This window comes from Mastigoproctus giganteus, chromosome 8, assembly GCF_048544385.1.
Source record: "Mastigoproctus giganteus isolate SK-2022 chromosome 8, ASM4854438v1, whole genome shotgun sequence".
Classification (NCBI taxonomy): Eukaryota; Metazoa; Arthropoda; class Arachnida; order Uropygi; family Thelyphonidae; genus Mastigoproctus; species Mastigoproctus giganteus.
The window spans coordinates 96,585,259-97,161,974 of NC_143582.1; the positions used below are offsets into that span (position 1 = coordinate 96,585,259).

Here is a 576,716-nt window from a genome sequence, read left to right on the forward strand (position 1 = left end):
TCAGCAACGATGTTTAGGTACGATGTGGCGTTCAGACGTGAATCTATGGGTATCAATGGACCCAACGTGTGCCAAGAAAACATTCCCCACACCACAGCACAGCCCCCACCACTTTTCAGAATAGTCGTCAGACATGACGGGTCCTAGATTCATGTTGATTTCGCCAAATTCTGAGCCTTCCATCAAGATGATGGAACTTCGACTCGTCACACCAAGCAACTGTTTTCCAATCCTCGATAGTCCAGTGCTGGTGTTGCTGTGCCCACAGGAGACGTGCTCTCTTGTTCTTCATTGATAAAAAAAGTACGCGATGTGGCCCATTTGCGACAAAGTGCGGCTAGTGGTCCGTTGCGATATTTTGTTCTGTGCACCAAGGTTGCATTCTGACGTGATGTGCGACATTGTGGCCCGTCTGTTTGCTTGCACAATTCTAGCCATCCTCCTCTGACCTCTCTCATCAACAAGCCATTTTCCTTCACAGGCATGCCATTGAGAGGATGTTTTCTGTTCGTTGCACCTTTCTCGATACACCCTTGAAACTGTGGTGCGTGAAAAGTTCAGGAGAACTGCCGTTTCAGAGATGCTTTGTGCAGCACGTCTTGCACCTACTACCATGCCACGTTCGAAGTCCGTTAGATCACTCCTTTTCCCAATTCTTGCTATGGTTTATACGTTTAACTGATACTAGAAAGGTTGTTCTGCTGCATTTATATCTACAACTGTGGTCATGTGACTTGCAACGTTGTGGGACAAACCATTTATGTGCACACCAGGGGTGTACCTAACACAGTGGCAGCACAGTGTATATGGCCTTAGTCGCTGATGCTCCTAAAACCCTACTACTACAACAACGGAGATGAATTTTTCTTTACAGGATATGAGAGGCTTGCTTATCTCCTAAAAATTCTTGTCGGTGAGGTTTCTTGTCTTGTCAAGGTAAGACATTGTTTCGTAAGACATTGCCGGAGTTCTGTTTTCTTAGAAAATTAATTACACAACTGTCGAAAGGTAGAAAACTATAATAAGTACAATATTATAGTTTTGCAGCTCTCCGACAAATTTCTTAATTAAATTTTTCGTGCTTTGTCGTGTGGGCAATTACCGTCAATTGTCATCCACTCTGTTGTGATGGAGAGCATGACAACAAAACTCCTCTTTATTATGCACATATTTTTCCTTTGTTTATACCTATGTAAATAAATCGGGGCACATTTATTTCTATAGAATGAATGGTAAAAGAAAACAGGAGGAAGTATTTGAGTAAATAATTAAAATTATTCGCATTTTTGTAGCAGTTGGAATAAAAAGGTTTTCTGACAGATGAGGAAGTACACTTTGCTGTCCTCTCCATTTTATAACCACAACGGATGTGGAGTAAAGACTTTGACATATGCTTAACAGGATCGCAATGAAAATGTTTTCTTTAATAACGGTGTCCACAGTGTCACAGTTTGTTAGGATCTGCCGTTCCACTCATTTTAACGTAAAGCATGACCATACCTTGTATTGTATTGTACAAACTTTAGATGACAAAATTGCATTATTGGCTAATTTTCCTTCATGAAGTTCAGGTCTCGAGGGCTTCACGCGTCATGATAGTCATAAGTACAGATATTAACTGAAAATATATTACACACGAAGCACGTACAATTTGTTAACAATTTTAATTCATGAAGTTCAGGTCGCGAGGGCTTCACGCGTCATGATAGTCATAAGTACAGATATTAACTGAAAATATATTACACCATTTGTTAACAAGTTGGATTCATGTGTGTGGTGTGGGCGAGACTATTACGAATCTCATTTACGTTTACACGAAGCCACGTTCGATTGCGATGCTCTTTTTTACTGTATATTCGGATATTATAACGGAATAATTTACCGTATTTAGACTTCATTGCTATAACAGATTCGGTGTAATAATTCGTTGCGAAAACTGAGTACAATTGCAGTTTGTATATGCCATACTTGAATCAGGATAGAGGAAGAGCGAAACATTAGAATGCGCTGTACAGTTCTCTGTAGTTCTGTTGAGTTGTGTGTGTATGTGTGCGTGTCACAGAGAAATGGTTTTTTCCCCATTGGGGACAAAACCCACTATTATGTTTTCTAGTGTAGTAGCAGCACGTTCCGTGCAGTAGCAGCGACAGCTTGAGAAGCAAAGACGAGCGTTTGAATGAAATGCGATAACGTTCGAGTGAAAGGTTCTTGGTGGCGTGTTGCAGAATACCGTGACAAACCAGGCGAGGACTTCTCTAGAAGGAAAGTTGTAGTTTTTTCATGGATATTTCTTTTGACATTTGTGCTAGTGAAGTTGAGGTAAAAATCTCTGAAGTTTTAACCTCGAAAGCATGGACTAAGAATTCCTTTGGCTTTGTGATTTAATAAAATGTACGTGCGCATTTCTTTTCTTAGTTTATAGTCAGTGGAAAGACGCCGCCGACTATAAGTCAAACTGCGCTTTATTTATAGTAAAGCGCTGTTTGTTTCTGGATATTGCAACTTCGCGATACTCTATTTTATAAATTTAAGATTTAATATACTGAGAATTTATAAGATTTTTGGAGTTGTAAAAGTGTTTAGGAGACCAAAACTCCTGTTTACGTTGACAATGATTGAATCAACTCAGGTAAGGTACATAGTGCGTTTCATTTCAAGATTTTTTCTTAAATTAACTAAATTTTTAGCGATTAATAGAATGGAAAAGCAAATAACTATCTTGTTAACAATTAATTCTTAATTCATTAACTAATAATATATAAAAAGAATTATAATATTCACTCAACATTTCTTAATACTTCACTTATTTCGTCATGGATTTTTAATAAATATTGAAATGCTACATGTATTCCACGGATCTTCAATTCCACGGATTTCAATGAGTAGGTGCTTAAGAGGGCAAGGACCACAAGGACATTATTAACTACAATTGCAAAGAGAAAGTCTGCCTACCTCGGGCATATTATAAGAGGCCACAATATGACTTGCAGAGACTAATCATGCAAGGGAAGATTAAGAGCAAAAGGAAGACCAAGAAAAAAGTGGCTTGATAATATCAAAGGATGGACAGGGGAGGGAGTCTTACGACACAAGAACTATTTCACAAAGCAAGAGACAGAGTTGGCTGGAAAATGTTGGTCACCAACGTTCAAATTGAACACGAAACCTGAAGAAAGAAAAACGTAAAATAAAAAATATACAATGCCAGTAGTGTCAGTAGGAATTTCCGCTAAGAAGTATCCTGTAATTGAGTAAGAAAGCATCTCCGACGCGCAAATTCTTGCAAAAACTGAAAATTTTCTCTGGTATTCAGGAATTCTGGGTTTTTATTGGGTTTTAGGAGCATTAGCGACTAAGGCCATATTGCACCGTATATACTGTCTGTAAATTGCGTGTCTGTTTGATGGACTAAAAACCAGAGTTTCCGGGGAGAAAAAACCACGTTACAGTCGCCTGAGACAGACTAATTCAGCCACTTTGTGAAAAAGGCCCATAAAAATTCCTCTCGTCATCGACGGGACTCGAACCCAGGAAAACGGCAATTCCACCAACTGAAACAAGGTTGAAAGTTGCAAGCTAGCTTGGCATTAAGAGAGCCGTGACTGGTGAATAAGCAGACAAGTGTGCAGACCAGGATGGCATAATTTTTGAGTGAACTATAACGTGATAAAGGTGAGTTAGGAATAAACTGTAAAGTAATAAGATCCCTGGAGGTATTGTTATTGGAGGTGTCTGTCTAGTCAACGCTGCATCAAAAGATTCCAACAGCGTGTTTGCTCTGCTTGGGATTCTAAGTGACACTGATGGTAAAACCCAAGAAGGTTACAGGAACAGCATGCCCTACGTAGAAGCACAAGCCTCGTTACAAAAGAAACAGATCACGGAGCAGACAGCCGTTAAGAATCTGCAAGGCAGAGTTAAACACAGTCCTACAGACACTGCACATTTCCAAAAGCATTTGACATTGAATGCCATAAAGTTTAATCTAGAGTGAAACCTTCTTAACATGCCAGAACTAGGCGGCTGCACCATAGGAGCAAACTGGAAAAAATACAACTGTAAGAAGAGAGAGTGAGAAGACCCCAAGACTCTTTGGAGAGACGCAGAAGTGGCAAAGCATCTTTTTTTAACTTTCTCCGATGTTGCAAGTGTTTAGAATGCAAGCTTACTATCGATGATCAAGTTAAGAAATTTTTGAGAGGAAACCATGGACAGTAATTCGTTTTGAGGTTTGATAACAGGTGGACGTAAATAATGTAATATGTAAACAGCAACACGAGTGCAACCTCGATATAACGTGGGTGTGAGTCGATAACATTGAAATCCACGTTAAAAGCCGGTTTAGCCAAACTTTTTTACCATCGCCCCCAAGTTTTTTAACATAAATACACTTTACCTAGTAAATAAATAATTTATTAATAAATGTTTTATGAGTATACAGACTAAAAGGCAAAGTATTAAAGGTAATATCATTCTATTTACATTCTACTAATACACAATGCTGTTATGGACTTATATTTTACCCATCTGTTCTGAAACAGTCATGTAATTTCAGCATTTTTTTCGGTATATAATTATTAATAGTGGTCAGGGGAAATAAATGAAGATTCTCACTCTGACGTTCAAACCACGCTATCACCTCATTAATCTTTTCGAGCATTTGTTAATTTCTGGTGCTTTTTCCTTATAAGAGTCATCCACCTTATTTTCTGATGCACTCGCTAGTCTTCAGTTTGTCGATTGTCTTCCCTTCCACCCCAGTCCAAGCAGCCAGGTCACTTGCTCCAAGACTACCATCAATTACTTTACAAGCAGCCTTTGCTTCTTGTTTTGAAAATCCTGCTAATTCAAAGTTATTTTAGTGTTGGTGAATTTACATTTTTTTTTGTGTGTACTCTGGCGTGATGTAGCCGAGTGGTCAGTAGCGAGGGCAGTAGCACACGCTCTTTGAATGGACGGGGGGGGGGGGTCAAGCCCGTGACTGCTAAATACGATTAACATTTGTATTGATTGATTTATTGTAAACTCCACTGACCTGGTGGTCGTGCCGGAGTATGAACAAGAACATTTTTTATTATTATTATCAGTGATCTCATCTTTTCCAATACATTTTTTCCTTCAGTTTTCAATTGCTTCTGAGCTTATTTTCCCCCATGTTAATCCAATATTGTATGTAATGCCTTTCAGTGTAAATCTTGTCAGAAATTATAGACCTTGATTTCTGAGTTCACAACACTAGCAAGTAGTTACCACGTTAGTATGCTTTGAAGGTTTGAATAATGCCTTGTTCCATGGGCTGAATTAGTGCAGCTATGTTTCTTACCAGAAACGCGACTCTGATCCTGTCATCTTTCGATTTCAAGGACATGAGTCGAAGGATTTGCTGGGCAGTGATCGAACAGTAAACAGAGCCTTTTCTTCAAGTATTTTGAAAAGAAAGTGGCGTCTCACCGATGGTGCAAACTCACTTTTTATTCATAGTTTTATAAATCACAGGTGGAGATTTCACGTTCGCGTGCATAAAACTCGGGGGTCGGTCTTCGACTTTTACCGATGGACAATGGCTTTAGCTTGTGGTTTCCAGTCTTGTTTGCGCACAGTAATTCTCTCTTTGTTGGGCGCCTTTTTAATATCATTGATTTTTCGGGGAGAAGTTTATAGTACAGCGCTGTTTTGTCACTGTTGTACAACTGTTCATCTGTGAATTCACCATCTTGAATTACATTATGCAGAAATTACTATATTGTCACCAAATACAAATTCGCCTATAAGGCTAACCTGGGATATCGAGCCTTGACGGGCTCGATATCCCAGCCTTGGGTGTCCAAAAAGTCTGGAACCGGTGAAATTTACACTACGTATGCTCTCATTTGCAATATGTGTTCAACGTGTCCATCCCATCCATATATATAAATATAAAGATAACTACATTCGGGATTTTCAGCATAATAAATTTTATTGGCTTTTATTGTAATAATAAAAAATAATAATAATGACTTTGACTGTAGTAATAATAATAATAATATTAAAGACTCATGATTTTCAACATAATGGTGTTTAAATGAATCACTTTGTATAACACTGGCTTGTATAATTGCAAAGAAGCCTCGAAGACTTTTTTTTTAAGTTCAGTGATTGCATTTGTCGTATCTGCCATAATTTATACTCACCATTCATTAGTTTGGAGGGGGTGTTAAAAACAATATATATTTTTTTGGCTGATTCTCTATAACAAAAAATAACTGTATATCAATAAATAACTTTTGATATTGTATCCTTGGATTTCAGGAAGGCTTTTGATACTGTTGTGCATAAAAGACTGCTGTATAAACAGGAGCAATATGGCATTAAGGGCAAGTTACTGCTAGGGATAAATGGATGGTTGAGTGGAAGAAGGCAGAGATTGGTTATCAATGTGCACTGCTCTTCGTGGACTAATGTTATCAGTGGATTCCCCCCCCCAGAAGTCTGGGCCCATTGTTGTTTTCAATATTTATTTCTGATATTGACGAAGATATATCAGGCTTCATGTCTAAGTTTGCAAATGATACGAAAGTTGGCAAGGCGGTTAATTACTGTAATCGGGGTGAGCTACTGCAACACAATCTAGGAAAATTGGGTCAGTGGGCTGAGAAATGGCAGTTGATGTTTAACGTTGACAAATGCAAGGTGCTACATATGGGTAGCAGTAACTCCAGGGTAACTTATCAGCTATGTGGTACTACACTCAGAGTAGAAAATGAAAAAAAGATCTGTTGTAATTATGCAGTCATATATGAAATTCTTGAGCAGTGTAGTACATCGCTGCAACTCTATCAAATAGATATCAGACAAATTGTAGAATTTCTTGTCTGTAAATTGACTGTTGGAAGAATTACTGTAAATATTCTGAAAGGTTAAAGTATGAAAGATCATGGTTTAAAAATATGAATATAATTCTGAGGGCATGGTTAATCGAATCTATGCTAACGCATTGATGGACATCATGGTAAAATCCTACATTCCTAACGTTTCGAGGATACATCTCTAAAACGGCTTTTGCAGGTAGATAGCCCACCAGACCGAACGTCTAAAAGGTGGCCACCCACATTCCAACGCCGCAGTGTGACTTGGTTGGATACAAATGCTGTACAATTTTGCAGCAAATCGGATGAGCACACACGTTACGACCGCGCAGTTTGGAACGACAGTTGGCAGGATCGATGACTCATTTAAATTAGATTCCGAATAAGGATGGTAAAATTATGGGTTTAGCAATTGTTATTTATATCTTTCTTGTAATAACTTAAAATTACTGCGTTTATTAGTACAAAATACGTATTTTGTAAAATTTTGTTAATATACTAGAAATAAAATTTACTTGAAAACTTACCTTAATGTTATTGCCATTTATCCCTTGCACTCATTGGGTTCCACCAACCACTATATTTTTTCGCCAAAGGAGCACGCACAATTTCTAAAAGTTAATCAGTGGAAGCGTTAGATATCCGGTAACGTTAGAAAAACTTTTTGTGATATTTAACTCATTAAAAAATTCTCCTCACGACTAGTATGAAAAGTACGAACCCAATATCTTCTTGTCACGGGTTCATTTAGATATCCAGCTGCTTCAGTCATACATACAACTGTTAAATGGTTTACAGACATGACAGAGCACAAGAGAACACAGCCTGTGGTCACAACTTGATGGAGATTGAGCACCCGACAGGCGTTTCAGCGGGATGAGTGTGGATGGAGAACACCTTCCTTTTCGACCGGATGCGTTTCTACCGGACCCACTGAAACGCAATGTGTGGTCCCAGCCTTAGTCTCTGACGAATATACAGCCGATTTTTAGCTAATCTCCTCACTTGGATATACGGCAGCAAAATGTACAGTCGATATGAGTACATACAACATTCACTTTTTCCAGTTCTTTGAACACACTACTTTTATTATAATTCATTTTGGGGAGGACAGGATCATACTCAAAATCGCTGTTACATCGAGGTTGCACTGTAATTGGTGATTTATGTATTTAAGTAAAATGACAACAAAAACGATCTCGTAAAAAAAGCGCTCACTTCATGTGCGCGAACCGAGAATATTTCTTTTCTGTACACCCGCCATATTGGCCATTTTATTCCTACGATTAGCGCACGGCAAAGAACAATATCCGGCTACAATATTCAGTATACAGATAGCGTATGTATATGTATGAAAAAAAAAAAAAATAACAGTAATTGCCAGATTTTCATTTGTCTGATTTTAATGAAATTTGAGATCGTTCTCAAAATCTTTCTAAAAGAGTCCAGTATAAAATATGAACGGGATCCGTTGGATCGAGTTCTCGCATGGACGAAAGGATGGATATGGTGGAGACAATATGTTCTTTATTGAAATGAAGTTATTTATATTATAAGCTGTAGCAAAATATCCTCTGATTATTTAAAATTATGGACAGAACGATTGGAAGAAGCTGGATATTATTATTTTACGAAATCTGTTTAATGAATTTTTACACCGAATTATTAAAAATGTGCCAATTTGTTTTCATGACACCATACCCATAGTGTGAAAATGGGGAGTAGACAAAAATGAATAAATAAACATTCTAAAAATAGCTATTGTAAGAGGAATATTGCCTGCTTAAGGACTTCCTTAAAATAAAATCATAAAAAATATGTCAAAACGTGTACTGCCACCTCATATCCTTCACTGCCCCTGTGCTTATCAAGGAAAAAAAAAGCAGTCCATCAATTCTAAGTGTAGATCAGTGTTCCTTAAGATAGAGGTGGTTGCGTTGTGTTCAGTAAAGTTTTCATTTTATTCGTGCTGTGTAAGATGTTCATCTTTAGGCACGGTTTATGATGATTTCTGTGTTTTTCTCGGATAATAACAAGTGTCTACATCCTGGAGAACGTCTTTAAAAGATATAAGAAATAGATGGGTGGTGGAGCCATTACTGTGAACATCTCTGATCTTTACTCTTTCTTAGATGCTAAGAAAGGTTATGTGTTTCTTGAGGTTAGATAAGCGCAAGAGCAAGCTAGAAGTAATGTACAATAAATCCTGCAACGACAGTTAAAGGATGGATGATGATAAGTTTGACAGCTTTTGTTTTACTGTACCTAGAAAAACGAGCTTCCCATACTGTGGAATGTTGTTGAGAAAAAATAAATCAATATAAAACATTCGCTTATTTGATGGCTGTAATGGACTGTACGAGACACGCGTCTCTCGCAGAATTCACTCGCAAACATGTGAGATCTTTCTTGGTAAAAAGAGGAAAAAGAACCACGGCTTTGTGTACTATGAAGAGATGTTTAGCAGGCGGCAACACCAATATTAAATAACCCTGTGATGGTAAACATATTTGGTTTTATGTTAAGTTCAGTTCTATGTTCAATTATGTATATTATGACACCATAATCGATATTGCAGTGCGATGAGGAATGTCTACAGCTGTGTTAACAATCTTTATTGGCTTTTGTGAAATGACTCTGAGATAGGGGGAGTGAACACAAACCATGGGCCTTTTAGACTCCCCGCTCTTAAAGCCACATATACAAATTGTCTTATGGGCAGAGATTCTGCCTTCTGTTCTGGATTGCGAAACCATCTTATGAATTCACGCGGAAGCTCCATAATATTGTTCCGGAACTGGATTCATCACACGCTTGACAAAGCACGTACTTAGGACCATGATTCAACGAGCCGTGTGGAAGCTAACCAACGTGACCCTCCCGCTACAACCGATTTGCTTATCATAAGTCATTCGTACAAAGTCGTCTTAGCGCTGTTGTGTTGTTCAAGGCGTATATTCATTTGTTTATGGTGTATATTTATTTATTTCATTGCTGCACTTAATTAATAATTAATGCACATAAAATATGAATTTGTTAAGAAGTATACTTCGTAATTCAAATATTTCAGATATTTCACAATTAAAAACAAAAATAGAAAGTATAAAAAGAGTATAAATAAAAAAAGGGTTCGGTAAATTTTCTTTAATTCTAATAAGTAATCGGAAATTTTAAAAATTGTTTAAAATGTAATTGCGCTGTTAAATTTAATAATAAATTAAGAGAGCTATTTTATGAATAACCTGTTCTGTTTGTTATTTTAAACAGTTTTGGATTTTTAGTGGGTTCTTGACGGAATTTTTAACTTTGTCTGATAATAATGAAGTGTTCAAACATTAACCGTTGATGACCTTGTACGATTACATTTTAATCCTTGTGTGTGTGTGTGTATCTTATATATGGAGGTTTCGTATTATATTTAGATGAATTCCGCAGACTGGGCAAGCGAATTCTGCGTGGATTAATACTAATGTTAACTGGCTGAACAAAGAGTGAACATTAAATTTTGTTTGGAGTTGCGGAAAAGACGGATTTTTCAATATTTGGGGATGGGCGTCAGATTCGGGAGGACGAACGCTTTGACGTCCAACGACTTCGAATCCCAGAAAAGGTTAAAAAGGTTGCACATGGATTGCATCTGATCATCAGACGACTCTTCAATTGATGGAAGGACAACTTTACATTAAGAGAGAAATAATTCTCGATAATTATATGTTCTGAATTTGTATGTGTACCCTTTCCCCCCTCTAGCTATACCAAGAATGAAATTTTAAAAATTTTTAATTTCGCAATTTGTAATTTCAAATCGATTAAAATTAAATAAAAAGAATAAATAAAAATTTGTGCATTTTTGACAGAAGGATTTCAGTTAATGGAAGACCAGCGATAGGTTCGTTCCTCGCTGTTTGAGTGGTGATGAAACACTGCTCTGCCACGAAGCGTGCGAAGATCACACAGATGACGATCCTTGCTCTATACGATCGTAACAGGTGGGGTGAATCGTGATGTTTCGAATACGATCTGCAAACAGAGACAAAGCGCGGATGCGCGATCAACATGCTCGCCGAGACGCGAAATATTTCTTATACAAAACTCAAATACCGAAGTGATGTTGTTCACTATCGCTGGCAGCAAAAGAATTTGTTCTGCCAGGCGAGACAGTGAATAAGGAATGCTGGGTACATCTTTTGTATCCTTTGTTTAAAAGAATTCACCGAGTAAGGTATCACTTTCGAGAAAGAGGAGTGGGTCCGGGCTGCATTCTGTGCTGATTATCAGAGTGTGGCACTGCAGATCTACGCCACCCTTCTTTTCCGTTATTTATACCCCCCCAGAGTACTTCTTGTTCCCCAAACCAAATTGTCCCTGAAAGGACAACGATTTGATGTTCCGAGGACATTAAATGAAATGTGGTAAAGGAATTGGTAGTGGTCAGTTCAAAAATTTATTATTTTATCACTTAAATTGTGTGAGCCTTTATTAGCGCGATCTCACGAGCGTTCCCACGAACTCTAAATAATGTTAAAACTCTTTTCATTCCAACTTCTTTAAACTGGTTTAGTCCTAGGAACTTAATTTCCAAAATTTATCTGTTCTTATAAAAATAATAAAATTATTATTTAACGGTATCAATAAATAATAATTTGAATATCTTAATGAATAATTTGAATTTGTTATCTTAATGCTATTCTGCATTTTTCATCTTTATGCATATGACGATAAATTTTTGTACTTTATATTAACGTTTTTTACTCTACTAATTTTAGTACTTACATCTTTCTCCAATACTTAAATATTTTCAGATCCCAATTTTTCTAAACTAAATTTTCATTAAAGACACATTTTTTTTTAAATGAATGAAAGTCTTCTGTTGAATACTATTTATAGATTTATGTATAAAGAAAACTGGTAATCTTTAATAGCAAAAATGTGCATCAGTCTTTTCTAATAGAGTTCTCAATTCTGATAAATAAGAGCACTAAATATATGATAGGTTGCAAATTATGAGGACAGTCTTTTATATTTCATCTTCTACTCAGATTCAAGAACCGCGTCATATGAAGGCACGCTCTTCAAATATAGTTCGTACACAGCGAGGAAATGTTCTTCGTCTGTACTGCTCAAAAAAGTCATCGCGTGAAAAAATATTCTTTTTCGAAACATCCCTTGGCACCGATATAAATGTGATCTTATGATGTCCCTCTTTATCTAGAAGATGGACACCTCCTCCTCCAGTAAAAGCTGCAGCCGCTTTTCAATGAACACATCAGTTAGTTTAGCTGACCTTTTTAGAAACCCTTCATCCGAAAAATGCCAATGTTAACAGCTCCGGTTAAAAAAGCGCCTTAATGCGGGATTAAAAGACATTAAAACGCGGGGGGGGGGATTGATTGGAAAGCTGTGATGTTGTGTGACAGATCCTCATTTTAAACACTCTAATGATGTGAGGCACAAAGTCAGAGGAGAGGCAGACATTTCATCCCACAAGCTGGGTTAGTTAGGCTTTGGGGATGTTTCAGTTATTATGAATTCGGTCCCCACCCCCCGACTTGAAATACTCATTCAGGCTGGTCTGCAATATTCTGGATGACGAAGTTATGCCTGTTTTTGAACATCTCAGGGACTTCGATACTATTGTATTCCCGAATGACAATTATCCGGTTCATAGGGTCTGTCATGACAACGGGGTCAGCTGTGTAGACCAACGAGCACTATTTCGCGAACTGGAGACATCAGAGAAACGGAAACAGAGCTTACACCCCGCTCATTTGAGTCGAGTGCTTCTACCATGTTTCATAGTCATACAGCAGGACTCTGATACTAACAGGTAGTATGAAGTAGTGTTGATTCTTCACACTACTTCATACTGCCTACCATTTCCCTTACTAATATTTACCTTCCATTCGACACCCAGTGTGTTTAGGATGCCAAAATCTTTTGCCATCCCCATCCAGAGATTTTGGGATACGGTGACTCTTCTACACCCTTGACTCGCCCTTCTTTCGCAGTGCTACATCACAATCCATTCTCTGCATAATAATATATGGTTTTTATTGCTACATGATGGTTAAAGCCTAACGATATCCCTCCCCGAACACTGCCTTAGCTCAACCCTTCAGAAAATCCCTGAACCTCTGTGTAGCCACCATAACGCCACTGCGAAGAGAATTTTGTCCTTCTCCATTATTGGTTTAGAATGGTGAGGCATAATTAAGGTATGGCAAATGTGGCCTCGATTGGATTTAAAGATTTATACTAAATGAATTTATAATTTATTCTAAAAATGTAACAATTGTCATTATTTAAATCAGTTATGAATTTTATAAAAGTTTTTTTATTAAAAAATTAATTTTAAAATTAAATTTATAATTGAAATAAATAAAACTAAATTATTTATTCATTTTTTATTTATAAATAAATAAATTATAAAAATTATAAAAATATTATAAAAGACTCTTTTTACAAAAGTACCATCACGTGGATAATAATTTAATAATTATTATTTTTATAATAGCATTTTAATAATTCTAAGAAGTTAATACATTAATTTATAATATAATTATAATAGCCGAACAAATTATTGAAAAGCTTCACTTGTTTGTATAAATCACCAAAGTAGGTGAAATGGCATCGTTTTTGTTAACAAAACTCTTTGGAATCAGAAAATCTCTGTGATCACTCGGTGGACACTCGGGCTTCCGATGAAGGAGATAAATTCGTGGTTTTAAAAGGTGAGCAACAATGTATATTTGTGTAAAAATAAATAAGTAATAAATTATGAATATATTTGTATTAATTCGTGTCTTTCTCACCCTAAGCGCGTGCCTTTAATCGAGACGTAGGATTTTACACTCGGTGTATCTTTTCTTTAAAATGTTAGACGATTTCTATTGTGCTTCAAAGGTCAACTAATACCCTGGAACAAGGACGTTGGCTGTCTGTGGGCTCAGTTTTTCTCAGACTACTGGGTGTGTTATGGATATTTTTGTTGTAACGTGTACTCACACATGTATAGTTTATATAAGACTGTAATCGGTTTTTCCACTCATAGTTGCAGTTGTAAAATGATGTGGTTTACTGAAAACGACTCAAAGGGGTAAACAAAGTGAAAATATGTCTTAAGCCATACTTTTGTACACGTATTGAGTCGTGGTTAATGCCTATTCCATTTTCTAGCTACAAGCGGTTGACCTGTTGTCCCAAAATAAGCAGAATTTTTCAATATTCGTTGATGCCTGGTCCTTACAGTCAATATTAGAGTAATTTTGCAGGATTTTGTGTATAAAGGTAGACCGGCTGTTGTGCGAGTGCTGTTGGTGGTGGAATTGCAGGCCTCCGTAGCTGAGTGGTCAGGAGCGGGAGTGCAGTAGCACACGCTCTTTGAGTAGACCGGGGTTCAAGCCCCTGACTGCTAAATACGGTCGATTTGCCAACCCGCACTGGACCAGTGTGGCAGATTATGGTCCATTTCCCTCAGCATGAATTGTTGAGGAGGCTTCCATCCTGCAGTGGGTTGATGATGGCTGCAGTTTACTTTTGTTTTTTTTTACATTCTCATTACAAACTTTGTTAATTTTTTAAATTATAATAAAATTGAAGCATTTTGCTTGCTTGGGTCAAGCAAAATGTTTGACCCAAGTGTAATTGTAAAATTATAATTGGTTCCTGTCGTAATTAACAGGAAAATATTAATCACTGATTTCAATTTGGATAATCCTCTTTCCTTCCTTCTGTGGAAATTAGAAGTTAATGATTTCAAATTTTCTGGAGTTGACTTAATTCGATCTCTTCTCCAAAAGGGCTCAAGTTAATTTTTTTAACCTGATAGTTTTTCAATGTAGGCTACATTCAGTTGTATTTCTCCAAATCTTTTGAAAATTTTAATGTTTGTAGAGAAAAGGTCTTATAATTCTAATTATAAAAATTCAACTTGCAGTATTGTTATTCCAAACATCTTAATTACCTCACCTCCCTTATAGGATGAAACACTCTTCCTCATTTGATAGTACTATTATTATTATCGAGAATGCCATGTCTGGCGTTTTCTGGTGAAATTTTGGGTTCCTTGAGCTAAGGGCCGTGATGCAGTTTACACAATAAGATCATGCGCCACAGTGTCTAAATATGTCATATATTTGTATTCGCACTACAAACTGTGGTGGACTATACAACTAAGTTCTCTCTTTGAAATTAAGTAGCGCTTATTTAACGATTTCTAAGAATTTCATTCAGAGGATATCATACAATTGTGTAAGGTTTAATTTCATTCCCTGGTGCTAAAAAATAGCGATGTTAACACCAACAAGCTATCAGATCCAGATGGTCCACTCGGGATCATTTATACTGATCGTCACTGTGTCGTAGTAGTATTTTGTGGTTACCAGCAAATCTGTTTTGAAGCAAGAACTCTGCTAAGGTTAAGAATTATCTAGAAAGTATCACCAGTACGTTTTCTGCCATCTATGCATAGAATTATTATTATTATTTATGCTTTTGCAATAAATAGCATGAGCATATTTAGTTCAATAAATATAAACATTACATATTATTTAGTTCACGGCTGATATCTTCTTTAGCCGGAAAAATATTTATTTAATTCTTCGTATTATTATTTTATCAATCCTAGGCGCCTATCAAATTTTATGTATTATTTTAAATTTTCGAAATTGAAGTCCGCAGTTATGCTCTTCTTCTTGCTTCTTTACCCCTTCTTTTTATTCACGGTTTCTGTTCCAGTCTTTGCTGTGTAATTTTTCCGTTTTTTTTCTTGGCTTTCAGCAAATTATAATACAGCTTAGGTTACCGTGGGACTTTTAGTGCCTTATTATAACGTATTTTAAAAAACGCAAGTCTCTTCAGTGACTGTTTGTATTAATTATTATTTGGAGTCAGTAATGGCTTCTGGTGATTTCAAGTGGTGAGACAATTCAATGAGTACTTCTTCCTATCAATAAGGCTATGAGGTATATGTATATAATGGCTGTAACTTTCATGTATTTATTGTCGATTTGCTTTGTCTGTTTTATTAAAAACCTAGTTGCGCTGGAAGAGGACGATGGTCAACAACTTTCACGGTGATCATCTTCATTATTTTCCTTTCTTCTAGTTTCTGTGCTAGTAGTCGTCTTCCGACTTCTCAACCCTTGAACATTCCATGCTGCTAAAACGTCATAGGCTTCAACTGCATTAAAAAAACGAAAATATGTAAATAAACCGTACCATCATATGGTTTTCCATGCAGTATGGAAGTAGAAGGAGAAGAAATCTAAGGGAGTTACGTCAGGTGAACGAGGGGGCCACAGTATCGGTCCACCACGCCCAATCCAACGGTCCCTGAACGTGTAGTTCAGAGTTGTGCGCACCTGCAAGCTTCAATGAAGCGGTGCTCCATCTTGCTGAAAGATTATGTTGGGCTGTAGGTGTGTAATCTGAGGAAATGCGCTTTGTTTCAGCATGTCTTTGTGATTCTTGTAACAGTACCCTCCAAGAAGAATGTTTCGATAATCGTGTTCTTAATAAGACCACACCACACATTCACTTTTGGGCTCTCTCTAATGTGCTCTTGGATATAATGCGGGTTTCAGAACGCCATATTCGAACACTATGTCGGTTAACTTTTCCCGAAACGTGAAATGTTGCCTCGTCGACATTTCACGTTTCGGGAAAACATGACTCAAGAAATCGGGGTTTTGGTCGATGAAATCAAGAATATCAATAGCGAAGTTTTGTCGCTGTGGTTTGTCACTCGGCTTGATTTCTTGAACCATTTGTAATTTATAGGGGTACAAACACAGCGGCTTGTGTACGACTCAAAATTGTGTATGACCCGCCCGCCGCATGTTCAATTCCTTTGATGCACGCCTGATTGATTTCCGCGGGCTACGAACAAAAGCAGCAACCCGCTCTTCTGGAACGCTTTTACAACCTTCTCCATGTTGCTTCTGTACGATACCAGTACAGAAGCAACCTGTACCATCTCCGTATAGATTTTTGGGCCAGGTGCATCTTTGTTGAACATACATCTAAATCGTCTTTGAAGCGTCACAATAGATTTACTCTCTGAAGACTACATCACTGCCCACAGGCATATTCAGTGGGGCAGAGGGGGAATATCCCCTCATAACCATGTGTATGCGTGTAAGTGTTCCTAGGTCTATCCAAAAATACACTCAAAAACCTGGTCGTCATGCCTCCCTTTACGATGATACCGGGATACTATGACGTAACTGTCTTTCTGTTGCTCTGACGCCATTTTTACGCTAACGACAGGTGCGCCGCAGCTTTGGTCACAGTGCGTTTCGAAACAATGAAACTTGACCATATCCTACTTTACTGTTTCCCACGACATTTATATATGTCCAACGCATGAATTTTAACCAACTTTTAAAATCAGGGACGTTCAAAAGGGACACCCTGTAAAATAATATAAAAATGACCCTGCCGAGTAGACGTACGAACAGTCACCAAACAATGAACGCTACTTTTATAATAAATAAAAAATTAGGAACTGGGAACTGCATTTTCAAAGGGACATCCTCTCTTGCGAACTCCAAAAAGGATCGTATTTCAGTCATTGGCCACTAACCAGACAGAAAATAACGAAGAACCCAAACTTATAAAGTGTGTCATGACCACCGCCCTCTACAGATTAAATAAGCAAACATGACAGACAAATTTTAAACATTGACTCAGTCAGCCGATAGATATAAATCAAATGCAAACATGCAAGCCAAAGAAAAAAGTGAATATAATGCGGTCCATTATTTATAATATATATGATGAAGCGCATTACGTCTTTATCAAAAATAATTTTGACATTCGTAAAGTTATTTTTGATACGGAAAGTAAGAAAACCTTAAACCACGTGTTGGTTAACGCGTCTTGGTGTTTTCTTTTTTCCTAAGTTTTTCTGATACTTTGGTCTCTATAGTAAAGGTAGTCGATCCTCTTATGTCAGATCTCAGCTGTGGAAATTGTGTCAGCTGGGCGTTGCAGGTAGATACCGGTATTATTGACTGATAGTAAATATATCTGTTGCAAGGTTTCGTCACGAGTCAGCAGTGATTCTATAACATTCGCACTCAGCGCAAAGAGGTCAGCTGGAGGCGCTGGTTATGATATTCGCGATTCGCTCGCCTCGTAGACGCTTTTCCCGGAATGGCAAGACTTTAACGAACTAGTTGCGTGGAAAAGGCTGTTGCCGAGGTTCAGAGTAGGCTCCTGTTGTTACTGTTCTTTGAAAATTTTACTTGGAACCTTGAAAACGTTTCACCATTTTGAAGAGAAAATTGTCACTCTTGGTCTCTCAAAAATTCTGCTCGAACTTCGCTACTATTCATATATCACTGGTCGACCTCAATAAATAAATAAATATAATCTGTTTGTTGTAGTTCTCCCTATTTTGTATTTATTCTATCCAGAGCAATATTTCGTAAAAAAGTCTGAGGTTTGATTTTCGTTGAAAATTAGAAGAATTTGTCTATAAAGGCTCATATCGTTGAAGTTAAAAGCTGCCAAATCGAGGTAGACTTTTCTCACACATTTATCCAATACACGCAATTTACAGACATAAATATACTGGTGCCCATTGCCGTAGGTGCCTGTGCGTTTACTTTAAATAACCTTAATAACACCAGCTCTCTTGTTTGTTCTTCAACACACACACTTATAACGGTCTCCCTTCTCCCTTCCCCCATCTTGTGGATTTGCTTTCGAGGCCTTTAATAAAATCATCGATCAAATTCAATTTTGGTCGACATTGGACAATATTATTTAAGACCGGACTGGCGCACTTAACCATTATTGCAGTCAGCTGAGAGTGTGAAGTTAAATAATGATGCAGCAGCGCCTAAGGTCAGTGTTGTAAGAATTTTAGTCTATGAAGCTAATTTATTTTCCTCAAACTCTTGGAGAACTCTCCAGAAAGAATAAACTTATTGCCGTACTTAACTTTGGTTGAGGTGGAAAGACATTCTACTCTTTCTCTTCTCCATTACTCGCATCTTAAGTTGCTGCGTGTTGTTATGGAAATGGTGTTTGGAGATGATTTATTTATGGATTTCTGAGCACGCCGTGCATTTTCACCCGCCAAGAAATCGAACAAAGAAAAGGACGTAAAGTGCAGCGTCTCTGGAGCGAAGACGCAAGCAGCTAATGATTATATTTTTCCTCTTTTGTCGGTCAGTGGAGACAACTGCTGAAAAGGAGATATTGCGGATGGAAAACTCGATGCTGACTAAGGCCTGGAAAAAGTAGGGAAACGGTGATGGGATTATGTAGTCTGCAGCGAAGACGAAATTAGCCACCGCAGCAAGAATGATTGACCAATTAGGTTCCAGTTCCTTAGTCGAGTTCGACAATGTTCAATTAATGAAATTTCGTGGCAAGAGAAATACATATTCTGCGAACGTAAAGTTTTATTTTTTTTTGTGCATTTTATCTTCTAATGTAGCTATTTCGAAAATAAAACAATTTATCATTTAAGGATCAAATTGCAGTCAGTTAGGCTGGAGGAATGTAACAGACTGGTATTCATTATTAGAACTGGCAGCTACAAAGACGGGAAATATTAAAATTTCTTCGTATTTAAAGTAAAAGCGCTTCCATATAGTTATACAAAGTTTGAGATGTTTCTTAACTTTATTCAACAAGAAGAGCGTATCAGTTAAGATATTCCCTTCCTTATAGCGAAATATTCTAGTAATTATATTACATTAATAAAACTGGAACTGATATGAAACAAATATCAATGCGTCCTTTAATACATTTTACTCAATTACCAGTTTACAGTTAATAATTAGCCTAATCAAGAATCGCTAAAAAGAAGAAATTCTAGTAAACCTGAATTCCTGATTTCCTAACTGAAGAAAACTACTCTGTAATGTCCTTATAATGCACGAGACTAATTATGAATATGTAATGCAGTACAAATTAGTCACTTGATATATATATGAGGGCAAAGTTGGTCATCTATGGTGGGCAAAGGGGTAATTTTATTGACCCAAAATTCCAGAAAATTTGTTAATTATGAAATGTGTGTGTGTATTATATATATATATACGTTTATTTATATATACATTGTGTTTTTATGTTGTATGTCCTGGGCTGATTTTAGTAAACAGAATAATATAATTAGATGAAATAGCCGATCATCGGGAACAGAACATCCCCAGTAATCGGCCCAACGCGTAATGCGATTAAAATAAATAGATACACCCCATTTTTTATTTTTTATCGTAAAATTTAAAAAAATAATAATAATTACTTCTTATCTTTTAATTTAAAATATTTTTCGTGCCATTCCGAGCCAGTTCGTAGGGCTTCAGACATACCATAAAGCTTATAAGTCAAACATCACATTACTTTCAATTTTTTCTAAGCCACTTCTCCTACTCATCCTCATACATATTATTTAATATTAAAATGTCTTTAAAATCCGTTATCCCAAACCCATAATCTGTCATTACTGGCTTGCCAGATATTTGAATTTTAAATGTGGCTCACAATTCGAAAAAAGATTGCGAAACCCTGCGCAAGCATTGTAAAATCTTAATTACCCTTCCATGATTCATCTCTCCAGAGGCTGCCAGTTGATTATTATATAAATATCACAGAGACAAAAAAAAAAAAACAGCTGTTAGTTTTATGTCCACACGTCGATAAATGTCTCTTCCAGCTTTTATATCTATTTTTACTGTTATGTAAATACCCATACGTAGTAATTTCTGAATTTTACAATAGAGCTTCATAAATCCAGCATGCTCGGACCCAGCACATGCCAGATTTTTGAAAATTCTATTAATTTGAATTACCTCTTCAAATGTTTCCATTTTGTCCAACTAGTTTTCATAATTTTTCTGAAGAATTTCATTCGAATGCCATTAATTTATTTTCCACCTGTTATTTTTAATTTGCTCTTTATATATTGCATTTTACTATTGGATGTCTTATTACTCGTCTAAATTAATTTATTAGATAATTTCTGCCCGTCTGTTTTGTTCGTATTTCATTCGACTCTGAAATATTGAGACAACGAATTCCGTTGGCTACCGTGTTCTTGAAGAAGGATGAAACTGTGAAAGAGCATACGAGCTTCTCCAGTTATACAACTTTCTTACATTTCTCTAGGAATCCTTGAGAGAAAAAAAAAGGATAGAGGACGATGCTGTTTCTTGGAAAAGGGGATATAAATAGAGTTCACCGTTCCACGATTTACGTGACCTTTGTCAGTGAAGATTGATTGCTGAATTTTCAATGACTGTTCTAATTCACTCAATTTATCTTTACTCGAGTTCTTGGTAAGCCCGCCCTACTTGTCACCATTGATTGAATCTTAATGTTCTTTTAAAGCGGTATTCGTCTGTAACACTGTTTGCATCCAAATCATAAAACAGGAATTTTTCCATTGTCGTTGTGGATGAAGTCCTTTTTGTGTTAAACGCATAGCATTCCTCAACTACTTATCTTTATAGATTGATATTAAAAGCGCAACTGATATTAAAAATGAACACAAAGTGACGCTTTCTCATTTTACGATCAAACAGTGTCATATGCGTCGCATTTTGCGCTTCTTCTTCGAGGTACCTTAATAAAGGGTGAGGGAATGCTTTAATAACACCTGGAGGACTTGATTAGGTTAGCATTTTGTCAATCTCCCTCGCTTACCACTAATAATCAAGTGTCTTACTCATAAATAAAACAGATTTCTTATAAAAGGATCGATAGACATGCCTTTCTTGCCCATTATTATTTTGTCTAAACGTTGTGGTCATTGATATTCATAAATTGACCAGGTGGCATTGATGTCTGCTGTATTGAATTAAGAATTAACGCAATAGAAAACACATATTTCAGCAACTGCATTCCTCTAGAGTTGTTTGTGGTCGAAAATGCTTGTATACAGAGCACATACTAGAAATTTGCATATGGTTTTCTATCCAAGATGCAAACTCTGTGACGACAGTTTGTGTCAGAATACCGACAGAGGAAACACCAGGTGTTCTGAAACGCACGTGTATGCAAACTGTCAGGCGTCACAATAATATATGATACTTCAAATTTCGGAGTACTTAATCAAATAAATTTAATCTCGTTGCCTGTACCCTGTTGTTTGTAATCCCCTAAAGAGCTTATCCAGTTTGTCTCCATTAAGGCTTGTTTACCATTCCATTCAGAATTATGAACAGAAAACCGGGAGAATTATTAGATGTTTGTAGCGGGTAGCCGTAAGAATGAAGGTGCTTCTAATATTTGTAAAAGCACATATGGTGTAGCGCTCGGAAATGCAAGCATATGCATTATTTATTGTCTCAGGAGAACGCACTCTGGTTTTCAGTGTAAGGGCATCCAGTCGGCTCATAATATTCAATATAATCTCAGACGCCTGGGTTTGTGAATAGAACACTGGACGAGATATTGGCTGTTGGTAGGAGACAACTTTAAAATGAAGTTCCAATATTTATGAAAGCAGAACTATTTCATATACGTACGTTTATAGATTTATCCTTGAAAAATGCACGCAAAAGTAGTATTAATGATACGGCACGATTAACAGACAACGAAGAACGAATGGTATTAATATTAATATTTCAAAAAGTTGGCAGCTCCTGGTGCTTTTTAAATCTCCCAGTTCTGAGAATAATGCAATGCAGTATATAGAACATAATAACCAGAGTGATAAATCATTCAATTTTATCAAGAACTTCTCTGTTGAAATAGGGGAACACATGAAAATATCTAAATGAAGGTTTTTGACCAACATCTTTAGGGATACATTGAAGTCGTAGAGGAATGAGGGATATTAAAAGTGTAATTCCAATTGACAAAGAACTGGGGTACAAGAAAATTAAATTCGGATGGTAACAAGGTAAATCCACTTGGGAATGAATCATGCTGTAGTTAAAGTGTAGTCTATGCTTCCGCTTACGTACATCAAGTAGTAATAAACCGAATGGCTTACAGAGGCGTGAACAGTCCTTGGCGATGATAAAGGGATCCACTGGTTCCCTTTATCATCGCCAAGCAAGCAAATGAAGTTCATCTCTTGAGTCTCCAACCTGTTTGCTAAAACTCTTTGATGTGGTGACCAAACTACACTGCCCTAATCCATGTAAGTCCTCCGTTAGTCGGTTCGATACATCGCTGTTCGTCACTCGTATGCAGAGGTCCAGATTATATTCTTGTCAATGACTTGAGGAACTTCTGAAGTCGGCTTCGATCGAAGCTGTAGTTAATCGATCTCAAGCAGAGGGGAGTAGGGTTTTTTTTAGCCCGCACAACATGCAATAACTTGTAAACACACACACTACCGGACATGAGAATATATCTTGTAACTCAAGATCCATTTTCTCATGTACACTTTGTAACACAAGTGTAGGAGACATTCAGCGATCAATGCTTTCGAAAAACACAAGCCATAGATCGTTCCTTCAGTCTTCAAAAAAACTGGGCTGCTGGTGACATCGAGCTCTCCCGCATGTTTGGGATCGAGTTGTGCAGGCGATTAGAAATTATTTTGAGGGAATGTATCTCCAAATACTTGTAAATTAAATCATTCTTTTTTTTTTTTAACCACTGTGTTACTCTACGTTTTAGCCCTGGTAGAAATTGTCATTAAGGTACCCATCGTACTTGGGCTTAATACTAAATTTGTATGATTTTCGTCATAAGTATACAGTTGGAGATTTCATTTTTGACCTTTTAAAGTGCTTATTACATCATTAAGAGTACTCGCTTTCATAAACCACCCTTCAACTGACTCTAGTTAAAATATTAAAAATAGGAAGTAAAATGCATTTGTTTCTTTTTTTATACAACCCAAGCGGTAAGAAGAATTCTAATTTTATTGTCACGGCATTAAGTTAACAACAGTTCTAGAGTTTTGTGGCTGTGTACGGATATTTGACATATTTGCGAGCGGGTGTGCTATACTGAAACAGACCCACAGTCAGCCCGCTATATTGAGCTAAAGTTTGTATCAGGAACAGTTAAATATTTCCCAGAAATTGTATTTCCTAGTGCAAACTTCTTTTTATAGTTAACCGACCGTAGAAAATGACGTATATTTCGCACTGTCAGCGTAATTAAACGTTTTGGTGTTTTTATTTTAGAATTGTGGATTAACAATTTCTAATTCGTCCTTATAAATTTCCCCGTCTATTCCTAAGATGTCTCCTTCGTACTAACACCACCATAAATGAATTATAGAAACGCAAAAAGAAAGGGAAACGTAGCTTGAATTCCACAACGAAGTGTTCACTTCAAGTCACTTTTAGTGTGAGGCTGACACAGCATTGGCATGGACCTCTAGAATATGCTCAACTGTTCACATGGAAACTTAAATGCTGCCTTCTTCATAAAGAAATTAAATACAAGAACTTTGCTGCTGCGTTGGCTAATAACGCTATAAAGTGGAAGAGAAAGATACGTACATTTTGAACTTAGTTTTCTTATTTTTTAACATTTTTTAGATTCATATCCTCAGTGATGAAGTGCGAGATCTCTATCCTGTCCAACAACTGATGTTTCTAGTATCTATTACTACGACACCGATGTCATGTAAAATTTATTTTCCATCTTCCTTTTAGAATCCCACGTGAGCATGTGAATTGCCTACATAAGATATATAAATGATCACCCATCTAAAAATTCCAAAAGAAAGCCTCTATTTATTATTCTTTGGGCATCTGAGTTTTACAAACGCATTCTTTGCTACCACATTGAGAAAATTTGGAATAATAACTGTCCATCGAAGTAAAAGATTTTCCTGTGATGTCATTCGGTTATCAGAGACCAACTGGCCATAGGGAAAATTATCTGTTTTCTTATATATCTTTCTTTCTTTCTTCTATTATTTATTTGATCAGTTTTATATATGAACTTTAACAGAGCCAATAAGGGCTAGGGTGGGGGCATGTAGAAAGTATTCTTCAGTATGTAGTCTACGTAACAAAAGACGAAACAAATTATGAACAGAATCAAGTCGGGAGGAAGTTGTTAGAGTTCTAGTATCGGTCATCTGTTGAAAGGCAAGATGCTTGCTCCAATCAGCAATAACGACCGTCTTGTAGTTCTTATTCCCATGAAACTTTTCAAAGTTAAGATTTAAGGTACAGCAGAGGTCAACTGCGCTTCTAGGAAACAAACTAGATGGACGACAGTTTGCAACGCTTGCTTCTTGGATCACTCCAGGCTCGATTTGTAAAGTTATTCGTGCCAGGCAAACCTGTTCATTGTGTCAGGAGCTGAGCATGAATAGAGATGGTCGTGATGCTATGAGCTGTCTTCATGACTCTTCTGTTAGAGTCAGATAGCGGTCTGTTCTGGTTGAGTAGCCCTCGGCAAGCTCTTCTTGTAATGGTTCCTGTCTCCTAAAACTACAACAACAGAAATGTTGCCACCTCTCCTGTCTGCAACTGCTCTGCTTAAAGTACCAACGGCCGGTCATCTCAAAGAATCATCTAAACGTCGATGACTTGCCATCGTGAGTACTGGAGATATTGCTATCCCACTGAGCAAGCCAAAAAAAAAAAAAAAAAAACGGGAATGAAATGATGTGGTCACAATCCGTGTTTTTATAGGCATGAATAATTTGCATAATATGTGGCTTTGTAAAGTGGTAGATCGATTTCTATTGGATACTCGGAATTTTCATGCCCGGATGCCTATTTATATGGAATATTCGCCTTGGGCGACGCTGTTCATAATAAAAGATTTATGAAAAACATTTTTTTTTTCTGTTAATTTTGTCGAGCAGTGTAGTATTATAATCTCCAAATTGCAGCATAAGGAACTGCATGCAAGCGTAATCTCTTGCAATCTGCTATCAATATGCACAGCACAATGAATGAACTGTAGATCGTATGACAATTGTTCATCCTATAGACACACCATCATGAGCTGTATCCATATGATTTCATGATCCATATAAAAATCTTTATTGCAATAATAATACAAATGGATACATTGCAATGTTGCCCTTCACAGCCACAAGGCTAGGGGTTAACAGTAATAGTACAATATGTAAGAAAAGGAAATTAATAAATTAAACATAAAAAAAATGCATACGTGGACGAATAAAAGTAAATACAGCTCAACACTCAAAGTATAATACAATTATAAACATCATAATGTACAAAGAATATATAGGTGGAAAACTACAAGATTGGCTACCCATCTTCATGTCATATTAGTGACTTGCAGCATTAAAGCGAGCTTCAAGGAGAAGGATCAGGGATAGGGAAGTACGATTTAAGGATGCGGCGTCTGTATTCCTTATCACAAGAAAACTTAAGATCAGCCTCCAAAGACTGGGCACATGAAAGTAGCTGAAATGGCCGAAACCTATCGGATGGGTGGAGACTGCTGAGATGTGGGCACAGAGTTGGAGTGGCTCTGAGGGAAGGCTGAGGGACTCCAAGAGCACAGGTCCAAGAATTATGGTGCCCGAAATCTTGTCAGTGATCATTTTTACAGTTGTGGTGAGGCATTTCATCCTAACCAACGCTGGAAGCCTGTGAATTTTTATCAAACTGGCCATTTCAGTTGTCCTTAACTGTGGAGGAAGTTTGTTTGTTTAGGACCCATTTTAAGAGCCAAAACTCAGTAGAAAACAGTGGTCGAATTGTGCTAGGGGCAGCAGATGCCCATACCTCTGCAGCATGTAGAAGCGGAGAGTATACTGTGATTTTTGTATATCTTCTGGTGATCGTTACTTCATTAATATAATGCGAATGCTGTTTGGCCATCCATTGGAGTCGAATTGCCTGGGTGAGCAGCTTTTCCATGTGGTTACCAAAGCCGAGCTTAGGATCATAAACAACCCCCCAGGTCAGTATGTTTCGTGACGATGGGAATAGGTGAATTACATAGTGTTGGCTGAATATAGGAAGGCGTTTTCTTTAATGAGAATATCATAAATTCAGACTTTTCTGGATTTATTAGTTTGCAAATTCCAGGAGTATATTGTTAATTGATGCTGTTATCATGAGAAGATCATCATGTGGAGAAATAAGTGTGAGGAGTTTCATATCATCAGCATAACATAGAGTATCATGCCTGGACTCAACAAGCGGCGAGATAAGCGCTGTAAAGAAGAGCCCAGATAAGACACCACCCTGTGGCACGCCTGAAGAGACACATCGCTTGTATGTTTGGCCGTGGACAGTAAGCCGGATTATTTTATTTTGAAGGAGTGAAGTGAGGAACTGTAGAGTGTCTCCCTTGATTTGATAATGGTCTGAAAGTAGCTTCAACATTGCAGGAACGTTTATCGAGTCGAAAGCTGCTTCGAGGTCTATATAGGTGACTGCAAGCTCTGCATGAGATTCAAACGCAGATTGGATAGAGCTGGTGGTGTTGGCGGCTAAGTGATTAGTCACAGTGGATCTATGAGAAAGGGAGTAGTGGATTTGATGAGGCTGATGTGGTAGAAGTTGTTTAGTTAGAATGGGGAGAAGTATCTTCTCTAGGAGTTTTAGAAGACTTGAGGTGTTGGAGATTGGCCGGTAATGCTTAAGCAGTGTAGGAGATTGAATTTTGGGTATAGGCTTCACAAGGTAGATGTTACACTGCTGGCTAAAGAAATGACTTGACAAAATAGCATTAAATATATTACCATCAATTAACAACACCATGAAATGCGTCTTGAAGGAACTATAATCCACCGTGTGTTCTTCTACATTCATCTTCATATATAATAATCTGCACCATACCCATCAGAAGTTTCGTTCGTTTACTTTCCACTTCTATTTTCCCATAAAATTCTTGTCCCATTCAATTTTTAGCTAGCCTAGGTAATCTTTCGTAACGAAAGTAAATTGTTACAGGAAGCCTTCAAATATTCTTCCATTTCAGATCTGGTCCAATTATGATGCATTTCAAAGTTTCTAGTCATTTTACGTTCAGTGAGATTTCTAGTATTGTTCACGTTGTTCCTTTGTTAACAGCCGTGGCACGACTTTCTAGAAACTCGCCTGATATTCAAAATTTTTCGTTAAAATGGAATGAAGTGAACTGAGAGGTACAAGTATCTTCAGCGGAACAGTTAACCTTCCGTCATTTCGCAATTGAGGCATGATTTCACCATTTCTTGAAGTTAAGGGCTGTCCAGATCGCGCATCACTTTCGACAGGGTCTTTACCATCTTTGAAACGACGGTGACAGTTGAAAACGTCTGTACGTCCCATTTGAAGAGTCGCTATATGCCATTATAAGACATCAAATGTTTCACTTAAGGTTTTTCTGATTTGAAAGCAAAATTTAACACACACGCATTGCTTAATGCGCTCCGACATTTTAAAATACGACTAAAAACAGGTCTTCGCTTCCGGCTGACAGTAACTGACTGTCCTAAGTGAGATACAGCTTATTGCGCAGAGATAAGATTGGGAAATGTCTAACTGCGTTATGCTTTGTGACAGTGTGCTCTCTTTTCAACCTTGAACAAAGAGCATAATCCTTTTTTGAACAGACTTAGTGGATCCCATGTGATGTAATATGATGTCTTTTAATTTCAATGGAGTATTACTATAGAGCGAAGTGAAGTTGAACAGAACTTTTCAAATCTCAGAAGGGGATCGTCAGTAAGGTTTTCGGAACATTTATTAACAGATCCAAGTGAAAATCCTTATACTTCGTGTGCTTTGCTTTCCATTCCGATCCCTATCTTTTCTTTCCGATTCTGTCTCGCGCAAAGCGACTAAGGCTATGTGGCGACAGCATACTGATATAAATTGCGTGTGTTCTGTAGTCGATTTGTCTGTTTTTCTGGACGAAAGAACCCGAGTTTCTTGAATTAAAAGCTCTGCAACCTTTTCCTGAGACCTACTAACTGGGCCACATTGTGGCCACATCAAAAGCAATAATTCAACAAAGTTCTAACCGATAAAATTAAAAACAAAACTGTGTATTCAGAATTTATAAACTATGCTTTTCTCTATTAAGAGAAACCTCGTAACACAACAGATTGATTTTGACACTTGCATCGAAAATTACGCATCTTATTTTTGAGGGTAGGTTCAATGACGAACTACTTGGGTCCTAGTCCTTCCTTTCTTTATATAATGTGTATTTGTTCAGGACTTGTCACGACTAATTTACTGGTGTCTTTCACCAGTGAATATATTTCTGCGTATCCTATATCGTAGCCCCCCTGTTTCTTGACTTGTATGTCTGTAGAGATATTTAAAAGCCCAAGTCGGCAGAGCTGATGTTGACATCCTTGCTGACTTGGAAACCGACATCATTCGCTATTTGATTTATATTTCACCTAACACTCGGCCGTTTAGTATTTGGGACAGTTTTATCATCCCCGTTTGTATGTTTAATTTCTGTAAAATATGTGTTGAAGAAATCAATGCCTCGTTTGAATGCATTTAGAATTCAGCTGTAAAATACGACTTCTGTGTGTTTGATATGTTTATGAATGGTCTGTTGATAACATTAGCTGAAAGGATATAGTTTATAAGACATGTGGAAAAGTTACTTATCGAACTGTCGAGTGGTTTCGTTCAATTTTTAGAACAACTATCCCATTTGTATTCGGTTGATAGAGTTTGTCATTGATGGGTAACGAAGAAAAGGAATATTGGAAAGAAAGAGAAGTCGGACTCTGTGAACGATCACGTTTGTTCGATCTTGTTATCTTGAGCGATTGTCTGCTCGGTCAGACTTCCTTTAAGAGAGCCAACCCATTGTTGGTTGATGTCGAGAATCCCGTAAGGCATATTGATTTTTTGATTAATCCAGGGCTCTTAAAGAAAATTACAGTGCTTTTATTTCTAAAAGTGAAAAGGTTTTATTTTATTTTTGATTTTCGGAAATCGTTATTCTTTCTTACAATGAAAATACTCTTAAAATTTTCTGTTATTAGTTCTTCAAGAAATAGCCAAAGGTATGCAGGTTTAGAGTGAACGAAGGTATTTCTAATTGTTGCTTTATAACAGTATTCAATAAGAACAGAGGCCCGTTAGCTTATCATTAATTTAATTTTATTGACTATTTCATATATACTGTTGCTGTACACTGAGTTGGCTTTGCATTAGCAACAATTTTTGTCCATAATACAGACAGTACACATCTTGGCATATATTCTACAAGCGTTGCAGGATGTCCTGTGGTAGTGTTACTCATGCATTATACAATGCATCCAGTAATGCCCGCATATTGTCATGTGGATGGTCGTAGCATCTAATTCTCTTTTCCAGTAGGTCCCAAAAATGCTCAATTAGGTTGAGATTGGCTAAGTTTGGCGGTCATAGAATGATTTGTTGTCATGTTCCTGAAACCAGTTAGCAATCTACTGGACTCTGTGGCATAATGCTTTGTTTTGTTGATAGATGCCGGAGTTGTCTGGATACGTTGTCATCATGAAGGGACGTATCTGGTCGGCGACTATAGAAAAGTAGACGCATTCCCATCGAATCGTTGATTAATGATATAAAAGGACCCTGAAAGCCCTAGATTATGCCCTGAAACTAATCTTCAAACCATAAAACCACCACCTTCACCCTGCCAAACACCAAAAGTGCGTCCAGGTGTTCCGACCTTATGTTGCTTTCTCCAAACGGGGATAAGTACATCATGGCAGACCAGGTGACAGATTTCCATATGTCCGTGGTCCAGTGATGGTGGTGTTGATGTGCCCATGCATGGCGCTGTTTCTTGTGTCTTGCAGTGAGCATGGGCACCCGTCACGGCCATCAACTGCTATAGCCTATACGATCTAATCTCCTGTGCATAATCCATATGGATATTGGGCTTTCTATTTCTACGTTATACTGAATAGTTATCTGGTCCACTGTGCTACGTCGCTGCTGTGTTACGAGACGGTACGCGACGCCCACCACGGAAGTCGCAATCATGTGGCTGCCCCACATGTGATCTTTGACTGGTTTTCGACCACTGTTGAGCAGGTCACGGCAGGCTCAGAATACCATAGAATAGGAGCATGGAACCATGTTGGCACGTCTTGCTTTCACAATCATTCCACGTTGAAAGTCGCAAAAGATGTCGAAGCGACCTATCCTTTCTTGCAAACACTCAAAAACTGATCGGTCATTTTTCGTGAAAGGTGACATGTGGTTGATGCGGAAAAGACACTATTGCGGCAGTGACAATACGAAATCATTGAATCCCATTAATTGTTCGGACATGACATGAGTTTGTAGGTGGGGGATTTCTTTTTTATTTATTGTACGTTATACGGGATAGTTAGCTGGTCCACTGTGCTACGTTTTAAATACGTTGAAAGAGAAAGTAAATGCAATTTACAGTACCTGTAAATTGCATTTACTTTCTCTTCCATTTGACTGCTATTCAATTTACACATCTATAACCTCTTATTTCTAAATCCAGTATCCTTCCCATATATGCAACACTTAAATGTCAAAAATTTCCTTTCCGTATGAAAGAATAATATATTCCCTAATCAAAAAAAATCTTCCCATAAACTCTAACTCTCCATTTTTGTAAGATTTATATCTTACAAGTTCTTTTAACCTTCATTTGTTCCAGAATATCATACTGTGAGCAGTCGATTGTTTCCTCGTCACTCTTCAACAAAACCAAACTGCTAAGAGCATAAAGCATCTCCCAGATGCTTGGGATCGAGTTGCGCACGAGGCCAGAGTTACTCTTAAGAAAATATAATTATTTTGAAAGAAAGAAGTTCTTTTTTCTTTTTGTAAAAACCTTGTGGCCACTACTACGTTTGAACGACCCCCCCTGGTATAAGAAAGTATTCCTGTTTGAAGAAAATGCGTTGGTATACAGTGGCTTGAATGATATTTGTTGGACTGACAATAGCCCACAAACAAACTCACATAGACAAGAAATGCAGCATGGAAGATTTGGATCAGTTCTGCAATGGGGAAATGAAAATCAGCACACAAAATAAGAAGTATTTGTTTTAAGCATTCATTCTCACCAAGAAAGAAAATTTAGTTGTCGATTATAGTATTAAAAAAACCTAAATTGAATTCTAGCATAGATGAATTAATTGCGGATTCCAGGGTAAAATAGTCTTCCTTATATCTGGGACGGCAATTTCGATCTGTAGAATTGAACAGTACAGTGAATTCGTCGATCCGACCTTTATAGCCGCTGCATTCATCTATATGATAATCAGAAAATATCAAGAGACAGAATGCTTGCCGAAGGACGCAGGCGAATCCTGTGAATATGTTTTGGACACCGGGAAATTCCAAAAACACCAAATGCTTATACCCTTTTAGAATGTAACGATTCAGTTGTCATACGCCCTTCTGTGATTACCGTACTGCGACGTATTAACGTCTTGCAGATTAATCCTGCCCAAATGATAATCCTATAAGTTTATTCGCTTGACTTAGCTGTGAACAGAAACCAACTTCTGTTTTCAATTCCTTTCATTTGACTATTCCACTTAAGATACTAATACCAAAAATTTCAAGAATGTGTGGCCTATATTTGTAAAATAATTCTGATCTAATACAGTATACCGCAATATTTAAACGTGTTAGAGAGGTCCTGACCTCCAGCGAGCTGTGCGCTTACTTTAACCAAGTTTAAGACGATGCTCCTTCTTGCAGGCGGTTTTATAAGAAGTAATTTTGGTTGTGTTTTTTTACAAAAAAAATTACAGAAAAATTGAAGACTTCTTTCAGTGATGACCTTAAATTGCAAGCTATAAGTCAAGTGTTTAAATGAAATACCATTCTCCCCTATTCATCCAAATAAGCAAATAGCTCTTCCATTATAACAGTTTTCTAAAAACGGGAGTGTTATGAACATTACTGAACAAAAGCTGATAAACTAAAGTAAACCGATCATAAATAAGTAGAGAGTAAGGGTATATATTGGTTATTTTGTAGCTTATAGCTGAGATTTAAAAGTAGGAGATATATAAATTATCGGTTATTGACGAAATAGTATACATTATCGATGTACTGTATAACGTAGGTAAACCCTCTGTCTTTTTGTCGCTGCTGCATTACACATCTTGCTGGCTCATGAAATGAGCTACCTTCAAACCCAGCCCTCTCCTCTCCTCTTCTCTCCTAACCACTACCGAAACTTTAAACATAAGGAGACTCCTGTCCTTGATTCGTGACCGCAGACTAGCATTCAAGGAACAAACGTTCACATTCACTGAACAAAGCAACTAGAGCACCTGTGCCTGAACAACCCTCTAGACCAGCCTTAGGTCCATGTTGTGTCACTCACAGCAAATAAACAGACTTATTTTGGTGGACTGTTTCTTCTCTTATCGCAACCTGTCATTTATCAGCAAGTTGAACTTGAGTTCCAGAAATTTCTGTACTATTGGAATATCGACCAGAAATCCTGGAGCAGAAGTGTTCCAGATGCTGCCTCTTCATCCGCCGTAATTAGTGAGCAGCTGTCTTCACTCCTTTAGAACCGAAACTATCACTGCTCTACAGGAATGCCTCTTTCTGCTAAATTATGTACTATTTACTGTTTTTAAGCCATGCATACATATTTGCAATGAATTGCAAATGTTTTTTTGTTAGTCACTGGCCGTGATGGGCTTTACAAACCACGTTATACTGGTATCATAATAAAGATTATTTATTTATGAAGAATAAGGAAGAGAAACGTGAGTGCATGCATCTTAAATATTCACGGTATTGCATTTAGAGACGGAGTGTCCACTATTTCAACAGAGCCTTCATAAAATTTATTTTTCGTGTGGTTAATACACTGGTGTGCAAAACTAAAGGACCGACACTATTTCTAAAGGTTACAACCACAAAATCAAACGAAACAGCCTGTGGCGATTTGCATAACTGTGGCTGTTCAGTAGAAAGCTGGTGCACATGCAAAAATTTGAGTCGTGATGAAAGGGCTCACATAAACAGATAAAAGCAGCAGTTCAGCAGTTATGTGCAAATTACCGAATGGTGAGCACGATTGTTACAGACGTCAATTGGTTTCATACAATGCTACAGAGAATGAAATGGTCAATAGACAACATCTGGATGACTTTACACGGGGTCGAATGATTGGGAAGGTCGAAGTGCGAGGAGTGTGGCTGGAGAATTCGGTATCGCCCATAGCATCGTCTCACGTGCGTGGTCGGCCTTCAGAACGACAGGTACAGCTGTTCGAAGGACCAGTGGTGATTGTCCACGAAAAACAACACCCAATGATGCCCGCTATATACTCCTACAGGCCAAGAGGGACCAACACCCCCGCAGCGGGATCCTTTGAACCAGGTGCACAGTAGCATAGGATGCAGGATATCGCGGTTTACTTTGGCCAGGCGACTCCACAAAGGTGGACTGTTTGCCCCACGGCCAGTACGCTGTGTCCCTTTAACACCTGCCCATTGGAGTCACCGTTTACAGTGGTGCATCGAACACAAGGACTGGACAGCAGCGCAATGGGGAAAGGTACTCTTTACTGATGAGAGTTAGATTCACTTTCAGCAGCGATTCTGAACGTCAGCTAATCTGGCGAGAGGTTGGCACACGGTATCACCCCGCAAACATCACTGAAAGGGATCGATATGGCCGAGGTGTTCTCGTCTGGTGAGGCGTTATCTTGGATGGACGTACACAACTCCAAATACTGGAAGGCGGTACTGTAACCGGCGCACGCTACTGTACTGAGCTAATCCGTTCCGAGGTGCCATTAGCCCCGAGTTCGTGTTTATGGATGATAACGCCACACCCCATCGCTGCAGCTCTTAATATGCTTTTGGAAAGTGAAGATATTGTTGGTATGGATTGGCCTGCTCGTTCTCGCCGAACTAAATCCTATCGAACACATATGGGACGCTCTGTGGAGACGCCTAGCGGCACGTCCACACCCACCAGAAAATGTTCATCAGTTGAAGATGGCGCTGACAGAGGAATGGACGATGTTACCGTAAGAACTTAACAACTTTGTTCTAAGTATGAGCAGGCGGTGCAAAGCCTGCATCGACATTAGGGGTGGCAATACCTCCTACTGAGGACCACCTCTTCCCTTTGTTCCATCTTTGGCAGTGATGCATCTATATCATGGCAGCCAGTGCTATGTTGCCATTTTTGAATAAAGTCCCTCTGTACCGTTTTGTTTCCATTGTTTTATCGGTGTTGTTTCCTTCATCATTTCTAAAGGTTACAACCACAAAATCAAACGAAAGAGCCTGTGGCGATTTCAACATTTCTGTACACTTCTTCAATATTTCTGTACCTCACGAGGTTCCTTTAGTATGTTTTTCCCATATCCATGCCATTCCTATGAGAAGCTTCTGGTGAAAAACTGACTGGTCCGTAAGTTTTGCCTACCAGTGTAATAACATTTCCATTTTCTTTGTGGTATGGAATTGTCCTAAATCGAAGAAAATGGCATCTGTTCCATCATAATCATTTTCCAGAAGAGACAGCACTGTAATGAGAAACAATGAACAAAAGCTGGCATGTTGTGAATTCAACATGCCAGCATAATCAACAATTTGTGATGATTATATTGTAGTTTGATAACTGAGAACTTTGAATAAACGAAAACATTTGTTATTTATATTTTCTTTTGGGATCAGTGATAAATGATCTCATGATTTACCACTTGATCCGGATAGATTTTATTGGTACTTTCAATTTGGAAAATTTTCATCAAGGAATGGTTTTTGCGAATTTCTTCATTGAATCTGAAGTTCAATAAGTTCAGAAATAAAAATGTTTTGGTACTGCAAGCTTCTTCTTCACTTATTAAAAATTCAATTTATGATTACTGAATTGCTTGCTGTGCAAATCCAAGTATAATTATACCACAAACGAGAAAGTATTTTAACTTTTTGCTATCTTACAGGACTGATTGAAATCTTCCATAAAATAGCGTATTCTCATTGAAAACGGAATGGTTTAAAGAGAGAGAGAGAGAGAGAGAGAGAGAGAGAGAGAGAGAGAGAGAGAGAGAGAGAGAGAGAGAGAGAGATTTTCGTTTTAAAATTATATGTCGTTTACTTCATTGATCTGCCTTGAAGAGTTGGAAACAATTGATGAAATCATTGTGCATATCACATGTGACGTAACCTGCTTTCGATAAAACAAATTACAGTTCACGCCACCACTGCTATTCCTTTTCTTCTTCGCAATTCTTTCGAGACCATCCACTTCCTGCAAGCGAACTGTGATTGCGATGGACGCTCTTAGGTAATTAGATTCCAGAGAAAACTATTGATCATCAGGCAGAGTGGTTGGAATGCAATTAAGGTGGTGACCATGAACACAGGCTGGGACAGAAGTTTTGCATTTACCTGGCTTAATGTGGTGTGCGAGCAACACCTGAAACAACGTACGAAAATGAATAATTGATGCGTGTTCTTAGCCAGTGCGACTCACTTAAGTGATAAAAAGAGAAAAAGAAATTAAAACTTCTGCCCTTAGTTTGTAAAATTATTCCTGACACGAGAAGAAATTTTTGAAATGTCTCTGTTTTTAAGTCTACCAAAAAATGCGACATTTTTTGTAGAAAATTACTTTATTGATTTCTTTATTTTATTTGTTTTGCAGCGAAAGTGCCGGAATTTTTTCTGTTGCGTTACCATCTTAAATATTCTGTACATTAAAGTGTCATATTACATAATAAAGTTATATACACTCCCGCCTAAGAGTTTGGAATCACGTTTAATTTTTCTTAATTTTCAAAGATTTTATTAAAATAGGACCAACTTGATAAATGTGGTAGAACATTGTAAAAGATTCTTGAATGTGGTAGAACGTTGTACATTATTGTAGAATATTCCAAAAGGTGAGATTATTGTTTCAATGTCTAACTTCGCACTCAAAGCTTTTAATGATAAAGCAGACTTAGCCGTTCTATACGTTGACCTGGATTCAACTTTGAATGCAAGGTTAGACATCATCAGAAGATTTGTAGCAGTAGCGCGGTTAGCTAATGTACAGAGATATTGCCGAAGCCATAGTGGAAGGAGATGCTTTGTTAACATAAGCAGAAGTGCTTTTTCCAGTATTTTGAGTGGGGTCGAAGCCATACAGGGCTGGAGTGCTTTGGGTCAGTGGGAAGTGGCATCTTCTGTTATGGTCTGAGGTTATGGTCCATTCGCGAGGCAAAGTCTGTTTTTAGAGGATTGTATTGAATATGTTTACCAATGGATCAACTATGCACTCAAACACTTTATGATGAAATGTGGTATTGCATCAATTCCTGCGGTTGCAGTTGCGCGAATGGAAATTATGGGGAAGATTATTTGCAGCCTGTTAAGTTGGACTGTATGGAGTTTGGGAAAGCTGTATTGGTTCTGTAATAAAGAAACTGGTAGTTCCATCGGACCCTGCAGAACATCTAGCTATGAAATCCATTTATTCTTTAAGATCTAATGCAGGAGATGCTCAGAGAAGTTGAGATATGGTATTTTTCCTATCTTTAGGGTTGTGTCGATATGCTTATTTATAACTGCTAATTTGTGCCTGTTGAAGGGTGTACGCGTTCTAGAGCATGACGCCCTTCCTTATGTAGGGTCTGATTGTTTCCATAATTTGTGGATATTTTGTTTTTGAGCAAAAGAGGCCTTCAGTTGCAGAGTCAACCATGACCTGGATCTAGGTGTAATGTTAACATTTCTGGATGTTGCAAATAATGCAATGGTGATTAGTAATTTTGTTATAAGATCCATTGCAAGATCTACAGGGATATTTTCATATGTATTTCACAGATGCTTTGTGTTTCTCTGAAGCAGTTCTCAATGTTCAGGTATTGAGGAGCAATTACTCTTTTTTTTTCATTTTTCATATTTGGGATATTGGAATCGGGAATCACTAGTGGTACAAAGGAAACGTTCGGCTAGTGTCTGATATGAACACAGTCTCGAACTTAGAATCTAAGTTACAATCTGTAGAAGTCAATATTAAATCGAGTTTATTCTGCCCTCTGGTTGGTTGATCGTTTATTAATTTTAGGCCAACAGGGCCATCATTTTGAGCATTATTCCAGTAACTTACAAAGTTGCGGAGTTAGATTGAAATCATCGCAAATTATATGACAGGCTGGCGTATGCAGGTGGTTCATCAGCCATCCTATTGCACAATTGATTGTTTCTTCATCTGGACTAGGTGGGATGTAAATTACTTGTAAGTCTATTAATAGTGCATTGCTCTTAATTATGATCAGTAAGGGTTCAAACAGCTGAGTCTGGCTAGAAGCAGAGTGTACAAATTGTGCCTTTGCATCTTCAATGAATATAGTTAAGCCTCTCGTCTGGAACATGAATGAGATGGAAAAAAGACCCTAAAAACCTGCAGCTGCTGCAAAAAACAATCGTTTCTTGCACCGATTCAAGCCAAGTTTCTGTAATGTCTGCCATTTCGGAAAAGAGTATTTTCTCTAGGGTATTAAACTTATTTGTGGATACTATGCGCATTCTGGTAGAAGACCTTAAGCAAGTGTTGGCAAGGGATAGCTTTTAGTACAGATGCTGTTGAAGGTTTCATCTTAGCCACACTACTCTCGTTTCTGACAACAATAAGGGTTTGAACTGGCTTGACTAAGGGAGCTTCGATTGAAGCAATGGAGTCAAATTGGCATAGGTGTATGTCGGATATTTTCACACTACCAGGTTAGCCGGCAGAGGCAGAGACGAATCAACTGGCATTGGAGTGGTTCCGCTTCATTGTAAGGAAACTTTGCTGTGACAGTTAAAGGCAAATTCATAAAAAGAGCAAATTATATCCCCCAGCTAGCCCGATCGATAACTAGCTTATGGAGCTAAAATGCATAGAGTCACGGTCGTTTGAAAGATGAGTATTCTCTGTTTGGCTGGCAGCTGAATAACGGAAGCAAGAACCTTGAGGTAATCTTATAGAGCTGCAATAATCTGATCGTCGATAGTCGGATGCGAGCCTGGATACAAAGAGATCGTCGAGGTTTCATATTTTATATCATCGTGGGAAGCTTGGACGTAGTATAAGTTCTCGTTGCGTAGCGCCTTAACTTATTCGTGCTCGTCCTGCCAGTTGTGGTGGCCTAAGGTTGCGGATTTGCATGAGAAGGTGGGCAACAACTTCTGCCCATTTATGGCCGGCAGTAGATATTCAAGGGGAGAGGTGGTGGATTTAGTTTCATAGTTTTTAATTTTTTGGTCGTACGAAGCAGTGAGCAGCCCTCAAGTATTACTTGTTGCATTTAATGGCAATCTTCATAAGCTGTATAAAAGTACTTTAATTTATATCTTAATTCACACTGATATAGTTCTCAAACAACCGCAAACAACAAAGATCATGGAGATCGGGCAGTAGTTTCTCAACACTGTCTCTATTGAGTCTTTGTATTATCATCATCATCATCATCATGGAATTATCAAACATTTCAACCTTTTTTCGGAAAAATTGTTGCACAAGGCTGTTAGTAGCTTTTCTCTAATGAAAATTATTTTAATGAATTATCCGACAGCAAAACCCAACGGAAAGTTTTTCACTGTGAAAAAGGAATATAAAAGTTCCTCGCGTCATTGATCCAATTCGAACCCAGAACGGTGATTATAGCTACTGTGCTAACTGTGAGATTCGCAACCACATAGACATATTATAAAGGTAAATTTTATGCTGCGCATCATAAGGGTTTACCAATGACGTCATTTGCTAAGCTTCATTGAATTTTTATTTCTATTAGTTTCGTTGATTCTTAGCGCATAATAAATGAAGAAGATTGAGAAAAAAAAATTTTAAACTTCTCAAAGTGAATTCCTTATTTGGTGAAAAGGATTATCCAAAATTTTATCCGGATTTAAAGTGAAAATCATTTTTAATTTGTGAACTATTCAAAAAGAATTACTTGTCAGTAAATTCGAAGTCAGAAACCTGAACGACTTATCAAGTACAATGAAGATATCAAGGAAACCGAGAAAGTGACGCTTTGGATGCTTTCTTTCCTCATGCAATGTAAACACACCAGGTGCAGGAGACTGATAAGAGCAGCTGTACGTTAAATAAAAGCATTACGATTTCGTTAACGCACTTAACCATCGGTTTCTCTCTTCTATTTCGATCGATAGGTTACCGCGCTTTCTTTTTTCTTCTTCTTGCTGTACCTGTTTATGGATCAAATTCTTGATAGCTTCACACAAATGAAACCGAAACTCAAAAGGATGGCCTCTTTTATTTTTCCTCTCCATTTCTATTTTCCCTTTTTGATAACTTTCGCTGGCTGAAAGTAATCCTTCCCAAGTGCCCTCGATAAGCATTTTGGAATTCTTTAAGCGGGCATATTTTGACCTTGGACTTCCATGGTCGTGTAGATTTATCATCAGTCATCCCTTTATCATCTATTTTAAGAATTGCGTTCTTCGGTTTGCAGCTGTGCTATGATATTAGAAACGAAAATCATCGTACTAGATCTGAATGTAATCCTGACTGGAATATAGGCTTTAAGTCATTGAACAAAGGGCCCCATTTTTGAAGGGCTAATAAATTTCAAATATATACTATTTTACTCAAAGTATTGTACCATTAAGAGAAAAGAAACGGTTTAAAAATGAGATTTTCGGACTACATTGCCTCCGGAAAGCTTTGAAGTACATATTTGTGAAGCAATTTCTACTATTTTATGAAATGGTGACGGAAATATTTCTTTATTCTAAACACATCAGTTCATTATTCACGTTGGCCTTCATAGAAATCCCTCAAACCATTTTTTTTTCGTTCTACAGTGTTTCTACTGGGCTCAGATCGAGAACTGAGTGGGTCACTATATCAATGTTCATTGATTTGTTTTTCAAAACCGGCTGCTAGGAATTTTGCCATCAAGGACAAGGAGTTGATTATCCTGTTGTGTAATGGAAATGGTCAGACCACATCTTGAGCATTGCGTGCAGGTCTAGAAGTATCACGTTAAGATGAAAGTGGAACCGTTGGAACAGCTGGAGAGAAGAGGACAATATTGGTCAGGGACACAAAAGGGTACTTACTATTACCAAGAAAGTTCTGCAAATTGCACTGCCCGAAAACCAAGCACATAAGAGGAGACTAGGTAAGTGTTTAAAGCTTTAAATTGGTTGAGTAAACTAAATACTGATGGCACCCTTATTTTTTCTTCGATAACACACGTAACGGGATATAAATTTAAATTGAAAATGAATAGGTGTGCGAAAGTTTGCATTCAGCCAGAGAATAATTAATTATTGGAACGACCTTCCAGGTGGTGTTATGGAAGCGGAATTAGATAATTTATTATAGGAAATGAACAGATGATGTGGATAGGGTTTTTATTTTGTCTGATGCTGACGTCGTTGCCACTACTAACTTTACTACTAATACACTGCTCGACAAAATTAATAGAGCAATATTTTTTTCATAAATATTTTTTTGTGAACTAAGTCGTCGAAGGCGAATAGTTGCTATAATAGGCATCCTGCAAATTTCGAGTATCCAATAGAAATCGATCTACCACCTTACAGAGCCGCACATTATGCAAAAAATTCATGCCTATCAAAACACTGGTTGCGACCTCATCGCTTCACTCCCGTTTTTTAGTTTGCTCAGTGGGATAGCCACATCTCCAATACTTAGGATGGCAAATCACAGTCGTTTAGATGATTCTTTGTGATGGCTGGCCATTGGACGACTTGAAGCCGGGCAGCCGGAGGTGGAGGTGGCATGTTGGTTATAATGTGTCACACACCGTCGTCTCGGTGCTATCGAAGCAGTTGCCTGCGCAGGTAACACAGTGGTATTGTAACCTCCCCCCCCCCCACACCGAGTGGAAAATGCCCGGGTTCGAATTCCGTTGATGACGCGAGGAAATTTTATGAGCTTTTTTCACTCCGTGGTTCAGTTATTCGGTCTCAGACGTAGATAGGTTTTTCCCCTGAATCCGGGGTTTTCGTCCAGCAAAACAGGCAGATCGACCAGAGAAAACATGCAGTTTACAGACACAATAGACATGGGTAGATGAAATAACTTTCCGGGTGACTCTAATGAATAGTTTCTTTTTTTTTTTTTTTTTTTTTTGTTATGGAAGCAGTTTCAGGAAAGAAGAACCAATTATAAGAAGAGCCGGGCTAAAGTCACCCGAGAGCTACTTCAATCAGAACAGACTACTATCTGGCTTTAATAGCAAGACGGAACCCTACGATCTCCTGTCATCAACTATTCCTTGAGGTTGCTGCGGCCACAGGTGAAAAATTTCCAACCGGACTGCTTTAAGAAGGCTCAATTCAAGTGGACTCTACGCACGGAAGCCAGTGGTTTATATCATTTTAATACCGGGTATATGTAAGAAATTACGGGTGCCCTAATATAATAATTTGAATTTTTTGAATCCTATTAATCCCAAACCACCGCAGGGCTCGTCGAAACTGGTGCTATGAACCTGACTTGGAGCCCTGACAAATGGGGTGTGTTCTGTTCTCTGATGAGTCTCGTTTTAGCTTATTAGCTTACAAGCAGATTCTAGATGTTATTTCATCTGGAGACAACGAGGAATGCGATACCATTCCTTGAACACCAGAGAAATGGACACCAGAGAAACGGACACTTACTGTGGAGGCGGTGTTTTCGTGTTGTGTGGAATAATGATCAACGGCCGTGCCTCTCTTCATGTTTTTCATCGGGATACCGTAACTGCGCAGAGGTACCGAGAACAGATCCTTGAACTCTATATGCGGTTGGTCCAAGTTATTTTATTTTCATGTACCACAATGCCACTGCACATAGAGCTCAAGTGGTGGAGGAATATCTTGAAACTAAAGATATTCTATGACTGCTGTGGCCAGCACGATCATCAGACTTAAATCCGTTCGAACATTTGTGGTACGCACTTGGGCGTACCACAAATCTTCGAACGGATTTGCACGCCAACAGCTGACTCCTCGGTCACTTGGTGAGCTAAGGTCTGCGTTGGTGGAAGAATGGGATTTGTTGCCACAGGATCTTATAGGCACCCTTATATTGAACATTGTTCACCGCTGTCAGGCCTGTTCAGTCGTTGGAGGGATCATACGTCGTACTGATGTCATGTGACCATATTTTCGAGCACTTTGTATCGATTTCTGTATTGTGACGTTTTTGGTAATTCTTATATAATCCCTATAAATGTTCCTTATACCTGTCCGAAGTTTCTCTCCGTGTCCTCATTTTACCGTTATTCTGTGATACACCACCATACCAAATTTTGTCTCGCTTCATTGCAAGCTGCACGAGTTACACCATTTTCTATGTGTTTTGTTAGTTTTGTTGAGCAGTGTACTAATACCAATCCTTAAACACTGAGCATTGTGACATAGGGTATTGTTCTGTAAATTTTAAGGTTCTGCATCATGAAATTGTATCAGTGTTGGAAGAACGGCGTTGTCTGTTCTTCCAAAATGCCCCAATATCATTAAGTGTAGCCAATGAAATTATTGGACCAGCCCTATACTACTAAAACGACCAACTGTTTTGAGATCTCGTTGTCTTTCCTGATCGTCTTTGGCATGGTCAATTGCCTTTCACTTGCCTTCCATAGAGTTTTTCAGACGGTCTTTAGAATGTTGAGACTTTCCGAAACTATCACACAACCAATGTAATCCATCCTGCCTATGACATACTACCAGTTGTTCATGTTCAAATTCGCTTAGCTCATTTAAGCGTGGTATGTTGATTATAAATAACATAACTATATTCCGCGGTACCATCGACACTTCTACATAATGCAGCACCATTTACACCTCTGTGTTATTGCATTGCATTTTACCTTATTTGTATAAATCAAATGTTCCAACAATTCTGATAACAAAATATGTTTTCAGCTTTCTTCTTCTTCTTCTTTATGAATTATTTAGCAAACACTTATTTGTTTATGATTAGTTTTCAATGTAAGTGCAGATTATTGCTGATGATTGCATTTGTGCAATGAATAGAGGTGGTCACCGATTCACTTCTTCTTGGAATGACTAAGTTGTACTGATTGCAGTATACGTGTTGTATTAACACAACGAAAAAATGTACACAGGGCAGTTATAAAGTCTGAAACAAAATTGATAACTTTAAAGTTTTGGGAAGAAAGGAGTATTCATACAACAATACTCCAAATATACTTTAATAAATACCGGCGTTACCTACGATTGAAAGAATTCAAAGTGTTGTTATTACCGTATTTTGTAAGCTTCTGAAGACAATTGAGGAAACTACGTGTGTGTATTTGTGTGAGGGCGCGGGCGTATAGTGGACGTAGAAGCGTACGTTCCTTAATGCTCCTCATGCTAATTTATTGATGTGTGAATGTAATTCAAACTCACTTGAAGAAACCGAATTATGAAGAAATAAATAATATCTTTCGTTTTCTTTGAAATATATTCTTTATATATTTGTAACTACTGTTATCTAAAAAGGTATAATCGAGTGATTGTTGCCATGACCATGTTAAAGTTTCTTCGGATGAATAATTCGTTGGTTACGCTGCGATATTTATTTTCACTTGTTTGACGTTCTAATTGACATTATTTTCCATTATTTTCATTCTACGTGCGTATAATCAATATGGGAGCGTGAGCCATTAATATTAGTCGAACCTGTTTCAACGGACGACTACTGGCGCACTATGATCTCCGTTGTCAATGTGCCAATAAACACCAAAACAACCAACCAACGGACGACTACAGTATTTCCATACTGTTATTTCTACAAGGTCTACATTGTCTAATCTCTTAATGACCAGCTGGACAATCAAAAAAAAAAAAAAAGTCCTAAATGCTAAGAAACAATTCGAAATCGTATTCCTGGACATACAGCAGCTTTTGACACACTTTGCACAATAGAGCTGTTGAAAATTACTTCTCAATCGAATGAAACCTACTTGTTATTCTAAATCAACTTCTTAACAACAGGAGAATTCTTATCAAATATAACCATAGATTGAGAGCATCACCACGACCTCTGTCGGCATCCCACAAGGGGGGATTTCTTTCCTTATGATTCTTTGCCACTGCTTTAGAGCTCTTCCTTGCGAAGCACCCAAACTTCCTTTCATTTGCTGATGATCTCAAGATGCTCTTCACGTCAGATGATACAGAAAAAGTAGATGCAGTCGCCTTTGAAACACAGAACGTCCTGGTTGAACTCCAGGATTATCTACGATGTCTCGGGCTAAAGCTGAGAAAGCAGCTCAGATGACCTTCACAAAAAGAAAGAGAAAGAATGAAATAACAGTTAAAATCAACGGGAGCTCATTGAAAAGGTTCACTGTCACACCGATTTGGGTTGAAGTGGGATGACAGAATAACCTTCAATGAGCACTTCAATATGGCCCAGCAGAAAACGCTGGCGGCTCTCTGGGCAGTCCGCCAAGAGCTGGTCGACCTTAGGCCTTGAGGGTTCCTCTTGGATTACGTCCAAAGAAATTTGATCCCCGTACCGCTCTATTCTTCGGTGCTTCGGTCAGGAGCCTCATATGCTCAATTCAAGAGATTTCTTGGGACAGAGTATTGGCTCCTGAGATGGTTAAACAGGGCGATGGGCGACCCTTTTACCATCTCTTGGAGCGTGCTCTACGCAAACCTCGGCATGAAACCATGGGATACCATCATCAAGGAGAGGAATCTGCACACATTGGCACAACTCCTTTGCGGCCGAATGAATTCACCTGACATCTCTGAAGTGACGACAGTCCTTCGTACCATCCAACGAACCCGGTGCAGTGCAACACCTTGTCTTAGATCTTCACCACAAAACTTGCAATGCCTGGGATCATTGTTTCCGGCGAATACGTTCGGACCCTATAACTAATTCCCTGGGAACTGATGGGTCAGCTTTCTGCAGATCGAGCGCTGCAGACAGGATACTGTGAAAGAAGCATATAAACTATTGACTGTACCACATTCACAGTTTTGAAACTTCAGTGTCCATATTAGACTACTTGTTAATATAATGTGTTTTCCTTTCTTTTAATTCAATCAATGTAATCGCCTTGAATATTTATAATGTACACCCCTCTAGCCGAACGAGGCTGTTCCGGGGGTGCCCGCTGATGGTTAATAATAACAATAATAATAATATAAGGATCCTTATCCTTTTATTTTATATTATAAAATATTTACTGAATGCCATTAATGTCCACTTAACTTTCCTAGGAGAAGAAAGTCTCGATTATTAAGAGCAAGTAAGCTGTTTAGCCTAGCATTGTGATCGCGTTACTACGAGTAGTATTCTCTTCAAGCCAGTTAGGACAAATTACTTTCTCTTATCGTCCTGGCTGTTTTCTGATTGACGAAATCGATTAGTTAGCATATTTTCAAATTCGCTTTCCTGAACTTCACAGCCGATTTCACATTGGAACCTATGAATGGCTGTGCACTAACATACTCAAAATGTACTACTGAAGAGAGTGATAACGCGGGAAGAGAATTAAACTGCGATTTTCTCTAATCAAGACATTAAAAATAATCGGGAAAGAATTACGATCTTTATTGCACTGCACTAAGACGAAATATTATTATTCATATTAATAAACAAATACATTTAAATAGCAAAATTAAATAGATTGAAATAAATTACTCGTATTACATAATAAACTTTTATTTATGCAGATTAAAAATGACTGAAGTTCAGTGATGTAATCGCCAATCATATCATCATTAATTGTTTGGTTTCAATTATTTATTGCTAATGGTGTTCTGAAAGGCTCTGTTGTCTCTTATAAACGCCGATATAAGTTGGCACAAATTTACACAGAATCTTCTCTTCAAGTTTTCGACAAAATCAATAATAAATTTTGTCTGGTAGGATTGCTACCAGTAGCAGGAATGTACCACCGCTTAGCTGAGAAAATGGATATCTTCGGTTGCTACAGAATGTATTGATTTCTTTTTACTTTTATTCTAATGGCAGTGCTTTGTCGCTGAATGACACGAAACTGTTTTTTACTATTTAGTTAATAAGCACTTGGATTTCGTTGGAAAATTCTCGAGTGTCGCACTTTCAGATATCTGTCAAATGTAGGCTCCGTCTTATTCTCCGATTAAATGTGCAAGACTTAGAGCGCAAAGGTGGAGCACAAAACCAAATTAGAGCTGGAAGCTGTAATTCACACAATATCTTTAAATGAGATATTTCGTTACTTTTTTTTTGCTTTTGTTTACGCTCTGCGATTTCAACTAAGCCAGTACCAAGGCTACTTCTCCACGCCAATTTAAGTGCTGCTGGGCTTAATTAAAATCTCGCAATGCGAAGTATTCGATACGTTATTTAATTCAGTTCCTTTATTTCTAAAGTGTCTCAGAGGTTTAATTCGAGGTGGAGATCTCAATAAGTTGATTTACGACACAGAGCGCACGGCTAGTTCCTTTTATCTTAAGAAGATAATGCAAAGTGAAAGTCTTAATTCAAACAAAGTAATCCATTTAGATAATTTGTTTCTTCTGGCAAATCATCTGTGTCTAATTAGAAAGTAGGCTTTTAATTCTGAGGCGCTGATGAGGGCATTTACTCTTTGATGAAAGTTACAAACAAAAGATGAAGGTGGAAGTAGATTCATTATCTGACGAGTCCGAAAGCAATTTGTTCTAAATAAAGGCTTAAGCATCTTCACATACGGCTAATTAGATCTGTAATATGCAGGATGACATTCGTACTGTCTCGTTTCTGTTTAAAATTTTAGTTTAGAAACAGTTAATCATAACAACTTAATTACAAAAAAAATCTCCCTTTTTCTTTTAGAAAAGACAAAATATACAATGATATTTTTACCATTATCAGTTCTGATTAATGTACTTGAATGCAATAAGTTATGATTAGTTTTGAAATATTGATTTACGAGGGGCTGTTCAATTACTACACGTTTAAGGCTTTTAAAAAATTATTTTTTAACAAAAAAGTTAAGGGTCACCATTACCATTTAACTGGCGTCACATTGCTTCTGTATTTCTTCTTCTTCAAAGAAAAAAATCTTTCGCTTCTAACGAAAGAATTATTTGAGATCAACGTATATAATGATTCTTCGAGGCTGTTTTTATTTCAACATACGAATTAAAATGACGTCATTCTCGTTTTTTTTTTTTTTATTTAACGGATTAGTCACATTGTGATAAAACTGGACTGAGTGCATCTTTTGAAGTAAGGACTGAACCGAGTTGGCAAGCGTGGATGTGTATTTTCATGATGCAGCGTGATCCCTCCTGTTAGCTGCCCCAGCAGCTTCGGGGCAGCGTAGCGGCTCCATCCTGCAGATTCCTTATTTGGAATCGGACATCCTCTCAAGCTGAAAATTAAGCTCGTATTTACGAGCTTAATTTTTAAGTACTGGAAATCATACATATCATCATCATCATCATCATCATCATTATATCACCTCCTCATAGAAAAACAGCCTGGATCCACCCCAGCTGCATATATTCCCGGTCTGTTATATTGAGTTGTTTGAAAATCCTGAATAAGTCATGGCGAAAATCCAAATCGCCAGAGATTGGCTGCAGCCCTGGTTGAAGAAACCTTTAGGAATTCCTCCATTCTTCAACTAGTTGGAAACCCAGACCTCTCCAAATAAGAGGATGTTGTGTAGGTATAGGGGTAGTTATTCTCGGTTTCTTAATCCTTTTTTGTATTAACTAGCACTAGTCTTCATAAGTGATAAAATGGCCAATGTCAATTGCAGATTTTTAAATTGTACACTGTGGAACATACAAGAAATTGTTAGGGCCGTGTTATTTGTAAAGCTAGAGTTCACTGCATCTACGTGCGCGGTCTCGAGGAGAGGAGTGGGGATGCAAAATAAACGCAGTATTACTGGGAGCATTTCATATGGTGGGTACGGCATTTTTTAATTTTTTGGTTACATTAAGTTTCTTGGATATCTTGACGCTGGCAAACAGTAGACTGTGTATAAAAAATTGTAATTCAAATTGCATTTTCCGGATTTATAAGGCGTCTCTCCTCGTGTTTGAAGGTCCATTGGTACCCACTCCTCTGCGCAACTTGCAGGAAGCCTCACATGTTATCTTGCGGGTTGCATCGCACAATGAGACACTTGCTTGTAATTGTTCTCTTACTCCTTTCATCGACGGGAAATCAACTGCGAGATTTTAGGTCGACTAACAGGAGTCTGAGAAAAAAGGCTGCCATCTTCTTTTGGATCAGCAGTAGCGGTAGATCCAAATTTGAAGTGATCAGGAATATCCTTGGTTACTCTTTTATGTTTTTCATGAGGTTATCAAAAATGCTGAAGGCTTGAAGGGTAGCAAAACTATTTTCGATGGAGCTGAGGTAATATTTGTTAGAATTTTCTTGAGGATGTGGGATAATTAAGTAAAAAGAATTTTAATTAATTATCCCACATCCTCAAGAACTGCTGAGGAAGTATTAAATAGGGAAATACTAGAGATTCATTTCCATTTGGAAAATTTTTATCTGTTGACAATCCCCTTGATCAATATTAAATGGGTGATTTGTTTATACTGCAGCACAAGAAAGTTTTCAATAAGATTGATAAGAACATTAAAATTAATCGTATTTATCAGTCACGTGAGTTCAAACCACGGTAGGTCAAAGTGAGTATACCATGGTGCTTTAGGGTTAGCACTCTCTCCACACTCTCCTTAAAATTAAATTTGTATGGCAGCCAAATGGCTGCCATACAAATTTAATTTTAAGGAGAGTGTGGGGCTCAACTGACATTTAAAAAAGTCATAGACAGTCTCGGTGAGGAAGTCGTAGAATAAATCTTGTGTATGTGTCTCTGTGTGTGCTGAGGACGATGGCTTATTTTATTTGTCTTATGGTGTTCTGTTTCTGCTGACGCTTAGTGTATACCCATACAATCTAGTGATGCTATATGCTAACAAAAAATGAATTTTCCTTTTTATAATGAGTCTATTTTTCTCTCCAATTTCGGTCACAATAAGAAGTGAAAATTTCACTGCAAATAAAACTTAAATCGCATCAAGTAATCCACACCATTTGACTGAATGCATGAATTTTCTTTATGTAATAATTGTTACATCATCGTATGCATGTCTGAAATTTCTCAGGTATGTTGTGTAGTTTGAAATATGTTTTTCATTGTGACTTTTTAATCTTAAATTAATTCCTTTATTGTTCTCGACGCGAATACAATCATTATTTGGGCTGAGAAAATCTGCAGGAAAATAATTGTCTTTAAGCAAATTATTCAAACCACAAATATGTTCCGGTCACTATACGACAGTGAGTCAAATGAACATGATAACTGACACTTTATTTTTACAAAACAAATTCAGCACACTTATGTACCCTGATTATAAAAGTCTTTGGTTGCTGTTGATATCAATTGTTTGTTGGCTACCGCAACTTCATCATCCACGTGTAATCACCATCCTACCAGATCATGTTTCAGTCTTTTAAAAATATGAAAATATCAAGACAATAAGCCCAGATCGTAAGAGGATAAAGCTCAATCACTTCCCAACGCAACTATTGGATTATTGTAACGTGCTGTGCCACTTATGGTCGTTCTTTTTCCTATGTCGTCATCAGTCAAACATCACGGACTCTTGTTTTTGATGGCAAGTCGCAAATCAACTTTAAAAATCCGCGTGCATAAGTTTGTGAGTTGACCTCTTCATCTCTGTACCTTAAATGGACCAGCAGTTCCTGTTGGTCGAATAATAGAATGAGCCCAACTTCCCAGTGCTTTCGGAAATCTTTAATATCTTAATATATGGTGATGACTGATGTCTTTACTGAATGCTGTGTCTCATGCTCTCTGGTTCCAAAGTGCTCCATGTCTCGTGTATGGTACTGGTTAAGTCATCAAATGAGGACTTCGTAGGTATATCGGAGACGCTGTGTCACTCAGACATAAGGAATGCAGAATTTGAATATGTGGAGTACAATGTGAAAGGACAGACAGGGCAGGAGTGGGTTATACTCTTAGTTAAGAAGCACATAAAATATAACACTGCATCCAGTCGAGACAGCTATTCTTGAATGACATCCCATAAGTCTCCAATGGTATAACTGTGAAGCACTTAATCTATACATATTCACACATTCTGACATTATAATACTGATAATGTCAGACTGTATGAATCTTCCACCCATGTGGACAACTGATACAACCTCCATCTGAGTATAAAGAAGTTGGAACCATGCTATAGAAAACGAAAGAATGCTCAAGCCTACAGTGAACTATTTTAATAACTTCATGATCGCTGGCTACATTGTTAAGAAACTTATACCATCAAAGATATACATTTAGTCTTTGCTTTATACGATTATTTTAGAAAATGCATTCATTATTTAACCCAATTATTGTGAAGATGACTGGTTTTGCCAAAAGATATAGTTTGAAATTCACGTGTCACAAATAAAGAATCCTATTTCCTTGGTATGATTGGACAATTCTATACAACGTATCCGCCATTTTGAATCCTCATCTCCTTACCATGAGATTGAAATAAAAAAGAAATATTTCATGCAAGAGCAGATTGTTACATCCTTTTAGAACAGGTAATATTTTCGCATAGAAATTACCCGCTGAGATAGTCCAGCTTTGTGTTCTGTCTCCCACATAAATCGAACCATTAATTAAACTTTTAACCTTGTCACCCACATGATACAAACGGAATGATCTTCACTGAAGATATCTTTCAAGAAAACTGTAATAAAAAATTCAACTTAACTTCTCCTATAATTATTTTTATTTATTGTATTATTTTTTAATCAATCGTTCTCGGTTATGATTATTCTAATTATAGACACACATGATAAGCCCAACGCTTCTGAAGTCTGTTGTAAATTTGATTTTTTTCTGTGTGTTTGATTTTAATTTTTGTGCATATTATTGTGCATATAATTCTTGTGCATATTATTTCTGTTAATGAAAGAACAATTTATATTCAGTTCTACGGTTTTGGTTATGCAGTTATTCCATGGTAATTTATTCCGTGGTTCTTCTACATTCTCTTGAATTCTGTTAGGGCATACTTGTATTTTTAAATATTAATGATATTGCTTTTTAATGTTTCACGATGTGTTCACAGTATTTTCGATACAGGTAAGTTCTTGTAAATGGCATTTTATCTACACGGTGTCTCAAAAATATTGGTACAAACGTTTAGGGGAGGTAGGTAGCATCTAAAGGAATGTGAATCGCATAGGAACCCATAACCGGAAACGTCACGGGAAAGTAGTAGCAGAGGCACAAGAAGCAGAAATGACACAAGACAGTAATTAGTGGCAAACATTTATTTGACATAATATTAACAATAGAGTACGAGATGGAGGCATTTCATGATGTTACAACAGATGCTCGAAGGTTCCACCATGAGACGCGATGCATGCGTCACACCGACGCACCATGGATTGGTGGACACGGTCGAACACACCTGGAGTTTCTTTGACAGTAGCAGCAGTGCAGACGAGTCTCGCCATGAGATCCATTTCCGTCTCCACAGGCGATTCATACACGATAAATTTGAGGGCCCCCCACAGAAAGAACTCAAGGCTCGATAAATCAGGTCAGCGTGGGGGCCAGGCAACGGATCCACCACGGCCAATCCATCGACGCCCAAAACGCCTGTTCAAATGGTCACGAACGAACCTTTCATAACGGGCAGGCGCCCCGTCATGTTGAAACCAAATGATGCGTCTCATTTGCTGGAACATCGTCAAGTAACCCTGGTAGAGATCTTGTTCAAGAAAGATCCGATATTTAGCGGAGTTTATGTGGAATGGTAACAGGTATGGGCTGACTAAGCAGTCACCGACCATACATGCCCACACATTTATTTCGAAGCGATGTTGTGCCGCATGGGGGCGCACACCGTGTGGGTTGTCGTGAGCCCACACATGAGCATTGTGCTGATTGAATAAGCCTTCCCAACTGAAATAAGCCTCATCCGTGACCAAAACATCGGCTGGAAAATTCAAGTCTTGGACACTTTCTTGGAGAAACCACTGCGCAAAAGCCACACGTGCAGGATGATATTGGGGGAAGCAGTAACTGAACCCTTTGGAGATGAAAGGGGCGTAAGGAATCGTCGTGCCAGACACGCTGTACACTGCAACGAGACACTCCTAAGGCAGAGGCAACGTTACGTGTGCTGGTAGTAGGATTATTCTGGACGGCATTCAACACACTTTCTTCCATGGCGGGAGTTCGCATCGAACGTGGTCTGCCCGCACTACTCCTGTTACCTCTAAATGACCCATAATCGCACAAATTTTGATGCACACGCGCAAACAAACGGTGGTCCGGTACATGTCTGTCTGGGAAGCGTTCTCCATAAATTCGTTGAGCGGCTCGTCCATTGCCCTCTGCTAATCCATACACTAGGTGCATGTCTGCCAGCTCACAGTTCGCATATCGAAGCATGCTCTTCGTGCGGCGACTACTGCTTGAATGAGTAAACCAGAAATTTTCCCTTTCGCGAACTGATGAACAGCGCCGTCTACCGACTTACAGTGACGTTTCCGGTTATGGGTTCATACGCGATTCACATTCCTTTAGATGTTACCTACCTCCCATAAACGTTTGTACCAATATTTTTGAGACACCCTGTGTATAACTTGGCTGATATGGAAATAAATATTTATGTTGTGTGTTTCGATGTGTATATTTGACTGTAAAATGGCGGAATTAATCTTATTCATTAGTCCGATTAATGCAGCCTTGTTAAATTCTACAGTTCCTTAAATTCAGTAAACTATATGAAATAAAATCTGATTCTATAAAAGATCATGTGGGTCGTGGATGAGCGAGAGAGAGAGAGATGTAAACCATCATTTTATATCTCCCATTGGAACAATCGAATAAGAGAGATGACCGTTTCCTAACCATTTATTTAAGCCACGGACAGGCCGTCAGCTGCCATAATAAATAAAGATTGATAAAGTACGGAAATATTTATCAGAAACAACAGAACCTTGGAATTTAATAGCGTTTAAAGTTACATATATAATAATTAAGTACATCGTAGTCCGCGTTAGATATATCTCTATTTAGAATTATTCATGAGGAGTGAAAGAAGCCATAGTCGTTTCAATGATGGAAGAAAGGATAAAGTTTCTCCTGCAGAACAATTTGGTGTAAAATATTGGACACTTACTTTAAAATACAAGGAGATAAATAAACTCAAAACAAATAATTCCTATCAAAGAGAAATCGTTAGGATCAAATACAGCAGCCGTATAGAAAGAATATTTTGATGTAATCCGAAGTAAAGAAATTCTGAAACTAGAGCTATGTATTAGTTTTAAAATAAAGCCAATAGAATACATTTATGTGTATGAAGTAGGATTCAGTACGGAAAAAAACATTAACAAAGTTGTTGTTGTTGTAGGATTTTAGGCACATCAACAACTTAGGCCAAATTGCGCCATATATAATGTCTGTAAATTATGTGTTCTGTGGTCGATTTCCTGTTTTGCTGGAAACCTGAGTTTTCCAGAGGAAAAAAAAAACATGCTAACAGCCATGTTGTGAAAAAGGTTATAAAAATTCCCTGCGTCGTTCATGGGATTTAAACTCAGGTCTTTTCCACCCAGTGTGTGGGAACGGCTGGTGATTATACCCACCGTGCTACCGCGAGGGCAGTAATAAGGAATTACACCGATGATCCAAAACATTATGACCACCTACCTAATATGATGTTGGTCCTCCACGTGCAGCCAAAACAGCACGTACCAGGCGAGGCATGGACGCTACAAGATTTCTAAATGTGTCTTGTGGTATCTGGTACCAACACGTAACCAGCAGATCCTTTAACTCCTATAAAGTCCGTGGTTGAGACGCCGCAGATCGCAGTTGCTGTTCCAACACTAACCACAGATACTCGATGTAATTGATGTCTGGGGAATTTGGAGGCCAGGGCAATACTTGGAAGTCTCTCTCATGTTTCGCGAACCAGTCTCGAACAATTCGGTCGGTGTCGCATGGCGCATTATCCTGCGCCATGCCACACCGCCCTGATTGTTCTGACGGCACCGCCAGAGAGGAAGACCATTGCCATGAAAGGGTGCACCTGGTCAGCAATTATGTTTAGGTTATATAAAAGGCTGAGAGAGGTTTATGTAAGCACGGATTAAATTTGGACGTTATTAATTGATAAGTTGTGTGGGGTGTACACTGCGAGTTAGACAGAGTAGGGGGAAAACACAGAGGTATGAGGACGATAGAGAAGGCGACCCCAGAAAGTCAGTGAGGCAGGCCCATGAGTCACTAGGCAGTAGGGGGCGGAAGGGGGAAGAGACAGGAACCTGTCTCCTCTCCCCGGCGGAGAATCAAACATTGACGTCACACTTACTTCCATAAGGATGGATGACAAAACTGGAAACTGGGACGTGAAACCCTCCTTGGTGAACAGCGATCACAGGGCTATCACGTTCAACATATCAAAGAACTCCCAACACAATGACTTGACTGTCCAAGACTTAAGAAGATACCGTACGGATAAAGTCAACTGGAAAAAATTCGAGGATTATCTGCGTACAGTATTTAATGGAGAGGATGCTGAAGCATTAAACCAACTATCGGCTTCAGAATATGTAGACACTGTTCAGCAACATCTATATATAGCTATGTCAAACTCAAGTAAAAGGAAACATATAAGAAAGCCTTCAGTGCCATGGTGGAACGCTCAGCTTTCTGATTTGAGGCTTCAAACTCAACAAGCCAGACGCTTATATCAGCGTAGTAGACATCTTTCTAACGAGGACGTTGAAAGGCTGAAAAACAGTTATAGAGAGAAAAGAAAATTATTCCATCGAGCCATATCTGAAAGTAAGAGGACCTGCTGGCAAAAAAAAAAATCCCCGGCCGGGGAGGACAGTAAAAGTAAACCAGCTAGAGTGCTCGGTTTGATTGCCAATTTGGCTTGTGTACAGTCCAGGGGAAAACCAGTTTGCGGCTTTTGGGAACGGAAACGTTACTTCAGGAATGAATTTCTTTGTAATTGCTCCCATAGTGGATGTCGTCCATCTGTCCTGCCAAGCCTGCTGCAGGTGAGCGAGAAGGGCCTTTTCTCTGTCTTGCGATCAATTGCTGTGTTAGTGGTGAATCCACTGGTGGCAGTGGAGATTCCTTTGGACAGATGATACAACACGCCGCATCTAATTAGTTCAAGGTCTAGCGGGAGCACTCCAGCGAGGATTTGGAGAATAGGAGTGCTCACTGTGCAGCAGGCTCTGCTGGTGGTAAGTAGTATTACTCTTTGAATGATGGATAATTTCTTCTGATTTCTAATGGTAGTTGCCCGGTGATACCAGACCCCTGCAGCATATGTGATGGCTGGAATAAAGACCACTTTGTAAAACAGAGCGTAGATCAATTTAAACTCCAGTCCCTGCGGGTAACCCTTGCCACTAATGTGTGTAATTTCTTATCTTCTTTGAGATATACTGTAGGAGCAGGAGGAAAAAAAGTTTTGAGTCCAGGAATACACCAAGGTGCTTGAGCTGGGTGCGGTGCTTGATGGTTGTACCATTGATCTTAATCTGCGGTGGTTTGGTTGAGCTTAGGTACCGTTTCAGGAGGTTCCTAGGCATATGCCTAGGAACCACCCCGATACACACACACACACACACACACACACACACACACACACACACACACACACACACACACACACACACACACACACACACACACACACACACTCCTGAGAGAGCCAGTGCTCGGTTAGCAGAAATTTCAAGCTGGGCCTTTGAGCTGGCAGGCACGGAAAGGATCAAATCGTCCGCGTAGGCTTGGGACAACATGCCCAAGATTTTGATTTAGGAACTCATCCAGGACCATGTTCCAGAAAGTTTGTCCTTGGACCGAGCCCTATGGATCTTTCTGATCATGCTGCAGTAGGGAGTCTCTACACTGACAGATCTGTCACATAGTTAGCTTTTAATGCAGAAGTAGAGGTTTTTAGGAATCTGTGCTTGCCTAAGCCTGCCAAGGAGCTTGCCCAACAAAGTTAGTCAAATGCCCCGGTTAAGTCAACTGCAATTACAAGGAAGTATTTTTCACGAGTGGATTGAGCAGATGTTAACAGGTTATTTAGTGCGTCTACTGTTGAGTGCCCCTGACGGAATCCATACTGGTTGTCGGCCTGTAGGTTTGTGTTTGTATAATATTTGTGAATTCTGAAGAAGATGAGTTAGGTTAGGTTATGTTGGGAGCAAACTCTCAAAGAGTTTACTGAGAACAGTTAGGGGGGCGATTGGTCTTATGACATCGGCCGTTGTGGCGGTTTATTCGGATTCTTGAGTGGAAGTCGAAGATTGGGTGTCTTCCAATCAAGTGAAAAGGATCTTTTTGCCAGACAGTGGTTGAAAAGATTCAGCAGTTTCTTGTAGTCTGCTACTCTTCTGACAACCTCGGGCTCCAGAAGATCAGGACCTGGGCATTTCCTGTCCTTGAGTTTTAATACTGCTCGATGAAGTTCCTCCAGGGTGAAGAGCTCTTCGGTTTCTTGCGTGGCGTAACACTCATTGGAGGCACACAGGCTTGTATTAGTTTGAGGTCAGAGACTGGTGGCTGGAAAATGGTATTCAATATATTATTAATTGACTGCTCCCAGATAGTGGTTATTGTGCCTTATGGTGCGAGAGTGGTTGTTAGAACCTCTCCCCTGGGGAATTTTCTATACAGCCCCCCAAGGGTCGGTATTCCCAGTCGATGCCACCAGGTGCTCCCAAGATGTCCTTTTCCTTTGGCGGTTTAGAGCCGTATAAATAATTGTAAATAATCGTGTAAATAATTGTAATTCTTGCTTTTTCGTACACCCTTCTTATATTGTAAATAATTGCAATTCTTGCATTTTGTGCACCCTTCTAGCCGGTCGGCTGTGCATAAGGGGTGAAAGCAAACACTTGCTACTTTAATAAACGGATTTAATAATAATAAAAAAATAAAATAAAATTTAAGACTTGTCTTGAATAGCGATTTGTGTTATAACTCACCGAACAACAGTTCTCTCTAACAAAATCACAGCTTCTCTAAGTCAAATTAGGCATAGTACTTTGTCCTTGCGTGTTATATATCTAGAATATTCAGCAGATGAAACAGCAAGCTATTTAACACAGAATGCAGAAGTCACACGCTATTAACAGTTTTAATTAAAATGTTGAAGATGATTGATGTTCTGTTTAATTTTCAACAATTAATAGAAATCACTCAGCATTGCACTAAGGATTGTTTGCTTTTATCTTTGACTTTTTTCCAACTAGAATACATTCCGTTTTGTAGTCGTGCTCTCTTTCTCTATGTTGAAACCTAGACTGGTTACAAAGAGATTAATTATTAGATTAGGAGAAACGTTTACCCGCTTTGGTACGTGTAACTTTTATCACCAGAGGAGGTTCTACGAAATAGCAAAGCTTCTCTTTCATGCGCACAATAAGGTTGTTGTAGCACAGAAGACGGAAGACTTTCACTACGGCGAATAACAGAATTTTATTATCCGTTTCCGATGCAAGTAAATGCGAAGAAAGAAAAGGATAAGAGAGAGCGCTTTCTTTTTTATCAAATCGGATGATACGAAATGTTTCAGGGCGTAGATTTTTTTTCTATATCTGATAAGGATGGGCTTCTGTTTATTTTATTATAAAATTTGGTTAAATGGTACAATTTTTAATTAATTTTGTAAAGAATGTAATAATATATAAGGTTTGTTTCTGTTTATACCAGATCTGAGACAGCCTTATGCAAATGAAGCAAACGAAATAATTGTTAAGGCAGCCAATCCTCAGTTGACAGTGGATTGATGTGCATTTAGCGGATTCGAACATATAGTGAACGCAACTTTGAATAAATATGAAGTACTAGTTCTGTAGCAGTATGAAGTACTACTACATATACAGTTTATAATAAAATGTTTGAATCCATATCTAATTGATCCCCTCTTAACAATTTTTAATAACATATTAAAAGGAGAATTTTTCCCTCCAGCATGGAATGTGTATTCCGTCAGGCCACTCAAGGTCTCCTAGCCAACTGAAGCCAAGCACTTTAGACCCATCTCTCGCTCCTCGTGTTTACTGAAGCTACTTGAGAAAACAGTACTGAAAACGCTTACCACACACATCCTCCCTCACAGGCCACATCAAATTCATTATTCGTTGCAGGACAGATCAACGCATAATGAATTGGTGGTCATATGCAGATTAGCAATCTGCATATGACCACCAATGGCATTCTTGGATCGTTTGAGGAGAAAGAAAAAATTGCTATCACATACCTGGATCAACAAGCAGCGTACGATAGTGTCAACATCCCTCCCTTGCTTAAGCTCCTTCAAAATTTCTATCATATCACAGGCCACGTATTGAAGTTTCTGCTGACATCTCTTCTTCAGAATAGAACCATCAAAATGTCCATAGGAAAGCAGACGTATACAAGCAGGCGTGCCACAAGGGGGGGGGGGGTCCTGTCTGGAATTCTTTTCACAGCCATAATTAACCCGTTGGTACACAACATACCAGATATGTCATCATATGCGGATGACTTGAAGTTCTTAACAAAAATAAAATTAACCAGTAAAGCAATAGACACAACAGCAACCATCAACAAGACTTTATCAGAAATAAAGCAGTGCCTCATGAAATTTGACCTGTAAGTCAATCCTGCAAAATCCGCCATCATGGTCTTCTCACTGAAACCCACACCAACAATAATTCAACCTGCGATGGACGGAGTCTTGGTCCCCTGCGTCGAAAAGCAGAAAGACCTTTGATCGAAAATTAAGATTCCATTATCACATTGAAGAACTCTGCAAAATTCAACAGGAAACGGTGGATTGCCAAGCAGCACTTGCTACATATTCATAACACCAATCTGATAAGAACGTATAGTGTGTTCGTGTCTAACGGCACCAGGGGTTTCCCCCATCTCCTCGTTGCTTTCATTGTGGGGGTGTGACAGTTCACTGTAAAGGCCAGAGATTTAAAAGTGTATGGATATTGTATGAGTGTAGTGTTGTGTATCGTTGTTCTTCTGGCCATTTAGCCGCTAGACCCCTGTTGGGGCCCAACGTTGTCCACAGTATGCCTCGTGGAGGCAGACCAGGTAAACTAGTATTGAAATTTTACTATATATTTATATATATATTAAAATTATATATATATATATATATATTATTTTATATATATATTAATATATATTAATATATATATAAATTTTATTTATATATATATATATATATAATAAAATAAAATAAAATTTTCGCTCAGTGGGGGTTAAGAAAATTGTGTAGAAAGGCCAAATGAGTTTACTGTTAACGCAATTAAATTTAGTCATTATTAAATTTTAAGTTATGTGGGGTATACACTTGCGTATTAGGTAGAGTGGGGGGAGACAGAATTCTGGGGGAAGAGACAGAAATATGGGGACGATAGAGAAGGCGACCCCAGATAATCAGTGGGGCAGGCCCATGCCCCACCAGGCGAAGAGGGGAGTGGCAAGGAGGTGAGGGGACAGAAGATACCGTCCCCTCCCCCTGCCGGGGGAGAGAGGAAAAGATAGGACCATGCAAGGGAGCATGGGTTGAGAGCCAAGGTGGCGAGCAGCAAGCTGCAGTTGGTTTCAGTGGCATTGGTGTTCCCATTTGGGATATCGCTCATGGGACCAGGTCCCATCCAGTTTAGTCAAGTCAGTTCTTGTCCTTTATTAAGTAGGTTCAGTTGTTATTCCTGGTTGTCATGTATAGGGTTCAGTTGTGCTCCATTGCAGCGAGCACACGTCTTCTTGCGAAGAGCTCTTGGGCGTAGCAGGAGAAAGCCAGGTACTCTTGTTTTGTATCCAGCATGTTGTGTTCCCGTCCTCTAGGACAATATAGGATCTTTGTTATTAAGACGTTGCGGAGGTCGTCATAAAGCTGGCAACCATACATTAGATGTTGCCAGCTTTCTAGACCGCTGCAAACAGAGGTAGGGTCCTCTTCAATTCCCAAAAGGAAAAGTTTGGCATTGGTGGCGCCATGTCCGGTGAGAAGGCATGCTGCGTGAAGTCCAGGTGAGAACCACGTTGGGAACTTAGGGTAGACCCTGCCGACGTCAGGTATAAACTTTCTGGTTATCTCCCCTGTATGGGAGTTTGTCCATGATCTTCGGAGGTATACTGTATGGGGTAGAATTGTGGGGTTCGGCTGCAGACACAACAATCAAACCATTGAACGCCGCGGAATACTGGCTCCTGAAGTGGGCTACCTGGAAGTGTCATCTCCCACCACAACTTCACACAACACCGATTGCCAAAGCACTGAATGATTCAGATTCGAGCCTTCATGAACGAAAGAAATCTTCACCATCAAAATGATCGCTGGAAGGATCTCAGCGCTCAACATTTGGGACACTGTGTGCTGGAAAATCCCTCAACCAGCACTCCGCTCCACTCCCAAGCTTCTTGCTCTTCCGTCGAGGTTACATTTTAAAGTTCGGTTCCTCCCTTATCGGAAGCTCCATCTAGCTCAGTCCTTGGACGCCGGCAAGAATTTCTTGCCGACGTGTGCAAAATCGTCGATGACAAAAAGTACAGACGGCGCATCCTGGATCTGCACGTGTGTTTCACAACCATATACTGATTGTGAGATCGCTCCGGCTTGGCAAGAATTTCAGGGAAACTTGAATTCTAGTAACTGTCTAGAATTTTGTCTGTTTAATTTATTTTATTATTTTAATCTGATGTATTATTGTTATTATATTTTATTTTTAACTAAATTCAATCTGATGTATGCTATTTATTTATCGTATTATGTATTTATTACATTTCCGGTGAGATGATATCTCTGCCGCTTGTTAACCCCTGACTTAGTGCCATGAAGGGTTTGTAAAGGTAGGGTACCTGCGTGTACCTAGGAACCTTACAATAAAGGTCATATTTATTTATTTATAATACAGTCAGTCCTCGTATAGCACGATAGTTGTGTTTCTCGTGCAATGCAAAATCATGCAGTATAAACAACAGGCCCTATGGGAAAAGTAGGGTTAGGTGCCGACCACCCAAGATTGAACACAAATTTGTAACTAAAACATTACCAAACACAATAAATAATCGTAATAAAATACTTGCGTATTTTATTACGACTATTACGTAATAAAATTGTGCTAATGCTTTTGCTTCTATCGTAAGCAAACTTGTTTTTTGTTTGATTTTCTATCCAAACAGATGACAGCCGTTCCATCTCTTCCAATTCTTTGTGTCTTAATCTAATGGATTTTAATTACACTTTGAGTTGTTCCTGCTATGAAAGTTTTATTTTCTCTGAATTCTTTCTAATTCGCGGTGTTGCCTCATCACGTGCAATATCACATGGTCTTTCATTTCACTCAAAGCGTTTCACAATTTCATATTTTTTCTCTATCGACAGTGGGCGACTGGCCATAAGCCTTACCGGGGAAACCCCGGTCGGCCGGAGGCCGGTGTAATTTTGGCCATAAACTGTAGTAGGAGGCCACTACAATTTTCCCAGGTAAGAATATTTGATCCAGTCCGCCTCTGTTTATCGATATTGCTTTTCTTTTTCTCTCTGAATCTGTAGCGTCTTCACCAGGACGCTTCCTTTTCACACCTTTTAAGTATTTCACTTATTTTTAGGGAATAAAGCACAATTACAAAATGAGGAGGCACGCTTGATACACATAAACAGAGCTGCGCGCGTGTAGTAACTGAATAAACAACACCGTAAAGGCACTGTTAACACCTCACATTTTACTAAATCACATTTTTTTTTTTTTTATTATTATTATCTATTATTTCATTTCTGGGGGTTACTATCTTAAAACAATAAAAACAATTTCCAGTTGCGTTTCTGCTAGTGGAATCTGTTATAAACTGGTAGTAAACTCGATCTAATGGCATTTGCGATTATACCGATAGCTGGAATGGTGTGGGTTTTTACTTCACTTCCCTTCACTGATATAAAAAAACATAAAATACATTTTCAGAATCTTCTCTTCATTCCTATCGTGTTGCGTTCAGTTGGGGTGATTCGACGCGTTCGACTGCCATTTCTTGTAAACACAAAGGAACGATATCGTGTTATATACGATGTCGTTCCCCTATTTATAAATAGTGTATGATCGAATTCGTGCAGTGTAAACACGTGTTATGCGAGGACTGACTGTACTACAAATTAGCAGTCTGTTTTGTAGTCATTTGCATTCCTGGAACTCCTGCTGATTAGACTAAAACATGATATGTTCTTCAACTCATTATAAAATCAGGAAAGCTTAGAATCGCTTTCCGAAATTCCTTGAAACATAAATCACAGAGTGGTTGTTTATGTTTCAAGGGAAAGCTAGAATCCTGCGCGTCCTTCAGTGTCATATTTGTTGCTCTTGCTCGTTAAAGAACATCAGAGATTTGGAGACTAAATTGAGAACATGAAATTCTACCGATTATGTTAAAATAAAATAAATTTTCTATTTCTCTGGTAAATGTTTATACCGGATGTTTATACAAATATTTATCGTATTTAGTAGTCATGGGCTTGAACCCCGGTCCACTCAAGGAGCGCGTGCGATGCACTCTCGCTCCTGACCACTGGGCTACCTCAGGCCTGTTAACCTCTTTATTTGCATAATTGAAATTGATTTCAATTATGCAAATAAAGACATTTAATGAAACTTTTTTCAGAATGTAGTCAGTGGATCAGTATGATGGACAGAATACATGTCATCATACTGTCCAGACATGGACAGAATACATCATACTGCAATATGTCCATCAGTCTGATGGATAAGATTTTCTTAAGTAAAAAAATTTCCATCAAAAAAACAAAAAGCATTATTAAACTCATGTGCATGGACATGCGCGTGCACATGTCCAATTACGTATGCGCATGCACATATTCATTTCGGTATGCACTTTTTCGTATGCGCATGCGCAGGTCGAATTACGTATGCGCATGCGCATGTCCAATTACGTATGCTCATGTCGACTTACGTATGCGCATGTTCATTTTTGTATGCGCGTGCGCATATACATTTTCTTATGCCCGTGCGCATGCCCATTTTCGTATGTTCATTTCGGTACGCGCATGCGCACGTTTATTTCGGTATGCGCATGTCCATTTTCGTATGCGCGTGCGCATGTCCAATTACGTATGCGCGTAATTGGACGTAATTACGTATACGCGCAATTCCCATGCGTACTAATGGATCGCATAAGAAATTGGACATTCATCCAATTTATGCGATGCGTATAAATTGGATGCGCGTTTACTATACGCGTTTACTGCGCGCATGTCCATTTTTTATGTCCATTTCTGCCTGCTGCTCCATTTTTTTAGATTCTTTTGTTCAATGTTCAAATTTGTTTAATGTTCAATCTACGTAAAAACGCGTGCGTTTTTACGTACGCGCATATTTTTACGTATCCGCATTTTAATTATTTATTTATTTAATCTGTTTATTGCTCTGCCGAAAGCCCTGGACAGCAGGAAGCTAGGTAAATAATATTTACCTCTTTAATATTTCACATGTCCCTGTCTCATAAGACATGGACATGTGTTTGGCACATGGGGCACATGTATGCTTAACCCGAAAGGTACAGAACTTACAAGAGTTTTATTATTTTACATAACTGAAAGAATTATAGGATATTATTTTCTCAAAAGTGTTATAAATTACAAAAGCATGAGAGAAATGCACAAAATATAGCGAAATGAGGCAGTCCTTCACCGGTTGTTGCACGTGTATCTCTTCAATCTTGATTGTAATAGTGCTCACAGCCAGGGTAGTAGATGGCTTCACTTTATTTTCCTTTTCACCTATCTTTAACGGGATGCATTATGGTGGCATTTTCCTTCGTGGCGGCTCATAAGTGTACGTTTGCATATGTGTCGTTTAGCTTCTGTCGCAGAATCTATCCAGGTCGATTGGCTAGATTGTTCATCAAATGTACCGTGTTTCCTGGAACATGCGTCTCAATCCTTTCAGGTAGTTCAAACTGATTGTGAGTGCCTTGGCAATGCGGGAAGTTTTTATTAAATCAGTAATGTCAGGGGCGTATCCGCATATTTTAATTAATTAAAATTAATTAAAAAAATTTGCAAAAGGAAAGGAACTTTCTTTTTGATTTCTTAGGATATGTCCTTGGAGTCCATTAATTGTATGACTACAAACATCTCTCAAGATTTTGAGGCAAATATAATCCCCAAGTATATGCATTTAAAATTTGCTAATCGGTGTTTATGAATTTCGGTAATCTGTATTTCAGGATACCGAAATACAGTCTATGTGATTGGAGGGTTACCGAAATATTTGTATAGGTTAAGTTATTGTAGAATTTATTTGTAGTTCGGGGGTAAAGTGCAAAAATATTCAGGTGAGCAGTCATATTATTCTACTGCTGCCATCTCTGAAGTAATTTTTGTACTACAGTATTTTAACGGAAGAAAGGGAAGATAGTGTCGTCTGGCAGCAGTTAAATTTTTATTTATTATTACTGTGGTTCAATTCATTGTAGAAATTGAAAACAAAAATTCGCCATATTGATTTTTTTCAAAAACACAAAATAACTCAACAGAAAATTTATACGTTGATATATAAAAACGTGGAAGTTATAATTTCTCATTATCTCTATTGGATATTTCTGTAAATGAATTCATGAAATCATAGTCCAAATGTGAACACGTGACTTTTGCACTGTCTGATTGGCTCACGTAATTTTGAAGAATTTTAGGTTTCAGGAAACGTAAGCGATCGCGTTGTTCACCTGGAATTTTCCCAGTACAATAACAATGCACCTGGGGAAATTAAGATTCAAAACTGGGAGTTTGTTGATAATTTAAAATTTTTACCACTTCTAGCCGATACAAGCTAGAAGTGTCGTGACTGTTCTACCACAGAATTGCGCACTTTCTGGGATACTTCCCAAAGGAACCCAAAATATAAAATTTAAAAATCGCTTTCCTGAAATAGAGAGTGTTGACTCGCAATAAATCGAGCATTATTTTTAGCTTTCTGGGACCCAATAATTCGTCGCAATCTTCATTATATTTCTTTACCTTAAATAATGTTATTTAAATTTCCAGATCCGGGAATTATTTTTTAAATAGAATTGTTGGTTTCAAAATATGCGAAACGTTATAATTTTATTGTACAAAAATTGTAAAACCACAGAGGAAAGCCTCATCAAAACATTTAGATTAAGAGAAAACTTCCTTTTAATAGTGTTAGCGTATGTAAAAGGAAATATTCAGGCAAACTGATTAAACAACAAAAACTTAAGTTCAGAAACTTTGCTGTGCGGAAAGCGTTCGAAAAATGTATTTGTTCAGTAAACGTATAAGAAGGTAACTGGAACCTCTTCCAGTTGCATGCTTGAATCTGCGCTCTATCACATGGGAACAAATGTTCACATAGAAAACATCCCTTTTTCTTCTGATTTGAATGTTCGTAAATGATTAATTTCCTTCTCTTTAGTGACACTAGATCGCAAATTATTTTCACGTTCCTTATTAAACGAGGTAATTTTTCTGAGGAATTTTTCTGCCAAGCTCTCTTGAGCTCTCTCTCTCCCTGTGCATCTCAACCTTAAACCCACTATAATTCTGTGGTATACAAAAACAGCGTAACCCATTTTTAAGAAAAAGTTCCAGCGACTGCAAACGCTTTAGCCCGAGGTTCAAACAAATCGATAACTCTGTGGTGTTCAGAGAACCAGAAAATTATATGGAAAGATTTCAGCTCCTGTCTTCGTAGCTCGAGGATGTGAAGAAAGCCTGTGAAGTTCGATAGCTCTTGAGGGGTTGGGGGAAGGAAAGAGGAAGAATTGGCAGTAGCATGCTCGTAAAATGGTTGGTGAGGAGCATAATCTCGGGATACTTCGGCAGCCTTGATGCAGAAATCAATTGGAAATTTCCCGTTTGAATTTTGAGTAGACCTGGTTCAGGAAACACTGTGCACTTGAGATTCTAACAAGTATCGCAGATTCTTGTATTCTTTGCGGTGTTCTTTGTATAATTATTTTATTTCAGCATGCGATTTGTTGTGCGGAATATTTCAAGAATCGATGATAAAGAATTCATTTGAGAGAAAAGGAAATATAATCGCGAATGGGTGTGAAGAGAAAGTTTAAAATTATGACAATTTGTTTCCGTTTCGTCTAGGAATAATGGAAATTATATGGAATGGGATTTCATAAACACCGATTAGCAAAATTTAAATGTGCATATACTTGGGGATTATATTTGCCTCAAAATCTTGAGAGATGTTTGTAGTCATACAATTAATGGACTCCAAGGACATCATATCCTAAGAATTTTCGGCATGTATACGACTTCGATTTTAATTTAATGTGTGATACTCGTAATATTTTCCAGCGCAAAGTGCGATACTCTGTTTCACAGGAGAAAACATTTGCCACTAATTTTCTGTCCAGATTGATCACACTGTTTCGGAATGAACGAACTTTATCGCAAGATATTCTGAAAATTTATGGAAATAGCAGTGTGATTAGTAACCAGTGGTTTTAGTGGTGATGCAATGGATGACCACTAGCCAAATGAGTGATGCACAAAATTGGTTTGTGACAAAATAGTGATGCTAATGAATGACCACTAGCCAAAATGAGTGATGCGCAAATTTTCTCTAGATGTACAGATATTTCATTTTCAGTGTACACGGTTAAGTTCATTGAAGTTTGCCTATTTATAATTCCAGTACAACTTAAAAACAGACAGTGCAAAAAGTGTACCGAAGCGCATTCTCTATGGCGCATTTCAGCCATTCACACTGGGAACATCGCTTATGGACTTCATTCTTTTTTTCTACTTTTATAAAGTTGGCTTTTGAGATCAAACTTATCATCAAGGGTCCGACTAAGAACTCAGTGCTTGAAATCCTACAGGCCTATTGCACTTCTTTCAGTAGTTAGCAAATTGTTTGAAAAGTTACTGCATAAACGAATCCTCCAACACTACGAAGCAGCTGGCCTCCCAGCTGGGAATCAATTTGGATTTAAACTGGGATCCTCCAACAGAAGCCCTCAGAAACCTACTTAAAAAGGTAAAAGAACATGGCAACAAGCACTTCCTCGTAATATAGATCGACTTTGCCGTGGCATTCGACTCACTCTAGTGGCCAAGCGTCTTGGGCAGACCAAGGGAAGCTAAAGTACTCATCAATCTATATAAAGTCATAGAAACCTATCTCTCACTAAGAAAAATTGAGATAAACACTCCATACAAAAAGATCGCAAGAACAGTACACAGAGGATATCCACCGGGGTCTGTATTGGGCCCACTCCTCTGGAACTTGGTATTTGATGAGTTCTTGAGGATGGCCCTAGTAGCGGTGGGGGTGCAGGCCTTCTCAGATGACCTGATTTTGATAGTGCAAGCAAACTCCAGAGCCCAATTGGAAATCCTAGCTAATCAGGCCCTGCAGATACTCCAACGGTGGGCCAAGAAGAATTTCTTAACAATGTCACCGGCAAAGACATCGTTAGCACTGCTTGAAGGGTGGTCGCCCCAGATTAAGATTGATGGGACAACTATCAAGTTCGCCAGTCAATTAAAATACCTGGGTGTCATACTAGACAATAACTTATCCTTCCAACCGCATCTCAAATTCCTAGGGTCACAAGGCGAGACTGGGGTCTCAAAAAGCGTACCCTCGCCTTATACTACAAGACAACTTTCCTCCCAATACATACGCCTCAGCAATTTGGTACGACAAAACTGCCTTCGTCGTAAATAATAGAACCCTGGATGCGATTCAACGCACCATCCAGCTCACTACCACCCGCGCCTGCAGAACGGTGAGTAACCCAGTGCTACAGGTGATAGCAGCAGTACTTCCACTTGATCTTGAAATCGCAAGAACTCCTCTACTAAGGGAATAATCACCACTTTCCTGGAATTTACAATAGACCCAACAAACAACCACAAGGCAGAAAAGATGGTGTTCAATCTTACCTTCTGCAGGTGTGGCAGGGCAGGTGGGCAGAAACAACCGAAGGAGCCATCACCCACAAGTTCTTTCCGCAACTTGAAAAAATTTATCCAAAATTGCCTACTTGGTTCTTTCTGGGGTTTCAAACAACGTACTTGCTAACTGAACACGGCCCCTTCAACGCAAAGTTAATGGACTTCGCCCTCGTAGAGGACCCATGCTGTACATGTGGAGAGATAGAGACATGGGAACACATCATGTATGACTGTTCGCAATACGAGGCTTTCAGGTGCATCCAAATCACGAGTATAAGATACCTCCCCAAAGGGCAAGAGTTTCAACTACTGGATTCAGAGGAATACAGAGCTCTGACCAACTTCTCTCAAGAACTCTTCTCAAGAGAAGAACTCAAAATGCAATACACCAGACGTGAAAGGCGATCAGCCAGATAACAAATCAAAACATCCTTTCGGACACACCCCGGAATGATAATTATGTGGAAGATACTAGTTGTCTTGCCTAGGAATAGTGACGATGCACTTCCTACAGTGATACGAACCAACACTGGAACCAAGAAACCCTGCCTACGTACCAACAAATGGACCTAAGTGAAACTGACAAATGTACTAACCGAAGATAGGGAACCAAAGACAATGACATCCAACCTGGATGGGACACTGTGCCACGAGAGACTACAATCGGACCTGATCTATATGACTACACCACGACTACTGCAGCCTCGCTGCCATGTAGCCAAATAGCGATCTATACCAGCTCCCTTGCCTGATACCTTTTTTCCTCTCCACGGCAGAGGGGGAGGAGACGGTCTACCTGTCTCCTCCCTCCCCTGTCGCTTTATATACTTCGCTTGGTGAGGCCTAGGCATGCCTTACTGATCACCTCGGATTGCCTTCCCTATGGACTCCATACTTCCGTCTTTCCCCCCAGTCTTTAGTCTCTCTCCCCTACTCTGCCTAATACGCCAGCGTAACCCCCACACAACTAATTAAAATTAACGATGTCTAAATTGAAACCGCAACCACAACAAACTCTCCTGGCTTTTTCTAAACTTAAGTGTCCCTTTTTTGTTGTTTTAGGTCCTAGCCACTGAAATCTCAGGACTCTAGGTGCCTGCCAGAGTAAAATAAAAGTCGTACTGGTGTACCTGGTCTGCCTCCACGGGGCTTAGTGTGGGCAACGGTGGGCCCCCAACAGGGGCCCAACGGTTAAAAGGGCAGTTGAACAGCGGTACACAACACTACACATATACATTACCCACACACTTTTAAATCTCAGGTCTCAACAGTGTTCTGTTTCACGCGACAATGAAAGCAACGTGGAGATGGGGGAACCTCTGGTACCGTTAGACACTAATACACTTTACCCTGGTGTCGTCTGCGCGGGTAGCTTAGTGGTATCGTCACCGTCCTCCCCCACACTGGGGGAGGACGGTGACGATACCACTATATATAAAATGTCGGGGTTCGAATCCTTTGATGACGCGAGGAACTTTATTGGGCTTTTTTCACTCCGTGGCCGAATTAGTGTGTTTCAGGAGTGAATAGCGAGTTTTTTTCTCCCCAGAAACCGGGGTTTATTCGTCCAGCAAAACAGGCAAATTAACCAGAGAACACACGCAATTTACAGACAAAAGTAAATATTTATGGGTAGATGTAATCATTTACGGGGGACCCTAATATCATAATTTTTTTGTATCCAAAAAATATTTTGTATATTTATTTTTGTGTCTCTTCTCTTCTCTTTTCTTCTCTTCTCTCTAATAACTTTTTCTTGTTTACAGTCCAATGGAATTTATGATACATGAGAGGGGCCCTGGGGTATTCAATTGCGTTATTTTTATTTCGACTCGCTAACTTCAAATAAGATGGTGGCGATTCAAATTACAAGTACCATTTCCTTTAGAATTCGTGTTTACCCAGACAAACTAATCCCAGGGCAACTAATGAAGTTACTGTTTTGACGGGGGGGGGGGATATTGGATAATTTTATTCAATTCATCAGTCTTGAAGCAAAATTGAAGTTTTCTTTATTGTTCGCCATGTAGAAAGAAGCAAAAATTAGCTATATTAGTTCTACTTAAAATTTTTTGTGCAATCGCATATGCTTAAAGCGTCTGTTGGTTTCGCTACGTGCGTCCGCATGTAATTTTTTTTTTTTTTTTTTTTTTTATGTGAACCCCAAACACGAGAGGTATTAGAACCTATAGCACTTAGAACCGTGCTTGGGTTTGAGGTTAAGAAGACGAAAGAAGATATTTGTTGACATTGGACTTGAACTTCTGTAGATTGTAATTTTCAGGAAATACGTATGAAGGAAGGTTGTTCCAGAAAACGACAGTTGAATGAATAAACGAGGAAGATGAAAAGTTGGTTCTGTGGGTTTGAAGTTGGACAGTAAATGGATGTTGGCTGGTGGCGGCACGTGTTCGGACTGTTTTGAAAGAGAGAGCAGGAATTATAGAAACCAATTCAGAAGAACAGTGCCCATGGAAGTATCTGTAGAAGAGGCATGCAGTAGAAACAATGCGTCTATGAGAAAGCGAGTGGAGAGACTCTGTTAGAGATGAATCATTAATTAACCTAACTGCCCTCTTCTGAATGGAATCAAGAAGCCTGAGAGAGGTTTTGGGGGCACCACCCCAAACATGGGAACAATATTCCATGGCAGGGCGAATTTGCGATTTATACAGAGTGAACAGCTGTTTGGAAGAAAAGTAACGCCGAGAGCGAAAGAGAAAACCAAGTTTTTTAGATGCAGAGGAAGCAATATTTGTAATGTGCTTGTGCCAAGAGAGATTAGAAGTCAGGGTAATCCCCAAAAGAGATATATCATTTTGCCTAGAAATCGGAGTGTCACTAAAGATAAGCATAGGAGTAGAAGAATCCTTTTTGCGAGATATAAGACAAGACTGAGTTTTAGAAGGGTTGAAATCAACTAAGTTGTCTTTGCCCCACTGGAGAATTACCTGAAGATCGGCATTTAAGGAATTGGTAGCAGATTTTCGAGAATTTGAAGCTGATTGAGCAGGACAAGGTTTCTCAAAATGGAAAGTTGAATGCAATGTGCTATCATCGGCAAAACTATGGATAGGATTTCCAGTCAATGGAAGAAGGTCATTGATATACAAGAGGAAAAGAGTGGGGGAAAGAACTGAACCCCTCGGGGGACACCGGCATTAGTGGAGAAGTTAGAAGACAGAGAGCCATCTACCATCACCCTCAGTGAGCGTTCAGAGAGAAAACTGGATAATCAATTACTAAAAACAGTTGGCAAACCATAAGATGGAAGCTTGTTTAGAAGACCTTTATGCCAAACACGATCAAAAGCCTTTGAGATGTCAAGAGCAACTACTTGTGTTTCACCGAACCTTTCCATTGAATTAGTCCATAAATGGGTAACATAAGCCAGAATATCTCCAGTGGATCGACACTGACGGAATCCATACTGGTGATCGTTGATCAGACGGAAGGTTTCTAGGTAGTTTAAGAGTTGGCGGTTAATTGATTTCTCCATTACTTTAGAAAGAGTAGAAGTAATTGCAATGGAACGATAATTGGATGGGAGGGATTTGTCACCCTTTTTAGGAACTGGCTGGATATGAGCAAATTTCCAAGCAGAAGGAAAAACACCTTTGGAATAAGAAAGTGAAAAAAGGCGGCAAAGAATAGGAGTAAGTTCAGGAGCACAGGTTTTGAGAACAAGTGGAGAAATACCATCAGGACCTGGAGCTTTCTTAGCATCAAGATTCATCAAAATCCTTCTGATATCCTTTTGACGGAAGACAACAGGAGGCATTGAATGGAGCGTGTTGGGAATGGTGGGAGGTGTTTTACCAAGATCATTAATACATGAGCTGGAAGAAAAATGGGATGCTAGAAGGTCAGCTTTATCCTTGGCTGAAGTGGCAACAGAACCATCTGGTTTGGACAGAGGTGGGAGTAAAGATGGGCAAAAGTTGCGGCCAATAGCTTTGGCAAGAGACCAGAATGCTCGGCTACCATTAGGGCAAGAAGCAAGTTTTCTACTCTTAGCCTGTTCAAACTCTAGTTTGGACTGGTTAATAACTGCTTTACAACTGTTGCGAGCTTTTGTGTAGGCAGAAAATGAAACTGAAGAATTAGAAACAAGCCAATTACGATATGCAACAATCTTCTCTTGGACAGCCTTAGCACATTTATTGGAAAACCAAGGTTTAGATAAAGGACGAGATTTTAAAGTGGAGTGTGGGATAAAGGATTCCATTCGTGCAAGAATAATTTCACTGACACGATCTGAGCAAACGTTGACATCAGAAGTTTTGAAACAGTAATCCGACCAAGGAAAAGAAGAAAAGAAGTCTCGCAGGTCATCCCATTTTGCATTCTTGTAATGCCAAACAACACGTGGTTGGGAATAGCCATGAGATAAAGGTTCCATTGGAGAAGAGACAATCACCAAGTTGTGAACTGAAGTGCCTAAAGGACCTCTCACTTCGACCGTGTACTTAGAAGGGTTGTTTGTGAGAAAAAGATCAAGCGTATTGGCTGTATGATTAGGATTGTCCGGTATTCTTGTAGGTAAATGAACAATCTCTGCTAGGTCATTAGTAATTGCAAAAGCCTCAGCATCTCGACCTGCTGGGTCGGTGAGACTAGAAAACGGAAGCCTGCTGGGTCGGTGAGACTAGAAAACGGAAGCCAGCTGGAGTTGTGAACATTAAAATCACCAAGGAAAATTACTTCACTATTAGGAAAGTTGGACTGGAGAAAGTCAAGTTGCAAAGAGAGGAAGTCAAAGAGCTCCATGTGATTAGTGGAGTTGGGAGAACGGTAGAGACAACAGATGAATTTGACACAATGAGGTAGAGAGATTTTAAGCCAGAGAAGATCAAAGAGAGGAGATTCCAAATTGCCAAGTCTCTGACAGGGAATATCAGAACGGACATGTGCACAAGTACCACCTTTGAGGCGAAAGGAATCATACAGCGAATAATTTGGGCATCTGAGATGAGCAGTAGATGAATCAACCGATAACTGAGATTCTGTCAGAAAAAGTACATGGGGTTTGGCAGACTGCAAGTGGAAATGGACATCGTTGAGATTAGAATTGAGACCACGTATATTTGTGAAATGAATTAGGAAGTCCTTGGGAGGTTTAGATCTTTTCGCAGATAAGCTTGCTCTATTAGTTTGACAATTCATGGTGTATTCAATAGTAAGGAAATGTAGGTGGGACATGCTGTATGAAATAATGAAATTTTTGGATATGGCGTACATGTGGTAAGAATATACCCAGATCCTTGACATAACGTGGCCTCGACAATGCTCCCCGCATACACACTACTCGGACTCCCTCCAGTCACTATCTGGCAGAGTAGAGGCAGCAAGATTATACACTAGCTGATCCGGAAGCTTCCTAGAGAGTTACCAATAGGTTCAGTCCGGTGTACTAACTAGCGGCCGGCCTGCGAACACCGTTTTAGAGCTGTACCCTCGAAATGTAAGGAATATTGGATCTCGCCACGACGTTCATCATAACCTCAAAAGTCATCAATCATACTGCATGATGGAGCAGATAGGGAAAGGTTGACCGGAACTTAGCTCTAGAGACTAAACATGGGTTCCACCATTTCAAGCCTCCAATAAGCAAAGTGGTGGTATTTCACCGGTTGATGAGAGTCATCTACCACTTAGTACTGCCTGGTAACATAGAGGGGCGGCGTTCCTCCATGTGGTGTGGGCGCCACACCTCGACCCCTGATTACGTTGGTTCACACCTGGGTGGTCACCCACCATGTACTTGAGCATGGAGGTTATACCCAGGATAACTAACAGTCCCACCATCGTGAAGGTGCAAGCAGAGGATTTGGCTGTCACAGACCGTCCGGACCTCGCCGAAATTGGGTCCACTTGACTTGAGTGTCACCCGAATATCAGTTCCATCAGCGTTTTAGACTCCCAGATAGCAAGTATAGCTTGTCTGGCATATCTGAGAGAATGTCTGTGACAACCTCAAGGACCACTCTAATACCTCGACTCACATTGGATGGATTTTCATGAAATTTTATATTTGGTTCTTTTATAAAGAATTGGTGAGTCACTTCAAATTTCATTAAAATCGGACAAATATCTATTATTTTTCACGGCTTTTTAATTTTTAAAATTATGATATGATATGATTTACTGTGTTATCTGGGTCTTTCTGAAGATGATCAATGTTTCTGTGCAGAAACTGAAAAGTGTGAACACTTAATCTCTTCTCGCACTATCTATCTTGACCTCCGGCAACCACTACTCACAGATCTTAACCTGACTACTATGCAATCTGTTAGGGCACTAATCAATTCCACACAAGCTTTCACAGCTTTTTCCACATTTGCTCCTTCTCTTTTAAAGCGAAGACGCCTTATCCTGGAATCAACTCCTCAACAAACCATCCAACAACGAGCTCCCAGTCACTTATAAAGTTTCAGCCTGCTTCTCTGAGTCATCACTTGATGTGTTCCCATTCTCTTCTCTTCTCCTTGTTGACCTGAATACAAACCTGAATGAAAATGCAAACTCGGACCGTCTCTCCCGAGTAGGACTGCTGACGGCGAACTTTCCGTCGCGGGAATTTTATGATGTCATGCTAACCCCTTCTGGGGTTAGGATTGATATGTGGGGTTCATATGGCACTCCCAGAGAGCATCTATCTCCCATGACTTTCTACCACTGGGGCCATTCCCCTTCTCGACTCTACCCTGTTTCCATAGAGATGGAAACAGAGAAGGAACTCATGGGGCCCCCAAGCAGAAGCGGGATTCATTGCTGAAGACTCTTTGATGCTATTCTGTATTCCAGGTGGTCCTTTCGTGGCACCATTCCAGATGCTGTTGATGATTAGCGGTCAGGGAGGTAATCGACCCATTGGCTGATATGCACGGTGGTCCCCTTCTACAATGGTTCGGCTGGTGATAGGGTGACAACCATTTTATGTCACAGCTCGTTGGATGACACCATTCGTACACAGTATCACAGCGCACTTTGGCGAATAATGCCCTACAGAAGCTACAGGACTGGGCTACACATCACAACCTCACTATCTGTGCCACCAAAACAGACTTTATTCTTCTCAAAGGAAGTCTCAATGAAGCCAGACCGCCACAGATAAAAATTGACAAGAGGACCAAAAGAGCTCCACTCAACATAAGTATCTAGGAGTTATCCTTGACAGAAAATGAAATTTTCAGCCACATCTTAAATACCTAAGAAGAAAGATATGCAACTACACCACCCGTGTCACCAGGGTCTCCTGACGAGACTGAATACTCAATAGGCACACTCTGTCCTTATTCTATAAAGCGGCATTTACCCCGATTATAACGTATGCAGCAGGCATCTGGTACCCGAAAGCTGTCTTCTGACAGCCATCCTATATGGGGATCTCCGCTTCACCTTCACACTTCCTTGATACCCAAAGAACTTGAAACAAGAAGAGTCCTCGATTCGGTGCAAAGGAACATCCTGTTCGCCATTGCCCGCGAATGCTGCGCTGTCAGTACCCATGCTCTGCAAATCCTGGCAGGCGCCATGCCACTGCACCTGGAGGACGTCCGCTGTGGACTGTTCTTTCACCTCTTCAAATCAAATTCCAAGACCATCCTCGACTTCACAACAGACCTGGCAAACCACAGAACAACAGAAAAGAAGCGTCGCCTCACGCATCTGCAGCAGGCGTGGCAAGCGAGATGGACTACTTCCAAAAAGGTGAAATCAGTAGAAAGTTCTTTCCTCACATCGACAGGGTGTTCCCAATGGCTTCCCCACTGGTTTTCACTTGGTCTATATGCTACATACCTGCTTACTGGCCATGGATCATTAAAAGGCAAACTGACGGCCCTGGAAATCACCGATGATCCCACTTGCACTTGTGGTGGGACTGAGAGTTGGTCACACCTCATGTACGACTGCTCCCTACATGGGGATCTCCGCTTCACCTTCATCACTTCCTTGACCTAGATACCCAAAGAACAAGAAACACACCTACTTGATAGTAGGACGTGTTTCGCACAAGAGCTCTTCAGCCGAAGGAAATCCTTATCCACAGTTCCTGTACCGGCACCACAACCGTTTGAGACCATGATGGACTACCATGCAGATTAGACAGTCATGAACTTGACCATCACACCACTAAATGGACAACTATCCGACGATCGGAATTTGATAGCTACCATTGGATTGACTTAAACCCCTGGATTGGACTTTATCACCTGGACTTGGCGATCCTATCTGTGCTCCCTTGCACAGTCACTTTCGACCCCATTCCTTCCCCTTTCTACCTTTCTTCGTCTGATGGAACTTAGTGTCCATTGACTTAGGGATGCCTTCGCCTACATCCCCTTAACCTTACTTTCATCCCCCCCTCTTCTTCCGTACATACTGTACTACCCCACTCTATCTAATCGTCTTTTTTTTTTTTTAACTTGGTCTCCGCTCGGGAAGCTGAGGTGACACTGAGGGAGACCAGTTAGAGAATTATGGTCAGCCTGGCTACCTCCTAGTGGTGTGTGCGGGCAACGTGGGGTTCCACTAGGGGCCCTGCGACCAAGTGTCAGGACACCCAACAGACCCAACACAATACTACACATTCAACACACAACACAAATCTGGCATTTACAGTAGTACTGTATTTCTTCACAGTGTGCATATGGCGCAGATGTGGAAATCACAGGTGGCGTCTGACCCTAACACTATGCACACTATCACAGTGCACAAACGTTGGTAACAGCGGTTGTGGGATTGTGACGGCACGCGTGTACCGCTACACGACGGCACATTCTCGGAGGCCGATAATCTGCCAGTTGCCGAGTTGCTCATACCGGCGTTGAACGTAACGGCTCGACATTCTCTACAATCTTCCTGTCCTCCGCAGTCGGTTCTGTGTGACTGAATTCCACGTTCGTTTTTATATCATCCGAAGCTTCAGCCCGATTGGTCCCGTATTTTAATTACGTGCATATGTCCATACAGTTTATCCACCTTCTGATTTGCCTGCACTTCCGATGGTTCCTTCTGAGTGCTGCGATATCAGTGTCACAGAGTGTAATTCTTTTTTAATTATTTGGGAAATTCATGAAGTTATACGAAAATTTGTTGAATATAACCCGAGATATTTTAAAAGTAAATAAATAACCCAAGATATGTATAAAAATGTTGGATTTCTATTTCTGAATTCCAGTGAAATTGGGAATCTCCCGACAGGTTTTTGTAAGAGTCGGATTTAAATTTTTTGTGAAAATCCGTTCATTGGAAATAAAATTGACAGACGTCAGATGGAAACACTGAAAATAACTGGCACTTGCACACATGTGAACGCGGAAGACAAAGCAACGAAAAAATGAGAAAATAATGAATAGCAAACAAAACAAATTCGAACTGTTGCGAAAATAGTTCAGAGCTACAATGAGATGATTGAATTTCAAAAGAAAAAAATAGACTCCAAGTATGGCTCAAAAAAAAAATGGTTTATTGACCTGAGGCGGAAAAGGAGATTTCCTACCAAAAGCACTTTCATTTAGTTAAACAAAATCGCGACTGGTGTCAACGATATTTTTAAATAGAATAGCTTTATTCGTTTTTAAGGACTTTTGGCAGTATTTTAACATCATCACTATTGCACAGTCTCCTGTGTATTAGTGCCAGCTCTATATCAAAGAGAGTTTTCTTTTGCGCGCTATTATCGCAAACCACCACGTTCCCAGCCAGCCTGTAGAATTACTCTGCCCGAAGGAAGCTTTAAACTACTTTTGACACCTGTAGAAAGTGCACCAGCGAAGATATCAGAACCCTGTCGACTTGAAGTGCTCGAAAGAAAGATGTCATAACGCGTTTCACGTTTACTGCTGGAAAATCTATTATCTGCAACAGCGTAAAGAGAGAAGGGGAGGTTGTGGATGAAAATTTAAAGACCATAAACAACCAGCACAGTTAAAAGCCGTTCCTTCAGGTCTTTTGGGCATTCTCCACCTTTTGTCTCATATGTCCTGCCGGAAATACTTTCTATAAACTCTATATTTGGATGTAAACAACTCTCTAAGCTCTTTATAGAGCTTAGCGAGTTGTTTAGAAAAGGGCAGTATATCGGATCTGTAAATTGAGTGCATTCTTTGATCAGCTTTTCTGTTTTACACTCGAAAAACTTGAGTTTCTGAGGTGGGGAAACTTTGGAGACTGACTAATCGGCTGCTCATCGAGGCGGCATTTCAATCCTGGCCTTTTCTACATGGTTTGCGAAGAACAGCAGTTATACATTTATGCAAGCAGCCATGACATGTGTGGGTAATGGAAAGTTTTCATCCAGTTTAATCTCAGAGAAATTCGTTAAAGAAACATGATTCAAAAGTCATTCTGCATATAAACATGTACACTGCTGCGTGCGCAGAATAGGAATAAGCTATGCTTATTTTTCTGATCCTGTTTAGATTTATTTCTTTGCTCAATTTTTAATCATACAGGGTACCGTGGCTGAACACAAACACATTTTTAGAAATGCCAGAATTATGCGCTTTTTTTCACCTACTTACAATCTTTTTTCTGGTAAAAGTAAAGTGTATTCGTGTCAAACGGCACCAGGGTTTCCCCCACCTCCGCGTAGTACACATTGTCATGTGAAACAGAACACTGTTGAGGCCAGAGATTTAAAAGTGTGTGGATATTGTACATGTGTACTGTCGTGTACCGTTGTTCATCTGGTCATTTAGCCGCTGGACCCCTGTTGAGGCCCAACGTTGCCCACACTTGGCCCCATGAGGGCAGACCAGGTACACCAGTATTACAGTTATTTACTCTGGCAGGCCCTGCCACCTAATTTCCTGAGATTTCAGTGGCTAGGGCCTATGTTAAAAAAAAAAAAAAAAAAATGGGGTAGACGCTAGAGAGATAAGGCTGAGATAGGTTTTAAATGACAGTTAGGTTAATTTTTCACATTGAAGTTTAGCAGCTTGCAGTTGGGACATTCACGGTCGATAAAGGTAGAGTGGGGGGAGACTGAAGATTGGGGGGAACAGACAGAAGTATAGGAACGTAAGAGAAGGCGATCCCAGGAGTGTCAGTGGAGCAAGCCCCACCAGAGGAAGAAGGGGGAGGCAGGGGAGGGGATGAGACAGAGGCCCATCTCTTTCCCCTCCCTGCCTAGGGATGGAGTTTTAAAAGTGAACTAGGCAAGGGTGCCCAGTTCAGAACTCCAGTCTGAATGACGTATCATTTAATTGGCGTTGATTATTAGGGAAAATGGTGTACAATGATTGGGATACCCTATGCATGCTGTTTCATAGCCTTTACTCTATCTGTGGCAGTATTCACTTACCAGAATCATCCCTGCATACTTTTTGATTGCGTGTAATTTAGGTACTTCGAGAACCCCGACTATTGCACGAGGTGAAACAAAAAAGCGCACTTCTTGTTCATTCGGACTACCAGCCGTATTTATTTTTATTTATTTATTTATTTACTCATTTTTGCGTTCGTATTCAATGCATTTGTTCTATGCATATATGACATTTTTCACATATTTTGGTTTTCCCCTCTAAAGTGGACCTTCAAAGGAATGCAGTTAATTTAAATTATTTATATATATAAAAAAGAGCATAAACTTTCCCGCTATTATATGATTCCAAAACGCAACGAAAGAAATGACGAAACATTTCTTTATTCTTCATGCTAACATTTATTTAATATCCATGCCTCTTGAACAAAGGATTCTAGACACTTTCAAAAAAGTGTTGATTCATTTCAGGGGTACCTAAAAGCACCAAAAAGCTGAATAGAGGATGTTCTAGTAGCTGTAGTTTTTTCTCCTGATGCGGGTCTTTCTATCTCGTTCAGCGACATGTCTATAAAAGTATGAGAGTTCTAAATAAGCCTTCTTAGAAATAAGATGTTAAAAGAATTTTCTTTGCATCCATGAAATTAAAGAAATTCTAATTCAATTAAGCCATTAAGAAAATTAATAAGGAAATTTAATTAGCACAAAGACTTTGTTAATTACACGAGGCTTGTCGGCAATCTAATTAAGGTGTAACTCCAGTAGGGGGCTAAACATCAGTCGCTAACATCAAGTCAGATGCAGGTAACCTAATTTCCAGGGAAGTTTAATGACGCGGGACTTTTTCTGAAAGTTTTCTGTCTCATCTATTAGGAGCCGACTCCCGATAAAAAAAGAAAAAACTCTGAAATGTTTTAAGAGGTCGTGGTGAATATGCCCTATTCTCTTGTTGACGCATTTTCTCTTGTCGTCGCCGTGTACTATTTGTTAAGTTTTAGGCAATGGATTGGAAGATTGAAAGGATGTCGAGAGACCCGTTAAAGTAGGTCGGGTCTCTAAAAATTGCAAAAAGCAACAAATGTTTGCATAAATGATTCAGATGCTTTTAGAGAAAATAAACACTCTTTTATGGCGGAGTAATTTGAAATTTTGGGCCCTAGGATTTTTTTCTTGGTCGTATTCATACAAGGTAAAAACTATGTGATTTAAAGTTAACAAAACAAACTGTTCAAGCGCAAGCAATAAGTGATGGAATTTCTTCTGTTGTCATAATAATAAAGATCTGAATAGATGCTTCTATACAAGAAATTATATCATTCTGGGACATTGAAGCTTATTCTTTAGAATTACTTTTATTCTTGTCAGTTCACTGATGTCTTGCGCTATATAATGGATTAAACAACTAGGGAAGTAAATCCCGAAGGTTTCTCCACCTAAAATTTTAAACCACTTGTCCAAGTTGATGGGGATTTCAGGGACTGCTGGGAGTCATCGCGGAACAAGTAAATACATGGGTTGTGTTAGGGTAGCTAAGAATAAGAACAGGTGCATGTATACTTGTGTGTACACCAAAGCTAGGAGTTTAGTAAATAAATTTTACGAATTTGAGGTGCTGTTCAAAACATCAAAAGTGGATATTGTTGGGATATCAGAGACGTGGTGTCACACAGATATAAGGAATACAATGTGTACAGAAAGGATAGACAGGAAGGAAGGGAGGAGACCATTCATTCAGTAATTCCGATTATCTTTCTGTCAAAATATCCACTAAGCTGCTCTTTGCACTATTAATAGTGGAACGAGATCTCTTTTCTATTCTTTCTTTTTTTTGTATGAATAAAGCACAGAATGCAAATTTTGTAGCTTAGTGTGAAATCTACCCATCATCTTGAATTGCTGTTTTATATCTTGATTTTTAACTGCAGTTGTTCAGAAGACAATTATTAATATAGACGTACAGATTATATTGTATATATTAGACTGTAAATCCCACATCGGCTTGATGTAGCCGAGTGGTCAGTACTTTGAGTCTACCGTGGTTCAAGCTCGCGTGACTAAATATGATTAATGATTGTATTTGTGATTATTGTGGACTTTTCTGACCTGATTGGTTGTGTTATAGTAAGAAATTGAATTTAATTTTGTAATATTATATATTGTATATATTGTACTTATTCTGAGTGTATAAGCTGTTTAGTCTTTCATTATAAATATGATCTTTATTGTAAGGTTCCTCGGTACACGCAGTTGCCCTGTTCGGTCGATATTTACTGATCAATATTTACTAGCCTTGTTTAATACTGTTTTTGCTGTACAAATATTTAGAAAGCCTGGATCTCTTTGTGAGTTATTAAATACTGAAAATAAATATTCATTAAAGTCACTTTATAAAATACGGAGTAAGTCTAGTGGATATACGAGCGTTCAAAGAGTATTGACAACACGAATACCGGTACAAAAAAAAAAAAAAAAAAACAGAAGTGTTTGACTGTTATATTCCTTGAAAATAATGTGCAATCACCTGTACACACCTTGACTCCAAATGTCTTGTTTCATTAGGAAAAGTGATGGGCTTAATCGATTATTTTAATAATCAAAACGGAGCTATTACCTGAGTCATAACAACACTTTATCTCCCTTTAGTTTTGATAACATCCGATCGAATCCCTCCACTGTCTTTTTAAATTTTTTTTGTCGATTTCGTTCTCAGTAATTTGCATATCATTGATTATGAAAATGCCATAATCTACTACGTATTTCGATTATTGACTCTCAATTATGTTTTTCAGGGGTGGGCAGAAGGGGCATATGCCCCTCCTTAACCCTAAATTTTTTGAACGCCTCCTGCTTTCTAAAAATCTCACTGGTCGCCATGCTCCCTCCCCCTTACGATGACACCTGGACATGGTACGATGATACCTGGATACGCCACTGATGCTCACAAATTAGGAGCCTAGTTTTGAAGAGTAGCAAGGAAGTGAACTACTGCTCGCAATATTTCTTGCTTGTACTGTTTGGAAAAACCCCACTGAATGAATCCTTTATCTTGTGGAACAAATCAAAGTCACAAGGACTCATGCTCAATGCTCGCATGCCCATTGTAGGCGCTGTCGCTGGTGAACCGTGGTTAGCATGGGCACTCGGAGCGGCCTGCTGCTACGCAGCCCCATTTTCAGCAGGGTTCGATGTACTGTGTGTTTTGACACATTACTCCCGTCACCGGCATTGCAATTACCGGCGAGTTGCGCCACAGTCGCCCTTCTGTTGCCACGTACCATCCGGGAGAGCCTTCTCTCACCTCGAGCATCGATGAGCTGTGGTCGTCCAACGCTTCGCCGGCGGTTCGTGGGTTTCCCCTCCTCGGAGCACTTTCGGTAGGTACTAACCATGGCTGAACCTGAGCACCCACCAGCCGTGCCGTTTCGGATATGCTCTGACCCAGTCGTCTGGCCATTACAATTTGGCTTTTGTCAAACTCGCTTAAGTCCGCTGCCTTTCCCATCTGAAGAACAAGAGTAACACCGATTACCGGAGCTCAGTATCAGGTGTTTTTTATACCTTGTCCCGACCCGCGCACGCGTCGTAGTTCACCTACAATTGCTTCGATTTGCAAAACGACTCGCTGGTTATAATGTTTTGGCTCATCGGTTTATATTTTAGCAGTCTCTATACAACAAGCCCGTGTGGGTAGCCCAGTTTGTAGAATCGCGGTCCTACTCACACCGGGTGGAAAAGATCCAAGTTCGTGTCCTGCCGATGATGTGAGGTAATTTTATGGGTATTTTTCACAACATGACCGAGTTAGTCGGTCTCAGTCGAGGGTACATGCCCCTCCCATCCGGAAACGTGGGTTTTTCGTCCAGAAAAACAGAAAATCGACCACAACACACGCAGTTTACGGACACTATATACTGAGGAATATGGTCTTAGTTGCTGATGCTCCTAAAAAACTATTACAACAACATGTACCATCCGGGAGAGACTTCGCTTTCCTTTCAGCGTTACCGATTGTCAATGAATCCCGCGCGAAACGCTGTTGTACAAATGATGCCATCTCCTTTTGTACTTGGCCTACACCATGCTTTTCCTGCTCGTGGTTGCATGTACACAGTAATGTCAGCACTACTTTTTGACAAGTCTCGAACGAGATATTTAATAAATTAGCATAAACAAAGAACTTTTCTGTTTCGTCACTATCCATCGTCACTCGCCTTTTACATATCTTAACCTGGTCGTGCAGTTTTCATTGGAGATTTGCTTCATGGGATCTAACAGTTGTGTTTCAAATGGCTGCCGCTCCTTAGATTGCACCGCTGTTTGAATAGCATTTTATTTTTAACCTACTTTCCAAAAATAGTAAGTAGGCTTATTGAGATCATGGTGCTCTCTGTGTTTCCCAAAATACTTTTTTGCCTTTGCAGTGCGATTCAAATCCATTTCAAGTACATCTGAGGTGTGGGAACTTACACTGATTGGAATGTTTTATTTCGCTCCGGTATTAAAAAATATTGGAATACTGGAATCATAAGCATTATCCTTTTAGAACTCTTCGATTCAAATTAATTTTACAGTGTATACTGCGTGGGATATAATGGCTTAATCGCTCGGCACCGTTTGGAAGTGCGTAGGTTCAAGTTCCCTTCTTGACTGGAGCCTTTTTTCACTCGGGTTTGAGTTCACCTGCAAGCCATTGCATATAACCTGTATAAAAACTTATATATCTCTGAGTTGATCTAGAGCATAAAAAATTCCCGGGTTCCAAGATATTCATGCGGTCCTTTTTCGTTTTCTCTGACAGGTTTTAAAATCTTTATAAGTATGATTAAGTTTCACTTAAACAAGATTAGAAAGAAGAATGCTTGTTTCAGTGGGAACTAGCGAACATAAATAAAATATTACAAGATTTTGACGTGACTATTATTTTAATAGCGGTATTAAAGATGCTCAGATTCTTTAATGGTTTTATAATCTCGTCAACAAATTTAATCTTATAATCCCTACTGCGTATAACGGTATAAAAAGTTCACGCTGTTATTACACGTTGAGCAACTCGTGTTTAGTGAAAGATTTTTCCACCCATGTCTCTTCTCTGCAGTGTTCTTGATCGGTAAAAAGAAATGCTTGGAATGCTGAAAGATGTGTAACTAACTTATTTAATATTAATTAATCTAGGATTAGCAGGCTGTTATATGACTTTCATGCTCCAATGGTTTTAATTTACAATAAGTTTGAGACGGCTCCTTATGCCGTTAAGCTGCCTTAGAAGGAACATTGTGGCACCATTGATTCGGAAAGGTCTAGGTTCGAAGTTCATCTGGAACGTCGAACGACTTTCATTTGTGATTGAGTTATCCAGTCTCGAGCAAACCGACTTTAAAACGTAGAAGTATAAAATAATAATAAACTTCTTTATTCACAAAATTGTACAATGATACTATTCCTGTTACAGCCATCCAGAGGAATCTAACAATCTAATTCGAGACATTATATATACTTACATAGAAACGTGCTAAAACATAGAACATTGCATAGAATACACAGAACGTCCATAGAACATAGCAATACACCGCTTTCTCCAACATAAAATTAACCTAAACAGATTTGAGTTATAGATAATTATTACATTTGAACTGGTTCTTCTGAGATACTGATGATATGTGGCCGTACCGTAGAGTACTGTCTAGGTAGAACCTGATAGTACAGATTGAAGCAGTCTAGAGAACTTTCATTTGGAGTCAGTATTAGTTCTAATGATAGTTGCAGAAATTCTGACGGCACGTGAATTGGATTTTCTCTTTTTCCCCTCTGTATGTCGAATCACTGGACCACAGATCAAAATCAATGTCGGTGGAGCTCAGTGCGGTGATGATGCTGTTGGGAAAGTGCCGCCTGAAGTTTGAGAGCTTCTGCAGGTTTGAGCAGAGTATTAGAGGGTTTCTGAGAGCTCTACCCGGGATTTTCCAGCCCACGATTTCCCAGATATTGATGAAATCGTGAACAGCGGAGCACATATTTAGTGCTATTGTGAGCTTCAGCGCATACGCCAAGTTCTTGGCTGGGATGTAGCTTAGATTTTCACAGAGCAGTGATTTTGATGTCGTATAGGGAAGGTCAGCCAAATTGTCGGCCCATTTCAGGACCCAGAATTCTATACCCCAAAACGTCTTGAGGCTTGACAAAGGAGCTGTAGACGCCCTTCAATACCGTAATTGATGGTTGAGCTGAAGTAGTAGAGGAGAAATTTCCCGACTTTCTTTATTATGCGATCTACAGAGGTCGAGTTTCATGGTCCAGAAAGCCCATAGCGCTTTTGATCGCAGTTGCTGGATGTGTTCCTTATAAGTCAGATTTTCGTCCATTATCACCCCTAAGATTTTAACTGAATCAGTGGCGACAAAAAGATGCCCCAAAAATGAGGGCTCCAGAGAGGCTGCTGGATTGAGGTCTGCTTGTGCTCTGGGTGAGAAGATGATATACTTTGATTTTTCCAGGTTTAGTTTTAGTCCATTAAAAGGCGGCGTATTCACAGAAGGAGGGCAGATATTTGTTGAAGGTTAGCAGAATTCGATAAATCCTCTGCCGGGACTGGTGAGGTTTTAGCAGGGCTTGATAAATACCATACAATATCGTCGGCGTAGGCCATAAATCACAATATGCCAGTACCCATGATCTCAATTGCCCATGCCTCTAATCCAAAAATAAACTTACCCACCAGTGAATGTTGTTATTTCTTAGAATGGAGTATTGATTGAAATTTTCATTGGACTGAAAATATTATTCCGATTTTTTCCGATTTTGGCACACAAACTGTTTCTTTCGAACATGATAAAGAAATGACATAAACTTCTTTGCGATATGCAATCAACCGGATGGTAGCAATCGACATTTACTAAACAATTTTACTGCACCAGCTGAAAAAATCTCTTCAGGTAAGAAGAGATACGAATAATTAATTCTACCATAAATCCATGCCGCATGGTGACTTCATGTAAGTACGGGGGTCGAGTGCAGATTGCATTCTGTCAGTTACAGATATTAACGCCTCTTTAAAATGAACCCCTAAAATTTTAAAATGATGTGTAGCACAATTGGTATAATCACCGTCTTCTTCACACTGAGTGGAAAAGACCTGAGTTTGAATCCCGTCAATGACGCGAGGAATTTTTATGGGCCGTTTTCACAACATCGCAGAGTTAGTCGGTTTCAGGCTAGGGCAGCATGGTTTGTTCTTCCAGAAACTCGGTTTGTTTTCGTCCAGCAAAACAACAAATGGCCCACAGAACACTCGCAATTTACAAACATATTATATACGGCGCAATATGGCCTAAGTTGCTGATGCGCCTAAAAACTAACAAAAACTGTACAATGAAAATTGGTTTCACTTTTCAACGAAATGTTCTCCCTCAGTCCATCGTCAATTTCTATCTGTACAGAAACTACAATGCAAATAACAATCTGGCTGGCACACTGCTACGAAGAACTTGCTGTGCATGGGCTCGCATTAATTTCTTAGGGTTCCTTCGTCTATCGTTACAATAAATAGCGATATTTCTACCTTATGCTCGCAGATAGAAGGAAATCTGTCCACGAATACGAAGCGGAAATATTGCTGTGTATTGTCTTCCTCATCTCATACATAGCAAACCCTTTCTTCGTATTTCGCCATCATTTTCTGACATAGATACTCGTCATATCCCTTTTTTTCCCCAGCGGAACTTCCTTATAATGCAGCTGGTGCGATGCTTTTATTCCGATAAAACAGTTTCGCCCGTAGGGATCGGTCTTTTGATATAACAGACATTGCGTGATCTATAACATCACTCATTACTAAATTCCCCACCATTACTCTTAATATTGGTGCACAGCGTTTTCTGACATGAGATCGCACACATGCATGTCCCTGGTTATTTTTGTAACTAGCTTTTTCCAGAGTTCTTACTATACCAAACATGAATACTATTTTCAATTAGTTTTTCTCTGAATATGCGTCAGAATAAGATAACTTCACTTACAATCGCCGTGCATTAGCACTAACTTCAAAAGATTCTCACAAGATTCTGAGCCTGTAGAACACAATGGACAAAAATTTTAAATGCTGTGGCATTAGATGAAATGTTTATTAGCGGTGAGGTGTTGATTATGATGATATAAAGGTGGCGTGATCTGCTGAAACTGTTAATGAGTTATGTGTGGTCCATTATACATCTGTTTTGTATTCACAAACACGCATACAAATTATATTTATGCGTTACAAAATGTTGTTGATGTTTATTATTTGATTTAATTTGTTGATGATTTAGAAACTGCCCCACCTCATTAACTGTGAACGTTAAGCAGACATAGAAATATTTATTTAGCTTGCATTTCATTAGCTACTTCACTATAATTGGGTTATGTACGATTCGACAGTCTTAAATTACTTCGAATTTCTTCCGGCCACTAGAATTTACGGAAGTCTTTTAGAATGCGAGGTTAGCGATTGGAATACGACACATAATAAGGTCAGTCAGAGGCAATCGCTGTTTATTTTTCATTAAAGCTGAATAGCGTAAAGAACTTCTAATTAACATCCTAATTTGCTTTTGGCTTTGATTTAAAGGTTAGAAGTACTAAACAGTCTATACGAATTCACATGCATACAGATTTACATTTAAGGAATTCATTATATCAAGAGTACATTTGGAAAAACAAAAGGGCTTGAATTTAAATAGAGCTGCAGTTGAATTAAACGGGAAACAACCATTTTCATTACTAAAGTAATTCTTGAGAATAATTGGAGAAAGTTTTCATTTTAGAGATCTATTTTTGAGAATGTCTTGAATATTTTCATTAATCAGGAGTGTTCTTAGATTGTTCTAAGAATAGTCTGAAAACATTAGTTTACGAAAACAATTAGGGGATATTTTGGGGGATATTTATGGAAATATTCCCCTAATCACATCACTGTTAATAAAATTTATACGTTATGAATGTATTATGAAAACTTGAAAAAAAACCAACCAAAAATGGTTTTATATGCAGCATAAAGAAATAGGAGGTATTTAGAAAAACTTTTCCTGACTTTTTGTTCACTTTGTATAACTGATCATTTTGAGCCATAATTAATACCATTGCATTAATTACTTTAAATCCTGCTGGCCATAGAAACACTTGAAAGGATAAGACAGTCTTCCCAATTGATTTTATCGACTCAAACCCCAACATTCATTAGCGTAAAGGGGATGTGCAAGCGGAATACATGAACCCTCCAACAGGTTCACCGAGCCCCTCCATCCCAATTCCACTCTCACCTCCACGGCCACCCCCGTGGAGGTGAGAGTGGAATTGGGATGGAGAGGGACCTGAGCAACCTAGAGGAAGGTTGGATTTCAACCCCAGCGGGAATCTAGATCAGGTGCAGAAGAGAGAAGGAAGGATATGTAGGGCTTCCCTTCAACATGCTATGAAGACAGGGCCTACATATCTGGTTTCCAGTAGGCAGGAAACGCAGCTTCAGTTAGAGGAAGCTGCTACCAACAGGGAAAGCAACGGGAAACTACCCTGCAAAGTAAACATATCCCAAGAAATCCAATGATGAGCGAGCAAGAGAAGACTGAACGAACTAGAAAAGACAAAGGTGGAGACAGCTCATCAGAGGAAGTGACCAGTCACAAGACTGAATTACTGGATGATAATTAGCGTAGCGATGATAATCTGTTTAAAGAAATTCAATTAAAGGTTAGCTCTAGGCAAGTAAGAGACACAAATTCTTGTATATTAGTGGAATAGTTGGTTTATTTTGAATGTGCTAAGCCTGGTAAAACTTCGTAGTTTTAAATCTACTTATTTAATCAGTTTTTTTTACCCTACAGTAAGGGCTCATCCCCCGAATAGCTTACAGGTTAGGAGAGTGTCACTGCTACAGTGAAGACTAAAGAACTAAAGTTTTTGTTAGATTGATTGATACGAACAAATTACTACTATACTATCTTAAGATTTTATACACCAAAAGAAATATATACAAAAAGGATATAACATTTATTTAATATATACAATCAGTGGCGGCTTGTGACTCTGATCTTTGGGGTTGCTGCGTCTTAAAGTTACATTAAATTGCCTTTTTTATAAGACATGTAGACATACACAGTAATAATTAGCAAGTTAAAAATGCTACAAAACCTTAACTAGACTTTTACCATTAACAGAATCCATTCTTCGGTTTTCATTTGTTGAAAATAGATTAATAACTTTTTCATTCAAGTTTGGTGCACTGTTGACCAAGCTCTTCTCTGTTGAAAGCATTGCTTGAACATGCCTTTCCTGATTCATAGTGCTCCTTAAAAATGTTTTTATTCTTTTTAATGTTGAATGGCAGCGTTCGGGCTCTGAAGTAGTCATCAGAATGGTCAAAAGAACTTTTATGAGTTTTGTAAGTTCCACGAAGAACTTCAGCTAGATTATTTCTGAGATAAATTTCAGAAAGTCAGTTAATTTGCAATAATTGTGTAGATCATGTCTTGTAATTCCGTAAGAAGTTTTTCTCTTTCAATCATGGGATATGCCTCAGTAGTCTCCCGTACCTCTTCCATGGGCATTTTCGTGCGAAAAATAAGAAAGTTCTCCTTGTTAAACAATTTAGCAGCAATTAATTGCTTTGTAAAAGAACATCTCTCACCTATGTCAACACTTATATAGTCGCATACTTCCTTCGGTTCAATCATGAGTGTTTTTGAAAGATTTTCACAGTAAATTGAATTCCTGATTTTTAAATGACATTCTTAAAGTTTCCTATATACATATTCATGTATTTTACCTGCCTCAATTTCTCGAGATTGCATTTGATTCTAAATAACTTCCACGTGAGGAATTATCTGACTGAAAAGTTCTAACCAGAACTCGAATTTTTCATTACTCAAGATGTGCAAAATTCCAGTTGCTTCTGAAATCGTCTTATCTGACTTTGCTGTCCCTTGTAGTATTTCATGCACATTTTTAAGGATTCAGAATTTTCATAAACGCTGTTCACGGTGCATATATTGAAGTTCCATCTTGTAGGGGAAGGTCGGGCAACACGGCTGCCCATATGCTTTCTGAGAACAGAGAGAGACTCTGTGGTGATCTCGAGAAAAATGTTGGTATCGAAATGAGGTTCGAAAAGAATATTCTTGAATCTCGGTGCCACTTACTGCATTTTTCATCATCAGATTCAGTTGTTGTGCATAGCAGTGAATAAAATGTGCATTTTTGTACACTTCTTTTATTTTAGCCTGCACCGGAGTTCTGCCTTTCATCACACTTGAACCATCAAATGTCTGAGCAACCAGTTTTTGAGTATTTCCTTAGAGGATTATGTCTAACTAATCTAGAATGCACTTCGATATTCTGTCTGCCGTTTGGTGATGAAAAAACCGGAGTGAAAAAATCCCCAAAAGGCTCAAAAATGTCTCCATTCAGTTCATATCTCAGAACAATTACATTACTATTTATTTGTATACGTTCTGAAACATTTGTGTCATTAGCCATGACGGCTACGAATGAAGCTTCTTTAATTTCTCTTTTTATTTCATCCCGCATATTTGCAGCAAACAGTCAAGGATATCATTACATGCTGCATTACTTTCTAAATGGTTCTAACCTAATGTACCACTGTGTTATCCGCGCAGACTGTAGGACCTACCGCTCTCCCCTCAGAACTTCAACGCTTGTTTAGTCCCGTTAGGACTGGAGGAATTTCGAAAGGTCAGTTCACTTGGGACTGTAATTAGCCGATTACAGGCGGATGGAGCAGGGTTCTTCTTGAGTTATTTCAGATTTTTCGGCCGCAAAATAGTCTCTTGAAATGTGATAATTTCAAGGGATTTAGATCACATTCCCAAGCAATGTGATCTAAGTTGCTGTGCTCCCAAAAACCAACACATAAGTAACCAGCTTTCGATTATCATGGAATTTTTATATATTTAAATTGTTTTAAATAAACAGTATCCACAAACTGAGGGGAATAAGATTGTTTATTTAAAAAGAGTGTCACCACTGTGACGCCGGTCAGAATGTTCGTTGTCATCGTCCTCACTGGTTGTTTTCTACCAAATCGCAAATTCATTAGAGTCTTAATTGAGTTACAGAGTTGCCAATCTTCCCAGATCTCCCTTACATACATATATGAGGCTTTGTTCTTTATTTCCTGTGCTCATATAGATACCGGTGTTGAATTTCAAACAAAATTTAAAAATTTTGCATGCATAGAGGGTTTATTAGTATGGAGATGGTGGGAAATAATAAACAAATTATCGGAAGTTTATTTCTTCATTATTTTATCAAATTTTTACTTCGTTGACCTCTAACATCTTTAGCAATACTTTCATAAATGCAGTCACTAAGCAGAATATATCTCCAAAGAAGGAAAACACTTTGTGAAGTTTAGAAAACATTGCGATTATGCGTGGTCTAAGGTAATGGGCCAATTAAGGGGCAGAAAAAAAAAAAAAAAAAATGGACCGCAGAGAAAGAAAGATTGTCCCGTTGTGCGGGGAAAACCTTATGGCTGCGAGATGAAACCTTTGCCCCCTCACTGCACTCAAAGAAACTAAAAAGTGTGTATATATAATAGTGCATATACAGGGTTGTTAAAATTAAAGTATCCCTATGTAGAGGGCTCTGGAGCGAGTTCTAAGGCTCGTACTGAAGAGAAATTTGGACAACAGGTACAATAAAGAATGCGCTTGCCATTTATTGGAAAAAAAATAATTAGTTGCAAAATTTGTCACTATATGGCGCTGTGGCAATACAAATCACTTGAACAGCGCTACAATTGTTCATTGAGTCCTCCATTTTGGTCAACAACAGTTTCCATTCGAAGAACAGCATTTTCTACAGCAGAACGTAACATGTCAACTGGAATAGCCAGCACATGACGTCTAATGCTGTCCTTCAGATCTGCCAGAGTTTGATATCCTTCCCGATACACCTGGTTCTTCAAATAACCCCCACAACCAGAAGTCGCATGGGGTGAGGTCCGGTGATCGGGGTGGCCAAGATGTCTGGAAAGAACGGCTGACGACCCGTTCGTCTGTAAAGTGTTGCCTTAGCGATCTTTGGACACAACGGTGGATGTGGGGTGGCGCACCATCTTGCATGAATATGGTATCCTGAAGGCACTCACGTTGTTGCAGCTCTGGTATTGAAAAATTTGCCAACATTTCATAATATCGCTGTCCAGTGACGGAACAGGTGCTGGGTTCAGTCGGTGTTATCTGTTCAAAAAATATGGCCCGATCATGAATGTGGCTGTAAATCCACACAACACTGTCACTTTTGGAGAATGCAACGGGACCTCTTGGATAATTTGAGGGTTTTCTGTTGCCCAAATGCGACAGTTGTGCGTATTCACTTGTCCATTTAAACAGAAGTGGGCTTCATCACTCCAAAGGATGTTCCATGGCCAAGTGATATCCACTGTCATTCGCTCCAGAAACTGAAGTGCGTATGTGAAACGAATATCTGCATCACCATGCTTTAGCTGCTGTAGCATGTGCATCTTGTAAGGATATCACCGCAACACCTGACGCATTACTAAGCCTTACAGTGTAATATGGCATGTCCACTTCACGAGAAACAGCTAGCACACTTGTGCTACCACATGGAGATTGACTAGATAAATCCACGACACCCATTAGCCACATCTTCAACACACCAGAGGAGTCCACTCGTTTTCAACCTCTACCTGGTTGAACAAGTGCAAAGTGTGTTAGTTGTCTGGCGGCACCAGGGGTTACCCCCATCTCTGCGTTGTGTACTCTGTTTGTGTAGCACAGAACTCGGTGAAGGCCAGAGATTAAAAACGCGTGTGGGGAGTGGACAGATGTGTAGCGTTGTGCACCGTTGTTCTTCTGACCATTTAGCCTTTGGGCACCTGTTGGGACCCACTGTTACTGCACTTGACCCCCGGGAGGCAGGTCAGGTACCCAGTAGATTTTTTGTACTCTGGCAGGCCTGCCACCTAGTTTCCAAAGATTTCAGTAGCAAGTGCCTGTGTAAAAAAAAATAATAAAATAAAATAAATAAATAAAAAGGGGGTTAATGCTAGAATATGAAAGGCCAAGAGAGGTTTATGTAAGCATGGTTTATATTTGGACGTTATTAATTGATAAATTATGTGGGGTATACACTGCGAGTTCGACAGAATGGAGGGGGAGACTGAAGGCTGTGGGGAAAGACAGAAAAATGGGGACGATAGAGAAGGCCCCAGAAAGTCAGTGAAGCAGGCCCATTCCTCCCCAGGCGAAAGAAGGGTGCGGCATGGGGGGAGACAGAGTCTCATTTCCTCCCCCCGGCCGGGGAGGAGAGTAAAAGAAAACCAGGCTAGAGTGCTCGGTTTGATTGCCAATATGGCTTGTGGCAGAAAAGCTGCTGGTGTCTCCAGTGTTCAGTTTGGAGTCTTCAGTGTGATCAGGTCCCAGTTGATCTTTCCTGCAGATTCAGTTGCAGATATCAGCCCGATGGAAACTGGATGAAGGAATTGAATTTCAGTTCAATTGAGCTTCGATGAGATTGGCGATTGATGCTTTTGGAGAGGGGTGCCCAGAATCTGTCTCAAGTTATTGGTCTTGGTGGTTTAGGCTCCTTAATGTTCTTCATCTGTTGAAGACATCCTGTGTAAAAGTGGTGAAGTGTTTATAATTGTCATGGGTATGAATTAGTATATGTTCTTGGTCCTTTGGCAATAATCTTTGTGATCAGAATAGATCTCAAGTCTTCATAGTCAGGACAGTCATACATTACATGCTGCCAAGATTCATCAGTGCCACAGTGGCAGCGTGGATCATCTGTGATGCCCAGAGACGTTAATTTTTCTTGTATTGACCCATGGCCTGTGAGGAGGTACGTTATGTACAGGCCAGGGGAAAAGCAGCTTGGAGATTTTGGGAACGTGAACGTTACTTCAGGGATGAATTTCTTTGTAATTGCTCCCTTAGTGGATGTCGTCCATCTTTCCTGCCAGGCCTGCTGCAGGTGTGCGAGAAGGCGCCATTTCTCTGTCTTGCGATTGATTGCTGGGTTGGTGGTGAATCCAATGGTGGTAGTGGAGATTCCTTTGGACAGATGCAACATGCCGCATCTAATTATTTCAAGGTATAGAGGGAGACTCCTTCCAGGACTTGGAGAGCAGGGGTGCTCACCGTGCAGCAGGCTCTGCTGATGGTAAGCAGTATTGCTCTTTGAATGGTGACTAATTTCTTTTGATTTGTGACAATAGTTGCCCGATGATACCAGACACCTGCAGCATATGAGATGGCTGGAATAAAGACTGCTTTGTGAAACAGGGCTAGGGTATATCGGTTTAGACCCCAGTTCCTTCAGGTGACCCTTGCCACCAATGCTGTGTAATTTCTTACCTTCTTTTGGATATACTGTAGGTGTGGGAAGAAGGACAGTTTTGAGCAGAGGATTACACCAAGCTGATAATGGATTTGGCTGCCTGACAAGTGAGAAGCCAAATGTATCTACCGACCTTAAGGCTAATGCATCCTGCTTTTCCGGGTGCATATGTCCGTTTGGAAGGTGAGTCTGAAGGGCCGACTCGGTTATTATTCTGGAGGATGTCTGACGGCTTCGTATATGTTTGCTTTGAATGGTGCTAATTGCCGGGTTATTCGCTTGTGCCAGTTCAATGAGTGCCTCGACTGGGAAATGTTGCCGGCTTGGAAGCGCAGTTGACAACGAGGTATGATTCTCTGGGATGTAGATACCTTTTTGATTCGAATATTTTTAATCTAGATATCCTTGTACCAACTTTTATTTCCGCTTTGCAAGCCCTGATTCGAAATAGCCTAAATACTTCCACTATACGTCTTATATTTAAATGCTTCTACTATATTTGTATTTTGAATCACAACCTTCATTTGTTATTGTATTTGAATCATTTGATTGTTTATTATTTGTATTTGATGCATAACATGTTACATAATAGAAAAGCATTATTAACAAAGAAAATTTTAGTGTTATTTAACTTTATATGAAATAATTTTAAACTGTATTAATACATGTGCGACAGTAAACGCGGTCCTGGCAAAGAAAGTGCTCAAAGTGTCGGCTATTAACTTGGACAGACAAATCTATTCGGCTCAAGCTGGAGCGTGCGGACATGCTCCAGTTGTTTCGGGTTTCGAACCCTACCCCTTCCTCCCCGACCCCGAAATCCACAAAAGTGAACTTTGGAAATGAAAAATGTTTCCCCGTTTCGTTGTGTTTAGTTTTAAAAGTTCTGGGTAACCGGGATTGGTACAGTAAGGATGAAAAACGATAATTCATCAGGTTTCTTGGATAACTCTTCAAATAATGTTAACACAGCGCATGTGAAATTAAGTAATGAGACAGAAGGTTAGAGACGACATCTCCTTGTTTTATTTCCTCATTATTTTACAACTTCAGAAACGAGTATATATTTCTCGGCTGTAGCACATAAACACACAGCCGCTACTTGATGATAGAAAGAAGAAGACGAAGATAGCGTTATCTTCAGCAAGCAGGATGCGCTCACATTAGTTACGATAAAAATAGGTAGAGGAAAAAAATAACTACAAGTATCACTGCTGGTCATTTGCGGGTCACAAGCTGCGTGTGTGATTACGGCGTGCTTGCAAAATTACGGTGTCGAAGATTGTAAAAGATGGCTACTGCAGTTTCCATGACAACACAATAATGCGGGCGTGTAAGCGACAGGATCTACGCAGATGCGGCATAATAATAATCGTACCCACACGCATCACTGGTTTAGAATCCATCTTTAGCTAAGCTCTTGAAACGAGTTTAAATTAAGAATCTTTGGTTTATAGTGACGCTGTTTTGGAGAGTACATAACTTTCGAAGTGCATTTTTCAATTTGAAATGTTTACCGGACTGTTATATTTTCATAACTTTGATCATATAATATCTGGCTTAAAGGGGTAGGAGGAAAAAAAACGAACTTCGTTTAAAGGAACAGGAACAATAAGGGATTGGTTTAAAGGAACAGGAAAAAAGAACCTGTTTAAAGGAACAGGAAAAATAAGGGATTGGTTTAAAGGAACAGGTACAATAAGGGATTGGCTTAAAGGAACAGGAAAAAAGAACCTGTTTAAAGGAACAGGAAAAATAAGAGATTAGTTTACAGGAAAAATAAGAGATTAGTTTACAGGAAAAATAGGGGATTGGTTTACAGGGAAAATAATGGATTGGTTTAAAGGAACAGGAAAACAGAACTCGATTTAAAGAAACAGGAAAAATAATGGATTGGTTTAAAGGAAAAAGAAAAACAAGGGATTGGTTTAAAGGAAAAAGAAAAACAAGGATTTATTTAAAGAAACAGAAAAAATAAGGGATTTGGTTTAAAGGAATAGGAAAAATAAGGGATTGGTTTAAAGAAACAGGAAAAAGAACTTGGTATAAAAGAAAAGAAAAAAAAAACAAGTGACTTGGTTTCAGGGAACAGGAAAAATAAGGGACTTGGTCAGTAGCGTAGCTACTCTTTTTCGGGCCCGGAGGCAAAGAACACGTTCGGGCCCCTACTTTATTAATGAAAATTGCAAAAAACAGGAGACAGCCAAAGACGCCGGGCCCCTAAAGGGTCCGGATGCAATTGCCTTGCCTACCTACATGGTAGTTACGCTACTGGACTTGGTTTAAAGAAAAAGGAAAAATAAGGGACTTGATTTAAAGGAACAGGAAAAATAAGGAATTTGGTTTAAAGGAACAGGAAAAAGAACTTGGTTTAAAGGAAAAGGAAAAATAAGGGAAAGAAACAGGAAAAAGAACTTGGTTTAAAGGAACAGGAAAAATAAGGGACTTCGTCGAAATTTGATCAGTTGTTGAATGTGAGTTCAAAAATGCTGTTAACAAGGCTTTGGTATTTTTGTTCAGAAGGTTGTGTCCATTATTTCTGTCCTGACTTCTGGAAAGCCAACGAAGCAACTAATTGTATTAGTTGCTATGTAGCAGACGGGGTTTTGCATGCTTGAAAAAAGTGACTTAAAGAAATAAGACTAAAATTGTTGATATCTATTTGCATTATTTTTTAAACCATTTTTAAGCTATCGCTGAACATGAGCGCTGTTTATAAATCATACGCTTGTTATTAAGTGGGAAAAAGTCGAGTCCATTTAAAATCAGAAAACGTAAATTCTGAAAAAACTTCAGAAAACGTAAATTCTGTTTAATCAACATTATGGTTGTAGTTAATTGAAACGAACGTAATCATGTTGGTATGAGAAAGATGGATACATATTCGCGTGTAAGTTTATAATTATTTTTATAACTACCTATTTTCAAAATTAAAATAATTATAAATTCGTATAAGGATTCTTTCTATTTTTCGGGATGGTGTCTGTAATTCAAGAATTAACAGCTCATTAATGATCCTGATGTTTGATTGGCAATTTTTAAGCATTTCTGATTTCGTGGTATTTTACTAGAGTGACTTTACTTAGCGTCTCCAAATTAGTCGTGAGGCATTCGCATTGCATCTGGTGGATCTTTCAGTACATGTTAAATCTGCGTGTAAAGTAACATTATGGATACAATCACAATCCAATACAGACAAAGGCATATTGGCCTAATACGAACATATTTAAAAGTGGACTTTGTTACAAAATCCATATATGTGTAAATACTCGCAATTTTAGTGAATATTATTAAAATAACTGCAGTAATTTGATATTTATTAAGTAAAGATATTATTAATATCTCATTGTTTTCAGTGTAGGAAAAAGAGGTTCATGGCGTGACGTAGGACGTGTTACGCTCAACCGACTTCTTTGAAAAGGGGTTTTGATGCAAGTGGAATATCTTATTTAGTGAGTGCGCGTTTTCTTAAGGTGTTATAAATTTCATTTGAGAATTTAGAGCTGTAAAACCCATTAGCTCTAATCGTCGTATGCTTCAGAATGCGCTTATTCAGAGCGCTGACAGGCGATCTGGTTTGGAGTACTTTGAGGGCAAGAAGGGAGTGCTTGCAGTAGCTGGACTGTTGAAGATGTCACTCACAGTATTCATAGCCACATTAAAGTTACCGTTACATGTGATTTTGGTGTCTAGGTATGGTTCCGAGCAGCTATAGCGCCCGCCAGCATGGTGCCGCGGTTCGAACAGCTTGACTCTATCATCTTTGCTTTGGCAGAAGCAGAAGAGAAACACATTGCGGAACCCTTGTCTGAACCTGGAAGAGAAATAAGTAAGGATCAGCATTATGTTTGGCGTTATTGAATTAACGCTATTCAATAGTTTTAACAATTTTTCGAACACGTTTAAATATTCGTAATTTATTTGCTTTTAGACAAAACAAAAAATATGCACGCAGTTTGATAAAAATATTATCTAAAGATACAAGAGTAAAGTTAAAGGCACAAGTTAAACTTGAATCAAAAAGACAGATATGTCTAAAAAGTGCTATATGAAAATAATTAAGTAATGTAATCGTTATGTCCAGAAAAAATAAAATAAAAGGTGATATGTGAAACAGCCGCGAAGCTACCATACCTATGGTTCCACCACCACTGGAGACTACACGAATCATGGGGATGGGCGTTCTCAAATCTCATGGGGGCCCAGAATTTGTAGTTTAGCTACTGTTTGAAAACCTAAAAAGGTTGAGAATTCCCTAATGCAAGCAGTGCCGGTCCAGGATTTTCTAAAGGGGAGGGGGGATAAAGCAGTTAAAGGGAGGAGCTAATGGACGTGTTTTGGCGTAAGCTTCTACACAAGATGTACAACAGCGGCTAATGGGGAAACCGTGGGGTCCGCCACAACAACAAGGCATGAATGGTTGCTGTGGATGTGTGGACAAGTGTTATTGTAAAGGACGGCTTCTAGAACGTCAGTTCAATTCCACCTACTATCTCTGTGAAGAACAATACCACTGTAAAAGGGCCAGATACGTGATTAGTGCGGGTTTCTGTGAATTTTGTCTATTGTGTTGTTCTGGCCACTTGGCTATCCAGAGAGAGAGAGAGATGACTGATCTTCTCTGTAATCTACAATACCTGTAGATCTGTCATTTACAATATTGTAGATGACATCTACAATAACAGACAATAACCTTTGTTTTCCACCAATATCTCTTTATAGAAGTAAATTAAATGTCATCTACAATAACAGACAATAACCTTTGTTTTCCACCAATATCTCTTTATAGAAGTAAATTAAATGTAAATTGTTTCTACTTCATTTTTCTTCTTCTTCTCCTATAAATGAAGTAGAACTAACTCTATTTCATTATAGGAGTAAATGTACCATTACTTTAATTGATACCTGGTCTCCACTACATTATATAATTTAAATAAATATTTTTAGGAAGACTACTGTACAGTAAACCTTCCATTTAATTAATAGATAACAGAGCTGCAAGGGCTCAATATGTTCTACGTTGTATATAAATTAGTTAAGAAAAAGGAATTCCCTCTATGATGTCTTGTAGAACACTTCAGTGCTGATACTCTCCGTTGTTTAATCAACTATACAAATAGTTTTCATGTATTCCACACCCTCGTAGACAAAATAAATGATCCAATGCACCACGGAATCGAAGGACCGCAGACCCCAAGCCCGACCCCAAAATATATCTAAATCTTTGAGTGAGAGAATATTATACGTCCGTATTTTATGAACTAATTTAATATCACTGTTAACCCCTGGCCTTGTGGCCGTGAAGGGCTTATTGCAATGTATCCATTGTATTACCATTATTATTATTATTGCAATAAAGATTTCTAATACGGACGTATAGTATTGTCTCACTCAAAGATTAGGGTAGGTGATTAGATGTATTTTGGGATTGGACTTGGGGGTCTGTGGGCCTCCGTTTCCGTGGAGCATTGGATTATTGATTTTGTCTACGAGGGTGTGGAATACAAGTAAACTCTTTGTATGGTTGATTCAACAAGAGAGAGTATCAGCACTGAAGTGTTCTGCAAGACATCATAAAGGTAATTCCTCCTTTTCTTAACTAAAAGTAAACCTTTAGTAATGGGCATTAATTTAACAGTTGTTGTTGTTGTTGTTATTTGGTTTTTTAGGAGCATTAGCAACTAAGGCCATATTGCTCCGGTGCGGTGGTCATTCCCTGACCTTTCCGCATCCTCCGTATTTGGTGGTGACGGGCTCGAACCTCGGTCTATCAAGAAGCGTGTGCTACGCACTGCTGCTCCTTCCCACCTAGCTACGGAGGTGCTTAATTTAACAGACATTGAAATAACGGGCAGCATTCACTGAACCAGGCTTTTCGTCCGTATGTCATAAATTACGCCTCTGTTTTCATGAATAGTTGCTACCAGAAAAGAATCCTACAGCCGTGGGATATTCATCCACGATAGCCAAACTACACTCACAACGAACTCTCGTGCTGCTATTTACAAGGCTAATGATAAGGCCTTTTGGTAATAAATCTAGAGCAACCTTAACCCATGGAGTGTTCTAATAGGACGATGATGATACAGTTCGTCTTTCTGAAGTATCCCTGACACGTTGCTCTCGTGGGTAGTACAGCTGGTATAATCACCGTTCTGCCGCATCTGGTGGAAATTCGAATCCTTTTAGGGGAATCCTTTTATGGATCATTTTCACAATGTGATTGAGTTAGTCGGTTTCACGAGAGGACAGCATGGTGTTTCTCCAGGAAACTCGTGTTTTTCTTCCAGCAAACAGCAAATCGACCACAGAACACACGCAATTTTACAGACATATTATATACGTTGCAATATGGTCTAAGTTGCTAACGTGCCTAAACCCTACAACAACCAACCTGACCCGTTGAATAAGATTAAGGTACAGAGATCTGAGTGGCCTCTCCAACCGAATAAATATCCTTTAAAGGAATTCATTGACTTGAGTAAATGAATCCTATGAAGAAGAGTATTTTAGATTATAAAAATGAATTCAAGGTTTATTGGCATCTGAATTCCTATACTATTCTAATAGTCCGCTATTAGACGGTGGGATTATGAGCTAATTTATGTCTAGATGAGAACATTTTAAGAATCAGTTTCAATACTGAATTTTGCATCTCTGAAGAGATCCTATTGATATTGGCTTCAGAGATGGTGCTGTTTGCAAGAAGTCAGGTGGATGAAGTTAGGTTAGGTGTGTTAAGTGCCGAAGCAATTAAGATTATCAGGTCTCAGTATACACTGAATGGACAGAAATCATGGGATACCTACCTAGTAACGGGTAGGCCCACCTTTCGACCAGATAAGGGTAGTCACGCGACGGCGCATTGAATCCACTAGTTCACGACAGCGTGAGCGTTGAGCGGCGAGGCGAGAGTTCACTAGTTCACGAAAGCGTTCCACAGATATTTCCATCCATTTTTTTTTGCACCGCTGTTAATAATTCCGTCGCATTCCTGGGTGGAGGAACCACAGCTCGAATGGACCTTTCCACAGCATCCCAAAGATGATCCACAGGGTTCATTGTCCGGTGAACGGGGAAGCTGTTCCATTGTGGTAAAATCTGCGGAATGTTCTTCGAAACATATTCTAGTCACCACTACTCTGTGGGGAGGCGCATTGTCCTGCTGGAAGAGTCCATTGCCTGTGGGTGCACAATAACTATGAAGGGATGCAGTGGTCTGCAAGGATGGACATGTAACCTGGATCATTCAGAGATGCGTCTAGATGTACCACAGGTCCCAACGTGTACCAGTTGAACAGGCCCCAGACCATTACCGACAGTCCACCTGCCTGAACAGTTGCTTGTTGACATGATGGGTGCATAGCTTTGTGCGGTTTCCTCCAGATATGCACCATCCTGTCCGCTCGAAATAACTGGAAACGGGACTCATCGGACCAGGAGACCCAATCATCCAAGGTCCTGTGCCGATGTTCTTTCGCCCAGTTGAAGCGTAGAGTCTTGTGTCGTGGTGTTAGCAATGGGACTCTGGTGTGTCGGCTGCTCCCGTAACCTATTGCTGCTAATGATCGCCTGATGATCTTGGTGGAGACGTTTCTGGCACCTCACTCGTTGAAGACGGCGGTGATTTGTGCCACTGTCGCTCTTCGTGGTTGAAACAATGCGAGACAGAAGTCATTCATCCACCACCTTTCTCCGCCCACAGCGCTGTCAACGATGAGATGTTATTCCGGAAATGGCGCATTCCCCATACACCCTTTATACTGTCGAACGGGGATAGTAGAATTTCTGTACCACTTCCGCGATAGAGTGATCCATGCGTCGTGCACCCACTATCATCCCTGTTTCAAAGTCGGTTAACTCATGACGTTTATCTATACTGTCATCGAATTACTGTCTAAGTGAATGCAGTGCTGTAGTGTACCTATGTAGCTGCCAAGCGGTGGGTTCGTCTACTAGCGAGAAGGGTGAGAGCGTTGCGTTGCCCAAGAACCCCACGAATTCTATTCTTTCAGTGTAGTGTGTCTGTTATTCTTTCTTATATTCTTTGATCTGTTTGCTGGACGAAAATTGCGATTTCCCGAGAAGAAAAAAAACCCCACAATGCAACACTCAAAAAAGCCGACAATTTTTTTTTCTTGTCATTGAGGTGACTTGAAGTTAAGCCTTTTTCACCTTGTCTGGAAAGAGGGTAATTATTACTACTGTTTTATATAGTTCGTTTTGAAGCTATCACTCCTGTGTCTGCCGACAAAGAGAGAATTCTTAGTTGTTTTAAATCTTGGTCAAATTTAACTTCGGACCACCTCTTCTGTTTCTCTTGAAATGATTGGGTCTGTTGCATACATTTATTCCAACGCATTTGCGCATACTGGTGCTTAACTGTGTGTACCATCTGATTTAAACCCACCTGTTTAGTATACCGAACCTCTACTAATATTTTAATAGTTGCATCGTGGCCTTAGTAGCCCTGTAAACATCACATATTATAATATGTGATGTGTTTACAGGTGCATTTAGTCAGTTAATTAATTTCTAATGAAGGGGTTGACTCATTGATTGCTTTTAGTAGTGTGACTTGTTAAGGTATCAATAAGGAAAGGTATTTTCCAGGTGTCTTGTTTTGTCAGCTCGTTTATACATTTTTCACAATCTTAAAAATAAATCACAGAAGTCATCAAAATCTTTCTTGTTATAAATCGGAAGTATTGACAAGGCCTTAAGAAAATTAATTATGAGGCATTCACCTTTAAAGATTACTAAAGGTTTTTCACCTGTGGCAACAGCAGCAAAAGCGCACGCGGGTTTTCTTTTTCAGTTTAGTTTTCCTTCTTTTTTAGTTTTCTTTTTCGATACACGGGGATTTTTGTAGATTTAACTAATTTTCTCCAGTATTAGTATACACTTTCAGTTACTGGCTGACTGGCACCTACCGCACTGCAGTGGCCGTGTGGGATATTTTTATTCGGCCTTTGATAATCCCCACATCATCAATCTGGCTTACCAAGAACAAAAAAAATTACGGTTGTTGCTTTCTTTTAAAATTCAAACCGAACTTAGTGGCACGGAAAGAAGAGGAATTACTTTTATGTTTGAAATTACCACAATTTAGTCTACGTTGTATCAAATTATATTTACTGCGTTTGCATTTCAAAAATTATAAATTCTCATCGTTAGCGATTAATAAGTCTCTGCGATACAGGGTTTTATAACCCTGTGGGTAATATAACCGCCTTTCCAGGACTGTGGGCAGGCGCTTCTGTGAAAGTATCGACTACTTACAACCTGGAGTTCAGACAACTACACTGCTCGACAAAATTAACATATCAAAATGTTTTTCATGAATATTTTACGGTGAACAGTGTCACTGAAGGCGAATATTTGGAATAATAGGCATGCTGGCATGCAAATTCTGAATATCCAATAGAAATTGATCTACCACCTTACAGATCCGCACATTATGTAAATTATTCATGCCTATAAAAACACGAGTTGCTACCACATCACTTCATTCCCGTTTTTTGGCTTGCTCGGTGGGATAGACGCATCTCCAGTATTCAGGATGGCAAGTCATCGTCGCTTAGATGATTCTTTTGGATGGCTAGCCGTTGGACGACTTGAAGCCAGCCAGTCGAAACGGAAGTGGCACGTTGACTTAATCTGTCAATCAGTGTCGCCAATGTAAAAAGGTGGGGAACCTTTTTACATTGGAAGGCCATATTTTATTTAACCAAGATATCCATAGCTGCATGGTGAGAATTTAATATATACAAAAAATTATATTTTTGTAGGCATATTTGCAATTTTAATTACAGCCTGTTATTGTATGAGGAATTTAAACAAAAAAAATTAGCCAAGACATTTATTTGTTTAGCGATAATGATAACGAAACTAAAAATGGACGAACTTAGACAAGAAACCGTTTAATGAATTTTTTGCGACTGCTTAATGCTAGATAGTAGTCTGATATTTGGTTCCAACATCGTTTTAATTGGTCCTCCGAGTGAATATCCATCATGTGAGATCTCAAGCTTCTTTTAATTTATATCATATATGAAAATGTTGATTCACAACAGCAGGTTGTGCCAAAACAAGATAGCATTCGACGAGCATATTGATGTAGATGTGAGTATTCAACAGCATTTTTTCATATTTGAAAAGGATTCTCCTTCGTGTCAAATAGAGACCAGAATATTATCTTCTGAGAACTCAATTAATTCCATCTATAAGTCATAATGTGCTTTGGAGACATCAATCAGGTGTGGTTGAAAAGCTAGTTTCAGTGTGAGATCATGTTTCTCAAAATCAGCAAACCTTTCATTGTATTCTTCAATCAAGGAGTCTAGAACAGCTGTGTATTCTTTCATGTCGCATTTCCGTAAACTAAATTATATAAGGAGAATAACGATATATAAAAAAGAGAATTGATAAAATTTACCTTAAAATTATTTTGAGTTTGGTGTTATGTCATGAAATAAAAGGCGAATTTCGCATTTGAGAGAAATAGACAAAAGGCCGCAGGTTCCCCACCCCTGGCACTATGGAAGCATTTTCAGGAGAGAGAAACCAATTACAGGAAGAGCTGGCCAAGGTCGCCTGAGGGCCACGTCAAACAGAACAGAACGCTATCTGGCTCTAATAGCAAGATGGAACCCTAAGATGTCCTGTCTCTCCTCACAATTGCTTCGGCCACAGGTGAAAACATTTTCAACCGGACCTACAGACCTACTGCTTATGTAGCATCCTGTTATCATTTCGTGCTGGAAGTCTGTTAACTCCATCTCGATCAAAATACAGTAGTAGTATTGTATCCTCGAAGGTATTATGTGTATAGTGTGTTCGTGTCTGACGGCACCAGGGGTTTCCCCCATCTCCGCGTTGCTTTCATTGTAGGTGTACCAGTTCACTGGGAAGGCCAGAGATTTAAAAGTGTATGGATTTTGTAAGTGTAGTGTTGTGTTTCGTTGTTCTTCTGGCCATTTAGCCGCCAGACCCCTGCTGGGGCCCAACGTTGTCCACACTATGCCTCGTGGAGGCAGACCAGGTACCCAGTAATTTTACGTTTTCACTCTGGCAGGTCCTACCACCTAATTTCCTGAGATTTCAGTGGCAAGGACCTAAAAAAAATAAATAAATAAAAAAAAATAAAATAAATAAATAAAATAATTTAATAGTATTGGGAAGTAGTCGCTGAAAGGTAGACTGAAAGGGGTTTTCGTATGCATTTGGAATTTTGACAATTTTTTTTTTTTTTTTTTTTTTTTAATTTTGACATCTGCTAGTGTTTAGGCAGAGTAGGGGGGAGACTGAAGACAGGTGGGGGAAAGACAGAAATATGGAGCCAATAGGGAAGGTGACCCCAGGTCAGAGATTTAAATTTAGACTATGTGGGGTTACGCTGTGAAAGTGAACAGAGTAGGGAAGAGACTGAAGGCTAGGGGGGAGGAAATAGGAAGTAAGGGGTCGATAGAGGAGGTGACCCCTGTGGTCAGTGGGGCAGGCCCATGTCCCACTAGGAGGAAAAGGAGGGCGAGGAGGGGAAGAGACAGTGAAACCATCTCCTTCCCTCCCCAGGGAAGTAGGGGAGGGAAGGAGATGGTATGTGAGGATGGTATCCTCGAAGGTATGTGAGCAGAATCTTATACACATAATTCCAATGGACTCTACGCAAGGAAGACAGTGGTTTCTATTCCATCAACCGCGAACCACCGCAGAGCTCGTCGAAACTGGTTCCATGGACATGTCACTTGGAGTCCTGACAAATGCGGTACAGTTCTATTCTCTGATGAGTTCCGTTTTAGCCTACAAACAAGTTCTACACGTTATTTCATCTGGAGAGAACGAGGAATGCTGTCTCATCCTTCCAACATCAGAGAAAGGGACACTTAGGTGGAGGCAGTGTTCTTGTGTGGAGCGGAATAATGATCAACGTGGGTTTTTTGATAGGAGTACCGTAACTGCGCAAAGGTACCGAGAACAATCCTCAAACCCTATGTGCGACTTTTTAGGGATGAGGTTGGCTCAGATTTTCTTTTCATGCACGACAACGCCACTGCATATAGAACTCAAGTGGTATAGAAATATCTTGAAACAGAAGATATCCAACGACTGCCATGAGACGATCACCAAACTTAAATTCAACCAAATATGCGTGGAACGCCCTTGGACGTTGCATTACACGCCGACAGCCAACTCCTCAGTCACTTGTTGAGCTAAAAAAAAGAATTTCTGTTTATACTTCGGGACGAACTGTCAGAGGAGTTCACAAGATAGACAGAATACAAGAAACAGCACCGTATTTAGCAGTCACGGGCTTGAACCCCGGTCACTCAAGGCACGTGTACTTATGTCCCCCGCGCGAATGACCACTCGGCTACGGCACACTATAGACAACTCTTAAAGTTAAAAACTACGATAGTAGTGTAAAGGGCGTCATTTCAACTGTTTAAGAGTATAATTATCTGCATAATATCAGTATAAAAAACACCATAGACAACTCTTAAAGGGAAAAACTACGATAGTAGTGGGATTATCTTCACAACTGGGTTGTCATGTTTGCAATACCAGGGTGTCTGTCCACCCACCGATGAAAAGCCAACAAGTCTTGAAACGGTGCCGTCTGGGTGGTGGTGCTCGCTGAGAATAACTGACAATAGTCTTCTCTATTACTGAAGGGTTGCTTATTCGAGGTAGTGCAATAAATGGTAACTCGTTGTGAAGGATGAGCACAAAATGCGATATAGTTGAAATGATGCCCTTTACACCGCTATCGTAGTTTTTCCTTTAAGCGTTGTCTATTTTTACACCGATATTATAACGTATAATAGCGAAACCCCATTCATAAAAAATAATTAACGATGAGTTAGGGCTCGTGTTTGGGAATGGTTATGTTCATTCTTTTTGCATCGTATTGGAAGGGATCCTGGCTCGAATAAAATCAAGATAGAAAAAAAAATTTATCGTTTTTTTGATTTTGAATTGTTGTCGACTTAACCAGTCTTAGACTAGGGTTGCGTACTCTCTTGCCCGCCTGAAAACGCCGGATTTTTCATCCAGCAAAGCAGGTAAACCTGTCATACACGCGCCTCATAGAACAATACATGATATCTTCTAGTCTATGTTTCTTTGGCACAAAAAGACACACAGCAACATATTTTAGTATTAAATCAGCCCACACCAACCATAAGAATAAGCATTTACTGTAACTAGAATATTTATTTACATATTAAAATAAAATAAATATTTACAAAAAACTGCTATTATATTAAATATACATGTAAAAACATTAAAACTGTGATAAAATCCTTGAGATAAAATACACTAAAATAAACCGGATTAAAAGCGATAAAAACGATAAAAATCTCTGGAGCTTTCGGAAGCTTGCGCTCCCTTCCTCAGCAGTAACAAAACTTCCTGCAGCACGTCCATATATAACAGGCTCACGGTACCTATACACGTGGTGCAGTCGGCGCATGGTCTGAACTGGAAGCGGAAATAGCTCGGGAACGTGTTAAGCAAAACCGTTCATCCGTACTTAGGATAATAGTTTCAAACAGAGGATGCATACGCATACCTCTGTCCCTATTCATAATATTGTGGTCGGATGAACAGATTCGTAGGCTCTCGAGCCATTTACGGTTCCAGAACCCATGCGCTCGATCCATGATAACCGCATCCTCTGGGGAAATTTGATGCTGCTTCTCCCAAAAATGTTCGGCCACAGCAGATTTATTGTAATCAGCGGTTTTTATAGCATTTGCATGCTCCCCCAGACGATCCTTGAGCCGTCGTTTTGTCTCGCCCACATAACATTCCCCACAATCCGGGCATTCTATCCTGTATACTACTCCACTACTCAGGTCCTTTGCTATTGGGTCTTTTACCTGAGACAACACTGTGTGCAACCTCCGCCCGGGAAGCTGCACACAGCGTGTTTTATAGCCCCGCAAAATTCTAGCGAGATGCTCAGTAACGCCCGGATAGTAAGGAATGTATGCGGTAGCGACAGGAACAAACGGTTCCTGACGGTTAGACTCTATTCCTCTACTGAGCATCTCGCTAGAATTTTGCGGGGCTATAAAACACGCTGTGTGCAGCTTCCCGGGCGGAGGTTGCACACAGTGTTGTCTCAGGTAAAAGACCCAATAGCAAAGGACCTGAGTAGTGGAGTAGTATACAGGATAGAATGCCCGGATTGTGGGGAATGTTATGTGGGCGAGACAAAACGACGGCTCAAGGATCGTCTGGGGGAGCATGCAAATGCTATAAAAACCGCTGATTACAATAAATCTGCTGTGGCCGAACATTTTTGGGAGAAGCAGCATCAAATTTCCCCAGAGGATGCGGTTATCATGGATCGAGCGCATGGGTTCTGGAACCGTAAATGGCTCGAGAGCCTACGAATCTGTTCATCCGACCACAATATTATGAATAGGGACAGAGGTATGCGTATGCATCCTCTGTTTGAAACTATTATCCTAAGTACGGATGAACGGTTTTGCTTAACACGTTCCCGAGCTATTTCCGCTTCCAGTTCAGACCATGCGCCGACTGCACCACGTGTATAGGTACCGTGAGCCTGTTATATATATGGACGTGCTGCAGGAAGTTTTGTTACTGCTGAGGAAGGGAGCGCAAGCTTCCGAAAGCTCCAGAGATTTTTATCGTTTTTAATCCGGTTTATTTTAGTGTATTTTATCTCAAAAACATTAAAACTGTGATTTTATCACAGTTTTAATGTTTTTACATGTATATTTAATATAATAGCAGTTTTTTGTAAATATTTATTTTATTTTAATATGTAAATAAATATTTTAGTTACAGTAAATGCTTATTCTTATGGTTGGTGTGAGCTGATTTAATACTAAAATATGAATTTTCCCAACCTCAGAGGCCTTTTTCAGGACACACAGCAACAGTTCATCCCAAACGTTTTCAAATTTTAAACTTCCCCTAGTCCCTCCCTTCTCTTTCATCATTAGGTTCCAGTGTTTGAAGTAGGATGGCAGTTCTTTTATTAAGTTTCACACAATAAAACTTCACTGTGATGCTTTCCTTAGAAAAGAAGAAAAAAGAAAACCGAAAGTTAACCAGGCAAAAAAAATGTCGTTCTCAGCTGTGAATATTGAAACTACATATTGTTTATTTAATAAACGTGCTTCAGTAGATACCCGATAGTTAGTCCTATAGTTCGAGCTTGAATATTCGAACTTAACTAGATACTCGGAACTGCAATTAAATAACCTGCACTGTTTAACAACCTTAACGTTAATAAAATATATCTTTGGTAATTGGTAAACAGCTCACGCCAAACTTTGTCTGCATTAGTTTACACCAGATGCCAAGGAAACCGTGCACTGCATAAACATGTAATGCAGATCGAATAATCGATACAATACTGACATTGCAGTGTCTAGAAAGTGAATGAAAATGCTAAGGGGGGGGGGTGCATGTAGTCAATTTACGTACAGAACAATGACACCTGGAGACGTTCATGTGCACTCGGTGTGAAATATTCATAAGCTGATTAGCGAGCGTCCAATCACCAATAGTTGAAGCTTACCTCAGTTTCCTGCATTTAATAACTGAATTTAATTGAATTAGTTTAAATAGCTTCAACACCCGCCTTTTGCTTTTAGCAGTTTAGAATATGGAGACTTCGCAGATCGAAAATGACGGTGGTTGTTATAAAGTTGGAATTCCAATAAAACTTTGCTATTTCACGTGTGCTTTGAAGATACAACCTTTAGGAGACAAATCTAGTTGTTCGCTGTCTTGAAAGCACAGCTGTGATTTATCACACATACGAGCAAGCGCACAAATCATTTCTGTCATAATATTTACCTGCTGTTCATCCAGCAATAGATAATAGGGTTGTACATTGAGTTCGACATTGCCAACCAGTATATAGTCAGGTAGATATGTTGTACATTGTCCGCGCTGATGATCTCTGGGTGGTGATGAGCTACCAGGAAGTAGATGTGGTACGGGAGCCAACAGACAGCGAAAATAAACACTACGACGATCATCATCTTGACTATCTGAAAAAGAAAATGCAGAGAGAGAGAGCGTGATAATTGTTTTTCATGAAGTCTGGGAATGTTGTTACAGAAATACATTTGAGGGGAAGGAGAAGGAATTCAATCCAACAAAATACGCTTTCAAAATTGATAAAATTCAGTGGATTCAATAGTTCCTCTTATTAGGAGATTTATTGTTAGGAAGTTTTTAAATTATTTATTAGAATCGATCGTTTTATGATGCATTAGAAAGAGTTATAATTTTGATTATTTATAAACCTGTATGAAATATAAAAGCGTAAACACGTAAAAAGGTTTGTTTGATTGTAAACATTGTCTGGTTGTCTCTGTCACTAACGTAATGAAATAAAGTCACAGGGAGATGTGTAATGGAACGGATAAAAAATCAAAATATATAATAAACACTGGTGCTCACAAAGAAACGATAGAACGTAAACTTATCATTAGTTTATATGAAAACTTTGGTGAGACATTCCTTTTAATATTTCAACTAAGAAATTTTAAAATTCAATATTTTGCTACATAGCTTTTACAACAGTTTTTCGAAAAACAATCTTCTACAAATGCCAGACTAATGTATTTATGTAATTTAGTTTCATGTGATTTTTTCGCTTCTTGCAACTAAATAAAAACTTAAACCGCGAAAGATTTGATGTTATAGAAATCAGAAAATATGAAACGGAGTTATTTTTAGCGATTCCCAAAATTGTCTTCACGAGGCGCTTCAAAAAATTACGAAAACGTTGAAAGAAATATTTGTGGCTACAAGAGGAGCATGATTCGGAGATTAAGTTCCAACTCTGTAAATAAAATATTTTGTTTCGTACACCAACACTATAGGAAACGAAATACTGTATTGTAGTAGTCTTGTACAAAGAAATTTTGAAGAAGACAACCGTTTTTTCCATGACAAAGTGACGCGTTTTAAACTGAAAATAATAAAAAAAAGTTTGAATATTCTCTAGTTTTATGAAGAATATGATCCAGAACGATTTTCATTTAAAGCTGGCAATACATGGTAATAATCGTGGGAAAATAGTCGCGGCTAGCCAGTCCAAAATTTTTGTCCTCAAACCAGTCCTTCTCAACGCGAGCAGTATGCCATGGGCAATGCTTATGGGAAATGCGCAATGCAATGCAATGCTCATTATTGTCTAAGACTTCTAGATAGGCCTCAACGTTCATGGTTTTGTCCAAAGTAAACCAATGGTCCCAGGCAAAACCATGAAAAACAGCTCAGACTATCGCGCCGCCTCCGTGGCAGTGTCCTATACACTGGACTTGTTCTGATGTGTCGCAGTCGTCTCAGCGAGGACCGTTGTGTGTGCTGTGACAACGTCGACATCCATTCTGAGCGGATGTTCTTTGCAGGGCTCTTCTGTCACGTTGTGTCAGTTCAGATATTCCGGGTCGTTTCGTGATTTCAGTAATAGTCCGCTTCCATTGCAGATAACATCACCAGTCGTCGGCTTAGGGACATTCAATGCCTTTGAAACGTCACCTACAGACCTATTGCTTGTGTGGCATTCTGTTATCATTCCGTACTGGAAGTCTGTTAACTCCGTCTGTTGGGGAATCTTGCATTCACAAAATAGTACTATTGTATCCTTGAAGGTCTGCGAGAATATTTGTAGTTGTGCTTGACACATGGTGCTTGGGTAGGACATGACTAGCTTTTAACGTAGGGACGTCCGGTTATTAATGGTAAGTCAATGTATGTATAAGGAATAATAACAGGATGCCAAATGCTAAGTATGCTTTGTTATTCTGCATTTTATCATATGGCGTGATAAAGTAACCGAAATTTCTCTTATACATACATACACATACTATATTGCCAGAAGTAATTGGGCAGCGAATAGGGGAAACCCTGGAGCCCGCCAAAAATATAATAAAATACTTTGAATACTTTCAACATAGAGGTTAATTGAGCTAACGATTGTGGAGGGGAGCGTTTGGCCTGGCCGAGCCGACGTTCGATTTTATTCCAATGGTGTTCACTGGGATCAAGGTTCACAGCAGGCTAGTGACGCTTTTGGTTGCCCATGGCTTAACCGATTCATCACACTTTACAAATATACAGAGACCAATTACGGTAAGTTGTTGTTGTTTGGTTTTTAGGAGCATTAGCAACTAAGGCCATATTGCTCCAGGATATGCGGTGGTCATTCTTTGACCTTTCCGCATCCTCCGTATTTGGTGGTGACGGGCTCGAACCCCGGTCTAATCAACAAGCGTGTGCTACGCACTGTTGCTCCTTCCCACCTGGCTACGGAGGCGCCTACGGTAGGTTGCGCACTAGGCAAATCGAATCTGTGCATTTCTAATTCCATTCATTCGAATGGAATTAGAAATATCTCTGGGCCAACTAGAGCATAGTAGTCTTTGGATCATGTTCACAAATAGGAGGGTATTCGCTTATTTTAACAAATTTGTTGCTGATGTCTTTAAGAGGAGGAACAGGTTGAGGATAGGTAGTAGGACCCATCTCGCAGTGGAAGGGACGGCAACCAGGTCCATTAGGATTGGTGAGAGTGTTAATACTGACTAAAGCATAATTCCTCTAGAACGGGGCTAAGTGATTTATATTCCTCCTGAGTTGTGTTATGTTATGAGTTGTATTAATTTTAACTAACAAAATGTTTTATACACGGGATAGTATAATTTAAGTTGATGTTGAAAACCGCGTATAAGTTTCGGTTTAGATAGTGGGACAGCACGAGGTAGGTATCTTGAATGTCCTGTTTGGTTTGTGTGCTGAAGTCTCTTCGGTAAAATCCGATGCTGTATCATTCTTCTACTAATACAAATCCTGTGGCCTCCTAGATGGCAGTATTCAACAAGGTCAGATGAGATCTTCGTGCCACTCTTATCAGTGCCCTCTGGTCCCTTTCCGTCAATTTATGTGGTTTATTCGAACATTTCCAGGTTGTTGTAGCACTATGTTTTCATCTGGCGTGTAAAAGTCAAAATGCAACACCGAGATTAACAACCGTTGATTTCGGTGTTGCATCTTGACTTTTATATTCACATTTTTTGAACAGCTTGATTACTAATAAGGCTGTTGTTGTTATTTAGCTTAACGACACAAGGGCTACTGAGGCCAAATTGTGTCTGCTCATAGTTTATTTAGTCGAAATATACCGCTGTAGATGTTAAATTAAATACTCCTATATAGGCCAATACATTTTAAATAGATTACAAGTTCTTTTATGTTTGCTTCATTTCCCAGGATATGAGTTAAATCATGTGAGAGGTTCAACCTAGAGACCGACTGAAAAGTGTTTGACCGTATGGTTGAATATAAGGGACAATCAAAGAGGAAATGCCTAACAGTAAGTTGACTATCACAGGATGAACACTGGGGTGGATCTTCTCCCAGTAGCAGGAACAGATGGGTATGATGAGTGTGTCCAATTCGCAGTCTTGCCAGTACCACTTCTTTTCGTCTGTTTTGTCGAAAGCTTGAGAGCCACAGCTTTGGTTCTTGCTTTATCTGGTAAAGTTTATTGTTGGTGTTATTTTCCAGATCTGTGACCAGTTGTCGTAACTTGCTTTGCGAATAACAGGCTTATAATCAGTGTAAAGAACCTGAGGGTGTTCTGGGACAGCTGGTTGAGGATGTTTAGCTGCGAGGTCCGCACTTTCATTTCCCGGAATACCAGAATGGCCAGGGATCCAGCAAAAACTGATTGATTGGACACACTGCAGGAAAATAGCTGAGAATGAATGTGTTTCAAGGTAGGATGAGAAGATGAGAAATTCGTCCTTATGGTAGAAACAGCACTGAGCGAGTCAGTGTAAATTATGGCAGGTGAGATGGAAAGTTGAATAATTTTACTAAGTGCTAATTTGCACTGACTCGCTCAGTGCTGTTTCTACCATACGGACGAATTTCTCATTTCTGATATTAAAGGAAGGTACAGTATTCTTTCCCCACTCCAGAAAAAATGTATCATGGGAGGGAGAAACGTATGTCCAAGGTGGAACAGGTGCAGTTGTGTCCTGAAAAATATCGTTTAAATTGATATGCCAACTCTGAGAAAGATCTTTAATCCTGAGTGAAGCGGGTCTGTTTTCATTTGACTTGTTGTCATATAACAAATCCCACCGAGCATTATAAAGATATTCCCAACTGGGGTGAGATGGAAGACTCTGGATCTTAGCAGCGTAGTGGAGCAGTAATGATTTCCTACGAAGATGTAATGGAGGATCATGTGCTTCGATATAAAGACTCTGGATTGGAGAAGTCCTAAAAGCGTCCAACGCAGTCCTGAGAGCACTGTGCTGGACAATATTTACACGTTGTAAAGTAGTGGTCCTGGCAGAGTCATAGACCGGACAATAATAATCTAGCCGTGAACGGATTAAAGTTTTATAAAGATGCAGTAGAGTATACCGATCAGCTCCCCATGACATAGCCGAGACTGATCGCAGTATATTCAGATGCTTTAGACATGTATTTCTTAAATGAGAGATGTGAGCTTGGAAGTTCAGCTTGCTATCTAATATCACTCCAAGGAATTTAACGGTGCTTATAAGCGGAATTGGAATATTGTTTATTTGTACTTCCGGATCGGGATGGAGAGCTCGTTTATTGCAAAAGTGGGCGAGAGTGCATTCCTTTTCTCATAGTCTGTAGCCATTCCGTGAAGTCCACGATTGTATTTTGGTAATGGCAAATTGGAGCTGCCGTTCGATGGTGTTCATACTTTGAGACTGACAAGAAATTGTAAGGTGATCTGCGTACATGTAAGTTTCAACAGTTTTTGCGATATCTCGTGTTTATGCTGCTAACTCGGATTGAAAATAGTCTTGGACTAAGTATCGATCCCTGTGGGACTCCTTCTTCCTGAATGTGAGATGCAGCGAGTAGATTTTTATATCGGACCTGAAAAGAACGCAATTGCAGAAAATTTTGAATTATTTTTGGCAAATGGCCCCTAAACCCCAAGTGGTAAAGGTCCATAATAATCCCATGACGCCATGTTTTTTTTTTTTTTATGAGAACCCCAAACACGAGAGGTATTAGAACCTATAGCACTTAGTACCGTGCTTGGGTTGGAGGTTGAGAAGACGAAAGAAGATATTTGTTGACATTGGACTTGAACTTCTGTAGATTGTAATTTTCAGGAAATACGTATGAAGGCAGATTACTCCAGAAAATGGCAGTTGAATGAATAAATGAGGAAGATGAAAAGTTGGTTCTGTGGGTTTGAAGTTGGACAGTAAATGGATGTTGGCTGGTGGCGGCATGTGTTCGGACTGTTTTGAAAGAGAGAGCGGGAATTATAGAAGCCAATTCAGAAGAACAGTGCCCATGGAAGTATCTGTAGAAGAGGCATGCAGCAGAAACAGTACGTCTATGAGAAAGCGAGTGGAGAGACTGTTAGAGATGAATCATTAATTAACCTAAATGCCCTCTTCTGAATGGAATCAAGAAGCCTGAGAGAGGTTTTGGGGGCACCACCCCAGATGTGGGAACAATATTCCATGGCAGGGCGGATTTGCGATTTATACAGAGTGAGCAGCTGTTTGGAAGAAAAGTAATGCCGAGAGCGAAAGAGAAAACCAAGTTTTTTAGATGCAGAGGAAGCAATATTTGTAATGTGCTTGTGCCAAGAGAGATTAGAAGTCAGGGTAATCCCCAAAAGAGATATATCATTTTGCCTAGAAATCGGAGTGTCACTAAAGATAAGCATAGGAGCAGAAGAATCCTTTTTGCGAGATATAAGACAAGACTGAGTTTTAGAAGGGTTGAAATCAACTAAGTTGTCTTTGCCCCACTGGAGAATTACCTGAAGATCGGCATTTAAGGAATTGGCAGCAGATTTTCGAGAACTTGAAGCTGATTGAGCAGGACAAGGTTTCTCAAAATGGAAAGTTGAATGCAATGTGCTATCATCGGCAAAACTATGGATAGGATTTCCAGTCAATGGAAGAAGGTCATTGATATACAAGAGGAAAAGAGTGGGGGAAAGAACTGAACCTTGGGGGACACCGGCATTAGTGGAGAAGTTAGAAGACAGAGAGCCATCTACCATCACCCTCAGTGAGCGATCAGAGAGAAAACTGGATAACCAATTACTAAAAACAGTTGGCAAACCATAAGATGGAAGCTTGTTTAGAAGACCTTTATGCCAAACACGATCAAAAGCCTTTGAGATATCAAGAGCAACTACTTGTGTTTCACCGAACCTTTCCATTGAATTAGTCCATAAATGGGTAACATAAGCCATATCACCAGTGGATCGACACTGACGGAATCCATACTGGCGATCGTTGATCAGACGGAAGGTTTCTAGGTAGTTTAAGAGTTGGCGGTTAATTGATTTCTCCATTACTTTAGAAAGAGTAGAAGTAATTGCAATGGGACGATAATTGGATGGGAGGGATTTGTCACCCTTTTTAGGAACTGGCTGGATATGAGCAAATTTCCAAGCAGAAGGAAAACCACCTTTGGAATAAGAAAGTGAAAAAAGGCAGCAAAGAATAGGAGTAAGTTCAGGAGCACAAGTTTTGAGAACAAGTGGAGAAATACCATCAGGACCTGGAGCTTTCTTAGCATCAAGATTCATCAAAATCCTTCTGATATCCTTTTGACGGAAGACCACAGGAGGCATTGAATGGAGCGTGTTAGGAATGGTGGGAGGTGTTTCACCAAGATCATCAATACATGAGCTGGAAGAAAAATGGGATGCTAGCAGGTCAGCTTTATCCTTGGCTGAAGTGACAACAGAACCATCTGGTTTGGACAGAGGTGGGAGCAGAGATGGGCAAAAGTTGCGGCCAATAGCTTTGGCAAGAGACCAGAATGCTCGGCTACCATTAGGGCAAGAAGCTAGTTTTCTACTCTTAGCCTGTTCAAACTCTAGTTTGGACTGATTAATAACTGCTTTACAATTGTTGCGAGCTTTGGTGTAGGCAGAAAATGAAACTGAAGAATTAGAAACAAGCCAATTACGATATGCAACATTCTTCTCTTGGACAGCCTTAGCACATTTATTGGAAAACCAAGGTTTAGATAAAGGACGAGATTTTAAAGTGGAGTGTGGGATAAAGGATTCCATTCCTGCAAGAATAATTTCACTGACACGATCTGAGCAAACGTTGACATCAGAAGTTTTGAAACAGTAATCAGACCAAGGAAAAGGAGAAAAGAAGTCTCGCAGGTCATCCCATTTTGCATTCTTGTAATGCCAAACAATACGAGGTTGGGAATAGCCATGATATAAAGGTTCCATTGGAGAAGAGACAATCACCAAGTTGTGATCTGAAGTGCCTAAAGGACCTCTCACTTCGACCTTGTACTTAGAAGGGTTGTTTGTGAGAAAAAGATCAAGCGTATTGGCTGTATGATTAGGATTGTCTGGTATTCTTGTAGGTAAATGAACAATCTGTGCTAGGTCATTAGTAATTGCAAAAGCCTCAGCATCTCGACCTGCTGGGTCGGTGTGACTAGAAAATGGAAGCCAGCTGGAGTTGTGAACGTTAAAATCACCAAGGAAAATTACCTCACTGTTAGGAAAGTTAGACTGGAGAAAGTCAAGTTGCAAAGAGAGGAAGTCAAAGAGCTCCAAGTGATTAGTGGAGTTGGGAGAACGGTAGAGACAACAGATGAATTTGACACAATGAGGTAGAGAGATTTTAAGCCAGAGAAGATCAAAGAGAGGAGATTCCAAATTGCCAAGTCTCTGACAGAGAATATCAGAACGGACATATGCACAAGTACCACCTTTGAGGCGAAAGGAATCATACAGCAAATAATTTGGACATCTGAGATGAGAAGTAGTTGAATCAACTGATAACTGAGATTCAGTCAGAAAAAGTACATGGGGTTTGGAAGACTGCAAGTGGAAATGGACATCGTTGAGATTGGAATTAAGACCACGTATATTTGTGAAATGAATTAGGAAGTCCTTGGGAGGTTTAGATCGTTTCGCAGATAAGCTTGCTCTATTATTTTGACAATTCATGGTGTATACCTTTTCAAGATCAATACCTTTTCAAGATCTAGGTTGACCATGACAAGATGTTGTTTCATGACAAAGGCATTGCGGATATGGGATTCGGCTTTGATAAGCACGTCCAGCGTTGATCTATTCTTCCGAAAGCCATACTGATGATCTGGAAGGAGATTTTGTGACTCCAGGATGTAAGTAAGCCTAGTGTGAACGATCCTTTCGAAAATTTTACCCAGGCAGCTTGTAAGAGATATTGGCCTATAGTTTTCAATACAGGAATTATCTTTTCCTGGTTTTGGTAAGGCAATAATGAAAGGATGACGCCAGGAAGAAGGATAGGCATTTTCGGAGAATATCCGATTATAAAAGATTAACATGGTACTCAAATCTTCTTCAATTAAATGCTTCAGCATAACGTAATGAACTCCATCTGAACCTGCAGCACTATTTGAAGATCTGTTTAACGATTCTTGAAGTTCTATGAATGTAAAGGGTTGGTTGTACGGGAAAGAGCGGTGCGTGAAAAAGTTGATTTTATATCGTTCTGCACTAGCTTTGATGTTCTGAAATGTGGACCCATAGGAGGCAGAAGCAGAGATTGTAGTAAATGATTCAGCAAGTGCATTAGCAACGTCTTCAGCTGTAGATAGGTCTTTCCCTTTCCAATGAAGTATTGGAGAGGGCATACGAGCGAATTTCCCATTTAGTGACTGTATTCTTTTCCAGATGAGGCGTGTGTAGGTGTCTTTTGTGATTGTTGAGGCAAAAGCGATCCACGAGTCTCGTTTCGCTTTCCGTCTAATTTGCCTTGCTTTTGCTTTAAGCCTTTTATAAACAATGAGGTTATTGTGGTGGGATTCTTACGGAAATTATTCCAAGCTCGGTTTTTTTCCTGTTTGGCAGTGAAGCAATCTGCAGTCCACCAGTGATTTCGATGACTGCTATGTCTTGGATTTTGGAATGTAGGTATTTGCTGCAGTCAGAATCTGATTGGTGATGTAAGTATTTACATCATCAATAGGTTCTTTTTTAACGTAAAATCTGTCTGGAAGTATTTGAGCAGAATAGCCATCCCATTTCGCCTTTTTAAACTTCCAAGAGGATCGTTGATCAGGATTTGGTGTTACCCCTGTTTGTAAGGAGCAAATGATCGGAAAGTGATCACTGTTAAAAGGATCGGTTAATACAGACCATGTCATGATTGGAAAGATGGAAGGTGAGCAAACTCACAAGTCAATTTGAGAAGTAGATCCTGTAGGTAGGTGGATGTAGGTAGGAGATCCAGAGTTTAATAAATATGGGTCATTATTATTTATAAATTCCTCAATCAACTTGTCTCTTCTGTCCATTGTAGCTGATCCCCACAATGAATAGTGCCCATTAAAGTCACCGAAAAGACAAACTGGAGTTGGAAGTTGTGCAATGAGGTTGTGAAGTTCTGATAGGGCAAGTGATAAAGATGGTGGAATATAAATCGAAACAATGGTAACTGAAATACCAACTGCAATCCGAGCTGCTACAGCTTCTAGGGTGGTTCTTAATTGGATCGGTCTGGATGGTATGTTAGTATTTACAAGAATGGCTACTCCTCCACTGGCAGGAGACTCTGGGCTTCTATCTCGTCTGTATATCATAAAATTTGAGAATTTCGGCGAAACGTGGGATGACAAGAATGTTTCCTGTAGGCATATACCTATGGGATTAAACTGAGGGATTAAATCCCTTATGTCATCAGATGCTGCTTAGTCCTCTACATGCTGCTTAGTCCTCTACAATTCCACTGTATGATGTTAGGCATCATTTTGGTTTGGCTGAAGATGATTCATCTGACTGTTTTTTGTATGCAGGGCATTTTTTTCGGTCTCTTTTTTTGGGAATAAGGGGCGTCCAGTATCCATAATGTGATTGGCATGGAGTTCTTGGATAGGTTCTTCATAATTTTGGTGTATATCCACTTCCATAATGTTGGTTGGTGGATCAGTTTCCTTACAGTCTTTATTAGGTTTCAATCTTTCTGCGTCATTTGAGACGGTCACAGTATCAGTTGGGATACTAATTGGGGTGTTGGTGGCATTGCTGGTTTTAGTTTTAGAATTTTCTTTTCCAGTGGTTGATAAGGTTGCTTTAACCTAATTAGTTATCGAGACATTGGGCGGTATTGACCCATCTGTTTGAATTGCAGTTGTATGAAAACTTCGGGTTCGAGATGATGGACTTGGCATGGTCAACATTATTTGTCTGCGTGCCTCAGGATATGTGACTTTATGTTCTACTCTGTATTTTTGGATTGTCCTACCTGTTTTCGACATCTCACATGATTTAGAAAAGGCGGGGTGATTGCCTTGCAGTTGGGGCAAATGGGAATTGCGGCTGGATAATCTGCCTGTGTATGATCTTTTGCTCCACAAATAGGACAGATGGCGTCACCTCTGCATGCCTGCTGTGAATGGCCATATTTCTGGCATTTAAAACAGCGAAGAGGATTCGGAATGTATGGACGAATTCGGTAGTTTAAATATCCAGCTTTTACTGAGGATGGCAAATCAGGAGTACTAAAAGTTAAAATGATGGAACGAGTTGGAATGAGATTTCCATCTTTTTTTGTCATAATTCTTTTAGCAGCGATTACCTTTTGATGGCTAAGTTCTTGGACTAATTCCTCCTCAGACACTGTAATTAAGTCCCATTCTGTGATGACTCCTTTAGATGAATTTAAGGTATTGTGAGGAGTAACAGACACTGGCAATCCACCAAATGTAGTAGTCTTTAATAGCCACTCAGAATGTTTGGATGTGGCTGTTTCAACCAGGAGATCTCCTGATTGTAGTCGCTTCACCATTTTTGGTGATCCTGCAATAGATTCTAGATGTCTTTGAATCATAAATGGTGATAACTTGCCCACGGGCTGCGTGGACAGAGAAACCAGAAAATTAGGGATGTCTGGACGCTGCTTCAGTTCGAAGCCTTTTTGGTTGATTAGTATTTTCATGACAGGATTCTTGTCTTGAGCTTGAAGGCTCTAAGGGTGGAAAATTGTTTGAATCCATGATAGCAACTTTTGGCCCCGGGGGTTTATCTTTACCGCCCAGGTTACCGGCCCCGCCACGGGGAGGCAGGAGCAGTGCCTCGAGGTGACCAAGCGGCTGAGTTAGTAAGTTAGTACTAATAGAAAAAAACAGAAAGGTGGTTTTCCTTTCTGGGCTTCTGCCTACTTCTTGTAGTGCGAGAGAGCTACTATGCTATAGAAATCAAGAAAACGGTGTTTGAAACTAAAAAATAGAAACTGTTCGCTTAAATGTTCTCTGTAGAAAACGCTTTGGAAAACGCACTAGAATTGCTTGGCCACGGAACGCTTGGCACCCGGGGCCACTAATAAGGCGTCATGTAATAACTCCCCTGACGGAAGTCGCTAAACTAACACCTCGTCCATCTACTACATTGATTTGCTTACTTCTAGCGTGAATATAGCAGATTTTATAACAATTCATGATATGCGGATGACGGGTTATCGTTCATTTTTCCCAAATCTCAGTTGTGCCCGGTTACTCTGGCAATATAAGTGTACTTGAACTTAAGATTACTAAAAGGCTTAAGACTATTAAAAGTAATCTTATGTAAAGTATACCATGAAAAGTAGGAGGATCTCCTCTCTTGTGTTTTTCAGACGGAAGAGATCTAAACTGTCTGTAAATCAATGCTCGTGATTTTAGTTTTCAGAATTTCAGGTTCCAGTAGAATGAACTTTAAGTGTAATGTATAGGAACCGGTTTAGGTTTAATATTATTTCTTATAATCCAGGCTAAGTTTCTTGAAAAGATTTAAGTATAGTACGTGGAAAATTTGTTGAAATGTGGCATAGTTCATGTGTTATTAACTAGCAGCACCAGCAGGATGTCAAATAAAAAAGATTTCGCTATATTAATGTTTCGAATGTAAAAATTTAAAGAAAACAAGGAGCTTTTCAAAAATTCCATCATCGAATATCATGCACGGAATATTGAAGCCACCACCCCACCTAAAGCAACATTTTAAAACATTATCCATATTTCATAAAACATTAAAGATTTCTTTCAACAACCGACTTTCAAAAACGAAAGCTTTAAATGAATGATGATTATATCGGTATAAATAAAATATTAAAATATTTTTATTTTAATAAAAATATAGAAGAATAAAAATTTAAAAAAAATAGAAGTAAAGTAGTAGTAGTGTTAAAATAAAAGTGATTAAATTGATGGGTAAAAGTGGTTAATTGTGCTGTTGGCTTTATATTTGGTTAATTTTACTTTGGTTATTCACGTTTTCTACACATGAGGCTGAAATACAATATTGGTGAGAAACGGGACATGGGATAACAGTTTAAAAACCGGGATGATCGCGCAACTTTATGCTTTAATAATTTGTTTTATATTTTAGTTGTAACAGTTTCCAGTAAGTGAAAACAGTAAGCAAAAAGATCGGAAAATATGAACTAGAACAAACCTTTCGTTTTGATTTGATGCTCTCCATCTGTTTGGCTGTACATTCTCCAATGGACTGACTGCCCCAGAGCTCTCTTCCTACTTTGAAATAAGTGTAAGTCATTGAAGTGATTGGTAGGATATAAGTGAGGATTAAAATCATTACGTTGTATCTGTAAACAGAAAAGAAAGATGGTCGGTAATTTTTACCAATATTATGAATGCAACATTCTTAAGAAACACTTCTTTATTTATTATTCCTTTAATGCATATTAATAAATAGTATTAACGAACCTCCCCCCGATGGCTGGATATAGTAGTTATCGTCAAACCGGAAATTAATTATCAGTTACTAATCAGAGGCGCAGGAGTGACATCTGAGGCTGTTGCTTCTGCCTGTGAGTGGTAATTGATTGAAACTATTTCTGATCATGCACGGTAAACATTATACTATAAAGAGGGATAAAAGCTTATCTCAAATAATCGTACTGAAGAATAACAGGACAGTTCAAGACGATTTCTTTACACCTCTAGGAGGAGCTGTTTCCAACGTTCGCGCATAGCGACACCATACAAGAGCACATTCAAAAAGTCTTCTCAAACCCTCGTGAATAGCACAGTTGGTAGAATCGCTGTCCTTCGCACACCGAGTGGAAAAGACTTGAATTCGAATCTCGTCGATGATGTGAGGAACTTTTATGGGCCTTTTTACAATGTTGCTAAGTTAGTCGGTCTCAGGAGAGGGTAGGTGTGTGTGTTCTGTGGTTGATTTGCTTGATTGCTGGAGCAAATACGCAAATCGACCACAGAACTCACACACGCTGATGCACCTAAAAACCCTACAACGCAACAGTCTTCTCCAACTTATATCCGTATATGTTTTGTGTGCACATATGTGCTTACGGGTCGATTTGCATGTAGTGCTGGCTGAAAAACCCGGAATAACTCAAGGTGAAAATCCTACTCCCTCAGCCTGGATGATAAACTAACTGCAATTTCAATTGAAGGAGACTTTAATTAATGATGGACGGCGATGTATCGTGACGACTAAGCTGCTTCAGAGGACCTGTGGCAGCATAAGGAGTTCAAAACGCCTCAAAGAGAAAGGAGAAGTTCTACTTCGAAAATTTCTATCCAAACCAAAGTTTGTTCTATGACAAAAATGCAATATTTGGTATATAATTGTATCATTACGAACAGCAAGGTATTTAGGTTCAGGTTCCGGTTTATTTTTTAGAGATATGAAAAGAGTTTTCATCATAAGACATGATTGTAATGAAAAATGGAAAAAGAGTCGTTTTTCACCGTTAAATGTCTTTCTTAACTCAAACAACTCCAAACGAGTTACAAATGACGAATTTACTGAACTGTTATAGAACAAGAGACATTAATGCAAATGCGACTCTCCATTCATTTAAAATTAATTAATATGTAGGCCCTTCAAGGGCCTACTTGTTTCTCTTTTAGGAGAGAACTCTTTGGCTGACGTATTATCTTGCAGTTTCCTTTTAGAAGGAACCGTATAAAATCCATGACATGAAGTCATTGATGCTACATGGCTTAACAGTAGTTAGAAAAGGGGACTTAAAATATGTCTGTTACCTCTTAGTATACGATAAAAGTGGATGTCAGTTTTGGTTGTCACTTGTGACGCGAGGTTGTCTCACAAATGAATGTGTATTGGATGCAATAAGTAGGAAATAGTGGCAGAACGACCAAAATTATTTCTAAAACAGAAGAATGGTTTTCATATTTGACCATCAAGAAGACGGCTGTTGGTGACAGGCCATCAATACACGCGCTTCCAGCGCGAAACTTTGTTTTGTGATACTACGTTCGTCACAGTTTAAGTAATCTCGATCACGGGAGAATGTCATTTAACGTTCTAGATGATCAAATGTTATCCTCTCTTTGTCTTTTCTGAAGAATATGAAAGCTTTCTACTTTGCCTTAGTAATTGGAAATTCCCAAACAGAAGCTGAAAATAAAGCTGGGTCGTTGATGACACCACTGAAAAGGCGCACTAACTCCTATTGTTATTTGCCTGAAATGAATGCCAGCTTTCTGAATGTATATTTGTGTGCCGATAAGTGGCTAGAGGACAGCTAATAAACTGATGGCAGGCTTGTAATTTCATTAGCATACCGGAGTGGAATAGCAATTAGCAGCACTACTGGTCTAAAGTACTTCAAATTGCTTCTTTATTAGTCGCTACTGGAAGTCACGAAATCGAACAAAAGGGATTTGTTTGTACGATATAATGTCAAGCATTGAAAATTATAGTCGCCATTTCAAGAGCTGTTTTAACTTAAATTCCTCATTTTGTTAGACAATAAATGATTCTCGAATCTAAAAGTTATCATTAAACATTTCAACTCTGCTTTCAAGGCCTTAATAAGCTTTCCGATTCAAAATGCCCATTTCTATTGCAATTTGAATTCCTCCCTATCATAACGTTTTATATTTGAACGTGAACAGAAACCTATTGGCAGAAACCTAATAGAACTGAAATAGTCTATAATTCTATTCCATTGTGTTCTGAGAACGCTGTAGCGTGAGCAGTGAGTGATATATAGGATGCATATTTATATAATTAAGTTGTATTTAATCAGACTACTAGAATACCAAGCTCTTAATGTAAATAAAACACACATTTTTCCTCATTAAATTTCAACATAATGCCTTTATTTCAGTTCTCAGAACCTTCACGTTTGGCGCAGCAATTGGGACTAGTTTGCCCGCATCGTGTGCCACAGGTCGGAGTTCTATTCCGGATCTAGATGTGAGAAAACGTTTATGGGTGTTCTTTGCGCTGTGATCAAATCAGTTGGACTCAATTGAGGATTACACTTTCTTACTTGTAATCCTCACCCGCAAATGCAAGTTTTCAAGAACTGACTATAAAATACAAAGCAGGCAAAGAAACCCAGTGAGTGACTGTGAACCGCCGTTTGCTTTTCACTCTGGTATAGCTCTGCCAGTGCTTGTTCTAAAACTTCTACCTAAGGAACAAACCAACTTGCAATATCGATACTTTTTTTTTTAATCATACGACTTTTCCACTGAAGCTGGTAAAACGACAGAAACATTGCTGATAGAAATTATTGATTGGTCTGAATTAGTTGTGCTTCTGACATACCCTTTTTTCCTTAACTCCATGAATACTCCATTCTCAAATCTCCATGACAATAAAGCTGATGAGGCGAAATTGAAATAAGATCTCCTAGCAGATCACTCTTTCGTGTCTTCATGAGCCAATCCATCTATGTAGAAAGATTCGATATAATTACGATAATTAGAATCCATCTAATTACGAACCTGTCTAATTAAAACTTCAGTAATGAAGAGTAGTGAGACGCTAGGTTGAATAAAAATTGTTTTATTCTTGTTGTCTGCTGAATTGTTCGATGGATTAAGTTGCGAAGCATATTCACTCTTCCTTCGTTCTGTCGCAGAGGATGTATGTTGTTGTCACTGTGTTACTGTATCAGCATCATAAGCCATATTGCATCGGTTTATTTATCTGTAGGGTTTAAGATTAGATTATTTGGGTTAAGATCATTTCCATTCGAGAAACAGTTTCGTTTGTGTTTGAGAGTTGTTCTTTAATCATTGCCGTTCAGCAATGATATCATGAATGCAGAACATGGCCTCTTCATAAGATAACGTTACGTAATGCATCGATAGAATCACCAATCTCCTTTACAAAACTCCATTCTCTCGTTTATCTCCGAACAGAACTGCTGAACCTAATAAGATCTGAGAGTTTTCCATTTTAAGTCATTCAAAATTGCCTGAACTGCATTGGTAATCTGTTACCCTTACCATTGCTGCTTGTGTCTGCGACTTCTTTGGACTCCTTGCGAACATGTCTCCTCCCTGGTCATATTTATCAGGTATGGTATGTCTTTCTGATCTTCTTATAATCAGGATCATTCTCTGTATACTACAATTAGTTATGAGTGATGTAATTAATTAGCGAGTCCACTGTGAATTGATGAGAAGTACTTCGGTGCTGTACAATAACCTGCTTATTTATGAACACCATTCATTCATTAAAAGTAGTTCGTAAAGCGGAAACATTTTTCCCATAGATGTGATGTTATATGGAGAGGATGTGTTTCAAAAAATGAAAATTTCATTCTAAGAAATGCAGGAATATGTCCTAACAACAAAATTAAAAATCTTTTTTTAACAGTAAGATTTTAAAGTAATCATATTTTTATTGTAGAATAAAGTTAGAGGTATCAAGAAGGTTTTTTCTTGCTTAGAAAGGAATCGCTATAACATCGCAGTTTGGCTCAACGACTTTTAGTTGTGTGTAGCGCACGATTATTATTTTATTATTTAAATAGAAACTAGCAATACCCATTGCGAAAATTTCGCAATATTCAAATACATCTTAAAAATACTACAAAAAAGGACCGAATAGTAAAAAGTCCACTAAAAACTCACCTTTCATTTTAAACACTGATAATCTCCTCTGGTACCTCATTTCCATGTTTTTAATGTCCTGGTGAAACCTTTCACTCTGTTCTTCACTTACACTTCCTCAATTTTTCTGGGAAAAGTCGATGTGGAAGTGTAAAAATGTACCGTGACACTCATGTTGCGGCCCAACTTCTTAAAATGTAGTACAGTCTCTATAATATTTTTTTTGAAAACAACATTTTTATATTCTTGTAACATTATCTTAACATGCTGGAATGATTTGACCTGAGACACTGCTACATGCGGCCGTGAGTAAATATAGGGTTAGTAAGCGAAATTGCGATTCTATCAAACGTTTGCCCTTGACATTTGTTTATAGTCATCGCAAAAGTCAGCCAAATAGGAAACTGCGATCTCTTAAATGAGAATGGCAAAGTCGAATCGGATGGAGTCAAATCTACACGCGGTAAGAGTACCCGATTTCCTTTAGCTTCTCCTATTATAATTTATCGATCCAAACAATTCTGATGCATAATGTTGACTATAAGCCTCATACCATTGATCAATCCTTCTGAAATTGCCATATTCCGCAGTAAAATAACAACTGCTCCTACCTTCAACTGTAAAATGTTAGGTGGTAAACCACTTAAACTGAGGCTGTCCAGGAATTCGGTTGGATACGCAAAAGTCCTTCAGGAGCTTCAGATATAATTGTGTTAACACTCTTATATTGTAATGAATCACCAGGCATCATTTGTAAAAGTTCTAAATTAATTCTTTCACATTCGTCATTACTGTGACATACTAAATTTTTCGGATCCTTAAAAGCACATTTCAGACTGATATTTGCAGAAACACGAAAAGGCGTGTATGTTCTTCGCCACAAGGTACTTTCAACATGACCAGTTAGAGTAGAATAGCGACGGACAAGTCTTCCTGATTGTGACATAATTGTCAATTCTTAAATTATTACTCACCTTAAAAAACAAATAACAAATTAACCCGAAGTCGATAACGATAATGAGTTCCGAACGTTTTAAACGTAATGAATGGCAACGAGCGTATGAGCTCGCGTGCGCAACGTGGGAGCATATAGTGAGCGAGAAGTGCAAAGGAATCATAACGATTAGTTCTTTCTTTTAAGGTAGGCAGCGCAAGTAGAGAATAATTATTATTATTTTATTTATTTTTTTCGGAACAAAGGACGCGATTGTGCAAACGTGCAAATTGTTAATCAGAAAAAAATGCGTTATCAACTTAAGACAACTGTTTGTTTAACAGTTAACATCTTCCTGTGGCCCCATCTATGAAGTGAACGTTGAACTATTCTCTTGCAACTACAAAACTGGCCCGTTCCATAAAATAAAACTCTTCGGAATTTTTATATTTTAACAAATCTGTGCTCACCTAGGAAGAAACAGCTGCAACTTGAGACCAGTTCCAGCCCGATCGGATAAGCCTATCGTTAAGCCTAAAAAAACGGCTTCCGTATTAAATATATAGATAAAACAACTGCATAATTAATACTCTTCTAGCTCATGCTTAAGATTGGTCATTCCCCTCCTGTGGATTGGATTTATGTACAGGGTTATACCCCTTCGTCAAAGGGGGGGGGTCAGGATATGAGAGGTCCTTTGGGAAGATGTCTGTAGGGGACCACGAAGTTTCTATCCATGGTATATGTTTTTCTTTACTGAATCAGCCTGAAAATGTTGCTAAGTCGTCCACTTTTTAAGACAAAGTTGAAGGCTAAAAGTAGCATGCGAAGTAGTAATGATGCATCAGGCATCGAGCTACCATAGTGCTTGCGATCTAAGCTTCCACACTGAATGTTCCACACTGCGCTTCCACAATGAAATTCCATAAATGGTCTGGTTTGGAATCAGGTCTTGATGGAAGGCATTTTAATTGGTTTTTTTTTATAAACCGTGGCCGAATTAGTCGGTCTCAATGAGGATTTTATTGTTTTTGGGATTTTGCGGGGCGTTACTAACTACATGGCACAGTTAGCGTGCACTGATAAAAGTAAAGAGGATGTGTGTGTTCCATTCCGAACACATCCACAAAAATTCCATGGACAACTGTGAACTGCGACACCAGAAAACCCTAGTTACACTTATTTCCTTATGAACACAGTTAAAATGAAAACTGTATTCGCCTCAGCCTTCTCGAGAAAAATCAGAAATTTACTTCATGGTAACTATAATGCAGGTAGTATATAAACATCGCTTTGCACATAACTATAACAGGTAAAAGCGAACCAAAGTTTGCAAAAAAGGGCATCATTATATTACATCTGATATTATGAGATCATTTCTCAACGAGTTGCCCTAAATTTGAAGTACGTAAAACTTCAACTGGAAAAGTACATTGTCATTGTTTTTAGTGGAATGCCATAACCCAGATGGTAGCGTTTCAGAGTTAGTTATCTCTTCATTGATGGGTGAGGAGGTATTCAAAGCGAAAGAGTTGACAGAAGGTATAAGAATTAAAATATCCGTAGTTTGAGGCTTTCTACCCGCAACTGCTATGGTTCGAAATTTACTTTTCTATTTATTTTCTTCCAACCAGATAGACAAATCGACCATAGAATACATGGATTATAGTATAAAGATATGATATATCAACCCCCCTTATTTGTTCTTTGATAATTAGCTTCCTTGGGGCTAATTCTCAACAAGTAAACAAATAAAGAGTTGCAGATGCATGAATGAAAGTGTCAGACGAGTCAGCGCGAGTTAATGATTTGGTACATGAGCAGGGCAATCGTGTTATAATCGTCTTAAATATAATGTAATAACTTGATAGTATGAACCAGAGCTATAATGCTCAATACGTTCTACATATTGAGCATTATAGCTCTGGTTCATACTATCATATTATTTCTTACTGTAATGTAAGATTTTCGATTTTTTAATTGTTTTCGTTTTAATTTCGGTAGAGTATCACACGGAAGTGTTCTACGTATCACATTGAGGAAGTGTCCTACGTATCATATCAATAAACTTCTCTTATTCTTTTATACAATGTTTTTTTTTTTTTATGAAACCCCCAAACACGAGAGGTATTTGAACCTATAGTACTTAGTACCGTGCTTGGGTTGGAGATTGAGATGAAAGAAGATATTTGTTGACATTGGACTTGAACTTCTTGAACAACGGCAGTTGAATGAATAAACGAGGAAGATGAAAAGTTGGTTCTGTGAGTTTGAAATTGGACAGTAAATAGATGTTGGCTGCACGCGTTCGGACTGTTTTGAAAAAGAGAGAGCGGGAATTATAGAAGCCAGTTCAGAAGAACAGTGCCCATGGACGTATCTGTAGAAGAGGCATGCAGCAGAAACAGTACGTCTATGAGAAAGCGAGTGGAGACACTCTGTTAGAGATGAATCATTAATTAACCTAACTGCCCTCTTCTGAATGGAATCAAGAAGCCTGAGAGAAGTTTTGGGAGCACCACCCCAGATGTGGGAACAATATTCCATGTTAGGGAGGATTTGCGATTTGTACAGAGTGAACAGATGTTTTGACTAAAGGTAACGACGAGAGCGAAAGAGAAAACCAAGTTTTTTAGATGCAGAGGAAGCAATATTTGTAATGTGCTTGTGCCAAGAGAGATTAGAAGTCAGGGTAATCCCCAAAAGAGATATATCGTCTGGCCTAGAAATCGGAGTGTCACCAAAGATAAGCATAGGAGCAGAAGAATCATTTTTTTGCAAGAAATAAGACACGACTGAGTTTTAGGATTGAAATCAACTAGGTTGTCCTTTTCCCACTGGAGAATTACCTGGAGATCAGCATTTAAGGAATTGGTAACGGATATTCGAGAAGTTGAAGCTGATTGAGCAGGGCAAGGTTTCTCAAAATGGAAAGTGGAATGCAATGTGCTATCACCGGAAAAACTGTGGATAGGATTTCCAGTCAATGGAAGAAGAGGAAAAGAGTGGGGGAAAGAACTGAACCTTGGGGGACACCAGAATTAGTGGAAAAGTTAGAAGACAGAGACCCATCTAACATCACCCTCAGTGAGAGATCAGAGAAAAAACTGGATAACCAATTACAAAAAAACAGTTGCAAACCAAAAGATGAAAGTTTGTTTAGGAGACCTTTATGCAAACACGATCGAAAGCCTTTGAGATGTCAAGAGCAACTGCTTGTGTTTCACCGAACTTTTCCATTGAATTTGTCCATAAATGGGTAACATAAGCCAGAATATCACCAGTGGACCGAAACTGACAGAATCCATACTGGCGATCGTTGATCAGACGGAAAGTTTCTAGATAGTTTAAGAGTTGGCGGTTAATTGATTACTTTAGAGAGAGTAGAAGTAATTGCAATGGGGTGAGGATGGGAGGGATTTGGCAATTGGATGGGAGGGATTTGTCACCCTTTTTAGGAACTGGCTGGATATGAACAAATTTCCAAGTAGAAGGAAAAACACCTTTGGAATAAGAAAGTGAAAAAAGGCGGCAAAGAACAGGAGTAAGTTTAGGAGCATAGGTTTTGAGAACAAGTGGAGAAATACCATCAGGACCTGGAGCTTTCTTAGCATCAAGATTCGTCAAAATCCTTCTGACATCCTTTTGACGGAAGACCACAAAAGACACTGAATGCAGCGTGTTGGGAATGGTGGGAAGTGTTTTACCAAGATCATTAATACACAAGTTGGAAGAAAAATGGGATGCTAGCAGGTCAGCTTTATCCTTGGCTGAAGTGAAAACAGAATCATCTGGTTTTTACAGAGGTGGGAGTAGATATGGGCAAAAGTTGTGGCCAATAGCTTTGGCAAGAGACCAGAATGCTCGGCTACCATTAGGGCAAGAAGCAAGTTTTCTACTCTTAGCCTGTTCAAAAATCTAGTTTGGTCTGATTAATAAGTGTTTTTCAATTGTTGCACGATTTGGTGTAGGCAGAAAATGAAATTGAAGAATTGGAAAAAAGCCAATTACGATATGCAACGTTCTTCTTTTGAACAGCCTTAGAAAATGTATTGGAGAGCCAAAATTTAGATAAAGGACGAGATTTTAAGGTGGAGTGTGGAATAAAGGATTCCATTCCTGAAAGAATAATTTCACTGACACGATATGAACAAACGTTGACATCAAAAGTTTTGAAACAGTAATCCAACCAAGGAAAAGAAGAAAAGAAATCTCGCAGGTCATCCTATTTTGCATTCTTCTAATGCCAAGCAATGCGAGGTTGGGAATAACCATGAGATAAAGGCTCCATTGGAGAAGAGACAATCACCAAATTGTGATCTGAGGTGCCTAAAGGACTTCTCACTTCACCGTGTACTTAGTAGGGTTGTTTGTGAGAAAAAGATCAAGTGTGTTGGCTGTATGGTTAGGATTGTCCGGTATTCTTCTAGATAAATGAAAAATCTGTGCAAGGTCATTAGTAATTGCAAAAGCCTCAGCATCTCGACCAGATGGGTCGGTGTGACTAGAAAACGGAAGCCAGCTGGAGTTGTAAACATTAAAATCACCAAGAAAAATTAGCTCACTGTTAGGGAAGTTGGACTGGAGAAAGTCAAGTTGCAAAGAGAGGAAGTCAAAGAGCTCCAAGTGATTAGTGGAATTAGGAGAACGGTAGAGACAACAGATGAATTTGACACAATGAGGTAGAGAGATTTTAAGCCAGAGAAGATCAAAGAGAGGAGATTCCAAATTGCCAAGTCTCTGACAGGGAATATCAGAACGGACATATGCACAAGTACCACCTTTGAGGCGAAAGGAATCATACAGCGAATAATTTGGGCATCTGAGATGAGCAGTAGTTGAATCAACTGATAACTGAGATTCTGTCAGAAAAAGTACATGGAGTTTGGAGACTGCAAGTGGAAATGGACATCGTTGAGATTAGAATTGAGACCACGTATATTTGTGAAATCAATTAGGAAGTCCTTGGGAGGTTTATAACATAATAACATAATAAATATAAAATTAGTCAACATTATCAATATTAAGTCCTTCTACAAATGATTGAAATAAGATTATTAATCCATGCCGGGTAACAGAAATTAGCATTAGTAAAGACACATGATGCATGAAATCAAGCTTGTATAGCATCAGCCAAAAAAAAAAAAAAAACCTTCTCATTTAATCCATCCACCCTCCACTCGCTCCAAATATATATCTACTTCTGCCTTGAATTTATTTAAGCTATCAACTTCCACAACAACAGATGGAAGTTTGTTTCAGCAATCAACCATCCATTGGTACAGGCAAGCATCCGCACATCTATTCTACAACTGTCTTTCCATATTTTGAATCTATGCCCCTTCAGGTTTGTAATCTGAGCAAGAGGAAGAATCCCATCAGCATTGAGCATGCTCAAACCATTCAAAGTTTTATACACCTCAATCACTTCGCAGGTGTCTAGTCTCCAGATACTGTAATTTGCTAATCTCTAATCTTTTTTCGTAAGAGCAACCCTTTATTCCATTCACTAATCTTGTTGCCCTTCTCTGTACTCGTTCCAGCAGCTCTATATCCTTCCTAAAATGAGGCCCCCAGACCTGTATACAGCACTCAAGATGTGGGCTTATACAAGGGGATAATTGCCTCCTTATTCCTGTTAGAAAAATTTCTGTTTATCGTTGAGAAGACACCATGAGCTACTTTTGCAGACCATCTACACTGCTCAGAAAACTTCATATCTGCCTGCACAATTACCTCCAGGTCCTTTTCATTCTGTACCACTGTCAGTGTACTACCACACAGTTGATACGTTACTCTGGGGTTACTGCTTCCCAAATGCAGTACTTTACATTTGTCAATGTCAAATAAAAACGAATCACATTTATTAAACAGAGGGAAAATATAAGAAAAAACCTTATCTGGCTACTTCTATATAATTTTTGCATCTGAGATGGATTTTTATATCACTGAGGGCGCAATTTTAAATAAATCGTCTAGGGCGCAAAAAAGCTTGGGCCGGCCTGACGATTGAGTTATCCACTTTTACAAGCGTAATTAAAAGGGCGAAATCAGTCATTACAAAATATCAAAGTACATTTCTGATATACACAAGGGAAAAGGGAGATTCTCAATTGGTCTTGAGGTCATGCTTAAGGGAATTGATCATCCAAGGTGAACGCAAGAGCTTAAGTTCTATTTTAAACCAGCTGTTCATCTACTCTTCTGCTTATTGGAGTCTGAACTTTTTAATGACATGTTAACGTTTGGTAACATGAATTAATACTGGATAATTAACTATCTACGCAGAGATTATTTTAGTACAGTGGTGAAGAATCTTCTTGCTCCTAATTCCAGGCTTAGTGATTACTGGTTGTTAACGGATAATTACGGGGACCGAGAGTAATTATCTGTTTCTGCATGAAGTTCAGTTCGAACACTCCCTTTAAGATTTTGATAAGAATCTGAATGAGTAACATTCCTTGCAGGTACCAAGAACGCATACATTTGTGTGGATAAACTAAAGCTAGGGGAACATTTATAACTGGTCTCGTGACGCCAGGAGATGAGTGCATTACACATGACGCAGTCGTCTTGTGGCGTCATTTTGTTATTCGGCAATAGAGGAAACGCACATCTAATAGATCTCCCATGTCTAGCTCACTCTTGCCATCGTCGAGCTGCATCAGATTATAAGAACGAAAAAAAAAGTTTCATTTAAGCGTCCTCTCGTCGGTATGGCACTGCGTTTCGCCAATGAATTGGTATTTCCATTCTGATCAGTAAAACGTCTTCTTTATATTCATGGGTGTACCTAGAAGTCGATGGGCAGCCGTTCTCATTCCCCAATCGCCAGCGTGTTTTAAGCAACTTGGTAATTCAACTTGGGTAGCTGCAAGATTCTAATATCATTTGATAAATTATTTATGATATCAATTGCTCCTTAGTGTTTTGATCTTCCCGGCTTCTTCCACAGCTTGTGGAAGAAGCTTGGGTTAGAGTGTTTAGATAAATATGTACATTGAAGTTTCTCCAGTATAGATTACCGGAGAAACTTCAATGTACATTTTTTTGCCCTCTGGCTGAGTATCTGTTCTTCTGGCTGTAATACAAATATTTGTATATGTTCCTCATGAATTTGATGTACCATGCTATTCCTATTTCATCTAATTTTACAGGAATGATGATATGGATTATCAAACTGAAATCTACTGAATCCCAGCTTTTGACCCGAAGTGGGATTAAGGATTTGGGTCTTCCAAAGTCCAAGAACTTACTTTCCCAGGAACATCACTTACTGGTACAGAAATCACGAGAAAGCGTTCAAGATGGTTTACTGGTATACTGCAAAATATATTTAAATTAATACGCAAGCTGGCAGCTGCAGCCTGCGAACGTGGTTCACCGCAATAAGACTGCAATTGATGTCTAAAAGGCATCATCCTTCACAATGGTAAGCATTTTGCATCATTTTCCTGGCTAATTCTCTTCACTTTAAGGAAATGTACACAAATCTGACCCTTCTCCCGAATAAGGACAAATGTAAATAAAACGGCTGGCTACTTTATGGAGACTTTAAAAGTTGTTGACATTGTTTCTGGGTTAACAATCTTGTTATACAAAGTTTCCATAATTTTTATAGGAGCGGGATAGCAGAGCATGGAGTGGACATTGGATATGAAATTAACGTTCATGCAAAAATCAGCTGTTGCCGAGCACCAGAAACATTTAAGGTAAAAAATTTATAAAAAAAGTTTTATTACTTTCACTTTGCATAAAAATTGACGAAGCAGTAGAAACCTTGGAGACAATTTAAATAATCTGTGTGGTTCCTGTTCTTTCAGAAGGAAGATAAAAGAATTGAAGAAATAACTCGGAGAAAGGATTTTTGTGGTTTTTCAGTTAAAGAAACTAACTGACTTCGGATGAACAAAAACAAACATTTTCAATGTTTAGCGTTGCCCTAATTGAAGCTCATATATACACGTAGTGTGTTATGTCCCGTGCTTCTCTGCTTGCTTGTTATGGACAGAAAAACCCGAAACTCCGGAAGGGAAAGAAAAATAAATGAATAAACCATGCTGCCGTCACCGGATTACCTCGGATACGGTGTGAAAAAAGCTCACAAAACTTCCTTTCGTCATTGACGAGATTTGAACCCAGACATTTTCTGCACAGTGTGAAAGGACAGTGATTAGAATCAGTGTTCTACTTCAGAAGATCAATAAAAATAACAAGGATCCAAGTCATCAGCATTCTGAATAAATTCAAAGATTTAGGTTGTAATATGACCTAACACTCGCATTTGGACTCTTTCTCTGAAAATCTCGAAGTCCTTAGTCACGAACAAATATAAAGGAAATTAGAGAGGCAGTATCAGGAAGGTGGAACATTAGTACGATGGCTGGTTGAAGCTGGATGTTACAATGGGAAACTCCAAAAGTAAGAAATGAAAGAAAGACAAGAAAACGTAGACTAAAAGTATGGATACCTTATCTGGAAAAAGACATTGAACTTGTTGAAAGGTTCCAAAGACGGGCAATTCGCGTGGTGATATCGGAAAAAGGGCGACTATATACTACTCTGAATATGTGGGCTACAGAGTTTGGCAACCAGACACCTCGGAGGTGAACTGATTGAGGTTTATAAGCCTCTGAGAGGGGTTAGTAAAGTGGATGAAGGTGAGGTGGAATTTTCATTGTTATAGAGAATTCCAGAACTAGGGGGTCATAAATTCAAATTACAGGGGAAGAGTTTAAACTAGATTGTAGGAAGTTTTCTTTTAGCGAGCCAGTCGTTGATTGCTAGAACAGGTTGCCTCTCAGGTAGTTGAGGCTGACAGTTTGAATAAATGCAAAGGTCAATTGGACAGTCGCTCATGCGAGGAGGGAAGCACATAATTTGTATTGTATTTTCTTGTCTACTTATTTTTTCTCTTTTTTTGCCAGTGGAATAAAAGCCTTTGGCTTCCTTGCACTGTATGGCGAATACTATTAGTATTACTACGCCTAGTAAAAGACTCAGAATAAAAATCGTAGATCTCATAATGTATCAATGTTCTTCTTTTATAAATTTTTGTGTTTTCTAAGAAGCAAATAATAATAGTTATTATTATTTTTAATTATGGTGTGAAATGTTCATTGTTTTAAATAATTTTGTTTCTTATTACTATTTTCTTTCTTTCCAGTTGGTCCGGTGGATGTGTCTTCCACCAAACCAACTTACATATAGGCAGAGCTTTCGGGAAATTACTGTCTTCGGTCAAAAAGGAGACGTGCGCTGAAGGTGGCGAAATGTAATTTCCTGAAAGCTTCATCTAGATATTAGTTAATTCGTATGGTGTCCACGTCCAAAATTTTCCTTTAAATGTAGAGGGAGAAAAATAATAAAACTCTTTGCTTATTCCTACCACACGATACTCAGTTAACAGTGACCCGCGTATTTTTATTCAATAGCGTCGATTCGAAATGTGCAACTCCCATAACTTTGAGAACTTACATTACCACATTTCTACTGCAGGTTCAAACTAGAACTAAGTAGAGCTAACATGGTTAAAGCTGTATTGTTGGACTTTTTTTTCTCAAGAACTAAAAAAAGTTACTAAGACACCCAAGGCCATAGGATGTCGATATATTGAGGCCTGTAAATTTTGTATATTCTTTCTCCAGTTTGTCTGTTTTGCGGGATGAAAATCCCGTGAATAAAAGTTAGAGCTATAGTATAAGGATTCAAGCAATGAAGGTACTAAATAATTGAAGAGTAATTTCCCGAAAGCTTTGCGTATATGTAAGCTAACATTTAGCATTAGTAGTGGTAAATGATGCAAGAAAGCAAGCTTATACAGCATCAGCCAAAAAAAAAAAAACCCTCACCATTTCCCCATCCCTTTCATCCATTAGAATAGTTTGTCTACTTCTTCCTTGAATTTATTTAAGCTATCAACTTCCAAATCAACAAATGGAAGTTTGTTCCATCAATCAACCATCCGCTCGCTAAAGACCAACTTCCGTACATTTATTCCGTAACCGTCCTTCCTCACTTTGAAGTTATGTCCCTCCTCCTCATGTGTGTAGTCTGAGCAACAGGAAGAATCCATTAGCATTGAGCTTGCGCAATCCATTCAAAGTCTTAATCACCTCAATCAGATCACCTCGCAGGTACCTAGTCTCCAGACGCTGCAATTTGCAGAACGGAAGCCCTTTTTTGGTAGGAGCCCCCGTTTGTTCCCCTCACCAATTTTTGACTCTTCTCTGTACTCGTTCCAGCAGCTCTACATCCTTCCTAAAATGAGGTCTTCAGACCTGTATGCAGTACTCATAGTATGCGAGGTGTGCCCTGACCATTGTTTTATACAATGGGACAGTTGCTTCGGTGGGAGACAACCAAGTTCGACGATAGTGGCACTGTAACAAGAATTTCGTGAACGTAGTGAATACACAGACCTGCGAATTTAAAAATTTAAACTTTTTACGACGTCTAATCTAATTCTGAAGAACACGAAAATAGCCACTGTATTCCAATTTCCTTCTTTTACATTATTCTTTACATGGCTATAAATGCAAATTGAAGTGTGCACATAAAAGGATCACGATACTTTTATGTGTATACTTGATCATTGTGAACTCATAATTTCCTTTTCACTTGTGGTACGTAGGCTAAAAGCAATATTAAGTGACTAGAGCTTTCGACAAGGCTGACACAAGCCACTTGTACGATAACAGAGATAAAACAAATTGGCCGACCTCTATGTTCGACATCACGGCCTTATTTTCATTCTTTCCCATTCTTCCGCGAATAATGACTTCTTCGCATCCTGATGCCCTTGTAACGGCATCAGAAAGCGCATTTGGGTGTGCGATATTGAAGACGCCTAATCTGATTCCGAAGAACACGAAAATAGCGACTCTATTCCAGTCCTCTAACGCATCAATTCCACCAGCTTAAATCAGGCCATCCGACAGGGATTATCGGTGTCAGCAAGAAGGTATCGGCAACGGATGATTAACCACGTGCTGTCAGATTGGATGAGACCCGAGACTACTGGTCTTTAAAGAGGTCAACAAGTTTCCTGACGGAAATGATGTCAAGCGAAAATGCCCTTCTTGCGCTCTTCATCGCTGTTACACTTATTTGCTCATATTATATGGTTTAGGGTGGGAGGATATTCCTTTATCTGGAGGAAGTAATCACGAGAAGGATTTGTTCCAGATTCCAGTTTGTTAAGGGATCTAGAGATTGCAATAGTTGTTCCAGTTCTTCCAAACACGAAATGTATGTTTAGGAGCTTTTCGAGATAATTTGGACGTACTTCTTGCTATACCCATTTTAAAATTCATATTTTACAGTAGTTTAAGCGGAAGAAAAACTTTTACTCCATTATTTTCTTAGCGATTTCCTATCACAGAAGTTGGGATTTCTTGTAGGAACTATTCTTTGTAAAAACTTCTTTTCAGTTTCGCCGAGCGTTTTATTTTGTTTTGCTTTTTCCATCTAGTGAGTCATTTTAAAAGAAACTCGCTAGAAATGCTCGTAATGATTGCTTCCATTTTTAAACAAGTAAATCTGACAAAAAAAAAAAAAGAGTATTAATAATCAAAACGTAACACATTATCTCCATAAGTAAAACACTCTTTTAAAGAGATTTGCCGGCAAATATTATTCCATTTGTAGACCGCATTTTATCATTTTTTTAAAAAATTCATTGAGTTGATATTTGCGAAAATTTAAGGCGGAAGTTCTCTAATTGTATACATTATAATTCAGCAGAACTTCTTTGAACAAATAATGGTTCTTTTAAAATAAGTTTCAGTGACATCTATTAGAACAATGCATGCATCCAAGGAGTTATTGTTATTGCCGAATTCTAGTGTGATCAAAAAACGCGTCTATTTTTCTATGCTCAGTTGGTGAGAAAAAGGGGATTCAAAAATTCTGTACCAGGTACATGATGTGTCCTGCCGATAGTATTTTCCATTTAAGAGTCATCAGCAGGCGTGAAAAACGTTTTAATTTTCAGATATTAATAAAATTCATGGATATAACAATGTTTTTATTCTATTAATAAAAAATTACATATCGGTTACTGAAAGCATTTGTCTGTGATGACTAAAGTAGGATATATAATTTTTACATTGAAGAGTTCACGACTAAATACACCATCTATAGTTGTTCCGTTACGTTTAGTATTTATCGAAAGATCCGATGACATGTCCAAATAGAAAAATGTTTTTATAAATGTACAGAACTCTTTTCCAGCCTCAGATAAGTAAATAAAAAAAAAATTACATTCAATCTGAAAACATCAGGTGACTTTAAACCAGTTGCGTTTTCGAATTAACGCATTTCTCAGTTTCGGAAGTTTTTTTATATTTTAAAACCTTAATATTTCTGTTTCTAAATTCCTTAGATTTCCAGTGATAGGCTATACGTCCACATTATTTCGTTTATTACGAGAGAAAATTTCCTCAATCACATGTTCATATTTTCCACTATCCTGAAAAAACGCCGACCGGGCTAGACGAGTGGGTAAAGTACCTGCCCGGCAACCCAAAGGTCGCGGGTTCGATTCTCGCCTCGGGCTTGGATCAAAGTACTGCAAAAACCTTGGGAGGTGCAATATGGCCACAGAAGCCGATGCGCCAACAACTACCAAATCAAAAAAAAAAAAAAAAACCTGAAAAAACTACTGCAATTTTTAGAGGTTTGAAAGTTTTCCCTCCAGTATAGAGCTAAGGTGAAACCATTATACAAGTATGATTGCAACAATACAAGTTACAATAATTAGCTTCTGGCGGAAGCTGAAGATGACGTCACTTCCTTAACGCTTTTAGCATGACGGTTTTTCGTTACAAAATATTTGGAATAACGCCAGTAAAACGTCAAAAATTATCCTCCGATAATATTAATTAGCATACTTCTGACGAGTTCGAAACCGCATTACTTAACATTACATGCTGTTCTTACAAAAACTATTTCGTAAACCTCGCAGGTTGCACAGTATTTACGATCATTGTCCTTCTACACCCTGTAAATAAGGACTGGGTTTGAATATCGATTCGAATCAGTGTCGGATGAGAGATTTCAATCATCTCACCCACGACTCACCCACCACCTCCCAGAAGTGGGAGGTGGTGGGTGATCAAACTGAATATAAGAATACACGCAACTTACAGACATAATATAGTGACAACTCATAGCCTTAGTTTCGTTGGCTCACAGACAAAAGGACAAATAATAACAACTAAAACGGTCAAACTTAGTTAGCACTGCTCGAGTTTTGTAACCATTTAAATTAAGAAATTAAACTTACACTCCATTGTGATTATTAGTACTGTTCATGTTGGAGGTTGAGAGGACAGAAGATACTCCTTGATATTAGATTTAAATTTCTGTAGATCGCAATTTTCAGGAGATAGATGGAAGGTTGTTCCAGACAACAGAAGTAAAAGAGAAAATGAGGAAGGAAAAAGTTGTTGTCTATGTGTATGGAGCTGGACAGTGAATGCATGTTGACTTGTTTTTTAAAAATTAAAAGAACTGTGCCTGTAGAAGTACCTATAAAAAGGCATGCAGCAAAAACTAATCGTATACGAATGAGAAAGAGAAGGTACTTTATAAGAGAGGAGTCATTAATTAGCCCGATTGCCCTCGTTTGAGTAGAGTCGACCGTAATATTCTATGGTGAGGCAGATTTCGTTTGTATAGAGTAAGTAGGAGTAGCTGTTGGGGTGGTTGGGGGGGGGGATTAAAAGGAACACCGACAGCGAAAATGCTCTTATTGTGCTGATCATTCGCTGTCACTCTTATTTGCATATATTATATGATTTAGGGTGGGATATGGTTCGGGGTTTCTTTTTTACCCGCAGTGCAAAAGAAAACCAAGGTTTTTTTTGATTCAGAGGATGCAATATTTTTGGTGTGTATGACAAGAGAGATTAAAAGTTAGAATAATCCCTAATAGAGTTATGTGACCTTGTATAGAGATCTGAGTGCCGTAGACTTTTTGCGAGAAATAAGACAGGAATGAGTTTTTGATGGATTGAAGGTAAATTAGTTTTCTTCTTCTCCTCATTGGCTAATTTTCTGGAGATCGGCATTTAATGAATTAGTGGTCATTATTAAAGAATTCGAAGTGTGTGTGTGTGGGACCGGCTTCTCAAACAGAAAGGTAGAATTTAGTGTGCTATCATCAACAAAAATATGAATAGGATTTCCAGTCAGTGGAATAACCATAAATATATCAAAGGAAATGCGTGGAAGAAAGAAATGAACCTGAGATCACCCCAATTTTAGTGAACAAGTTATAAGACAGCGGGCCGTCTATGATCGCCAGCAGTGAGCAGTCAAAGAGAAAACTGGTTACTCTATTCAAAAAAAAAAAAAAAAAAAAGAAGAAAACTGGACCTTACCTTCAAAATGGAGAAAACTGAACACTTTTTCAAACTCTTGAGTTAGGAGTTTGTTTAGAAGACCTTTATCTCAGAGAGGATAACTGTAAAATAAATGTCTTATTTTTTTCCCTTGGTGAAAGAGAGATAGTAAAATCCCGCTTACTCTTAGGAATTATCAGAATTTTATCTAAAAAAAATGAATGAGGAATGGATAAATACTTAGAAGAATAAGTAAACGAAGTAAGGGAAAGTGTCATTGGCCACCTTATTTTTTATTTTTGGCTATTTCTGCATAAGCCTTCTTCAGTTCACCATTTTGCAAATACTAATTGTAATACTTATCAAATTACCGTGCATGATGTAAAGGTAACTGAACTGTTATTTCGGCAATAGAGTGCCTTGAAGAAGATGATTCAAATTAATCAAATACTTTCAAATTAATCAACCAGACCGGCACTTTTTTTTTCCCCATTGAGAAGAGACTTACTGAGAATGTCTAGAGAAAGTGATCAGACAATATTATTCTCCAAGGGACTGTTTGGCATTTTTTGCACGCTGTTAATTAATTGGAAAGCAAACAGTTGTATTACTCAGTTGTCTGCAATCCAAATGCAGTTTAGTTTCCCTTGGCGAAAGAGAGATAGTAAACTCCCGCTTACTCTTAGGAATTATGAGAATTTTTCTATTTGCTGAAAATTTGCATAATCTTCCTCATTGATGGAAACGGTCCACTAACTAGGTTTCTTGTCTTGTAACTACAGGCTCTTAAGATAGAGTATTTTAGTATTCATTTATTGTTGTCTTATATTTAAAGGCAGGTCTTATATTTAAAAGCAGGGCGATCATAAAGTAATTTATGATTAAAATGTATAACTGTTTTAATTAAAACATATTTAATCTGCGCACAAGAAAACACGATAACTGAATTTTATTGCGATCTTTCAAAGGAAAATGAAAACATGCATATCGATTTCATCGATCTTATGAAAATTAACAGCTACATATATTTCTCTTGACCGATCTCAAAATTGTATCAAATACAGTTTTCAAAGCTATAGAAGAATACAAAGAATCAAGAAGAGATTAAGGATGGCCTTTTCTCAATTCAATCCTTTCAGGCATTTATATCAAAGTTTGAACAGGTTGGATGCTTTACTGATAAAAAATGTAAAGGTCATTCCTCGATACACGTAGAAACTGTTGTAGAGATTAGCTGAACTGTAAACGGGTTATCTAAAACTTTTTCGTTTGGAGAACTCACTACAAGTGGCACGTCTGGAAGTTTACAAATCCAAAGTTTACAAATCATTATTATAAAACAATAATTAACATCTTGAAACTTCACCATTATAAGTTCAAAACAGTTGAAGAGTTGTCCTCCGATGTGTGTGCTGAAGAAAATCCATACGCAATAACCAAGAAACCGATACATTACGAGCGACAGCATTTTTGAAGGACTTGTTAATGGACCCTTTGTACTGTATACCTGAATGTACAAAGGTATTATGTTGTCATTCCTGACTTTAAACAAAGAAGGGTATTGGACCGAGTGACCTCTCAATGGGATGGACTGTCCCCCATATGTTCATCGAAGAGTTACTGCATTATTAAAGTTTTCATGGAAGAAACATCGGTACTGCCTTTGAAGCAAAGTGTCCACATCGCAGTACAGATTTGGGATGACCAATAAGGTATGACATTGCCTAAAAATATGTCGCGCAACTAAAGAGAGTGATCCGGATAAGTATAATGAATGTGTCTTGAGATCATTTTTCCTCTGCTGTTCATAATAACATTACTCTAACCAGAGTTGGTATCGATTCAGAGAGACGACGTTCTATGGCGTATAATAGCCAAGTAAACTGAGGCCTCACTGTAAAACTTGGTTATTATGTAGATAACTAAGTCTCCATCAAATATTTACATATTTTTACGATAAGTTCCTTTATGAGCATCCTGTAAATGAAAGTGAAATTGTTTTGCTAAAAGTTTCTTCAGTTAAATTTTGGAAGTTATACAATTTCGATACTGCAACAGCTGATCGTTTAATGGAAGGCTGAATTCACTTCAACTCCTGACAAAATTAACTTGGCAGTTACTATAGTGATGTATCTTGACAACCAGTGGACATAATACTGTTTTCTGCAGCTCCTTTTCATCCTAATGCACGTGAGAATGATTCGGCCATATGGAAGTTTGGTTTCGAGGACACCAAAATGAGGGAAGCTATCTTAGCACTCACCAACGGGTAGTTATGTGCGGGTGATAAACGATAAGAGGCTGTGAGCGGTCGTTAGTTTGCGAGGTAGAACACTTCAGCGTCCATCTAATTACGGTTTAACGTTAGCGTTCCTATTTGTCTTCTGCTCTTTACTTTTGAGGTAAAATTTAATGGGGAAGGGAAGAGGACGCGATTAAAGGAATGGAGTAATATCGGAATCGGCTGGAATTAGCAGTCAGCTGCTACTTGCTGAATGGAACGTGTGATATTCACTTTGGTTGTCAACTGGAAGATATATATGGGAAATATCTCCCTCGGGTGAATGCTGACATTTCTCTCATCTGCGCACCATGATTATGCACACAAGGCGTATGTGTGGACTAGTGCGTTAGAGTTGAAACTCTATAACGCATACAGAGAGAGCACTAAGTATTTGTTCTCGTTAATTATGGTCACAAAATTCATTATTCCAGTGAAGTGTTGTATCTGTCTGCGAAAGCGACTGCTGGCTGAAAGAAAATCATACATGAAGAAGTGAGAAGAGTTCCATGATGCAGTTTACTTCTTATACTGATGGTCGATTTGTTTATTTACAAAAAAATTAACCGTTGCCTTTGAAAATGCTCGACTGAAGTCTTTGATGGCTTTGTTTTAAAGAGTTTATTTGCATCACCTTTCTTTTCAAACTGACATTCTGAAGCGTCTTTAGTAATAATTTTGCAAATATTCTCACTCTAATTCCAGATTTTTTTGCAGATATCTTTTTGTTAAAGAACAAATTTTTTTTTTGGGTTATAAAATAACCAGCTCAAGACATTTGCCATCATCTTTTATCATCCAATAATTTTATTCTGATGTTAATATCAATTATTGTTTCACAACTACGCAAAGTGAGCATAAAATAATTTCCTGTGACGAATACATATTTTATAAACGGATATTTGTTTATTCCTCAAGGGAATACAAAATATTGCACAATCTGTTTACGTAAAGTATCAGTGGACTTAACTGACTAGTTGTGAAAATAATTTCGCAGACATCGCAGGGATTTAAATCGCAGCTTTGTGAAGGCCATTTATGCATCTTTGAGAAGAGTTGATAAACTTCGATGGAAATGAGTTGCTGCCGATCTTTCTGGAATATGATTCTCTCATGGTTGTTCCATTCACTCAGTTCAGGCAAAACGATATCCGAGGTTGTTGTTATTGAGTTTTAGATTCGAACTCAGGTCTTTTCTGCCCGATGGGGGAGGATGGTGATCCTAACAACTGTGGTACCCACGAGGGCATATCTGATGACACTCTGGTGATCGTTATCCGGTTACTGTAATATTTTTGAGTTGTGAGGAAGACGTCATCCCATTGACGTTTTCCTCAAAGAAATACTAATTTAAAACTGCAACGTAATGCCATCATAGAGTAAATTTTTCATCATGGAGAAGAGTTTCAATGTAAGCATGGGACGAAGTGTCCTTTGTGGAGGTGACAGTCCATCCGTCAGTATTAAGAGACAAAGTTTTGTTCCTGAGATAAGGATTGACCAGAAATACAATTTATTAAGGAGCTTCAACGAATACTTAAAAACTCCGTCTAATTGTTCTAAAACACTAATCCTAATCTTTTTCTTATTGTAGTCTAAATTCCGGTCGTTGAGTTAGCTTGCTGACATATGGTTATAGTGATTCATGTCGTCTTTTATGAAAAAAATTATAAAATCAAATGATTTATTTTTTATTAGTAGTTGTTTGTATCCTAATCTCTGATATCACGCCAAATGACCAATGCCTGTCTCTTTTTATGTTTTTTTTTGTGCTGAAGTAACTAAATCCACGAGACGTAGTGCATTTTGACTGTAAACTGCGTGTATTTTGTATGTGTGGGTGTGTGTTAGGTTTGTCTATTTTGCTGGATGGAAAACTTGAGTTTCCGAGGAAGAACCGTGTAACCTTCATCCGAGAACAACCAAATACATAGACAGTTGGCTACAGTCGCAATGTTCACCATGGACCAGCAGCCCATGGGTTAAGAATTCTGCACTGAAGTATGGAAGAACTTAGAAGTTGACTTTTCTTTAAACAGGATTCGTGGTCTAATTTATGAAAGGAAGAATACAGAGAGAGAGAGAGAGAAGATTGATTATCCTATTTTTCTATCGCGATTTTTGCTTTGGATATATGTATTTGCATTACGATTATCGGTCATAACCTAGCAGACAATACCAAATAAGATTTAACAGATTCAGATTTGGATTGATAGAGAAGACAGGCATAAGACTTCGAGGTCGTTTAGGCTGTAAATACTAATCACAGCTGACTGGCTGATACACCTGAACAAGCATTATAGCTAATCTAAAGCAACGAGCAGAAACGAAGACGCTGGAAAAGTGACTAGAACAAAATCCTTAGAGCACAAAAGAAAGGAATAAACAGATAGCAAGACTGAGCTGTGAGAAGTTAATTAGGTTTCGTATGTTTGTAGTGGAAGAAACAGGAATCGATATGGGTTAATTGTATCTTTTATAATGAGGTGTAATAGTTTTTATATCGTGTTCTTTTACTGAGCTGTTTGAGAATTCTGAACTTGGCGTTATTGGTTTTATAATCCCCTCCAGATATTACTGCACTCATGTTTGTTAGGGAAAACCCAAAATTAATTACTTTTATAAAAGTTAACATGGCAAGAGGGTTTGGGATTTTGTGTACAACGCAGCAATTATTATAATTTCATTTAAGATAAAGAAAGTTGATTGTGTCTTTTCTTCTGTTTTGCTGGGAATGGGAATTCAGATTTTTATAGAAATTTCTTAATTTTTATTCAAATAGCAACAGAAACACGAGCACAAAGTTTTCACGTAGTGTAGCGCAGGTACTGTAACAGTAATACTGCACTATGTTAATGATAATACGATATTTGGCCTTTTGCTCTACTACACTAATTAATTAAGATTTATTGCAGCACAAATAAGAAATCCAGGAAGCACTCATCAATAAAGATAGGCATCATATTTTCATGACATTCAAGCTACCTTAGGCAGCTTGAATATCAAGAATTGTGGATATCCACGTTTGGCACTTTAGGAATCCTCTTAAACCTGCTGAAATATTAAACCTTCAGTATTGGAAGTGTTCCTTACAAACAGTAATCGACAATATGAAAATTTCTGCTCCATGGAAGTACAGCATGTGGCGTCTTTTTCGCTCTCAGTCTTGCAGCAGCACTCTGGCCATCTCGAGCAGTTGTTTTAGCTTATTCCGACGACACGAAATATTTCATATTCAATTAAGACCATAGACATTTCTCAGACGTCCTCCAACTCAAAATCAGTGGTGAAATCCATACCAGCAGATCTGCCACCGTTGGATACGTTAAGAGTAAGGAGACCCAGGACTGATATCGTGGTTTTTAAAAGCCCTCTGGGAGGAGACCCGTTCACAAACTTCGTGGATCCGAAAAAAAAAAAAAAGTTAGGTCGAGGATAACTGTTGATACAAAGGAGAAATTCAAGAAGAAGAAGATTTCATTTCATACACTGCTATCTATACATTTACTCGTCCAAACTATTTCGAACTTTATTTCATGTATTTACAGTGTCAAGATATCTTCCAATACAACTATATTTAAATCCGCGTGGGGAGAATTTTAGTCATGCCAGAGCTCATCCAGTTGTTTAGAGGAAGGCTGGATTGTGTAAGGCCCATATTTGGAAGGGATGTTATTAGTTCTATAAATATCTTGGAACATGACAAAAAACAAGAAATTGTAGTGAAATTAGTGATGTGCATAATCGAGAGTCATTATCTAAGTAATCGATTATGGCGATTTTCGTAATCGATTACATGCAAATTAGGTGATTACGAAATCGACAGTGGAGGGATTTCATTCGATGTTTTCAAAACTAATATATATACACTGAATGATCATTGAATTATGACCACCTACCTAATACTTCGTCCTCCTTTTGCCCCCAGTACAGCAGCTATCCGACTTGGCATTCATTCAATAAGATGTCGGAAGTGTTCGGGAAGTATGGTCAACGAAGCTGTGTGTAATGCAGTCAGCAATGCAGGTATGGAGGTGATTGGTGTATCCAGAAGCCTGATATGCCTTTCCATAATGTCCCACAAATGCTCTATGGGATTTATATCGGTGGAGTTCGGAGGCCAATCGATATGCTGGAAGTCAGAACTGTGTTCCTCAAGCCATTCCTGCACAACAAGTGCCGGATGGCTCGGCGCATTATCATCTTGGAAGACACCATCGCCATTCGGGAAAAAGTGTAACATAGCGGCGTGTACACAGTCAGCAAGCAGTTGACGATAGCGGAGACCAGTGATACGTTGTTCCACATTCACCAGGGGTACAAGTTCCTGCCAGTGAAACATGCCCCACACCATATAACTGCCTCCGAACTTTTGGTACGATCCATGATGTATTGAGAGCCTCATGTTGTTGACGCCAAATCCGTACACGACTATCCACGGTGTGGAGAAATAACGTGACTCATCTGACTAGCACACCATCTTCTAGTCTTCTAACGTCCAACTTGCATGCTCTTTGCAACAGGCGAGTCTTTTACGCCGATGAACCTTGGTTAGGAGAGGAAGCCGTAGGGGTCGTCTGCTGGTATAACCCACACGTGTGAACGTGCGACGCATGGTCATGGCAGATGTTCCGAGTTGGGACAAGGTTGTATTGGGTAGTCAAATCTTCAACAGTGCTGCGCCTGTTCGCCTGTTCGCCTGTACGATTCGTCGGACCCGGCGCTAACCTCAAACATCAACCTTTCGCTGACCTTTGCAGTCTTGCCGTCGGGTCGTCGTTTGACCATTTTGACGCCAGTCCTGGTACACTTCAACAACGGCGGCTCTCGAACACCCCACCTGTTCAGCCGTTTGGGAAATCGAGGCGCTAGCTCGTCGAGCACCCACAGTCTGTCCTTTATTAGTCCAATAAATCCTTCCTTTTACCCATCACGCTCGGAATTTTACCACCTACTGAACCACTGATACCTTACCTATGCTACGTAGGTTGACTAACTGCACAATCTCGTATCTCACGTGGTCAACGGGTCGCATTCAGTTTTCATAGGGGTGGTCATAATTCAGTGATCTTTTGTATATATATACACACACTTAGAGGGCAGAAATCATGGGATACCTACCTAGTAACGGGCCCACCTTTCGCCCAGATAAGGGCAGTCACACGGCTAGGCATTGAGTCCACTAGTTCACGAAAGCGTTCCACAGGTATTTCCATCCATGCTTGCTGCACTGCTGTCCATAATTCGTCGCATTTCTGGGTGGAGGATCCAAAGCTCAAATGGACCTTTCCACTGCATCTCAAAGATTGGCCACACGGTTCACGTCTTGTGAACGGGGAGCCACTCCATGGTGGTAAATCTGCGGAATACTCTTCGAACAATGTTCTAGTCACCACGGCTCTGTGGGGAGGCGCATTGTCCTGCTGGAAGAGTCTATTGGCCTGTGGGTGCACGATAATCATGAAGAGATGCAGATAGTCTGCAAGGATGAACACGTAACCTGGACCGTTCAGAGATGTATCTGGACGTACCAGAGGTCCGAACTTGTGCGAGCTGAACAATCCTCAGACCTTACCGACCTTCCACCTACCTGTAAAGTTCCTTATTGACATGACTGGTGCATAGCTTTGTTCTGTTTCCACCAGATACGCACTCTCCCGTCTTCTCGAAATAACTGGAAATTGGACTCATCGGACCAGGAGACCCGTCTCCAATCATCCAAGGTCCAGTGCCGACGTTCCTTTGCCCATTTGAGGCGTAGAGTCCTGTGTCGCGGTGTTAGCAATGGGACTCTGGTGACTCGGCTAATGATCGCGGGCGCCTCCGTAGCCAGGTGGGCAGGAGCAGCAGTGCGTAGCACACGCTTCTTGATTAGACCGGGGGTCCTGCCCGTGACCACCAAATACGGAGGATGCGGAAAGGTCGGGGAATGACCACCGCATATCCCCGGAGCAATATGGCTTAGTTGCTAACGTTCCTAAAAAAACAAATAACATAACATAACCAAATGATCGCGCCTAGTATTGCGGCTAATGATCGCCTGATGGTCTTGATCGAGACGTTTCTGGCACATCTCTCGTTGAAGTCGGCGGTGATTTGTGCCACTGTCGCTTTCCGGTTGGCTGAAACAATGAGAGACAGATGTCGACGGCCACGTTCATCTATCACGTTTTTCCGCCCACAGCGCTGTCCGAGATGAGATGTTATTCCGGAAATGGCATATTCCCGTTATACTCTCGAACGGGGATAATGCAATTTCTGTACTACCTCCGCGATAGAGTGACCCATGCCTTGGGCACCCACTATCATTCCTTTTTCAAAATCGGTTAACTCATGACGTTCATCCATACTGACCTTAAATTACCGTCTACGTGAATGTAGTGTACCTATATACCTGCCAAGCGGTGGGTTCGTCCACTAGTGAGAGGGATGACAGTGTCGCGTTGCCTAGGAATCAGGTATCGCATGACACGAATTCTGTCCTTTTAGTGATCAGTGAAGTATATTCACCTACGTAATACCGTGTTGCGCTATCGTTGTCACGATTAACAGCCTCTGTTCATCTAGGCATTGACTCCACTAGATATCTGAAGATGTTCGTAGAAATCTGTAGCCATGCTGATTGCATGGCTTTCCACAGTGTTGACATATAGGATGGTTGTGCGTCCATACGTCTCACTTCCCGTTTCAAAACGTCCCACATATATTCAATTGGATTGAGGTCAGGCAAATTTGAAGTCGAGTCAAGATGGGTGATATCTTCAATGTGTTTTTCTAACCACTTGTGCATAGTGTGGGCTCGATAGCACGGCATATTATTGTCTTGTAAGATCGCGTTTTTGTATGGAAAATATTCAACTTAGCAAGGTGCACGTGGTCTCCTAAGAGCTGCTGGTAGGCCTCACCAGTGGAACGTTGGTCCATACCCACCAGGGGCCCTAGTTTTTGCCAACAAAACATGCCCATGTTAAGCAACCACCGCCACCTGCCTATATAGTGGGTACCACGCACGATGGGTCGTGTTGCTTGCGCCACACCCGAAGGCGTCCATCGGCGTGTTGCACCAGGTATTTGGACTCACTCCGACTAGCGCCGCACACTCAGACGTATAGGGTTCTACAAGCGACCCAAGAGACATCCTCTTCTCACCGCTGATCATCGTCGATGGCGAATGTTGTGGTAAAAATCATTCTATATAAACTAAATATAAAATTTAATGGAAATCTGTCCACTGGAAGTCGGGCTGTTACATGCGGATGGACGGATATGGCGAAGACAATAGGCGTTTATTCATATTCGTTAGCGCTTCTGAAAAGGGTAACGAAACATTTATCTCTAATTGATTCCCCCACCCCACAAAGAGGGAGCATGTATTAAAACTACATTAATAAGTACAGTTGCGTATATATAAATTACTTGCATATTTAACAGTATGATCGCATAAAGACGATTACTTAGATACAAAAACTGATAAAAATCTGAAAACTGATGCTTTATTGACCTGCGTTCAACTTTTGTTATAATTTATATTTTATACACGAACTTGCACAAAACACGACTTTCATCTTCCTTCAGTAAATTAAAGGTATTGCATGTATAGCTTAATGAAGAGAGTTTAGGTTTTAACATTATGCTTCAACAATTTGCTAATTCACTAAAATGAAAGCACAAGAAATATTTAGGGAGATTTCTTCAGATGCTGGCTAATTGAATTTGGTCGAAGTTATAATAATTACTGTATTTTCATTTACATTTCAAGGTGTAAATGGAAATAATTTTCTTGTGTATTAGTTTTCATTCTATGAGCTTCATAAAAGGGTCCAGAGCACTCGGTATGGTTATTTGCTGCTTCGTATGCTTCTGTGTTTATTTAAAATGCCTTCCTATTGTTCCATTTCTGGTGTTCCTGTTTTTCTGCAAAGTGTTGTATGAAACCTTTAGAGATTCTCCTAATTGTAGTGAAGAGTATTTGGGGGAATAAGGTATTTTCTTGCTATCTTAACTTAGTCGGAAAGATAATTTTTCTTTATTTGGTTTTCGTCGTATCGAAATCAGTTTTCTGGTCTTAAATTTAACTGCTCTCTCTCTCTTTCTCTTTCTCATTTATTCACTTTACTGAGATAAAAGTCTCTATCCTATCTTACATTGCACAAAATGTTTGATATGGGATTTTAATTCTCTTCTCCGAGAAGAAAATGGGGATGGAGAAGGAAATTTACAAAAAGGAGAAACTTTTTAACTTACGTCTGCAGTTTTGAGCGTTGTAAAACGAAATGAAAAAAAAAAAAAAGGAATTACATTACTTACATGTATTCTGTGGTACTTTTGGTAGTCATTCCGTCTGGCCAGACCATGAAGCAATTAATTCTGTAGTCGCCGTTTGAGAAGGTCTCGATATCGGTTGTGGAATAGAGCAAGTTCGGGAGTGAAAGAAGGCTGCTTGCCACCCAAATCCACAGCGTGATGTTGAGAGTGGTGATGCGAGACATCCTGGGCTTGAGAGGATGCATAATAGCCATGTACCTAGAGAGAAATCGATAACTTTACTTAAAATACACGATAAGTTATTTTTACATTAGTTTTTATTATTATAATAGGTAAGACGACTTCACATACTTGACTGAATTATATGAACAGTTGAATATTAATTTAAGCAATAACTTAATTTAATTACTCTTTAATAATAGCTCGAGATTCACTCTTTCTGCAATGTATCTATAATGCATGAATTAATCAAATATTTTCTTAGCATACTTAAGAATTCTCGCTCCAGCATTTTGAAGAGAATCAGTAATCTCACAAAACTGTCATAATTTTTCGTACTGCAATGACCAGATTACTTCCTATTTATAACAAAGTTTTCTTCCATCCTGTTGAAGACAGGTCTGGTTGATAAGATGGAGAAATTGCGGGCATTATACGCCAGCGATCATTAAGTACTAATTACTGGCTGTTTAATTCGCTAATCTGAGAAAATTAAGAGAAGTTAGACTAGGCGTCGTATTATTTCCTAATTATTACATGCATGAAGATCTTCAGTCGTCAGCCCAAGTAAGCTCTAGACGAAATGTGGCACGAGATTTGCTAGGAGGAGACTAATCTCTCTCAGAGGATCAAAACTGGCTTTTCTAACATCTTGATTCTTTTAGAACGTGTGCATAAAAGATATTATTATATACAGTACATAAATTATTGACGTCAGTAATAAGCACAGTGTTTTTAAAATTATAAATATAAAACTTTAATTTAAATTAACGAAAAGTTTAATTGGTTCACTTTAACAGATAATTATATATTGCATATTCGTGCCTTTCCTAGGCCAAAACCATTTTCTTATTGAAGTATTCCGTGCACTCTTGTACCTCATTCTTTATCAAGCATTAATGAGATGCAAACAAGGCATATGCAGACAGAATTTTCGTTGGGAAAAGCGCATTATATTTCTTTCCCTTACCACGAAGTCCAAAGTAGCGCATTGCACGCAAATAGGAAATTGGGTGCGGACTAGAAATGGCTAGAATGAATACATTAATTTAGAGTTTATTAAAAATTTCCACCTAACATAACTTGGCAGTATCTATAAATTATCTTTTTTGTGGTTACTTCTGATTACGTTGCTCAACTTGAAACTAGAACATGAATTCTAGTTGGGGAGAATTAAAAACACCGAATGGAGTTGAAAGTGGACATAATAGTGGTTCACAGATGTTTAAATCTGGAATACCTTTCTGAAAACCCTTTTATGAATATAAAAATATTAGACGATATTACAACTCATTCAATCCTAGTTTAGAATTCGTGAATCTAAGTTTGTGTAATAAAGTTGGGACTTGTCATTACCAATTTGTATTTCATGTACTTGTATAAGCCTGTAATTATATTATGTGAGCAATTTATTAACTATAATAACTGTAAGTTAGTTCTTATAATTAATAACTAAGTTTAACTTACAATTAAGTTTATTTAAGAGGTGGCGTGTGATGGAGGTTTATGCTATCTTGATAGCATAATAATTAACGCCTGCTATGTACAATACATTACACATTACACCCCTCTTCATGGTTTTCGACGTTTATAAACTAATAAACGTTTTTAACTCAGTTTTTTACGCTGATTTCAGAAATGTTATTCGTTTTTTTCTATCACTTACAGTTTCTTTACAAATTAAGTTGATGTCATGAGTTGTATTATTGAATGTATTGAGTTAGGAGTAAATTCTGAGAATTTGTAAACTAAATCTTCATTGGCAGCATTGCCTTCAGTCATTTGTTTCTTGTTTTATATTACAGAATTTGTAAAAAAATGTGTTTTGTGCATATTTTGAAGTGAAACTCGGTGACCAATATAAACAATGAGCTCCACATAAAGTTTGCCGAACCTGTGTTGAAACATTGAGATTTCGGAAAAATGGTAAAAAGAAGGTTATAGCCATTTGCAATTCCCATGATTTGGTGGGGCCTACAAAGCGATGACTGTTACATTTGCTTAGTTAATGAACACGGACACAATGCAAAAATTAAGAAGGGCATTGTTTATCCTAATATTCTCCGGCAACTGGCGTTTTTCCTTCAGCAAAACATACAAATCGACCATAGAACACTCGCAATTTGTAGACATAATGCACAATGCACGGCAGATGAATAAATATTCGGGTGGCCTATTATGATAATTTTTTTTGTATCCTAATGTTCCATCTACCATTAGGCCGGTACCATATGGAGATAACCTGCTGGTTCCATGATCTTCATTTATATTGGAGAATATCGCCGCAGGAAGTGCTTAAATCGAGGCATCTGAAGATGAAACTGAAGTCAATACGCCTGGCGACATTGATTCCAGCCCTCAACTGTTTTCACAGCATGAACTCGATGATCTGGTAAGTGATTTAAATTTACCAAAGGAATCTGCAGAACACCTTGGTTCTGGACTTAATTCAAAAAATCTTCTAGCACATGGGATGTTTTTTTCATAGTACAAATACAGTGAATGAGAACTAGTCCTCTACTTTTCTGAGGACGATTCTATGGTTTTTTGCGGTGATATAAATGGCATAATGAATTAGTTACAATCCTACACACTGGAGACTTTTTATTGACTCATCAAAGTGGAGTCTCGAAGGTATGTTGCTCCACAATGGAAATAAATATAGTCAATTCTAGTAGCTCACTCTGTGGATTTGAAAGAAACATAAGAACTTGAAGAGGTTGTAGATAAATATTAAGCATGAAGAACATGGTTAGTGGGGCTGTACTGACTTTTAAGTGATTGACATGTTATTTGGACAGCAATCTGGCTATACAGAAATGCCTTGGTTTTGTATGTGAGCGGAGCAGTTGGGCAAGGAGTAAGCACTGGGTTGTCAAAGTCTGATCAAAGAGGGACAGTTTGTTCCCTGGATCAAAGAACATAGTTCATAAACTACTGGTAGATCCCACACCCGCCCTTCTTCCTCCCTTGTGCATGAACTCTGTTTGATAAAATAGGTTGTGAAAGCTTTACCTCAGGGAAGGATCTTGCTTCAACTACCTTTGTACTAAATCCCCTGCTCTCGTGGGTAGCATAGTTGGTAGAATCGCTGTCCTCCCCACACCGGGTGGAAAAGATCTAAGTTCAAGTCCCGTTCAATGATGTGACGAATTTCTATGGGTCTTTTTCACAACGTGGCTCAGTTAGTCTGTTTCAGGCGAGGGTAGCATGATTTTTCTCCCCGAAACTTGGTTTTTTCCGTCTAGAAAACAGAAAATCGACCACAGAACACATGCAATTATAAAAGTGTACGCACTGAACAATATGGCCTTAGTCGCTAATGCCCCAATACTCTACAACAACAAATTCTCGTTGATCAAAGGCTGACACAAGTAACTATAGACCTGTGAGCTTAACTTCTGTTCCAGGAAAATTAATGGAGGCACTGGTTAAAGAAGCACTGCAGGATCATTTAGACAAGACTTCAGTTATAGCTCAGACACAGCATGGTTTTGTTAAGGGGAAGTCTTGCCTGACCAACTTGATTGGATACTATGATGCAGTCACAAAGAACTGGATGCAGGGAATAACTTTGATATTATATACTTGGATCTTAGAAAGGCTTTTGATACTGTTGCACATGGAAGACTGCTACACAAATTGGAGCAGTGTGGCATTGGAGGCAAGTTGCTGCTATGGATAAAGGGGTGGTTGAGGGGGAGAAGACAGAGAGTGGTAATTAATGGACACTGCTCATCGTGGACTAATGTTATTAGTGGAGTCCCTCAGGGCTCAGTGTTGGGTCCATTATTGTTTTCTGTATTTATAAATGATATTGATGATGGTATATCAAGCTTAATGTCCAAGTTTGCAGATGATACAAAGGTTGGCAGGGTTGTCAAGGACACTACTGACACTATGCTGCTGCAACAGGATCTGGAAAGGTTGAGCAGATGGGCTGAGAGGTGGCAAATGAAGTTTAACATTGACAAATGTAAAGTACTACACATGGGAAACAGCAACCCCAGAGCAACGTATCAACTCTGTGGTACTACACTGACAGTGGTAGAGAATGAAAGGGACTTGGGGGTGGTTGTGCAGGCAGATATGAAGTTCTCTGAGCAGTGCAGACGGGCTGCAAGAGTAGCTCATGGAGTATTGTCAATGATATACAGGAATTTTTCCAGCAGGGATAAGGAGGTGATTATTCCATTGTATAAGGCAATGGTCAGGCCACACCTAGAGTACTGTATACAGGTCTGGAGGCCTCATTTCAAGAAGGATGTAGAGCTGCTGGTACGAGTACAGAGAAGGGCAACAAGATTAGTGAATGGAACAAAGGGGTGCTCTTACGAAGAAAGGCTTAAGTTTTGCAAATTACAGTGTCTGGAGACTAGGCACCAGCGAGGTGATCTGATAGAGGTGTATAAAGCCTTGAATGGTTTAAGCATGCTCAATGCTGATGGGATTCTTCCTCTAGCTCAGAAAAATCACCTGAGAGGGCATAAATTCAAATTGAGGAAAGACAGATGTAGGATAGACGTGCGGAAATTTGCCTTTAGCCAGCGGGTGGTTGGTTGGTTGGTGGAACAGACTCCCATCCCTTGTGGTGGAGGTTGATAGCCTAAATAAGTTTAAGGCTCAGCTGGACAGGTATTTTGAACGAACAGAGGGGTGAAGTGGAAGTGGGTTTTTTTTTTTTTGGCTGATGCTGCATAAGCTTGCTTTCTTGCATCAAATGCCTCTACTAATGCTAATGCTAATGCTAATCACCCAAGAGAAGCTAAAACAAAGTATTTTTGCTGGACATCAAATTCGCAAACTGATGAGGGATCGAGATTTTGAGGAAACTAAGAATTTAGTTGAAATATGTTGGCAAACTTGCAACGTGAGTATCAAGGTACATTTTGTACATACAAAATCTAGCAATTTTTAGGAAGTGTAAATGAAGAACGGTGAGAGGTTTCATCGGGACATTAAAGACGTGGAGATGAGATAATAGGGGAGGTGGAATGTCAACATGATAGCTGATTATTTTTAGATCCTGAAGAGATACTGTAAAGTAGAAGTATCTGCAAGAAAATCTAAAAAGAATCGAAAATTGCACCGTTTGTAGATTAGTTTTTAAAATGAGAGGTGAGTGTTTAGTGGAATTTTTACCTTTTTAATAGTATTTTAAACATTTATTTAAATATAAAAGTCTGGTAAAATTAGCATTTTGTTATAATGTCAGTGCACATATTGAAAAAAATTTGTGGAAAATCAAATTTTCTTTTGATTATTGAAGAAACCTGGTGATGGAAGCAAACAGAAGTCGTTTTTGAAATCAGCATTAGAAAAATGATTCAGAAACATCCTTTTCTGAGAAAATATCACTGAACCTTTTCCATTATGCAGAGTAGTGTATTAGAACCGTTGTGGATTTGTTTTTCACGATACTGCCTAAGGTTTTACATCTTAAAAATTATATGTAATTTTAAATAAACTCTATTATTATTATTATATTTATAATATTTCATTAATAAGTGATATATATATATAATAGGAAAAGTGAAATATGATATAAAAATTATAATTCGAAGAGTCTTAGCAAGGAATATAATACAAATTGCGCAAACACATCAGTAATTGATGTGTTTGTACAAATGAATAATGATATTGTAAATCAGGATATTATAAGCAACAATAACAGTTGAACTCGTTAACGAGTTTTATCCAGTTTAATGGATAAAAGAATTTCATGCTTTTAAAACCTAACTATGTATTGAGTCATTTGTTAGAAAAAAATGGACGAAATGTTATTAATGAGACATATGAATGTATATATATACACCGGTATATAAATAAATGAAATTATGGAAATATAAACAACACTTAAAAAATAACAAATAGAAACATTTAGAGATGACGTTAAAGAAGACGTTAGAAGAAATAGATATAACTAAAGGATTAAAAGAAGAAGATTTGCGGTGTCTTGTCTTTCAGCTTAATAATGGATAATTTAATTAATGAAGTAAATACAGTAAATAAAGGAATTAGAATGAATTAAAAATAAGTATAATCTGCTATATGGATGCAGTATAGTGGCAGAAAGTGGAAACGATTTGTGAATGCTACGTCATTTTAATAAAAAAGCAAATTATTATAATAGAGATATATCCATAGGGAAAACAAAGAGCCTAACAAAAGCAAAAGAACTGCTGAGTTGTAAATTAAAATTAAATTTGGTAATATAATTCGAAACTACCCTAACATTAATAAGCTGCTAAATTTAAAATATAAAACCTATAGATGACCTATAATAATGTATGCTGAGACAAGAGGCACACACACACAAATTAAATCATAATTCACTATATGGTCTGTGCATAGAAAATTAAATTAAATCACAATTTCTGAAACTTCTACCAAGAAATTAAGCCCACGATCAACACATGACTAGAAACTCTTGGCCTATGTGGTGATATGGGGTATGTGTTTTTGTCCTAGGAGATTTTAATCATTACAATGAAAATTTATTTATTTAAGTAGAGAAATTTATACCCTTCTCTGTATTTAGTAAAATCCAGTTACTCGTATTAACGCGATCTAATATTGATTTCTTACCTGTAAACGCATAGTTTCTTGAAAGTTAAAACTATTTTATTTCCATCCAAAACATTTGAAACAGAATGGTTCCAACTTTTATGAAATTTCATGATCATGTAAAATGTAACCTGACCATACAATTTCATGGCCGTGTTACGTTTTAATGTAATGTAACATTTAGTGTTAGGATTAGTATTAGTATTACTAATGTCCATATGGTGCAACGAAGCCTAACACTTATGCTGCATCAGCCAAAAATAAATAAATAAATAAATAAAAGAGTAAAATAATAATAACTAAAAAAAAAAGAAACAGACAACCCTCCACCCTTAGGTAACTATCCAGCTGACCTTTGAATTTCCCCAAACTGTCAGCCTCTACCACCCATGTAGGTAACTTATTCCAGTAATTTATAACTCTCTGGCTAAAATAAAACTTCCTGCAGTCTAATCTAAACATTTCCCCCCGTAACTTGAAATTATGGCCCCTAGTTCTAGAATCATTTATAACCGTGAAAATTTTGTCCTTATTCATTTTGCTTATGCCTCTCAGAGCCTTAAACACCTCAATTAAATCTCCTCTAAGGTATCTAGTTTCCAAACTCTGCAACGCACATATTCGAAGTCTTTCTTCATAAGGATGCCCTTTCGCCGATCTCACCAGGCAAATTACCCGTCTCTGGCCTCTTTAAGAAGAAGCTGGATGTCTTTTTTTTTAGGTGCGGTCTCCCTACTTGAACACAGTATTCCAAGAGTGGTCTAACAATAGCCTTATATAATGGAATTTTGGCGTTCTTATCTCTACTAGCAAATGTTCGATAGATCATCGATAGGACACCGTGGGCCTTCCTTGCAACCTGTCTACAATGCTCAGAGAACTTCATGTCTTAACTCCCAAGTCCCTTTCTTCCACTATTGACTTTAATTTAACTCGACCAAGTGTATACTATTACTTTTACTAAATCCCTGGTGTAAGACCTTGCACTTTGCTGGATTAAAGCATGGAATGCTGGAATGGAATAGAGAGCATGGAATGCTGGAATGGAAAGAGAGCATGGAATGCTGCTGATCAGGTAACTTTGGATATCAAAGAAGTCTATATATACGATGAAATTTAGTGTCATTTCTTCAAAGTTTGTTATAGAAATTAATTTTTTATCACAGGAAAAGAGGGAAGCAATTCTGCTTGATGTAAAAGGTAACTCTCAGTTTTAGCCAGTCAGACAGATTAATGCATAGAAAATTCAAATATTCAGCGCTAATTGAATGGTTTACTCAGTGTTCAAAATATTTAAGCGGATTAATTTACTTCTTGATGAAAATGTTGCTAAATATTGGTTTTGATATAAAATTTGGCCAAAGCCGGTGGAAAGATTGGTATCATACATCCATATTCATTTTATTCTTTGAAGGCGTTTTTATGGCATTATCCAAAATTTCGAGATTTCAGTCTTGAAGTGTAAAGGATCGATGAAATAGTAGAAGAAAGGTAAGAGAGCGCGATTAAAGTTGGAATCAGTTTTGCCTTCGTTTATTTGTTTTTGAAATTCGGTGTTGTTTTATTTTATAAAGTTTGTATTTTGTAAACTACAATTCAATCTGAATTACATGAACTTAGAACAAAAATAATAACGGAGGCAGAAGATGATTACAAAGCCTGGTTTTATCTATCCGAATTTTTATTTATTTGCCACTGATGTGCAGTCAGAATCTGTTTGCAGTGGTAGCTGCTCACTCACAAAATTGTGACAGCTCCGTTCCTGCAATGTTTACTGAAGTCATAGTTACGAAGATATATAACAAAAGTGAAAAAAAAGTAATAACTTAACTTCGAGGCATGGGCGGAAGTCAAAGACTATGACTTTAAAAATCTACATTCGCTGTTGGAAGTATTGGTTTTTGACAGCGGTCGATCTGCGAACACACACACATGGCCTCTGTTCAGATTCATTGATATGTCAGTAGGAAGCAGATAAAAAACACAACAGGAAAGAAAACTTGGAAGCCTTCTGTATAGGATCTGTGATCGTGATGTGATTAAATTTTTCTTTTTGCAAGACGAAGCGCATTATTTTTATTTCGGATGGACCAGCTGTATTTAAGAATGGCGTATTTCCTTCATTCGCTGGGTTTAATTTTTTTTTTCTTGACATACAACTCGTAGTAGACAATTTATTTGAGAGAAATTTACAGAAATAAAGCTAAGAGATTGATAGTTTTTGGCGTAATTTCTTTAACTTAATGGATCCAATCTGCGGATAACCAGTTGTTTAAATAACAATGGTTATTTAAACAACTTTCTTTGAAGAAGAAACTATGACCACATGGGTACTTTACTTTACGGATAACCAGTAGTTATCCGTAAAGTATTAACCAGCCCTTTCTAACGTATTCCAGTGATTTTCAATTGGATACAGATCTGGAAAATTAGGCGACCAGGGCAAACGTTGGAAATGGTCCTCGAAAGATACAACGTTTGCACGATGGATGGATGTATTGTCGTCTTGAAAGAATCCATCGCAATCTCCCTGTAAAAAGTGAGGCATTGCAAGGTGAAGTTAGTCCAATACAACAGAAAGATATTCATTCAAGGTAACAAGACCAACAACATTTTCCACACTATGATACAACCTTTAGCCGCTTGAGTGGGGTACACGAGACAGTGGATTATGGCTTTACGAAGTTCATACCACATTTTCACCTTGTCATTGATGCAAAAAAGTGTAAACGATACTTGTCAGATCACATGATCTTTTTCCACTGTGGCACAGTCCAGTCTTGGCGTTGACAGCACCACTCTGATGGCTTTCAATTTTTTACAGAAAGAAGTAGCTTTCGTATAGGCACGCGACTACCAAATCCCAGTTTCCCCCCATATAGTCCAATTGGAGTTGGTTTTTATTTGCCTAAATTGAATGTTTTAGTCATTTCGTGTACACTGGACCTTCTACTCTGACGCACAATGCGCTTTAAATTCCTACTGTCTCGTTCCTGGAGTACCGACTGTGGCTCTTGCTAAATGTGCTCAATCAATAATACCTTAGTTAAAATCGGAAAGTTCACCTGTCTTCCCCATAACCACATCGAATAAGAAGAATCAGGAAAGCGTTTGGTATTTAATACGCCAAGGAATTGGTGATCAAACCACGTGACAACCTACAGTTTCATGCCATACGTTTAATTATTTGTTGACACCAATTGCAAAAGTTTTCTGATTTTTTTCCAGTGAATGTAGGTCTGTAGAAATGTGTGTCCACGGGCTGATTTTCTTGTTGGGGAACTCTTCTTCGTCCGCCTGCGGTTGGCTAACTACAGCCTCGCTTGAAGATGATTTTGGAAATTTCTCTTCTCTTCGACGGGATTCGAATTCAGACTTCTCCAAACCAGTGACGAAACCATTATGGTTACTTATTTAATGCAATTGGAAATAAGAATTTTTTTGTAATTCGTATACAGGACGAATGCTTATTATTATTAATGCAAATGTGACCCCAATTCACAAAGGATGATCAAATGGCGACACAAGTAATTACAGACCTGTTAGTTTAACTTCTGTTCCAGGGAAATTAATGGAGGCATTGGTTAAAGAAGCTCTGCATGATCATCTAGACAAGACTTCAGTTATAGCTCGGACACAGCATATGTTTGTTAAGGGAAGTCTTGTCTCACCAATTTGATTGGATACTATGATGTGGTCACAAAGGAACTGGATGCAAAGAATAATTTTGATATCATATATTTTGATCTTAGAAAGACTTAATACTCTTGCACATAGAAGACTGCTGCACAAATTTGAGTAGTGTGGCATTAGAATGAAGTTTAACATTGACAATCAATGGACACTGCTCTACGTGGACTAATGTTATTAGTGGAGTCCCCCAGGGTTAAGTGCTAGGCCCATTGTTGTTTTATGTATTAATTAATGATATTGATGAAAGTATATCAGGCTTAATATCCAAGTTTGCAGACGATACGAAGGCCGGCAGGCTTGTTAATGACACTAATGACAGTACGCTGCTGCAACAGGATCTAGAAAAGTTGAGCAGGTGGGCTGAAAGGTGGCAATCGAAGTTTAACATTGACGTTTAACATTGACAAATGCAAAGTACTGCATATGGGATGCAGTAACCCCAGAGTAACGTATCAACTGTATGGTACTACACTGACAGTGGTAGAGAATGAAAAGGACCTGGCGGTAATTGTGCAGGCAGATATTGAAGTTTTCTGAGTAGTGCAGACGGTCTGCAAGACTAGTTCATTGTATATAAGGGAATTTTTATAGCAGGGATAAGGATGTGATTGTCCCCTTGTATAAGTCAAGGGTCAGGTCACATGAGTACTGTATACAGGAGGTATACAGTACTCAAGTACTTTCTACATCCTTCTTAAAATGAGACCTCTAGGTCTGGAGGTCTCATTTTAAGAAGGTTACTCTTACAAAGAAAGATTTAAGTTGTGCAAATTACAGTGTCTGGAGACTAGGCATCTGAGAGATGATCTGAGCGAGGTGTATAAAGCCTTGAATGGTTTAAGCATGCTCAATGCTGATGGGATTCTTCCTCTTGCTCAGATTACTCACCTGAGGGGACATAAATTCAAATTGAGGAACGACAGTTGTAGGATAGATGTGCGGAAGTTTGCCTTTAGCCAAAAGTTGGTGGTTGATTGCTGGAACAAACTTCCATCTGTCGTTGTAGAAGTTCATAGCTAGACAAACATTTGGAGCGAGTGGATGGGTGAAATGAGAAGGTTTTTTCCTGCTCAGACGCTTGCACTATTAGACGATTTAATCGTGTACATAACGCATTACCTAGCCGAGACTATATTTTATTTAGTTACTTAGTAAATTATTTTTTATTTTTATTTTTAATTATTTAGTAAATTAGTTATTATTATTTATTTAGCTACTTAATTCAAATTTATTAATTTTCAGACTTAGTTAATATATTCTATAAGTTCACGGACTGATTTGTTTTTCGAAAATATGTCATGTGCGTGACAACTATAAAATTGTTAAAAGCACTCCAGAAAGCAATTTTGTCCAACTATCTTTAACCTTTTATTGCAGCATCATAAGCTACACTCTCTCTCAGCAACTGTTTAATCCAGGGAAAAAAATAAATACTCTTGGGGGACGATCTATAGTGAACAAGGAGGGCATGCTTCGATGCTGTTTAACCACACTCTACCTGTGCGTGCAGTTGTTTTGTCATGCAGAAATATCTAGTTCCTTTGGTAATATTCGCTTTGTATGACATCACGTAGTTTACTGAATTACTACGGAAACATTGAACACTGTGCCACGACTTTGAAGCCACGACTTTAAATCTTGTCTTGCGCTGTTACATAAAAATTAACAAACTACGAAAAATTTTAAAGTTAATAAGTGTTAACTTAGCTTCTTAATTATGTCATTGCGTAAGATAGAATAAAAGTAGCGCATTAAAAACTTAGCAACGCAGCGTTCGGCGTTTCCTTAATAATTTCTGTTCCTTTGGCCCCTTTCCCCGATCTTTTTTTTTCTGATGGCTGCTTTCAACGACGAACTACTTGACAGTACAGCTATTTAGTCGCAGTTCTGCCTTCTGGTATGAAGTCGTAGTGCGTGGTTAAAAAATAATAAAAGTCCCTGGACTGCTTTGGCTCGCTCCTGTCAATTCGTAATTTCATCCCTTCCGATGACTTTGGTGACTTCCGCTCTGTCATTGTGCTGTTTGGTGTGCGCATCGTGAAAAACACACAAAGCCTCGTCACCTGTGATATACATTTTAAAATTTCGTTTATTTTTAGCGGAAATCAGAAAATCCAGAATGCAATGCGTCACCTTGTACACCGCCACCTTGCAATTGCTAGCCATCCTTCAGCTTCTTATCATAAATACTACATAAATAAATAAATCTTTATCGTAAGACAACCATTCACAGCGAGCTGCTAAGGATATATGATAAGATATTCAGGTGTGTGTTTCAATTAAAGGGCACCCGGGATCTATCTCGCTTATTTTTTTGGTTTGTCGTTCTTGGCCTTTTTTGAGCTGAAAATTTTGAATCCGATGTTCAAATTGGACAAACTGGTACCGTTAAGATTTTATGATTTCTAAATTTAAAATTTGGCTAATCAACTTCTTTCTCAGTTTTTTAATGAAATAAAATCCGAATTTTATGAAGAAAAACTCATGATGTTCTCGCAACGTTGATTATAACCAGTTTTACTTGTGAGGAGGGTCGCGTTTTCTGCCAGTGATTGATTCGTCATTCTGAACACAACACTTTGTTTCTGACAAGTTTTGCACATGCATACATTTGAATGACGTTCACTGATTTAGCAAGCTGATGAAATAGTATGCAATGTCTGGTAATTGCGTGTATTCTATGGGCCGCTGGCCACTTTACAAGATGAATATCGCGAGATTTCTGGATCAAAAAACCATAGAAACTTCTTCCGAGACCAGTTAACTCAGCCACGGTGTAAAAATTAAATTCCTTCCGTACTGACACTATTCGAATCCGGGTTTTTACATGAAAGTACAGCGATCGTAACTGTTGTGTAATCACTGCCAGAGATACTGACCATGAATCCTTTCGATTCATGGTCAGTATCTCTGACAGTGATTGGATTGGCAGTACTATTTATGCTAAAGGAGGTGCACACTTAGGCAGACCCACTATAATGAGTGCACCGAAGAGTTCACCCTTGCTAGCTACAGGAGAAAATAAACATGTCATGAAGCAAACCGGAAACTAAATTGTGTTGGTCGGAGAACATGATGAGGATAGAGGGACAGTGCAAATGGAAGGGGTACTGTATAACAAGAGGGTGGATGGCAAGCATAAACATGTTATACAAATGGGGACAGTAAATTGGGGGACTGGATTGTTTGAAAACTGCATATACGTAACTAAGACCATAAGATCTCAGCACACTGGGTGATGTAAGTTAAGATAACAATCAGAAAAGTGCAATAGTTTCTAAAATTCACTGAAATTAATTCATTAATGTCAGTGAAATTTCGTATAAAAGTATATCATGCTAAGAGGCAAGAGTGGTGGGGTTCACTTAAAAATAAACAATGTCATTTTTGTAATATGCGTATGATAAAAATGAATATCCTACAGAGCAGCCTGTATACATAAATAAGGAATAAAGAACCACCTGATAGTCTGCAGCAATCAGAATTCGTTTTCATTTTGTGAATGAGAATGTTCAGTTGCCCAACTGGTATCGAAGCCCCTCTCCCAGTAGAGTAGGGTTCATTATGGCCAGGGCCATTGGTACCTTATACAGGGTTATTCAAAATGAAGTCCGGGGTTTCAAACAATTCCTGTACTGAAACCCCAGACTCCATTTTGAATAATCCTGTATAAGGTTCTGTAGAGTGATGGGCCACTCGGAATTTTTCTCCCGAAAGCATCAATTACATGTTTAATTGACTTCAGAGACCGCTCTGACCACTCTAACTGAGAAATATCCTCCCTGAGATGAAAGTCCACAACCATTTGCCCTCCATGGGAGAGAGCATTATGGTCGATGATAAAGGATTGGGTGTATACTTCACCCCTAAAAACCCCAAAAACGTGACAAGATTCAAGGATCACGTACCTAGGTACGAGATCCTTGAATATTGCTACTCAGGCCTCCTGGGTAGCAAAGTTGGCATTATTACCGCCCTCCCCACACTAGGTGGAAAAGATGTGAAGTAGAGTCCCGTCGATGACGTGAGGAATTTTTATGGGCCTTTTTGACAACGTAGTTAAGTTAGTCTGTCTCAGGCGAGTGTAGCATGGTTTCCAGAAACTCGGGTTTTTCGTCTAGCAAACAAAAAAAATCGACCTCAGAACAATTTATATACAATATACACGGAACAATATAGCCTTAATCGCTGATGCTCTTAACAAAACCCCCACTACTACTACTACTTCTACCGATTTCTCTATATTCAAATGACGTTAAGCTGAGAATCGTACTGTAGACTCAATCTAGACTCGTCTGTAAAACGTTTCATTGCTATTGGGTCTAACTGAGAGGTTCACATAATTTGAAATTATCTCTTCTTTGTAATGCCTCCACGTTAGCACAGTGGTTATAATTACTATTCTGCTCTCACTGAGCGGAAAAGGCCTAGGTTCGAACTCGTCAATGATGAGAGGAATTTTTTTTCACACCATGACTGATTTAATCGAACTTAGGTGAGGGTTCCATGGGTTTTATTCCGAAGTTCGGGTTTTTCGTCCAACACACACACACACAGCCCTTTGTGTGAGGTACGACACCAGTTGAAATTGATATGGTCACGGACACTGGCTCTTCTCTGTAATGAGGTGAGGACATAAATCATGCTTCATATTACATAGAAAATGTCTCTTCCATAGCTAGTTTGACATCAGGGCGGAATAGCTCCTGAAGTCGTTGCATACTCAGACTTGCTGCCATCTCCGTGTGTTTGGCCGTTATGGTCCCGTTTCGGCTCTCTGCTTGAGTTGTTACCTTTGATAGACCTTATACAACGCTACGTGATTCTGCTCTCGTCTTTTGAACTTGGTACATTTGGTTGAACATTCAGGAGCCTTGCTGAAGATAGTGTGAATCGCACTTCCATTCTACCCACTGTTCTCCACTGAAATGAACCATTTATTCATTGCGGTGGGGAGTGCTCTTTGTAACGTTGGACTATTAAACGTTGCTAAACTGAAATGTGCGGTAGGCATCACATTACCTGATGCCACAGAGACCATAACAAAAGCAACTCCAAAAACTGCTGTTAAAGGAAGACCTGCAACTAGGTGGAACGATGGGATCAGTGAACTTTTAGGTATGACATTTTTCGATGCCGCTCGTATAGCACATGATCGATGCAGTTGGAGGAATTTGTTGGTGGCTACAACAGTTACTCAGGGAACTATGTGACTGTAAGAAGAAGAAAACTGAAACGTGCCGCTCAGTGAATGGAATAAGCCGGACCACTTTATTCAAAACTATTCATTTGAATCAGTTACATGATTTATTGCACACTTTCACTTCGAGTTGCACAGAATGTTTACAAATTGGACTGAACTTTAAATTTTTGCTGCAGGTGTCTAGTGCCTGTAAATTAGGTAAATTGTGAGGACGTTTAACTGCTTTTCGGGATGAAAAATTTGAATATGTGGAGAGAGACCTATGCATCCTTTGTAGACGGGCATTGTGTAACTGAAATGAGAACTTTGTTTCGAATATTTTTGAATCGAATTCAATTGATAAACTTAGAGTTCATGGAAAGATTTCAGAATATTACCTATTGACGTTGTTCACTTTTTTATTCGAACGTTGGGCCGAAGTTCATAGTCGATGGTTGTTTAATGAACCAGATGAAGCATTAAGCAGAGGATGGAAGGAAATGGTTTCAGACTACTTTAAACATCGATTTTCTTATCGAAAATTTTGGCTGTTAGTTCAGATTTTATTCTCTCAAACCAGTTTTGTGTGATATAAAAAAAAGGACGCCGTAGACAAAAGGAGGGTAATCGCTTTATAAAGTTCTACCGTTGTGTTAAAGAAATAAAAAGATTAGAGGAATATGTCATGTGATTCTGAAAGAACGTCAGGATGATAAATGGAAGTCATAAGTGAATGAGGGATCCCCGAGAACATTCCGAAATAAAACTTCATCCAGAATTTAAAATCGCTAAATCTTACTTTTTTATTCAATATTTTTGAGAAAATCTTTGATTTCCATAGATGCTTTCTGCTTCAATTCTTAAATCACATTCTTCCCATTTTCTATCAAGCCAGCGTTAATATCGAACTTCGCAAAGAATGGATTAAGTCCGACTGCACACTTAAACTTACATTAGTAAGTTTAAGCACCTGCTGGATTTTTTCTGTTATCGTGTAGAAATAGGCCAATTCACATATTGCATCGTCATTTCAAGGCACATATTGCTAAATTCACAAAGAGATATCTTCAGAATGGATACGTGCTTCGTGTCTACGTGGCACGACATGAGTGGGTGGAGTTTCACTTGAAAACCATGATTCCTTTGAAACTTCCTGGTTTAATTATATAATTTCCAAAGATAGAGCCAGTTTGTAAAAAAGAGTGTTTAGGAAGTCATTCCCTCTAGGTGAGGCCAGTAATTTACTGTTTGGCAATATGCCTTTTTTACTCTACTTGAGTTCTTTCCGCCACCACATCTTACCACCTTCAGACTTTGGCTGTGGCCATTCAAAGAGTAAAGAAATCTTTTAGGATTCCCGTTACAGCAGTTAGTATTAAAATGCTAAATCAGATGACTACATCAGAGTTGCCATTAATTGGTAGCCTAGTTATTGCTGGATGTGAAATACACTGCTCGATAAAATTAACGGAACACGACGAAGAAAATGTGGTTTAACTCGCACAGCTTGTGTAAAAACACGGAGTTGCGACCACATCACTTCATTCCCGTTTTTTTTTGGCTTCAGGACTCAGGATGGCAAGTCATCTTCGTTTAGATGTTTCTTTGAAATGATAGGATGACGACTTGAAGCTGGGCAGTCGCAGGTGGAGGTGTCACGTTGTCACGCAGTGTCGTCTTGGCACTATGGAAGTAGTTTCAAGAGACAGGAACCATTACAAGAAGAGCTGGCCAATGTTGCCGGACGGTACGTCAACCAGAACAGACCGCTATCTGGCACTACAGCAAGACGGGTGGAAATATTTTCACATTTCCAATGTGAAAACGTTTCCACACCGACTGTGTTAAGACGGCTCAATTCAAGCAGATTCTATGGAAGGAAGTCGGTGATAGGTTTGTATCCCATTAATCCCAAGCCACCGCAGAGCTCGTCGAAACTGGTGCTATGAACATGTGACTTGGAGCCCTGACAAATAGGGTACAGATCTGTTCTCTGATGAGTCCCGTTTTAGCCGAAAAACAGATTATATATGTTACTTCATCTGGAAACAACGAGGAATGCGATACCATCCCTTCAACATTAAAGAAAGATGGTGGCGGTGTTCTCATGTTGGGCGGAATAGTGATCAACGGCTACACCCCTCTTTATGTTTTTTGATAGTGGGTACCGTAACTGCGCAGATGTGCCGAGAACAGATCCTTGAACTCTACGTGCAACTTTTTAAGGGTTCTGCTGGCTAGATGTTTTTTTTTATGCATGGCAACACCACTGCAATGGTGGAGGAATATCTTGAAACTGAAGCTATCTAAAGACTGCCGTGGGCAGCACGATAACCAGACGTAAATCCGATCGAACATGTGTAGGACGCCCTTGGGAGTCGCATTGCACCCTGAAAGTCAACTACTTGGTCAATTGGAAAAATAGGATTGTTCTAGGATTGGAAGAATAGATTGGTCTGTGGAAGAATAGGATTTGTTGCCACAGAATCTTATAGACACCCTTATATCGAGCATGGTTCACTGCTCATATTAGGGTGTCTTTGTGAGGTCAGTTCAGCAGTTGGAGGGGACCATACGCCATACTGACGTTATGTGACTATATTTTCGAGCATCTTGTATGATTTTCTGTAGTGCGACCTTTTTGGTAATTCTTATGCAATCCCTATAAATATCCCTTTTACCTGTCTGAAGTTTCTCGGTGTCATCTTATTTCATCCTTATTCTATGATACACCAAAACAAATCTTTGATCACCAATTCTATGATCACCAAAACAAATTTTCCTCCAAAGCTGCACGAGTTACACCACGTTTTCTGCTTATTCTGTTGAATAGTGTGTCTTAATATGACCACAGCACTTCTTCAGACTTCTTTTAATGATACGTAAAGACTGCGTTGCAGTTTATGTATTTTATATTTGGTATATCAAAGTTTTTTTCAAGGGTTGGAGTAAAAATGTTCTTTTCTTACGCTCCATCCTGGGAAGCTTACAGAAATCAATTCCGACTTTTATACGAAACACAACTAAATCTGAAAATTAATATCAATAGGAGCTCTGCTGTCTCACGATTTTTTTTTCAGTAGAGTGTTTGAATTTATTTCATGTCACTTGAATGAGCAGGACTTGAAAAAAAACTTCTTTCCGATTTTGGTATTTCTTTATAATTTCGTGTTTCTTTGCTGAAAGTGGTAATTTTAATTTGACTTTATATGATAATTTCTCAGGGGATGTAGCTTATTTTTATTCATACCAAAACAGTAATCTTCGTTTTCTTCCACTACATGGAATGCATGGATTTTGTGAGGCGGACTTGAGCGCGCAACTAGTTACACAATTGCCAGGAGCAACGGTAAAGCAAAGGGGAAAAATGCAGGTACGTGTGGGTTTTCTCTAGTTTAATCAATGTATACCTTAGGCTCTGTAAGTTTATTATTTTATGCTGAATGCTAACGATAATTTTACTGAAATTTTCTTAAGATTCACGTTATTTCAATAAAACATTCAATAGAGATTTAGGAAGCCATTGCAGGTCAGTTAGGCCTATGAGTCTACAAACCAGTACATGTCTTATATTATTCAAAGTGGCAAAGGAATGGTAACCTATCGTAAAAGTACGGAGGAGGTAATCATAGCCAGTGTGAAGCACAGCCTGCTACGATTTTTGTGCCATCAAGAACATTTTTTTGCAGCGTCACAAGCCATCAATTTGATTGTTTAAATTGATGCAAATATTCTCCAGCCCTATGAATTTAATTGACTAAATTTAGAAGAATCTTAAAAAAAATGTATTATAGGAGATTTCGTGAAAAGAAAGACTTTACCATTCTGTTTGAGTAACCGACGGTGTTGTTCTTCTTTCTGAAAGTAGACACCCCTTAACGTATTGTGAAATTACCGAAAGGATAAGGGAATAAAGATAGTGTCCTCAGTAAACTTGTCAAGTCAAAACTACCAATATGAGATGAAGGCATGAAGAATACCACGAAATCTTGCCTTTTTTTTGTTTCATTGCTTTGATTATTGTAAATATAAGAAGCGTTTAGATTATTGGCTGCTTGTGTAGTTTAAAAATTTCTTGAAGTACACCGTGTTCAAGTTTAAACTGAAACAATGGATTCTTTGGAATTTTATTAATAATTTGGTGCTATACTCGCGTATTGAGTTTCATTGATTTGGAAGAGTGTAAAACTCTAAGTTTGTGAAAAAAGAGATATAAATAAGTAAACAAATAAAAAAAATTCAGCTTTCATAATCTCTGAGGAAAACAACCAGTTGCCTCGGGGTGGACGTAGTCGAAGATATGCTTTAAGAGAAAGTGGTATATATATATATTTTGTTTACTTTTGTTTAGCGTTCTAAATTGTTTTAACTTCCATGAACAGTTTTAAGGCATATTTCTCGGAAAGCACTTTCCACAAAGAAAACATTCCTTTTGTTTCTTTTCATCTTGGGATGTTTACGAAGTCATTGTGCTTTCTCTCCTGGCTTAATCTCCGGTTGCTTTCACCCTACCGAGATCAAAAGAATGCTGTTTGGTGTTGTTGATTCGCTTCGATTCCCTGCATCTGCCGACACAGAAGCGCGATGAAAACACGATGAACAAGTGTACTCTTATAAAACGGGGGAAGACAAAGATAGAAATATAAAAATGGAATGAAGACAAGAAAAGCACCAACAAAGAAAACAGGTGTAGACGACAAAGCGTCACTAAAAGGAGAAAATACAGTTGAGAACAGTTGGATTAGATATTTCCGAGATAAATTTATAATCGTATGTTTGGAATGGAACTTTTGTGTCGATGTACCATAGTCTGTGAAGTTCAAAATTAGGAGGCTGATGCACACATAAGGTTTAAATATGGAATAATACTTTATTGTCGATAACTTTGAAAATATTGTAGTCGATGTCGGAGCTATGGCTTTAAGGTCTGGGGAGGGGAGGGAAGCTGGATCAACGGTTACTGTGAGGAATAAATTTTTTTAGTTTTAATATTTACGTCCAACAAGGTTAAGGCTATCTAAACACGCACACATAATCTAAATTTGGATAAAATGTATTGATTTTACCATCATTAGTACTACTATTAAAAAAAAAGGTTATGTTAGTTTAGCCAGTAATTCGGGACGGATTCAAGCAAAAGAAACCACTTCCTCCAGAATAATTTTAAAAATCGAATAGCCACAGAAGAATGAGTGTTCCTTAAACGCTGTACTAGATAATCCGAAAGTTTAAACGTAATTACATCTTATTAAAATGACACGCTTTATCTCTTAACATTGAATAAAGAACTACTCCAAAAATACTGATTTATTTGGAAGGTTCCATGTAGATACATCCCATTTGCATCATCTACTATTCATGTTATTGTTGTTCTAGTAATGCCATCGTGACCACTACATCTTTTAGAAGCTGGTAGAATATTTTAAAACATTTTGTTGTATTTTTATGAAATAACTATCATTTCGACAAGGTATGAAACCAGCGCTTTGTCGAACTGACTTGGAGGTGACATTGGAAGTGAAGTAGGAAATCTTAAAAAAAAAAAAAGAATGATTCTTAGAGAGAGAGGGCTACAGAAGGTGAATCGTGGCTTAATGCATTTTAAACTCGTCCACCAGTCTGGATAGTTACATCACGTCTCCATGATGTCTATATTGCATTCTTCTTCCCCCCCCCCCATTCTTCAACATAACATCGAAAGGGCAGTCCTAGGCACAGTCCAAGACCGCTACTAGTCACCAAGGCAACCATTTTTTGACAGGAAGTACGAGTAAGCATATTGAGATTCAATGTCCAAAGGAAAATGATATTCGAAACTTTGACATCTGGTGACAGTTACTTCGGCGAAAATAAAATAAAAAAAGATATGTATATAATATCTTTAAAAAAGATTGAGCAACTGAAGTGTGAAGCTTATGTAAGAGAGATGTCACGGTAAACTGGAACATCAAAATGAATGTCAGCCGGCCGAAGCAAATTCAAAAGAATGTTTCCAGCCACTATGCTGAATTCCTACCCTAATGTGCTGGTGGGTTATGGACTATTTAATAAGTGCAGAAATCTTCTCCTTAGAGTTGCCATTTAATGCATGATTTATAGAATACATTCTACAGGACAAATCTTACAGATTCGAATGTTGGTTAGCTGTGGTCGACTGGAAACGTGCATGTTCCAATCTGCACGCACCAAAAAATAAAGAATACTCGTAGTTAATCGGTGTATTAGATAGATTGATGGCTGGAGAAATTTGCGCAGCTGGAGTTTTTTTTATTAACTGTTTGTATTGTTCGTTTTTGGGAGCGTTAGTATATATGCATAATACGCCTGTTGTCTTCGCAATATCCGTCCGCATGTAACAACTCGTACCCAGTGGACGGATTTTCATGGAATTTTACATTTGGGTCTTTTATAGAAAGGAAAATTCGTGGAGCCGTTCCAAATTTCGTTAAAATTGGAAAAATGGAAATCTGTATTATTATTTCTTTTTTCCATAAAATTTGTATGAAAAACAAAGAAATTCACAAATTAAATGTAGTTTTAATGCAGTATTGTTATTTTTAGACAGTCTGTACACGCTTTGCGTGTCTTGTTATGAAAATTGTGAAGAGATACACGAGAAAAGAGACTTTTAAAAAGAATATGGGAGAATATTATACAGTTATAATTCAACTGAATGGTCAAGTTTAGAGAACGTAAAACCAGTTTTAAGTGTTCTATAAATTATAATCTTAGTATTAATTGATACATGTAGACATGTATAGTATCTTATGTAGGACTTCAGTTCAACTTCGTCTTGGTACATTGTGATTAATACAGAACTCTGTAAAAGGCCAGAAATGTGTGCGCTGTTATTTAGTTGTTTATGGCCATTTTGTCACCAGGAAGGCGATCACCTGGAAAGCCTGTTCGGTGTCCATTTACACCACGGGGAGGTAGGTCACAACTACGCATGTACTGCGGCCGCCCTCGAAAACATCTGTTTTACAGCTCTTATTGCCCTAACGTCAGAGCCAAAAAAAAAAAAAAAAAAAAGAAAAAAATAATATTAAAAAATTAAATAATAAAATCCCGCACCCACAGGAAGTGAGAGAAAAAAACCCGAGTACCAGCAAAAAGTAAAAAAATAAAAAATCTATATACGATAAAACAAATAAAAATAAGAAGAGAGAAAGAGTACACTAGAAAAAAAAGAGAGTGCGCGCGCGTATATCTCTCTATCTATATATAATCCCGCACTGGCCAAAGGCCAATGCCAGCGATGTCAGAAGGAGTCTCCACTAGGAAGGCAAGGAGGTATCCCCTAGTTGAGTGAGAAGGCATGTCTGACGATCAAAGGCATGTCGAGCAACCGACTCAAGCTAGGGACTTGCCCAAATCGGAAATGAAATCTCCACTTGACTTTTTACCAACACGACTTGTTAATCCTGGAACATCCCGGGTAGAATTACATGCTTAATCCAACCACATGGTCTGGTAGGTTCCAGTGGTCTATGCTACTCCACCGCAAAATGTCGGTCACACTCAGCACTCTGGCTGCGTGGCTTTTCTACCCTTTCTGGGATTATCCTCCCTCCCCTTTTGGCCTGGAGCGGCAAACGCTCCACTGTCAACTTAGGGGATGCCTTCATCTACATCCCCTTACTGTTACTTTCACTCCACTCTTCTTCCGTACACCCTGACTATCGCACTCTACCTTTTCTTCTTCTTTTATTTAATTGGTCTCCGTTCATGAAGCTCAGGCCACCTTGACGGAGAACAGCCAGAGAATAATGGCAGCCTAGCTACCTCCTAGTGTGCGGGCAACGTGGGTCCCTCCAGGGGCCCTGTGGCCAAATGCCAGGACACACCCAGAATCCAACACATTACTACACAACACTTTACTGGCATTTGCAGTATGCCAGGAAAGTGTTAGAGGCAGTAGACCATTTGTCTTGCTAACGCTACATCAAAAGATTTCGACAGCGTATTTTCTCCGTCTTGTTATTCGAAGTGACACTGATGGTAATTCCTAGTTAGGTCACACAGAGAGCATGCCTGATGTTGAAGCACAAGCCTCGGTACAAAAGAAAGAGGTCGAGGGACAGACAGCCGTCAAGGACCTGAAAGGTAGACGTAGACAGTCCTACAGGCTCTGCACATTGACAGAAGCATTTTCGTTGAATGCCGTGAAGTTTAGTCTGAACTGAAACTTTAACGTTCCAGACCCACGTGGCCGTGCCATAGGAACAAATTGATAGAAACACAGCTTTATAATACAATGGCAGAGAGCGAGAGTTAAGACCCCAAGACTGTTTGAAGAGATACAGAAATGAGAAAGTAAATTTTTTCACTTCCACTGAAATATGTTCTAAGTGTTTAGTGAATGAATGATTAGAGAAGAAATCTATTTCTGGACAATGATTTGTTTTGAAGCTTATAATAGGTCTGCCCTTATGCTAGTTAAGGGTCTGCTTAAAATATTAAGCAGACCCTTAACTAGCATCATCTTAGTTTTAATGGAGGATATGGATAATTTATTTAGGGTGGACCGTTGACAGAGATCTGACATGATTAAATTGGCATTAGTTTCAAGAGAGGCACTGGTATTGCCCTGGATCAGTTCTTGACGAATGGCTCCTTAAAGGAAGGCTTTAAGAAGCCGTTCGTCCAGAACGATGTTCCAGACGAGTGGTCCAAGAACAGAGCGGGAGACAGAGTTAAATCGATAAATTATAGAAACTGTACGATTTTCAAAATAACTTCTTAGAAGATTATAAAGAGAAAGAGGACAATCAACAGCACGTAAGCGCTCAAGCGGACTAGATCACCATAACAGATCACAGGGCGCAGAGAAATCAAGCGAAATAGCAAGAACGGACTTAGTTTGCAGAATCGAAAAAGGAATTCAACAAGTGCTTCTTGCTATTTTGCTTGATTTCTGTGATACAAGAGTGGTATTAGTGAAAAGAGAAATTTGCCTTATAGCAATGAATTCTTCAAGTGTTTTGACCAAATGAGATAACAGAGCAACAGGACAAAAGGACTTGCTACTCGGGATGTTGGAAGGTTTAGGAATTAATTTAAGAACAACTGTCTTCCAGATAACAGGAAAAGTACTTTCATTCAAACATTTGTTGAGTAGAGTAGAAAGAACTATTGGACAGAGTTATTAATTTTTAAACAGCTGTGTTCACCTTCAGCTGCGTAAATGGCTGAGATCAGAAGTAGCAGTGGTTGAGCAGTCTTATTTGTTGATTAGTCAAATCATCCTCTAAGAGATCAGAAGGAAGCAGAATGCCCTTCAGGTGAGAGATTTGGTACTGTTTGCAGGTAAGAAAAAACAAACAGCAGGAGAATGAAAATGGAATTTTTTCCTGCTAAGCGATAAACAATGCCATATGGGTCCCCATTGCCAGTGGAAGTAACTAAATTCTGCCAAGATTTGATTTTACAGGTGATGATGGTCTTCACATATTGTCTTTTGAGAACTTGATATTCTGTTTTAAGCCTTCCGACGTCAGGAGGTGGCCAGCTCCTGCGATGTTATTTGTAAGTATGCCAAGCACGATGCACTTGCTGACGAAGGTTCCTGTTCCACCAAGCAGTGGGATGGGAGGACTGAATTTTATTTTTCACTGTTTTATTACAGGCACGGCAGAGAGCATCATTAACACAGGAAGCTAATTCAAAAACTGTACATTGATGGATGAAGCTTATGGTTTCAAATGGGAAGTCAGTGTTGATTGAGTCATCAAACCGGTGCCATATGATGCATCGGAAATAAAATCTAAGGTTCTGTAATGGAGGATTATATGTTTGTGCAGAGCAAGTCACAGAGAAGATAATCGCACGATGGTCACATGAGCAAATGTTGGTATTTGCTGTCCAGTCATTAATGGTAGAACAAACACTGTAGGAAGTAGCAGTGATGTCCATATTTGATTCACCATTTAGAGAGAGCTCAAAGTATAAAGTGAGCAAAGTTTATTTAGAACAGTCAGCTTATGTGAAAGGAGAAAGTCTTCAATGAGTGAGCCTTTGTAATCAGTATAGTCGGAGTGCCAAAGTCTGGATTTGGCATTAACATCTGACATCATAATAAGTTTGGCAGTGCCTACCAGAGAAATAACTTTATCAAGATAGCCAAAATGGTGTGTAATGTAAAAAGGTGGTGGGCTGTACAGTGAAACTAAAAAGTAAGAGCCATAAGGAGTAGACACACTTGTGCAAACAGTATATTGATTGGTAAGACTAATTATCTTGACTACCTGCAATTACGATTGTGTATGACGAAGGCCATACGTAGTTCAGAATGTTCTAGCTGAATAACCCTAAAAGAGATATGGTATCCAGTTATTTTACCGCGGAAATGGTAGGGTGGTTGTAAGGCAATTATATCATATTTTATTTCACCTGTTACCTTTCGAACTTCATCGGCCACAAATTGTGACTGCTGGGGATCCAGTCGAAGCTGGCTAAGTTTAGAGATTGATTCATCTGCAGTTGAAGAACTGGTAAAAGGAAATTTATTATCCATAGTTGGTCCGTTGTTTTACGAGTTCCATGGCACGCAAAAACTCTGGGCATTTGGAGTCACTTATTGAATGCTTTGAGTCCCGTTTTCTGGCACGACGATTTGCACAGACAGGGGCACCACTTTTATTTGGTATCTCTCCTTAAACGTGTCTTTTACGCGAGCAGTGGCTGCAGTTTGGTGTTTCTTGACGGCATATCTGGCTGGTATGCCCGTATCCGAGACAAGTATAGCACTTGGTGACTGCAAAGAAGTCTAAATTTATGTGTAGTTCAGCCCACTTATAGTCTAGGTAGGATCATAATTACTTTATGAATTCTGGGTGATAGGCCCAAAACCCAATAGATGCAGCTCTTCGCATTTAGCTTTTGTAGTAAAGCGAAATGTTATTTATTTTCTAATTATCATCCATGATGAAATTAAAGTCTTTAAGATTTTTATGGAAAATGCCCTCAAGAATCTGGTCTTTGATTAAATCCTTCTCTAAGTCAGAGACAACTATGGAGAGATCAGTTCCCTTAGGAGAAGAAGAAGATACAATCTTGCATCAGAGAAAGCAAGCAGAGAAGCAATGCGAGCAGTCTAGTCTCAACCTCAGAGTCATATTCGATTATTAATCCCGATATTAACTGATAAGGAGATAACTATATTTACCGTTCATTTCTGTTAATCACAGAAAAGAAAACAAATCGTTTAATTTTAGAAAAAAAAAATAAAAAAAAATCGAACGCGCCTCAAATGTAACTGCATACATGAACCGACTTGTTACTTCCAGAATGAAAGATCAAATTTATTGAATTCATAGCGAGCATGGTTTGTTTTTAAATAATTTTTTTGCGGCATATATGGATGTTTTCTTCAATTTATACAACAGAATAAATTGCGCAGTGCATGGATTACAGAAATGTCTCTGGTGTATGTCGCAGTTCGAAATGGTTACCTTAGTAACCTTTTCGAACCGAGTCAACAAATACAATGGAAATGTGCAAATATTTCCAATGCATAAATAAATAAAATAAATAAAGTTATATCGTTGTGTTTTCTTTTCATATTTTAAACCGAATCGTGATCGTGTTATCGGACTATTTGCTACCGCCGTCACAATCGTACAGCTGCGATTCATCAAATAAAAGATGTCGTGAATCTTTTCGAACAGACATGAAAATTCAGTAGTTTTATCCTTTTTTATTTTATCATGAAATTCAATTGCCACGATAAAGTCGTAGCGATGGCGCTTTGTTTAAAAACACCTGTTTGCAGAATGTTGCGGATATACTTGTATACATTTATTTTTTATTAATTATTTTGATGTGGCTGGAAATTCCAGACGTGATTTACTACATTTGTTTAATACGTTACCTAATTATTCTGTGGAATAATTTATTGAGGGTTCCGGTAAAATGTCAACAGAATATGTTTCGTGCTTACAACAGCGCTAGTGAATTTTAATAGAGTCCACTGCATGTTTCAGTACGAGAGTCTAACATTCCCACACTTCTGCTTGGTAAATTCTGTCAACTTTTTCTTCGGTTTCACAGGAAGTTGTCCAAAGGGTCGATGCAGTTCGTAGCGAAATTGAACGTGTAATGATTCTATGGCCAAGAAGTGAAAATAAGAGGAAGGTTTGTAGGAAAGAAAAAAGTTTACAAGTATGGTAGCACAATGCAGCGTTATACTTCACGGCCTGTGGTGACTTGGATTGAAGAAAAAACTTCCAAAAATCTCAATCCAGTTGATCGCCTTTTCGATGACATGGAACTTGGGCTTCGGGCCAGTCCAATACACCTTTAATGAGAGAATTGGCCTTAGTGAAGGAAGAATGGACCAGCCACCTTCTGTTATCAAAAAGTAATTCGGCTCAACTGATGGCGATACATTGTAATGCAAAAGGTGGGTAGATACGTTCTTAAATATTACATCAATAAAAGGTTCTTTGAAACATGTGTCCGGTTACTTTTAGAAATGTAATTTTTAATTCAGTGCTAACACTGTTGGTTCGATAGATTTTCTCTTTATGCTATTTGCTCTCTGCCTTACAGTTATTTGTCCCAAGAGCTAACGGTGATATGTTACATTCCATTAATTCGCACCATCTTCGTGCTAAAGAGCAATCAACTCGCAGTAGGTGGTGATGAGCGCAATTATTTTAATGTACTTAAGTAAACAAAAACATTCTACCCGGAACCACTTTAAATCAAGAAAAAATCATTGGTCAATAAATTGATAACTACTTTAAGCAATTATTCTATAAAAAGTGGAGGCAGGTCGTGTTATAGATAAAAGTATTATCCACAGACAAGCTTAAAGAAATTAACTTAAAAAATTTGGATACCCAGGCATTTTAATGATGAATGACACCATACACTTCAGTGGTGACATCTACGAGTAACGTAAAATAAGCTAATTTATCTCGTTTCATTGACTACAGAATTTTACATTTTTCTAACCTGAATTCCTCAAAATTCTTCCACACCTTATGTAATTCTTCAGTTTGTTTATTTGTTTGACTGTGATGGATAAATCATCAGTCGAGCGTGCCATACATGCACTTATTTCAATCCTATGCGCGCAGATAGGCGGAAAATAAAAGATGCCAATGTGTCCTTGCTTTTAAGAAACCTACCTAAGATCAAAGATGAATCTGATCGGTGGAAAAACTTGTCTTTTTTAGACCTAGTATGGAGTGGATTATTAATGGCCACAAATATTAGATTATTAGCGATTTATTAAACATCATTAGCAGTTTAATATTGTTAAATTTCACGAACATAGCTTAGCTCTAAGATACACTTAAGGATCTTCAGCAATATGAACAGAGGAAATTCTATTTAGCTACACGCAAAACACAGTTGGCGATAACCAAACACCACCAGAGCGCTAAGAACTAAGAAACTTTTATAATATAGGAGGGAAAGAAGAGCAAAGCGATAGGAAAAGGGAAATCATGTATGAAGGTAATTATGGTCCCGCTGGCCTTCTTCTACACACACACGTGTACCCGTCTCTACTGTATTGTATGATTACAGAGCCTTCAAAACAAAGCCCGCGTTGAACAAACAAACGATAGATCTTCATTTCGTTCTTCCTATTCGTTCCTGAAAAGTAGGAGGGATGTGGTGGGAAATCATCGAAAACAGCTGTTTCCTTTTGTTAATGTTTACTGTATAAGCGGTTTCTTCATGTCTCTTTTCTGGCATTTCGTGGGGAGTAGTGAATGCCCGTGAGGTAAGAGAAAGAAAAAGATATCAGACCAGCCGGAGGCGGAAAAGAATAAAAAACACAAAACAAGGGACAGAAGGACTTGCAGTTCTGACTGTTATAGGCTGGAACTAAAATATATATATATTCTGTGGAGAAGAATTCCTGTGTCAGTTGTGTGGGATAGAAGGAAATGAAGTTGAGATGTGGACACTTGACAGCTAAGCTGATAAATACCGCTGTCACAAAATCACCTTCATCTTACATGGTCAAAGCCGATGAATTCATTTGCATTTCTTTACGACTCGCTGAATTCAATCCTTAATATTTAAGCCACGTTAAATTTAATTTACATTTTATTTATTTTTTTTAATTTACTTTTAAGAAACACCGGCTCTTGTTCTGCTCGCCTTATCCGCGCTACTCCATATGTGCATGTAACCACCCTGGATCTCGTAGCCAGTACCTTCTTTTTAGTTTCTATCAAGACCACAAGATCTAGGTTTTTATTGGTAACTGCTTTCAAGACTTCCTCTAATTTTCCAGTTAAACTTTGTATGGTTCAGAGTTCCAAAGCTCAAAGTCCACTCTTACTATATTGAATATCATAAATCAGCCTATAAAATTATGCTCCTGTTGCTTTTATCAAATTCTCATAATCACAACAAAATTTCCCTTCAGGGTTTATAGTTATACCAGATAAAAAGTTGTTTTGTTTTGTTTAAGATTAAGTTTAATTTAATTAAAACGTTTGTTAGCAATAAGAGAAACGTACAGTGTTATAAAAAGTACTAAGACAGTAAGAGACTTTTATATCAGTGACTAAAGACAGTTTTAATATGATATATGCCCAACTTTTGTCTTTAATAGAGTAGTTAGCGTATCCGATAAGCTTTCCACCATTCTTTTGACAGTTTCAGTGGAAGCATTTTGGAATTCTTCGAGTAGAAAATCTTTTAAAACAGCTTTTGAATCTGCTTCTATGGTCGATTTCGTACTAGCCTTTCCAGGTTCATCTTTAAAGATGCTATCTGAGATTAAGACTGGCGTTTTGACGCCTTCCATTCCACTGACATCTCGTTGTTCTCTTCAAACCCGAGATATGTCAGAAATCTGTCTCCGTTGGCAGAGCCCCGTTCCCGGTGCTGCCCAGACAATAAACACTAAGTCCTCATTGAAACTAATACTTGGGACCCAATACCAAACCTTAAAATGAGCTATCTACAAGAACCAATCCGTACTCAGATTAGAAGCACGGATATGGCCCAACAGTTGAACATCTTGAGGCTGCCAAACCTCCTCATAATGAGATGAGTGATGAAAAATAATAAAATAAAAATGAAAATGTTAATAAGCTTTCCAAATATTTGTGATGTGTGTGAGTGTCACGCCCCTCCTCCATCCTTGATAATAAATCCACAATCGCATTAAAACAGAACCGGTTGCGATCAGTTCTTACCGGTTCAGGTTCTTCCGATAATACAATCTCTGCAGCGCATGGAAATAAACTTACACACTTTGGTGGCTAAGAGGAAGCAGCTGCAGTTCCTCACAGAGTGGATTTACAGCTAAGTAAAACGCTTCGAGCGTTGCTACAAACAACTGTGTGCCAAATTATAAGTGCCAATTAATATTGTGACAATTGATGTCGAGGCATTCCCTTCCCTTCATCCAGTTGTCTTCGGAGCAGGAACGCATGCTGTAGAGCTGTATGTGAATAAATTCCGAATAGATAGACAGAAACGAAGTTAGTTCAGTGAATTACAACGGACACATCAAGTGGTGTGCTCATTTGGTAACCCTACTCAGAACAAAATTTCGTTTGTGATGAATTTGCTGAAATTTGTACATAATGTGAATACTGTAAATACCTAATTAATCATTAATTGTGTTATATAAAATTTGTACATACTGCTATTTTAATTTTAACAATCTGAGTAATAACTTCTTAATCAATATTGAAATGCTCCTGGCTCTGACTCAGTGATGAGCAGTATTGTAGTCCATTATGCATACCTTACCAGTAATAAAGATTATTTATTTATTTACTTATCATCACGCGTTGCGCTTTATGGAATGGAGTAGTGAAGGTGCAGCGTTTTATGCCTGACTTAGTCCACTGGTCAGGGGTGAGACTACAGTAGCACAAACGTTTTACGTCGACCGTGGTTCAATTCCACGTGGCTGCCAAATACGATTAAAGGTTGCACCAGGATTTATTGTAAGTTCCTCTGACTTGGTGGTTGTGCCGGAGTATAAACAAAAACATTACCTGGAATATCGCGATAGGGCAATCCATTCATTGTACCCTTTTTTAATTCACCGGTTCATCGCACTACTTCATAGACCTGGAAATGTGTAGTCCGTATCCAAACGATCTTCTGGCTATCGCCCGACCTTCTTTTATCAGATTGAAACAGCGTATACCGTGATTCATTACTCTAGATAACGCATTTTCACCCCTACAGTGCCCCATTTCTGCGAGCAAGGCACCATCGTAGCTAAAGCTTTTGTGGACATAGGTTTGTGCATCGCAGGCTCTCTGTGAAAACCACTTTTATGTACTGTCAGCGTGTTTACCGTTTCCTCGAGACCTCCCTAGTGATTTTGTCTGGGCTTTACTGACGATTCTGTTTGGCAACGCGTAAGCCGTTCTGAGCCTTCTTTCTGTCAAAATACGCAGTCGGCCACTTCGTGGTTCAACTTTCCCATCTCCCTTCGCCTTCCAGTTCTGTATGATGCTGAATACAGTGATCCGTGGTAAGGTCAGAGCTTCCGAATTCCATCTAACAGAAATCCCTATGATGTAGTACTGAACCACTTGTCTGATTCGAATTCGGCGAGAGCCGTTCATTTTACATATATTGAGATTATCCTTTAGTGTCCCGATACTTGTGATAACATCGTGTATGTATTTATCCTCGATAATTTGGCGAAGTAATTACATAAAATTCGAGAGGGTCTCTAAATGACATCTGCATCCTTAGAAAAAAATGTGATATCTAGTCTCGTAAGTAAATTACACGGTCTTTGAATGAACAGTGTGACTGCTAAATACGATTAATGATTGCATTCATGACTTATTGTAAACTCCTCTGACCTGGTGGTCGTGCCACAGTATATAAAAGAAAATAATTTCTTTGAGATCTGCAGACAAATACGAACTTTTGTATTAAGCCAGTCACAGACGGAAGAAATGCAATAGATGCAAAGAAAACACGTGGGATGATGACTTGTGGCATCGTTGAGCATGAAGACTGCACAGGCTGTTCAAGCGGGATAATATAAAGCCAGAATGGGAAAACGCATAATCTTTCAGAATTTGAAAAAGGTCTTATCATGGGTGCACGTTTAGCAGAAGCCACGATTGAAGAAACGAAAGACATAACTGGTTTCTCAAAAGCATCCATATCAAAGGTTTTTAAAGATTGGAAAGCAAGCGGTTTTTCCACATCTCAAAGGCGTAGATATGGCAAAAAAAAAAAAAAAAAAAAACAGTACTTTAAGAGCGAAGACGCCATACCCTGAGGAAGACTCTACAGACAAATAGGACATGCAGTGTACTGCAAATAACATCTGAATTCAACCCAACTGAGAATTGCCCTATTTCAATGCGTACCATGGGCAGGAAAAAGAAATTGGCTATTGGCAGTCGCCTGCCTATTCGAAAACAAATTTTTTCAGAGAAAAAAAAAGAAAAAGAAAAACCCGCTTTCAGTAGTGCCGCAAATGTCGTGATTGGACAGGGGAACAATGGAAGAAAGTCATGTGGTCAGACGAATGATGACACACTGTTTTGCACGGATGGTAGTCAGTGAGTGTGGCGAAAACCTCACGAAACGATAAACGATGGCCCCGGCTTTTCTTGTTAAGATCATTCCCCATACCATCTATCATGGTATTGGGATGGACTGGATCCAGGGAGCATCTGAATTTTGTATCAGATCTGCTGCACCATTTTATCCCGAAGGTGATGGCCACTTTATGGATGATAATGCAACAGCGCATCGCAGCAGAATCGTGCAATAATAGCTTGGGAAACTTGACACTGGATTTCCACCATCTTCCCTGGATGCCACATTCACTTGATTTTAATCCTATTGAGAATGAGTGGGAAATGCTTCATTCAGCAATGAAGTGCTCTTTCTTATATTCTGCTACCTGACATTTTTCTGGAAGAATGGTTACAATTAGACCAAAACGCACTAAAGCACTTTATAGAATCTATGCCGCGCTGTACACTTGCTCTGATTCGAAACAAAGGCGGTCCGATTCGATACCGAATAAAGTTCGTTTTTATTTTTATTTTTATTTTTTTTTGATCAGTGTGTGTGTATAAACCCCTTTATATATTGGGATGGTGTGTTTAATATAATAAACCGTTTTCGCCATTCAGATTGAATGGCGAAAGCGAAAATGGTAAACTTAAACAAACTTAGATGAAGGAACTGACTTCATCCAGCGTTGTAAACAAAACTATTCGCTCCCAGAGAGGAGTCACAGTCGCTGTCGTTTTACATGGGTTGGAGAAAGACTGGGTTCAAATTTCGTCCTTCCTGGAAACAACAAAATTGTGGAATTTCTCTTTTTTCGAATCCAGAGAAAAAGGCCAATCGATCAGAGAACATGCAACTGAAAGATATTATACCAAAACTTCATGGTCATGGTCATTTTTATCAAGCACGGTGGTGGTTCCATCATGATCAGAGGTTGCTTCTGTTTTTCTGGAGTGGGTGTGTCAGAATTGAAGATATTAAGAAAAGAAGGCTATAAAAACATTTTTGTTTTTAACTCAGTATCCTCTGGATTCCGACTTTGTGGAAGAAATTTTATATTAACAACGAGATAATGACCCTAAGCTCAGCTCTAAGCTGTGCAAGAACTTTCTAGCAACTAGATAACTGGAGGCATATTCCAATTAATGGCATTTTTATGTGATCATATAAGACCATCAAGTCTGTCAAGCCTGCCAATCTTCACAAAATTCATGGGGAACCTTGTTGATCGCTTGGAACAATGTTAGTCAAGACACTATTATAAAATTAATCCAAAAGGCAGTGATAAAATCTTGTGGAGGATATTTTGATTAAAAATCACTATCGTTGTGATAAAAAAAAAAAATCTCAAAATACTTTGCAGTGTGCTGTTTTTAGGGTCCGTAGTCTAACGAAGGATCCTTATAATGTCACTCTGTTGTCTGTCTGTCCATCTGTCACAGCATTGTATCTCTGGAACTCCTCAACCTATTGACTTGATATTTTGCATGGGTTTGTACATCATGTGAGCCAACATAACTCCATATTGATCGTTGTTGACAAAAAGTTGTGTGAGAAATGGGGAGGGGATAAAATGTGGGGGGGGGGAAATGTTGTCTATAACCTATAGCTTATTATACACCGTTGGAAAGAGCTCAACGGGTAGGTTTAAAATATAATTTTAAAATATTTTTAAAATTAAAAATGGCGGCGCCAGACAGGAAAATGTGAGTAATTTTCATTCCCCCCTCTATTTCCTCGCTAATGGAGCTAAAAATTTAAAAATCACATGAGCTATGCGTTATTCGATGCTTATCAAGGAAAAACAATTCTGATTGAAATCTATCATTTACTTTTTGTGTTACAATTAAAAAAAAACAATTTTTTATTGCACTTCGATAGCGCGCTTCTTTGTACTAAGTAACTCTCCTTTTGGTGACAAAAAGGTTGTTAAATAGTTAATAATTCTGTAAAGGTCATTTATAAATTTCGCGACGAGGAGTATTTTTTAACAATTTTCAAAGCTGGAGTTGTCCCAGCAAGGAGGTACTCAGAGAGTCAGTGTTGAAGCGGAGGTGGTGGGGAGGCGCCTGCGCGGGGTCTTGCTCGGCCCTCACCTGCCAGTCGCTTCTCCCACCCTTGTCATTCACAACAACTGGAAAGACTCAAATAGACAACGTTTTTATTAGTACCTCAGTTTTAGGCCAAGCCGGGGTACTGAAAACTTTTTTAGTTACCATAAAGCTCTCAATTTGAGATACTACATTAACGACCATTCGTGACTATGGACCCTTCATCCTGAGTGCCCGGCACTCAGTAGTTGACCGATTTATTTATATTAAACCTTGCATTGTCATAGCTAATTAAAGAAAAAAAAAAAAAACTCTGGTCATATACGGTGATTCCAAACAGCTTAGATTTTGTGGACTGCAAAGTTTGACAACCAGCCATCTAAGTGGAAATGTGATTGAGGTGTATGAGGCACTGAAGTATGAGTAAAGTGAATGTGGAAAGACTGCTCGCTCTCTCGTAGGTGGGTTATGAACAAGGGAGACACAAATAAAATACCAGGAGATTAGATCTCATGAAGTTTATCTATGTACAGTTGGTTCTCCAACACTGGAATATGTTATCTGCCAACGTGACTTATCTGACGGTGATTTTGGCTAAGGTCAGAGTGGAATTCAATGGTTATCTTCTGGGAACGGGAAAGATTTGAATTTTTTATTATTAAAATTTTTTGGCTGATGTAGAAAAAGTCTGCTTCCTTGAATCATTTGGTCTAACTAATACTATTAATAACGTCTAATATAAAGTCCGTTTTTAGTTGAACTAAAATCAGTAATGTTAACAACTTTTCCATTCCAGATTATGCATGCTGATTGTGCCACCGTCTCAACTTAATTATCATCTCAACAGTTCAGTCGCCAGTGCGCGCCTAGGCTTACAGGTATCAAGTTAAAGCATGTAGAAAAGTATTATCAGTTTTAAGAGCAACTGAGAAAAGTAGGCATCGGCGAGAGTTGATAAAAAGGATGATTCTGTACAGAAGTGATGATTCGTTGGCGATAATTTAGCATTCACTGGAACAGCTGGGAGATTCCATATAAGAAAGGGTCACTGCCCCCGAGATCGTCCAACATGTAGTAGAAATGAGCATGGTAATGTATTAAACGAAAATACGGAGAAGCCTCAGACGTATCAAATAAGTCTACCTCGTACACGAAATTGGGATTCAGCATTAAATATAAATCGAGATACTGAAATTGTAAATTTAGAACAAAGTTTCGGATATACGAGAGATAAAGTATTAATGTATATGATGAGAAAAAGCATTTTCGTGCATAGCCAGGAGCAAAACAAATTTGCTACAAAATATATCAATCGTATTACGAAGCAGTTGTGACCCTCTTTACGTTGCCCATTATTGCTACTTCTCGTTGAACCATAGTTCGTCGATTTTGTTTTTGCTAGTTTTGTATTCATTTTTGCTAACCCTCAGGTTGGAATTATCGCTTAAATGTAGAGTTCAGCGAATAATAGATCGTGTTTCATCTTGGGACAGAGTTATTCATTATTGGTAATTGGACATCTTGTGAGAATGAACTGAATGGCGTAATGGGAATTCTGTTGGAAAGCTGATGTGAATGATATTGTTTACGGAACTCAGTAATGGTGAAACCGTAACCATGGTTATGCAGTAACAGTGGTCGTTAAAATATAGAGAGAATAGTTGCCAGTCAACGTCGCAACGGTGGCACGGGTCTAAGTGTGGATGGATGTTCGGTTTAATGGTTCCATGCAGAATTAATGATTCACTGACAGTAATTTAGAACTGAATCCATTTTATTCTAAAATTCTTTTGGGGATAGCATCGGAAACTAAACTGAAGAGGCCGAACATCATTAGTATTAGTGGCGCATCCGTAGCCAGGTGGGAAGGAGCAGCAGTCGTAGCACACGCTTCTTGATTAGACGGGGGTTCGAACCAGTCACCACCAAATACGGAGGATGCGGAAAGGTCAGGGAATGACCATCGCATATCCCGGAGTAATATGGCTTTAGTTGCTAATGCTCCTAAAATCCAAATAACAAACAATTAGTATTAGCTCTATATGGTACAAAAAACCCCCTAGGCGTTTTCTAGATGGTAAAATAACGTAACTTTCCAGGTTGTAATTCTTCCCTAAATTTATGGGATGCGTTTGAATGATCTTATGTTTCACACGCTTCCGTTTATGATTGGCGAAATGAAATAAGTTTCAGATGACAGTGGAAATTTCGGAGAGAGATTTCGTGCTTCTAACAGTGATGGGCGTAATTAAAGAAGTTATAATCTATTAATTCGATTATACTCCTATAACTCAAATGGGCATCCGTGATCACAGATTTGCTTCGTCTCCACTGGTAACGCTTATGCTCTCGCTAACATTCCAGAATAGTATCGTTAGTATTCCTTATTGCTTTTTGAGGGTTTGTTTCGAATACAGTAGAGCCTCAGTTATCCGGAATAATTGATGTCAGACCTCTTCCGGATAATCGAACGTAAGGTACGATTAAATGTAATAAGTAATGCAAGATTAATCTGTTATAAACGGGTAGTAAACTAAATCTTTCGCCTATTAGAATAAAAAAAAAAAAAAAAAAAAAAAAAAAAAAGAAGAAAGATCAGCGTTTCACCACGTAGGACAAAACTTTGTTCGAAACAATGCTCACGTTGAACCCGGTGCGAGGATGTGTTCAATGGGGATGAGGGAAGTTAGCGTTGTCCATGTGTGTAGATGTGGCTTATGTTGGGTCGCCCCTAAACGTTAGTTGAATTCGCCTTGTTACTCTGTGATGATATACAAACTCTGTACAGTAGCAAAAAATGAGTGTTGTTCAGTGATGTCCGCGAAGATATCCCCCAAACCATGGTACAATTGCCGCTGGCCTTTTTTCGTCCAATCGTGCAGTCTGGTTGTAGCTTTCACCTGCTCAACGTCGAATACGCACTCTTCCATCCAGATGATGGAGCTGAAACCGTGATTCATCAGACCAGTCTATTTTTTCTAGTCGTCCAATGTTCAGGAACGGTGCTCCCATGCCCACTGCAGGCGGTTTCGGTGATGGTCTATCAACATGGACACATGAACAGATCTCCTACTCCGTAAGCCTATCCGCAAGAGCGTTCGCTCGATGGTGTGCTCGGAAACGTTTCTCTGTGCATCCTGGTTGTAGTCGATCATTAATTGAGGAATCGTGGGCTGTCTGTTGTCCTGAACAGCACGTGACAACTGCCGTTCACCTCGACTGTCTTGTCACATGGTACAAGGCAAAGAATTGCCATAATATAGAAAGGCTCCAGTGGAGAAGAGTAGCTTGTGGTGGGAAAACAGAATTTGTAGTATTGCGGGAAAGCTGATGTTCTGTTCCATGTTGGTCTTCCACGGTTCAATTATGTTCATCATTTTCTGAAGGAGAAAGACGTTTTATTCAGCGAAGTATAATTTTCTCTATAGTATCTTTACTGAGTGTGGGAGACAGCAAAGAGTGGGCATTAGGAATAAAGAGAGCAAAGAGTGGGCATTAGGAATAAAGAGAGCAAAGAGTGGGGATAAGGAATAAAGAGAGCAAAGAGTGCAGTTAAGGAATTCTTCACATATATAAATGCAAAGAAGAGAAGGAAAAATCAGATCGGACGCATGTATAATTGCGTGGGATGCCCCAACTGATGTTGCAGATGAACTCATGAACTCGACAGTTACTTTGCATCGATATTTACAGAAGAAAAACCCTTCACTTCAATGAGAAATTATGGCGGTGAAGTTGAAAAGAATGTAATTAATGATGTTGAAATTTCACATGTTGATTTAATGAGAAAACTTTCCCGCCCAAGGGTGAGTAAGGCTCCTGTGGATGATGGCATATACCCTATAATCTTAAAGGAGCCGTCAAATGAGAATTAATTGGATATTAAGGCTAGTTATGAGAGCATCACTGGACTCAGATTCCATTGGATTGGTGTAAATTGGATTATAAAGGCAGTTCTAAGAGTGTAACGGGAAATTACCGACCGGTCAATTAACTTCAGTAGTAGGGAAAATCATGGAGGCAATGATCAAGGGTGGAATTCAGGATCATTTAGATGGAAATGGAATTCTGTAGGATACACAGCATGGTTTTGTAAAGGGAAAATCATGTTTAACAAATATGGTTAGCCATTTTGACAGGTCACTCCTGAGCTAGATTTAGAGAATAATTTCGACATTGTTTATTTAGATATCAGCAAAGCATTTGACTCACTCCCACATGAGCGGTTACTTTATAAGTTGGAGCAGGCTGTAATCACAAGGAAAATCCTTACATGGATAGCACGATGGCACCAGGCAGGGGGTTGTGATAAATGATTATTCCTCAGATTGGATTAATGTAGAAGTGGGGTTCCCCAAGGATCAGTATTGAGACCACTGTTGTTTTTGATTATTTTAAATGACATTATTGAAGGGATATAGGGTGTGATGTCTAAACTTGCAGATGATGTAAAGATCATTAGAGTAGTTCCAGGATGGTCAGAAAAGTGGCAGCTGTATGCTCTAATTCAGCAAACTGCAAGGTCTTACACCTGGGGAACAGCAACCCCAAAAATAACTTATACACTTGGTGGAGTTGAACAAAAGCCACTAGTGGAAGAACGGGACTTGGGAGTTACGATACGGTCAGACATGAAGTTGTCCGAGAATTGTGGACAGGTTGCAATGTTGCATGGTGTCCTATCGATGATTTATCGAACATTTGCTAGTAGAGATAAGGACGTCATAATCACATAAAGGTGATTTTATAACCTTTATGTGATTAAATTATAAACAATTATTTTTTTTAAAGTAGTACCGAATATTTTTGAACCAATACCGGGATTTGGATACCGGAAAAAAAAATGACGGGGATTCCGGTATTCGGGATCCCGGGATCTCGATATTGTAAGCCCTAGAAGCAACAACCCTTGGCACCATAGCAGACTAGATATACTGTATAGACAATGACATAATAGTGGTTTTGAACACAAGTGTTCACCACCACTATTATGTCATGGGAAACACTGCCCACCGTATGCAAATCTTATTTGAGGTAAGACCTCTATGCTGGCCCAACACTATGCGGGATCTCCCCCCCCCCCCCTTCCTTACAAACCCCTCTTAGGGTAGGATTCTTGCTGGCGCTGCTCGGCAGTGCAGGATTGCAACCTCCAGCTGGGGTAAGATTTCATATGTTTGCACTCCCGAATTGGGGATTCTCCACCTTGCTAACCCCTGTGTTGGACACCTCATCTGCATACCCCACTTGGGGTAGGTTCTCCTTCTTGCTGTCATTTCCTAGAGTGCAAGGTTATATTTCTTTCAAATGCCTGAATAGGAACAACGTACCTTGCAATCGCTCAAAAGGGTAGGATTTTTTCGCCAACACCTTCGGGTGTGGGATAACTGCGCACCCCAAACTATTCAAACTATTATATTAGGGTCACCCGTAATTGATTACATATACCATTATATGTATTTTGTCTGTAAAGTGCGTGTGTTCTCTGGTTGATTTGCCAGTTTTGCTGGACGAAAAAAACCCCACTTCCTGGAGAAAAAAAAAAACTTGCTATTTACGCCTGAAACAGACTAACTCGGCCACAGAGTGAAAAAAAAGCCCATTAAAGTTCCTCGCGTTATCGACGGGATTCGAATCCGCGCCTTTTCCACCCGGTGTGGGGAGGAGGGTGACAATACTACCCGCGCAGACGATAACTGCACACCTATTCAGTAGCACATAACCCACCCTATTCATCATTGGGTGGGTTATGTGCTATTGACACTCTCAGGTGTAAGATGACCATGCTTCTATATACCATAACCTAACTGAAGATAGAGAACCAAAAAAAAAAAGACATTCAACTTGGACGGGACACTCTCCCACGAGCGACTGTACTACCGGACATGATCTTATGACTACCCTACGACTGATGCAGCCTCACTGCCATGTAGCCAAATGGCGATCTGTACCAGCTCCCTTGCCTGGTACCTTTTTTCCAACCCTGGCAGGGGAGAGGAGGAGATGGTCTTCCTGTTTCCTCCCTCTCTTACCACCCCATATATTTCGCCTGGTGAGGCATGGGCATGCCTTACTGACCACCTGGGGTTGCCTTTGCTATCGACCCCATACTTCTTTCTGCGTAAACGCCAGCGTAAACCCCACACAACTAATCAAAATTAACGATTTCTAAACTGAAAACTGAACCATATTAACCTCTCCTGGTTTTTCTAAACTTAAGTGCCCACGTTTTTTTTTTTTTTTTTTTTAGGTCCTAGCCACCAAAATATCAGGAAATTAGGTGGCACGATCTGCCAGAGTACGTATAAGCTACTGGGTTCCTGGTCTCCACGTGCCGTAAGTGGGGCAACGTTGGGCCCCAGTTGGGGTTTAGCGGCTAAACGACCAAAAGAACAACGGTACGCGATCCAAAACCCGCACACTTTTAAATCTCTGGCATTTACAGCGTACTGTAACACACCACAATCTAAACTACGCGGAGATGGGGGAAACCCCTGGTGCCGCTTGACCCTAAACACACTTACACATATATCATAAAGTGGGTCAGATGCTGCTGACATCTTCGTGTGTTGGATACCAAATGGCGTTCCTCTTTATACCGTTCTCTTCCCTGCAAACTTTTACTTTCCCTGGGCTTGAGCGGGCTTCCCGGCCCAGGGGTGTCCAACTCTTCTTTCTTTCCCTGCCTCCCTCAACTGGAGGATGCCTTCTCTCCTCGTCTTTCCATCTTCCTCCCCGCTTTGACTCCCACTCTTCGACTATCAAAATGGCAGCTATGTTTTAAAGCTGCTAAATAAATAAATAAAATGTCATTATTTCTGCTAAGTACGGTGCAAGTACTAGAAAAAATAATTCTCATCACGACGATATGGCGAGGTCTTACACCTGGGGAACAGCAACCCACAAGTAAATTATACACTTGGTGGGGTTGAATTAAAAACAGTGGAGAATGAGGAAAAACAGTGGAGCAGTAGGCATCGAGAAATGCCCACGGTGTCTTATCGATGATATATTGAACTGTAGAGTTAAGAAGGTCAAAATCCCACTGTACAAGGCAATAGTAAGACCACATTTTACTCTGACTCCTGGGGTTGTTTTTTCTATTGGTTCCATACTTCTCTGTCTTTCCCCCAGCCTTCATTCTCCCCTCCCTCTCTGTCTTCACAACTAGCGTCCAACGTCAAAATTTACTGAGCCCAACACACTAAATTTTAATTTTGAATCACATAACGTACGCAACTATAGCCCTTTCGGCCAAACCCAACTCTAGTGTTTCCTTTTTTTTTTAGGTCCTGGCCACTGAAATCTCAGGAAAAGGACCTGCTAGAGTAATGTAAAAAAAAAAATGGGTACCTGACCTACCTCCCCGGGAGCGTAGTGTGGCAAACGGTGGGCTCCACTAGGGGGCCCAACGGCTAAAAGGTCACATGAACAACGGTACACAATGCTACAGTCTACAATATCCATACACTTTTAAATCTCTGGCTTCTACAGTGTTCTGTATCAAACGGCAATGTATGCTACGCGGAGATGGAGGAGCCCCTGGTGCTGTTAGACCCAAAATACACATACGACATACCACACAAACACACTTCTGGCATTTAGAGAGTTTTGTATACGTCACGAGAGTACTAATGGCGGAATTGTGGTAGATCACCGGTGGCGCCTTACCTTGAACATTATGCCACTGTGCTATGCATGGGCTTAGTACTGTCGAACTGACAGGCACTACATGAGCCATCACTATATATGCTGCGCAGGTCTGTGACGCTGCAGGATGCGTTCACTCATAGAGACAAGGATGGACATAATGTTTTGGCTCATGCGTGTTTTGCGTTGTTTGCACAGATTTTAACGCTGTTTTAAAGTTTTAAAAATTATCTTTTCAATGCATCTTTAATTTTTTTACTTATGGAGAGATTTTACCTATAGAGATTTTTTTTTTCGTGATCACTCATCAAGACTATGCCGTCTATCCTTATGGTCGTATGTTTGTACTGACTCAAATTTTGTCTCCTGCTGAACTAAACCAGCCGAAGTTTCTTAATTATTTGAATTTCGAATGATGGAGAAACTTTGGCTGGTTTGGTTGATTTTTAACGTATGAATGAATTTTAACATTTATAAAATTGTAACATGTCACATTTATTGAAATCTCTCTGAAATACTAATCGTTAGATTATAGAAATAATTGGATTTGCGCAAATAATTGGATTACTTCTAACAGACACTAAGAAAAAGTATTATTATTATTATTTTTTTTTTTATTTTTTTTTTTTTATGTTAACCCCAAACACGAGAGGTATTAGAACCTATAGTACTTAGTACCGTGCTTGGGTTGGAGGTTGAGGAGACGAAAGAAGATAATTGTTGACATTGGACTTGAACTTCTGTAGATTGTAATTTTCAGGAAATACGTATGAAGGAAGGTTGTTCCAGAAAACGGCAGTTGAATGAATAAACGAGGAAGATGAAAAGTTGGTTCTGTGGGTTTGAAGTTGGACAGTAAATGGATGTTGGCTGGTGGCGGCACGTGTTCGGACTGTTTTGAAAGAGAGAGCGGGAATTATAGAAGCCAATTCAGAAGAACAGTGCCCATGGAAATATCTGTAGAAGAGGCATGCAGCAGGAACAGTACGTCTATGAGAAAGCGAGTGGAGAGACTCTGTTAGAGATGAATCATTAATTAACCTAACTGCCCTCTTCTGAATGGAATCAAGAAGCCTGAGAGAGGTTTTGGGGGCACCACCCCAAATGTGGGAACAATATTCCATGGCAGGGCGGATTTGCGATTTATACAGAGTGAGCAGCTGTTTGGAAGAAAAGTAACGCCGAGAGCGAAAGAGAAAACCAAGTTTTCTAGATGCAGAGGAAGCAATATTTGTAATGTGCTTGTGCCAAGAGAGATTAGAAGTCAGGGTAATCCCCAAAAGAGAGATATCCTTTTGCCTAGAAATTGGAGTGTCACTAAAGATAAGCATAGGAGCAGAAGAATCCTTTTTGCGAGATATAAGACAAGACTGAGTTTTAGAAGGGTTGAAATCAACTAAGTTGTCTTTGCCCCACTGGAGAATTACCTGAAGATCGGCATTTAAGGAATTGGTAGCAGATTTTCGAGAAGTTGAAGCTGATTGAGCAGGGCAAGGTTTCTCAAAATGGAAAGTTGAATGCAATGTGCTATCATCGGCAAAACTATGGATAGGATTTCCAGTCAATGGAAGAAGGTCATTGATATACAAGAGGAAAAGAGTGGGGGAAAGAACTGAACCTTGGGGGACACCGGCATTAGTGGAGAAGTTAGAAGACAGAGAGCCATCTACCATCACCCTCAGTGAGCGATCAGAGAGAAAACTGGATAACCAATTACTAAAAACTGTTGGCAAACCATAAGATGGAAGCTTGTTTAGAAGACCTTTATGCCAAACACGATCGAAAGCCTTTGAGATGTCAAGAGCAACTACTTGTGTTTCACCGAACTTTTCCATTGAAGTAGTCCATAAATGGGTAACATAAGCCAGAATATCACCAGTGGATCGACACCGACGGAATCCAAACTGGCAATCGTTGATCAGACGGAAGGTTTCTAGGTAGTTTAAGAGTTGGCGGTTAATTGATTTCTCCATTACTTTAAAAAGAGTAGAAGTAATTGCAATGGGACGATAATTGGATGGGAGGGATTTGTCACCCTTTTTAGGAACTGGCTGGATATGAGCAAATTTCCAAGCAGAAGGAAAAACACCTTTGGAATAAGAAAGTGAAAAAAGGCGGCAAAGAATAGGAGTAAGTTCAGGAGCACAGATTTTGAGAACAAGTGGAGAAATACCATCAGGACCCGGAGTTTTCTTAGCATCAAGATTCATCAAAATCCTTCTGATATCCTTTTGACGGAAGACCACAGGAGGCATTGAATGGACCGTGTTGGGAATGGTGGGAGGTGTTTTACCAAGTTCATTAATTCATGAGCTGGAAGAAAAATGGGATGCTAGCAGGTCAGCTTTATCCTTGGCTAAAGTGACAACAGAACCATCTGGTTTGGACAGAGGTGGAAGCAGAGATGGGCAAAAGTTGCGGCCAATAGCTTTGGCAAGAGACCAGAATGCTCGGCTACCATTAGGGCAAGAAGCAAGTTTTCTACTCTTAGCCTGTTCAAACTCTAGTTTGGACTGATTAATAACTGCTTTACAATTGTTGCGAGCTTTGGTGTAGGCAGAAAATGAAACTGAAGAATTAGAAACAAGCCAATTACGATATGCAACATTCTTCTCTTGAACAGCCCTAGCACATTTATTGGAAAACCAAGGTTTAGATAAAGGACGAGATTTTAAAGTGGAGTGTGGGATAAAGGATTCCATTCCTGCAAGAATAATTTCACTGACACGATCTGAGCAAACGTTGACATCAGGAGTTTTGAAACAGTAATCCGACCAAGGAAAAGAAGAAAAGAAGTCTCGCAGGTCATCCCATTTTGCATTGTTGTAATGCCAAACAACACGAGGTTGGGAATAGCCATGAGATAAAGGTTCCATTGGAGAAGAGACAATCACCAAGTTGTGATCTGAAGTGCCTAAAGGACCTCTCACTTCGACCGTGTACTTAGAAGGGTTGTTTGTGAGAAAAAGATCAAGCGTATTGGCTGTATGATTCGGATTGTCCGGTATTCTTGTAGGTAAATGAACAATCTGTGCTAGGTCATTAGTAATTGCAAAAGCCTCAGCATCTCGACCTGCTGGGTCGGTGTGACTAGAAAACGGAAGCCAGCTGGAGTTGTGAACATTAAAATCACCAAGGAAAATTACCTCACTGTTAGGAAAGTTGGACTGGAGAAAGTCAAGTTGCAACGAGAGGAAGTCAAAGAGCTCCAAGTGATTAGTGGAGTTGGGAGAACGGTAGAGACAACAGATGAATTTGACACAATGAGGTAGAGAGATTTTAAGCCAGAGAAGATCAAAGAGAGGAGATTCCAAATTGTCAAGTCTCTGACAGGGAATATCAGAACGGACATATGCACAAGTACCACCTTTGAGGCGAAAGGAATCATGCAGCGAATAATTTGGGCATCTGAGATGAGCAGTAGTTGAATCAACCGATAACTGAGATTCTGTCAGAAAAAGTACATGGGGTTTGGCAGACTGCAAGTGGAAATGGACATCGTTGAGATTAGAGTTGAGACCACGTATATTTGTGAAATGAATTAGGAAATCCTTTATTACTATTATTATTATTATTACTTATAACATAGGTTTTAGCTGAAAAGAATTTTTAGGTGTTGGTGAACGCATGCTTCCTATCTTTCTTTGCTTGCTACCGTTCTTGATTACGGAAATCTTTCCTGCCGAACGACTGAAAAATTCAACTCACTCAGCATCTTTCCAGCTCCTCAGTTCTCTATCAGTTTCATCATAGGCTTATCAGACTTTGTGTGATGAAACTTAGGAATGCAAAAGTAAGCACTCAATCCCCCCCCCCCCCCCCAAAGATGAAATTACATCCATTCCTTTTGAAGAATAAATCGCATGCATTTTTTGCCTTTACCAAAGTGCCTCAAATTGTGTGTATATATATATATATATATATATATATAAAAGAAGGCAGTATTTCCGATTAGAGGCACGTATGCAGAAATATGCAATCGGATATTCAACCGCATTTGTAGCAGGGGATTAGTTTAAAGTAATTTGCTGCATAAAGTTGTAATGCATGAGACAAATGTATTAGGAAATTTTATAAAGCAATGAGTTTCTTCCGAAGAGTTTGCATTCATTTGAATAATGTAACCGAAGAATCCTCATTTAAATTCAGCGTAATTTTGAAATTTAAAAAACAGAATCCGTTGTTCAAATAGACAAGGGGGGGGTTCTATTCTGTTTTGGTTAAACTCAGTACTTGAATGAACTTAGTGTGCTGAGATACTTTTACGACATTCACCTCCAATAGAATTAATCCACGGCTATTCAGAAGTCTTGGAAAGTTGAAACTGCTGTTTAAAAATGCGACTGGATATTAAACCGTCACATCTCCTCACCAGACTTCTATTGATTTCTATTTTTTTTAAACGCCTGAGGAAATATCTGTATACTGTTTATAATTTTTTAAGTTACACGGGGTATAGAGCGGTCTGCTATTTGCTGTATAAAGGTCACAAAAAGACTGCAGCTAATTTTTAATGCATGTTATTGAAGAGCTACATTGAAAGACATCAAATTGAATTTTAGATAGGTCTGTCTTATCCATATTCAAAGTACGCATGTTTTCTGCTGTTTGCTTGCGACTCAGTCGATGAATGATTTCCTTTGTGGTCGGGTACTTGTTAATGAAGGCATTTTCTAGAAGACAGATAAAGAGTAAATGGCATCTTGCTTTTTTCGACCCAGTTTTGATGCTCTGTAGATCGGTTTTGTATCTAGTTCACTCGAGGGAAGGGTATTAATTATTTTTATTCTTTGCAGTCCAGACAAACAAATGTATGGTCGTCCCAGAGAATTACAGTATGGGATTTTAATCTTATAAACTCAATGAAATTCCAGTAGTGTTCTCTTCAATCTGTTTTTTTTGGCTAAATATTTTCCAGAGGCGCTGGCGATAACAGTGTAAGTGAAACTGCGATACTCTCTGATTGTCCAAGTGTTCTTCCTTGTTTGACGTTTAATCTTTAGATTAAACACAACGTCTAGAGGTTGATGGGCTGAGAAATGGCAGTTGAAGTTTGACGTTGACAAGTGCAAGCAGCAGCAGCATATGGGTGGTAGTCCTGTATTAACGTACCAACTGCGTGGTATTCCCTCAAAGTTGTGGAAAATGAAAGAGATCTGGGGGTAGGTGTATAGTCAGATATGAAGTACTCTGAGTAGTGCAAACGGGTTTCCAAGTCGGTTCATGGGGTTTTTGCTAGCAGGGATAAGGAGGGGATTATCCCACGGTAGAAAGCAATGGTTAAGCAGCATCTTGAGTATTGCATACAGGTCTGGCAGCTTACATTTAGGAAAGATTTGGGTCCGTTGGAAGAACAGGTGCAGAGAAGGGCAACGAGATTGGTGAAGGGGACAAAAAGATGCTCTTACCAAGAAAGGCTTCAGTTCTGTAAATTGCAACATGTGGAGAGTAGGCACCTGCGAGGTAATTTGACTGTGGAGTTTAATGCTTCGAATGGATTGGTTAAGCTCTGTGCTGATGGCGTTCTTACTCTTCCTCACACTATACACATGAGGTGGCATAAATTCAAATTGAGGACCGATAATTTCACGATAGATGCTCGGAGGTTTGTGTTTAGCCGGCAGGTAGTTGATCGTTGGAACAGACGTCCATCTGTTGTTGTGGATGTGGGTAATTTGAATAAATTCAAGTCAAGAACTAGATAAACTAATTGAAATTGATGGACAAGCAATGTGGGAATTTTTCATTTTTTTGGCTGATGCTGTATAATGTTGGTTTCTTGCATCATTTTCTAATACTAAACGAAGTAAAAATTCTGTATTTCTTTTCAAATACCAGAAAGTTCTCAAATAATGTAATTCTGATTGCCACGAACTTTTCAGGTTTTAAGCCCAATTTCGAGTTCCCCGCCCTTCCCTACACCTGAAACGTTGCTATGAAATAGAATATTAACTCCGATCCCTTTCAGAATTTCAGCCATTTAGAACCTTTGCCAAACATCTTGTCAGTAGGTTAACTCATTTCACCTGCGCACCTATTCTCCGTTGTGAACTATTACCACGAAAATTCCATCTTCTATTTTACCTAATTAATTAGTTAATCGTGAGAAGTCATTTATTTATTCGCATTAATCACTGAAAATAGACGATTTAGCAGAATATAATTCAGGAAATAGGCGAACTATAAGCTAAAAATTGGAAAAGGGACGAAGATTGAGAGAGAGAGAGAGAGAGAGAGAGAGAGAGATCCTTCCAAAACATACATTTTCTTGTATTGGTAAATCATTGGAAATTACAGAAACATTTTCGTGTCCAGCTTTAGTTAGTCTACTTTAGCATCAGTACGAAAACTGTGAAGGTGGAGTACTTTGTGTTTTTGCCATTTCTTGGAGCCCTCATTGAAGCAACGGTAGCACTTAATTTGACAAATAAAATATTCACATTCCCGGTATTGTGGCTTGTTGCCTTTAAACACTACGTATAATGTGCCATCAAGTGAATGGCGAGGTGTGGCTAGCTTGTGTATGTTTAATGAATGCGCTACTAATCTACACACGTGCATTCCTCTTTACACATCAAGAATTATAGCGCTTCAGGAAGATCCATTCATTTATGTTTCAGCGAGTTGATATGTTTAGCTCCAGGCTGCATATCATTCCTTGTTGTAAAAATGTTTTGCAAATAAACAACTAAAAACCTGTTTGTCGCTTGTAATTCCAGCAGTTTCTGCGAGCAAAGTGTACTGCGCGAAAGGAAATATTGGCTCATTCGCTCTTAGGTTAATTCTGAAACTGTTTTTTCGATATTTTGTGTGACTTATTTGTGAGCATATAGTCCAACTTATCAACGGGGATCTTAATAAAAATAAGGTAACAACGCTCACGTAGAAGTACTTTTATTTTAGACTTTGGCATTGTGTTTCTGCATAGTCGCTACGCGTGTTTAAGCGGTTGTCCCTCCTTGACTTCAAGGGATCTATCTGGGGGTGGGAGAAATCGGGGGGGGGGAGCGCCTACAGTCAGGAAACAACCATCGTTTTTATTGTGTTTTAGGCGTATCGGCGACTTAGACTACATTGACCATTGTGTATTACAGTATGTCTGTACAAGTGTGCTCAATGGCTGATTTGTATGTTGTGCTGGCGGAAAACCCGGAATTGCCCACTTGGTAAATCCTAATCTCTCTGCCTGAGATCGGCTATGTCATCGATTGAAGAGGCCTTTAGAAATTCCTCCTGTCATCGACGGGACAGGAACCCAGACGAGTGACAAATGGCCAAAACCGTTATACTGTTAGTGCAGATTTCCACCGATCGGCTGGAAATCCATCGCCAAATGCATAGACGGGCAGTGATTTACGCATCTCTGCGTTTTACCATGTTTACAGTAGTCCTGCCATTTTGCAACTAGCCGAGAGGTAAGCTGGGGATGCAGTAGCGCATTCTCCTGGATTGAGAGTGGTTCGAGTTCACATTGATTGCTAAATACATTCAGCGACTGTTCTTGTGAAAATGATTAGTTGTAAACTCCACTGACTTACGTGGTGGTGCTGGTGTATAAACAGAACATTTATTTATTTTGTGTTTGTGCTAAGAATACAACGCGCACGTGTTGTAATATTTCGTGGAAAAGATATGGCAAGCCTTTCCAGGTTTCATTAAAATCGAACAACCAGAGACGAGGAAAACTGCGTGTGACCTTCATTTACCTAACGAAATCACACTCCCTGCAAGCTTTTTAACGTATGATATTCTATATTTTGAAACACCCACGTTGTACGTGTGATTGATTTCCATTTATAGAAACCTTTCTAGAAAGGATAAAAAACTTTCGATCGTATGCCTTCCAGGAAGTGAGATGATGAAACGAAAATATTTATTTTACTACGGGAGGGTTCTTCAAAAATATAACTTTAACTCCAAAAGGAGTTGGTCATAGTAAAGGGAATGGAATTTCTCTGCCTGATTTTGCCATTAGCAGATTTATATTTTATACAGGGTGTCTCAAAAATACACGGCATAACTTCAGGAATGAGTTTCTCATATGTAGGCAATAAAAATATTTTATATCAACATAGTTCCGGAAATGCTTGGTTTCCGAGTAATTAACCGGGATGTCTTATCTCCCGCAGGTGATTTCCTTCATCACAAGGTACTGAAAGAATCTAGTGGTTTTACATTCCGACCATGTACTCAAATCAGGAGCATGCGGATATGCACTTTATGTACCGTTTGGCGGACGGCAATGCTCTGGAGGCTCGTGGTTTGTACCACGAAAGGTTCCCGGAACAAAGATGTCCAGACAGGAAAACGTTTGAAGGTATCCACCGCCGCCTTTGTGAACATGGGACCTTTACACCTCGTGCTGTCCACAGAGGACGACCTAGATCTACGACTCCTGAAGTAGAGGGGTGAACCAACTGCCTGGCCTCCACGCTCATGATTTAAACCCACTAGATTTATTCTTGTGGGGCCATTTAATGTCATTGGTGTATTCGAATCCGGTAGCTGATGTGGAAACTCTCCCCAGTCGAATTGTGGCAGGTTGTGAGACAATACGAAACATGCCAGGAATTTGGCATCGTCTTCGCGAGTCCATGAGACGTCGTTGTGAGGCCTGTATTCAGGCAGAAGGTGGACATTTTGAACAATTACTATAAGGTGATGTGAACAGTTAAGTATCATAGACAGACCTTCAAAACTCGGAAGCCAAATATTTCCGGAACTATGTTGATATAAAATATTTTTATTGTCTACATATGAGGAATTCATTCCTGAAGTTATGCCGTGTATTTTTGAGACACCCTGTATAATTTGTTTTATATATATTGCTGAAAATACTCGTAATAATTGAGTAACCCAGACCATGAACACCATATATGACTCTTCCTTGTCTTAACGTGACAAATAAGCTATTCACAATAACTGCAATAAAAAAAAATTATGTTATTGTATAGTTTTGGTCAGTTCCGGTAGTGTCCTCCCCTTAAATGTCAATGAAGATTATTTAAATTTTATCATAAAGAATTTCACTATTGAAATTATTGAGAACCAAACTAAGATTAAAAAATAATATATATATATATTTATCCAACAAGTCTTAACTTGAATGGGCGAGTTAAGTTTCTCTCTAAGACTGTAAGAATTCTTTAAAATTTTCTTCAATCGAATCTGTTGTTAATTGATCTTAGGTGGTAGGATTTCCGTGACTTATTCCGAAATTTTCAGCCTGTACAATATGAAAATCGATCCGCAAACATTTTATTTATGAGTATTTAGTTAACTCAGTTTAGTTGCGTAACACCCCTGTACAGCCACAATATCCAGGAGGGTAGGGATTGTATATTATTTCGCAAATTATCATTATAGGAGGTTGCTATTAGCATTCATCTTAAAATAGGTTTGGATGTTATTAATTGTTTCCAGAGATACATCACATAACAGCTTATGGTTGTTATATTGAAGAACGTAAGTAGATTAATTTTAATGTTACTTTAGCAGTTTGCCGTCCAAGAAAGTCTTATTTCTAGTTGCATATAGTTATAATTGGACGTTCACCATGTTCATGGAAGGTTACAGAATCGTGGATGTTCTTTCAATTATAGAACAGCCAGGATCATGTGTGCAAGTATGTCAGATCATCTCCATTTGCTCATACAGACATCATACATAGTGAACCGCATGAAGTGAGACTATGGTTCAAGTTATCGATGCAATAAACGATGCGCTGTTGTATTTTTATCCATAAAGTGGCCATCACCTTCGGGATAAAAGTGTAACATTGCAGTGTTCAGTAGATCTGATACAAAATTCAGGTACTCCCTGGATGACATTCGACTCTCCACCGGTATCCACGGACCCAGTCCATGCTAACAAAACATTGTCCATAGCAAGACCTCCAGATGCTTCGGTTATCTTAAAAAGGCATGCATGGTCAATCGCTTCGTGAGGGTCTCGCCATAGTCACTGCCCACACAAAGCAAATTGTGTCGTGATTCGTCTAATTACCTCTTTCTTCCATTGTTCCACTGTCGAATTACGACGTTCTTGGAACTACTGCAAGCGGATTTTTATGTTTTTCTTTGAAACAAGTTTCCGAATAGGCAAGTGACTGACAATACTCATTTTCTTAATTTCCTTGTGCATGGTGAACTTTGAAATAAGGCAATTCTGGGCTTGATTGAATTTAGATGTTATTTGCTGCACTTGATGTCCTATTTTTCCATGCAGTCTTCCTTAGCGTACGACGGCTTCGCTCTTGAAGTATTGTTTTTCTGCTACATTTACACCGTGGAAATGTGGAAGAACTTCTTGCTTTCCAGTCATTCAAAATCTTTGGGATGGATGATTTTGAGAAACGAGTTATATCTTTCGTTTCGTTTCCTGCTAAACGTGCGCTCACGATAAGAGCTTTTTCAAAGTCTGATAGATGACGCATTTTCTCCATTCTGGCTTCAGATTGCTGCAGTCTTTATACTCAAAGAGGCAAGACGACATCACCCCCAACTCAGTTTTCTTTCCATCTATTTTCTTTTTTTTCCGTTTCTTCTGTTTTGGTTGGTATTTTTTGTCCAGTGTGTATATTATCACACAGATATTTGGGGCTTCCAGGCTTGTCAAGTTTAGTTTCTAATGTCAAAAAAGTTCAGTATTTATCTAAAATACTGAAATGGATAAATATTTTGACTTAATTTACAACCGCCATTATATCTATCTTGTTTGAAGCACATTTCACATTTTATGGAAGATTTGTCATCATTTAGCTGTACCTTGAGAAATATTTCTTGTTTCCACAGCACATCAAAAAAAGACAGGTGGAATCTAAAGAGAATGCAGTTTGTTCTCCAGCCACGATTCCAACGGACAAGATAAGCAACAGCAGTTAATTGCCAGCTATAAATGCGGTTGTTTTAGCACGAGTAATTTTCGACTCATGATAATGTGTAGTGCACGCCTTATTACTCCAAAACGTGCTGCGATTAATTAATAGTTGCAATTAATCTGTGTGCAGTTGAGAAGGGGGAAGAGGCCATTTTTTTCTGTTTAATTTCGCGAGATTTGAACACCGTATTACAATAAGAATGTGTTTCCATGACAACAGTGAAAACAAGTGCAACTCTGACAAAAGAATACTGTTGGTGGTGTAGCTTCGTTTGGCTATTGTGCCCTGGTGATTTATTAGCATATATATTGGCTAATATGCTAATTTTGGAAATTTCACGAACCCCGGAGCTAGAACAGCTAATATTTTATTATACTCAACACGTTCCATGAAATTGCTGTTTCTTACAATGCGCGCTTTCTTCGTCAGTTATCTCCCCTAAATTTCCAACTCTCAAATGCTATTCGGAACAACGAAGAAAGAAGTTAAAACAAATTTACTCTAAATTCTTCTTTTGCTGCATCTAATCTCTTATTCTTTTCGTTTGGTCTTAAAAAGCATTCACTTTAGCTTTCTTACTCTCATTATCCTTCTGACTTTAAAGGAATTTTTTTGTATTGAATGAAGAGGCTCTCGAAGAAATACATTGCCGGAGATGTATGCGGTTTCTTTAATTATTACTTTATCATAAGAATAGTGGCCCACCATATTGTTAATGCCACAATATTTGTGTTAGTAATACAAATATTATATGCGTTACAGATCTCCTCGAGGTGGGCATACCTGTTGAGGGACCTGCAATGCGTCGTGAGAGGACTTCTTAGTTATGCTGTTAGGATTCCAGATTAGCATCGCTGGGATCTAACGCCCATACCTTGGTTCCAGATAAATCATTGGAATCCGGCGTGTGCAGCCTTGGGCCGCGACCTCTGGAAACTCGGAAAGGGGGATCGTGATGGATGAGGGGGCACAGTCTTAATACACTACTTTGCTCCCTGCTTCTACATACGGGAGGGCTTGGAACGGCCGACTGGGATCAGTCGGCGGTGGTTCTTACTGCTAGGGTCAACTGTATTCATAGGTTTCTTTCCCTTTTGGTCCTGGGACGAGGTCAACGTTTATTGGAAATGCGGGTATGACGCTCTAAGTAAGCTTGGCTTTCTATTTGCGCACGCAGTACTTGCTTCTTCACGAATGGGCAATCCCTCGTAGGGCTCTGTGGTGGGTGAGATACTTAGGGCATCAGAAATTTTTATTTTACTCATGAGTAATATAAATCCCTCTACTTCTTCTGGGTCCCCAGTAAGGCCATAAGGTCCCTACCTAATCGATCAAATGATGTTGACAACATTTCTGTAAAAAGAGCCAGAATAGAGAATACACCACCATCACCGACACCGCTTTTCCTTGTTCTCCATTCCACCGGAGAGCAGGCAGTCGGAATAATGTACCTTCTTCATCCAGGAAGGAGTAGAAGGATCCCCAAAATCTGTGAAAAGCTACGAGAGATCTTATGGTCGAAGTCTTGTGGGTCAAACTTGCCCAACAAATTCTGAAAGAGAAATCAACGGAGAAATACCTATCACCGTAACCCCTTTAATATAACTCTGAACTCTTCACTTGATGTAATATCAGACCAGGATCTTCATATCTCTGAAGAAGAGATCTGTCCTGAATTGAAAAGCAAAGGAGCGGCAGCTGTCAAGCGAATATCGATGCGAAAGAATGGGAATCTTGTTTCTACTCGAGTTCTCATCCTTCCGATTGATCTCTCTGTATACTCCCATTCTCCCCTCCTTGTGTGTACATGGCAGGTTGAAGGCAACCTTTATGGAATTGATAATTTCTCCGTGATATCCATTCTTTGCAATGGGAGACAATGCCACTCAGTTTTACACCGTGCCACTCAATGCCACGGTGGAAAATGTATCTTGTTGACTGGAATGCTTTAAAATTAAGGCAGCGTTTAATACCACGGCAGTCATTAATGAGCCAATTAATGACAGTTAAGTACACCACAGAAAGTATTGTCCAAGCAGCAGCAACTACAATTCCGAAGACATCGACTCGGTTTCCCCTATTTCCAAAACCGTGGTGGAATGCAGAGTGCACAGCAACAAGGAAGACTCAAAACAAGGCCTGGGAGATATTTCGTCGTTATTCCACCTCAGATAATCTTAATAGCCTTGAAACGTGTACGTGCCACAGCATATTACGTTAGACGTCAGTGTCAAAAGGAATCTTGGATCCGCTTCACTTCTTCCATCACCCAGGCTGCAATACCAGCTTGTCTGAGAGAAAGTCCGGAAAATGGATGGTAGATACTCATTGTTGTAGTGTTTTAACAGCATCAGCGACCAAGGCCCGTATTGCTCCGTGTATACTGTCTGTAAATTTCTTGTGTTCTGAGATCGATTTTGTTTGCTGGACGAAAAACTCGAGTTTCCGGGAGAAAACCATACTACCCTCGCCTGAGACCGACTAACTCAACCACGTTGTGATAAAGGCCCAATTCCTCACGTCATCGACGGGTCTCGAATTCAAGGCTTTTTTGCTGGCACCTACCAGTATAGCACTACATCCGGTAGGTGGGATTTGTGCATTACAGCACACGCACAGAGAATGGTTGATCCAGGTGCTGGTTAGTCCCTGGTGGCGAAATGGCCTGACATAACACTCTTTTTTCAAGCCTGTTTTTCAGAGGTTCTGAGGTTACAGGAGTAGATGGGCTTATGTCTAGGAGCCACCCTTCATATCAGGACACACACAAGCAAATGTACAGAAAGGCTACAGCACATATAAGAGTATATATATATAAATCTTGTATTTAAATTGATTAATATGTATCTTGAGAATGTATATACAGTTGTGTGTTAATAAATGAAAAAAAAAACGCCAAAACATCCTATCCCCTGAGTTTCTGGTTCTCAAACAAAAAGCTGAAAAACTGCATTTGAAGTTGCCTTCAAATAACTACGAGGCGTGCAAACAGCCTTTCACAGACTGGAAATGAAAGCGGCACTATTTCTAGTCCGGGCAAGTGCCATCCGGTCAGATGACATTCATTATGAGATAATCAACGACGATCTCTCCATCTTAGTACATGGTAACTCCAGGTCCCAATTGGAACAACAGGCTAACTCAATACTCGATAACTTGCTGGATTGGACTCCGAAAAATAAATTAAGAGTGTCACCATCTAAAACCAAGATGATGATATTTCACGGGAAAACTATGCCATAATAGACCTCCGGGTGTCAAGTTTAACGGAGTATCTCTGCCACTTGTTACCTCAAAAATAATACCAAGATGCTTATGAGTGGTAACTCATAAGCATCTTGGTATTATTTTTGATGAAAAATTGTTATTCTTACCACACATCCAGAATCTTTCCAAAAAAAGTGAAAACTTTTAAGGCCATGTTATTCAAAATCTCTCAGCAGGACTGGGGCTTAAAAAAGGGAACCCTCAGAATTCTATACTACACAGTCTTTATTCCAATCGTTACATATGCAGCCATCATATGGTTTCACAAAACCAAACTAGACAGTGTCCAACGGACCTTTTTGCTAGCTCTTCTGAGAACTTGTAGAATAGTTTCAACTGCATCTTTACAAGCCATCGCAGGCTTGTTATCTCTGGATCTGTATCTTACGTACAAAGGCTTTGTTTACTATATTCGTAAAGGACATCCTCTTAACTTTTTCCGGTTTGACTTATAATCCAACTGCCGATCCAAAGAATGAAAAAGCGAAATGTTGGACTGAGCTTCATAAAAGATGGCAAGTGAGATGGAAATACCCGACCAAAGGAGCAGTGGCCAGATGTTTTATACCTGATGTTAAATTCAGTTCTTACCTTAAAAAGTAATCAGTTTTGGTTCTACCCAAGCCTTGTTACATCATACATTCTAACTGGTCACGGTTCTTTGAATGCTCGTCTTCTTCAATTCAATCTATCTACGACAGATACCTGTTTCTGCGGCGCCTCTGAAGACTGGAGTCATGTCTTCTGCCCAGTTTACCAAGATTTAAGACAAACATTATCTAGTACTGTGCATAATTTCTCTCCTGGAAATGAAAGATATCTTATTGAAAATCAAAATGCCTTCTCAGCTGTACAGGAATTTGCCACACAGGTTTTCAAGAGACGACGTGGATTGCTGAGCTGACTTCTATACTCAACAAAACTACTTTTTTTTTCTTTTTTTTTAATAATAATTATAATTTTAACATTTTATCTAATTAATTTATTATTATTACGTTTTTATTATTATTTATTTTTTCTTTATTTTATTTTTTGAAACGTAATAATATTTTGTCCATTAATTTTTTGCTAGCTTCTTAGGGGCAGGATTTGCTGGTCTCCAGTTTATTAAAGATGGGATTTTAAACTGCGTGTATCCAGATTTGGGCTTCCTGGGTACGGGAACTGCTGGCACCTATTGCTATTACACTTTCTGCAGGGGATGCGGGATTCTTTGTGGTATTCATCACCTTACGTGATTATAGGAGACTGCTGCACCCATATGACTTGCGCTTATTCCCATGGGTGCTTGAAATATTACATTTAGTTTAGTACGTGTATAATTGGGCCCGCCTCCTCGTGGCGTGGACGGATACTGGAAAGCAGCCTTCCTGGTGCTCGCTGCTTCCTGGTAGCAAAGCGGCCAGAAACAGCTAAGCAACACAACAACAACACACAATACGCAAACATAACACTACACTCATTTCTGCCCATTGTATAGAGTCTTGTCTATCATCCCAGAAAACCACGGCGGAGATGGACTAACGTTTAGGGGCCGCCTTGCGTAAGACACTACACATGTCCAAATGAGATAATAAAACATCTTTCATCTAAATATATGGATCCGATGCTCTGTCTATACAATATAATCTATGTCGAAGAGCAGTTTCCGGACTCCTGCAAAAAAAAAAAAAAATCGTAATTGTCTTTCCCAAACCAGGAAAGGATACAATGTTGTTGAATAATTATCGTCCTATGCTCTGACAAGTTGCTATGCAAGTACTGAAAGAACGATCAACGCTTGAGTCATATGGTATTTAAAAGCAAACGAACTTCTTTCCAGGACCCAATTTGGTTTCCTAAGAAAAAGTTAACACTCAAACTTTTAACCCCACTTAAACGTTTATTTATTCTTGATCATTTCCTGAAACGCGAACACCAAGTGTCGGTTTTTGGTCTGAAAATGGCGTATGACACGACTTGGAGATTCGGAATTTTAACAAGATATTTACGACCTTGGTTTTAAGGGATACACTGCCATTTTAGTTAAAAATTTCCTCTCAAACCGGTCGTTCCAAGTTCGTGTGGGATCCACTCCATTTATCATTTTAATGAGAGAAAGGCGTTACTCAAGGAGGTGTACTAAGTGTGACGCTTTTCGTTATCAAAGTTAATTCAATTATTGAACGACTCCCTCCAACAGTAAACAGCACCCTCTTCGTTGATGACTTTAGCATGTTTTTCACAGTCATGCAACATGAGGGTTAACGAAAGGCAATTGCATCATGCTTGGCCGTGTCACCTCTTGGGTATTTGATAATGGGTATACGCAGAATACCCATTATACTGCAGTATACCAAGTCTGCGTAAACTTTTGTTGCAAACGGAAACTTCACTCTGAACCACAACTAAAGCTCGGACAATACATCATTCCAGTAGCACCAGAGACAAAATTCTTGGGGCTTGTTTTCTGTAATAAGTTGGCATTCCTACCAAATATCCGCCAGTTGCAGACGAAGTGCACAAGGGGATTGAACCTCCTATGCGTCATCTAATAATTGAGAAGCAGACCGCTGCACATTACTCCGTATCTATCGTGAACTTGTCAGATCTAAATTAGATTATGGGTCCCAATTGTATGCATCTGCTAGAAACGGCGTACTACAATGGCTAGCCCAGTTCAACACAAGCCAATCTGCTTTTCTACTGGAGCATTTAAAACATTCCCTGTCCAGAGATTGTTATGTCGAAGCAAATGAACCACCTCTGTCTCTTCAACGAAAGAAATTGTCGCTAAAAATTTCATAAAACTGAAATTCCAGCCAGCAAATGTACGTGAACATCGTTTTCGAGCCATGATGGAAAAATCTCTATAACAACTGTCATCCTCCGAACCCACCCTTTGCTATACCTTTTCAAGAATTGTTCGGAGAGCCGCATATCACGGTAGGCAACGTTGCGCAGTCACGAAGGCAACTACTTCCTCCCTGACATGTTCGATTACCATCATGCAACCTCTCTGTAATGCCACCACTCCATCGTCTATGTACCAACAACTCTATGCTGCCCGCCGAGTCGAATACTCTGACTTCTTGCCTGTCTCCACAGATAATTCTGACATCAGAATTATCTGTCGGATTTGCTGCCATCATCCCAGGTAACACTATATCTGAGAAGCTTCCCCACAGCATATACACACATCTGATTTTTTTGCAATAGAGGTAGCCTTGGACCACATTAAAACCACAATTACCAAAGGTATATACAGATTCTTTAAGTATATTATAGGCTTTATCAAGGATGCAGGGTAATCCTTATCCATTCGTGACCCGGATTCAGCAGGTGTTATATAGGTTGGTAGGTAGAGGGTTTTCGGCGCATCAGCAACTTAGGCTATATTACGCCGTGTATATTATGTCTGTAAATTGCGTGTGTTCTGTGGTCGACTTACTGTTTTCTGGAAAAAAAAAACCCTCGCCTGATACCAACTAACTCATTCACTTTGTGAAAAAGTCCATAAACGTTCCCTGTCATTGACGGGATTCGAACTTAAGTCTTTTTCACCCAGACGGCGGTTAGCACAGTTGGTAAACCGTGCTATCCACAAGGGCATGTACCGTATTATCTATCTGAATGTTCATTGGAATTTCATTTCTGCTGGGATCATGGCTAATGAACTGTCGGACGCTGCGGCCAGATTACCACAACCGCAGAACAGTTACAGCCTGTTAGTCCCCTATATAGCCTACAGGCAGAGCAGGGACTACACTCTGAATTACTCTCCTAGTGGCAACAATCTTGGCATGGGCGGGTCACGAACAAGCTGTAGGAACTATAGAGAGGAAGTTTTACTTGCTCGCATCTTTATAGGACGTAGTCATTATACCTTTTTATGAAACAGTTTTATCGTTAAACTTTTTTGACTTAGTGATCTAATTTATTAGGTCACTAAAATTTTTAACTGATCTTTTTACATGACCTGTTTTGGTGGATAATAGTATTAGTTGCTAAAGTGCCAATAAAACCCCAACCAAACATTACAAACACTGTAGCCTAATGGTATGTGCCATATTGTTTTCTAAAAGCATAGTCAGAAACAATTTCTAGTTGGAAATTGCTTCGGACTACGCTGAATGAAGATCATCTATCTTCATTTAGCCTCTCCAGAAAGCCACAGAAGTCGGCACAAGATGTCTACTTGTTGAAAGTGGATCCAACTAATCTTTAGATCATCATTGGGGTTAAAGCTATTCTAAGTCACACAGAGCTTGGGATTATTTTGACTACAAGCTCTCCTTCCCTAACCAAACTGATGTTCTGCAATCACTGTTTGCAAAGCTTCGCTGCATCCCAAAAACACATCTTTATGATGTCGCCTCAGTACGGAACTGCACCAGTTCCTCTGTCTATCCAGCAATCCTCAATTTTGGTCTCTGCGGCTCCCACGAACGTTAAAAAAATCTACTACTCAGAATCCCTAACAACGCACCCCCCTTACTCGTATGGCACAGCAGCACCCCTGAATAGATTGCCTATAACTATTCAGTAGAGAAGAATCATCTTTACAATGAAAATGTTTGCTGGCGTCATCTGGGAGCATGTGTTCATGGAGGATAACGCCACCTGGACTTGAGTCAAACCTGCACTTATCTGTTACAGCAACAGACTGCAAAATGAACAGGTTCATGCCTAAACAACTTCTCTCCATCATGCCGAAATTCGTCATCTTTCAATTTCCTGGATTGAAGTTTCTGACTTTTCTAATTTTGTATTGTATTATATCATTCTTAACCTTTTTTTATTTGTATATATTAACTATTATAATCTGTTATATTTATTATTTACATCTTTTACGATATTAGCTCCGCCTTCTGGGTGCGAAGGGCTGTTACAACAGTACTGTTCATTTTTTCCCCTTGTACAATAAAGAATATATATTTTATTTTATTCTAGGTCTTATGTCACGTCTTCGGATTGTGTGCATACAGGGTGTATCATAACATGTGGAACCCACTTCAAGGATGTATTTTGAGACTTAAAACAATAAAAGAAGTTCACGTAAACATAGGTCTGATTTCGCCTTGTTTCTGAGTTATAGTCCTTTTTGTTTTCCAGCAACTATCTGCTTACGTTTACAGGAAATGCTCAAAATGACCATTGTGCGCTTGAATACAAGCCTGAAAACTCCTCATCATAGACCTCCACACCCTCTAAAAAGTTCCAAGTGTCTGTTACATTTGCTGTTTTGGTGCTGATGGGTCTACCACCATCTGAGATTCATTTTCTAAACGAATCAGTTTCCGCAAGGTGTTCATTGTCTGAAATGTCTTCTTATTTGGCACAGGATAATTAGGGAAGTTTTCTGCATATAGATGTCTTGCCTCGGCTGCATTGCACCTATCAAATCAGTACATGAGATGGATGTCTGCCATCTCTCGATTTGAAAGACCATCCATTATCAAAGTAAATGCACAGTATCAAAATGTTAATAACAAACTCCAAATGTAGTGTTCTTGTCAGTAAAAACAAACTGAAATCACTCAAAGAACGTTACGGGACCTTGTTTACTTAATACTATTGTTTGTAAACAGTTGGAGCCAGCTATGCTAACTCAGTTTGTGGAAAGAATTGCTGTAACAAAAATAACTATAACTCAGAAACAAGGCGAAATCATACATGAAACAATACATGAACTTTTTTTTATTGTTTTAAGGTCCTAAATCCATTCCCGATGTAGGTCCCATATGTTATGATACGCCATGTATATATAAGTTGAAACAGACTTCTTTGTTAATCAATACGAGTGATTTCCGAACTTTAGTATTTACAGACCATTTTGAATGTCTAAAAAGCACAACGTATTGAATCACCATATTGGATTCATCCCACCTTGTCTTCGGCTGTTTTAGTCTTTTCTGGCGTTTTTTCCATTTTGTCAACTTTTAAATCGTTACTCGTTGCCCTCTCAGTAGCACAGTTTCTGGAATTGTCGTCCTCCTCACACTGGGTGGAAAAGACTTGAATTTATATGACACAAAACCCTACAACAAACAAACAATAAACCTTTCTTTCGCTAACCAGAAATAATCTAGTGTCTGCGAATGTCCCTTTTTGCCTTCCCATTGTTAATAGAACCTCAAGCATTTTGTAGAAATAAAAGACGTATCGTATCTCTTTCAATTAAAGTCCTTTGTCATCTTTAGTGTACTGTTCTATACAATATAAAAGAAGTAAATTGAACGAACCGATTATCACTCAGGGAAGTACAATAGCGTAGAATCTGGCTATTGTGCAATTTTTCGAAACTGAAAGAGGTCAACCACTTTTTTTGTAGAAAAAAAAATTCAAGAACGCTGTGGAGATGTGCTTAATGGAAATAAACTGGTGGCATTACTAAAGCAGCGAAGATGAAATCGTTAACGAAAAATTAGACTAATATACCTTATGTTGCAAACATGGAGTGGTAGAAAATAGCTTGTGTTTTAATAAAAAACTGTGAAGAATGATTACAGATTCAGTGCTCGTATGCATTACCCGAAGGATTCTCGTTATGAATTTGTCACTGAATGCCTTATCTTGATCCATCGATAACGTTCCGGTCTGTGAGATGTTTCTGTTGTACAGTGAGACGTTGTTCTGATCGGTTTTGGTCTTCAGGAGGTGTTGTTGGCGTTTCGACTAGCTGAACAGAATTCGTAGAAAACTTGATAGTTCCGAATATCCAAAAAGTGGTGTGCACACTTTGACGAAATTGCATATTTAATACATGCAATGTTTCCAAAGAAACATGAAAATACGTATATACGATTGTTTTCGCTTATTAAACGTGAATTGCATCTATGGTCTCACCTTGCGCTTAGAATGGATCGCTAAATGATTGCCATTCAAGAAAATTTCGTCAAATATGGGGAAAAGTTCATATCTTTGTATTAACCAAAATCTATAAAGATGAAGATGTTTATTAACATATTGATGTGTATGTTGCCTATGTATAAAGCCAATTGCTTCTCTTCTTGCTAATGCAAAACGAGGGATCGCTCACCATTATGAAAAATGTTTAATATTAAAACATGGAATCATCAACACTACGGTTAGTAGTGGATGTTCCTCTTGAATTAAAGATATTCGTTACCTGTGTGTTTCAAATCGTACACTGAAAGAACAGAATTCATGGGGTCCTTGGGCAACGCGACGCTGTCACCCCTCTCGCGATGGGACGAACCTACCGCATGGCAGGTATATAGGTACACTGCATTCATGTAGATGGTAATTCGATGTCAGTATGGATGAACGTCGTCAGTTAACCGACTTTCAAAGAGGTGATAGTGGGCCCGACGCATGGGGTCACTCTATCGCGGAGGTGGTACAGAAATTGCACTGTCCCCGTTCGACAGTATCAAGAGTGTATCGGGAATACGCCATTTCCGGAATACTATCTCATCGTGGATAGCGCTGTGGGCTGAGAAAGGTGGTGGTTGAACGTGGCTATGGACGTTTGTCGCATTGTTTCAGCTAACCGGAGGGCCACAGTGGCACATATTACCGCCGACTTCAACGAGGGAGGTGCTAGAAACGTCTCCACCAAAACCATCAGGCGATCATTAGCCGCAATAGGTTATGGGAGCTGCCGTCCAACCAGAGTCCCATTGCTAACACCACGACATAGAACTCTAAGCCTGAACTGGGCGAAAGAACATCGGAACTGGACCTGGAATGATTGGAGACGGGTCTCCTGGTGCGATGAGTCCCGTTTCCAGTTATTTCGAGCGGACGGGAGGGTGCGTATCTGGCGGAAACTGCAGGAAACTATGCAACTGTCATGTCAACAAAGAACTGTTCAGGCAAGTGGACGGTCGGTAATGGTCTGGTGCGCGTTCAACTGGCACACGTTAGGACCTGTGGTGCGCTCTTTTGATTTTTTAAGGCCATCCACGTAAATTTCAGCAAGATATCCTCCTCTGTTATTTGTAGATTTTAGAATTGGGAGATAGCTTAAAGTATGATTCTCTATCCTGCAGAAGAACAGGCCTGTTGTTGTTGAATGTATAGAAACACCGAACAGTAAAAAACCAAAGGATTATAAATGAGGAGGGAGTTTTCATAATTGGGTGAGAAGAAATGAGTCTCTAGAATCTTGTCTTCTGTATGCATATCTTCTCAAAGCCTTCAGGCGTCAAGCTTCACTGTATTAAATATTTAAAGTGTGTTTGTTGAGAAGAATCGCTGAAGATCTTCCAGGATGGCAGATGACAAGTGGAGAAGTAGGCTTGAGCCAGCAATGCAGCTCGCATTGGGCCGTGGGTGTGAAAATTATATTTTCGACCTCTGGCGCGTCTAGCCCCCCCCCCCCGATGGGCAAATCTCAGCAAATTCCTTGTGATAATTCGCAGTTTCCGGGGTTTGATACTAAAGTTCGAGTACAGCGTGACATTTTGAATTGGTGTAGAGATTCTCAGCCACCCTATTGAGCCATCTTGGGAGACAATATTCAAGTCTGAAACAGGTGACAGCCACGAGCCGAGGACTAAATCTGCGAAGCATATAATGGTTTTCAAACGACGCATTTCATGATGCATTTAGTTGTGAGCATTGGGTTGTGAATTCCTACTAATACCCGCCAGGTGGGCCCATAGAGCAGAATATGTTTTGCCCTTTAAAATAGGGGTAAATCGGGTAGAATGCTTTGACCCTCATTTCACATTAGCCTTAGATACAAATGAGAGGTTACTTTCAAAGCTGAAGCACCCACTGTTGTAATTGAGATGATTTTTTGATTTCCTTGTTAGAGACAATGAGCTGGGATGATTTGCTTGGGTTTAGATACGGTCCATGCAATCTAGGTAGGTCCCAAAACTCAGCAAGATCCTATTAGTTTATTGATAGTTCTTCTGTTTCCATATCCGCTGGAATTAAAAAAAAAATTCAAGTCGTCAGCTTATGTCGTAAAATTGTTATTATTAGCTAATAAAGGAGTTGCTCAATAAGGGAGTCGTGTCAGAAGCACTGCGCACGACACTGTTTTTGGAAAATTCTGACGTTGATATAACTTTCACATAATACTTTTATAGCAGTATTATTAGTCAGATAGTCATGCGACGTGACCAAAGTCACGTTAGTCGGGGCATATGCGTGGAATGATGAAAGCAATTTCTCATTTAAGAACATCATAAAACTTTGTTGCTACCGAAAGTAAGTGGTTTCATCAGCATTCAAGACTGGTTTCATCAGCTTGTCATTGCAGTAAGTGGCGATCTGCATAGAGTTCCACTAAAAATTTCAAAACAGCTGCTGCCTTCGTGTTATGGAGAAAAATATTTTATCTAACGAAGACATTGCATTTCTGACCCATTTTCTATCCGCGGATTTCATAAACGATGATCGGCTTGTCACATGTGATGCATGTTGTTAAAGTCAAAACAGCGTAATCTGTGAAAAAAATAATCAGATATAATAGCAAAATCTTCCTATTCATTTTACAAATGGAAATGAATGACCTGGTCTTAACCATCAGATTCTTCAAACACAACTAATTCAGCTATCTTTTAATGACTCACCCAATAGTTTTGTGCGTTTTAAAGTTGACATTTGCGAACACACACACACACGCACAAACACTAATAATCCTTTCCAAATTGCTGATCTACTCACAATTTTCTTTTGTTGGAATTTTACAACACGGATAAAGGGATTTGCAAAATCCCTTTATCCGTGTTGTAAATTTTATTTGCAGTCGTCAAAGCAAGTGAATTTGACAACTCCAAGCAATATGGAAAGCTCTGGACTTTCTTTGACTCTTGAGATTTTTTAATAGTCCAACTAACATACACCAGACAGACCTTAGCTCACCAAGTGAACGAGGAGTTGACTGTCCGTGTGCAATGCGTCACCTAAGGGCGCCCCACACAAAGTCATGTTCTATCGGATTTAAGTTATGATCGTGTCGACCAGGGTAGTCACTGGATGTCTTCAGTTTCAAGATATTCGTCGAACAATTGAGCTCTGTGTGCAGTGGCGTTGTCGTGCATGAAAAAAAATCTGGGCCCCACTCCACCCGTAAAATGTCGCACATAGGGTTCGAGGATCTGTTCTCGGCACTTCTGCGCAGTTACGGTACCCCCATCAAAAACACGAAAGGGATGAAGATTTTGATCATTATCCGCCTCCTCATGAGAATACCACCTCCAATGCCTCTATAATAATAGTAAGTGGAGGCGGTGTTCTATTTTTGTAGGAGGGATGGCACTGCATTCCTCGTTGTCTTCAGATGAAATAACGTCTAGAATCTGTTTGTATGCTAAAAACGGGATTCATCAGAGTCAGAATTGTACGCATTTGTCAGGGCACCAGTTTCGTGGAGCTTTGCATTGGTTTGGGGTTAATAGGATACAAACCACTGACTTCCTTGCGTAGAGTCCACTTGAATTGAGCCTTCTTTTTTTCTTAACGCATTCCGGTTGGAAATGTTTTCACCTGTGGCCGCTGCAATCTAAAGAGACAGTTGATGACAGGCTATAGTAGGTTCTTGATGTTAGAGCCAGATAGCGGTCTGTTCTGATAGACGTAGTACTCGGCCACCTTGGCCAGCTCTTTTTGTAACAGTTCCTGTCTCCTGAAGCCATAGTGCCGAGACGAAACTGCGTGACACATTTAGCCAACGTGCCAACTCCGTCTCCGCCGGCCTCAAGTCGTCCAACGGCCGCCATTTCAAAGAATCATCTAAACCAGGGGTGGCCAACGAGTCGATCGCGGATTTAATTTCGGTCGATCACGACGAATTTTAAATATACCGTCATCCCTCGATTTGTGCACCTTGTGCAATGACATTTTTGAGATGGTAGATCGCGGCACATTTTGAAGGAAAAAAGTAGATCGCATCACAAATTAAGTTGGCCACTCCTGATCTAAACGACGATGACTTGCCATCCTGAATATTGGAGATGTGGCTATCCTACTGAGCAAGCCAAAAAACGGGAATGGAGTGATGTAGTCGCACTCCATATTTTTATCATCATCAGCCATTTTAAATTCACTGCAGAATGAAGGCCTCTCCAGCAACTTTCCAGTTCCTTGTGTTTTGTGCAATGGCTATCCATTTACTACCTACGAACTCGTGAATTTCATCTGTTCATCTCCGTCGTTGTCTTCCAGGTTGTCTCCTAGCTCCTCTTGGGCACTATTCTGTTATTTTCTCAGTCCAGTTGTCATCATGTCTCGAGTTATGTGTCCTGCCCAAGACCATTTTAGTGTTTTAGTTTTGATAAGAATGTCCTTTACTTGAGTTTGCTGCCTAATCCATGTGTTTCTCTTATCTAACAGTCTGATTCCTAATATAATTCTCTCAGCTTCTTTTCCATTCTTTTGGTGAGTGCCCAAGTTTCACTTCCATAAGTCATGGTGGGAGCATACATTGGTTCAATATTTTACGTTTCAGACAAATTTGGATATTGGTCTTTAGTATGTGACTATATTTCCTGAATGCTATCCATCCAAAATTTATTCTTCTCTTGACTTCCAGCCATTTATCATTATTACAGCTAATAACTTGTCCCAGATAAGTATATGAATTCACCTTTTCAATTACTGCTCCTTCAATGATTATATCCCTTTCTGTGGCATACCTGTTCATCATTCCTTTTGTTTTAGCCATATTCATCTTTAGTCCAAAATCCTTACTAATTCTGCATAACTGATTAAGGTGCCTCCGTAGCCAGGTGGGAAGGAGCAGCAGTGCGTAGCACACGCTTCTTGATTAGACCGGGGTTCGAGCCCGTCACCGCCAAATACGGAGGATGCGGAAAGGTCAGGGAATGACCACCGCATATTCCCGGAGCAATATGGCCTTAGTTGCTAATGCTCCTAAAAACTAAACAACAAACAAACAATAACTGATTAACATTTTCCTCTACTAATTCTTTGGGGTCACGGCTTATGACCACAATGTCATCTGCAAATCGTAAATGGTTTAGGTACTATCCATTCACAATTACTCCTTTCTGCGACCAGCGTAATCGTATGAAAGCTTCCTCAAGGGCAGCCGCAAACAGCTTCGGAGATATTGTGTCTCCTTTTCGAACTCCTTTCTCGATTTTAAATTTCCTACTGTCTTTGTCTTGTCTAATAAAGGAGGTAGCACTCTCATATCTTTTCTTCAAAATCATAATATATGGGGTATCTGTACCTTGTCTTTCCAATGCCCGAAATATTGCCTTATGCTGTTTGGAGGCAAATGCCTTTTCACAATGCACAAATGCCAGGCGTAATGTTGTTTTACATTCATTTGCTTTCTCCATTAGCTGTGATATTACGTGAAGGTGATCCACAGTTGAGAATCCTCTCCTAAAGCCAACTTGCTCTTTCGGTTGATTCTCATCAAGTATTCTTTCTAATCTGTTAGTAATGACTCTTGTGAACAACTTGTAGATGTGGGATAACAAGCTAATTGGTCTATAATTTTCAATTTATGATTTATCTCCTTTCTTATGCGACAAAACTATGATTGCATTATTCCACTGCAGAGGTGTCACCCCTTTTCTAATGCATTTTGTGAAGAGTCTTGCCAGTTTCTGTGCATATCTCTTCCTCCCAATTTTAACAACTCTACAGTAACTTCATCTTCGCTCGGGGCTTTTTGATTCTTCATTTTCTTCAGCACATGTTCTATGTTCAACACATGTTCATCAGGAAGAATATCGGGTATGTCGTATGTGTTACTAATTCGTGATCCATCTTCCCCACTGCTGGCACCATCCCTCGCTCCTTGTACAATTCTCTATAGTAGTCTTCTGCTATTTGAATTATGCCTTCTCTGCTATTTATAAGTACACCATCGCTATTCTTTAGTTTCAATATCATTTGTCTTTCTGTATTACTGCTCATGGCTGCTAATTTAAGTCCTTTCTTTTCCATTAATGCTTGTTCTACTTTTCTTGTGTTAAATCTTCTTATGACCTCTCTGAGTCTCTTTGTAATGGCTCAGTATACTCAATTTTGTCCTTATCAGTGTTTATCTTGCTCTTCATTTGTCGTCTTCGGTTCATCATAACAAGTATTTCTTGACTAATTTTTTCTTCTTTGGATTTATTTTTACCTATAGGTTTCTTGGGCTTTATCACTTTCAGAAAGTTGTAATATTCCTCGTCGATATCTTGGTCCTGGGCAGTCTGCAGAAGCTCAAACTTGTTCGTAAGTTCCAGACATACTGCTTCTTCTCCTCTTCTGTTATATCAAAGACTTTCGTATTATTTATTGGAGTGAGTTTTTTGATTTCTTATCTTACATCTATATCAAGTGTGCATCTTACCATTCTGTGATCACTTCCAACATTTACCTTGTTGAGGACGGTAACATCATTCTCTTCTATTAGTGAGGATGAAATCGATTTCATTAGTTGTTAATCCATTTGGGCTCTTCTATGTCCACTTTCTGTTCACCCTTTCCTTGAAAAAAGTGTTCATTACTGACATTCCTCGAGATTCCGCAAATTCCACAAGTCTTTCACCTCTTTCACCAATTCCAAAATTTCCTATTGTTCCCCTTTCGGCGCTGTTTTGTCTCTTTCCAACCTTAGCATTGAAGTTCCCCATAATAATAGTATGGTTGGTTTTCTGCTCATCTAGAAGACTCAGTTTCTTTGTACATTTCTTCACCCTCTTAAACATCATTACTCGACGTTGGTGCATAAATCATAACCTTTAGCTTGTACCTCTTAGAAATCCTGAGTAGTAGTCTTGACACTCTTGGTGATGTACTTTTGTATTCCAAAATGTTGTTTTTTATATCTTTATGGACCAGAAAGCCAACTCCACCTTCCCCCCTTTCTCTGTTTCCATTGGTGTACAGCATATTTCCACTTGATAAACTTATAAGTGATTCATTTCTTCTTCTTGTTTCAGCCAAACCGATGATATTACACTTCACATTTTCTAATTCCTTTTCCAGCTCTAATATCGTATCTTCACCGATGAGCGATCTTACGTTGTAACAGGCCAAGTTCAGTTTCCGAACATGACAACAGCCTGGTCATACTCAGAGATTCTTAGCACCCTCTGCTTCCACTCTGATCCTCTCGCTGCTGTAAGAGGGGGAGTGTAAGCCGCTGAGTACCGAGGGGCCATTTTTTTGTCGTGCTGTCATGTGCTGGAGGGTTTGGTCTTTTCCTCTTCACGCTTACCAGACGTCTTGAAGAGAACCACTGTACACGTTCGTTGCCACTTAAGTGACGTAAAAAGGCTTACCAATGAGAAGGTGTGCATGAGTGGATTTTAGGGAGGCAGGCCAACCGGACTTCCCTTAAATCTTCTGAAATAGACAGAAATTGGATCCATCAGTATTTTAGACTGGATTTTTGATAACACACAGAATGCTTGTTCCCCTCTAAGTCACTGTTTTTATAGGCATGAATAATTTCCATAATGTGCAGCTCTGTAAGTTGGTAGATCGATATATATTGGATGCTTGGAATTTACATGCCAGGATGCCTATTATATCAAATTATTGCCTTTGACGACACTGTTCGCAATAAAATATCATAAAAAACATTTTGTTCTATTAATTTTGTCGAGCAGTGTATTTGCTATTTCTCGAGATTGATGATAGATTATTTTGAAGAATAAACTTGTTAGAGCTATCTCTGAAATAAAATTAATGCTTAATGACCAAATGCAGACTGTTTTCTTAAGAATTAGAGGGCATTGTGATTACCAAGCAGTAAATAAATGAAAGATTGAGTGGCATTTTTTGACCTTTGTTTACAAGCGCTCTTTATTTTTGTTGTTGTTCCTAGGTTTCGAATTTTAGCAATAGCTTTCTGAATCACAAATGCCACCAGAAGGTTTTCGTTAAGAAGTTCCTTAAAAATTCTTATTTATATCACTTAACTCTAACAAAATACAAGTACGTTCATCGAACTTCGATTCTCTACTTTTTTTCTTATTATTTTCTCTTCGAGATCATTATAGTGGTTGGCAATTTTAGGACTGAAGCTGTCTTTTATTTCAAGGACTACTTTGCTCTCCACATGGGCTTCTCCGTTCAAAATGCCCAAGAGCATTGGCCCAAAATACCAAACTTTCCTAATTCAACCTTCCTTTGTCACTAATAGATAAGACTACCTGTGTTAATATTGTGGATAATACTACCTTTTTCAACTTTAATTGATTAGATTCATGTTTGAATATTTGCTTAAAATGGGTTAAATTTTTAACTCCTCGATTGATTTTTTTTTTTTTGATTTGGTAGTTGTTGGCGCATCGGCTTCTGTGGCCATATTGCACCTCCTAAGGTTTTTTTTTGCAGTACTTTGATCCAAGCCCGAGGCGGGAATCGAACCCGCGACCTTTGGGTTGCCGGGCAGGTACTTTACCCACTCGGCTAGCCCGGTCGGCTAACTCCTCGAACATAAAAAAAGTTAGTGTACCCAAAGAATAATAAGCCTTTAATGCACAGATTTTATGCAGATCAGTCAAAGTTTTTAAAAAGGTGAAGCAGATCAGGTTTGTTCGTTTACCCTCTTCTTCAAGCATTCCACCGTGTTAAATGCTTGCTACTTAGTCCTTTTATATTACAAAAATAGTCTTTCGCTGTTAATATACCCTTCAAAAAATATAAAATTGTTACTAAATCTCCATGGCTACTTTGATAAATGATGAACGACTAGTGATCACGCTAATGGCTTTTCTATACTACGATGCTTAATGTATGTGGTTTAACTGTCCATGAAAGAAAATAGTTTTCGAGATTAAGGCTTCTTCGGAACGCTCTCATCGTATTCTTTTTGTATGATAAGATAAAAGAAAATTCCACCACGCCTAATACAACTAAGTGGTTTTACGATAAGTACCCTTTCTTTGAAATTTCTCGTGGATATACGAGGAGGAAGCAATAGTGAAAGGAGTGTGGTCATTTTTGTGTGCCTCAGGGAAAAGCTGGCTTTCCAATTGTGCTGCCTGTCAGTCTTAAATGATTTCTCTTCAGATCGCTTGTAAGGTCTGTCAGTCGGCAATTTATTTTTGGTGCCTGAACGTGAAGTACTTTATTGCCCGGTTTCTTCAGATTGATTGAATATGGCGTATTTATCTATTACAAATACTCTGCGCAATAGATAAATATGCTATATTCATATTCACGATTAAATTAATCTGAAACCTTGAGCTGTTTACTACGAAGTTGAAGAATTGATGCATTGCAGTTCTGAATTTTTTTGGTCTTCTTGAGGATGGGACCTTTTCAAACGCTACTTTCCAGGGTAGGATTATTACTGCAGTTTCTGCAGCCATCCAGGCTAAGAGGCCAGTCGCTCAACACGAACAATATAACCAGCCCCTTATAACATTTGTGAGACCCTGGGCAAATATTAAGCGTTATTTGCGGGACTAAATTCTTTTTAAATTTCCTAAATGCAATTAAAGTTTTAATATGTTCTACGTTTTACTAAATGATCACGCTTATTGCTTAAACATGAGTAAAAATAATACTGGAACCTAACCTACTGCGCCGATTTCACCCTACCAAGAGCGTGTTCTGATCCCCCAAATTTTTAAATATTTTTTTTCGTCTTCAGCTATTTTTATTGATCTTTTCAGTCAGGCTATAGTTAGGGAGTGTGATTTTAATCCTTGAGTTAATTCGGGTCTTTCAGCACCACAGTATGTACATTGGCTCGTGAACGTGTACTTGTACATACATAATATATATACGAGGGGGTATCAAAAAGTTCGTACCCTTACCTAGAAATAATAGCCCTAGAAAGGTGAAACTTCACAGGAACTTTAATCCTTTTCTGTGTACTCTTCATGTATAGTAACACATTTCTCCCATCTATGGATCAGTTGTTTAATGCCTTGATCATAGAAGTCCTCACTTTTTGCCTGAAACCACGATTCCACTTCATTGATGACTTCCTGAGACGAATCAAAGCGGCGTCCACGCAATGGTTTCTTCATTTCCCGAAACAAGAAGTCCGACGGTGCTAGGTCAGGAGAAAAGGGTGGGTGCTGCGGTAGTCCGAAGCCGCAGTGGGCAAAAAAGTTGATGGTGGCAACAGCCGTGTGAGCCAGTGCATTGTGTGACAGAAGACGGACGCCTTTGGTTAACATTCCACGCCTTTTCACCTTCAGAGCATAGCATAACTTCTTCAAAAGTTTTCTGTAGTATTCTCCGGTAAGTGTGGAACCACGAGGTAGGTAATCTGTACGATTGATAACATCCCAAAACATGGACAACATCATCTTCTTCGCAGATGGAGCGGTCTTTGCTGTTTTGGGAGGTGGGGAGGAGGTGTGCTTCGACTGCTTTGACATGTCTTTAGTCTCCGGTTGATAATGGTACACCCAGCATTTGTCACCAACCGATCAAAGAAGTCAACATACGCATTACACAAATCCAACAGTTGGCAAGAACATTGCATTCGACATTGCTTCTGCAAAGGTGTCAGCTACCTTGGAACCCATCGTATGGAGGCATTAGACATATGCAGATGGTCACGTAAAATGTTGTGGGCAGACCCATAACTAATTTCCACTGCATTTGCGATGAAATGAATTGTCACACGTCTGTCACTCAGCACCAGCTGCTCAATCTTTGAAATCGTTTCACTGTCTGTGGATGTTGATGGCCTTCCTTCTCTTGGCTCATCAAAGACACTTGTACGACCGCACCGGAACTCCCGTTTCCACATTTTACAGCGTCATACGATGGATAATTCTGCCCATATCCAGCTTTCATTTCTTCGTCAATTTCCTGAGTTTTCTTGCCCTGCAAATGCAGGAACTTGATCACTGCTCGATACAACCACATTCTGAAGTACCTTTGAACACGGCCGACATTTCAGAAATATTTTATTACCCGGTATTATCAATAAACGAACATGAACAATTAATTAAAAATAATAATGGCAACATCTTTGGCTATTCAAAAAAAAATGGCCTCTGACATTCGTTAGGGGAATTTTTTCGAATGGCCCCGAACGGATTTACCTCTCTACCCCTTGCGCCTTCCAGCTTGCATGTTTCTAGGTTTGAAAATTTGTAATTTATTTAAAATTACACGAATTTTCATTTATTGATCGGTAATTAATCATATTTCTTATCCTGTAAGTAAAGTAAAGTGCAGCCATTATCAACCCACTGCAGGGTGAAAGCCTCCTCAACAATTCATGCTGAGGGAAATGGACCATAATCTGCCACGCTGGTCCAGTGCGGGTTGGCAGATCGACCGTATTCAGCAGGCAGGGGCTTGAACCCCGGTCTACTCAAAGAGCGTGTGCTACTGCACTCCCGCTCCTGCCCACTCGGCTACGGAGGCCGTAGGATTTTTTTTACGTATCCTGTAAGATTTTTTTTTAAAAAGTCAACTGTTTAGAATGTACACTGGTAATGTCAAGACTTAGTATTATGAAAATAAGTTTAGTATCCTTAGGCAGGGGTATGCAAAGTGATATGGTCTACTTTGATGTCAGGTAAATCGCAGATAAGTTGTGATCGGTCTTGAGAGGTGTATTTTCTGAATATTTCCAGCTGAGATCTCATAAATAGGTTAAGATCTCTTAGAGCTTCACAAACAAGTAGTTTTGGTGTTCTCGAAATTCTAATGTTGCCTAAAATTGCATCTATCGATAGTTTTCGGGACACCAAAATTTGCTCTTCATGAAGACCTAAGAGATCTCAACCTATATATGAGATCTCTTCTACTTCAAAAATTCTGGAAATACATCTCTCAAGCCCACAGGTCAGACCCAATGCGCAGTCTATTTGGCATCCCAAGTAAAATTCTGTATATCCCTCAGTTTCAGAGAGAGAGAGAGAGAGAGAGAGGGGGGGGGGATCGCTGTACACATTTCATTCAGTCAGTTTGGAGCGTATTTAGTTGTTGTGGAATTGATAAGCAGAGTGGTAGCAGTTGGGTTAAGATGTGTTCTTAGACGTAGTTCCTTGACAAACTTGTTCAGAATTTACATTTGAGCAGAGCAACATTTTATTTATCTCATAAATTCCTTCAAAGAAGTTGACTTTGGAGGTTGTTGCCAATTTTATCAGGTTGGAGAGAATGGTCTAGTGTGGTTGGATTGGGTTTAGGAATTTCATTGAGTATCGTTGGGTGAATTGCACACTTGAAGCATTATTTGTCTAGCAGTGGACACAGCGAAATTTCGCTTTCGTTGTAAGGCTACTTATATCTGCTGTATTGCTACAAAAGGAACATAAAGAGAATGTGCAGAGGACTTTTATACAAGTCAGTTAAATTTGAGTTTCTTGAAAGACGCACACATTTTACACGATAGAGAATGATGTGATGAAATATACTCCAACAATGCTGTGCAACAAAAATTACTTTTATTGTCAACCTTACACTATTAAAGGAAATCAGAATTGCTTATGATTTCCTGTGATATCCTTTACATTTCCTGGCTTTTTATCAACAGATCTGTGTAATTTTAAACTCTTTTAACTCTGCGATACTCGAGAAATGGGTTACATATGTTATTTCATATAAAATCTATATCCAAAATCACTGAAAAATCTCCTGAAGTTTTGCCGGGCTGCGGGGAACAATCGAGTGAAAAACACACATACATAAAGAAGAAAAGAACAGAAGGTGGCATTAGCTGCATGATATATTTAAATGGAAATTTAATAATGCCGTACAGCTTTAAAACTTCAAACAAATTGCATCAGGCAAAAATTGCAAATAACTCATATCACACCACGAATGTATAGAATTTTATTGAATAAGTTGTCTGTCTTAAGCAATAAATAGCACTTTTTCGGAAGTATTATATGCTGTCTGGCTAGAGAACACCCCATTCACATTCATTCAAGTGATGTGGAGCTTTAGAATTGCGACATCCAGGTGCCTTCTGTGGTAAATCAATATTATTTTGTAATCTTTTCAGTCGACTCACATGACCGAAGAGTACGTGCCCTTCTTTTAAACTGCCGGTGCTAACCATTTGAGGTGTAAACTTTTAAATTGCAATTCTTGTTCAAGGAACTTGGAGAAACTTGTGAAAGGAGAATCGCCATCTACACAAAAGCCTTTTAACATCCTAGAATGGGCGTCCCAAAATAGGTTTGTCAGTGATAGATGCGCAAAAATGAAAAGAATGACATGCTTGATGGCTACCCATTGAAATGCGCCTGATTTTGGTAGCGTGTTTTATGCGCAGAAATTAAATCATAGGAAACGATTTCTACATACTTCAGAGCATTTCCATCCCAGAATTCTCTGCCATCGACCTTGCCAATTTGTAAATAAATTCTTTATTATTGCTGATAAGTACAGAACATGCACCAGAAACAATAATACTCATCACGGCGACATGGCCAGGAATTTGCTTGCTAAGCAGCGTCCATAAAACTTATTTCAGCGCTTGTGTTCATATAAATGGTGGAAAAGACCGGTGTTCAGTGCACATTAACAGTTATAATGGAAGATTGTTTGTTGTTCCGTATTGCCTTCAGTTGCTTGACTAGTGTGTGGAATGTTGTCACCAGAGTTACTCAAATACCAGAAATTCCTTTCATGCTGAGCATTTTGTAAATGGATTGTAGCGTAAATTCGAAACTTTGTTGAAGCTACTTAGACATCATTGAGTCTATTATGTGTAATATAATTATATGCACCTGTTTATCAGTGTGGAAAGAACGGTTAATTATTTCTTTAGCACTTGCCGGGTTGAAAGTTAAAATCAAAGAATGAGTTGGTCCCAAATAGAATTGCACTAATAAGAGTAAAGTAACATTTTCACTGAAATGCTGATGGAAAATCCTTGGATATACTTTGATTTCAGCGACCGGAACTGTTATTCCCCATAGAAATGAAACAACCTTCCGCTGTTTGTTTTACACGCTAATGATGATTGTTTTTAAACGTGTGTTGAAAACAGAGAATTTCTTCTCGATTACTAATTTGAATATTTTATCGGTGATTGTCTAGCGGTTCATATTATCCCGATCGGAATATAAAGGATCTTCAGCGATGTGTTTTCGGTTAACCTGTTTATAATAATGGCAGTAGGCCAAATAAGATTAATTACAAATTATTTTAAAAAGGTATAATTTGTAAACAGATTGTAATTTATTTTAGTACGAAAACTGAAATAGATGACCTGAACCAGTGTGAACTCCACTTCTTACATCAACCCAATCTGAGCAATAACCATTTAGCAAAACCCTCTGCCTTCTGCCATGAAGCCATCCTGGTATCCATCTAAGGATATTCCCTATGATTCCAACCTGTTCTGACTTATAAAGTAACCGGTCATGTGGTACTGTCAAATGCTTTGCTGAAATCCAAATAAAAAATGTCGAAATTATTCCCTAAATCCAGCTCATGAGTGACCCCGTCAAAATAGCCAACCAGATTTGTTAAACATGATTCTCCCTTTACAAAACCACGCTGATATCCTTCAGAATTCCATTTCTATCTAAATGATCCTGAATTCCACCCTTAATAATTGCCTCCTTTTCCCTACTATTGAAGTTAGATTGACCGGTCGGTAATTTCCTACTTCACTCTTAGAACCGCTCTTATGTATTGGAGATACGTTGACACTTTTCCAAACCAACGGAGTCACTCCCGAGTCCATGATGCTCTCATAATTAGCCTCAATGGTTCAATGCCCTCACTTTCCTCCTCCCTCAAGATCATAGGGTAAATGTTATAAACCCCAGGAGCCTTACTGGCCTGTAGGCTCGAAATTTTCTTCATTAAATAATCATGTGAAATTTCAATATCATTAATTACTTATTTTTCAATTATTCATTTATTCATTCATTATATTTATATGAAACTTCTCTAGTTCTAAAAGAGTAGTGAAATAAAGTGATATGTAGAGTTTGATTAATTTAGAGATATGCAATGATGAAACAAAACGCTTAATGAATAAAACTTTTCAATAGGCCTTGCTTATAATATTAGACAGTATTCATGAACGAATCATTACTAGAAAAAAGTTACCACTAAGATCCTTGAGAGCAGAGAAACAATATAAAAGTTCATCTGGTCACTAATTTATGTAGTCAAAAGAAACGGGATCCTTCCTAGGTTCACAAAACGATTATAACATTACGTTTTTGAATGTTGATTGCGAAATTATCAGTTTCATCCCAGTTACTAAATAGGACATAAGCTTGGTTACATATGCTTGGAGATTACAGTAATGTTGGATTCGTTTACAGAACTAAAAAGCTTATTATCATTTATGCGTATTGATGGTAACATGGTTGAAATATTTTGGATGTTTAGGAAATATTTCTGGTAGTTTAGGAAATCTTAATATGCTCAGGCATGCCGAAATACATTTCTTCCCTCTCCGACCTCTTTCATTGGTTTTAGTCACTGGTCGACATTTGTGTGCAGCAACCCAGACAGACTGAACCAAACTACAAAAATAGAAATTCTAAAGCAATAACTTTCACGCCATCTTCTCACTACACACGCGAGCAAAGTTCGCTGTTGAGAAGCTCTGTACAGTGCTACGAATCATTCGATTGAGCCTGGGGCTACATATTCTCCAGGGTTAACTTCTGTTTATTTCCGTTGGAATTAACCTTTAAAAAAATAAAAAAAGGCTGTTTATGACTTGGGGAAAGTACAGAAATATGTAGAGATGAAGTAAGTGACACTGATGTAGTTTTTAAAGTAATTAATCTGTTCTTTCATTAATGTTTTTCTACTGGCGAACATCCTAATGGCGCCTTGATCATAGTGTCTTGGGAGGAATTGAGAACACCAACTGGTGTGGTGACTTTGAAAATATTATCACATTTAATTTAGCATAAATTAATTTTCCACTTGACGCTCTGTCTGTCAAGTGATGTCACTAACGTGACAGTAGACTCCACTGCACGTTCATGTGATCACTAAATTAAAGTATACTAGGAATGCTCTTCCAGAATGCATGGCTGAATTTAATATGGAACTGGGAACGGGGTAATCATTAAATTTCGCTTACGCAGTGAACGACCTGCAATCTTGTGTTCTACTTTTGCCCAGACACAAATGTATAAATTAAGTCGGGTTTGGAAAATTTTCCACAAATGCAGTTCTCTCGAAGGGAATCCATTATCCCACTGTAACGTGAATTAAGGAAAGTTAAATTGATGGGTGAAAATCACATTGGAATGAAACGACATTTAAATTGAATTTGGAAGCTTCTAGCTACTGCCTATCTACTACCTAAAGGGGAGAAATTGTTTCGTGTCCTTGTGGTTCAGTTTGTTGGCGGTGTTTCCACATTTCATAATTTTTTTTGGACTGCATAGGAAGCACGTATTCTAAGAAATGTTGACGAGGGTTACAGTGAAATTTAGTATTAAAGGGGAAGTTCAGTTTATGATTTGCTCCGGGGTGATTAAGGCAACGAGACGCAGCACATTGTGCTCTATGGTCTGTTGGTCTGTTTTTTTCGTTTTTTGAGATTAAAAAAACTCGACTTTCTGAGAGAAAACCGTGAAACCCTATCGGAGACAAACTCGTCCAGGATGCTAAATAAGAAAAGAAAAAAGAAATGCATAGTTCAAAATAGCACCTTCACATCTTGAATTAAGTTTACGCTGATCATTATCGATCTTTTCATGAAATGAGACCTCGCGACCTTGATGCGTTGCATACACAGAAGAGGAGGAGGAATAGTAGTGAGTTTTGCCTTCTTTCATAATGAAAAGCGGGCCTATGAGATCAGTATGTATTTAAATGTGTGTGTGTCCTATTAATTTTTTATGCTTAGAGTCCGATCCAACCCAGATTTATAAAGTATCTGCATGTGAATGTGTATATATAGGAACAACTTGTGAACCCTTCTAATGGGCGTGTTTTTATTTCGATCAGCCATCTTGAAACAGGTTGGCCGCCTCTCAAATATAAGCTATACTTCTTCAGAATGCGTATGATCGCAATTACATCTAAACCATAACTCGTGAGCAGGTTCGAGGCTATTTTGTTTTAAGAATTTTTTATTTAGAAAGCCTTACACCATCTTGAAATAGCCTTAATTTACCTCCGTATTTTGAAAGAAGTATTTTGATTTTTGCCTTCTTTCATAATGGAAAGCCGGTTTCTGCAGTGTATGTCTCTAAAATGTAGAATCCATAGTTCTTCCCACGACACCTTGTATAAAACTAATTCTCAGAATATAATGCCCTTTTCACTGGTATAAGTCTACTTGTACCATTTATTAATTACGTTTTTTTTATTTCTTAATACATTGTAAATGGTTCTACTGATTGCTGTAGACCTTTTGAATATTCGCAAGAGGAGATATACTAGTAACCATTTGAGCTTCCAGCCACTTTTATTTATTCTTAGATAAATTTGACGTTTTATCCTGCAGAGAGTTGGCCCTGGTCCCATTGTAGGGTAAATTTTCAAATGAACGAACTTTGTTCATTGAAATCACAATGCTGTCATGAAGCATACTTTGTTATGCTGTTAAAATTTGGTTTGTCTCCCTCCACGGATCCTCAAAAAAAGCTATGGTGCCTTGAGTTATGGGCTGTGAAGTTCTGGAGAGAACCCATAATTCGATTTCGGGTCCTTTGCTTCTTTCTTTTTTTTTTATGAGAACCCCAAACACGAAAGGTATCAAAACCTATAGTACTTAGTACCATGCATGGGTTGAAGGAGAAGTATGGGGAGAGGGGGATGCCGGAAACTTTGCTCTAGAGACTAAATATGGGTTTCGCCACTTCAAGCCTCCAATAAGCAAAGTGGTGGTATTTCACCTTGAGTATTCATAATGAACAGAATTCATGTGCTGAAAATCAAGCATTTCTTTCATCAGTGCAACACCAAAAGATCACATAAATATTTGTAACACAGTGGAGTGGATCATCCAAGTATCTTGCGACGACCGACTAACTGGTTAAAATAAATAAATTATATACAATATACCTGAGATAAAATAAGATAAAATTTTACATAAAAATACATAGAAGCTTTCGAGACGAAGTACCTCTTCATCAGCTAGTCGGTGAATGGTGTACTTCACTCTATATTGATGGTTACAATAGCAAAAGTCAGCTGAGCATGATCATATATCACGAATCTGGTGTGGGTAAAACAGAATTACGTACACGTGATGACCACCAGCGCTCATCGCACTGCAGTACAGTACATTCTATAATAGGGTGTAAGTGCACTCCCCTCGTGCAATTCATAGTACTGTTATTGGTAGCTATGTGTAGTGCTTCAAGCCATGAGCGCTGGCGGTAATCCCGTGAATAGAAGACGATTTCAATATCCCGTCGGGGATCAAGACTCAACCCAATAATGCTCGGCGACTGCGGAGCGTTCAAAATTAGCGGTTCGCCTACAATCACAAGCAGAACCTGAGAACATCTACATAGCTGGAACAAAATGATCCTTGCTCCTGATCCAGGACAAATACCGGACGGACAACTCGGACGGAGTTGTCGTGTGTGACATGCAGCCCAGCTGTCGACGCCACATGGCGATCTGAGCCGGACAATCTAGCCCGACTCTCTTTAAAACCTGCGGTAGGAGGGGCCCCCACCCCTCCTTTCCTTTTGGTGAGGAATATGCATGCCTCACTGATCTACTGGGATCGCCTACTCTATTTTCCCCATACTTCTGGCTACAGTCCCCCAGTCTACAGTCTCCTCCCCCTCTATCTTTACGCAAGCGTATGCCCCAACACCAAAACCTTAAATAACTCCAAATTAACTACGCCCACTTTCGGCCTTCTTACATCTAAGCGATATTTTCCCGCGCAATTGAAGACACGCACAAATGTACATATTACCCACACACACACATATTTTTTATATGTGCATGTGTATATGTATATACTCTTATATATATATATATATATATATATTTTTTTTTTTTTTTAAGGTCCTAGTCGCTGAAATCTCAGGAAATTAGGCGGCAGGACCTGCCAGAGTGAAAATAGTCTACTAGGTTCCTGGTCTGCTTCCACGGGGCGTTAAGTGAGGCAACGTTGGGCCTCAGCAGGGGTCTAGCGGCTAAACGACCAGATGAACAACGGTACCTGACATTCTTCTTCTTCTTTGGTCCTTAGCTGGCAGCTGGGGGAGGCGGTTGGCCACGCAACCAGTATGCTGCTGTAGGTGCCGCAGGGTTTCGGACTTGCTCTGTGATGTTCTTCCATACCTTACGATCCATGGCGTCAGTCCTGGCTTGGTTAAGGTCGAGACGTCGGCCCTTCAAGTCATTTTCCACTTGCTTGGCCCACGTTTTCCTAGGCGCGGTCCGTTGGATGCTCCATTGGGTGGGTCGTTGTCTCCAAAGGAGTGTGGATGGTATTCTGTTCGTGCCCATTCTACATACGTGGCCAAACCATCTAAGCCTTCGCTTCTGGATTTGGTCGGCAATGGTTGGTTGCTGTTGGCATCTGGCGCGGATGGTATCATTAGTGATGCGGTCGCGAAGAGAGATGCCCAAGATCTGCCGCAGGCATCGCATTTGGAATACCTCACGTTTGTTCAAATCTAACTTGAGACAAATCCATGTTTCCGATCCGTAAAGAAGAATGGGCAGGATCAAAGTCCGAAAGAGTCGGATTTTAGTCTTTGTGGAAATGTTGGTCCTCTTCCACAGACACCATTTGAGCGAGGCGAACGCAGTGGCCGCCTGTCCAATTCTGCTGTGGATTTCCATGGTGGATGCAACTTTCTTCTCCTGGACCAGCGACCCAAGGTATTTAAAGTCCTGCACTTGCTCGATCTGGACGCCTTCGAGATAGATGGTGGCTTGCGACCCATCTGTTGTCAGGGCCTTTGTCTTACCAGCATTGATCTTCAAACCGTATGGCCGGGCAATGCGGGCAATGTCGTAGAGGATGTCCGTGGCTTCAGCGTCGTTACTGGCAAGGATAGCACTATCATCAGCAAACATCAGGTCAGTCACATAGTGATCCTTGTCATATTGTATGCCCTGTCTGTTTCTGAATGCTTGCCTCATAATGGCGTCGACCACGATGTTGAAAAGCAACAGGGAGGCTACATCCCCTTGGCGGACTCCAGTTTGGATGGTAAATTCCTCAGATAAATCGTTCTGGATGCGCACCTGGCTGGTTAAACCGTTGTATGCAGTTTGGAGGAGTGTGATGACTTTACACGACCTGACATTACACATGTACAATATCCACACACTTTTAAATCTCTGGCTTTCCCAGCAAACTGGCACACCCCCAATGTAAGCAACACGGAGATGGGGATCAATACACTTTACACTTTACTAACACCCCCCCCCCCCCCACACACACACAATCCGGACACGTAATGCGGTACACGGAACCACTCCGTAGGAAAGGAGGAACAGGTGTTTTCCCCTTAGAAATAATACTGTAATTTTCTCCCCGGAAGTTGCAGACAACGTATATGATGGAGACACAAAATCCTAACAAGACGTTCCGATACGCCCGGATAATACGGAATGTAGGCGGTAGAGATAAATTCATTGACGCGAGGAGGGTTAGATTGCGTAAACAATTCGTGAGCCTCAAGCTCACATCTATCTCGTCTCTATCTCTCACGTCATCTTCCTGGATATTTCATCTGCTTATGATAAGCTCTCAATTCCCGCTCTAATCTACATTCTGGAAAAGTACTTTGGCATTACTGGAAGCCTGCTAAAAACCATCAACCGCATCCTTACACCAAGACAACTCATCATCAGCTATAAATCCTTCCAACAGGAGTGCATTATAACGAGAGGAGTACCACAGGGAGGTGTCCTATCCTGTGTACTGTTCGCCGCTGCCCTTGAACCCTTCCTCGCAAGGTATACTGATTTTTCATCGTATGCAGACGACCTCAAATTATACATAACGTCTAAAGAAGCTGAACAAACTCACCTGACCAATCAGCGAGTCTCCGTCCTAATCGACAGCCTTGTAGCATATCTACTGCAAATAGGTCTGGAAATAAATGCATCAAAGTCAGCTCAACTTACCTTCACAAAAAAGAGAATAAAAAATGACATCACAGCCTATCACAACGGAGTGCAGATAAGGAAAGTGAAGTCTCACACCGACCTCGGCTTGACTTGGGACGAGGGCCTCACTTTTCAGACCCATTTCTCGACCATGAAAACGAAGACTTTCTCGGCGATGTGGGCAATTCGACAAGAGCTGACGGGGTTACTGAACGTAGATGTAGTCGGAGGATACGTCCAGCGGTGCCTACAACTTATCGCACTGTATGCATCACCAATCTGGTCTTCTGCCCCGACGTCGTACATAAATAGATTCCTCGCAGTCGAGTACTGGGTAATGCGATGGATGAACAGGGTCACGGGCAATGCTTTCACCATCTCCAGGGCTGTGTTATATACCAACTTAAATATCACTTCCTGGAGAGTTCACATTGCATCCAGGAATATTCTTCTTCTTTCTCAGATGCTTACCGGTGTGATTGACGCCCCCAGTCTTCGAGGACTTATCTCTACTCCACGTGCTGGACGCAGTAATGACAGTCCCTACCTACCACTGCATTCTACACTATCCAACCTGTGCTGTCTGAAGAACTTCTTCCCAAACAACGCAGTGAACCTTTTCAATTCATTGACAATAGACCCTGTGAAATACTCCGAAAGTAAGCAGTACAGAGTGAAGAGCATCTCAGAAGCGCACAGCTTACTTCAACTATAATCTTGACAATGAGTGAATTTGTAAACAATATTGTAAATATACACACTTGTGTAAATTATTGTAAATAATTGTATTCGTGCATTTTTGTACACTCTTCTTATATTGTAAATACTGTAAATAATTGTAATTTTTGCTTTTTGTACACCCTTCTTATATTGTATATAATTGCAATTCTTGCATTTTGTACACCCTTCTAGCCGGTCGGCTGTGTATAAGGGGTGAAAGCAAACACTTGCTATTTTTTAATAAACGGATTTTAATAATCTAGAACATGAGGTGGATAGCCGCAATTTGAAAGTTCTGCCCTAATTTTGGAAATCTACAATTGCCTGTCACCAGAACTAGAGTGAACTAGAGTGCGTCCAAGCGCGGGAGAATAAAGTGCGAGCAGTGCTACGCAAATAACCAGGGGCGTGCGCAGACCCATAATTGGCAAATTGGCCTGCACACATTGGCTTCCTAAAAACGGAATTTACTAAACGCGAATCCACGCATTGGACTAGTAAACCCAAAAAAGAAGAGTATTATCAACCTCAAGTTCAAACGGTATTTGTCCAGTAAACTGAATGACGGGCGACAGGAAATTCAGATTTGCAGCAGTCGAGATTCCGATCCCCTGGGGAAAAATTGCGAAGATACAGCTAGGCCTCGCATAACGCGAGTTCGATTAACGCGATATTCAGTTAACGCTATTTGAAAAATGATACCACATTTCACTTTACACGATGCAAATTTCCAGTTTACGCGATCTTTTTTTTTTTTTTTTTTATGCGATAGCTGAAAAGGATTTGAATCGCGCGTTAAGCTTACCGCGAGTCGTACGGTCAATAAACAAAGTTTGCCTGCTGCCCGCTGCTCGGTGTGTTCCATCAACCATCGGAAGAAGACGTGTTTGTCTCCTGCTAATAAAGTCAATGCAGACTTGCATTTAAAAATTCAAATTTTTAAATGAGCCAGATGAAAATATTACCGCGAAGGAGATAACGGTAAAAGAATTAGATGAAATCTTTCGTATCGCATAGAACCTCAAACAAAAGGTTTGATGTTCTCTGCGATATTTATTTCGCCAGGGCCCAGAGAAGATTGTTGTCGGCTATCGGAAATTGATTGATGAAAAGAGAAAGTCAACACTGTTCAAATATTTCCGCAACAGTAATTTCTTCATTGTGTATTTTATGTCAGAGGTTCCCAAAGTTTCTCGGTTCACGGCGCCTTTAATGTCTCAGTAATTTTTTCAAGGCGCACCCAGACCAAAAGAAATACCTAACAGTTTCGTTTAGTAGTTAGGTCCAAACAATTTAATAAGAAATGCTGAAACTGTGAACTACCTCGAGCTAGAAGTTCGCGCGGTGTCCGACAGATGTCGAGTATCGCTGTGCGTCCCTCAAAAATTTAAAATATTCCGCCGCGCACAGTTTAAGAACCGCGTTTTATGCAATAAACATTTAATTCCATAATTATTTTCATTATATTTTGCATTATATACAGTTAAAAAGTTATTTAAAAGGTATTTTTAAAATTCTTTATGGACATTCCAGAAGGTCAAGGACCAATTATAATTTTTCCTATTTGTTAATAATATTCGATTAACGCGTTTCCGTTTTGCGAGATGCGCTCGGACGCGTTAATCGAGGCCCGCCTGTATCGTCAACATAACGACACCAGAGAGTGATAGGACTAGGTAAGTTCAAGAAAATCTGACTCGCTAAAGGCAGGTGTCAGGATATTAATGGTAAGGCAGTGTATATATATATATTTTTTTTTTTTTTTTTTTTTTGTAATGACTTTTCTAAGTGTATGTTGTTTTCACATACAATCAATGTCTGGATAGGCAAGTATTTTCGTACAATTACAATTCGAATAAATATTAAATAATAGCTAACAAACCATTTGAATATATATATATTCATATATATATATATATATATATATATATATATATATATATATATACACACACACACTGGTGTTCAAAGAAAGTGCACCACCCCTTAAAATTGTAATTGTCGTCCGAATAACGTAAGTATATGCAATATTTCTTACAGATTGCATTAGATAAGATTGACACGCGGAGGTGATAATGTAATATTGCATCAGCTGTGACTTTCAGCTATATAAGCACGCTCTGCAAGAGTTGCACTCATTCCTTGACTGTGTTAGGATGGCGAGTTACGTGCAGTTGACGCCACGAAGAAAGAGTGGTATTGTTGCTTTACATGAGGAAGGATGTTCTTCCAGTCATATTGCTTATAGTGTCTTGTAATCAGTCGACAGCGAGTAGATTTCTTTCCAAACTCAAGAATACCGGTTCTGTTGATAGGAAAAAAGGAACCGGACGCAGACGAGTGTCTACGCCAAAAGAGGACCGCGGTTTGAAGCTCTTATGCCTTAAAAACCGAAAAGCTTCTTGGTCTGAGCTGAAAAGGGAATGGGAAGAACATACAGGAGTGGTAGCAAGTGCAGTAACAGTCAGAAGATGGCTCTTCAAAAATGGACTTGTAGCCCGTCATCCTAAGAGGAAGCCCCTCCTCACAGAAAAAATGAAAAAGGCTCAATTAATTTGGTGTAAGCAGCAAGCTGAATGCTGATGGGATTCTTCCTCTTGCTCAGAAAGACGCACATATTTTACACGATAGAGAGCTTCTCAGTGAGCCGTCCAGCATCACTTAGAGGAGAAAGGGGTCTACCTGTCATTTCCTGTTGCGTTGCTGGTTATCTTCCTATATGTTCTTCCCAAAAGTGAGTTAATCTGGATCATTATGACACCGCAGTAGAGTTTCTAGACGCAAGTCTTTTCTTGAAAACTGCCGCAGAGAACTGTTGAAATGCAGTGAAGACATCAGAATTTTCGATGAGCAAATGTACATTATTTTCTGAGAGATTATTTATTTTACTCAGCAGTACCTGTCTTTCATTCGAATAATCATTACATTCAAAGAGAACGTGCTGCCATGTCTCAGATGCTCCGCAGTGAAGGAAAGGATCAGGCTCAAGGCTCCTTTCGAAAAGTTTAGCCCTGAGCGATCCGTGGCCAGTCATTAAATATGATGTAGTCATGCTAGGCACAAACCATTTTGAGACTGTGGGTAATGTTGCGAATTCAACATTTGAAATGTATCTTCGTGTGACTTCACCCACTTTGAGCCCATCTTTGCTGCCAAACAGCAGTGAGTTCCTTCCAGAGTCTTCGTTTTTCTTCTTTTATTCTGTTCGTAGGGTCTGTTACAATGTTAAAAATATTTACAGAAATTCCTTTTTTGAGAGCTGCCTTTAGCCAGCGGGTAGTTGATTGGCGGAACAGACTTCCATCTTTCGTTGTGAGGGACATTGAGACAAAATTTATTTGCGTTTTTTAAGCATCGCCATGTCTGTTTTACCGTTAGTCTGTTGATAAGCATATTTGATAACTGTATTGCGTGAATATTGAATATACGGAGTGCATATAGTTAGATTTTCGTGGTAAACGGCCTCTTACCTAAATTGTTATAAGCTCCCGTGGGCAGCATAGTTGACAGAATCACCATCCTCCCCACAACGGGTGAAAAAAAGACTAGAATTCGAATACCTTCAGTAAAATGGAATTTTAATGGCCTTTTTTTCACAGCGTGACTGAGTTAATCGGTCTCAGGCGAGGGAAGCATGGTTTTTCGTCTAGAAAACGGCGAATTGACCATAGAACGCGCAATTTACAGACATTATATAGCGCAATATGGCCTAGGTTGTTGATGCGCCTAAAACCCTACGACAACAAATCTCTATAAAAGAACAAACAAATATAATTATCGCTAGAATGATCTATCTGCCATGAAATGGACAACGTCCATTTCATGGCAGATGGATCTTTATAGACACTAAAGAGCGAGTGAAATCATACTAAATTCCAGTCTTCAAGACCTCCTTAAAGTCAGAAAAAATAAAAACTTCCTGCTGTTTTATTAGTTCATCTAGAATAAATTAACGATTACCGGCTTCATTTTTAATTCTCAGATACTGTAGTGCCTTAGTAAATGTGTACATTTGTGATGATTATCACAAATGTAGCTATAAATTATCACCTATAAAACATAACGAAGCGCAGTTTCAGAATGCCGAAAACAAACTAATCTTCGATGGGTAAACCTGAACAGATTTTGTGTTCAATAGTTTTACGCCTAGTGTACTTGTCATTAACTGGCGTTTCCAGTAATCTTCGTTCGTTTGTGTGTTTGTTCCTTTAATTGAGACGTCAGCCAACTGGCAGCTTGGAAAGGAATATCGAGATACCCATAAGACGTCCTTTGGTTCCGCTATTTGGAGAACGAGCCTATTCGTCACACCTTCAATCGATTTCCATTAACACCAGATGCCTGTTTTCGGCAGGGAGATGGAGCTAACTTAACTAGATCGCTCTTTATAATCTTAATTTCTTGTAGAAGGTCGAAATTACAGTTCGTTTAGTTGTTTAGGCTAAATCATTCATATGTACTGTATTTCAAAAAGAAATGTTTACATAATTAAGTTGTTGTAAACGTCAAGGTGGAAGCCTCATTTACATTTTGATATTAGAAGTTAAATCATTTTATCTATATTACAGAATTTACAGATAAATACGTTTAAGCAGTGAACTCTTTGTAACTCTTGCTCCTAACGAGACGTCATCGCCAGCAGTGGAACGTCATTTTCAGTGACATTCAGCGCTGGTAATATAAAGTTGTCAATAACTCTAAGTAACCTTTTATGACAACTAGAGAATGTTCAAGTAGACATAAGAGGCGTACTTCGTGCATCATTGAACATGACAGGTGTAAAATGCCCACATTTTTCATATTAATTTACAGATATTTCCCATGCATTCCCCCCCCCCTTGCTGTGCCCCTTCTTGCTAAAGAGTTGTTTTGACCGTTTCAGCAGAAAATATAAATGCCAATCGTACATGAGTAACCGCTATCAGTTTCTTGTCAAATATAGAATGGTTAAATTCGACTTAGTTGCTTTCTCAGTTATAAAATTCCCTTTGCCATTATTTTCCTAACTGAAGATAACAGTCGCTACGTAGAAGTAAGTTCACAAGTCCACGAAAATACGAGCTTCGCTCTCCCTGACAAATACTGGTCAGTGTGTCTGATGTTGACCGCGTGAGAAAAGTGTCCCACCCTAGTTCAAGCTCGGTGTGAGGCGAAAGTTCATGCGATAAGGAGCATATACCCTGGTGGACGATGAGCGAAAGACGGTTGTTTTGTGGTGGCTTTTGGTAGAAGCAGTCGGTTAGTTAGTCTGTATGAGAGAGAGTGAAAAAATACAGTAAGTTTTTGGAAACGGGAATTACGTTACAGAATGACTGTACAGAGAGAAGCTTGAAGAACAGCGCAAGAAGATACAGAATGAGCGAGCGAAGATAGCAGAACCTGAAGGAAGGCTGCGAAAGCACGGAATCCCCTCACCGAGTTCCGCCCCCCGTAGAATGAGTCATCCTTACTTAGGTAAGTTATCCCACAGCTATGCATAAACCTTACTCCTCAATAATATAATTAATTATGTTAGCATTGATAAATCGTAGAATACCTTAATTGCTTCTATCTTAAGTAGCTTACTACATAGTATTTCAGTCTATCATAATTTACTATTGGTAGCATGGTGTATCACAGGGTAAAACTTATCTTATGGGTGCTATCCTAAATAGCGCGACATTTTAGTAATAACTCCCATTACTTCTATTTGACACTGAATGTAACCAGTATGATTTATTATGTTGCTATTGTTAAGTATAGAATATCCTAATGCTGCTATCTTAAATAGCACATCATTTAGATGGTCGTCTATCACAATTAACGATAGATAAAATAGTGCACAATAAGTTAAAACACATCTTATGCGCGATAGTTTAGTATTGACACCCATCACGTTTGTATAACTATGTCACATGCCAGTTCTTGCCTGAGATGAAGTATCCACACGAAGAACACCTATGTGAAGAGCCCATTAATTTCCAAAATATCAATAGTGCTAAGAACTCTTAAATACTTCCATAAAAATCAATTTATATTATTGTAACCAAATGATTTAGGATTTGCTTGTCACTGCCACTAGGGCGGTAGTTATTAAATATGTACCATTTCTGTAATAGATTGCATTAAACTATGTTTTGTTTTAAACATATGCCTCAAGCCTATTCTCCATTCACACGAATGAGTAAGTAAAGAATTATATATAGAACTTTTATTGCGGGTACTCGAATTTCTGCCTAGAATTGGAAAGAGTTTGGGTATTGACACAACGCCCTGGTCAAAGCTGCAGTTTTCCTATTCCCTGCCGTTGAATAGGGTTACCGAGGGCCGAGACCATTGTCCTAATATGAAAAACCACTAGACAATCACATGAGTATACTGGGGTTATCATTGAACAAATGATTAAGGAAGGAAAACGTCCCGCCATACAGATGTGTTGTCCAGAGAAGTCCGAACGAACGAAAGTAAGTAATTAATAAGCAAGCAAGAAGTATAATAATAAATAAAAAACCCCCAGTATAACACTTGTGCCAATTGTGTCCAGGATTAAATATTTTGCGGGATGAAAAACTGTCTACACAGAAGAAGAAGTCACAAAGAGAAAGAATCTAAAGGGATTACTGATAAGTAGTAAGATTGTTGATTTCGTGCACTAAGAGAATAGGTAGGAGGCATTACTCCTTTGCAACAACACAGGACATCTACACTAATTAATAAATTATTGCTATTTTTATAATTAGATTTAATAAACAAATGACTACATGCTATAACACACTCTTGTTTTAAATAAGTGATTACTAACATCATAATTTTGTTTCAGCAACAGGTAAGTCACATTATTTTGGAAGACAGGGGCCCAAAATTAGCAATTAAATTTCCCAATTCCTAGTAGATTTAAAAAAAAAAAAAAAATGGAGGATCAAATTCCTCAAACAACAGGAATATCATCCCCCCTACCTCAAACACAACAGCCACCACCCACCCCAGAACCAGACAGACCGCATTCAGCGAATATCGCAGGATTTTTAAGTCTTGTGCCATTATTCTTTGGCAAAAATGATGAAGGCCCTTCAGTCCAATTGTTTTTCGAAACTTTGGAGAGTGTTGGAGAATTAGCACTCTGGGGACACAGAGAACTTTTGGCAGTCTCGAAATCTAAACTTCGCGCTTCGGCAGCCGACTTTTTAGCCCAATCCTTTGAATTACGCGGGGAAAAGAATTACAACATATTTAAGAATGCTTTTTTAGCTCAGTTCGAAAAAACGGAACCAATTATCACTTCCCTTCAGCAGTTCGCCAGTGCTGTGCAAGAACCTTCGGAAACCATTGCGAGTTATAGCACGCGCGTGAGGAATTTGGCAAGGGCAGCTTTCAAAATTCAGGGAGAGACACCTGAAGTATTAAACATTTTAGACCAGGCAATGCTGGCCCAATTCCTTAGGGGCATATCTGGAAAAATTAGAAAAATGGTGCTCACACACAATCCTTTAACTTTTTCACAGGCAATTGAGATTTCGAAAAGAGAGGAAATTAATGACCAACTTACTCACACAAAAACTGTCCCTGTACATGTTATTAATAGTCCTGTAAGGGCCGAGAATGAACGGGAGCGACAGGAAAACAATCCCAAACACATTCTTGAACCCATTCAAGATCAAATACGCGACTTACAACAATCGTTAAGTTCATTATCAGTAAATCACGCAACAATCAACAATTTAGAGACACAGATAGCCACCCTGAGTCAGCAGATGCAAACTATGAAGGTGGGAAAATTTCCCCCTCCCCACGGTCAGGCAGCATTAGGCGCTACCTACCTCCACTCGGACAGCGCAGTAGATCCGCTAACCGACGCTAACGTGACCTTCAGACCAGAGGTCGTTGACCGCCCGGAAAGACGCATAATCTTGCCATACTACGGCCGGCAGCAGGCAGCCAGAAATATGGTAAACAATCGCGAACGAAGGGAAAGACGCATTTTTGACGGCCGTCCGAGCTTCCATCAACCCACCCAATTGTTCCGCAGCCGCCCGTGCACGAATTACGAAACGGATGTGTACACTGCATCCCCAAAAGTTAGGACGCCCTATGCTAATAATCAATATTGTAATTTTAATGAAAATCGAGATCAAGCTGCCAATAGAATGTATTATGCTGATCATAATAGGAGTAATATAGACTCTTATTCTAGGATAAGGAGAGGAACATATAGGAATGAGCATATTCAGGGGCAAATTCGGCCAAAAACATTTCAGGGCAGACAAAATAATTATACAAATACTGGAAGCTACAGGCGAGATAGAGATAGAAATTTATGACTAAAAAGGGGTTCTAAACTTAATAGGAAGGATTCGCGATGTAATAAAACCCTTTTGCCAACCCCTAACTTTAGTAAAGTTAGTAAGCCAGAAGTCAGAGACATCAGAACACAACATGGCATTTACATTCTGGAGGATAATACTAAACTACCTGTGGTATTGGGATCTGTACAAAACATTAAAACTAGATTTCTTTTGGACACTGGTGCTAGCGTTTCTTTAATGAGTGCAGATTTATTTAATAAAATTAAAAATGATACATCATTAGATTTCAGACCTCCAGAATTAACTGTAACCGGAGTTTCGGGAAATATTGTGCCAATACACACTACAGTAACTGCTAATATTAAATTAGATAAGGCAACTTTTAGGGAGAAAATTCTGGTTACTTCAAAAAATTTTAGTGGCAAATATGATATCATCCTCGGCTTGAACATATTAAGGAAGTTTTCATTCAGCCTAGACTTAGGTAAAGGGATCATACGATCAGTTCCATTAGGGATTTGCCTGAGGGAAGAGGATATTCGGCAACAATTGGTGAATTCCACACCCACAGTTGCTAAGCTTACATGTAAACATGTGCTCCCAGCAAGCACAGAACAGGTGGTAACAGTATCTTGTGACCAGCTTGCTGCTCCTCCCAAACAACTAGTATTAGCAGGGCCAAATTCAAACTTAAGCCGGGATGATTTAGCAGTGAAATATTCGGTAGACCAGGTAGATGAAAGTGGGAAAATATCTGTGCTCGTCGCCAATTTAACAGCGGAACCGCTGCATCTTCCAAAAGGCATGGGTATTGCGTGTCTGGAGAACCTGAATCCTCAATCAATTAACCCTAAGAGCCAGGAAAGAGGCAAAAGGGAAGTTTCTCCAGTGACCATAGAGGACTTTAAGCTTGATCACCTGACTGCCGATCAAAGACACCAATTATCAGACCTGTTACGCAAATACTGGGATGTGTTTGCCAAATCACCAGCCCAACTAGGCAACTCAAAAGTTATCCAACACAGAATTAAATTGACAGACAACATTCCTGTTAGACAGAATGCTTACAGAACCCCCTTTTTACTAAAGGATGAGATTCGCAACCAGGTCCAAGAACTCCTAGATTCAAACATCATTGAACCCAGCTGTTCTCCGTATGCCGCGCCCATTGTTCTGGTGAAGAAGCGAGGTGGGGGATACAGGTTATGTATTGATTTTAGGAAACTTAACGCCAAGACGATCTCCGACGCATACCCGATCCCTTCCATGAGTGAGATACTTGAACTTCTGGGAGGCGCGCGCTACTTCAGCTCTTTGGACCTCGAAGCCGGATTCCACCAGATTGAAGTGCACCCCGCGGACCGCCACAAGACAGCTTTTACTACAGGGGAATCGCTGCTACAATACCGGCGCATGCCTTTTGGGTTAAAAAACGCGCCATCCAGTTTTGTGAGAGCAATGGGGCTTGTCTTGGATAATTTACAACGAGATTCCATTTTCGCTTACTTAGATGACATAATCATAGTGTCGAAATCTTGGTCCTCACACCTTTCGAAGCTTGAGAAAGTTTTCCAGCGCCTGAGAAAGTACGATCTGAAGCTGAAACCAAAGAAGTGTGAGTTCCTAAAAGAGCAAATAAAATACTTAGGTCATCTCATTGATAAGGACGGTGTCCGTCCCGATCCAGCGAACGTGAAGGCCGTTCGAGAGTGTCGAGAGCCAAGAACAATGAAGCAAGTGCGATCGTTTCTTGGGATGACAGGATTTTACAGAAAGTTTGTCCCAGAGTACGCAGAGATAGTCAGGCCGCTAACCCAACTTACAAAAAAGAACACCCCCTTTTTCTGGAACAGTGCCGCCCAAGAGGCATTCGACAAGCTGAAGGTCGCTTTGACCACACCACCCCTATTGATTTACCCTGACTTTTCTAAACCATTTTTTGTGTCCTCTGACGCATCTAATTATGCAATCTCGGCTGTGCTAGAGCAACAAGTTGACGAAAATCAAAGACAGCCAATCGCTTACGCCTCCAGACTACTAAAGAAAGCAGAGACTATGTATAGTACCACAGAAAAGGAAGCTTTGGCAATAGTCTTTGCGGTATCACAGTTCAGACCATTCTTAATAGCCTCCAGTTTCACACTAATAACAGACCACCAACCATTAAGCTATCTTCTTCACTTAAAGAATCCATCCCCCAGATTAGCTCGCTGGAGTATGCTTCTACAAGAATACAATTTCAAAATCATATACAGGCCGGGTCGACTTCACTCAAATGACGATTTCCTTTCAAGGCCAGTGTTAGAGGAAGAGGAAAGACAAAAGGGGCTTAAGAAATCCAAAACTGCTGAATTAGTTGCTCCTATAGCAGCAAATCCCACCATAGAGTCACTGATCATGCCGCAACAACAAACCAGAACTTTGATTAGGAATCTCCAAAGAGAGGACCCTAATTTGCAGGAGTTAATTGAGCAATTAGAAGGAACACTACAGGCAACAAGCAAAGTCCCAGATTCCTTCTATCTGAGTGAGGACAGGATACTGTATCACTACACTTTACCTGACCATGGAGCTACTCGCTCAGAGCCCTGTGAACAGTTAGTAGTTCCAACCAGCTTGAAAGCAGAAGTGTTGAAGTCCTGTCACGACGGTTTTCTCAGCGGGGGCCACCTGGCCCTACACAAGACGTTAGAGAAGGTTAGAAAACACTTTTTCTGGCTAGGCCTTTTTGGCGACGTCAAGAATTATGTGGAGACTTGTCCATCGTGTTTGGAGTGTAGAGGGTATAACCCTAAGGCAAAAGCAGCCCTGATGAGAGTTCCTAATGAGAACTCACCTTGGGTCCGAGTGTCCTTGGACATTTTGGGACCCCTTCCAATGACTTTGAAAGGGCACAAATATTTACTGATGGCAATAGACAATTTTACCCATTACGCAGAAGTAAGCCCGCTTTATACCCAGAAGGCTGAGGAAGTGGCCACAGCTTTCATAAACAATGTGATCTCGAGACATGGGATTCCTAAATACATCCTAACAGATCAGGGCACTAACTTCATGTCATCACTGTTACGACAGGTGTGTAAAAAGCTAGATATTCATCAGCTTCATACGAGTTCCTTCCACCCCCAAGCCAATGCAAAGGTCGAACGTCTAAACCGCACCTTGGCAAACATCCTGTCTCATGTAGTGAACGAGTCTCAAACGGACTGGGATGTCATGGCCCCACTAGCAATCGCTGCGTACCACGCGGCAACCCATAGTTCCACACAGGAATCGCCAAACTTTTTAATGTATGGCAGAGATTTGCTGTTGCCATCTGACTTATGGCATTCCAAAGAGAGACATTCATATGCGTCTTTGGAAAACTATGCAGAACTATTGTGTGCACGCCTTCGCAGATCCTATGAAATCGTCTCCCAACACTTGGAAGAGGCAGTGCAGAGGCAAGAGGATCGTAGAGCATCCGTTGCAGTAGACAAAAACATCCGTGTAGGAAGCCTTGTTTATCTTTTTACCCCTAAGATAAAACCGGGCACTACAAAGAAATTGGCTCGTTTGAGCACAGGTCCCTACCGTGTGATCAGTCAGCCATCATTAGTGAATTATGAAATACAACACCTGTATAACCCTAAAGATAAACAAATTGTGCACGTAGACAGACTGACAAAGGTTATTGACAGGAAAGTGTTTCCCGAACTGAGAGTAGAGGAGTCAGAGGAATCAGAAGATAGCAATTCACCAGACCAAACAAGCACTACATCAGTGCCCAAAGAGACATGGATCTTTGATGAACCTTTAGTGGAGGATTGTGATCTTATCCCACCTATAATTCCCCGTCCAACTATGTCCAGGCCGACCAGCTTACCCATATCAATCCCGTTGTCATCCCTCCCACAAAGAAATCAGGAGAGCCAACCAAGGACAGATCAGTTAGTAAGACCAGAAGGAGCTGTGCAAGCACCTACTCAGACCCACGGATATAATTTACGTAGTCGCGACCGAGTAACTCATGCCCCACCAAAGGAAATTGTGGTGTCCCAGTCACAAACTGAGGAATTAGTACCAGAGACAGCTTCAGTGGAAAGAGCAGATACAGTGGTTGACACTCCCAGCAATGTAGCTGAAGCAGAAAGAGTTGTCACCCCAGATCAGAGTAACAACACTCAAGCAAACACAAGCCAAAGCGAGCCACCAGATAGGATAGAAAGAGCAGTTCAGTGGATATTGGGTCCACATCTTGCTGAGAGATACCTTCGACCAAGCGATGGCAGTAGTTCTGATCTGGCAGGTATTCTGAGAGATGCCTGGAGAGACTAAAGTGAGGATAGTGATGTGTATCGATTTCAAGGAGAAACAAGCCATAATTGCAGTTGCTAGCAAAGTGAATGCTTTGGCAAGACAGTTGTGTACACCGAACGACCAGTTTGAGAACCAGTACCAGAAAATTCAAAAAAAAAAAAAAAAAAAAAATCTTTTTAGCATTCTTGTAAGGCATTCAATGTACAAAAGGTTCGATTCCGATTCTGTATCTAATAGCTAAATCGGAGAAGGAGGAAGGGATATACACCTGTATACACATCCCCTGCATAATAATGCATGAGATGAAAGGGACAGAGAATACTGAGAACTATAGGAGCAGATGTGAAGAGCAAGCACAAGTCTTTTTTTTTGAGGAGAGAATGAGGAATGATTGGGAATTTAATTTGCATTTCTGCTTAAACTGTGGTAGGACCATTGAGAAAAGGTTTCTTTTTAATTTACATATCACTTTACCAGTACAAAAAAAAAAAAAATTTATGACATCAGGAGATCAAGATTTTAGATAAGTAGATCATCTTCCTGTACTAATGTGAAAAAAAAAACACTTGTGTTATTTCAAGAGAAAGAGAGAGGGGATAAGCGAAGTTATGATAAGAAAAGGATCAAAGTACATAACTGACCACAGAGGTGAAGAAATTGATCAGTTTTGTTGGATTCTGGCAGTGTGTTTTATCAGCAGCCAGATAAATGGATGGCAAATTGAATGACATGGCACAAGTAGGAAAATAGAATTAATTTATCTTTATAAATCTCACGCAGAAGCACGAACCACTCCAATGAACCTTGAAAAAAAAAAAAAAACCAGAGATTTTGTATCCGAATTCTATTCAAATATGACCATTGAGCTAATACTATTAAAGCAAACACCTTTCTCCACCAAATATATCTAGACTTTATGAAATTATGCGGTATAAAAATGGAGAGAGGAAGGATACAGGTGGCTGAGGGAATGTCCGGAAATCCCCTAGTCACTTTTTGTTTTCCCTCTCTCTCATTGCACATCGAAATCCAAAAGTCAAGAGAGAGGATCCTAAAAAAAAAAAAAAAAAAAGGAGAACAAGAGGGAGATAATATTTGGTTTCTTTTGGAGAGAGGATAGGGCAATTGGCCTGGGGACGGCTGGTTCCTCCCAGTCACTAGTTGTTTTTATCACTTTCCAGAGAAAAAAAAAATTTAAGTGAATAGGAGGTAACTTCTGAACTTCAAGATCTAGACTTGGGATCCATCTTCTTGTACTACATATATATAAATAATATATATTAAAAAAAAAAAAAAAAAAAAACTTTACTGTGGAAAGAAATCCTCAAAACAATATTAATCAGAATTCTAATTCTGTCAATAATTTCTTTTTGAATAAAGTTTACCTACTAATGAGAACTTCATCATGTATGACAGTAGGGAGTAAGTGATAGTGCATTAATGTAAGAAGGTCAATATAGAACAAAACATATAGGTAATATTGACTATAAAAAAAAAAAAAAAAAACAGAAACAAGATTGCTGAAGTAGTGTACTCATGTTTGTGCCTTCAAAAATCCAGACTGCTGATAAACAAAACATTGTGCTAATTAGGAGAATCAAGGGCTATTTTAAAATAAGAGAATGATTTCTAAAGTTTTTGTTTTCTGATGGGGATATTAGTTTTTTTTCCATGCATGGCATGTTTGATTTTGCAAATGAATTGAGTAATTCGTCTTCGGAGAGGTATGCAAGGAAATCAAGAAAGTGACATTTGAGGTTGTGAGTGAGAGCAGGAAGAATGAATGAAAGGTAAATGTGGAGTATGTATGGTACCAAATACTCCCTCACCCGGGATTCGAAAGTATAAGGAGGAAAAGATGTGTAAGTGGGGCAAATCTTTAGTATGGAAGAGAGGATGGATGGAATGCATAAACAGAAGTATTTTCTTCACTAACTAGTCGTGTTTATCCGTCCTTGTTTAGTCGCGATGGTGGAGTTTCACAGGTCTGTACGATGCCTCATCGCTAGAATGCTGACCTTCCTCCTAGCACCTTTACGTTGGATACAGAGGGCGACCCCCACAGAAATGGAGATCCCAGCGCCTAATCAACCCATAAGTCCTTGTCAGGAGTCCTCCGGAGCTGAGCTGATTCTAACCCCACAGCAGCTTGCCCAGCGAGAGCAGAAACAAAAGGAAGTAAGGCGGACTCAATCCATGAGGAGGAAACTTAAGGCAGCCCTGGAAATGCGTTTTCCCTGCCACTATGAGAACCATGGCACGAGAAGTTTCCTAAATTGGAAAGGTGAGGTGCAGGTTTCAAAACATAGACTTGGGATGGTGAATCGCTTTGTCCGCCCAACCTGGTGCACACCTGCCCTTCCCCGGTCACCAACGACACACCCCCTTGGATCACTTCCTCCTTTCTCGAAGTGGATCGTCATTGATTTTCTATTTGCCAGTAACCAAGAAAGTGCACTCAAAGTAGAGGAGATTGCCCTAGTAAGTTGGGACCATCAGTATATTGCATCAACCCCAAAGGCAGGAGCGTTTGCATCTCGGCATTTCGGATCATGGTTAAGCATCCTTACGAAGCCATACCAAACGATCATAGCTATAGGAGAAAGTAAGGCACGAAACCTGGAAAAAGTCCTTCCCTTCCGGACTGTGGTGGATGTTAAAGTCTTCTCCTGTCCCAATCCAGAATTCTTGCCTGATGCAAGAAACAATCCCTTTCATTATCCCTGGAACCACCTGGCAGACCACTGTGCAGTCCGCACAGTGAACCTTTGCACCCAGTGGCTGGAATTCATCGGTCTAGTGAAGGCAAGAAAAGCTCTTCCTGAGAACTGAATAGTGAAAGTGGTTTACCACAAGGCCATGTGTTAACAGCCAAGAAAGACAAGGCCAAACGTGGAGACAGAAGAGATTGTAATTCCATTCATTTCTGTGTAAGGAGATTGCTAAGGTCTACAATATTCAAAAGAAAAATTATATATATACATATATATATTTTATAGACCTAACTTTAATATTTTTATCAGCTTTACATATATGATATTTCTTTTATGTATGTTGCAGTGTTCCATTTTAGTTATTAGTTCATGTCTATGTTATTGTGATGTTTAGTTACATGTATACAATTATAATGTACGTGCTTAATTAACTTCAGATGCTTTGTGTCCATGACCTGAGGACAGTTACTAATTGTATGATTGTTTATGTTTTATGTCATGTCTGTGAGCCAAGTGAGGACTATGAACAGAAGCAGTGCCCAGAACATTCCTTGGAGGGATAAGCTCCCTTAGTGTGTCTCCAGCCTGCTGAAGAATAACCTCACCGAATCATGGACTACAGAAGAACTTTTCTTTTACTGCCTGACAACCTCAGCCTGGAAGTCCAGATCTGTTTTCTGTTGTGCTTCAAAATGCTCACTTATTTAAACCAGGGAAACTGTTAACTGAAGCACGGACTTTAGTGGTGAGAAAAAAAAAAAAAAAAAAAAAACAATTTCTCAACAGATGGGTGCAGACAATGGCCTCCATGTGGAGAGCGAACAGCATTGAGAAGTGTGAATACATTAAGTCCACACAGTGAACTAAGTGCTATACGCTTTGTTTTGTTTGTCTTGTATTTTATTTGATTATATCCATATAATATGTTAGTAATTAAGTTTCTTTTACATACTGTAAGAGGAGGAATGTTTATGTTGTCCCCCCCTGACAAAAGTCAAAGCCCCAGTAGGGACGTCGAGAATTTCAGTCTTAGTTGTGTACCCCGACTGAAATCCTCAGCGGTAGTGGCGAGGAGTGTAAAATGCCCACATTTTTCATATTAATTTACAGATATTTCCCATGCATTTCCCCCCCCCCCCTTGCTGTGCCCCTTCTTGCTAAAGAGTTGTTTTGACCGTTTCAGCAGAAAATATAAATGCCAATCGTACATGAGTAACCGCTATCAGTTTCTTGTCAAATATAGAATGGTTAAATTCGACTTAGTTGCTTTCTCAGTTATAAAATTCCCTTTGCCATTATTTTCCTAACTGAAGATAACAGTCGCTACGTAGAAGTAAGTTCACAAGTCCACGAAAATACGAGCTTCGCTCTCCCTGACAAATACTGGTCAGTGTGTCTGATGTTGACCGCGTGAGAAAAGTGTCCCACCCTAGTTCAAGCTCGGTGTGAGGCGAAAGTTCATGCGATAAGGAGCATATACCCTGGTGGACGATGAGCGAAAGACGGTTGTTTTGTGGTGGCTTTTGGTAGAAGCAGTCGGTTAGTTAGTCTGTATGAGAGAGAGTGAAAAAATACAGTAAGTTTTTGGAAACGGGAATTACGTTACAGAATGACTGTACAGAGAGAAGCTTGAAGAACAGCGCAAGAAGATACAGAATGAGCGAGCGAAGATAGCAGAACCTGAAGGAAGGCTGCGAAAGCACGGAATCCCCTCACCGAGTTCCGCCCCCCGTAGAATGAGTCATCCTTACTTAGGTAAGTTATCCCACAGCTATGCATAAACCTTACTCCTCAATAATATAATTAATTATGTTAGCATTGATAAATCGTAGAATACCTTAATTGCTTCTATCTTAAGTAGCTTACTACATAGTATTTCAGTCTATCATAATTTACTATTGGTAGCATGGTGTATCACAGGGTAAAACTTATCTTATGGGTGCTATCCTAAATAGCGCGACATTTTAGTAATAACTCCCATTACTTCTATTTGACACTGAATGTAACCAGTATGATTTATTATGTTGCTATTGTTAAGTATAGAATATCCTAATGCTGCTATCTTAAATAGCACATCATTTAGATGGTCGTCTATCACAATTAACGATAGATAAAATAGTGCACAATAAGTTAAAACACATCTTATGCGCGATAGTTTAGTATTGACACCCATCACGTTTGTATAACTATGTCACATGCCAGTTCTTGCCTGAGATGAAGTATCCACACGAAGAACACCTATGTGAAGAGCCCATTAATTTCCAAAATATCAATAGTGCTAAGAACTCTTAAATACTTCCATAAAAATCAATTTATATTATTGTAACCAAATGATTTAGGATTTGCTTGTCACTGCCACTAGGGCGGTAGTTATTAAATATGTACCATTTCTGTAATAGATTGCATTAAACTATGTTTTGTTTTAAACATATGCCTCAAGCCTATTCTCCATTCACACGAATGAGTAAGTAAAGAATTATATATAGAACTTTTATTGCGGGTACTCGAATTTCTGCCTAGAATTGGAAAGAGTTTGGGTATTGACACAACGCCCTGGTCAAAGCTACAGTTTTCCTATTCCCTGCCGTTGAATAGGGTTACCGAGGGCCGAGACCATTGTCCTAATATGAAAAACCACTAGACAATCACATGAGTATACTGGGGTTATCATTGAACAAATGATTAAGGAAGGAAAACGTCCCGCCATACAGATGTGTTGTCCAGAGAAGTCCGAACGAACGAAAGTAAGTAATTAATAAGCAAGCAAGAAGTATAATAAATAAATAAAAAACCCCCAGTATAACACAGGTCTACCCTACCCTTTTACAATTGCTGTGCGCTGCATTACGTGTTGAAAGTCTGACAGCAGAGTGATCCAGCTTCACCATCTCAGTTGTACTGATATGTCAGCGCGTGTTTGAATGCTACTAGCTTTAATTCATTTGTATTTATTTTACAGTTCTATTTTAAGCAAGGGCGTTTTGGAGTATTTGGAATAAGGTCCGAGTCAGTATTATCTGTAAACTGTGTATTTTATGTGTTAGCATGATTTGCTGAATGAAAAATCCAGTTTTTTGATAGAAAGAAAAGTACGCAGCCTGTACTCGAAACCCGAAAACTCGATGATGGTGTCATAAAAGCCAATAAAAGTTCCTTCTGTTCAGAAGGGATTCAAACCTAAGTCTTCTTAGCGTGTTCTCAGAACAGCTGAAATCGTTGTGATAGTAGATAGGACTTAACCAGGGTAAAATATGGTTGCTTTCAGTGCGATTGTTTTGATGGTAAAATACAAGTTTTTAAACAAAATAACTCTCCTACTAGAGCTCACTACTAATGGAATCGGCTTCCTTTCAGTGATAATTGCCGTGAACAAGAAGTCACAGATTTCAAATAAAATTAGAGATTCAGACAGAACTCAGAAGACCTTTAACCACAATCTCCTGTTAAACATAGTTATTCTTTTCCATTACGTTTTTCCGATATCTCTTTTGGCTTGCTGATCCGACTTTCTGTTTATGTCTTGATATCGTGATAATTAAAAATAAATTTTAATTAACCATATATCAAAAAGTTATGCTATTCGCCATTTCTGGGGCGATTTCCTGTGCCAGTCGGTCACTGACTTAACAAAAAAGTAACTTAAAGTATCGGGTAAAAATAGCTGTTTGTAATGACCAAAACAAAACACCACACCACTTTCGCTTCCCTTATTATCCTCTAATTTCACTAACTGTTTTCATCCTCTTTTGATTTGCTATGAGCGGCATAATCATATATAAAAGCATTTATATGAATAATAACATAATTAATCAAATAGTCTGGTTTGATATTGAGATAACATCAGAAGATTCATTCACCAAGTTTCAACTTTTACCGGCGACTATTACGAATGTTAATGGCGTAACACGTTCATTATCCAAAACCATCTTGCGCAATTGTTTCTCGGCAAAGAGGAATAACAAATGGCCCAGCTTAAAGCGAGTGAAAGACAAAAAAAAAAATAATTGCAGTAAATGGCTTTTTAAACTAGGAAACTGTCAAAATATGTTTAATATCTCTTCGCAAAATAACCAGAAGCGATGCGTGGTTTAATCGTAGTTGCTCCATCACGCAATATTAATCATCCGAAGTACCACGAAATTCTTTACTCTAATGGTTAGATTCCCGCAAATTACCCTCAACACCACCCCTGTTCTCGTCGTTAAATCTTGAGCGTCGTAGTAAATAACTTCGGATGAGAATCTCCTGACTATTTTTGACTCTTCTTTTTTTGTCTCTTGATTTTTCTGTTAGGAACCAATCCGTTAATTCACGCTCGCCTCTAGACCAGCATGGTTTTTGGATGTGTTCTTGCTGTTTCCGTGTCCAAACTGTTATTCAAGATAATGAGATTAGTTTCCCTGACCTAGTTGAAGCACTACCAACAATTTACATACGCTTCCATTTACCAGTCGAATCAGATGAAATGTCTGATAGGGAAAAAAAAATGTATAATGATGTTTAACTACATCCTAGCACAGGACATAAGAAACTTGGATTATATTCGTCTCTGCCGGTTCTAATACTGCCTAAGGAGGCATTTAAACATTATCCAAATCTGTTTATCGGTGTAAAGGAGACTAGAGCCAGAAGGACCGCAAGAAATAACCATTTAAACACTTCTTTTCACCAGTGTGCGGTACTCAAATTATCTGAGTGATGCTGAACTACAACTGTATGCATTGTGGATAGCGGGTAAAAGTCTTTAAGAGTAACATTTTTGAGCTGTACGGAAAGGCAAAATAATCGAATTTTTTAAAGATGTCGAGTAACTAAATGTGTTTGAAAAGGTATGGGTGCTTAATGAAAAAAAGTTGAAATCGTTTTGGATAGGTATGTTTGAAGAATGGAATAATATTACAATGATCGAACATTGAACTAATCGACTGTAATCAGGCCATTCCATAGCGATATTCGAACACTGCCATTAAAAGGGCTAAGACCGGCAAAAGAACGAAGGCTGCAATATAAATTGTACACGTTACACTGTTTCGTAATATAACTAAACCTGTTTAAAATGTTTTGGGGATTGAGAAATCGGATGAATTTGCTAATGTCCATATTTTTTGAAAGTAATATAAATTTTAATAATACAAAATTCACTTATCAAGAAATATATTTTGAAATGAAAATACTATGACCTCATGAAATTCTTTTTAAAATTCAATTTGCGGAGGTACTTATTTCTTCAAAATTCGGTTCAGGCACTTTTAAGTAAAATATACAATTTACCTACGTTTCTGAATTCATGATTAAAATCTTAGCTCTAGACTACTATGAGGAGCGACATATTTAGAAAAATATATATATATATATTTCACCCGCACGTGGATCCACGAAAGGTTCAGGCTTTCCAATCATCCAGCAGTCTGTTCTTTATGCAACTCTGTGCTTAGACTTCACATCACAACAAACCAAAATTTCTCAAGTTTCCGAAGTTTTGCCCACCAGAAGCAAAATATAAGTATTACATCAGAAAGAAGAAATTGGTCTGGAAGAAATTTATTTCTAAATAATGGACCAGAGGATACCATGAAATAAAAATGTACGTTGGTAAATGCAATTTCAAAAATAAATAAATAATTATTATAGCTTTCCTGTAATGAGCAATATATATTTATCCTATTTCAGAAGACTGGACTGGACACTCGTTTGGAGAAGCCCAGGTTCGAATTCCGATTAATGGAGGAATTTCTAAAGCTTTCTTCATTTGGGACTGTATTTAGCCGATCTTTCATGCTGAGGGAGGAGGGCCCAATGAGTTATTCAGATTTTTTAGCCTGCACAACCTGCAGATTTCAAAACACTTGTAGAAACCTAATACACAACAGGAGTAATATAGTCGCAGTCAATGACTGGGCTCACGAGCGATGTATAGCTTACGAGAGATATAGCTTACTTTTCATTTATCACAAAATATATTTATGATAAATGAAATGACAAATAGTCAACGCTTTCAATTTTTATATGTTATATTATATTTTTATTACATAATATAATTTTTCCTTATTAGTAAAAATATATATTATATATTTTTTGCTTATAAGCTTAATAATAAATGTTTAAATTTCATATATATATATATATATCCTCAAGTAAATAGGATCTACAGGCGTTGTTCCTCTTGCCTAAAAAGTTGGAAAAAAGGAACCGAATTCATACGTAAATTTAAAATTGAATAATTTCTGAAATTTACAATAATAAATCAATCGATTCAGAAATTTTTGACAGTTAATGGAACTACCATTATACTGATTATATTAGTAATTTTGTTTCCATATAATATTTCCAGTATTAAATTTTATTCTTTAAATGGTTCTCTCCTTGTCCTCCCCTTCCCTACGTCCACCGTAGCCGAGTGGTCAAACGCGAGGCTGCAAAAGTACACGAGATTCAGAGACTTTGGATCAAGCCTACTAAATGCACAATGTTTTTGTATTCTTTTTATCTTGTGAACTCCTCTGACCTTATGTGGCTGTCCCTGAATATAAACAAAAAGTCGAAAGAAATAGTCGAATTTCTTATAGTGAAATTTTAAACTTAATCATTGAAGTGGTGGTGAGATCATCATAGAATCATATTTGTTATTTATAGGAATAGAACAATAATAAACAGTTGGTAATTCTGAAGCCACCTTGTGGAGCACCTTGCATACCCCTCTTCTCGTAAATACAAGTTGCGTTGTATCCCCTCCTCCCCCACAACCCTAATGATGCAATCTATGGATGCACACATGTCCACTTTGGCGGCTGTGGCTTTTCTGTTTTACGCATCGGGTTAATTGTCGGCAATCTTGGACGGACAGAAAAATGTTCCCTCTCGTTTGCTTCCGATGCACTTCAGAGATCACCATCATCCTTTGCGGCACTGGGTCGATCTATGCGTCCGTGGCCATTGCTGTCCAACTGGCGATTTCCCTTCGAGAGATCACTCGTGCAGAAAGTCGTTTCTGTAATGCGATCCATTTCAATAGACTGCGCTAAATAGGGCCGTTTGTGACTGTGTCAATCCCCAATGGAAGAGGGACCCAAATCTCTCAGTCCTCTTTACATTTTCCAGCTCAGTATCATCCAAAATTGTTTATTCGGATAAACTGAGATGTCATATTAAAGGAGAGTTCTCGAATTTTGTGATTGTATTTTTTAAAGTTTTTAATTTGAAGGAGAAAAAAATTAAAGTATCTGCTTTGCATACTCCTCTAACAGTTAGCTATGGATGGTTGCAATTTGTAATACCTCCTTTTATTGAATTGCATGATTGAGGTTTCACTTCTCGCACTATATTGCAGAAATCAAATCAAGTGTACTTCATTCAATATTGATATATTTTTAGCTGTAAATATCGCAAAGAATGCCAGATTAACAATAAGACACGATGCAGCTGAGTGGTAAGTGAAAAAGTAGAGAAGAAAGCGTTTTAGTTTGTAAGGATTCAAATCCAAGTGATGATGAAATGCAGTAATGATAAAATTCGTATCGAATAACTGGTTATAGTCAGAAAGTTGCAAACATCTATCAGAATGCACAGCGTTCTCATTTTCTATACAGGATAAAGCTGACCTGTCAACAGTATTATAAAATACTGTATTTAACTAATTAGTTGAATAATGATGTTGCAAAAAAAAAAAAAAGAAACCCACCAGTATTCATGTGGATGTATGCTTGCACTAATTTAATTTTTTAGAACGAATGAAGGCTTGTAAATGATATTGGTATCAGCTACGTAGTATAAGGAAGCCATCGACTTTTGCTGCACTGGCCAAAATGATATGTATATAAAATAAGAAAATAAATTCTACTAAATAGCTTCCTTCTACCTGCAAATGGAGGCCACTCTGTTACAAAATTTCCCCCTAAAAGCCTGAGTCCCTCAGCTTTCGAGTTTTAATGAATTCGGAACAGCAAATGCTTTTCCTTTGATAGTTGCGAAACGGAATGAATGAGGCTTCTGCAAACCGTGGAAATATTTTCGAAGTCATTAAGTTCTGCGGAGTTCGTATTCATGTTTTGTGAGGGATATCTCAAACTTTCTCTTTGGACTCCTCGATAATGTTTGTTCTGGCCTCCTCTGCTACGTCAAACGAGTGCATGGAAGGGCGCCTTAGACGCGCTTCAGCTGTATAACGAATGCTAAATGAGAAATAGTTTTTGTCGATGTTAAGAAATAAATAAATTTATATATACTTTTCCGTTATCCTACCTGATTTGTTTTAAATATATACAGTATACATATATTATCTTTAAAAACAATTACGATCACATTTAAGGGGAAAAATTAGACAGGTTGATAAATTTTTTCTTTAAAGTAAAAACAAGAAGTGTTACTTAGAAAGAGATAGGAAAGAAAGGTTTCAAAAGGTGTTATGAGAGTTATAAAACATTATGGACACAGATATGACGCAGTCTAATGATGTTTTAAAACAAATCAGTTCATAATGGCCCTCATCGGTAGCACAGTTGGAATAATTTCTGTTCTCTCCACACTGGATGAAAAGACCCGAGTTCGAATCTCGTAGAGTACTTGAGGAATTTTTATAGGCTTTTTCACAATGTGGCTGACTTAGTTGGTGTCAAGCGAGGGTTGCATGGTTTTTTTTTTCTCTCGAAAACTCGGGATTTTCGTCCAGCAAACAGGTAAATCGACCACAGACATTGTGTACTGACGTCTGATAGCCTTAATTGCTTTCGCGCTTAATATACTCACTGGCGAGAAGACCGATCTGAGGAATGCCGTTGGTGATCACAGCACTGGAAAAATAACGGCAGAGAAGTAGCGCATTGCAGGAAAGACTAGTTAATATCTGCTTGGGGCGATGACCTATATAATACCAAGTTGATTAGATACTCAATAATAGTTATACTCCAGTTGGTTTTCTTCTTGCCAGATTCATTGGGAATTGGCAATAGATGCTGATTTTGTTCTGGAATCTGACTATGGGAATATTGTGATAGCGAAACAATCAAGTATTAAAATGATAATGACATACTCGTATTATCTGAGTAAAGTGTGCGAAATTAGGTACTGTTAATGGATAGATATCATCACTAGGTGAATACTTCAGTATATCGTTTTTGAAAATTGCACAAATATAACCGCATTATTATTATTATAATCAGAGTTCATCATTCGTAGCCAACCAATGTGCCTGCACGAGAAAAAAAAGGACCAAATTCTGTGCTTTACACAAACTCTGTGATTTACCCACAATTTCCGTTTTGGGAAATTCTTTCAATGAAAACTTACTGCTGCTTACTTGTGCACTCCGTCATATTTGCAATTAAAATGACGCAGTTTCCGTCTTCGTGTGTACCACAGTTGGTAGGATCGCCGTACTCCCCGCACCGAGTGGAAAGGACCTGAGTTCGAGTCTCGTTGATGACGGGAGGAATTTTTATGGGCCTTTTTCACAATGGCTGAGTTAGTCGGTCTCGAGCGAGGGTAGCGTGGTTTTTTTCTCCCGGAAACTCGGGTGTTTTGTCCAGAAAAACAGAAAATCGACCTCAGAACCTTGAGGTCGATTTTAAGACAATTTCAGATAATTTACAGATAATATACATGGAATAATATGGCCTTTGTCGCCGGTGCTCTTAAAACCCTACTACAACAACAGCGACACAACTTCAAATTTACCAACACGAATTCCAAATACCTATCTTAGAATTTCTCCGAATTTAATTTTTAGAATGAGAATATAAATTATCAAAAACAAAGGCTAATATTTCCCATATATTTGTTTGATAGGATTTATTTCCTTTCAGATGTGACTGTTAGATGATGTATTAACAAAGAGCAATATCATTGACACATATAGATGAGAAATGGGGGGAGTTATCGAATTGTTATGGAAGAAAAGGAAGGAGACCAGTAGAAATCCACTAAAATTATGGTTGTGCATAGTGAAATAGCAGTGTGTGAAAAATTATTAATGACTGATGTTGATTGCTTAAGAAAGAAAGACGCAACTCTTGCAAGATGAATGGCATGGTCTTTTACGAGCATACGCTATTGTTGTTAATGTTGAGAGACAGCTGAATGCATCATTACAGAGAATCTTCGTGTAACTGTAAAAGAGAAACATTAGCTAAATGCTTGATATTTTTTATAGAAGAATTTTGGAAGATATCCATCTAAAAATAATTCTGTTATATCAGAAGTGCAAAACGGCGTTATCAGTGTCATGACACTTTGCTGCCAGAGGGTTTCAGAAATCTCATCAAATATTAGGATAAATGTTTGAATGTTTATGGCGGTTATGTTGAGAAATACACAACATCTCTCTTCATAGCTTGAATTCTTTAATGTATCTCACGAAACTTGGAATCTATTTTTTGTACTGCTTAACCTTAATCTACACACTATCTTATACAGTATATTAATATGATATACTAGGGGGTATCAAAAAGTTCATACCCTTATCTAAAATTAATAGCCCTGGAAAGGTGAAACTTCGCAGGAACTTTAATCCTTTTCTATGTACTCTCTAATTATAGTAACACATTTCTCCCATCTATGGATCAGTTGTTTAATGCCTTGATCATAGAAGTCCGCACTCTTTGCCCGAAACCACGATTCCACTTCATTGATGACCTCCTGAGACGAATCAAAACAGCGTTCACGCAATGGTTTCTTCATTTCTCGAAGCGATAGGTCTGACGGTGCTAGGGCAAGAGAATAGAGTGGCTGCTGCAGTAGTTTGAAGCCACACTGGGCAACAAAGTTTGTGGTGGCAACGGATTCTGCAAGACGTCAGCAATCTGGGAACTCATCGTGCGGAGACGTTAGACATGTGCAGATGGTCGTGTAATATGCTGTGGGCAGACTCATAATTAATTTCCATTGCATTTGCGATGAAATGAATTGTGACACGTCTGTCACTCAACACCAGCTACTCAATCTTTGCAACCGTCTCACTGTCTGTGGATGTTGATGGCCTTCCTTCTCTTGGCTCGTCAAAGACAATTGTACGACCGCATTGGAACTCCCGTTTCCACGTTTTTGCAGTATCATAGGATTTACAATTTTCCCCTACACAGCTTTCATTTCTTCGTCAATTTCCTGAGCTTTCTTGCCTTGCAAATGCAGGAAGTTGATCACTGCTCGATTCTCCACTTTGTCAACCATAGCGTCCTTCCCCAGATTCTGGGCTCCAACTGTGGTGTACGATCACCTACGGGAATGAAATTTCACGTGTTAGTTATTGAATATGTAGACAACTTATATTAGAAACGGCATCTTCCTGCTGATGTTTTATGTAGATCAGAGTACAAACCTTTTGATGTCCCTCGTAGATACGTAATACATTCAAAAATAGTTTTCGGAATCGCACGCTGGTATTTAAATTGTCTGCGCCATGGCCGTAAGTTTTCGTAGGGCGTTGACATTGACCTTCATACACACGCATGTCAAGTGGGTACTAGTTCGACCAGTTCACTCGTGTGTCACAATTGTGGAATGTCGCAATTTGAAGAGCGTGCTAACATTAAGTGATTTATTATTGGAAAAAGTGCTCCAGAGACGTTGCCAGCATTACAGAAAGTTTATCGAGATGATGCTTTGAAGAAAATAGCAGATTACGAGTGGGTTAATCGGTTTAAAAACGGACGGGAAATACTGGATGATGAACCTCGCAGTGAACGCCCTTCGACGTCACGAAACGACGAAAATGCCACGATGTGAAGGCACTCATGCGAAATCATAGGAAAATGTTATTATTTGTTATTTGGTTTTTTTTTTTTAGGAGCATTAGCAACTAAGGCTATATTGCTCCGTGATATGCGGTGGTCATTCCCTGACCTTTCCGCATCCTCCGTATTTGGTGGTGACAGGCTCGAACCCCGGTCTAATCAAGAAGCGACTGCTGCTCCTTCCCACCTGGCTACGGAGGCGCCCATAGGAAAATGACTGTTGCTGATATTGCTCACGAAGTTGGACTGTCTATAGGCTCAGTACACATAATCTTGAGCAAGATTTAGGGATGCGTCGCGTGGTGAAAATTTGTTCTACGCTTGCTGTCGGACGATTAAATGGGCTGAAGTAAAGCCATCACAGGCGATTTATCCGAAAAATCGACGCAGGATTCGCTCTTCCTAAGAAAGGTGGTCACTGGGGATGAGAGTTGGATGTTCGTCTACGATCCTGAGATCAACATGGAATCATCCGAATGGCACACAAAAATGTTCGCAAGGCCCAAGAAGTCTCGTGCAACAAAATTCAACGCCAAAGTCATGCTGATTGTTTTTTTTCGGTGATGAGGGCATAGTGTACCACAAATTTTTGGCTAGGGGGAGACACATTACTGCCTTACTACGTGAAGGATTTGGCACGTTTGCGTGAGAATGTAAAGCGAAGATGACCTCAAAAATGGAAGGTGATTGGATCCTGCACCATGACAATGCGCCCAGTCACACAATGATAGCAGTTCTTGGCTGCGAAAAAAATTACAGTCGTGCTTCAGCCTTCCTACTTCCTCGATCTTGTACCGTCTGATTTCTTGCTATTCCCTAAATTGAAAAATGGGGATTCGAGGTCGTCGTTTCGCTACAGTGGATGACATCAAAGAAAACGCTGAAGCGGCCCTACATGCCCTAAAAAAAGATCCCCCAAAAAAACAGCACTATATATTTGTGCGTAGAAGGACGGTATTTTGAAGGTGATTGGGTTAGTAAATCCAACCTCACTCAATAAACTTTTACAGTAAAATTCCTAAATTTTTTTGAATATACCTTGTTGTAAACCTGATTTATATATGGAATGTTTTTCCTTCGAATGTAACCATATAATAAAATATTTTTTGATTATCTTAGAAATTCCCTCGTGGATGAATTCCTAAAGAAAATCCTCAATTATGCTGGGAGAAGCAAACACCCTTAAAATCTAATGAAACGAAGAGCAGACAAAATGAACTGTTCGCTGCAGTTGTTATTGAGGTAAGATTATTGATCTTTATTTGGCTGACATTTCATAAATTTGTAAAAAAATGCTTCAACTCTTTTTTTTTTTAATGTTGACAACCGCAACGATATAATTCCACTTTTAAGACAAAGAAATTACGTGAAAAGGATGCAAGGTATTTTTTACCTCATTGTGAGCGATAGGCGTTATTAGTGAGGGTTATATTTTTCATTGCTCATATCCTGTGATCCAGTAATTGGCTATAAAGCTGAGCATAACCAAGCCTTTAGCTAAATTGAGTTTTTTGTAAGTGATTTCTTGGCTTTCCAGTGAACGTTATCCACTTACATTTAAGTGGTGCAGGCATCTCTGATAACGGCAGAAGAGTGCCCTAATTGCCTTTCAGTAACTCCAAAGAATCGACTGCTGCTGCTAACAAACACGATAGGCCACGCGGATTCTATCGACCTTGCATGAAGAATTGGGGACTGTAAGCTTCTAATTATAGCCTGAGCGCGGATCTTCCTTGTGGCCGATTTTGTAGTTTATTATTCTTGACAAGTTGATAAGTCAGTGCATAGTTTACAGGACATTACTCCCCTGAGAGTTTATGCAGTTTTAGATACCGGAAGAACTTTTTTTATTCAGTTTACAAGTCACTATCGCGTCATGAATTTCTCAAAGGTCTGGATATCACAAAGCAGGGCTGTAATTTTATTGAAGAATCCTGAATACACTGGAACAGTTGTATTAATTTCCTGCTCTACTCATGGATAGTATTAGAATACGTTCTGTTATTTATTCTATTAATTAATGAAGAAAAAAGTGCTTAATTACTTTATAATCGAACTCTAGTGTTATCTGTTAGAGTTTTGTAACTGAATAGGTTCTAATCTGAAGAAGTATCACGCTCCTGGCGTCCAAGAAGGAGTCTTAAAAACCTGGATCATATTATTATTGAAAATTGTTTAATTTTTTTTTTTTTTTATTCATGGGCCGTTATTATTCACTCATCTCGAAAATACTAGATAAACCTCAAATGTAGTTTCGATTTCGAAAGACTGTGAGCAAGTTAACTTATATCTCATGATTAAACTTTACACTCAGTGTTTCAATATTTACATATTTGAAGAGTGCTGTTGATAATGAGCATCGAATTTCAATGGAAGCACTGTTAGTTAGGCTCTACTCTCTTTTTTTATTTTTTTTTATGTGAACCCCAAACACGAGAGGTATTAGAACCTATAGTACTTAGTACCGTGCTTGGGTTGGAGGTTGAGAAGACGAAAGAAGATATTTGTTGACATTGGACTTGAACTTCTGTAGATTGTAATTTTCAGGAAATACGTATGAAGGAAGGTTGTTCCAGAAAACGGCAGTTGAATGAATAAACGAGGACGATGACAAGTTGGTTCTGTGAGTTTGAAGTTGGACAGTAAATGGGTGGCTGCACGTGTTCGGACTGTTTTGAAAGAGAGAGCGGGAATTAGAGAAGCCAATTCAGAACAGTGCCCATGGAAGTATCTGTAGAAGAGGCATGCAGCAGGAACAGTACGTCTATGAGAAAGCGAGTGGACAGACTCTGTTAGAGATGAGTCATTAATTAACCTAACCGCCATCTTCTGAATGGAATCAAGAAGCCTGAGAGAAGTTTTGGGGGCACCACCCCAGATGTGGGAACAATATTCCATGGCAGGGCGGATCTGCGATTTATACAGAGTGAGCAGCTGTTTGGAAGAAAAGTAACGCCGAGAGCGAAAGAGAAAACCAAGTTTTTTAGATTCAGAGGAAGCATTATTTGTAATGTGCTTGTGCCAAGAGAGATTAGAAGTCAGGGTAATCCCCAAAAGAGAGATATCATTTTGCCTAGAAATCGGAGTGTCACTAAAGATAAGCATAAGAGCAGAAGAATCCTTTTTGCGAGATATAAGACAAGACTGAGTTTTAGAAGGGTTGAAATCAACTAAGCTGTCTTTGCCCCACTGGAGAATTACCTGAAGATCGGCATTTAAGGAATTGGTAGCAGATTTTCGAGAAGTTGAAGCTGATTCAGCAGAGCAAGGTTTCTCAAAATGGAAAGTGGAATGCAATGTGCTATCATCGGCAAAATTATGGATAGGATTTCCAGTCAATGGAAGAAGGTCATTAATATACAAGAGGAAAAGAGTGGGGGAAAGAATTGAAACTTAGGGGAAAACCGGCATTAGTGGAGAAGTTAGAAGACAGGGAGCCATCTACCATCACCCTCAGTGAGCGATCAGAGAGAAAACTGGATAACCAATTACTAAAAGCAGTTGGCAAACCATAAGATGGAAGCTTGTTTAGAAGAACTTTATGCCAAACACGATCAAAACCCTTTGAGATGTCAAGAGCAACTACTTCTGTTTCACCGAACCTTTCCATTGAATTAGTCCATAAATGGGTAACATAAGCCAGAATATCACCAGTGGATCGGCACTGACGGAATCCATACTGGCGATCGTTGATCAGACGGAAGGTTTCTAGGTAGTATAAGAGTTGGCGGTTAATTGATTTCTCCATTACTATAGAAAGAGTAGAAGTAATTGCAATGGGACGATAATTGGATGGGAGGGATTTGTCACCCTTTTGGGAACTGGCCGGATATGAGCAAATTTCCAAGCAGAAGGAAAAACACCTTTGGAATAAGAAAGTGAAAAAAGGCGGCAAAGAATAGGAGTAAGTTCAGGAGAGCAGATTTTGAGAACAAGTGGAGAAATACCATCAGGACCTGGAGCTTTCTTAGCATCAAGATTCATCAAAATCCTCCTTCTGATATCCTTTTGACGGAAGACCACAGGAGGCATTGAATGGAGCGTGTTGGGAATGGTGGAAGGTGTTTTACCAAGATCATTAATACATGAGCTGGAAGAAAAATGGGATGCTAGCAGGTCAGTTTTATCCTTGGCTGAAGTGACAACAGAACCATCTGGTTTGGACAGAGGTGGGAGCAGAGATGGGCAAAAGTTGCTGCCAATAGCTTTGGCAAGAGACCAGAATGCTCAGCTACCATTAGGGCAAGAAGCAAGTTTTCTACTCTTAGCCTGTTCAAACTATAGTTTGGACTGATTAATAACTGCTTTACAATTGTTGCGAGCTTTGGTGTAGGCAGAAAATGAAATTGAAGAATTAGAAACAAGCCAATTACGATATGCAACATTCTTCTCTTGAACAGCCTTAGCACATTTATTGGAAAACCAAGGTTTAGATAAAAGACGAGATTTTAAAGTGGAGTGTGGCATAAAGGATTCTATTCCTGCAAGAATAATTTCACTGACACGATCTGAGCAAACGTTGACATCAGAAGTTTTGAAACTGTAATCCGACCAAGGAAAAGAAGAAAAGGAGTCTCGCAGGTCATCCCATTTTCCATTCTTGTAATGCCAAACAACACGAGGTTGGGAATAGCCATGAGATAAAGGTTCCATTGGAGAAGAGACAATCACAAAGTTGTGATCTGAAGTGCCTAAAGGACGACTCACTTCGACCGTGTACTTAGAAGGGTTGTTTGTGAGAAAAAGATCAAGCGTATTGGCTGTATGATTAGGATTCTCCGGTATTCTTGTAGGTAAATGAACAATCTGTGCTAGTTCATTAATAATTGCAAAAGCCTCAGCATCTCGACCTGCTCGGTCGAGATGCTGAGTGTGACTAGAAAACGGAAGCCAGCTGGAGATGTGAACATTATAATCACCAAGGAAAGTTATCTCACTGTTAGGAAAGTTGGACTGGAAAAAGTCAAGTTGCAAAGAGAGGAAGTCAAAGAGCTCCAAGTGATTAGTGGAGTTTGGGAGAACGGTAGAGACATCAGATGAATTTTACACAATGAGGTAGAGAGATTTTAAGCCAGAGAAGATCAAAGAGAGGAGATTCCAAATTTCCAAGTCTCTGACAGGGAATATCAGAACGGACATATGCACAAGTACCACCTTTGAGGCGAAAGGAATCATACAGCGAATAATTTGGGCATCTGAGATGAGCAGTAGTTGAATCAACCGATAACTGAGATTCTGTCAGAAAAAGTACATGAGGTTTGGCATACTGCAAGTGGAAATGGACATCGTTGAGATTAGAATTGAGACCACGTGTATTTGTGAAATGAATTAGGAAGTCCTTGGGAGGTTTAGATCTTTTCGCAGATAAGCTTGGTCTATTAGTTTGACAATTCATGGTGTATTCAATGGTAAGAAAGTGGGTGGGACATGCTGTATGAAGTAATGAAATGTTTGGATAGGGCGTACACGTGGTAAGAATATACCCAGATCCTTGACATAACGTGGCCTTGACAATGCTCCCCTCATACACACTACTCGGACTCCTTCCAGTCACTATCTGGCAGAGTAGAGGTAGTGACTGGAAGGAGTCCAGTCACTATCTGGCAGAGTAGAGGTAGCAAGATTATACACTAGCTGATCGGGAAGCCTCCTAAGAGTTACCAATAGATTCGGTCCGGTGTACTAACTAGCGGCTGGCCTGCGAACACCGTTTTAGAGCTGTACCCTCGAAAAGTAAGGAATATTGGATCACGCCACGACGTTCATCATAACCTCAAAAGTCGTCAATCATACTGCATGATGGAAGAGATAAGGACTAGACTCTGATCTGCTAGACTAGACTAGACTCTGATCTCAATAACACTTTGAAGTTGAGTTTAGAAGCACAGTGCCAATCTTCGAACTACTGAATGTAGTCAGTGACTAACAAAATTATTGGTTATTGTACTTTCACAAGACAGTATATCAAACATACAAGGTGTTGCAATCAAGTTACCGGACTGATGCTGTTGCGGTTATGTTCGATGAGTTTGAAAATAAACGGAAGTGGTATAAACGGAAGTAGTTCAAACTTTCTCCAACAGTCGGTGATACAGAAATTGTCCAATAGGCTGAGCGGTTGCAAGTAAAGTGTGTTAGTTGTCTGACGGCACCAGGGGTTTCCTCATCTCCGCGTTGTGTACTCTGTGTAGCACAGAACTTTGTGAAGGCCAGAGATTTAAAAAGTGTGTGGGGAGCGTTGTGTTGTATACCGTTGTTCTTCTGACGATTTCGCCGTTGGGTCCCCTGTTGGGGGCCCACCGTTACTGCACTTGGCCCCAGGGAGACAGGTCAGTAGATTTTATTTTGTACTCGGGCAGGCCCTGCCACCTAGTTTCCGAAGATTTCAGTGGGAAGGGCCTAGCGAAAAAAAGGGGGTGGTGGTTAATGCTAGAATATAAAAGGCCGAGAGAGGTTTATGCAAGCGCGGTTTAAATTTGGACGTTATTAATTGATAAGTTGTGTGGGGTGTACACTGCGAGAAGGCGACCACAGAAAGTCAGTGAGGCAGGGCCCATGCATCACCAGGCAGAAGAAGGGGGTGGCAGGGGGAGGAGACAGGTACCCGTTTCTTCCCCACGGCCGGGAAGGAGAGAAAAAGAAAACCAGGCTAGAGTGCTCGGTTTGATTGCCAATGTGGCTTGTGGAAGAGAAGCTGCTGGTGTCCTCAAAGTCTGCATGGGGTCAGGTCCCGGTTAATCTTTCTTGCAGATTCAGTTGCAGATATCAGTCCGATGGAACTTGGATGAAGGAAGCGAATTTCAGTTCAATTGACCTTTGATGAGGTTGGCGGTTGATGCTATGGAGAGGGCCAACTTTCTGGAACATGGTCGTGGATGAGTCCCTAAATCAAGTTCTTGGGCATGTTAAGTCCCAAGCCTATGCAGACGATTTGATCCTTTCCGTGTCTGCCAGCTCAAGGGCCCAGTTTGAAATTTCTGCTAACCAAGCACTCTGGCTCCTCCAGGAGTGGGCTACCCAGCACAACCTGACAATCTCAGCTGAGAAAACCTCCAGCATTCTCCTGAAAGGGAAACTAAGTTCAACCAGACTACCGCACATTAAGATCAATGCCACAATCATCAAACACCGCACCAAGCTTAAGCACCTTGGTGTAATCCTGGACTCAAAACTGTCCTTCCTCCCACACCTACAGTATATCCAAAAGAAGATAAGCAATTACACAGCATTGGTGGCAACAGTCACCCGCAGGGACTGGGGTCGAAACCGATTTACCCTAGTTCTGTTTTACAAAGCTGTATTTATTCCGGCCATCTCATATGCTGTAGGGGTCTGGTATCACCGGGCAACTATTGTCACAAATTAGAAGAAATTAGCCACCATTCAAAGAGCAATACTACTTACCATCACCAGAGCCTGTCGTACGGTGTGCACTCCTGCTCTCCAAGTCCTCGCTGGAGTCATCCCTCTAGACCTTGAAATAATTAGATGTGGCATGTTGTATCATATGTCCAAAGGAATCTCCACTACCCATATTCGAATCACCACGAACCCAGCAATCAACCGCAAAGCAGAGAAAAGGCGCCTTCTCGCTCACCTGCAGCAGGCCTGGCAGGACACAGGGACGGCATCCACTAAGGGAGCAATTACAAAGAAATTCATCCTTGAAGTAAGGTTCACGTTCCCAAAAGTCCCAAGCTGGTTTTCCCCTGGCCTGTACATAACGTACCTTCTCACAGGCCATGGGTCGATACAAGAAAATTTAACGTCTCTGGGCATCACAGATGATCCACGCTGCCACTGTGGCACTGACGAGTCTTGGCACCATATAATGTATGACTGACCTGACTATCTGACTTGAGATCTATTCTGATCACAAAGATTATTAATTTGCCAAAGGACCTAGAACATATACTAATTCATACCCATGACCATTATAAATACTTCACACTTTTTCACAGGATGTCTTCAACAGACGAACATTAAGAAGCCTATTAAACCACCAAGTCCAATAACTTGAGACAGATTCTGGGAACCCAACCTGACACGGAACTCACCTCATGAGGTGAATTCCGTCAATTAAGCTCTTATTGCTATTATTATTATTAAGTCGATTACATAACGATACATTAAGAAGCTCTATAAATCATCTCTGTGGTGATATGTAAAACTCTGTAAAATGGCCAGAAATTAGCGTAGTTTGTTGTTTCTGACCATTTTGTTACTGGGAAGCAGCAATTATTAGGAAAACTGCTTCCCAGTACCCGTCCGTTCACAAATATGTACACGTACTGTCCTTTGTAGGCTAAATCCTGCCCCCACAGGTAGTAGCGCAAGTCCTATGGTGCCAGCATTCTCTTACCACTGAGTTCCAAAAAACGGTACCAGAAAAACATTTAACCCTTGCACATGTGGACATGTGTTTATGTAAGGGGCGGCTCTTAGAACGTCAGTTCAACTCCGCATCGTATCTCTGTATCACTACAAAACAGTATCACTACAAATGGGCCAGATTTGTGTGTACTGTGTGTGTGTGTGTGTTCTGTTGTTATGTTCTGGACTCTTGGCTACCCAGAAGCATCAGTCACCTGGATAAATGATTCTGGGTACTCGTCCACACCACGGGAAGGTGGACCAGTTCCAGTAGATGGGACACCTATGGTCTCAGGGCTTCATGTGGAGGATGTGCATTTTGTTACCTCTAATGACAGCTTAATATTTATTTATGTATTTTCTTATTTTATGTTAAACATTATTTAAATATAAATCAGTGGTAGTAGTGGGTTGATATGCTAAATAAGTAGCGCCTGTGCCGCCATCTATTCCTTTCTTTCCTTTATATAAGCTGGTTAAGCTTATATTATGTCAGTGGTGTGGCTCTATTCTATAAATTATTTCTCGCTACATAAGGACCACCGCCATGCAAATCCTCTGCATTGGTGGAACGATTGGAGGAGGAATGAGTGGTTGGGTCTTTCGATCTTTGCGACGATTTGTATGGTGATTGAAATGCAGTGATTTCCATGACCATTATTGGCCTCGTGGTCCTCTGTCCATATGGGGCATAATGGTCAGTCTATTATTTTGATATTTTGTTTTTCTTTTAGTAGTTCTTTTAAACCTTTTTTGGTGATATATCACGTTTTTCGGAACTGGTACCTTCAGGGGGGGGGTACCGCTAAATTATATTATAATTGGCATTATTTTAAATTTGACATCGGTTTTATTAATTGGATTTAAAGTGCTAAATTATATAGGGTACAATCGGCTACTGTTTATGTCTTATTACCTTTACTTTCCCTTTCCTGTTTGTTTATTTTATGTTTTGTTATTTTTATGTTAATTTTTCGCTCTACATTTTTGTCATACTACTGGCTTTTGTTTTTATTTTGTTTTATTTTGAATTATCGGATATATACTACGTATATATATATATATATATATTGGTTTTTAACATATATACGCAAACATACATACATACATATATATATTGAAAAGGGAAAACCAAGGGGGGGGGAGAGAGAGATCAAGAAAAGGGTAGATCTTCCAGTTGTGCAACCAGTAAGAACGGCAGCATCAACTGCTCTGAAAGGAAAGAGATTTCAGGATGTTTAGTACATAAAGGAAAACGCAATCGTCGAACTGAACGCCGAACTGAACTTTGGACGTCTTCGCAAACTCCCTTCAGAATTTTTAGAAGGTACAATAAGTGCATTCAATCAGGTGGGGATTTCTTTGAATAAAAATAAAATCACTTTTGAACTCTTTCAGTCTGTATTATTTTTGTTGCACCAGTCCGGGAACTTTATTACCACATCTTGTATTTGTCGGTGTAGCTTGAAACTACAAAAAAAAAAAAAAAAACCACTGCCTAAAAAGGTATCTAGGAATGTAAATTGACCACTCAACATCGCGTCACAAATAAACCGAGATTTCATTTCAATATCGCATCACAACTAAACCGAGATTTCATTGGCTGTAAACTGTTGGCAAGAAAGTGGTTGGTGTTATGAATGTAATTAGAGAAATCCTAAATTATGGAAGCTAATTAATTCCTTCGAACTAGTTAAAAACAAAACTTCACGCCACTTATTGATCCTTCAGCTGTTTGAATCCTAACCCAATAAAGTGAAATGCTGTCTTAGGTACAGAAATTATCTCCTGTAGTGATAGACTTTTAAAAATCACCTGGTCCCCTGCATAGAGTATGCAAATTAACTGAATAGACAAAAAAGCGAGTAGTTTTATAATGGCACATCTTTATCAAAAAAATTCAAATTAAAGGGCAGCACTCAGCACTCGCTTATCGTTTTTTTTCTATTAATATGGCAATAAGAGATTGTAAAGTTTCTTTAGATTCCGACTACAATAAAGGAGTGTTCTTGAAATGCAGTTGAACACAATGCATATGAACTAGTTCGCTGGCTTATTAGCTAGCAGGGCTAAGAATTTCTTTCATCTCTGAAATAATGACCTTCGTAATTATCAAAATCAACGTGCATTCCGTCTCGAGAAAAATAATTTGCCTCTTTTGAGTGAGTCTCAGGAAGAAAATTACTCCATCTTTTTACAGTAGTTACTTTCACGTTCAAAGTAAATCCCCAAAGTAATTTTCCTTTATTATTACTGCTGCATAATCATGAAAGCTATTTGGAACATTGGATTTGCAACCGTACACTATAGAACCATTTGTCAGGTGTGTCTAAAACATTTTATAAGTTTTTACGATTCGTTGAGGATGTTATGCGCCTTGTGAAGTAATTTGTTGCTGGACTAATAAGAATTTTCTTTGTAGCAATCGAGGCTGTCCAATTTACTGAAAGTTCGAAAAGTTGTATGTCAGATCGTAAACAAGCAGAAGGTTTAATTTGTTTATAAATTGCTTCCTTAAAATGATTAATTTAAAATAATCATGGGACCAGTTTAAGAGCTGCCGTCTTTTGCATTAAACTTGTTAATTAGAAAATACGTAGCCAAACATTTTTATTGCAGTCGAAGGAAACAAACTAGTGAAGTTTTATCCACACACTTAAACTCAGTAATAAAAATATCTGAGCCTGTTTTCAACAATTTGCAGTTAATATTTGTGTCTTCCATACGATTAAATGCCTAAAAACAACATCTAACTTTACCCTTGTACAAGAAGAACTTCTGCTTTAGAAAAACCATTGAATTTGACCCTGTAGTTGTAGGACAAGGACATCTCAATAAATCTAGAAATAATTTAGCTACTTAAACAAAAAAAATTGTAATTAGCTGAATCAGGCAGCAAATAAGTGCTAATTAGAAAGAGAGGAATGCCAAAAAAGAAAACACAGAAGTCCACTTAATTCTCCCATAGCCACAAAAAAGGGGAAGGGTTAAAGTTTAGTTCTTTTTCATTTATCTGAAATGTTTCAAAAGAAATAGAGACGTCGAATGTAATCCTCTTGTGATCTCTCCGAGTCGCTTCTTTAATGCATTTTAGTTTTTTTTTTCTAAATGACTGAGATAAAGAATGGCTTGCATTGCATGGAAACAAATTGGCTTTTTAGAAGGATACTTTTTTCTGAGTGTTTTTCGAATAGTTTCGCTTTTTATATTCCTATTTAACATTTTAAATTATTTTTCTCAAGTTTGCTACCATAGTCTTGAAATTATTAAGCTTTATTTCTAAACTTTTGTTCCTCTTATTTCCCTGTTGGTAGTCGTACAATAATATTTCTTTATATGCAAAACACGTATTTTAAGTTACAGAAACATGCAATTAATCCTGGTTGTGGTTTCGTGGTCCGCAGTGTATTTCGAAAGATTTACAAGCTCTCTAAGCTGGTAGAAACTGGAGAGATTAAGGAAATGGAACATTTCTTTATATGTGATATTTCTTAGTATTACTGCAGAGGTGTTTCTACGAAAGGAGCACATCAGGCGCTTATTTAACCCTCTTTGTATTGGTATTAGTAATGGCCATGTGGTGCAAAGAAGTCTAAGGCTTATGCTGCACCAGCTAAAAAGAAAAAAAAAAGAGTAAAGTAATAACAATATTAATAAAATTTAATTAAAGAAAAGGAAATAGACAAACTATGCGTTTCTTCCCTCCCGAAGGCAACTATCCAGCTGCCCGTTGAATTTCCCCAAACTGTCAGCCTCAACCACCCATGTATGTAAATTGTCCCGGCAATTTATAACTCGCTGGCTAAAATAAAACTTCCTGCAATGTAGTCTAAACATCTCTCCCCCTCCCGTAACTTGAATTTATGGCCCTCGTTCTAGAATCATTTATAACCATGAAAATTTCATCTTCATTCAATTTACCTTTGCCTCTCAGAGCCTTAAACATTTCAATCAAGTCTCCTCTAAGGTTCCTAGTTTCCTATCTGTGACCCACATATTCGAAGTCTTTTCTCATTTGGACGCCCTTTTGGCGATCTCAGCAGGCGAATTACCGTCTTTGGACACTTTCAAGAAGCTCGATGTCTTTTTTTAGGTGAGGTCTCCACACTTAACGCAGTATTCCCCATGTGGTCTAACAATAGCCTTGTATATTCGGATTATGACGTCCTTATCTCTACTAGCAATTGTTCAATAAATCATCGATAGGACACCATGGGCCTTCCTAGCAACCTGTCTACAATACTTAGAGAACTTAATGTCTGACCGAATCGTAACTCCCAAGTTCCCTTCTTCCACTACTGACTTTAGTTCAACCCCACAAAGTGTTTAAGTTATTTTGGGGTTGCTCTTCCCCAGGTGTAAGACCTTGCACTTTGCTGAATTAAAGCACAGCTGCCACTTTTCTGACCATCCCTGAAGTCTATCTAGGTCACTCTGAAGGTGCTCTACTTGGCTGTGATCATTAACTACTCAACCGATCTTTACATCATCTGCAATTTTAGACATCACGCCTTCTACCCCTTAATCGATGTCATTTATGAAAATCAAAAACAACAGCAGTCAAAAACAATACTGATCCTTGGGGAACCCCACTTCTTACATTAACTCAATCTGAAGAATAACCGTTTATCACAATCCTCTGCTTCCTGCCCTGAAGCCATCCTGCTATCCATCTGAGAATTTTCTCTGCGATTCCAACTTGTTCCAGCTTATGAAGTAACCTCTCATGTGGGACTGAGTCAAATGTTTTGCTGAAAGCTAAATAAACAATACTGAAATTATTCCCTAAATCCAGCTCATGAGTAACACTGTCAAAATAGCTAACCATATTTGTTAAACGTGATTTTTCCTTTACAAAACCATGCTGTGTATCCTCCAGAATTCCATTTTATTCTAAACGATCCTGGATTCACCCTTGATCACTTCCTTCATGATTTTCCCTGCTACCTAAATTAGTCTGGCTGGTCAGTAATTTCCCACCACACTCTTAGAACCGCCTTTATGTATTGGCAATACACTAGCACTTTTTCATTCCAACGGAATCACTCCCGAGTCCAGTGATTCTTTTGATAATTAGCCTTAATGGTTCAATCCACTCACTTGTTACTTCCCTTAAAATTATAGGGTTTATGCGATCAACCTCAGGTGCCTTACTAGTCTGTAGGCTCGAAAGATTTTCATTAAATAATCATGTGAGATTTCAATATGATTAATTACATATTTCTCAACTTCACTCCAATAATTTCTCATTGATATAAAGGTTTTTTCTTCTGTAAATATCAATGCAAAGTAACCGCTGAATTCATCTGCAACATCAGCTGGGGTATCTAATACTATCCTACGCCCCTTACATAAGTGTGCGATATGATTTGTCCTTCTCTTCTTTGCATTTGTATATGCGAAGAATTCCTTATACCCATCCGTGAAGATTTTTCTCTCTTTGCCAGAGATTTCTCATAATCCGCTTTTGCCAGTCTAACCTTTTCTGTGGCATTATTACAGATCAATTTGTAGCTGTTATAGGCTTCGGTACTTTTCCATGAAGTATTTTTATGTTCAAGTACTCTGGCAACTTCATTATTCATCCAACTTGGAATCCTCCTCATGGAGTATTTTTTTAATGGCATATACGCATTCAAGGCTTCTGTGATCAATGTTTTAAAGGTATACCATAATTCAATTGTAATCGCTCTCTATGAGATATCTACTCAGTTAATAGAGGCTGTGTGTCACCTTAAGCCATCGTAATTTCCTTTCCCATTCCTTTGCCTTTAACTTCTGCTACCTCTCTCTTCATCGTCCACTGTAGAACTCCGTGATCACTTCCTGCTACTGGTTCCTGTACAGTCAGCCCTATTATGTCATATTGGTAGGAAGCATGGGGTTTTAGGTCTAGGGATTTTGACCTTGCCACATTTGCGTTCCCCCTTATTTTTTCGCCCCTTTTGACAACCCTCTGAACTAGGAATTTCTTCATCTCGATTTTGTTGACTTAAATTCTAATGCTTTTTGAGAGGCTTTTTCACATGAACTTGCTCCAAGGTTTAAGTTTATTAGCTTCAGGTGCATTTGTAGAATGAAATACGCACAATTTCCAAGAAACACAAATATCGTACAATTAACCCCACACGTTTTAGCTGCCTAGGTGTTAATTGTGAAACAAATATAATCACACTGGTTTATTCTGCCTCTAATTCGAAAAAATCCCAGTCCGGCTCGTTTGTGTTTGTAAAAAAGTTTTGTTCAGGAAATACGGAAGCGGCAGTGAAATAAAATTTGACATCGATGATCAAAAAAGCTCAGATAAATGGTACCCATGTGCTCACGCTCTTCACGTATTTCATTAATAGCCTAAAGCAGTGGGAAAAGAAGATAAAAAAGCATTAAAGTCACGATAAGAAGCAATTTTTAGGTATTTGAAGTTGAAATGAAAACTAAAAAAGTCTTAAGTGCCACCAAGGAAGTATTTCCGTAACGTTTGAGCCAAGCGTGTAATGTTCTCTGGAGCACATTTAGACTGGGAACTTTGTTCTGCAGTGCTGGCTAAAGTGCACGTGTCATTGCCTAATGGGAATACATTGATTGTGAAGAGCGCTGCTCAACGTCGACTACTTAAAGTGAATGGAGGACTACAGATTCAATGAGCACACTAACACACTTCAGGAGGAAGACGCTTTGTGTTTACCAAGATGATTTGATGCTCCGTTTCTTGCTGCAACTTCGGTGATCGTATGCGGTGGAGTGGATGTCAGTTGTTGTAAGTGCTTTTGAACAGTCCCTGTGTTATGGCCGATCTGTGCTGCGACCCTGAAAAATGGAAAACGTACTAAAAGTAAAAAGAACAAAACACGGTCTTCGCTACGCTTTTTTGATAAAGCAGAAAACGTTTGAAGATTGGTAAATCGCTGCCACTATCTTAATTAGGTTATTTTATGCCTGATTTTACTCAGTAATACTTCTCCTGGAGATGCGTTGAAAATTAAGAACACTAAAACTCAGGCTGGAGTATGTGGTTTTCTTCAAGCAATTTGGAAATTTGATCCGGCAAATACACAGTTAACGCTTAATTATGAAGACGTGCGCTCTCCAAAAAGGAAGTGGAATTTTAAAATTGCGTAGCTTTAAAGAATACTAAGTAACATGAAAAAAAAAAAAAAAAACGAAGAAAACTGCGGCTATCTATCTCCACAACTCACTGTGCTTTGTTGTCCCCAGTGTGTTTTGTGAGTAAACTAGAAGATCCAGAAAGGTGCATTCAGATAAATCGCAGCTTTTGAAAACAAGATGTCTGAATTGGGATATCGACAATGAGTGTGGTCACTATTTTGCTATAGAAAGAAACACAAAAATAAAAACAAGTTTGATTTATTTAAAAACCAAATTTTGAAAACGAAAAATGCAGAAAAATCATTTGCAATTTTGTCCGCAGTTTCAAATACTTTCTTAACAAAATTTTGTATCGCAGATCGCATTTAGTGGTATCATTTGTTTCCTTCCTTTCTTTCTTTCTTTCCTCAATTTACGGGGTCAGCTTGATTTCCATTAAGTGCATGAGGACTGGCAGCCGAAAAAAGAAGAACAATGTTTGCGATTCTGTGTTTTATTGAGAAGAATTGGAGATTTTTTGACCATCCATAATTGTCTTTTGAATACTAAGAATATGAAACAAAAAATGTCAGAATAAGATTTCATCGGTATTACTATTCACGAGGTCTGAGACTTCGGTTGATGGGAAATACGAACTCCATCAACTATGGAACCTTCGGTTTACAGAAGAGATAGGTTTTCAAAAAATACTGAAGTGAATCTATGCAAACTGGGGAATGTAAAGGAGAAATACATCCTTTGATAACAGTTATTTTAAGGGCAGTCCCCGTCTTTCTGAACAATTTTCTGCCAGCAGTGAATAGCATATTTCTACTGTATAAAATCTCTCGTCTTGCCACTCCCTCACTGTCTCGCAACATATTCAGTGTGTCGTAATGATATCGCCGTAGGTCCTCCCTTGAAAAGACCAAAGAGATGACAGTTTGACAGTGTCCGATTTACAGGAAGTGGTAGGAAATCGCTACAATTCAAAAATGCCATCTTAGCTTTTCACACGCTTATCACGGAGGCGAAATACTTTGGACTTGTGAGACCAGTTCGTTGAATGAGAATTTTCGTAGCGGTCATACAGCAAGTGGTTCTTCCTGATGAGCGACCACCACAGTTCCCGAAGTCTCCAGAAATCATGACTTCGTTATCACACGAAAACTGTGATCAGGGCTTCTTTTGTGGTCCGTGCTGTCTTGAATTTCTTTTACTCTCGAGAATATCGATTGCGTAAATATCGATTGGATCATTGACCACAGAGATGTTGTATGAAAAAGTAGGTAGCGGGCCTTCCACCGACGTCACAACACTGGTGGGGGAAGGAACACTCTTTGGTTTTTCGTGCTGTCTGCTTCTTTCATTTTTTTCTTTGTTAATGGGTTTTCCCTAGCTTTTCTTCAATGATAATCATATTCATAGATGGGTCATCCTATCCTTTCTGTAAGTAATCGTATTTTAATGAATTGGACTGTTACCTTCGGAAACCGGTGATTATACTACAAAAGAAATTCCATTTCTTCAGTTTGTCCTTATTAGCAAGCAGAGACCAAAACTTGAGATGACTAGTCAAAAATAGAAGTACGTGCTCTCGGTAGCATAGTGCATATAAGCACCGTCCTTCCCACAATGACTGGAAAAGGCCTTAGTCCCCACAATGATGCGAGGAATTCTTTTGGTATTTTCACATCGTGGCTGAGTTAGTCGGTCTCAGGCGAGGGCTGCATTGGTTTATCGTACAAAAAACAGGTCACGGACCCCGCAGTTTACAGACAATATATACGCCACAATATGGTCTAATTCGCTAGTGCTCCTAAAACATGCATAAACTTTTTATTGGTTTTAAAAACTCCAGTTTTTGGAGTTGTTACAAAATTACATTCGATAGTCCATTTTCTTTTCATGCCTGATTAAATTAAAATTGATTTAGATTGATGATTTAGGCAATAAACTGAGGATATTTTTTTATGAAAATTGAAAAACATTGCTAATATTTTCTTGATTCATTCATTGGCATTACTTTCAGTTCAGTTACATTGTATTCACCAAAACTTGATTGAATTATAGAGAGAGATTCTTGGGTTTATTATAATACGATTCAGTTATCGTCTTCAAATATTATTCAGTTGTATTGTCGTCAGAATACAGGAATATGAAGATTCCTAAATCTCCTATAACTTAAGATAGATAATTAATATGGAATAAAAATTACCTTGCTTAGAAGGAAAAATATATAAAAATTTTAAAACAACTTTTCGGAAGGAATATGTGAAAAGTAAAATACAGTCAATGTATTTTAATTATCGATTTTAATCCGCTCAGCTGAATATTTCCTGCTTTCACTTAAAGATAGCTGCGAAACGCTACGATGGTGAAAGGTAGCTGGAAAAACTGCCTTATCTTTTAACAAAAGTTGTCTATATGTTCAATAACTAACGTGTGAAATTTCATTCCCGTAGGTGATTGTACACCAAAGGTGGAGCCCGGAATCTGAGAAAGGACGCTGTGGTTGACAAAGTGCAGTATCGACCAGAGATCAAGTTCCTGCTTTTGCAGGGCAAGCTCAGGAAACTGACGAAGAAATGAAAGCGATGTATGAACAGAATTGTCAATCCTATGACACTGTAAAGAAAGTAGAAACGGGAGTTCCAGTGCGGTCGTACAAGTATCTTTGACGAGCCAAGGGAAGGAAGGCCATTAACATCCACAGACAGTGAGATGGTTTCAAACGTTGAGCAGCTGGTGCTGAGTGACAGACGTGTGACAATTCACTTGTAATTAGTTATGGGTATGCCCAGAGCATTTTACATGACCATCTACACATATCTGAGGTCTCCGTACGATGGGTTTCAAGATTGTTGACGCCTTTGAAGGAGCAATGTCGAATGTAATGTTCTCGCCAACTGCTGGATGTGTGTAATGCGAATGTCGAGACATTTCTTTGATCGGTTGGCGACAAATGATGAACATTGGGTGTACAATGAGTCCACTCAAAGAAACCATTGAGTGGACGCCGCTTTGATTCGTCTCAGGAATTCACAATAAAATAGAATCGTAGTTTTAGGCAAAAAGTCAGAATTCTATGATCAGGGCATTAAACAACTTATCCATAGGTGGGAGAGATGTCTTACTATGCATGGAGAGTACATATAAAAGGCTAAAGATCCTTTCTAGGGCTGTTATTTCTAGGTAAGGGTACGAACGTTTTGATACCCCCTCGTATCTGTAAATTGTTTCCCACCCAGTGCATCTCTTCATGGCTCCTTTCATCTTCTCATAGAAGGGGGAGGGATGAAAGGAGCTTTTCAGTATAGAGATTCACAAGCATACAATTTGTAGAAAGCAGTTGAGTCAGCATGGGCCAGCATCCTTATGGTACGCTTTCAGCACTTTGATGAGTCTCGGATTTTTCGTCCAGCAAATAGAAAATCGACCACATAACACACGCAATTTACAGACAGTACACATGGCCTTAGTCGCCGATGCTCCTAAAATCCTACAACAACCTCGGTAAGTCTATGCCTCGTTGAATCCAGATTATTCCGAGGACTAAATGGGGCAACCTAATACACGCATTTATTTTGTTATCTGTGAACCGGATTCGGTTTATATTAAATATTTTGTAAAACCAAGGAAAATAGTCAGTTTTTTTTTTCGACATCTTCGAACCAGTAGGTTTTAATTCTGTGTATACACTTATTATTGTTATCATTATGACTTACAGTATAATATCTAACCGATATTGCACTGTTCGCATTATGTATAAGTGTGGCCGCGTGTGTTCATGGGCTGTTTTACGTAATTTGTGGGCTGGAATAATTTAGTGGAGAACACCTTATCCCCCCCGCCTGAAATTGGCTAAGTACAGACTCGGTTAAAGAGGCCTTTAAGAATTCATCGAGTTCCAGACGAATGACTAAACCACTATACTCTAACGGAGGACACAACGCCTGCAAGCTAACCCCTGTGGGGTCATCTTTGTGATAGTAACTCATCATAATGTGTAATACGTTGTAACGTCCAACTTTGAAACTCTTTCTCACACACACAAATACGCGGCTCTTTCTTCAATTTAACTGAGATAATACTCCTAGTTTGGCGTTGTGCAACATTCCCTGTTGTAAGATCTCTTTTTAATAGAAGGACGTAACACTTTTTTGTGTAATCTTTTCTTTATCGCCCGTTGTCTTCAGTCTAATCTACATTATTCTAGAAATGCTACACAAACAGGTCTTCGGTCATCCGAAAGGATGTGCAAATATCTCGGGCGCTTTCTATAAGAAAGATGATATAAAAGGCAGTTTGATCCAGGAAACGTATCTCTGAGAAAGACAGCTCCCAAGAGATATGTAGAAACGTTTCGTTGTTGTAAATAAAAGATTTTACTGATAGATATAAATAAAATCGTATTTATTTTTCTTTTATCAACGCAATGCCCAACTACAATACTTGAACCACTTTCGTGGATGCTTTTTTTATGTTCGGAAGCATCACAAATCCTCGAGGAAGCGACTACTTGGATAGTGAAGATGTAACAATAGTTCACATTTATCAGATAGGGGGCGTGGATGCCACGGTGAGTAATGAGTTTTCAATACCATGGAATCAACTGATGATACTGTTACCACAGCGTGAGAAGGTGATTAATTATTCAGAGGAAACGGAGGGAAGAAGCAGAAACCACACATTTCTTTGGTTTTCACGAAGATAAATACTGGGTGAACTGGTTTTGACATCTTCGACAAAAGAAAGTATCAATCTTATCACAACACGGTCGTAACGTTAATTCCCTCCGTCTCTCAGTGGGCATTCTTTCAGTTATGGCTGTTTCCTCGCTATGATGTGTTCATTTGAGAGTAATTCCCACGTGTTTCATATTTGGGCCATTCACTCCTGGCTCGCATTTCTTTCGAAATATAACTGCTCTTTAATACATTTCATTTGTTAAAATTATTCCTTATTGTTGAGGGAAAATGAAATATTGCTAGATAAGTCATCTTTTGAGACATAATATCGGATTATGCTTGATATATCCGTAACAGAAGAGCCTTGGTATTGTTCGTTTGGTTATTTAGATTAGCTCCAAGGTACATCTAGAAAAGAGGCATTGGTATTTTGTGTCTGTAAAGACCGTTTGTCTGGCTAGTAGACAGTGTTACAGCAGCTCTCTTACACCGTGGTCAAAAGGCCAGGGTTCGAGTCTCGTCGTTGACTAAGTTGAGAAATACTTCCCATGTATAAAGGAGAAATTTTCACGTTTTTTTTTAAAGCCGTGGCTAATTTAAATGGTAGAAAGTTGTGTGGTTCGGCTTGCTCCTAGAAACTTGGTTTTTTTATCCCACAAATAAGAAATTCCACCATTGAAATTCCACCACCGCATCACAGGTCGTTACCGTTCAGTGTATGTGACGCGGCCTTAGATGCCTCGTGATATATGCTGAACAGTAACCAAAGCAACCTTGTCTAAATGGAAACCCAATCCCACTTCTTCAAATGGTACAGGTTAACTTACAAGTATGATGATTTAAAACACATGTATGTTGTACCATCATTGCTGGAATTCGAACTGGATGTTTTTTGAGACGTGACATGGCTTCACACGATATTTACAAAAAATATATTTTGTGCGTTGTGTTAGTAATTAAATTTATCATTTTGTTCCCGAATCGATTCAGCGTAGAGTAATCCACCAGGTCAAGGTTGCTTAATGTTGATAATTAGATAAAATTGGATATTCGGTGTTTTTTAGTCAGGGTATTTTTAATGTTAATTCTTTTAGAAGTGTCTAGGGGGACAAAGTTGAAGAGTAAAATATAACTTTTACATATTTTACGCATTATTTTTTTTGTCCCCGTTTGTTAAACTTGTTACTGGCTAGAGTTTAACAAACAGGCTCTAACAGATCTGTAATGGCTTCTGCAATAAAAGATTATATTATTTGAATTCAATAATGTTGATACTGAAAGTATGTTGCACTACTGCTTGCAAGTTAGGCCACACCTTGAGTAATGCATATACTGTAGGTTTGGAAGACTCGTTTTGGAAAGTATGTTGAACTGGTGAAATGGAGGTGCAGAGAAGGGCAACACAACAAAAGTGGTGAAGGGAACTAAAAGGTGGTCTTACGAAGAAAGGCTTAAGGTTTGAACCCGGACCTCTTCCACCACAGTGATTATAATCACTGTGCTACCGCGAAGATATAGTTATCCGAGAGCTGTTCAATAAAAAAATACCTTTATTAATCATCCATATTTTGATGGTCCTTTTCAAAGTAGTCACCATTTGATGGAATAAACTCACTTCAACGTTTCTGTTATTCTTCAGAAACGTGATCGAAACCATTTTTTGATATGCGCTTGGGAATCGCCTCCGATGTCTCTACTTCTTTTGATGACTAGAAACGTTTTCCTCGCAGCTCCTTCTTTAACTTTGGAAATAACAAAGAAATTGCAAGGTCAGGTAGGACGGATGAGGAACACATTTGACATTAATGCTAAGTACTTTATAACAGCATGAGTAATGTGAGGTCTCGCATTTTAGTGATGCAGCATCCACCCACCTGCTTGCAGTTGTGGTCGTTTGCGAGAATGTGGTCCCGAAAAGTGTGCAACAACTTTTGCTTGTTTCGCTGTTGGAAATGACGTAGACTTTCGGACAGAGCTTTGTTGCTTATTATCTGGGTCGAAATGATGAATCCGTCTCATCTGCCGTTATCACTTTGTGAAAAACCTCATGTTCAGTAACCATCCGATGCAGCTGCTTGCCCACCTCCATGCCCACTTGCTGTTGCTCAGGTGTGAGTAGTCTATGACACAAACCAGTGTCATGTGCAAATTCCATGGAGAATACCGTGTGTGCATCCTACTGATATTCTACACATCTCTTCCATTTGCCTTACTGCTATACGACGAACTTCTCTCACGATTACGAAAGCAGCGTTTCATCCGTTTCTGTGGTGACAGCAGTAGCTGGAGTTCCAGGACCACCGATTTTTTGTGATTGAATCACGTCCATCTTTAAACATCCTAAACCATCTGCGAGCTGTGCTGTTTGGGAGTGTAGTCACCATAAGTCTCTTTTAACTTTTTGTGCGCTTCAGGTGATGTTCTTGAGACGCAAACAAAATTTGAGAGCAGCAGACTGTTCCTTGCGTGTCACGGCAATTGTTACGTAGCCGAAATTAAACGGCATAAACTTGCCCGACTGCCAAGGTCACACCGTGCGCACGAGTCAACTGTGCAGTTGCTATGTGATGCAGGTCTTCCGCAGCTCAGCTAGAAATAGCAAACAGTACGGTTTTTCATGAAAAATTAAAATCATTTTTTATTGAACAGCCCTACCGCGAAGATATAGATTATAGTAATAAATACTATTTGAAACTTGTATATTGGAAATAAATTGGAACTTTATTCAAAATATTAATTTTCAACTTAAATTAAAAATTGATTGTGCGGCTTTAATCCATCCATTCTTTTAAAAGTCAGAGCATCTTGCACGCACAAAAAAAAAAAAAAAAAAAAAAAATGGAAAGATATATTAAAAAATGCTACTTCATACAGATTCAGTGCAGAAACTTATGTTCATCTGTGGACAGGTGAGTCCACAGAAATTGAACCTTTATAATTCTATGTGAGAATTTTAAAGAAGATTTTTAAAGAAGAGAATTTAAAATTCTATGTGAGAATAATAAAGATCACAGAATACATTTCTGCTTAAACAGCAAATGGTTATAAAATTTATTCAAACAGTATGCGAAAATACATTTGATTCATTTACCGACCGAACCATAAGCTTAAATTCCGGACTGCCCTGGTAAAAACAAGAAACCTTGCAGCAACCCTAGTAACATCTATCATGCATTAAAACAAAGCAAGGTGTCTGTGCTGAGAACTACGAAAACTCTTCGAGAAAACTTAATTTTGGAAGCAATAAGGGATTTAGAGGGGGATTCGCAGGGGAGCGTTGACTCTATATGTTGTGTTGCAATAACTGTATTTACATACAGTAAATATGGAATGCAAACAAAAACTAATTATAGTATGAAGAGTCTGATCCCCCTTAAAGAGTGGCACAAGATCCGCCACTGATTGGAAAAGTTTTTTTGATGTTTTTCAGTGGAGACTGAGACTTTAACTCAATTTAAAGACGGAAGAGTTCAGTATCTGACACAACTGAAAACTGTAGAGTATAAAAATAGCAAGAATAAAAAACAGTGTAATGTACTCTTAGTTATGAAAATTTTTGCTGAAACTGACTTGCATTTTCGCGGAAATGCACGGTATGTTAAAAACAAACAAACAAAAAACTGGCTTGCTTTTAGCTATTATGCCTCTCCTTGGAAAATTTTATCCATTCATGGAGCAGTATATTAAAATGATGAAAAATCGTGGGAAAGTTTCTTATTTATCCAATGATTAATTTATTGATACCAGAAAATATTGGTAGAAAAATATCAAGTATAACAAGCAGAAATAAATGTTTCTTAATTATTGTTGACTCAACTCGTAATTGAAGAAGGAGAACACCAGTATTATCTTATATAGGATTTATTGCTTTAGGAGAAAAAGCTACACTGATCATGTTTGGCTGAAACTGTTTTGAAGAACATAACTTGTTCAGTTCTTCATTTCGAAGATGGAAAAAGTTAAGTGAATGAAAAGCATTAAAATGCTCTTGTTTATACTCTGGTACGACGACCAGGTCAGAGGAGTTTACAATAAATCATGAATACGATCATTAATCGTATTTAGCAGTTTCACGGATTGAACTAGGATCCATTCAAAGAGGGTGAGGTGTGCTGCTGCACACTTGTAACTACCCATTATGCTAGACCATGTACTACACCATTTTCTGCTCCTTTTTTTGTTGTTATTTGGTTTTTAGGAGCATTAGCAACAAAGGCCATATTGCTTCGAGGATATGCTGCGATCATTCCTTGACCTTTTCTCATCCTCCGTATTTGGTGGTCACGGGCTCGAACCCCGGTCTAATCAAGAAGCGTGTTTTTTGCTCGTTTTGGCGCAAGCTGCACGATACAGTTGTTATAAGGATGTGGTCAATTACCCGGACCGCCTTATAGAAGACACACCCGGAACCAGGATACCAAAAAGAAGTTAAAAACTTGAAGCAATAACTCTAATGTAAGCTAGCCTAAATCAATAAAATGATCTTTAATGGACAGAAGGACTCTGCAATTAAAACTAAGTAGTACTTGTAGGTGTAAGATTATTTTAGTTTTAGGTCTGTTTTACAGCTCTCTGAAATCTCATACTATTAAATAGCTAGAAATGACGCACTATAGAAATGTGTTGCGTTCCTCAGCTTTGAGTTTTCAATATCCATTTCTATTTGTTTACCTGATGACATAAGTTAAGCTGTGACACTTTTTTCAGCTTTCGCACAAGTCATGCGCTGAATTTTGGCATGGCTCAAGAAACACTTTTTTTTTTTTTTATTAAACTCTAAAGTGTCAGATATGAAAACTTTCAATTTTTTGGGCATTGCAATATATTTTAGCTCAACTTTTCAAACTAAAAATTCCAAACGAATTCCAACTCAAGAAAAAAATTGGCAATTTGCCAAAAAATTGGCAAATTGGCACGTTAAAATGAATAAAGTCCCAAAAATTGGGACTTTATTCATTTTAACGTGCGACAGAAAAGATTAATTAGCAGTTCACTGCACCTAATCATAATTTCAAAGACTCATATATAGTCAGTCACACTGATTATGCTCCTCTTTTCAATCTCAGAACCTTGTTTGTTTAGCAACACAAGGTTTGATAAAAGAATTATGAATCAGGCTGGAAACAGTTTAATAGGTTGACCATCGTTGATGTTTGAAGTTTAGGCTTATTTGAAAACTGATGGCAATTGTATATCAATTTTATTCTATCCTAAAAAAAGTCAAACTGGCCACTTTATCGAATTATTGCATTGGGACTTGCATTGCCACTTTATTGCATTGGGAATGCATTACTCAGTACTCGAATTTCATTTTCATGTTAAATTTTATTAAATTCGTGTAAGAAATTTGTACAGAAATCAAAGAATTTCACTGAAGTCGAATTTGGGGTCTCTGGAGATTGAGTTTATCAAAAATATCGCAGTTTTCATGTATGTAATTTGATAGAGCATGGCGTGAGCAGAAACTAAAGGAAATCTTACTGTACAAAATCAATAGAAATTGTCATTCACTGCGAAAAGGAAGACTTTAGAGAACGTCAGAACTTGTTGGCGAAAAAAAAAAACCTTCCTTCGTTCTAACAGGGATCTCATTCTTGAGTTTCTTTCTGCTTTTTTATTGACCGAACAAAGTTAAGGGTATTACCTACATCCCTCTTACTTAGAGGATCTGCGCGGTTCATCCTGTTTTTGGTAAGTGATGTACAAACACTCACGTCGCCAGTGACAAGAAGATAAAAGTCCTTGACGCTGTTTCATTTAACAAATAGATGGAAGCTTTTTTGTGTACCATTTATCGTTAGATAATGTTAAGAAATGTGCGTAAGAAATTTCATATAATAGGCCAGTATCTAATTTATAGAAATTATTGTGAATTTCTGTTATAAAATCTCTATAATTTTGTTATAAAATCTGTTGGAAATTTTAGTTTCTTAACTTTCCTATCGGCGTACAATTTTAACTGCAAATATGCACACTTTTTATTTTTTCTTACTTGCATGTCATTAAAGTATATTATTGTATAAATATCTTAAATCGATCATAAAATGGTATCATACTGTAGACACATCTCTATAAGAAGCCTACAATAAACCCAAGCGAATTTAATAATTAAAAAAGTTAAGTTAAACTTGATATTCGAAGTTCACCGGTTACTTGAACTCACCATTAAAATTATAGCCAAGTTATTGCATCACAAAATGATGGTTAATAGGCATTATTTTACCAAAAATCATGGGACACTTGTTTAATTGCGCTAATTTCTCCTAATTAATTAATTATAATAAAAGCTTGTACTTATTAAAAGCATGTTGGGTCTACCGTTAGCCGTAATGATTGCTTCTGTGCTTTGTGGAAAACTTAACTTCTGGTAGAAAGCTGCTGGTATTGTGCTCTACTCCTCCTTTCAAACATTTTTCAGGCTCTAATAAAGAAGCGGGAATTCATAACCTTGCTCCAATTCTGCGTCCCAGTTCATCCCTGAAATGTTCGACTGTGATGGCTACTGCGGTGTCTGATGTTTTTCTCTTGAAGGCAGTGTTCACAGTCTTTGCTTTGTGACTGGTGTGCTGGAAGGTGTAAGAACTGCATCATTTGAAATTGTCGCAATGAATGGGCCATAATTAGACGAGAAAAAGAAACCGGAAACTGTGACAACGTACTGGATTCGCAGTACATTGTCACAGTTTTTCTACTCTTCCTGCCATCTGACGAATGAATATGTGAATCACCTTGGCAGGACCCATGAGAACATCAACGCAAGACACAGCATTCAAGGTACCACGCATTTCAACTCGAAACATGTTCAGATCATGAGACATCCGCTTCATCGTCACATTTGGAACAACACACCCAGATAGCGTTCTTCAGGCATCTGCCATACTTAAATACGTTCATAAGACTGGAAGAACGTGTTGCGTGATTCGTCTCCACACAGTCCAGAATTGGCGTCTCTTGGACTGTTTGCGTTTGATTTTTGCTATCAACTTTGTGTGGTCTGCAGTTTTCCGTTGCAACTCATGGCTTGTAGTTGTCTGTATGTAACGGAAACACTTACAGGTTTGCCTGGGGCCTCTCGCAAACGTCGAGATGACGTAATGAATGTTTAATTTCTGAGCAATAACATACTCAAACATTTTTCCCCACATGTTATTTTAACGGCACCGACACTTAACGCCATATTTATATATATAATGTGCTTTGTCCGTAAGCGACGCCATGGACAAATCAGCATGTTATGCTGCTGAAAAACTCTCCAAAATAACTCTCTGGAAAAATCTCTACTTCCTTTGCTTGAAATCGTGAACTGTTGATTGCTGAGGACTCAAATATTGTCCCAGTAAGCGATAGGAATCGAACCTATGCCGCTCCAAAGGAGTGACAGACTGTGATGCATCGTGCCGACACTGAAGATTCACACACATGATATCCAATTGGCATTTGAAAATCTGATAGCTCTTTCGGGGTCATTGTACGCATACAAATATTTTGGCTTAAATGTTGTTTAGGCCACAATATTTGCATATTTCGTATGCACAGTTTCTTGCCAGAACAAGGGTGTGTGCTATGATTTTGGTAGGATAGCTTACATGATATTAAGGAATTGAGGGAAAAATGTTTGCTGAGTAAGAAGAACAAATCTTTGTACTGAACAGTTTCAAAGTTTTAGACTGACTATCTCCCTTTCTTAAACATTTCTGACTCAAGAAATATTTTCCTGCTATGTTTTGGCTAATTTGGAGTGCGCGAAGCTTTAAAAAAAGAAACATACTTCAGTGACCAATAGAAAACTCTGATGTTTAAAGAAAAGTGTTTCCATTGCATCTCCAGATAGAAACCTAAATCCGAGTATTCAAACGGAGGCTTTAGGGTTATTCCGAGGGAAAAGTCTTTCAAATCTATTTTCACCTTGGCCGTGGAGTAAGGAATTTTTGTTTAATATAAAGCTCCAGAGCTGAAAAGCCATGGTTTTAATTTTTTTTTTTTTAATACAAAGATCTAAACAAGAAAAATAATTGGCTCAGTTAGGATTACTTAGAAAATGCCCAAACAGCTTTCGTAATGATATAAATTTGTACATTGGGTTAGAAATGCCCACTTTTAATTAGAAATAACGTCAGAAATAAATTCCCATCATTTATACAGGAAGTAATGCTTAGCGTCATGACGGTTCGAACACGCGATGTGCGAAAAACCAAGCCTGTACCTGCACACCGTAAATACCGGTAGAATTTTATTGGATACGGAATAAGAGCAGTTTTCTTAACTGTGACATTTCCAGTCAGCAGGCAGCAATTTGCATGAAGGGCCGGCGGCAACAAGGTTACATGTCTACCACATAATGATATGTAAATTTGGTTAGTGTATATTTGTACTGTGATAGTATCGAAGAGAAAGCACGAAAGTTGCCACTTTAATGGATCACGTGATCTTTGGGAACGCACCTGCTGTGCATGGAAAGCACTGGCAACCATCCACTTTTTTATGTTTGTTTATTGCTGCACGTTGAAGTTCTCTATATAAGCACGAGTGTCGAAACACTCCAGCTCCCTTGTGTAGGGAGAAACCCAATCTACAAAGAACTTAAGAATAAATGTTCTTGTTTGTATTGCTCCGACAAGATCACCGGTTCAGAGGAGTTCACAATAAATCACGAATACAATCGTTTTAATTGTATTTAGCATTCACGAACCACTCAAAGAGAGTGTTCTATTGCACCTCGCTGTTGATCACGTTCAAGGTAATATTACACTCATATTTTAAATTCCGTATGGGATAAGTTAAGATTGCTAACCACCATCAGTTTATTAGTTGGAATATTAGTTGTATAATTTAAGATATAAATTTCTTCTGCGAATTATACACCGCTGAAATTTTTATAAGGTTGAACAGCGACGAGGTTTGTCCAGAAGGTGAGATAATCTTAAACTCCCTTATATTATACTTTGAATTCACCAGAGGTAAATTTTCTTTTGGTGTTCCTTCGGTAGCGAGGTCATGGGTGTAACTATTTCCTTTGATTGTAGCGCATTATCTCTACGGCCTGTGCAACATTTAAAATTTCTTTGTTTCTACTGAACATTCTCAGTAATAACTGAGCAATGGAAATCATCTCCATCCTCTCCACACACACAGCATATCCTGTCTGTTCGGCGTATAGAAGCTTATGTAGAAATCACCTTCAGTCTAAGCTCTTTTTGAGAAGATAAAGGAAACTGAAAGCAATATTAGTATTATTTTTTTAAAAATTCATAACCCAGGAGCTAATAAGAGTACTCATAATGAAATAACATTCTGAACTTAAATTTTTCTCTTTCAATCGCATCACTGACAAAGGACTGCATCACACTGGGTTTAAGGTTTTAGAAGTATGAAGTGAATACTCAGTGTGAAATTATTGTGTATCAGTGATTAAAGTAGGGCAGAGTTCAGAGTTCATTTCATTTGCAATTATTCATGACTGGAATATTTTGATTCCGTAATCAGTAGAGTTAAGAAGCGCATATGTGAGAGAACGGATTAAGCTACAAATTATAGCCACATCTAAATTTATGGCCAATTTTTCCTTTCCTTTCTATCTCGAGAGATTAATACATCATCGTTTAAATTTTGAGCATGGTATGAAAAGTTCTTATCCCTCTTGATGGGTCAAATAAAAGCAAGAGCGGCTGATTACCTGTTAGATGTATTTATAAATGCCTCATTATGGTAGGATAGCTGTTAAAATTCATACAACAGTTTTAAAATTTATACGGATTTTGGTTTTCCATAGTTGGTGAATTCAGGCATCACTTTCGATACAGTTTCTTTGGATACATTAAACTAATCAGCAGTTTTGGTCATTGATGTCCCTGCTAAATGTGCACCATCATTTTGTTCATCCCCCTGTATAATGGCATTTTTGGCATGTACGAATTATTCTCAGCAACACAATTGTGAGAAACTGCCTATTATAATATTCTACAAGGAAAAAGCAGTTTTCAAAAGGAAACTTTCATGAAAATCAAAGGCCCAATCCATCCTGCTCAAAAAAAATCATATTCAAATCACTCAATACGTGGATGGTCCCTTATTCACTATTTATATTTTATTCATGAAGGGATATAATCTCTCGCTAATTTTGCAACGATGCTCTCCCACCTGCTGAACAAATGTTCTGTTTCCCTTTTTCCGTGTTACGATCAAATTAGATTTGTATTAGCGAAATCCCAGACGTAGCTAATGAAGTTAGAGAAAAGTGAAAGAAAGGAGACTCAGACGAAGGTAAATGCAAGAATAAATGAATAACGATCAGTTTCCTACATATAAAGCGATAAAAGAAAAGTAAGACATTATCAAGCGTGCACATAATCGCATTGTGACTATGCAGAATAAGGCACAAATCAATCTGAATAAGAATGTCATTTATTTGTCCAACCTTTAATTTAATTTGAACGAAAATTCCTTCAGTAAACAGTTTATATAAAAACACGTGTTGAAGAATACAAATATTATCTTTTTAAGATACTGTAAATTATAAAAAAATACAACAGATCTTATACTCCATCTTCTTAGTTTTAATTAGTCTTTTCTTATGTTTTATAGGCAGATTAAGCTCACCGGGGACTTAAGTTGCAGTGAAATTTATTTCTCAATCTGAACTGCGACAGTTAGTATGCTTTATAGTTTCTTCTAAACAGCTATGGGCTTAATTTCATTTTAGCTATGGCAATAAAAATATTTTTATTCTTTATAATTATTAAAATTGCTAATTAAGTTTTTAATTTCCTAACAGTGTTCGTGAAATGAATTTTTAATTCGTTTCATTTCATTTATTTTGTGCATGTTGGCTGGCCTTGACCCTTTGATTAGTATTCTGGTATTCGTTCGAAAATTGCGTGTTCGAATCGTCACGCAACCATCAGTATGCGGTTCCGGAAATGCTTAACTAGTTTTCATTATAAATATTAAAATGTCAGATCCTCCCACTTGATATGCTAAATTCCAAGTTGAACTTGAAAATTTTATTCATTTTTGTAGCTTGGTTTAGTTTGGAATCTTGGCATCCGCTTTAATGCGGTCAAACGATCCAAGGTTTCTTCAGTTGTCTTTCATTTGGCTAGGAATAAGAAAATGGAAAATTACGTAGATGAGAGAAACTGTTTGGGGGGTGGGGCAAAATGTAGTGGGATTTATCACGCAGTTTTTTTTGATTATGCAATCTATCCGTTAGGTTTCAACAACAGAACATGATATGAGGTAAATGATGAAGATAAGAAAACAAGAGCTATTTCTAGTATTTATTAATTCAGATATATTATGTAAATTTTTTATTATCTTATATTGTACTCTGTACTTTCCTAGCATTTACTTCTTATTATATTTTTTTCGATTTCTTTGTTCCTGGAAAAGGAAAAATAGAATCGGAAAAAATACTTATCTGAATTCTAGTTGCTTAAGCGGGCATTGACGAAACTTTCCCCTTCCTTTATTAAAAAAGCACCATTCTCTTCACCTCGAAGATGTCAAGAAGATGGTGCTTTGTGAAGAAGATGTTGGTTCGATATCGGAACCAAACATCTGGAACCAGTGCGAATGGCGTTCGTCTTATCTGTCACAGCAAAAGGCTCTGCATAGCCAACCTATTCTCAAATTTAAAACTTTCTCCATCCCTCCCCCATCATTCTGGAGTTAGAGTGCGATGTGAACAGATTTTTTACTAATAAGAAATAATTCTACGACCTGATACAACCCTATCTTAAGAATAAGCAGCGTCGGGTTGACTAATTCTTTGAAATTCTGTGATATATTCTTAGTTGTGCTGTTATTTTATTGGGCTAATTTTTACTTGGTTTCTAATCGCCTGTTGTCCTCACCATGTTTGTTTGTCCGTTCGCATGTAGCAACTGGACTTACAATGTATGGATTTTCATTAAATTTTATATTTACTCTTTTATAAATATTTGCCGAGCCGTTCTATATTTAATTAATATCGGGAAAATATAAATCTGTCAATTATTATTTCCTCTTTTCATTCTCATCACAGAAGCACTGAATGTTTCGTTGCCATGCGCCGATTGGAAAAACGAATGGACAATATGGCGGATAAGCAGAAATGAAATGTTCTTGGTTCGCTCACACGAGTCGTTGCTTTCTAATATCAGTTTCCTAAATATATAAATAATGAATTGTTATTATTTGTTTATTATATTAATCACAGTATAAGTGTGTAACAGTGCGTGTTATATTTCAGTTGTTATTAAAATCCAACAAGAAATAATTAAATTACGAAAGCTTTGACAGATATTTCGATTTGAGGTACGTCTTGCGCAATTTGTTTAATTTATTAAATCACAGAGCGTGAAATACGCGTTGCTTTTCAGTTCTGATTTAAATCCAGAAGTAAATGCACAAATATAAAACAAATTTTCTGCTTATACTCTCGGATGGCTCGGATCAGCGAAGTTTTTACAAGGTAGAGAGAATATAAAAACATCGCCGTATTTAGCAGTTAAAATAGGCTGAAATTACGGTTAACTGAAACTCATGCAGTGAATTTAAAACAATTACTTTTATATACTATTAGTTAATTATTTAGTAATTAATTGCAATCAGTTAATTAGTTATTTAATTTTCACTTCTATCGCGAAAAATGAAAATTCAATTAAAAAATCGGACTCGCCTGAACTGTAACGCACTGCGTACGTTAACTAACATGTCTGTTTATTTTGTGGTAGATTAAATTGATCTCTGGTATTTATTTTTAATGATTAACTAAAGTAGCCGAACTGTGGAGAAGAATGAAAGATTTTCTGTCTTTTTGCTCTTAAGACATTACCAGCCTTGGAATACACAAGCACATCAAAGACAAAAGGTCCACTTCATGATCATATTTGTCTTGACCAACTTCAAACAATTAACAAGAGTCACTTTTTAAGGAAAAAAGAAACAAAAGGTTGTACTTTTTTCTTGAAAAAAAAAGTACGAGTTCCTCATACTATTAAAAATGCACTTAAGGTGTTGTGATTGCTTCGTATTTTATTATCGACATATCGCATTTCACTTTAATGAACGTTGACAGTAGGAGAGCTAAGAGGATTTACTATCAAATCCTCTCAACACATTCGCTTAACAAATCCTCTTTCTTTTTGTAAATTCTCTTTGCTCGGAAAATCTCTTAAAAGGATTCTTCATTGGGAGCTCGAGATATCCCTTGTTGATTGAAAAACAGTTGCTTTGCATTTGGATTTGTGCAGGATGGCGTATTGCTTTTGATTTCTTTTATTTGAGAGGCTCTACTGCCGTTACTTTGAGTTATTAACGTGTTTAGGGATTCATTCTTTCTTGAGATCCATTTTAACAAAACAGTTCTTTAATTTAAGAAATTCTGTCACTCGTGGCGTTGAAAATTAAATGGTTAAAGAACTGTTGATTAGTTCTAATGGAAAAAAAAACTTGTTAGTAAAAGGGGTAGATTCTAAGCTTTCACTTTATTCGGTCGTGAATGAAACAAGTAATTGCATCCCTTAAAAAAAGCTCTTTCATTGGGAATTGCTCATTGTAAGAAGATTAATGAATTCCTTTTTTATAAGTTATAATTTCAGGATTTCTGAATTTTATTAAAAACATTCGAGAGAGAGAGAGAGAGAGAGAGAGAGAGAGAGAGAGAGAGAGAGAGAGAGAGAGAGAGAGAGAGAGAGAGAATGGGAAAATGATCCATGGTAACCTTCTGTGCAGGAACGGTCTACCAAGTGAATTGCTGAGAGTTCACCAATATCTGTTGCCACATCAGAAAAGCCGTTATAGTTTATGGAGCAGTTTCCTTCAGAATCGATCGAAAGATTTATGTTGCCTTTCTGAGATTGCCAACATCATGAGCACGTGATGATTCTCAAAAAGTGTATGAATACTAAACGTCAATGCAGATAAGTACAGCATTTGTTGCTTAAATACTCTATTAAAAATATAATTAGATATCAACGAGTTTAGCATCAAGAGCTTACTGCACTGGCATAATCTTTTGCTTTGGTTTTAGTATTCAAGAGTAATGGGACTGTAAAATGGATATTTCCAATTTTCTTTCAGGACAGGACAGAATCGATTAACAGAATAACTGAGAAGGCTCTAAAGGACAAAATCAAATTTTCAGTGGCAGCTGCTTCTAAACAATAGAAAATTCTTAAAAGAACATTTGAGAGAGTGCATGTGAAGAGGTGATAAAACTTCAGAATAGAAGCTTGTCCGGAATTCTCTCTCGAGTAAAGCTTCTTCAGTTGCCAATTCTCTAGAATTGATAACTGAAGAAAAAAACAAAAAAGTTTCAGCAAGTAGGGTTTAGATTTACAAGGAACCAAATTCTTTCGTTTATTGTTTTCCACAATGAATGAAATTGGTAGCGTTATTCTTTGAGAAAAACAAGGAATACGCCAGTATCATAAAGAACAAGCCGGAAATAATTGCTTATAATAATACATTACGATCCACAGTATATTATTAGTTTATCAAACATTCTTGAGTATTTTTTTTACCATATTTTCTTCAGTTTTGCGTCAACAGAGATAAATCAGATATTATTCGAAAAGTCTCAACCAGAAATTCAGTTTATGATGCTAATCAATTTAATGAGCTAATTTTTAAATGCGAAATGAAGTGATTGATGCGTTTCCTAATAAGCGACTAATATTGTGAATGAGGATAATATAACCATAACGATAACAGTTGAATGTAATGGATAAAAGTGTTTCATGACTCTCAGACGGAAATGGCTGTAGACCATTTCCGTATGAGTCCATCGCTTGTATAGATGTCGTCCGTGACAGTGTAATCACTTGTTTGAAGAGCTCTTGTTCCATTCCTGAATATGACTAGAGATATTTCCTCTGGAATCGAGGCTGTAGTTGGCCGATCACAGGGATTGTGGTTTCAACAGGAATATCGGCCCGTGAACACACTTGTACAGACATAATATAGTGTAAAAATTTTAATTTATTTTTAGTTTTTGAGTCCCTGAAGAATTGGGTTCTTAATCTAGAGACAAATAATACCAAAAAACCGTCAGGGATTCAAGTATCTAGTGACCTGTCAGATGATGTGCTCTCCCCACCCCTAATTCAGGCTTCAGATCAAAGTAGTCAAGTGCATGCTGTTCTGGTTCAAGAGGATTTAGTTTTACTGGAAGACTTTATTGTCAGAGAAACTGGTAATCTTTTTTTAATGAAGGATAGGTAGCTGGTAATCTTTTTTTAATGAAGGATAGGTAGAACAAGGGTATGTCTTTCGGGAGCAACAGTTGATGATGCAACAGACCGTCGGCATGGCTTTTAATTTGAGGGAAAGGGAACTATGCCATAAGGCGATAAATGAGGAGGAGGAGCGAAACCCTGATATTCTTTTATGAAAGGCAGATAATTTGAGATAAGAGAGACTCGCGAGATTTAATAAAGAAGCTTGTTCGAACTATTTAAGTAAACTCTTGGCGATATGGATATTCTCAGTACTGAGACTGAGTATTTATACTGTAAAAGAAAATAATTAGATAGTATGAATCAGAGCTGTAATACTCAATATGTTCTACGTTGATAATAATATTAGTAAATTAATAAGAGGAGTTTACCTCAATATAGTACGTGGAACACTTCCGTATGATACCCTCCAGAAATTAAAAAAGTGAATGAAATAGTTTTATATCCTACAAAACTGAATAGTATCCTATTCCTATAAAAGGAATAGGATACTAATTCCTATATTTTTATATCCTATAAAAGTGAATAGTATGATACCCTCCAGAAATTTTAATTTCTGGAGGGTATCATACGGAAGTGTTCCACGTACTATATTGAGGTAAACTCCTCTTATTAATTTACTAATAAAAGAAAATAATATAAAACGCTAGCGAAACAGATTTGTAGTTAACCTACAATTGCTTTGAATGGGTTTGACATAAAAAGGTGTTTTATGTTTTTTTTAGGATAAGCGTCGAAGCAGCTAAGGCAATTCTGTATTACACGCACTTCACATTTAAACTTTAGAAAGTGAAAACTGAAGTGTAGAACTATTTTAATGCTTATTACGCAAATTATCAAATGTTATACAACAGTATTCCTTTACATACATCGAAGCTTTATTTAAAAAAAAGAAAGAAAAAATAACTTTCGGCCCTGAAAGGAGCTACTCGCGGTAATGCGTTGGTTACGATCTCCTTTCAACATCGTGTGGCTAGGTTTTCAATATCCCATTGCGACGGGAGCAACATTTATAGGATTCTTTCACACACTGTTTTAGTTGCTTTCGGTTGCGTGGTTTTTTGATCCTACTGAAAATTCGAGTTTTTCATCCAACAAATACACAGACAGAACATAGAAATTGCAATTTACAAGCACAGTATGCTGACTCCTTAGTTGCCTTGGCGAAAAATCAAACTACTGCTACGAAGAACTTTGAACATCGGAATACTTTTCTTCTACATGCTCAAGTGGCATTCTTTTTTCTTCCTTTGATGCTTGCCACGTTCGAGGAGGTTCCAGGGAAGTAAACAAAGTTCGAAAAAAAAGTAAAAAATGTTTGACACAGTTATCAAAAGGCAAAAGCGCATAGTGCAGTAATTATCAACTGAATAAATTACATTCGGAGAGTGGAGTTAAATGTGCACATGCATTCAGTACAAAATAATTGTCTTTCTAGCAATTTTCATTCTTTTTAGTGACTGTATTTCTTGATTACGAGCTCCGTTTTTCATTCATGATTATGTTATTTCAGGCTAGCATCTTAAAGATGAATTTTTTTGCGAGTTCATTCAGGTTTTTTACTAAATAAACAAAAGAAAGATATAGATTTTCACTAACAGTGACTGTTAGCGAGAAGACCGAATATAATGATATAAGCTCTGATTTTGCTGATATTTGCGAAATAAATTAAATTCAATTTTATTTGGAATCTTGATTCGTCATAGAGTGGGAATTTTTTAAACCATCCAGTTGGGGAGAGGACATTCTTTCATTTTCGTTCTGTATTCAGTATCCTACAAAGTCAACATTGATTAAGTTATTCAAAGAAAAATAGTGATGAAATTCTCCTTGGGAAGATTGGAGATTACTCGTTTAGGAACAGGGGCAGCACGCAATTGGCCTGATGCGAAATGAAATTGAAATCTGCTAATGCCCTTAAATATTCGCTTTTCCTCTGGATATCCTCCATGGTATAACAGTACGTGTCCCAATACATTCTCTCATTTGCAGTTATATTTCCATTGCCGACAAGAGGGATTCTCTAGAAAGCTTTTTTTTCTCTCGGGGATGGCGGTTAACCGGTCTTAGGCGGAAAATATTTTTTCACCCAAAGTATTTGTTCTCTCCTCATCTCCTATGCGCATACAAACCTTTCTAGAATACGCGCACTATATGAACATGAGATGGTGATATCCTATTGACGTTGTAGCCCCTTCATGAAATATTGAAATCTTTTCTGTAGCGACCTGAAGGTTAATGGAATAGAAAAAAAACAAAAAACAAAAACGTATCTTTTCCCAAACTAGTTGTCATACGAAACATCTCGTGGTACTTACTTCAATACACTGTAATACCTGAGTTGTGTTTTTTAATTAAATTTCTTTTGTTGATTAAAACAACATAAGAATAAGAACATAGATATTTACAATATAATAAGAATTTATTGTAAATCTACGTGACTGATCTGAACAGCTTCTTTTTATGATGGAACGACCTTTCCAAATCTTATTACTAATAACAAAATTTAATAATTAGAAAAGAAGTGAGAATCGCATCTTCATAGTGCAGTACCATTAACCTCTCCGAAGAGTTGTTTATTTCGATTTTTTGTAGTTACCTTAAATATTAAAGATTATTGAAACTTATAGTACTGTGTTTGGATTTCGAGAGTTCAGAATTCGGAAGACTTTTGTTAATATTGGACTTTAATATCTGTAAGTTGCAATTTTCTGATGAAAGAAATTAAAACATTGCATTGTGAAATGCAAAGTTCAGCTTACCTTGGGTCGGAAACAGGCCATGGGCCTGTTTCCGAGCCAAGGTAAGCTGAAGCTTCTTTTTTGTAGTTACTACATACAAATCCAATGTAGGATTTGTATGGCGGTTCAGTTGGATTGTTTATTCTTCTGAACGTTACCGTTAAAGTTAATAAAATAGAAGTAATGAAACATCAGACAACGATTTGAGTTATTTGAATAAAGCATACATCTCAGCGTCGATGTATAAAAGCTGTGAATTTATAACTGAGAAAATTAAGATTCATGAAAAATGGTAGTTGTGTTTGCACAGGGGAAGAAAAAAATGAATAGAAATGAAGATTGTTTTATTATTATTATTAACCATATGGTGGAAGGTAGCCTGAGGCTTATGCTGCACCAGCCAAAAAAAATTGAGTTACCCAGAGAGAGAGAGAGAGAGAGAGAGAGAGAGAGAATGGAATCACCAAGAAAGAGAAGAATGATGATATCCAGCTCAGGACCCTGGGTATGCCAATCATACTCATCAGATGTGACCCTGGAGTTATGCTGACGAATTGCCTCAAATTTAACGGAAACAAATTTAAACTGGTGCTGGTTGGTGTTTCGGATTTTTTTAAAACATTAATTACATTTGATCATAGTGTATGTAAGCTCGTTATGATCCGTCGTCGGTTCGTATGGTTTTGTCACGTATCATTATTATAAAATTGTTTTTTCATGGACTAATTTGCACATTTCTCTGGCGAAAAACTAGAATAATTTAAGAGAGAACACCCCCACCGTTCTCTTCGTACGGCAACTATAGTGTCCCCTGAAGAATTCTTAAAAATTTAGCTAGTAACAGATGGGATTTGAACTCAGACCTGTTCAATCGAGTACTAAATTACGATCCAAGTCCATTATAATATCATGGAAGACAAATCAATTACAGAAAGGGAATTTTAATGGATCTTATATGAAATAAAATAAATGGGAACTAATAACTTCCTGAACCTTAATTCTCTAAAGAAGTTGACAAATCATCCCGAGGATTTCCATTTTTCCATTTTAAACCTCTTTCAAGGGAACCATTCCCTGGGCCTAAGCCAATCCATGGCCTTCTTTTGAAAGGAAATAAGTCGGAGTCTTTTTAGAATTCAATTACATTAAAATTTAAAGTAACGTTATAACATAACACAAAATATAATTCAAACACAAAATTAAGCCACTCAGCCTCTCCCAAGAAAAATCCATCTTTTTTATTTCTTAGATTTTAATGAGGAGAGTTACCATCCCTTCCGCGTGGAGGCAGGCTTCTACTATCCAGCATATATCTCTTTTTGAAGACCTTTTCTACATATTTATTAAAGTAAGAAAACATTCTTCTGTCTTCAAACATGACATGGAGGGCCTCTCTCTCTAGGATCCCCACAGACAAACTCAGTTCCATCCTATATTGCATATAATTCGGACAATGTAACATTATATGTTCTGAGGTCTCTGGTTGTCCACAGCTGCATAAGTCATCATCTCTAAGCCCAAATTGGTAAAGTCTCAGGGCCAACCCGTGTCCAGTTATCAAAAATGTGGCATGCAACCCAAATTGCAGCCACATCTTTTTATTCACTATAGTAACTATTGGCAAAAAAGGATACGTTTGACGTCCTTTATCTGAGTTATCCCATTGCAACTGCCATTTTTTAATAATTTCCTGTTGTATTCTTACTTTCTCTAACTTTACATCAAATTTATTATAAGTTTTATCAGCAGTGGGACAAGAACTTATTTCAAAATATGTTCTCCTGATATTCCTTTTTGTAAAATACATTAATCCTGACAGAAGAACAACATACTGGACAGGGATTCTCCCTGAAACAACCTGCAAGGCCTCAGTTGAGACTGTTCGACATGCTCTAGTGATGGCTAATAATACAAATCTCTGTGCCTGAGACAGATACTTTTGTATTGTTTTAATTGGCACTCTGTGTACCCATGCTCCGGAGGCATATGTAATAATGGGGACAAACACACACTCATAAAGTAAGTTAATCGACCTACCTTTAATCCCCCAATCTACCCTAATCACCCTCCGGAGCTTCGCATAAAGAGCACAGATCTTCTCTTTTAAATATCGCACGTGCTCCGTAAAGAACAATCTTTCTTCAATTTTCAAGCCAAGATATTTTGTCACCTTCACATATCGAACAGCATCATCCATAAGCCTTACACCGGGATGTCGATTTTGACTCAGCCTGCCTTTTAACAACATTTGGACTGTTTTATCCTTAGAGATCTCTAATTTATACTTTGCAGTCCATTGTGCAAGATCCAAAAGCACTCGAGATGCTATTTCCTCAATTTGCGATCTTGCATCTCCTTCAATAAGTAGAACTAAGTCGTCTGCATACGCTATCTTAACAACACCTGGAACATTTATTTTCAAAAATTCATCGAACACAATGTTCCAGGCAAAGGGGCCGATCACCGAGCCTTGTGGACATCCTCTTGATATTTTTCTTATTAATTTAGTATATTTAGTTTTAACTTCAACTTGCCTTTCACTAAAATAACTTTCTAACACTTTGTACAAATTATCTGAGCATTTTACTTGTCTAACTCTATATAGCACACCCTCCCACCATAGTCGGTCGAATGCACCTTTAAAATCTATAAAAACGCCGAGTACATATCTCATCCCACTGCCCTCTACATGCTGCACCAGTTCATATACTGCATCTTCAGTTGAAAAATTCTTTTTAAAACCAAACTGGCATGTAGACATTAAACCCTTACTTTCATACTCTAACATTAACCTGTTTATTATTAGACGCTCATATACCTTCGCTAATACTGATAACAAGGCAATGGGACGATACGCACCCGTTTCATTCAACATACGATCTAAACTTTTTAGTATCAATCTTACTTGTGCAATCTTCCAACCAGGCGGAAACGTGCCTTCTTCTAAACACTTATTATACATGTCCACATAAATCCCAGGACTCATCTTATATGTTCTCTTCATAACTTCTACCTCTATCTTATCAAGGCCCGGTGATTTACCACTCTTTGCCCGGTCCACTGCTCCTTCCACTTCTAAATCCGTAAATTTTTCTTCAACTTTATTTTGTTTATAACTTCCATTGGTGTTTAACATATTTAACTGTGACGAACTTAAGTCGCCATTATCCTCTGGAAAGAGATCATCCATAATCATGTTAATAGACTGCCCCCACGTTAGGGTTTCTTCATCACCTTGCCCGATCGTATAGGTAATATCTGAGAATTTCATTTTATCATTTAAAATCTTAAATATAAAATTCCAGGGATCCCTGGATCCCTACTCACTCACAAAATTTATTTATATGAAATAAAATAAATGGGAACTAATAACTTCCTGAACCTTAATTCTCTAAAGAAGTTGACAAATCATCCTGAGGATACATTTACATACATTACATTTTAACCTCCATTCGCCGAATCCGCTACCGAGGCCGTAGCCTATCCGCGGTAATGTCAGAGAATGGGATTTTTCCTAACTTTTAGAATTCAATTTTGTTAATAAATAAATAAATAATAACCGAACAATAAACAATTCCTATCTGGCCACTTAGCCTCATGCAAGGATAATCAACTTTGATTTTCTATCCATTGATCCTAATTGGATGAGTTGACATCCCTGCCACTTGGAGGCGTGCCACTACTACCCAGCAATCTAAATCTTCTTTTAAAGACTTCCGAAACGTACTTATTAAAATAAGTAAATAACCTTTTATCAGTGAACATAACATGGAGTCTCTCTTTCTCCAGATAGCCAATTGATAGTTCCAATTCCATTCTCAAGTCAACATAATAATTGCAGTCAAGCATAACATGCTCAGATGTTTCAAGCTCTCCACATTTACACAACCCATTTTCTTTAAGTCCAAGCTGAAAGAGTCTTAATGCCAATCCATGTCCAGTTAACAAAAACGTAGAACAAAGACCAAACTGTTGCCACAACTTTCTTTTAACATCAATTATATTAATTCTCGGCAAAAACATAAAGGTCTGTCGTCCTTTTTCAGATGTTTCCCATTCCATTTGCCATCTAATTTTAACTTCTTCTAAAACTCTGTTCTTTTCATTTTTAACATCTGCTCTTGTATAAATTTTTCCTGGTTCTGGACAAGTTCTTATTCTTACTATTGTCTTCCTGATGTTTCGCTTAGTAAGATATCCAACTCCAGCTATTAATACTACATACTGGACTGGCAACCTACCTGATATTACCTGCAAGGCCTCTGTGGACACCGTCCGACATGCCCGAGTAATCCCTAGTAATGCAAATCCTCAGAATCGATATCCTCAGGATGATCGATATCATCCTGAGGATATCGATCTTAACGATATAAGAATCAAACAAAACTTTTCTGTTTATATATCCATTTTCAAATAAATTTACAGCTTAGCTAACAGCAGCTATCATCATTCCATTAAAAGCCTTAATTTCTCTTTTAAGAGGAAGCGTCGCGGATCTTGTCATCTTTGAGGCGCATTATAGCCTTAGATGCTAATGCGCCATAAAACAAACAAACAAACAAACTTGTCATCTTTGAAGTCAACCTCTTTTAGTTGTTGCCTCTGACCGTAGGGACAACTAATGGTCTACTATCACCCTCGTGAGAAGCACAGTTGGTAGCATCGCCGTACTCCATCAGGCGGAAAAGATCTGATTTCGAGTTCCATCGATGATGGGAGGAATTTTTATGGGCCTTTTTCATTATATGGCTGAGTTAGTCGCTCTCAGACGAGGGTAGTATGGTTTGTTCTCCCTGAATTTACAGACAATATGGCCTTAGTCGCTGATGCTCCTAAAACTCTACTACAACAACATCGTCTACCAAACGACGTATATCCAAATAAAATGAAACCTATATCCAGCCATTGAAAAAAAAAAAAAAAAAAAAAAAACTCCACTACAACTTCTGACCGTGATTCACGTGAAAACCACTACTAAGACTTTACATAAATATTTTACATAAATCAATTAATCTGGTCAATTCAACTCGCACAACTCAAACCATTGAAAAATGTATAAGGCACTACGCATTTTAACAACATCTTCAAGTATATTACCATTATCTTAAAGAAGAAGTCCCATCACTATAATATGAAAACAGAAAGAATTCTATAAAATCTCTTCTGGGGACTTGTAAATGTTCATTGAATATAGGCATTCCGATGTGGTCCTCACTTTGCGGATAACGAAACAGATAATAATAATAATAATAATAACCCCAAATCAGGGAGAAATAATAATAATTTACCAGTTGATCAAAGAAAGTGTACCGTACTACAAGTACGAATCCTAGACAGTACAAGAGACACCAGCCCACAGGATGTACTGGGACTTCGCCATAATAACGGATAATACAATCTCGCACAACAGACCGGAAATAACGCTTGTGGACAAGAAGGACAAATAAATAAATAAATAAATCTTTATTGTGAAGTAGATTTACAGCACAATATCCCATCACGGCGACGAGCGCCAGGGGTTCACATATAGATAACATAAGTACAAATTCAAATGGCTACAAAATATAGCGAACACATACAAAAGGCTACAAAATACAGATTACAAATGCAAAAAGAAATACAAATACATCATAAAAACAAGGAGCTGAACACAAATAAAGAAAAACAAATACAAGTTGGCAGTGATTCAGGTTTCAAGAGCTTTGATAAACTTGTGTCTGTCCTTCTTTTTACTTATTATGGTGTGGATGTCGGCGTCCACACGGTTGAGGGCAGCGAGCATCTGCTTGGGCAGAAATCTTTCGGTGAGTACGAGCCTGTTGTGGTGAGCCACAAGTGCTGGTACCGACCTTAGGCTTGGCTGTGGAATCCTCCAAGAGCAAGCATTCCAAATATTTGGAGATGATATTTGGCCTGAGATGAGTTTGGCTGTGAAGACCAGCCTCTTTTCAACGATCAGTAACTTCAACCTCGGGATGTCGAGTGCTTGTGCCATCATGGTAGTTGTGGTAGCGGGAGGTAGCCGAAGCTTGTTATTCGCCCATTTCAGTAGCCAGTATTCAGCAGTGTACACCCGCTTAAGGTTTGTATGTGCAGCAGAGGCCCATATTTCTGCACCATAGAGAATGGCAGGGTAGACGGTGGAGGTGATGAACCTTTTAACAGTGGCAGGATGTCGGACGTGTAGCAGCTGCTGCTTTGAGATCCACCGTAGACGAGAAAATCTGGTACTGAGTTTGTCGATCTGGTGGACAAAGGACATCTTTTGGTCGAACAGAACGCCAAGGTCTGTGTGCGAGGGTACGTTTGGTATTCGTACCCCTGCGAGTGAAACGTTGAGTACTGTCGGCATGGATTTAAGGGAGAATATAACCTGAGCAGACTTCAGAGGGTTGATTTTTAGATTGAAGTTTGCCAGGTACAATTCTAGATCCTTAAGTTGGGAATTGATCCTGTTGCTAAGCTGGGCGGGGTCGTCGCCAGGGTTAATTGGAGTCAGCAGTTTGAAGTCATCGGCATAGCATAGGAGACCATTCGTTGAGGCAATAATGGGCACGATGATGGCTGTGAACAGGACACCCCCCTGCGGTACTCCAGCAGTAATGTCGCAGGATAGGGTATGTTGCTGCCGATGGAGAATAAGTATTCTGTGACTGAGAAGTGATTCCAAAAAGCACAGCATATCACCTCGAATGTGAAAATTCTCCTTAAGTAGGAGGAGCAAGGCCGGAATCGACACGGCATCAAAGGCTGCGCTTATGTCGAGGTATGTGGTTGCTAGCTCAGCTCTTTGTTGGAATGCTGAGAGAATGCGTTCTGTGGTGGCTGCCAGGTTAGTGATTGATGATTTTCCTGCGATAGCATAATGGATTTCAGGTGGTTTCGTCTGGAGGATTTGTTGAGTGATTGTGGGTAGCAAAGCCTTTTCAAGAGTTTTTAACAGACAAGAGGCAACTGATATGGGTCTGAACTGGCTGACGTTTGAGGCAAATTGGTTTTTGGGGATGGGGTATACTCTGTATTTATTCCACTGGGGTGGGAAATAATGCTCAGCGAGGCATCTGTTGTAGATCGAGAGAAGAGGGCCTATGATGAATGTGCTTAAGCATTTGATCATAAATTGTGGAATTCCATCCTCCCCAACAGTGGCTGTTGTGGGAAGGGAATTGATGGCACGTATGAGCTCCTGTTCCGTGATCTGGATAGTCCCTAGGACATCTGAAGGGTTTTCATAGTCAGGCTGGACAACTGTAGATGGGACTGTGGTTGTATTTGAAAATCTGGCGATGTATTTGAGCCATTCTTGAGGATCAAGCATGTGATTGAATCCACCATGTGGGGCAGCATAGAATGGCTTTCCTTTCCTCAAAGTGCGGTTAAGGTTCACTTGGATTGCGTCAGCTTTCTTTCGATTAAAGTGGGCCCTGGCACGGGAAAAGGCGATTCTGTCTTTACTGTCATTTGTATGCTTCCATTTCTTATGTAGGACTTGTTTCATTTTGAAGCTGTTGTTAAGATCAGCAGTCCACCACGATCTGGAACGGGGAGTTACTGTTACTCGTTTGGTGGCAGCATAGTCGGTGACGGATTTAATCCAGTCAGACAGGAGTGTCACTGCAAGGCTGAGGTCGCAGTCAATGAGGACATCCCAAGGAATGCAAGATGCTGCTTCTACACAGAGTTGAGGATTAAGGTATTTAGGTGCTGAAACGTATTTGACTATTTTGTTGTCAGGGATGTTGAAGTTTGGCACCTGCAATGACCATGTCAACACTATGGGCTGGTGATCAGACAGGAAGAATGCGATGGGATCATCCTCAGCTGTGCATGGTGTTGAAGCAAAAGCGAGATCCAGTAGGTTCAATCCCCTGGTGGGGTTCTCATTGACCCGTATCATGTTGATGGATTTGAAGAACTCGCAGAGCCTGATAAAGAGGTGATGTCGGTTTGGAAGCAGGTTAAAATCACCACAAACAAGGCGTTGTGCAGACGGACGAAGATGGTTTAAGAGCCAATTCCCCAAATCTTCAATAATTTCAATTGTAGGCCGTGGGGGAATATACACAGATGCGATATCAATGTGGCTGGAGTGGAAGCGTAGCGAGACTATAATCGCTTCGAAATCTTCAGTTGTAGTTGAGGTCGAATTCTCATATGAGAATAGGGAGGAGTTGTACAGTATGGCTACTCCACCGCCTCTAGATTGCTCCCTGGATGCAGACAGCATGTTGTAACCAGCAATAGCTGAGCAGAAGAGTGTATCTTGATTAGGTTGAAGCCACGTTTCTGCGAGGCAGACCACATCAACGACCTGGGAGAGAAAGATCTGTTCTGCTGAGTCTAGTTTGTTCCTAATGGACCTGATATTTTGGAAGTAGACCCTGATGACAGGTGTTCGACGAACTTCCGTCCTGATTGGAGGTGTTCTGAGTTGGCGTGTTCGAAAGCGAACGGCTCGACGTCCTGACGAAATATGGACTGGTATTTTATGGGGTCCATCACCTAGGGGACTCAGGATACTCTTATCATGGCGGAGTGGTGCCTTAACTGTGGGGTTTGGCAGAGCAGTGGTACGAAAGGAGGACTGTTGAGATCTTTGGAAGTTGTCCGGGAACAAGTCCAGTCAGCTGTGGGTAGTGATGTTGCAGACTTGGGTTTGGTGCAGAAGTGGAGGTTGGGGAAGGTGACTGGTTCTCCTATTATAGTAGGGTCGAATAATGGTGCCAATAGGCCAGATAGATTCGGCTACCTATCTGATTTACGTAGCAGTGCCCAACACTGGCAACCTCCAGAAAACCCATGAGGAAAAAATCAGGAAGTACACGAACCGACAGAAGATCAAAAAGATGTGGGATATGCAATAAGTAACGACCATTCCAATTATCGTATCAACCACTGGTACATCTGAACGCCTGTAGGACAGTCAGACAGTTCCTCGACCAACAGTAACACCAGACATAACAACAACCCTGTGTACTTGGTAGCAATATCCGTCACGAGGTGGAACCCCCCCTCGGAATCAGGGAAAATAATATAAGGATAATAATGATTAAATGAAAATAATCGTCGATACAGTGCACATTAAAAACGAATCCCTAGCCTCCTAAATTGCTTCTGTTACAGTGATCAAATTGTCCAAGTTGCCCACCGTAGCGCCTTGCCCATTTGGAAGTTTGAGTTCAGATCCCTTCCGAGATTAAAGACTTCCCTAATCGATGTTGTAGTTAGCCGAGCTCAGTCACAGATAGTAAGAATTTGGTCTCTTCAGCTATTCAAAGTTTTGCAGACCGCATGCAAATCGGCCTATGAACACATAACAGCCTGTCAGAATATACCAGGAAGTAGAAATCTTTATTGCAACTAGAAAAGCACAGGCCACTTAATAACAAGATGGAGCAGACTATCAAGATATAGCTTTACATCTTGAGAAAACAAATATTTTAAATACATAAAGTGAGAAAAAATAAATAAGATCTTTATTGTAAGGTTCACCGGTACACGCAGGTACCACGACTTTAAAATACCCTTCACGGCACCATGCCTAAAAGAATCATAAACATGGCAGAAATGGATATTAGCAAGAGAAGAGTAATAATTAACATAGTTCCCAGATCTATACCGACAGGAATATCAACAACACAATAACAATAACAAGAATCCAATACGTTCATCTAATATAACATACGCATTAAATATGGCTTGATAGTGAGAGCAGTTTTTATACATTTAAGAAAAAAGCTAGTGTACTTCAGTACGTCAAAGTCAAGTACCTCAGGAAGGATACTTAGTAAAAATAAATACTAAGAGATCTAAGAAAGTTTTGCATAGCAATTGCAGGGTGGTCACAGCAGCTAGTTGAGCAAAACAGTGCAAGAAGCACTGTTGCCTTCTATTTAATAGTAAGTGAGACACACATCACAATTATGAGTTCTGCCTACAACTACCGAGGTAGGAGGAACATCTCATAGGGAAGAAACGATCGGACAAGTGAAGGCTACTGAAATTTGTGGAAATGCACCCAGGACTGGTCGCTGGGCCCACAGCAGAACATGACTCTGAATGCTGATGAAGAGATGTGGCCAGTAATAATTTTTATTGTAATCACGAGGTGCCTCTTCTCATTTAATTCCATAAACTGCTGAATATGAAAGGAAGTAGCCATTTTTGTAGTCCTCTATTAAGGGGAAGCATTTGCTTATTGATGGCCAATTTCAAGAGCCAGTATTCAACCAAAAATAGAGGCTTAATCGTTGTTGGAGGCAATGATGCCTAAAGAAGCATCATCTCAGAAACATGTAGAAGTGAGGGAAATCATCGTCTTAATGTAGACGTAAAATGCAAAAATTGTTTTTTCCATAGCCGCTTTAGTTGTACTTTTACTCCAAAAACACTGATATTCAATTGAACAACAAAAAGTTCGGCTTGGAATGTTAGAGAATTTTTGTGGATTAAACTAAAACTAGTTAAATCCATAAAGTATCATTGACATTCCAAGAAAAGATACTAACCAACAAGAAAACAGAAAATATATCGCTGCAGCATAATATATCACATACCATACAAATAAAACTGGAAAAAAAATCTTAGTAGTAATGCAGATGATGATATGCGATGAAGACTGTTCATTAGAGAAAAACAAGTTAGTTATTACAGCAGTGCGTTACATTTCAGGCGTGTTAGCAAATACTAATAATTCATGATTTATAACAAAAAAAAAGGGACACGTTTTATGTGCGAACCGAGAAAATTTCTTTTCTGCGCATCCGCTACATTTCCTATTCATTCTTCTAACCATCGCAGGGCAAGAAACATAACATCCAGTACTTCAACAATATGCGGTATACGCATAGTCTTTGTGATACGAATGAAAAAAAAATAATTGCCGGATTTCTATTCGTCTAATTTAAATGAAACTTCCGAACTACCGACAAATCGTTCTAACAGAACGAAGTATAAAATTTCATGAAAATCCATCCACTGGGAGTCAAGTTATTACATGCGGACGGACGGACGGATGAAGAAAGAAATAGAGTGTCGGATTTTTATTGGTCCGATTTTAACGCAATTTTGTAATGGCCCAACAGATCTGTTTAAAAACCCTAAACATAAAATTTTATGAAAATCTTTCGGGCTGGGAGTTCGAGTCGAGTTGTTACATGCGGACGGACTTTGTGAGCACAATAAGCGCAATGTGCATATACGCTAACACGCCTAAAAATGATTGCTGTAACAAAAGGAACACGAAACGATCTATGGCCATCTATTTTTGTATTTGAGCGATGAAGAATTTTCATGCCGTTGAATGTCACACGAGCTTTTAGAAATATAAAGTACTAACAGATTACTCGAAAGCACAATGGTCCTCAACTGATCAGACCCAAATAACATTTATAATAGCGAAATTCATCATCATCAGCATATGCAGAAACCATGTCATCTCTCCAATAAAGCCACAACCCTCCATCCGTTCAGAAATATAAGAAAAACGTAATTTAAACAAAGTTTAATAATTACTCAGAAAAAACGAACCCCTCACATTTTTAATGTGAGGAAACTACAGATGGTATATGTTTAGCCAAGAGAATTAAAATTGTTCTAAGTGCAGAGATCTGTGTGTTATCGAAAGTAGACTTACGTGAAGCAGAATCCTTTTGCGAGAAGTAAGACAGGCTCGACAGATCTGGAGATTCGCATTTAAGTAGCTGGCAGAGGATATAGAAAAGCTGGTTGTTCACGCTGCACGAGATATATCAAATAAATTATAAAAATTAGAGGATAGAGTTAGTAGTCATTGGGAATGATTGCACATGTTGAAGCCAATTTGGGAAAGAATGAAGTAAATTCTATGTTGGCAGAATTAGGGTTCCCCCTTTGCCTCTAATGAAGCATGGAACACTCCGTAAAACACTTCCCCCAACTTGATACTCGACAATGTGAATATTTGTCTAGTTCTCCTGCAAAGCGGTTCTTAATTGAGCATTAGAAAGTGCTGTTGGCTACCGTGAACAAACCCGTGCATGTATTTATAATTTCTCCTATAGTAGTTATATTTTGATTTAGATTCGAGCAGTCCAGTCCCTCAGTGTCAAAATTTCCCCCAAATCGAAGTCACATACCGAATAGGATCCAGCCCATAAAATTATATTAGTGTTGGAAGAAGCATTATCGAGAAATATACATATCTTTCATTCTTTAAGGTACCAGTCACAGGAACTTTCGGTTCGACACCATTTTACGAAAAGCAGACTCCCCCAACTATCAGAGCTGCAACTGTCACACTTCACATTTGGGATAAATAAAAATAAATATGGATATTAACTGGAGAAACCTTACACTTTCCTCCTGAGATCGGCTAACTACAGCCTCGAATGAAGAGGACTATAGAAATTCATCCAGTCATCGATGGGGAATAGAACTCGGATTTCTCCGATGTATCGTGCCGACTTGAAGAGTTTCACGGTTGTGACTGTGCAGTTCTTTACGAAACGTACTCCAGCTTGATGCCATATCCAACCCCTTTGAGCCGATGAAACTAGTGCATATCGCTTCAAATAGTGGTCCTCTACATCTTCAGAGGTCAGTTTCTCCGATCGTAATTTTAACTCTGGTGATGAGAGGGTTCTAGTCACAATCTCGACCCTGTAACCTTATTGTACAATTCTGTGCGTAAAATATACGCACTGGCCCCTACACCTATATACCATACTTTTCAGACCTTTTGGATGATTTATTTTGGAAAGAGCCAAACTTAAGTTACCAACAAAGCTATTTGAAGAACAGCGATTAGTCTTCACGCCAAAAGTACTTTCAGGAGCCATTCATGATCCTAACGTGTAGGACCTCTGTGCATGAAGTATCCCACTCGCCGGCGGCCCTTACCAACCCTTTTGGCATAAAACAACGGGCTACTGCTTTCTGACAGATTCCTACTTCCGCAGCTTCTGACTGGGACCAGGAGTTGGAATGCGATTTCTACTTATTTGCTACCTAAGTACGCTAAGTACGGGAGGTCCATTCTCCAAGATGGCACATGAGGCTAAACGACCCCATGTGCCATCTTGGAGAATGAAACATGAGGCTAAACGACCCCATCTTCTCATGATGACAGTCTCTTAATCTACAGCCAGTTCGTTATAGTTGATGTGTTCGGTGACCATTGCAATCGCAGCCTACCTGAGTGTATAAAATTGTTCTCTGAGAGCTTTTGATCAACCATTGTATCAGGATTCTCACACAGTTTCGATGCACATGCTACCACCATTGAAGTAAAACTGCCAGATACCGTCATGATTTGGTTTTCCTGTTAGAACTGTAAGGCAGAGATCCAAATCACAACTGAATCCTGTTGATTCAGTCCACAACTGAATCAACAGGATTCAGTTGTGGACAACAACTTGTCCACAACTGAATCCTGTGATGACTATACTATTGGTGAATAACTTCTCCTGTAGATGCTGTTAAATTCTTTATCCATTTATCGTCGTAACCTCACCATCCGTTCTTGCTTAATTGATTGCACAAAAGTGATCACTTTCGCGAAAGTTTTAAGGGGATTGTACGAGTTTTACGTTGCATAACCAACTGCTTTCCATTTGCGTATAATCCCAACTGTAAGCCTTCCGAACGTTGAAAGGTTCTTCACTGCTGTATCACCTATTCATGTTCAAACTCGTTGTAGCATTTCGACGTTCAGTGATTCTTACCGTCTTCAGTTTCATTTATACCTTTGTGGTGCTGTAGTCTATGGATAAAAAGTTGCATAACCAATGATTTGCATTTGTATATATGTTTATTAATTTTTGTTTTATTCCCGAGAAATTATAAAGGAACACATAAAAGAGTCATGAACGCGATAATACTTCCAAAGGATTCCGCTGATTAATCAGTGTTGTTGAAGATTAGATCATTTTTTGCTGATTGAATAAATAGCATTAAACGAAGCGATATCGAAAATTATTAAATGTGTTCATAAAAGTATCATTTCAGAAGTGAAATGATTTTCCTACGGTGAGTGATGTCAGATGTACATATTTAGATGTCGAACAGCTATAAAACTATGCAAGGAACCAGTATGAGTCAGGATATAAGGCTCACAGAGTTCCAAATACGTACGATTGTCAATTTCCATATCTGTAATCTGTGCACTATAGCAGATCGTTCGACACCCCTCGCATAAAGCAGTTATCGATGTGAAAATATGAAGACTGAGGGCGCTGAAGCAGTTAAACCACGAGCTAGGAAGTCAAGAAAATTGATGGATGTAGGCAAACCTTGAAAAGGACAGTGACATCACCTTCGAGGACTTTCCTCCTTTGATGCGCTGAAGGCAACACGGTGGTTGCGCTCCAGAATAATTTCTTTAATGAAGTCCATTTTATTCAACATCACCGTTGATAGAATAGCGTACATACAGCAAATCAAGGAATGTCAAACCAAACAGAGTTAATTCGATCCGAGGAGCGCATTTCGCTTTATTAAGAGATCAGTTGCATTTGACAAAAGCAGCTTTCTTTATGTGGTAGATACTACGGAATTCATAAAGGTGATTTATTTTCCAGATATATTTGAAAAACTACGAAAAGGACAGCCGGGACAGACAGAGCTTGAGAAGAGATCTCAGCGATTTTCAATCATTTATATGTGATTTGTGGTGAGTTAAGATATCGCTTATAAATCAGAGAGATGCGAAATTTTTTCCTAAAGTATTATGAAGTTGTGCGTTGAAGGAAGTGCATACATTTAAATGCAGCGTGCTTAATTCCGAAGTTTTAATGGGAATTAATAGTTGATCAAAAATTGATAGTAATGTAGTTCTGTGCATGACCGTGAATATGCAAACTCATGAAAATACTTGAAAGTAAATTATACAACCCAGCTAAAAATCGGGTAATTTTCATGTAAGAGTCACCGGATTACGCGAAAACCATTCCTCTACCACTCCTCATGTGAAAAAAATTTGTTAAAATTCTGTACATACAGGTCATACAATACACTTGTGATTGCTGTTAATTTCCAGAACTTTTAAACTACAAGGGATCTATTGTGATTTGCTATTTTTATAGTAAAAATGTTTTTTACTATAAAATTTTATAGTAAATTAAATTTTTACTAAAGAATTTTTATAGTGCGTTAGTAAATATGATATTTTAATCGAAAGGGTTGCAACAAAACAAATCGCTGAGATAAGTACCTTGCTTCAATATTCGAAAAATCTGCCCAGATGACGTTTACGAAAAGGAGTAAAATAATCCCAATGCACATCTCTATAAATGGATATCAAATTAAACTCGTCAACTCTCACAAGGACCTTGGTCTAGGTTTCGAACCTGTCTTTTCAGGAGCACTTCAAGAAAGCTAGAAACAAATTCTTCTCAGCCCTTTGGTCAACTCGACAGGAACTGGTGGGTTACCGCAATAGCAAGCTGACAACTAACTATATCCGATCTTGTGTAGTACCGGTGGCTCTGTATACATAGAAAATGTGGTCCTCTGCTCCTCCAACCTACCTGCGGAAGTTCTTGGGAATTGAGTATTGGGTTCTTCGATCCCTTAGTAGGACTTCAGGACATCTCCTTACTATCCCTAGGGGTATATTACATTCGCTGCATGGAATGATTCCTTGGAAACAGATCATCACCACTCGCAACATAATTTCCCTCTCTAAACTCATTTCCGGTAAACTAGAGGCTCCCAGAATCGATGGCCTCATCATCCTGAACAAGCTAACGTCTGTGATCCGACTTGCCCTCAACCAAATCATCTCGCTCAGTCATTTGTTCCCAGCAAACATAATTGGACTTCTCAACGACTTAAACATTAATCATGAGGCAATTTGCGTTGACAAGGCCTACAGAACAAAAGTTTATACAGATACCTGCGCAATGTTGCAATTCTAGACCTTCATTTCACCATCGCCCTATGTGGCTTCTGTAATTGAGGATGATCTGTGCTCCTTCTCCTGTTCCAGTCAGCCTACAGCATCCTACCGGCATCCCTGCACTTTGCTTGGACAGACGCTGGCTGTATATTGAGCATTTATGTCGAACATAATCTATCTTCGCTTTGTATCTTTGTATTTGTATATTTTATATTACCCAATATAGATTTTGTATTGCTATGTTATGGTTTTGTGCACCCTTCTAGCATATTATTGCCGTTTAGGGGTGAATGTAACTTTTACTTTATCTGAATTTAAAAAAAATGATGTGCTCTTTATCGTTTAAGGCTAGATAATTGTGTGCATTATGGTGGCTGAAAACTCTTCTAAGAATCTTTTGTAACTCCTTTTAAGGTTTTTTTTAAATTCTTTTGTACTCTTTTAAGATTATTTTGCTCATTAACAGTAAATACAAAATGTTCTCGACTTTGTTCTTAATTTAATAAATAAAATGAAAATATAAAGCTTTATTATAATCTAAAATAATAGGTACATTACAAGAAATCCTATCGTATTATTTATTAATTTCAATAATAATAATTAAACTTTTTTAATAGCTTCTATAACAAGCTAATTATAGCTTTAATAGCTTGTAAAGTACTTTATATAGTCTGCTCGGTTTCCATTCTTATTCAATCGATCTTTTATTATTTGCAGGTCCAGAACTGGAAAAATTTCTGGCCAAAATTCTTGTTAGTCCACCACAGGATGTAAAATTCAAAAGTGTACTATTGTGCCCACAGCTCACACTAGCTGCGAGTTTATCGGAAGAAATATGCTAAATAATTTCTGGCATTGTTCTGCCCTTGCGCAGGACAACGCTGGCTAATATTTATAAATCTGGTACAGTTATAAATTTCATCGAAACTAAAAATTTAATATCTCCTTTAAGTACCATCATTTCTATTTCATATAAGTTTAAAACTAGGAGTCTGTAAAAGCTGGCGACACTTAGATATGTCGCACAGCACATGCTTTTAAGATACATCTCCCTCTTTAAAATGATAATTCGAATATTTTTAATATAGTCAAACGACAAGGAAACTGATGATTTATTTTATATCTCAGGGTAATCCCGCCCCCTTCCTTTACGAGAAGGAAGAGATCATCTGATTCCACTTTCAACTTTTCCACATTCCTTGCTTCGGCTACTCTTGAATATATTTCTTCCCAAGTTGGTTGAGACGGAGAGTTTGGGAAAGCTCAAGGCGGAATCAGATATCACTAAAAGCTCAATGATCAGCGTGTACCCCACCTCTTTCACTGAAACAACCCTGCCTAGCAAAAAATGTTGTACTCATGGAAAGATATCGACTGAGTAGAAGAATGTTAATTGAGACCCGTATGATGACTCTACTTGTCTTTTAATCAGCATAAGAAAACTAAATTTGGATCAAGGCTGCTGAACAGCCTTGATCCAAGGCTATTGGCTGATCTTGGCTGTGTCTCCAGACATCACTACTGGAAACGAAATCTAGCGGGAATTCTCGCGATGTTTGACTACCCTTTGAAGCGGGATGAGGCATGGTGAGATCATTGAAAAGTTGATTGTCCCGTAGGTTTACCTTTCAAAATCTTGGGATAGTCGAGGGATATATTAGTGTGCACTGATGTTACTGTTTTTTTATATATTTTTTTAAATATGTGTGTATTACCGATAGTGTTCAAACGATATGAGGCAGAATGAGCATTTTGATCAAATAAGGATACGCTAATTTGTCCCTATATTTCAGTTTGTATTCTGGTACATTTAAGAGTTCTTTATCGAAAGGAAAATGGTATAGTCCTATTGTGCCCTTTTCTGTTTAAGGAGCCTCGTAGTTTCGCCATGATTGTACAAACTCCAGATTCATCTAAGCTGATTTAAAAAGAAGATCATTTTCTTTTGATTTGATTATTTTATTTTCGTCTTCTCATTTGATTTTCAGACATAGCCCGCCTTTACACACAATTGACTCAAAAACGAGTGTCCTTAATACAAAGCCGATTAAACCTCGAAAAGGTCTATATTTTTTTGCGTTTAAGTTTCGTTATTTTCTCACTAACCTTTTGACTATTAAAATTTCCTATTTAGTAATCACGGAACAAGATACTAGAAATGAAGTATAGTACAAAGTAAGACCACAGCCATTTTATTCCTTAAGTCGGAATAAAGAAAAAGAAAGGCTGTGAACAATAGTCTAGTCAGTTCTTCGCATGGCATTTTGACAACTCTGCTAATCTCGTCGTCATTCGCATTAGCTTTTCTATCCTTTGAAATATTTCTTCGCTTGACGGTAGATCGATATGAGCTATACAGGTTCGCATTCTGTCTTGGTGGTAAAACTTATTAATATTCAGTGGCCTGGTAAGTACACGGAAGTTTGCTTATTTTTATCTCAACTAAGTGCATCCTTTATACCTTTCTCGTTGTTTATATCCACCCAGTTACTTGTTAAGTGTTATCCTTCTGCTGTCATATTTTTTTTATTTTAGGGTCAAGTTCCTTTATGAGGCCAAGGTTTTTTCTGTCCTCTGCAGAAAGTTGTAATTTTTTCATCGTGTTTCCTAAGTGGGTTAACTTCTTGTATAGCAATTAGTTTCTTCTTGACAGGATTGTGACAGCTAAGGGTGCATTCGATTAATGATTCAGAGGCTACTTTTTGTGTAACTACTGTTATTGAGAAAATAAAAATTGCTTTGTATACCTCTAGAAAAATCATATTTCCGTTATTCGTATATTAAGGTCAAGATCCTTTATTAAGCCATGGCATTTTTCTGTCCTCTGCAGAAAAGTGCATCCTGGCAGAATATTTAGAGAAAAAAATAGACTTAATTGCGTTTAACAAAATGTTTAGTTTCAGAATTCAAAGATAATGTAGTTTCAGTTACCATCCATTACTTTCGGCTGCATTTTCATCAAAACCATCCATGAGATTTCTTTTTAAATTAGCCGTGAAATATGAGGTAGGGTGGTCGTATTTACCTGTAGAATGTAGGAGAAAAGTCCCACTTTTTGAAGAAGTTTAATATCAGTTAAGAAAAATAGATTTCATTCATTATTTTAGTACATTATATAATCAATAACTTCTCTAATTTATAATAAAAATGGCGAATCCAAAACTCTGACAGTCAAAATTAAGAGAAAACAAATATAGAAATATGTGTTTGGGCATCTCTGTCTCACCCTTGGAGGGGGAGGGGAAGTTGCTGCGTTTCTAGGAAGATATGTGGCACCCATTTTTTTTTGTTTTAAGATGTTTTCATTTTTGATATTCTCTTCCATATGAATTTCATCCACGTGCGTAAAGTGTACTTGTTCATGGAGCCTGTTTTTAAATTTAATATGTTTGGATAAATCATCTTTCTTTTCAGTATTTTTTTTTTATTTATGCCCAAAACTGTCATCCCCACCATATTGTCATAGGGCGTCATAGATACACGAATCTACTTATACAATACATAAATATATATAAATCGATACATTTAGTACATAGATATTCCAATGAGTTCAAAGATGCTCAGGAACAACAACCCCATTAGATAGGAAGCCTCACTAAAACGCTATCAGTCCATAAATTATAAAAAAAAAAGTTCACATTGATAAAGTTCAGACTTAACGAAGATGCCATGCCACCAGAAAGAAGAATCCATGTTAGTTGACTTAAATCAATGCAGCCCAAACGAAGTGATGGATTCACCAAAGATGTGCTCTCCACATGAGGCAGACCCTTGGCAGATTGTAAACACTGTTAGCAGCAATTACAGATAAACTAAAGTAAGTCCGCCGGTCATTAGCAGTCCATCAAGTAAATACGATCACAAAATCAGAATATAGTCCAAACTGAAAGCCTTGACAGCACACAACTAAACAGAGGAGATAAATAGGTGAATCGAAGACATTGGGAGTTGAGGGAGGCAGAGCAGACTCACACGAGTAACCATAACAGTGCCCACATCCTACGTCTACATTGCTAGTAAATATTAATCTGTTGCGATGCACAACCTGCGAGACCCGCAAAGATTATAAGCCAGTGTCAAATTCGGGTAACCTCGCCTTATATTACAATACCATGCATACAATGTTACAAATACAATTCATAGTATCGTAAAGAAAATGAGGTACATCCATTCAAAGTAGGCAACAATGTTCATCATCCATCTGCCTGCACAAGAACCCTCCAAGATATCTTTCTCTCTGAAACGATTTGGGCGTCATTGCCCACACAGGGTAAACTCCAACCTATAATTAAAACTGTATGACACGTCCTCGGCCTACCTTGTTGAAATATTGAACTCCGTTCTAATGATCAGCCAACCTGGTTGTTTCCCAGTAAGCCACAAGACCTCAACACACGATGCAACATAGTGGCGTAGTGTTTTGTGGAAGGCGCCACCGGTGGTTTCCCATATCTGCGCCATGGTACTTTGTGAAGAATTACAGAATCTCTGTAAAAGCCAGAAAAAGTGTAATGTCTGGTTTGTGACAGAGTAGTGCTAAGTTCTGTTGTTCTGTCTCTGGCTGCTTGGTCGCAGGGCCCCTAAGGGAACCCCACGTTGCCCGACACCACCACTGGGAGGTGAGCCAGGCTGCCCATTATACTCTGGCTGGCCTCCGCCAGGTTGCCTGAGTTTCCTGACGGAGACCAAGTAAAAAAATAAAATAATAAAATAAATAAATAAATTTAAAAAAATAAATAAAAAATAAAATAATAAAATAAATAAATAAATTAATTAAAAAAATAAATAAAAAATAAAATAATAAATTAATTAAAAAAATAAATAAAAAATAAAATAATAAATAAATTAAAAAAAATAAATAAAAAATAAAATAATAAATAAATTAAAAAAAATAAATAAAAAATAAAATAATAAAATAAATAAATAAATTAATTAAAAAAATAAATAAATAAATTAATTAAAAAAATAAATAAATAAATTAATTAAAAAAATAAATAAATAAATAAATTAAAAAAATAAATAAAAAATAAAATAATAAAATAAATAAATTAAAAAAATAAATAAAAAATAAAATAATAAAATAAATAAATTAAAAAAAAAATAAAAAATAAAATAATAAAATAAATAAATTAAAAAAATAAATAAAATAATAAAAAAATAAATAAAATAAATTAAAAAAATAAATAAAATAATAAAAAAAATAAAAATATAAAATAAATTAAAAAAATAAATAAAATAATAAAAAAAATAAAAATAAATAAATAAATAAAATAATAAAATAAATAAATTAAAAAAATAAATAAAAAATAAAAAAATAAAATAAATAAATAAAAAATAAAATAATAAAATAAATAAATAAATAAATTAAAAAAATAAAATAAAAAATAAAATAATAAAATAAAAAAATAAATAAAAAAGATAAAATAAAATAAACAAATAAAGTAATAGATTAAAAAAAGAGAGAGCTAGAAGAGAGGGGGCATAGAAGAGAGGATTGAAGGGGGAATGAATTTGGGTGGGTTAACAGTGGAGAATAAATCCACCCTAGTTTAGGCGAAGTATAGGAAAGGGTGCGGGTTTAAAAGAAACAGGGGACAGGTGCCCCTGTGTAATTGCCAATGGCATAGTGCCTGTAGATCCCGCACTGTGGTCAGTGTCAGCAATCCCGCACCTAGATCGGTGCCAGCAGTATATCCTACCCATTTCGGGTTTGCAATGACATTTCAATCCTGCACTCCTCAGGATTGAGGAGTGCCAGCATCTGGCTGGCACTCCTCAATCCTCGGAGTGTCAGCATCCCATCCAAGGTGCGGGATGCTGGCACTCAGAGGAGTGCCAGCATCCCGCACCTTGGATGGTGCCTGCAATAGATCCTACCCTATTAGGGTTAGCATGGTCATTTGTGTGTTGTTCTGGGGGGATGGAGAGTTATCCCACGCCGGTCCGGTTTAGTTCTTGGGCTCTGAGTTCTGCAATCTTAGCTCGCCTAAGTGCAAAAGTTTCCTGCGCGTAGGTGGTTAATGCCTTATAGGTATCTTCCTCGAGTAGCAGAGTGAATTCTTGATTTCGCGGGTTTCTCTGTATTGTGGTGAGGAATTTAATCCTAATGTTGTCGTAGCTGGGGCACTCATACATGAGGTGCCCCCAGGATTCCTCTTCGCCGCAGTGGCAACGTGGGTCATTCTCGATTCCCATGGCCGTCAGTTTTTGTTGGAAGGATCCATGCCCGGTGATGGTAAAGGTCACGTGGAGGTTCTGGGTGAGTTGAACTTATAGATGGAAGGAATCGTTTTGTGATAGCCCCTTTCGTTGTAGTATCCCAGTCATGTTACCATATCTCTTGTAGATGTTGGATTATCCGTTGTCTTTCCTGCCTGGTGCCGTTTGTGGTGTCATTAAGCAGTTGGGTTGGAACTCCCTTCCTTAGATGATAAAAAAACCCTCTTTTAACCACTTCTAACTATAGTGGCTGACATCTAGTTAATACCTGCAGAGCAGGGGAGCTGACGGTGCGGCACGCTCTGCAAATTGAAAGGAGCATGAACCTCTGGATTGAATCTAGCTTACGTTTGTTTCTTGCTAGGATGGCTTTTCGGTACCAGATGGATGCACCATAATACACGATTGGCACGTATACCGCTTGGTATATGAGGGTAAGAGCTTTGTGCTTCAGCCCCCAGTCTGCCCTGCTGACTCGCCTTATCATAGCACTGTACCTTTGAATTTTGTTGGCTAGATACTTTAGGTGGTGTTGGAAGGTAAGCCCCGAGTCTAAGTGAAACAAAAACTAATATCCCGTATTGGCTTAACCCAGAAATATAATTCTTGTTTCATTTCTCCCGCATCCATCTATTTTATGTTTAAGGAAAAATGAGATTTTAGAAATCATCATCATCAGCCATCTTCATCCTGCAGTGGATTGAAAATGGCTGATGATGATGATTTCTAAAATCTCATTTTTCCTTAAACATAAAATAGATGGATGCGGGAGAAATGAAACAAGAATTATATTTCTGGGTTAAGCCAATACGGGATATTAGTTTTTGTTTCACTTAGACTCGGGGCTTACAAATACAGAAATTCAACTGTGAACGACCATTTGGTGAAAAGTTGAGCTGTTTGTTTTAAATGGTTGGGATCGATGAGTTACATATTGTAGTAGTCCCACTGTAATTAATTATACATTTAGCTATACTTTTTATGTGTATAGAGTAAGCTCGCTTTCTCTTTGTACCCAACTCCAACAAAGGTGTAAAGTATAGGAGCATCTGTTCCGTATGGCTGGTCAACTTAGTAATATCAGGATGGAATAAAGGCGGAGTGAAATAGTAACGTAGTTGATCATAATTTTTAGCTTTGGCAGTTCAAATTAACATGAATACGATGTATTTTTTATCTTTTTTAATCATTAATTTTTATAAAAGAAAATTGGAATGATAATTAAATGATGCTAAAAATCTTTTAGCATCATTTTGATCAGTCGAAGCATTTTTTTAATAAGGCCTGAAATTTTTAGATGGATCGGAGCGGCATTTACAAATTTATAAACTGTTTCTGTAGGGCGTTGGAAGAATGGAGGATGTGGGATTCCAGTTAGGTTTCTAATTGAATATCGGGTAAAATTTTGGAGTCGATAAAACTTTTCCGTGTTGAGTAATTTTTGAATATGTAAAAAATACTTCTATTCCTATATATAGAATGGGCGAAACGTACGGACTCTTGAAATTTTTGTGATATTTCAAGATCCTGCCCTTTGAACTACCTCGTGTGTCATGGATAGCATAATGGAGCTCATCTATAATATTTTTATGGACTGGGAGATTTGCGATTTTAGAAACATAAAAATGGAATTTCTGAAAATCATTTGGTGAAAATCAGTTTCGTTTTAAATTGTAGATCTAGGTTAACCCCATCCGAATATGTATGCTTCGGATTACTGTATCCAAAATGTAGTTAATTCCATGTTAAATTTTGTATTTTATTTGTATAATATTCTTACTTCTCTTTGTATGCATCTAAAACAGAAGTTTCGACTTTTCCATTACGTTTTAAATGTGGCCGGAAAATTATGCAGGCAGGCACCATATTGTCAAGAAAAATACTCTTCGCAATGCGATAACTTCATACGAGCTGGCATATGATGAGCCATCTTTTACCTGAATGACCATACTAGGTTGGTCAGAGAAGATGAAGTGTGCGCATCTAATTTATCTGAAGAAACGAATACCTTGGATTTTATATTCTGAACAGAGGCGCAGAATATGTTGAAAAAAGGAGAGGCGCGGGGTGTTTCTGCGGTTTAACCTGGCAGGCTGCCAAAGCAATGGTGTTGCATATCGATGAAAACGAAAAACTGCTATCTTCATTTTCCTCGCTACTTTACTTTTTCCATTAAAAAAAATTTTTGTCCTCTTAATTTTCCTTGCTTAAACATATTTTCCTTTTTTTCCTCTTTCATAGGAGAATTTTTCATGATTTTTCAATCTAGTCGATCAGCGTTTTCCATAATTGATACAAATTTTTAATATAAAATGTATATAGTGATATTTGTTTGCATTTTACTATTATTATTGGAATTCGAGTTTATTAACATCTCAATGATATTCTTTATATCATTGAGATATTCTCTGATATTCGTTATTTTCGTCAGGATGATTCATTATCGTACCAATGTAAATCGGTACGATAATGAAGGTATTCAAACATCCGACCAACTGGCTGTCACTACTGGTAAGTGGTTTCGTGTTGTTTACATCTACCCTTGACGATTGGCCTCCTCGCCACTGGTGGTTAAAATTGAAATTAAGATTATTTTGGACGTCGTGATATACCGAAGAAATTCTGTCATTATAGCAGCAAGCTATAATTATTCTGTTTCTGCCGTTGGCTGTTTGCTCTTTGATTATCGGTCGAATCTCGATACTCCCGAGACACAGTCATACGTGAAAACCCTTCTAGTATTAGTAGTGAAAAAATGATGCAAGAAAGCAAGCGTATACAGTATTAGCCATCCCAAAACACTACCTTTCTCACTTGTCCTTTCTCTCTAATAGCACAGGTCAGCAAGTATTTTTATGGGGAAAAATATGTTGACTAGATCTTTGAAGGCTAATTACAAATCTGTTTTTGAGTTTCCTCTAGCACGTTTAGTTTCCATTAACAATTTAATTGTATGATTATGAGTTGTTTCAGGCAAGATCCGATCAGTTATTAAAATACATTCATTTTCGTGTCTTGAAAGTGTAAAAATCGGCCCAAGAAATCTGCTATGTGCGCCGCTGCTCTTTTCTAACTAAATGACAAAGACGCACAATCATGAAAACTATTCGGAAAATTTACCAGTTATACACCATCCGCTCCTACTGCTTGTTCGAATGGATTACGTGGCTGCTGGAAAAAAGGGAAAAGTCGATGTCGTTTACCATCCCCATGATATGGAGCAGGACAAAGATCACGATGATGATTATTACTTTTGTAATGTAATGGATCCTCAGCGAAGAATAAGCACACGATGATTTATCCGAACCTGACTGAGCAATTGGACCAATCCTCACAGTGATAATATGCCAATTCTAATAACGGTCTATTAAAGAATTTAGGCCGTGCTATGGACTAAATTCTTAAGAAGACGAAGTGGAATGTGATGAAGGTACAATTGGCGGAGACTTGAGAACTTCAGCAGATCATGAGTACACGCCAGACGAAGAGAAAATCTGAGCCGGAGCTGTTTAAGCCATGATGAGTTGAATGACCTCGTTAGAGATCTAGCCCTCTCCAGACATAAAGCTGAACTTTTTGCCTGGACACTAAAGAAGAACTTCTTAACCAAGTGTTTCTTAATCAAAAAATACTTGGTTAAGAAGAACATCAAAATGTCTCTTAATCGAAAAAGAAACCAAGTTTTTGGGGCATTCTTGAAACGTCTGCTCAGCTACTATGATATCGGTGTAGTTTTTTAGGGAATTGTCACAAATACACATTATATATGAATGACATCTCTTCATAGACTCCGAAGTCACAGCGAAGTTTGAAAGCTGTTCTCATTCATAATGGGAATTTTAAGTTGTCAATCCCTATTGCTCACTCTATTCATCTGCAGGATACATACTATGCCTTAAAGACATTACTTTTAGCAATCAATACTGCATTCATCAGTGGAATATCTGCTGTGACCTAGAAGTCATTGGTGTGTATTAATGGCTATTCAAGCAAGGTTTACAAAATATTGTTGTTTCCTATGGCTATGGGACAGCCATTCTGCCATAGATCATTATATTAGACGGGACTGGCTTCAAAGAAGCACATAATAAGTCAGGAACGAGTAGTGTGCAGTATGTTCCATTAGTGGATCCAATGAAGTTGAAAGCGATAGGTAAGATGGATTCTAGAGGATTACATTAATTAAGTGAGAAATTTCCAAAGATCAGTGACACGAAAGTGAAAGAGGAGGTCTTTGTTGGTTCTGAAATCAGAGTTCTTCAGGAAGAAAGCTTCGGAAAATGCCTCAGTGTATTAGAACATAAAGCATGCAAAGCTTTCAAATGGCTTTGTGGAAACTATGCGGTGTATGTATGTATGCGGATGTACTTGTTTTGGGTGGCACCTAGACGTTTAGTCGAACTCCACCTTGGAAAATCTGTGTTGAGAGAGAGAGAAACTGTCTACACTCTACAGCGATCAACACCCTGTCAATCACTGCCCATTTCTAAGCATGAGTAGTTGTGCCTGGTTCTATTATCTAGTGCTGCTGCACCAATTTGTCGTCCAGTGGAAGGAGTGCAATACCAAAGGACAGGAGCTCTCAGGCTGCCCAACCCGAGGGAAAAAAAAATAAAATAAAATAATAAAAAATAATAATAATAAAAAAAAAAAGTTAAAATAAAATAAAAATATGTATAGTTAATACCATTATATACATTGAATGTTGCTACTAATTTAAGAACACAACAGTTAGTTTCTGAGTTAACAGCTGTTTGACCTAGTAAGGTAGAAATATAAGTTCATGAACACATCACTCTACTGTCCACTTCTAGAATTAGTAAACAAGGTGCGTCTTCTTTTAAACACCTTGTCAGAAAAGGATTGGAATGCTGCAAAGTTCTTGGCATCTTGAATCAAAATATCGAGGTTGTCAGTCCTAATAGGTTGAGTGCTGTTAAATAGTTCTTGTCTGAAGTCGTCATAAGCCGGGCAGTAAAGCAGAACATGCCTCCAATCTTCTACAGCCCCACAAAAACACAAAGGGTCAGGTTCAAGTCCAAATTTACACAATTTATCCCGTAGTGAACCATGTCCAGTAATTAAATACGACGTTGTCATAGAAGGATAAAACCATCCCATAACTTTCTTATTTACAGCAAATGTTGCATCTTCAATGAACTCCCTGGTAGTGAGTCCTGTTTCACTGGATTGCCATCTGTGTTTCCACTTCTCAGTGAATTTTGTCCAAAGTTTAATTTTCTCCTGCCGAATGTCCGTGGCCGGATTACTTGCAATGTCGAGGATTTGAGTTGCCAAACCTTTCTTTAAGTTAGAAATCATGCCTCGGTATGCCACATAAAGGTCAATCGGAATACAACCTGAGATCACTTGTAGAGCATTGGTTGATGTCGTTCTGCAGCATCTGTGTGTTGCCAATATCATCTTTCTCTGCAATGATAAGAGTTTCGCCTTCACTGTGACATGAGTAACCCTAGGAAACCATATGGCAGCCGCATATACTACAATTGGCAAAAATATAGCCTTATAATATAATGCCAAAGTTTTGTGCTTTATACCCCATTCAGCTCTTGAGAGCCTAATCACATTGGCAGTAAACTTGTTAATCTTTTCAGCTAAGTTCTTTACGCGGGGGATAAAAGAAAATTTATCATCAATTATGAGACCAAGATATTTATTTTGAGAAACGTAAGGAATTTGGACATTGTTAATATGGAGTTTAGGAGGTCTGTTATAATCCAGTTTATTGTTGACGATCATCATTTTAGTTTTCGTCTGAGAAATTTTTAATTTGTTTATTCTAGACCATTCCAGCAAATCATCCAGGATTTCTTTCCCATGTGTTTCTAGCATAAGTCTTGACCTGCCTGGTATGCACAGCGCTAAATCGTCGGCAAATGCTATTTTATTGCAAATTTGACTTTCTTTTAGTAACCACTGGTCTAAAACAGAATTCCAGACGAGAGGCCCAAGGACCGAGTCTTGTGGGCATCCTCTGGAAATGAATTTTGAAAATACCAAGTGTTGTGAGATGACTTTTATCTGCCTATTTGAAAAATAAGATCTCATAACCTGATATAGTAAATCATCACATTCTGCCTCTCGAAGTGACCTGAGGGCGCTCTCCCACCAGAGTGTATCGAAAGCGCCCTCAAAGTCGATAAAAACAACCATCATGTATTTTTTGTCTGTAGTTTTGCATAGATTCACCAAATTTCTGATGGCATCTTCAGTGGAGGAGCCTTTTTTAAAGCCGAATTGTGAATTAGAACTCATATTACTTGCAGCCAAAACCTTCTGCATCCTAGGCGCTAATAATCTATCATAAAGCTTTCCAAGATTTCCTAGAAGGGATATTGGGCGATATGCCTTGGGATCCGTTGCCAATTTTCCAGGCTTTCTGAGCATCTTTACTAATGCAATCTTCCAAAAATTTGGAAAAGTCCCCTCTAATAGACATTTGTTGAAAACATTCAACAATATATGTGGAAATATTGGTGAAATCTTTTGATTGCTACATTTTCAACTAAGTCCATTCCAGGACATTTTGACTGATTGATTTTAGAAATTGCAAGTGCAAGTTCATCTAGACTAAATAGTTCTGTGTCATTTGATCCCTTGTAAGATCCGTTAACGAACCTTATGTGAGCTTGTTCGGTTGTGTCTTGCTCTGGGTGATCATCAGGGAAAAGTCTCTCTATAATAGCTTCAACCGTGGAGAGCCAATCAGTAGTCAGACTTCCGTTAGAGTAAACAGAACTATATATCTCAGGAGTTGCAAATTTGTCACGACAAATTTTGTATATTAATCCCCATGGGTCAGAATTTCCTGTCTGGGACACTAGTTTCTGCCATGAGGATCTTTTGGCTTCCGCAATAGCTGCGAAATATTCCTTACGTAATTGACAATAGACTTCTTTTAGTCGCCTAACGTCTGTTTCTGTTAAGTATCTGTGCCTCTGGAAATTCTTCCTTGCATCTATAACCCGTCTTCTCAAAACAGATAACTGGGGATTCCACCATGGGGTGGAGCCAGGTCTCCTAACTTTCCTTTTAGTGGATTCAGTCAAAGCTCTGTAAAGAGTGTTTTGCACAAAGTAAGCATATTCTACTGCAGATAAACTGTTTAATTGTGCAATTTTATCATCTGAAAATTCTTGTTGCAAGACTTGCTTAAATTTGGTCCAGTTCGTGGTTCTCATAGAGAAGCGGTTTAAATCCTGAAGGTGACCTGAAGAACCTCCATCCGTGCCATTTAATACTAAATCAAAAGTGATAGCACGGTGATCGCTATTGCATACATCCGGGCAGACCATCCAGTTTTTTACATGCTGCGACAAGCATGGAGAGGAAAGGGTGAGGTCTATGTTAGACCGTCCGTGAACGTTCCAAAAGGTTGTTGGCATGTTTGGAAGATTATGCACATTCCAATGGTTAGTCAATATAAATTCTTCAAACACAGAACCTCTAGCGTCGTTGCGTTCGCTAAACCAAAGTTGAGATTTTGCATTGGAGTCAGTTGAAACCAATATATTTGCACTAGGAAAAGTGCTTAAAATTTCTTCCAAAAGGTGCATTGGTACCTCGATATTATCATTTGGAGCGCAATATAAAGAGACCATGTAGAAGTCTAAAAACTGGGTAGAAATATGGATGCAGGTAGAAAAGGATGTACAAAAACGAGATATGACTGTTACAGTTAGAGCTCCATTAACTACAACAATGGCAGTTTTTGGCTGCTTGGATTCACATGCAACGACTCTAGCTACTAACGGGTATCCAACAACGTGATATAATTTATCCGTTTGTCTATACATCGAGTAGGGCTCCTGAATAGCCAAAATGTCTACTTTATCCTGCAAACATGAAGCTCTTAGTTCATCTGCAACGCAACGTGAACGTTGCGCGTTCACCTGCATTATTTTTAGGAAGTATTTGTTGGTAGATCAATTGTAATTTAGATGGTTTATTTGTGTATTATTCATTAGCAATTTTCAGTCTTGCAAGTTCAGCTGCCTTCTGATATTCTGGGCAGAGTGGATCCCTTACAGAATGTGCATTGTCCCTGTTTCTCCTCTTACAGTTTATACATCTCGGGGGTTGTTCTTTATGGGGGCAATCTGAGTATATATGTCCCCCAGCCGCACAATGACCGCAAGATACAGTCTTGTGGGTGCAAAACTGCGTGTGGTGACCAAATCCCAAGCAACGGAAGCATTTTGTCACTATTGTAAATTTCCTGTATTTATGGGCTGAGAATCCCAAGAAAATTCTATCGTTTTCTAAAGTATGTCTAAATAATCTCGGTGAGAGACTTATCACCCAATTTATCACTTTTGTCTTTGTACCGGAGCTAAAACGTAACATCACCTCTTCCTGAATTTCTTCGAAAGTAAAGCCATAATCTTTAAGATTTTTCATAAAGATGTCCTCTACTATTTCTTCCTTAGTCAAATCTCTTGAAACGTCATAAACTAGTAGGGTAGGAAATGTCATTTTTGGTTTGTCCGACTGTAGTCCAACATCTTTAAATGTGGATGATTGTCTTAAATGTGGATGATTGGCTTTGTAGAAACTGTTGGATAACCACAGGTCTCCCTGCATACCAAGATGGAGTTCAGAAACTGCTCGATGCATATAAAGAATGAGATATTTTATGTCGCTGAAATGTTATTTCTTGCATTCTCATTTAGACTTCTTTCTAGAAAACCTTGTCACGGGGAGTGAAGTGACGTGCATGGAGAACGATTCCATCAAGACAGTGCGGGAAACCGCTACTAAGGTTTCTGGAATGAAACTTTAATTGCATATTTGAAGTCTATCGGTGGATGCTGTACACGACCTTCTGGACAAAGTGCGCCAAACGAAATCATCCGCATAACAGTTTTAAATACTTTTTTTGCAATAGCGTGGTATTATTTTTAGATACATATATTATAAGTGATAAAAAATGTAATTGTAACGAGCCTCATGTTTTGTAATGAAATCGTCTTAATTACCTTTATTCATATCATCAGCAGTCGTATTTCGAAAACTGGAAAGAAATAAGAGAAAACATTTGAAATAAGCGTGCTTTTTACGACTTTTACGAGCAGAACAGTTCAATATTGTTGACCAGTGTAATTTGTGTAATCCTGCTTTAAAAATTCAAATTTTCCACTTCGACGACACCAGATGGAAGTTTATTCCAACAATTCTTATTCCCGTTCTGTTTACTGCTTCATAAATAACCTGCGTTCCGTGTCTCTTCATGTCAGTAAAGGCATTTTTAATGCAGTTTATGTGGAACAAAATATTACAATGTTTCTCTTGAGCTAAGAAACGTTTTCTACGTAGTTTGCTAGTTTCAGAAAGTAGGCTTATTTTCGAGTCTGGTAATTCCTGTGTAATCTTGATAAAGGATTTATTCTCACCTATTCTGAACCTTATTAATCCGAAAAATATATTTTGAATCTCCAATAAGCTTTATTGTTTAGTAAATAGTGCGTTTAGTTCCTTGTGGTTGATGAAAGTCTTGTTTCGCACACAGTGTGTAAGATTTTATGGTAATTTATTAAGGGTAACTGCCTCATAGCATTGTTTGTTGTTGAGCGATAGAACCTTGTTTTCCCTTTGTAACTATTTCGGGCACACAAGCATAAGGTGTGCAACCTCTCTTTTGAAAACCAAGAAGGCTATTTCTGTGATAATTTGGACTTTGCATATAAATTGTTTTTCTGAAGTAACGACTCTGTTTTCCATTGGGCATCTTATATTGGTCTCATTGATACTACTCACTAGACTTCTTGAAATAAATAAGTCGTCTCGTTATGTCTTTTTTGAGTTGAGTTGCCTCCTGTTTCTAAATGTCAGCTGAAACATAAAAATGATTTATCCAAAACGTTTGCTGTAAAATGTTCACTATTTTCAAGAGGTTCAGTGCAATAGCGAACAACGTTTTGATAACAGGAGTCTTAAGATTACTTCATCGAATTCATTGGGATTCTCAAATTACTTTTTATGTTTCTTTGTATTTTGCTAGTTAAAAGAGCGGCATGTTTCACTCCGGAGCCTTCAGAGCAATTGAAGAAGAGCTTCTTAGTAAAATGTGGAAACTTCGAACGTTTATTTTGTTAATGGCAAAATAAATCTTATGGAAGTGGCAATTAAATGCAAATTAACCCAAAGAATGATGAAAGTGGATTGTAAGTCGGCTTGACGTACGTTTTACTGTTTAATTGCATGTATTCATGCAATTGAATAGTGTTTTTTATTTTAGAATGAAAATTGGATTAAATCTGTTTAGCAGTCTGTATATCCATTAGCATACCAAGACGTCAGAGCCAAAAAAGACTTTAAAACTTGATGGTAAAGCTACCGACACTTAGCTTGGATGAAAATCTTTCTTTCTCTTATTTCCAACATGATGCATAAAGTGAATTAGTTTTCACCATTAAAACAAAACATTTTGGAACAAAGTCTAAAGAGAATGGCAACTGATATTACCATAAGTTTTTTAAGCAATATTCCCGTATTTTATTGTCCCAAAATACCATAGATGCTTATACACTGTATTGCGTTTTACTAAGTGGACGAGAAAAAGCGTAAAGATTATTTATTTGTATTACTTGCCTTCAATGGACAACCAATTTAGCGGATCCAAAGAAAAGTTCTTCACGTGTTGTTAGAATACTTAAAATACAAGGGGAAGGGTGTGCGAAATAATGGAATCAGCTGATATAAAAGTACTACTTTTTAATGGCTGTATGACTTATTTATTAACGTGCAGTGCATTTTTTTTTGTTTTTTTCTGGTAATAGCGTGACGCAAAGACGATAACAGCTTATGTTTATTTAGATGTAATATAATAAGCTACATAGGGAAAACGACTGACTTGTCTGAATTCTAAAGAGGTCAAATTGTTGGTACCCTTTTAGCAGGGAATCGGTGATAACTAAAACTGCTGATTTGTTTATTGTATCTAGAACAACTGTATCGAAAGTGATGTCTGCATTCACTAAGTATGGAAAAACAAAATATGACAGGATGAATTGGGGCAGAAAATCGAAGCTGACTGAAAGAGACTGCCGGATACTAAAAAGGATTGTAGCCCAAAAACATAAAACTGCCTCAAAAATAACTGCAGAACTTAATTTGAATTTTAGAAATACTCCAGTTTCTAGTAAAACAGTTCAGCGAGAACTTCATAACGTTGAAATTTATGGCAGAGCTGCTATTTCCGAGCCGCTCGTTACCGATTGTAAGAAAGAGGATCCAGTGGTGTTAGGATGACAGAAACTGGATACTTGGTGATGGAAACATGCCATATTTCCAGACCAATCGTCATTCACTCTTTTTTTCAACACCAGAGAGAGTTTATCAACACCAGATCAAAGGAAGCGCGTCATCCTGACTGCCTTGTGCCAGTTTTTACTGTCTCATATGTCAAACATGGAGGAGTAGAATCAACAATGGTTTGGACAGCAGTACCTTCGTATTCTTTATGCCCTATCTTCACTTTGAACCGGCGAATTACTGCTATTGTTTACCTTTATATTCTGAGTGATCAGATTCATTCTATGGTGCAAACATTGTGCCCCAAACGATGATATTGCTCCTCTACGCACCGACAGATATGTCCAATCTTGGGTTTGAGGAGCATGAAACTGAGACTAAGCATCTCCCGTGGTCAACCATTAGACTTAAACGTTATTGAACATCTGTGGGCATATTTTGAGAGAAGGGTAAGATGCAGATTTCCTCCATTTCTTCATTCAAGGAACTTGAAACATCCTTTTATGAAAACTGCTCAATATTCCTCTTAAGACAGTTGAAGTTTTAAAAGAAAAGATTGAGTGGTCCTACACCATATTATGCATACCTGCACCTCTTACCATAGCCATTTCTATTATTTTGTTTACCCCTGTATGTGTCATTTGTTAATCATTTATATAAATAAAGAAATATATGTGATGGGGATTTTTTATGCTCAGTTTCATTTGTCGCTATATAGAAAACTTGAAACTATAAATGCAGTTTCAAGTTTTAATCAAAATAAGTAAGCTGTAGCCTAAGCTAAATTCGGTTGCTGCCAAGAATAAGAAAATGGGTTAAATTTCTTCCTCTCGTAGTGGGACTGTATGGTGATATTATTTTTAAAGATTAATTCATTAACTTCTCTTTGAGTCTGCCAATTTACAGTACGTAGAGAACAGTTTTACAATGGAATTCTTGGACACACTTATCATCCAAAATTAAAATTTTTCATAATGTGATGCTATTATTACGTGAATTTATTTGAATTACCTGCAGGCTTGAGTGATAAGATGTAAATTGGATGATTTAAATAGAGGCATTGTCATTAATCTACATCAAGATAATATGCTACTCAGCCATGCTGTGTATGGAACAGAAAATCATTATGGTTGTATTAATGAGTAAAATGTTCGCCAATAATTACAAAATCAGTTTTTATTTCAAATAGGTGAGAATGCTCAATGTGAAAATAATTTTAATTTGCACATTTGTCTTCATTAACCTATTCCAGAAGTTTAATACAAGAGTACACATATTGGGTTATACAATTAAAATTCTACCCAAGTTAAAATACAACCGAATTTTATTAAAAGCGAATACAAAATTTGATTAAAATTCTTGCAGAAAGTGTTCATCTTGTTCATGTAGACATGCATTCAGTTTTTAACTTATGTGAGAGAATTCTACAAAGAATATATTCATTAATTTCACGAATGTAATGCTCAGTAGTAGTGGTATGTGATGCAAGAAAGCAAGTGTATGAGCTTATGCAGCATCAGCCAAAAAAAAAAAAAAAAAAATCACACTATTCCCTCCAAATGCCTGTCCAGTTCCTCCTTAAATTTATTCAACCTATCAACTTCCACAACGACAGATGGAAGTTTGTTCCAGCAATTAACAATCAGCTGGCTAAAGGAAAATTTCCGCACATCTATTCTACATCTGTCTTTTCTTAATTTGAATTTATGCCCCCTTAGGTTCGTAATCTGAACAAGTGGAAGGATCACATCAGAATTCAGCGTGCTCAACCCATTCAAGGCCTTATATACCTCAGTCAGATCACCGCGCAGGTGTCTAGTCTCCAGCCACTGCAATTTGCAGAACTTAAGCCTCTCTTGGTAAGAGTATCCCTTCATTCCCCTCACCAATCCTGTTGCCCTTCTCTGTACACGCCCAAGAAAATCTGCATCCTTCCTAAAATGAGGCCTCCAGACCTGTACGCAGTACTCAAGGCGTGGCCTGACCATTGCTTTATACAGAGGGACAATCACCTCCTTTTCCCTGCTAGCAAAATTCCTATATATCATTGACAAAACCCCATGACCCGCCCTGGCAGCCTATCTGCATTGCTCAGAAAACTTCATATCTGACTGCACAATTACTCCCACCCAGGTCTTTTCCATTTTCTACCACCTTAAGTGTAGTACCACCCAGTTGGTACGTTTCTCTGGGGTTGCTTCTACCCATATGCAGTACTTTGCATTTGTCAAGGTTAAACTTCAGTTGCCACTTCTTAGCCCATCTGCACAAATTATCTAGATCCTGTTGCAGTAGCACACTGCCATTACTGTCATTAACAACCGTGCCAACCTTTGTATCATCTGCAAACTTCGACACTAAGCCTGATATACCTTCATCAATATCATTGATAAATATACAAAACAGCAGTGGACCCAACACCGAACCCTGTGGGTCTCCACTAATAACATTAGTCCACGAAGAGCAGAACCCATTCATTACCACCCTCTGTCTTCTCCCACTCAACCATCCTTTTATCTATTGTAGCAACTTACCCTTAATACCATTCTGCTCCAATTTGTGCAATAGTCTTCCATGCGCAACAGTGTCAAAAGCTTTCCTGAAATCCAAATATATGATATCAAAATTATTTTTTGCATCCAGTTCCTTTCTAATCACATCATAATAATATCCTATCAAATTTGTTAGACAAGACTTTCCCTTAACAAACCCATGCTGTGTCTGAATTATTGCTGCAGTCTTGTCTAGATGATCCTGCAATGCATCTTTAACCAGTGACTCCATTATTTTACCCGGAACAGAAGTTAAACTAACTTGTCTGTAATTACTCGTGTCACCCTTCGATCCCCCTTTGTGAATTGGGGATACATTTGCACATCTCCAGTCGGTGGGAATCTCCCGTGAGTCCAAGGATGCTCTCATAATTATGGATAAGGGTTTGCTTAGTTGCTTTGCCGCCGCCTTTAATATAACTGGATAGATACCATCCACTACAGGTGCCTTTCTTATGTTTAACTTTAACAATTTCTCCTGCACTTTGCTCTCAGTTATTACAAAATCATTAAGCACATTGCTACAATTTGATAACCTTCTGCCATTTTCAAACCTTAATAATTCCTCATGTGTGAATGTAGATGCAAAATACTCATTCAGTTCGTTTGCTATCTGGGCAGGATCATCAACAGTCGATCCATCGATATCAAGTGGACCAATCCGATTCATCCCCTTCCTTTTAGAGTTTATATAAGTAAAGAAATCCTTGCTGTTTTTCTTTGCATCTTTTGCCAATGATTTCTCGTATTCTGCCTTCGCCTGCCTAACCTCCTTTGTGACCTGATTACAGACTAGCTTATATCTGCCATAGGCTTCTGAGTCGCTTGATAATTTATATGCATCCCATGCATTTTTCTTCTCTGCCACGAGTCTCATTAGTTCATTTGACATCCATTTAGGCCTAAACCTTGAACAATATTTCTTAATAGGTATGAACCTTTTAGTAGCTTCCACGATTAATTCCTTGAATGTTTCCCATTTAGAATTTACTTTTGGTAACATCGTCAGTTGATTCCACTGTACAGAATTTAAAAACTGTCTGAGACCACTGTACCCACCTTCACGGAAGCAAAAACCCTTTCCTTTACCCCTGATGGTAATTATATCTTTAAGTAAATTTGACATCAGTACACTGTGATCACTGCCATCTAGTGGTTCCTTTATCTGCAAATTCTTAATACACGAATGATCACTGCTGATAACCAGATCAAGAGTATTACCCTCTCTGTTTGCCTCTCGAACATGCTGCTGCAGAAAACAATCATCCAATAAATCCACAAAATCTTACTAGTGTGTGAGTGAGCAACCCACAAGTTCCAGTCAATATCTGGGAAGTTAAAATCCCCCACTATAAGACATTCTGATTTACTAGCCCACTCTATTTCTCTGCACAATTGTTCATTGTACTCATTCGAGTCATTAGGCCTATAACACACTCCTACTCTTATTTTTGCTTTCGCAGTGCTTATGTTACACCAAACTGACTCAACAGTGCACTGTTCATCTATATCAACTGGATGCACTTCTTTTGATTTTATGTTTTTCTTAGTTAACAGCATGACACCTCTTCCCTTCCTATCCTGTCTATCCTTTCTGAACACGTTGTACTCCCCAAATTCCAATTCTGCATTCCCAATATCAGTGTGACACCACGTCTCTGATATCCAAAAATATCTGCCTTTGATGTCTTGACCAACACTTCAAATTCATCACATTTATTTACTATACTTCTAGCATTGGTATACATACATGCACCTATTCCTATTCCTAGTTACCCTGACACATCCCATATACCCACCTGTTTCACGATGACTGCCATCAGTCCCTGAAACCCCCAGCACCCTTCGCCCCAGGTCGCTACTTATTCTAATAGAAGTTGTGCAAGAATCACCTTCACCTCTGCCTGCGGCTACTTTTGACCTTTTAGTCTGTGAATTCCCCCAAGCTAGCAGTTTTCCGACCCACCTAAAACTGCCTCGATAGCATCAGCAAATATTCTTGCACCCTTTCTATTTAAGTGTATCCCATCCCTGTAGAATCAGCCTCTCCTGTTAACAAGCACAGACCACGGTGAAAAAATTCTACCCCTTGAGCCTTGCACAATCCCTCCAGGGCCGAATTGATTGACAAGGCTCTCGTCATGTACTCTGTCCTTTCGTGTCTGTGCAGAATTGCAGAAACTTTTAAATTTAACCCTAACTCACGACTTTTTTGCAACATTGACTTGTTAAGTAAATCCAGATCTCCTACTCTTAATGTCATTGGTGCCAACGTTTACGACAATATCACATTTTGTGCCCTTAAAAGATGATATATGCTTTACAACGTCATCAACTTTTGCCCCTGGCAGACATACCCTGGTCCTGTTCCATCTATCCTTTTCACACAACATATTCCCCGTCTCCCTGACAATAGAGTCACCAACAATAACTAGTTCCTTTGGGACCAGCGCATTCTGCCTTGGAGATTGCCGCTGTGTTGCCTGATGCCAGGAGTGAGCTCTGGCGTTGAGTTGGGCAGCTAAGAGCTTGACGGGGCCCTCATATTAATTTCTTCGAGAGCATCTGCCCTACACCTCAAGCTCTCATAGACGCCAAGTAGAACGCTGAGTTGATGCCTAATTTCTAGACACTCTCTGCACCTGGCACACACAAAGACATCCTCCTTGGCTAGATCATGTTCTGTTCCAGAGAGTTAGGCAAACATTTCGCAAGTTGCACATTTTTTTAGACTGTGATGCGTTGGAGAATCGCCCCCCTCAGTTCTCCCCCGAGTCACAGCACTCCTGCCACTTTGTGCCCGTTGCTTTGCTGCTCTAGTCTGGGGCTTATTTTAAATTAATAAGATCAATAAATTAAATTAATTAATTGTCAATACTATGCTATCTAATAGAATCCTAAATGCAGTGATGCGTATTACGCTATATAATTATACGTTAGAGCTGCCTAGTTACCACAATTAAAAATTCGAATTCCCTACTACTCTATATAAAAACAATGGCTGGAAGATTCGAACGAAATAACGGTTTTACGTATATTAAGTAGTAATCTACAAAAACTCTTTATCTAAATTAAAAATAAAAATAACCAGCGTAACTATAACTATAAGACTACGTATAAAGTACAATATAAAATAGCAATTAGGTAAATAAAAAGGCAAACAGTTATCGCTTTTTTGGAGCCTGTAATTCACAGCTGTAATTTTTAAAGAGAGTCAGCGCCCTCTCAGTGCGTTGCTTTAGTTCATTTAGAGTAATATAGAATTTATATGCCAAATTAATGTTCCAAAGTCAACAGACGTTCTTCTTGTGATAAAAATACGTTATACACTGCACTAATAAATAATGTACTGTTCTGAAATGTCAGAACAGTACATTATTTATTATCAGTACATACTAATAAATAATGTACTGTTCTGAAATGTTCTGAAATATCGTCACAACGAGATTGCTATCTGTCTAAAAATCTCCAAATCTAGTGACATCGTGTGTTCTGTTTTTTGCCACTGTACACACCGTGGATCAATGAGTTGCGCGATAAATGGTTAATCCTGTATCCATATTTTAGTATTTGGTAATATTCCCTTTTGCAGTGTTTAAGCTTGGACACGTTATTGGATTTATGATCTAATGTTGTCCATGTCCAGATTTCTGTGAGTAGTTCTTTAACTTAACCGTATTCGACGATGAAGCAGGAGTCCATGTTTCTCCCAGACGTGCTCTGAAAGGTTGATGCCGGGACAATCCGCGGCTCACGGAAAGAGAGGAGACATATTCTCTTCTTTCTTCCAGTTGGATCTCTTAATTTGTGGCGCGTTGCGCCGTATTCTTGCGGTTAGTTAGTGTTCTCGAGGCAACCCTGTTTAAATAATGATTCAGTTTTCTTATGCCACTGCACCAGACAGTGCAGTCTACTGTTTCTTTGCGATCCCAGTGTTTAATGGTTCACTGCAAGTGGATAGATAACTTTCTCTAGTCTTGAGTACTGTTTCTAGCTTTTTTCCTATGTCTTTTTCATTGGAAACTGTTTGAAACACGATTTCTCAGTAAAAATTAGCTACCCTGAGGAAATTTCAGGATGTGTAATCGTTTTCTCAGTACATACCAAGCAAACGATTTGCGACTGTTGAGTGCAACTTTATCGATGCGAGGTGTGTTGTGCAATTCGTCTCTAATTTCAGCAAATATAGGATTCCTCTCAACGTTTTATATAAGCTCTTTCTTTAAGTGTTAATGAAAATTGTGCCGACTGGCATTTAGCAATGTCAACACTGAATTTTGAAAATTCGTGATAATCCTTTCCATCGATGCAGTGGCCATCTTTAATTCGTTTGTCCTAATTCCCAATGTTTCTGATCGCGTTAAATGGCCAAATTCGAGCAAAAAGAAAGAGGTAATTAGAACTATTTCGAATTATTTGAAGCATGGTTTCATACAGCAACTGATGAATTTAAGCTGCAGTAATGCCACATTTAAAGGTACCTACCACTAATATTACGAATTATCATTGCCTTAGACTTATTCGAATCTTTATTTTATCTAAAGTCACGGCCAAAATGAAAGATATACTTCTATTCGTACTTTAGAGATATATTTTAATGGTACAATTTAAGGTTAATATGGGTGTAATTAAACTTTAACACCGGAATATCACTATTAGTCCAGTTGGATCAGAACTGCAGTTGATCAGACTCCTAATGGATTGATGATCAAAATATTCTTTCGAAGTTTATGTTTCAGTGCTTTCTATGTCATTATCTATGATGTATTAAACAAATGACTCGAATTCTCAACACAAATCTGAACATTGTCCTCGTAAAATACCATAATTTCCAACAGTTCTTACATGGCACTTAAAGAAATTGTAATTGATTATAAAACTTCTTTATTTTTCCATTAGTGTAGAGATAACTGTGAGAAAGTAAATGGCAGTAGGTGAGCTCTGGATATTAATCAGATCCCCATGTGAATAAGCGAACTTGTTCATATGAAAAGATTCACTTTGCCATCGTATAGAATTTAAACAGTGTATTAATAAATCATCCGACCAAGTACTTATTTCAGCGCAAAATTCTAAAACCTTTCTAATGATTTTAAATAAAAGGATTTTCTTCAAGATATCTGAGAACATCACTGACTTAGTTGTGTGTGATGCATAAAAGGGACGGCAGTAATTCAGCCGGAATTATTTCCAAGTCAAGGAAAAACGCAAACACAATTATGTCAGTGTCATCCACGAATCTTCAGACAGGATTTTTGTCGCCATTTTCAGCATCTTAATCTTTTCGGTTTCATATGTGATATTATACACCACTATAGAATTGTGTATTGGAATTGTTGACGGTGACACATGGATTGCTGAATTTTGTAGCTGAAAAGGAATCAATACTGTTGCAGTAAATTGTTTTCTATTGTATATTGACTGCCTTTCAATTAGGCCATTTTTTCCATATCGAAACCTTTTATGAGCCAATGCGATATTTATTGTGGTAATTAACTTGCATTAGCTCCAAACGTGCGCTCAGCCTGTGAGGTGATCGTTTGGAAACAGGATTCAATCCTCAAATCAAATTACAGGACTATCTAATTGTCTAAAGCTATCCCATCGCCTTAGCTCCTGTTTTTATTAATGTGGCTGTGAAGTGCTGACTATCCTTCTGTACTGTGCGTAACTTGTGATGCACTGGAATATGGTTTTCTCCCTACACCTCAGTTACATCTCTTTGTGGTGCAATGATTATTGGATCTTTTATAATACATCTGTTTTTTATTGGCGTTCATTGCGTTGCACAGAACTCTACTCTTTATTCCATGCCTCTTTCGATACATTAGGATGTATCCCTCGAGTGCAGTAATTAAGGCGTGTTTTGCGCTCATAGATATATATGATAAGCACCACAGATAAATTTATGTTCGAATGATTCTATTCGCCAGTTACCAGCGTTCGAAACGGAAGTTATTTTAGACAGGGTGAACACAGAACAGAATGTGAGGTAACCGTTTCGAAAAATGGTGGGCTCTCATTCTGTTGAAACCACGGTGGGTGTGTTTGTGAGATGAATGGCATGCGTTTGTGCGGATGTTTGTGGGCTGACCTGACGAAAATCATTGCTCTTTGGAAACGGGCATAGGCGTTTCAATTGCTAGCCTGATTGTGAAAAGTTCTGGCCCCTGGTTGCACAGCTGTGGGCTACCCGATGAATGAATGGCCCTGGTCCTGCTTTGGTTAGTGTACAACATGAGTAGCACTTCGTTTGTGTATGGTCCTTGAGGTTGTCGCAGACATTCTCTCAGATATGTCAAACAAACTGTACTTGCTACCTGGGAGTCTAATACACTAATGGAACTGATATTCGGGTGACATTCAAGTCAACGGGACCCAATTTCGGCGAAGTCCGGTCGGTCTGTGACAGCCCAATCCTCTGTTTGCACATTCACGATGGTGGGGCTGTTAGTATTCCTGGGTATAACCCCCATGCGCAAGCACACTGTGGGTGACCACCCGGTGTGAACCAACGTAAGCAAGGGTCGATGGCGCGCGCACACCACATGGAGGAATACCGTCCCTCTGTGTTACTAGGCAATACTAGGTGGTAGATGACTCTCACCGACAAACAGGTGCAATACCACCACTTTCCTTATTGTAGGTTTCAAGTGGTGGAACCCATGTTTAGTCTCCAGAGCTAAGTTCCGGTCAACCTTTTTCCATCTCTTCCATCATGCAGTATGACTGATGTCTTTTAAGGTTAGGATGGACATCATGGCGAGATCCAAACTTTATTACATTTCGAGGGTACAGCTCTAAAACAGTGTTCGCAGGTCGGGCGCTAGTTAGTACACCGTACCGAACTTATTGGTAACTCTGTCTGCGTGGGTAGCACAGTGGTACCGCCACCGTCCTCCCCACACCGGGTGGAAAAGGCCCGGGTTCGAATCCCGTCGATGACGGGAGGAACTTTAGTGGGCTTTTTTCACTCCGTGGCTGAGTTAGTCGGTCTCAGGCGTAGATAGCAAGGTTTTTTCCTCAGAAACTGAGGTTTTTTCGTCCAGCAAAACAGGCAAATCGACCAGAGAACACACGCAATTTACAGACACGAATACGGGTTAATGTAATTTCATTTACGGGTAACCCTAATACAGTAATTTATTTTATTGGTAACTCTCTAGGAGGCTTCTGGATCAGTTAATATATAATCTTGCTACCTCTACTCTGCCAGATAGTGATTGGAGGGAGGCGAGTAGTATGTATGCGCGCGGCATTGTCGATGACACGTTATGTCAAAGATCTGGGTATATTCTTACCGTGTATACGCCATATACAAAATTTCATTACTCCATAACAGCATGTCCACCCCCCCCCCCCACTTTTCTTACTATTGAATACACCATGAATTGTCAAACTAATAGAGTTATCTTATCTGAAAAAAAGATCTAAACCTCCCAAACACTTCCTAGTCCATTTCACAAATATACGTGGTCTCAGTTCTAATCTGAACGATGTCCATTTCCACTTGCAGTTTGCTAAACCCCATGTACTTTTACTGATAGAATCTCAGTTATCGGTTGATTCAACTACTGCTCATCTCAGATGCCCAAATTATTCGCTGTATGATTCATTTCGCCTCAAAAGTGGTACTTGTGCATATGTCTGTTTTGATATTCCCTGTCAGAGATTTGGTATTTTGGAATCTCTTCTTTTCGATCTTCTCTGGATTAAAATCTCTCTACCTCATTGTGTCAAATTCAACTGTTGTCTCTACCGTTCTCCCAACTCCACTAATCACTTGGAGCACTTTGACTTCCTCTCTTTGCAACTTGACTTTCTCCAGTCCAACTTCCCTAACAGTGAGGTAATTTTGCTTGGTGATTTTAATGTTCACAACTCCAGCTGGCTTCCTTTTTCTAGTCACACAGACCCAGCTGGTCAGATGCTGAGGCTTTTGAAATTACTAATGACCTCGCACAGATTGTTCATTTACCTACCAGAATACCGGACAATCCTGACCATACAGCAAACACGCTTGATCTTTTTCTCACAAATAACCCTTCTAAGTACACGGTCGAAGTGAGTCGTCCTTTAGGCACTTCAGATCACAATTTGGTGATTGTCTCTTCTCCAATGGAGCCTTTATATCATGGCTATTCCCAACCTCGTGTTGTTTGTCACTACAAGAATGCAAAATGGGATGATCTCCGAGATGTCTTTTCTTCTTTTCCTTGGTCGGATTACTGTTTCAAATTTTTGATGTCAACGTTTGCTCAGATCGTGTCAGTAAAATTATTCTTGTAGGAATGGAATCCTTTATTCCACACTCCACTTTAAAATCAAATCTCGTCCTTTATCTAAACCTTGGTTTTCCAATATGTGTGCTAGGGCTGTTCAAGAGAATAATGTTGCATATCGTAATTGGCTGTTTCCAATTCTTCTGTTTTATTTTTTGCCTACACCAAAGCTTGCAACAGTAAAGCAGTTATTAATCAGTCCAAACTAGATTTTGAACAGGCTAAGAGTAGAAAACTTGCTTCTTGCCCTAATGGTAGCCGAGCATTCTGGTCTCTTGCTATTGGCCGCAAGTTTTGCCCATCTCTACTCCCACCTCTGCCAAAACCAGATGGTTCTATTGTCACTTCAGCTAAGGACAAAGCTGACCTGCTAGCAGCCCGTTTTTCTTGCAACTCATGTATTAATGATCTTGGTAAAACACTTCCCAACATTCCCAACACGCCCTATTCAATGCCTCCTGTGGTCTTCCGTGAAAAGGATGTCAGAAGGATTTTGACAAATCTTGATGCTCAGAAAGCTTCTGGTCCTGACAGTATTTCTCCACTTGTTTTCAAAATCTGTGCTCCTGAACTTACTCCTATTCTTTGCTGCCTTTTTTCACTTTCTTATTCCAAAGGTGTTTTTTCTTCTGCTTGGAAATTTGCTCATATCCAGCCAGTTCCTAAAAAGAGTGACAAATCCCTCCCATCCAATTATCGACCCATTGCAATTACTTCTACTCTTTCTAAAGTAATGGAGAAATGTATTAACCGCCAACTTTTAAGTTACCTAGAATCCTTCCGTCTGATCAACGATCGCCAGTATGGATTTCGTCAGTGTCGATCTACCGGTGACATTTCGGCTTATGTTATCCATTTATGAACAAATTCAATGGAAAAGTTCGGGGAAACGCAAGCAGTTGCTCTTGACATATGAAAGGCTTTCGATCATGTTTGGCATAAAGATCATCTGTACAAGCTTCCATCTTATGGTTTGTCAACTGTTTTTTTTGTAATTGGTTATCCAGTTTTTTCTCTGACCGTTCACTGAGGGTGATGGTAGATGGCTCTGTGTGTTCTAACTTCTCTACTAATGCTGGTATCCTCCACGGTTCAGTTCTTTTCCCCACTCTTTTTCCTCTTGTATATTAATGTCCTTCTTTCATTGACCAGAAATCCTATCAATAGTTGGCTGATGATAGCACATTGCATTCCACTTTCCAGTTTGAGAAACCTCGCCCTGCTCAATCAGCTTCAACTTATCGAATATCCACTACTAATTCCTTAAATGCCAATTTCTAGTGCGGCAAAGACAACTTAGTTGATTTCAATCCTTCTAAAACTGTGTCCTGCCTTATATCTCGCAAAAAGGATTCTTCTGCTCCTAATGCTTATCTTTGGTGACACTCCGATTTCTAGGCAAGATGATATATCTCTTTTGGGATTACCCTGACTTCTAATCTTTCTTGGCACAAGTACATTAGCTTCCTCTGCTTCTAAAAAACTTGGTTTTGTCTTTCGCTCTCAGCGTTACTTTTCTTCCAAACAGCCGTTCACTCTGTAGAAATCGCAAATCCGGCCTACCATGGAATATTGTTCCCACAGCTGGGGCGGTGCCCGCAAAACCTCTCTCAGGATTCTAGAATCCATTCAGAAGAGGGCGGTTAGGTTCATTAATGATTCACCTGTAACAGAATCTCATCACTCTCTGTCTTATAGACGTTCTGTTTCTGCTGCATGCGTTTTCTACAGATACTTCCATGGGCACTGTCTTCTGAATTGGCTTCTATAAGTCCTGCTCTCTCTCTTTCAAAACAGTCCACATTCGTGCCGCCACCAGCCAACATCCATTTACTGTCCAACTTCAAACTCACAGAACTAACTTTTCATCTTCCTCGTTTATTCCTCCAAATTCCCTTATACATATTTCCTGAAAATTACAGTCTACAGAAGTTCAAGTATGATGTCAACAAACAACCTGGTACCTGAAAAATTGGCTGGGACCTACTTCTTTAATAAATTAGAAAAATGTACTTTGCGTAACTAACTATTGGCAATCTATGGTAGCACAGGTGGTAGAATCGCCATCCTCCCCACACCTGGTGAAAAGACCTGATGTTGTTGTTCACCAGTATAAATTTCTTCAAAGTCTAGTGAGCTGTACTCCATGCATAGATCAGTGCAGCCTCCATTTAAATTTAATACTCTTTAGGGTTATGTATTTTATAGGACAGGATGTCGCTAATGCTTTAATTTTAACCCAAGAAGTTTACATTTGTTTTTAATAGAATAGGATACTTAATTGTCATAATGTGGATTTAAATTAACGATTGGTAAACGTTGTTCTTTGTGATTATTTAAAAGAGTAATTAATGTGCCCATAAGAATACACTTATCTGAAAAGAAATCTGCGCAGACATGTCTGGATCCGAATCTGAGTTTTGCAAGTTGAAAAAATTATCTGTAGTGTAACCTGAGAGAAATCCGTCGATGGGTTATTTTTTAAACAGCATAGCGCAGACTTAGATCGCGAGTATGAATGCGTACAGCCATGCGCAGACCTAGAGTATTAATAAGGATGTCTATAAACAGGGATTTACTCACTGCTGATAGCTACTCAGTGGGCAACCATCAGAAGGGTCCAGACTTACCTGTAAACATAATTCCATTCAGCAAGGATGACCTGCCTTAGCTAAAGACTTAAGTCTGGCAGATTTTCATTAGAACGAATCTCTTCGTGTAGGGATAAATCAAAACTCATTTACAATTTACTTTTGAGTTAGCAATCTAATTTTTCTGGTCTCCAGTGATGATTTCTTTTATAAATGTTTGGCAACATCACAATCGTGATGCTACCAAACGCTTCATAAAACAAATCCTGTGTTCTGCCAAGATTTTTAGAAAAGTAATCAGTTATTAAAATGATTTATGCAAATAAATAATTTTAAATGATCTAAGAAATCTTTAAGAAATCTTTATTGAAATAATAATGATGATAATACAATTCGATACATTGCAATGTTGCCCTTCACGGCCACCAGGCCACAAATCAATTATATTTAACCTCATATTTTCACATTTAATAAAGTGAAATGTTATTTTTGTAATAAATCTGTACAATACCAGAAAATGTCTCTTCCCGTCGCTTAGTTAATAAGAGAAAAGCTATTGTGAACTCCACACTGGCAACTTTAGGAAGTTTCTCCCTCGAGAATACCCTGCTACAAAGTGCAGTAGAATTGCCTGCCTGCCAGTACATAATACGATTGTTAAAGATTTCTGGTGGTCGTATAGTTTTTCAAGTAGAGGCTTTAAATATTTAAATCCTCTACTTGATTTTGGATGCCATCTCAAGAACATTATATTGATTGTTGGACTTGGAATATGAGATTTGCGCTCGTATGCCAGGATAAGTTCTTTAATTTCGTATATTGCACTGCATTGATATAACGGTCATAACACTTCTACTCGTAAATACAATCCTGACTGGGTATGTTTCAATAAAAAATGAACTTGAACATTACACCGGTTAAAGGAATGCTCAGTTCAATGTCTGTTTAAATTTTAAGTTACCATCGAGTTGCTCAATGCACTGAGGTTATATTATAGTGAAGTTTAATCTCATAAAAGTGGGTTCCGTTATTCATTTATAAATGGTACACGTTGCATAGCAACACTTCTGGTAACTCACTATACGTGCGAAGAGTTAAAGGAATGTCTTTTCTCCAACCAACGTCTACGAAGCTAACAGACATTTCTGCCATACCTTTTAAGTCTTAGCGGTTCTTTATTTTCTTCCAGCACGTTCTGTAACATTTCACACGACTGAAGAAAGGAGAAGATAATCGATTAACTTCTACAGCACAGCTACTGTGTTATTTGCGAGACCGATTGCAATCATGCTGTCGCGTGATGAATGTGTTCTCAGTTTTGTAGCTTTAGAAATCTGGTCAACAACATTGACTGCAGTCACTTATCACTGCTTGTTCGTATCGTGGAATATAAAAGGTTGTTGTTGGGTTCTTTCTAAGTACCGAATCAGCTGTGGCCATGCTGAGTTAGTATGGTGTTGGCTAGTTTGCATGTACTAGAGAGGGAAAAACTCATTTCCAGGGTAACAATTAGGCTGGCACCTCATAATTAGAACCCTGTGGGAAAAAGGAGAATTCCTTTGACTTGTGACTTAATCAAACCTGAGTCCTGCAAATTTGCGGGAAGCATGTCCACTGCTCTGATACGAAGGCACTTCAGTAATCGTACTTTGTGCGTGTTTAAAAGTATTACATATTTGAAAATTATAAAAAAATAAAAATAAAAATGGGCTATTATTATTGCATCATTTCTCAGTATATCAATAAGTCTCAGAATTGTGCAGGTATATTTATGTCCATGTGAGCTCGAAGTTTTCAAGCTATACTATTTTGCTCAAAAATAATAGTAAAACAATATCTGATATATAGTTTATCCGGTGTGACCATTCCTTTTCAGTTTTGAACGTTTTTGAAATTGCCTCCCTCTGAAAAATGGTATTCCATGAATCACACGAAGGAAGTGAAAGGCTCAAGTTCAGAAGGAAACAAAATTAAATGTTTCGAGTAGTATTCTGTTCCGTAATAACTTCTCTGAGATTACTCTTAATGTCCAGACCCTCTCAAATGCTTGCAGAGCAAAATCAAACACAGAATTCGCTTGGCTCACTATAATCCATCATGATTATTGAGGTATTTCGGGTTATTGATCCGTCTATTTTTCAGCCAGCAGCGTTGTTCAGCATCGAATTCCTAGTAAGAGGTGTATATTCTTCAAATGTGCGTTGACTTCCACTTCCTTAACTTCACATCCTGTATTAAGTTTAATATCAGGCGAAAAATGGGAACAGAACGCATTTGAAGGAGCAGTTTACGTAATATGGATGAAAACTTAGTGAACACCAACTGCCTGAGAATTTTCTCGAGTATGCTGCAGTTCATTTTACAACGGCATGTTATGGATACGCCCTTCCTGTACCCTGAAAACAGGGCGTATCCTAGGAGAGAATTTTCTGGCAATTGATTTGGCTCTACAACTGCTGCTAATCATTTAAAAATATTGTTTAAATTTTTCTAGTGTGGAGAATGATTTTATAAATAGGTGTCTTTTACTCGTATTATCCCTCATGTGCGACCTTGCTATTATAAAATGTTTTTATATCTTTCCTTGTCCGGCAGCATGTCAAAATGTTTTAAAATAAAAGTTTACACGTCTCCTATTTGTAATTTAATTTCGGCTTATAATTTTGTTTCTTACAGCACAAACTATTTTATCAAGTTTGTATTGATTTATATCCTGCCGGTTCTCTAATAACATTGACTGTTAGAGTGGTAGTGCCTTATTACAAATAAATGTCAAGAGTACCTCCCTTTTGGAAGCTCTCTGTATTTGTAGTGCATTACCGATTCTACTCATTTTGAAAGCATTCTATATGGGAGACCAGTGCCATCATGGGAGAAACTCTTTCTTTATTAATACTGTAGAAACAAATAGCTTTTTTTCAGTATAGAAAGGGTGAATAAAATTTCGCTCTTTTAAGAATGAATTTCAGTCACTAAGAAAAACAGTAAGAAAAACTGAACTTTTCTTATAGTTGATGTGGTTTGCGAAGCTGTTATAATATAGAATTTTTTAACTTTGAAGCCAGAAGATGATATTGCCAGTCCCAGTGCGTTGGTTTAGTTTCAATATATCTTTAGAGTTTGTTTTTGTCCAAGACAGTTCTAAAAATCTCTCAAAGTTTGAGAGAAGATGTCTCTTGAGGCCAATTGTATAGTGCAACCTTGAGGCCGAGCCATTTTGATATTTTCATCTGAAAATCGATGTAATTCTCTTTCCGAGTACCTTCGCGGTTTTAGTTCATAACTCCATCAAAATTTTCAGTATAATGAAATCAATATAAGTCAGAATTTGCATTCATCTCTATGAAAGGATTGGTGCGCAATACGTTTAGCAGGGGCATGAGTGACTTATCGAGAGCAACTGTATCGAAGTGGACATAGTTTATTTGTTAGGCGGTTCCTGTGGTTTCCCACAAATCCGCTGTACATACTCTGTGATGATGCGCAACTTGCAAAGCCAGTCGGTGGGAGTTAGTGTGGGTCTGTTCGTCTTTTTGTTACCGGGAGGATCACCAGGAAAGAACCTCCCAGCATATGTCCAGGACACGGGGAGCCGGACCAGGGACAGTACAAACCACTTGTCATGCTGTCTGCACTTCCGCAATACCGGGAATGAAGCGAGTCAGCAGAAAGGAGCATTTTAAAGGAAAGATGAAAGCAGGGAAGAGATATGGAGGCTGCAGAGCGGAAAGCACCTCCAAGGCGAAAACAGAGGAGAGGAAATTGTTTAATGCAAGAGGAGAGAAAATGCAAAAGCGTGAGTTGAAGTTCGGCCTGCTGCGAGGAGTCATCTGGGAAGTTGGGGTATCGGTTGAATTTGACTATAGAACAGTTGATGCACTGTTGCAGGAGACTTTTCTGACGGAATGATCAGGGTAGTGCAAGAGAGCAGACGTCAATCGTCAGAAGGGCTGCAAATCCTACCATTCCCTGGTTAGTTGGAAGAGTGAATATGATGGTGCTTTCAGATCAGTGCCATCTTTACTACGAGGAGGATGTTCAGTTGGGTTGTCATTGAGTTCTGGTTGTGGCCAGTGACGAAGGAAGAGCAGATACGAGGAGAGGCAGAGTGGTTTCAGGAACGTTTGGTCTGGATGTTTAATTTGTAGAATCAGACGTCGAGAGATGATACCACGCCTCTTGAAGACTGCAGAGGCATACCTCCTAAAAGCTAAACGTTTCTTTTAATTTTAACAGGGTGCTTTCCGAACTGAGCTGAGTATGGTTAAATTTAGATCCAGTAAGGTCCAGGTAGATGTTACACAAGTGCATTACGTGGTGCCAGTCATTCCGTTCTCCGCATTATTCCACTCCCTTTTCTGCATAAAAGAAATACGTCACACATCACTCTGCTTCCTTAAGTGCTCCTGTTATAAACAATTACATGTAGTGTGCTTTTAGTGATTACATATTTTTGAAAATGCCTTAAAACTTAATTTCCTGCATTCATCAAGTATGGAAAAACAAAATATGATAGGAAGAATTATGGCAGAAAATCGAAGCTTGACCGAAAGAAGCCACCGGACACTGAGAAGGATCGAAAACATAACTGCTTCAAAAATAACTGCAGAACTTAATGTTCAGTCTCAGGAATCCAGTTTCTAACAAAACAGTTCAGCGAGAACTTCATAAAGCTGATATTTATAGCAGATCCGCTACTGCAAACCACCCGTTACTGATGGTGATTATAGAAAGAGGATGTAATGGTGTGAGCAGCACAAGAACTGAAAAAAAACAAGAAAGTGATGATTGGAAACGTGCCATATTTTCAGACGAATCATCAGAGTGGCATTGTATTGGGGGGTAAGGCGCCACCTGTGGTTTCCCACAACTGCGCTATCAGTACTTTTGTTGAGGTAACAGAATTGTAAATGCCAGAAGTGTGTGTGTGTGTGTGTGTGGGGTGTTTGGTTTTTGTAGGATGGTCAGTAATACCTTGGTTTTTGTAGGATGGTCAGTAATATCTTGGTTTTCTTTAGGTCGTTTCATCAACCTGAACGGGCGAATTACTGCCACTGATTACTTTGGTATTCTGAGTGACCATACCATTGTGGAAACTTTGTTTCCCACAAACGATGCCATTTTCAAGATAATAATGCCAAATGCGTACAATCTTGGTTTGAGCAGCATGAAACTGAGGCTAATCATTTCCCATGGCCAGCACAATCATCAGACCTAGATGTTGTTGAGTCATTGTGAGCATATTGGTATAGAAGAGTGAGAAGCAGATTTCCTCAACTTTCACCCAGGGAGCTTGAAACGCTCCTCCACGAAGAATGGAGGAACATTTCGGTCCAAGATTTATTTGAATCTATTCCACGTAGAATGCAAGCTATTTTAAAAGAAAAGGGTACCCCAATATCGTATTGTGCATACCTGTAATTCTCATCACAGATGTTCTCATTAACAGCTGTTAAAAGAGTTTGTTTTCGACACCTTCTCTTCATCATTTCCTTTTTTTACACAAAAGTTGATATATTCTCCAGAATTTCAAATAGCGTTCTGATTTTTAGTTTCTTTTATTTGATTTCTCTTCGTTGCCTGGTAATCATTTTATCGACACCCCTGTCTGTCTAATATTTCAGAAAGATGAGCTGAGTAGGAAAGTCAGTAGGTGAAAGAGGATGAGGGACATGTAAGGATTGTAATTAGCAACTCTTTAGTATGTTTGAATTTACCAATACAATAGTCATGATTTGTTTAAGTAAATGTAAATTCAAATCATAAATTCAGTAAGAATAATTAGTTAATACGAAGAATTAGAAATATTCATTGTTAATGGCCGTTGTCCAAGCATTAAGACTAATGAAATTTTAGAGAGATTAGCAAGGAATAAACGATGGGAGCAGAGCCGTAAACTCTTCTCCTCTGATATTGCTGTCATACTGAATATGCATGGAGCTGTTTGCAGAGCAAATGTATTAATTAATTTTGCCGAGAGCTGATTGCCTTGTTTGCATTCTCTATTTATAGATGCACCTTTCCTAGTGACGTGAAGACCAGAGCTCCCTTTAACACGCGTGATTTAATTATTCCACTGACAATTTACTTTAATATTGTCATGGTCAGTTAACGAGGTTTCTTACTTATCTTCCCCCCCCCCCCACAACTCCTCGTGCATAGGAAAGTAATGGCAATGGCGGTTACGATGGCTTCCGTTTCTCTTTTGCCTGAGGAGGAATTTTTATGGTTTTTTTTACCCCGTGACCGAGTTAGAAGGTCACGGTATGAAACACAGTCAAATCGACCATATAAATGCACTCAGTATACAGACTATATATCATATAAAAGATATATTAAATTATATATCATATAAAAGATATATTAGACTATATATCATATAAAAGATATATATTATACAGACTATATATCATATAAAAGATATATTAAATTATATATCATATAAAAGATATATTAGACTATATATCATATAAAAGATATATATTATACAGACTATATATCATATAAAAGATATATATTATATAAAAGATTTTTTTTTCAACACTTCTTCAAAAAAAAACACCTTTTTTTAATACAGAAGTTGATATATTCTCCTGACTTTAAAATGGCGTTCTGATTCTTGGTTTCTTTTATTTGATTTCTCTTCTTTGTCCGATAATCATGCTGCGTTATTCAAAAAAAGCGAGTTCGTTTAAGGTGTTCCTGATCGTGTTTCGGATGCGGTATTTTAAATCATGCTGGAAGGGTATAATATATTTCAAAGAACACACAATAATAAAAGGTCTAACTTTTGTTTTTTGACTAAAGCAAACCGATTTCACTGTGGAAATTATAATTTCATGATAACGGCAGCGATATCTCAAAAGTACCAATATCTGATTATTGTGCTACAAATAAAAGGAGCTTCTTTGTCCAAAAGTATTAATGCGTTTTATTTCTACTGTTGTGTTACCCTACTGGCAGGTTTTTCGATGGTATTGACATTTTATCAGAGGGAGCGAGGTGGAAAACCACCTTAAAGCATATTTGGCAACGACTGCTCATTTAAATCTATGATGTAAGTGATGGTAAATAGCCAGTAGAGTTAAAATATTGATTTCAACACTGCTGACCAGTAGATTAAGCCTAAAACCAGTTAGGGTTGATGGTCAGTAATGGGATGGCACAGACAGCGACTGAGAGCACGATTACTCACATGCCTCCCCACACCTGTGACGGTAATATGAAATACCAAAACCCAGAGTTCTTCGATTTAAAGACAGATTATTGATGATCTTATACAAAACCACGGTCTGCGTAATCCTAGAGTTCTCGTCCTTCCAGTGATGGTAAATAGCCAATAGAGTTAAAATATTGATTTCAACACTGCTGACCAGTAGATTAAGCCTAAAACCAGTTAGGGTTGATGGTCAGCAGTGGGATGGCACAGACAGGGACTGAGAGCACGATTACTCACATGCCTCCCCACACCTGTGACGGTAATATGAAATACCAAAACCCGGAGTTCTTCGATTTAAAGACAGATTATTGATGATCTTATACAAAACCACTGTCTGCGTAATCCTAGAGTTCTCGTCCTTCATATGGTTAGTCTCTCCCCGTCAGAAAACGTTTTTTAGAGCATTAAAGGCGGTCCAGAGCTCTCTCAGGTGGCTTTACTTGAAAGGCAGTAAATACCACTCTTATTTGTTTATTTATGGAAATCTGCCAAAAGTTTAACCTTATCCCATTACAACCAAACTTGTCCTCGACGGTCGGACGTTTTTGACTAGTATCATCCATAGCCTAATCTTTGTTATCGATTTAGTCGTGTTGACTATGCTGCCAGAAAGAGGATGATGATTTGTATTAGTTCATTTATCAAAACTCAGGATAAATTTTCCATCCGGAACAGATCTACCAAAGGCTGATAAATTGCTACCATCTCAGAAACAGTTCTTTGTTTAACTTAATTAAATTCCATTTCATCATTTTTGTTCTGGATTTTACCTAGATTTTGTGGGAGCAGAAAACCTTGGTGATTATCGTTAACCATCCTCTCAAACCTTCAGCACACGCCAAACTTGTTATAATTTCTTCAGTTTCATTAATATCGAAAACAGTGGGAAACCTAGTGTTGAATCCTAATCCACTCATAACAATAACCATTCAGAATGATTATTGCTATGAGTGGTTATTTACCTTTTATTATGCCTACTCTCCCGGTTTAAGACGGACATTTTTTTGACCATTCCCTCTGCTCATCACCTTAATAATTTTCCTCCTTATTTTTCATTAAAAAAATTAAAACTATAGCCTATTCTTGAATTCAAAATTTTTAAAGAAATTCTGCAAATTTCTGCGCAGCATTTCGTTGTTCGTCTCTAGTAAATCATTTGAGGTCACGTTAAGTCTAGCTCTATAAAGTGTTGTCCTAATAGGGATGTTTCATAACATGTGGCCGTAGTTTCAGAATCAATTCAGGACTTGAAAACAGTGAAAAATGTTCATATAAAAATGTGTTCTTTTCTGAACGGTTAAGAAGCTCTGTGGCTGTTGGACTTATGAAAAATGGCAAGTTTTCAGTGGTTTAAAACAATGAATTAAAATTAGCACACACCACATATACATAGTAAAAAACCTATTCATACTTGATGCACGTTTGCATATTTATTTATCTTTTATTATGTTAATTACTTTTATTTTTAATGTACTTTTATTATCTTTAGTGGCATCTTCATAATAGCTTATCAGGTTAGTTAGACATGGTTTCCGTTTAACAAGCTCATACTGTATTTCTCGTATAATTTTATTCCTGTCCAGATACTCCTGCGATACTGAACGTGGTCATGGACGCCACAATTTTTCCTGTCACAGAAATATTATATAGATAATTATAACTCTTAAAATATTATGCCCAATGGCATTTAGTCTTACTTAAACATTATCACGTATACCTTTTGGCATCTTTCATATTGTGGGATTATCTTCGCAACTGGGTTCTGATGCTTGCAATACCAGGGTACCTAGCCACCCACTGATAAGAGGATACTAGCCTTTAAACGGTTGCCAGGGGGAAGCCTGATATTCACGGAGTTTCCGAGAATAAGTAACAACAGTCTTCTCTACTGGGGAAGCGTTGCCTACTCGAGGAATTTATGAGTTTGAGTGGTGTGAGTTGAAGGAGTTACTGTCCCTTTCATTCTTCTACACCGTTTTTTTTCTTCTTCCACTCCTACTATAACTTTCCCTCTACTCTTTGCTTTTCTAAGTCTAATAGGGACAAGCGGATAGTTGAGTTATTATCCCACACATATATAAACAAGCCTTGAAACGGTGCCGTCTGGGTGGTGGTGCCCACTGAGAATAAGTGACAATAGTCTTCTCTATTAGTGAAGTGTTGCTTATTCGAGGTAGTACAATACATGGTAACTCGTTGTGAAGGATGAGCACAATACGAGATACAGTTAATCGATGCCCTTTACACTACTATCGTAGTTTTTTCCTTTAAGAGGCCATATTCAGCTTTAAACTTCATGGTGTTTTTACACTTACTAACTTCATAATTTCAGTGATCATACGTATGGGTTTGGGCCGTGAGACATCAGCTCTTTAGATTCACTATCTGTTCCTATTAAACAAAACTCACATACAGTAAATTACTGTTATAATACTCACGCTTCTAGCCCTTTTTTGACGTGAATACGTCTTTAAATTCGGTCCGGTATAGGGGGTTCTCTATGAAAACTCTAGCGATCAAAAAAAATGGCAACATTTGTCGCGCTTATATCTCGTAAACTATAAATGATAATCTAATGATTTAAATTTCGTTGGATAGAGGATTTATGTCCGTATCTAAAATGGTGGGTAGTGGGGGGCAGCGGTGAGGGGAGAGAGGTAGCGCTTGCGCGTGAACACTAAAAATGGCAACGTCGCGCGGGGTTTGGGCAGTGTAACTTTGGATTGCGAAGAGATAGGACGTTGAAATCGGTGTCGATTTGTAGAGAATAACAGGATCTACAATAATATTTAGCAATAATAACCGATAAAATAAAATTTCTAAAGTTATAAGTCGATAAGTGTGCTGAGTTGAAGAAAATTTTCATAATGTCGAAAAAATTGCAAAGGAAATATGAACAGAAATGTAAGAAATGTATATCATTGGAAAGAAAAATTCAACGCGAGTTCAACTTGTACATTTCTACATCGCCCACTACTCTGGGCAACACTTGTATAGCTTTAACCTTTGTAAGAAACATCGATGTAAATACTATGCCATATGTACCTTACTTCTCTTGTCATCGGCCTTTGATAAATAAAATTATACTTCACTTATAACCACAAAGACTTTATTCATTTAAATCTTACCCTTCCTTTAATAACACAAAGACGGATTCACGCTTTAATCGATTGCGGTAGTGTCCCCGTACACAACCCACCCCAATTTTTTTTTCTTGTTCCATGATGAGTCCTATAAAGTGGCGATCCCGCATTGGGACCAGTCTCCTTTTACAACACTATAATAGGAGTTACTGTATCTGTGTAATATATACTGCCCTACCATTAATATCCGGACACCTGCCTTTAGACAAAAAAAAAAGAACTTTTATATTGTTATTTAATATTTTGTGCTGAAACCTTTTGCTTTTATGACGGCCTTCACAATCTTCGCGGCATACTCTCAACCAGCTTTTTATAAATGTCAGGTGATATGTTCGTCCACTCGACCTTTAACGCACCCACCAGTTCAGCCTTGTTCTTTGGCCGACCTCGACGGGCACGTACCCGACCATTCAATACATCCCAAAGATGCTCCACAGGGTTCAGATCAGTGCTCTGGGCTGGCCAATCCAACTTTTCCACAATCCAACTGTTTTCTTCTGCTCTACAATCCAGGATTCGCACTCCTTACACCATGTTAATCGGCTTTTAGCATTTGTTGAGTTGATCAATGGCTTGTGAAATGCTGCACGACCATTGTAACCCATATCATGGGGTGTCCTTCGCATTGTACTAGTGCTGACATTAGTCCCAATACTCTCACATAGGGTTTGTGTGACTTGAGACAATGGCAAATTACGATTTGGTGCACAGTTCTTCGCAGAATTCTCTTTTCCCGTTCTGTTAGTTTTCGGGCTCCTTACACCGTTTTATTTTCAGATTCAGTCCCATTCCTCTTCCTTTTGTATATAACATCACTAACCGTTGACCTAGGGATCTCCAGAGTGACAGCGATGTCTCGTACAGAACGCCTGCTTATGTGGCATCCTACTATCATTCCACGTTGGCAATCTGTTAATTATGTTGAACGTGTCATCTTGCATGCCCCCTTTTGCAATTGTCTGTTCGAAGCCCAGTGTGCATATTTATAGCATGTTCTGTGGGGTGTTACATGCGTAGGACCTGTTTTCCCGTCCATGGAGGGGTGCTCGGATATTAATGGTAGGGCAGTGTATTTCAATGGGCCGAAGTTCTACAATAGAATGGCACTTTATTCACCATAACATGATTTTTGAAATTTCGAAATTTGTTAATTTTTTCAGAAATGCCTTAATTTCTGTTGTTTACAACGAAAAAAAAAAAAATTAAATGATTATAAATTGCATAAACCTGTGACAGTATCATTTCTGTTTAGCGTTTCTTTAGCAGATATCCCAGTGGGCATATTTGGTAAAGAAATACTAACTCTACTGGGTTTACTAAAGAAATACGTAGGCAATAAATTGTGTATATACACTACCACCTTCTCCTGGTTCTCAAATATCTCATAAAAGCAAGGTTAACGATATTTTTTGCATATAAATACTTTTGATGATGCCAAACACAAATCTCTGTATGATTCCACCGCTATAGAAGTCGCCAGCAGTAATTGACAGCAGCCGGTAATATGACAGCTGGCTTCTTGTAATGGGGAGCGTGCAGCTGACAGCTTATTTCATGTATGTTCTCCAATTACAAATTTTATACACGGGATATTCTGAAACGTGGGATGTCCCATTTATCCTGAGACCACGTGAATACTCGTTTATATGAAAATGCGAGTCTTGGGGACATATTTATTAGTTCACGTGGGATTTACTTCACTTTTAAAGTGATGTATTTTAGATAGTTTTCCTTTTTAGCTTGATGCAGGTTATGCACTTGCGATATCGATCAAACATTTTTATAACTGATTGAATTTCGCCTCATGGGATGGACAGTTTTGCAAATAGGGTCCCAATTTTGGAGAAGCGTTGGACCAAATATTTCAATTGTATTAAGATTAGGCTAATTATGAAAGGTTTATGCAGCATCAGCTTTATAGAAAGCTCATATTGTAACTCACACATCCACACTTATTATTATTCGGATTTCATCTCCTGCTGTCTGTTCATCCTATTTCTTCTTTAAATTTGCATGCGCATTTTAGTTCCATAAGATTAAGTGGCTGATGTTCCAGTAGCTAATTACTTGGAAAGTACGTTTAAAAACAATACCAGAAAAGAATATTTGAATATACATTTCTTGAATGACCTGGACAGAAATTTTGTTTGAAATTTAATGAAGTTTATACATCTAGTTGTTTTAGATGTTGCCTGATTGTATATCTAGGAGCCAAAGTGATTGAAGGCTTGCCCAGTTTAACCTAATATATATCATTCATGGTCCTAAAATGCCTAATTTTTAGATTATATTTTCAAGTACTGCAGTGTTAGTCTTTTGTAACAGCCAGACTTGTGTTAATAGCGTGAAAGATATTAAAAGACAACTTTTTAAAAATAAATATTCAGTAAATATTCACGCGAGAAAAAATACTTAAAAGGGAGAAAATTATTATAGTATTACCACTTAATGAAACTGAATATGATTCATAGAAATAATGCAAACAGCTCAATAATGGCCTAGATGCTAATGCGCTATGTAAAATAACAATTGAAACCCAGTACTCAAAACAGAATGGCAAAATTAGGTGGGTTGGTCAGAATATAAGTTCTTCCACTTATAAAAATATATATTAATTGCAATGCGAAAAACCTTCTGTTTGAATTTTCCGTTGTTTATTTTTAATTTCTTTTATTTATATTGTTTTATTATATTTTACGACTTTGTTTCTTTGAGGAAAAAATCATCAACCATCTTCCACAATTTACTGCAAAAAAATCATTGGCGAAAGCTACCATTGAAGTTAGCGAATTTGTGTTTACATCCCTACGATTCAACCAAGAAATGAAAAAGCGTCTCTTGTTAATTAAAGAAAACGCAATAAGTCTTGTAGCCACTTCGTGAACTGCAAAAGCTTCGCGAAACTTCACAATGGATCGCTGTGATCCAAATCCATCAGGACACTATAATATTAAGTTCATTTATTACCGCATAAAAACATTATTGCAGATTGTATAAACATACCAGGCAAACTCTTAAAACCCATAATAAAGTAAGGGATTACTTTTGCTAACTTATGCCTGTACCCTTACTGATATTTCTATTAAGTTTCCTTCCACTAAACTGAACGGAGTCCTGGGATTCCAAATGAGTAGACTGGAAACAGCTGGACACTGATAGCTAAGCTGACTAAACCTAATTAAGTTCAACGATAATAATGAGACGTATTTCCTGAATTACTCAAGCAATAAAAAGTGTTAAAGTAGCACCATAGAGTAAACGTCACAACCTATTTCTAAACTGCTACCATTAGAGAAGGCTTAACTGTTTAAAACAATTATGCAGTAAGTAGTTCTAATGTGATACCGGGGGTTGTTAACACCGCCAAAAGCACCATAAATTACAAAATGTACATCGCTCCAACTACGACCTGTATTCCTCTTCGTTCAAATGGAGCTTAACGTACAGTGCCCTGCTTTCTTTGGGTCATGAAAATAATCTAACAGCTTTTAATAGCCACAAGAGGGGAATTTATTCAGAAGAAATTCAAGCTAGATGTTTTTATACGTTAATTAGAAAAATAGGTCATTATTATATTGTAAACATTATTATGGGCATGCTTATAACACATCCGCTGCTACAAGGTCACTTTTTTAAAATACTAGAACAGCAGTTTCCAATTATTTTTCCGGCGTTTCCCATCTGAAAGTTTATTTTCATGTGTGTGACCCACCACGTATTAAAACAGTTGAGCTTAAAGAAGACTTCAAATTTAAAGCACTCTCGATGATTATGATGAACTAGTTACAAATTTTCCCAACGCATTCTTCAGGATAGTCAAACCAGCCCATGAATACATGCAAGCGAACACGAAAACACAGATGAATTGGCATACAGTGGACAAGTAGCTGATGCACCCAGAACTCTACAAACATTATCTTCGAGATCTTAGCGATAAGCTTTGATAAGGATCGCCCTTTTTCAGACGGGCATTTTTAATATAGTCTAAACTTTTCGTTCATTGCAGTTAGCCGTTTTCGTTTTTTAAGAAATGCTTTAAAAGTTTACAACAGAATTTATGCAACGTGTTCAAAACTAAGAAAACAAATTCTCGTACTCTTATCCCTCCCTAAAAGTCCACATACTTTCTGTCGGTAAATTGGATACTTTTATATTGTTTTTATTGGAAACATCTGCTATTGGAATATGTATTTTTCATTCTGTACGTATGAAACATTATCACATACCAGTATCACACGCGTTAGCATCCATGGTGTGAAGCAGCCAAATGTAGCACAATGGATTGGCGGCTTAGTACATACACAAAGCCCAACATTTATTTTATTTTACTTTCTGAGCCCATCTCTATCTTCGTAGCTACTGAAGGAGCATAGAGGTAAGGAATTTTTCTCAAGCGCCTCACAGGTATTTGAGATACTTAAGCACCCACCTCAGCAAGGCTACGCACAGATTGCTATATGACATTTATATGGGAGGTTGGCAGCAGACTAATAATTTAAACACCCACCTCATGAAGGCTATCTCCACAGTTTGCAATACTGACACCTATATGGAGGTTGACAGTAGGGTTACTGATTATTAAGATTATCTTGTACTTCTTATCGATAGTTGTTGACAATTATTGAATATTCTTTCTAGAAAATGTAATTATTTATTTGAAAATAACGTAAAGAGGATTAATTTTATTGTTTCTAACTTCAGTAATAACTAGATTTAAGAACTAATTTTAGTGACACTGAAATTAGTGTCTTAGAATGGTCGTAGGCAGTTTTTCCTAATGATTTATGACGCACTGCCCGAGAGTAAACTTCACGAGGGGTCCACGTCAATTCGTTACAAGACTGCCTGACAACTCGATGCATACGAGTTCTCTATATGTGATAATTTAGTGAAAGAATTGGTGGTATGACAATTTGGTGTATGTGCAACAATTCAGTGAATCACACAGAGATTAGAAATTAACAAAATAATGAAGTAAAAGGTTTAGGAAACAAGAGAAATTTTGGCAACTTAGAAAGGAGGAATGCAGAAATTTAGAAAAAAAGAAAATGTATTTTTCATCCATTGATTTTGTATGAATGTATTTATGCTGATCCTTCCCATAGGCAGTTTGGTTCAAAGTGGGAACAAGGTTCTCTTGTATCCTAATTTTTAATCCGTCTTTAAGGTTCAAAAAACATTAAAGACGAACCACTAGTAGAGCGACACCAAATACTGTTATCTCCTCTGCATGTAACGCTTAATTTAATGAAACGCCTCATCTAATGACTGAATAAAGAACTAAAATATCTCAGTAATTTTTGTTTAAATCCCCATCTCATAAATAAGAAAACAAATGAAATCAAAGCAGGAATTTTTGGACCTGAAATCTGCTAGTCCAAGCTCCTCAAATCTGAGGAGCTTGGACTAGCTTTATAATGTAGTACGTAATATTTTAGGAAATCATAAACAACAAAATTATGAGTTTATCGCGAGTTTCGTGCTGGAGAAGTTCAGAAACCTGGGCTTCAATATGAGTAGGGTACTCTCCTTGCACGGTCATCTCAATTATTTCGCAGAAAATTTACGTATTTCAAGTGAAGAGCAGGGGAAAGATTCCATCAGCATATAAAAGAAATGGAAAAACAGGTGCCAAGGGGAATGGATCAGTATGATGACCGCCTGTTGCTGGATGCTAAAAAGAGGAACAGCCACCAAACTAGCAACCAGCCAAAATGGTGCAAGTTTAGCCCAGGAAAATATGCAAGAAATTCAGTTTATGGCCATCTGTGCTTGAAGGACATTACCGTTTATATTTTTATGTATTTTTTATCGGTATGTTTATATAAAATAACCTCTATGTAAAATCAGCAGGAATACAAAATAAACACAAATTCTGTGTTTATTTCAGAATTTATTAATTCACAAATTAATAAATTCTGACATGATAGAACAAATCTGAGGTAACTTTGGAAATTTCCAATAAAATGAACTTCAGGTTTCTTATCAGCACTAAAACATCAAGGAACATTTTCTTAAGATGCAAACCGGTGTTATTCGAACAAATGTGTGCATAGATTGGCAAATGAGGGCAAGTGCTCGTCCCGAGCCATCTCGTACATAATTTAGTTGTTTATCTGCCTAGACGTAATATCTGCACCGTGACACATTCTTAACCTTTCGCGCACTTACTGAAGATTTTCATAGCTTTCCGCTTATTCGTACGAACTTCATCACTTCTCTCGCATTCTTTCATCGCCTTCTGTTTATCTGCTGGCCAGCTTTATTGCTGTATTTCGACTTGGTTTATTTCCCATTTTTATTTCCATGTGAGGATTGCTGTTTGGTTTGTTCACCATTCCACCACATGTTTGGGCTACTTTAGCAGTGTATTTCTCTCGGTTTCAATCCACAAGCACGCTAATCCAATTAAATGTATCGCAAGCGTTGTCTTGTGAAGGCAGTAGTAAAATTTTCTCCGCAGAGCAGTTAAGTTTTACAGAGAAGCATCCTCTACAGGGACTACAATCGCATAAACCTCATATTACAGCATGTGCGATGGTATTTTGCCGGAAGGTCTGCTGTCTGCTTAATTATCCGTGTATGAAGGTTAGATCATCTGCTAATTTTCTATGATTTATTTGTATTATCATTTAACAATCCTTGTTTTATATGTGCAATTTTCTCTTGTTTTATATGTGCAATTTTCTGTTTAGATTCAATTTTTATTTTATTTTCCGTCTTCTTATATATCTTCATACATTTTAAAGAAAACAAACCTGTATAATGTGCAAACACTGAAAATACACCAACACATCAAGAAATCAGCCTTGAACCTTGGGCTTGGCAAATTACTGTTTCGTGATATGCACCGTGCTCCATAAGCCTCTCTTAAAGCTCTCAAAAACAACGAAGTGGAAAATTTAAGCTGAGTTCTTTGTCTCCATTATAATGTTTTAGGCCAAAGTTCAGACTATTTCTCGATAAATAACTTTAAAGAACTGAACTCACTTTCACTAAACTCTGACACGGTTCCTTGTGATTTCTTGTTAGGTTGACTTTTAAAAAAATGTTCTCAAGTAATGAGGTGAAATGACTTATTTGAACACCAAACTTTATTCGGCAAGTTATCAGCCCCACCTCCTAATCAAGTTGACTATGTAAATTTCGTCGAGGAGGGAGAACAAAAGAAAGGGTTCTGCACATTAGTGTTGTTCACAATTAGTAGATTTTTAGTGTCGTTCTTAAGTAGAGGAAATGTTCGTAAATGATATTATTATCCATTACGAGTTTTCCCTTGGCGAGAAGTTCTTAACATAATTCCCTTGGCGATTATATTAATAATTTATTTAAATGTGACATTTAATCTTAAATTAAAATCTGAGATTAAATGTCACATTTAATTTCAGAACTGTAATGTAATATAGTTCATTTATTTTATTGCTCATCTTTAAAGAATACGCTTAGTTTTCATCCAAACCAATATGATTCTGGATAAGTAATGTGCTTCACCATGTTCAAAGCTCCAAAAAGAAAGAGTTAACACTTTAAATGGTTGTAATATAAGGGCCATCTGGAAATCCAGACCAATAGTAATGAGGTGATGTTACAACTTCAAAATGTTGTCAAAGGAAGCCCTATGTTAACTTTGTATAAAATGTCGGGCAATTTGTTTATCACTTTAAAGAGAAAAAAGGAGGCCTGGATTAAAATGAGTGCCGCATGTATATTAAGAAGGACTTTTAAAGCAACAGCCCTGTTTTTCTACTGGTATACTCAATTGGGAGGTACTCTATATTTTTTACGGGAAAAAACCTTAAAATTTCAATATTTTGTTCCACAAAAAATTTGACGTTGAAGGTTAAACGAAATCCAATATGCGACTAACCGCCCCTTTTTAAAGACTTTTCTTCAGAATTATCAAAAAAAAAACTAAAGCTGTATTTCTATCTTTGATTATTCTTAGACCAGCCTTGGAGCAATGCAGTAGCAACTATTAATTTGTCTGTCTTTGCACAGAATGTAAAAAAAAGGGAGCTGAAGTTTATTGAAGAAGAACGCTGCCTAAATTCAGAAACTCCTTTTGAAGAAATTGTAACTTTCTGATTCTTCTGTGTGTGCCCCGATCTGTTCCGAAACTATCAAATTTCATTATAAAGAGATGTGAATAAATAAATAACTAAACTCAGTAGTTAGATTATTATCAGTAAAAATGTGAAGTAATATTTTCTCATGTTGTACGACTTGTTACTTAAGAACTGCGAATTAATATGGAGCTGATTAATCAGCATGATCATCTTGTTTCACTTTTAGTGAATAAATTTGAATAAAAAGTTGTAATTGAACTGAAGCGCGGCTAATATTTTCAAACATCTTTTCTTTATTGATGATATTCAGAACGATAAAAATGATTAAATAAATCGTCACTGAAACCGAAAGTTTTATGAGCTAAGTTTCGTAAAACTTTCCCAACCGGTTACTCTTCACGTCTTTGTGGGAATTCTCCACCGTCTCAAAAATAGTGCTTTATGAAGTTATACACTCACCCGGGATACCTCAGATTCTGACCTATTTTGAATTACTTAATCATTAAGGAATCGGCTCAACTATGGTTATATCAAGAACACTTTCCATTTTCATCATGCATCAATACATGCTTATTAACACGCTTTCAAATTAATCACGCCTTTGTGGCATTTCCATTTCTTTTGCAAAAAACGTTGCATCAAAATCGAAACAACTTAATTTCGCTCTAATTAGTAACTCTGCGACCATATTTTCTGCTATTAGTCATGATATTGAAGAGAGGAATGCAACGGTCCACTATTTTCTTGAAGTTCCAAAAAAATCGATTGATCCTTCTTAGGTTACCATTCCATCTCCACGCATTCCTATACATGTGATAGCACAGTCTTAGCTAAAACGAGTGCTAATGAATTTTTTTTATTGTAGGCACTTATTAAAATTCATCCATAAAGATCAATAATAATGATCGTTAAACTACCACTTTATGTGAATAAAACGTTTTGTGCAAAACGTACGCAAATATTCATGTACCTCAAAGCTCGTTTTATAAAACATTTACTTCAAAGCTTGATTGCATATAACGCAATTAAATTAATTCCGTTATAATATCTGTAAGTATTAAACTTGCTATAAAAATTCTTTGTGGACTGCAGATCGTCAATATTCCCTCCACTATCACTTTGAAAAACGTTCATAACAGAATTCTCATTAGGATATGCAGTTCGCTCTTCCACTTTAGTTTTTTTTGCTTCCATTGCGACACATTGTTCTCCCGTCTCTTATAATGTAGGAGTTTATAAAGTTAAAAAGTTGAAGGCCGGACATTAAAGGAAGGTTGGTGCGTGACTTATGTCATCTAAGCTGTAAATTCCGTATGTGAAATAAAGAAGAATTCTCTACGGGTAGTAAAGTAAAATTTGGGATGGAGGAAATCGTTATCGATCCATAAGACAGGAACGGCTTCTTAGAGAAGATGACGCCATGGTTCTAATAAAGAAAAACAAGTTTTTATCCGTACTCTGAAATCGATGTAATATTATTACACAAACGCCATGAATCACTTCTCCTCGAAATCTCTTCCATTATCATCTGTTTCTTTTATAGTTGAAGTTATGAAAACCTGTAGGAAAGGACTTCGTAAATATCAATATAAGATATTTGGAAGATTTTTCGATATCAGACTTCTAGTAGTGAAATGTCCTCAGGATATTGTAAGGGATACTGTCACTGATCCTTCACATAGCGTGGAAATGGCGAAGTTCGAAATAGTTCATTCCGGAGAACAGGAATATATCTCATGGATATCTTTTACACCGTTTATCAAGGAAACGTTCATGCGTTTTTCAAGAAATTCAGGTTTTCTTCATCCAGAAAAGCAGACAAGCTGACCATAACATAACTTCAATTCAGACAAAAATTTTATATTATACCATGGCTGTTCAAAAAAAGTAAGGCAGCAATTTGCCCTCCGTGAGAGTATAGCGAAGTAACCCCTTATCATTTATTTGGAGAGTTGGGGGATTCGAATAGAGAGATTTACAATGACGCAGAAAGCTGCAGTTAGGCGATCTCAGGTGGAGGGATTATCCCATGAGCACACAACCATCTGTACAAACATAATACACTAAACCTCGTATGAATCAAATGGCATAAGACTGCACATGTTTGGAATTGGTAATCGATGCGCGGACTGAAGATAATTTTAAGAATTTCTGCAGTCTCTGACGGAGGAATTCTTAAAAACATCTTCACACTATCCATATACGAGCTTAGCCAGTTCGTGTTTAGATGGTATGAACCAAACATTTATGGGGGGATTTTTTTATAGCACTGAATGGTGTTCTAGAATAATCTGAAATAAAATAGAAATTTTCAAGTTACAATAATCTTATCTTTTCTTAGAAAAGATAACATTTGTCGTATTAAAAAGTATTCCAGCTTTTTTGTACTTAGAAAACATTGTAATATGTATCGTCTTCACAAGTATTTAAGCGACAAAAACACACATACCTCTCTCTAAACAAGTTTCTTTATAGACGATTGAATATTTAGTTTACAGCGCGCTCAGGCAACTTTTTTTTCCCTCTCTCAGTCATTGTCACGTGCCTTGAGTGATGAGTAATGTTTATTTATTAATACCTTTCACATCAACTTACTAGTTCCCAATATTTTGTCATTCCAGCCACTTGAAGCTAAAAGATATTTAAGGCACACTTAAATAGTGATTGCTATTGAACTCAATGGAGATTTTCCTAATCTCGCGCCACACGGGTGTTTAAAATAATTGACTTGCGTGCCTACAGTAAAAAAATACGTACTTTTTTATTTCTGCCTTTTTTTGAGCTAAATCTTATTTAAAATATCAATTCTTTGTATAATAAAACCATAGAAAATTGCAGTTCCAAAGAACACAACGCTTACAGGGCCTTCAACAATAAAAAAGATTTGAACTTCCAATTTAAGAAAATTCTGTGTGCCTTATTCAGATGAATAAATAAAGATTAAATTCCTAATTTAATTTTACCTTCGTCGGGGCATGTTAAGTGATGTGACAATAATTCGAATCTTAAAGGCCGAAGGATCCAGAAATGTTCTGTAGAGCATTTTCCTTTTCCTTGCTAACATAACAATTTTAAATCATTCCTGAAATATTCTAAGATATCAGTCGTGTAACTAGTTTAATTAAATAAAAAAACCTTGGTGTCTTGGGCTGTAATACGTGCTGCATATCATTACTTCTTTACTCCTTACTTAACTTCTTATCAGTTCGATGATATTGGCATCTCTGGAATAATTTATAGCTTGAACCTCAGCGAACGTTCGTTATGTAATTGCTTTGGTACTTAAGGTTGTATCTAAGAAGCTTAAATCAAAGGAATGGAGAACTTGGAGCAGTCATAAATGATTGATAATCTTGAAGAGAGCAGCGCAAGAAATGCTAATAGAAATAAACAGTGGAATTTCTTTCAGTTTTTTATTTTCCATCTTAGTGGTTCTCTTCAATAAGAATCTATTCAAAAGGATCTTTAGAGTAGCATGTTATGAATATTTTATGATAATTGAGGAAAGGATATTTTTTATTTCCATTGCTGAAAAGTTTATTACGTTAGCTACATTATCTTATTTTTAGAGTTGCTTCAAGTCAATTAAATATCACCGAGTTCCCTCATAGTATTCATTTATCTTATTTCTATTTTGTTTCTCACTCACTTACCCTCTTGTTTAACTTTCCTCTCTCCTCTTATCCCAAAAAAGCTGGCTTCGAACTATATACAGTTCAGTAGTTTTATTATAATAATAAAGTTAATAACTCTAGTTCTAATTTTATTAATTATCAATTTTTAGCATTTCTTTGATTGAAGAGCAGGATGACGAGGAGGAGGAACTGCCATCTGTTGAAAAATGGACAAGAATTCGAAAATAAAAGAGAAAAAAGGTGGGCATTTCTCATTTTAACTATGGTATTTTGCAATACCCATTGCTTATTGCTTTGTTGATGGCAGTCACAAAGCAATAAGGTTTGTTTACTCCTTAAAAGACTACTTTTGAAAATTTGATATTGGCTTGTTTATTAGGATGTCTAAATAATTAGAATTACCACCTGAAAACATGTCATCAGTTTTCAACGTAGTGTATTAAACACAGTGAAGATAATCCAAAAGAACATAATCATAAATAAGGGGAGCGTACAGCCCCACTGACTCCTTCACAGCAATTAATTTAATCATGGCTTGAATGTATGAAAGTATTGAAAGTATGATCGCATACTTATGATCTCATAAGTATGCAGTTGGACATAAATGGTGCTCTTACTGAGAAAGACTTCTGCAGCGTTTGGAAACTACGCAGCTGCAAAGGGACTTGATTCAAGTGTTTAAGGCTTTAAATGGATTGGGAGGACTAAATGCGGATGGCATCCTCTCTCTTTCTCGGACAACACACACGTAACGGGACATAAATTTAAATGAAAAAGGATAATTGCAGAAGAGATCTGCGGAAATTTGCTTTCAGCCAGAGAGTAATCGATTGCTGGAACAAACTTCCGTCTGGTGTTGTGGAAGTGGAGAAGTTGAATAAATTTAAGAGAGCGTTACAGCTTTTATTAGAGGAGATGGATAGGTGATGCATATATTTTTTGGCTCATGCTGCATAAGTTTGCAAATCATTTCATAAACCATAAAGATAAAAAGGACAAATTTAATGACATCAATTAATTTTGAAATTAAAGCATAAATTATAATTACTTTATTCAATTCTGGTATTGCTTACTGCTACTATTTGAACTCAAACGGATACGCTTCTTACGTTTTATCCCCTCACGTTTATGCTGATGACTTTATAGCCACTATGTCAACTAGTCACTCTAAGAGCTGCCACTACAATTTCTGTAGCTATTATAATGGTAGTTCTTAAAGCCAGATGTTCCCGAATGAGAGCTTCCAAGACGGCACAGTGGAAAATTCTTCTTGCTATCCTATCTATATGAAGGGATGCACAGTTCGATTCCCATCTCTTTTCTGGGAGTCGTAGTGCGCTAGTCTGAGACAGAAGTGTTTTTTCGCTCATGTGCCTGCAGTCCAAGACAAAATATACATGATTTACACACACAGTATACTAGCATCTCAAGTCACCAACATTCCTTGATGTTTATCCTAAAAGAAATGGTCCTGCCCCACCTGCAATATGTTCGATTTCAACGTGATCCGGAACTAATATTCAAGCCAGATGCTTTCAGTTCATATTAACTGCTGTGGAGGCATCTTAGGAAGGCCCTACGTTCCTAGTTCGTTTAAAATGGGAAATTTGCTTTCAGTCCTGAATTAAAAAAAATGTGGATTTAATTTTCATCTCCTGTGAGCGATATTATAGTGTTTCAAAAAAGGTGACTGAAGTAAAACGAAGTGTTTTTGGACAATTTCGTGTTATATTTTACTGAGACGCCTGCGAAAAGGTAAGTAAACCTGTATTTCTTTGTTTATCCGTAAGTAAATGAATCAGAATGAACAGTATTCAACAGATGAACGTTCTTGGTCTGTAGTTCCCCATGGAACTTGGATTGGAATATCTCTTATTTGTGGATATCAATGAGCAACATGGATGCAAACTTAGAGTAGAGTGTAATACTTGATATGTCCAACACTGCACACTGATCGTCAACTGTCAAACTCACATCTTGCATTTCACTTAGCTTTTTTGAACCTTTATATGTGTCGTGACAACCTTATTAGTAGTGAATAACTGAACATCCATTTTCTTAATATTATTGCTTTGTGACAAGCACGTATTATGTACATCACACGCTTATCACGTTAGTAATAGAATAAATTATTGTGATTTTAACTGAAAATTGGTCCTAGGACAATGTGTTTCTCCCAGATCGTAACGATTATTATGGAAATGTGTTCTGTAGAGTAATTATAAAGAGTAATGAATTACATTTCAGAGAAAGTATTCCTGAGTTTGATGATAATGCTTAATTTGTAGTAAGTTCGGGCAGTATTCAAGCATTCTGCTACAGATTCGATTGCAAACCGGAGATCGCAGTGATCTTCTGTTATAATTAGTTGATTAAGCTCAGTTTGGTTGTCCGACTTGACCGTCAACTGTTATCGATTTCCTTTAGGTCATTTTGTGGTGGTGGGAGTGTGGTTCGTTCCCTGGAGGTGTATCTTTAATTGGACCCCGCGAAGAACAATGTCAAAGGCAATAATAGCGTGTCTAACTTAACGTTCTCAGAGAGGAGCAAATTAGAACCGTTAATTAGGGGAAACGGTCAAAGGCAGCTCTGGGAAATTTGATCATGTGTTTACCCTAAATTTAGCCGATACGTTTTGATATTCCAATTAAGATCATTTTTAAATAACGTAGAGTATTTGATACCTAAATGAATACAGAGAGAAGAACATTTGAAAATTAGTTGCCTTGAAAATATTTCTCGTTTCTTTTAGCATTACGTTGGCTGGCAATATTAACAAAATCCATTTTAAATTAACTGTAAAAATAAGGATGCATTTAATACGAATAGTTGGGCGAATAGTCTATTATATCCTATTTAGATGAACACACAGTTTTCTCCGAGTGAGATAGATATTATTATTAGGTAACTGGTGTGCTCTGTTTGAAAGGAAACGTTTATTCTTATCAATATTGAGCTAGTTCGAGATATCTGGAATTTAGTATTCATTTTAGTTTTCCAGAGTAATTTACTGGGAAAACCCTGGATAACAAACGAGTATAAATCAGCCATAAATATGGCTGATTTATACTCGTAAAAAATTTATAGTAATGTAAAAAAGAAAGAAGATATATTACTGTGCGCTATGGCTTGAATAGTCGATGCTAAAAATTTCCCTACAAAAAATCAGGAGACTAACTTAAAAGGGAGATCAATTGTTGGTGCTTAAATATACAACAGCAACAACATATTGCTCAAATGTGTTTAAAATCTGCAGCATAAATTTAATAGGACCCATTAATAGAAACTGTTAATTAACTAATTATTAATTTCAGAAAATATTTAGTTTAAGTGAAGCAAATATATAGGTTCTCCTTTAAGAAAATCTGAAAAGAGATTGCTGCTAATTAAAATTAAAATTATATCCTTCCTGAAACACGCTGCTTCCAAGATTTGACCGTGTTCGCTACTTTTTCTTTCACTCATCTGTTTATTATTTCTCCTTATTTTAACTCGCAGCTTTCCTATTTTTTTAAATTTCTCCCTTCATTTTTGTTCTTTATACTTTGTGTTTGTATTCTGCTGTTTTTTTATCCGACATCTTACCCCACTCTTTTACTTAAGCGTTCTTTTTATAGCCTTTGCTGCACGTAGTAGCTATGACACTTGAAAAATGGTTGCACAAGTTCGTTTAAGAATCCGTCGTTGACATGAGTTCATTTCAAGAAAGATGATTTATCCAGTCTCAGATAGAAGAATCAAGTATAAAGGGGTTTCAGTAATTGTTTCCGTGTGTTTCATCCCATAAACAAACCGATATTATTTATTAAACAGTGATACCTTAGCTGTTGTTTTGTTTAACTTCGGAGGCTGTGAAGCATCAGTGTATCCTGTTGTCTGTTTTGTTTTCTTAGAAGAAAATCGTGAGTTTATAAGTCGAAGAAGAGTATAGAACCGTGCAACCTCCTCCTGACACCAACTAACACGGCTAAGGTGCAAAGAAAAAGTCCAAAAAAATTCCTCCCGTTTTTATGGGATTCGAACCCAGGCTTGTTTTATATGGTGTGGAAGAATAGCAGTCTAATCACCGCTCTCCCGCTGAATGTACTTCATGGAGTAATTAACATTAACAGTAATCCAAAATCTCTCTCTCAATCAATCCTTCCCTTTCCCCTAATGGCTTATTTTTAAACCCACTTGAACTTCTTGTTTCTCTTTCATATCTCTTATTACTTATTAAATGTATTAACACTGTTATTTCCACTTCCTTGAAGCAGCAACTGCTACAGGAATGACTTAAAAAAAGGTACCGCATCAAACATCTCCTTGAATGAGATACACTACTCTCAAAAGAGCACTGAAAATAACAAAGGTAATGTTCTTACTTTGACTTACCTGTCAATTGATATGGCCATGAGGGTAAAGACGCTTGCAGCCACCGACACTATAGCTATGAAGTTCGACACCTTGCAGTAAACGGAACCAAAAGGCCAATCCCCATTCAGCATACATATAAAATTAAAGACAACGTTCAAGGTGGACACCATAGTATCCGCCACACTAAGATTCACGAGAAAATAATTGGTTACTGTTCTCATCCTTTTGTGCGCCAAAACTATCCAGATAACTATTAGGTTACCTCCAGTAGCCACCAGAACCATACTGCCAAAGACAAGACTCCAAGCTGCCTGTTGCCACACAGGTAATATAAAGACATTCTGATCCGCGATAGTAGGACTGGACCAATTATGCAAATCCCAGTAGCTAGCATTGCCAGTTACATTTAACTCAGTGTAGTTGTTCATGGTAACGTACTGGCCCACTTTCTTCTTCTCTGAATGATGGTATACACTTCCATTTTTCTTAAAGGTACGCGCGGAAACTTCTGTCCGAAGGCAAAAGAAAAGACCATCCTATGATTTTAAAGTGTCGGAAAACGATGTTCATCTGTACGAGATTCCGAATTCTATTAATTGAGAAGAGTGGGTGAGAGGTTCCACTTGTTTTTAAACAGTAGAAAAAGGCCTGGTAAAAATAGATGTGTTTACCAATGAACAAGAAAATAGACTGTGCCTTACGATTGTTGACCCCCACGTTGGACAAAATTTAATTGACCCGGACGTTTCAGTTAATGATGAACGGCGACTCGAATTTAGGAAAAATAGGCGTAAAGTAACCTGGCTAACAGGCAGCTGGCCCTGTCAATGTCACACAATAGACCGACACGTCTGAAGAATGGACCTGTTACTTCGAGTGTCTTCGTTACCCTAATAACAGCGTCCAGAAAAGGAGGCGAATGGGACAGACGAGATGCGGCGAGAGTGTTGGAATAGTGGAGACGTAAGTAGACGAACTGAGTTGCGTGTGTGCCAGCGAATCGGTAGGCACTTGGCGCCCTTTCTCGCTCCTGCTTAGGGACCGATGAGACGCGCACACGAAACAGTGGGAAAGAGAGCGAGCGCACAGGCACGCGCAGACTTCCTCTGTAAACGCGAGCCTACGTAATACAGACGCCAGTTTCTGTAAGGTTAAGATTAGGTGGGTGTCGCAGTAAATTACCTTAGATCTCCTAAGTCACGTCGAACACGTCATGATATCACGCGATTGAGCGATAGTCAGAACTTCGAAGATCAAAAAAGAAAAGAAAAGGTCTCGAACTTGTTATCTCGAGAAAAGTTATCAGATTCCAGAATCATATCAATTTACAGAGTGATGACAAACTGACCGGTGTTAAAGAATGCTAAATGTATATTTAAAGTTAGATTCAAGATGGCTATAAAGTCTTCCCCACTTTCAAAAATGAATAACTCAAAACTAAAACTGAAGGTCGTGATTCGAAATTTGACCAACAGGCGGCGGTTAAAGATGCAGCTCTAATTCAAGTAACCCAGTCATTCGCGTTAAAAGGTTGCCAAAGGATAAATCACTTAAATTAAACTTTATTAGAAGAACGGCGATAGTGTTATTTAAGTCCTTATAAAGTTTGTTTCAAAGGCAGAAATATGGTCCAAGGCCCCATTTTTCGGGATGAATTGTATTAAATGGTTTCGAAGAAGACTACCTAATTCCCAAGCCTAGAAGTGGTTGTCCATTAGCATCACAAGAAGCAATTCAAAGATTTGATGAGGTGCAACAACGGTAACTCTTTTAGATTTGAAAGAAGTACTCCATCAGTCAATTTGGAGGCGTTAATAAAGATTGGTAAAATTTTTTACCTTTGTGTTATTTTTTTAAATTAATTAATTTTAGGCCCCGATGGTCAAATATCGAATTATGGTTTTGCAATGCAAAAGAACGATTTTACTTTTCTTAGTTTCTTGAAGTTTCATGTTTTCGGAATTATTGAGATAAATAAAACAAATTTCACGAGATATCTGGCAAATATAATAGAACTGGAAACGGAATTCAAGAATTAGCAAAATTTACAATGCTGTGAAATTCTAAGATTTATTCTTAGAATGTTGTGTGTAGTTGAGTAACCTCTCTAAGTTCGTTGACCAGTCTGTATTTTTGGCTTTTATATTCGACGTGACTACATATTCTATCATTAATCAATTTTTTAGATGGCTGATGACAGAAAATGGAAAAGATGTGCCGAATTCTTTGATGAATAGTTCTAGCCAGATGTGGAAAGGGATTCATATAAAAACACTTTTATTTCGAGTCATGGTTGACGTTTTGTCAAGTAGGCTTTCACATGTTTTTCAGTGAATAATAGGGATACAATATTGGAAGTGCTTCTTCGGTTCGTCGAGTCTGCTTAAATAGAGCGAACGACAAGTCAAGAAAATGCCTCTTTTTGCTGATGATCTTGTCATGTCTTTGGAAATAAAATGTTTTCATGTCTTTGGAAATAGCAAAAAAAACCCACACATTTTAATGTTATCCCTCTTGTAAGATTCAACTATTCCAGCCTGTGTTAAATGAAATATATTTCAATAAAGTCCCAATGCACAGATAACCAATTACTTGGTTAATAGAGGAGATCCAAATTTTTATGTCTTTTTTGCGGAAGTAAGAATAGGCCGAAGAAAGAATACCTAGTCACACAGACTTTGCTACTTTATAACTAAATACCCAATAACAAAATAAAATTGGCCGACATTTCAGATTTCTATATTAAAATCCGCTTTAAGTAGGTTTTGGGATTAGAAGAAGGCTCCCGCTTGATCACAAAGGAGTTTCTGAACACCAAGAGACGTTCAGAAACCGTCGCGAGTAGAACAGTTGATGCGATCACCGTCCTCCCCCCCCACACCGGGTGAAAAAGACATGAGTTCGAATCCCGTCAATGATTAGAAGAATTTTTATAAGTCTTTTATGCAATGTGGCTGAATTATTCGGTCTCAGGTGAGGTTGTCATGGTTTTTTCTCTCCCGGAAACACAATAATTCGCCCAGAAACAGGCAAACCAACCACAAAAACACACAATTTACAGACATAATATATACGGCGAAATGTATATGGTCTAAGTCGCTGATGCGCCTAAAAATCCAACAACAACAACAAATTTCCAGCGATAGGTCTCAAGAGGTACTCTAACTGTTTGGGTCTAATGTTTTCATTTTCATTTAACCTTCTATACTAATAAACTACAGTTTATTACAAAATAATCAGGTTCTGATAGAAGCTTGATCTGATGACGTGTGTCGGTAGGATGCCGGAAACGTCACCTTAAATGTATAGTGGTTTGGGATATAAGCTTAATATATAACTATATTATTAATATTCACGTGGTATGAGTAGTTATTAATTATAGTATATCTTCGTAGAAAACTATAGTTTATTAGTATATCAGGTTTGAAACAAGGTTTTCCATGAAAAAAATGTTAGGAAAGCTTTCGAATAACTCTTGATCGCATATGTGAAAGCTAGTTTTTATTATTTCACTTCATTCCTGCTTGAATATTTTGAAATACAATGGTGTAGCCCCATGCATGAGAGAGAGAGAGAGAGAGAGAGAAAATGTACGTGCACCGAGTCAATTTTTGTTGTAGATGGCAGCTAATATTCGTGTGTTAGTTAATTATTCAATAGTTTTCTGGAGGAGCTTTGTGGTTGCTTGTGAGCTGCTTAATTTGCCAGATAATCATCATTCGTTGTGTGCCTAACCTAACCAAAAAAGAAACTTCTTTTTACAGAGAAAATTACAGTACGCGAAATAAAGAAGCTGCAAGTATTGCTTCGTTAGGTACTTCGTGAGATATTTACCTTCCTCTGAATTCATGCGTGGCCTACTTTCATCCATTATTTTTAATGGATGTTTAAGCCACTTTTATTCACGCTATGTTTATTAAGATAGATATGCGTCCAGAATATTCTTTTCAAAAGGACACACATTTGAATATTGCTTTTCAGGAATGATATATGGATTGACAAAATTAAGCCAACTTATGAATATGGAGATTTTTTTTTAGAATAAAACAGGAAAAAAATCGATCTTTCTATTGTTTTTTGTGGAAATTTTCTTCATTAAAAAATTCTTCAGTTTCTGAAGACTATCGTTTATTACTAACCTTAGAAATTTCCGTTATGTTCTTACTCACCTTTTCGAATTATGAAAGCTGCATGAATTGAACATCGAATTTATTTCTTGAAATCACGTTAGCGAAGTTCAAGGGAGTCTACTCTGGTCAAAGTGTGCGTGCACGGATATGAATTCGCGTGATACGGAAATATGTTTATGTAAAGTAGGAGAATTAATCAAAGATTGTAAGACTAAAAAATTGCAAATCTGAAAAAGTTTAAACATTTATCGTACGTTTGAATTAGTGAAATTGAGTCACATTGCTAAGTGATAGAAGCAGTGTAATATTCAAGTAAAGTCATAGAAGGGAACAGAAAAAGTTTCTATAGCCGAGAAATGCATCTAGCCGAAAAACACACGAGGATGGAGAAATCCAGGAAGTCAAAATTAATATCCTAAAAATTGCATTGTTCTTCCAAAGGTGTACAGAAAGTTCTCTTTCTAAGCAGCTGTAATGTGTGTGGGCATGTCTTTTACTGAGTGACTCACGCTCGGATTTGTTGAAGAGTACCGTTCTTTATTTTTGCTTATTATGGGAGTATAGGGCATTGAATAGTCCTTTATCACCGACCTAAGCTACTTTCAGTTTGACAGTGACTGAATAATTAAGTGTATGGAAGAAGCCGCAGTCCAAAACGACAATCACCTCTCCATCTCGTGATGCTCTCATTATTCCAAAAAGCTGGAGATATCCTTTGTAACTGGGTGTTCTGATTCATCATGAGATGCAGATGATCGTTCAAGATTTCAGTGCAGCGTGTTGCAGCAACGTATTATTGACTGAGCATACCAGGGAAATGCAACATATCATTATTGAAGCCTTAACCATAACCTTTTATTGATTGTTGGAACTAGGTGAGTCAGAGAGACAGAGCCCCTTTGATTGTGAATATGGTGAAAGATCGGACCATATCACTTGCATAGTTATTCTCTTAGATAAAAAAAAAAGCAGCAGCCATTATCAACCCACTGCAGGATGGAAGCCTCCTCAAACAATTCATGTTGAGGGAAATGGACCATAATCTGCCACGCTGGTCCAGTGCGGGTTGACAGATCGACCACCACTCGGCCACGGAGGCCGTATCTTTCAGATAACTCTATCCGTAAATTGATTATGCCAGGTGGTATGTGAGATATGTGCACATCAGGTTTTGTGAAGTTCTTTTCGGAAATTTCTATTGTGAATATCCCGTATTCTTTGGTACAGAATGCTTACGACCCACAATGAGCTTTACGGTTAATCCAGCGCTTAGTGTCTAGCCTCGCAGTCCAGACTAATACGTGTATACTTCGCTTTTCAATATGCTCTTCCTCCCAGTTTTGCCCTTTGCTGAGTTTTTACTGGATTTCTATCTTTCTTTATACCAGCTCGATATTAACTTCGGGAACTATTGTTGAGCAGGTTGGCAGCGTTTTTTTCCCCTCCTGTAAGATAATTTTCCTTTTCTCCATTACCTTTTCTTTTTCTTGATTACTTTTTTCTTCCTTTGCCTTTTCTTGATAGGTTCGATGATGGTATTGTTTTATTGTAGGTTGTTAATATTTTTGGTTTGGTTATAAACTTTTGACAATCGGAGTACAAATTGCACATCGGCAGTCGTTATTAACAGACGCTTATCTTAAATAAAAAAATAAGAAAACGTTGCAAAGCATAAAAGCACATGTAGCAGATGATTGAACATCCCAAAGCATTCACGCGGGCTGCAATTTTTGGTGGCCAGTGGTGTTTCAAGTAATTGCCACCCAATGGCGCACATGGAGCTAAAGAAATCCAGGAACAGTACTAGTATTATGCTTTTAGAGTAAACCTATAAACACAGAGATTGCAAGTAATGGAATGGGACGCTGTCTGAGAGAGTGGCCAATATTAGTAGATTTTCACGTGCAGCTCAACTCCTTGCATAATTGAAGCAGATTTTTAGGGGTTTTTCTTTTTGGGCACAGACCTAACAAAGTAGTAATGCCATCTTTGAGGAAGGATTTCTTTTTTTCAGGATGTTTCGGAATGTATATAACAATGCATCGACAATATACGCGCTGCATATCTTTAAAATAAAAATGGAGAACTAGTCGTAAATTTGTTAGGCAGGGAATTTACAGAATTGATGAGATTTTCCACGGAAATTGAAACATTAGATAATGTAATCCCAGAAAAGACGCCATATTACCTTGTTGTATGTCCTCCACTAATTTTCTTGAAAGTTCTTGGCTATATCCAGAGTTGGATGTGTTTCAAAGGTCTCCCTAGCCGAGTGTCTGAGTGTTTTTAAATTCCATTTCAAATTTAGTAGCCTTTCTGTTCATTATCCTTTTTAAATTCCTCTTCAAAGCGCGCCAGTCCTTTCTCTTTTAAAGCAAATGGCCCTTAATTTCTTGTAGTCCGTACGATCTATATTTCCCGATTTTTTTTGCATTTCCCGCAAGCCTTTTGTTTGTCAACAAAAGTCTGTTTTGAATCACGGTTTGGTTTTGTCAGTGATCATTACTTATTTTAAGGCACCCTTGTCTGCAATTAAAAGTTCTTTAGCAATCAAGGTCGAAGGTTTATTATAGAGCGCATTCCAGTTATATGTCTAAAGATGTTTTAAGATAATTTCAAGTTTTACAAACTTGATGGAGTATATTTTCTTGACTTGACAGTTGTGCTCATCGGTGTGTGACTCACTTGGATATTTGGACAGTTAGATTTCACAACTAATTGGGTAGTGATTTGATTGGAATTTATTTTGAGGAGTGAATTTTTATTATTACATAGTAAATCCAAACGTTGACTTCCCCCGGTCGAGGTCATTCTAAATTGGATTACATCTATCTAGAGGGTTACATCTAGGTGTTCTTTAACTTCTTTGAGTCTTGAGCTACCCATGTTACATCTGTCAATTACAATCATACCAGGAGCTGCATTCTCCGTTATCAACACATGGAGTTCAGTTCTGGACTCTGTCATGTGATCAGGCGGGATATAGAAAAGATATACTTGGATTTTTTGAGCCTTTCTTCTGAAGTAGGCAGAACTCGCTTCAAGGTTTTTAGACTGGCTTGTTTTAATTCTTGTGGGGTGAAAACTCTAGGGATAAAGTATTGCTACTTCTTCATCTCTTCTTTTCTTTCTGCTGTTTCAAATATATCTATAATTAGAGGTGTGCAATATCAGATCAATTTGCCTGTTATGACTTAATCAACTTTCAGTTATAAAAATAAAGTTGTGTTCCCAAAGTTTGCAGTTTTGCTTGCTTCGACGTGGTGCATTATAGCCCCAGCTGCTCATGCGCCAAAAAAAAAAAAAAAAAAAAACCGAAACCAAACCAAGCAGTTTGTTTGCAATGATTTTGTACATTCTGTATCAAACAGCACATAACCGGTTCTCTTCAGAAGCAGCACTGGTTTTGGTTCGTTTTCTATAGGTTAATGCATGTTTAAGGTTGCGCGTGTTCTTCTCCCGAAATCTTCTGGACTCGGTTTCTTGAGCAAACATGGCTTCTATGTTGTTTGACTATGTATTCGAGCCATGCTTGGTAACAAATTACGAAACTCTCTCGAGGTCCTAATAGCTGTCATATTGAACCTTCTTACTAAAAGGCCAGAAGTTAAGAGGTTCGCGTATCTTCATTCAGAGTACACTTCGGGAATTATTTAGACGGATTAAAGTAACTGTTTCTATACTGACTGTTATGAGCTTTTGATTTGGAAGATGATCGTAGATTGCTAGCTTTCAGCAGGTTCTGAATATGGTTACTTCTGTGGACCTTATTGGGAGGAAGTTTCTTTTTCTTAATAGCTATCAATGCTTGACGTAATTTCTGCATATGTCAGTCTAGTAATGTGTTTTCAGGGAACACGCATTTTGTCTCATTTGTTGTCAGAGTCGAGGAGGGAGGGAGGACTTGCTAAAGTCGCTTATGAAATTTTCTTCCTCTAATTTTTATGCATATATTCTTCATACTGCATAGAAACTAATTTCGGAATTTCTGAGAATGCTTCGACTGTTACGCTTTTAAGCATATTATTTATATTGCTGAGACATGAAATGTCTGTCTGTTTAACAGTATCAATAGGATCTACTTCTTAAACAAGGTGATCAGCAAGTTGGCAGGCCTCGGGACAAATATCACAACCTAATATGTTTAAAATGCCTGTGTCGGGGTATGTTCCTGAACGAACGATGAGACCCTGCAGTCCATTCATAATATATCCACTCTTGCTTACCTTCAATAGGATTCTCGCGTCTGCAACTATTCCTCCCATCTGAAACAATATATCGCTAAGCCCATACCAAAGAACGACGGACAAAAATCCAGTAAGAAATATAGATTACTCTCTATAGATGCAATATGTTAAAATTTTTGAAAGAGCTATTCTTAAACACATAAATGAGCACTGCTTTGGTTACAGACCAGGCTGCCCACACTTCGCTCTAAAGAACGGTTCGACATCCTCAAACCTCCTTGAGACTTTCTGTAGAAAACACTATTCCCTAAACGAGAGGACAAATGGATATACTTTTCCTGGATATTAAACAGCATGCGACAGACTCTCCATCAATTATCTTCTTATAATCTTCGAAACCACTCCAGAACTGAAGGCCCCATTCTTGAGATGTTTAGGAAGCTACTGACTGAAGACAAATCCTCGTGATGAATAGCAAAAATTGCTTTGCTTCAAGTTCAGCATAAACAGAGACATTTCAGAGGGAGGTGTTCTATCAGCACACCTTCTTGCGGCAGCCATCGATCCCATCCCTTCATGTCCCTGCATAGGAAATAAATTTCTTATGCAGAAGACCTGAAGATGTTTATCCCCTCGAAAGAGAGCTATAACGCGGTACACATCACACAGGCTACCACACATCAGATTTTGGAACTTATAACTTACCTCAAAGCTAGGGGTCTAGAAAGTTAAGTCCCTGCAAGTCCGCCAAAATCACTTTTACAAACAAAAAGAAGAAAAATAGCATCACAGTCCTACTAGATGGCCTTCCTGTCAACAGAGTTACCCATCACACCGATTTATGAGTGACCTAGAATAAGCAACTTACCTTCTCGTGGCGCTTCACAAACACCAAGAAAGAGACCTTTGCAGCCCTCTGGAGAGCAAAGCTAAAACTTACCAGTATTCATAATCCAAGCCGCATAAACAGTATATCCCGTGATGTGTAGCCCTTGTTGGTAGCTCAGTTGATACGAACACATATTAATATAGAATAAAGAATTTGAATTTAATACAGAATACTGGATACTGTGGTGGCTAATCAGGACACTAGTAAACTCTATTACAAAACAAGAAGCATCCTTCATACCACCTTTAACTGGATCCCTCTGGGTAATTAATCATAATCAGGACTGATATCATTAGGTCATAACCGGAGAATAGGCTGCTATTCTCCAGTTATGACCAGCTCAGATGCCTCCAGCGGATGTTCCCATCCAATACAATAAATTTTGTGAAGCGGCTCGGCATTGACATTGAGCAGTTTTGTGCCAATAGGACCTATAGAGCCTCCAATTTTTAGCAAACCTACAACCGATTGGCTCGGCTTGTAATCCCAGAAAGCTAGTGACATTTCGGGTACTGCTTATTCCAATGGGTGTATGGTTCCCCTCCTTTCCAGAAACTGGTAGCTTTTCCTGCCATGCAAATAAATCTATTCCGATGCAAAGTGATTTCTCTTTCTTACATCGTTTGGCCTGATCAATATCTAAACCTGTTTAGATTACATACAGTTTACAGACACTATGCACGCATACCTCATGTTCTTAGGCCACTTGGCGATTATCCGAAACAGCTAAAGTCTTTCAGAACTCGCTTGTCATTACTCGTATAAAGCACGCCTCAGTTAAACTACAGAGCTGAACTATATCTGCCCTGCATTCATGCTTCCAACGTATTGAAAGTTGTTCGCTATCCATTTGCAGTTTTTAAATAAAATAAAATAAAGGAAAAAATAGTAAGTTTGGTATTCACATCGTTAAAATGCATACCCAATAGAAACACGTATAAGTTTGGAGTTTACTCTTAAACCTGAAGCAGCGCATCTCACGATAATATACATAGGAAGTGTATAACGAGTTCTTTCGTTGCTGGAGTATTAAGATGTTAAAGACGTATTTATTCGTGGTGCAGACAGGGATAGTGGCAGTTCTCCTGTAAGCGAGTATGAGTACAATATGGGGAATCTTAATAGAAACAAAAAGAATGCAAGTTGTCGATAAAAGACAGGCTTCCCAGCACTTTACGATCTGACTGTTGGTCATAAATTATAAGAAGTCTCGGGTTTAGCAGGACTGCGAAGGAGTTAAGGAATGTTACAGACAGAGTGCATGAGTGAGTAGTCACATAACTCACCTGTTTTATTGAGGAGGTGGCGATGTAAGATTTTATTTTTGACATCGTCCAAGGGTGAATGACTTTCACCGAGCAGACTATCTTTAAGAAACAGAAGAAATGCAACAGTAAGTGCCTGGAAGACAATTTACATTGGGATAAAAGTAACAACCTTAAAACTTCGATGTCCATTAGATAGTGGAAGGATGCCGACAGTTCATCAGTCATTCAGTGACGAAGATTTCTCAATTGTAAAATGCAGTCTAGCGGAATTAGTTTGGATTTTCCAATAGTCCTTAAGGAATGAGAATTTTCTTTTATCGGTTATTAATAAAGTTCGATCGAGTTAGCGCTCCATATTGGGAAAAAAAATTTCCATTTCAATTTTATTATTAAAACATACAAAGCCTTGGCTAGCGCAACGCACTAGATTCGGTCAAAGTTAATTTAGCTTGCATAGCAGAGGGAAAAATAACATTGTAACTGTAGGTTACGTATTTATCTTGACAGATTAATTCACAAGCTCAAGACATTGTCTAGTGGCCTGAAGAAGAATGCTGGCTTCTGCTTGAAGGGACTGGAAGATATTTTTGAATTAATGCTTTACAGTATAAAAGTAAAGGGAGTTGAGATTCTAAACAAACGTGATTCAATATTCAGTTTAATAATGCTGATGTTGTAATGTGCTTTTTATACTTTAATAAAATGATTAGATTTCAGTTTGATTATTCGCTTTTGTGTTTAAAAAATACGTTACAAAACTAATTTCTAATAAATGCTACTCCACGTAGAAAATAATGAACTGATTGCGAATATAGAGAGTAGTAATTGTTTGTTGGATTTAAATTCGAGTTTGCACATAGTAATACACACCTGATATTTATCAGTCGATGCTGATTGGAAGAATCTTGAATTATACTTTCAAATACCAGTTTACGAACGCATTTCAGTGTCTTGCTTAATTGATCTGAAAAAAATTCCGTTAAAATATCTTTGTAAAATCATTAAGGGCCCTTTGTTTCATGGGTCTTTCACTGATGCATCAGGTAACAGCCTGCTGTGGGAAGCACTGTATCCTTCTAGAAATAGAATTGAAACGTGTACTAACATTTAAGAGTTAGCCTAAGCGAAATTTTTTTCCCTTTTTTGGAGGGGAGAGAATTCTTGATTCCTAAAAGAAGCATAATCTTTTGCAAGAAAAAAAAATCGGTGACGCTCTTTAGCCTATACATTCTATTTGTGTGATTTTCAGTTGGAAATTCTGTATTCGCAGAAGTGTACTTTGAACAGTTTGCAAGAATGTAAGATAGAATTGTGTTTAGAAAAACTCGAAGAGCTCTTTCTCGGTCCTTCACATTGTGAAAGACGTTTCAATTTATCATTCGTACGTAAAGTTCTGTCTGTTCAGAAAAATGATTCTGTAGTGTTATTTTTCCCCTTCATAACTGCTGTCAGACTACCATACCGAAGAATCAAATTGATTGATGCTACGAAACGTTGCATAATGTCACCAAAGCGCTCACTTATCTGAGGGTTGCTGAACATTTACAAAAATCTGTTAGCTTTATACATTGTCCTCGAAGCTCAACTATTCACTGGAAAGGATATTTTCAAAAGAGCAGACAGTTAGGTGAACACTGTTTCATTTTAATTTGAGAGGTTCTCTGAGCATACAATAGACGACTTTACATCAGTATCTTGTTTGCTTATAAAAAGGAGTGTGAACTGATGAAGTTAGTCCATAATTTAATCACGCAGATATTGATATAAAAACTTTAATTTGCATAGGAGAAGGATGGTTAGGGTACTTTACCTTTATTCGGAAATTTCATACGAATTTCTTTCTATAATTGAGAATATTGATACCCTTTCTATGAAGTACATACAATGGATGCATTGTATGCTTTCATAAATACTCGGGCTATCCAACAAATAGTGTTTTTTCCTTTAAGATGTTAAGGACGCATTCATGGTACTGACAGAAATAGTGGGATTCTCCTGTAAGATGGTACGAGAATAATATGGGCGAACTTATTCCCCCATATTATTCATATTATTCTCGTACCGTCTTGCATTCCCACAAAGAAGTTTACGAACATATCTGCCCTTTTTTTCACATCCTCCATTAAGTTCCACAAATTTACGCAAATATGAAAGCTGCGTCATTTTCACTTTGTGAAAAAAACAAAGGTTAATCTTGTTCATGCATTCTGCAGTGAACTGCAATCTTCAGAGTTTCATCATATCTTCAGAATGTTGAAAGAATAATTACTTGAAAAATACTCCTTCGGGAAAGATGCGGAAAACTAAGCCAGTTTTCCGCATCTTTTTCCAATTTTTCTAAAACGCGCATAAACTTACCAGAGCTTCTTTATCTCATCTAATGAAATATGATATACTGTCTTTCTAACCCTTACTACGAAATTATTAAAGAAAGCAGTTTACAGAAGATTAGATATTCTCGAATGATGAATTATGAAAACAACATTACAATTTATGAAAATGTAATGTTGTTTTTAGAAAATGTATTACAGCGTTTCTAAACTGGAATTTTGAAAAAACAAATTAAAGAAGTTTAAAATTTTCTTTAAGCCGCATTCTAAGGTTAATTTTTCTGCCTTCAATTGCAGCAATTTTATTTCAATTAAAGGCAGCAAGTTCTCTAAATAAAAATATATTTCTATCAGAATTATATATAATCATTTTACTAACAAAAATTAACTACAAAAACGAAATAAATAAAAAAGAAAATGCTATCCCAGTATCCCACAAAGAGGTTTACGAACAAAAACATACAATATCGTGTTCAGCGCTCACCAGTGCATAATATTGACCTGAAAAACTCGAAAGAAAGATCTTTTCAAGTCTGGAGTACAAGAATCATAGCAGACAAAATGCAGTAACAGTCCAGTGAGGACAATTCCCTACTCTAGTTTCAGAACACTGCATCATTTCATGATGCCCTCATGGGTGGCACAGTTGGTAGAATCGCCGTCCTCCTCACATCGGGTGGACAAGACATGAGTTCGAGCCCCTTCGAAGACGTGAGGAATTTTTATGGGCTTTTTTTCACAACGTGGCCGAGTCTGAGGCGAAGATAGCATGGTTTTTCTCCCGAAAACTCTGGCTTTTTATCTAGAAAATCGACCACAGAACACACGAAATTTACAGACGGTATTTACGAAGCACTATGGTCTTAGTCGCTGATGCTCCTAAAAACCCTAATACAACAACAACAACAACATTTCACGATATCGGGTATAAACAACTTTTTCAGGAGGACGATCCTATTGAGTGTGCCACAGGTCTGGATTAATATTCCAAGCAGTAAGAGCAGAGTTATAAAATCAATAGGCACATATCTTATTACAAATTAACGTTAGAAAAAGCACTGGATTACAACTCAAGCAACGCCCTGAAATCCTTCAATTAAAGTGCCATTGGTTCAAACTATTGACAAACCCGGCCGTTTTAATTAAAACAGATCTTAAAATGTAGAAATCCTAAAAACCTTTAACTAAGGGAAAACTAAGATTACACAAAAGTCTAATGGAAACAAGCAACTTAAACTTTCCTGGAAGCGACCCTAACATGGAATTCTCATGGTCAGCGATCAACCTATGATCAAAAGGCGTGGAAGATGGCCAAATAATCGATCCATAAGTCATAAGCGGCCGAACTTAAAGACAAAAATTAACATTAAAATTAACTATTGATTCGTTACTTTGGTGGTACCTAATTAGAAGTTCCAGTAACCCTAAAAATTTTAACTCTCATCAAACTAAAATGATCTTTAAAAGTTAGTCTGGTCCAACACAATTCCTCTAAACTTAACCACAGAATACTGCATGAGTTAATCATCAAGAATACTGAGAATTAAAATAAACGGAGTGCAAGATGAAGTAAAAATGATACACCTTGACGACTTTGCATTGATCATACCGAAAACAAGATAAATAATTAATTGAATCAGGCATATCTAGATTCCCTTACCAACCCCAAATATAAAAAGTAGAAAAATGAAAGTCATTTTAGATACTGGAGTAATTTTAGATCTGGAGTTTTAGACCATCGCACTGAGTGATCAACGTATTTATTGGAGTTGCTGTGTTTTGATTGAAAAAAAAAAGGACCCTGTAGCGTAGAAAAGAGGAGGGTGGAAAAAATAATACCTTGGGAAATACCAACATAAAACATTTACTTACATTAGTATTTCCAAAGACAGGATCATTTGAAAACGACAAACAATGATCTGGAAGAATATTCGTCAGAAATGTAACACTGATGACGGAGGTAGACGAGGGGGCGTAGCTTCTGAGTTTGACTCTGTAGGTGGATTAAATGCTTCGACCTAATAACTCTTCTGAATACTAACCATTATCGCATTATTAGGCACTTAAAATATTTAAAAAAATAAAAAAAAGTTTTAAAAAATCTGGATAAACAATGGTTTAAAACAGACTTTTAAAATCTTAAAAAAAAAAAAAACATCGGTCAGAAATCAACGGAATTTCTATTGACTTGGGAATAGGAATTATTTTAAGCTCTTCATATATTCAGCACATCCCACTAACTGTTACCTTATTATAAAACCTTCACAGCACAACAAATTATATAATTATAATGACTCATATTTAAAGAAAAAGTTCAGAACTGATTGATGTTCAACTACTGCTGAAAATATCATTCACAATTTTTATGATATCGACCAAATATGGTTATAAATCAACCACCTGTTCAAAACCAGATAAATTATGAAAAATTTTTATACACTGGTGTGCAAAATTTAAGAACCAGTCCGGTTTTCACTTGTAACTTCTCATAGGAGTGATTTGGATATGGGAAAAGAATACCAAAGGAACCTCGTGAGGTACAGAAATGACGAAGGAAACAACACCGACACAACAACGGAAACAAAACGGTACAGAGGAACTTTATTCAAAAACGGCAACATAGCACTGGCTGCCATGATACAGATGCATCACTGCCAAAGATGGAACAAAGGGAATAGGTGGTCCTCGGTAGGAGATATGGCCACCCCTAATGTCGATGCAGGCTTTGCACCGCCATTCCATACTTAGAACAATGTTGTTGATAAGTTCTTCGGTAACATCGTCCATTCCTCTGTCAGCGCCATCTTCAGCTGGTGAACATTTTCTGGTGGGTGTGGATGCGCCGCTAGGCGTCTCCCCAGAGCGTCCCATACGTGTTCGATGGGATTTAGATCGACGAGAACGGGAAGGCCAATCCATACGAACCCTCACTTTCCAAAAGCATATCAACAGCTGCAGTGCGATGGAGTGTGGAGTTATCATCCATAAACACGAACTCGGGGCCAATGGCACCTCGGAACAGACGCACATGGGGAAGGATTACCTCAGTACAGTAGTGTGCACCGGTTGTAGTACCGCCTTCTAGTATCTGGAGTGGTGTACGTCCATCCAAGATAACGCCTTCCCAGACGAGAACACCTCGACCGCCATATCATATCGATCCCTTTCAGCTATGTTTGCGGGGTGATACCGTGTGCCAGCCTCTCGCCAGATTATCTGACGTCCAGAATTGCAGCTGAATCTACTCTCATCACTAAAGTGTATCTTAAGTAAAGATTTCATGGTTGTAACCTTTAGAAATAGCGTTGGTCCTTCAGTTTTGCACACCAGTGTATAAGTTGTTTCAAAATAACACAGAACAAGGTGTAGGAGCATATTCTACAGCTAAATAAAGAAAAAAGTATTTATTTCCGAGATGTTAATCAAATTACAAAACAGTGTAACGTTATAAAAGATCTTTATGTTCAAATTTATGTCATAAAAATGTGACTGTAAAATAGTACAAAATATAAGTGCCATGTATAATATAATATCTTTATTGCAATCAGCGAAAATAAGTAAATTTTACATGTGTACCTGATGCAATGCCCATAACGGCAAAAATGCTAGGGGTTTAACATAGAAACGAACTAAAACTCTAACAATAAAAAAATAAGTAGTAAACACATGAAAACAGATTTTTTTTTTTTTACACTATCAACAAACCAATCAAGTAAAAATAGTGACAGTCACTCGGTTGAAGATGAGAGCTGCTCCCTGATGATACGTCTTCTGTAGGCTTTGTCCTCAATGAATTTCTTGTAGTCAGCATGCATATTTTGGACGTTTTGGAGCATCTCCATTGGCAGGAATCTGTCGCCCTTCCTGAGCCTCCACGCCACGGACTGTAAAGAAGGGAGGGCCCTTAAGGATCTCGGGAGATTCTCCAACTACAAATCTGCCAAAAACGTGGCGTGTTGATGTCACCCACTAACATTTTAATGGTGACCAGTAAGCGGAGGGTGAAGATCCATTCTGAGACTTTTCTGTAGTTTAGAAGTTTGGTCATTTCTGAAGTATATGTGAGGGGGTGGAAGCTTGTTCTTGAAGAGCACCCACCGAAGAAGCCAGTACTCATCAGATGAGATGGTTTTTAGCGTGGGTTTTGCTGCCGACGCCCAGATTTCAGATCAGTAGGTAATGACTGGCTGAAGAAAACCGGTGAATGGTGTATGGCGATTCTGTGACATGAAGGAGGTATTGTTTGGCAAACCATCTGGATCGGCAGACCTTGTTGTTAACATCTGCCACATGGTGTTTAAATCTAAGCTTAGGGTCAAAGATGGCCCCGAGATCTCTGTGCTTGGTTACTGGAGGGATGGAGGTTCCATGGATGTACCGACTGGTAGGTTGTTGTAGGGTTTATATCACTTTCATGATATTCAGATGACACTTGACTTGAGTTAAGTGAACCGAATTTTGGCAAAGGACGGTCGATCTGCGAAAAACAAATCCTCTGCTTGCACCTTCACGATCTTGAGACTGTTAGTAACCCTGGGTAACCCGTGTGCAAGATATGAAACATGACACCTAGTATGCTGGATGTGCCCACCCAGTGTGAACCAATGTAAGCGGGGTCAAGGTGTGGCATCCATACCACACAGAGGAATGCCGCTTCTCTATGTTACTAGGCAGTATTAAGTGGTAGATGGCTCTCATCAACTGTGCAATACCACCACTTTGCTTATTGGAGGCTTGAGATGGTGAAATCCATTTGTATTATCTGCAGTAAAGATCTGACAGCATCCATACCCTCAATTTTCCCATTATGCATCGTGTTTGGTTGTAGGATTTTGGGCTCATCAGCAGCATAGGCCACATTACTTCGTATATAACATGCTTGCAAATTGCGTGTGTTCAATGGTCGATTTGTTGTTTTCTGGACAAAAATCTCGTCATGCTATTTTCGTCCGAGACCACCTAACTCAGTCACGTTGTCAAAAAGTCCGGGATTGACGGGATTGTAACTCTACCGGGAAGGACGGTGATTATACCAAATGTACTACCCACGGGGGCGTACGGTATGATTTATGCTTTTGAGGTTATGATGGACATAATGGAAAGATCCAGTCTTCCTTATATTTCGAGGTTACGGCTCTAAAACGGTGTTTTTAGGACGGTGCTAGTAAGTCAACTGGACCGAACCAGTTGGTAACTCTCTAGGAGGCATCCGGATCAGCTAGTGTATAATCTCGCTGCTTCTGCTTTGCCAGGTAGTGACTGGTGTCCGAGTAGTGTGTGATGAGGCCAGGTTATGTCAAGGAGCTAAGTATATCCTTGCGGTGTGTACGCCATATCCAAAAATTTCATTAAATTAGAAAACAAGTTCCACCCACATTTTCCCCCTATTACTGAATGCATCAGGAACAAACTAATAGAGTAAACTTACCTGTGAAAAGATCTAAACCTCCCAAATAATTCCTCATTCATTTAACAAATATATGTGGTCTAATTTCCAATCTCAGTGATGTTCATTTCCATTTACAGTATGCCAAGACCCGCATACTTTTTTGTAACAGAATTCCAATTATCGGTTTTTTCAACCGATTGTCGTAATTATTCTCTGTACGATTTCTTTCGCTTAAAAGGTGGTACTTGTGCATATGCTCGCTCTGATGTTCTCTGTAAGAAACTTAGTAATTTGGAATTTCCTCTTTTCGATTTTCTCTGGCTTAATATATCTCTCTATGCCATACTGTCAAATTCATCATTTGTCTCTATCGATTTCCCAGTTTCACTAATAACTTGGAACTCCCTGACTTCCTTTCTTTGAAGCTCGACTTTCTTCAGTTCAACTTTCTTAACAGTCAAGTAATATTTCTTGGTAATTTGAATGTTCACCACTGCAGCTGGCTTCAGTTTTCTAACACTACTCCAGCTGGTTTATTTATTATTATTATATTAGGGTTACCGTAATTGATTACATAAACCCGTATTTGTGTCTGTAAATTGCGTGCGTTCTCTGGTCGATTTGCCTGTTTTGCTGGACGAAAACCCCCCAGTTTCTGGGGGGAAAAACTTTGCTATATACGCCTGAGACCCACTAACTCAGCCACGGAGTGAAAAAAGCCCACTAAAGTTCCTCGCGTCATCGACGGGATTCGACCCCGGGCCTTTTCCACCGTGTGTGTGGGGAGTACGTGACGATACCACTGTGCTACCCCGCGGACGACTCTAGCTGGTTAAGGTGCTGAGGTTTTGCAATTACTGATAACCTTACACAGATTGCTCATTTAAACGTCAAAATACCAGATAATCTTAACCACACCGCCAACGCTCTTGATCTTTTTTCATGAACACGACTTCCAAGGAAGTGGTGGAAATGAAAAAGATCTGCAGTATGATTCGTAATTGTGCAGTCAGACATTAAGCTTTCTGAGCAGTGGAGACAGGCTGCCAAGCAGCTCATGGGGGTCTTGGCAATGATATTCAATAATTTTGCTAGTGGGATAAGGAGGTGATAAGGCAATGGCCAGGCCACACCTTCAGTACTGCATACAGGACTGGTGGCCTCATTTTAGGAAGGACGTAGAGTTGCTAGAACGAGTACAGAGAAGGGCAACAAGATTGGTGAATGGAACAAAGGGTTGCTCTTACCAAGAAAGGCTTCTGCAAATTGCTGCGTCTGAAGACTGGGCAACTGCAAGGTGATCTGATTGAGGTGTATAAGGCCTCAACGCTGATGGGATTCTCCCTCTTGCTCAGATTGCGTTCCTGAGGGAGTAGAAATTGAAATCGAGAAACGGCAGGCAGTCGTAGAATAGATGTGCAGAAATTTGCCTTTAGCCAGCGGGTGGTTTATTTGCTGTAAAAAACTTCCATATGTCTTTGTAGAAGTTGATAGCTTAAATAAATTCAAGAAAGAACTGGACAAACTTTTGGAGATAATAGATGAATGAAATGGGAATTTTTTTTTTTTGGTTGATGCTATATAAGCTTGCTGTTTCGCATCATGTATTATGTACCTCTAATAATGCTAAAGCGATTGTCCTCTAGCACCTCGGATCACAACCTGGTGATGGCCTCTTCTTCAGTGGAGTCTTTCTGTAGTCGCCATTCTCAGCCTCTCATTGTTTGGCATTACAAGAATGCAAAATGAGGTGATTTGCTAGATTTATATTCTTCTTTTGCTTGGTTTGAATGTTGTTTTAAATCTTCTGATGGCAGTGTTTGCTCAGATCATGTTAGTCAAATTATTTATGTAGAGATGATATACTTTATTCTACACCCTTGAAATCTTGTCTTTTATCTAAAACTTGGTTTTCCAATAAATATGCCTAGGCTGTGTAAGATAATGTTGTATATCCCACTTCGCTTGCATCCAAATGTCTGGGTTCATTTTCTGCCCAAAAGCACCCAACAATTGTAAAGCTGTTGTTAATCAGTTCAAACTAGCTTTTGAAAGGCTAAGCGTAGAAAACTTTCTTCTTGTACAATCGGTAGTCGCGCATTCTCGTCTCTTGCCAAAGTTATTGGCTAAAACTTTTGCCCATTTGTAATACCACCTCTGCTAAAACCTGATGGTTCTATTACCGCCTCAGCTACAGATAAAGCCGATTTACTAGCATCCTATTTTCTTCTAGCGCTTGCATTGACGAACTTTCTACACCACCTTCCATCATTCCCTATGCACTTCACTGAGTGCTTACTGCGATCTTCTCTCAAAAGAATTTTGAGCAATCTCGATGCCAAGAAAGCTCCAGGTCCTGATGGTATTTTCCATATGTTCTCAAAACCTGCGCCCTTGATCTTACTCCTGTTGTCTCGCCTTTTTACACTTTCTTATTCCACTGGTGTTTTTCCTTCTGCTTAAGAATTTTCTCACATCCTACCAGTTCCTAAAAAAGGTGATAAATCAAGCCCATAAAATTATCTTCTTATTGCCCTTACCTCTACTCTTTCCAATTAATGGACAAATCTATTAACCTCCACTCCTAAAATATCTCGAAATCATCCATCTGATCAGCAATCGCCAGTATGCATTCCGTCAGCGTCGATCCACTGGTGGCATATTGGCTTATGTTACCGATCTATGGAAAAAATCAATGGACGAGGTTGTTAGACTTAAGCAGTTGATCATGTCATTTTGATCCTGTTTGGCATAAATCTATTCTAAATGAGCTGCCATCTTACGGAGTCACAACTTTTTTTTTTGTAATTGGATATCCAAATTTCTTCCTGACCGCTTACTGCAGACGATTGTAGACCTGTCTATCTTCTCCACTAATGCTGGCGTTCCCACTCTTTTCCTCTTGTGTATTAATAACCATCTTCTATTGACTTGAAATCCTATCCATTTTTGCCGGCGATAGCACGTTGCATTCCACTTTCCAGTTTGTGAAATCTTGGCCTGCACAACAGCTTTAACTTCTGGAATAGTCTCTACCAATTCCTGAAATGTTGATTTCTAAGTAATTCTACAGTTGGGAAAGATAACTTATTTAATTTCAATCCTTCGAAAACTTAATACTATCATATACGTGTATATCTCGTAAAAAGGATTATTCTGCTCTTATATTTATATTCGACGACACTCCGATTTCTGGACAGCATCACACCTCTATTAGGAATTACCCTGACTTCTCATTTGTGGTGTGCTTATGCCAATCTCTCTTGGCATAAGCACACCACAAATATTGATTCCTCTGCATCTAAAAAATGGGTTTCACTTTCGCTCTGGGTGTTACTTTTCTTCTAATTAGCTACTCCTTCTCTACAAATCTCTAATCCGCCTTTTACCACCGAATATTGTTCCCAAGTTTTCGGCTGTGCTTTTCTATAGATGTTGCCGTTGGCACTGTTTTGAATTGTCTTCTATAATTCTCCCTCTCTCTCTTCCAATGCAGTCCAACACATGCTACGACCAGCCAATTCCAATTTACTGCCCTATTTCAAACTCACAGAACCAACTTTTCTTCTTCCTTATTTATTCATCCCACTTCCGTTTTCTGCACAACCACCCTTCACACGTATTCCCTGAAAATTATAATCTACATAAATTCAAGTCTAATGTCAACAAGTATCTTCTTTCATCTTCAACCCACGCACGGTGCTAAGTACTATAGGTTCTAATACTCTTCGTATTTGGAGGTTTAAAAAAAAAAGAGAATTTTAGAATAAGTGAGATATCTGCAAACCTTTATCACATTCTCAGGCATAACGGACAAGTAGACAAATTAAAATCTCCGCCAATTAAAACATTCCTTTCTTTATTACACCCGACGAACATGCAATCTAAAAACTCTGTAATATTCCTAAGATTCCTGGAGAAGAAAAACAGAACGACTATGATCACCACCTTAAAAAAATGATAAAAGAGAGCTGCTGAATACAAATCGCCAAACCTCCCACACACTGTTAAGAATAAAGAAACAGTTCACCCATTTTGGAAATACTCTGCTAGAGACCCGAATTACCATGAGATGGAGTGTTTGAAGTATGAGAGGTAGTCTGCAATACATTCTGTAACAATCTACCGAATTTCTCCGCAGCAGAATCGACATCTATGATGTCCGAAAATTATTCTCCATTGGGAAATAATTTTCAAGCATGCACTAAACATTTTTATTGCTATAGCGCTGATTCACGCGTGCTAAACAAGGGAAGAACCATCATTCCGAGTGTTTTATCTGTCTTTCATGATGCGTTTTCGCCACATAAGATTATAAACCTGTTTTGTTGTGCATACAAATAACAACGCACTGCATTGCTTATCGTAAATATTACCGGTATGCAGGCAGTCTTCGATTTACATGATAGGTACATTACGGAAACTGTAATTGCAATCGAAATGATGCAAATAGAATCATATTTTACTTTGGATTTAATGCATAATAACAGGAATGTATGTTTAGTACCTACTATTAAGTTACCAATCAGAATTTTGTGTTCAACAATTTTTAGTGTTAGCCGTTTATTTCAGTAGAAAAATTTTGGATTTTCCTACTGAAATAAACCCGTCACACACACACATAGTACAGCCTTTTGAAGCTAATCTGTTAGTATTACTCCATGTTGATCCCAAAAAAAAAAGAAAAACTGACACTATCACCTTATCAGCATTGGTTGCACCTTTGCCTTTTTGGGGGCGTGGGAGTTCCATTGTTTGACATTTATATAGTTTATGGATTTATGGCTCCAAATTTCATCCGATATGACATTTATGGATCCAAATTTCATCCGTGGTACTAGCTGTTAAAGAAAACCAAAAAAAAAAAAAACCTTTCCTTGCTTCCCTGGCACATCGACAACATTTCGTGTACACATTATTCTTTTTCTTTCTTCTAGTAAGGAGTCAGAAGTCCGGGATGGCCTTGCAGACACATTACTCATAGCATCCCTTGATGGATGATGTTCTCCACAGACCTTACACTAATCTGGAACTCTAAATTTCGTTCTTTGACTCTAATACGGCGATCTTCCAGGATTTTGCAACACTTCGGTTGCAGCAGTTGCTGGGCGGCCTGGAACTTCATCATGCAGCGAGGTTCTTCCTCATTTGAATTGGTTATACCAATGTGTAACAACGCTGTAATGTAATCTGGGCAGTCATCTCCATAAACAGCAGCCATTTCTTCGTGGATTGTTAGGATGTTTTCCCCTTGCAGAAAGAGGAACCGAATCACTGATCTGTATTTACGTTATCCGTTGTGACACTTCGCTTCATTCAGCAGCGCTTCAAAGAAAAAAATAAATTGTCAGATCGAAAGAAAAAATTTTGTGGTTGCTATAGAGATAAGGTATTAAAAAGAAAAATTCGTCTTTCTATCACAACTTGCCTCTGGGTGAATAAAAATCTTTTTTTAACTCCCCCTTGTAAAAGCCAGAATTCCATTAACTCATAGGATTTACCTATGAACTTTGGTATGCGAATATTGTGAATATGTTACTATGACAACCTTGTGGGGTTAAAAGACATACTCTTCCCCCATTGTCTTTGTTTAAAAACTGGAAAAGTGAACAAATCATTGATAATATTTTACAGTAACACGTACAGCTTTATTATATATATATATATATATATATATATATATATATGCATGAGGTAGTTGGTTGTGTCCAGTTACTATTGGTTCAGGAACACTTTTACAGGCTTTCATAATCTCGTTTTTCTGAAGTTACATGTAAGTGCGTTCTCTGGGAAACCTATTCTTGCTAGGTTTTTATGGAGGCTCTTTGGCACCATGCCGATGGTTGACACTGTGATCCAATGGTCATTACTTATTCCATATGCTGCTTATCTCTGACTTCCTATCTTGGGTCTGACTACTTCCCCATCTTTTCCTCGTATGTTTTCTGGAGGTTGCTGCTGTTGGTCAATGCTATGTTGATCAGATAGGTAGCCATTTCCTTCTTGTCGATGAGGGTTATGTCTGGTCTCTTGTACGGGATCGTCTTGCTGTTATAATGGCATGGTCCCAGGACAATCTGTGAGAAGAGGTGTCCAGGACTGCCTGAGGCTTGTACTTGTAATACGGTAAGCTTTCTTTGATCAGCTGGTATTTTTGCGCTAGCTTCTGATTTATTGTCCTGGCCACCTGATCATGTCTGTGAGTGTACTCTGTCTTGATGATCACCCTGCATCCTGTGGTGATGTGTTGGGTTGTTTTGGGGGTCAGATGTCACCGACGACATGTGTCATCTGTTACCCTGGGTCCTTGGTGATGTATTTTGTGTGGTTCCTGGTTTTGATTAACTGGTCTGGAATGGTAAGCATAAATCATTCGGTCTCGGGGAAGAGCCTCCCTTTCGTGAGCAAATGGCTCGAAGCCACCTTATATATGTAGTTTGATGAAGGTTATTGTAGTGTCTGCCATGGAGTCTCTTCTTCGCCCATCTTTCTGTCTGTGTAAGTGTGATTTCCTTGTTGAGGTTCAGTGTTTCGTGCCGTTTGTCCACCTTTGTTATGGCGTGGTAGATTGGTACTGTGTTTTCCTTTTAATCGCTTTCTTCTGTTCAACGAGATCCTATCTCCTCCCTCCTTTTTTAAGGGCTATGGGAAGTATCTCGCTCTCGATGGCCAACTTCGGGTGGCATTGGCATCTCTTGGTTATCATTGTCCTGGTCGATCTTATAATCTCCTCCAGCTCTGTGTTGGTGCAATGTATGATCCTAAAGGAGTATGTTAGTACTGGGAATGTGTAAGTGTTTATGGCTGTGACGATGTTCCCACCATTCAGGTTTCATATTAGCAGGCATCTCAGTCTCTGATGATATTTCTCAGTTAGGGAACTTGACCTCCTTGTGTTCTAACTGGCGAGCCTGCATCACTCCCATATATTTGTATCTCTCTCTCTCTCTCTCTCTCTCTCTCTCTCTCTCTCTCTCTCTCTCTGTCATAGCTTCGATCTGTTCACCGATCTTCAGCTGGTAGTTTTGTCCGACTGGATGTCCTTGATGTAATCCATGAGTCTTGCTTTAGTCTAGACCAAATTACATCCTGATATAAGTGCTGAACTCTTTGGTAATCCAGAGTAGCTGTTGGAGTTGATTCCCAGTTGTGGCATAGAGTTTGATGTCATCCATATACATCAGTTGAGAGAGGTTATGCAGGTTCTTCTCCCTTATTTAAGGGTATAACCATACTTGCTGTTATTGAGCATGGTGGACAGTGGGTCGACTGTTAGGCAGAACCATAGTGGGTACAGGGCATCTCCCTGGAAGATTCCTCTTCTGATTGGTATCGGTCTGGTCGTGATGTTCTCGACCTTGATGGTGGTTCTCCATTTTGCTATGGTTACCCCTAGGAAGAGTGTCGGTGTCGGGTTTACTTTGCTGATCTTCAGTTTCTCTCTTAGCCTGCTATACTATGGGGCACGGAGTCAAAAGCTTTGTAGTAGTGATGCAGGCCGTGTACAGGTTTCAGTGCTTCTTGAAGGCTTATTCCATAACTGCAGCTTCAATGGTCAATTATTCCTTGCATCCTTTGCTCATTTGCTTACATCCCATCTACTGCTCGACCATGATGTTCTGGCTCTCCAAGTGGTCTGATGTCTTCTTGGTTATGCAGCTGGTCAGGATCTTGTACAATGTTGGGAGACAGGAGATTGGCCTGTATTTTGCCGCGGTTGTGGTTGTCTTTGTCCTTAATCTTCAGGTAGGTGATTCTTTGAGTCAGAGACTCGGGGATTTTGTCAGGTTACCTTATTATCTAGGTGAATTACTTTGCTATGTGCTTATGTGTGCAGCTCAACTTCTTGTGCCAATAGTTGTGGATATTATCTGTTTCCTGGGGTTCACCAATTGTGGGACTTACTGAGTGACTATTATACTTCTTCCCGTATTTCCCATTTTGTCATCACTTGTACTTTCCTGGGTTTCTTCCTTTCTATATCCATCCAGGGAGCATGGCCATTATGGCTAACTTCGCTACTCCACAGGTTACCCCAGAACTCCTCGACTGCCTTCTGGTCAGAGGGCCCATTGCCTTCCACCTCCTGTTGTCCAATGTTCCTGTAGAAGGTTCTTTGTTTTTCATCAATTATCCTGTTGTCTGTTTTCCTCTGAGCACTGTCCTTGTAATGGCGAAGTATCCCGCTGAGTACCAGGAGGGTTTCTGCTTGAGGGTATTGATCGATCCTCTATTATAGGATGGCCTTCACTTTTCCGATCAGCTTCTTATTTCTGTTACCCCGTTGGTACGTGCTCAGTTGGTGAATTACTTCGTTGTTACAAGGAACCACAAGCCTTCTTTCCCAGCCTGGTGGTTCCTTGTTTTTGCGTTTCGTGTTGAGTTGTTCTCTAGTTTCCGTTCGTTCATCCTGGTAGCCGCTACAGCGGCACAGTTAATGTAGTTTTGTCCTGTACGTTGTTTTGTTTGTGTCTAGCTTCGTTACTTCGTGGTATGCTCGCAAGATGAATGTTTTCATTTCGATGCTCCACGTCCTGCGTTAGTTTCTTATTCCTTCCTGGGTGGTTACTAGGCAGTTACGCAGGAAATATTTCTCGTTGGTTTTGTTGGGTGGTCTTACCCTTCAGTTGTGGTAGCCATACGGGATACAGTGCTGCTTGCTCCACTGTCGTCCACAAGAGACTATCTTCTACTTTTCGAACAGCTGCAAATATTTCTAGCCGGAAATATGGAATTATTCCTAGCTGGAGATATGGACTGAAATGACAGACGGTCGGAATTAGTCTGTTCACTTGAGCAACTCTTGATGTTATCCATTATGGCAGTTAACTCACCCGATATTCCAGTTGACATTGAATCGACAAAAGTTATTCAGTAGCTATCAATAGTTTATAGAAATGCAAAAATCAGTAGCAAAAATTTAATCAATTACGCTTTGGTGAAATAATTTTTTCTCCAATGTCAAATAACTGGAAGAATGAACGAAGGGAATGAGAGCGAAATTAAATTCTCAATTTGTACGAACATCTTAATGGCCTACAAAGAATTTCCTAAAATAAAAGACGAGAGGCGAGTCATAAGTTACTTAATACTTTTATTTTAACATTTCAAGAGAAAGGATGAAAACTGATTTACATATCATTGAATACTAAAATAAAATATTAAAATTGTAAGAAAACAGTTATTTTCTATGTTTAAAATTAGTAGTGGCATATGACGCAAGAAAGTTTATACAGCATCACTAAAAAAAAAAAAAAAAAAGCCTTCCCATTTTACCTATCCATTCGCTCCAAAAGTTTGTCCAGTTCCTCCTTGAATTGATTTAGGCTATCAACTTCCACAACGACAGATGGAAGTTTGTTCCAGCAATCAACCACTCGCTGGCGAAAGGCAAATTTCCGCATATCTATTCGACACCTGTCTTTCCTCAATTTGGACCTGTCGAGACTGCAAAACTCATAGGATAGTTTCTAGTTTCTCAGTGTACTTGGGGAAAGACTGTCGGAAAACACCCCCTTCTATTTAAGACAATTTTAAGTTTTTCTGGAATAACAGGCAACAGGAAGTAACACAGCAGAGGTTATTCTGCAGGAAGCGCGAGGAATGGGGGTATGCTGGATCACATTTGAAGTGGTTAAGGTGGGCTTATGTGTTAAAGCACATCCGTGCGGCTCTATGGGGGACGCATGCAGCTGCCGCCTTGGTAAAATATAATTTGGGGAGATTTACTGGTCTATTGGGGATAGAACATACTGGTCCAGCAGATGAAATAATAATGCCATTCTATAAGTTGGTAATCAAACATCTACATGAATTATCGGCAGGGGGTCTGGACATGGGGAGCACGCTTAAGGTCTCAGAGATATATTGGAAATTATTCGATATAAAAGTACCACCAGCGCCGTTGCTGCAAGGCTGGCTGAGACTGGATACAGTCCAGATGTTCGTTAACCTACATCATCATATAAAAAGGTTATGAGTCACGGAAAGACCTGGTTTGGAGGATAATGCATGGACATTTGCCAGTGGAGACCAATAAAGCCAAGTTCCGAGGGCATATGAATGTAGTGTGTCTATACTGTAAGGCGCGTGAAACAGTGGAACATTCATTTTTCTCCTGTCCAGCTATGTAGCGTATCTGGATTAGTGTACACAAAACAATGGGAATACCGCGTCTGACCAGGGAACAAGTACTATTTTTACAGTTTCCGGCCCCGATCTCTAGAGTGACGAGTATTCTGATATACCTGTTAAACGAAGGGAAATATCAGGCTTGGAAAATCAGGAAAAGGAAAAAGGAGGATCTGCTGTGGAGGTATCACAGTATGCCCTCTGAATGATGCGCAATCTTTTTTTTTGTTTTACTGTTTGTTTTTTTTTGAGTTACTACAACTGGGTAGGCAAAAATTCTTATAACTATGGTGTTATCCCACACGTCTATGTCGATTACTAGACAATAAAATATATGTGCAGCTTAGATGGTAAGGATTAGTCTGAGTTAGGGGGAGGAAAGTAATAATTTGGTTAGCTTAGTTTTAAGATGGAAAGGGACCAGGTCAGCTGCAGGCAGGTGGTCTCTTTCTCCCGCATGCATGGTGGCTAAGCTTTGTTAGCCGTTTTTAGTAAAAGGTGGACGACTTTAGAATCCAGGTAGGGCAAGCCAACTCCAGACGGCTGCCGCTTTGGTGGTTACATGGACTGGGCTCTCTACGGAGTGTGTCTGTGTCAGAGTAAGTAACCCCTATTGGGTTGGAAGGTACACAAATGTGAGAGGACGAGGAGTTTTTTTTTTTTTTTTTTTTTTAGAACCATACAGAGTACTATGTGGTTCCAAAGCAGGATCCATGTAGAGTACTTGATGGGTTTTAATTTCAGAAATACCTGAGTACTGGAAAGCAAGTCTGATTTAACCAGTGGGCAGGTAGAAACCGTCTGGTTTCTACCTGCCCACTGATGAGGGTCAGAAACGGCACTAGTGAGAAGAATTTAATTATCGTTGTGGGACCCCGATTGGGTAATAGTAGTCTTCTGTGGTGGGGACGCATTGCCTAATCGGAGAATGGAGCTTTGAGTTTGTGTGTAAGGGTTAGGACTGACTGTCCCTTTCATTCTTCTACGGCATCTTTTCCTCTTCCTCTCTTACTGTCACTTTCCTACCTCTTTCTTTCTTTGCTCAGTCTCATAGGGATAGTATGAGGATAGCTGAGATCTTTATCTCATACCATTTTCAAAACGGTGCCGTCTGGAGGATGGCTACGGAGTTTCCGAGAATAGGTAACAGCAATCTTCTCTACTGGGGAAGCGTTGCATATTCGAGGAATTTGAGTTTTTGAGTGGTGTGAGTTGAAGGAGTTACTGTCCCTTTCTTCCTTCGACAGCATTTCTTCCTCTTCCTCTCCGACTATCACTTTCCTCACTACATATTTTCTGCTTTCGTAAGTCTAATAGGGATAGTATGAGGATAACAGAGATCTTTATCCCATACCATATTTCAATCGGTGCCGTCTGGGTGGTGCCCACTGAGAATAAATAACAGTAGTCTCCTCTATTAGAGAAGCGTTGTTTCTTGGAAGTAGTGCAATACCTGATATCTCGTTGTGAAGGTAGCCACAATATGAGATAAAATCAAACGATGCCTTAACACTACTTATGTAGTTAAACTTATGGGTAAAATATTGTATATTTACACCAATATTATATAGTTAATTTCCATCCATAACATATTATGCCTTGTGCATTTGGTCTTCTAAATATTATGTTTACCTTAGAATATCTTGATATGGGTATATCCAGCCGGTAATCGATTTCTTGCCATGTTCTTTGTATCATATCAGCGTTTACTGCTGCAATGTCTTTGTGATACAGATCTACTCGTCATCAACCACAGTAACTGTAGCGTGATATGCAATATCCTTAACAGATGCCCACATGAAGAAATCAAGGAGAGGTTGGATCTCAGTACCTTAGCAGTGAATTTCCAGGGAGATGGATTGGCAGAAATGGACTAAGCTATTGGCCATACTGCTCCCCAGAAACCCCCCACTGACTTATTCACGTTAAGGACATAACATGAATTAAGGATATATCACATAGTCACCAGGACTGATGACTTGAAGACCGTATCATCAATTCCATTTGCGACGATGGACTTTGCTATGTTGCAATGAACATCACCTAGTATACACCATACTACCAAGGGTGCCCACATTGAAGCAATCGAAATGAGAGATTTTCTACAGATTACAGCAACAGCAGCATGTCTGTAGTTGCTTTTTCTACAGAACTCATCAAAAAACACGGCAGGAACTTGACGTAGGTTTCAGTTCACTATTTTAAAATAAAATCATGTGATGTAGGGTGTGTTGGTAAACTTTGTTAATGTAATTTTAAATTAATAAATATGTATTTATATTCTTTTTACCTCTCCCGGCTTTTTTTTAATCTTCTGTCAGGACTTCACTTTAACCTTATAAGTTTATTTATTTTCTTTTATGTCAAAGATGAAAAACAATTCTAACAGAATAACCTGAAGTATTAACGATTCTGTTAAATTAACCTTCACTTTTAAATAAATAATTTGTGCCCAACTTATTTTAAATCAGATTGAATATCTTTTTGAAAATCTTAAATGAAAATGTTGCGTTAGTTTTAGTTTATAAAAATGTAATAGTTCATTATATGTATTTTAGGAAAACAGTTTTTACAAACATTTTTATCTCGTGAAAATCGATCGCTGTATTTGGTATTTATTCTTAGTTAAAATGCAGTCACTTAATTTGACCGCAGAATAAAATGAGAGAATAATTAAGAAAAATTGTTGACATACGAAACGTAATTTTCCGAAATGATTTCGTTTCTACTTATTCAGAGTGTTAAGAATGAAATTGGTCTAGTAAATAGTAAATATTTAATGGGATTCTAATGATGCCAAATAAGCCTATCTTTTTTTCGATAATAAGTAATAAAATTACAACCAATTAAATCTGCTCAGTGAAGAAAAAGAAGGTTTAATTCTCCTCATTAACTGAGTTTTTTCTTCCAACTATAAGAGATTTTTTTTGATCGAATTAATAAGAAATCGCAGAAATTGATTTGGAAGTTTGCCAGCCGTTTTCTCTTCTTCTTTGTTTATGCCATTTACAAATCCTGGTGGGAAAATGAATGATAATTAGCACATGCCTGTAAGATATATGGAGCATTTTTAGGTTTCTGAGTCCAATTAAGACCCTAAAGAATTGCAAATAAGACATTTGAAAATATCTTATTTGCGCAATTCCTTTTTTTCCCCCTAATTGATATGGTAATATACACTGAGTGATCACTGAATTATGACCACCTAACTAATACTTCGTAGGTCCTCCTTTTTCCCTCAGTACAGCAGCTATCTTACGTGGCATTGATTCAGCAAGGTGTCGGAAGAGTTCGGGAGGTATGGTCAACCAAGCTGTGTGTAATGCGGTCAGCAATGCAGGTATGGAGGTGATTGGTGTATCCAGACGCCTGATATGCCTTTCCATAGTGTGCCACAAGTGCTCATGGGATTGATATCGAGTGAGTTCGGATGCCAGTCGATATGCTGGAAGTCAAAACTGTGTTCCTCAAACCATTCCTGCACAACAAGTGCCTGATGACTCGGCTCATTGTCATCTTGGAAGACACCATCGCCCTTCGGGAAAAAGTGTAACATAGTAGGGTGTACACAGTCAGCAAGCAGTTGATGACAGCGGAGACCACTGATACACTGTTCCACATGTGCCAGGGGTCCAGGTTCCTGCCAGTGAAACATGTCCCACACCATACAACTGCCTCCACCGGCCTGCACTTTTGATACCATGCATGATGAACCAAGAGCCTCATGTTGTTGACGCCAAATCCGTACACGACTATCCACGGTGTGGAGTAAATAACGTGACTCATCCGACCAGCACACCTTGTTCCAGTCTTCTAACGTCCAACTTGCATACTCTTTGCACCAGGCGAATCTTTTACGACGATGAGCCTTGGTTTGGAGAGAATGCCGTAGGGGGTTTTCTGCTGGTATAGCCCATACGTGCGAGCGTGCGACGCATGGTCAAGACAGATATTGTTCCGGGTTGGCCTATGTTATATTGGGTAGTCAAATCTTCAACAGTGCTGCGCCTGTTCGCCTGTACGAGTCGTCGGACCCGGTGCTCACCTCTAAAATCAACTTTTTGCTGACCTTTGCAGTTTTGCCGTCGGGTCGTTGTTTCACCATTTTGACGCCAGTCGTGGTACACTTTACTACAGCGGCTCTCGAATACCCCACCAGTTCAGCCGTTTGGGTAATCGAGGCACCAGCTCATCGAGCACCCACAATATGTCCTTTATCAAAGTCCGATAAATCCTTCCTTTTACATATCACGTTCGGAATTTACTACCTACTGAACACTGACACCTTATCTGTGCTACGTAGGTCGACTAACTGCGCACTCTCGTACCTCACGTGGTGAACGGGTCGCATTCAGTTTTCACAGGGGTGGTCTTAATTCAGTGATCACTCAGTGTATATACCGTATTACTTTGTTAAATATACATATTAGTTTATGGGGAAGATTATCGTAAAAGATACACCACATAGGTGAAGTATGTAATATTCAAAAACTTGTTGAACCCCTGACTTCTTCCGGGGGTCAACCACCCAAATTGAAAAGTAAAACAACGATAAGGGGTTCTCTGTAATGATCAATATGCACTATGGCAAAAGCAATTTTGAGGTTATATAAAAAATTATAGAATTTAGGATTATTTAAAATATAATGGAAATTAAGAAATTTCGAATTTATATAATTCATAGTACATAGAGATTACACTAACCGACAAAAATCTTTTTCTTCATACTTCTCGAACGAAAGTTGGTTATTCTGAGCAAAATTAATCTCCTGATTATGAAAATATCAATCTTTTACTTCTGTTACTTCTACATCAAAAGATATATGCATTTTTTAATTCCTTTTTTTTATACAATATCAGCATATATGGTTGTAATTATTACACACTATATATGTTACTTAGACATGTTTCCCACTCAATGATTTCCTTTTATACTACAGATTGCTTTCGCGTTTAAGGAACCAATAGTAATCTCCCATCATGACAGAGGCCCAGCGACCTTGGTATTGTTTTTCCATTGCAGATGCGTCCTGGTGGAAGCGCTGTCCTTGTTAATCACTGACATCTGCTAAGTTTTCAGGAAAGAAATCCAGATGGGAATGAAGGAAATGCATTTTCATTGACATTCGGCACCCCATGTTCTTATAACATTTCAGCAAGTTTGTCACCAGTTGCTCATAGTTCTCTGATTTTCTCTTTCCGAGGAATCCGCGTACCACAGCCTTGAAAGATCTCTATGCAGCCAGTTCAACATCGTTCAGGTTTCTTTGAAATTCTTCATCTTTTAGGAGCTTTCTTATTTGAGGACCTATGAAAATTCCTTCCTTCAGCTTTGCATGAGATAAATTTGGAAACATTTTCAGTAAATATGCAAATCCTCTGCTTTCTTTATCCAGTGCCTTAGTGAAATTTTTAATCAGTCCAGCTTGATGTGCAAAGGGGGAAGAAAAACCTTTTGTAGATCAACCAATGGAACATCCTTTACATTGCTTTTGCCGGAAATATATTCATCTCTCTTGTTCCAGTGTTGTACGACGTAGTGTTTGGCTGTTGCACGACTGTTCCACAAACACAGGAAACAATAGTATTTAGTGAAACCACCTTACAACCCAACAAGCAGTCCAATCACTTTGAGATCACCACAAATATTCCAACCATAGTCATTGTAACGTATAGCAGCAAGAATCTGTGACATACTATCGTAAGTTTCTTTCAGGCCAACAGCATGAACAAGAGGAATTGATGGTAAAGTATTTCCATTATGAAGCAATACTGCTTTCAAACTTAGTTTTGACCCATCAATGAACAAACGCCATTCAGAGGTATTGTGATCAATGTTCAGTTCGTGCATAAGACCAACGACGTCTTTGTAGACACACATGTTGTTTTCCATTGCAAAATATCTTGAAAACTCTTCATTTCGCTTGCGGTTTATTGTAATGTTTGTATCTTTGGCGAGTAAGTTCCACTGTTGTAGTCTGGATCCGAGTAATTCAGCATTCTCTTTGGGTAAGCCCAAGTCTCTGATCAAGTCACTTAATTCTTCTTGTTCAGTGTAGTGTGGGGCCTTTTTTTTTCTGGCTCGTAGTCCAAATCATGTGAAGTACATGGTCCCGCGACATCTGGTAAAGCGATTTCTTCTGTTCCTTCATCACTACTTCCAATACCCCAAGATTTTGGTGGCACAGGTACTGGCAGTTGCAGTTCTTTACCGTGTGGCACTGGCCTAATTGCTAATGGGATACACAAATGTATTTGAATATTTTATGCAGTGCTTGCTCTTTTTGGATATACCTTTTATTTTTGTCATGCAGAAATAGCAGTCGTCGAAATGATTCTTGGGATCGCGCCACACTATAGGGACGGCAAAAGGTAATGTTCTCAGCTTGCCATATAACCACAGCCTTAAGTTCGTTGTACAAGTAATACAACAGATATGTGGAGCCCAATTTTTTTCTTGATCACCGATCTTGCAGCAGAAATACAAGGAATATGCAACTTTTGTTACATTGTATATTTTCTTCCTCTGAGTTTTGGGGTTAAGTGTCCACAAACATAACACAATTTGTCTGAGTGATTGACTCAAGTTCTGTGCTTTGTCTTTTCCATTTTAACAATACATTATCCTAAAAACAGTAAAAGCAATTGGCAAATTTGAACAGAAAGTGAATTCTTGTAACGTAGTTTATCATACACTATATATTGATTTGATAATAGATAGCGCATTGGACTAGGAGAGTTGGTTGGAAAAGAAGCTTCCTATATCCAAAATAAAGGTAATCCCTGTTGTTTCATACCATATATTGAACAGTTGAATGGTGTAATAAAATTAATAAAAATACTGACTTGGCTGGAAAAGTGCATCAAAATCAAAATATACTATATTGCAAGAACAGTAATGATGTACTTGCTTAACTTTTAGCCCAATAAACAAAACCAACGAAAAGTTAATAAATTTAAAAATTGTATTTCAAACAGTAATATCTTTGTACAAAATCCAGCTATCTATCTATATCTTAAAACTGAGACGTGATAGGAAATTTTTATGACTGATTTTAAATTCTATCCATAAAACTTGACCAGAAGCAACCATTGATTTGCTGGAGGTAAAAATCATGTTGGATTGTGTTATCGGTGACTAGAAAGAGAACAAAGGATATAAAGTTAAAAAGTAAAGCAAGAATAAAACTTGTGGTAAAAAACAGATTTACCATGTCCAGGAAAGAGAACCACGTGTAACCAAAAATGAAATGGAGTTGCGTATAATTTCGATTATACATATGGTTGTTTTTCCTTTCAGTTTGAGTGGTTGACCCCTGAAGAAAGCACTCAAATTGTAGGTATTCAGCGATTGACTTTTGCGTATTGTCCATTGTGCATATCTAACATGCTTCACGTATGCGTTCTCCATAGATTTATCTAGGTATGTCTTTTACAATAATCTTCCCCAGAAACTAATAAGTATATTCAACAGAGAAACTGTTAATTTATATTCCAGCTATGTTTTGTTTATTTACTTACTTTTTATTATAAAAGAACTTTGAAAGAGTTGTTTCCTCATTTAAGTTCCATTATGTTAAAGGCACTTATCTTAGTGAATAAAATGAAATAAAAAAACTGAAATACATTCATTTTCTATACCACCACGGCCTATCCGCTGTACGTAGAGGATTCGAGTTTAAAGAAGTTTTCACGTTTGGGATTAAGATAACTGCAGTTTGCTGATTGTCTGCTCTGCCGTGTCTGGTGAACTATCTACAGATTGTGTTGTAATTGTGTAAGATATATAATTGAGTTGAACTAAAGAATTCAGTATATAAGATGGTCTTAAATTTGTAACTGGTGGTTATCGAGTGAAAAGATAGTTTTGGTTTCTCCTAAAGAAGCAAACTTTTACTTTCCTTCTTTTTACATCTTACAGGATTAAAGTTGTTAATAATCGTTGTTTATTTTATTGTGAGATATATTTCTACGTCATAGTTCAATCTATTATACATTATCAGAATGCTCTTGAGTATGGTTAAAAAAATAAATATTCATTTATTGCAAATTCAGCAAGTCCATCACAGCACATGGCTAGGGACAGATAGTACAGTACAAAGGAAATAAAATAAAATAATCGTATACATAGCAGATTTCATGCAAACATTAATAATGAATAGGAATTATACTTTTAAATTAATAAAAAAATGCAGAACTGCACATTTGGCTTTCAGTTGCAGTTACTGGGTTGAAGACAGACTGCTGTTTTTATTTTTCTTCATTTTATCAGATATATCACTCCTGTAGGCTTCAGAGTTGAGTAACCTTTTGCAATAAATGGTGTGATGATTTAGGAGATGAAGGAATGCATTGGAGAACATTCTGTCCATTTGTTTGAGAGCTTGGATTTGAATTGTTGGTTTCTTGAATTTTCCCTGTTGGGAGCATCTATTATATTGGCTAAGTTTGGTGAATCGCATGCAGAAGTGATTAACTTTGCAAGAAGCATGACTCCAGATTCGTTGATCATCTGTTGCAGAGGCTTTGTTTTTAAGTTTTCATAAAGCTGTTGCCTGGATATTGTATGGGAAAAGGAAACTTACTATTGAGCCATCTAAGAACCCACTATTCCAGGGCAAGGATTTTCTTGAGGAGCACCAGACCAGATTTCGGAAAAATAGGACAGAATGGGAAAGATGCATCTTTGAACATGCTTAATGACGGTTTTTCTGTCTTGAATCGCTGTTGTTTCTTGTTTGATTAACCATTTTGCTTTTTGAATTTTTTGAGCAACATATAAATAGTAGGTATTAAAGGATGGATTTTTTTTTTGGTAGTTGCTAGCGCATCGGCTTCTGTGGCCATAATGCACCTCCCAAGGTTTTTGCAGTACTTTGATCCAAGCCCGAGGCGGGATTCGAACCTGCGACCTTTGGGTTGCTAGGCAGGCAGTTTACCCACCCGGCTAGCCCGGTCGGCAGAGATTTTTAACAAAAACAATTCCAAGGTCTTTGTGAGCATAGATATTTGGGATTGGGACATCTGCAATTTTTATTTCTATGTGGTTGGGTTGTTTCTGAAGGGAATAAGTAATTTGAGCAGATTTGCTTGCATTTATAGTCAGATTGAGATCTTTCAGATACTTGATGATTTCACAAATCTGTAAATTTGCATTATGATTAACTTTACTAATATCATCACTGGCTTTGGAGAATATAAATAACGTTAAATCATTTAAATAACTTTAAAAAGATTTAAAGCATTTTCATTAATTAGCAATCATTGGAGCAACGTTAGAAATAAAATGGAAACAAACACTATGAATAGTATTTCGTTATGATTTGAGAATGGATTGTAAAACTTTTTATGATTACTTACTTTGTGATCCAGACTTACTGCAAATAATTGGCAGTAACGATAAATATGTATTGTAATTTTTTTAAATAAATATAATTTTTAAAATGTCCTCGTTTTTAAGACTAAACAGTTTTTGAATTATAGATCTGGTAACCCTACTCTAACCTTTTCATGGAAACGAACATGATATCTAGTATCAGTAATATCAATTACAATGTCCGGTATATGAATAGCTCATGCATGAAGAAAAGAAATACTAAAATAATTGCTGCATTTCTATTGGTCCAATTTTAATAAAATTTGAAAAGAATCGACAAATTATTTCAACAGAGAGAAATATAAATTTCATGAATATCCATGTACTGAGAATTGAGTTATTAAGTGCCGACAGACAGAAAAGGAATAATAATTATCGGATTTTCATCGGTCCGATTTTAAAGAAATTTGGAACGGCTCTATAAATATTTTTTTTAAGGCCTAAATATAAAAAAAAAATCATGAAAATCGTTCCATTGGGAGTATAGTTCTTACAGGCAAACGGGCGGGCATGGTGAAGACGATGAGTGTATTATGCCTATATGCTAACTGGCCTAAAAATTGCATGTAAACGTATCCGATTCTGAGCAGATAATATGAATGGTTACAGAGCTGTAGCTGTTTGAATTAAAAAAAAAATGCCACCAAGATTTTACGGTAAAAAATAATAAGAATAAGCAAATATGTACCTAGTAGGAATAAACATTTTATTAGGTACAGGGGCGGATAAAACTGACCGGGCAAATATCCACTATGTGGATATTTGCCCGGTCAGTTTTATGCTCCATCATTGTGTTCCATTAAGTTTGTGGATTCAGGAATACCAATGGTGAAAGATTGAGAAAACGTTGCCTGGTTGCGATGATCCCCAGATGTGAATCTAATTCAGCACCTGTGGGATAAAGTGGAACGAACTCTTCAGAGCATAGATCCGCAACCATCTAATTTGCAACAACTATGTCAACGGAGTATTCCTGGCTTGAATTCAACATTCAGGTCACTCCGAGGGATAAAGGGGATCTACTCGCTATTAAATGGATTTACCAATAGAATAGCCGGTCAGTGTATATGTCGGGAAGCGCAGATGTGGGAAACCACAGGTGGCGCCTGACCCTAATACTATGTATATGTCGGGTTAGGTCTATTGGTCTCCTGTACTCTAAAAGTGTCATATTTTCCTTAGACCCCTACGCACTCCATGGGAAATATGTAAAGAGCTTCTGGATTTATGTTAAAGTTACTGAATTTTCTTTAACAGTATAAGCTGTATTCTTGGACATTGACAATTTTTTGTAAGTTTTAATGAATACTGAGCTTTTGTATTAAAATACTATATTAACATTGGACTGTATTAAGCATTTTTTATTGTTATGAGCTCCGTCCTGATTCTTGATTAGGAGGTTTAGTGTTACAGATGACGTTATGTAGTAAACAAAAAAAAAACATAGGATGACGTTCAGATTTTGAAAAGTGTTAATGCAAAATAGTGTGAAGAAAGCCAAATGGTGTGAAGAACAACAGCAGTTCTGCTTTTCTTGGCAGAACCGTTTTTAGCGAAATCCAGTAGAGAATCAGGGCCGGCCTCATGAGTTGTTTTGTATCAAATCAGATGGTCAGTTTTGGAGAATGCTTAAGTAATGTCATCTAGTGCAGTGCATTGCGCTCAAGTTTGGCAGAGGCAGCGTCGTAGTGTGCAGCTGCCTCTCGAGGTTCCAGCTCGGACGGACCATTAATTGTAGCGCCAAAACTAGCAGTTCCGAGACCTAAGCAGGACCTTGGACAATTTGAATGTACTAAGAGTTGGCAGTTCTGTGGAAAGGAGATTTCTATATTCAGCCCGATAATACACTGTTCCAAAGAGCGAGCTTTCTGTAACAAGATAGAACGCGGAGAGATCTGTAAAAACTTTGTAATAAACTTGTAAAACAGTTGAAAATTAAACCACTGTAACATTGAAATAATAAACGTTTCAAAAGAATCTAAAGAAGTTTCACTTACCTTCAGCTATGCGTGCTCGGCACACTTTTTTTTTGTCATGATGAATTTTCCCGACTTCTAAAGGGAAATACCCTTAAAATGGATATGGTTATAGAGATCGACTTCTGCATTTGAGCGTTTTTCTTTTTATTTCTATTTCGTCATAACTAGGATCGCTCATTATTCGTTACAGCACCTGAAGATTTAACATAATGTAATGTAATATGAATAATATTATATTACTTGATAAATAGCACAGCCGTAAATTTCGCTTTGAATTTCTACTTATTTTATAATCAGTAAATAAAAACATGACAATTCTTTCGATTGTTTTAAATAGTACTGCTGTCCCTGTTGGCAGTTTAGAATTTAGAAGAGCAATTTTTCCTGGTGTTGTAGTTGGCCCAGAAAAATACGATTTTGATTTTCAAGTAGAAGTTTAGTGCTTCTGTAATAACTGAAGCACGTTGAATATATGCTCTACATAAATTTCCTACTTTTATTGTTCCTGTGATTAAATTTAAACGATTTAACGCTGTATATATTAGACGCCTTCGCAAATGAATGAACGCCCATTATTTTTCGCCTCCCTGCTGACAGTTTTTATTAAATGTTGTATTTGAGTCTTTCTTGTAAAGGGATTTGTAAACCATTCCAAATTTCTTTAAAATCGGTGAAGAAACAGAAACCTGGACAATTTTTTCTTTTTTTTTTTTATTAGTAAATTGATAAGAGGAGTTTACCTCAATAATTTTCATTCCTGTGATCACGACAGTCGGTCGAAAAGCATTGTCAGCTTCAGGAAGGAAAATCGTTTTGAATATTTTCGTTAGATTCTTTTAATTGCGTTAATTTGAATTTTAATTGTTTTGAATTGATTTTGAATTGTGTTAAATTGATTATTTAATTATTTATATTTCACTTTAATTATTTATATTTTACTTTAATGTACCGGAAAGTTGTCGATTTTTTCGTTTTTTCCGTTTTAATTTCTGGAGGGTATCATACGGAAGTGTTCCACGTACTATATTGAGGTAAACTCCTCTTATCAATTTACTAATATTATTACCAACGTAGAACATATTGAGTAATACAGCTCTGATTCATACTATCTAATTTTTTTTTTTTTGTACATTGTTTGAGTTATTTGTATATATAGGATGTTTAAAAAGTTATTAAAATAAACAATTCTTATTTATTTTATTAATTTTTACTGTTCAAAAGTCCGCAGTCTTTTTTTTTTTTTTAATTCAAGGAGCCATTCCGCTGTAACCTTTAGAATATGTTCCAGAATTTTTAGAATACACTTCTGATACACCCTGTATGAACATATAAAATGTTTATGATATACGGGCATTACTCGATATGAAAAAAGTGGATCAGAACCAAGTTTTCAGTGTGTTTTGTTAATCAGGGGCGAGTTTAGGTCTGGTTTCATATTCTCAGCTCACTCCTGCAGAATACTGCTGTAAATTTACGTGTGAAGTTTTGACAAACACACTTTTGAGCAGTGTACAATAAAGAAAAAAGTATATTAATCAAAGAAAAGTGTACGATTAGGGGGAAAAGTTTAGAAGTGGCAGAACAAGTATGGCTGACGAAGACCGTTCAGGATGTCCGACTATCGTAAACAATGTTCATCAAGTTAATGCTCTCATTCATGAAAACAGAAGTATTACTGTTTCTGCTATTGTGGAATGTTAGATATCAATTTTGGTTCTTCGTACACCCTCTAATATGCAAACATTGGATGAGCATAAATGGAAGAATATGGAGATTTGCACGCAGTTTTCCAGCGATATCGGGATAGAGGAGAAAAATTCCCATGAGAAATTGTTATGGGAGACATCAGGAGTAATCACTACGAACTCGAGAGCAAGCAACCAGCCATTCTCAACAACCACAAAATTCAGTATTGTGCCCTCTTCCAGCAAGTCATGTTGAAGCTGTTTTGAAATCTGAATGAACATGATCAGAAATTCTGGAATATTATCAGGAACTTGGAGAGACTGATAGTGCAAGATATATTTTTATGTTGGAAGAGAAATTTAAATCTGCTGTTCCTAATAAACTCTGAGGTCTGCTCTTAAAAAGTGTCCGTTGTTTGACCACATTTAACCGTTGAAACAGTTTGCAATGATTCAGAATCTTCATTTTGAACTTCGCTCTCACCCACCACAGAGTCCGGACCTCGACTCTACAGACTATCGCCTTTTTTGATCCTCTGATAAAACCATTACGTGGACGTTGATTTTAAAATGACGACGAAATGTCAAAGAAGTAATGCACAAATGGCTTCACGAACAGCCAAAGTCGTTTTTATTTTGCGGAATTAAGAAGCATGTGGACCGCCTATGTCAAATGTGACTGGAGAAGCAAGGGGAGTACAGGATTGATTGCTCGGTTGCTGTAGGGTTTTAGGTGCATCCGCAACTTGAGGCTATATTGCTCAGCATATAATGTCTATAAATCGCGTATGATCTGGGGTTGATTTGCTATTTGCTAGATGAAAAACTCAAGTTTCCTGAAGGGAAACCACGCTACCTTCGCCTAAGATTGACTAACTCAGCCACGTTGTGAAAGATCCCACAAAAATTCTCAGCGTCATTGTAAAAAGTAAAGTAAAGTGCAGCCATTATCAACCCACTGCAGGATGGAAGTCTGCTCAACAATTCATGCTGAGGGAAATGGACCATAATTTGCCACGCTGGTCCAGTGCGGGTTGGCAAATCGACCGTATTCAGGGGCTTGAACCCCGGTCTACTCAAAGAGCGTGTGCTACTGCACTCCTGCCCCTGACCACTCGGCTACGGAGGCCGTCCTTGACGGGATTCGAACTCAGACCTTTTTTTTCACTCGGTGTGTGGAGGACTGTGATTATATCAACTGCTACCTAAGAGGACAGGGCTACATGAAAAAGTAATACTAAAGATTCTTGTACATTATTGTTTTCTTGATTTGATAAAAAACAAATTCACTTTACTTTTTTGATTTACACCCTTATATATTACTTAGGCATATATTTCCGACTCTAAAATTATCAAAACTGTTTTCAGTTAATGACGTTTCAAACCGTCTCTGTGTTTCGTTATCAAGCCAATAACTGTAATGTAAATAAAAGGAAAGGGAAAAAAAGAAATTAAGATAAATTAAATTGAGATTGGGGATATAATCATACATAGACTGCAACTGTATTTGTTTTGCTACTAAGCATTTTCTGAAACTCTACCATCAGTTGAAATTATGTCATAAAATATCAAACTTTAATTTACGCGTTACTTAAATTCTGAAGAGGTTTTATCAAGTTTTAATCCAAAATATAAACTTTTAAGCTACCGATAAAGTTAGGAATAAAATTGGTACTTACATGATCTTACACAGGTGCCAGAGCCCGTGCTTGACTTCCAGCTCCAGTAGTAACAGAATGAGGAGGGAGAACAGGACGCTAATGTCACTGCGCTACTTTAAATACCATGTCGAAGACGTCTGAAATGAAACAAACGTGTATGTTACCTAACTTTTTTTTCCCGATTTTGTTACAAGGTGCATGGTGCTAATGTGATGTAAAATGAGCATCATCCTAAGTAAAGACAACTGACATTGCAGATAAAGGAGAAAAAATCCCAATCGGGTAGGAAAAAGTGTTTTAGTTCTTTTGCTCATCAGTACTAACCGTGTTGACTGAAGATCTTTTTTCCTCGTTTTCCACATCTTACACGGGATTTCTTTTTCTTACTTTTTTGTTTTATACTTCTAAGTGTTGTAGTCATTTATTTTTCTGTTCTTTGGCAAGCTTTTTGCGATCAGTCCTTTGTTTCCCTTTATCTGTGCCAAAAATTAATTAAATTTAAATATTTACAATGCTTATTTTAAAAACTAGTCTTAATTTTAGAAGCTCTTTCGTCACTTATAGAACTTCATTCTTTGATTTTGAAGGAATCAAATTTTTGATATTTTTTTCCAAAAATGTAATGAGTGATATTGAATTAGGATCGAATTTTCAGAGAGTACATTTGTTTTTATTTTACGGTGTCTTATTAATTATCAGAATGCTTTGCTAGCTAGCTCTAAAAAATCAAGAAAAACATAAAAGTGATGACCCACATCTCATCCATGGTAGAACCTTTCCAGGAAATTTGTTGGATCTGTGCGAAAGCGATGCAAAGGTTCACTTGACTTTACAACTCTTGTGTGTTTTTGACTAGCTGTCAGCAACTTTGGGATCCATCGTGCTGACACCATTTTCATAGCGGGAACATCCCTTATGTGGTACACACGTACAGATGACATGCCCAAGACGTTCGTAATGTATCCAACTGTCACTCGTTGATCACTCATCAAGAGATCATATGCACATTGTTAATAACTTCTGGAGTGATGGATGTTACGGGTCTTCCACTGCTTGGGTCATCTTCTAGGCTCTCCCTCCCTCGTTTAAATTCTGCTGCCCACTTCTTAATCATGGAATAGGATGGGACAACTTCCTTCAGTGTTGTAACCATATTCTCATGAATTGCCTTTGGCGCGAGTACTTTTTGTGCCCAAATATTGAGTGACTGCACCGTGATTGATTTTGACCATCATTCTTCGTTCTGATTTCAGGACCTGTAATTTAAAAAAAAGACTTTATTAGAACTGCATTAAAATTGGTGCTCTACTAGCTGAAGAGTTATACATTAAGTGTAGAACTATATTAACGCTGAAGCGCTATCCTTTCATACTCAGAGGCCACGAACTTTTCAAATTCTCCTCGTACACTGTCCAGTCAAAACATTATGACCACGGATCCAATACCCACACGACGAAGCATTGACTCTGTAAGACATCTGAAAGTTATAGCAATAATGCTATACCATGTTGTCAGGGTGCTTCCTGTCGAATTGTGATACTTTTTGGTGGAGGATCCAAACTCCTGATCTATCGATCCACATAATCCTAGAAATGTTACATGGGATTCATATTCGGCGAACTCAGCGGCCTAAGTTACCAACACTGGAAGTCACATTCGTGTTCGGCGAACCACTCTCGAACAATACCGGCAGTGAGGCAGGGCGCAGTTTATCTTGCTGGAACACACCTTCTCCATCTGGGAAGACAGTCACCACAAACAGATGTACATCATCAACCACAATGGATCAGTAGTTTTTAGAACAATGTGCAGCCTCAGGATATAAGGGCTCCAAGAGATTCCCAGCAAAATATCCCCCATACCATAACACTGTCGCCGCCTGTCTGTTTCTGTAGGACTAGGACATCGGAGTGATTCCTCTTCGTACCCTTTTTGTCGCCGTACCATCTAAACGGTATTGCAGAAACATGGTTCATATTCATCAGAAAAGTAACGTTTTTCCAGTCGGCAATAATCGAATGACGCTGTTCAGATGCAAACTTCAGGCGTCGTTGGTGATGGTTGGCCGTAAGTACGATACCTTGACTGGCACCTTCTCCTTAGTTAATTATTCAATGGATCGTGATTTTGAAAATATCGCTGGTCGTTTCCTGGTTAAAGACCATGGTCAGCCGTTCTGCCTTTTTCCATCTATCGGCTCACACAAGGCGGGACAGCCTACATTTACCACCACCATCTGCTAAGTGGCACTCTCAATCATCCTTTATTGAAATTCCATAAAATCACGTCCCTTCCATATGTCGATCAAGTGCTTCGTATGAACCGCATGCCACGAACCTGCAATATCACATTTATTGGTTCTCATCGCAACCCATGAGCCACCGGGTGGGGAGGAATGACCAGTTGTTAAAACACGGGATGGCCATAATATTTTGACAGCACAATGTATTAGATGAATAGGTAATTTTCGCAAATTATTATATCAACATTCACCAACATTCTACTGTATCAATTTTATAAAATATTGGTTTTTTGAAAATTGCATGCGTTGATTGTATTCCTCTGACTATAAAACGAACTAAATTTGTTGTAAAGGACAGAAAAATTTCTGCGCTGTTTCCGTAAGATGCTTCTGTATTGCACTAAAAAGATTATCGTAATTTAAATAATGAATTTCAGTAAACCCAATCCAGTTAAAGTATAAGGAATATTGTAACCAGACATAATCATTTTATTCCTAGATCTGCCACCTATAAATGATCTTAACGACTCTGATTCTTCTTCATCAAGAGGCGAGTGTTGTACTTAGTAATCATGAACCATATTTACATTTTGTTTTGAGATTAATTAGAAGAAAACTTGTTATATGTAATGCATATATCTGTTTAATTTCCTAAAACAATTTTTCCAGTTCATTCATTTGAAAACTGTTTTGTACAAGATGAATACGTGGAAAAAAAGTTACAAAATTAAATTTGATTGCTTTTTAATCAACCAATTTTCTTAAGAATGTACAATCGCAGAAAATCGAAAGTTCTTCGGCTTGACGTATTTAATTTTAAGCTGATAGTATAGCTATTATGAGTAATTATAGAAAAATGGAATTTGTAGTGTTCCTAGATTCCGTGCCAAAAACTTTATAAGTCAAGAGTATTTAAAACATACTTCGTACACTATTTAAATATGAAGTACTGTACTCGTATAACGTACCTGCTATTCTAAATATAAAATACATTATAATTGAGATGTCAACTTTTGATGCTCTTCAGCATCCAAAGGTGACAGCTGAAGAAAAAGTAGTGGCAATCAGGTAGGAACACGAAAGTACACTATTATCGCGCATTACTTATTTCATTCCTTCATTATGATCACTGGTCATCTGCATCATACTTTCTTATACCCGTACTAACCTTGGAATCCATGTGCAGAGACGCTTTAATTGATATCTACAAGAGGCTAGTCGTCCTTCATTATGGAGTATATTGATTTCATCACAAGTTAGGAGAGGTGTGGATTCGAAATCTCATACACACACACTGTAAAACCAACAAGAGATCAGTGATATGTCTGTTTGCCGAACGTCAGTCCTGGAGAGGCTGTTTTCGATTTGGATAACAGATGGAAATTGCAGGACGCATGTCAGGGATGTATGGCGAATAAGTCAGTGTTTCCTACTTCCATCAGTTCAGCTGTTGCTTCGCAGTGTCCCCCCCCCCCCCCCTTGGCCTTGTGTACTGTCATGCAAAACATTGAGCAAACTACAACAAATATCTCCGTTTTCAACTCAGCTCAAGTCGCAGATGGTGCTGGAGGAACAAATATTATTGCCATATGTTGACCGTGGCGCGGCATGATGAAAAATGGTATCTTCACAGTCAAAAACAGTGGTCAGCATTGTCATGAAGTTGTTTGTGATAAAAAAGAGTATGCTCTTCTAGTACTTTGTTTTGATCAAGTAGGATCCCTTCTCTTTGATCTTTGTGGTGATTATATTTGAAGGAATGTAATGGATTACTTCCTAATAATAAATTGTACTTCTCCGTTACTCTTTGGTTGCCACTATTTTTTCTGAGTTCTTATATCATAATATAAAATTTAATTTTTATGTTTTCAGAGTTGTGTTCAGTGCCTTCATTTTATTTAAAAAAAAGTATCCGCATTTTCTTAATTATTTCTTTAGTTTCTAAAACAAATTGTTCTACCGTTGCTTTAAATTTAAATAGGACGGAATTCAGTGTTACTGTAATTCCATTACCTGGGATTTAGTCCTTAAATTTGCAAAAATACCATAGTGATAATTTTCAAGTGAAACGTAAGGCAAATGTTTGAAATCCCTTAAATATGTGATTCAGTTTTCGAATTTCATTTTATATGAAATAAATGAAGCGCATTATTTAGTAACCTTGGAATTATTTAGAAATAATGATTATTATTGATTGGAGATTCTGATATGGTCACTTCAGATTCCTGTGGATTCACAATGTAAATTTGGTTATTAGTTTATTTAGAATAACGGTAAAGCCAGTGAAGTTTGCTTATTCTAGTCAGTTTCCCACTTTGGTGAGATGAAATTCTTGTGCAGTCCCAAGTTTCTCTAACTGCTTGTTTTCATCCTTCTCAAATAAACTAATAAACTTCGTGGGGAAGGCTGAACTGACTTGTATATTATGAGATGCTTTGGCATTAACCTGAACCATCTATTTCGACTCAAAATTTGCAATAGCGTCTATGTTTGCGACTCAGTAAAACTGAGCCTCAAACAAAGAATATATACGGGCCACTAATGTCCATATTTAAACTGCATTGCTGAACGAATTCGGGTTAGCGAAGGCCATCACGCAAAATGGGCATTTCAAGTCTCCTCGAAGACCTTCAACTGGATTTTCTCTGACTCTTTTTTTGTTTCATACAAAGGGGCTACAGAAGTTTAAGCTGGACTAAATAATGCCCAATTTATAATGGACAAAGTGGAAACTAATCACTTCATATTGATTTACATTTTTATTTAGTTTTCATTTCATCACCATTCAACGAGAGCCTTATTTGTAAATAAGCTTGAAATTCAAACGCCAATTTCGATGTCGGTCTCTTGTAATTGCATCAGATATTGCGGATTGCATTCGCGACAGCGGTGAAGCAACTTCTGCTCATAAACATCGATATAAGTTTTCAGTATCAAAAATTTCCGGAAGCTATGTTACAATAACTAACCTATAAATGTATTTCGCGTGCTGACATCAGCCGATTTGTTCACGAAACGTGTGTTATTCGCCCTCCCCCCCGTTACCTATGGCAACGCTAAAATAATTTCACCTGTAATAAACAAGTCGGAAACCCCGATGTTAACGTTCACGCTTAATTACCGAAGGAAATATTTTGCGATGCGCGTCGCAGGAGAAATAATTCGATTCTAATTGTCCTGGTGGGCTGTTCGTTTCACACGTGGTACACAACGCGCCTAATTATTACAGGGGCGATCTAATTACAATGACTTCATTAAATGAGAATCCTAATGCAAAACAAATTCTTAAAGTTTACTTGAGATACGGGAATGATTAGTTGTACATTTAATTAACGTACGAAGACACTGCAAGAACGAAGGCCACACCTTGACGTTCTCTGGAATAAATCTTAAATTACGTCGGTTTTCTCAATGAGATTTACTTATCGTACATTAGAAACCTCGAACTTCAAGCGGTTAATTGTGTTAAGTTAAATTATATCGTCTGTGTGTAGATGCGAAATCTTTTGTTGTACCTTAATAACTTTATTTACTTTAATGCGTCTTCAATAAGTAAGATCTCTGTGTTTTTCTTAACCAAGGAATCAAAATACACTTCAGTTTAACTGTTATACAAAGGTGAACGAACAAGGAATGGCAAAGCAGTTATAGTTAAATTTTACGGTAATTAGAAAGCGTTTATTTAACTTCATTTCAGTAGCTAAACGTCTGCTTATAATATTTTTCTGTCAGTTTTAATATTGATCACAGGTGTGCGCCAGTGATGTATTTATAAAAGTTGAGTCTCTTGCACCAGTTCGATAGGACTGAATAATTCGTGTTTTTCTTTTTACAAATACTTTAAAGTCTTTAGAATTCTTCAGAGGATTCATGAACAATGTGGGGCGCACGCTGGGAAGATGACCATGGTTCGAGCCCATGATACAGTTAATGATAACATTCGTGTCGAAATCATGTGGCCTTTGTCTTCGTCTCAGAGTATACAGAGCAATTGCAGAACTCATTTTCTTTTATCATCCTTGACTGTCCAGACAGCTCTTCTTCATGTTGGAAATTGTAATACATTACGTATATCGGACCTTGTAATTTCTATGTGGTTTGGTTGTTTCTATAAGGAATAAGTTATCTGAGCAGATTTAATTTTTTTTTTTGCATTGATAATGAGATTGAGTTCTTTCAAATACTGATAATTCTATACATCTGTAAATTTTCATCCTGGCTAATTTTGCCAGTCTGATCACACGCTTTTCAAATAATTAATAGCTTAAAATCATCGGCATATGCCAGCAGATTTCGATTTACTTCTAGAAGTGGTTATAGAGATGTTGAAAATATAGTACTGGAGAGTACACCTCTTTGAGGAATGCCTGTTGTTGTGATGAGAATATCATCGATACGGTACTAGTGGAGAAGAGGAGATATCTGCGATTTAGTCTGTACTGTAGATAGGATTACAATTGTGTCAATGAGAAAATGACTTTTTAGTATCTCGACAGCTTTCTTGTGATTGATGTTGTCAAAAGTACCTCTGGAATTGAGGCATCAGCAATTGTCTAAATAAGAGACACGTATTGTGCTTTATCTTGAAACGCAGTTTGGATGCGCAAAATGGTGTCAGCTAGGCTTGTTGTTGTAGAGCCCCCTAGGACCAAAATGCATATTCAGAAGTCCACTAGCGAAGATTGTATCATGAAGGTATCGCAGCATGATTTTATGAATAATTTTAATTATTACTGACGAAATAGCAATTGGTCGATAGCTTTTATAGCTTTTATTACTGTTTGCTTGTTTAGAATCAGATTAATCCTAAAAGTTTTCCCAGATTTTCCTTCCAAGAAGGAAAAGCTGGGAAATGCACCTGGTAATGATTTGCACTAGACAATTTACCAATAAAACTAGGGATGCCATCAGGGCCTTCACTACTATCAAGGCGTAATTGGCTAATTATCTGCAGTACTGTATTCCTGTTCACAAATTGGTTAATCAGCAGGGCTTGACTAGACAGACATTTCATGTTGCACGCGATCTTCATGTTTGTAAGAATTGAATTCTTGAAATCAGTGCAGATTTCACTACATATCTTCAGTGCAGATGACAGAATTGCTTGTTTCCATCTCAACGTTATTCATTCTACAATTTGATCATGCCGTAAGGTAGCTCTTGATTTGTCATAAGTGCTCTTTTATTGTGTTTTAGCCTTAAAATTAAATAATTTCTGTATTATGGAAATTTTTTTGTGTGTTGATCTAATGCTTTGCTTTTTTATATATATTTTGTGTGTGCTGATCAAGTGCCATATTTTGGAGTCGGCATCCAAACTTGTAAGAGAACCTTACAAGTTTGTGATTCAGTCATATTTCTCCAGAGCAGTGTCTACATTTAGTAAGGTTTAGATGGACACGAGAGCCTTTGCTAGTGGGAATCTGTTTATCTAAATTTGACGCTTGATTAGCTAAATCGGAACGGTTGACTTTACTCTGGCGTTTCCCAGAAATAGGGTGAGGACGTTGTTCCTGATGACTACTTAAGATGTTAATATAAATAATATCCTGTATTCCTGATCAATATACTCAGTGGTGGCGGAATTGTTATTACAATCTTGATACCATCTACGTTGCTCCAAAAGGATTGACCTCCTTCTGGAGGTTACTAAAGGTGATCATAGTTTCTCCTGCATTCAATCTCTGATTATAAAAGTGTATTTTTCCATCTAAGTATGACATTTTCTTCACTGTTTCAAGTGTCTACTGATCCGACTTCAAAATTTGTAAAGTAAAATTTTGTGTACAAAAAATACAGAACGTCCAAGCAATATTTGTCCATTTTTAATAAATGAAATTAATTAAATTAAAAAAATGCCCATTTATATATTTTTAATAAAGATCATTAGGTATGTATTTGGGACGATACTCATAACTTTTAATCAGAGAATATAAAAATAGTAATAAGATGGGCATAACAGGAAGAAAATGTTGTATTTGGAACTATGAATGCCACCGGCAGTGTAACAAAGATGGATATTTTTATTCTTTGCACTTTTACTGCTAAGAATCGATTTATCTCCATGCCCTTCTTGCTCCTTAGGGAAGTAGCTGTCAAGTATATCATTTCAGAGAAAAAAATTGTCCCTTATTGAGAGGCATGTATTGTATTCCACGGTGCCTTTGCTCACATCTGTTACCACTTAAATAGAGCCTCTGCGAACAATAGGGAAATGGAATTTGTAAGAAACGGAAAAATCAAAATGAGATTCTTTGAGTTCTTTGATCGAGAAATAAAAAAGTCATTTTGGCTTTAGATGATTTTCATCTCCCGGTGTGATGCTGCTGCTTTACTTATTTGGGCCTTGAATTGGACTAGACTGTGTTTGGACTCTGGAGAAAAGTCCTCGCTTCTCTCTACCGTACAAAGAAACGATGTGGCCGATGTTATTTCATGATACGACAAACGTAAAGGAAAGATTTACTCCTGAGCACATCTGCTGTTGTATTTTTGTTTCATTATACATATCTATATGTATAAATTAGTAGTTTAAAAAATAAAGTTTTAAATTAAAATTTAGAAAGTTTTATTAGAAAATTCAGCTGTAGATTGGTTACGTGAGCTTATTCCACTAAGACGCGTAGGTCAAAATCTTTGCATATGTCCAGCAGTTAATGGTTCTTATTACCATATTTAGGCTGGTATAGGATTGTACTTTTAATGATAGTCTTTGAAGTTTGAATATAGAGATATGATAATTATACAGGAAAGTTCTGAATGAAATAAATATGGTACACGACATTGTCGATACTCCCTCCCCTCTGTTTCTGCTAAATTAAATCAAACATTTTATGACCATACTCAAAATTGTAATGAGTCCTCATACACACCAAAGAAAAAGCTACTTCTAAATTAAATGAACTAAAATAAAGACAGGTTAGAATAAAGAGGTTGTGATTGTGGGGAGGGTGGTCTCCATGATATTCCACCATAAATAAATACATTTTGTGTTTATACTTTGGGACACCCACAGAGTCAGGGAAGCTTACAGGATGTAGAATAGAAGAACATCACTGTATTTAGCATTCACGTGACTCGAAACACTGTTAATTAAAACGCGTGTACTGCTGTAACTCTGCATTCGACCATTCGGTTACGTCAGGCTTGCTAGTTTTTAAATTTAGGCAATATATGCAAATAATATATCCAAATAAGGCATATTTGCAAATAAATATGCAAATCAACGTTGAAAACTAAATCATATTAATTGGAATTACCATAAATCAATCAATTATAAAGTTCATTAGCGCAAACCAAATGACAGAATAAGTCAAAATATATTGAAGGAAACAAAGGGGGGAGGGTTACCCAGAAATTTGCATATCCACAGCAATTTTTTGCTGGAGAATAGAAGAAGATAACTTTGATAAGGGTAGTTTTTTTTTCTTCTGTATATATATATATATATATATATATATACACACACAAGGGGGTGTCAAAAAGTTTGTACCCTGACCTAGATAAAACATTAGTATGAGGATACCGTTTTCAATATAATAACTAACATGTGAAATTTCATTTCCGTAGGTGATCGTACACCAGAGGTGGAGCCCGGAATCTGAGGAAGTACGACGATATGGTTGACAAAGTGGAGTATCGAGCAGTGGTCAAGTTCCTGCATTTGCATGGCAAGAAGGTTAGGAAATTGATGAAGAAATGAAAGTTGTGTATGGGCAGAATTGTCCATCCTATGACACTGTGAAAAAGTGGAAACGGGAGTTCCAGTGCGGTCGTACAAGTGTCTTCTTTGACGAGCCAAGAGAAGGAAGGCCATCAACATCCACAGTCAGTGAAACGGTTGCAAAGGTTGAGCATCTGTTGCTGAGTGACAGACGTGTGACAATTCATTTCATCGCAAATGCAGTGGGAATTAGTTATGGGTCTGCCCACAGCATTTTGCATGACCAAACTATTATTTTTAGGCCACCCGAATAATTAAATTCATCTACTGTGCTGTGTGTCTTATGTCTGTTAATTGCGTATGTTTTATAGTCGATTTATCTGTTTTGCTGGACGAAAACCCCCAGTTTCTGGGGGTGGGGGAGGGGGGGAACTGATACTACGCCTGAGACCGACTAACTGAGCCACGGAGTGAAAAAAGCCCATTAAAGTTCCTCGCGTCATAAGAACCATCGACGGGATTCGAACGCGGGCCTTTTCAACTCGGTTTCAGAAGGACGGTGACAATTCTACTGTGCTACACGCGCAGACTATTTTACATGACCATCTGCACATGTCTAAGGTCTCGGCACATTGAGTTCCAAGATTGCTGACACCTTTTCAGAAGCAATGTCGAAAGCAATATTCTCGCCAACTGATTTGTGTAATATGGATGTTGAGAATTTTTTTGATCGGTTGGTGACGAATGCTGGGTGTACCAGTATGATCGGGATACTAAAGACATGTCAAAGAAGTGGAAGCACACTCCTCCCCACCTCTCAAAAATGCAAAGAACACTCCATCTGCGAAGAAGGTGATGCTGTCTGTGTTTTGGGACAGAAAAGTTGTTATTTTGACAGATTACGTACCTCGTGGTTCCACACTTACTGGAGAATACTACAGAAATCTTTTGAAAGAGTTACGCAATTCTTTCAAGGTGGAATTTTAACCAAAGGTGTCCTTCTTTTGTCAGACAATGCATCGGCTCACACGGCTGTTGCCACCACCAACTTTGTTGCCCAGTGCGGCTTCGAACGGCACCCACCCTATTCGCCTGACCTAGCACAGTCAGACTTCTTGTTTCGAGAAACGAAGAAACCATTGCGTGGACGCCGCTTTGATTCGTCTCAGGAAGTCATCAACGAAGTGGAATCGTAGCTTCAGAAAAAAAGTGCGGACCTCCATGTTAAAGGTATTAAACAACTGATCCATAGATGGGAGAAATGTGTTACTATACATGGAGAGTACATAGAAAAGGATTAAAGTTTTACCTTTCTAGGGCTATTATTTCTAGATAAGGGTACGAACGTTTTGATACCCCCTCGTATGTATATACCCATATATGTAAAAATATATGTATTTTTCCTACATATCTCCATAGATTTGTTTTTATGTTAGGTGGATGGAGTTAAAATCTATTAAAGCCAGCAGTTGGACGGAGCTCTTCGTTAGTGTATTATATGTATTCGTATAATATTCGCATAACATAATAATATAGCAAGTACAGATCAATGTTGAAAAAAAGTCGCGAGTTAATGTTAAATTTGAAAAAGTCTGCAATCATGCCCAGACACGATAGGAGGGAGTATATGATGAGATGTAGATGATGCAAATGAGGATAGGAAGGTGGGAGGGGTTATGCTGTTAGTTAAGAAACACATAAAATCTAAGGAAATGTATCCAGTTGACATAGATGGTAAGTACAATGTTGAATCTGTTTGGTGTGACATAAACAATGGGAGAGAAAAATCAGGATAGGAGTTTGTTATAGGCCTAATGACTCTGTGAGTACAGTGCACAATTATACAGAAAAAAAGTTTAGAGGCGAGTAAATCAGTGTCTTATAATGGAGAATTTTTACTTCCCATATATAGACGGAAACTCGTGGATTGGTCAGTCGCACACTAGGAAGACTTTTGTGGATTTATTGGATGATTGTTTTCTACAGCAGCATGTTAGAGAAGCAACAAGAGGGAAGAATACTCTTGATCTGATTATCAGCAGTGATTATTCATGCATTAAGAATTTACAGATAAAGGAACTACTGGGTGACAGTGATTACAGTGTACTGATGTGGGATTTACTTAAAGATGTAACCATCGTCACGGGTAAAGGGAAGAGTTTTTGTTTTCTTAAAGGCGACTACTGTGGTCTTAGAGATTTTTTTAAGTTCTGTACAGTGGAACCAACTGATGATGTTACAAACAGCAAATTCAAAATGGGTAACATTCAAGGAAGTAATCTTGGAAGCTACTAGGTTTTTTGTTCCAACTAAGAAATGCTGTTCTAGGTTCAGGTGCAAATGTATGTCAGATGAATTAATGAGACTCGTGGCAGAGAAAAAAATGCGTGGGATGCATATAAATTATCAGGCGACACAAACTATAAATTATCAGGCAAAGAAAAACAGCAAAGACTTCTTTACTTTTATAAATTCTAAAAGGAAGGGGATAAATCAGATTGGTCCACTGGATATCAATGGTTTGACTGTAGATGGTCATTCTCAGATAGCTGCCAAACTAAATGAGCATTTTTGCATCTACATTCACATATGACGAGTTATTCAAGGAGGAGAGGGCCAGATGTTTATCAAACTCTAACAGTGAGTGAAATGATTTTGTAATAACGGACAGCAAAGTGGAGGAAAAAGCTGAACATAAGAAAGGCACCTGAGGTGAATGTGATCTATCCAGTTATATTAAAGGAGGTGGCAACGGAAGTAAGAAAATCCTTAGTCATAATTATGAGAGCATCGTTGTACTCATGGGAAGTCGCTACGGACTGGAGATGTGCAAATGTATCCCCAATTCACAAAAGAGGATCAAAGGGTGACACGAATAATTACAGATCTGTTCGTTTGGTTTATGTTCCAGAGAAAATAATGGAGTCACTGGATAAATAAGCATTGCAGTATCATCTAGACAAGACTGCAGCAATAATTCAGACACAGCATGGATTTGTTTAGGGGAAGTCTTGCCTGATTGGATACTATGGCGTGGTCACAAGGGAACTGAATGCAAAAAATAATTTTGATATAATATACTTGGATTTCAGAAAGTTTTTGATACTCTTGCGTCAGTGTCGGGCCCATTGTTGTATTCTGTATTTATTAATGATGATGATGAAGGTATATCAGGGTTAATGTCAAAGTTTGAAGATGATACAAAGGTTGGCATGGTTGTTAATAATAGCAATAACAGTATGCTGCAGCAACAGGATATGGAAAAGTTGGGCAGATGGGCTTAGAAGTCGAAATTGAAGTTTAACATTGACAAACGCAAAGTACTGCATATGGGTAGCAGTAACCCCAGAGAAATGTACCAACTGGGTGGTGTTACACTCAGGGTAGTGGAGAATGAAAGAGACCTGGGTAATTGTGCAGTCAGACGAAGTTTTCTGAGCAGTGCAAACAGGTTGCTAGAGTAGGTCATGGGGTCTTGTCAATGATATATAGGAATTTTTTCGAGCAGGGATAAAGGAGGTGATTACTCCCTTGTATACGGAAATGGTCAGGCCACACCTTGAGTACTGCATAGGTCTGGAGGCCTCATTTTATGAAGGATGTAGAGTTGCTAGAACGAGTACAGAGAAGGGCAACAAGACTGGTGAGGTGAATAAAGGAATGCTGTTAGGAAGAAAGGCTTAAGTTCTGCAAATTGTAACGTCTGGGGACTGGACACCTGCGAGGCGATTTGAAGTGTATAAGGCCTTGAATGGATTGAGCATGCTAAATGCTGATGGGAATCTTCCTCTTGCTCAGATTTCAAACCTGAGGGGGCATGGATTCAAACTGAGGAAAGAAAGGTGTAGAAAAGATGTGGGGAAATGTGCCTTCAGCCAGCGGCTAATTGATTGCTGGAACAAAGTTCCCTATGTTGTTGTGGTAGTTGATAGCTTAAATAATTCAACGCAGAACTAGACAAACATTTGGAACGAATGGATGGATGAAATGGGAAGGATTTTTTTTTTTTTTGGCTGATGCTGTATAAACTTGCTTTATTGCATCATATGCCTCTACTACTAATGCCAATGTATGTATATATATTGGCATTGCGACGTCAGCTACTATTCTTCCGTACGTAAACAGCTACAAGTGAAAACGCGTGCAACGGTGTGAATAATTAATCTGCACCGTGGAATTCCGTTGAAAGCTTTCATCGGATGTATTTTCAACTTTAGTTTGCTCTTACTCCAGTTCATTAATCATGTATTGACTGAAGCCGAATAATACGAGCGGATTCCAAGGCCAGTCTGAAAGAAACACTTACGTGTATAATTAAAAGTTACAATATCTTTAAGAAGTATGCAGCTATTGCTTTAAACAAACTTCAAGGTATTAATATATTTACATTAATGAAAAAGTGGTGGTTAACAAAATGACGTGTAATTGAGAGACATTATTAAAATGTGAGAAGGGATTACAAATCAATTTAAAAAGTACAAGAGAGAGAGAAAGCCGCACAGATATTTCGTAGGGATGGTGGTCAACTGGGCAAAAGGATTAAACAAAATGTTTGCCTAAAATCCAAGGGTCTGTTCGGTAATTTACCATTGCAATGCGTAATTATATTGATGATGTTCGGAATGAGGAGATAAAGTACTCCTTATTGCTTGGACATCACGCTGCATCGAGTGGACAAAAGTAGCAGCCGCAATCAAGGGCTTTGATGTTTCAGTTTAAATTTGAAACTAAAAAATGTATTTAGAGAAACTTCTGAAACCTTACATGAGTTTATTTTTGTTAAGAGTTGGGACTTTCTGAATTGGAAATAATTAAAAGTTAGCATTGCAAAGATTTAACAGTTATAAGGAATTATAAGTGGAATATCGGTATTAAAACTCGATGAAGTGAAAGATTGTGCAGTTCACTCACAAGAATATAGAACTCAGAAACTATCTGGTTGCAATCTACAATAAAGAAAGTAAGCTGAAGAAAGTAAACTTTCTCATGAGATGCGAACTCCTCAGACGCCAGAACTATAAATTCACACACATACATAACTTCTCTTGAATATTTAAATGTTGTTTACTTTATACTTATGATGTACGGGATTATTTTAACGTTTTGACATATTTATTTAATTCAGGTGTATTTTTTGCAATAGAAATTGCAAAGGTTGGAGGATTAATTACGCAACATAAATAAGTATTCAAAGTTAAGCGATTAGTTAACTAAATCTTCTCAAAAAATTCAATTTTTATTATCAGTGTTCACAATCTGCAGGTATGTGGTGTTGTTAACACCATATTTTTCTAGCCGTCCGTGCAGCCTAGATTCCATTACGTTTCTTACTCTGTCACGTTTAAGGCAACTCAGATTTGGGAAAATTATGAATGCACAGGGCATTGGCTTATATACTGACACTTCATGACCTTAATGCCCTAATGCTTATTCTAAACAACCCGACTCATATTATTAGAATATTATTAGAGAATTATTAGAAGCCTCACCGAAAGTGAGCTATCGCTTGTCAAGGAGAGGCTCGCACTATTGGTGAAAATTTGATAATGTCATGCGCTAATTGACCTGTGCGAGACAATATTCGGACCCAACGAATCGAAAATAAAACAGGTGTCACTCTCTAATGGCACTATAAAAAGAAGAATTTTACTTTGCTCAACTGATCTTTTCAATGAACTCATTTGTAGACGAAAGTTATCGCCTTATTTTATCCCGAAACTCGATGAGAGCACTGATGCTAGTAGCCTAGCTGTGCTGTTAGTATTTCTTTGATACCTGTATAATGGTGAGCTGTGCGAAGGCATTCTTATTTGTGGCGATTTGAAAACCACTACAGCAGAAGATGATATTTTCTAAAAAATTAAACAGCTTTTTAACCTCGACTGGAAGAAGTGCATGACGTCTGTACTGACTGTGACAAGGCCATGCAGAGTCCCATTTCAAGTGTTGTTACTAGAATCAAGGCAGTTGCACACTCTTCCTGTTCAGTAGTCGCTGTAAAAAATATTCCTGAAAAACTGAAAGATATTTTTAAGACATTAACTTAATCTTCAATTATGTGAAATCTAGTGACATAAATACAAGGCTTTTCCTACAGATTTGAAACGAAATTGGCAGCGACTACTGCTTACTTTTTTACACCGAAAGCAAGTTGGCTGAGTCGAAGTAAAGTGTTGATGATATTCTCTGAATTACTCTCTGAAATTGTAATGTTTCTTACTGATCGAAAAGCTGAAGCCACAAGGCAAACAACTTGAGATAAACTGCAGAGAGAGGTCGACTTTACAAATTCATATCTTACATGACAATATATTTGACAAACTGAACGCACTGAATCTATCACTTCAGAGTAAAAACACAACACATTTTTTACAGTTAATGATAAAATGTCTGCATTCAAAGATAAAATTATTCTTTGGAGAAAGACAGTCGAAGTTGAAGCAGGACAATACCTTCGATACTTTTACTACATGTCTTGTTGAAAAAAATATCTCTGCAGAGTCTGACTTCCAGAAAATAATTGAGCGCCTCACACAGATATCGTTCTCTTTTGAAGAATATTTTCCCTCTAAATAGAGACATTGAACATTACACGTGGATACCTAACCCTTTCTTTAAAAAGCGAAACTCCTCTGTACTATTCACAAAAGAAGAAGAACTGATTGATTCGTTTGTGACACGTCACTCCAAGAAACGTTTTTCAGTGTTCCACTATCTTCATTCTGGCTAGTTTGTTGGGCTCTTTTCTTACTATAGTAGACAAAGCAGTTCTTAAACCTTTGCCATCTGTGACCACTTATGTGAACATGGGTTTGCCAAATATTGTGTCACAATATCAAAAATGAGAAACAGACATTCGCCGTCAATTTTTTCAGCGTTCCACTATCTTCATTCTGGCTAGTCTTTGATGTCTAGCAGCTTTGACGCCTAATTTCAGCAAAATCGCTGAAAATCTGTCGCAGCAGGGTCTCTCATTAGATACACTGAGTAAGTTTATTTTTTTAATTTGGAGTTTTAATAATACTTAGCAATACGCTTATTTTTTGGTTCCACTATAACACAATACACACATTAAAAAAAAAAAAAAAAAAACGAAAAACACTCCTTTCTTTGCGTTCTATGCCTCGCCGACTTCCAGGGGGTAGTCGGCGAGGCATAGAACGGCGAGGCATAGAACGGCGAGACAAAATATAATTACGACCTTCATGGTTTAGGTGTTTAATGATTTAATCCTGTTTTAGATATTTTTTTGAGTATCTAGGAGAGGCTGCTAGTATGTCATAATGCTGGTCTAAAAATAAATTTGTTCTGTTGCAGTCTATCAGGATGATTTCACAAAGTTTTTTTTTTTTATCTATTTAGGCACGTTACATTCGCGTGTATATATACACTGAGTGATCACCGAATTATGACCACTCCTATGAAAACTGAATGAGACCTATTGACCGCGTGAGGTACGAGAGTGTGCAGTTAGTCCACCTACGTAGCATAGATGAAGTGTCAGTGATTCTGTAGTAGCAAAATTCCGAGCGTGATGGGTAAAAGGAAGGCTTTATCGGACTTTGATAAAGGACAGATTGTGGGTGCTCGACAAGCTGGTGCCTCGATTTCCCAAACGGATGAACTGGTGGAGTGTTCGAGAGCCGCCGTAGTTAAAGTGCACCAGGACTGGCGTAAAAACGGTGAAACAACGACCCGACGGAAAAACTGCAAAGGTCAGCGAAAGGTTGATGTTAGAGGTGAGCATTGGTCCGATGACTCGTACATACGAACACGCACAGCACTGTTGAAGAGTTGACTACCCAATACAACATGGGCCAACCCGGAACAATATCTGGCATGACCATGTGTCGCACGCTTGCACGTATGGGCTATACCAGCAGATGACCCCTACGGCATACTCTCCTAACCAAGGTTCATCGGCGTAAAAGACTCGCCTGGTGCAAAGGTAAGCAAGTAAGGACGTTAGAAGACTGGAAGAAGGTGTTCAGGTCGGATGAGTCACGTTATTTACTCCACACCGTGGATGGTCGTGTACGGATTTGGCGTCAACATGAGGCTCTTCATCCGTCATGCATAGTATCAGAAGTGCAGGCCGGTGGAGGCGGTTGTATGGTGTGGGGCATGTTACACTGGCCGGAACCTGGACCCCTGATACATGTGGAACAACTTATCAGTGGTCTCTGCTGACTGTGTACACCCCGCTATGTTACACTTTTCCCGAATGGCGATGTTGTCTTCCAAGATGACAATGCGCCGAGCCATCGGGCACTTGTTGTGCAGGAATGATTTGTGGAACACAGTTCTGATTTCCAGCATATCGATTGGCCTCCGAACTCCACCGATATCAATCCCATAAAGCGCTTGTGGAACACTATGGAAAGGCATATCAGGCGTCTGGATACACCAATCACCTCCATACCTGCATTGCTGACCGCTTTACATGCAGCTTGGTTGTCCATACCTCCCGAACGCTTTCAACATCTTGTTGAATCAATGCCACGTCGGATAGCTGCTGTACTGAGGCAAAAGGAGGACCTACAAAGTATTAGGCAGGTGGTCATAATTCATTGATCACTCAGTGTATATATATATATAATTTTGTGTGTGTGTGTGTGTGTGTGTGTGTGTGTGTGTGTGTGTGCGCGCGCGCATCTGCATAATCACCTATACCATGCCTGCCCCTCTGCATGTGATAACTCTACTCTCAGGGATGGATTTTTGAAATTTTTTTCAGGAAGATTTGCAAAGATTTTCCAAATTTCATTGAAGTTGGACAAATAGAAATTAAGCAATTATTTATTTCTTTTAGGCACGTTAGAATATATGCTTAAAGCGCCTATTGTCTTTACCGTATCAGACCTCTCGCTCATCTGCTCGTCCAATGTAATAACTTCACCTAAATGGATTGGTTTTCATAACATTTTATATTTCGCTCTTTTAGAAAGATATGTCGAGCCATTCCGAATTTCATTAAATTTGAACCGATAGAAATCCGGCATTTATTAATGGTTTATCCGTCCGCATGTAATAAATCGACTTCCAGTTGATGGATTTTCATGAGAGCTTCATTTGGCTCTTAGAGAACGATCGCAAATTTCATTTAAATAATAATGATTCCTGGATTTATATGAAATCCGTCACTTCTTTTTATTGTTACATTATTTCATTTATTTATTTTTTCATACATATCATAGGATATCCATAAATCGTGTATTGTAGTTCATGCAGTGGATATTGCTTGCTGCCGTTGAAGTGGGGAATATGCAGCTGCGCAGAAAGAAATACTGTATTCTCGGTTCGCGCATAAAAGCTGTTGCCTTTTGCTCTTTTTTATTTTTAGTCTTACTAAATGCATTGCTCAGTTACTGTACATCCAGTTACTTACATCTGATGATACGTACATTCCGTGCTGATAATGTCTGTCTGTTGTACGTCTTAGTCGTGAAAAGTGACATGTAGGAGTCCAGTGTCAGAGGAAACTTGACTCAAGATAAGAAACTAAGAAAGGAATGGCATAGACTCAAGAAAAAAAACAATGATCCCGAATAGGTGAGATTAATGTCTGAAAGAAGAAGAGTTTCACAGCTTAGCTAATGATAGTTAATATTCTTTTCTCGATGTTGTGATAATTACTGGATCTCTAGATCAAAGAAAGGTGAAATTCTATATTCCGATGTATACTAATCTTTATGTCGTTTTGATAATATCCTAAATTAGCATTATCGTGTATAATTTTGGGACATACATCAATTTCTTCTAAATAAGTTTTAACAGGTGAATAACCGGCCACTGTCAATTTTCTATCAAATTTCGAGCAAGCTTCCATCATATGTAGTCGATGATATTTAGTCTTCAAGAATTCAGTAAGTTCTGTCTAATCACACCACTATAAGTACTTAAGTCCACATTTCGTGATTTGGGCAGTCTTATGAAAAATGTAATCACGTCTGGAATGTTAGATTACTCTTCCCAAACGAAGAACGTGTTTCCTTTACATCAGAGACAATTGAGCAGGCGGCACAAAAACAGAATATTTCTCTGTATGGAGAAAAGACATTACTGGCTTCAAACCCATATGTTTACTCTCTTTAGAACGGTTTTAAATTGTTAAAATATTGAATTTTTCTAGGGTAGTGAAGGCGGGGTATAGTGGATAATGTAGTGTAACTCATTAAATGAGAACTGCTGCGTATATACATTTTTGTTGTAGAGCCTTGATACACTTCACCGTTAATTCTCCAGCCATTCTAGACTGATATATAGTTGAAGTGGGGAGTTGATGCCTTTTCTCCTCCAGTGTACCGACAACACCACTTTTATAAGTGGCACGTAAGCGTGAAAGGAGTAATTTTCCTTTGTTTCATTTCAGGAAGAAAAATAAATTTTAAAATGTTCCCATTAATTTGAAAATAAACTAGGCGTGTTTCAAGGCCTTTCTTGACCCGGATTGCCTTTACTATTTATTGTGTTTAAAGGCCATTTCTACATGGGAGCCTTCATTCATTAGGCTTTTTGAAAAGAGAAAACGTTTCAAAGAGATGAAAAGGTTCGAGAGAGATCGCAGAGTAAAATAACGTTTATGAGTAAAATTGAATATAGTTTTGCCTCGGGATGAATGGAATCCATTTTAATGGTCGCGTTTTGGTGTAGATGGAAGTTATTCTCGCATTGCTTCTGTTTAAATAAATGACACATTGTTAGTGTAGATTGAAGTAATCAAAAGAGATAAACGGATTATTTTATCCTTTCGTATCATGTAATAAAATCACGCGTTAGAAAATCAAGGTGTGTTGTCTTTTTTCTCATGGGATGTCTTCATTAGACTGACTAATTATCAATTTAGTTAAATTATTGAAATTATTATTTTATTTTTTGAATTATTTTTTTAAATTATATTAAATTATTAAATAATTTAAATTATTATATTAATTTTTTAAAATTATTCTTTTAAATTTTGCGATGACCGCCCTTCTCAACTGGAAAATCATACTGCATAATTCATTATCATATTGCGAAACTGTATAAACATTTATTGGCAGATGTTAACAACTTACTCCACAACAGTGCAAAAATGTGCATGAGGAAATAAATATGGATATTTGAAAGATATCTGGTCTGCAGAAAGATAAGTCCCTTCAAAAACAACTCCCGTCATGTGTAATTATTATTCAAAATGAATGTTCAATGTGATCACCGTTTGCTGAAACGCATGCATTCGCACGTAGTACAAGCAATTTTAGATATTTTGGTGCATAACGCCTGGAAACAGCAGCACTATTTCCATGAATTCGCCCAGTATCAGATGCATTATCAGCTACCTCAGCAGGCGAATAAACAGGGTCGAAACTGTCGCGTATTTGTATAGCTACGAGCGTGTTTTTTTCCAGTTATGAATTATTTATTGTGAACAATAACTGCATTATCACACAACGCAAATTTTTCTGAGAACTGCTCTATCTTCCTACAGAATAATTACAGCAGCAGTACCCTGAAAATCAATAGGAAATTTCATGTTTATTTTTTTAAAATTTATTTTAAAATACATGAAATACCGATGTTATTTACTGTGTGTAATTCGGATATAATCACTACCCATTTGTTTAATTTTTACTGATAGCGGAAGTGACGCCGCGAAACTTTAATCTAGTTATTTTATCATCAGGAATCCAAATAGAATCTGTGATGCATTTGTGAATTACCCTGTATATTCTTTGAAAATATATCCTTTGAAACATTAGTTTTACTTCTTTCCATAACGTGATTTGACTGTATTTTTAAGGTTTAGTTATATTTATACGCTGGTCTTATTTATACACTTAAGGTTTAATTGTATTTATACGCTTGCACTACGTTATAAATTGTATTTATAACGTGATACAAGAGATTTGGATTGCTACAACTAACTATTACTTTACTGAGCGAGACAGGGGCAGAACAAAGAGGGGTCGGTTGCGGCATAATGAATATACCAGCGCCACAGAGCCAGGTTTATGATAAAATCCGTTTCATAGCCGTAAGATATCATTTCAGTATACTGGTTCAGAGAAAATAAGCTAAATGATGACTTTCAAATACAGTAATCGGAAAGATAAGCTTGCAATTGAATGTTTTCGAATTCCAAGGAAAATAATTCTTACTTTATAATTTTAAATGAATTCTCGTTTAATTTTTTCAAGTAAAGGACGGTTTGGTGATTATTATTTTTCGTGTATTGTGCAACTAAATTGCAGTTTAAGCTACACTACAGATGAGTGAAAACAAAATTCTATAAAAGTGTGGATTCCTCGACTGGTTTGCCTGTTTTGAGGAACAGCTCATTACTGCAATTAATTATTAAAGGTCTTTTCACTTCTCACAAATAAGAGCACCCATAAGAATTCTAGCAGTCACTGACTTGAATACAGATTTTTATTAAACAAGTGACTGCAGTGAAGCTACTATGCTGTGTAAAAGAGTTACCTCTGCGCCCTCGCGACTAGCACAGTGGCTATAATCGCTATTTGTAGAAAAGACCTGAGTTAGATTTCCGTTAAGAAATCTAACTCGGACAAGAAGAACTTTTATGGGCTTTTATTATACCGACCACGAATTAGTCGGTTTCAGACGTCGGTTGAAGGATTTTCTTTGCCTCCTTCCTCCTGGAAGCTATAATTTTTCATCCCGCAAAAAAGGAGAATTTTTAATTTGCAAAATTCTTGATTTTTTATTTTATACCATTTGCTAATACAGATGTGATTTCGTCCAATCGTCTTTTTAATTCAAACCATTTTTTTACGCTATTGCATTATGTTCTGTACTTATTTCGTGTCTCGATAAATGGGAGGCTAAATGTCGTCGATCTTGAATTCCTCCTACCCGTTTGTTTTGTTTTAGACCAAACAGTTTACATCAAAGGCAAAAGATACTATTAGATTTTGTGGGGTAGACTAACCAATTTATTTGTACTTTTTTACTTTATACTTCAGAATACACGTTTCCCACTCGTTCGCACGCATTTTCCAAAAAAAAAAAAAATTTCCAAACTCTGAACTTAAAAAAAAAAAAAAACTCTCCATGTCCTCACCTGCTCTTCGCTTCACTACTTTTTTTTCATCCTACCTCTTTTTTCGAACCTACTTCTTTTTTTCAATATATCCAACAACTCTCTCAACTCAATAACTGAACTCTTTCTTCTGAAACCCCTCCTTTTTTCTGAAGTTTGTACCATCCCCCCACAGAACTTTCAGTCAATCTCAACACTACTCTTAATCTGTCACTTTTTCCTATTTGCTAAAAAAAACTTACCACAACCATCCACCCTTCCCGCAACAGACCAAATCCTTCTCTCGTTTGAAATTGAATGTCGAAATGTCGTTCATGAGAGGAGGAACTTATGGACCTTTCAAGCAGGACCGAACTTTTTTTCTGGAGGAGGTTAACGTTCCTTACTCCCACCTAAGTGTTTTCAAATTCGGCTTTAGAACACACTCGATTTACAGGTACATTAATGGCTCATTGTCTCATTTACTTTAGTGATAAATTAAAACAGTTCATAAATTTGATACAAAGGTGACGTTTCCGGATTTGATACAAAGGTGACGTTTTCTATCATCAGATCAATACATGAGCCAATACCAGCAACTCACTCCTTGACTGTCAAACTAAGACCGCTTCTTCACACAAAGAATGTAAAAAGCCCACGCTAACAAGGACGATAAAAAGAAAGAAACAGTATAAAAAATATAAGCATTCCTTTCCGCGATTAATTTTACTTATATTTCACATCCACATTAATTAATATCTAACAAAGAGCTACAATGGCTCAATATATCCTACGTTATATCCAATATTTGATATTAGGGATTACGTCATAGATTCATAGGATGTCTTCTACACCATACTCTCCGAATAATATCGATTAAAATAGTTCAAAACTATTTAAAAATTTTTAAATGTATTCCGCACTCTATGCTCATGGACAGCCTGACACTCTCTGGATCACAGCCGAAGGCCCCAGACATATCAAACCCCCTACGGAACTCAGAGCGACTGAAGACATTATATCAAATATATTTTACCGTAAAAGTAAACTTAAAAGATGAAATTTTGATAAAAACTTGTAGAGGAACATTTGTAAAAACTTGTAGAGGAATGTTTGTAGACATTAAAGAAACAGATTAAATATAATGGAACTCTTATAGGAAAACGGATGGTGACTGTCATGATGGAGGAATATCCCAGTGTTGGTAGGTTCGAGATAAATCTTGTGTTGATAGGTTTGAGATAAATCTTGAATAGCATGGTTTAGAAAATTAAAAGTTCTAGCCTCCACATGTTCACTTTCCAGCGTAAATTTCAATTTCGTATGAATGTTATTTAATGTCTTTAAAACATCATTTGTAGTTTAATCATCCGTGATGATAAGTATATCATCTAGATACCTCCCATAATATGTAATATGGGTGAGACCATTGATAAATGTATCCGCTCAATTTTGTCTATTACTTTTTTTTTTAATGAAAACCCCAGACACGAAAGGTATTTGAACCTATAGTACTTAGACCGTGCTTGGGTTGGAGGTTGAGAAGACGAAAGAAGATATTTGTTGACATTGGACTTGAACTTCTGTAGACTGCAATTTTCAGGAAATACGTATGAAGGAACGTTGTTCCAGAAAACGGCAGTTGAATGAATAAACGAGGAAAATGAAAAGTTGGTTCTGTGAGTTTGAAGTTGGACAGTAAATGGATGTTGGCTGGTGGCAGCACATGTTCGGACTATTTTGAAAGAGAGAGCGGGAATTATAGAAGCCAATTGAGAAGAACAGTGCCCATGGAAGTATCTGTAGAAGAGGCATGCAGCAGAAACAGAAAATCTATGAGACAGAGAGTGGAGAGACTCTGTTAGAGATGAGTCATTAATTAACCCAACTGCCCTCTTCTGAATGGAATCAAGAAGCCTGAGAGAGGTTTTGGGGGCACCGTCCCAGCTGTGAGAACAATATTCCATGGTAGGGCGGATTTGCGATTTGTACAGAGTGAACAGCTGTTTGGAAGAAAAGTAAGGTAGAGAGCGAAAGAGAAAACCAAGTTTTTTAGATGCAGAGGAAGCAATATTTGTAATGTGCTTGTGCCAAGAGAGATTAGAAGTCAGGATATTCCCCAAAAGAGAGATATCATTTTGCCTAGAAATCGGAGTGTCATGAAAGATAAGCATAGGAGCAGAAGGTTCCTTTTTTGCGAGATATAAGATAGGACCGAGTTTTAGAAGGATTGAAATCAACTAAGTTGTCTTTACCTCACTGGAGATCGGCATTTAAGGAATTGGTAGCAGATATTCGAGAAGTTGAAGCTTATTGAGCAGGGCAAGTTTTCTCAAACTGGAAAGTGGAATGCAATGTGCTATCATCATCAAAACTGTCAATAGGATTTCTGGTCAGTGGAAGAAGGTCATTAATATACAAGAGGAAAAGAGTGGGGAAAAGGACTGAACCTTGTGGGACACCAGCATTAGTGGAGAAGTTAGAAGACAGAGAGCCGTCTACCATCACCCGCAGTGAGCGGTCAAAGAGAAAACTTGATAACTAATTACAAAAAGGGAGTTGTATACAGCAATGTGCCTTCTTCTTCTTCTAAAAAAACAGTTGGTAAACCATAAAATGGAAGCTTGTTTAGAAGACCGTTATGCCAAAACACGATCGAAAGCCTTTGAGATGTCAAGAGCAACTGCTTGTGTTTCACTGAACGTTTCCATTGAAATTGTCCATAAATGGGTAACATAAGCCAGAATATAACCAGTGGATCGACACTGACGGAATCCATGCTGGCGATGGTTGATTAGACAGACGAAAGGTTTCTAGATAGTTTAAGGGTTGGCGGTTAATTGATTTCCCCATTACTTTAGAAAGAGTAGAAATGATTCCAATGGGACGATAATTGGATGGGAGGAATTTTCACCCTTTTTAGGAACTGGCTTGATATGAGCAAATTTCCAAGCAGAAGGAAAAAGACACCTTTGGAATAAGAAAGTGAAAAAAGGTGGCAAAGAACAGGAGTACGTTCAAGAGCACAGGTTTTGAGAACAAGTGGAGAAAAATATCATGACCTCAAGATTCATCAAAATCCTTCTGACATCCGTTTGACGGAAGACTACAGGAGGCATTGAATGGAGCATGCTGGGAATGTTGGGAGGTATTTTACCAAGATCATTACTACATGAGTTGGAAGCAAAATGGGAAGCTGGCAAATCAGCTTTATTTTTTGCTGAAGTGACAATAGAACCATCTGGTTTTGACAGAGGGGGGAGCAGAGATGAGCAAAAGTAGCTGCCAATAGCTTTGGCAAGAGACCAGAATTTTTGTCTACCATTAGGGCAAGAAGCAAGTTTTCTATTCTTAGCCTGTTCAAAATCTAGTTTGGACTGATTAATAACTGCTTTTCAATCGTTGCGAGCTTTGGTGTAGTAAATGAAACTGAAGAATTGGAAACAAGCATTACGATATGCAGCATTCTTCTCCTGAACAGCCTTAGCACACATATTGGAAAACCAAGGTTTAGATAAAGGACGATATTTTAAAGTGGAGTGTGGAATAAAGGATTCAATTCCTACAAGAATAATTTCACTGAGACGATTTGAGCAAATGTTGACATCAGAAGTTTTGAAACAGTAGTCCGACCAAGGAAAAGAAGAAAAGACATCTCGGAGATCATCCCATTTTGCATTCTTGTAGTGACAAACAACACGAGGTTGGGAATAGCCATGATATAAAGGCTCCATTGGAGAAGAGACAATCACCGAGTTGTGATCTGAGGTACCTAAAGGACCACTCACTTCAACCGTGTACTTAGTAGGGTTGTTTGTGAGAAAAAGATCAAGTGTGTTGGCTGTATGGTTAGGATTGTGCGGTATTCTTTTAGGTAAATGAACAATCTGTGCAAGGTCATTAGTAATTGCAAAAGCCTCAGCATCCCGACCAGCTGGGTCGGTGTGACTAGAAAACGGAAGCCAGCTGGAGTTGTGACCATTAAAATCACCAAGGAAAATTACCTCACTGTTAGGAAAGTCAAGTTGCAAAGAGAGGAAGTCAAAGAGTTCCAAGTGATTAGTGGAGTTGGGAGAATGGTAGAGACAACAGATAAATTTTCACAGAATGAGGTAGAGAGATTTTAAGCCAGAGAAAATCGAAAAGAGGAGATTCCAATTTACCAAGCCTCTGACAGGGAAAATCGGAATGGACATATGCACAAGTACCACCTTTGAGGCGAAAGGAATCATACAGCGAATAATTTGGGCAACTGAGATGAGCAGTATTTGAATCAACCGATAACTGAGATTCTGTCAAAAAAAGTACATCGGGTTTGGCACACTGCAAGTGGAAATGGATATCGTTGAGATTAGAATTGAGACCACGTATATTTGTGAAATGAACTAGGAAGTGTTTGGGAAGTTTAGATATTTTCGCAGATAAGGTTACTCTATTAGTTTGACAATTCATGGTGCATTCAATAGTAAGAAAAACTGGAGCGACATGCTGTATGAAGTAATGAAACTTTTGGATATGGCGAACACATGGTAAGAATATACCCAGATCCTCGACATAACGTGACCTCGACAATGTTTCCCCCCCCCCCATACATACTATTCGGACTCCCTTCAGTTACTATCTGGCAAAGTAGAGGTAGCAAGATTATACCCTAGCTGATCCGGAAGCCTCCTAAAGAGTTACCTACAGGTTCGGTCTGGTGTACTGACTCGCGTCCGGCCTGCGAACACCATTTTAGAGCTGTACCCTCGAAATGTAAGGAAGATGGGATCTCGCCATGATGTCCCTCATAACCTCAAAAGTCATCAGTCATACTGCATGATGGAAGAGATGGGGAAGGGTTGACCTCAGGCCCTCTGGAGACTGAACATGGGTTCCCCCACTTCAAGCCTCCAATAAGCAAAGTGGTGGGATTACACCGGTTATTTGCTCATATTTGCTGTTATTCGTTGTATTATTTTATAGAACCTAATGTTTATGAATGTATTTTTATGTCGATTTGTATGTTTATTGTCTAGGTTATAATCTGCAGATGTATATAGGCACACCCTCTCTTAGCTGAAGGTTGTTCAGGGGTGAAGCATATGCAATAAATTGAATAATAATACTATAATAATAATGGTTTTATTATTATTATTATTATTATTATTAGCCATAAGGTGCAAGGAAGCCTGACGCTTATGCTGCACCAGCCAAAAAAAAAAAAAAAATCCTGCGTTACCCTGAGAGAGAGAGAGAGAGAGAGAGAGAGAGAGAGAGAGAGAGAGGTAGAAAGGAATCACCAAGAAAGAGAAGAATGATGATATCCAGGTCAGGACCCTGGGTTTGCCAATCCCATGCTCACCAGATGTGAGCCCCTTTTTATATATTTTTTATTTTTTTTCTTGGCTAAAAACTAACAAACTGTTTACGTTATTTGGATGGTTTTTGTCTTCTTTCGAGTTATAATCTATCACTGTGCATCCGTATGCCATTTGCAGTTCTCTCACAAAGCGTCTAGTAGGGATTAGCTAATGCGTCGCTCTCAGTTTCTGCCACTACTACTGAACGTCATTTGAAAAATGAAATCAATCAGTTAATCATATTCAAATAAGCACGTTTTGTAAGACCTTCCGGATATTTTTTTATTAGAGTTTATTGATATTTCATATTAATTGCCTGGGTTTACATCTACAGTGAAGATACAGTTATGAGTACTAGATAAATGTGTTTTGTAGTGAATGTTAATACAGTAAAATCCCACTACAACGAATATCATTTTAAGAAACATTTCATTCATTGTAACGAAAAGAAAATGTATTGAAATTCAAATTTTTTATTTATTTACGCTCGAATCCATTTGGTACAACCTACTGGCACCTTTTCACTCCCCACTACCTTCGGGATATTCCTCCAAGCCTCTGACACCCAATCTGCAAGTTTTGATCCCGGCGCTTTCTTTATCTTACCAGAAGGTGTCAACGGAAGGTTTTCGGTTAACAACCAGGACTCATTCGTTCCTCAAATAGTCCTTATATGGTTTGTTTACTGAAACGTCACGGGGTTGTAGATGGGTAGTTACAGCACCAAGAATAGCAACCAAGTCGCTACACTTTTCGGCCAGGTAATTCTCTAACTCTTCAGATAAATGTCCACATCAAGAACTAATATACTAGGTGGGTTACATAGAGCACCCAGACGTCTATAAAGGACTTTTAGCTAGTCTTCCATAACTCAGACAAATGAACTGTCGCTCTATGATCTCCGTTGTCAATGCGCCAGTAAACACTAAAACAACAACAACAACAACCATCAGCTCAGCCATCATCCATCCATTTTTTTGTTCACACACAATAACATCTTCGGGAAAGATCTCATTCTTCGGTATCGTTTTGTGGTTCAAAATTATAAATGGCTGCAACCTTCGGCCATCGGCAGTTATGCATAGATTCACAGTAATACGCTGTTAGTAACTCGTACTAATGATCTTGATTTTTTTTAGCATCGACAGTGTAATACGTTTGAGGTATATCGAAGAATACCTGGGTTTTGTCAGCATTTCCTATTTGACTAAAATCATGCATTCGTTTTGTCCTCAATTGAATTATGTGTCGCTGGAAGTTAAGCAGCTTCTGTTGAAAGTCATCAGGAAGTTTTTGAAAAATCGATGTTCGACGCATGAATTGGTCACACCAACCTTTCGTTGATTTTACAATTTTTTCATCTCTTCCGAGGGATTTTTGGCAATCTCTCTTGCCTTCAATTGCACTGCTTGACCTGAAATAGGCAATTCTTTTGTACGTTTCTCGGTAACAAAAACGTAATACAGCTTCATCTATTTGTGTGTATCTTCCTTCCTTAGGTCCCGTAAAGCACTTGGTTGTTGTTTTGAAAGAAAACATGGCGTTGCGGTCATTTCCCCACTGCTCTGTTTCCGTGCTCTTCTGCGTACACAATCAGTTTTAGTTTCAATGAGGCATCATAGTGAAATCTTTTTGGACACATTTTAAACGACTATTAGGGGGCCAAAATTTTAGTTACTCGTGTACAGATATTCACGAGAGTGCCAGGCACTCTGGCACGCCTGGCGATCCCCCTCCCCTCTTTTGACGATTTCCCAGCCGCAACTTTCTTTTGAGAGCGATTGCAAAATGCCATCGATTGTAAGACGCATCCCAATTTTAGAGACCTTAACACATGAAGAAATGTGCATCTTAGAATCGATGGAATACGGTATATTGTTGGTTGTAAAATGAACATTGATTTCGTGATATGGTTCTTCTGTGACTTCGTCTGTGATGTTCGTCATATTGTCGAACGTTGTATTAGGTTTAAATGACAACTTAACTTCTGAGTCAGTATGAAGTGAAATATTGACATCTGCTATGATAGTAAGTAAAAGAAACAGCTGGAAGTTAGACAATCTAGAGCGATTTCCTCCCCACAACGTATATTGATTTATAGTAGAGAAAACCTACGGTTGTTCCTTTCTATCGATTAATGGTGCGAGTCTAATTTTAGGTCACGAACAACGCCTTTTTCCTTATTTGTTGATTGTTTCCCGAAAGCTTCTTTTTATGTTTTAACATTACTTAGAATCTGGCGATTAAAACTTGTAAAACTAAGAAAGTATATTGGCTTCGGTTTTTAATTTTTAAAAAATCTTACTTCTGCTACGAAACCGTAGAATAAGGTGTAAATGGTATACCCGATTAAGCAGCTATAAATCTTAAGCAGTACGTTTGCTGAGGAAGTAAATGGTTATTGAAATTTTATTTTTAAATCCTGTGGTGTATGTTTGTTAGTTATACTGTATAAGAATCGCACAGAAGAATAAAAACAGCAGTAGTCACCCATCATGACTTGAACATTCGCAGAAAATAGTTGACATAATTATGGTTATTGAACCAATTGGGGAACTTGAACGATTTTCTTCTCCAATTTTTAATTAAAGGTAAGACGAGGACGCCTCTCCCCAAACACTTTTGTTTGGGGAGAGGTGTTTGGGTATAGGAACAAGGCTGGAAGAAACCTGAGAAACCCTTCACAATAGTGTTATCCTGATTGATATTAAATGGTATTTTAAAATATTTTAAAGATTTATGATCTCCAAATTCTGAAAATTTGAGTTTATGCTCTACATTTGTCTATTTCAGCTCCTTTTCCTTTGTGCAATTTATAACATCGTTTCTGGTTTTTCATCCCCTAAACAGGGTCATTAATTGACCATAAAGTACACTTAATTTAGACTTGATATACTGACGCCTCATACGCTTAGTTGCCGAGCGCTTAACTGAAACAACCGAACCACCTGCCTTCATTTAACTACATCATGACACTGTTATCTTTTAGACTTTATAACTTTTTTTTCTTATTAAGGTCAAGAATGACATGAAATAAGAAGACACGAGATCCATCTAAAAGGGTGGAGCTATGAAGTGGACTACTTTCGCAATTAGTTTTTACTCATGTTAGGCGTGAGTGAGGGTGCAAACATCATACTCCATCATCATCACTCTGTTCTATCGGCTACTGTTAAAATTTCAGATGAATGTATGCAAGATTAATCGCGTAAACGACATTACGGATTATAACCATTGCGCAACGCGAGCGTCTTCAAGATTACTGCGTAACGTGATATCTCTCAGCCACATCGCTGACGTTACCATGTAAGACTCATAAGTCCTGTCAGTAAACCTTGTAATTTTGTGCGGTACCACGGGAGCAGACTTTGTCACTAATGACACATGATCGTGTATTAATATACGCGCCCCGGGTTGCCTTCAGTGTATCGCAATATAATGAACAAGATTATATTTCAGGTATATTTTCCTTAAAGGAGATTTATGAATAATAAGCGCCATTGACACCACTATAATTATCCATCTCCATTGGGTACTTCGGTTTTTAAAGAAGAACATTATGATATACACGATGTGCATTGCTATGTTTATGCATCGCAGTCAGAACAAGAATACTGAAAATAATGAATCACAAGAAGAATAGAAATCTTAGGCATTTAAATAAAATTTGTTTTTATTTATTTTATTTTAATTCCGTAAAGTGTAACACTGTAAGTACCTCAGTAATTACCCACACACACAGCTGCTAGTGTGCGCTGAGGACCACATTGGATAAGTGCAGCGGCAGACCCCATAAGGGAGGAAGATCCCCCTGCTGAACTTCAGTAGATCATTAACCCCTTCCCCAATCCCAGAAAAATCGTCTAGTAGTCTGGATCCGAGGAATTCATAAGATATACTGCAAAATAATCATTTGAACCACATAGATTCTGACGTAGCCGAGTGGTCAGAGCAAGAGTGCTTAGCACGCGTTCCTTGAATGGACCGGGATTCAAACCCGTGACTAAATACGATAAATATTTGTATTGACGATTTATGGTAAACTCTACTGACTTGGTTGTCGTGCCGGAGTATAAACAGAAAATTTAATTTAATTTTTAGATTCAATCACACTTTTACTCTGACCACTTGATGTGGTGTTTCTTTCTTTCTTTTTTTAAGAATTGCTGTTGAATTAGGTAGCTGTAATTAACAATTAAAATTGGGCATCCCGATTCTTAATGTAGAATTACTACTACACTTATTTTAAAATTGTTACTGTATATGGATAGTGTGAGGGTCCATCACTTTTTAATTCCTGATTTGTATGTCCTCAAATTGTGAAGGCACTCGCTTGAGTCCAACTTTGATGCATGTTTCAAGGATTTCCTTTAGCAGTTAGAGAGAAAATCACGGCTGTAAAGTGGAGATATAAGATTAATAATTTCTTGGAAGTAATATGCTCAGTTTGTGTAAAGCGGAACTGTTTTAGGCACATCAGTGACTTATACCATATTGCGCCGTTGTATGTTATATTGAAAAACCCAAATTACACACAGTGAAAACCTGCTCACTCCAACTGAGATCAGCTAACTTTGATTGAATAGGACTTTGGAAATCCGTTCAGTCACAGACGGAATCGAATCCAGACCTGTCAAATCAGTGACAAGTAGTGAAACCACTATATTTCTCAGAGAACTAAGCAGAACTGGCTGTCCATACCAAGGCATGGAGTGTGCGTCTTCGATTGTGATAAATGCCTATTTTTGCTCTGTGCCGGATAAGCTGCACTTACTTTCAAAAAGAAAACATTTTGCTGTGTGCTCGCGGTGAGTGGGTAAACATTGTAACAGTACCTTCGAGGCATCTTTACACGCAACCCACGTTTTAGCTGGACGGTATGCCAAGGTTTAAATGTTTTCGATCCAAAATAATTCTTCATCTGGAGGATTGAGAATTTTCTCATTGCAGAATGTTTCTCCTTTGTCGATATCTTTTATACGCGATGCAAAAGTATTGATCACAGTTCCTAATAATCTCAGAATAAACATCAGAATTAATTATAATATAAATATTATATATAACAGAACAAATATTAATTCAGTATTTCGAGGTTTCCTTTTCTCAATAAACATGATAGCTTCAGAAATTAGAAAGTCGTATTTATTACAAAGAAATAGGCTTCAAAAATGAAGGGAACAAATGACAATATGTTTCCTGTTTTATCCACATTTCTTTTTCCTGTAGAGCACTTTTAAATATACATTAGATAATGAGCGGATTGTAGTGACTTCAATTAATTTGGGTTCAGTATAACAGAAGTCCGGACAATCCGCTGAATATCTCAAAATATTGCTTTCGCATTTCTTTCTTTATATAGAAATACGTGGAACTGTTACAGACGTTGTTTGTTTTTCAAGTGATTGACGAAAGCTTCGGATTGCGACAATCACTTAAGGTCATTACCGTAAGTGATAGCCAAAGACGTTTTTCTTGCGTAGTTTCTACCTGCTCACCACTAAGACTCCAAACAGAGTCGAAACTCGATGGGCAGTGGCAAACACTTTAAATAAAACAACAATATATTTCTCCACTGGAGCATTGAGTGTCATTTAGAGTAGTGCAATACCAAAGCAACCAGCAGCGAAGAGACCTCCACAACATGAAATCAGTGTTCTAAGTAGCAAACTAGGTTTGCTCATCGCTACTTAAGAAAAACGGCATTTTCTTTTCCTGAATTTTTATTTTATTTTATGTGCGTCCATCATGTTAAAACGGAAATGGGCTGCTCGTTCCATTGAACAAAAACTTCAGCCCATCAATAAAAATGAACAAGTTAGTCAATGTACGCATTGACTAACTTGTTCGTTAGTAAATGCGTACATTACATTACATTTCAGGCGCGTTCGACGTGTTTTTCTTAAATTAAATGATATTTTTTAATTTTCTGTGATTAATAGAAATTAAATGTAAATATAGTTATCGCCTTATCAATCAATTACCCAGATAATAAATTTATAGAACACTTAATGAAACACGTGAATATGTATTTCTTCATCACATTCACGAGGCTTGGATACACGTGAAGTTGCACGGACTGTCTAAAGTTAACAGTACTGAATTAGAAATGTATATTTAGCCAATGAATTTAGTATTTCATTATAAACAGTATGGAAAAGAGAAAAAATAATAATTTCCGGATTTATGTTCGTCCGATTTGAATGAAGTTTGGTTTGACAAATATTTAGCTGTATTAGACTCAACAAATATTTAGCTATAGTCGGCTCGACAAATATATATGTGTGAACGCACCTAAAAAAGGTGCTCATTGTCAAGTTCATGGAGGCGCCGCTCTTGCTGACAAGATGATGTCTCGAAATTTATTTGGTATCATTCACTGGAGGAAGGTAAACCAAGGGAATAATAACTTAATTGTTTTCCTTTAAAAATAATTAAATTTTATGTCAAAAATGCTGTAGTATACTTTTATAAATGGAAATAAATGTACGGAAATAAATACATATACACACTCTAGATGTAAGGAAATAAATTTACACCTTTGTCACATTTATGACCTTATCTTTCATTTTTCGGTGAAATTTATTTCCCAAACCACCCTGGATGATTTGGAGTCATTACTTTATCTATCGCCAGCAATACTGTTGGTTTATTAATACGAACTGGCATGTATTTCCATAGAGGAAACTTGTCTTAAAAGTTAGAATATGTCTTTGGGTGAATAATATTTGTAACGATCATGCTGTATATTAGCAGCTCTCCATCATTTAGTTGGTGTTAAATTTCTCCGCATAGGCTTTTGATCGTATTACCGAGTTAACTGTCCCCTGATAAGTCGAAAGTGGCAAGTTATGGTTGGGGAACTCCCGATTTTTCTTTCTTTCCAGGCAGATGAAATGACCCTTCAAACAAAAATTATTCAAAGATATAATACGCGTACTTAGTATAGCCTGAGTTTCGTTAGCGTATCTCTAAAACAACCATCTCAGCTTAAAATCACGTAGAAATAAACGTGGGTTTCACAAAATGCGACACTCTTCCTAGTTTTGATGTATTCTTTAGCATTTAGATTAATTCATAAGCAGAAAAATACAATGAAACTTAGGAAGAGCTTATTGCTCGAGTCCGAAGCGTTTCTGGTACGACATAAATCCGGTATAACCGGTGTACTTGTAATGATCAATCATGGTGTATCAAATTTCTATTTGGAATTTGCATTAACACTGTTATTAAGTTCGAAGGGAAAAACAAATTCTTGCGAGGAATTGCTAAGCTCGTGGAAAAACACTTCTTCGTTACATTTCGCTCTCGATAAACCGCTACAAGACCGACCCATATTTGTCCTTCGCTTTTCCACAACATCTTATTCACACGAATGGTTGTTGACAAAGCAGAGATCCGGCGTAGTATTTACTCTCTGGGCTAGTTCATCAGCCGCCGACTATGTCAACACGTCATCCGGCTGCATCCAACCTCATTCTTTTATGTATGCGCGGTAAGTGCAAAGGGAATGCGCTATTCTATGTTACCAAAGCAACCATCAAAATGCAGCTAATCCCGGTAGTTGAGTTCGGAGAAAACAAGACCCAGTTGTTTGAGTAACTATCCTGAATATGTAAAGAGATTGGATATTTTCAAATTTGCGTAGTACTAATTATTTAATATCTAATTATTTTAGATCTTTCAAGATCTAAACCCCCGCATGGGTTTAGATCTTGAAAGAAACAAGATATTTTATTTTTCAAGACTTTCATAAGATATTGAATTTGTGCAGAAATCTCGTTTTCGGAACGTTTATTCATTTCTACTGAGTAACCCCTCTGCATTGTAATTAGCTTGACGTAAGCTCATCAAGCATTTATTACAAGGAGAAATCTGAATTGTTTGTGCTTCTGTAATAAAATTTTGCTAGTAACATTTTAGAATATTTTAATGCACATTATATTCTGTATTAATCGATTCTGTATTATGGTGCACAATATATAGGGAGTGGACAACATAATGGAAATACCAGTGATAAACATGACAGGTATGCCGTAATATGGTGTTGAGCCATATTACGGCATAACACAGCTTGTATTCTACGAGGAATTGATTCAGATAAATCTTGAACTGTCTTAAGAGGAATACTGGGCCATTCTTCGTTGAGGAACATTTTAAGCTCCTCGAGTGATGAAGTAGAGGAAGTCTTCTTCTCACTCTCCTCTCCAAATATGCCCACAGTAGCCGAATAATGTTTAAATATTGTGATTGTGCAGGCCATGGGAATTGATTAGCTTCAGTTCCAGATGTGTCTAAACTTGAAACCAAGATTGGACACATCTGGCTCTGTGTATTGGAGCATTATCAGCTTGAAACATGCCATCATTTGTAGTAAAGAAAGTTTGCACTATAGGATGAATCTAATCGCTCAGAATATCAAGGTAACCGTTGGCAGTAATTCACCTATTCTGGGTGATGATACGACCTAAAGAATACAAAGATTGTTGCCTAATTAATTGTTGATCCGTCTCCATGTTTTACAGTTGACACAAGGCAGTAAGGATGATGCGATTCCGTTAGCATTCTCCAAGAGTGAACACTCCCTGATGTTGGAAAAAAGTGCGAATGATGATTCGCCTGAAAACATGACGTTTCCAATTACCAAGTGTCCATTTTGTGTTACTTACACCATTATATCCTCTTTCTAGTATTACCATCAGTAATGAGTTCTTTGGTAATAGCAGCTGTGAGTTATTTTTGAGGCAGTAATTTTATCTTTTCGGGTTACAATCCTCTTCAGTGTCACTGTCAGTCAGCTTTGATTTTCTCTCACAATTCGTCCTATCATACTTGGAAAAATATGTACCATTCTTTTTTTTTTTCATACTTGGAAGAACACGTATTTTAATAACATGAAAAACATGTTATTAAAATCATATTTGCTCAGGTCTTCATACTGCCTACCTGCACCAACAATTTAACCTCTTTGGAATTCAGACAGGTCAGTCATTTACTTCAAGTTCCTTTTTATATCATCATCATCATCATCATCAGCCATTTTCAATCCACTGCAGGATGAAGGCCTCTCCAGCAACTTTCCAGTTCCTTCTGTTTTGAGCACTGGCCATCCATTTACTACTCAAAAACTCATGAATTTCATCGATCCATCTCCGCCTTTGTCTTCCAGGTTTTCTTCTAGCTCCTCTTGGGTACCATTCTGTTATTTTCTTAGTCCATCTGTCATCATGTCTTCGAGCTATGTGTCCTGCCCAAGACCATTTTAGTTCCTTAGTTTTGATAAGAATGTCCTTTACTTGAGTTTGCTGCCTAATCCATGTGTTTCTCTTCTTATCTAACAGTCTGATTCCCAATATAATTCGTTCCATTCTTCGCTGTGTAGTTCTTAGCTTCTCTTCCATTCTTTTGGTGAGTGCCCAAGTTTCACTTCCATAAGTCATGGTGGGGAGTATACATTGATTCATTATTTTACGTTTCAGACAAACTGGGATATTGCTCTTCAGTATGTGACTATATTTCCTGAATGCTATCCATCCAAAATTTATTCTTCTCTTGACTTCCAGCCATTTATCATTATTATAGCTAATAACTTGTCCCAGATAAGTATATGACTCCACCTTTTCAATTACTGCTCCTTTAATCATTATTTCCCTTTCCGTGGCATACTGGTTCATCATTACTTTTGTTTTAGCCATATTCATCTTTAGTCCAAAATCCTTACTAACTGTGCATAACTGATTAAGATTTTCCTCTAATTCTTTGGGATGGTGGCTTATGACCACAATGTCATCTGCAAATCGTAAATGGTTTAGGTACTCTCCGTTCACATTGACTCCTTTCTGCGACCAGTCTAATCTTCTGAAAGCTTCCTCAAGGGCAGCAGTAAACAGCTTCGGAGATATTGTTCTCCTTGTCGAACTCCTTTCTCGATTTTAAATTTGCTACTGTCTTTGTCTAGTCTAATAAAGGATGTAGCACTCTCATATATTTTCTTCAAAATCATAATATATGGAGTATCTATGCCTTGTCTTTCCAGTGCCCGAAACATTGCCTTATGCTGTATGGAGTCAAATGCCTTTTCATAATCCACAAATGCCAGGCATAATGGTGTTTTATATTCATTTGCTTTCTCCATTAGCTGTGATATTACGTGAAGGTGATCCATAGTTGAGAATCCTGTCCTAAAGCCAGCTTGCTCTTTCGGTTGATTCTCATCAAGTATTCTTTCTAATCTGTTAGTAATGAACAACTTGTAGATATGGGATAACAAGCTAATCGGTCTATAATTTCCAATTTCTGATTTATCTCCTTTCTTATGCAGCAAAACTATGATTGCATTATTCCACTGCTTAGGCATCACACCTTTTCTAATGCACTTTGTGAAGAGCCTTGCCAGTTTTTGTGTTATGTCTCTTCCTCCCAATTTTAACAACTCTACAGTAACTTCATCTTCCCCCGGGGCTTTCCGATTCTTCATTTTCTTCAATGCATGTTCTACTTCATCAGGAAGAATATCGGGTATGTCGTATGTGTTGCTACTTTGCAATCCATGTTCCCCACTGCTGGCATCATTCCCTCGCTCCTTGTATAGTTCTCTATAGTAGTCTTCTGCTATTTGAATTATGCCTTCTCTACTGTTTATAAGTACACCATCGCTATTCTTCAGTTTCAGTATCATTTGTCTTTCTGTATTACTGCTCATGGCTGCTGATTTAAATCCTTTGTTTTCCCTTAATGCTTGTTCTACTTTTCTTGTGTTAAATCTTCTTATGTCCTCTCTGAGTCTCTTTCTAATGGCTTTGCATAACTCAGTGTACTCAATTTTCTCCCTGTCAGTGTTTTTCTTGCTCTTCATTTTTTGTCTTTGGTTCATCATGACAAGTGTTTCTTGACTAATTTTTTCTTCTTTGGATTTCTGTTTCCCTATAGGTTTCTTGGGCTTTATCACTTTCAGAAAGTTGTAATATTCCTGATCAATATCTTGGTCCTGAGCAGTCTGCAGAAGCTCAAACTTGTTCTTAAGTTCCAGTACATACTGCTTTTTCTCCTCCTCTGTTATTTCAAAGACCTTTGTATTATTTACTCGAGTCAGTTTTTTCCTTTCCTTTCCTACATCTATATCAAGTGTACATCTTACCATTCTGTGATCACTTCCAACATTTACCTTATTCAGGACGGTAACATCATTCACAATATATCTTCTGTTAGTGAGGATGAAGTCGATTTCATTAGTTGTTAATCCATTTGGACTCTTCCATGTCCACTTTCTGTTCACCCTTTTCTTGAAAAAAGTGTTCATTACTGACAGTCCTTGAGATTCTGCAAATTCCACAAGTCTTTCACCTCTTTTATTTCTTTCACCAATTCCAAAATTTCCTATAGTTCCTCTTTCTGTGCTGTTTTGCCTTTTTCCAACCTTAGCATTGAAGTCTCCCATAATAATAGTGTAGTGGGTTTTCTGCTCATCTAGAAGACTCAATTTCGGTGTACATTTCTTCAACCTCTTCATCATCATGGCTCGATGTTGGTGCATAAATCATTATAATCTTTAGCTTGTACCTCTTAGAAATCTTGAGTATTAGTCTTGACACTCTTGGTGATGTACTTTTGAATTCCAAAATGTTGTTTTTAAAATCTTTATGGACCAGAAACCAAACTCCACCTGCACTCCTTCCACTGTTTCCATTGGTGTACAGCAGATTTTCACTTGATAAACTTATAAGTGATTCATTTCTTCTTCTTGTTTCAGCCAAACCGATGATATTCCAATTCACATTTTCTAATTCCTTTTCCAGCTCTAATATCCTGTCTTCACCGATGAGTGATCGTACGTTATAACAGGCCAAGTTCAATTTCCGTGCATGGCAGCCTGGTCGTACCCAGAGATTCTTAGCACCCTTTGCTTCCACTCTGATCCTCTCGCTGTCGTAAGAGGGAGAGTAGTGAAAGCTGCTGGGGACTGAGGGCCATTTGTATTGTGCTCTCATTGCTGGAGGGTTTGGTCTTTTCCTCTTCACGCTGACCGGGCGTCTTGAAGAGAACCACTCTACACGTTCGTTGCCACCTAAGTGACGTAACAGGGCTTACCATCGAGAAGGTGTGCATGAGTGGATTTTAGGGAGGCAGGCCAACCGGACGTCTCCTAAATCTTCTGTAATAGAGAGATATTGGATCCATCAGTGTTTTAGGCTGAGTGTCTGATAACACACAGGATACCTGTTCCCCTCTAAGCCTTTTTATATCACATCTAAATAAACATTTATTTTTATCGTGTTTTCTTTACAGTACAATGCCTGAAAGAAATAAAAAAAAATCACCACTGCATGTTCATAAATACATCATAAAGCCATTACAATAATTGGTACCTTCATATCAGGTGTTTTCGTTATTTTATCCATCCCTTATACGCGCCTCCACAATATGAGGACGATGTACTAAGTAGCAACCCCAGTCTGCTTATAGCTATGTACAGAAAGAAGGTATGTTTGACAATCACAATGACTTTATATAGCTTTCATATCTTTAAGCTTTTACTCTATACTTAGCTATGGCTGCTTTGTGGGGACTGGGTCTTTCTGCTTCTTTTTATCTTATTTAATCTTATTGCTTTCTGATACCCGCAGCTTACCTTGGAACGACAATTGGGTAGTTGTTGTTAAGCTTGGATACAACTGGGGCCCTCACTTCCTCCAAGACCTGACTTCACTACTATCCTTTTACAGAATACTCCTGTTCTTGAGGATTTATTTATTTCCTTTTTCTTCCACTTGTTCACGATACTAAAGTGGTTTACTGTAGAGCTCAGACATTTTCATTTTTATTAACATTAACAAGTTTATTATTCAGTATTAATCATATGGAATTTACAAACACATAATCATATAGTGACACACTTCTTCCTGCCAACTATAAGGGCAATGCAAATACAAGGTTGGCTGATATATACTCTTTTCTATAGTTATACATAATTCTACAGATAGTTCGCTACTCTTTAAGTGTTTCCTAGTCTAATCTTACAAATATATATATATACACACTCACAGTAGGCCCTCGATTTAACAGACTTTGGATTTAACGGACAAAAAATTTCTGTCCTAAAGAAAAATTTAGAACCTATTTATATCTGATAGCGTCGCACATCACACTGATCTGCGACGCTATCAGACAGATGTGCTGAAAATTCCTTCTAATGAAATAAAGGCGGTTTTACTGCTAGGTAATGCACCTGCTCACCCTACTGAAAGGTTAGTTTGCAGGGATGGGAGAATTAAATGAGTTTTTCTGTCTCCTAACACTATTTCACTGATACAGCCGATGGATCAGGTTGTAATCGTTGCGTGTAAGAGATTGTAAGAATAAGTTTTTGGAAGAAGCAGAAGAAGATACAAGTTGCAAAATTTACATTCATACAATATCAGATCTGCTGTCGTCAACTTAGCAGCTGCGTGGAAAGATATGAAGATTACTACCTTGGCCAATGCTTGGAAGAAGTTGTTGTTGTACGACTTAGAACCTGAAATGGACTTTGAGGGAGTTGAGGCATCTAATTTTCGGGACACTCTTCTGAGGGCCGACAACAAAAATGCAACTGAAAATGATGAAGGTGATCCGGGCTATCAAATTTTTTCTGAGGGTGAGATTGCGGAAAATGTTCGTCATGGAGAACAAGACGATGATGATGACAAAGACGAAGACTCAGTTGCACCTCATCCTAAATTGTCTGTTATAAGACATCATATCGATGACATCATACATTATATTGAATCATCACCAGACCCCGATGTGCTTCTTTATTATGAACATTTTAGAGAATTTCGATCTACAGCAATAAGGAAGCAGCACCAAGGTGTAAGGCAACTGAAGCTTGATGATTTCTTCAAGACCACTTCATCACCTGGACCTGTTTTACCAGAACCCTCTATCAGCAAGGAATTCACACTTCTCCTTCCATATATGACAGTTGTTTCTCGCTCTGAAAATTGCGATTCTTTCAATTAAGTTAATATTAATATTGAATATTATATATTTTTTTAAAGTTTTTTCTATGATTTTTATTCAGTGGAGTTTAAGAATTTTAAGGTATATTTCCCTCTAAAATGTATTTAAATGAAAAAAAAAAAAAAAAAAAAACTAATGTTCACATTGAAAACAACTTTGTATGAGCTTTAAGAAAAAAAATTTAAAAAAGTGGTGGAAACACTCGATTAGTTACATTGTATAGTTTTTGACGTGTTTAATTAAAATAAAGTTTGGTTCCTGCGGTAAATTTATTTTTATAATTTTAACAGATGTTTTAGTGGCGTGTATAAATTACTCAATGAACATTATAATAATATTTTATTCATACTTATACATTATAATAATAATTTAATACATCCTGTACATTGTAAGTTCGTTATTGATATGTTTTTAAAAATGACATCATACATTATATCGAATCATCACCAGAATAAACACACACACACACACACACACATATATATATATATATATGTTTATTTAGATACAATAGGGCATCACAGTCGGGTACATTACTTTCTTTGGTTCACAGGTCCCTGTAGTTCATATACAGAGTGAATTCTACACTTTAAACTCTTACTTCCTTATACCAGACAGTACTTTCAGATTTATAGTTCTAAACATGCCTCTTCGTTACAGAAAGCTAATACTCTCTCTCACCCACTCTTTCCCACTATTTAAGTAAATTTATTCCCGTCCTTTATTAAATTACTCAGGCCAACCTATTTGCCTTGCATAATGTCTATGTGATTAACTATCAATTATTCAGTGGACTTACTTGTACCATTTCTTCTTGCCTTCTCCCCGCTTTTCTTTTATATCTTTCTTCTAGATAGTTTTTTTTTTAGAGGATTCCTACGGCCTGCCGTCTTCCTTGAATGGCTTCTGCATGGCCCTTGCTTGACAGTCTCCTCTTTGATGCGGCTATCACTAGGTTCTTCTTACTATTGGACGCTTCTTCTCCTTGTATAGGAAATATTTCTGCTGCTCCTCGTCTTGGCACTCTATTTCTTTAACCACTCTTTTACCTGCAGACTCTTCCACTGTTACTCACTAAATACCATTCACTACCCCACACTCCTTTCCAAAAAAACACAGCACTTTTTCATTACTATTTATATCTTCTCCGGATTTTTCATATTTTGACCTTTCACCATCTCACTTCGACCAACCTTTTTTCACCACACCAAAAAGAGAAAGCCCCATCCTCTCTCTCTCTCTCTTCGCGGCCTTTTTCCTTTTTCATCTCATCTTTTCTGTCTAAATTTGGCCAATCACCTTCCATTTTTTCTACAGCATCCTCATTCTAATTCGATCCTGGTCCACTACTTTACTTTTCTAAACTCCGTTCTGATTGGTCGACACCTATGTTCATAGTGGGGGACAGTATTACGTTCCAAGACTAATAGAACATTCTTTCTCGCAATCTATGCCCACTCACTCCTTTCGTCACACTTTTTAGAAGTGACTGCCCTTGAAATTTATAAGGGTGCACTTTAACATCGGCCTCTTGACTCTTCACTTTTAAAACTGTAATCCTTGCTGCCTCCCTAACAGCCATCATTTCTAAAATGGTCCCTGTCATATCAGTCACTTTGTTTTCTGCCTCCATTCTTACTTTGTTCAATTACCTCAAGTGCAGTGTCCGCTCTACTTACTTCGGGTAAGCTGTCCAGTCCCCCCTGCAATTTGTCATCTATTGTTTACCTCTTCCCCTCTATAGCCTCTCTTAACAAAGATGAATGCGCCCCTACATCAAACAAGCCCCGCTAAGCGCCTTTCGACGTGATCACTCTCTTTGCCCAAAGTTAGTTTTATTTCCAGAATTTATTCATAACAAAAATTATTCAAATTTCGTCAGACAATTAATAAAAAAACAACATGTAAGAGAGGTATCTTACAGCTTCACTTGCTGCACTATTTCTCGATATTACATATTGTGGATATATTTCATCACTGGGTTGCTCAGGTCTTGATACTGCCTACCTGCCCACCGATGAAATCACAAAAATGATCGACTTGTGAGTTCGAACACATTAACTTCGAACGGATCGAAATCCAGGCGTGAATAGTGGCATAAAAAGCAATATACGTCTTCATTGGAATAGTGCCTTTTATTTAGAGTATTGCAATACCAAAGAAATTCGTAGCGAAGTGCCTCCGCAATATGAGATCTTGTGCACTAAGTTACAAACCCAGTTTGTTCACAGCTATGCCCGACGTGAACAATGACCATAGATAGCTTCCATTAGCTTGCGAGTTTGCCCGTATTTGATTTTACTGGTTGTAAACAGAAGTTCAACAGTGAAAAGTAAAGTCCGTCGGGTATTAAATTTCTTCGAATTTCAGTCGGATATTATGATTCAAGCGTGAGTATGATATATCGCGTTGACAAATCGAACCTCTGTCTCCTGTTCTGTTTAGTCTAAAATCAGCAGTACGATTGCAGATGTGGCAGGGGAAGACAGTAGATAAACACGATGTTATTCCTGAAGAGCTTCGAATCAATTTTGTTTTACAGCGAAGCTCACTTTAAGGCTTTCCTTTCATTATTCCTTGATTTGCATGCACGATGTTTGTATGCATGCGGTGTGCCCACACAAATATGCAGATGGCTCATGAACAAACACTTTTACTGACACATGAGACTGTTTTTATTGGGGGATTCTTTGAATTATAAAATTTATAATTTGATATTATTTATCTTTAATTTATACGTGTTGGAATGAAAATTTTTAGCCCCGCAGCTCCTAGAGGTGCAAGGAACTGGGCTGTCGCCCATTTCGTCCATGTTCTTTCCGCTAATGTTTACGCACCCCAAAAAACAGATCAGCACTTCGAAAAGCTAATATTGGGCAAATGGCCGGTATTACTTCCGTCACAAAGAATATATAATCTTGTTTAATTATTTAAATTTGGTGGATACAGAGTGCAGTAACTGCTAAATGAAATATCATACCTCCCCATAATTAAGGAAGTTTCCTGATTTTGGAAGGTGCAATAGTTCATTTAGACTTTGCGCTTTATTGTATACAGAAAAAGAAATATACACGTAGCCATCATGGTTAAGAAACGATATGTAAGAATTATATAAATCTAAACACTCGTGAGGCAAAACATTATGACCGCCCCTGTCTCCACGAGTGGAGATAAGGTTGGCCCCCACAGCAACTAGGAGTGACGTCACCGATCGGAGCAGCGTTTATAGTGCTGGAAAGGGTCTCTCAGTTCGTCAATACGAAGCGCATGCAATGGGGAAAGAGGAGGAGTTTGAACGGGGCATTGATTTAAGGCGTTATGAAGGCGGAGACCAACATCTCAGCAACTTCAGGCATTTTTCGGCCGTTCGAGGGCCATCGTAGTGGATACGAGGAGGGAAGGGGGGAATGGTACGAAGTATACACAAAACCACCCAACGTACCGAGAAGGGAAGACCATCACCGGTTGACAGTCGAGGTGAACCGTGGTTGGCACCTGCTGTCCGTGACCACAGATGGCTCATGATTCTTCCATTGCCTCGCTCGGGGATGTCCTTCTGTCCAGCTGGTCCAGAATACCTGAGGACACCTTCTTGGTCTTGTGGAGTCGATGCAACGCGGTTGCAGGCAGTTATCATGGCGAAAGGCGGTCCAGCACAATATGTGGTAGTTTATCATAATGTTTTGGCTGATAAATGTCGATGGAAACTTTATTTCGAATGCTATCTGTTGCACCTGTTTGAAACCGGACCACTAGCGACTTGCAAAATTGGGCTAGCGCAAATCTCCTTACTATCTGCTCAGACAAAACAAGTTCAATACTTCTTAAATGATTCCTTGACCCTAGAAGACCGCCGCAGATTAAGATAAACGGGAAAACCATAAAGTTGCTAACAGAAATAAAATACTTCGGAGTGATACTTGGCAGAAACCTTAGCTTCATGCCACATCTCTGCTACCTGAGAACAAAAATAAGAAGATATGCGAGCCTACTGGCCAGAGTCACTAGGAAAGACTGGGGCCTGAAGAAAAGGGCCCTTGGCGTCCTCTATAAGGCATTCTTTATCCCAGCACTAGCCAATGCAGCTGGGGCCTGGTACACAAAGACTAACACAGCTGTCAACAAGAAAAAACTGGAGATGACACACCGATCGATATTACTCATAACGACAAGAGCTTGCTGCACTGTGAGCACCCACGCGCTCCAGGTCCTGGCGGGATGCCTTCCCCTGGACTTGGAGATTGCGTGCTGGGGTTGCTGTACCAACGTTCCAAAGGAAAAAATAGTCTCCCATATAGGATTCACCACAGACCCAGCAAACCCCAAAACCGTGGAGAACAGACGGATTTTGCAACACGTGAAATCACTATGGCAAAATCGTTGGAACCTCACTAACAAAGGCTCCATTACTAAGAAGTTTATACTGGATGTCGGCCAGTTTATCCACTCTCCCCAGCCTGGTTTTCGCCCGGACTCCAAACCACCTACCTATTGACCGGACATGGCTCATTTAGAAAGAGGCTATATGACTTTGCAATCTCAGCTACTTCGCGGTGCTCCTGTGGACAGGAGGAGTCCTAGGAGCACCTGGTCTACGAGTGTGACCACTACGAGGACCTCAGATGTCAACTATACACCAATATTCACTCGCTTCTTCGAAACCAGGAGGACATCGTTCTGCAAGAGGAAGAGACCTACAAAGCATTCACACTTTTTGCGCAAAATCTGTTCGCAAGACAACGGACCCTACCCTCCCCTTGAGTGGAGGTATCCCAAAAGTTCACAAATCCATGAATAGGACAATATCAATCACGAGACAATAGCCATCCCTCAATGGCCCAGCGTAATGGAAACACAACTAAGACTCTGACTCAACTTGGTCAAAGACATCACAGAAGACCAGAAGAACCTCATCTTGCCCTGTTGGGCACCTGGACTAAAGGACATCCAAGGTTGTCATATGACTCAACATACACTGTTTCTCTCTTGAACGGTGCTTTCTTTCCCCTTCCGTGGGGAGAGGGGACTTTGCCCCCACTCCTCCCTTTCTTCAAATCTCTTCCCTCTGGTGGAGCACGGGCCTGCTCCACTGCAATCGCGGGGCCATCCTCTCTATCGGCCCCTTACTTCCTTTTCTTCCCTCCAGTCTTCAGTCTTCACCCCCCCCCCCTTTACTGTTGACCTTCACAGCGTTTTCAGCCCTACGCGTCCAAATTTAACTACATCAAAATTTCTTGCTCGATCCATTTAGGCGTATAGAAAATATTATTTCAGCGTATAGACCCTCGCAAGCTTCTAAATTATTCTAACAAACGCTAATAACTAACCGCGAGCAGCACTTTTTTTTTTTAGGTTCTAGCCACTGAAATCCCAGGAAAGTAGGTGGCAGGACCCGCCAGAGTACTATATAGGTAACACCAGGCCGGCCTCCCGGTGGCGATGTATGGTAAAGTCGGGTCCCATTAGGGGCCCTGCGGCTAACAGGCCGGATGAACAAGTGCACAACATGCTACACACCACATGACCCATATACTTTTAAATCCCTGGCGTGTCCGATAAAGTGTACATACGCGGAGATGGGAGAAATCCCAGGAACCGTTAGACCCAAATATACCTATACCTGTTTGAAAGGTTAGATTTTCATTAATTTGCATTGCATTAATATTACATTTTCTATGTATAATGGAATTTCGGATAAGTTAATTTTTTTTGCCTTAAGGGCGCATCACTTTTAACCATTTGAATCGAATTGCTTGTTTTTCTTTGTTATTTTTCTCATATGTCGAGCATTAATGCAGGTAACTAACAAATACTGTAATTAACATTAAGAAAAATAACTTGGAAATCTTAGGAAAATCCTGGCTTACATAAATTGGATTATTACTCAGTAGTCTCTTAAAAACAACAGAAACATTGAATCCTTTCGACGAAACTAAGTAGCTTTAAAGCCATATCAAGCTTTTTGTTGTTGTTATTCACAACTATCCTGAATAACAAAAGCGATTTTCGGTTCGCCCTTAGGATTGCTGTAAAATCCATATGGAACGGTTTGTTTTCTGTTTGGGAAAAAATCTTAAGCATTCTTAAGCATTTGTACGAGTGTTTCCACCTCTTTCATCCACTCACCTTTCTATTTAAAGAAATCTCATTAACCTACAAGAACGCTGACTACAGCATATCAGATTGCTAGCCATCGAAATGCAAACTTCGATCTTATTAATTTTCTTGGGGCTTATTGGCTGCCTGAAAGGCCCTGGGCACACTTCGTGTCGTTGTGATTTATATTTTTTTTCATTTTGATCATTTGAGTTGCTCTTGCCTGCGGTCTTTGTATCCTTATAAGTTTACCTCTCACGGTAAGAACACCGAATTTCTCTTGGAATACCATTTGCCTAAATTTCTTTACAAAACAGACATCTGTAGAGTAAAAGAGCTGTGCACTCTTTTACTTTGGCCATCTAATTTTTCTTCTCATTCCCACAAACATTTTCCCAAGGCATAGGCCCTTGATACATTCAATGAATAAAACATAGTTTTAATCTGCCACACGCACATACAACTAAACGCTCTTTTCATGGATAGAAAGATTACTTTTTTAGGTAAGGGAAGCTTCTGTTTTGCTTACAGAGTGATGTACAAAGTTATAGGCTGGAAACGTCTGCATTCTTAAAAGCCTTTTCACTTAGGTTGATATTCACGTGGAAACAAGAACAAACACTAGCGGTTTAAGCATGCAGCGTCTGAACACATATTAAATTTTAAGAATCAATTTTAGAGCATCCAGAGGGACACTTTGTCATTTTCGTTAACTGAAAAGCAAAAAACAAAATCTTAACCAGCTGTTTTGTTGTGCGATGTCTGACCACCACTGAGCTTAATAAATTAAACTATCCAACAACGAAAAGAAGTAAAACACTTCGGTTACTAAGTTGTATGTTGTTCCACTAATGGCGCTTTGTCGTCGCCTGAGCATTTTTTATGTTGCTGTAGTCTTCAATGAAACTGCTATGACTATAAAGAAGAGAGCTCCACTGCATATTTGAACAGTCTTCTTGAACACTGACTTTCCTTCTCGTCTGTCTTTGTTATAAAATCCTCTTGTCGTCTTATCCATACGCACCCTATTCAGGCAACTAAGGCAAAATTAATATTACCAGAAACATGTTTTTAATTAAATTTTTTCTTGCATTGATACATACAATTATAGTAAATATTTTGCATTTACTTTCACAGCGTAAAATTGCTCACGAGAACAGACAAATAAAATAATTTTATAAATATATTGTTACAGAACTGTAGACGAGATAAAAATTAAATGAAGACTATAGTGGTAAGTGGCTTATAAATCGTTGGCAGTAAGTGCAAAATGCTTTGACTGCCATCATTGCTTGCCAGAAAGCACCTTGTAAGATGCTTTCTTTCAACAGTGAATTGATTATCGATTTAAAAGTTAGGCACCATGCACTTTTGTAAGATTCAAAAATGGAGATATTTGCATGTTGAGTTTTATCCTTTCTAAAAGTGAAGGCGATTTAATTTATTTTTCTGTAATCTCTCATTTTTTAATGAAATCGGAAAAAAGAAATTAATTTAGAGAGCCACTATACATTACCTAGTTATAGAAATTTTTTGGCATATTCAGGATTAAGAAAAGCGTGGAACTCACATTAATATTGAAATAATATTAATTGTGAAGGTCGGAATTAATTACGCAGCCAATTAATATACATTTACATCGTTTTTGCACGAGTGCCACGAGTGAATTAAAACAATACTTGGATAAAAACTAGCTACAGAACTTGTTTCTCAAGGGTCGCAGTAAACTGGCTAATAATAATTTGAGTGTATAGTCAATATCGTATTTATAATTGTGCCGCTCAGCTCTGATACTCACTCTGAAACCACGGTCTATTATGCAAATTAAAGATTTAATTGCGAACAAAAAGAGACAGTCCACCAACCTCTCTAACTGATACTGCAAAAATTTCAAGCAAATCAATTTAAAGTTTTCTGTTATCAACTCTTATGCATTTATCAAGTGACATTTATTGATGATAATAAACCTTAATTTTATTAATTGTCATTGCAAAATTCTGCATTGATTAATGGAAAAGCAAGAGCACAAGCAAACAATACTAGTAATATCCACAATAACCAGTATATGTCTCTTCCTCGCCACAAAGGTTGATATAATTTTCCTATCGATGAGACACTTAGTGATCCTCTGATAGCCTTGTTTATCAGATTCAGTTTAGTGTCTTCGATTTGGCACTTCCATTGCAGATAGGAAGAAGAAGAAAAAAACCGTGGTGTAGGACAGGATACTAGGCATCAAACATTAAGAAGAAATACATATTTTTAGGAAGAAATCATCGTTCCTTATGAGCAAGAACTCAAAGACACAGGCACTATACCACAAAGAAAATACTTGTCACGACATGTTTCGCGCCCTTCAGTCCAAACTGCTCCGACGACACCTCTCGACTTTTCTCGACCTCCCTCGCTCTTCTTCCTCCGCTGGTCTCAAAGGGACCTGTTTTTAAAGGAAGAAGATCCTGCGGAGTTTACATAATCCTGGCCTCTCATTGGCCTCTGGAAAAAGGAGTCACGTCAAAAACATTTGACCAGCACTCCTGATGACTACCCAATATCGGCAGAGACCGCTCCACATTTCCATATTTGGAACAAATGGCTGATATCTTATACGTGAATGCACACTAAAGGCATTTCACTTATGTCTGTCAGAACGGCATCTATTAACCAGCTGCTTCTCTGTTTATTATATGGGTTATTTTAAGAAGCAGTTCAGTAGAACTGCGTGAGTGTTGTTTGCTTCGTTATAATGGAGTTGGTAGTTAAACATTACAAGTAAAAAGATTCTGTATAAATCCTTAGTAAGTAGGTATAACAAAGGAACAGGGAAGTACTCAAACAAAAAAGGTTAATTTCATAGTAAGAAATATACAGGGGGTGGGGATGTAAAAATACAACAGGAAAAATTAACTCTATTATAACAAATCATCATTCATTATATGTGGTATTCACTCTACACAAATCTTCTTTCCATCTGGGTGGATCCTTTACAACGATATAGAGTGTAGAGTGTGTTTAGTGTCAAACGGCACCAGGGGTTTCCCCCATCTCCGCGTGCTATACATTGTGGGTGTGGAACAGAACACTGTCAATGTCAAAGAGGTTTAAAAGTGTATGGATTTTGTACATGTGTAGTGTCGTGTACCGTTGTTCCTCTAGTCATTTAGCCGCTGGGCCCCTAATGGGACCCAACGTTGTCCACACTCTGCTCGTGGAGGCAGACCAGGTACACCACTATTATAGTTATTTACTCTGGCAGGTCCTGTCACCTAATTTCCTGAGATTTCAGTGGCTAGGACCTTAAAAAAAGATAATAATAAAAAAAAATAAAAAAAGTAATAAAAAAAATAATAAAAATAAATAAATAAAAAAAAAAAAAAACATTATAGACAGGGGTCAGCCAAAAGGAGCACTATTTATGCGAATAGATGTTATTAAGTTTTTGGGTGTAGGGCTCAAGCAATTTAACAATGGTTCAGACACTAGTAATTATAAGTAAGAGAGAGGGGGTGGGGAGACTGAAGGCTGGGGGAGAAAAGACAGAAATATGGGGTTCATAGAGAAGATGACCCCCAAATCAGTGGAGCAGGCCCATGCCCCACTAGAGGGAAGAGAGGGGCGGCAAGGGGAGCAGGAGCCCAGAAGTCACCTCCCGCTCCCGCCCGGGGAGTGGAGGCAAAGGGCCACGCAAGGGAGCGTGGCTAAGGAAAAAAAAAAAAAGTCTCCTCCCCCCTGCCAGGGGTTTGGTAATTAAAAGTGAATAGGGTTAGAGCACCCTATTCAGATCGCCCAATAGCATTTGGCAGCAGAGGTAAACGGACTGCACGTTTGGGATAAATCCCAAACGTGCAGTCCGGTGTTTGAAGTCCATCTGTGGTTTGTCAGGTCCGTGGTATTAATCTTGAGCGGGTTCCTTCGCTACCTTGGGTCGGGTCCAGCGAGTCCTTTATTATGCTAGTTCAGTCCCAAAGGAAATTCTTGTATCTGGGTGAGAGCCAGTTTGGTTGGGTTCAAGGATGGTTAGTTTTGTCGTGGTGCCTGTTCTTGATCCCTGTAGATAGCAATAAGTGTCCTCCTTCGGGTGAACAATCCCTGGGCGAATTTTGTCAACTCCTTATACTCTTGCGAGTCCAACAGGTTTGATTCCCTATCGCGGGGGATGTAAGTCAGTTTTGTTGTTAGGAGGCAGCGGAGATCCTCATAGTTTTCACAGTTGTACATTATGTGAGACCATGTCTCCACTTCCCCACGGGTTCGAGCCCGTGACCACCAAATACGGAGGATGCGGAAAGGTCAGGGAATGACCACCGTATATCCCGGAGCAATATGGCCTTAGTTGCTAATGCTCCTAAAAAAAAAAAAAAAACACTTCCCCACAGACACAGCGGGGATCGTTTACTAATTTAAAACTGTTTAGTTTGGCATTCAGGGCCCCATGACCTGTTAAAAGATACGTAGTGTACACTCCAGGGTGAAATCATGATGGTGCTTTTGGGTATAATCTTCCGACATTAGGCAGAAATTTCCTCGTTATAGTGGTTTCATAACTTGTCATCCGTTTGAATCTGGTTGGAGACTGGAAGAATTTTTAAAGGTCTCTTCAGTCGATACTGTGGTTCGCCGATCTCAGGAAGAATTACGGTTTGTCCACTAGTTATTCCGGGTTTTTCAGCCCGCAAAAATGCAAATTGGCCTGTGAACGTAGACTTCTACACGTATAATAGACAGAGCAGTGCGGCCTAAGTTGCTGCCAGGGTAGGATTACCCATTGAGGCAAGTGCCTAGGGACCCCACGTTTTGGGGGCCCCCAAGCCAAGACATTTTCCTATAGTGTTCCTAAAATAGATTAATGTTTTCAGTAAACATCATAAAAATCTTGATTATTTTAAGAGAAAATTTTTTCAAAACAATTATTACGTTTTAATACGTATTTTGAACAGCGCGTACCATCTACGGTTTAAATAATGTCGCAATACCAATGGCTGTAATGAGCCAAGAGCGATTAAATGCCTTATCCCTAATTTCCATTGAACACGAGTTTGCCGAAAAAATAAACTTTGAAGACATAATCAATAAAATCGCGAATTCTAAAATTGGCAAAGTAAATTGGTAAAAACGACATAAAAAATTATTCATTAAACTAAAAATTTTTATTATTTATCATCCTTTAACCCTTTAACAGGCAGAAAAATCCAGAAGTTCAAAAAATTCAACAGTACAAAATTTCATTCATTTGCCACCTAACTGTTATTTTTTTAAAATTCTTTTTTTTTATTATTATTTTTTGGGGAGCCCCCAAATATAATTTGCCTAGGGGCCCCAACTATCCTTAATCCTCCATTGGTTGCTGCAGCTCTGTAAAATCAATGACATGCATCCCATGTAGAAATGCGAAACTTACTTTTCATATTTGCCATGCATGTATGAGTTCTAATACTTTACTCACGCGTTTCTCATGCAACAACGTATATGTGGTAATTTTGTGGGCGCCACTGCGTGTCTGCTGCATCTTCTCATCAGATATTAAATAGTTTCATACGACAACCATAGGTCCCAATACGCAAAACTTCATTACTCTCCCAATTTGTGTGAAATTCACATGTACCTTTTAACGATTCATAACTAAGGACGAATGAATTCGCGCTTCTCCTCACCGTTTATGTACAAAGGAATGTAATAACACCACATCTAACGGGAGTTCACTAGGCCAAACCATTACGTACTAATGGTAACATAATACAGGATATTTTTAAAATGTCTTTCCCTATATAAATATAACTTTTATTGTATATGGAAAAATATACATACCTACCACGGTGAGCTGCCAGAGGCTGCACACTAAAAACAGTAATAAGACTGGGTTCGATTCCTGTCTCCAACCGATGGTGAAAAATATTTCTTGTGCGAATTGGAGATAGTTTTATGTACTTTTGTTTCTACACTGTGGTTGAAATCAATCCGATATTTTGAGATCAATTTTGTGATTTTTTTTTTAAGAATGTATTGATGGAGCGCCAGGGTACAAAAGTGTACATGCTTTGAGTGATCGTGGTTTAAGCTCGCGTGACTACAAAATACTATACTGTTCTTATATCTCACTCTCTAGTGAATCCTCTGGCCTTATATGGCCGGCCGGAGTATAAACAGAAAATTCATTTTCTTTTACTTTTACGATGCAGTGACTCAAGTATAACGGAAAGAAAGAAATACTGGATGCGAATTATCCGTCAATATCCGAATAATTCGCTTCCATTATTTCTTGAATAAATAAAACATCATATTTTGGACTGTCAGGGTTCAGTAGTAACAAAGGAGATTTTATTGTAACGTGACAGGGTGCAACCAGATATGTTTTCACTTTTGGCGTTTTTTAAGCAATATTTCTTATAAAGCATCGCGCGAATTGTCACAATGGCTGAGAATTATGGCCGTGATAAGACCTCTCAAAATATGTTTGTTTCTGGTGTTTCAGGAATGCTCCACCATGAGACCTAAGAAATGTTACTGCGATTTGATATATAAGCCCCGGACAACTAGTCATCCACTTCCTGCCTCTCTGTGCCTCACGTGTCTCCGACAAGGCAAAGTGTCTGTTTTGCTCTCAGTGAAAAGGACATCCTTTATATGAAATGATGTAACGGATGTTCTTTCCGCTTGGGAACGCTGGAATTCGATGTAAGTTCAAAATATATATCGAAATAAGTTGACCTAAGCTAGCTTACCGTCAGATAAGATTTAAAATTCTGCATTGCATAAGGAATATATATTTTTAAAGAATACCAGTAGTACTAACTGCTAACATTCCCAAACAACCTTCAATAAAGTAAAATTTCCAAAAAATATTTTATTACCAAATTAAACGCATCAGTAATCTAATATTAAAATAGCAAGATCTTCTTTTTAAGTAATTCACCTCACTGGCTATCAACATTCACTTTCAACACTGGGTTTTAAATGGTCATAAAAATATAGATGGAATTTTAAAACTTCGAGATGTTTGTTTTGAAAATCAACCTTATTCATGCTGAAATACATTTCACTTGAGAGCGATTTTTAAATGTAAATAAAACATAAGGACATCAGGACATCCTAATTTGTCATGTCAGTAAATCATTTGCGCAAAAGCATTAATTGCTTAATTTCGTATTTAAAAATGAACTCAATAAATTCTAGTTAATGCCATAAACCCGATTCCTACTTGAGGCTTTCCGAATGTTTTGTGATTTAGCTTTGATACAAAACCCGAGGGTAATATCGTAACAAACATTTAATTAAGCGGGTTTGTTAATCCATAATAGATTTTACAATTGACTAAATAGAACAGGAAGAGCAGTAGAAAAGAGGATTTTTTTTCCATTTCAAATTCAGAATCTTGAAATTTTACACCACTTGTAATAAATTAAAGCAACCTAAAAATACGCCTTTTTTATTTGACGTAAAGAAAAACTTTGTATTTCGTACGCGAGTTACCATAATTAATTATCCAGCTGATAGAGCAAGAAAAATATTTTAAAAATTCCTTATATTTCTTTCGCCAACAAAAAAAAAAAATTCCCGAAATTAATGAAGTAATTACTTTGTATCTTCGTTTTGTTTTTAAATTGTGGAATTTCGTGCGAACTTTTTGAGCAAACTTTATAGTTTTTTTCAGATTTATTTGCCTGTCCGTCTGTTTTTCAAAAAAATGACACTAAAATAAATTTTGTTATTTTTTTCACTATTGTATAACTTTTTTGCTCTGGAACAGATAAACAATTCACGCGCCAGTACTTTAATTGATGTGAAATGTTTCGCGTGAGATTTTAATTGGTTAGCGTTGTGTGTGCATAAGTTATGTCTATTTTATATTAACCAGATTCTAATCGGTTATTCTTCGGTTCTTCCAGCATCAATACGGAATTCCAAAATTTACGCTAAAAACGTCACACCTATTTCAAGCAATTATCTAAGAGTGAACTTAGAAAAATTAGGATTTCTGGCATCCCAATGATGAAGTTTTCATCATTGAGATGAAATTCAGGCCGTAAAAAAAATAGCATCTCAATGATGAAGTTTTCATCATTTAGATGAAATTACGTAACCGTAAAAAATTCAGGCTAATAGTAACTGTGCATATGGTAGGTGTACACATATGCATATGTGTATACCTACCATTTGCAGTGCATTTTGTAACGTTCTTCACTGCTGTGTAGTTGCCTTAGAGTATAAAACGTACCCTATGAAATGACTGACCAGTTCAACTACAGTATCTGTTTTGGATGATATAATTTAATGGGCATCACTGAGGTGTAAGGCAAGGGAGCCCGCAACCATTTTAGTTTGGAGGGCTACAGTGAAATTTGGACGGGGGGTTGTCGAAGTAAAAAACTTAAGAAATAAAAATAGCTGGATATTATAATCGTATGAATATATTTTAACAACAAACGAAAATTGGCACATTTAGAATTTTTCTCCCAGCCGGTTTCGTAGTTCGTCGATAATTGCAATGTTCAGTGATATCTCTGAATATTTGTTAGCTTACAAGTTATTAGTATTAGCTATGATGCGAAGAAGCCTCGGGTTTTTGCTTTTTGGAAAAAAATTCAGTATTAACGAATTTTTTTTCAGCATCGACTTAAATAAATTTAATAGCTTGCTTGGTTTTCAAAAAGAATTTTTGTGGACCGTGAGTGAAAAATAACCACCTCTGTAACTCATATGATGGTACTAATATTCTTGATTCTCCCAATTTTACTTCCATCTATCATTCTATCTAAAGTACAAATTTCTCTTTTGAGTAATTATAACTTTCTGGTTAACAAAAGTGATCCAGTTTCCTCTTTTCATAATGATTACGTGAACATGCCTCACTCTAGTCCAGGAATAGGAGAAAGTTCCTTAAATACGATCTTCCGATGAAAATAATGAAAAAAGATTACAAATTTCTTGTTTTGAGATTTAATTCCTAACTTATTTCAAGCGCAGATCAGTTACATTGTACCGGAAACCTTGAAATCAAAGATTAATATGAAAAAAAAATTGGCTTCACTAGACTTTTTAACTAATCAGGTGGTTACTCTCATTAATCTCACGAAAAGGCTTATTAGTAAGGACTTTCTGAGAAACCAACCATTTCTCTGCTTCAAGAAGCCAGAAAAATTCTGTGCAAACTACGATTTTATATTGAGGAAGTTTATCCTTCTTTCTTTGCCGATTTTCACTTGAAACTACAACGAATATTGTAACTTATCATCCAGTAAGCTGGATGATAAGTTTCAACATGTTAATGAAGAACTAAGACATCTAAGGTATATGGAACTTCTTACAATGAAAGATTCGTTATTTTGTCTAAACTACAAAATCCTTAATCATTACCTTATGGTTAACAAAAGTGATTGTTTCCTCTTTTCATAATGATTACCTTAATATGCTTCACTCTGGTCCTGGAATAGAACTTTCCTTAAATCAGAAGGAATGTCATCATAAAAGCACTAATACTAATGATTAGTATTAGACAGTTATACTTTCAGACAAACTCAGCCAAAAAATCCTATCGTTCAATCATCGCATCAACAAAGGAACCCCGACTTCCTTGGAGCCATCCAAGGAAGTCGGGGTTCCTTTGTTGATGCGATGACTGAAAGATAGGATTTAATCAATCCTATCGTTCAGTCATCCTAAACTTAAATCCTAAACTTAAAAAGATTGATTCAACAGTCAATTGATTATAATACTTTACTAGATGCAATGAACAGTTTCTCTCAAAATTATTCTCAGAATCTGGATGGAATTCCAATGGCCCTCTGGAAACATTGCTTTGTGCTACTTCATTAACAATTACTACATCTAATAAAAGTTATATTTAAGCATGGAATATTCCCATCCAAATTAAAAACTATCTCTCGTCTTCTAGAAGAAGGAGGGAAAGATTTTGTCCCACCTTCTTATAGACCTATTCACAAAGCAAACCCACTTTATAAGATCATGGTAAGAAAATGCACAACCAGTTAACAAAATTGGATCTGTCCATCATGGCTTCCTTAATGGGAGATCCGCTATAACTAATCTTGTTTCTCTGCAATTTCACATTAATAATGTACTTGATAGAAATAATCAGATGGAAATCATATATTAGGATCTTAAGAAAGCCTTTGACACCATGGGTGATGGGCAAATCTAATGGAAAACTTTTTTTACTATTAGGCAAAGTGCAGATATTTGGGTGGGGGTGTATAATCTTCCTTCTTTCTCGTTCAAAGGAGGGTGCTGCAGAGTTCTCTACTATTTGATATTTTTAAAATTATATCCAAGAATGTTTGAAGGAATTGATTTTAAATTACTCACCTATGCTGATAATTTTAAACTCGACAAAGATTTTTTCCAATCATGGTCGTATTATACTGGAATAGGGACTAAATATTTACTCTTGAATCAGGCAAAATGGCTTATCTATTAACTTTGAAAATGCTGTTTCATATCTCTTTCAGACTTCCAGAAAAAATATACATTTGAATACAATCATAATAATAGAGAAGGTTAAAGAAACGAAGGATTTGGAGATTATTTTCTCCTCGAAGTTTCTGCATTTATTAATGGAAACTTTAAAATATACATATTGACAAAATTACTGGCAGAGGTTCAAAAACAGTAGGTTTTCTGAAACGATTCCTTTTGTGATTTCAATATATGCAACTAATAAAAACAGCCTATATTACTCGTATGACAGTTTATCCAATTCTAGAATAAGCTTCCCAGGATTGGACCCCTAGTACTAAATTTTAAATTAATCAACTGAAGGAGATTCAGAGGTCCATAATCAGGTTTCTTACATATAACTATTAATTAAATTTTTAAATGAAATCCTATGATGAGTGATATAAATTTTTCGGCTTATTTCTTATGTATCAAAGAAGAACCGTTGCAGATTTTAAGTTTCTGCATTTATTAATCTCCAGTATTTTTGTTCCCCTAATCTGTTATCTCTGGTCAATATAGGGTGTCCATCTAGATCACTAAGACGTCATAAACCTTTTGTTCTTCATGAATTCAGAACTAACTATTTAAAAATTGACTTTTGAAGTGAAACTTCTTTAGGCGCTCCGGGCAGTTTTCCGATGGGAGTAGCTTGTGTTCGTGGACTGGCAAAAAACGCAACGAAAATGCTTACGTTGTCATAAGTAAACGCATTACATGCATTCCGAACAGTCAACTATCGTACAAGGCTAAATGTCCGGGTTCTCATCCGATCACCGAAGTTAAGCAGCGTTATGCCTGGTTAGTAATTGGGATGGTGGTCACCTTGGAATACCCCGTGTAGTTGCCTTCCTTTCTTTTATAAACTGTGGAAAATATCCGCCCGATTTTCACGTATCATTTAATTTTGTTAATTGGTAAGGTAGTAAAGAGTAAATCTATGCTTATCTTTATTTTTATAGCCTGTGGATAATATTCCTCCTATTTGAATCGCCGTTAATAGAATTAAAATTCAATTCGTAAACGTGATCACAATGACCGACGCTTACTATATATCGTATAGCAAACGGTATTTTTTATGAAGTGTCCATTGTAAAATGATTTGATCGTATAGTGAACCAATCGTAAAGCGGGGGTCCACTGTAGGAGCGTTGTAAGGAATATAGCACACGTACACGTGGAATGCGTCCGTGGATTAACAAAAATGGCCAAGAAAAATGCGATACAAATGGTTCCTCCCCCCACCACTAGGCACGAGCGACGCATGACCGAATCAGTACTCCTACTGAATGCGTCTTGCTATTTATTTCGTCATTCTCCACCGTATTTAATAAAAAATTTCGAGGGAAAAAATTCATAATTCAACATGTCGAAGACTAATAGTGAGAGTTGTAACGCGTGTAAAACACGTGCAATGCGACCACAGACACCACCTTCATTGAGTACACAGGAGAGATCTAAGCTATTTCGATAGCGAAAGAAATCACAGATGGAGCTGAACAAAGAAGCCGGAGAAGATTCATCCACATCTTCAGAGCCGCATCTCCCTAGAAATGTTAGAAGTGAATTTGGAAGAAGGAGTAATGGAAGTTGATACCGCAAATAAAAACGATGAAGGGTCCTCGAAGCCCAGTCGTAAACGAAAAGCGAAGAAGCCAAAACCGACTGCCAGAAGTACTCCATCAAATCGTTCAACACGTAATACACAGCAGGAGGAGCGACAGGGTTTTAAAGTTCACCGAAGCATCGACGCACAGTTTAAACGTACATTCCTGGATAATGATTTCGGTTCAGGCTGTTCCATGTGTGATTGACTTTGATTCAAGAACGAGGTGAAGATTGCAGTAGCTCAAGATCACGCTCTTCTTCAAACAGCATTTCCAAATGAGGATATAAGTCAATTCTTGGCCTGTAACAGCCGTCGTGGCTCTCTCAAGAACAAAGTGGTTCCAGCTTTATCGAAGTCAAATAGTTTTAATTATCATCCGATGCCACAGCACTTTCCGAAACTAGATTTGGTAACGGAACGTCTCATATCTCAGAGGCTCCTATTCATGCAGATTTACAACCTGAGGCATTCACACACTCAATACGGGATCCTCTGTCAAATGATAACTGTTCGTCTAAAGAAGTTTCACTTAACTTCCGATATGCGTGCTCAGCACACACACAATTTTTTTTTTTCAATAGAAAGTTACAATTTTTAATCTCTTCTAATATTGATGTTTTCTATGTAAAAACCAATATAAAAAAGATGTTATCAATTGTTATAATTTTGAAGAGCGTAACAATTCATAGGTGATGTCTACTCTTAAGTGGAAAAAAAAACAATAATAATATAAAAATAATAATCGAAACCTTGACTCATCCCACTCTGTTTATTTTATACTCTCTTCTTCTAACCCTTTTACTTTGTAGATGTAACTGATTCAATTTTAAATCTTATATCATCATTTCATTTATGTTATTGTTTATTACTTTATTAATTTCCACATATTTAAATTTAATTCCATATGTATGGCATTTGCTGTTTATAATCTGTTATCTCTGATCTATGTAGATTGTTGCTCAAGACTACTGAGTGATGATCTTCATAATTTTAGAACTAATTATTTAAAATCTTATTTTTTCTCATTATATCTTTCAATATTTTATAATTGCAATGTCGATGTTTCTTATTTAAGAACCAATATTAAAAAAAGTATTGCTATTTACTGTTAAAAGGGAAAAAATGGACATTTGGATATTGAAAATTACCCCCCAATCAGTGGATTTGTGAATAATTTTCTCTTCTAATTAACTTATTTTTTTGTTTCTTTTATTATCTCTTAGTTGTAAAAAATAAAGCCGATATAGGCTTTATTTTTTATTACTTATTCGTATGTTTATTTTTATTCCCATATGTAAGACATTTTTCTATTTGGATATTAATAAAAAAATAATAAAGAAAGAAAGAAAAAAGAAAAAAAATGGATCCCCAAACTGCGCTACTCAGTTCTTAGTCGGAGGAGGGTCCATTGGGTTAAGCAATAGCTTAATTCCATCTTAAAATGTCACAATGGCCAATTTAATCCATAATATATTTGTTTTCTACAACGAAATACTGCTGCTTGTCCAAAGAGGTTTTTCATGAAATCTGTTATTACTTAAGTCGACATGGACTAGTTCTTTCTGCCCACAGAATTTATTCCTTTCATCAGAAAGAGTGGCCTTTTAAACTTCACTTTCTAAGACAGCTTTCTGAATAAAAATAGAAGGCGTACTTGGTTATAAAGTATTCATTTCCCCGGGAGATTGGCGACTGTAAAGCGGTTCTCAGAGAATATTTCAAATTACACTGTCAATTCAGTAGGCTACGATATTATTGCACACGATAGGGACATGATCAGCATCTTGAAATGAAAGCGAGGTTTGTGAAAGGAGAAATAGTCAAGGTTTAATTTCGCTGTTTTAATTAAATGTTTCTAAATAAAAAATGTGTCCCTTTTGTCCCATCTGTTGAACGTTCTCAGTTTTCGATAAGACTAAGATAAGACATTTGCATTCGGAAAAGTGGAGATGAACAAAAGGAAAGATGTTATTTTTTTTCTTTGTTATCAACAGACAGGAAAGTACAGTACTTTAAAAGTTGACAACCGGATACAACTAAGACAAATTTAAATTAGCTTTGTTTATGCGAACCTTTTAGCACGTGTGATTTAGAATGTTTCTGCATCCATCCTGTAAACCTTAAACTTTATATCTGATATTACATTTCTCCCTTCCTTTTCATTATTATTCTCACTGGTTTAACAAAACTATGACTTGAGCAAAATTTTTCATAGGGGAGGCTTGCCGATTCATTTCATTTTGCTTTAAAACCAGAGTTCCATTTATCCAGAACGTCGTTCCAGATTGTCATGCGAATGTTGGTATCAAGTATACGGATTACGAGCGTTTCATTTCGTGAAATTTTCCAATTTGAGCCCTGTTTGAAACAGAATTTTTAAAAGGCATTAATTCAGCTGCTTAACTTATTTGCTTTCCCCTTGAATATTTAAATAACTTAAATCACGTTCAGGTGTTTCGAGTTATCTATGAAATGAAACTAAAGCATTTTACTGAACTTAAGCAAGTTCCAATAAGATTCGCCAATCTTAAGAGCTTCGTTTCTATTCGTGAGTTGTTCGCAAGTTTAATTTTTCTCGGTTTATTTAATGTTAAAAGGTGTACCCTTTCAAAACCCAAAGCTAATTAAAGTTTGTTTTGAGAATAATCAGACTGCATACCTCGCAGTTATGCTTGGATATTTTCGGTTCTTAGTACCGCCTATCAGCTGGACAGACCTCTACTCGCTATTCCTATACTCGTAGATTAAACGAGATCGATCTTCTCCCACTGGGATCGCGCATCCACCGTTCTTTAATGTAATTTGTATGCGGTACTTCTACTATTGCTGTTCTCATCAATTTGAAATTCGCCGTGTAGCGACGTTCTAAAGAAAACATTGAGAGCAAAAGTACACCATAATACGAACTGAATCTCCATTAACGAAAATCTTTGAAAAATCTTGGTCATCAGATAATTCAGAAATTCTCTCCTTTGTGGACCTGTGAATAATCATGAAAGAATTATATATTTGTTAATTTATTTAATAAATAAATAATTTATAAAATAAATTAATAAAGTTATTGGGAGAGAGAACGTCCCAACCTAGAAACGGCCATAGGCTTCAAAAGATTTTACATCATGCTAGATTATTATTTGTTCGTAACATTCAAATTCATTTATTTGCACTCTTCTGTTTAAACGCTTTTATTTCATAATGCAAAATTAAGCTAGAAAGTTATTAGCGATTGTGAGTTAAAGTTACTTCCGAGTGTTATTGAACAAGTGATCTTGATTACGGGTATTGTAATATTCTACTTTTTTTCTTCTTTGTAAAAATTAAAATATTACAAGACCCGTTAAAAATTAAGAATCATCATTTGTCATCGTTCCTCTATTCTACGGGTCGACGTATGAAGCCTCCCCACCATGCCCTCTCCGTGTACTTCTCTCCGTCATTGATTTCACTCCAATTTCCTCCTCTCTTAATGACATCGGTCTTTATCATGTCCTGCCACCTCATTCTTGGTCTCCCACCTGGTCTTTTGTCCCTTAATTGTAAATCAAACATTTTTCTTGGCAAACGCCTCTCGTTCATCCTCTTGACATGTCCAAACCATTTCAAACGAGACTTTTCGATCACATTCTGGAGTTTTTAAACATGAATTCTCTTCCTAATCACATCATTCCTGATTCGCCGCACCTTGTGTTTCCGGCTATGCTCCTCACAAATCTCATTTCTGGCCCCTGATTTCTGCTTTCATCCTTTTTCCTCATAGTCCAAGTTTCAGATGCATACATCAGATTGGTACGTAATAGGTCTGCTATGATAGGGTATGAAAACGTTCGCACCCTTACCTAGAAATAATAGCCCTAGAAAGGTGAAACTTCACAGGAACTTTAATCCTTTTCGATGTACTCTTCATGTATAGTAACACATTTCTCCCATCTATGGACCAGTTGTTTAATGCCTTGATCATAGAAGTCTGCACTTTTTTGCCTGAAGTCACGATTCCGCTTCATTGACGACGTTTTGAGATGAATCAAAGCGGCGTCCACGCAATGGTTTCTTCATTTCTCGAAACAAGAAATTTGACGGTGCTAGGTCAGGAGAATAGGGTGGGTGCCGCACACAAATCCAACAGTTGGCGAGAACATTGCATTCGACATTGTTTCTGCAAAGGAGTCAGCAATCTTGGAACCCATCGTCCGGAGACCTTAAACATGTACAGATGGTGATGTAAACTCATAACTAATTCCCACTGCATTTGCGATGAAATAAATTGTCACACATCTGTCACTCAGCACCAGGATACCCCCTCGAGGTATCAAAAACCCTTCTTACACTTCAGAGGTATGTTCCTGTTCAGATCTCTTGTCTGCCTATAGAAATTCTCGCCCGCTTGTATCCATCTACTTATTTCTTCGTCTATCACTCCAGTCTTTGTAATGGTGCTTCCTAGATATTTGAAGTTGTTCACCATTCTTATGTATCCGTCCGGCTCGCCACTCCTCTTCAGATCCATTACTTCACTCTTCTCCTGACTGAAACTAGTCCAAATTCATTGGTCATACTAGCCCATATATCAACAGTGAAAAATTTAGAATATCATTTTAAAAAATTAAGGAGTGACCGCTGATACATGAGAAACTGAAATAGTAGATGAAAAGTAATTTTTTGAATTATAAAAAGAGTAATAGAACTTCGAAATTATAAAATAATAATTATTATTGCCTTTTAGGAAAAAAATGCAAAGTTGAATGACTTTCCATGCTCTCTGATAAAACCATGAAAATGATCTCATCCAATCAGCTCCCAGGGGAAGGTAGAAAGTACAATTGGAATATTTTCATGTGGTGGAGAGGTGGAGAAATGAATATAGTATCTTTTCATAAAGTGAAGGAGGGCGTTATTTTCCTATTAACCACAGCCTCTTCCCTTTTCCCATTACTTTAAGTAGTTGCCGTTCATGGGAGTTTGTCAGTCTTTAACCCCAGCAGTGAACAAGGGTTACCGGCATGTTATTCGGCATGCAGTACAGAATATAAGTACAGCTGGCTTGCCTAATAAGAAAGTGCTTAGTGCTTGCCTTTTGGAATAGAGGGGCGTTGTTGAAATTAAATGAAATAGTTCATTTAATTAAATAACTGTTGTCTAGAGCTGGAAGATGTTAATATAGGCTTGAGGTGTCTTGCTGCAAGCGGTTGCTTTGGATCACACTAAATGCCACAGTTCATTATAGTCACTTCTACAGGGACCGTATGATTGTCACACACATATCGGTCCGGAAATTTATAAATTCTCTATATATAAGTGATATGAGGGAAAACAAATGAGGCCAATGAGTAGTTGTTTGGTAGAGATAATTCTTTAAATGTCAGCTAAAATTGTAGTCGAAAAAGGAATAAGAAAGTTAGCTGCTTTTTGATTAAGAAGGTTAGCTGCTTTTTGATAAATATACTGGATATTCTTTCTTTAAACTTAACCAAAAGCTCATTAGAAATTTAGTCTAGAAGTATTTTTAATGATCTCAAAATTAGCTGAAATTGCTATAAAGTTCTCTTTTTAAATATTTCAATAAATTAAGAGGAGATTATGGCGAGAACTTCAGAAAAGGATAGTTGACTTGAACATGTGTTGTGTCTTATGTGGGGCCGTCTTGCCTCTTAAGACATCTGACAAATGGGGTACAGTTCTGTTCTCTGATGAGCCCCGTTTTAGCCTACAAACAGATTCTAGATGTTATTTCATCTGGAGACAACGAGGAATGCGGTACCATCCTTCCAACTTCTTTTCACGCACAACAACGCCACTGCACATAGAGCTCGACTGGTGGAGGAATATCTCGAAACTGAAGATATCGAATGACTGCCGCGGTCAGCACGATCGCCGATCGAACATGTGTGGGACCCCCAAGGGTGTCCCACTCCTGTTCGATCGGATATAAGTCCAAGCAGTTGGCTGCCCTCACAGAGAACAGCCAGCTGCTCGGTCACTTGGTGAGCTAAGGTCTGCTCTGGTGGAAGAATGGGATTTGTTGCCGCAGAATCTTATGACTCCTTTATGTCGAGAATGGTTCGCCGCTGTCAGGCCTGTTTAGCCGTTGGAGGGGGATCATAATCCGTACTGATGTCATGTGACCATATTTTCGAGCATCTTGTATCGACTTCTGTAATGTGAACTTTTTGTTAATTATTATACAAGTCTATAAATGTCCCTTACACCTGTCCGAAGTTTCTCGCTGTCTCTTCATTTTATCATTATTCTATGGTACACCACCATACCGAATTTTTTTCCGTTTCATCGCAAGTTTCATGAGTTACACCACGTTGTGTTCCATTAATTTTTGTCGAGCAGTGTATTTTAATGATTATAGTACGTGATTGTTGAATTCTGTGTATTGATATCCTATAAGAATTAACATCACTTCATTACACACGCTACATTTTTGAACTATTTTACTCCTGTTTTTTTTTCTTTGTGATTTCGATTATTGTTGTTTCCAGAGGTTAAAAATGATCCAGAAAATAACACACGCACAGGCTGATCCTCTGCTGACATAATCGATTGTCTTAGAGGTTTCCTTCACCCTTGTCAATTTTCTTACAATAATCAAGGTACCATATTAGACGATATAGTGTGCATTATAAAGAATTTTTCCTTCGATCACTGTGAGATGAAAGATCTATCTGTAGGGGAACTGGGCAGAATTGTGCCAACGACGAACAACAGCAGTAATAACTTCTGTTATTGGAATACGATTTCCGGCAGGGATATATTTCCATAAATTTCATTTCAAGTGATCCCATGTAAAGATTTATCTTTCTGATATGGGCGACAGTTTTTCGTTCGGCACAGTGGACACTTAATGCCTGATATTCAAGTCCATACACATTCCAGAATGATTTATGGTCTGTTTATGTCTGTTTAGGCCAACTTTAAATGGGCTATAAATGCATCCATTAAATGTTGTTTATTTTGTTGCTGAGAATAACATTACCTGAAGAAACGCCAATATGACTTATCATATATCTTTTCTGAGAAGCAGCTTCAATTAACTACTTAAATACTGAAAAATCTAGCTTTCCATTAAAGCTATTTTTTGCAAAACAGAAGGGTTCTTGTTTCATATTTATTAACTGTGTCTATGGATGAGTGGACAAGAATTTTAGAGGAAACTTAAAGTGAATTTCCTTCAGAAATCCATATTTCAATGGATGTTATTTCCCATAACTAGTTTTCCATAGCTTTTTTGGTAAACAAAAGTCTGTTGTCCAAAAATCTTGCTTTTTTTTAACCAATTTACTGAGCAAGAATCTTCGCCAGAACGCTTCCTCTCTCTGTATGCTTTTCTGTACTCTGTTTATTCTCTAACTTGAAAATTCTTAAAATATTTATGTCATTTTTGGAATATATGGTAGGAAGTTCTTTCTATTTGCTGAGACTGTAGACTTTACTTTCTAACAACATAGGCAAGAAACTATCAGTTTTATAAAGTAACATTTTTTTTTTTGCTTTTTTATCAAAAAAAAGGACACCAGTGAACAAACACATAATTCAACACGATATGTACTATTTGCTGATTCAGAATTTCATATATTCTGGAAAGAATACGAGGACATTTATGAAGTTTTATAGGCTTGATGCATTACATCGAAAAAAAAAAAAACATTTTCTACAAATAGTAATAATGTATTTGTATACAAATATACTTCATAGCATAATTATATTTATATTTTAGAGTAATAAAACTGTTTAAGCATCCGAATAAGAGATTTATCAAGCAAAGTTTCGTGCTAAACTATGAAATAATTCATGCATTTAAAAAATTGTAAGTTTTCAAGGATTCGGTGTATATTTTCTGCTTTTGAGAGCACAAAATCATCTTTCTTTTCAGCATTAGACAGAAGAAACTCTGGGTTTCTTATGTAATTTCTAATTTCTTATAGAAAAAAATTCAAGAATATTACGCCCTGAGGCCCAGCTTGTTTTATTAGGGCGTGTATGTCCATGCGAGTTATCAAAACTTTCTTCCTTTGAAGCAGTTTTATTTCTTTTATTGCTTTTAGCTTCTTCCTAAAAAGTCTTAACGACATTTTCTTTCCGTCTTAGAATTTTAGGATTACTTTACTAGTATAAATTCATTATGCTCAAATGCAATGTAATATTCACTGTGCTTCTTTCCATCTCTTCCCTTTCCTGTCCGTCTTGGCTTTCTCATTAAAAAAACCATCTGAGGAGCATTTTGCCATAGAAGGTACATAAAGAAAATGAAATAACATTTTTGGATTATTTCCAGTAAAGGTTGTCAGTCTTCAGAAGAAAATTAACTGCGTATCATTTCGTCCCACTATACTACTTGCTGGGAGAATTTCAGTCGCTTCAATTCCATTTTTGTGGTATTATCTGTAGGTTATATTAAATCATAATGAATGTACGATTATAATACGAAGTAGAAGTAAACTGATATATAATACAATTCATGCATAATGTCAGAACACGTACCACTATAAAAACGCAGAGGTAGATATCGAATGAGTGGTTTAATATTGAAAAAAAAAAAACAAAAAAAAACGTAGAATTGTAACTGAAATATACGTAAAAATTATATTTCATTATTCTATATTTGGGTAAATTTTTTTTTAAATTCAAGTATTGAATACCAATCAAGAATATCAAGGGCTATTATCTCATGAAAAGTGGGTTTTGAGACGCGGAATTTAGAATGGGCATCCGATTCTCTAAAAGTGTGGGTTTTTTCACATTGCTGGGCATAACGCCAATCTCTAAACCATTAGGTATTTTATGAAGACGCAGTGGACAGATGAACAAACGCGGCTTTTAGTGGAATCAGCCAACTCTTTATTGCGCGTATAATTTCGGAAGAATGACTACATGCAATTTTACCGATACTTCACTTCGATTACTACACGAAAAGTCCTTTTAAATATAGCGGATTCACCACTTGTTTCACCTTAGGAGGGCTCTGGGTTCGAACCCTTCGGAGACGGGAGGAATTATCAAGGGGTTCTTCAGTTGGGACTGTAGTTAGTCAATCTGAAGCGGAGGGAGTAGGAAGTTATTTCGAGTTTTTCAGCCTGCTCAACATGCAAATTGGCCTGTGAGCGCACATTTATGAACATACTCGCACTGAAAATATGGCCTTTGATGCCAATGCACTCATAAATTACACATGCAAAATATTCTTAACTCTTGAATCAGTTTCTTATCTCTGGCAGCGTACTCTTCTACAAATCTCCTTCTACCTCTGTATTCCGTATTTTTAAGCCTCGTAGTTAAGATTAGGCACAAGGGAGTTTTGTTGACACTTGCCCCAAGTGGGATTGTGACCAGTCTCTGTTTTAAAGAACTAAAGGCACAAACAATCAGTGTAACATTGTCCTTTGAAGGACATTTGTTCTAATCGACTGCGAGTTTTTGTTTAGCTGACGGAAGTGAAAGATGGTAGGTCATAAATTCTGTCCATTTATTTCTCTGGACCAGAAATATGACATTTGTAAGAAAGCGCGCAAATCAAGACGGTGAGTGATGGAAGCAAAGAACCTCAGGTCATGGTTAAAAAAAACAATGCCATTAATTTGAGAATTTCCCAATTACTTGATATTTTCATTCATATGCATACTTCTAATTGTCAGTTAGAGTATTACTCCGCATATTTTACCACCATTTGTTTTATAGTCCCATATTTATTTTAGAAGAATTGTGTAAGAAAACATTTTCTGTCTCTCGCCCCTATATTTATTTTAGCGCAGGATTTTTTTCAAAGAAATAGGACCACTAGTAAGCATTCATAGTTAGAGAATCTTGGATGATTAGTCCACTTTCTAGTCGTGTAAGAGTTATAAAATCAAGAAACTCGCACGGGATTATTTCTTTTTAAAGTGACTTGATCCTGACCATAAAATTTCTGCAGGATGAGTACAGTAACGTAATGAGTACAGTAAAGTAATGAGTACAGTAAAGTAATATAAAATCGAATCCTCGAAAACTGAGTTGTGGAGTGGGATGGGGGACGCAGAATTGATCAGTGAAGCCTGTGGGAAAAAAATGCATATTCTTCTTACACGACCATGTTTTATATTACTATCACTGCAAGACACTTGTTTTATTTTGCTTGTTTAATTTAATTTTATTAATGAATAAACTGTTGCTAATGCGATTAGCAACAGTTTTTGATTGACCTCTTTTTCAGATTTTCAACAATATCTGAAAAAGACAGATCAATCCCATAAATATCCAAAATCTTAAAAATTTAGGCAAAGGATTAGAATTCATCGTGATTTCTTGTGATTTATTTAAAGAACAAAGTTCGTTTTTGCTAATGTTGTATGGATGATAAATCTTCCTAAGTAATTATATTTACTTCCTAATTATATTTATTCCCTAAGTAAATCAAAATGAAAACAAAAAAATAGTTTATAAATAAAATGTAAAGCAAGTGCGGTATTTTATTATCTGATAGACAATCATTTTGAAACTGAAGATGATAATCCAACCATTCACACATGTCTAAACCGTTCCCATCAAAAGATCATGGGTTCAGGTTGAAAGTGCATGCAGGAGATACTGTAACAGACATTAAAGAGTCAGTACAACGGGTGGGGTATTTTAAATTATAATAATAGCTGTATGCTCACCATTTTCATTTTCGCTGTTCACAGTACGACACGACGGATGTTCTGCGCGATACAGAGGAATGGAGAAATAGATCTATTACTAACTATTCACTAAACGGGATCGAATTCGATCCTGTGCACAGTAGAAGTAGAGATCATCTCTCAATTGAGCAGACAAGCCTTAGAATACAAGCACTTTATAGACACGATACACTGCGAATCGTCGGACTAGTTGTCTTGGCGCTGATTTAAACCACCGAAGCATCTTTTTGAACTCCCTGAAAACAGCATAGTTTAATGCAGCCATTCGGAAAGGTCGCCCTCAGCAAAGTTTCATTCTGTGATAATGGGGAAAGTGGTTGTTCAAGTTAATTATTTTATATGTAATTACTACTTGTTTAAATAACCGGCTTTGCGGACTTGCTTATGACGATTGACGTCACAGAAGTCGAATGCCTTTATCCTTTGGAGGTGGATTCATAAATAAATCATTAAGTTATTTGCGAATTCTGACTCTGTTAGTAAATGTATGTGAACTACTGTACACTGCTCGTAAACTAAACTATAGCTATGGTTTCAGTTTTGAAAAAACTGAAAAACGTAGGTGTACTGTGTTCATATAAGTCTCACTAATGACTACTGACATACATCAGACACTAATATTTGTAATACAGTAAACAACTTTTATGACGGACCTTACCACATTAAACTTTTACACTTAATAAATTATGTGGCTGCAGATCAGACTGGTACAGAGAGATGATTATCATTAAGGATCATTAAGCCATTCACTTGACATTCTGCGCTCATCGCCAAGACCAGTAATTACCTTGTCGAGCTGAAGTATCTCTCTCTCTCGGTCGAATGTGCCCATAAAGATTCTCTGTTTATGTGATGCATGCAGAATCTGCATCGATTTCTAAATAGTAGCATTATTGATCTAATCCCGAACGTCTAGGTTCAGTAACCTTTTATTTATCACTAAACATTTATTTCATATACATGCACAACAGGGAAACTAATTCCCCTTTTACAGATGTATGGTAATAGTAATCTGATATGAATAATATATACACAGTAGTTTATGCCAAGGACATAACTGCGCTGTTGAATGCACTCATATATGCAGAACATCATTCGGATTAAAGGAGAAGGAAGGGAGTAGTCTGAATTAATGAAATAAATATAATTTAATTAGATATACAGAGTGCATCTTCAGTCGTATTGTTCTTTTCTCTTAAGATATACGAAATGTTCTCTTGACTAAAGGTTCTGTTATGTTGCCATTTCATAACATCACTCTTCCGTTTTATTACAACGTAGAGATATTTTTCGAATTACTGGTCAAAATTGTCGAATTTAATAAGTATCAAGTAAATAAAATGCGAGACGGAAATGACGTAACATTATAAATGACGCTAACTCAGTCACTAACATTGATTCGGTAAAGTAAGCAGCGGGCGTGAGCATAAAACGTTACCTTCGTTCTAGCTGTTTGAAGGTTCAGTGTGGTTTCTAAAACCCTTTAACCTCTTCCAAGCCAAGGACTTCCAAAAAATGTGAGTACAAGGTACACACATTTTTTCTTCATTTTTTAGTCTTCAGTCTTGTCACAGATATTCTTCCAGGTATGAGAGGCTACGGCTTGCAATCTGGGAGTCTAAAATGCTGATGGAACTGGTATTCAGGTCCTTTTTGTGAAATCTGGTTGTTCTGCGACAACCAGATCCTCTGTGTGTGACCTTCACGTTGGTGTTTAGGTCGAGATAAATTCTAAGGGCGCTTCAAGGTCACTCTCTATTGCCCCTCCTCTCTCTATCTCTCACTCCGTATACCTTTCACCCGCGTAATTCGTTGTGACGGCTGCTGGAAAGCACAGCAACTCTTACCAACAGTTTATTACTGCCTAAGATTGTAACGCCTTCCGCACGGTGTGTATTTTAAATATGTTTAAACTGCTGCACTAGTTCCTGTTAATCTAGTTAGAAACTAACAAATATCATAATCCTTTATTAAATTCAAACAATTACAATACCGAAATAAATTACAAAACTTACGATGTTAAATCACAGAATAAAATCGATAGTGACTCATTCGTAAAGAATTTGCAACCGTAAAACAATTCAAATACAAAAAATTATATTTCATTATAGCTTGAAAAATCATCGAATCCACCAGAACTGTTATCGTTTAAACTGATAATAATTCGTACTATTCACTCATCTTGTACTCTCTCTTTGAGAAAGTCTTGTTCCTGAAGTTCCTCTGCATGGTAAACACATTTTTTCACCAGTCGTCGACTTATATGTTGCAGAGTGTTCTCCAATACATTTCAAACATCCTTTTTTTGAAAGAATTTTTTTTTTCTGCATCTTCTCCCTTCACTCCACTTGATCAGATCTATTGAGGTGTACTGACATTAGTACAAAAGAACCAGTACCACCTCGTACCCCATTTCCGTTGTAATTTCATCATGTTTATATTTTTTCTCTGTTTGTGTGACCACAGTGAGCATTTCAGCGTTGGATCATGCGCAATAACGATGGCAGATTTATGTTTAAACCAGAGTCCAGTTGTTTGGTAACTTCCTGGTGAAACCATTTTTTTTAAACTCAACGCTTCCGTTAGTTTGTGGCGTGTGGGATATGTAATTCGCCATCATAAACTTCATGAAATGTACGAATATGATTTGTGAGATTTTTCACCCCTTGGAGATTGAAAAGAAGGACCAGCATTGTCATGGCGCTCCTCTACCACTTTTGCATTTGCTTCAGCACAAATCATTCAGACTGTGAGTTTAGATACAACACACGCTTCAGCTGCCTTTTGTTTTGATCTATAAACTCTTCTAATGTCATCAAAAGTTTCAAATCCATTCAGAACTTTGTATATATTGTGCATACTTTTTTTTGATTGACTGCATATATTTCCAATATGTAACATTTGGATAGGTAATACAGAACCTGAATTATGATTGGAAGTGGGGTGTTTCAGGAGTAGTTTTAGCAGAAATGTAGAGTTGACGATAGGTGTTGACGAGCCCATAGAATTTATCTTGACAATAGTAGTGGGGATGAACACTCAGGTGTGAAACAAATTAAGCAAACATCGCGGTGTAACGTCCAAATATCATAGAGGAATGATGTATCTCTAGTTCTGCCAAGTGACACCTAGTTCTGCCAAGTGACAGATTATCGATCACCAAGCAATAATAGCTGCTAGATGGCTCTCATCATCCGGTGCAACACCACCACTTTGCTTATTGGAGGCTTGTAGGGGTGAAACCCCTGTTTAGTTTCTAGAGCAAAGCTGTGGCAACCCATGTCTCTTCCATCAAGTAGTATGAGTGATGTCTTTTGAGGGTATGATGGACATCATTTGAGATCCAGTATTCCTTACATTTCCAGGGTACATCTCTAGAATGGTGTTCGCAGGGCGACCGCTAGATTGTATACTGGACCCAACCTGTTGGAAATAACTCTTTAGGAGGCATCCGGATCAGCTAGGGTATAACCTTGCTGGCTTTATGTTGCCAGCTAGTGACGGAAAGAAGTCCTAGTAGTGGGTATGTGACACAGGCATTGTCGAAGCCACGTATTAAATAATATCGTCTTCCAGATAAGAGAGATAATAAAATGTGCACATTTCTAATTTTATCCTAAACTTGCTCTATGTACTTTCACTTTTTTGTTATTCAGACTCCCTTATTACCATTCTCTAGTAAGGTGTCATGAACACTGTGTTTGAGTAAATTTTTAATACCACAGTTGACTCTGGGGATAGGTGGGAAGCAATGGAAATTTCCATGTAAGGTCCTAGAAATAATATATATTAACGAATAAGCTTTAATATTAGATAAAAATACATGTTTTAATAATTTCTATACTCTTGGTTTTTAAGGAGTCCTTATGTGCTGTAATGTAATAACTAGATCGTATGTATAGCTTAGCTTAATTTCTATACAAAATTCAGTATTACAGAGAGGTTTTTCTGGAGAATCTAATTTTCAGATGATACGTTATTTTCAGTATTCTAAGCATGATTTGGATAATGAAAACTTTCAGTTTTCTTAAAACATTTGAAAAATAATCACATTTACAGGTAAAAGCCCTCTTGTTATTTAGCAATGTGCAAGAATTAAAGACGTGATGCCTTTTAATTTTTTTTTACAGTTTTAATTTAGTGAAGGAAGCCAGGATTGCTGGTAGCAGCCACCGAAAATACCCCTTCTTTTACTCTACAGTAGACCACCCTGTTCATGATTGAGTGATATTTCAGTGAATATTCTCCTTTATATCAGCCATAAACCCTTGAGTTTTAGTTTTGTCCATTTCATCCTTTCAGGATATTGCATAATTTATTTTATTGCATTGAACAGTGAACTCTGCTTTTGAGTGGTTCTCTTATTTTATTCAGTTTCGTTGAATTTTAAAATAGGAGATAGTTTCATTTTATTTGCACTTCAAGAAAATGGAATTTTGAGCACGTTATTCAGTTAAAATAACATCACCTGTCGATTCTCAGACGACATGCATTCTTGTTGATCATAACATATTTTAATTCCATTTCCTACCAATGCTCGTCGATGTACGAAATATTCGTTGTTAGAAACCAAATAGTTATTATCTTCGAAATCGTGTTTTATATTTCTGCAATCACCTTTTTCACATTGGATAAATGAGCAGAAACAGATATTATGCTTTATACATTTATATGAAGTCTGATTTATCAATATATTCAGCATTCGGATTCTTTGAAAATAACCAGGGCAACGAACCCAAAGTACATTAAGTATTTGGGTTCGTTGTATTACTCCTAAATGAACACTATAAATTCCCTCTTGGCATAAGCACATCAAAATATTATTTCCTCTGCATCTAAATAACTGGGTTTTCCCTTTCTCTCTCGGCATTACTTTTCTTCTAAACAACTATTCACTTTGTGCAAATCTCAAATCCTTTCTACCATGGAATATTTTTCCCACATCCCCCCCCAAACCTCTCTCAGCTTCTAGACTCCATTGAGAAGAGGGCAGTTGGGTTAATTTATGATTCATCTCTTACAAAGTCCCTCTACTCTCTGTCTCTACGTTCTGCTTCTGCTGCATGCCTTTTATATAGACACTTCCATGGGCACTGTTCTTCCGAATTTTCTTCTGTAATTCCCCCTCTCTTCCAAACTAGTCCGAACATGTGCTGCAACCAGACAACATCCATTTATTGTCTAATTGCAAACGCACAGAACTAAATATTTTTCTTCCTCATTTATTTCTTCAACTTCCGTTTTATGGAACAACCTCCGTTCACACGTCTTTCCTGAAAATTGCAATCAACAGAAATCGTGTCTAAGTATCAACAAGTATCTTTCATCTTCTCAACATTCAGCCCACACACGGATCTAAGTGCTGTAGGTTCTAATAATTTTAGTGTTTTTGCAGTTTAAAAAAAATACTAATACTAATATTTGCTATTCCAAATTTGAATACTCAATATATTCAAACATTCTCTCCTTCTAATAGGCTCTTCAATATAATACTGCTCCTTTGTTGTCCGTAAACGATAAAATTAAAGTAGCTTTTTCTCTTTCTAGTTCTTTCTCCCACTCTTTTCCTCTTGCATATTAATCACCGTTTCCCCGCCTACTCTATAATTTCTATCCATAGTTTTGTTAATAATGACACACTTAATTCCACATTCCAGAGTGGGAAGCTTTGCTCTGCACAAACATTCTCAACTTCTCGAAAATTCACTGTGAATCTCTGCTCCTGCTGTTCACGTTGATGGAAGGAACAAAATATGCCGAAACAGCATCATTCTTTGGGCTTGTCCTGCCAAGTGTCCATACTGCAAGCTGGTGTTGGAAGTGTTTTTTCGTGGTGAACGTTGATCCCCTTGATATTAGTGGAGGATCTTTTTCGAAGCAATATCCGACAGGGCGAATTCCTTTATGGCTGCAGTGTATCGAACTGCAAATCAGTTATTTAAGAAGTATAATGCGCGTGTCACAAAGCCAGAATTGTATAGAACTGGTTCCAGAAACGTGAGAGTAAATTCAGTATACTGTGCTGACCTCTGTTACCAGATATCAATTCAATTGACCACCTGTGGGATGTGGTAAAACGAGCGCTTCGGAATAGAGATCTGCAGTCATCCAGTTTGTAGCGAGCGTGGGAAGTAATTGAGTCAACGTGGACCAGCATGTCCGTGGCATGCTTTTGACACATCGTTGAGTCCATACCACGGTCATCTAATTTTTAACGAAGTTTGGATGGCTTGATAAATGTTTGTAAATGAGCTAAATATAAAATTTCATGAAAATCCGTCACTAGGAGTCGAGTTTTCACATATGAATGGTTGAACATGTTGAAAACAATGTACTCTTTACTCATGCGAGAGCGTCTAAAAATAACACTTTTTAGATATTTCAATATTTGATAATCAAGATGATCCTTATTTGTAGTTGGAGGAATTATGAATGTGCTATTGTTCCAACCTTCGATACTACTTTGATGATAAGAAGGTTCCATCAGTGTTTTATTATAAATGATGATTTAACGAACTTTGAATAAGTTTTTATGCAGCAAGAAGTGAAAGATGAATGCTAGCTATTTGATTTAGTACATTTGACCGTAACTGGTACCTTATTGCAGAAGCGTTATAAAAAATACGTTCATAACAGATAATGTCATTGCATTGTGCCAATGAATAGCATTAGCCAGCCTGCTGATGATGACGCTAATACCACTAGGTGATAGCGATAGATAACATGTAATCCCCACCAGGCAAGGTGGACGAGGAAAATGGGAAAAACTGAGAGAGAGATGCAATTAATCCACCTTCAGTTAAGTACTGTCAATAAAAACAACAAAAACAGGCAAATGCATTCCTCATTCTAAATGCCAAGCATGTAAGAGATGTTATAAACAGATACATATGCATGTGGAGTTTTCTGACAAAGAAAGATGATGCAAGAAGTGAATTTCTTCAATCTGAATGTAATAATTAAAAGATGCAACATTTTATAAAAAAGACGAATACTGGCATTTGCAACTTCATCATATCAAACTAGAGAAAGAAAATTATTAGATTTACATTGCTTTAATGGGCCTTCTGTCTGAAGGACAAAACCGCAAGAGATATTTTATAACTAAGAAGCAACCAAGATTTTAATTATGAAGAAAGAGAATACATTGCAAACAGTACTGTGTCGATTTCAGTAATTTAAAACCTCAATCCGAAACAGCAGTTTTAGTGAAAATCCTTAAACGGAAAAATGGTTTGTCTTTTTTTTTGCATTGTAATGAGATGTCAAAGATGCCTTCACGGCAAACACAAGTGCGACTGACTACCCTTGTTTCTTCCACCCTTTGCTGTATGGAACAGGTGTGGAATCGATTCATGGTGGGAGGAACGTTTTTTGTTACATCGTGGACGGTATTAGTAGATCTCCTATGAGGATTACATGGTATTTTCTCCTGGAAACTTGAATAGTTCATCACGCAAAAAGTGAAACCAAAGATGAATATACGTAAAGTATATGAGGACATGAGGCATCCGTCAGTACACGGATGCCTCATGTCCCTGGCTGCAACGGCGCTAACAAGGTACCAGTTAGCATACACCATATTAAAAGTGTGAAGACATTTAGAGATATTCATATACGTAAATAAAAAAAAAAAAAAACAGCTTTGCTACTGCGTAAGGCTCATCTTGACTTTCATTTTGGCAAAAAGAAATAATGTAATAACTTCTCCATTCCTCATGGAGGAAACCGGACCAATAGTCCATTTCACACACGCTTTTCTATTTCATCCCACAAATGTTGAATGTGATTAAGATCAAAGTTCTGGACCCACCATTCCGCACGTAGTACACTGTTTTATTCAGACCATGTCATCCAGTATTGCGCTGTATGGTAGAGAGCATTGAACTGCTGTATAGCCCATCTCTGTAAAATCCATCGCGTGTAGCATTGTCTAGAACATTGATCGACAACCTTTTGCCCTGTGAGAGCCATTTTGGTTCATTATAACTATAAAAATCTTCACATGTATCACCTGGACAGATTTAAATGAGCTCTGGGATATCATAAATAAGAAAGAGTATCTTACCACCGGCAGGCTGCAGAAAAGTTTCTTCGTCTTCGTGTTATCTGGTTTTAAGTGCGTTTTCTTACGTTCATAGTCTACTTCGTGACCGAGCTCCTAGTTTTATTAACAACTGATGTGTGTGTGTCTGTGCTTCATGATGTTTGAAAAATGTAGGGAGTAACACTACTCCAGAGCCAGATGGACCTTATTGTTCCGGGAAAGCTAGCGTTTGATCTTTAGCGAAACATCATCTGTAATTGATGTCTTGTAAAGTGCGAAATAACCGCTTATCGAAGATCAAAGAGGTATGCGGTTACATCACTCTTTATGTTCGTTTCCAAGACACAGAACAACTCTTAAGATTGTGTTGGCACCAGTTGGGTAATGGCTGAGGCAACGTGCAAATACCAGCATTCTAAGAAAATAAATGTCGGCTGAAATTACCTAAGAGAGGGATAATGAAGCGAAGTAAGATTGGATGCTGGTTCAGAGGATAAAATATTTCATAGGAGCTTTAACTCCATATAAGAAGACAAATTATGATCGGCGACTGACCAGAAAAAAATAAAAAACCTGCCTTCTTTTAGCCTTATAGTTTGCATGCCAAAGTGTTTAGAGATTTTTCTTTTCAAATCAGTTGTCAGTTAATTTGATAGCATGTGGAAAGAAAATAATTCACAAATTGATACTGATCTTAGTTAAGGAGAAAATAATTCGGTACTTGTGTTGTTTCAGCGATGCCTTCCTTCTTTAACCACTCCATATAAGAAATAAATGTTATATTACTCTAAAAATAGCTGCACTAAAGTGAGCTGCCCCATAAAACATATGAGAAAGATTTTAGGTTAGTTAGATCAGTGCCAAGACAACTGAGGTCGTGATATGTTAGCCATGCCTCTAAATTGCGTGTTTATGGTCCATTTGTTTTGCTACTCTCGTTCCGAGAACTGCTAATTCACTGCCACTTGAATAAACTTCAGTAGTACTTCGCAATAACGGGATTCGAGCCGGGATCTCTCCTTTCTAAATGAGTGATGATTAAGAAACCCATTCAACCAGTGAGGCTTTGTACTGAACCGGAATCAGAAGCAAGAGCGGAATATAAATGCTTACTACTCTGTGTTTCAGAGTTCTAATTTGTGAAGTGCTTTTGATGGGAATTCTCGAAGACTGTTTGGCATAAGAGATAGCTGTTTTATATATTTTTAGATTATTCCATTCCTTTGGTGGTTCAAGAAATACCCTTTAATTTATTTTCATGAAATTGGCAAACTAAAGTGGTTTAATCTATTTGTTGTCGTTTTGCTGTTATATTTGTACTACTGGCACTAAGGAAATAAATACTAGGCACATCAGCATATATTTATATAAGGCGCCTACTTCACCATATCTGTCCGTCAGTTCCCATGTAACAACTCAACTCTCAGTGGGTGGATTTTCATAAAATTTTAAATTAAGGCCCTTTAAAAAGTTTTATCAAGCCATACCAAATTTCATTAAAATTGGACCAATAGAATTCCAGAAATGATTATTTATTCATTTTCCCCCATTCATATCACATAGGCTGTCCATGTAGCTGAAGCACTGGATATTATATTTGTTGATGGGCTGATGCCTACGAAATTTTCTCGGTTCGCGCATAAAAGTAGTTGCATTTTTTTATATTTATAATTTATGTTAGAAATTATGAATTATTTCTATTTAATCTACTTAAAATGTAATGCACGGCGTGCATTAACTTGGTTTCTGAATATTTCAAGACAACTGAGAAGTTTTGAAATTAAAATCGTTATTATAGAAATTCATTTTAATATTTTGGGAAAACAGCCTATCATATTGTCTGTGGACCAATAATAGTAATACATGATTGTTCTGTTGCTATTTATCTAAGTACAGCGAGACGATGCACAGTGTTGGAGTAGTTTTGTGCTTGTGCACAAAATGCATGCGTATTCAGTAATATTCGTTTTGTCTATAAAGAAGACGTGTGTGTCTGGAGGAAAAACTCACAAAGTGGCAATTGTGGTTTTTATTTTAGTACAAAAGCTCCACTCAAGCACTGAGGTCCACAAGCTACCTGACTGCTTTAAAATATCTGAATTTCCAGGAGCTGTGGGATTTTCCCATATATATATATATATATATATATATAGTGGATATGGCCAAAGGTTACAGCTATAAACGTAAGATAATTAAATTTAATGGTAATACGGTCAGTGAAAACCTAAACTCAGAACTTGACAAGGTAGGGAAGAGCTGATTAATGCCATCAATGTCTAGATTAAACATTACATCAGTCTTAATATCTATGAATGTTTAGTGAAAGAGCAGGTGATAACTAAGTGCTTTGATAGCTGTCATAGCTGTCTCTGGTCCATGGTGCTAACCTGGTAGGGAAACATAATGGTTATATGCAAAAATGAAACATATATATATAAGGATAAATACTAAATAACTAAGTCGAGCCAATTGTAGTAAAGATAGATCAGACACATTGCAAAGGACTTTATCGAGGGCTAACCCTTACAATGTGTCCTCCTACATTTGGCGAGCTATCAGTTTCTGTTGTCATCTGCATGTTATACCTGACCAATGATAAATATATATATATATATATATATATATATATTATATATATATATATATATATATATATATATATATATATATATGTGTGTGTGTGTGAGTGTGTGTGTGTGTGTGTGCTGTCAGTTTATCATGAACCAATAACACAAATATTATAAAACAGAGTCATTTATTATACAAAATTACTTGCACGTACTCACATGTATTCACATAAATTACTTACAGGTACACATAAATTACTTACAGGTATTCATTTACATTTAATCTATTCATTTTTCTCATTTAATCTGCTTATACGTTATGCATGCCATCATCTCCATAAAATTTCTCTCAATTAGCAATATCAATTCTCTTCACAACAGCAATCCATAAGCTAACAATATTAACGATAGCCCTTCCTTATATCTTTCTTAATTTAGTAGTATCATTTTTATTTAAACTTCAACCAATAAACCAATACAAGAATTTGAGAGCTCGTATCTGGATTGCATTAGGCTCCGTATTAATGCACAGAAGTCTGCCCAAATGATCGTAACTAACAAGCAGAAGAAAAATGACATATCGATCTTTGCGAACGGGTCTAGTGTGGCAAAAGTGCACTCTAACTTGGACCTGGGTCTTAAGTGAGATGACAGACTCACCTTTGCTCAACACTTCGTCCATATGAAGACAAAAATATATGCTATATGATGACAAATGTATATGCTATATATAGGCACTAGATAAGAACTTGTAGGAATTAGGGATCCTCAGCTAGCGACACATTTTAAAGTGTGTCCTTCCAATTCCAATGTATGCCTCTCTTGGTCCTCAGCTCCTGATTCACATTATAAGTCTTAATAATAAATAAGTCTTAATAAGTCTAAATTCACATTATAAGGCTTAACAGAGTTGATGGCCACCCTTTTGCTATCTCAAGGGCCATTCTCTACTCAAACCTTAATATCACACCCTGGATGCAATTGACAGGAACATACACACTCTCGCACAAATGCTAACAGGCAGAGTGGATGCGCCAGCTGAGGAGTAAATCATGCACTGCGTCCAATCCTGAACAATCTTGGTAGCCTACGAAGATTCTTCCCATCAAGTTTAGCAAAAATATTTAACTCTCTGCAGATAGATGCCGAAAAACTCTGTGAGGATGCAACATACCAGAAAGAGATATAACCGAAATATGAATCAGTTGTAATGTGACAACCAAAGAGTTGTGAGAAAATGAAACTGTGTTTAATGTATCCAAGTGAAACTTCCTACTTTTAAGAAAAATAGTATTTGGTAGACTATTAACTGGAAAAATATACCTTCTCTAACATTTATAATATGGAATTACTGATTTGTAAATATGTGATTTGCATAATATATATTACAGAAATATTAATGTGTAAATATATATATTAAATAGAGAATGTGTATATAATATTTAGGGACGAGAGTACGTGTTCAGTATATGTAACCCACTGCGAGTAGTATCTCATACCCTGCTATGTAATTAACACCCTCCTGGCAATTAGCCTTCCCGGGGAGGTTCCTTTTGTGGGATAAACAAATAATAATAAGTAATCAGAAAAAGTAAGTAAGAAGGAAAGGACTACCTATCTGATTGACATAACGGTACCCAACACTGGCAGCACCAAACCATGGGGAAAATGTGAAGTACACGAACCTAAGACAGAAGATCAAAGAATTGTGGCATAGGCACAACTCTTTGATCGGGATGGAACGACCATCCCGATCATCGTGTCAACCACCGGTATGGTGCCAGAGATCCTACATAGCAGCCTAGCAGCAATAGGTCTTCCAGCGAACACCTACAAAGAATTCCAGAAAGTCGCAATCCTGAACACCCGTAGGATAGTCAGCAGTTCCTCGACCGACAGCAAGTAACACCATACATAACAACTACCATGTGTACTTGGTTGCAATACCCGTCACGAGTTGGAATCCCCAGTCAGGGAGAAATAATAATACTAAACATTTCCTTACATTTCTCGTAATTTCTTCAACTTGAAGTTACACTAAAATAATCTACAACATTATCTAAGCACCCTTTCCAATACAACACAGTTTAGAGACTTACGTTCCTTTTATTTGACAGTGGGTTTCTCTGTGTGGATTTCTTCCGCGGAGTGCGATCAAGTCTCTCTTCTTAGTTGAAGTCTGCCATATTGCTCTTCCAGTACAATATTCTCTTCTAGTCTGCCCTATTCTCTGTTAATACTGAAGGAAAAGACCACAGCAGTAGTAGAAGCCAGGGGAACTATCTGACTGGCCTGTTACTCAACTTCCGGATAAACTTCTAAAACAAGAACATGTCCGATGACAAAAAAGCTAAACTTTCCTTGATAACGTTAACTGGACAAGACAGGTACCATTTTTCTTTATTCATTTCTATACTTTTTCTCCTAAGACTGAGACTTCTCCCCCCCCCCCCCCCACACACATACACACACTACTTACTTCTGTAGTGCATGGCGGAACTCTTCACTAGCGGGACTCCCCCAGAACGGGACCACGAACTGAACCGAGAACTACAACAGCAACCACTCTGAACAGCAACAACAACAACAGCCAGAACTTTCGACGCGAAAATCTTATTTATTTTCTTCTCATTTACTTATCTCTGCCTATCTAATTTAAACTTGACCGAATCACGGTGTTATTCTATAAACTCACTCTTCCAATACATCATTAACTCACATCTGTGTTTTACACAGAACGGAACTCTTTCATCTTTTTTCTCTAGATTCACCAGCTGATCATACCTTCGAACTGCTGCATACCGACGTCCTTCTCCAAAATGCACTAAGTATCGCGTCCTCAAATAGTGGACAGTGTAATCACCGTCCTCCTCAAACCGGGTAGAAACGACCTGAATTCGAATCCCGTCGATGACTCGAGGATTTTTTATGGATCGTTTCACAACGTGGCTGAGTTAGTTGGTATTAGGCATGGTGGCAGAGTTTTTCCTTCGGCAAAAGATAGTATATATACGGCACAATATGACCTAAGTTGCTGATGTACCTAAACTCTATGACAAACAAACGAACCGGGATTTTAATAAAAACTGAAATAATATTTCACGTCTGCTATGATTAATAATATGCCAATAGCAAAATGATTTATTTATTTAGTAAACTAATAACAAAAAAGCGAGCTCCTCAAAGAAGCTCGGGTATGAAATATTCATATACGAGAATATTTTATTTCTGCGCATCAGCGATATTGTCCATTCCTCCAATAAGCGTAAGGCAACAAACATTATTTTTAATACATCAACTACAGCATACCATAGATAGCCTCTGTGATATGTATGATAAACATAAATATTAATTTCTGGATTTCTATTTGTCTGATTTTAATGAAATTTGTGATGGCCCGATAAATCTTGCTAAAAGATCTGTATATAAAATTTCATGAAATTTAGTCTCCTCTGAGTCAAGTTGATACATGTGGACAGACAGACGAAGAAGGTGAACACAGTAGGCGCTTTATGCATATATATATATATATACCAACTGGCCTAAAAAGGGATAATCAGATGCCTGCAGGAATACATAAAGAAAATAAAATCTAAAAAGCTAAGCAGAAGATAAATAATTAGAAATTCGGATTGCTTTTCTTGGTGAGTATGAAATAAATTTTCTCTGAAAGATTTAGTTTTGTTTACAAAACGCAATTCTTCAGTGGCAGTATCATTATTTTAGAAGAGAAAAAGAAGCTTCTGTCCATCAGTTTGTGAAAGTGATAAACTTTGTGTATAAAATTGAATTTTATCTCACTTGCTACAAGGAGAACTGTATCTGAGACAGGCAGAGAAAGTTATCAGATGGGAAATAATGCAAAATCAAGAAATCGACAAAATTTGTGTGCATCGACCAAATCCATGCAATCATGTATTTGCATTCACAGGTGATTTCCTTGAGCAAAGCCAATGGATTGTTTCGTTTTCGCACTGCGACTGTAAACGATTTTATTTTCTTTCAATGCATTTCGTATAGACTGCATGTTCAAGAATCCTCTCGAGATTTTGGGCGATGCAGCTGGCTGATATTTGCTGAACTATTTTAGAAGACAAGTTGGAATCGAATTTAGTGTGTTCTTTTACTTTCTGTTTATCTTAAGGAATCTCAAAACAATAGCTTTTTTTGCTCTTTGATCTCTAGAGCTTAAAACACAGTTCATCTGTTTTTATTTTCCGAATTTCAAAAGAAACGCAAAGAAACTTAATTATTTTATGAATCCCGATTTCTCAAAAATCGGGATTCTCTTGTTAAGTTTAGGGAGTAAACGCACATGTTGAGGAGAAAAATACTCTTCTGAAAACAAAAACGACTTCGTTAAATTTGAGGCCTGGAAAAATTCTAAAGTAAATGAATTTTAAACAAATCACATACGTTATCAGTGTTGTATTTCAGCAAAATCGTTTGTACACTGCTAAAAAAATTACGATAACGCGTAGAAAACGTGCTGTAACTCGTGTTGCTTGCAATGAAACGGGACAAACTTTTATATGGTGGTGTAGCACAGAATAACGATGAAATGAGGAGACAGCGAGAAACTTCGGAGAAAATATAGTCACATGACATCAGTACGGCGTATGATCCTCTCCAACAGCTGAACAGGCCTGACAGCGGTGAACCATGCTGGATATAAAGATATCTGTAAGATTCTGTGAAGAAGTTCTTAAATGTATGCGTCCGTAGGTGGCATGTGATGAACTGCTTGATGGATTAACATGGTCGTGTCAGGACTATAGGTCAGTGCTTCGACGCAAGTCTTCCAGGATATTTTACCTGTATTTCTTGTCATCCAATAGTTTGTTGGGGTCAATTTTCAGCTTATTGAAATATTCAGTAATGTTCTCTGGGAACATGTCTCTAAGTAAGACGAGGTTGGTAAGAGTCGACCTATAACGTTGATTATGTCGCTCTCTAGGAGAGATACTTGATGGTAAGATGATATCTTGCACGTTGGAGGAACCTATCCTAGAAGTTAGTAGTTTGGCAAGAGTGATGAGGCTCTTTTCCAGAATTTTGATTTTCCATGATGTCATGTTTATGTTTTCATGTACATGACACCATGGAAATGGAGAGAGAGGGAGAGCCTTAACTCACCGCGTGACCGAGGAGTTAGTTGCCGGTGTACAATACGATGCTCAAGGGCGTCCCACACATGATCGGGATTTAAGTCTGGTGATTGTGCCGGCCATGGCAGTCGTTGAATATCTTCAGTTTCAAGATATTCCTCCATCACTTGAGCTCTGTGTTCAGTGGCGTTGCCGTGAGTAAAGAGAAAATCTGGGCCAACCGCACCCCTAAAATGTCTTATAATAAAATATTCGTTTACACCGTTCACAATAAAATATTCCTGAAAAACATTTTGTTCGGTAAATTTTGTCTAGCAGTGTATTTGAAGTAATTTTATGCTTTTTAGTAAGCAGAATGTTACAATTTCACAGCACTATTCTCACAATAATTTTAGGCAAGAGTTAACAAGAAAGAAAAGCCGTCTAAATAAATTTACCTTAATAAATACTTAAGAAAGTAAACTAAACGTATCATTATGCATGAATACATTAAAGAATTTAAACTTTTTTTTCAAAAGAATAAACGATAGCACCTGTGCTTCTTATAAAATACGAATTTTGTGCAATAGCATGACTTCGTATAGGCAAGCAAATAAAGCATAACATATTTTTTAAAAGTACTACTTTAGGCAGTATGGCATCTTAAGAAATTTACTTTTCTTAAGATGCCACAGTGTTTATTCCCGTACATATTTTAATTGTTTATTTCCTATAAATTGGAAAAAACTCATTCTTTATAATTATTACTTATGGGGGGATCCCCTTGAACATTTTAATCAGTAATGTGTTTGTATATGTGTGCGCGCGCGCATGAGGAATTTCTTTTGAGGAATACCATCAACATCAGCAGCCATTTCCTACACGCCATTTAGCGGCAGCTGCGCTGGTGGGAGTTGGACGCTGTTAGAAGTGTGAACTTGGGGATTTCGATGGGAATTAGATGACCCAAAGGACCGAATGCAATCACTGAACAATGAATCAATTCCCCATGTGACGCAAAAGAGATGAGTCTGTTAGCTGGTAGCACATCAGAGTCTTGTGACCAAGTACGAGGAAATCGCTGACGGAAATTTCGAAAGAGAGGGAGATGAAAGGAAGATTAAATTGTGGTTCTGTTTCAGTTAGGTAATGTCAGCTGCTCTTATGTAGCTCGAGAAAAAAAAAAGTTGTGTAATATGTGCAGAAGACTGAAGCTTACGGTTACACATTTGATTCGAAAATAATTCGGATGCTCTAGGAGTAAAGATTTTGGCAGAATTGGGTTAAGAGACCTTAAGCCAAAGGAAATCAAAAAGAAGAGATTACATATTAGGTAGTTTCCAACAAGGAATATCACAAATGCACAGGTACTATGTTTAAAGCGAAAGGAATCGAGAGTGGATAATTAAGTCAATAATAAATAAATTTCCGTTTATTCTCCGTACGGCAGAGACCAGAAAAGTTTACATCTTTGTTGCGACTACAAAAATACCGAATTAATTATTAAGGACAACTGGATTTTCAGCGCCGCAGCTCACAATGGGCGTATATTTTCCGGGTAACTGAGATTCTGTCAGAAAAGTAAGTGATCGAATAGTAAAGGACACGCTCCAGGCAGTTTTCAGATGGAAGTAGCTTGTATTCGTGTGTTGACAAAAAACGGAACGAAAATGCAACACGAAATGATTCATCCCCCACCATTGTACCACTCCGTACCAGGCACGAGCAACGCATGTCCCAATCAGTACCCATGCTGATTGCATCATGCTATTTTTTTTCGCCAATCTCCAAAGTATTTAATAAAAATTTTCGACGGAAAATAATTTGTAAAATAAAAATCAACACGTCGAAGACTAATATTGAGCGTTGTAAAGCGTATAAAGCACGTATACGTGCAATGCGACCACTGAAACCACTTCCATTGAGTACAAAGGAGAGATCTAAGCTATTTCGACTGCGGAAGAAACTACAGCGTGCGATGGAGTTGAACAAAGCAGCCGGAGAAGGTCCATCGACACCTTCAGAGTCTTACATCTCCCCAGAAATGTTAGGAGTGAATTTGGAAGAAGGAGTCGTGGAAGTCTATACTGCAATGAAAACGATGAAGAGTCCTCGAAGCCAGTCCTAAACGAAAAGCAAAGAAGCCGAAACCGACTGCCAGAAGTACTCCATAAAATAAATAAATAAATAAATAAATATTCATTTATTGCAAATACAGCAAGCCCATCACAGCACATGGCTAGGGGCAGATAAGAATACAGAGGAAATGATATAAAGTATATGTACATAGCAAATTTTATATAGATATTAACAATGGCTAGGAATTTTAGTTATGAATTTAAAAAATTGCAGAACAGGACATTTAGCTTTCAGCTGCCATTACTGGGTTGGATTATTTTTCTTCATTTCATCGGAGATCTGACTCCTGTAGGCTTCAGAGTTGATTAACCTGTTGCAATCAATGTTGTGATGATTTATGAGGTGAAGAGATGCATTGGGGAACATTCTGTCCATTTGTTTGAGCCTGGAGAGGTTGGATTTGAATCGCTGGTTTCTTGTATTTTCCCTGTTGGGGGCAGCTATTATATTGCCTAAATTTAGTGAATCGCATGCAGAGGTGATTATCTTTGCAAGAAGCATGACTCCAGAGACTCGTTGATCATCTGTTGCAGAGGCTTTGTTTTTAGGTTTTTATAAAGCTGTTGCCTGGATATTGTATGGGGAAAGCGAAGCTTCCTATTGAGCCATCTAAGAACCCAATATTCTAGGGCAAGGAATTTCTTGACGGTTACTTGGGGAGCACCAGACCAGATTTCGGAAGCATAGGACAGAATGGGAAAGATGCATCTTTGAACATGCTTAATGACTGTTTTTCTGTCTTGAATCGCTGCTGTTTCTTGTTTGATTAACCATTTTGCTTTTTGAATTTTTTGAGCAACATATAAATAGTGGGCATTAAAGGAGAGATTTTTATCAAAAACAACTCCAAGGTCTTTGTGAGCGTAAACATTTGGGATTGGGACATCTGCAATTTTTATTTCTATGCGGTTGGGTTGTTTCTGAAGGGAATAAGTAATTTGAGCAGATTTGCTTGCGTTTATATTCAGATTGAGATCTTTCAGGTACTTGATGATTTCACAAATCTGTGAGTTCGCATCATTGATAATTTTGCGAATATCATCACTGGCTTTGGAGGTTATAAATAACTTTAAATCATCAGCATATGACAGTGGATTTGGATTTTCTTGTAGAAGTGGTTGAAGAGATGCTGAAAATATCGTACTGGAGAGAACGGCTCCTTGGGGAATGCCTGTTGAGGTTGTGACGAGAATATCGTCAGTATTAGTGGGGAAGAGGAGAAGTCTACGATTTAGGCTGTATTGAAGATAGGAAATAATCATTGTGTCAACGAGAAAGTGATTTTTTAGTATTTGAAAAGCTTTTTTGAGATCTATGTTGTCGAAAGCACCTTTGATGTCAAAATAAAATACGTCGCATTGTGCCTTGTCTTGAAATGCAGTTTCGAAGCATCCACGCACAGTTCAAACCGTACGTTCCTGATAATGATTTCGGTTCGGTCTGTTTCGTGTGTGACGGCTTTTGTTCAAGAACGAGGTGAAGATTGTAGCAGCTTGAGATCACACTGTTCTTCAAACAACAGTTCCAAATGAGGATGTAAGTAAAATGTCGGCGTGTAACAGCTGTCGTGGCTCTCTCAAGAAAAAAGTGATTCTGGCCCTATGGAAGTCAAATAGTTTTAAACATCATCCGATGCCACAGCACTTGCCGAAACTAGATTTGGTAACGGAACTTCTCATATCTTCGAGTCTCTCATTCTCAGTCCTTGGTCAAGTGATAAATGTTCCCCCCTAAGGAAGTTCGATTATCTTCCACTATGCGTGCTCGGCACACACAATTTTTTTTATGGTAGGAACAGGTGTATGTCACGTGAGTTAACTTTTGAAAAGCAGTGTCAATCGTAGATATCCCTATCATAATAAAACGATCATAATGAAATTTATCATAATTATTTCCATGAAACAATTTTCAACTAAACGTTATCCATATAATAGGCTCACTTATTAAACTGAATTATAGATTCCTAAAAGATTACAAGTGTTTTTGTAAGACGTCAAGGCAACTTTGACCAATGCCAAATAAAATAATGTACTATTGCTGAATCATCAACATCCTTCGATATTAAAGTACCACAATCTATTTGTATTTTAACTGTCAGGAACAGTTAAAATGAAGCCGTAAACTTTTCCTGTCTTGGGGAATAAAAAAGATTTATTTATTATTTTTTTAAAAAAGTAATGAACAACCTACAGTTGAAGTTTCCATGACTGTTTCATTCATATCTGTAAATGTTTATTGTAGAAAAGTATATAGAAGTTTTAAATGCTTCTCAAATATTAAATTGTTGTAAAATTTAGAACTATTCATTTTTTATCAATATTCTTTTATGGTTTTGCTCCTGTCGTCACCATATACAATGCTCTTCTATCAATATCCATACACCTGCATATCTAAAAGTAATCTTCATTTACAGTAACACTAATAAAGAAATCTTTAGGCTTTGCAACAGCCCTCTAGTCTTCGTGATATGCTCCTTACCAGTTTTTTTTTAAATAAATGTCCTCAGATATTTTCCGAAATTCGACTTTCAAAGCAGGATCAATTTAGCTGTTTTTTTTCTTCATTCTCTCCTTTCATACACTCGGCGATCTAATTCATTGCAGAGGTTCCCGAAAGCATTGAGGTCACGGCTCTGGGCTGCCCAGTCCAACTTCGATGTTCATGTCCTCAAATCAGTCTGTCACAACCTGAAAAGTGTCACATGCAGCGTTGTCTTGTTGAGAGAGGTTATGGGCCTTCCTCGACGTGCTGTCACAACGTAGGTAACGCATTATTGTCCAGGACGTTTAGGTAACAATGCTATGTCGACATAGTATCTTATGTAAGGTGGCTCCCAAATGCTAGTTCAACTACGCCATGGTACACTGCAATGATACAGAAACTCTGCAGAAAGGCCAGAAATGTGTGTAATGCTATGCTTGTGCCATGTATGTGTTTGTTATGCTTTAGTTGTTTCTGGCCACTTTGCTACCAGGAAGCAACAAGCACCAGGATTGGGGGGCCATGATACCCCACGAGGAGCGTAGAGACTCAGACTGAACCATTTTAGAACAGACTTTTGTCAGGCAAAGGACACAGATGGAATAAATGTTCTTGTGACCATACCTTTGGAAGAAGACCGCCAATCTTGCCAGAGTTGAACCAAGTGGTTCCAGCAACGATTTTTTTCAGTTTTAGTATGGCAGTGGATATTAACAGTTAAGTCTAAAAAGTCGGAGGGAATGGCATGGAACAGCAAAAACCTCGATAAGCGATTTGAAGGTCCAGACGTAGGCAACCGTTTAAAACCTGTAGCGCGGCTGTCGAGACAATGCGTCAGGAACCACTCATCAATAAGAGAATACGTGTTTGGATAGAGGAGAGTTTCTTTTGGATGGCAACCTTCTTAGTATACCAAAACGAGGCGTCAGCGCCATAAGTACAAATCGGAATAAACGGTAAGTTATTAATAGTAAATTTATTAATATTCCTGCTCAAATAGATGTTCGCAACCTTGTCACGACAATTCACCTTCACCTTCTTTCTGGGCTGGAGACTTGAAACGAACTATCAATCATCTCCCTCACTTTGTCTCAACATAACCGCTTAGATCTCTCTTTCTGATAGATTCCTGCAGTATTTAGATGCTCTCCCAGGTTAACATCCTTGATGCAGACTTAAACTAGTGTGAGACTGACTGTGCCTATAGACAGACAGTGCTTAGACTACCTTTTATTGAACCAGGTGTCGCCGCCTGCTCTTAAGGCCTACCGTACTTCTTCGGTGCAAGTCGTTGGTTTCATGAAAGCCTCTCCATCTTCATCACGATACATCCTACTAATGTTGGCCACCGATGCTTACGACTGCTGAACAATGTCTTCTACTTTTATGATGTGATACCTCCTACTCCAAAACAGAAAAAATATCCGCTACACATTGATGCCCGGATCATCTAGAGCGTGCTCGTCCATTCCCTGTGTTCCTGTTTCCTTCGTGTCCGCTGGGAATTGATATTTTCATATTTCAGCTTAAGTAATGCTGTGCAAAAACTGTCTAGCTGTTATGATCATTTTATTTCATCATTTCATATAATCGTTGTTTTATTCGCGCCTCTGTATTTTCTTTTTATTCTTTATACTTATGTACTATTTAATAATATTTGTACGGTGATCTGCCTTCCGCTTGATATGATATGCTCGGTCTAGATGTGGACCCCCCCCCCCCCCTTACGTTGAGATTATTGTAATTTCTGTCCTTATAACCCTTGGTCTTGTGGCCGTACATTTCAGTTTACACAATCGGTAGCATCTGTTGTTGCGATAACGATTTCCCAAAATCTCCCAATAATGTTTCCTATTCTGGAAACACTCCAGAATAGGAAATACTAGTGATTCATAAAATTTTAGTGGTAATTTAGTGGTAAACTGTAAGTTTTGTTTTCTAGAAAGAATGAAGTATATCTCTTCGAGAATTTTTGTCATTGCAAATTAAGAAGCATTATTGTGAATGTTGGCTTTTTGCAATAGCATAATATATTGATATTTTAATTACTATGTTATATTATCATACAGATACCTTCCATTCCTCCCTAAATGTAGATTCTATCGATTTATCAGACGTTCAATAGTATTCTGTTGGATATATTCCAACATCTCGCTTACCTAATGCTTGACACTTCACGAGAATGATTTGTGGAACTGCAAGGTCTCATAATTAATTGCCGACCAAAGGAAACCGTCGTGGGGCCTTGAGACTAATTAAGAACCTCGCTTGACTTGTGGAGAAAATCATTCCACTAAACTTAGTGAAGAAGAATTGCAACAGACTGTTCTAAAAGAGCTTGTATATCTACGCGCGAATTCAAATTAATGTGTCCCCAAGGAGAAACCTTAATGGGTTAGCGTTTTTCTCTTTGAATTTATTAGCAGTTATCCCATCTTAACTTTCTTCTTCCCATTAAATTGAGAACTGTGGTACACCTATATTGTTTATTGCATTAAGAAATTAACAGTAACGGTTTTTATTATAATTTTTTTCTGCTGGATTAAGAGGCAAAAAAAAAAAAAACATTATTGTGAAACTTTAAGCGATGCCCAAAGAGGATTTGGTGCATAATTGCATAAGATGTCAGTGCTTCATAAAACAACAAATCATCATCGATGCTGAGAGGCTCCTGTAGATAATCCTGAAAGGATACCCACCAAGAACAACTATCAAGCAATTATGCATGATATACAATTTGCCAGAACTGAAGGACAAGCAGATTCTTGTCTGCATCTGTCAGTTCACCCATCAGGAAAGGGCCATGTTCTTCTTCTTCTCTTTCAAAAAAAGTTTCCATTGTCGCACACTAAGCCAAGTATAGTGGTTACTTAAAGTTGAGATATCAACCAACTGTTAACGTGTGGATTATTGATAATAAATTTTTAAAAAATCAGTAAATAAATATTGTTTATTGCTGTGTGATCAAAGAAAAGTGTCCCACTGGAGGTGTAGCCCCCTGTGTCAGGTAGATCTACACGCTTTTTCTGATAAGTGATGAGAAGCAGTAATCCAGTAGAGCACACAGCATACATTCGTTTATATTTCGCTCCTCATAGTCTGTTCTGTTCCGTTCCTCAGTCCTGTGTATCATTGTTCAAACGATTTAAAGGCTGAAGTTTAAAACACATACCACACCGTGAATTTATTACTTATTGTCAGACAAGGAATCAGATAAGATTCATATGGTTAGCTCACATCTGAACAAGAACGTATTCTGGGAACAAGAACGCTACCACGCTGTTTAAGAATTAACAAACTAATGAATGTCTATGCTAGCCTATTATTACCCTTTTAGAATTCTGAGTCTTCTGACCATAATCTTGTTTCCAAATTAATTTGTCAGATTTGTCCAAATATAAATTTTCCAAAGCCTATGGATTTGTATATTTGGCAAGTTATATACGCGGGTATTCGCTTTTTGATACCACCACCAAATCGCTGTCCCCGTGGGTAGCACAGTTGGTGAGATCGCCATCTTTCCCACACCGGCTAGAAAAGACCTTAGTTAGAGGATTTGATGACGTGAGGAATTTTTATGGGCCTTTTTCACAACTTTGGGTACTTTTTATGGTACTTTTTCATAGTACCATAGTTTTTTCTCCCGGAAACTCGGGTTTTTCGTCCAGCAAACAGAAAATCGACCACAGAACACCCGCAAATTACAGACAGTATACATGGAGCAATATGGCCTTAGTCGCTGATGATCCTAAACAACAACAACAACGAAATATAATTATTCCAGTCATATTAGGGAGTTTTAGATTGTGCAATGAAATCATGATTTAAAATTCACGTTATCCTCCCATAATTCAACGTTGTCACCATTAAGAATGCGGTTAATCATTACGTAACGCAAATTACCAAGAAAACTAGTAAACAAATTAGGCTATTAATTGAAGGAGGATTAATTTTAAATCTGATAGCTGCTTCGGATTCTGGCAGTGCATAACGGTTAATAATTAAAAGCATGCAATTTTTATCTCGTGTACACAAATGCAGTGCTCTTCTCATTAATTGTTACCTTAACACCATCCACCATTTCGGCAGTTTATTATAAGAAATATAACGCATAATTAATTGCAGGCTTCATTATGTGTGGATCATTTGTTTTTGTTGTCGGAATACACGCAGCACGTGATATGATAAGTGCATAATTTGCGCAAGGCAATAAAGGAGATTAATGATATTACGCCATTACACCAGTGAATTTACTAGAGGAATATTTTAACCATTTTAATAATGCTAGGAAGTCGAGTCTTCTTGATGTTTAGCACCCTGTTTAATCTGATCAAATAAGTCTAAAATATTCGAATTAGCTTGTGAAAATTATTATTTGTTTTACTAAAACGAAGCTTATTCTGGTTACTGAGATTTTGTTTTAAAAAAAGATTTGCAGACTGACATACGTCGTGCAAACCTTTATATCAAACATCGACACGACTTTGTTCTCTTAAAGCAACTCAATTTACTTAATAAAATGTTTTCTTTCTTTTTGTGTTGTCAGTGTAATGTTAGAGGGTAAAATTAAAAAAAAAAAATGCGCAGAAACAAGAGTACTTTTCACATTCCCAATTGCTGTAACCTTCCGCAAGATTGGTGCCAGAAATAATGCTATCTAGGCCATGTATTCGCTTTAGATTTCTTTCTATTCTTTTGGAGAATGAGAGTTCTTCTGTTGTGTATTTTCAGTAGTTTTCCTTCTTCTCAATTTTACTCGTCTCTCTCTTACAATTCTTTTTTTTTTGGGAGGGAGGTTTGCAAGCAAACATGTATTTGTCTCTTGTTTATTATACGAGACCTATCTTCAAAGATTCGTTTCCCTGTCATTCACTGATATATTAAGATTTAGTGATGCACTCCAGTATTTCTAGTACATCTAATGAAACTCATTTTGTTATTTTTGTTTCTTTCTATCTTGCATAACATCTCTCTCTTTCGACTCTCACTTGCTCCATCACTACTCCTATTTGTTCTCTTCATATAATAAATCTATTCTGGCTTTATTCCAAATCTTCTGTCATCTACTCCTAGCTTTATTTATGATATTTCTTCTAGGATATACCGGTGGTCAGTTTACCTATCTTCTTCGAGAAGTTCTCTCAAGTGACCTGTTTTACGGTTTTCTTTATAAAAAAAATAAAGAATAGTTTAGTTTCTTAGAAAACTTTTTGAATCTTATTGCGATTCTTTCGATTACGACAAATATATGTATTCTTATCCAAATCCCTGTATATCTTTACATAAAATGCATTTTATTTATTTTTATTCGCTATTTTGCGTATTCAGTTATTTTTTTATACGTTTTATTTCTCTTTCTGCAAATTTTAGCAATTTATTCTTTATTAAATGTGTGAGATTTTTTTATTTTCTTGAATTTATCTTTAATTCTAAGGTTATCTTCTGCTTCTCTTTTGTAACCTTTCCGCAACATCTTTACGAAACTTTCATGGCTAATGTTACGGAACAAGTTTTCTTCAGCAGTGTGTTTATGAAGTTTGTTTCACTGCCTAACGACTTCCGGTCCGCGCGCTACAACCCATTTCTAACGACTTCCACACGCTGTTTCCTGAAATCCCTATTTTAGGGCAGATGCTTTTCCCATCGAGAACAAGCAACCACTAATTTCGTGGTGTGTGTACGATCTCTTGTCGCGCCAGAGTTAGCGCGTGCTGAGAGTTCAATTTATAGTTTCGAGAACAGAACGGAATATTGTTTCAGCAGAGAAATCCGTTTCCAGGAACAGAAATGATGGAAAACGTTAATGTGTCATGGTTATATTTAAAACTCCTTCTAAGATGATCTTTATTATATACTAAAAGAGGAAACACAGGAACTTAGTACGCAAGCGTACTTAGTACAGCGAGATGCCAAGGGCTAAAAGTAAGATTTTTTTTAAAAAATTACACATTATTTCTTCATGCAGATTCTAATTTGATAAATTTATGAACAGTCTTTATTGAAGTAACAATGGTTAATAGAGAAATCAGCAGCAGTTATATTTGCATAAATTAAATATTATTTACGTGATTTTGATTTTTTTTTTTTTTTTTTTTTTTGATTTGGTAGTTGTTGGCGCATCGGCTTCTGTGGCCATATTGCACCTCCCAAGGTTTTTGCAGTACTTTGATCCAAGCCCGAGGCGGGAATCGAACCCGCGACCTTTGGGTTGCCGGGCAGGTACTTTACCCACTCGGCTAGCCCGGTCGGCTTATTTACGTGAATGTGAACTCTAGTGGGTAGAGGAAAGGAACTTTTATCGCTTTTTTTATTTTTTCTCACAGTGGCTAAGTTATTCGATTTCGAGCGCGTGTTCATATTCCTTCTTTCTCCTTTGAAACAGTTTTTCATCGAGCAAATAAAATATAGAATAAACATAATTTACAGACACTGCTCAGTGACATTTCATGGTTTTAGTTTTTTTTTTTTTTTGGTGCAAAAACAAATAAAAACAACAAAGACCTCATGAGAGAACTTGTCTGCCACTGATTTTATCAGACAGTTCAAGAGGAACAGCGACACGTACTCATATATACAGGGTGTCTCAAAAATACATGGCATAATTCAGGAATGAGTTCCTCATATGTAGACAATAAAAATATTTTATATCAACATAGTTCCGGAAATCTTGGTTTCCGAGTTTTGAAGGTCTGTCTATGACAGACCTTCAAATCAAGACTGTTCACATCACCTTGTAGTAATTGTTCAAAATGTCCAACTTCTGCCTGAATACCACTGGCAAGAACATTACTCGAGCTGGGTAATCTGCTGGTGACAAGGCCTGTACCCGTTGCAGATGGTAAGGATACAGTTGGTGTTCTCGCAACACTCTCCAAATAGTCGAACGTTGAACAGCCAGTTGCATTGCTATTCTGCGTGTGCTGATTCCAGGAGTGGCATGCACAACATCCAAAATCTCCTCCTCTACTTCAGGAGTCGTAGATCTCGGTCGTCCTCTATCGGCAGCGCGAGGTGTAAAGGTCGCACGTTCACAAAGGTGGCGATGGATACTTTCAAACGTTTTCCTGTCTGGGCATCTTCGTTCTGGGAACCTTTCGTGGTACAAACAACGAGCCTCCAGAGCATTGTCGTCCGCCAAACCGTACATAAAGCGCATATCCGCTTGCTCCTGATTTGAGTACATGGTCGGAATGGAAAACCACCAGATTCTGTCAGTACGTTGTGATGAAGGAAATCACCTGCGGGAGATAAGACATTCCGGTTATAACTCGGGAACCAAGCATTTCTGGAACTATGTTGATATAAAATATTTTTATTGTGTACATATGAGGAACTCATTCCTGAAGTTATGCCGTGTATTTTTGAGAAACCCTGTATATATTTTTTCACTTTAAACTGTATTATGAGTGTATAAGTTTCATCGAAAGAAGTTGCTGCATTAGAAACTAAAAGCACCAAAAAGATTTTTTCTTGGATTTTCGTGTTGTGAACAAGTCAACTAATTCCCTTAGTGTGTGTGCAATTTTTTGTCGCAGAACGTGCTGAGTTCAATATATATATAGCTGGATATATAGAAGTAAAGAACCCTTCTTCGATCAGATGAAAGAAGCTGCACAATCAAAGATAGTAATGAGATTAGAGTGTGCTATGACACAGTATTACTTCTCACAAGCTAAGAGTTAATATCATCAAAAAAGAAAGAACACAAATTCTGAAGTACGTCACTTACCACAGTTTAGAAAATTTCGTGTTTGAACGTGTCGATAGATCTCTTATTAAGACTCTTTATTTTGAGGGAACGTCAAGAGAAGATGTCACCGCTCCCTCCCGCAAAGAGGACAACACCAGTAATTTTTATATACAACACACTAACTGACTCATGGTATGAGTTGCCTTAGAATAGCTCCAAATAACCGAACCCTTTTTGCAGTCTTAAATTGTAATGTAAGTTGAAGTTTGCATTTGGAAACAGCAGTGCCTAGCACACGCTTCTTGATTAGACCGGGGTTCGAGCCCGTCACCACCAAATACGGAGGATGCGGAAAGGTCATTCAGGGAATGACCACCGCATATCCCGGAGCAATATGGCCTTAGTTGCTAATGCTCCTAAAAACCAAATAACAACAACAACAACAACAACAGCATTTGGAAAAAGGTGACTTTTTTGCAGGAATATCGATAATTTTATTTTATTTTACTTTATTTTGTTTTATATTATCTTCTCCTTTTTTTTTTCACTCTAGCCAAAGCCTGTGACTTCTTTGCTGTATGACTAACAATAATACTACTGTAATACCAAATTTCTCTGATTCCCTTAATTGAGCAATGTAATATCCAATCATCTGCGCCTGTTAATTCACCTGCACGATTGCTCTATGTAAAGTATCTGTTATGATACATATTCTGTCCGGCATAGTTGGTAGAATCGCCGTCTCCTAACTGCCTGAAAAGACTTCAGTTCGAGTCCTGCCGATGAGGGGAGGAATTTTTATGGGCCTTTTCACAAAGTGGCTGAGTTAGTCGGTCTCAGGCGAGATTAGCATTTTTCCCCCTCCCTGAAAGTCAGGTTTTTCGTCCAACAAACAGAAATTCGTTTAAATGCAGTATCTGCGGTGCAATATGGTCTTAGTCGCTGATGCTTCTGAAACCCTATTAAAACAACAAGCTACATCCTTTTGACGAGTTTGTACATTGAAAATTTTGCAATATGCCTGATTATACGAAAAGTAAACCTCATTTCCCCTCTTATTTCTTCTGTTAGTCTTGGAACAGGAACTTTATTGAATATATAAAAGTTCCAAGTGGAGTTAAATGCTGATGTGCAGCTATTTTGTGCATCAGTTTTGCAGGCCATTCCGTTTGCTCGTTGCTCTCCCTCCCAGTGACGCAGCAAGATTTAGGTAACTTAATCGTCATTAGAGCATTGCCCTGAAAGCTGGGGAAAAAAAAACCCATAGAGGCGTATCCAATTTTTTTCAAATTTATTTTCAGCTCGTAGGTGCATTTCAAAACCCCAATTCATCCCGTGCACCCATTTTTATTAAAAATAGCAGCGAGTAGTTGATTTTCGTACGAGTCCATCGATTCCAAACCTTCACCATTAGACCCCAATAAGCCTTCCCCACATATCAATGAGAACTAGGGGCACTACTCCTGAAACCTTTCCAGCACTTGTTAAGCGTCGAGCTCCTTAAAGAAATGGCATCGAAGTGCTGATTGAAGATGAAAGGATAGACCCAACCCTACAAGAAAAGTACATTGAAAGTGTTGTCCACTGCGAAGTTTTATGAAGTAATGCAAGCGAAAGGTATTACTAACAAAATTAAATTAAATTCAAACATTATACTCAGAAGTTTTGTAGCATTTTTTTTATAATATAAATATAATTATATAATTCGACTGTTCTAAGTTATTTTATAAAAATGCAGTGTAACCTCAATATAACGCGGGTGTTAGGCGACCACTTGAACACCGTGTAATAAACCAAGCGCGTTTAGCCGAAAAGTTTTACCATTTTTTCCCAGTTTTTTTTTTAACACAAAAAACACTTAGTAAATAAATACTTTAGTTACTAATGCTTTTTGAATATACAGGCTAAAAGACGTAATGGAGAAATCTCACGCCAACACAGTGGCATCAGTAAGAAATCCAAACCGAAGGGTTAGCATGAAGTTGAGGTTCAGCGCCAGAGAGCACAGAACAGAGTTCAGGCAAAGTTGGTCTACTCTGGAGCTGGTAGGACCTCAATAATGGGAGCATCAGCCAGAAGTTTTCTTCTACGCTTGAAGAGAGAGGTACAAAATTGTAGGAAGGTATTGAATGCTTCCTTACAGGTTAGGGAATGAGGTGAATGAATCAAGGGCTGAAAGGTTGGTGTGGACGAGGAGCTGCTGACTGAGGTCTGGGTAAACTGTGCAGTCTTTTAGGAGGTGGGGCCAGTCTTCCCTCTCACCACACAGACAGATGTTTTCAGCACGGCCAATCTGTTTGAGACGGACTTTAACGGAGCCGTGACCGGTCAATATAAAAGTGGTTTCCAGGTCTGGAGTAAACCAGGCCATGGTATGTTTGTTTAAGTGTTGAAAATTCAGGAATGAATTTTCTGGTGGCTCTGCATCCAGACGACCAGCGGGTATGCAATAAATTGGCATTTAACAACAAACTCTTCTTGTCCAAAAAGTGATTGTCGTCGGTAAGGGTGGATATATACAAAGAAAGTTAGTTTAAACGTTAGACTCGCTCCATGGAGGAGGCCACAGTAGGCAGTGATCTAGAGGAAGTTTTCCAGAGATCGATCACCTGGAGAGCTGGAATGGATGTGGTTCTTCAAGGCCTTGTCACATGTAATAGAAATAGCCGCTGGATTTGGTTGACTTCACAAAGGTTATTTTATTTACCCTGCGAAACCGGATGGGAGCCCCATAAGATATTATCGGGATGAAATCAGCAGCATACATGAGACTGAGGGTCTTTCCTTTGAGTCGTCAGTCCTTGTCGGTGACGCTAGCGAGCACCTCTTATTACTTCTTTACTTTAGCTTTGATGTAGTCTGGGTGAGGGAAAATGTCCATTTATGGTCCAATATGAGTTCAAGATATTTTATTGTAACATAGGATTTGAGGTATGCTCCCTGAATGCAAATGACTGGAGGGACATGTATGTCCAGAGTTCCCTTGATGAGGAGCATCTTCGTTTTGGTGGTAGAGATGGTCAGATTATATATTTCTGTCCAGTGTGCAAGAGCAGACAGGACTTCGTTTTCCCGCAAATCAAAGGCGATCTGGGTGGGACCCTCCACGAGAATAGCGAGATTGGCCGCGTACGCGAACATGGAGTAAGCTGGAAGAAGTTGCAGAGCCATTCATCCAGCGCCATATTGCATACAGCCGGGCCTAAGATGGAACCTTGAGGGTAGTCTACAGATGTGGACCTGGTTATGCTATGGAAGAGGGCCTTGATAGTAATTTTCCTGTGAAAATTATGAAATTGCTAGTTCTTTGAACACGCTACTTTATTTTAAATAATTCGTTTTGGGTAAATGATCATTGCTCGCGATATGAGGAGCCGCGTTATATCGAGGTCGCAGTTTTTGTTCTGATATGGGATATTTTGTGTTCTGGTATGGGTATGGGATGGTTTGTGATATTTGATATATTTTTAATTAAGTGAAGCGCAGGTGCCGTAACAGCCTGTATTCATTGGTCTATTCTGACTATTTAGGAATGGAAATCTTCCTCTTCACCCCCAACGCTAGCTTTTAGCATTAGCATTAGTATAGGCATTTGATGCAGGAAAGCAAGCTTATGCAGCATCAGCCAAAAAAAGAAAAAAAAAAAAACCCACTTCCACTTCACCCCTCTGTTCGTTCAAAATACCTGTCCAGCTGAGCCTTAAACTTATTTAGGCTATCAACCTCCACCACAAGGGATGGGAGTCTGTTCCACCAACCAACCAACCACCCGCTGGCTAAAGGCAAATTTCCGCACGTCTATCCTACATCTGTCTTTCCTCAATTTGAATTTATGCCCTCTCAGGTGATTTTTCTGAGCTAGAGGAAGAATCCCATCAGCATTGAGCATGCTTAAACCATTCAAGGCTTTATACACCTCTATCAGATCACCTCGCTGGTGCCTAGTCTCCAGACACTGTAATTTGCAAAACTTAAGCCTTTCTTCGTAAGAGCACCCCTTTGTTCCATTCACTAATCTTGTTGCCCTTCTCTGTACTCGTTCCAGCAGCTCTACATCCTTCTTGAAATGACCTGTATACAGTACTCTAGGTGTGGCCTGACCATTGCCTTATACAATGGAATAATCACCTCCTTATCCCTGCTGGAAAAATTCCTGTATATCATTGACAATACTCCATGAGCTACTCTTGCAGCTCATGTATATCATTGACAATACTCCATGAGCTACTCTTGCATATCATTGCTCCTGATATACTCCTGTATATCATTGACAATACTCCATGAGCTACTCTTGCAGCCCGTCTGCACTGCTCAGAGAACTTCATATCTGCCTGCACAACCATCCCCAAGTCCCTTTCATTCTCTACCACTGTCAGTGTAGTACCACAGAGTTGATACGTTGCTCTGGGGTTGCTGTTTCCCATGTGTAGTACTTTACATTTGTCAATGTTAAACTTCATTTGCCACCTCTCAGCCCATCTGCTCAACCTTTCCAGATCCTGTTGCAGCAGCATAGTGTCAGTAGTGTCCTTGACAACCCTGCCAACCTTTGTATCGTCTGCAAACTTGGACATTAATCCCGATATACCATCATCAATATCATTTATAAATACAGAAAACAATAATGGACCCAACACTGAGCCCTGAGGGACTCCACTAATAACATTAGTCCACGATGAGCAGTGTCCATTGATTACCACTCTCTGTCTTCTCCCCCTCAACCACCCCTTTATCCATAGCAGCAATTTGCCTCCAATGTCACACTGCTCCAATTTGTGTAGCAGTCTTCCATGTGCAACAGTATCAAATGCCTTTCTAAGATCCAAGTATATAATATCAAAGTTATTCCCTGCATCCAGTTCTTTTGTGACTGCATCATAGTATCCAGTCAAGTTGGTCAGGCAAGACTTCCCCTTAACAAAACCATGCTGTGTCTGAGCTATAACTGAAGTCTTGTCTAAATGATCCTGCAGTGCTTCTTTAACCAGTGCCTCCATTAATTTTCCTGGAACAGAAGTTAAGCTCACAGGTCTATAATTACTTGTGTCAGCCTTCGATCCTCCTTTGTGAATTGGAGTCACATTTGCACATTTCCAGTCTATGGGTACCTCCCCCGAGTCCAAGGAAGCTCTCATAATTATGGCTAAGGGTTTGCTTACTTCCTTTGCTGCCTCCTTTAATATAACTGGATAGATCCCATCCACCCCGGGTGCCTTTCTTGTGTTTATCTTCAACAGTTTCTCCTCCACTTTACTCCCAGTTATTTCAAGATTCTGTAGCTTACTGCTAGAGTTGAATACACCTCTGGCATTCCCCTTGCTGAATAACTCCTCATGTGTGAATGTCGATGCAAAATATTCATTTAGTTTGTTAGCTACCTGAGCAGGATCATCAACAGTTGACCCATCAATATCAAGTGGACCAATCTGATTCATACCCTTCCTTCTAGAGTTTACATAAGTAAAGAACTCTTTGCTCTTTTTCTTTGAATCCCTTGCCAAGGATTTCTCGTAATCTGCCTTCGCCTGCCTAACCTCCTTTGTAACTTGGTTGCATATCAACTTGTATCTATCATAGGCTTCTGTGTCATGTGTTAATTTGTAAGTATCCCATGCATTTTTCTTCTCTGCCATATGTCTCATTAGTTCATCTGACATCCATTTTGGCCTAAACCTTGAACAATATTTCTTAGTTGGTATGTAAAGCCTAGTAGCTTCCAAGATAACTTCTTTGAATGCTTCCCATTTTGAATTTGCTGTTGGTAACATCATCAATTGGTCCCACTGTATAGAATTTAAATACTGTCTCAGTCCATCGTAGTCGCCTTTACGGAAGCAATAACCCTTCCCTTTACCCCTAATGGTAGTTACCTCTTTGAGTAAATCCCACTTCAGCACACTGTGATCACTGCCACCTAGTGGTTCATTTATCTGCAGATTCTTAATGCATGAAGAATCACTGCTGATAATCAAATTAAGAGTATTACTCCCTCTAGTTGCCTCCCGAACATGCTGATGTAGAAAACAATCATCCAGTAAATCCACAAAAGCCCTGCTAGTGTGTGAGTAACCAGCCCCCAAATTCCAGTCAATATCTGGGAAATTAAAATCTCCCATTATAAGACTCTCTGATTTACTGGCCCACTCTATGTACAGTTCCTTATTATACTCATCAGAGTCATTAGGCCTATAGCACACTCCTACTCTCAATTTTGATCTCCCAATGCTTATGTCACACCAAACTGACTCAACACTGCACTGTCCAGCGATGTCGACTGGCTTCACTTCCTTGGTTTTTATGTGTTTCTTAACTAATAGCATAACCCCTCCCTCCTTCCTATCCTGTCTATCCTTTCTCTAGACGTTGTACTCCCCAAATTCCAGTTCTGCATCCCTTATATCTGTGTGACACCACGTCTCTGATATCCCAACAATATCTGCCTTTGATGTTTTGAGCAATACCTCAAATTCATCAAATTTATTTACTAAACTTCTAGCATTGGTGTACACGCAAGTATACCTGCACCTGCTTCTATTCTTAGCTACCCTAACACAACCCATGTGTTTACTTGTACCGCAATGGCTCCCAGCAGTCTCTGAAATACCACGCATCTTTGTTTTCAGGCTTCTGCTCATTCTAATAGAAGCAGTGCAAGAATCTCTTTCACCTCTGCCAGTGGCTACTGTCAATCTATTGGTCTTTGTCTCCCCCCAAGCTAGCAGTTTTCCGACCCACCTAACACTGCCTCGATAGCATCAGCAAATATTCTTGCACCCTTTCTATTTAAGTGTATCCCATCCCTGTGGAAGCAATCTCTCCTGTTAACAAGTACAGTCCAGGCTGAAAAAATTTCTACCCCTTGAGCCTTGCACAATCTTTCCAGGGCCGAATTGATCGACAAGGCTCTCATCATATACTCCCTCCTATCGTGTCTGGGCAGAATTGCAGACACTTTCAAATTCAACCCTAATTCTCGGCTTTTGTTCAACAGTGACCTGTACTTGTTAAGTAATTCTGCCGGTCTCCTACTCCTAATATTATTAGTGCCAACGTGTACAACTATATCACCTTTTGTGCCCTTAAAAGATGATATTCGCTCTACAACGTCATCAACCTTTGCCCCTGGCAGAACAGACATACCCTGGTCCTGTTCCACCTATCTTTTTTACAAAGCATGTTCCCCGTTTCCCTGACAATAGAGTCACCAACAACTACTAGTTCCTTCGGGACCAGCGCATTCTGCCTTGGGGGTTGTCTCTGTGTCACGCGATGCCCAAGTGCAAGCTCTGGCGTTGATGCGGGCAGCTGAGAGCTTGATGGGCCCCTCAATTTAGTTTCTTCGAGGGCATCCACCCTGTCCTTCAAGCTCTCATATAGGCCCACAAGAACGCCGATTTGTTGCCTGATATCGATACACTCCTTGTCTCGCACACACACAAAGACATCCCCCTTGGCAGTATCATGTCCCGTACCCGATTACTCTGCAAACATCAAGCAAACAGTGCATTTTATAAGGGTGTGAGTCAGAGGACAACTGCCCCCCCTCAGTTCTGCTCTGAGCCACAGCACTTCCATTAGCTTGCGCCTTTTGCTTTGCTGCTCTGGTCTGAGTCATGATTCTATTAATTTATTAATTAATTATAATTAATTATGTTATGTTATTAATTATGTTAAATATAATTAATTATATTACGTTTGTAATCTAAGTCGTTATATGTATTTATTTAAACGTACAATTTAACTGCTAACGAAGTTCAACTAACGCTATCTAGTACGGTATATAACTATCGTATCACAAAGACGGGAAAATTACAAACGGTAGCGGAGTTGAAACACGTGGAAACCTTTACCGATACTTTTATGCAATTACAAGGCCGAGTAAAGAATAAATACTCCAAATTAATCAGAAAATCACAAAATAATGTTATACTACTAAATTTAAATCAAAAGTTTTAGAAAAACAATAATTTCAAATCAATTAATAAGAAAAATCCACTTAGCGGCTTTGAACACGACCGTCTCTCTTTAATCAATTTTTCACTGCGAAAGTGAACAAAGAAAAAGAAAATTTACACTTTCGAATGAGACTTAATCGCTGGTAGCTATACATAGTAAGCTTGTCAAAAACAAGCCTTTACACAGCTGACAAAACAAGTTACGATGTACACAATGGGTTGCATTTCAGGCGCTTTCCATTTTTATTTATTAGTAAATTAATAAGAGGAGTTTACCTCAATATAGTACGTGGAACACTTCCGTATGATACCCTCCAGAAATTAGAACGGAAAAAACGAAAAAATCGACAACTTACCGGTACATTAAAGTAAAATATAAATAATTAAATAATCAATTTAACACAATTCAAAATCAATTCAAAACAATTAAAATTCAAATTAACGCAATTAAAAGAATCTAACGAAAATATTCAAAACGATTTTCCTTCCTGAAGCTGACAATGCTTTCGACCGACTGTCGTGATCACAGGAATGAATTTTCATTCCTGTGATCACGACAGTCGGTCGAAAAGCATTGTCAGCTTCAGGAAGGAAAATCGTTTTGAATATTTTCGTTAGATTCTTTTAATTGCGTTAATTTGAATTTTAATTGTTTTGAATTGATTTTGAATTGTGTTAAATTGATTATTTAATTATTTATATTTTACTTTAATTATTTAATTATTTATATTTTACTTTAATGTACCGGTAAGTTGTCGATTTTTTCGTTTTTTCCGTTCTAATTTCTGGAGGGTATCATACGGAAGTGTTCCACGTACTATATTGAGGTAAACTCCTCTTATTAATTTACTAATATTATTATCAACGTAGAACATATTGAGTATTACAGCTCTGATTCATACTATTTTTATTTATTAAATCAATTAAATATTTTATTTTTCTGTAATTAATAAAAACTAAAAATAAGTAAACAATTATCTTTATTCACAATTAATTACAAAATTGATTAACTAATAATATATCGTCTCAATATTCACTCAGTAGTTTGCAGTACTTGACTTATTTCCTCCTGGAAGAGTATAAGAACATTACCATGTTTTGTGGCACTGTCCAGCTTGCATAACTCTTGTGGCGTATGGTAGACCCACCATACGCCATACTTTCTTTCTGGGATGAGCTTTCGTCTCTTCAGTAGGGTGAACTTTCGGTCTCTTTGGATTTCTTTGATTTTATTTGAATTCCTTCTCCAGTTTTTAGAAATTTAAACAATATTTTCTGTATTCCAGCACTGAATTTTGAAATACTGCCCATAATTATAGCCAATGAGTTGGATGTCAGTTACATGATGAAATTGTCTTCAAAGAACAACATTAAACAGGTTTCTGAGTTCAGACATTGCAAAGCAGGATGCGTCTTGCCTAGCAAGAAAACTAACCCAATCTAGTATCCAATTTTGTAGAGTATACTTCTAAAAACGTTTAGTGTGAAAGAGAAACTATAACGACTTCTCCCGACATGTTCAGCAACCCACGCACTTTAACGATCTTGTAATGGTGACCCGAGAAAGAACTAATGACTTCGGCAGGTATTTTCAGAGGGCAGAGACATTTTAGAAAGTACTAAGCGAAGTATTAAAAGATATCAACCAAAGTTATTGGTGCTAACATTATCTGGAAAGAGATAAGCACTTTACGAACAGCAAAAGGCAGAGTTACCGTGAAAATTGTTGACGACGTTGCTAATTTTTTTAATTCTACAAGTAGTTTAGTTTAATTTATGTTCTGTACTTGATGAATTAAGTTGAAATATTTTGACAAGTTAACTCCCATCCATTAACTTACGTATTGTGATACTTTGTGCACGGTAAAATTCGCTTGGTTTTGGTGTCATTCGCATATGAAATCACTTCATCAAATATATCATATTAATGTCCTTCACTGAATACATAGGATGTTTACAGACAGAAGAGAAAAGCGCAAATCTTGTTTACCAGTATGAAGAAAATTGTAACTTTTAGAGAAACGAACACAACAAATGTTAGGCTGATCTAATATTAATTATAAATAAGATTAATAAAACTATCAATCGAAAATTTTGGGTAGTGGGCTTTCGTTTAAACAGTGACCATTCCGTTTATACGCCATTCACTGTGACTCGCCTGTACATGCAATTTGTTTTTGAAGGTTGACAATTTGGTAGTCTCACAGAGTAGAAGATCGAGTGCTGGAGAATTGAATTCTACAGAAGCCTAGAATTATTTCAGGCTTTGATTGTTTAACTGTATTACCAGCTTGCTAATAACATTTAATAAAATGTTTAAAAGCAAATAGAACAAAGTTCGGCGGTAAAATTGCATAGGCATGCGCAGCAGTAGCATCAGAAAAAATAAGGCAGATAAATGTGGGGGGGGGGGGGCATTGCTCTGTGACAGTGTAATGGTTTTGCTACTTGTCACTCGTTTTAGGAGGTCTGGGTTCGATTCGCAGACCTCTTAAAACGAGTGACAAGACGTTTTCTTTTTATTCCTCTGAAATGGGCCCCCAGAGGAACTGTCCCGCCTTTTGGCAACATCAGGTGGGGGTCAGAGTATCGTATTGAGACAGTACGTGCCCCATTGGGACTGGCCCACTTTCCTGTGTTGTGAAGGAGTACCCAGAATCAGCTATCCAGATCTCAATTCAGGGCTGCACATTCCTCGAACATCCTTTGATGAAATTTTGGTAAGTACGTCTTGAACCCAGCCAAGACTTCTTTACGTTATTTGATACCCCGTGTCATCGATAATGTACGCAATTTTATAACTGTACATACTTCTGAAATATAACGCAATGTGTATATTACCTAACTAAAAATACAGAACCTTAATTTCTGGTCCACTTTTCGTTTGTGTTTAATAATATCGAACAAAACGTTTTGGGTGACAGAGGTACTCTTTAATAAATTCTCGCAGGGCGGTCACAAAACATGCACATGATTGAAACTACGAGTGACTTTTCGTACTAGAAAAGGACTAGCATGTCTGCCTAGTCTTTTTCCTAGGTAGCCCTTTCTAGACTTTAAAGAATTCTCCTCCCCATAACAACACAAAAAAACTTTTGAAACGTGGTATGAATGCATTAAAATACATTTTTTTTCTCTAAGGAAGTTACATGGGCATCTTGAAACGAGTGTAATCTAGTTATTTGCCGGGAAACAACTCTTGTGCACGCGAAAATGTTATTACCTGCACACTAGGTCAGGCTCTATAATAAATGGATTCAGAAACATGTGAGAAAGCACAGCCGAGAGGAACGCCGTTTATATGAAAGATGCTAAGAATGCTATGACTGGACTGTACGTAAATTGTGAGGAACATGTTTTTTCCTAAAAGAGAAATGGTCGAAGCCAACCTATCCATCCAGCATCCATAAGGTATTCGGACATTGATTGTTTTGTGCATATTTATTATGCTATAGAGCGGAGGAGGAGGAGGAGAAGAATGTCTGTTTCCATCAAACACTAGCCTTGAAGCAGTTTCTCAAGAGAAAATAAACATGGAATGTATTGAATAGTAGCGAGTCTCAGATGTATCATGAAACGAAAATATCTTTCCATTAGATACTTTGGGAAAACGAAGTTCTAATCGTTTATCAAATTACTTTAGTAAACCAAGTTTTATTCAGTTGGTATTACTGAGATTAAGCAACTTTTTCTGCTCTAAAAATTAGTGAAATGTCATCATTGTTTGAATTGACTGTTTAATTTAAACAGTCAACTCAAACCTTTTATCAAAAAAATTCCCTTGCAGCATATTAACAGGATTAGCCTGAAAATATGTTTAGAGAGACTAAAGTATCGTCGTTTCTTCCAGATAATCTTAGGGATCATTAAATTAATATAACATTTGACTTGCCATTTTCATATATTTTGATTATCTCATTCTAAATAAATAAAAGCAACGAGGCCCAGTTGGAAATGCACTACCTACTTACATTCACATTCGTATCAACGTTAGATCTTATCTGTTATCCGCGTTGTTCTATCCACTAGACAGGAGATATGTAACACGCAAGCGATAGGGACTTGTAATAAAATATTTTCTGTCTTTGGGATATTTTTCACTACATCTCGAAGGAAACCAGGGCTGAGCGTGTAAACTACACCCGCTGTCTTGTAACTAATGCTGCTACTCCAAAGTATATTTTATCTTTCCCAAGAGCATAAACACACACAAAATCCTGAAGGATGCAAAGTTTTATCTGAAAACAAACTTTACTTGATATTCGGAAACAAAAGCTTTATATTTATTATAAACGAGTCACCTTTTAGGTTTACCTCTTCTCGCTGTTCCACATTTGTCGTTGGACATGGTTATGCGTCATCAATTCGGGGATTATTTATTTCATTTACACTTCACTTTTGTAAAGATCAGCTTATTTATTTTTAGAGAAATATGACGATTACGATACCATAAAATTTGATGGAGCATAATACAAAATGAAACTGTAACAAAAGTACAGCCTCTGGAATCATTGTTCTGTTGAATCAATCCAGAATCATTGTTCTATACACTGCCCTCCAATATTGTTCTGTATACTACCCTCCAATATTGTCCTGTATACTACCCTCCAATATGTTTGCCCTCCAATATTGTTCTGTACACTGTCCTCCAATATTTTTCTGTACGCTTCCCTCCAATATTGTTCTGTACACTACCCTCCAATATTGTTCTGTACACTGCTCTCCAATATTGTTCTGTACACTGCCCTCCAATTTTGTCTGTACACTGCCCTCCAATATATTTGCTCTCCAACATTGTTGTATACACAGCTCTCCAGTATTGTTCTGTATACTACTCTTCAATATGTTTGCTCTCCAATTTGTTCTGTACACTGCTCTCCAACATTGTTGTATACACAGCTCTCCAGTATTGTTGTATACACTGCCCTCCAATATGTTGGGACATTTTTTTTTCATTCATTTCATTTATTTACTTAATTATACAGTACAGTACTTTTCTGGACTGACTTTCATGCACACTTTCGTCATTGTTATTATACATTAGCATAACATTGCACAGTTGACACTTGCATACACTTGAGAATCAAGACATCTCACAACAATCGTTTGAAAACTGTTTACAAGTTTACAAAATTCCCTGAAATATTCAGGAGACCTCGTGGATATAATGCTTAACACAATTGTTAAAGAGTACATAAAACGCCCATTATGTAAACGCGTATTATGAAATTAGTGCAATTCACAGCTATTTACATGGTTATATACATTTTACATAATCGTATTTGTACATACAGGTTACACTGAACACTAATTAATCTGACTACATGTATTCCTTAATTTTTACAGAGCACAACTTTGCGAACTTTTATTTATTTACAATATTCTCACCCAGAGGGTATCCTAGATAATGGTGAGAATTCTGAAAATTACAGAGAATCAATACAAAACTAGTATTAAAATATATACGAAATTTGGGTTAACAAATAAGAGTAAAGAGCAATATATTATATACGTTTAAGACGTAAAATCAATATTGTGATTATTCAATACCTGAAGTAAACGGATCAGACAACTTCCAACTAAGTTGTTAAGTACGAGGGACAGGCAGTGAGAAATTAGTTTTATAACGAGAATTCAAGCGGGGTATAGTGAAAGTCAAGGCGATTTCGAAAGTATAAGAATTTGATGAATTTAATTCGAATTTTCTCAAGTCTGTGAGAAACATAATTCTGTTGTGGGTACCAAATAATATCACAAATCAATAATGGGAAGTATAAGCTGCTTGTAGAGAAGAATTATAACTTTGTCACTCTTGAAAATCGAGGAAGAACGCTTAATTAATCCAAGAAGTTTGAAGGTCTAAGACATGATCAACATGAGAAGTGGGATGAAAGTCAGATCAACATTGGACAAAAATTTCAATATTAGGGTTACCTGTAATTGATTACATAAACCCGTATTTGTGTCTGTAAATTGCGTGTTCTCTGGTCGATTTGCCTTTTTTGCTGGACGAAAAAACCTTTCTATCTACGCCTGAGACCGACTAACTCAGCTACTGAGTGAAAAAAGGCCATTAAAGTTCCTCGCGTCATCTACGGGATTTGAACCCGGGTCTTTTCCACCCAGTGTGGGGAAGACAGTGACGATAACACTGTGCCATCCGCGCAGACTATCGAAATTGGACACTTAAGTCCTTGGATGTATCAGTACTGGCAATTTGTCCAAGTGTTCTTACGTCAGAAATGCTTTAGCTATTCAAGAATGTCCTTGCGAACAGGACAGTGGTTATAATCACCGTCCTTCCACAACAGGTGGAAAAACGAATTCCTCGTCAACGAATTCCGTTAACGAGGAACGTTTATGGCTTCTTTCACTTCGTGGTTGAATTAGTCAGTGTCAGGAGAGGATAGCAAGTTTTTGCCACCAGAATTTCTTCTGGTTTTTCTTCCAGAAGAACAAGCAAACCGACCACAAAACACACGCAATTCGTGGAAAATATTACTCATCGGTGGATAGGGTTGTTCTCGGGCACCTGATATGATTGTTTTTTAGACATTAACTACTATCAACAACAGGACGGAATCATGTAAATGTTCAATTAAGTATCTGTATAATTTCGCAAATTTTAAATGCATTTTTTACATTAATTATTTCATTTTAAGCAATTTTCCTATTCATGATATAGATCAAATCATTTGTTTGAATAAACTGAACAATAAATACAATAGAGAGGATTTGCCGGCTCTTTTCCTATGAATCTAACCGCTGCATACAAATGTTCTCAGGCGCCTCCGTAGCCAGCTGGGCAAGAGCAGCAGTGCATAGCACACGCTTCTTGATTAGACCGAGGTTCGAGCCCGTGACCACCAAATAAGGAGGATTGTGGAAAGGTCATGGAATGACCACCGCATATACCCGGAACAATATGGCCTTAGTTTTTAATGCTCCTGAAAACCTGACAACAACAAACGTTCTCAAAGTTTCTTCATCTGAATAGAATGGAGATTATATTATGTTCAATGTCATGGAAAGAAACGGCTATGGAGAAAGTCGTTTGATCTCATAAAACGACTTTTTTCATTCGAAATATTTGATTTTATGTAAGTTTCTCAACTTTTAGACATTCATTTAAACATTCATTTATGGTTTTACCCTTACTGCATTGAAGATTAACGAAAATATATATTTTAAATTTATCTTTTCCACTACTTATACAAAGATGAATTGCATACTGTAAATGAATCCAAAATGTTGCGCTAATGATGGACAGGGAGAATGATGGATGCAGTAATTGGCCTGCATCCAGTAAGAATTAACCAAGGAAGAATTTAACATCGATTTTAGCATTAGCAGAAGCATGTGATGCAAGAAAGCATCAGTCAAAAAAAAAAAAAAATTCCCATTACACCCACCCACTCGCTCCAAAAGTTTGTCCAGTTCTTCCTTGAATTTATTTAAGCTATCAACCCCCACAACGACAGATTAAGTTTTTTTCCAGCAATCAACTGCCCGCTGACTACAGGCAAATTTCCGCTCATCTATTTTATAACTGTCTTTTCTCAATTTGAGTTTATGCCCCCTCAGGTTTGTAATCTGAGCAAGAGAAAGAATCCCATCAGAATCTCATTTTTTTATATGAAAAGTATAAATGGGGAAACTCAATTGTGGATCTAAATAATCTAACTAAATTGTGACTCAGTATCTTAGAGTAATTGAATTTCAACAACATATTTTGGAACCTTTGTTGACTTCACTTTTGCATAAGCATAAATTACATCGACGATTTAAGTCATTTACTTATTAAAATTTAATGACTTCAAATTAAGCAAGTGGGAGGCCTTGGTGCAAATTTTTGCAAACTGCTATTATGACAATACTGTTTCCTATTTAAAATAATATACGCGATTAAAATGCTGAGTGAACAAGATATTTATTAACATAGAAGTATTTCGTTGTCACCAGTGGTTACCATAGAAACCTAAAACGCTGCCATCTTCTCGTCGCGGCATTCAAACCAGTTTCTCGATCTTGACTGTATCAACCTAGGACCTTTTCTTAAAAAGAGTGGAATGGCTCTCTGGGGTATGCACTCCTATCTTAGGGACCTGAAAAAAGAAAAATAAATGTGACTCAGACGAAAAATAAAGGACATGAATTATTTTAGTAGCTCTCTCAAGATTCAGTGAGAAAATTGGTTGCAAAAATAGTGAAATACGGGAGATACGCAAAAACATTGGAACACGTGAGAAACGCAAAGAAATATTTAAGGAATTTTAGAATCTAAAGACATTTTATAAATGCTCTAGGAAGGCTGCGTCAGACATTTTGGCTAAGCGAAAGACTCGTTTGAACTTCTTAATAAGCTAATAATTTTATAAAAGTTATATGTATGAAATTCCGTTTAATATTTCTTTAAGTGGCCATCTTCTTGTCATATTGTTTTACAGAAAATATTGATCCATCAATGAAAGGCTATCAAAATCCTATTTCAATGATTTTTCTTGTTATTAATTGGAGGCGATTCAAATACTTGGACATGCATATATCATCATTACTAACCTACACTACTTGTACAATACATGTACAGTACCTTGTACAATGCATATACTTGCTATCTACGGTCTCAGGCGTAGATAGCAATGTTTCCCCCCCAGAAACTGGGGATTTTCGTCCAGAAAAACAGACAAATTGACCATAGAACACACGCAATTAACAGACATAAGACGCAGAGCATGGCAGATGAATTTAAATATTCGGGTAGCCTAATATAATAGTAGTAGTTATACTTGTACAATGCATATACTTGTACAGTGCATATATGCATACTTGTACAATGCATATATGCATACTTGTACAATGCATATACCAGTGAAAGTTCGTTTAGTTTTGGTGTTCTGGGATGTCAAGCAAAGAGGAAAGGTTAATATTAGTATAGTCATATAGTCCAAGGAAGCCACATTTGCCGCACCTGCCAAAAAAAAAGTAGACAAGAAAATACAAATTATGAACTTCCGTCCTCATGTACGTGACCATGCAGTTGACCTCTGAATTTCTTCAAACTGTCAGCCACGATTACCTGCGGAGGCAACTTGTTCCAGTAATCAACGGCTAACGGTTAAAAGAAAACTTCCTACAATCTAGTCAGAACCTTTTCCACTGTAATTAAACATTTTGGTCCCTGGTTCTAGAATTCTTTATACAGTAACAGTTTATTCAGTCACTCATTTTATTAACCCCTCTCGGAACCTTATAAACCTCAATCAGGTCCCCTCTTAGGTGCCTGGTTGCCAAGCTGTGTAGCTCACATAATCGAAGTTTTCCTCGTGCTGTCGCCCTTTTTCCGATCTCACCATGCGAGTTAACCGTCTTTGGGTACTTTCAAGGTGCTATATATCTTTTTTTAGATAAGGTCTCTATACTTTTGCAAAGAATTCCGAATTCGGTCTTACAATTACCTTTTACAGTGGGATTATGACCTCTCTATCTCTACAGGATAGAGATAGATAACTCATTGATAAAACATCTTGGACTTTCCTAGCTGCCTGTTTACACTGCTTAACAAACTTCCAGATTCCTTTCCTCCTCTACTGTTTTTAATTCAACCCCATAAGGTGTATAATTTATTTTCAAATTACTATTCCCCAAGTGCAACTTGCATTTTGCTGCATTAAAAGAGGGCAGCTGCCATTTTTATGACCATTCTTGAAGCCTGGTAAAGTCATTCTGAAGGATCGCTTGGCACTGATAATTAGCAACTCTCCCAGTCTTTATGTTGTCTACAAATGTTGACATTACACCCTTTATCCCCTTTTCGATACCGTTTATGAAAATCAAACAACAGATCCAAGGATCGATCCTTAGGGGGTTTGATTTCTAAGGTTACACCAATCTGATCCATTGATTATAGCCCTCTGCCTTCTGCCCTCCAGCCACCCTGCAATCCATCTTAGAATCTTTCCAGTAATTCAGCTTATACAGTGAAATCCAAATAAACTGTGTCGAAATTGTTCCCTACATCTACTAGGTTAGTTAAACATGATTTTCCCTTAACAAAACAAACCATGTTGGGTGTGACCTTCAGAATGCCATTTCTTTCTAAACGTTCCCTGATTGCACTCTTAATCATTGCCTCTACGGCTTTCCCTACCACTGAACTCAGACTAACTGGTCTGTAGTTACCGAGTTCACTCTTAGAATCACTTTTATATACTGGAGATACGTTGGCAATTCTCCAATTCAAAGGAATTTCTCCCAAGTCCAATGATGCCCTTATAATTAACATCATTGGTTCCATACACTACTCCGTCAAGGTAACCTGACCAAGTATCACTTTCATATGGCTAAGTTGTTTTCATCGAGGGAAGCCCATCCCTCACATTGTGCTCGCCGGAGATCGATATTTATTTCTTCAGCAAGAAGACTAACATGGCCGTCGTTCATCGCAGAGAACACATTATTTTTTTGTAATTATCGCAATTAAACGAAATTAAAGTATTTTTTATGAAAGTATATTTTTCTGTTGTTTGTATCTGCATTAAAGGCAGATGAATTTTTATTTTTTATGTGGTAGTGAATGCGAATACAAGAAACAAAATAATTTAATTTTGAACAGGTTGTATGAAATAATTTGAAAGCTAATTAAATTTATGTTTAGAAAGACTGTGAAGGAAATTAAATGTTTATTATTCCATATTATACCTATTTGATTCTTTTATTCACGTAGGCATTGAGAGTACTTACAACGTAACGTTATAAGCCAGTGCTTTTAGCCAATTATTCGTTCAACGCTGGCAGATTGAGAACCGCACGGGGGTGAAGTCTCACATCTACTTCAATCAATCAGCGGTATTTCTTTTAGAGAGAGCAGTTTCTTTTCAAGATGGCAACAAAATGGAGCGGTGCTTAACTCGTGAACGGATGCGTGGGATAAAAAGATATTCTTAAGCTAAGATGGGTACAGGCTTCAGTAGTTTACTCAGAACTTCCCGTTACTGAGCGGTTTCACAAAACTCTTCTTAATGCTTCTGTCGCGGATTAGCCACTTTTTCTGTCCTGACTCTTCTCTAACTTCGAAAGGAGGTTGCTGATTTGACCGACCCTTCAACGGATGCTATTAAAAGGCCAGATTCAGTTATCATTAGAGTAGAAACTCTTCAATCGACACCTCCTGTGGTTGTTGTTGTAGGGCTTTAGAAGCATCAGCGACTAAGACCATATTGCTCCGTATATACTGTCTCTAAATTGAATGCATTCTGTGGTCCATTTTCTGTTTGCTGATTGAAGAACCAGAGTTTCCGGGAGAAAAAAAAAATCATACTAATCTCGTCTGAGACCGACTAACTCAGCTACGTTGTGGAAAGGCCCATAAAAATTCCTCTTCATCGACGCGATTGGAACTCGGGTATTTTTCACCACCTGGGGATCGGTAATTATAAATTTTGGAAAACTGTTATTTTATGTCATCTTCCCGTTCACAAAGAGTTTTCTTGGTTTAACTTTATTATAGATTTATTCACTATGACAGACTAGGCCAGGAACTTTACATATAAGACTTTATATAGAAACAAGCACAATTAGAAAAACTAACATAATAATGCAGGTAACATAAAAAGAAGTATACAAATAATCACAATAATTTACACCATTTTTAAAATAAACAGCGTTTCTCTAAGAAACTATTGTTCATATCAAGGCAATATTTTGTATTAAAACAGATTTTTTTATTTCTGAAATTGCATAGATTTTTCAAGCAGGTAATTTCAACTTTTATAGGTGTCCTCGGCATTGTTTTTCGTCAAGTATTCTGGAGCATAATTTATATATTTGCGCATTTAAGTGTTTTCTTTTTGTATATTTTTATGATGGCTTGGATTTCTAATGGGGGACTTTGGTATTGCATTACTGCAAACAGTATTGAGATAGCTAAATACTGTTATTTAGCTACCTGGAAATAACCCCTTTCAATATATCCCACCAAAATTAACAGAGCTATCTGTTTCTGATTGCTATCTGCCTGTTTAACTAGTCCAATTCATAAACATAAAGGTTAATTTTGTTATAATTTAAATTTAGCAGCAAACAGGCAAGATAACAGTGATCCCAACAGATAACTTCGAAATGAATATATAGAAAATAGAGGGCCAACCATAATTTTCAATTTCAGTTGTGGTAATTTTATTTGATTTATATTTAAGAAAAAGAAAGCTTCTGCTGACATAAGGAGAAAGGAAGTAGGGATAAGTATAGTAATAATACCTCGAATTGCTCTAATAGATCTTGAAGTATGAAAAATTAGGGTTATATAGTAAAAAGTGAAAAGTAGAGAGAAACAGTTTTATATAATTGTACTTAGGATATATACCGGGAGCATAACTGCCCGACCCTTTAGTAAGTGATCCTGGTATGACTACAAGAGGACACCAGTTGGTGTTTAATAGATAAAGATAATGCTGAAATATGGAATGATAAGGAAATAAAGGAATGGCTCATTCCAAATGCTTAAATACTAGTTGCTTTTATAATAAATTATAGACAATCTTTATAGATCAGTTAAATTAACCTATTACTACCAAATAGCATATGTTCTATGCTGAACAGATAATTAAGAATAGCCAAATAACTAATTTTAATAAATAAATAGAAAAAAAATTGCTGACCACTTTGAACTGTACTAAGTAAAAGAATGAAAATGTTGACCCAATGTTACTTTATACCAAACAATTAGTGACAACAGCGTCCTCTCAGTTCTGAATACTAAAGGACAAACTAAATAAATAATTTTAACCAAAAAACAGCGGCGCCCTCTGAATTTCGGAAAAGTTTTTGGACCAACTAATAAACTGAAATTATAGTTGAACTGTATATTGCAGAATTTGAAATTTGTTCAGAGAAAATCCATTGAAAATGAATAGATAGCTCTCAATTTTTAGTATGCAAATTAACAAAAACAATTGGAATGAAAAAACCTTTAAAATATTTTACAATGTAGAAATGAAAATACCCTTTAATGGGCTGAGAAGTGACAGCTGAAGTTTAACCTTGACAAATGCAAAGTACTGCATATGGGTAGAAGTAACCCCAGAGAAACGTACCAAATGTGTGGTATTACACTTAAGGTGGCAGAAAATGAAAAAGACCTGGGATTAATTGTGCAGTCAGATATTAAGTTTTCTGAGCAATGCAGACAGGCTGCCAGGGCAGGTCATGGGGTTTTGTCAATGATATACAGGAATTTTGCTAGCAGGGAAAAGGAGGTGATTGTCCCCCTGTATAAGGCAATGGTCAGGCCACGCCTTGAGTACTGCGTAAAGGTCTGGAAGCATGATTTTAGGAAGGATGTAGATTTGCTTGAGCGTGTACAGAGAAGGGCAACAAGATTGGTGAGGGGAATGAAGGGATCCTCTTACCAGGAGAGGCTTACGTTCTGCAAATTGCAGCGGCTGGAGACTAGGCACCTGCGAGGTGATCTGATTGAGGTATATAAGGCTTTGAATGGGTTGAACACGCTGAATTCTGATGGGATTCTTCCACTTGTTCAGTCTACGAACCTAAGGGGGCATAAATTCAAATTGAGGAAAGACAGATGTAGAATTGATGTGCGGAAATTTGCCTTTAGCCAGCGGGTGGTTAATTGCTGGAACAAACTTCCATCTGTCGTTGTGGAAGTTGACAGGTTAAATAAATTTAACGAGGAACTGGACAAACATTTAGAGGGAATTTTTTTGTAATTTTTTTTATGCTGATGCTGCATAAGCGCATACACTTGGTTTCTTGCATCACATGCCACTACTACTATTACTACTACTACATGGACTGGAAATGTTGCTATGTTATTGTCCAATAGTCGTATGGTACATAGTCGTTTTAAATTGTCATTAAATTAAACGAAACTAATGTGTCGGCTCTAAAAATACATAGCAAGGAAGCAGCTATTATTAGGTCGGTGAGACTGATCATGTGGGACGAAGCGCCCATGGCCGGCCAAAATATATATACATATGCATTAATGTTTGTTAATGGGCTGGTAAAAGGCATTGTGGGTAATGATGTTCCTTTTGGGGAAAATTAAGTGTTCTGGGAAGAGATTTTAGACAGGTTTTGCCATGATTCAAGACAAACAATTGTTCAAAATTGTATTAAATTCTCACTTATTTGGATAACATTTAAGATATTTAAATTAATTAAAAACCTAGGTGCGAAGCCGGAGGAATAAGAATTTGCTGATTTTTTAAAATTACAAATTGGAAATTATTATTATTGTTCAGATTGTTCAGTTTATCGCTTTTTTAAGGTGAAATGGTGACTACCTTTCCGTAAATGGCGAACCGTTAGGTGTTATTGAATTACCATCCATTATAATAGCAGAAAAAGACATTGTTTCTGAAATTTATGTAGAAACGTTTGCATCACCAGACGATGTCATGAATTTCTGTGAATTTGCCATTCTTTCACCAAAGAAACGAACATTGTGATAAAATCAATTCAAAAGTAATTGATCTCTTATCTGGAACGCCAAGAATGTATGTTGGTGTTTATAATTTGATTGTTGAAGATAGAAATCAATTATTTAATTTCCAATACAATTTCTGAATAGTTCAGAATTAAGGCGATTACCTCCGCATATCTTAAAATTGAAACCCAAAGCATTTGTGATGTTATTAAGAAATTTAAATATTTCCCAGGGGCTACTAAATGGAACAAAGTTAATTGTTCGTAATATGTATGGCAACTGTTTAGATTGGAATTTATTACAGGCCAAAGACCCAAAGTATCGGGCAGAGGATTTTACATACTTCCTCGGATCGACTTAACACCAACTGGCACAACTCCTCCTTTTTATTTTTAAAAGGCGATAGTTTCTTATTCATCTTGCGTTCTGCATGACAATCAACAAAGCACAAGGGCAAAACCATGGTTCGCGTTGTAAGATGAAAAATCTTACATGTTAATATTTTAGAAATGAGTGAGATTTATTTAAAATAAAGCTTAGGAAATAGCAAAATAGGACAGTAAACATTACCAGTCACTAATATTATTCTAGGTCACTCACAAGGAATTAAAAATTAGACAAGGTTGAATTAGAGAAGGGAGCGGTAAGCCATTAGCAATTAGGGGTACATTTCAGTTCCCACCATGGCATAGAACAAACAATAACAACGGGAATGGTGGCAGCGACTACTGACGTGCAGGTGCGAATAACTTTGTCTCTGAAAGAACAAAAGGCTGTAGACTGAACATTGTCGGACATCCCTTTGTCCGGTGGCTCCTAGAATCGGTCTGGTAGTAAATACGGGTAAAATTGCTCCGGTTAGCAATCTATTTGCGTCTGACTGTCGGCGATGGCATGGTTGTTAGAGCATGTAAAATAAATCTGCTAAGCTTAACGAGGGGTGGCGAAGATGACGGCAAACTTCAAAGCAGCGGATTGCCTGGGAAAAATTTGGAAATTTATTAAAATGAGCTCTGAATATACAGCTTGAGAAATTTTAAAGGACGAATAGGAAATGATGAAAGTTGACAAAAATGAGAAGATTGGGTAAAATCAGAAAAAATGAGGGCAGGAATTATGAGGGGTGTTGCTGAATTCAGAGTAAAAAAAAGTCAGTGAGCACAGGGAAACGAGAGAGACCCAGCAGTTGAGCTTTATGTGGGCGGTTATGAAGATGAATTAGAAACAGTGAGAACCCCGAGTTGAGTATGTGGGGGTGTGTGGAAATGAGTTAGGAAAGACAGAGTTGAGTTTTTGACAATGTTAGTGGGAAAATGAGTAATAAGTTGTGTAGGGTTAGATAAGTCCTGTCCTATCCTGTCAGTCAGCAGGGAAAGATCTGACAAAGTTAAGATGGAGTAGTGAAGGGTTAGATAAGTTTAGTGCAGTCTTTACAGACTGCACTAAACTTATTCCGATTCGTAAGTAAGGAAGAGTTAGTGGAGTTTCATAATAGAAGAGAACAGTCGAGTCAGTCCGTCATCGGAAGGCAAGGGTAGTGGCCCGTATGCAAATAAGTCAGTCCGTCGTCGGAAGGCAAGGGTAGTGGCCCGTATGCAGATGAATGAAGTGTAAGGAGAATAAGCCTGTCCGTCGTCTAAAGGCAAGGGTAGTAGCCCGTATGCAAACGACTGAAGTGTATGGAGAAATAAACCTGTCCGTTATAGGAAGGTAGTGAAAGTGGCCAGCGTGAAAATAAGTAGTGTAAGGAGAAAAATAACCCTAGTCCATCATCTGAAGGCAGTGATAAAGGCAAGGCGCAGATAAGTGAGCTGAGAAGATAAAGTTGTAATTCTTAGTCCGCCAGAATAGCTGAACCGAAGGTTAAGTAGCAGTATCGAAGACGAGTCCATAAAATTCCTAAAAGACACAATGATGCTCTATCCAGACTACAGCCCATGGAGAAACTTGAAGTTCTGAGATGAATGCAGTTGGTAAACGATGATGCCATTCCCAGACAAGGAGCTGAAGGACCCAAAACGGAGAAATCCGATTCGTAAAATTAAGTAAGTGACTAGTTATATAGTATTCTCCCTCACAAATAAAGGACTGTTGGAACTCTTCAGATTAGTATAATGTTTAGAAAGATGTTAAAGGAAGGATATACAAAGATATAAATATATACATAAATATAGAGATAAATCAGATGATAGTTTTGGGTTTTGATTAATGTATAATTAGACATATGTAGAAAGGCAAAGGAGAGAAATTTGATATTTGTTATTAGTTATTGTCTAACACATAGGTATAATATATTTTGGAAGGGAAGGGTAGAGAATACAGAGAAAGAAATAGCCTTATGAATGTAGCCTTATAACACTTGGGACCAGCATTAGTCCAGGAATTGATGTCAATGTACTATCTGTCTTGATTAAAGAAAGTTGCGAAATTATATTCCCCAAGACAAAATGGGGTACTAATTAAAACGGAAGTTAAGAGTGAAATTCCTAAATCAATACATAAGGTAAGAATTTGATTTAAAGTGGAGAAAGGGTGTACCTAATCCTCCTAAGTAATTATTGTTCATGTGTGAAGAAGAAGCTATAGCAGTTTTTGTAAAGATATTAAGTTTGTTGTGTATAAAGAAATAACCTTTTTTAGTGCAAAAGCAATGTATTTAATTGTCATATATAACTGATAACACATAGGCAAATTTGAGTAATAATAATATGTGCTTGAGAATTGTTAATTTTTATATTGTGTATATGAGTGTAAATAAAATGTTATGTTATATATTAATGTGTGTGTCGTTTGTCATTCTTGAACACTCAGCCTGTCCGAAAGGAATTAAAAATAATTGAGAAGTTCCCTTGAATCTGGAATTCTCTTGTAAAGTAAAGTCAGATGTGTAAGTGGGGAAATTAAAATAAGGTGGACAACAACTGATATAAGGGAACCAAAAAAAATAAGCAAAAACAATAAAAATAAAAACAAAGAAATATATAAAACAATAACTAAATATAAAATATAAATCATAATTCCTTTTCTTATTTTTCCACCCCCCACAGCGTTGGTCTCCATTTACCACAGCCATTGCCAATTATATGTGACAATGTTCCGAACGTGTTCATACAACATTTAAAAGTTCAAATAATACCAAAAAGCCACAGAACTGTAAATGTGGTATTTAAGGAGGTGCTGTAACGTTTTCCCCTCATGTTTCCAACTAGTTTAAAAACGGATCCAAGTCGAATTTGTTCAGTAAAATTAAACTCTAACTAATGGGCCTTTTTCCTATAGTTTGTACAGAATGTTACTAAAATATTTAGTTCTTAAATTTCTAAAGAGAACCACATAAAAGATTTAAATTTAAAATTTTGTTAGGCTTCTTGTGTATAAAATGAAGTTTTATTAATATGCGTCTTGGCAACATTTAAGCGAAATTCTGCAAAAGGTGTATCTGGTAATATTTCCGATGATAGTGCTGAGCGCCATGCCGATGCTTGTCTGGTGTTAACAGTAATGTAAAGATGTTATGATATAAGGAATTAAGGCAATCAGAGAGTAGTTTTGTTGCCTGTACGCAGTAGTCGAAACTTTTTTTCTGTTGGGATTCAATTTTTGTTGATCAAGTATTGCAGGGCTTCCGGAACATGGCGACAGATTTCTTTTTATCCGACCGAAATTATAAACACCTTAAAAACAATAAGAAACGAATACATTTTCATTCTTTATTTAATCGTAACTAATTATTTAATTTATTCTGACATTCAAGCTAATTGATTTTATTTATTCTGGAATTCGAGCTAATTCAACCAATTCAATCTATGCTTGTTTTTAAAAAACCTAAGACTGGTTTCACGATTATGCGTCGGATCATATGATTATTTTATATTTTCTAAGGACCTATATAGTTTTTTATACTTATTTTATTGTTTTTTTTTTTTTCCAAAGAACCAGCACCATATCCTGGAATGCACTTTGGAAAACGCTAATGTATCGTATTAACTGGGAACTATATCGAAACTGCTCTTTTTGAAATGGAAAAAAACGTTTAAATTATAGGTGTAACTGACAATTATAAACTACCTAATGGTAATATGTTCTTATGAATACCGCATTTGCCATCTAAACTCACTTGATCTGCTTGGGTGATAAAGTTGGATGACCTTTGTTGCAGTGTTATCAGCTTCCGATTCCGTTATCAGCCTCCAAGGAGGGAATTGGTAATCTAAACACGTTCCGTTCATTGCTTGATAGTGATACCAATTGGCAAATATCCCTCACGCAGTGAAGATGTCTTTTAGGCTGTATTGGTTGGTTTATTTCATGTGGACTTCTACAACGGATTTTTAGTAGGAAGGTTCTCCCATCAGATTGATTTACGAACGACTTAAAAAAAGGTTTCATATTGATGTTATTGAGATCCACAACTGCGATTTCATACATAATCACTCTTTTGACTTTTTGTTTCATAAATTCGTTACGAGAATGCGAAAAATATTGTTCTACATTTTCATCAAGGATCTTATTTATTCGCTTAGATGATAAAATGCCGTTACATAAAACAGTTGCTTAAAAGTCACCACAAAAGAGTGAACAAAGTTCTGGATGTGTTTCATTATGGAAACGAAACTGGAATGAAATCTTCATTTTTCGCTTTTGTTTTCAAAATTCATTCTGTTTTTGTTCATTTTTAGGCTTAATCAGTCCTCAATTATCGTTAGTGTTCTTCTTAAGGACGTCTTATCATTTGGCCTTTCTTGGTTCGTTAGGGTTCACCATTCTTCATTAAAATAAATGAGGACTTCTGATTGCGCCGATTAGTGGGCTTTAAATTTTAGTCGTTGAATACTGATTATCATGTTCATATAATAGCAGTTAAATAAATCTAAAAAAAGACTGCAGTACAGCATTTCAGAGAGTTTTTGATTATCCTCAAACAACGGAGCTACTCTTTGATTGCCTTAATTTCCTGCTATATCGTATATAATTGCATCTACTCTTAATACCAGACAAGCGAGTTAAATTAGTTTCTTCACTGCGCTTAACCAACATCGTCAAGAATTCGCTTTGTAATCAGCTCTTCGATCAAGAAGGCACATAAAATAATTAAGGTGCATATGAAATATTTATGTTAGACGAGAAGATGTAAACCAGCCCTAACATAAAAGAAAATAATTAAACGCCCCCACACATTTTTTATTGGTTGTTAAAAACTTCCCATCAATTTAGTGCCTCTTAAAAGCTGATAAGACAATTTTCCGAAGATTATAGATAGTAAGCCTCTTTTGTCCATGCCAGGGAAGTTAATAACATTGTACTGTACATTCTACTAATATACATTCCCATTATCTGGGTGAGTGGGGTTTGCTAAGCGCTAAAGTAAATAAGTCTATGTTCTAGCTGTAGGGTTTTTTTTTCTTTTGTTTTTAAACGCATTAGCAATTTAGGCCATATTGCACCGCCTAATAATATAATGTCCTTAAATTGATGTTCTGTGGTCGATTTGCTGTTTTCTGGATGAAACACCCGAACTTCCGGGAGAAAAAACCCCATGCAACTTTCGCCTGAGCCCGATTAACTCAGGCACGTTGTGGCACATAAAAATTCCTCGCGTCATTGACGGGATTCGAACTCAGGTCTTTTCCACCCGGTGTGGGTAGGACAGTGATTATAGCAACTGAGGTATGTGTCTGTAATTGCGTAATTTCATCAGTCGGTTTACTTTTTTACTATACTGCTCGACAAAATCAAGAGAACACGTAGAAAACGTGGTGTAACTAGGCAGCTTGCGATGAAGCGTGACAAAATTTGGTACGGTGGTGTACTATAGAATATTTATGACATGAGGAGACAGCGAGAAACTTCGTACGGGTATAAGGGACATTTATATAGATTGTATGAGAATTCCAAAAGAGGTTGCATTATAGAAGTCAATACAAGATGCTTGAAAAATATTGTCATATGACCAGTACAATATATAATCCCTTCCCACTACTAAACAGGCTTGATCACGATGAATCATGCTCGATATAAGCGTGTCTGTAAGATTTTGTGGCAGCAAATCTCTTTCTTCCACAAGGGCAGACCTTAGCTCAATTGACCGAGGATTTGGCTGTCGGCGTACGATACGAGACTCACAGGGCGTCCCACACACATTCGATAGGATTTAAATCTAGTGATCATGCTGGCTACGGCAATCGTTGTATATCGTTAGACCGGCTAATGGGGGAAACCCTGGGGTCCGCCACAACAACAAATATCGTTAGACCTTCTGGAGCTTCCATGCTGATGGGATGGATCGTGACCTATATATATATAGATATGCAGAGGTCTTCTGCTGATGCTATTGACTCTTGTTAGTGGTTATGGATATGCCTTTAGTTTAATGATTACCTTGAATCTCTGAGATTACTAAAGTATATTTGCTATTCTCCTTTTCTTCAATGTGCTTTGAATCTGATGAGGATTTTTGCTGATGCCGTAAAGAGATTATGTGTTAACTTGAACTGAAGAACTGCATCTTCATCTTTCATCTTGCTTTGAAGTACATAAGTGATGGGTCTTTTGGTTTAGAGCTTGCTTTATGGACACCATGGGATAAGTCTCTCATTGTTCTTGTAGTGTGAAAATTGATCCTGCTACAACCTTGGACTGATTTAAAGCATTTTTATCTCGTTGCATCTTGTTTTGAACCCCTTATGTGATTGGATTTTGGTAAGGAACTTGTTTTGTGGACACTGGAATAAGTCTCTCACTGTTCAAATTGCTGATCGTGATAGGGATGGAATTCGTGGGATAGGTTTCTCTCACTGCAGACTGATGAAGAAGATCTTCACTATTTTGGCTCCCTGTTGGAATGGGATGGTATTCTTCCAGGATACCTTCTTCCAAGGAACTTGCTTGAAGAGAATTCCTCCATTTCCTTCTGTTTCTTTATTCTTTTTACTACTTCTGTTTTCTGCTTCCCTGGTGGATCCCTCTATCTGCGCCTCCTCTTCTCTATTCTTTCTTTCCCTTACCATCCCAGACTACTCCTACTATTTCCATTTTTCCCTTTTTTTTCACAATCCCATCTGTACTGGAACTTTATCCTAGTATGGATTAGCGAGATGGTAGTTCCTGGCCGCCTCCACGTGGGAGGATGGGAGTGGGACGTCGTGACTAGGTGTTACCGCTTCCCATCGCCGACAACACTTCAACAGAACATATCACAATACTTACACACTCAATACACTACATAATTATGGCCGGTTGTGTTGTTGTGGCGGACGCCAGGGGGGAAACCCTGGGATCCGCCAGAACAACACATGAATATTTTTATTTTTATATCGTCGTCCAAAGTCATGTTTTGACTTTGGACGACGGAAAAGCTAATAAATAACAGCAACAAATTTCGTTATGTAACTCGAAAGTTTTCTGTTTTGTTTGTGCGTAGGACCAGGTTCACTTTACGAACAATTTTAAGACAGCATCGACTAGATTTTTTTCGACACACAACCCGACTATAGATGAATAATTTAAGGTTTTCGAATCATATCCTACCGTCAGTGTTTTACTTAAGTGACTTCTTACTTTGAAAGATATATATTCGATTACAAAAAGCAAATATCAAAATTACTACAGAATTCTGTATTTTAAACACTAGTATTAATGAGACAGCATAAATTTCCTAACTTTCCCATCTTTAAGAAGGGATTCCGAGTTTGTTTCCAGAGATTTTGTAGATGGCAGCACAAGTTAAAAGCAAGTTGCTTTTAACTAGTGCTCCGACACCTGTTTGGAAGGAACCCAGATCCCTTCCAAAGAGATGTGATAGTAGGTTGTCACATAGTGGGCATGTGCATTCTCCAGATAGCAGAAGAGAATGACACACCTAAAGTTAACACCCTATCCCAGTGAAAGACAGAAAGTAACGCGACTGTTCATCTTGAGACAAGTAGGCCACCATCAATAAACTCCAGATCAGGTCCACAGTTGAAATGGATAGCGAGAGGAAATTGCAAAGACACTCTTAATGAGACCACTTGAGGAACAGTTGACAGAATTGACATTGCGTCAATTCTGCCACTTGTTCCTGAAGTGAGACTAAAATGAGATTGTGGGACTAAAAAGAATCTGTGACTGTGGGAATAAAAAGCATCTGGGAAAAATAAAACTTCATAGAATGAGTTACTGTAATCGCCCAACTGCGGGTCAGCCATGGCTGTTTCCCAGCAGCCCATACTATTGCCTATTATAGAGAATGGAACCATTGACCGAACGTGAACTGGAGGAATGAATTGTGCTACACAGTCAGTAGATGGACACAACAACGGGTTATTAATAATTGTACAGAAATCGAATCAATAGTCTGTTGCACCTCTTGCTGTTGGCAATTCACACTTAGAAGTAGTAATACTGAGAAATTGGAATTCATTAAACCCATTCTAAGAAAAATAGCACGCTAATAGGCAATTTACATCAGCTTGCAGATCTGCTACGACAGTGCTTCATGCCTTATTCCAGGTCCAATTGGATTTCTCTCCCGAAAACTCAGATTTTATCCTCAAAGAGACCATAGAATTTATTGCCTCCTCCATGTCTTCAGTTACTACGACACTCATTCTAAAAGAAGCTGAAAACTGTTAACGTTGACAACAGGATAATGGGTAGACATTAAATGGTATGCATCCCATTATGTTACTACTTAGGTTTCTGCAAAAAAGAGGAAAGAAAAGAGAACAGTACAGAAAATAATATAAAACATTTGCTCTTTGTGTCTTTTGTATTATTCACTAAACTCAAACTGTTTAAACTGAAACATTTAGTGAAATAATATCTTGTATTCATTAGGAAATGATTGTTTCAATCAATTCGTACTAGATATCATTTCTTGGTGGAGAAGCTTTATTTGTCAAAATTGTCACACAAGTGCTTTTTATGGAGAAACTAAGTATTAATAACTTCATTTATATTCAGGACGCTAGATTGTCTCTTGCAGCCAGTTCTGCTTCTTTTAATGCACCAAGCTTGTCATCAAATGAGTTGATAAATGACTTGCCTCTCATCCACGATGACAGCTGTGTAGTGTTTACATATGCTGTCCTTTGAAAAACGCACGAAGAGCTGGTGAGATTTATGCAGTGATATTAAAGGAAGCAAGAGAACAGACTGCCAAATTCCAGGCCATATCTCTTCAGCTGAAATCCGAGCAGACTGAAAATGTGCAAACATTTCTCCAGTTTAAAATCTGCAAAGAAAAAATTATGGATATCTGGACAGGAACAGAATTTTACGAGGAACGAAAATGTGTTGTTAAATGGAAATCATGTCTAACTAATGTGATAAGCTAAAGTTGTTACAAAGAAATAATTTTGATATTAGTTTATTTGCTTTACTGAGGTTTTTCAGGGCAGTCTTTTATATAAATTGGAATAATGTGTCATTTATGGGAAGATACCAGAACAGATAAAATGCTGTTTATAAAAGGCGATGGCTCTGAGTTGAAAAAAGTAAGGAGTTGGATCAGACGAGATTCATTATTCTTTCTGATATTGATGGAACTGTGATAAATTTCGATATAAAAGTTTGGAAGGGTGTTTGAAGGATGCTAGATGAAGTAGCACATACGAGTACATGTAAATCTATTAAAAATATGATTCTTTACAATAGGTGTATAATTTGCTTATCCCAATACAGTACTGAGTGAAATGAGAAGTATTGGCCCATTTTACTTAGTATTTTGAGCCCACCTGGCTGGTTAGTTCTTCACCAGAGGTAGTGTCTGGTGAAGTCTGGACTTCCATTTTCATCCAGCGCGTTTTCAATTATCAACTTGGCAATGTTTAATTCCTGTGAAATAACTTTAAACTTAGGCATTTTCTCCTAATTGGCATCAATCTCTAATTTCCCTCTGAAAGCTCTATCCATGTGCGTATCGTTTCGAACTAAATTTGGGACAAGTCTATAATTCATTATTCACTACTTCTTACTTTTATAGGCTAAAATATTTTCAAGTTTCAAACCATGAAATTGCTTGCAGTTGGATGGGGACCCCCTGTCTTATAACAGAATAGTGTGTAGATATATATATATATGAATAACAGAATTCATAACAATATGCAAATTATTTTCTGATAAAAATTGATAGATGATACTCTAGTGATGGCATCACTAGGGCAATTCTGATAACCATTTCTGATAATCTTTGATACTAAGGAATCAAAGGGGTAGTGTCTAGGGAAACCTTAATTAAATCTTCGATATTTTCAATATACTCTTTGGAATATAAATTCAGATGCGTAGTAGAATAATTACTGTGATGGAAAGTTGTTCGTTCACAGTTAATACACTGGTCACGATCTCCGTTCTTTCATTCCATTTGGAGAAAGCTTACTTTCGGATTCTGTGTAGACCAGAGGAATTTTTAATGGGCCTTTTTCACATTTCATTTTTTATAGAAACATTTTCATATTTCTATAGAAATAAGGAACTAGTCCCGATATTCATTCAGAGAAACTGGAGTAAATTTTACCTTCTGGCCGTGGTATTCACGAAAATTTTGGGCAGTGTTAGGAGCGCTTGCAGTTAATGTTTTCTAATTTCAGTTTTGTTGAAATAATTCTAAAAACTAATGTTGCGAAACGGAAGTCTTTTTAAACTGGATGAAATGAAGAAGCTCTCTTTAGTCTCATTCCACCGAATCAATTATAGAAAAAGTCTGGATTTTCTCTGTTCAGAATGGAAAAGTCGTAGTTTACAAGATTTACTGTAATTCCGTAATTATGGCAAAGGCTTGTGCCGTCTCTCTGATGAAGGCTCTCCAGCTGTTACGTTATGATAATTCCCGTGTACCAAACGGAGTTGTGTTGGAAAGGGCAGTTTCTCAGCCGTTATTCTGCTCTTTTAGTCATCAATGAAGCACTGAATTGGTCTCACGCGTGGATGTCTTAAATTTTGTGCGAATAATGTAACCATACAACCAAAACGAAGCACATGTGACGAGAAACACGGTTGAAATGTCATGAGCGGAGAAAAGTAATCATACTGAGACAGCTTAAAATATGGTTGGTAATTTGTGGAGGATGCTGACATCCAAGAAGTTCGAGCAGCAAGCGTAGAAAATAAGATTATTTTATAAATATGGTTTTACTGAGACAATAATGAGCTACTGAATACGAAGCTTCAGCAGGAGAAGCTTCGAATTCAGTACGTATTCATTTTCTTTTATGGTTGGCAAATCAGTATCTTTTTAGAAATAATTACTCCTTGTGTAATTAGTGAGGATTTATTGTTTACACTGAATTATGTCCTTGACGCGTGGCTGGCTTCTGATCATGGCAATGTCTGTAAGATTGCTTACGCAGATGACCTGGCCCTTTTGATTATGAGGAACCTGAAGATTAGAGCTACAGAAAAAATTAAATAACATCTTGGATGACTAAAACTCATGGTGCAGTGTGCACAAATTAGTTATTTCCGTTCCCAAAACCAAACAACTTTTTAAGAGCAACTTGAATCTGAATAGACCACCAGTTGTTAAACTTAATGAACAAAGCATAAAACTACAGGGTGTCCGAAAATTCTGGAATCAATGGTAAAAATATGTTTTTCTTTACAAGTGAAAAGTGGCATTAACACTGGATGAAAGGGTGGAGATAGACCTTCTTAGTGGTCGTCAGGGAGGGACCCAGAGGGAAGCGGAGGACGAGTTTAATACTTGATATCCTGAAAGGAATCCAATAACGCACAGCGCAGTTGGGAAACTGGTGAAGAAATTTAAAGAGACTGGATCTGTTGTCGACAAGCCTCGATGTGGTCGCCCTTCTGTAAGTGAAGGCACTCGAATTAGATTAATTTCTAAGTTTCACGCCAGCCCACAGAAATCCGTCAGATGGACCAGTGCTGAAATCAAAGTGCCCAAGAGCATGCTTGCATGGTATTCTGAAAAAGGGAAAGTTTCATCCTTACAAACCTCCTCCTTACGCAATTGGAGTGCGTCATTAGCTCGATGACAAGTTTCCTCATCGACGGATTGGGAGGAAAGGACCAGTGGAGTGGGCACCACGGTTACCTGACTTTAACCGCTGGATTGCATTTTGAGGATTTCTGAAAGCACAGGTGTATGCTGTAAAAATCCGAGATTTTCGTCATGTTCTGAAGAGAATTGCCAAGGCTTCTGCTGCTGTCGATCCTAATGCTGAGAAGAATCCAAACAAACATGGTACACAGTCTGAAAAAATGCGTGGAGAGTCAGGGTGGACACGTTGAACACATTGTAAATGAGAGTAAGCATATGATGTGGCATTAATCTCATTATTTGTAGACTTTTCGGACACCCTTGGTAATCCTGGTAATATTTGATCTTGGTAATATTTGATCATAAACTCTTTCATCCAACATGCAAAGTATATTTTGAACAAGATTAAGGTTTTTTAACAGCGAAAATACTTAAAATTAGTAAAAACGTTTGGGGTATAAAATCAAGTACATTAAAGCTTTACTATAAAAGTATTTTTGCCCATGATATGCGGCGGGTGCATGGGACTTTAAAAATAATATCTTACCCAATCTCAATGTTTTTTTTCTTCTAGCCACCTCCAGAGCTTGTAGAACTGTTTCTACTGTTGCTCTGCAGGTTCTGAATGGTCGAATACCTATTTACTATGAAACAATACTGCAGTATCTGTTATACCACTGAAGAAGGGCTCTCCCAGCTAATATTTGTAGCTATGCTTTGAATACGGATTTAACTGAAATAAGAATGTTGCTAGATTAAGATCAGAGTTTATGAGAGACGGGCAGTTGGAATGTAATTCTGCTCTTTTGGACAGGGTTACATGTAGTTTTATTCCTAATGTCTTTGAATACACTAAGCAGTTAAAATGGTTTTATTCCGGCTTAAATGTCACATTTATGATTACAGATCATGGTAGTATAAACTCCAAATTAAATGCACTTGGATTGTCCGCATCGCCTCTCTGCCCTTGTGGAGTTGTAGAGATGGTCTGTCATTTAATCCTAGAATGTAACCACTATTTAGATGTTAGAAATCAGCTGCAGATTTTGACAAATATGTATAGTCCCGCTCAGTTTCCACGGTTGCTGGAAAACAAGGGAGAATTTCTTGTATTTCTCTGAATTTGCTAATAGAGCGTTTAGGAGACGAAAAACGCATTGCAAATGCCTTTTTGTTTCATTAAATCATAAAATTGCGTCTCCTTATTAAATCATTAAATTCTTAATGATATGTTAACAACAAAGAGTTTATAAGGTTTTACTTAGCTCAGAATTTCGCTGAGTCATATTGTAAGTTGTTTTTAAGAACTGTTGTTGAAAATTAAATCTTGTGCACATGAGAGGTTAAATTTTAGGCCACAATGTCTATGTGTCTGCAATTCTGCCCAGACACGATAGGAGGGATTATATGTAAAAAGCCTTGTGGATTAACTCAAGACTTGAAGGACTCTGCAAGGCTTTAGGGGGGAAATTTCTATCAGCATGGCCCACACTTGTAGGTAGAAGGAATTTGTTTTGTAGAGACGGGATACACTTAAACAAAGGTGGTGCAAAAGTTTTTGCCAGTATTATTGAGGATACCTTAAAGGTTCAGGGAAACTGCTAGTTAGGGGGGATGTGGGTAATACTGACACGCGTTTATCTGATAATATTGGTCAAATGTACATACCTCAAGAGTTCTTATCTGTTACCCCAACTGGACATATTATCTAGATGTTCTGGGGGCAGAAACGTTTCAAGGGAGCTGGTAGCTAATTCCAGGGAAGAGAGTCTAAAAAACTTCAAGGATTGTGTTAGGGTTGTTAAATATACAAGAACAGTAAGTCTTAATTGTTTATATAGTAATGTTAGAAGTGTCGTCAATAAAATGAGCGAATTCGAACTGCTGGTTAAAACAAGTAACGAGGACATAATAGGGCTTACGGAGACGTGGTGCCACCCGGAAATTGGGGATGATGGATTTCAGTACGGCTTGTATAATGTATTTAGGAAGAATAGGGTAGATAGAAGGGGTGGTGGGGTAATGCTTCTTATCAGAAGCAGCCTGAGTGCGACGATAGCTTTCCCGGATTCAGACATTTCACATGCTAGTACAGAGTCTGTATGGTGTGAGATAGTTGGAAACAAAGGTACAATGCGAGAAGGAGTAATCTACAGACCAGGCGCTTGTGAAGATTATGACGAAAGCCTCTACATGCAAATGGAATGGACAAGTAAGCGTCAATGCCTTATTATGGGTGATTTCAATTTGCCTCTAATTGATTGGAGTAAATGGGAAGGAAACTCGACATGGGAAACAAAATTTTTAAATCAACTGGATGACTGTTATTTGTATCAACATGTCAGGGAAAGTACTAGAGAAAAGAATATCCTAGACCTCATCATCACCCATGAATCAGATTGCATAACAGGGCTGACAGTAGAGGAACCAGTAGCAGGAAGTGATCACGGAGTTCTACGGTGGATGATGACGAGAGAGGTAGCAGCAGTAAAAGGCAAAGGAATGGGTTTTAATTTCAGAAAAGGAAATTGCGATGCCTTAAGGTGCTACATGGCCTCTATTAACTGGGTAGATATCGCGCAGAGAACGGATACAATTGTACTGTGGTATGCTTTTAAAACATTAATCACAGACGCCTTGAATGCGTATTCACTATTAAAATTGGTTAATAATTTTCTGAACTGTATTCTTGTTTACAAGTTGGTTAATTAGCAGGGCTTGACCGGGAGACATATCATGTTGCACGCCATCAGCTTGTTCACAAGAATTGAATTCTTCAAATCTGTCCTGCATATCTTCAGTGCAGATGTCAGAATTGCTTGTTTCCATATTGCATCTTATCCATTCAGAAACTAGATCCTGCTGTAAGGTAGCTGTTGTTTTTGTATAAAGTGCTCTTTTATTGTGCTTTATCGTGGACATAACATAATTTTTGTATGACTGAATTTTTTTGAGTCGAAACAATGCTCTGCTCTTTTTATATTTTGTGTGCTGATGAAGTGCCGTATTTCTTCCACATCTGTGGCATTTTTGCTTACTTTTAAAGTATGGTTTCAGGTGGGATTTGAACTAAGGTTTGGATTGAAAAGATATTCTAACAAGTTTGGATGCCGACTCTGTTTTCAGTTGATTCAGCCATTTTTTAAGAAGAAAAGTGGCGTCCTGTATAGGAATATTTTTGAGAGAGTCCCATGGGTAGTATTTTAAGAACTGCAAAATCTTTTCTTTCGGAAACAATTTAATTTATGATATTCTTTTTGGTGATTTCTGGGGGCGGGGCGAGGATTTCCCCAGTAAATTGTTGCTTGCAGTTCTATACTTTTGTGGTCATATTTAAATGTAATGTTCCTACTAAGTTTTTCATGCAGTGGAAAATTAGAGTATACAAGGTATACCTCTTGTAACCCATCACGGCATGCTGCCGGGGTCTCACATGGATATAAATATATAAAATATTGATATTGAGTAACAACGTATAATGCTAATAACGAAATTGCAATAATAAATCAATAAAATAATCCATGATCAGATCCCACGTGAGTCAGTTCTCCATACATCTAGATAAGAGGATAAATGGTTCACAGGTAGAGTAGCACCGACAGAGTTTTGCACTGTACACTACTGAGCAGGGAGCAGATCACGTACTTGCATTAGGATCCATATCGTGTACTGCTTGTCACAGGCGAACTTGTTCAGATCCACGTCAAGTGACTGTATCCTTGTTAACATTTCTGTGGGCAGAAATCTCTCAGACATGTGCAGTCTCCCATGGGTCGAGCACAGCTGAGGCATTGCTCTCAGTGCAGGAGGGGGAATTCTCCATCGAAACACATCCCAGATGTTGGGGGTGGAGATCTTTCCAGTGAGCATTTAAACAATGAGAGTTAGCGTATCTCTTCTATCTTCACTGTCAATCGTTCCGGCCTGAGGGCCGTGGTCATCGCTGTGGTTCGCTGCTATGGAGGTAACTGAGACTTCCATATAGCCAATTAGAAACTAAGAAGACTTCCACGTGGGACATCTGGGGCAGTGCACCCAGAACCTCTCTCAGACTTGTAGATTCTATTCAAAAGAGGGCAGTGAGGTTAATTAATGACTCGTATTTAACAGAGTCTCTCCACTCGATGTCTTATAGACGAACTGTTTCTGCTGCATGCCTCTTCTACAGATACTTCCATGGGACTGTTCATCTGAATTAGCTTCTGTAATTCCTATTCTCTCTTACAAAGCAGTCCGAACATGCGCCACAACCAGTTATCATCCTTTTACTGTTATACTTAAAACTCACAGAACCAACTTTTCTTCTTTCTAATTTATTCATTCAACTTCCGTTTTCTGGAACAACCTTCCTTCATATGTCTTTCCTGAAAATTACAATCTATAGAAGTTCAAGTCAACAAATATCTTCTTTCATCTTCTCAACCTTCAATCGTGCTAAGTACTATAGGTACTTAGCACGATAATACAGATAATGAATGGACAACACTGGGGCCAGTACGGCCCAGTGGTGTCGATTCATTTAATAAAAACTCATTGTTTTTCAACATTACGGTGTGCCCAAATATACTTTTGAGCGAACAGTGTGCATAGATTGAAACTGAAATTTCCGAATTGTACATAGCGTCTCTTTTTATTCTGAGTTAATTAAGGCGCTACTAAAATATTATGAATAATTTTTATCTGTTTAGAGTGAGTGAAGAATGCATATAACTATCTGCTTCATTATGTTCGAAGACAGAATTTTCATTCTGCATCAGAAAATTAAAATTTACCCAGTTATTTAAATGAAAGGTTAATAATTACATTTCCTGTCAAAGTACTGCTTAATTTAGAAATACTTGAAATGATACACTAAAAGAATGATCTATAATTATATTAATAATAGTTTCCAATCACAAAGAAGGTTGTCTCTGCTTTATAATGAAAGGGAAAAGAGGCAATTCATCTCTCGCGCTAATTAAAAGCACAATAGTCGGCATCTTCGATGACTTCAGGCAGATTATGATCGTGCTGTGTGTTCTCTCAAGGTAATCTGGTAACTCACTAGCTGAAGTATTCTTTAAAATTAAGTAATGACACTGTACCAGAAAATCATTGAAATCTTGATTTTCCTGCTCTTTCACAATAATTGGACACAATAATTTGCAAAGAAAACGGTGAGTCGATACCTCCTGCTAATTTTTCATCCACGTATTGGCTGTTAAAGGACCTGGTGTTAGAAAAGTTGCATTCATTTTATGCTATTGAATAAGTTTAAAGGAAAAACTTTTTCATTAGATAAACTTCTGGTTTTGTAGACAGAATCGGTCTTCATAATTCATATCTAGGAGTGATTTTCGGAAATAAAATTCGCTTCTATGAAGTGAAGGAAGTCTCCTCTTCCATGAGCGAGTCTTATTACCATTTAAAATCGTGCTAATTTTTGAAATACATCAGTCTTTCAAATTTTAACACTGTTAAATACTAGTAATCAATGATTTTTCCAAATTCGCTGAACTAAGTTTTTCTCGTCCTCATTTATCCCTTCTACTTCTGTTCTTTGAAACAAACTTCATTCAGACGTATTTCCTGAAAATTAGTCTACAGAAAGTCAAGTCTAATTTCAATAAGCGTCTTCTGTTTTCTCAGTCTTCAACGTATAAATGTTACTGAAGTATTGTAGATTCTAATACCCTTTCGTATGTTCGTGGTTAAAAAGAAATACACACACACTAGTCGAAAAATTGGGATGCAATTCATGGTCAACGCTGCTAAGAAAGCAGTTCATTAGCAATCATTATCCGCATAATATAGTTTTTAGACTTAAATTTATTTTTTATTGTTGCATGCTTTTCAAGTTGGTTGTATAATTAATAATATACGTCTCTTTCCATATCTGTTATCGATGATCAACTACTAAATTTTGGAGGAAACCATCAAGGCAAACCGATGTTGAAGAAGAGAATGAGTCCTGAGTGTGGTAGTTCGTTTGAGAATTCCTTAAAAACTCAGTATACTCGAAAATGAGTGTTTGAAGAAAACCTGTATATAACTGACTATGCTTTCAGTGGTCGGGCAGTTTGTCTGTTTGTGAAGACAAACCAGAGTACTCGACGAAAACCCTCACGTATGCGGCTTGTCTCAGCAAAGAAACTCTGTGGATATTCGTGCTGTCCATAGATGTGGACTGCACGTTATGCCTTTATCCTATTTCACTACAGGCATTCGGTGTATGTTTCAGTGATCAATCATCCTAGCTCTCATGAATCCCAATCTCCAGAAGGAGTTTACTTCTCCCATCGTTATCTGTGATGGCTAAAATCAATGATGGACGGGAAAAACGAGCTACTGCACTCGACTCTGAGTGGATTAAATCGGGTTAATCCACACGACTGCAGTAGACTCACAGTGGATTATATCGGGATTAAATAAAATCATGGATTGCGAACACTTTTTTTCTTTTTCAGAGTTACCAACAAGGCCTGTTCTTACATGAGTAATGCACACGGGTAGTCCTCTAAAGAATCTAAATAAGAATCTATTACTTGTCAAATTCGTTTTGAAGGATTTGATTATAAGTACTACGTTTATAGCATCAGGGAACATCCACTTATCTTGTATTTTTAATTCAGAAAAGTGCAAGAAAAACAAATAAAACCAAAATAGCCTGTTTCGACTCAACAGCAATGGAAAATATTTATTTGTAGTACACGAGAGGCCTTCACGCACTCCGAAGGGAAATAATTTGCTTCCGCTGGTGCACATTGACATTGCTGAGATATACGCAAACCCCAAGAGAGGGCGCTGATGTTTCACTTAGTATGTTTACTTCCACTCGTTTCTTGTAATGTCTCGGGAAGCAGCGTCACACGTAATTTGTTCCGTGAAATCAGTCCAGGTAATCTTTTTTGCGGCACACGGAGGAGCAGAAATCACTCCCTTGTGGGTGGGAGGAAGGGGGAGTCAATTCTTATTTTTCCAGATGCTGTTTGAAAGCCCTCGATTAGTGTCCGATATGTCTGCCAAACTTTAAAATCTACCACTTCCATTTGACCGCAACTTCTGAAACACTGGATGCTTGTTTGTATCTGACCCCCATATCTCAGACGTCGAGACAAAATATCGAATAAAAATATCGCAAATCGCTGAAGCGTCTATCGCAGTATTCAAGGCTGTATTTTGTGCGAGTTGGAAGGGCATAGTTATCGTGTTGAAAACAGGATATATTCTAGCGTATGAAATATTTTCTTTAATAAATTCTCACTCCTGCCAAATGAATACTGCTCGAAGCCACCCACTGAGATATTTACGGGTAACAAATCCTCTTTAAAACGCCATTTCTCCGAGCATATTTCTGACATTTCGTTTATGGAACGCATTACTCTGTCAACAGTAACAAAGATTATTGTTGACAACACCATACAAAGTGAAGAAACTGATGATTTGGCCCCGAGTAATGTTGTGTCCAGAAAACTCAAAAGCCAATAGAAAACATTTTGTCCCCGAAGCTGTATATATTTAGAGAAAGAGCATCTGAAGTTAAAGTGGCAATTTATCAACTGAAGCACGTTACATTGTGAGGTTGTAAAACATTTGGGATACTCTCTCGGTGTTTTTGAGTTTGTGCCAAGACAATTAGGGTCATGATTGGTCAGGCTGTCTTTAAATTGTGTGTATGCGCGTTGGGTTGCTTAATTTATGGAAAGAAAACAGTTGCTCACGTTTAGTTGAAACTTTGAGACTGGAACCGTGATCTCTTCCACCCGGTGGGGCTGTAGTGCCCATGAGGGATCATGTGTCAGAAACTGTTTACTTTTTGTCGTTTGTGTCCCAAAGTAACTAAGGCTAAAAAAAGGAGTGGCATCAGAATATCGTGCCTTGAAACTGCATGTATGCTCTGGTCGATTAACAGAACCGCGCAGCCCTAGTCCGAAAGTGATTAATATCAACAAAATATTGGCTTGGCATTGGCATTAGTACCCGTGCACATTTTGTGGAATCGTTGCCAAGGAGGACTAACTCGCTGTTAATATCAACTATACGTCTAATACTTTGGTAGTCCCACGTATGTGATGATAACTATATCTGATGCTACTGTTTCAGTTCATGCACTGAATGACTGTGCATTAGCTATGAAAACTTGCTCGCCTTTTGAAGAGTGGCAACGATTGTTTAATAACGATAAGAATGGTTGACCTATTTTCTGAATAACGGCAACAGTTTCTTGTTTTCGTTACATTAAATTTCAGCCAATGACATAAAACTAACATTAAACTTCTTTCATTGAAGAAATTATACAGCTCTTTTTACGGCCAGGTTATTATTAAGCTTTTACGATTGTTCGGAACAAAATGTGTATCATCAAAGATTTAAAAAACAAAGATTTCTTACTGCATTACTTCGTCAAAAGGAAACATTTCTCGGTCATCTCATCAAGTACTGGAGATCTATTTTATATATTTAGTTCGCAGTGGCAACTCATTTTCTTTTTTTACTACCACAACTAGAAGTCTTTCTTAGACAACAGAAATAAATAGCTAGATAAACCCTCGTGATTTTTATCCTCAGGTCATGCGCAAACCTTAAGCTTCTGACTTCTGCAACAGTATGCTCGACTGAGCGTAAGACTCGGGTCGTTCTTTGGTTTTGTAAGAATTTATTCTTGTAACTGAATACAAGCTGCACATAGGCTTAATGTGTCAGTGCACGTAACAGTCTGAGAGATTAGAATGATCTCTTCGCCAAAAAAAGAACTGCAGCGATCGTCATAAGGCGTATGCACGCGCGTGCGCGGTCATACAAACTTAGTTATTCGTGCCTTACGATCCTATTTTCTTTGTGCAACGCTTAACAGATGGAGCCAATGTTGCGAACAGTACCAGCTATCCCAGTTTCATTGTTATTCTTTCTCTCTCTCTCTCTGGAAGAAACGAATTGTGTTATTGAGAAACGCCTCGCGACGAAAGAGAAGACCTGGATAAAGATAAATGGCGAGAAAATAGCCCTATTACATTGAAATCTTCAGGAAATTGAAGCACTTGGAATAAGATACCATCGGGTTGAGAAAGAAATCGAGACTAATGCTGCGTCTATTTGGCCATAACTCAGACAGAGAGTCGAAGAGGTAGTTGGATAACAGAGGGTTTTACATCAGCACCCAATAAACAAAGTAGTAATGGGAAGAAAATATTTGCAGTTCAAATTACTTTTATAAACATACTAAACACACACAGACTGCAGGCCTATTCCCTAACGTATGAACATAAATCAATGCAGTATTCCCATCAGCTATTTTTAAATTCACAGTTAACTAGATATCGTAGAAGTCAAAAAATATATTATGTAGTTGATGTTTGGAGACTGCCACATCAGCAGTTTCTCCAGTTAATGTTATTTATCGTGTATTATGTCTGTACACATGTATTTGTGTACAGACATAATACACGATAAATAACATTGGTGAATCGATTGTACTTTGGCTATGGATCACGTCAGTTCGGTGTATGTCAGTTTGGTAAATGACATGCACCCAATGTATGTGACAATTTGGTGAAAGACAATCGATGGTTACGAAAATTGGTTAAGTTCTTTGGGAGAAACCGGTGTATGGCAAAACAAGACAGAAAATGCAAACTTTTAACATGGAGTGCTGTAAATGGTGAATATCGTTCTTCATATTTTATATTTTTGATGGAGCGTACTATCCACCTTTGCTTTTTAATGCACATTCAATTCCAATTTTTTTAGGAGATCCAATTAAAAAAGTGCCAAAGATAGGTTAAAGATTGGGATACAGGAGAACCTTGTTCCCACTTGACTTTCACTTTTGTAAGTTGAATTTTTTAGGAAATGTCCCATGGGGGTGGAGTGAGTTGTTGCAGAGATCAAAAGCAGAGGTCATAAATGGATGCCAGCTGGGCAATGCGCGTCTTCTGACGTTCGGTTTGCAATCTGCGCGCTATAGTTTTTATTTAAAGAAGTTAATAGTAGGCTAGAACCGTGGGTGGGTTCAGGGTAATTCGGTAATCTTCCCTGAAGATTATGTAGATTAGTTTCTTCGTCGCCGTATTACTGAAACAGTGTATGGCTTTAACAATATTCACAGTGATAATCTTCATATCTGTTCCTTTCACCTGGTTTCTGCGCCCTTATTTTTATTCTAGCTTCCCAATCCTCAATAAATTCATGCTCCTGGAAAAGCAAAGGATCCAACTTAGTAGATATATGTTAAAAAAACAATTAGTAAATAATCTTATCTGGATTAAATGTGTTACAATATGGACGCAGTCATGCTGAAATAGGCACGTACTCACTTGCCAATTGTCTTTCATCAAATTGCCACATACAGCGAAATATCATTCACCAAACTGTCATACACCGATCGCGACAGAGTTAGTCCATCTCGGAGAGTATGGTATTTTCTCCCGAGAACTCGGGTTTTTCATCTACTTTTGGTCTGTCAAACAGACCAAATATTGCAGTTTACACACATAAATATATGTGTGTAAACTGAATTAATACAATTTTGTAATTTGTATTAATATTAGGCATATTAATGTCAAATACAATAAGTGAATACTTTGGATTTGAAGCCAAGATTTTATGTAAAGAATTTAGTTATATAATTGAGATAACATTTAATGTTCTTGTTTATACTCCGGCACGACCACCAGGTCAGTGGAGTTTACAATAACTTATCTATACAAATGTTAATCTTATTTAGCAGTCACGGCTCAAACCCCGGTCTTCTCAAAGAACGCATGCTACTACACTAATGTCCTTGACCACTCGGCTACGTCTATTAGAGTTCACTGGCATTGAAATTGTCCATTAAATCTATCTGTCGAACCTCAAGGCAGTTGTTGGCTGGCCTGGAAATTCAGATAATTTGGTACTTTTAATTGGCTAGCGTAAGGAGGTCTTCAGTTGCTATGGATGCGGTTGGTAATTGGAGTTCTGCAGGATCTGCTAGTGACAAATTTCTGGCAGTAAATTCTGTGTTTGTTGAAGAGTTTATGTAAAGTTTTGGGAATTATCTGTCCATTTGTTTTCAAAATGCGTAAATTTTGGATATTCCTCATTGAATGAAAGTTCGAAATCACTGCTTGTGCCAGCCTGGGACAGTTGCACCCATAAGTTGTCGATTTCTGCTTTGTCTGTTCAATTTTGAAATGTAGAATTACCTGGTTTTTGTGTTCTTGGTTCTATCTGAAAGGAGATGCAGCGATTGTGTTTGCAAATATTTGGAGGAACCTTCAGTGAACAGTTTGAATGGGAGAGCAGTATTCCCCCCCCCCATTTTATCAGTACAGTTTTGTCTTTATCGTGTATATACGAGGGGGTGCTGATGAATTCTCGGGGCGACCCACTTACAACCTTTTTGACAAATGGATGCCAAATTATGAACGAGCATATCTTTTCATGTTAAACATTCCATTTGCGTCAAAAACCCTAATATCCATTTTTATTTTTTATAGCTGAAGAAAGGATATTAAAACAAAATCTTGGTTTCAGAAAAATTGAAGATTAGAGTTGTTATAAAATACCTTTTTCTACAGGTGAAAACACCAAAGAAAATTCATACTGATTGCGACGTTAGAACAGTATCTATGCTGTTCAACCATCAGAAGCCGGGTTTCTGCAAACCTGCTTTTGATGGTTGAATTAAAATTTCAAAAAAAAAGAAAAAAATAAATAAAATAAAATAAATCCAAAAATTTAAATATTTTTTTGACACTGAGAAAGCAGCAGAGACGACAGGAGGACTGCGATAGTGTCTGAAAATGTTGATGCCATTCATGCTGTGATACTGTGTAGTAGACGAATTTTTGCTAAACGGATAGCTGAGACCCCATGTATGTCGAAGGATCGTGTTGGATATGTTATTCAAGACATTTTGGAGATGCGGAAACTATCTGCCAAATAGGTCCCTGAATACTGATCAAAAACATGTCCTGCCTTCATCTGCCATTCTTCACTATTTTGAGAAAGGCACCAATAATTTTTGGTGCCTTTGACGGGAATTGAGACCATGGATGAAACACTGTTTCATTATGATCCCGAGACCAAACCACAGTTGAAGGAACGGAGGCTGAGTGGCCTTCTCCGTCCAAAGAAGTTCCGCATCCATAAGTCTGGTGGGAAAGTCATAGCCTCTGTCTTTTGGGACAAGGGTGGGATTTTTTAAATGACCAAATGTCTATGCTCACAAAGACCTTGAAAAAAGATAAGATAGTTACTGAGCATTATTCGTCACTTTTGGACAAACTGCAAGAGGAATTCAAGGCCGAATGCAGGGGAAAGCTCAATCGAGGAGTGCTGGACAATGCGCCGACACACACACACACATGCTAAACTGGATGAACTAGCCTTCCGACTTTTTCATCATCCCCGTTCACCAGGTCTCTTGCTCCCTTGGACTGGTACCCCTTCTCAAATCTGAAAAAAAATATTTAAAAGGTATTAAAAGATGAATTTGCATCAAATGATGAGGTCCATACTAGCAAACAGAATGTCGTTTTGAGGATCCGTCTTTCAATTTCTTTCGACAGGTTTACAAATGCTGGAACGTCACCGTAAAAATGCGTGTGGCGCTGAAAGGCGAATGTGGTGAATAAACTATGTTTATAATTGGATTATCTCGTTTCTTTCTATCATAGGCCGAGAATATATCAGCATGCCCCTCGTATATATGTATGTGTCTGTGCGTTAATGTAAATTTTAAATAGTAAATGTATCAATACTTTTGAATCGACATGTTCGCAATTATACTGAAATGCTCCTAATTGCTTTCGATATAATTGTTGATGCTGCAATTACATTTTATCGATAAAGTTTTGAAATTAATTAAACATAAATTGTTTTAATATGGTTTAATAACCATTATTGAAGTCGTAGGTAATCATGCAGTCCAGGGACTTAACGAATTCTAATAACAGTGCGTTTTGTTTCATTTTTTTCTTAATGTACAGAAGACATATTCCACAATACGTAGTTATTCGAACCAAAGTTGATTGGTCTTTAATTGGTCTTGGTGTAACGAAAGCGCCAGTTCCAAGTTTCAAAACAGTAACAGAAAATTTCTTATAGCTCGTTTTGTTTGAGCACTGGCAATTTATAAATAGGCTTCTCGGTGTATGTGCCTGGTGGGTAGCGCAGTCCTCCCCACAGCGAGTGAAAAAGACCTGAGTTCGAATCCCATCAATAATGCCCGAAGTTTTTATGGGTCTAGTACACAAAGTAGCTGAGTTAGTCGGTCTCAAATGAGGGTAGCATGATTTTTTTCCCCTGGAAATTCGGGTTTTTCGTCCAGCAAAATAGCAAATCGACCATAGAACACACGGAATTTATAGACATCTGCATATACTGCAATTTACAGTATATAACTTTTTTTTTTGTTTTCAGAAATTTGGATTTTCGGCTCTCCCATTCTCCCTTGCTAAGACCATTATAACCAAACAAAGTCAATGAAATTGTTTAGTCTCTATGGCACTATTGCACCTCTCTTTTACTTTTTCTGTTGTTCTTTTCCCCTTCACTCTAAGGAAAGCTGCCAGGGAGAGAAACGCACCGACCTTAGACTTCCACCACATCGAATTAATTCTAGTTTTTATGCCTTATTATTTCTGAAAAGTTCACAGGCAGTTTAACTCGTATTGTTTTAATAAGCTTGGATATTGTTATCACTTTATTTTGCTTAATACCAATTAATTGCATCTGCCTAATTCAAGCATATTATCGCATGTTTGATTGTTAGTGAGTCGCAGTTCGTCACGGTAAACTTTGAAACAGTTTTTGCAGTGTCGTTTTTAATGTCTAAAGCTGATCACTTTAAGAAAAGGAGAATTCCTTTTTTTTGTTTCCAAAGCTGAATAGTTTGGGATGGTATCAACTATTGTGCAAAATATCACATTTAATCCCATAAAACTTCGTTCAGCGGCGTACCCGCTTGCGATTTTCATTAAGGGGCACTCCTTTCGCTCGAAGGTATATAATCTTCAATTTTTGCTTGTGCAAAGATTAAAAGAAGCTTTTTTTTTTTGAATTCTTTCCAAGTTTTGTTTAGGGAAATGGCTGCTTCATTGGATAACTTACCAGAAAACATAATCACTAGGGTACTGCCAGATGTGTTTGCCACTCCTCTCTATGATCAACGAATCCTATGTAAAATGGTGATTTACAGTTCACTACCAAAAAATCAAGTGAGTCTCCAAAGATAGCGTATTTAATCAAATTTAAATACGCTATCTATAAAAAGAAGTCATGAGACACTTGTAGTAATAAAAAATAATAATAATAAATAAAACCCACATGCATTTACTCGAATAAATGAATAGCCTATTGGCACATCTTTGGCTATGAAAACTTACTTTGGCCATGTGAAGAGTTTTAATGATTTCTGAAATAAAACAGGTGGTAATGTGCACCACCTCCTATTAAACACTCTTGAATTCCTTTAACGAAGATGGCTCTTGTTGTTAGGTTTTAGGTATATCAGGGACTTAGATCATATTGTGCCGTATATACATCTGCAAATTGCGAGCGTTGGTCGATTTTCCTGTTGCTGGGCGAAAAACTGGACCTTCCAGGAGAAAAATTATTTTATACTCTTCTGAGACCGATTAACTCAGCCACGTTATGCAAAAAACCCATAAAAATTGCTTCCGTCATTAACGGGATCCGAACTCAGTTCTTTTCCACGCGGTGTGGGGGAGGATGGTGATTACCAACTGTGCTACCCGCAAGAGCACGAAGATAGGTGTCTTGGCCTTGAAAATCTCTGAAATTAACGGAAAGGGCAATTTCAGAGACTCTCAATTGAGTTGGTTGGTGTGCTGGCCATAGGAATGTTACAATGTCGATTTAGAAAGTGCAAGAGAACTTTCCAAAATAGCAATGTAGTATGCAAATATTCCTTGGCAGCAGGCGTCGTTCACATCCACACCTGCTACAAACCACTCATTTCCACTGCTCTGTAAACGAATTTATGGCATTCTCTGCATCATGCAACGAACGCTGTAATTAGTCCATTTGGCATGACCACTGATTGATTGCGTTTGGTGATGTTTAGCTTATTCACTGCCCTCCCATGAAAACCGAGGCAGCGGATCTCTGTACTTAGTAGTAGGTACAGACTCGATCCTTATTGATGCTTTAAACTCTTGATTGATGCTTTCCAGGGATGTCTGTCGATAATTGTTTCTGTCCTTCCGAGTACTCTGTGGTCAAGCGCAGTGAGCTTTCTGTGCGTTTCTAAATAGTGCTGGTACTCTCATGCTTTCATTTCATGGTAACAACATGTTATGAAATGTCTGAATGACTTTGTATGATGTAAGCTATAAGCATGAATCGACAAGAGAGTCACATGACATCTGGCAGTAACAACCTTCTCAAAATCACTCAGCTCGATTATATGATGACAAAAAAGTAAAAGTACATGTCGACTAAGTCACTCGGTTATCCGGAAAAGTCAATTGAAATGACAGCAGATGTGTGTGAATACTTTTTGTACGCAGTGTATGAAGTCTAGAGAACCATTATCGGAGTTATATACACACTGTCCGAATAAATACCAACCTTTGCATTAAGACAGTCAGAGACAGAAGAAATTCGAATAAATGCAACTAGATGCAAAGAAAACTCTGACATGGGGTGTGACACGTTTCCTTGTTGAGTATAAAGATTGTAGTCTGTTCAACTGCGGTAATCTGAAGCCAGAATGAGGAAAATCAGACTTTGAAGAAGGTTTTATCGTGGGTGCACGATAAAACGATTCAAGCGATTCAAGAAACGAAAGACATAACTGGTTTCTCAAAAGCACTCATCTCAAAGATTTTTAACAACTGGTAAATATGCAAGCGGTTCTTCCACCTCTGAAGGCGTAAATGTGGCAGAAAAACAATACTGTACTTCAAAAGCAAAGCCGTTGTACTCTAATAAGGACTGTATGGAAAATTAGGACATGCAGTGTGCCGCTAATAACATCTGAATTCAACCAAACCTAGAACTGTCTATTTAAACCCTTACCGTTTGCAGAGAATTGAAAAAAATTGGGTATTGACCGTCGATTGCCTATTCGGAGGCCATTTGTTTCAGAGGCAAACAGAAAAATCTGTAGTGCCGAAAACTTCGTAATTGGATAGTCAGTGGAACAATGGAAGAAAGTCATGTGGTCAGACGAATCATGATACACTTTGTTTTGAACTGATGGCAGGCAGAGAGTGTGATGAGAACCTCACGGAGCGATGGACTCTGCTTGCTTTGTTAAGACAATCCAAGCATCTAGAAGTATTACCATTGTATGGGGAATATTTTGTTGGCACTGACAGGCTCCGTTGATACATGGAAGGTCTGATATCATCCAGGGAGTACCTGAATTTTGGATAAAGTCTATTGAACGGTGCAATGTTACACTTTTATCCCGAAGGCTATGCCCACTTTATGGATGGTAGTGCAAAAGCGCACCATGCAAGAATGGTTCGGAGAACACAACACGGATTTCCACCACATTCCCTTGCCCCCATATTCACCTGATCTCAATTCTATGATGTGGTTAAAAATGTGGTTAAAAAGATGCATAAAATAATTTTATCATATATCTGAATTTCAGGAAAGCTTTTGATACTGTTGCGCATGGACGACTACTGTACAAATTGGAACAGTATGGTGTTAAGGGTAAGTTGCTACAATGGATAAAAGGGTGGTTGAGTGGGAGAAGACAGAGAGTGGTAATCGATGGACGCTGCCCTTCGTCTGAACTAATGTTATTAGTGGAGTTTCCCGAGGTTCGGTGTTGGGCCCACTGTTGTTTTATATATTTATCAGTGATATTAATGAAGGTATATTAGGCTTAATGTCCAAGTTTCCAGATGACACACAGGCTGGCAGGCTTGTTAATGACAGTAACGGCAGTGTCTACTGCAACAGGATTTAGAAAATTTGGGCAGATGGGCTGAGAAGTGAAAACTGAAATTTAACATTGACATATGCATATGGGTAGAAGTAACCCCAGAGAAACGTACCAACTGTGTGATACTACACTTAGGGTGGTAGAAAATGAAAAAGACCTGGGAGTCATTGTGCAGTTAGATATGAAGTTTTCTATGCAGTGCAGACAGGCTTCCAGAGCAGGTCATGGGGCGTTGTCAATGATGTACAGGACTTTTGCTATTAGGGAAAAGGAGGTGATTATTCCTTTGTATAAGGCAATGGGCAGCCTTGTTTATTGCATTCAGGTCTGGATTCCTCATTTTAGGAAGGATGTAGGGCTGCTTGACCGAGTATAGAGAAGGTCTACAAGATTGTTGAGGGGAAGATGAGGTCTTCTTACCAAGAAAAGCTTAAGTTCTGCAAATTGCAGCATCTGGAGACTAGACTAGGCACCTGCGAAGTGATCTGATTGAGGTGTATAAGGCCTTGAATGGGTTGAGCAGGCTCAGTTCTGATGGGATTTTTCCGCATGCTCAGGTTACGAACCTGATGGGGCATAAATTCAAATTAAGGAAAGTCAGTTGTAGAATAGATTGTGCGTAAATTTGCCTTTAGCCAGCGGGTAGTTGATTGCTGGAACAAACTTCCATCTGTCGTTGTGGAAATTGATGGCTTAAATAAATTCAAGGATGAACTGGACAAACCTTTCTGAGGGAATGGGGGTGTGAAATGTTTTTTTTTTTTTGGCCAATGCTACGTAAGCCTATTTTCTTGCTTTCTTGCATCACATGCCTCTACTCTACTACTACAACTACTGCTGAGAATGTAGGATTTGCTGGAGAGAACTATTCTGCAACGAAGTCGTCTTCTTTCAGCTGTGTTTCAGCTACGCGATAATTTGGTGGAAGAATGGTTGCAGTTAGATTAAGAAGTACTAAAACAACTTATAGAATCCATACTGCGCCTCACAGTTGCTGTTATCCGAAACAGAGGCGGCCCGATTTGATATTAAATAAAGGTTTGTATTTTTTTGGCCAGTTTATGTAGTATGTCGTTGGAATAACTGTGATGTATCAATGAAAGGTTAGCACACAAAAAATCAGATGGTTATAACACCCAGGATTTTGAAAGCAAATCGTTAACAGAAAACGCTCAAAGGCAGCTTATGCTTACGTTTTTTCACTTTTATACCAGAGGTTAATTCTTTCATCTAAGGAATAAGGTTGTGGAATAAGCGTGAAGTAGCTGTAGCTATGAGGCGTCAGTATATTGTACCTGTTGGGTGTATTCTGTGGGTTTTTTTGAGATAAAAAATCATGAACCATTGGGAAAAAACTGTCTAATATTTTTCTCAAGATTCGTATCTGGATATTTCCCACACGATGTGTAAGAACAGTGCGGGATTAAAAACTGTGACGAATTATACAAGATACGGATGCTCACTTCATGAATATTTGAAAATTTTAGACTTTTCAAAAAATCACTTTCAGATTTTATTATAAGACTAAGCCAACGAATGTGTATGTATCACTCCAACCTTCTACATATAGCATATCAACTATATTCAATTAAACAGGCCAGTTATTATTATTTTGTATTTCAATAAACAAATACTTTAACTTCATAAATTTCATTAAGAGTGAGGCTACCTCGCTCAACTTACTGAACACTCATTCCCTCTGGATTTTCTTACTTCTAGCTAGACAATTTTGGGTTTCACTTTCATGGTGGATCTGACATAATTGAAATAAATGCTGAAATATATAAAGAAATAAATAATATATTTTAGGATTCAGAACTTAAAATAATATCCCAGATTAGGGCTTACAATACCGGGATCCCGAATACCGGATCATTTTTTTCCGGTATTGAAATACTGATATTGATACAAAAAATACCGGTTTTTCGGTACTAATTTAAAAAATAAATAATTGTTTATACTTTAATCACATAAAGGTCATAAAATCACCTTTATGTGATTATGACGTCGTTATCTCTACTAGCAAATGTTTGATAAATCATCGATAGGACATCATGCAACATTGCAACCTGTCCACAATTCTCGGACAACTTCATGTGGAACCCCACTTCTTACATTAACCCAATCTGAGGAATAACCATTTATCACAACCCTCTGCCTGGTGCCATCGTGCTATCCATCTAGGGATTTTCCGTATGATTCCAGCCTGTCCAACTTATAAAGTAACCGCTCATGTGGGACTGAGTCAAATGCTTTGGTGAAATCCACATAATGTCGAAATTATTCCCTAAATCCAGCTCACGAGACCTGTCAAAATGGCTAACCAGATTTGTTAAACATGATTTTCCCTTTACAAAACCATGCTGTGTATCCTACAGAATTCCATTTCCATCTAAATGATCCTGAATTCCACCCTTGATCATTACTTCCATGATTTCCCCCTACTACTGAAGTTAGACTGGCCGGTCGGTAATTTCCCGTTACACTCCTAGAACCACCTTTATGTTCCAATTTACACCAATCTAACGGAATCTCTCCTGTCCAAGGATGCTCTCATAACTAGCCTTAATGGTTCAATGCACTCACTTGCCGCCTCCTTTAAGGTTATAGGGTATATGCCATCAACCACAGGAGCCTTACTCGCCTGTAAGCGCGAAAGTTCTCATTAAATAATCATTCGAAATTTCGACATCATTAATTACATTTTTTTTCAACTTCACTTCCATAATATCTCATTGACACAAAGGTTTTTTTTTATGTAAATATCGATGCAAACTAACTGTTGAGTTCATCCGCAACTTCAGCTGTGTTATCTAATACTATCCCACGTCCATTACATAAGGGTCCAATCTGATTTGTCCTTCTGTTCTTTGCATTTATATATGTGAAGAATTCCTTAACTGCACCCTTTGCTCTTTTCTTTATTCCTTATCCCCACTCTTTGCTCTCTGCTAGACTCAGTAAAGATATCATAGTGAAAATTATACTTCGCTGAATAAAACGTCTTTCGCCTTCAGAAAATGACGAACATAATTCAACCATGGAAGACCAGCGTGGAACAGAACATCAGTGTTCCGCAAATTCTTTCCAAAATAAGAAATTGCCTGACTCCAATGAGATTTTAAAAGATGAACTTGAGTCGGAAATTAATGAAATACTTTTAACTATTTTTGCTAAAAAAAGTTCAAAACCTTGAAAATATGGACTGAGATCGTCTACGATTATCTCAGTACCAGAATAGAATCCGAAAGGACGTTTTCTGCCGCTAATCAAATATGTACCAAAATTATATCCATTTTAAACGATCATACTATTGATTTCTTATGTTTCTTAAGAGCTCACTTTATTCGGACAGGTAGTGTGGATGCTTAAACATAACTAAACTTTGCAGTAACAATACATATTTCTTTGTTTTTAGAATAACCGTATTTTTAATGATTTTTTTCAGAATATTTATTTTTTGCAATAAAAGTTTATTTAAAACATGAATTCAAGTAATTACAGTACTTGTTTTTTCCCTTACTTTATTGCACCTAATTGTCATCAAAATTTATTGAAGAAAACATTTGTTTTTGGAATACCGGTATTAATACCGGAATCCCGGTTTCATAAATTAAATATACAGAAATACCAGTACGAGGATTTGGACTGGTATTGTGAGCCCTGTCCCAGATAAATAAAAGATTTTTCCCGCTTAATTTCACTATGGAGGGTGCCGCCATCTGTCGTGCGTTTATAGAAATGCATGCCATGTTATTCCTGCCCTTTATCTTACCCATTTTCGACCAATCTAAATTAGCAAGCAAATAACGAAAACATTGTAGAAATTTACCGAAACAAAGTTGTTCTACTGTATATCTATATACAATATAGGTTGGCTAATAATTCTAAAGTATTTCGTTCTAAATTCAATTTATTTTTAAAATGTAACGTCCTGTTTAGTTACTGAAGCTGGGCAAAAGTTTGTAAGAAAGCTTTGAATTTAAATTTAAAACATACAAAATCGCAAATTATGTAGTCAAATTTGAACTGTTGTTCACCGAGAAAGACGTTGATGTATCACCACACTGTACAGGACTCAAGGACTGGGCAAAGAAAATTATCGGAAAGTTTTATTTGTTTATTCTTTCTTTACATTGTAGTAGTACAATATAAAAATTAGAAAAAAAAAAAAGAAGACAATTTTTGTTGATTTTTATTGAATTTGTTGAATTAGATTTTGCTGAATCTTGGATTTCTATAGGAGAAGACTAATCAGTTGACTGAGTGGTAGAGAATAAGAGGGGTGGGGGAATGGTAAGTCGAATCAAACAATTATTTAATTATTGTTGTTGTAGGGTTTTTAGGCGCATCAACGACTTAGACCGTATTGTGCCATTGTGATTATGTTTATTAGACACGCAGTTCAACTCCACCGTGGTGCTTCTGGTGCCTTGATTGAAGAGGAGTTCAGCAATTTCTTCGGTCATAGACTGAATTCAAATCCAGAACTCCCCACACGAGTGACAAGTGGCGAAACAAACTACAGTATTGTCACAGAGGAGCATTTAGGGAGGACTAGGATTGATAAAGGTACATTAAAGATACATTTTTCATTAAAAAAATAAAAGACTAAACAAAGAATTCTGGGACGATGAGAAAATTGCATGTTTGTTTCGAAGTCGTTGGTTATAGAACTGAGAGCCAAACTGGCAAAATTAGTGCGCGTTTGGTTCTCAGTTCTATAGCCAATGACTAGATGCCACGCCAGTATGCATGTTTGCTATACGTAGCAATGACTGCACGTACTGAGAAATATCTAATTTAAATTATCTATCTAATAATCACCACTGCAGGGCCCTTCCTTTCATCTTCCACTGCCGTCTGTTATCCTACTGAAATATTTCTAATCCATTTATTACTCCTTGGTGGGAAGAAATTCTCCTTTAAAGGACTTCATCTAATCTCTGAAGGTGGAGAGCACGCAGTTAAATGAATTTGCGAGATACTTTTAGATACACGCTGTCAGCATCCGTACGAACTGAGGCGGTTCCTTTTCGCAATGCTGTTTGTTGTATGGTTGCAGTAATGCTGCAAGAGGACACTTGGATGTTATCGATTACCCTATAACGCTCGGACGTGGAAGATAAGCGAGTTTCTCGTGGGATTAATGCTCTGTTATACGTGTCTGGGGCCTCAGCATCAGCTGTTTTATGCAGCGGAGTATCTTTACTTTGAAAGAATGTCAACCGGGTGATGGGGGGAGGAAACTTTACCTGAGATTTATGAAACCTTACACTATAAATTAATGATATTTAGGGCTCCGCCCCCTTGAATTAAGTAATTTTTAGGGCGCATATTAAGTCGCATAATATATAGCCTGCAGGAGACGAA

At 38.1% G+C, this 576,716-nt stretch overlaps 1 protein-coding gene across 1 annotated transcript; it reads right to left on the reverse strand.

Annotated features, from left to right (window-relative positions):
- Positions 1-98,639: 98,639 nt before the first annotated feature.
- Positions 98,640-378,998, reverse strand: LOC150081729 (tachykinin-like peptides receptor 99D). The gene is made up of 5 exons (XM_090379600.1): positions 377,973-378,998; positions 154,047-154,262; positions 123,765-123,915; positions 111,122-111,318; positions 98,640-99,092 (listed from the first exon to the last, which is right to left on the reverse strand). The coding sequence occupies exons 1-5, from the start codon at positions 378,380-378,382 to the stop codon at positions 98,831-98,833; spliced, it is 1,236 nt and encodes a 411-aa protein (XP_090235726.1). The 5' UTR covers positions 378,383-378,998; the 3' UTR covers positions 98,640-98,830.
- Between the last annotated feature and the right edge of the window lie 197,718 nt (positions 378,999-576,716).

Bases quoted from the DNA above. Each gene is read 5' to 3' on its own strand.
- LOC150081729 (XM_090379600.1), bottom strand. From the start codon at position 378,382: ATGAACAACTACACTGAGTTAAATGTAACTGGCAATGCTAGCTACTGG. The intron at 123,916-154,046 runs GTAAGTAATGTA...TTCTGTTTACAG, and splicing joins AAAAGTACCACAGAATACAT to ATACAACGTAATGATTTTAA. The intron at 99,093-111,121 runs GTAAATATTATG...TTTCTCTTCCAG, and splicing joins TATTGCTGGATGAACAGCAG to GTTCAGACAAGGGTTCCGCA.